This window comes from Acomys russatus, chromosome 6, assembly GCF_903995435.1.
Source record: "Acomys russatus chromosome 6, mAcoRus1.1, whole genome shotgun sequence".
NCBI classification, from domain to species: Eukaryota; Metazoa; Chordata; class Mammalia; order Rodentia; family Muridae; genus Acomys; species Acomys russatus.
The window spans coordinates 38940871-39517586 of record NC_067142.1 but is presented as its reverse complement, the minus strand read 5'-3'; the positions used below and the strand labels follow the sequence as shown (position 1 = coordinate 39517586).

At 36.5% G+C, this 576716-nt stretch overlaps 1 protein-coding gene and 2 pseudogenes across 2 annotated transcripts; 2 read left to right on the top strand and 1 right to left on the bottom strand.

The window, feature by feature from the left end:
- Positions 1 to 182664: 182664 nt before the first annotated feature.
- On the top strand, positions 182665 to 183577 carry LOC127191079 (mitochondrial fission regulator 2-like; annotated as a pseudogene).
- A 21729-nt stretch (positions 183578 to 205306) lies between these two features.
- Positions 205307 to 534202, bottom strand: Kcnt2 (potassium sodium-activated channel subfamily T member 2). Of its 2 annotated transcripts, XM_051147516.1 has the most exons (28): positions 534031 to 534202; positions 433682 to 433761; positions 430676 to 430775; positions 421948 to 421996; positions 419621 to 419680; positions 410317 to 410391; positions 409110 to 409193; positions 403321 to 403415; positions 369609 to 369789; positions 368356 to 368520; positions 366193 to 366329; positions 362417 to 362480; positions 333578 to 333686; positions 305626 to 305734; positions 281084 to 281233; positions 280455 to 280684; positions 276961 to 277174; positions 274049 to 274154; positions 270105 to 270277; positions 262739 to 262810; positions 259766 to 259900; positions 250438 to 250549; positions 242132 to 242233; positions 238533 to 238616; positions 237349 to 237477; positions 227378 to 227678; positions 210883 to 210967; positions 205307 to 205473 (listed from the first exon to the last, which is right to left on the bottom strand). In XM_051147516.1, the coding sequence occupies exons 1-28, from the start codon at positions 534123 to 534125 to the stop codon at positions 205362 to 205364; spliced, it is 3408 nt and encodes a 1135-aa protein (XP_051003473.1). In that variant the 5' UTR covers positions 534126 to 534202; the 3' UTR covers positions 205307 to 205361. The 2 variants fall into 2 exon arrangements, with proteins under 2 accessions (XP_051003473.1, XP_051003474.1); XM_051147517.1 differs by lacking the exon at positions 262739 to 262810.
- Positions 505549 to 506127, top strand: LOC127190481 (60S ribosomal protein L19-like; annotated as a pseudogene).
- Positions 534203 to 576716: the final 42514 nt, after the last annotated feature.

Sequence of the window (576716 nt, the reverse complement as noted above, 5' to 3'; positions counted from 1 at the left end):
GCTGGCATCTAAAATTTATAAAGAACTTGAGAGAGTAGATACCAACAAATCAAATAACCCAATTAAAAATAGAGAATTCTCAACAGAGGAATCTCTAATGGCTGAGAAGCACTTAAATGTTCAGTATCCTTAATCACCAGAGAATGCAAACCAACTCTGAGATTCCATCTTATGCCTATCAGAGTTGATGAGATTAAAAACTTAAGTGATAGAACATGCTGGTGAAGATGCAGTGCAAGGAACATTCCTCCATTGCTGGTGAGAATGCAATCAATTTGGAAGTTTCTCAGAAATTTGGGAATATATTCATCTCAAAAGCCAACTATACCAATCCTAGGCTTATACTCAAAAAAATGTTCCACCATATCACAAAGACACTTGCCCAAAAATGTTCATAGTAGCTTTATTTGTAATAGCCAGAAACTGAATAGAACCTAACTATCCCTTAACTGAAGAATGTATGAAGAATATGTATGAAGAAAAATGAAGAAAACTTACACAATGGACTTATATGCAGCCACTAAAATCAGACATCATGAAATTTGCAGCAAAATGGATGAAACGAAAAGATCATCCTTAGTGTGGTAACCCAGAAAAAGAGAAGAAAAACACAGCATGTACTCACTTCTAATGGATATTAGCCATAAAGTATAGAATAACTATGCTACAATCTACAGATCCAAAGAAGCTAAGTACTAGGAGGGCCCAAGGGCATATGCTTGAATCACACTGAAAAGGGGAAATAGATTAAATGTCATGGGTGGATAGAGGGAGGGAACTGCTTGGGACAGGGGAAAGTATGGGAACAGGAGGGGTGAGGTGGAGGGAATACTGAGGGAGAGAGTACTGGGAGAGACAACTGGATTGGAATGAACAAGAAACCTAGAACAATAGAACATCCCTGGAATCTAGGAGGTTGACCCTAAGAAGCCTAACAGTGGGTAATATGGAGCCTAAAACTGCCTTCTTCTCCAACCAGGCAAGACTTCCAGTAGAGGAACTGTTAAACCAGCCCAGCCACAAAACTTTCGACCCAATTTGTCTTGCTTAGATGATGTTCAGGGGTAAAAGATGGAGCAGATTTTAGGGAGGTGCCCATCAATAACTAGCTCAGATTGAGACCCATGCCTTGAAAGGGAGCCCACACCTGACACTATTAGTGAGATTCTACACAGTTTAATAGTAACAGGGCCCTGATACGTACTTGTTGAGTTTTTTTTTTTCCATTAGATTGCATAAACCAAAGTGAAGATAGTGAAAAAGAAAAATTGCTAGGAAATTAGAAAAACTAATATCCTACCTGTACACATTTGTAATGTTTATTGATCCTTAAAGGAAAAAAAATGAGTAGACAAATATGTAGAATATAAATAAAAGTATCATTGCTCCAATGAAATAAAAATGAACATGTAGTGATATGAATGCATGATAATCTTTTCTTTCACGGTTCACATTTTCTATCAATTTATGTATGCTAGAGTGATTACAGTGTCTCTAGGTATAAAGCATTCTCAAATACTTGGGACACATGTAAACATGAAACCTACATGCTCATACTCATCTGTCTCTCCAGCCCCAAGTTTCTAGTTTATATTTTTACTTTTAATCTGTGTTATTAAAAAAAAAGTATTTTATAGGCAAATGTAAATGATGTAAAATATTTTATAAATGTCTGACTGATATATATTTTGTCTGTGATTATTATTATATATGCAAAATGTTTCATGAGAGAGTTTTATAGTCCATCAAAAGCATAAAAAGTCCTATAGAAAAGAACAAGAATGTATATGCATTACAGAAAATTCTCAGAAACTATATTTTTGAAACATAATATGTGCTTTAGATTAAATACAAACTTATTCAGGGACATATAACAAAGTTTGGGATTATATGTGTATGCAATAGCCCTCAGTTTTACAGAAGACTTTTTAGTGAACAGTGATAAAATGTCATTATCCTGGTGGCCTCTAAGTTAGTCCTTGTAACTTGTCTACTGCAGAATAAATTTCAGATACTGTGAGTGGTGTGTATCCTTTTTAAAGATTCTCAGCTGAAACATGAAATAGTTTGACAAGAATATCTGTCATGTAGAAAGGCAATAAAATCGATCTTTCAGGATTTCAGTAAGTTCTGCTGTGCAAAAGAAAAGTGCAGGTCTCAAATCTTGAAAACTTGAAAGTGTACAGGCTCATATAAAAACTATTACAATTTCACTCAGTCCAACAAGCCCTATTCACCTGTCCCTATCAATATGAACAGTAGGTAAAACTAAACATCTGAAATAATATGTATGTCAGACAAAGTATCTCAATCATTGGCTGCATCCTTTTGAGCCTCACTACTAGCTTTACAAAAGTAATTTTCTGAAAAATTATGGAAACAAATCAGAAAATTATTGGATGTCTTGGAAGGAAGCAGCAGGGGTCTTCACCAAGATACTCCTGATTGTTCCCTATTCTTTAACAGCTGGTCTTTTTCACAAAAGACACTCTTTTTTTTCTATATCAAATGAACACTATATAGGACTCCTTTAGAGTAGCAGGATATATTGTATTTTATTTTTAAGCAGCATTTCTTCCTACTGCTATTCACAAATTTGTGTAAAATAAAATAATATGCTGCTCTTTCTGTTTCAAGGCATAGAGTTATGTTAAAATGGAAATTAAATATGAGTGACTTATATACTTAACATAGTTTGTAGTTAGAAAAATGGAATGAAATAAGCTTATTTGTCACAATATCAGTTTTCAGAAAACTTAAAGTCATTTGTAATTTGAAGGAGTAAAGTAAAATAAATGAAAAGCATATTTCAAAAATATGACTTAGATTGTTAAATACGATAAAATAAATCATAATGTAGTATCTCTTTGTAGGTTTCTCTGTCAATATACACATGCACATCTGTGCACACCTGTTGTGTTGGCAATTTCCTCTGAGATAAAACATTTTGTTGAAGGAATGCTCATTAAGGTTCTAAGTGATTAAAAAGTAGTAAAACTTTACATCCTTCAGGGAAACTCTTTAAGACTAGGTAAGTAAACAACTCAAAATGTTTAGGAAGTCCCAGAAACTGACTATCTGGAATATGTTTCTCCATCCTCAAGCTTATATGACTAATATGAATATTTAGACACACTCAGAAGAGCTAAGCTCCCAGGAAGGGGCTCATACTAACTAAGCTCTAAGAAAGAGACAATGTATGAACTGAGGAGCTGCCTACAAGTTGTACAGAGAGCTCCCGGGTCTAGTTTTGTGAATCATCAACCAGCTGGGTTGAACATTGATGATGAATCTGTCTTTTGGTCATTCATATTCTTCTAAGCACCACCTCACCTATTTTCATGTAAGCAACTCACCAAATTAATTGGTCATCAAGTTGGACTTTGGTAAATCTATGCTTTTGTGTGTCCTTGGTTCTCTGTCAGGAATATTTGATGTTTGTTTATGTCTCTCAGAAATAGTGTCACACAATCCACCTACTAACATACAGGAAGATAGGAATTTATCTTCTCTTGGATAAAACCTTTGTAAAGTTATTAAATCAGGAGTTTTGCATTATTTCATTGGGAATATAAACTGAAAAATAAAGTTATGGTATTTTATCTTCCATATACTATATGCTTAGTTATATCATGGTAACATATGAAAGGTCTTTGTGTTATACTTTTCCTACGAAATGGCATAGTCTCAAAACTGTCTTGTCAGTACATTAAATTTTGCTGCTGGTTATGCTTTTTTTTCTCGCCCATCCTTCTTAGCACAATTATACTCATACACAGCATAGCTCCAGCTTGATTTATCTGGAACTTTCCTGATTGTCCTCCCACAATGACATCCATGAGTGTTGCATTTAACATTAGTTTGTTCATTCTCTTCTCTGTTCTTTCATTTCCTGTTTTTCCTTGGGAGCCGCCATCTAGGAACAGCATTTACTGTGTACTTTTTGAGTGTTGTGAATACCTGTTCTTGTATCATTAAAAATCCAGACATTATGATAAATAATCACTAACCAATTTATAAGAGGAAAGCTATATTTAAATAACTCTTTTTCAGATGACCAAGTCATAACTTCTCAGTCCTGTCATTCCACTCCTCTGCCAGAGAACTATATTACGGAGGAATCATGTGTCAAAAAATTGATCCGTTAAGGGATATCTATGAAGTGAAAAGAGAGAGGAGACAGCTCCAATACATCTCTGTAAGGGTACATGATGAGCATTCATTCTTATATGAAGCCCTACTTCAAAATTTTGATCTCTCCAAATTAGAACAAGTTGATAATCATGCATTCAGTCCATGGGATTCAAGGAATGCACAATATCCAACTCATAAAATGTTCTAATGTTATGGACTGAATGTCACTCTACTTTGAGAATTTGTCATCACAAGTAACCTGGCCTAAAAATATAAATCATGGTCTTAAATAACTACTTCATTGTTCATGCATAATATATCATGTTCTTATTTCTTAATGTATTTATTATCCAATGAGAAAGAAAGATGTCAAAATCTCAGAAGCTTTGTGGAATACACAAACTTGTGGTTTGAATATTATTTTCCTTTAAACTCACATAGAAGTCTATACATAAACTCTTTCATATTAAGAGAGTAGAATTGGAACAAATATTAAAATTTGGAGGTATCTGGATTGTTACTAGGCCATAAGGGTGAAGTTTTCATAGGCTAAGCTCAGCACGTTAAATAAGGAGAGAGAAATGAGAGAAATTTAAGCACAATGTTCATATAAGTCCCTGCCACATGTGATGTGGCCACAAGGGCTCTTGCTTTCAAAATTAGGGTCATATAAACCCCCTTAACACAATAGTTATGCTGTTTCATGCATTTATTAGACTATAAGATAAAGAAAGTGTCAAGAATACAGAAATGAATGAGGAAACATAAGCATACCTTTCCTGGTTAAAAAAAAAAAATAGATGAATTCGGGAAAGAGAAGATGGTGGACTAGAAGGAAACATGAAAGAAAAAAAAAAGAGACTGAGAAAAGGGTACAAATGATAAGGAGAAAGAGCAAATAGGTAAAGAAGATGAAGAAAGAATAATTTACTAAGCAGACTTTGCCCGAACTCTCCATACTATCTAATACGTTATATAACTTGAAATATGTAAACAATTTTAAAAAAGAAAAGAATGCCTTTCTCAAGAATCTTTATAAATGTTACTCATTAACAAAGGGAGAAAAAGCCATTGGGCTATATATATCTGAAAAGTTGAGTAAGTGGAAATTAGCCCAACATGAACTCTGGTGTTCCCTATTTGACCACTTCCCCCTTAGTGGGGAGACCTGGTGGCACTGAGAGGAAGAATAAGCAGGCTACCAGGATGAGACCTGATAGGCTGTAATCACATGATGGGGGAGGAGATCCCCTTCTGTTACAGACTTAGGGGAGGGGAATAGGATGAAAGAGGGAGGGAGGGGCGAAGGGGAGATACAAGTGAGGGGATAGCAATTGAGATGTAATCTGAATAAATAACTTAATAAAAATAAATAAATAAAATAAAGTTAATGTTGTCCCAGAAATACCTAGCTCAGTTATAAGAAGAGATCAGATAGCTTCTGATGGGGTTCGGGGGGGGGGGGTGGGGGGGTGGGGTGGAGCCAAGTCAGACTGAAATAAAATAAAGACAAGTAGATGATCTGGGAAGAGTTTGATAAAAGGAAAAGTATGATCATAATATAGCATATGAACAAAAATTTGTTTTAAATAAATGAAGGAAGGTGTAGTCACACAGTGCTGAATGCAAACGGCCATGGGCATTGGGCTCCGCTGGAAATTTGGAAGGCTGGTGTGAAGTTTACACAGAATTTTACTTCCAAATGTATTGTAGAGTGTTTTGTGTGCTGATGTCTTTCCTTTTTAAGGATTTTTATCAGATAACTGCTTTAGTTGACACATTAATGAAATGTCTGTTCTGCCTGTTCCTGAATAAGGGATTTGCTTCTTGAATAGTATGAGTTTTCTCAAGAGGAATTTCCTTTTGAGGAAAATTTTCATAGTTTTGTCAGAAAATAGCATACTTTGTTGGCCCCTACAGACCTAGAATAGCACTCAAAACCATAAACAGATGATATCCACCTACATTTGCAATATTCTTCTGGCATTTCTGGGGTATTTGCTTTGTTTAAGGTTGCTTTCAACCTGCTGGCTGCTTTCAGCAAACGATCAGCACAATACCAAAATATGCACATACCTTTAATTTTTTATTCAGGACCACGCCAAGAGTAGAAAATTTCAGATTAAAGCTGTGAATTAGCTTAGGTTGTAGACACTTATTATGTGCAAAATGTAAGGCACGGTAATGTCAGCTACAGTGTTCTCTTAACGGCAGGCTAAACACAAATAGGCTGAATACACTGCAGGGGAACAGGCAAAGAAATACTGCTAGATACCTTTGGAGCTCAGCTCTTCACAGTCCTTAGAACCCCATTCCACAGTCTTAATGATCTCAAGGTTTGGCTTCAAGATCTGGCGAAAGTTCAGTCTCTTTAAAGCAAAAATATATTTTCAGAAAAAAAAAAAAACCTGGAAATGAAAGAAGTAACAGTTTTCAGAAGAAATATTCAATTTCTAATGAAACTGAAGAAGAAATCTCAGCCTCATTGAAAAATGAGGGAAGACGTTTCTTGGTCACAACATAAAGTTCAAGTTTTGTATTATTTTGAGAGAAGTATGCTATCTCCTCAATGCATCCCTCTCCATGTTCCAAACACACCAGATAACTCATGTTTCTCCCCCTCTTCAATCAGATGTGGCTATATGATTGATTCTAGAGAGTAGAAAGCAAGTAAAAATATTCTGTGCCACAATCATGGCTTTGTTAAAACTTAATAGGTCTCACTTTTCTCTCACAATGACAAGAAGGAGACAACGGTTACGGGCATGGAATTCAATCAAATGAGTAATGGAATCACACGGAAAAGAACCTAGGCCTCAGACACACTCTTGGGAAAGACCTTCCCACTGTAAAAATGCCACCTGCTTGAAACCTCACACTGGAAATCCATGCAGACCTCTGGATCTCTAAAGTATTGCACATTCCTCCCATTTAGAGTTTCATGCCTTATTCACACATACTGCACATGAACTATGTACATGTTGTTGAGCCAGTCTCCAACGCCCTCTGTAGCACAAAGCAACTGAATCTCTTTAGTAAAATCCTTTCTCTTTCCATGGCACCATGGCAAAGGTTTTCTTCCTATTTCTAGATTCTTATCTGAGAAAAAAAAAATCCCCAGATATCTGTGACATTTTCTGCTCCTTGTTCAGAGTGCTTAGCTTATATCTTACACCAATACTTATATCATCATCACCATTTAAGGCTTGTTGAAATGGCATTACTGATGAGGATAGGGTAGGTTTAGTACTCTAGTTGGAACAACAGAAGCAAAGAGCACAGTGTAGTGTAGTTTATGGATTTCTTATGTAGCATTTAACTATATAATAACTGATATACTTTCAAAACAATATAGGCATAGGAAAATTTAAAATCTCAATGCTTAACCACAGCTGCAACACCAAATAAATTTATACTTAACACTTTGAAGAGAAAAGCATATATACTTTTCCTGAAACGTACTTTGCTCTATATATTGTCATCCTTTAACGTTAATTGTTCAAGTACCAACATGGTGATCTTTTTGTCCTAGACAAACTATATCAGACATATTGACTACTAGGCTCCAATAACGACATAGGAAACATCTTTTGAATAATTAATGTAAATATCATCATGAAGTTCTTTGATCACTTGTATGAATTTTAATATATTTGTATACGGAAGGAGTTTGAGTCACAAGTGTGTGTGCATACTCATATCAGGGTAAAAAATCCTGATGAGTATAGGTGAATATATGAGGTATAGATAGATTTGCTTAGAAGGAAAAGAAACACAATTATTTGTGTTTCATTTTTAATAAGTTAATTATTATTGATTCACATTTTCTTCATTGATAAACTATTCCTTGCCATGCTAATTTTATTTTATTTATATTAATCACATATAAGTATTATAAATACTTATGTAATTGTGTTCTTTGTGATCTTGCACTCCATTAATTTTACAGAGGAGGAAGTAGATGAATATATGCATCATTTTATAAGTATTCAGCCGTTGATTTATTTTCTGATCATCAAAAATCAGAGTCCAGATTATTAAGAAAAGAGTTACTGACACTGCTTTTTACCTATTTTTAAAAATACTTTTCTTTACCCACAGAGTGTAAAAAATACTGTTTGCAAACATGACAAATTGAAGAATCCAAATGAAATCTGGCCCCCAAACAAATGGTTTCACTCTCAACAAATTCAAACCAGCTGTGCTTGTGCTAGATGCTAAGGAAAATATTGTAAGGCAACTGGTTTGTCCAAAATGATTCATTTCAATATAAGCAATTCATAAGACTGCAGGTGGCATTTAATTGACAAAATACGCTTACTGGGGTGACTGAAACAAAATAATAACTTCCACTGTAAATTAGTTTGAAATTGCTCCATTATGCTTTCTTTGAAATTTAAAAGGAAGAGTTTATTTTCACTTAATTGAATGTCTTAAATTTTCTATTTTTATAATGCAATTGCCAAATAGACAGTTCTCAATAAGCCACAGTAATTTAGATAAGAGTTATTTAATGTAAAGTGAGAAACCTACAAACAGGAGTTAGATGGTCAATAAAAATGTCTTTATCAAATATAAGCATATACAGAGAAAGACAAACAGAAAGAGATACAAAGGTGCTAATGATGGCTTAGTGGATAAGGATACTTCTCCCGTCTCTTTCTGAGGCCAGGGGTCAATTCCACAGCATCTCCAAAGTTCTTCACAATGTTCTATGACTCCACTGACAATAGATCTTATGCCTTCTTCTGTCCTTGGAGGCACCAGGCACACACCTTGTGAACAGTTATGGATGCAGGAAAATACATTCATACTTGTAAAATAAAACGTTTTTTAAAAAAAGAAGTAAGAAAGACTGAAACTGAGAGAGGAAAAATAAATAATATTTAAGAATATTGACTGATTTATAAAGGTGTTATCAAGAGTTAAAAATTCACAAGCAAATAATTCAGAAAAATCATTACCTTAAAACAAACAAACAACTCATATCCCTATGTGGGGAAAACATGTATCAAGCAAAAACATATTATAACTAACATAATTTTAATACTGTCAACAATGTATTTTCTAGGTTATCCAATTTCTTACATTGCACAACTCCTAGCATAGTTATTTGTTTTCAAATCCCTTAGCTGTCTAAGACCATAAAGTACACAACAACAAGAGGAATAGAGACTTTGTAGGGGCATTACTCTTAGTTTGTTGACTTTCATGTATTATTCCCAAAAGAAAGCTTGTATTATTTTCCAGTCTTAGGGTATCTGTGACCTCATCAAACCGCCAAGATTTTTGTCACATCATTCAGTGAAAACATAAGGAATCATTGCCAGGTGTCCTGGATGAACCTCTGCCTACCATGATGCATATCTTTTTATGAAGTTCAAGTCTTGAGGTTCTCACAGATTTAATGGCAGATGTTTCCCATTCTAGATCTGTAGTATTTAATAGGAAAACATCATTAGTGAACCAGATAATTTTGTGACCCAAGAAAATTTCATATATGGGTCCCTATGTGTCCATTAGAGTTAATGGTGCCAGAGGTTATGTACAGCCCATCTCACTTCATGAAGTAGGTCTTTGTACTAGGCACTATTCACAAAATTGTCAGAGTCTGTAGAGAAAACTCATATGCACAACTATTTACGCTGGTTGTTGTAGCAGGAACTCAACAAAGGACTACCAAAATGAAGGATCATTTGTAAACAAATCCACCATAGTCGTAGAAAGAGATCAAGGACATAGTGAGTCTTAATTCCAAGTATCTCACTTGTGCTATATTTGAGAGACTTGGCAAAGCACTGACCCTGTATATCTTATTCTTTTTCTACCTAGGGTTATATGATATGTACTGTGCTATTTCAGGTTATTCAATGTAAATTCAGGAACAGAGGACAGTACATAGGCCATTGCACCTCCAATGCATGCGGTATCATTCTGAAGTAAGCAAGAGAGATTAAAATGAGATAAACACAAAGGCCACCTGGGGACAGCTCTTATTTTCCTAAAACCATTTTATGGGCTTGTGGGGACTCAACTAGATGAGACTTTGTGATAGAACATTCATGAGTTGCCTTCACTATGCAAGAACCATGCGTGCATCTAGCCATAAGGCTATATCATGTTCATTCTTCGTATACTAACTGCACTAATCAGTTAGCATCAATCGTTTAATAAGTATGGGATTTTCATATGAATCTAGAAACTTCCAACTCCCAAAGTGTAATGGAAAGGTACTTCTAACCTGTAGAAGTGTTTTTTGACACTTATATAATGCAAAGATACTGAGATCTACAACTCAATGCTAATCTCATTCACAGAAGAGTGAGTTGTAGGACTTGAGATATATCATGTGAGTTAGAAGCAGACTTTAAAGTAGCATCTGTTTCCTGGTAACCCTGTAGTTGGTTTCTATCAAGATGCCTGCAGAGAGAATATGAAATTTCTGGTAGTCAAGGGTTCATTTTTCTTTTTCTTTTTCTTTTTCTTTTTTCAATGATGCTTGGAACTTGAAAATCACTTCCTTCAGATTGTCTCCTCCCAGATCACACCCAGGAATTTTACTTACCAAGTTCTTAAATTTTGTCATGCCATACATGTGGTGTAATAGAGCACCTAGGCCTCGCTGCATGGTTAATTTGAGTAGCTTCTCTAGAAAAGTAACTATTTCATATTAATAAGTTGGTATTCATTCAATGTCATGATTGATACACTTGATGGAAGATAGCTGCATGGTGCATGGAGCCTTGTTAAAGGATGTCATAGGTGTCTCGTGCTGCTTTTCACATGAAGAGAAACAGATTTTTGTCATCTGGGTTTAGAGGAGTGCTGAAAAGACTACTTGCAATACCAGTAGCTGCATCGAATGTCTCCTCATCTTGGAAGCTTTAAATTCAATGTTGGTATCCTGCTATCCTTCCTCTGAGTGCCACCAGGTCTCCCCCTCCAGGGGACATGGTCAAATATGAGGCACCAGAGTACGTGTGAAAGTCATACCCTACTCTCTACTCAACTGGGAAGAATGTTTTGCCCATTGGCTAGATCTGGATAGGGGTTTAGAGTTTACTGCCCGTATTGTCCTTGGCTTGTGCCTTAGTTTGAGCAGGACCCCTGGGCCCAAATCTGCCTATCATAATGTTCTACTTGTAGGGTTCTAGGACCCTCTGGATCCTTCTACTTTGCTATTCTCCCATGCAGGAAGGATAGCAGGTTACCAAGAAGAGACTTGATACCCTATGAGCATATACAGGGGGAGGAAATCCCCCTCAGGAACAGTCATAGGGGAGGGTTATAAGGGGAAAATGGAAGGGAGGGAAGAATGGGAGGATACAAGGAATGGGATAACCATAGAGATGTAACAAGAATAAATTAATAAAAAAGTTTTAAAAATTCAATGTTGGGCCTTGCAGCCTTGCTTATTCCACAAAGGGTGACTATCCTACTACCAACAGTGGGTCTCCAGATACTTGAGATATTCTACCACACTCAGAAGGGATGCGGAATTCAAAAGCCGTATTCAAAGTGAGTATTTCCTTCCTTAACCTCACCAACAAGGGAAATTAATTCTCTGTCTCTATCTTGGACTGCTTCAAATTTTTGGGAGGTGCTAAGGTATTGTAGTAACTCTGTTGACACACAAAAACTCAGCAGTTCCTGTTAAGATTTGAGGTGAAGACACAAGGCACACATAGACAGGGAGAGGGAATGGACTCATGTACACAATGAGTACAGAGGAAACAGTTAATGTAGGAAAGGCTTTAAGAGATGAAAGAGGTTCTTCCAATCATGTTCTAGTGAAGGCTTAAGTTGCAAAATTATACAGTATTATGGGTACCACTTTGAGACATCTGAGTGCTGCTATCTTTATAGTCCACTACTCTTGACATGCTACTGTGATCCTTCCAAATATGTTGTTGCTTTTGACCCATTTATTATGTCATCCTTATCTTAATTATCACAATATTGAATATACTTGAAAAGAGACATCATCGTTTTTTCATTTGCTCTTTGCCTGGCAGGCTCTGTGGTTAAAATAACGTTAGTAGCATAATGTGCTTGATGTGACATACACAAGCTTCTCCCCATATGTATAATCAGACATTACAACCCAAAGCCAAATTTGTGGTAAAAATGCACTAATCTTGAACTGGTCGCTTCTACTTTATATTAAACTTTAGCTTTGAATTTACCAATGGATAAAAAAAAAGAAAAATAAATTATTATAATTGTGGAAGTCATTCAATACCCAAGGAAATTACCCTTTTTGAAAAAGAAAACGTTAAGAAAGTCATTTTTCATTTCCTGAGAGGTGTAATTATTTAACTCATTAGCAGTAGTCAATCTGATTGTTACATTTTTGGTGATTCATACAGAGGAACTAAAATTTGAATATATTTCTAGTACCTGCTTTCATTATGTCAACTCTGTGACTTGAGAAATGACATGAGACAATAAGTTGTTTCCAATGTTAAAAGGATAAGCTTAAAACTCTCATTAAAGAAGCTCAATTCATCACAGCATGATGGAAGTCTTAGCATATTCTGAGTTCTACAAAAAAGCTAATATTAAAGCCATCATTAATCTCTCATCTAAGATGATAAGGCTCTTAAAGTTGTTGAAACATGTTACTGCTTTAAAAAGTATTGCAGATAAAGTGATTGTTTATGTTAAATATACTTTGTCTACCCAAACTTATACTAAAATCTCAAATTTAGGGTGAATGAGGTGGTTGGCATACTGTGCAAAGACTCAAAGTTTGACACTGACCTGTAGAATCACAAGGAAGAAAGTGAGAACAAACTTCTGAAAGTTGTTTTTGATCTTCTCAAGTGTGGCATGGGGTTTATGTGTGAGTTTGCATGTTCTGATTCTTTCTTTCTGTGAGTCTGTGTGTCTGGCTCTTTGTCTCTGTCTCTGTCTCTCTCATACACCCACACACAATACAACTACAATTTTTATACCACTGTATTTTCCTCCACAGTTTTGTAAGTAAAAGTAGAGCATAAATGTATTTTAAACAAAATGCTCATGTTTATGGACAACAAACACAAAGTAGTCAGCAGTAGTTACACTGTCAAGGATTAGTTGTTTGTTGATCTTTACCTTAGGCCTCTTGACGCAAAGGGCAATTCTACCAAGTCACATAACTCCACATAAAATTATATTTATGTTAGAAAGTTTTATCCTATGTAAGCTGCAAAATTTCCAAAATGTGTGCTTTCTGACATTTTCATGTTTCTTGTTAGCATCGTTGCCTTATGATTATGGAAGCGATTAAAGAATTATAACAACATCTGCTTTCATATCAATTTTCTTTCTTCCATACGCTTGAGTGATGGTAACATTGTGAAAATTTTTATCTTGCAAGATCATTTTGAATAATGATTTAAATAAAAATTTTTTCTTGTTGATTGATAAAAATAATGTCAAATTATATATTATCAATGCTGTCTTAGAAACCTCAATTTTCATCAGAAATGAATGCAAATTACTTCATTGAATTTATATATAAAATATTTTTCCTCGAAAAAGTTTACTTAAAGGTATTCTGTTCTCACTGTTTTGATATCTTATGTGCCCTTTCATACTTCAGGATATTAACTGGCTTTACATCACACATTGAATAAAGTGTTTTGGAAGTCATTTTTTAGGGCCTAGTCAGGTAAATAGATGAAAGAAGAAAAGATCATACTGAATGGGGTAATCCAGGCTAATAAAAATTATGTTGCATGCCCCCCCTAATCTGTGGTCCTTAACTCCTAGTCATTTTTTTTCATTTTTTTTATTAATTTATTCTTGTTACATCTCAATGTTTATCCCATCCCTTGTATCCTCCCATTCCTCCCCCCCCCCCCATTTTCCCATTATTCCCCTCCCCTATGACTGTTCCTGGGGGGGATTACGTCCCCCTATATATTCTCATAGGGTATCAAGTCTCTTCTTGGCTACTTGCTGTCCTTCCTCTGAGTGCCACCAGGTCTCCCCCTCCAGGGGACATGGTCAAATGTGAGGCACCAGAGTACGTGAGAAAGTCGTATCACACTCTCCACTCAACTGTGGAGAATATTCTGACCATTGGCTAGATCTGGGAAGGGGTTTAAAGTTTACCTCCTGTATTGTCCTTGGCTGGTGCCTTAGTTTGAGCGGGACCCCTGGGCCCAAATCTGCCTATCATAGGGCTTCCTCAAAACTCCTAGTCATTTTAAAATGTAAACACTCACCTTCAAATGACAGACCACCTCCAGCAAGGCTACACACCACTATTCTTCTCCAAAGTTCTGTCAACTGGAGACCAATGTTAAATCAGGTGTGTTCCAGCCTCTTATCTCAGGAGGCTGAGTCACTGAGACTTAGAAAATCAAATCAGGCTGTGTTCAACAGTAAATAAAAGAGAAAGACAAGCAGACAGACAGGCAGATGGATGGAAGACAGACTCACATACACACACACATAACACAGAGAGGGAGAGAGAGAGAGACAGACAGAGAGAGACAGAGACACAGAGAGAGACAGAGACACAGAGAGAGACAGAGACACAGAGACAGAGAGAGACAGAGACAGAGAGAGACAGAGACAGAGAGAAAGACAGAGACAAAGAGACAGAGACACAGAGAGACAAAGACAGAGAGAGAGACAGAGACAGAGAAACAGAAACAGAGACAGAGAGACAGAAACAGAGAGAGAAAGACAGAGAGAAAGAGAGTGTTTTCAGAGACAAGAGTGGAAAAAGATATAAGCAAAAACGTTAAAAAGATGGGTCATACTGCTGAGTTGACTTTAGATATGATATAAAGAAGAAATAGATGTGGGGAGAAAGAGTCCTTTTTTTTTTTTGCATTACATCCACAAACTCCTGCTATTAATTCCCTGGCTTCTCATTACTGCTAGTCACTCTGCAATGAATATTTCTGTTCTTTCTTTTACTCTAGACTATACTATATACTGTTTTCCCCCAATTAGGATATTTCCTTGGAGACTCCCAAAGGTACACACCTCTGTGAAGTTCATTTTTAACATAACTAACCATATTCTGAGGCTGAGGATGATTCAGGTGATCTGGACCCAGCACTGTTATTTGAACAAACAGGGCAGCTGAAGGTTTTGCTATGGTAGCTCAGACACCATAGGAGTCTGGTGCACAATTCTCTGGAGCAGCACAGGCAGTACTCAAGGTGACCCCTTGTCTAAGATTTCTAGTGATGTGACTTCTGTAGGAGAGTCCTTTGATGAAGCATTTTTTAAATTTTTTTTCTTTTTATTAATTTATTCTTGTTATATCTCAATGTTTATCCCATCCCTTGCATCCTTCCATTCCTCCCCCCCCCATTTTCCCATTATTTCCCTCCCCTATGGCTGTGACTGAGGGGGATTACCTCCCCCTGTATATTCTCATAGGGTATCAAGTCTCTTCTTGGCAACCGGCTGTCCTTCCTCTGAGTGCCACCAGGTCTCCCCCTCCAGGGGGCATGGTCAAATGTGAGGCACCAGAGTACGTGAGAAAGTCATATCACACTCTCCACTCAACTGTGGAGAATATTCTGATCATTGGCTAGATCTGGGAAGGAGTTTAAAGTTTACCTCCTGTATTGTCCTTGGCTGGTGCCTTAGTTTGAGCGGGACCCCTGGGCCCAAATCTGCCTATCAGGGTATTGGATGTTAAGAAGTCAGTTGTGTGACTATGCTGCTGGTCACCAGTAACTTCTAGTATTTTGTCTATATGCCTGTCTGACCTTTGTCTATCTTTCTGCCTGCCAGTCTCTCTCTCTGTCTCTCTCTGTCCCTTTCTCTGTCTCTGTCTCTGTCTCTCTCTATATATATCTATATATATATATGCATGCATATATGTATATATACTTACATTTATTTATGTTATATAATATATAGTCTACACACACACACACACACACACACACACATATATATATATATATATATATATATATATATATATATATATATATATATATATATATGACACTTTTAGCTATATGGTGGATAAGATGGAGAGCCTAGAGTTCAACTTGTGGAAATCAGTTATATTCTCCTGCTATGTGCTTAATGGGGACCAAACTTAGGTTGTCAGCTTTTCAGCAAGTGCCTTGACACTCTGAACCATCCTCCCAACTGAGTATCAATGCTTTCATTTTTAAAATTACATCAGAGATGTCCTAGAGTTATTGCCATTATAAAGCAGAGAAAACAGGATAAGTTACATTTTTTAAAAAAACTTTCCCAAACTATGTATTTAGTGAATGTCAAAGTTTGAATATCAGATAGTCCTGAACTGGTAATGTAAAAAAATCACTTAGCCACAAGGCTAGAATGATTGCTCACAATTGAGCTTATTTCCTATTATACCCCAAGCCACAAAGGAAGATTTTTAGAAACGCAAAGTGAGAAGTGGCAAGGTTTGGGCAATGAGTCGTATCCTCTGTCTGCAGTTGGATAATGCCTGGAGGTAGAGCCACCCTCCACATCTAATAATTTTTGTATGGAATAAAATTTTACAACACATGAAAGCATAAAAGTACTTAAAGTTTCACAAAATAACCCAGCACCTATATGAAACAAGTAAAAGACCTGAAGTGGATTAAAGTATATGAACTAAAATATAGATAGAACAGTACAGCACTAGAGCGAAAAAGATGACAGTAGGCTATGTCTGGTAGCAGTGTTGTTGGGACAAAGTCTGGCTTAAAAAGTCCCTTAGTCTTTGTACGAGTGCCAGTTGGATTCCCACATAAGTAGACTCAAAACTAATAGCGCCACTCTGAAACCACAATGGGATATCAGCAACTAATTGCTCAAAGGCTCTGACTAATAAATACAAACAAAGAGTAACCCTTGAAATAATGAAAAAAAGAAAGGAATATGACAATATGAGGATAAACAGCTAAATGACCTTCATTGTCCCTTGTCTGGACAGTCTCTATATTCTTTCAATAGGTGTTCAGATGATCTCGTGATGTGACCATACATTTCCACTAGTAATGTCACTTTTCTCAGGAAGGCATAAATAATATGAAAGATGTCACCTGCTGCATTCAGTCATAATTCACACATGTTTTCCTATATGTTCCACATGAAAGAGAGGGAGGATTTGCACTCTTATTTCCAGTTTCATCACTGCTTTATATTCACTAGGTTGTGGTCTACCTGGCCCATAATAAAACAAATAATAGAAAGCAGGCCACCATTTCTTTTGTTTTTACTTATTTTCTGATCAATTACAAGGCCTTACTTCCTTCTTTGTTGTAATGTTCTCAAAGGCACTCTCCTAACATTACATCATGTAGCGAATGCTCTCTGTCATTTTTCCAATTTGGAAGCTGCTAACGTGCCCTTCGAGTTTACTCAGAATATTACTTTTTATTTCCTCTCAAGTTTTTGACGGGGTTGAAAGAACAGATAGTTTAGTTTTACAGTTAAGCTTAGTTATTTAGTGGTTAAGATGTTTTTAAGTCTAGATAGATTTTCTAAGTCGATGGAGATGAAAGATGATACATAATGATTTACACTAAGAATTTCAGACTTACAAAAAATTGTTTCTTGGTTCATATTGTATGTAGTTTATTGTATTTATTTGAAATAATATAAATATATATAAATAATAAAAAATTAAAAAGAGCAGTATATAATAATGCATGCTGAAATAATTTATTAAATTTAGTCAATTTGGCTATTTCATATAAATCAGTATTTTAATTAGATATTAGTCACCATAGCAAGAGCTGTAGCTCTGCTAATAAAGAACTTGTCTAACATATATAAATCCCTGAGTTCAATGCCCAGGTAGTATGAAACTGGTGTTGGCTCCTAATGGTATTCCCAGCATTTAAGTGCAGGCACAAGGTCAGGCATTCAAGGTTGAGGTAGCTGGTCACATTCTACCCAGTCAAGAAGCAGAGGAAGCTGAATTCTTTCTTTCTTTCTTTTTCTTCCTTCCTTCCTTCCTTCCTTTCCTTGAATCCAGGACTCAGTCAACGGGAAGGTAAGGCCCACAGTTAAGGGAATCCTGCTTACCTCAATTAAGGTTATCTAGATGATGCCTGAAAGATTAGCTCAATCTATATAATTCCTCAGAAACATGATTATTTGGTTCTAGATATTTCTACCTACCTTCAAGTTGAGAAACAATGTTAAAACATCACAATTGATGTGTTTTTTTTCCAGACATGAATCTATTAGTTATTTTTCCCAGTTTAAACAAATGCCTCACATATGAAACTTAAATGAAGAAAAGATTATTTGAGTTTATAGATTCTGTGAAGCAACCAGTCACATTTCAATTTAAGTCGAAAAACAAAACATAAGCAAAAAGTGGGGCTAGGCTATCAGCCTCAAGGACAAAGGTTCAAAACCTTCCAAGTCCATTTCACATTCAAATGAAGGGAAGTATGACTTTAGTGTTGATAGTTCAGTATAGTTGCCTTTAGGAAAACTTAACTCAAGTGAACATCTAAATGTTAAAGTATCATTAGTTGATATATTTATGATTTTGCTACAAGTTGAGTTCCAGAAATGTGAAATTATTGGAATAAATAGACTTTAGGAATAAATAGAAAGGTATATAATATACCAATTTTGTAAGTTATATATATATATATATTAAATAGTGAAAATATATTGATTAAAATATTTAATAGACATTATTTGTAAATCATAAGCCATTCAAAAATAGAATTTGACTGTACTCTGCTCAATACCACATTGCTACAGTAAAATTGTTCTGTGAACACGTGTTCTACTTGTCACCTATAATCTTTACATTTAGACTTAAATATTATTATACTGGCATTTTTGTTTATACTCTAGATTATATCATTAATAACACTGGGCTAAATCAAATTCACCTTAAATTCACTTTTCTCCACTTTGCTTTAATACACATTTACATAATTTCTAGCAAATAGTAATCACAGTAATTCAACCTTCCAAAACCTCCCCTAACTGTCAATCATGATTGCTGAAATGTAAATTAACCTATCAAGGAACCCAGCAGCATGATGTTTTCTGGGTAACACAGCCAATGTGACTACGGGCAGCAGTCATTTATCAACAAGCAATAACCGTAATGATGGCATCAAAAAGAAAATTACATTAATATAAAAGAAATGCCTCTCACTGCTCCCAGAAACATAATGAGAGTTAATTTACTTCTAGATTGCCAGAAGCTTATTTCTTAACAGCAGAATGTTCATATAGACAAATTTCAGATTCCTTAATTTCAGAATTCAGTACCCAGAAGGCTCTTAATAAATTATAAATGGGTTGAATATAACATAAAATTTCATCTCAACAATCTAAGGCTCTATTCTATCATTCGATGATGATATTTTCATAAAAGTCAATGTTGTTTGCTGTTTATTTGTCTGGATGATTTAGTTGTTTTTTCTTTTTGACCTGTTATTGATTCTTTGTGAGTTCCAAATCATGCACTCCAATCTCAGACATTTCCTGTTCCTTTATATCTGCCTTCTGCCCTGGTAACCTCTCCTGAAAAATTAAATAAATAAATAAATAAATAAATAAATAAATAAATAAATAAATAAATACGAAGGAGAGAAAACATCTCTTCCAGGAAGCTGCAGCTTTGGATCTGCAGGATCAACTCTTCTGTGTTCCATCAGTTCACAGATGAGGTAGATGTTTGGATGGGTGATCTCAAAGCCCTGGATCTGAGCCTGGGTGGTAGCTGATTTGGTCACCCTGCCAGATTGCCTGAGCCTGCATGACCACGGAAAGGTCTCCAGCACTGCCTCAGCTACCTTACCCAGTGATGTAGCCTTCAAGTGGCAGGAGCAGCTCTTTTGCTTTCATTCTCTAAGGCTGGGTCCCCTGCACATATGCCACCAGAGCCAGTCCACTGTGCTGTCCAGCCCAGGTTGGGTCGGCTGGAGGCCTCTCCAGAGTGCTGCAGCTCCCAAGGGATGAGGCCAGCTTTCCCATCCCCACAACTTATGGGCTAGCTCTCATAACTGTCTCAGGAGCCAAGTGGGAGGAAGGCACCTCCCCTGGGCCCATTCCACCTCATGGAAGGCCAGTGCAGTTATCTCCTGTGCTCACGTCGCTGGAGCTGGCTCACTCACTCATGCCTTAGCTACCAGTGCCACCTCCACTATGCTGTTCAGGTGAGGTGCAGGCCTACTCTTCTAGTGCTGAAGCCTGTGGGGGGCAGCACCGGCTCTCCCACTCTCATGACCCTCAGAGCCAGGTCTCCTGGTGACAAAGAGTGAGGAGGCAGGAACGTTAGTTGTTTTTAAGACAGTGTCTCACTGTATATTTCTGGATGGACCTGAACTCACTATGAGGACCTGGCAGACCTCTACATCACAAGCTATGGTGTTTATGCTATTTTTATATTTTATAAAATATAATAAATGCTTTCCATACTTTCAAGGTTCTAAACAAATGAAATACAGAAAGACTGCTCGTTTCCATGATTCAATTTTACAACTTGAGTTTATTAATTTGGCCTGACAGTGCCAGCTTTGAAACTGACAATTTTTTTGTGTGTTTTGAAGAGAATATAAGAACATTTCTATTTTAAATTGCTTTGTCAAGTTTGATTGCTTTGCATGTTTTATACCAGTTGGTAAATTCCATAGCATAAGTTATAAACAATTACATGCCCATTCATTTGTGCTTGTTACATTTTTTGTTCTTTTGTTGTTTTTTGTTCTTATTCACTTTATATGTAAATCCTAGTGCCTCTGCTGCTCTCCCTCGTTCCTCTTCCTCCTCCCTTGCCCCTCAAAAAGAAGAGAGCCCCCTTAGCCCCACCCCAACCAACCTATCCCAGCACTTCCAGTCTCATCAGGACTGTGCACTCCCTCTTTCACAATGTCCTGACAAGGCAGGCACACCAGAGTGAAGCAATCAAAAGGCATTCAAGTGAAACCATGTCAGAGACAACCCTATCCCCTTATTAAAGAACCCATGTGGAGGCTAAGCTGCCTATTGGATATATATGTGTCTAGTCTAAGTCTAGCCTATGTCTCGCCCTTGGTTGGTGCTTCAGTCTCTGCAAGCCTATCTAGTTCTAGGTTAGTTGGGACTGTTGGTCTTATTGTGAGACTCATGTCCCCTCCTGGTTATTCTTTATCCTCACTCTTCTACAAGGCACCACATACTCTGCCCAACGTTTGACTGTGGGTCTCGGTTTCTGCTTGAATCCCTTGGTGGGCAGAGCCTCTCAGAGGACAGCCATCATAATCTCCTGTCTGCAAACATAGTAGAACGTCATCAGTAATGTCAGGAGTTTATTCTCTCCCATGGAGTGGGTCTCATGTTGAGCAAGGCATCAGTTGCATATTTCTTTGATCTCTGTTCTATCTTTTTTTAAAAAAAGATTTATTAATTTATTATTTATACAGTATCCTGCTGGCATATATGAGTGCAGGCCAGAAGAGGGCACCAGATCATATTATAGATGGTTGTGAGCCTCCATGTAGTTGCTGGGTATTGAACTCAGGTCCTTTGGAAGAACAGACAGTCTTCTTAACCTCTGAGCCATCTCTCTAGCCTCCTCTGTTCTATCTTAATCCTTGCAGGGTAAATTCTAGACTGATATTTTTGTAGGTAGATTGCTGTTCCCATATCTCTAACAGGAGCCTTGTCTGGTTAGACAATAGCCTCTCAAGTCTCCATGAACCTCGCCACCAGGCATTTCAACAAGAGTCACCTCCATATCCTCCTAAGAGTCCACTGGCTTCTATTTTCTTCAGGTTAATAGGGCTGTTGAAACTGTTGATCCGATCTTGTTTTAACTTTGGTAAATGAAATCTGTACAGAAAATCATCTACTTCATTTAGGTTTTCTAATTTTGTGGGGTACAGGCTTTTGAAGTAAGACAAAATGATTCTTTGAATTTCTTCAAGGTCTGTTGTTATGTTCCCCTTTTCATTACATTAATTTGAACACTGTCTCTCTGCCTTTCAGTTATTTTGGCTAGAGGTTTGTATATCTTGTTAGTTTCCTCAAAGAACAATCTCTTGGTTTTATTGATTCTTTGTATTATTCTTTTTGTTTCTAGGTTATTGATTTCTGCCCTGAGTTTGATTGTTTCCTGCCATATACTTCTCTTGGGTGTGTTTGCTTCTTTTTGTTCTAGAGGTTTTAGGTGTGCTTTTAAGCTGCTAGTATGAGACTTCTCCAATTTCTTTTTGAAGGCACTACTAACCACTCCCTTCATTGTGTCCCATAAGTTTGGGTATGTTGTGCATTAACTTTCATTAAATTCTAGAAATACTTTAATATCTTTATTTCTTTCTTGACCCAGTGGCCATTGAGTAGAGAGTTGTTCAGTTTCTATGAGTTTGTAGTTTTTCCTCTTGTTTCTGCTCTTGTGGAAATCTAGCTTAAATCCATGGTGGTCTGATAAGATACAAAGGATGAATTTTATTTTTTGTGTCTGTTTAGATTTGCTTTGTCAACAAGTATATGGCCAACTTTGGAGAAGGTTCCATGAGGTGTTAAGAAGAAAATATATTCATTTGTGTTTGGATTAAATGTTCCATAGATATTCATTAGGTCCATTTTGATACATAATGTCTGTTAACTTCATAATTTCTGTTTAGTTTGTCTTGATGATCTGTCCATTGTTGAGAGTTGGGTGTTGAAGTCTCTCATTATTAATGTATGGGGTTCTATCTATGTGTGGTTTAAGTTTTAGTAGTGTTCTTTTACAAATGTGGGTGCTCTTTCTTGGAGGGCATATATCTTTAGAACTGAGAATACATCTTGGTGCATCTATCCCTTGATGAATATGAAGTGCGCTTCCCGTATTTTTTTATTGATATTGGTTGAAAGTTTATTTCATTAGATACTAGAATGGCTACTCCAGCTTGCTTCTTGGATCCATTTTATTGGAAAATCTTTTCATAGCCCTCTACTCTGAGATAATGTCTGCCTTTCTTGCTGCAGCAAGTTTCTTGTATGCAGTAGATTGATGGATCCTGTTTTCCCTATACATTCTGTTAACCTGTGTCTTTGTATTGGGAAACTGAGTCCATTGAGTGATATTAAGAAGGTTGTTACTTCCTGTTTTTAGATGTTGTTTTTTATATAGTGTATATGTATAGTGTGTGTGCTCTTCCCTTCTTTTGACTTTGCTGCTGCAAAGTTATTTATTTCTTGTGTTTCCTGATTGTATATCCTCCCCCCCCCCCACCTTAGGTTGGAGTTTTTGTTCTAGTATCTTCTGTCGGGCTGGATTTGTGGATAGATATTGTTTAAATTTGGTTTTGTATTAGAATATCTTGTTTTTTTCATGTATGGTGATTAAAAGTTTTTCTGGGTATAGTAGTTGGGGCTGACATTTGCGATCTCTTATTGACTAAAATATCCTTGCTTTTACAGTCTCTGTTAAGAAATCAGATATAATTTTGATACATATGCCTTTATATCTGACTTGGCCTTTTTCCTTTGCCACTTTTCTTATTCTTTGTTTGTTTGGTACATTTAGTGTTTTGATTATTATATGGAAGGAAGATTTTCTTTTCTGATCCAGTCTTTTTGGAGTTCTATAAGTTTATAAGGACTTCTTTCTTAAGTTTGAGTAGGTTTTCTTCTGTGATTTTGTTGAAAATATTTTCTGAACTTTTGAGCTTGAACTTTTCTCCTTCTATTTTTATGGTTCTTAGATTTGGTCTCTTTATATTGTACAAGGTTTCTTATATGTTTTCTGTCAGGAACTTTTCAGATTTAATATTTTCTTTGAATGATGTAATTATTTATTCAATCATTTATTCTACAGTTGATATTCTTTTTCCTATCTCTTGGGTTCTGTTGATGACACTTATGTCTATAGCTTTTGTTCTCTTCCCTAGGTTGTTCATCTCCCGGATTGCCTCAGATTGTGTTTTCTTTATTGTTTGTATTTCCAATTTTAGGTCTTGAACAGTTCTATTCATTTTCTTCTCTCATTTGACTTTGTTTTCCTGTATTTATTTAGGGATTTATTAAATTCTTTCACTTGTTTGGTTGTATTTTCCTGTATTTCTTTGAGTGATTTATTTTTCTTTTCAAGGCCTCTATCATTTTGATAACATGAGCCTTAAGATTGTTTTCTTGTGCTTCAGCTGTATTAGGGTGTCCGGAGCTTGCTGAAGTAGGTGCTACGTGGCCCTTTGCTTTGTTGCTTGTGTTCTTATGCTGGCCCGTAGGCATTTGGTTTTCCCTGATGTTAGCAAGCCTGGTGGTGCCTGATAGTAGTTGGCCTCTAGGATTGTAGGTATAGCTGGTGGTCCCAAATGGTAGCAGTCCTCTGAATTTCCTTGGTGATATCAGGTTTCTGGGGATATGGGGAGAACTGGTAGTCTCCATTGGCTGCTGGTCTCTTGGATTGCAGGTACAACAGGAAACCAGAAAATGGTGCAAGCCTGATGCTGTTGGTCTCTGATGGGTTCAGATTTCTTCTGTTCCCTGATTTTGCTGCTGTTCTCTGAGGCATGCTTTTCAGTGATCAGTGCCGGTCCACTGTTACAAAGTGGTTGCTGCTGTTTTCAGGTGGTTGTTGGTCGCCGAGGATGGGGTCTGGTGGTCCCCTGAAGTGGTGTATACCTCTAAGAATGAATCTGGAACACACTTGGGGAAACTGGGTGTATGTGGCCCAGAGCCAAATGGCCTCTGCAGCTGGCTCTAGCAGGCCATGAGCTGGGGGAAGGGCTCTCTTTGCTTGTTATATGTAATTAAATAATGTTTTGTGTAATCTACCCATGTTAGCCTTGAATGTGTAGTCTTCCTGATACAATGTCTATGTTGAATAAATAGGATTACAAATGTATCATAATGCTTAAGAGCATTAACACACTTAGTAAAGCTGGTGTCTGGGGATGATGTGATTTCCAAACTGAGAAAGTTAAAAGACAGAGAAATACATGAAGTCTTAGAACTGGGAATGTGTGGCTGAGACTTTCTACAAAGTGGTGTCCCCATCCAAGGTTGAACAATTATCTGGCTTTCTGAATCAGCACAATAGTATTCTGAGTAGAATAAATACAGCCAGATATTTTGATGCTCTTTGGATGGAGCAGTGAATTCTAATTCCCCCATACATGGAATCTGAACCACTTTTAAATACTTTCCTGACTAATTGAAAAAAATAGAAGGGGTAATGCTGAGGAGCTGGTAAGGCTAGTTAGTCAGTCAGCTGGATGTTTCCACCAAGAGTTTTTGAAACACTGTTCTGGAGGCTTGTGCTACCATATAGAAGGTTGAGTACACTGGCAGTGGCACAAAGAACAAGAAGGTCTAAAACTGCTTAGAGTGTGAGAGTTGGCTTGTCTACTTTCTCTCCAAGAGTCTAGGGATGATGAACTTGAAGCCAGACCAAGAAAATATCAGCAGAGTAATACTCATTAGCACAGGGTCATAGCAGATGAGACACAGAAATGCACTTGTGTACAGTTCACTGATTTTTCTTTTTCACAAAACTGTGAGATATAACACTGTTGGTTGCTTCTACATGAAATTTTAGTGGAGTTTTAAAAGTAGATAATATATAAAATATAAGTGCAGTAAAACTAAGAAATGTTTAACTATTGCTTTACTTCATTAGTAATGCAAGCCATGAATCAAGTATAATAATGTATAATAAATAAGACAACAATTACATGTTAATCATCAGGTGTTATTCTTTGTAATCTCTAAAGAGCTATTTCTATTGATATGGGTATATAATGTCTATGGCAATGCTATAGTTCTATTTTATAGAAGCTTTTTGTGGGAGAAACTTGATTATTTTAATAAATTAAACAATACTAATAAAAATTATAAATCAGAAAAATTTTTGAATTATGAGAAAAAATGTTATTATGTAAGCAAATCTATGCTAGGAAATCATGAGAGATCTCTCACCAAATATTTGGAAGAAGTTGATTTCAAGCTATTCTAACAGAGTCTTCAGTCCTTCAGTTCAGTTAATGTGGCTCCCATGCTGAATAATTCCACCTTAGTATCTCCATATGCAGAGTGAAGAAGAAATTAGCAGATATGAAGGAAGGAGCATTTAAAATCAAAGCAAAAAACATATTATTTAAAACAATCCCATGGTTCTGCTTAAAAGGGATAATGTATTTCTTCTGATGTGATATAACTGGGCTATGCTCCTACAAGGGATTTTACACACAACATCAATACCAGGTAAGTAGCTTTTTTTTTAATTGACTTTATTTTATTATTAGGATCAATAGTACACACACACACACACACACACACACACACACACACATGTATGCACAACCTTAAGATATGAGTATTGGGCATATGAGAAAGGTCAAAACATAATCCTTAGAAGTTGGTTCTTTCACTTTGCTGAGGCTCAATCTCATTCTGCTGTGTTGATTACTCCAGGCTGACTTGATGAGTCTCCTGTCTTCCAGTCCTAGCTCCCAGCAGCAATGGTTAGAAGACAGAAAGATGCCACTGCATCCCCTACTCTCACAAGGACAGGCAGGAAAAAATAAGCTACTTAAGAATATGGCAGAAAAGAAGCTCAGGGGGCTGCAGTTCAGTTGACTGCAGTTCCATTCAGTTTTGTTCAGTTGGTGTATTCAGTGCAGTTCAGTTCGTGGAGTTCAAAGGCAGTTTTTCCGAGAAGCCAGATTGAATCAGTCAGCTTGGAGAGGAGTCTGAACCAAAGTAGCTGAGTTGAACCAGCCAGTCAGAGTTCAGAAAGAGCTAGAAAAGGTGAGGTTATCTGACAGTAATTCTCAGAGACTGAAAACATTCTAGGCCTAGTTTAGCAGGAGGCTAGAAGCTGAAGCTGAGAGTCTGGTTTGCAGGAGATTAGACTGCACGGAGGCTAGAAGAGTCCATGCCTAGGCTTAGTGAAATGTTCCAGGCTCAGCCAAGGGGTGTACTTTCTCAGCTATCATATAGTTCTTCTCTCATCCACTCATCAGAGGAAATTAAAACAACACTTATAAGAAGTAGTTATAATTAAGCAACATATACATGTGTACTCACCTTGGAAAGAAATATCAGTAATTACAAAACTATATAAGTTCTGCCCTTTGACACACAGTCTGGAATAACCCAACATTTGATTGACTTATACCAGAATGGTGGCCATCACATTACTTGAAAGATGTAAAGAATGTTTACATTATGAAGGAAAATAATGATTATTAAACTTTTTATTGATTCTCTGTGAGTTTCACATCATGCATTGCTAGTCTTGCTCATGTCACCATGCCCCCATATCTATGCTTTCTGCTTGCAATCTCTGACCTCAAAATAAAAACACACACACCAGCCCTTTCACACACCCCAGCCATTTGCAGATGATGTAGATTTTGAGATAGGCCAATTCAGAAGCCTGGATCTGGGCCTAAGTGGTAGCTGAGCTGGTCAGCACACTAGGTATTCCTTTATCCCCACCACCAGGGTGTGTGTGTGTGTGTGTGTGTGTGTGTGTGTGTGTGTGTGTGTGTGTGTGTATCTTCACCATCATTGCTTTGACTAGGCCACCAGTTGCCACCCTTGGCAAGAAGCAGGGTCAGCTCTCTTGCTGTCATGCCTCAGGGTCACCTCACCTCCAGTCATGCCTCCAGAGACAGCTCCACTGTGCTGCCCAGTCAAGGAGCAGGGCCCACCTTCCCATATGCTATAGCCTGTGAGGCACTATGCAAGCTCTCCAGCTCTCACACCCTCAGGCTAGCTCACCATTTCGTTTGTCATCAGGCTCAGGCTCCACTGTGCTGCCCAAGCGAGGTACAGGATGTGTTTTCCCAAGTGCTACAGCCAGTGAAAAGGCAAGATTGGCTCTTCCACTCTCATGGCTGCAGGGCCAGCTCTACTAGCTACTGAAGGTTGGAGAGGGAGCATATCCCTCACACCTATGCCATCTCACTCCAGAAAAATGGCAAGACCTGCTCTCCTTCATTCTCACCCTCAGGGACAGCTCACCTGTACCCCATCTACTAACACCAGATCTCCTGTGCCGCCCAGAAAAGAACACGAGGGCTTGCTCTCACAAGAGATGCAGCCAGCAAGTGGCAGGACCAGCTTACCAACTCTCATGATCCCTATGTCAGCTTTCCCAACTGTTGCATGTGGCAAAGAGAAAGGAGATGGAGGACCATCTCTCTTTGTGCTCAGACCACCTCATGCCAGAAGTGAGGCAAGACCAGATCTCCCTAACTCTGTTCTCGGGATCTACCTGCTCTCCCTTGACAAGTACTAAGATTACTGTGCTACCCAGGTGATGTGGAGGTCCCACTCTGGAGCACTGCAGCTGGCAAGGGGCAGGGCCTGCTCTTTGGCTTTCATGACCAGAGGGCTAGATTTCCCAACTACCCTGCAGGTGGTGAGGGGCAAGGGTGGGGGGAAGACATTACCATTAACCAAAGACACTTCAGAGCAGGTGAGTGGCGGAAGCAGTTCTCCCGTACTCATCCATAGGGATGGCTCACCTGCACACCCTCTACTAGGGTCAGCTCTGATGTGGTCTTCAGGCAAGGTACAGAGCCCACTCTCCATACTGATACTGCTGAGGAGGGGCAGAGTTAGCTTTCCTTAGATCATGACCTTGTGGCCTGCTTTTCTGATTGCCAGAGGTGGTGAGGGGCAAGGGAGCAGGGAGCTCACCTCTGAGCACATGTGACCCCATGACATATAAGTGGCTGTGTCAGCTCTCCCACACTTAAGGCATTGGTGCCAACTAAACTCCACCCCTACAACCAGGGCCAGCTCCACTGTAAGGCACAAGACCTCCTTTCTCAAGTGCCACCCCTGGAGAGAGATGGAACCAGCTCTCCAAAGCACTGCATGCAGTGAGGAGTGGGTCCAGTTATGCATAGCCCCTGGACACCCATTTGGTCCCTGGTGGGTGCCCCAACCAGGAATACCTCAATGTTCTCTGGTATTAATATGAGCTATGGACAATGATACTGAACCCTTCTACTACATAGCAACAGACTCATACATGGTTCTAGGTGACAGCTAGTGTTAGGACCTCACCATAACCCCAGGTGGTGAGGTTCAATGCTCACAACAGGTTACTCCTCTCCACTCTTGACTTCCAATTCTATCTCTCTTCATAATAATCACAATGCTCCATTTCTTTTGCTCTCCCATCTCACCGCCACATATATGCACATTGTGGCGGTTCACTCTGCAGGCTGGCAATAAAGCTGGCAGGCCCCTGGATGACATCCAACCTCCATGCTGTGTGGTGTGTCAACAAATGTGTGTCTATGGCCCATCTGTGTTATGCACTGGAAAGAGGACAATGATTACAAAATGTAGTGGTATTTTACAGTTAATGCATAAGTTATAAATCAAAGTTTAAACTGTGAACCGGTGATACAGCTTGGATCAGTAAGGATGCTTGCCACCACAACCCACAAAGTGGAAGTAATGGACTAAATCCTGCAGATTTTCATTTTACCCTCATGTGTGGACCATAACCTGTATATGCATGCATGCCTCTGCATTTGCTCACATGTGTGCACACAATTACACACACCTAAATAATTTAATTTAAAACTATAACATATGGGATGTAAGTATAAAAGTACATGTTATCATATCACTTGTCGATTAACTAAAATTTCTGATTTATAGCAACATACTCATCAGTTTCATGTTTCTGTGTCATAATTTTCAATTATGAAGTTCAGACATTGCATATCCATAAGATGATGAAAATATCTTTTTCTACTTTATTATACTTTAGGGCAGTCTCAGTTATTTAAAACTATTAGAAATGAGTAAGTGTCAAACTAAAATATTGATTCTTGTTAATGTTTGGTCTTCTGCAATGTTGTCTACAATGAGATGATTTCCCTAAGCTGGAGAATATACTATTTCTAAACTGAAGACTGAGCCTTTAGGGCTACCTAAATGCAGCAACACATGAATATTTATGTTCACTATCTGTCAAAATTAGAAAATAAATTGTTATAAATATTATGACATAGAAGAGTCACATGGTGGTATGGTAATGTATAAGCAGATGTCAGCATATAAAATGTTAATTATTGAATTCAATTTGGCCAACACACCCTTTCAGCAAACAGAAGCTAAAAAGCCTGAGACTTGAAACTTCTCTAGTGAAGAATTTCTGAAATCCTAAGTGATGTCAAAAGAAATCACAGACTTTTTTTTTTTTTTTTTTTTTGACAGATTTTTGCAGTCATCTTGAAAAGTATAGCAGTGTGGATTTGCTGACCTTCTAAACAGACTACAAAGAATATTTTAACAGAATTGACCTTCAAGTATTTTAGTTGGGCTTTGGCTGAACTACAGATAGTAGAAAGAAGCTAATAATCATCTTTTGTTGAAAAGAAAATACACATGTATTCTTTTCCTACCTTAGAGATTCTAGACAGTAGGTAATGTCTGGTTTGCAGCTAGTAGTAAATAGCCCCAGCCCTCGTCTGCAGCAATCTGAGACTGAAGCCTTTCTTATGAATTCTTTCATTGCTCTTAAGGGCCAGCTCCACAAAGAGCAGGGGGAGGATAGGAAATGCCATTACCTCCATGTCAAATAGACTTCCCATTTAACATTGAGTGTAATTTTAATAACCATATTCATTTAAGCTTTCTTATAATAATAATAATGAATGATAGTAGCTTAGGTGTTAGTGAAATTCGTTGGCTTAGGAATTACAGAAACAATAACAACCACATAAACTTTATAATATATTGCATTGTAGTAACATGTATTTTCCATTTTTATTCTAAGCCATGATAAAAGGTGCATTTTTTAATACTGTGTGAAATAGATATTTATATGTTTGGTTGCATATGCAAGTGTATGTGTTTATGATAGTTTATGTTTAGTATGTCCGTGTATACATGCATATTTGTCTACCTGTGTGTAAAGTCCCCAGGTCAAAGCGGGGTGTCTTTCCTTTATAGTTACTTTCTTTACTGTTGGGATAAGATATCTCATTAAACCTGAGCTCATCAGTTTAGTAGGCTGCGTGCCAACACACCTCTGTTTCATAGATCTGTAGTAGACTCTTTGGTTTCTTTTATGTGTTTTTTGATTTGATCCCAAGTATGGGATATGCGAGTGTTTTTCCACCACTGAAGACAGTGTTGTGACCTTTGTTGTTGGAAAAGCGACCTTTGGATTGGGAGAATCAACATAATAAAAATGGCCATCTTACCAAAAGCAATCTACAGATTTAATATAATCCCCGTCAAAATACCACCCAATTTTTTACAGACCTTGAAAGATCAATCCTCAACATTATATGACAAAAAAAAAAAAAAAAAAAACAAAACAAAAAAAAAAACCAGAATAGCTAAAACAAAACTGTACAATGAAAAATCTTCCAGAGAAATCTACATCCTGTATCTCAAGCTGTACTATAGAGCAACAGTAATAAAAACAGCATGGTACTGGCCTAGAAATAGCCTGGTTGATAAATGGGTTCGAATCGAAGACCCAGAAACCAATTCACACAACTATGGACACTTGATTTATGACAAGAAAGCCAAATCTATACAATGGAAAATAGATAGCATCTTTGACAAATGGTGCTGGTCTAGCTGAATGTCTACAAGTAGAAAAATGCAAATAGATCTATATTTATTACCCTGCACAATACTTAAGTCCAGGTGGGTTAAAGATCTCAACATAAAGCCAGACACACTAAATCTATTAGAAGAAAAACTGGGGAATAGCCTGGAACTCATTGACAAAGGAGACAACCTCCTAAGCAGAACACCACCAGTTCAGGCTCTAAGGTCAATCATTAATAAATGAGACCTCATGAAACTGAAAAGTTTCTGAAAGGTGAAGGTCACTGTCAATAGAACAAAACTAGAATGTACAGACTGGGAAAAGAGCTTCACAAATCCTACATCTGACTAAGGACTAATACAAAATATATAATGAACTCAAGAAATTAAGCACCACCAAACCAAATAACCCAATTAAACAGATGGGGTACAGCCCTAAAGAGAATTCTCAACAGAGGAATATTGAATGACCAGGAAACAGTTAAAGAAATGCTCAATGTCATTAGTCATCAGGGAAATGCAAATCAAAACAAATCTAAGATTCCATCTTACACCGATCACAATGACTATGCCCAAACCTTAAGTGACAGTACGTGTTGTCAAGGATGTGGAGAAAGGGAAACACTCTTCCATTGCTAGTTGGTGTGCAAACTTGTACAACCACTTTGGAAATTAGTATGGAGCTTTCTGAGAAAATTGGGAATAGTGCTACCTAAAGATCCAACTATACCACTCCTGGGCATATACCAAAATATGTTCTACCATACAACAAGGACATTTGCTCAACTATGTTTATAACAGCCTTATTCCTAATAGAGAGAATCTGGAAAAAACTAGATGTACCTATGGTACATTTCCAAAATGGAATACTCCTCAGCTCTTAGAAACAATGAAATCTTGAATTTTTCAGACAAATGGATGGAACTAGAAACAATCACCCCGAGTGAGGTTACTCAGACACAGAAAGGCATCCATTGTATATACTAACTTATAAATGGATATTAGTCCAACATAGATTTCCTCTGAAAGCCTCCATTCAGTGGAGGATCAGGACAGATACTGGGACTCACAGCTGGTCTTTTGGCTAAGATCTGTGAGTTGTATGGAAGAGATGGAAAACGGAAGGAAGGTGGCATGAGGCTTGTCAGGAACTCTACAAGGAGATATCAAAGCTAGGCTTCAGACCCAGATGGACCTGCACAAACTGATGCACCAAGGACATTGAAAGCAGAGAATTTAGAATCCCTGTCCAGATGTAGCAGATTGACAGCTCATACTCCACATATAGAAGGTGGCAGGGACTGTGTCTTATAGGAACTCTGGTACCTGTGATTTGATTACTGCCCCTTGGTGGAGAGGCCCTGTGGGAACACAGAGAAAGGAGATGCAGGCTATATAGATGAGACCTGACAGGCTGTGGTCAGAAGGTGGGGGAGGAAGACTCCATCTCTCAGAGGTGTTTGGGAGGAGAATAGGTAAAATAAATAAATAAATAAAGGGAGAGTCGAAAGAGGAAGATAAAATTAAGGGATTACAACTGGGATATAATGTAAATAAATTATAATAATTTTTTAAATACCAAAACCAGAAAATAATAAAAGTAAAAATAATATTCTGAAATGTTAAAATAAAATTTTGTAGCTCAACTTCACATGTAATTGTAGTTAAATTGAATAGCTATATTAATTATTTAAGGAGATTGTTATAGAAGACATCAAATGAATTCCAAAAAGAAATATTTTGAAATGGGAGAAATGTGTTCTGTGCCAAATCATTTGTTATTGGCAATAATTTAAAAAAAACACAGGAGTTCTGATTCAGTAATATATGAATATACATGCCATAGTAATTTTATGTTGGCATTAAGTGTTCAAAAAGTCTCACAAAGATCAGTTTGCAGAAGGAACGGCTGCAACATGTCTGCCCCGACTGTACTTCAAAATGGGAGCTAAGAGTCTATATAATAACCTCTTGATTTTGCACTGTCTTAATTCTCCCAAGCCTAATTTCTGTACCATTGTTAGGGAACAATTGAGATTGTTGGGGATCAAAAACCAAGCTAATCCCAAAAGAGCTGATATCTGTTCCCCTGTGGCCTGACTTGCTAATGGTCTGTCCTGTTTAGAGCCCCATAGCCTCTCCTTCATTTGAGGATAAAATGGTGTCCTTTTCTCAGTGACATGGAGTCTCTCTCAAAGAAATTTCACCCCTTGTAGAAGAACTGGAGCAATGTTCAGACCACTGAAGACTACAGGCCTCTGGCACATTGCAGCCTCTCCCCAAACCCTTCTATTTTCAGTGCTACAAGAGAACAGCAATGTCTGGAAAACAGGAGTACTCATACCTGTGAGACCAGAGTGAGGCTTCCCCTTAATTCAGTATCTTGACCTCTAATGTTTGTTCTTTTCTAGGCTCAAGAAGTAATAAGGAAAAACAAGAATGCATGACATTGGTGTTAGGGCATTTAAAGTGACTGAAAAGAGGGGAAATAAAAAAAGAAACAAAATATGGAGCATGGCATCCCAATGGCCTACCCATTAGAAGAGTTATTAGTAACTGATGGGCCCCAGGGTGAAAGGATGCCATTCTTCTTCGGTGGAGATAGCCAGTGATAGCTTTCTCATTGGTGACCCATATCCATACACATGTGGACAGTACAAATTTGACTCATTTAGTGATATATGTCTTAAAGAAGATATGAAGTCGAGAAGCAAGGGGTTTTTGGGTAGAGTTTATGGAAGGATAATAAGGGTGGATATTATCAGAATGCATTGCATTTATGTATGGGATTTTTCAAAAACCAAATTTTAGGAAAAAGGTGAAGATATTCTGAGATTATGAGAGAATTAGAATAGAAGTGTGTGTGTTTGTGTGTGTGCATGTGTGCGTGTGTGTGTGTGAACTTATTGCAAATACCTTGGTGTTTCTAAAGAAAAATATGATTTTCTTTATTGTAGTTGGATAACTGTTGATAAACATAATCACTGAGTGTGTATTGGCTTACACACCTTTAGGGGGTCTTTATCACTTTGTAAGAGTAAGAGTTAATTAAAACATGTTTTTTTTCTAATTTGACAAAAGAGATCCTGCTTTTACAAAGAGAAAAGACCTTCATGTAGGTCACAGCAAACTTTTGAGTTAGCATTACTTGTAGAAACATTAAGATGCTAGGATGTTGGAGAGAAAAGCACTCAGTATTAAGTGTAATGATCTGCACCTGGTTTCAATCATGACTTTCTTCCTAACCATCATCCATTTGAAATACAAATTTCAGTGCAGGCACAGCTTGAATATAATGCTGCTTTGCAAATAGTAGAAAGTCATTAAGAGTACACAAATAGGCCACAATATAATTCTATCAGACTGAACTAGAAAACTTGCTGAAAGGTACGACTGCATGAAAATTTTTGGATTGTTCATGGTTACTTTTCTTAAATAGTTGGAAAGCAAATATAGACAAAGGCATTACATTTCCCATCTGATACTGATTTATGCAGAATTTATAAAAACAAGAATGATTACCATATAATATAGTAGTTACTGCCACTGTCCAAAAACAGTCCTCCCTATACAGCTATGAAAGAGAAATTCTGATACCAAGGGACCAAACTTCATTTACTACTTATCTTTTAATGACTTCCTGCAGGCAAAACCAGTATTGTAAACACTGGTAACATCTGCTTGTTGGTGTAGGTCTTATTTAGACCCCAGTATTAGGTAATTGTTCATTATTTGTTGGCACTACGGTTGAGAAGCAATGAAAATTTGTAATAGCTACCCTGAGATAAATAAAAGAATAAACAAAACTTCATCATTAATACTGATTTATACAGAGCATCAACAAAACAAATGGCAGTGTTTCTAACAATTGATTGCTAGATAGTCACTGTTAAAAATTCTCATTTTCATTAATAAATGCAACCAAAGAAAACATAGATTTTCATTTTAAATCAAGTCTTACAGTTCCGTGTATAAGGTACTTCATACAGTAATTTATGTGACTATATTAGTCATTCTGAGGCAATTTTCATCTTTCTAATATTTACTTGGGAAGTGTCACTACTTTACAGAGCAATAAAAGGTTTTTGGCTGAAAGAAAAAGGCTTAAAGTCTTCCTTGAAGGACTGAAAACTTTGAAAAAGCATTTAAACTCTCTGCATCTGTTTGCTTTCTCTATTGAGATAATTCATTTAACTTTATGAGACCAAGATAAAAATATAACATAAATTGCATTACATAAAGATCATCATCATATTTTATTTCCACCCTAAATTTTTCTAATGCTTGCTTTAATATGTCTAGCTTTAGACATTAATCAATGCTCATCAAATTATCTATAGTACTAAGAGAAAACATTTTGGTGAATTCTATTTCAACATGGGCAACTACATAATAGAAATATTAGGTGCTTTTTACAAATGATTTAAATATAAGCCAAAGTATTTTTTCACTTTCAAACTCTTCCACAAAACCAATAGGGAATATATATATATATGTATATGTATATATACATATCAACTTGTGATTATTTGTCTTTGAGATGAGCTAGCTGATAATTTTTCTGAATTTCTGATATCCCAAATATAGATGACAGTACTGTGAATCAGCTACATATAATTGAGTGTTAGTCAAAGGAATTATAGGGAATCCAAACAACCAAAGCCATTGTCAAAAGTATGGATTATTCTCCATAAACAGACAGTAAGTCCCTTTTGCTGACGACAACACCTAAAGAACTCATTGAATATGGCGAGCTTGAGATGTCCCTACATAACACATTTATCACTAGGTGCTAGCAACTGTGGTAGAGTAAGCCACTGCTACTTTGCATGATAGCAAAGGGGAAACGTAAATACCAACCTAGCTACAAACCCTTTGATCCATGTAGGTGTCACGCCTGTGATATAGTCTAGTGCAAATGTAGCACAGAGCTTGTGGGAGTAACCAAACAATATCTGGTTAACTTAAGGCCCATTCTATGAGAGAGATGGAACCCCTACCTGACAGGGCTTGGCTGACCAAGAACCTGAGACTAGGTATCTAAGGCATCCGGAAAAACTAGTATCCTAAAATTAAGTGAATAATATAATAAAAAAATGGAACAATAAAATGACCTTTAATGACATTCTGCTATACTATTAGATCAGTGTGTTGGTCAGCCATCACCACAGAAGCTTCCTCCTGCAGCAGATGACACCAAATACTAGACTAAGAGCAGATATTATACAGATATGTGAGATCTTGAGACGCTCAGTTCTAAATGGGATTTCTCCATCAAATTACTCCCCTGAGGGCAGAAGTAACCCTGACAAATGGGAGGTAGAAAGAGCTTAAGAACCAGAGGGGATAGAGGACACCAAGAAAACAAGGTCCTCTAAATCAACAGAGCTGATGCAGATGTGAACTCACAGAGACTTACAGCATTCACAAGGACTGCAAGGATTCGCAGAAGCTGGTCTCTCAGAGTTGAGAGGAGAAGCAGAGGAATAGCTCCATCCCTAGCCCAGAGGTAATATCCAATTACTAACCACATACAAAAGGAAACCATTATTTTCTCCAAAGGAATATCACTGGGGGAAAAACTGCTCTTAAGTGCATGCCCAACAGTAAATGGGCAAAATAATGCCAACTCAACAGCACTTGTGGAGGCTCCTTATCTCATAAGGTAGTCAGACACTTTCCTTTTTATTGTATCTTATTTTTATTACATATATGTGTGTGTGTGTGTGTGTGTGTGTGTGTGTGTGTGTATAATTATTCTCTTCTTACCCTACAGGTTTTTTGCATACATATAATGGTTTCAGTTTATTGTTTTTATGGGATTTTTGAGTGTGTGGATCTCTAGTTGTGTTTCGTTTGTTTGTTTGTTTTGCTCCTTTTCTTGGGTGCTTTCCCTTCTTTTTGTTTTGTCATGTGCTTCTTTTTCATATTACATAGTTAATGTATTTCAATAAAAGTATCAAAAAGTAGAATTTTAGCACATTCTAACTAATTCTAACAGGTTTTATCATATTCTTATGTGTTAATCTTTTTGTTTTTTCTTGTTACGTTTTATGCTCATAGTATCCGACTGAAGCTGTTTGTTTTCTAAGAAGAGACAGAACTAAGGTAGATCTGATAGGAGGTGGAAGGAGTTAAAGAAAGAGAAAAGATAATAAAATATGTTAAAAGGAAAAATATTTTTAATAAAAGGGGAAAGTAGTATTATGCTTAAAGGAAGTATTAAGAATGACTATAGAATATTTTAAATGCTTTACATAATTAACACAATCAGATAAACAGTAGGGTTTATCTTTTTTTCTATTTTTCTTCAATGGGAATTTTTTCTACTGATACTTAAAATTTGCTTATGCCAGTCTATTAATAAATTCTTTCATTGTGACCACCAATTACCTGACAAGTAGTGACTTCAGGAAGGAAGGGTTTATTCAGGTTCACAGTGTGAGAGCACAAACCTTCATGCAAGAAAGACTGAGTAAACCAGTAGCTATTGGCTGTTGCAGCAGAAGTATGAGGCTAGTTGCTTGTGTCTTATGAATAAAGAAGGAGAGAATGGAAAAACTCAGGGTTCAGCTGGCATTTTCACTTACATTTTATTCAGTCAGGAATCCCCACTCATGTAATGATGATGCCCAGTGCTAGGCCAGATCTGACTATCTGACTCCCTCATTTAATCCTCTCTGGCAGTTTCCTAACAAGCATGTCCAAAGGTAAGTTAAGTTTTACTAACACTAGTTGTTTCTCATCAAGCAATTTAACAATCAACATCAGCAGTCAGAAGGAGATACTTTTTGAGTTTCAATAGTGGAAGGAATGACATAAATATCTCCTGGCCAGACACACATTCACAGTAACTGTGTGGAGAAATGGAAACACATGGAACTGAAGACACACTTCGTGGCTGTTCTTGACTTCTGCTTATGAACCATGTGCCCTACTGAGACGTCTTGGTAGCTAATATCGTGTACTGTTTTGGGTTTAAAAGAGAAAAACAACTTACTTGGTTCAGGAGATTGGAGGTTAAAAGGTAACATAGGGAAAGCAGGAAAAGTGCAGTGAAAGATCAGATATAATGGATATTGGAATTCTGGAAGAGGCACTTCATATCAAGGTCTTATTGAGTGTTCTTATGATTAATAAGGAAAGACAAATACAAAAATTATCAAGGTCACATTATGCATATGTTTATATTTTCTTAATTTTATCACAACATGCCAATAATAATCCTAATATATTTGTTGTTTATTAATTTATATTTAACTGCCTTTTTGAAGGGCTATATATGCCAATATAAATATATATATTATTGTGTAGGCCAAAAGTATTTATGAAGTAAATATATATACATGAGAGAACAACAGTATAAATCACAAAATTTGCAAATTATGTGTTCATTAAAATTTTAATAATACCTACTTTAATTTATTTGTAATATTAATAGTGGCCCCTCTGTTATCCTGTAAAGGGAGGAGTAACTAATATATCTGTCAGATATATTGGGCCAGAAGGCTACTGAATATGACATTCCAATGTTATAGAGAGTTTTGGGTGACTACTCAGCAAACTTTCTCTGTCACCTTCCATTTGGAAAGCTACTAACCTGCAGTCCTGATATAGTCAGGTAAGCAATTTTATTCCTTATCAAGTCTCTGAAGGATTTGAAGACCAGATAGCTTAATTTTACAATTAAGCTTAGTTGTTTAGGGGTTAAGATGTTTTTAGGTCTAGATAGATGTTTTAAGTTGATAATGATGAGATATGATAGGTATTGGTTTACATTCAGAATTCTAGATGCACCAAGATAGGAAAGATGTTTTCTTCAATGCTGCAAAATACAAATAACCAAATCACTAAGAATGCAACATTTATATAATTTCTGATTATTTCATGGTTCTTCTCACTGTAGTTTATTGTATATATGTGTAATAATATAAATGTATGTGTGAAAAATAAAAACTATATTTAAAAAAGAGGGAATAACTATAAGAATGTGGAGAAGTAAAAAGTTGTACCTTCTGGGGAAAGCAGAGCAAGTAGTGCTTGTATATTGGGTAGTGTCCATGCTGAGAACAGAAAGTAATCTGTAGGTGATTTACAACAATGTTTGGACTCATTTTATTAGGTAAGCTAAGGAGTTAGAAGCAATGGCTCCAGGAAGGTTAAAAGGAGGAAAATTGAAGGCAAAGTAATAGTATATTACAAAGTAAAATTCATGATGTTACACTTTTGTAATCCCAGAATAAGAATCTGATAGAATAGTATTGTGAGTTTGAGGCCCATTTGGCAATATATACAGTCTGTGTCAAAAATAAACACATAGATGACAAAATATAACTGAATAACAGAGCACCCTAAAATAAGAAATGATTTTATGTGACATAAAAATGTGAACCAAAAGTGCAATAATAGAAATTCCTAGGAAGGCATACTGTTCCTTTTCAGGGCCTCATTTTGAGGATCCTGTTATCCTAAATCAAAGCAGCAAGTTCACATCCTCATGTATTTCCTATGATATTTTCTGGTTCTATAATATTATGACATGTTTTAGAACTCATAATCTGCTTTGACAAGTTTTTTTACCTGCAGAAACAGTTATAAAATTAATATTGTAAATAGTAACATACAAATGATCTGACAATCTATACAAACGAAAATATAAAACACTTTCATTTTGCTGATTTAAGTGCATAGTGGCTGTATGAAAGAATCATTAAAATTAAATAAGACTGTCACCCATTACAGATTTTGGTAGAAAAAACCGACATAGGCTTAGGAAGTTATGAATTTCAGTTTGGAAAACTTATGTCAAAGTCATTTTGAATATTCAGAGAAAAGAATTTGGAAACTGTTTTTTTTTTTTTTTTCACTGTCACAAAGGTCCAAGATAGATGAGGGTGAAATTTTTGGTTATTGACTACTAACAATTTACACTTGTAGAAAAATATTTTAAATATCTCACACAATAAAATTTATATTTGCTGTTTTAATTAAGCTAATGTCTAAATAACTAATTTCACAATGGCTTTAAAACATTGTTAAAAGTAGAAGTTTTCATCTTGTAGATTTGTACTTTCTTAATCATGAAAGTGATTTTCATATATGACTCTTAAAATAACAACATACACCAATATTAAATCAGAATTCAAAGTTTGTTTACATACCATTGTCTAAAAGCCATGTTATAGGAACTTTTCAGTGATGATAAAACTATATTATTTGTTTTAATAAAATACTTTGAATGTAAAAATAGCGTATATTGACATATATTGAAGGTTTCACAGTCAAATGGGATTCTTGGGAAAGAACTATTCATACTTCTGGGAACATTTATAGTTTAGCACTGTTTGCTTATGTAGCTCTGATTGCTACAACAATCTGAATGTAGATTTTTAATCTTATACCAAGATGTCTACACCTTAATTAATTATAACCATTTGCCTGCACCTAAGCACAATAGTTAACCAAAAGTAATTGAATCAAAAACTTGACACCTTATTTTGCAAAACAATTTGTTGGGATGGATGTTGATTATGCAGCTTAGTGATAGATCAAAGATGGTGATTCCAGCTGGGTAAATTGGCCCAGGCCCTTAATCTCAGCACTCAAGGAGGATTAGGTAGGCAGATCTCTGTGAGGTTAAGACCAGCCTGACCTACAAAGCAAGTTCAGGACAGCCAATGTGACACAGAAAAACCTTGCCTGGAAAAAACAAAACCAAACAAAAGAAAGCAAAAAAGATGGTGATTCCTGAGTCACTTGCATTCTGTCATTCCAGTGTATGAGGAAGTCTTTCCTCAAGGCAACAAAGTTGAAGGAGATACATAAAAGGTCACAACAATGTCCAAAATTTCAAGGTAATCTCTTCTGCTATTTTTCTTTTTTGGGACTCATTGTTTCAGTAATAGAAATGTGCAGAGTAGCCAACATAATGAGATTCTGGGAACAACATCATTCAGAGGTTTTATTAAGTACCACAGAAGGCAAAGTCCTTCAAATACAGAAGGATGCAACCATAACGGCTATTGGAAGGTCAGCCAGGAAGACATGTAAGGTTACCACATGCATGCCTTACTCAACACTTTACTTCTTAAGTAGATTTAGAATGTAGAGAAATGGGGTTTGAAACTAAACAGCATTCTCAACAGAGGAATATCAAATGGCTGAGAAACACTTAAAGAAATGCTCAACCTCCTTAGTCATCAGGGAAATGCAAATCAAAACAACTCTGAGATTCCATCTTACACCCATCAGAATGGCTAAGATCAAAAATTCAAGCGACACCACATGCTGGCGAGGATGTGGGGAGAGAGGAACACTCCTTCATTGTTGGTGGGAATGCAAACTAGTACAGCCACTTTGGAAATCTATCTGGTGCTATCTCAGAAAAATGGAAATAGGGCTTCCTCAAGACCCAGCTATTCTACTCCTTGGAATATACCCAAAAAATGTTCCAGCACACAAGAAAATTTGCCCAACCATGTTCATAGCAGCCTTATTCATAATAGCCAGAACATGGAAACAGCCTAAGTAGAAGAATGGATGAAGAAACTGTGGTACATATACACTATGGAATACTACTCAGCTATTAAAAACAAGAAATTCCCGAAATTTGTGGATAAATGAATTGAGCTAGAAATGATCATAATGAGTGAGTTAACCAAGAAGCAGAAAGACTCAAATGGTATATACTCACTTATATCTGCATACTAGCCCAAGGGGCATGTCCCATGAAAGCCTTCACTTACCAGGAAACTGGGACAGAGGGGAGGACATCCTATTAGGACTCTAGATGAGAGAAGCATGGAAGAATAGCAAAGTAGAAGGATCCAGAGGGTCCTAGAAATCTCCAAGTAGAACATTATGATAGGCAGATTTGGGCCCAGGGGTCCCGCTCAAACTAAGGCACCAGCCAAGGACAATTCAGGCGGTAAACTTCAAACCCTTACCCAGATCTAGCCAATGGTCAGAACATTCTCCACAGTTAAGTGGAGAGTGGGATATGACTTTCTCACGTACTCTGGTGCCTCACATTTGACCATGACCCCTGGAGGGGGAGACCTGGTAGCACTCAGAGGAAAGACAGCAGGTTACCAAGAAGAGACTTGATACCCTATGAGCATATACAGGGGGAGGTAATTTCCCTCAGGAACAGTCATAGGAGAGGGGAATAAGGGGAAAGTGGGAGGGAAGGAGGAATGGGAGGATACAAGGGATGGGATAACCATTGAGATGTAACAAGAATAAATTAATAAAAATAAAATAAAATAAAAAAGAATGTATAGGGTTAGGCTAAGTTAACATGTTTCCTTCCTCTAGGCTTTCATCATTCAAGCAAAGATTTATGGGTTTTTTCATCATCATTGAGTAACAGCTAAAACAGTCTTACCTTTTCAAATAGAGTTAGTAACTTCCATGAGTAGACATTCAAAACTGCTGAAATAAGACAGGTCTTGGCTAGGAGAGTTGGGGAAAGTAGGGGAGGGGAAGGAAGAAAACCTTTTTTTCCACTCTGGTATGATTTCTTACTGATTGGATATTTATTTTATAAACGTTTATTTAGGTTTTATTTCATGGGTTTTGGTCATTCGCCTACATGAATCTCCGTGAAGCATGTGCATTAGTCTCTATGGAGGCCATAAAAAGGTGTCCGGTCCTGCAGAACCTGGATGAATGATGCTTGTGAGCCAGGATGTGGATGTAGGAAAGTGAGCTTGAGTCGCTGAAACAACAGCCAATATCCTTAACTGCTGAGTCATGTGGCTGCCTCTGAATTATTCCTTAATACAAGGACTATGACAACATTTGTGAAACAAGGAAGTAAAGCCTGTTCATTTTCAAGGCAAATCCTGTTAACCTCATAGGCTCTTAGAAATTCGTCCTTTATCATTTCAGTTGTCCTCCATGGTAGCAGTCAGGCTGTCATGGTTACTGCTTCATTTCTGTAGTGAGGGAAAACAGCGAGTAGAGCAGAAAGATCTCATAAGTGTCCAGGTTCGGGAGGAAAAGCACAAGCAAATTCAAAGAATCACACAAGAAGTGCTAAAAGCTGAAGCGATTGTTAAATAGATTAACATGATTTTAAAGAAAGCTACTGTGTATGTGTTTAAAAGGATTTATCTTGTATAAATATAAACAAAAACAAAAACAGAACAGTTAATCCAAAGGGAAGTCTCAACTGAGAATGTCCTATTATGAAAACACCTGTCAAAAGAAGTATGGCTACAGGCTCAGCATATACAGGCCATGTAGTTATGATCCAAGTAGGGTTGCATCTCATGCAACAATACAGGTCAGTGTCATCCACATGATATTGGGCATTAAAGGTGCAAGGTTGAGGTGGTCAGGGAGCATTGTGTCAAGAGCTACCATTGCTATGCAATAGGTGGCAAGGTCAGCGTCCCTGAAAGGAACCCCTGAGAAGTCACTGCATGTAGCTATGAAGGTGAAGTTTAAGGTGCAATTAAGCCAGGATATCGGAGGTGCCAGGATCATGAGACATACCTCACATATGAATGGTTATGAGTGCTGCAAGATACAGAGCTAGAAGGTCAGAGGGTTTTGGAGCCCAGATTATCCTAAAATATATCATACATGGAGGTAAAAATGTATCTTGAAATGGTCCACATGTGATATTGACAACTTCACTAATTAAGCAAGTAGAATTATAAGTCCTTTATTAGCTGGGAACCAAGAACAGGCTCAGATTTCAAGGTCTCTTGATGCTGAAGTATATCAATACAGTGTCTTTAAGACAAAAATCACAGTGACAACACTGTTTGAGTTGGGTGGGGGAGAAGTTGGAGCATGTTTGTAACATCTGCCTTTTTGTAGAGCAGTATTTTCAGACACATTGCAATACGTGTATTTGTGCTTTCTTTAGGTATTTTGGTTTAAGATTTTAGCTTCAGAAAACATTAATTTATTTTGGAAAATCCATCTGGACCATGGTCAAGGTCATGGACAGTCCCTGAAGACACGGCAGATATAACTTTTGGGGAATGAAAGACTGAAAAATGTCCTGACTGACACAAAAATAGAGTTAGAATAAGAAGATGTTAATTTAGTCATATTTTAGTTTGATATTTCCCAAGATAGAATGTGATCATGTTTTGATCTAACCTTTCTTACTGTTCTTTTATTCTTCTCTTGGGAAATAGGAGTGTTTAATTTGTCTTACAATACACTGAAAGAGTCCAATTTGTGTTTGTTTTACAATTTACAGGGAGCAGATTAAGTTAAGAGATTTCTTTAATCTCAAAAGAGTCTTTGGAGCTTTTAATGATGGTAGAAATATTGAAGTATATGGGCCTTTCAAAAGTGCATTTTATGTTATCAGATGAGTGTGTGAAAGCAAAATGTGGTTTGAATGTGTAGTGTTCTCATTGACTCAAGTACCTGAGGACACGGTCTCAAGCTATTGAGGAAAGTGGTGGCACCCTTAGGATGTGGAGTTGCAGGGGAAGAGGTGGTTTGCTAGGAATGAAGTGAACCTTGCATTTTAATAGCACAGCCCAGTTTTAATGGAATGTTGTAAGGAGTGAGACCTAAAAAGACATTCTTACAGTATGAACCAAGAGTGAACCCGAGTTTGAATTCTTTACTTCTTCTTCTGTGTCTTCTAGCTGATTATACTTTATAATTTATGACCTCTATGTTTGTATGTTGTTTGTGTCTAATCTGGCTCTTTTATTTATTTATTTATTTATTTATTTATTTATTTATTTATTTATTTGCCTATCCATACTTTGGTCTATTCTTTTTAAACAGTGTAGAAAATATTGTATGTAAAATAAATAAAAATAATTTTTACAGAAAAATTTAGCAATTTAAAAGGGCAAAGAGGTTACTTTATGAACCACAATTTAACCATAATAGTCCTCAAAACTACAAATAAAATTATATCTGAATGTTGTTTTCAAAATTTACAGTGCAATTTTGTTTTGTCTAAATTTGTTTTGAATTGTTAGCTGTTTTCAAAAATAGAATTCAACCCACACATATTGTTTTGTGCAAGAAGCATGGAAGTAAAAAAAAGAAGAAGCATGGAAGTGTACATAGTTATTAATTTAGCTTAGGTTAAAAAATCTAGTTTTAGAATAAAAAATAAAGACATTTGAATTTACTTTAATACAGTTAACATTGTCCTACTCCTTCTGTCTCATAAAGTTTACCATGCCATAGGATAAAAACACAGAATATTTTGGTTATATTGGATATACATATTGGGATATGCAATATTGGATAATAAAAGATATTTTACCATAACATAGACCATACACTATTTGAGACATTCCTTTAATGTTATTCAGATATTATCTGAAATTCAAATTAAATAGCTCTTCTTATGCTTACTTTGGCTCTGTCTATATGAACCTGCCCGATATTTTTCAGTGCCTTTTTGTCATACACAATGAAAAATAAAATTAAAATTAAATGTTAAGCACAAAAACAATGCATGACATATCTCTATATGAGCTTTGATTTACTTCCAAGAGTATCATCTCACTGTTGTTCAAATGCCTCCAGAGGGAGCTTGCTCTATATAGAAGGTGTCGATTTTGCATCTACTCAGACTCTACTTACTCCTCAATTTTCACTTCATAGTGTTATTCGCTTACATCGCCCAAATGCTACTGTGATGAACCAGCATAGCAATCTTTCATGCATTTCCTTCCTTTGAGATACTTGTCATCACCTTACACGATATACATTTTGTTTTTTGCTATTCCCTCCCTACTGTCAAATATTACTTAAACACAATGAATTCAGACTTTTTATAGTACAAGATTTCATACATAATGCTTTGAACCAAGGCAACACATAGAAGAGGCTTAATAAAAATTTAGTTATAATTAATTAAATAAGTACTTGCTTATGAACAAAAATGCTTACTAAATAAAATGCTGTTCCCTAGTGTGCTGGCTTCCTGAGTGTTTTAAATGCAACTTGAGTAGATTTTATTAAAATGACTTAGGTAATCATGTCATTCTAACTTATACATAACTTACAATTTCAATAATTGTTTTTGATAGTATATATATAATGTCTTCTCTTCCATTACTTAAAATCAATAACTGAACATGTAATTCAAATTTGTAATGTTATTTAGGTGTTACATTAACTATGCTATAAACCACTTTTAAGCCTAGCCACGTGGAATTATTTTCTTTTTCATATTTATACCCTCTTTGAGAATCTACAGATCTAGATTGAAAAGTTCCTGATTCTTTCATGAAGTTCATTTACAATATTTTAATTTGATCACCCTATAGGAGGAATGCAAGACAAATATAATCTTCATAGTAGTGTCTAGTAATGGTGAGCCAGGAATATACAGATTACTAGTGTCTTTATAGCCCACATATATATTGTAAGATAACACTGGAAATATGGTAACTTTTTTTCCTTTAGGTTTCCACAAGTAGAAAGACACTGTCCCTCTTCAGTCTCCATGGTCCCTGCTACTAGGAATCTCAGCTATATTCCCCCTCTTCCCCTCCTAAAGGCCTTTCATGACTCAGGTCTCCAGTTTGTCACAGGCATGCCCCCACCCACAGTTTCTCTTTTCTCTGCAGCCTTCTTTCTGTTCTCCCATCCCCATTCTCCCCACGTCTGATCCCCACCCTTATTTATCTCTGTTCTCCCTCTTCTACCTTGTTCCCTCTCTTCAACCACTACCTAACTCTGAGTGAGACTTAAGCATCCTTCCTTGGGTCCTCCTTGTTATTTATCTTCTTTGGGTCTTGCACTGTAGTGTGTTTATCCTGTACTATACTGCAAACATTCATTTGTAAGTGAATGTGTATGTTTCTGGGTCTGGGTTACATCACTCTGAATGATCTTTTCTACTTCCATACATTTTCTTGAAATTTTCATGACTTCCTTGTTTTTAGTAGCTGAATAGTATTCAATTGTGTAAATATAACAGTATCTTTATCCATTCTTCAATTGAGGGACATCTAGATGGTTTCTAGATACTGGTTATTACAAATAAAGCTGCTATGAACATAGTTGAACAAATGTCCTTGTTGTAGGATGAAACATCTTTTGGGTGTTTGTCTAGGAATGGTATAGCTGGGTCTTGAGGTAGAGGTATTCCTATTTCCTAAGAAAGTTCCAGAGTGGTTTCCAAAATGGTTGTAGAAGTTTACTCTCCCACCAGCAATGGAAGAGTGTCCTCCTTACTCAACATCCTCACCGGAATGTGCTCTCACTTGAGTTTTGTTCTTAGCCATTCTGACATGTGTATGATAGAATTTCAGATTAATTTTGATTTATATTACCATGATGACTAGGGACGTTGACCATTTCTTCAAGAGTTACTCACCTATTTGCTGTTCTTCTGTTGAGAAATCTCTGTTTAGCTCTGTGGCCCATTTTCAGATTGGGTTATTTTGTTTGTAGTTGTTTAATTTTTTGAGTTCCTTATATATTCTGGATACTATCCCTTCATTGGATGTAACTAGACAAGACTCCTAGTGGAAGGAGGAAAACACCAATCCATCCACAGACACCTTAATTCAAAACTTACTCTTTCTACATGACCTCCAGGAATAAAGATAGAACAGATAGAACAGAGATTGAGGGAAGGTCTAACCAATGCCTGACCCAAACCAAGACCCAACCCCATGAAAGAGAGCCAATGCTTGACACTATTAACGCTGCTCTGCTCTGCTTGCAGAAAGGAAAATATCAGAGTTGTCCTCTGAGAGAATCCACCTAACAGTTGTTTGAAATAGATGCTGACAGTCACAGAGAAACATTAGGCAAAGCACCGGGAGTCTAATGGAAAAGTTGGAGGTGGGGGGGAAAGCACCTATAGGCAATAATAACTCCACACAAAGACCAATGGAGCCAATTAAGCAAGGCCCAGAGGTGCCCCTGTGGAGTCTGAAGCACCAACTATGGATCATGCATAGAGTGGACCTATTTCATCTACATCCTTTGTTGGTTGTAACTAGACAAGACTCCTAGCGGAAGGAGGAAAGCACGGCCAGCTCAGGCTTCATGTGGTTATCACTAGTGACAGGAGAGAGGGCTCTTTCTAACATGGACTCTGTTGTCTGCTTTTATTTTTTATCACTTTCCTCTGAAAGGACTGCCTTGCAAGGCCACAGAGGAAGGGGAAGAATTCAATTCTGATGCAAATTGATGAGCTGGAGTGGGCGGACCGCGGTCTCCCCTTTTCTCAGGAATATGGGGGGAGGGATGGTGAGACTGGGAGGAGATGGGAGAGGGCCTGTTACCTGGATATAAAATAAATAAATAAGTTAGGAAAGGAAAGAAATGTGGCTTCCTACTAAATAAATATCAGTTTAAAATGCGTATCTAAAGTGATATAATATCTAAAGTGTAAAATATATATCATTTGGCTTAGTGAAATACCTCAGCAGATAAAGGGTTCTTTCTGCCAAGCACGAAGACCTTAGTTCTATCTCTGGACCCAACATAGTAAGAAAAGAAAATCAACTCTCACAATTTGCCCTTTACTTCCAATGTGTCTGGTCATAACCTCCAATTCATAAAATATATGTAAAATAAAATCAAATATGTCATTAACTTAATTATAATAAAGATTATGTGTCTCTCTGTGTGCATAAAACATTTATCATTCTCTGTAATAAATTATAGTATGGACCATGTGCTTAGAAAATTTATTTCACTGAACACTATTGTATTTAGTGGCTTAGTATTGCTTATTTTAAGCTGTGGACCATTAATGCAAATAAGCTAACGAATTTTCAAGTATATGTGAAAGAGAAGAGAAGGTAGACAGAAATGTGAAACACGCTTTCAAAATGCCAGCTCTTCTTTGATGCCACTTAGAAAAAAATTTCTAACAGAAAGGACTTGACTATTAAAGGTCTACTAAGTCTTGGTTAAATAAAGTTGCCTGAACCACCTACCCCTAAAAGCCACTTTTTGTTTTGTTTTGTTTTTTGTTTTTTGTTTTTCGAGACAGGGTTTCTCTGTGTAGCCTTGGCTGTCCTGGACTCACTTTGTAGATCAGACTGGCCTCGAACTCACAGTGATCCTCCTGTCTCTGCCTCCCGAGTGCTGGGATTAAAGGCGTGCGCCACCTGTTACAGGGAATGCTACAAAGGGAAGCTGAGGGCCACTGTCTGGAGTCTCATCTACAGGCAGAATGATGTAATTCTCTAACTGCCTCATTATATCTCTGTAAAAACACAATCTAGTGATCTAAGCACTCTACATCTTTGTTCTATTTTTTAAACAATTCCTGTATTTTGAAATCCTAAAACAAATAGAGCTAACATTCACATTACATCAATGTGGTTTGCATTAACACATAATAATGATAAATTTTTGCACTGATCTATTACTTTATGGGTATATACATTTATGTGTGTGTAAAGTGATATATTGTTAAAAATTATATGCACTATTGCATAACTATTGAAAAAATTTCAACAAGGCAAAGCCAACAATTGACTGTAAAACTTTATTCTTACATGGTTTAATTTACTAAAAAAAAACTCTTAAATATTTCATGGATGAAAATTAAATGACCAATAATTGTTATGAATTTCATTCCCTTCAAATGTTTCATAACTATATAAAAAATTGGCAGATATGGTTTTCTGTTTTTATTAAATAATTTTGTTCCTTGGCCATTTTATGCACACACACACACATACATATATATATATATATATTATATTCTGATTGCCCTCAACCTTTTTCTCAGTTATTTCTTCCTATACCCCTTTCTATGAAAGCAGGTGTTTGTACCTATCCTTTGATGCCTGAGGGTCTCACTTGTGGGTAAAGAGTAGAAGACAAAGACTGTTCCTCTCCCCAGAAACCATCAGTAGCCATAGTTCAGACTGGAGGTGTAAAACCAACAAGCCCCTCCATGATTGCTGATTGGCTAATAAGAAGCCCAGTCTTGAGCTGGAAGCTACATCTGCTTTGAAATCAGATTAGCAAATAGCTACTTCATACCCTGATATTAACCTGTCTTAGCCTTTCTACCTACTTCCATCTTTTACACTCTTTCTACACTTTCAGTTACTTTCCATGAACCTTTTGGGTGGTGGGATACTGTCTTGACTAAGGCTGAGCCTTCAATTATGACTTATTTTCAACATCCTGAGTGAGCCATGAGTCTGAATTCTCTTGTGTTCAATACTCAGGTATTTTTATAAACTGGCATAGTTCTAAAATTTTTTCTATATATCTGCTTATTCCATAGACAAATGTTGTTCTCAGCCTTAAACAGATGTGTACTATTAAATTTGAAAGGATTTGGCAGAGAAAAATTATGTTCAGAGTATGCCATAGGAAAAATTGTAATATATTATAAGATGATTTATACAATAATTCCAAAATATTGAATATATTTTGTTAAATTCGATTAAATTATAGTATTCACTCTTACTTTACTTCCTGCTCTACTGAACTGTGTGTCTGTGGAAAAAATTATTCTTCTATACTTTTATCTAATAATCTCAGACTCATCTTTGACATTTTATATAAAATTTCCATGTACAATGTCCCAAAGATTATATAAATCATTTTAGTTTACATATGTAATTGTGAAAACAGAAATTTTCTTGTGAAATATATTAAAAACAAATGTATTAAACTCAATAATGGAAAATAAAATTAAATAAGTTTAAATTTGTATTTAAATTATTGTCATTTTATAAAAAGTTAATGTAGACAAACATAATTTGTGTGGTAATTTTGGTTAGTGTTTTAGATTAATACAAAATTAGTATTTACTAGTGATAATTACTTATGACTTAAGTTTATTTTAAATCTTAATGCTTTCATTTTCATTGAGAACTATCAATGGTTATTAGTTGGTAGCTCCATGTCTTTATTTGGGAATATGAAGAAAAGGAATCCACTGGATAGTTTTGTCCATCAGTGTTATTAAGCAATGATCTAGGCCTTTCTTTATATATCATTTGAGAGAGACTAAAGACATTTAGACAGAATCAAAGATGTAATTTACACTATAAATTCTCCTAGGTTATCCATCCTCTAATGTTTTGCCAATAAGTAATTTCTATGTTGACATTTACTAGCATAAAACAGGTAAATCAGATTCAAGAGAAAGTTGTAACTGAGAACCCACTCTTAATATCCTGATTACAAATGATTGAGAGAAAATGATTTATTTTTCATTAAATTAGAAGCTATCAAGTTATTTTTTCATAGATTACATATAGCCTTTGTTTTGTATAATGCCTTTGTTAATTTTTTCCATGAGTTAAATTCACAGATTTTTGAAAGAAACTTGAAAAGGCGGGACATTGTTGCCTTATTTGTCAGAGTACAAGCACAACCCAGATGTGCAAAGCCTGTTTCCTTTGCTTAGTGTCAGTTTAATGTGTACTAGAATATAAGGAATCCAAAATTCTCTGTACGCTAGAGTAAATATAGTTTACAATTTTTACTTCCACTCTAATGATATCTAATAAAACGTAACTCTTAAGAAGATCACCCTTTGTCAATCATCCTAGTGCCACTAATACTGCTGTAAATGGTTTGTCAGTCATCTCAGCAATTAATTCTAAGCTACATTCTGGTTAAAAAATAAAGCTTCAGTGAACAGTAATTGGTCAAGAAAGTAGTAAAAGTCTTACCTATTTCAATTTGTACTTTGCCTCATTATAGATAAGCATACATAGATAGCATTTGGAAACAAATATAGAAAACTTATCTGGAAGATATGAAACAAATGAATACATCTAAAGCACTTCATTTCACTCTGATACAAACTCAAGATAAATGAATGCATAAACAGTAGCTAAATTGAAGTCACTCTTCTGCACGGAGGAATGAGCTTCAGAGGGGTCAGTTGATTGCAAACTGTGGGAATCTCTTCTTCTGAAGAAAGGCACAAAATATCTTGTAAAGCATAAATTCAAAGAATAAATTAAGATTCAAGAATGTCTACGGATGAATCACCAGCTTTAATTTGAATAAGAAAGAAAAAATGCCACTGGTTTTTGTACAAACATTACAAAATAAAAACTCAGTGTAAGGCTTATCTGAACGTCTGGGAAAAGAAGTGTTTCAGATTCAGGTGTGTTCTCAGTTTGAAAATATTTGCATAAAAATAGTGAAATGTGTTAAGTATGAGACCAAAGACAAAATTTCAAATTTTCTTAGGTTTTAAATCTGTTTTATGTACATATCCTGAAGGGAAATTTGTATATTAAGAGTGTTTACTGTGCATTTTATCTTACCTTTGAAATGAGGTCAACAGTGGGATTTTGCACTTGTGCTGATATTCACAAGGTTTGAAATTTGGTGCTAGTTTACATCACAGATTTTCAGATTATAAGCATCAAACCCATACTGCCCTTAATATCTTCTGATATATTTTAAGCACAGATCTAATCTTTGTGTATTTTAGATACCATAATCTCTGGCACATATATCTGGCACAAATGCAACTTCAGGATACCGGGTATTCGAAATAAAAACCTGAAATCCTAGCAGAGCTCAATAAATAAAAGAAACAAGTATTTAAGTTCTTTATGAGATTAAATCTGTCACAGCTACTAAAAATAACATATCATATCTAAAATCTTAAAATATTTTAAAATTTGAACCTGAGACGTGAGGTACTTTAAATTCAGTCATACTTTATTTTCTATGTAAAACTTTGCTCTCAACTCCTTTTTGAATTGCCAGTTAGGAAAATGTAATAATCATAACACTTGCATGTCATTTTTAAGTTCTCTTAGAGATAAAACAAGATTTTCAGATTTGAATTCAAGATAGGAACATTTTATTTATGATGTAATTTAACTCTCACATTTCTCTGTCTGTGTCAATGCATGCGACTACATTTGCTCTCTTGCCTCTCTGAGGAAGCTGATTTAGATAATATGACCCAGTGAACTATGTGTCATAAGGTTTGAGGTCCTGGATAATACTATTTTGAACTTCACGGTCTTCTGTGCCATAAGAGTCTCCTGGTAAAATGGGTAAATAACAAACCTGCTTACAGAGGATGCCAAAAATAAAGATTTGTATTTCAACAAAGCTTAATCTTCTTAAATATTTTGTAAAAAAATAATGTTTAAGAAACTATACTGAATTATCTAATATTGTAATTGTGCAAACAATAAATACTAAGGTATTTGAATGTGCTAATATATCTCTTTGCAAAGACAAGAAATTAACTCTCTGAAGGATTTTCATAATTATTCAGAATTTATTTATTTTTCATCATATACCATGATTAAATGATTTATTATCTCACAGATGGTGCAAAATACACATTTAAATACTATATTTATTAAATTAGAAAAAGTATAGGGCTACAAAGATGACACAAGGTTAAAAGTATTGTTGCTCTATCTTAAGGTGCTGAGTCCTGACAATCTCGTTTAGCAGATCAGGAATTCTTGAAACTCCAGCTCCAAGTGATCTGATGCCCACTTCTGATGTCTTCAGGCAAATGCATACACACAATTTCATACATGCACAAGGAGGTACAATAATAAAAATAAAAATATTTCTAAAATTGAAATGACCACACAGTTAAAATACACAAATGAGTTTTTATTACATAATCATACCAAAGGAACTTTTGCATTGCCAGAAAAGAGTTGTTTTGCTTTTAAATAATTTAATGAAATGGTCACATATTAAGTAATTTAAACATATCACCCATATTGTAGGTTGTCAATGAGAAATAGAAAACAACTTTTATAAAAACAGTAAACAAGTTCTTTGGAAATGGCTCAGTAGGAAAGGTTACTTCCAGCAGAGCCTAACAAATTGAGTTTGTCTACCTGGACGTCACATGGTAGAAAGATAGAAGTGACTGGTAAAATTGTCATCTGGCCGGTACTTGTCTGCTGTGGAACATATAAACTAAATTAATTAATTACAACAATAGACAGGAATTCTCTTTCATCTTTATGCTACTGAAATTTTCCACTATTACAACAAAAATCCATTGTATAAACAGTTTAAAATATGCAATTTGGATAACAATTTCAAAACTTCATTTGATAATCAAAGATTGTTGACTTCAGGCTTTGGTAAGGCATGTTCAGGTGGAAGAACCTGCTAATGTGTGTTTAAAAGGACTTCCTCAGTGAGCGACTGATTCCCTGTGGGAAAGATCTCTTTTAAAAAAAAAACTTAGGTTGATGTCTTCATTGTCTTCCTGGATATAAATATGATTATTTCTACCAGACTGGTACAAAACACTATATCAATGGGGGACATCGAGGTGGACTTTCTCCTTGGATAAGGAGTCAGTTAAAAGCCAGCTGCATAGCATGTGAATTCAAGGGACTTTGTACCAACCACTTGAAATAAAAAGAATTAATGTATTAGAGGCTAAGTATACAGAGTATGTAATTTTAGCAATTCTTCACTGAAAAAGAAACTAAAAATATTCAAAGAAGTACATTAAAATAGTGGTTGATATTTTATGGGTTAGGTATATTATTCCATCATGGTATACTGTTACTTCAGATTTACAAGTTCTCCTGCTCACATTTCATCCCTTCACCTTCCATTCCAGTTTATGGTTCCTGTTTTTGATCTAGAGTAATTTCCTACCTCACTGAAATGAGTTGAACATGGCATTTATGATATAAATGAATACATAAAAGATTAATATGTAAATTTTGACTATACATGTTCCCTTTACCACCACACTAGGCTTTAACCTTTCAATACTGTTTGTGAACATCAAAACAGCTAATTAGTAAGGTTTACTGAGAACTCACATAGCAAATATTTTCTCTGTTGGAAAATAAATTTTGATGTTAAAATGCCTACTTCAGGCATAAAGTCTTTATTCCAGATGATTCAGTGATAGGCTTTGGGTATACTGAACAATTAGATGTGAGAACAAAGTACACATAGTCTCCTAACTCATCTGTTTCTCATAGAATGAGACTATCAAAAGGATGAGAGAAGAGAAAGGATCTAACCAATATTAAATAAAATACCCATTCCTGTACATTATCATTTTAAAATTTAAAGAAAGCAAAAAGTCTTCAGAGCAGCACATTAAAATACAATGCTACGACTACTAATGTGGTTTACACTACTGATAGTGTACAGATAGGCAGTGTTGGATGGTTTGTGCTGGTCCTCCAGCCAGCAGAAGATGGAAGCTATGCACCTGCCTTTGCTTTCAGATGTTTGTGAGATGATGTTCTACATGGTATTATTATTGGTTTGACTTCTTGAAGAAAATGAGCTTCAGCAACACTTTAACAACAGGAGTGGGGGCTGTCTCTGACTGATGCCTGCCTTTGGAGCCTTTTCACCTCGCTGGGCTGCCATGTCTGGCCTCAGTGGGAGAGGATGCACTTAGCATTGACGCTACTTGATGTGTCAGGGTTAGTCGATACTCATGAGGGAGCCTCCACTTCTCTAAGAAGGAGATGGGGGACAAAGGGGAAAGGTGTGTAAGCGTGGGGTTGAGAGTAAAGGGGAAGGTGTCTGCAATGAGGCTGTTAAGTGATTAAACAAACAAATAAATAAAGATTAATTAGTGAATTAATTAATATACCAGTGTAGATTCTGTCATACTATGGAGTTTGATACGTTCCAAGGTTAATCTTATAAAAAACACAGGGCAGTCTTCACACACTACACGGACCAATCTAAAAAGGAATTCAATGCTGGGCGCCAGTGGCACACACATTTAATCCCAGCACTTGGGAGGCAGAGCCAGGTGGATCACTGTGAGTTCGAGGCCAGCCTGGTCTACAAAGTAAGTCCAGGACAGCCAAGGCTACACAGAGAAACCCTGTGTCAAAACAACAAAACAAAACAAAAAAAAATTCAATAAAGCCTAAAATATAAAAAGAAATATGTTTTTAAAATCAAAATACCTTATTTTGCATTTTTGTATTAAAATATGGTGAAATGAATGTCCTCCCCCATTTATATACCTTCCCTTTGCTCACTATAAAAAGTATGCCCTCTTTTCAAACTGTGCTAGACACAAGACTAGCCAAAAGTGTTTGGCCCCATTACAGTTGGATTTCATCTATGGTGCTGAATGTAAATTCAACCAGAAAGGGATTGGTTACCCCCATGATATTTGTCCTATAATTGCACCAGTGGGCCTGACTTCCCAGGCTAGTGGTCAATATAGCTGCCCAGATTTAGAGCTGAAGATTAATTTTCTCCTCATACTGCCACTGGCAGTATGGATGAAGAGGCTTGATTTGTTCATTTTCTATGATTCAGTTAGTTGATTTCTTCAGCAAATGGGTCTTACAGCACATTTAATGTACAGTAGTAATGTGTCTCTGATTATGTTGATGTGCTGTTTCTTTTTTATTACTTTGTTTTATTTTATTGTAAAAATTATTACAAAATAAGTGGTTATTAATAATGTCGGTATTTCCCATATTTTTCTTTGTGCATTTTACATTTTGTGTGAGTATACATACTTACACATATGTGTGTGCATTTTGATGTTGTCATTGTGTTGTTTCATTTGGTTTTGTTTTGAGATGGAGTACCTCTATGTATCCCAGGATGACCTTGAACTCTCCTTGGATGAGGTAGTCTTCCACATCCAGCCTTCTGGGATTATGAACATGCATGACCACATCTGGATGCTTTAAACTCCTTTAACTGATTGATACATTTCATAAAGAGATTTTTAAGAGAGTGTCTGATTTTATATATGAAGCATAGAGTTAACAAGCTTCCATCTGAATTGGAATGAGAACCACAGCATTCTACATACATTTTAGTACAGGCTTAATTGATGACATACTTATTCATGTTTGATCGTCTCATTCTTTACACTTCACTGCCTTTAAATATGTAGCAAATGACAGTGTAAGCTCACACTAGATTTTGTACATTAAAAAAATATATATATGCAAATATATGGTGTTTGGCAGTTAGCAGCACCTAATAGTATGTTATGGAACTGTATTGAATATGATAGATAAAATGTGTCCTGTATAATCATATAATAAATTATGAAATAACATTTATATGCAACACATAGACAATTGTAATGATCTCATATATAATTTCTACTGTGCATAGATATTCACTTAGGAGAGTTGAAGCCCTTACATCCTCTCCTACATCCTAATTTCATATCTTTTTTCATTAAAATTTAAGGTAATGGGCTCATCTCCTTTATAATAATAGCATCTCATTCAAGAGAACACCAAATATAAAACACAATCAATATTTTTGTGAGATCATTTTTTTTTTTTTTTTGGTTTTTTTGAGACAGGGTTTCTCTGTGTCCCCTTGGCCATCCTGGACTCACTTTGTAGACCAGGCTGGCCTCGAATTTACAGCAATCTGCCTGCCTCTGCCTCCCGAGTGCTGGGATTAAAGGCGTGCGCCACCACGCCCGGCTGAGATCATTATTATTACAATGAAAGCAACAAAGGTGGGAAAGGCTAACTGATACCTAATGGTGAACAAATTCAGGATTAAAATTATTTCAATACGACATGAAGAATGTAAGGTAGCAGGTTAAATATGTATTTATCATTTAGAAGGTCAAGAGTTATTAATAATTTCACTGCTGAAGCACAAGAAGAGAATTATTTTTGGTGAACATAGTTGTTCATACACATTAAATGAAAACAAATATTGCACAGGATCACAGGACAAATAAAAAAAACTATTTTAAGTCTTCAGTTTCTTTATATCTTTTGTTCTTGGAAATTATAAATAGAATAAACTAAATATCCCACATTCTAAATGCTTTACTTAGGATTACCTTAATTAAGAAATCAAATATTTTATCTGTTAGGTAATTTGCATATTTAATAACAGAAATTATTTTGGAAAAATATTTTCAAAATGTCAAGCAAAACGGTTCTCAAAAACAACATGATTTATGGTTTGGAGTATAAAAATATGAAGGTGTGTGAAGTTTCCTGAGTTCTTAAGTGTGTGAGGATTTAGGTGGGCATTTTGAATCTGCTGTAAAAGATTTTATTTCTTGTATTTCCATGTAGTTCTGGGAAAGCCATGTAATTTATTTTAGACATATTTTATCTCTAAAACACCATGGATAATATGTTCCTCTTGCTATATTTATTACATTAATGACCTCTTGTTCAGTGTTGGGTACAAAATAGCAAATGGATGCTATCAATTATTATCATGACTATTACAAAAAAGTAAAAAGGCAGTTTAACAGGAATTCTTTTCTCAAAACCAAGATATGAATTATTAAAGCCAATGTACATTGGGTAAAAGTAATCTTGAATTAATATCAGTCATGGAATTAATTTGGAAAGCCATAAATGTTATTTATATATGTGTCAACCGTGTTGTGAATTTTCATATACAAAGAATGTATGAATTATTTAAGTTTAATAATGTACATAGCATGCAAAGTAATAAAATACCACATTATTAAGATTAACCCCAAAGCTAATGCAAGTTCCAGGTAATTGATTATCTTAAAGGTAATTTTACAATTGGAGTAGAATGATTTTATGCATTAGTTCCTATTTTTTCTTCTGCTTCACTGACATGTCAATGTCTATACAGCCAATACTGTTTGCTATTCTCTAAACAATATAATTTCATCTGCAGTTTGAACTTTTAATTATGTGGTTCTTTGGTCAAGATTTATTGTACTATAGAGGGCAAAGTGCATAAGTGCAGCAATTGTTACCTCCATCTTAGTGCTGAAATGTCTATGGCAGTGATTCTCAATTTGTGGGTCATGACTCCTTGTGGAGTGAATGACCCTTTCACATGGGTTATATATAACATACCCTGCATATCATATATTTACAAAACAATTCATAATAGAAGGAAAATTACAATTATGACAAACAAATGAAAATAATTTCATGTTTGGGGTCACCACAACATGAAGAAGTATACTAAAGGATCTCATCATTAGGAAAGTGGAGAACCACTGGTTTATGCATAATACAAGAAATGACTCTAGACCACATGTATCATATTTGTAGAAAGAATGCCTGCCTCTCAGAAGAATTCTATCTTATCTTGAAAATCTCTCCAGATCCATTCAAACTTTACTGGCCTTAGTGAAACCTTTTGTTTCACCACTTTTGAAGCCAGGTGAAAAACTGAACTCTGCACTTCATCCTTTGGCCTTCAAAGACACCCCATATTTTCCTTGCATATTATTAACATCAATTGACACAGATAAAATGTGGATATAGAAAAGGGAAAATAAAACATCATTTTTTTTTTACACAAACACAAGAATACTTCCTGTCACGACACACACTGTCTATGTCTGGAATGTATTCTATGGTAAACCATGATCTCTACAAAAGAATCAGAGTTCTTATAAAGAAACTGCTAAAATTTTTCCAATATATTAATGAAGATACACATTGTAACAGATTGTGATACAATATTTTATATACTTTAATTTATGTTAAATTATTTTAAATTAAATTACTACAAACTTACTAAACTTCTTGAACTTGAAAGCAGAAAATAAGGTAAAAACAGAAATGTTGATGTTTTCTGGGCTTTGGTTTGTTTGTTTCTTTGTTTAAGAGAAAAATTCAAGCATACATAGAATTTAAATTTCAAGGCACACTGGTATGTCTGAAAACTGTTCCATTTCCATTCCTGTGCACCACAAGTTTCCTATTCAATTTTTAGGTTAGAAATCCAAAGTTAAAAAAAAAGTTGCTAATCCTGAACTCTCTTCTCTCTCTCTCTCTCTCTCTCTCTCTCTCTCTCTCTCTCTCTCTCTCTCTCTCTCTCTCTCTCTCTCTCTCTCTCTCACACACACACACACACACACACACACACACACACACAGACAGACAGACAGACACCACCTGAATTCACTATCAACAGGTCCCAATTTGTTGCCATCAGTTTCAGTTTGTGAAGATATGGGTGAAAGCTTGTTACCTCTGTCCTTAGTGTTTTCTAAAGTGATTTATATCATGTTCACTTCCTGAGTATGATGTTCATGCTTGTCTTGTTCTTTCACTTTTGCTTTTCCCTACAGTTCAGAAGAATGCATTAGAATTTTATTATGGGCTATAGAGGTGGCTTAACAGTTATAAGAATTTGTTACTCAGATATAGTTATAGAACTTGTTACCCAGATGTAGTTCCAAAAACATATTTGTCCACTCACAAACTTTAGAAATTCCAGTTGTAGGGGATTTGATGTCCTTTTCTGCACTCTTAGGGCAACAGGAATCCTCACCATGAACATAAATACATGCAGGCAAAGAGCACATTAAATAAAAATAAATAAATGAATAATCTAAAACAATTTTGTTTTTCATAATTTAAAACCATTTCTCTTTTTATGTATATAATATCTATATAGCAATATAATTGTAACAAATTTAAATACATAGAAACATTATAATTGATAAGTATTATGCAGTTTTACAATATTTTGAACACAGTTTTTAAGGGAGGGTGATAAGCTTGATATTCTATGTATGTCACAATCTGTCCTGATGACCTGATCTTTGTACCTCAGCCTTATGAATGCTTGAATTACAGGTTGTGCCACCATTTCTACCTTTAGAAAATAAAATTTTGTAAAACATATGACTGAGATACTCAGTAAAATTGAGCTTTGTAGAAACTCTGGCTCAGCCAGTAGAATATTTATAGATATCTCATTTATATCCACCATATCTTCCAGTGCTCTCGGCAGCATTCTTTTCTCAGTTAAATAATATAGCAGGCATGTGAAAAGTTTGGGTGTCAAGAACACAATACGTTTGTATCTTTAATGGCATATGATCATTGAAAAATTGTCATTGTAAAACAGAATTATAAATGCATGTCATTATAATTCACCTAGAGAAATAAGTAACTTAATAAGGAAAGTGTATTATATATGTGGATACTCAAATGTGACAGTTTATTTCTGTTCTTATTTCTTTGGTCAAAATTGACAATACGTTGGAAAAAGCAAACATTGAGACTGCCTTCTTGAGCATTTTTACTCAACAGGAATTTCTTTCAGATAAGCAAGATATCTAAAGCTGAAGCCTCTGTGATTATAGTATAAAGAATATTGTTATGAATATGTAAAGTTGGTTGCAAGTTTGAGCTATCATGTTTGATTGCCTATGATGTAGAATAGTGTGAAATACCCAATTGTACATAATACAAAGGATAGAATAACCTCACTTTTCTTTTGAGACAGCTTAACATAGCTGTTACAAACTAACTACTGCTGCAAACATTCTCTTTCAACAGACCAGAGAAGGAATTGGCTTTGAAACTTAACATCTCTAATGTTTGGTTGAACAGTTGAGTGGAGAGTGTGATATGACTTTCTCATGTACTCTGGTGCCTCACATTTGACCATGTCTCCTGGAGGGGGAGACCTGGTGGCACTCAGAGGAAGGACAGCAAGTTGCCAAGAAGAGACTTGATACCCTATGAGAATATACAGGGGGAGGTAATCCCCCTCAGGAACAGTCATAGGGGAGGGGAATAATGGGAAAATGGGGGGGGGGAGGGAGGAATGGGAGGATACAAAGGATGGGATAAACATTGAGATGTAACAAGAATAAAATAATAAAAAAGAATAAAAATAATTCCCCAATCAAAAAAAATCCTATTTTCTGTTCTTTTTCAGGAGTTAAACTGCATAGAAACAAAATGTAATACATCCCCTTATCCAATTCAAATCAAACTGAGAGATAAACAACATCATGAAAGAGAAAAGAAATAAATTATTGATAACATATCAGTATCAACATTAATAAAGCAAGAACACAGAGTTAAGAACAAGACTCACAATAAGCCTATAAATTATCTCAGAGTAAGACAGACATTATCATGGATCACTTGTAGAGGGCAAAAAGGCTTAGCACACACAATTAGGCACTAAGAAACCAGGAAAGTTAAATGCACAGTTTAGCTGCTCTCCTGGAATTTCAGGAATATTGTGGGAGATCAAAGCATACCATTTTGCTTAAAACTTCCATTTCTGTATTTGGGTGACCTAGTTCTGAACTTTGAGTCCAGGAAAATCACAGGAGATACACTTGAAACAGAGAAATAAAATAATCAATCAGCTGAAAAACAGAAAAGTACTGAAAGTAAATATGCTTCCTCAGGCCTTCAAAAAAGTTATTCCTTAGATCTTCTAAAAAGTTAGTCCTTTGTAGTTTAGCACTGGACTTGTACCAATCAGTTCAAAGGCAGACGTATTGCTACAAATATTAACCAATCAGATGCTCACCAGCCTGGAAACCTCCTTGCTTGATTGGTTGCTTGCTACAATCCATAAAAATCCATGCCTCTCTAGGCTCAGGTCTAACATCCCAGAAATGCTGCATTAATGATAGTGTGATCCCTGCTTAAGCTAGCAATAAAGACGCTTGTGTTTTTACATAGGAATTGGATTCTTGGTGGTCTTTGGGGTTTCTTGAATTGGATACAACAGTTGTGGTTTTACGACCAGATAAATTCTTTACTATTTGATGAGAAAGCCTCTGTCCACAACTTCCAGAATTTTTGTTTTTACTTATCCCAGATCGTCTCTTCTTAAAACTTTGAGTATTGCTTTTAGGCGATAAACCGATTTTTGGAGTGATGACACTCATGCTCTTCTAAGTGTAAGTAACTTCTAGGTTATCTTAGAGACAGAACAATCCTTACATCATGGGTGTTATGTTTACCTCAGCCAAGCTCTCTAGATCCTAAATTTTGGGCATTGTCTCTGAGTCAACAGTATCCATTCCTTAAAAGAAACCAATGTACTTTGTAAAGAATCAATATGAAACATATATTAAATTGTTGTACTCTTAGGCCTGAGTTAATTTTAAATGAATATTTTCCCAAAATTGTTCTGTGTTTAAATATGACTTTAGAAAATTGATCTGGGATAGACTTTAGAAATACTGGTCCAGTGCTAATTATACTAACAACAGGCAGAATTTCATTCTTACCTCAATATGACTGTTTTCTCCATGCCTGCTGGAAACCCTGCTGGGGGATTACCACAATTAGTAAATCTGCACAAATATTGTGGAATTCTCATGAAGACAAACAACTTGCTAGGAGTCAGAAATAATGTCAAAACATTTTTATCAGATAACTGGCAGAATCACAGAAGTACAAGCCTAAAAGCAGCTCTGAAAATACTCAATCTCTACTCTTAATTTCACCAAGTAAGTTACTTCTTTTTCTTATTATAAATTGCGTGTGTGTGTGAGAGAGAGAGAGGGGGAGAGGGAGAGGGAGACGGAGACAGAGACAGAGACAGAGACAGAGAGACAGAGACAGAGACAGAGAGACAGAGACAGAGTCAGAGAGAGAGAGAGAGAGAGAGAGAGAGAGAGAGAGAGAGAGAGAGAGAGAAAGAGAGAGATCACAAAGAAAAAGAAGCTCTACCTGAAATAGAGTAAGCACAAAGGGATGAAAGGAAATGGGGAAATAATGTAATTATATTAATCTTAAAAACTAAAAAGAAAAAATAAAACTAAACAAAAAAGCCAATGTTAGAATACTCAACTATGCCAAATGTCCTCAGACTTTGATTTTCTCTGAATCTTAAGAACCACACAACCCTCAATTTTAAAGCTCTCATTTTACCCCAGGAAAAAAAAATCAAAGAATTCTTATATTTGAGACCTACTGTTATTCATTCATCTGCAAAAGACATATTAACTTACCCATATTAATAGCAGTAGCACGAGAAGACAAAGCACATGAGACCTTCTTGGAATTCTGCACACACATTTCTACTCCTTGACATATAAAAGGAAGTAAGATAAGCGTTCTTCTCACTTACGTCCCTTGATGACTGATCGTTTCTTACTATCTCCACTTCTGTTTTCTTAAGACTTCATTTCCATTCATTTGATTTCAAAGAGTTGTAGAAATTGCCAGGTAAAGGTCATATACTTAGCCTAAATACACACGGTGTGAAGCAGAGAGTGTGACTGTATGGGTCTGATGTGGGGCCTGGACTTCTGTATCTTACCTTTTATTCCTGTGGGTGTGGTTCTTAAACAGCACAGAAGGCTCCTCTTGGAATCCAAGTGTGGATGCAGAGGCCCACTCTAGCTACTGAATGACATTTTACTTTGACTTTTTCTTTTCTGTTTTTTCTTCCCACAGTTCATTCTATGTTCTAGACATTTAATCTGTGACAGACCTACTACCATTAAGTATGTTTTATATGTTTTCATACTTACTAGAGGTCAATATAGACGTTATCCTCTATAAATGAATAATATGCAGTAAAGAGAGATCAACAATGTGCACATTTATTGGGAATTGACAGCAAGCATGGTAAATTTAAGTGTATGAGTCTCACTGCTATATCATATTGTAGCCTAGGCCAATCCTGGCAGTTGAGCTATTTCAATGCAAGAAACTTCAAAGTATGAAAAGGAAGCCTGCAAAGAAAGATGCTTTTATGTAGGTAAGAGAAAAATATGTATTCAAATGAAATAGTTTAAAGGAATGTTTTGTTCAACCTCTGACACACCAGCATTTTAATATTAATGAATCAGTTTAATGAAGTGATTTTAGAGTCTTATGAAAGAAAAGTAATTTAGTGTCACAAATATTACAAATGGGTTATTAAAGATTTGAGTTATTCTAATGAGACTGCAAATACTGAAGTTAATATCTTTTTTCAAAAGTGAAGTTACAATTAATTGAAATATTTCCATCCCTAATTCTAACATTTTAACTCATTTTCCATCCTTGGTGATAGTGTATTCTTTTTCTTCTTTAATTAATTCTTTCCCCACCCTGTTTCCAGATACCCAGTAACTTATTTTCTTTAAAAAAAATCTAGAAATGTTACAATTTTTTTGTTAGATTAAATATCAATTTATAGAAATTTTCTTTTACCAAGAAGTAAATATATTAAGATATAAAATGCCCGTTATTTATACTTTCTTGGTTTTCCTAAGGATGATATGGTGCCTAGTTGTTCCCATTTTCCAATGCTGTGACTAAACATTAAGTATACAAGTCAGTAAAACAAACCTTTAATATAATCACACCTGCTGTATTGGTTAGTATTGTTAATGTAATGGGATCTAGAATTTCATAGATGAGAGTTTGGGTAGCTCTTTGCAGGGTTTTCTAGATTAGGTTAATTGAGGTAGGATGGTTCATGGGAATGCTCTAGCTGGTAAAAATGTGAATTTAAGTTGATCATCATCATTTACCCTTTTTGATTCTGCATGTACATGGCCAGTGAGCAGCTGCCTCAAAGCTCATGCAGTTATCACTTTCCTGCCTTGATGGGATGTATCTTTGATCCAACAGCCAGAACAAGTACTCACTCTCTACTTTGTTTCTAGTCAATTGTTTTCTCACAGAAAAAAAAAGTAATGATTCTTTTCTAAAGGTTTGAGAAAATAAGGATCAAAGCTTAGCAATAATAAATAAAGCATAAATACTGAACTTTCAGCATATACCAAAGAGTAGTGTAGCTTTAGCTTTTTCAGAGTTCTCTGCAATGATTTTCTCAGTGTCTGCACCAGTATGTGATCAGATGAACAGTAAGTGAGTATTCCCCTTTCTTTGCATCTTCACCAGCATTATTCATCAGTGGTTTTATTAATTTTTGGCATTTTGACTGGGGTAAAATGAAATCTCAAAATAGTTTAATTTGAATTTCTCTTATTGCTAAGAATGTTGCAGATCTTAAAGGTAATTACTTTTATTTTTATAGATTAAATTATGATCTCATTTTGCCCTTCCCTTTCCTCCCTGAAAACCCTTCCATATAATCTCCTTGCTCCCTTTCATAACCATGACCTTTAAAAAATTTAAATTATATATGCATATATGCATATATATACATTTGTAGATGTGTATTCCTAAGTACATAGGCAAAAAGAATAATTGTGCCATATAATATATAATAAATTATATTCTACTTAATAAATTAAATAATATTTATATCTTTCTTGGTCTGTATAATTGTACATATGTATGTTTTGGGAGATGACCATTTAAAAATATTTCTTAGCTAGTTTTACTTCTGTCTATGCTTGCTTTACTTACATGAAGCAATACCTAGAATAAACAACAACAAAAACAATACGGAGTCAAGAATACAAATGATGCAATTTAAATGGAAGAAATTTATAAAACTACTAAATTTAGATTGCTGCTGCTATGAAACAAATATTTTTATTTATTGTATTTGTCATTAAGCACATCTAAAATAGCATTATTTCTATTTATGAAGCTAAATCATCATTTTCTGTCATTGTTATTAGATATAAGTACCAGAGCAGCTAAGAAAGTATTATTATTTGTTTTACTGTCAGATCTTTCTTCTGGCAACCATCTTCAAATTGTGCTATTAACACACTTGGCAAGGTTCAGATGGAACCAAAATCTATGAGTTGGCATTTATCTTTGCTTTTTATTTTGTTTGTTCAAAAAACATGTATCTTGCTTTAAGTCGCTTGAGAGTTTCTAGAAGTTAGGAAAAGGAAATATGAATACACATATAAAGAGAGTATTTAAATGTTTTAAAACATAATTACAATTTTCTGTAATTTGTTTAGTCACTCCAATTAGTTAAGTTTAACAATGACAATTACAGAAACAATCTCTTAATTTGAACACATAAAAGATTGGCCAGTTAAACTAAATAATTATACAAGAAGATGAGAAATCATCTGTAACTAGGAGCTAAATAAAGGATACATGTAACAATTCCCTGATTACACCTCTGGCATTTCAAAAACGTAAGCCTCAGGAAGCTAAACCCCTGCTTGAAGGTTTATTTTATTTTTTATCATGGCCTTTTTTAAGTATTAGAATTTTTGAAAATTGCTCAAACATTTTATCCTTTTTTTTTCATGAAATGTTGGTGATATTATCAAAATCTACTTCACAGAAGAGTCTTTTATGTGTTCATGAATTGTGAAGCTCATGGGTTTCTGTACAACAACTTGTCTGTTGCTAGCTTCTTTAGTCTGAGGCTCCATCCAGATTTCTACTTCACATACAGTGTAGAACATATTCATGTATCTATCTATCTATCTATCTATCTATCTATCTATCTATATCTATATATATATATATATATATAGATATATAATATATACATTTTACATATGCATATATATGTACAATTTGAATGAAGTTATACCAGTTGAGATGATTATGCTTTCCCTAACAACTATCAAATATTTAAGGAACTCCCATGCCAAGTATGAGGAACCTCCATCTGAGGGCCCGAGTTCCATTGCCAAGGAGAAGAAAAGAATCGACTCCCATAAATATTTGTTGACCTGTTGGGGACGATAGGCCACATGACCAATGTTCAGCCATCTTGTCCAAGTCTGCACCTTTAAGTCTCTGTCTTTCCCAGAGCTTACCTTTCACCAGAAACTAGCTGACCCTGTTGTGAGTCAGCAGCTAAAGACAGACAGGGATGGAGCGACCCTGTTGTGAGTCAATAGTTAGACTAAAGCTAGATGAAGACAAAGCAAGATGCCCTGTGTGGCAGGACATCATGACCCTGCCTGGAATTCCCTATGTTTTGAGAAAAACCCTCAACTACATCCTCTATACCAAAGAAGCTTCTAAAAATGTCATTGCTCAACGTTCTTGCTTGCCTTGGCACACTGGGAAAGCCTAGGGTAATCAAAACTGACAATGGCCCTGGCTACACTGGAAAAAAGTTTCAAGACTTTTGTCATCAATTACAAATTAAACATGTCACAGGAATACCCTATAACCCACAAGTTCAGGGTATTGTGGAAGAGCCGATCAAACACTTAAAAATACTCTCCTAAAATTAAAAGAGGAGGAGTTATATCCCATAAAAGGCTCACCCAGGAACATCCTTCACCATGCATTGTTTGTGCTTAATTTCTTGACTTTGGATGCCCATGGCAAGTCTGCTGCCGATTGCCTTTGGCGTCCTGGAACCAAACTGACTATGCCAAAGTCAGGTGGAAAGATCCCCTTACAAATGGAATGGACCAGACCCAGCCCTTTTCTGGGGAAGAGGTTCTGTATGCATATATGATACCAAGGATGGAGCAACCAGATGGCTGCCTGAGAGGCTGGTCAAACAAATCAATACTGCTCCTCCCAATCATCTTGATGATGTCAACCAACATATAAATGATCAGGAAATCCAGGGTGGGATACCCCCCTGATATCCTTTTTTCTTCTCTTACAGATGAGGCTTCTTTGGATAATATCCTTTGGGATGCTGTTGAGGGGCCAGAAGGTGATCTCCAATCAAGAGGACAACCCTCATCATCCGATCTTCGCCTGTCAATTGATGAAGACTTGGAGCGGGTGGAAACTACCATATCCCACCTTGAAAAATCCTTGTCCTTCCTCGCTGAGGTCGTTCTACAAAATAGGAGAGGCCTTGACTTGCTACATCTTCAGCAAGGAGGACTTTGTGCTGCCCTCAAAGAACAGTGTTGTTTTTATATGGACCACTCTGGGGTAGTCAAAGATAGCATGGTCAAGGTTAGAGAAGGCTTAGAAAAAAGAAAAAGACAACAAGAACAGGAACAGAGTTGGTTCCATAACTGGTCTCCACCTCCCCTTGGCTCACTACCTTGTTGTCCTCCATTCTGGGCCCCCTGGTAGGATTTCTCCTCCTTATCTCTTTTGGCCCCTGGGCTTTTAGACACCTCACTGCCTTTGTAAAACAGTAGTTAGATGCTCCAGATGCTCAAGCAATGCCGATGCATTATCATAAACTTTACTTGGCAGACCAAGGCCATGATGAACCTGAACACTAATGTGCCTCTGTTCTCCCTTCCTCGACACGGTGAGAATCGCATATACTCAGATATTGCCTGCCATAAGGTATGGGCACCTGCAAGGGGTGTGGGACAAGGTACCATAGGGGGAGGACCCAATTGTCCAACTCTGAGTCCCCCTGAGAAGTAAACCTGATTGCATAGAGGTTGATGTAGAAAAATGTCTAGTTCACTGTATGTTGGGGATGCCCACAGACAGTAGATCAGGACCTCCCTCTCCTCCTCAAAAAAAAACATCTTGACAAGCCAATCTGGCCCTAGGAGGGTCAGGTCAATGCTTCTCCCCTCTGGTTAATGCCCGCTCCCTCCGGGGACCAATGCTCACCCATATATATTGGATCCATCTGCCTCTTCTTTTAATTTTAAGAGAGGGAGGAGATGTTGGGGACGATAGGCCATACGACCAATGTTCAGCCATCTTGTCCAAATCTGCACCTTTAAGTCTCTGTCTTTCCCAGAGCTTACCTTTCACCAGAAACTAGCTGACCCTGTTGTGAGTCAGCAGCTAAAGACAGACAGGGATGGAGCGACCCTGTTGTGAGTCAGCAGTTAGACTAAAGCTAGATGAAGACAAAGCAAGATACCCTGCATAGCAGGATGTCATGACCCTGCCTGGAATTCCCTATGTTTTGAGAAAAACCTGCAACTGCGCCGCTATAGCGATATGCTTCCCTGCCTTCAAAATTATAAAAGCTGACCAATAAAGTTGAGAGCTTGATCAATCAGACTTGCTCTCCTTCCTTGTGTCTTGCATTTCTCAACAGGTGACCTCCCTCCCGAGTTTTAGTCGAACCCTGCAGGTCGGGGCATTGACCTACCACCAATTGCACTGTATTGGGACTATCCCCCACCTCCACATAGAAATAAATTAAAATAAAGAAATAAATCTAAATATTAAAACATTTGGAGGTAACCTTCAGACTGGTGTAAAGGCTCTAGGCTGGGAGTAAGTCTGAGAAGACCCTGACTGATGCCACATGGCGTGGGTGGGACAGCGCACTCCTGAGACGACACCTGAGATGACCTCAGACACACCGAGGGCACAGGCACCAATAAGTTGAGCAAGTGAGTGAAGAGAAAGAGAAGCAGAAGGATGTGTGCACAATAAAGAGAGGTAGAACGGAGATTCAAGGGTAGTAAGGAACAGGCTGATGTGTGGGAGCCTGTAGTGCCACCTAAAGGCAGGGTAAGGTCCTGGCTGTCATCTCGGACCATGCCTGGGTCTATAGCACTACAGTGCAAGGGGTCTATTACCACCAAAGGCCAGTCAAACATCCTGGTCTGGGCTGCTGCCTGGGATCATGTTAATGTCTAGGGCAAGACACCTGGACAACCTTCTCCTAGGCTTCTTGGGAGAGCTGGCCCTAAGGCCTCGAAAACAGAAGACCTGACCTCGCCCCTCACCAGCTGCAATATTCAAGAGAGCAGGCCCACACCTAGGCCAGGAGGCACAGTAGAGATGGCCCTACTTGTTGAGGTGGGGGATGCAGGTGAGACTGTCCTGACAGCATAAATGTGGGAGAGCTGGCAGAGGTACTTGTCTGCTGTGTGGTATTGTGAGCTAGGCAGAGATGCCAGCTGGTGCTCCCGACCACCGGTGGCAGGTGAAAGAGTTGGCCGCAGGGTCCTAAGGGCAGGAGAGCTAGTCCTGCCTCCAACTGGCTTACCGGCTGCATTACTCAGGACTGTGAGCACTGCACCTCGCCTGGGCAATACAATAGAGCTGGTCCTACTGGGGTAGGCATGGGTGAGCTGGCCCTAAGAGCAGGAGAGCAGGAGAGTTGGCTCTGGCCCTCCCCAGATGCAAGGTCTCATGAGCGAGCTGGGGGCAGTGCTGGAGAGCCTACCGTGGTGGTGTGGGTACAGGAGAGCTTGCTGGTTGACCAGCTCAGCTACCACTCAGATCCAGGCGTTTAAGTTGGTCTATTCCAACATCTATCCCACCAATGAACTGCTAAAGCATGTGACTGTGTTTGTGCTGCAGAACCAAAGCTGCATGATCTCTATGACACAGGACAACAAGATATCTGAGAGGAGTCCCAGTGAAGACCCAGTATTGATGGAGAAGCAGAAGCCAGAGGCCTTGAACCAGACCAACAATTCAATATAATGAACACTTGCAACCAAAATGGCTGGACAAAAAGGTATGTTGCAGGACACATCGTGACACACTACAACTTCTACAATGAGGTTTTTTTTTTTTTCTTTTGCGCGGATGGTGTCATGGGCAAAGCATGAAGGGATAAGGAGATGAGTGGGCTTGTTTGGGATGCACGGTATGAAATTCACAAAGAATCAATAAAAATTAAATAATAAACAAAAATATCTCACACACTTAAGTGGCATTCATGGAGCCTGCATGGGTTTGAACTAGTTTCTCTGAATATATGTTGAGCTTGCTTTGTTAGAGTTAATTTTATGAAAGTATATTTGTGTCTCATTTTCTCTTTTAATCAGGATATCACATAAATAATTGAGATGCCTTTATATTTGTTTATTAATCAGCTTCATGGCACACTAACTGAGCAGCTATTACTCCATTCTTTTTTTTTTTTTTTTATATAAAGTTTATTTGGGCATACACTCTGAGAAGGATAAGGGTCCACAATGGTGGTGACAGATACCAGTAAACAGCAGGCACTGTGGCTGAGAACAGGATGCTGAGAGGGCCACATCTTAACTGAGAGCATCAAACAGAGAGAGAATTGAAAGTAGCCTGAGGTTTTATATTACTCTGTTCTTAACCCTCTAAGCTAATCAGATTTCCTGCCAGCGGCTGAATATCCTACTCCCTCCACTAAACCCTCTTCATCTGGCTGGCAGGAAGCCCAGCCATATTCTCTCCCTCGCTTGGCAATTGGATGTAAGCTGCTTTGTTGGCATATAAGGGTATAATTGGGGAGCAATGTTTATATAACTTTGAAACAGGAGATTATCAGAATGAGGATTGCAACCAGATACGGGGTGCAGAAACCAGCATTTGAATTAAATAATAACTGTATGACTACATTGTTTAGTTTCTCTTTTAGTGCGACTTTTAACAGTGGGAGTGGGGGTTTATCTGACTCCTTTGTCTGCACTTGAGACCCTGCTACTACTGGGTTGTCTTGCCCAGCCTTGACATGAGGCTTTGTTCCTAGACTTACTGCATCATGGTATGCTTTGTTTAGTTCATATCCCGGGGAGGCCTGCTGATCTTCAGTTAAGGGTACAAAATCAACATCATCTATACAATATTATTGAAAAAAAAATACTTATAACGTGAAGAATCCAACCACATACATCCTAATTAACAACCGTTCTGTAGAACTGTTATCTAGTACTATTCTTAAAATATATTTTAACGGGGCTGGAGAGATGGCTCAGAGGTTAAGAGCACTGACTCCCCCTTCCAGAGGTCATGAGTTCAATTCCCAGCAACCACATGGGGGCTCACAACCATCTATAATGTGATCTGATGCCCTCTTCTGGCCTGCAGGTGAACATGCAGGCAGAGCACTGTATACATACAAATAAATAAATCTTTAAAAAATATATATATATATATTTTTTAACTTGCTAAATGACTAAATAAATATGAATTACCATCATTACATAACCCATAACACTAGAGTCATCTATTTTAAAATGTACAACGTTATTAGACCTGAGGGAGGCCTAATATCTAATATGATATTGAGTGTATTTCATATCGTACATTAGATTCTTTATTAGATTATAGTAGTGGTACAAGATTGAGTCTAAAACAAACACACTAGCCTGCTGCATATGCAGGAATGAGTACTTAAGAGGTACAATGAAATAACTTTGAAAATTCTAAAGGGAATCAAATATGACTTTATTTTAAAAATTAGAAAGGACTACAAGTGATATAAAGAAGAGAAAGAGTCCTTGTGAAGTTTGGTGTAGTGATATTTGTTAAATTTTTTACTTAAATTGAGACAATGCCTTAGATATGAAAATAATGCTCATATTTTATTTTATTTTTTTTTTTTTTTTTTTGTGCTTTGATATAGAATTCAGCAAATCTGCCCTGTATCGTTAATGGGAAAAGCAACTGCTTAAACATTTTTCCACGTTGTTAATGAATGCCATGGTCTACAAAGTCTTTTAATCTGTAAAGTTGTACTTCAATTAATACTTGAGGGAAAGAAGCAAGGAAAGGAAACCTAAATGTTTCTTGCTCTGGGTGTAGACACACCCTGAAATCAATGGATCATCTTAACGGCAGAGCTGAGGAGACTCCTGTGCTATAAGGACACAACATCACAGCTTTCCAGCCAGTGTCATACACACACACACACACACACACACACACACACACACACACAAACACATTGGAATTTGGTTTATACTCCTTTTTAAAGATTCTAATTTAAAGTTATTTGAACAATCAATGAACATATTTATGAGATATCTTCAGTATAAAATTATTCAAAAAATGATACACAAATCTCTGGTGTTTTATGTTTTACAAGAGAGAATGTGAACATCAATTTTATATTACGACGTGAAGTTTCATATAATCAACATAGAATTTAGAGTTTTATTTTTAAAATCACCCAACAGACTTTCATGACACTAGATAACAGATTGATTTTAAATGGAGTGCAGTGCTTAGTCTCAGCAAGCAGACACTACTGTGTATAATTAGTTTTAGTGACTTGGAAAAAATATTATGTGTAATATTGATGACCCTCCAGCTATGAATGTGAGAGGCAATAATTAAATTAAATCACTTTGAAGACACGGGAAGAGTTTGTGCCATTTGGGTAGCTTAAATTGTCCCCTTGACAACTGTTAGAAATGTTTTAGCTCTCAAATTATATTTAAGTCTTGTTTCCTCCCATGGATTTATATACAAAGTCTATTATGTAATAAATAGTGGTGAAATTTAAAGTATAGTATATTTGTAGCATTGCATAAACATTTGTAAAAGGCTATGTTCAAATAATTCTTACTCCGGAATATTTTAGAAATATTGTATTATAAGCAGTGACTTTACCTCTTTGTTCTCTGAGACTGGGATTATTTGAAAAACATGCATTTATTTATTTGTTGACTTATTATATGTAACTTTGTATATTTATATACATATACGTGCAACTGTAGACATAGGCCAGTTCCTCAGAAGAAGTTCTGGTGTTTGGGACAAAGTTATTTTTATTTCACTTTCCTTGATAGCCTCGTGGGCTGTTAGTTACCTCTGAGATTTTTTTTTTTTTTTTTTTTTGACTGATTCTGCCTGCACCTTGCTGGGAACACTGCCAGTGTGTGCTGGAAGTTTGGAACTTTTTCAAACCTACTTTATTTGAGGTCTTTTAATGGTTATACCTCCCTTTGAACCTACCTACACTAGATAGGAGAGAAAAGAGGTTAATAAACAGGAAAAGTAGACATTTTAGACTCCGTTCCTTGGAGAGATTCTACTGGCTTAGTCAGCAGGATTCCAGCAGACCTGTTTAAACAGAAAACAATCAATTCAGCAAAGGTGACAACTGGAGCAGCTGGAACCCGAGTAGCAAATGGAATCTGGAGCAGCAGCCAGAACCTTGAAGCATTCATTCTCTGGGAGCGTCTCAAAGCAGAGCAATGACTAGCCTGACAGTAAGAAGCAATATTAAAATCTAAAAGCCAAACATGTCAAACATCTTGTTTGGGGGCATATATATGTATGTATGTATACACACACACACACACACACACACACACACACACACACACACACGCACACACACACACACGCACACACACATACGTTCTCTCAGAGCCCATACCAGATGTTCATAACTTAGTAAAGACTATGCCCCACAAGAGGCAGTTCCTCTTCTAGTGGACAAACATCATCTGTTTTCTCTCAAGTCTATTTCCAGTGGAAAAACACCAGCACACCTTCACACAAGTCTTCCCACACTTGGGATCAAAACAAAAGCATGTTTACACCCATCCCAGTGTGTTTTCCTTCACTCATTACCACTCAGATAGCACAGGCAGAATCATTTCTTTCAACAGCTAACAGCTTCACGTAACACCACAATTGTACTCTTACTTATAAAAGAATAGATATTTTAAAACTCTGGCTTCCTTAAAATTCAGTAGGTTATGGAGGTTCCTTTTTGATTTATCCTTTTCTACTGACAGCAACCTATTTTAAGGCAGTAATTCTGACCTATTGAGCCTACAATTTGAGTTCTTGCTTTAATTTTTTATTGCAAATTATCAATGATTATAAGAAAGCTCTACTCTATCAAGGATAATGTACATTATTTTGGTGACTTTTTCCCTCAAATATTCTCTTAGTATAATTATCTATTCCTTTCTCTAAAGCATAGTGGCATTCAGTTTTCCAAAGAGCAAACTACTCACTGCCCATGATGGGCTTAGAGGGCAATACAATTGGATGCAACATTTTCAAATAAAGGGGGAAAGACGGGTACTTGGATCACAGAACTAACATAGTAATTTTATGAAATTGACTGGACTTCTGTTTTTAGTCATCTCCATTTTACCCCCAAAGCATACAATTGTCTCACCCTTAATATTTCTTCTATAGGTAGATAGAATTAAGCTTTCTCTGCTCTAATACTTCAGTTTCATCACTTTATCTTTTTACCTCATGATAGAATATTGAAATGACACTCTACTCATGTCTTACCTTATTAGCCTTCCACATCCTGTGGATTTTTTTAACTATATGTTCTGACAGGAGATTACATATCATGATAAATACAATGAGTCTAACTAGAAGCCCTAAAGAAATCTTACTTATGTTCATGTTCTCAATGATTTTACTTAACACATGACAATAATTGAGTCACATGTTAAATTGTAAGTAGAGTCATCAGTTACTTAATAATGAGATATGCAGTTAGGTGATTTCTACATTATGCAAACATCCTAAGTTCACTAACAGAGTCTCGGTGGTACATGTCAGTCACTCAGTGCTGTTTCTTGGTTAAATGCAGAGCTGGTTTCATAAAAGATGTAGAAGTCTATGGCTGGCATATAAACATAATCATCTCAGTTCAAAAGAATAATTATTAAGTTAAAGAACCACAGTCTCATATAATTACAAAATAGAAATATACAAATACCATAGTCATTTATTCTCAAATATCATATACTATACATATCCACATGTGATGTACTTTTAAATTATAGGCAGTGCAGAAAGTTTGTTTGAACTGGCATCACAACCACATGAGTAATCCGCTGTGCCGGTAGCTGTGATGGCTGCTGTATCCTGAGAACAGAAGAACTTTTCAGCTCTATTACAACCTTATGGGACATCAATAAATATGTGGTTTGTTGTTGATGAAGTATAATGGGGGACAACACACTTATGTGGGTTTCAGGAAAATAACCATTCAAAATGTATACCAAGTGGCAATAGGTCCTGAATACCAACCATGAAATATCAACCACCTCAAATTATTTAATCTAAGTTTTGTATATTAGCAATTAAATATAAACTGATGTGATAGCAGGATTTTTTTTGTTTATTTTGCTGCTTTACCTAAACAATTTTCAAAAACCTAATTATTTCTTTCAAAAATTTGAATATCTTGATTTGCTTAACAATTCCCTATTCTTCTTTATAGACTAAAAAATTTCCCCTTGGTATTACACATTAAGGATTTAATTCTTATTTTCTGAGAACTTGAATCCATACTGAACTCTTTCAAAAAGCAATAAAAGTCTTATTCTATAATCTGTAGAGATCACCTAGCTATAAAAGAGCATGTCACCTCTCCTAAGGATGGGCTCTAGAAACTGAGGGACAAAGCTAAATATATAGGTCTAGGGAGGAATCTGAAATAAACTTTCTGGGTGTGGAGGTGAGGCCTGACCCTAACATAACAAAGACCACAGGGTTATTAAAAACATCCACTGCCCACCTTCTGGGTTGGAAGCTGGTATGTATTTCCTCCATTGAGGAGACAACCCTGTGTGATTAACATTTCTGGTTTCTACAATGCTTGCTGTGAACACTCATGCCCTCTACATAAAGGGAGTTGTTTTCCTCTACTGAGAATGTCTTCCATGTTTGGTTACCTTGTCATAGGCCCAACACACAGGAAACAGTTGATAATGGACTAGAACTTCAGAAACTAAGAAGCAAAATCAAACTTTTCACTTTTTAAAATTATTTCTTCAGGTATTTTGTCATGGTGAAGGACAGTTGACTAACACATTCTTATCCTAACCTTACTAGCTCTCTTATAGACTGTATAATGATATATTTCTTATGTACATTCATCTTACATTAGCATAAACAATACTAAAATTAAGTGATTGCCTTAAAACACTGAATTTTTATTCTATGATTTGATAAAATACAAATAATTAGCTTATCTCACAAAAAATTATATGCATATTTGTGTATATTTGTGTTATATTTATGTTATATGCAATGTAATATCAAAATTAAAGAATTTTCTACATCACTGTAGACTAATGTTCCAACACAATATAATATCAATTGTCTTTTCTATTGCCCTGACAAAACACCGTGAGCAAGATAAAAAATTGAGAACTCACTGCTCTGAAGGGTTAGAGTCCATCATCGTCATAGTGGGGAGGATGGCAGCAGGCAGGATGGCAGACATGGCATTGGAGCATAGATGAATCTTACATGCGATTTCATAAGCATAATGAGTCATAAGTAAGAGAGCCAAGAGTGGTGTGGCTCTTGAAAAGTCATCCATCACCAGTGACACACTTCCACCAGCAAGGCTACACATCCCAAGTATTTCCAACTAGGGACCAAACATTTAAGTGCATGAGCCTATTGGAGACATAGTGTTGAAACCATAACATTAATGTTTCTAAATTCCATACTGAGTTATGAAATGAAAGGAAAAAAATGTGTCTTCTTTTCTTAATATTTACCCATTCAATAAAAATAAAGTTGACAGAAGAAAGCCAAGGAGACCTCAGTCCTATACAAAGAACTGTATAGAATTAAGGAATACTAAGAGTTGGAGAAATAGTCTTCTACGGAGAATAGTACACCAATTGGTTATTAAATAACAAGTGGTCAGCAAAAATAGAGTATGTTATATCTAGGGCTGTATATTTAAATACATATTTATATATGTATGTAATAATAATTAATTTAAAAAGAAGGCATAGGTACGGAAGAAAGCCAAGATCAGCATAAAGCATGGCTTGAAGAGAAAAAAAAGATAAAGGAGAAATGATATGATTATACTAGAATCTTTTTTTAAAAGTAAAAACATACTAAAAATCAAAGAATACTTTTGTGATTTACTAGTCCAAAGAAGAGTTTTGAATAGTGATTTGGCTTTGCTGATTCCTACTCACAAATGAGATGCTTTTCTGTGTTTCAATATTCAAAAACAGTTAAATGATCAGAGAAACACAATGCGGCTTCCAGTATTCCTGTGCACACGAGTACATTTCCCGACTCATAGTCCCCTAAAGAACAAAACACTTGACTATATCAGGGTATTTTAACCTGCCAGGCATTAGAATGGAGACAGAGAGACTCATTACTTTTTATTATGGCTTAGGTATCAGCTAAGCATGCTGGTCTAACTTAACTAACTAAACTAACTCTAATCCACGACCTGCCAGGTAGTCCTTTGCCTCTCTCTCATTGAGTCCCAGCACCTGTCCATCTTTCAGTCACAGTGATAAAAATCCCTATGTCTGATTTTCCCCCTGAAAATTTCTCAGTCCAAATATCCTGTCTTTTTCCTTCTAAGGGATTGACCATAAGATCTTTATTAAGTCAATCAAAATGTAAGCAAAGAAGACTGCAATACCTAGGCAGGTAATGATCCATAGGAATAACAATATAAAAATCAGACAGTGTTCAGTGTCTTCCAGTTCAGAATTAACAATTGGGTAATACAAGAACAACCTTTACACAGTGCACCAGAAGATTACCCCAATATTATCCATTAGTTGTCATGTGACAAGTGAAGGATAAATGTGTCTGCGCTGACACCGACGTTCAGTTGTTCCTGACTGGCAGTTGTCAGTGTCATTACCGTGCTGTTTGTAAGAACAAAGACCTCCACTACTGATGTAAAGGTTTCAGCCATTCTTCCTTACAGTCTTGTACAATCATGATGTGCTGTAGTGAAACAAAGCTTAGACTAAACTCTGCTGAGAAAGAACTATCAGATAAGGAGCCAGAAATAAAAGACAACAACAAACCCTTTCATTAAAATGAAATCCCTTTGTTTTACACTTGCAAGCGGCAAAACACTAGTTTCCTCTCTCTAATCAGGAATAGAAGCACCATCCTCATCCCACGTGTTCTCAATTAGCTTTAAAATCACTACTAAGTGTCTCTGGTTTTGTATACCCTATGAGCATATACAGGGGGAGGTAATCCCCCTCAGGAACAGTCATAGGGGAGGGGAATAAGGGGAAAAGGGGAGGGAGGGAAGAATGGGAGGATACAAGGGATGGGATAACCATTGAGATGTAACAAGAATAAATTAATAAAAAATAAAGAATAAATAAATAAAAATAAAATAACACAAAATCACTACTAACCCTAAAACCATCAGACAATGTACAAATTCCATAAAATTTTCCATTTATGAAGGAGAACTACACGCCTGGCTGGCAGTGCTTCATCAAAGGAGAAAACTTAAAAACAAATGTATTTCATCAAGCATGACATTTAATTTCAGACACATTTTGGGCTTGATTTCTGTCTTGATTCAACTTCAAAACTTAATTTGTTTCCTTTCCCTTCAGAGAAGACAATGAAGCCAACTCACCCAGTAGTGCTCCCTAACTGACAGCCTGTAACCCATGAAAATCACACCCACCCCCCTTTCCCCAGCAAGGTCACCAGCTCTTCTCTTGAGAGGCCTTCTTGAAAGGCTACTCACTTTGTATTTTACTTTTTAACTAAAAATGTCTTTATGCTAGTCTGCTATCTCTTTCTATATCTTTTTTTACCAATAAGACCATGAACATAGACAGAAAAAGGTCTAGCATTCCTTACCACCTCCCATGTTAGTATTATCCATAAAGATGTTCTTTCAGAACTTTATCCCAAACAGCAATATTCCATATTCCACAAATCCTTGAATCTTCTCATTAGATTCAAGTGAGTGGCACACTGGAATGACAGGATGCCTAAACTAAGACTGCCACAAAGGAAGATGGTTTGTGATCTCCCTAGAGCCTCGGTGCGATCCATGAAGCTGCAAATATCTTCTGTACTAAGCATTTCAGTGAGCAAGTCAGAGAGGGAGAAAATGAGAGAGAGATGGAGAGTGTCTGTCTGTCTGGTTTATGGAGGGGAGAGTGAATCTTTTAATCCCCAAATCCTCTATTACATATTATATTAGAGAATATGTCCTCTGAATTATTTTATTTCATTTTATTATTTAATTAAATTATTCAGATTAAAATTCAATTGTTATCCCATTACTTGTATCCTCCCGTTCCTTCCTCCTTCACACTTTCACCCTATTCCCCTCCCCTAGGTCTATGACTGACAGGGACCTCCTCCCCCACTATATGGTCATAGGCTATCAAGTCTCATCTTGGTAGCCTGCTTATTCTTTCTTTGAGTGCCATCAGGACTCCCTACTAAGGGGAGGTGGTCAAATATGGAGGACCAGAGTTCATGTCAGAGTCAGTCCCCACTCTCCTCATAACTGTGAAGAGTGTCCTGTTCATTGGGTAGATCAGAGCAGGGGTTCAATGTTTACTACTTGTACTGTCCTTGGTTAGTGCAATAGTTTGTGCAGAGCCACCCTGGGCCCTGATCCACCGGTCACGATGCTCTTCTTGTAGGATCTAGGACCCTCTGGGTCCTTCTATTTCCCCATCTACTATATTTCTTTTACCTAGAGTCCCAGTAGGATGTCCTCACATCTATCTCAATCTCCTGGTGAGTGAAGACTTTTGTGGGACATGCCTTTTGGGCTAGTGCCCAATTATAAGTGAGTATATACCATGTAAGTCTTTCTGCTTCTGGGTTAACTCACTCAGTATGATTATTTCTAGTTCCATTCATTTGTCCACCAATTTCGGGATTTCCTTATTTTTAATAGCTGAGCAGTATTCCATAGTGTAAATGCACCACAGTTTCTTTATCCATTCTTCAACTGTAAAACAACTCACTTTAAAAATGTTTTATTTTATGTTTAATTTATATACATTGGTGTTCTGCCTGCACATATATCTGTCTGAAGGTGTCAGATCCCCTAGAACTGGAATAACAGGCAGTTGTGAGCTGCCATCTGGGTGCTGGAAATTAAACTTGGGTCTTTATGAAGAGCAGCAGGTGTTCTTAACCACTGATAAAACACTCCATCACCCTGAATTGTTCAAAATTTCGAATTTAAAAAAATATTTAAGCTGATAGGTTAAATCATGTTATACATGAATAAACCTACTACCATTTGTTTATTACATGTACATTTTTGGCCCCTAATTCTTCTTTATTGATCTTTAAAATGACAACTCTTATGGTGTGGGAGTGATGAACATATTTCAAAAGAATTTTTAACTGTAGAAAGATTTGGAGTCTAGGTAGGAATTTTAATATTATTATAATTTCTATGCAATATTAGTCTACTTCTGCTTGCCGTGGTTTCATCTTTCCACTGTTAAGCATCATTATATTCTCACTTATCCTGTTTACAGCACTTAAAAAGTACTTGAAAAAAATGTCAGCAGATTTGTAGGGAAAGTGAAGTGATTTCAAAATAGAATAAAATATTTGTGAAGTGCTGTGCTTGCACAGCCTTGATGAATTAGCATTAATTTTCTCCATCCTTAGACTCCTTTTGTTTGGATGAATAGAGCTACCTACAGCAACCTGACTAAGAGTCACAGTCAATAGACTTTAGCATGAGAATGGATAGGTATAAGTAGGGACCATTTATTGGCTTTGCAAGTCCAAAAGCAAAGAATTCAGGCTAAGTAGATGGTTCAGTTGGAAGTGAATCTTGATGCCCAAATCTGTGACTTGAGTTTGGTCCCTGCCCTCACACCACAAGCATACATCATTGTATTTTTTTTTCAAGCAAGGAATTGTATGATAGGCCAATGACTTCACTGCCCAAGCTCCTCTCATTTAAATAACAGCATCCTATAAGCTAGTTACTTTTATACTCCCTCACTTTGATATATATTATACTATCTTTAATGAATCCAAAGCTTTATAATCACAGAGGGAAGAGCCTTTCTGCCTAGGTAAAGTAACCTATAATTAAAGCTAGATGGATTTCATGCTGTTGCAGTTGAAATAAATATCAGTGAACTATAAAAGCACACGTATTTCTTGTAGATCAATTTAGGAGAGAAATGATCACATAAATAATTAGACTAAATTCAACACAGTCTTCAAACAGCATATGTCCTAGTGAATATTTGAAAGGACATAGCTTTGATTCAAAATAAAGTTTCATGGGGTTTCCTTAAGTTAACTGTTTACCAAAAAAAAAAAAATTTAAGAATTGAAAATCAAACAGGGTGGCTCACTACAGAACTACATGGCATACATATGTATTTGCAAGTGATATATGTGGTAAAGAGTTATTGAAAATAGAGAATTGTGAAGCCTTATTTTCCTTTCTAAAAAGAACAAGTCTCTGAAATTCCAAAACCTCTACATTTACGAAATACATTGCAAAAACACACCAATAAAATACCCTGTTATAGGAAAGGCTGTTTGGGTGGAAATAGCTGAACAGAAAATAAGGAACAAGAAAATACAAGAATATGGAGTGGCTAGTTTATGAATTTGTAACCGTGTTTTTTTTTTTTAATAAAGATTTTTGAGTTGCTGATTGAAAAGGTCTGTGCTTATCATTAAATCAAACAAGTAAGTACTTATATTAAAATGAGAGAAAATCGCTTTTTCTTATAGCCTAGCAAATTGCAATCAATATCCTGCTTGCCTAGAAGCTGAGATATTTTTATCAATTTATTTGCAATTACCAAAGAAATATCATGCTGAGGTAATTACATGCTGTTCCTACTTTTTGAAATGTAGCATTTTGTAAAAGCATGCTTGGATATATTTATTTCCCTGCAGATATTCAAAAAGAAGATCTAGAAACCACGGGAGGAAATGCATTAAAATTTACAGTTTTATTTCAAAGTTCTATATGGTTTTGCAGAAAGTCACAAAACACCTGGCCTCATTTATGGGTCTGACGTTCACAAGTTCAGCTGGACCTCTTTATGAAGGCCTATATTCAAAATATTCATCATCTTGCTTATACTCAGCAAGATGTCGTCTGCTGTTGTTTGTTAATTATAAACCTTCTGTCCCATATGTTTTCACAATATATCAGAAGAAAATTTATAGATATCCTTTATGTACATTTATGATATGTCAGGTACTATATGAAGCATTTCACATGACTTACTACGATTGATATACTATTCATGTTTAGTAGTCATGGTAGACATGTCGTTATCATCTCAAGCGTGCAAAAGAGTCACAATATAGACATTTTAAGCTCTTGTTTGTAGAACCCTTTAAAACCATATTCAAGCTTTGAAGACAATGGTCTACTCTGGAGCCCCTGAGCTTCACTGCCAGGCAATATTTCTTCTGATATACAGCGTTCAACCAAGTAAAAAGAATAGTTGCCCAAAGCAATCATGTTTTCCAAAGAGTATTATATTTCTTGTTACACATAAATAAACAGAAGTATGAAAAGGTGTTATACGCAGCTTGGGAAAAAGTAGAACAGATACAATACACACATACCTTTGACAAATTAAACTAATATAGTGCCAAAATCTCACTAATGGTACCTGTAGAAACTGCTGTTCACTGCAGCATAAATGTATCATATTACAGATTACTCTTCCTTAGACACAATGGGTGAAGTGTGGGTTAATGGCTTTATCCACAGCAAAATGTTGTTTGATGTTTATGGAGTTGATTGTTTCCATGTTGTGGTATGTGGTCATTTTAAAGAAAAATATTCTACATTTAATACTGCTGATAAAGTCATCACAGCAGCATTTAGAGCTGCAGTGTTTTGAGATCATTGTAGGTCTAAGTGAGAGAGAGCATCTTTCATTGGAAAGGAGACATTACTATGGTAAAAAGAGGAAAACGGGCATTCTTGACGATTGTTGAATTTTACAGGTTCTCACTTTTTATCATGAATTTTCCCCTGGGGTTTTCCCTTTATTGTTTTTCTAATACTTATTATTAGCAGAGAGATATATGCAATGCAATGTTGATTTTATTTATTTTTATATTTTTACTGATGCTTTGAGAGTGTTTTTACAATATAATTACTCCACCTAACTCCTCCCCTACCTCTTTAATCCTTCCCATTTGGTGTTTTTTTTTTTTTTTTTAATTAACCATTGATTCTACTTGTGCTGCCAATATACTCCTGTGTGTGAGGTCCTGCACTCAGAGATACTTCCTGAGTGAAAGCTAGCATTCTTTCTAAAAGAAGCCACCTACTATCCACAGCTCTTTAGATTACTCTTAACACACAGTGCTATATGAATAAGTGGCTTGATCCTGTACAGGCAATCGTAGCTGCTATGAGTCCATGAGTCTTGTATCTGTACCATGTACAGAACACAGTGTTTGGTTCTTCTCCTCCCCAATCCTTTGGCCAGTTATTTTGTGATTATCCCAGGTCCTTGAGCAGAGGGCGTGGTAGACATGCCTCATGATCGCTAAGCACTACACTAACATTGGTTCTCTACGCTTTGTGCAATATTGAGAAACTTTTCTGAGGTTTGCACCAGTTAGTCAAAGAATAAGGAGAGCTGAATTTTAAATGCAGTTTGATACTCTATCCTTTTACCAAAGTATTAAAATTAGGTCACATCCCCCCAAGGCCTATGATCTCCTCAACTACATAGACATTTATTGTTTTAGAAGAGTGTGTAGAGATTTTTTTAACTAATTTTTTTCATAAAACAAATGGGAATGCAATGGAATGAAAGAAGCCATGAAAATATTCTATATAGAATCCAGAAAGACAAATATGAGTGATACAGTTTGGTTGCTTTCATAATTTTTTTAATACGTAATGCTCACAAGTCATAAAACAAAATTCATATTCACCAATAAATTTATGATTAAGAGTGAAAAACTGACTTTTAATAAAGACACTATATTTTATGTCCAATAGAGAAGTGGCAAGCAATTTCTTGGGCCTCTGCATCTGCTTCTAGCTTGATTCAGTCACTTGGCTTCCCTCTCTGTGATGTGTTCCCAACTTAAACAGAAAGGTTCATTCAGCACATTTTTGGTGCAAGTTAACACCTTGTTAAGATGCAGTAAGTTCACTGGTCTTTTCACTATATATAAGGCTATTATTTTTCAAACAGCAGACATTATCCTGTGTTTCTTAAAATGGCACTAATATAAACCTCTGAGATACCAAAGCAGTCCTTAAAATAAAATCGCCTGTTTTTGTGAGTCCCTGAAGTGATTTCATTGCCTTTTACTAGGAAGCAGCACGGAGTCCTTCCCTACAGACAGCTTCCCTTGTAAATCACACTGGTGAGCAGGGCTTGCAGGAGCATGATGGACTAGAGATCTCCTGCTGTGCACAGTCATCGAGCAGCACTGAAGCTGGTATAGCAGCTGTTTCACCTTCAGATCCTTAACAACTATAATTGGGTGGAAAAAAACATGTGTTTCACTTAATTCAATTTGCTACCTGCTTTCATTTGATGGAAAATTTGTAGTTTAAATCTACATGGATATATTTTCATGTGCCAACAAAATATTATAAAGGGTTGGCATCAGTAAAAGATAGATTTTTTAGAGAATTCAGAGAATTCCATTTGAACTTGGATTAATTCTTTTCAATCAGAAAGTCATAATTGGTTCTCAGAATCTTAAGGTCTAGAACTTTTCTCTCCAGGTTACTGCTATATCTCTTTCTCTTAGCCTTGAATACTAACATTGCAAATTCCCATTTTGTTTATACACACATTATATATACACATTTAATATTTATACATACGTGTTATTTGTTTTTGAGCTACTAAAATTTCAAAACAGGGTGTCACAAATGCTAAGCAAGGACTCAATGATTGAGTTATGTTCCCACCTTGTTATGTACTTTATATTTTTTGAGACAAAATCTCAATAAATTGTCCAGGCTGTCATGAAACTAACTCTTCAGTCTAGGCCTACTTTAAACTTCTAATCCTTTTCCCTTAAAAATAACTAGAATGACAAGCATCAACGAAGAGGCCCAGCAGTTATTTGGGAATCCTTAAGGCCTTTGAGACCAGGGTAGGTCTGCTGATGTATCAAGATGTGTGCATCGAGCAGTTACATGGGTTTCAAGGACCCAAGCATTCAGACATCAAGTGTTGGACTAGCCTGCCTGTACCATTATGGCCACTTTAATAAATTGCTTCCACAATATATTCATCCTACCAATTCTATTCCTCTAGATAACCCCAAAAAAACAAAGTAATTTTTTTAACTAGAATGGATAACTAGTTAGAGGAAAAGTTGAAATCAAGTGAAGAAACAGAGAGGGTCTGGGGAGACAATGAGGGAGGACAATAAATGAGAACAAATATACGGACACAAATAAATGAGGACACCAAGACCAAACCTATCAATTTCTAGGATAACCTGAAATTCAATAAAGGGAAAGATGACAGCCTGCATATTTTATTACAACCAAGACATTAAAAACAGTATACTTTCATTTTTTTAGAGCATGAGAATATCTTTTAAGACTGTGATTTTGCCCTTGGAACCTGGACTTAACATCTGAAATCTAAGGACATCAGTAATTTGGTTTTAGCATTTCACAATGTGCAGCCGGTACGCTACTGCATTTATATGCTTTCATTCTGAAACTATTTATACACAATGGTGTTCAAAAAAGTTCATAAAGTAAGATTTTAAGTATAAATCCAGAGAGTAACTCAGCTTTATTTTGTTTTTCCATGGCACATTAAATTTCAACAGAGAACATTTTTTCTTTCAGAATAAATGCCTCTGGGGTGATGGAGAGATGGCTCAGAGACTAGGAGCTCCATCTGCTCTTAGAAAGGTGCCAGGTTCAAAGCCAAGTAATGACATATTAAGATGGGGTCAGGACAAGACAAAGGAGGGGCTACAATTAGGATGTAAAGTGAATATATTAAAAATCAATAACATTTTTTCCTTTTTAAAAATTTATTCTTGTTACATCTCAATGGTTATCCCATCCCTTCTATCCTCCCATTCTTCCCTCCCTCCCATTTTTCCTTTATTCCCCTCCCCTATGACTGTTCCTGAGAGGGATTACCTCCCACTGTATATGCTCATAGGGTACCAAGTCTCTTCTTGGTAACCTGTTGTCCTTCCTCTGAGTGCCACCAGGTCTCCTCCTCTAGGGGACATGGTCTTATGAGGCACCAGAGTACGTGAGAAAGTCATATCGCACTCTCCACTCAACTGTGGAGAATGTTCTGGCCATTCGCTAGACATGGGTAGGGGTTTAAAGTTTACCGCCTATATCGTCCTTGACTGGTCCCTTAGTTTGAGCGGGACCCCTGGGCCCAAATCTGCCTATCATAATGTTCTACTTGTAGGTTTCTAGGGCCCTCTGGATCCTTCTACTTTGCTATTTTCCCATGCCTCTCTCATCTAGAGTCCAAATAGGATGTCCTCTCCTCTGTCCCAGTTTCCTGGTAAATGAAGGCTTTCGTGGGGCATGCTGTTTGGGCTAGGATGCAGATATAAGTGAGTATATACCATTTGAGTCTTTCTGCTTCTCGGTTAACTCATTATGATCATTTCTAGCTCAATCCATTTATCCACAAATTTCGGGAATTCCTTGTTTTTAATAGCTGAGTAGTATTCCATAGTGTATATGTACCACAGTTTCTTTATCCATTCTTCTACTGATGGACAGTTAGGCTGTTTCCATGTTCTGGCTATTATGAATAAGGCTGCTATGAACATGATTGAGCAAATTTTCTTGTTGTGTGCTGGAGCAATAACATTTTTTAAAAGCCTCTAGACACTTGGCTGATTTTCATTTTAATAAACACTTTGTTATCTAAATTAAAGTTTTTGATGTCTTCATAATAAGTTCAGAATACATGGAAAAACTGTTTTCTATCACTTAATTAAATCATTAAGGTCTTTTTTATGCTAATGAAGTCACATGTTGACAACCTAAATAATTACACATTTTAATCTTTATTTAATCCATGTCACTCTTTACATTTGCAAATAAGACAGGATGGACCTAAAATGCCAACTCAGGTATGTATTGCATATATGTTTTTCCAACACAAAATACATAGGATATCACAACAAGAGACTACACAGAAAAATATTAATCTTTAAAAGACAAATACATACATATCAGAATATGATCATTGTCACATATGTGATCTATGCAATTTTGAAATTAGCCTCCACTTCAGTTCTAATATATAAAAATCCCTCAATATTATTCTACATTCTTTATAAATATTCTCAGTCCTTAGCACTAGAGAGATATTTTTCCTCTTTGTCCCTCCCTCATAATTTACAATGTATATTCTACTTCACAAATGCATAAGTGCTCTTGAACTTATTTCCTCTACAACCGCTCCTAAGACTACCAGAAGTTCGTGTTGAAAGCCAATCACCCTGGTTATTTTCTCTATTAATTCTCAGTATGCAAATTGAATTCAATGTCTTACCAGCTCACTCTAACACTGTGTTGCTAAACTAAAGGGTAAAAGAAAAGTCCTTAAGAGAAAGAACTGAAACAATATAAACACATAATAACCAAAATAATCACTCTCATTGTGAAAAGATGCTGTATAAAATTTCAAGGAGAAAATAAATAACATTTCCTTGAAAATTTTTAACAGTGAGGAATTCTCTGACATATTAAGATATATATATTTTTTTCTTTTTTTTTCTTTTTTTTTTTTTATTAATTTATTCTTGTTACATCTCAATGTTTATTCCATCCCTTGTATCCTCCCATTCCTCCCCCCCCCCCCCCATTTTCCCATTATTCCCCTCCCCTATGACTGTTCCTGAGGGGGATTACGTCCCCCTATATATTCTCATAGGGTATCAAGTCTCTTCTTGGCTACTTGCTGTCCTTCCTCTGAGTGCTACCAGGTCTCCCCCTCCAGGGGACATGGTCAAATGTGAGGCACCAGAACACGTGAGAAAGTCGTATCACACTCTCCACTCAACTGTGGAGAATATTCTGACCATTGGCTAGATCTGGGAAGGGGTTTAAAGTTTACCTCCTGTATTGTCCTTGGCTGGTGCCTTAGTTTGAGTGGGACCCCTGGGCCCAAATCTGCCTATCATATTGTACAACAAGAAAATTTGCTCAACCATGTTCATAGCAGCCTTATTCATAATAGCCAGAACATGGAAACAGCCCAAGTGTCCCTCAGTAGAAGAGTGGATAAAGAAACTGTGGTACATATACACTATGGAAGACTACTCAGCTATTAAAAACAAGGAATTCCCTAAATTTGTGGATAAATGGATTGAGCTAGAAATGATCATAATGAGTGAGTTAACCCAGAAGCAGAAAGAATCAAATGGTATATACTCACTTATATCTGCATACTAGCCCAAGGGGCATGTCCCACAAAAGCCTTCACTTACCAGGAAACTGGGACAGAGGGGAAGGCATCCTATTGGGACTCTAAATGAGAGACGCATGGGAGAACAGCAAAATAAAAAGATCCAGAGGGTCCTAGAAATCTACAAGTAGAACAATAAGATATATTTTTAATGTATAGCTTTAAATTTAGAAAATTTTACTGACATAAATTCATGTTCTTTACAAACTGTGACTAGGTAAGGAGTTATGAAAATTAAGAAAGAATAATGATATGTAGAGGGCACAGACTGACTCTGACATGAACTCTGGTGCCCGATATTTGACCACCTTCCCTTGGTGGGGAGGCCTGATGGCAGTCAAAGAAAGAATAAGCAGGCTACCAAGATGAGACTTCATAGTCTATGACAATATAGGAAGTAGTAGCTACTTGAAGAAGTTGACCTAAAATGTGATTTAGGTCTTAAGAAAGTAAGGAGAAAGTCAGAGAACAAAAAGAATGAGAATAATTTCAAGGAAAATTGGCAGCCTAAATTTAACCAGAAAATATGATATGAACATTTTCATTATATTCCATCCAAAAGTAAAATCAAATGATAACAATCCTGCAACTGAGACTACAGACTATCACTTCCTTTTTTCTTCCATCAGTTACTTGGCATGGCCCCCAGTCCTCTCATCATAAAGATTTCATTTTTTTGTGTAAAAAAACTGAAAAGAATGAATATCACCTGTGGGTGTATATTATGCATCAATTTACTTAATTTTTAATAAAAATCAGTGTCCATATTCATATTCAAATGTTTGAAATAAATAACTTATGGGATTGTTATAAAAAGCTTAGATATACGTTCTTGAGATCAATATGGTATTGTTATTATTAGCGCATGCAATTTCAAGATAGTTCTAAAGTATTGTTTTTGGATCTTTAAAATAAAATGTTTTTTATAAAGCAGGATTTTGGCTAAACATGCATGTACATAAAAGAGTCCATTCTAAGGACATCCCTGATTTAATAAATTAACTTCTTTTCAAACTATGATCTTCCAATTTCTCCTTTGATTATATGTCATGCAAGTATACAACTTTGTTAATACCCAATCAAACAATATAAATCCTATGTGAAAAATAAACATTTTTCTTTTGCACATGTGTGCAGTTGAATTTCCCCATACCAAAAGCAAAACAAGGGCTATTTTCTCTCCTCTTCATTGCAACATTACTCAATTCAGAAATTTGATATAGCTGTGAATTTGGTTTTTCCACTCCGTTACTCAAAATTGTACATCTAAGATTTCACATGATCAATTCAATTTCAGGAATATTGTAAATGTCATTTGTGCAGCAGGCTTTGTCATGGTTACTCTGTTACAATTACTTCTCCTGGAGACAGAATTATTATTATATTCTCTATATATGTAAATTTATTGCTGATGTTCTGCACACACTCAAAAATAAATAACAAGTAAAATGATAAAATGATTCATTATTACTTGCAAATCCCCACCACATTAAAAAATTAAAAATTTCTCCTCAGTCTATGATTCTATGATGTTTACTGTACACACACACACACACACACACACACACACACACACACACAATTGCATTAACTATATAATGAGATCTATATAAAATAATGCCATCTTATATGATTGAATTTTTTCCCCTGATTTAAAGAAAAAGCTTAGCTCTATTTATTTAATGTACTTTTTGTATTTAGGGCATACACTTTTAACTTTATAGCTCCAACTGCACATCTTTTAAAAAAGACTTTCATTTTATTCCTTTTTCATATTGAACCATTATTTTTGTTAAGTAATGAATATTGCTTTTCATGGTAATCCTGTAATTAGTGTAAATAGAGTTATCTTCTCCTGATTAGTCAACATAAAAGAGTAAAGGGGCTTTCACAACTTATTTTGCTCTGAAGTGTTTGACACATTTCTTTTCACTCCTTTTTTATTCTACACATTGCATGATCATTTATATTGCAGTTGTTTTAAACCTTGGTTATTTTGACTCAAATTTTTAATTCAATGGATATTTATAAAATTCTACCACATATAGTCTTTGTTATAAAGGAATAAATTAAAGAAATATAATCAGATGGTCAGACCAAGACATAAAACCAGATACCAGTGTACACATGACTCTGACAATGGAATATTACTCAGCTGTTTAAAAATATCATGAAATTCGCAGGCAAATTAGTGGAACTAGAAAAAAATCATGTTGAGTGAGGTAAGCTGGATCTCAGAGAATAAATATGGGGTGTGTTTGCTCCTATGTAAATATTAGACAATGAATAAATGATAATCAGGCTACGCTCCTTAGACCCAGAGAGTTATAGAGGAAGGGACTAGCACAGAACACATGGATCTCTCAGGGAGGGGGGAACAGAATACATTTTATGGATGAACTGAGCATGGAGGAATAGGAATGTGAGAATCAGGTAGGGAGAGGAAAGGGAAATGGGACTGAGGGAAGGAATATGGGGGAAGTTAGCTAGAATTGACAGGCACCTGAGGCATGATATAGGAACCTAGTGCAATGGAAAGGTCCTAAAATGTATGAAGATGATACTAATGAAGTCTACAAATAGTGAGGAAATAGAGGCTCAATTGCTCATCTCCTATCTGCAAACAAAGCTTCCAGTATTGGGGCTGGGTTACATCCAATTGAGTTGTTGGTCAGAGATATCCCATGGAAATCCCCAAACAACATAATCTGTTGCTAAGACAATAGATTGATTTCCACGACCCGATAGCAAAGCCACATTGCTGAAGACAACATCCACATAGCTCATTGAACATGGAGAGATTAAGCTGGTACCTATATATACAACTTTCTCCTCCATGTTCTGGTGTCTTTGTTACCACGTGGCAGGCTACCAAAAGAGAAACACAAACAGCAAACAAACCACAAAATCTTTGATCTACAATCTGTCCTCCATCCAAAATGTGCTAGGGCAGTGGTGACACATTTCTTGGGGCAGTAATCAATGGATATCTAGTTTGATTTAGTACTTACTTCATGAGATGGAACCCATACTTGATACTGCTTCGTTAACTAAGAGCCAGAGACTAGAAGGTCCAGAGACCTTGGGTAGGACCAAATACTAATTGTCTTTAAAAAATAATGTAACAATAAAATTACTCCTAATGATAAAAAAATAAAGTAAATAACAGTTTACTGTAAAAGCATCTTCCCATCACTTGAGGTAATTCTTGTCTTGGAAACTTACTGCTTTCCTCTGCTAAACAGAAGCTTCTAGTTTCTATACAATCTAATCAAGGCCCAGAATGCTTTTGCCATCTTTGAGACTTACTGATTAATAAACACCATTTATAGCTCTTTCTGAACTCTGGCTGGCTGGTTTGACTCAGTTGTTCTGGTTCAGACTCCTCTCCAAGATGACTGACAGTCTAGCTTCTCCTAGTTTCTCACTGAATATCACTGCTTGGCCTCAAATTAGTTCTAGCAATCTATTCTAATCTTCTGGATCCTTCTTATTCTCCAGACCATTCTCTCTTCACCTATTTCTAGCTTAACTCTGCAGGTAAAAACTGCCTCTTAATTCCATGAACTCATTTCCACTTTACTCCTCTCAATCACTGACTTAAACAAAACACCTGAACAGCACTGACTAGAACTCAGAGATCCACATGCCTCTGTATTCTGAGTTCTGGGGTTAAAGGTGCTTTTCTTTAGCTGAAACTTGCCCTACACCAGGATGGGCTTGAATCCAGAGATCTGCCTGCCTGTCTCCTGGAAGTCGGTTACCAGATACGGGATTATTTCACTGATGTGTTCAAATTCTGAGGAGACTGTTAGATATTGGTAGAATCCTCAAAGACAGAGCTAAATAAAAGGGAGTAATTTACTGTAGTGATGTCCTTGAGACCCACATCTTGTTCCTCTCTCTCTCTCTCTTGTCTGTGTCTCTGCTCTGTCTCTACATTTGCCACCTCTGTACCATGAGGTGAGCTGTTTTGCTCTTATGAATACTATAGATCACATGTCTGTGACTCTCAATGGGTCTAGAAACAACGGGGTTGTTTATAGTGACTGAAGCCACGTAAGCCTTGATAAAGAGTCAAAATAAATTTTCCTTTCCTTTAAGGTTTTATGGTCATAATAACAACCAATGCAAAGTGCACAGTGTGACTGATACAGTTGCTTTTTCTTTAATCATTTTTATTTGAAGGCAATAACTGATACATGTCTCTCTAAGGATATTAAAAACACATACATTTTATTACTACAGTATTTGAGTTTGTGGAGAATTATCTTCAAAGTCATTTTCATTATTCATGGTTGCCTGTATTTTGATTTGAATTTTGGAATAAATTAGTCAGTGAGGGTACACCTCTTTAAAGGAGATTGTGTACTTTCTCTAATCCAAATGAGAAGTTACCTTTCTTGTTGCCTTTCTTTTGTCTTTTTAAAAATCTGTCCCTGAAGGTTGCATATGTAACTCACCTGGACTAACAGGAACTTCACCATGGCTGGTCAGTTCTATTACCCACTTCTTCCTATAGCAGTTTGTGTGTGTGTGTGTGTGTGTGTGTGTGTGTGTGTGTGTGTGTGTGTGTGTGTGTGTGTGTGTGTTTGTGTTTTAATAAATATTGCCTCATTTTCCTTCTAAATGATTTCTATCATTTCCTGACATGTTCTACTCTGTCCACATCACACTCATTCCATACTCAAGTCTGCCTAAATATATGCCAGATCCTGTCAAGTAATGCTCTTGCTTTTAATCTTAGTTAGTCATTGAACTTTCAGGAAACCTCATCTGTTCTCTTTGAGAAGTAAAATTCTTTTGTCTTAATTAGGGTTTCTATTACTTCAATGAAGCACCATGACCAAAAAGCAAGTTGGGGATGATACAGTGAATTTTGTTTAAGTTTAGACATCCCAATTGATCATCAAAGGAAGTCAGGAGAGGAACTCAAGCAGAAAGGGTTCTGGAGGCAGGAACTGTTTCAAAAGGCCTGGAGGGGTGATGCTTATTCATGACTTGCTCACCTGCTTTTTTATAGACTTGAGAACCACCCAGGAATGGCAACACTCACAATGGTATGGGCTCTCCCCCATAAACCCGTAATTTTTTAAAATGCCTTATAGCTCTTATGGAGGCTATTTCTCAATAGAGGCCCCCATCTTTCCAGTATCTCTAGCTTGTGTCAATTGGATTAAAACTAGCCACCACATCTTTCTCTTATATTATATATTTTCATAGGTCATAGATTTATCTTTTATAAAACTAAGTATATTAACATTTGCTAGTTAAACATATTTTGCATTCACATCAAACTGTCATGTGCTCCATCTAATTCACCTGGAATTTTAATCACTACTTCAAAAGTATAACGGATATGGATATTTAATCAGTGATTGGGCAATAGTGTCCTTTCTCTAATGAATAGAATAGAATCAATGATGTTTGGCTTCAAAATTTCAGACCAAGAAGTTTCTGTTTGTGAAAATTCATATAGTCTTGTGTTTCATATTATGCAAAGCAGAACATGCTTATCATAATTTTGAATATCAATATCTTCTTAGCACACAAATTCCATTACTGCATGTCTTGTGAGACTTGAGTGAGAAAATAAATTAATTAAAGTATTGTTATTAATTACTTACAAATAGCAGATAGATTATAAAATTGCAAGTTCAGAAATGGTTTCATCTTAGGTTTCCAACTCCAAACATAAATGCTAATTATAGGAGCTTAAAGTAGAGATGAAAAAGTTGAGGTGATTATTTAGCAGGTCAATTACTTGGTGTCAGTGAGATAGAGGACTAAGGAGTAGGAGGAGAAGATGGAGAATATGATCTTTCTAGGATAAATGACCCTACTAAGATAAATGCTAAGAACCATAGCATAGCCAAAGATAAAAAACAGGGATCTAAAACAGAAAATAAAGAAATATGTATTGTTTTATTTGCAATGTGGTACAAAACATACTTGAAGGAAAACTGTACATGAAACAATAGCAGCTAGCATTGGTTTCATACCCCATACTAAAATGCATTATTCATGAATTAAAAATAAAAGCGGAAATTGATACTCTTTTTGCTCCTGTGGTGCAATAGAGTATGGACTATGTAGAAAAACTCAGTAAAATTAATTTGGTGTTTGTTTCTAATTGTTGGGAATACATAACTGGAGATATAGGAAAGAAACCCTTAGCTACTTTTTTCAAAGATTCTCCAATAACTGAAGACAGTTAGGTCTTCATTTCTTCTTTGGGAAGTTCTTTTTAGTTCTTGAATTTCTTCTGTGCAAGAGTTTCTGCTTTTCTTCCTCAGTGACATGACCTCATACAAGCTAAGTGAATCCACATTTCATATGATTTAAGCTGGAAAATTATTGGTTAACCTTAGATTTATTATTATAACTTTATTCATGTTTATATCTGCCCAGTTTCATTTATATATGATATCTGTGGTCAATCTATAAATTATTTGGAGAATGAAACTATGATTTAATCATACTAATCCTAGTAACTGTTTAATAGTGGAAAATAATGTAGTCCATAATACTTGATTCCTTATCTATAAGAATGGAGATGAGAAAGATTGATAGCTTATAAAATTATAATAGATTTTGTAGAGAGTATATATTAAAACTATCAGAAATTATTTATATGGTTGGTTTTTTCCCTTCTCAGATAAGAAATAGAGTAGTTTAAAAAAGAATTGTATGAAAAAGGCACATTTACTTCACATGGAATTTTCTTTTACACAATCTTTCTGCAGTTGGAAAGAGAAATGTGTTCATATTATCCAAAATGCAGTTTTAATAATTAAACTAATATTTTACCCTGAAGATAATGATCTCTAAAAGTAATGAGATTAAAATTTTCATCCCATATCTAATGGGGTAAGGTAAAATTGGAAACATCTTTTATCACCTGGTTCACAACTTAAACCTGAAGCTTAAAATTGCATTCAAGGCTTCCAATCCAAAATGTCTCGGCAAGATGGTAACATCACTGTTTAAGGAAAGGCTGATAAAATCCCTCAGATGACAGTATACACAATACATTCTTAATCTACTCTGCATCATATAAGGAAGATTACAAAATAAATATTAACTCAAACAGCTATTTTTTGTATCCACTGTGTAAAAAATTTCAAGATGATCATACTTATCAGAAACTAAAGATGAAAATTTATCAGTGAATTTTTAAAGATGAAATATTCACTAACTGAAACATGATGTCTACTTCTAGAATAACCTCTGCAACAATGTGAGGGTCACTAAAAACTAAATGAAAATTTTCCTTTTTGAGTTACTATTTACAGTAGCTCACAAATACATATTTGGAACATTTTTTATTTGTGTTGTGTTGTGTTGTGTTGATGGAATTAGATCCATCAAACTACCCTCAACCTGCAAACTAAATATTAATTTCAAATCTGTTGTGCAAGGTTCAGTGGTTAATTTTTATTATGCTTTCTTGTTACAAAATCAGGAAGTTGTTTTCTTTCTAAAGATGTTTAATTCTCATTCAGACAGGCAAATAGAATAAACACTGGAAGCTGTTGAAAAGAGGGACCAGGACTGGAGCCTACCATAGAGGTCCTCTGATAGAATCCACCCAGCATTGGATCAAAGCAGAAGCTGACTTTCACAACCAAACCTTGGGCAGATGGCAGGGAGTCTTATGGTAGAGTGGGGGTGTAGAAGGACCCAGAGGAGACAGGAGCTCCATAAGACACCAACAGAGCCAACAATTCCTGGGGCTGGCAGAGACAGGCATGTCTGATGCACTAAACAAGGACCATGCATGGAGAGGACCTAGGCCTCTTACTCAGATGTAGCAAATAGGCCACTTAGTCTCACTAGGGGTTCCCTTAGTGAGGGGAGCAGGGGCAGTCTCCACATTGGATGCTATTGCCTGCACTTTGATCACCTCCCCCTGGCGGTATGCCTTACCAGGACATAGAAGAAGAGGATACAGGCAGTCCTGATGAGACTTGGTGGGCTGTGATCAGTACATAGGGGAAAAGGAATCCCACTCTCTGAGGACTAGGGTAGGGGCATAGTGGAAGAGGGAAGGAGAGTGGGACCAGGAAGAAACAAAGGAGGGGGCTACAATTGGGATGTAAAGTGAAGAAATATTGAAAAATAAATTAAAATTTTAAAAAAGAGTGTTTTTTCTTCTATTACGTATGTATTTATTTATTCATTCATTCACTTTACATCCTGTTCTTAGTTCCATCCCTCTTCACCTCCCAGTCCCTCTCTCCCTCCCTCTCCCCCATCGCCCTCTACTATGCTTCAGAAAAGGGAAGTCCCCCTTCCCATCCACCCTCCGCCCCCATCTAGACATATTAGGATTGAACGTGTCCTCTTCTCTGTGACCTGGCAAGGCAGTCCTGCCAGGAGGAAGTAATTGAAAAACTGGCAAGAGAGTCCATGTCAGAGAGAGCCTCCACTCCCATTATAGGAGACCCATATGAAGCCTGAGCTGCCTATCAGCTATTTCTTTGTAGGGAGCCTAGCTCCAGGCCATGCTTGGTCTTTGGTTGGTACTTCAGTCTCAGCAGGCCTCACTGGGACCTGGTTAATTGGCTCTTGGTCTTCTTGTGAAGCTCCTGTCACCTCCAGGAACTTTCTTTCTTCCCCCCACCTTTCCATAAGACTCCCCTACACTTTGACCAAGGTTTGGTTGTGACTCTCAGCATCTGTGTTGAGGCACTGCTGGGTGGAGCCTATCAGAACAGTTCTGCTTGATTCCTGTCTGTAAGCATAGCAGAGTACCCTTAATACTGTCAGGGATTGTTTATCTCCCATGGGATATGTCTTGGGATGGGCCAGGCATTGTTTAGAACCTCCCTCAATGTCTGCTATCTGATCTATATTTATCCCTGCACATCTTGTAGGCATGGTTAATTTTTTGTCAAAGTTTTTGTTGGTGGGTTGGTGTTCCTCTCTCTCTACTAGGAAATGTGTTTATTTAAAGGATGTCCTTTTCAGTCCCAATGGACCCTGTTACTAGAAGTCTCTGCTAGAGTCCCTGTCCTATTCCCCCAGGGATCCTACTCTGACTTAGTTCTCAAGATTGTCACAAAGATGTCCCCAACCACAGGATATCTTTTCTCTATAGCCTTTTGGTCCTCCTACCCCTACTCTGCCGAGGTCTTTTCTCTACTCTCATATATTTCTGTGTTTCCTCTCCTTCTTGTTGCTTATCTTCTTTGGGTCTGTGTATCAAAGTATGTTTATGGCTAAAATCCACTTATAAGTGAGTACATACCATGTGTGTCTTTCTGGGTCTGGTTTACTTTACTCAGGATGATCACTTCTTGTTCCATCCATTTGCCTGCAAATCTCATGCTTTCTTTGTTTTTAATAGCTGAGTAGTATTCCATTGTGTAAATGTACCACAGTTTCTTTATCCATTCTTTGGATGAGAGACATCTATGTTGTTTCCATAACCTGGATATTATGAATAAAGCTAGTAGGAACATAATTGAGCAAATATCCTTGTTGTATTATGGAGCATCTTTAGGGTATATACCCAGGAGTGGTATAGCTGGGTTTTGATGTACAACTATTATCAGTGTTTTTGATTAAAACAATAGATTGGTTTCTAAAGTGGTTATACAAGTTTATACTCGCACCAACAGTGGAGGAGTGTTCCCCTTTCTCCAAATCTTTGTCAGCATGTGCTTTCACTTGAGATTTTGATCTTAGCCATTCTGATAGGTGTTAGATAGAATCTCAGAGTCATTTTGATTTGCATTACCCTTATCGCTAAGGACACTGAGCATGTCTATAAATGCCTCTCAACCATTTGAGATTCCTCTCTTGAGAATTCTCTGTTTAGCTCTGTGCCCCATTTGTAATTGGGTTATTTTTGTTTGTTTTTGTTTTGTTTTGTTTTTAGTCACTTTAAAGTCTGGCAGCAGCCCCCTCTCTTCTCCTCTAAGTCCCATCTCTTATGTCTCCTTCCCTCCTTACACCTTCTACTCTTCTCAGGGAAAGTGAGCCTTCCCCTACCCCCATGGACAGCAACCCACCTTGGCACATCAAGTCACAACAAAGCTAAGCTTATCATGAGGCCAGACAAGACAGCCTAGCTAGCCAGAAGAGATCCAAAGTTAGGCAGTAGAGTAAGAGACAGCCTCTGCTTGAATTATTAGGGGACCCACATGATAAGCAAGCTGCACATCTGCTGCATATTTATAGGGGGCCTAGCTACAGCCAATGCACCCACCAAGAACATGCAGAGCAAAATGTTTGTTGAGATATATGAACCTGTAGAGACCAAACGTTGCTATGCAAAGTCAGTTGTTTACTGTGTTAGATTTTTCATGGCTGCCTCAATCATGTGAGGCAAAGTGTTAAAGGAAGGAAAAATTTATTTTGGCCTAAGTTCAGGTTATGTTGTGTCTGGCCTTTGTTTTCTGAGGGAGCACAGCATGGTCTGAGCCTACGGTGGAGCATGTAGTTCATCTGGTGGTAGATAGGGGACAAAGGAAAGAAAGAAGAGGAAGAAAGCAGAGGCCAGGTATATCCTTCAATGCCATGTCTGTGATGATTTAATTATGACAAATAGACCTCAAAATCTCATAGCTCATTTAGTACAAACTTACATATGAATTAGCATACTAAGCCATTTTCATTCTCATGATCCAGTCACTTCTCAATAGTACCACATTGGCAACCAAACCTTCAATATCTGGATCTTTGGAACAGCAATTATATCCATTCCATGGCTTTTACATTATGCATCAATCTTGGTATTTGTTGTTCTATAAGTTTAGATGAATTTGTAATAAGATACGTGCTAATTACTTTCACTATGCTACTGGTGTCTGTGCTCCACTCACTGTTCTCCTTTCCTTAGTCTGCAGACAACCATTTGTCCTTTCATCCTTTCTGTTGATTTGTTTATCCAAAACATCTGCTAGGTGGCATCCTGCATAATGTATGGTTTCCAACTAGTCTTCTTATTCGACACACAATTCATTTTCTCCATGACTTTAGATAGTTTGGCACTCCATTACTTTTTAAAGCTAAATGAAAACCTGTTGAGATGTATCCATTTGTTTATATGAAGGATATCCTGGCTGCTTTCAGTTACCAGCTATCATGAAAAATGATGGTAAAAATATGTTCATGATGAAATATTAGATTCATTTTGTGTGACAAAAAAAGCATGACTGCTAGATCAAATGATAGGAATATATTCATTGCATATGAATCCTAAATTTGTGGCAGGAGAGATGTGTCTTACAAAGGATTCAGTTCTTGTTCCCAGTATCAACACTGGGAAACAAACACTTTCAAATAAGTCTAATTCCAGAAAATCCAATGAACTCTTCTAGCTTCCAAGGTATGTTTGAGGCACATGACACACATGAACTCATATGGCCCCAGACAAGTATCCACAAATAACAATAAATTACTTAGCTTTCTCCTAAAGTGACTGTCCCACTTTGTCCTCCCAAAAGCAGTAAGTTTCCTTTCTTGTACATTCTCATCAATATTTGCTCTATTCACCACTTATTTGTCACCTCAGACGATCCATATTTACCACAGTTTGTCAAAGTTTTTCAGATAACATCTTATAAATTAGTTCTTCAGAAGACATAAGCAAAAATGTACCCAACAACAGCAGAGCAACAGAACAATTTTCTCAGAACTTGACTGATGAAGCATTGAGTTTATTGTGATTAATTACAGAAACATGAAAGAATCGTTACATATAGGAATCTATGACACAAATTATTTACTTAGGAACTGCTTTTTCTCACTTTAAGCTTAGGCTTCAGATTTATATGTTCTCCTCAAGTTATTCACCATAATCTCCTTGAGTATCATGTCTGGGTCTGGCTAGTGTATCTTTTCTCATGATTATTTTTTATTTTCTTAATTTGTGGTCATCTTTCAGATCAAATATAAACATGAAATGGTTTTATTACTTTACCCTTGCATTTTGTGTTGTTGATGAGAAAAAAATGTATCAAGGCTCTATGGCAAACACTTCTCTCACCTTTGTCTAAGCCTTTCTGTAATAGAGAATAGTACAGATAAATATCAAAGGTGTCCTTCACAACATGGCTTTTGGCTAGAATGATCCATTTCTCACGTACTCTGGTGCCTCACATTTGACCATGTCCCCTGGAGGGGGAGACCTGGTGGCACTCAGAGGAAGAACAGCAAGTAGCCAAGAAGAGACTTGATACCCTATGAGAATATATAGGGGGAGGTAATCCCCCTCAGGAACAGTCATAGGGGAGGGGAATAATGGGAAAATGGGGGGGGGGGGAGGAATGGGAGGATACAAGGGATGGGATAAACATTGAGATGTAACAAGAATAAATTAATAAAAAAAATTAAATTAAAAAAAAAGCAAAAGATATGGTGACATTTCAAAAGTATTTTAATAGAGGGGACACCTCCTTAAGTTCACCCCTTTTCTGTTTTCTTTCCCTTTGCTTTTGTTTGGAGCTTTGAGGTAATTCTTAGCCTCACAGCCATGATGAGATGAAGAGATCCACATAAGAACAGAAACTTAGAATCTTTGGAACAGCCTTCATTTCCTTTAGCAGCAGAAGTAATAATGAGCCACTCTCCCTGAGCAGAATCAACTTGTTCCTTCTTAATCTACTAAATGCTAGGCCTAGTTAACCAACACATTCCGTTCTCTAAACAGTGAACAATTAGTGTTTTCCACCTTTCAGCTTCTTGGGTTTAGCATTGATTGGGGTTTTTGCCTCTCTTACTTTCTAGTAACGATAGCTGAGAACAACTATCATATCTTTATAAATCTAAAATAAAGTATAATCAAAAATTTTAATTTTATTGATAAGTTTTTCAATACTTAAATTGTGTATTATATCTTGACATAAAAAGGCTTTTATAGTTTTAAAAAAATCAAACATAAAGTCTGAATATTATGTATTTCTTTTTTCTCTGCTGATTCTACAACTCAGACCACTTTCTGTTTGGAGGACGTTTTGTTGGTGTTGGTGGTAGTGTTGGTTCTTGTTTCAAAGTGTCTATGAAAAAGGAATGAGGGTGTGATGATTATCCAGGTTGTCAATTAGATCGGATGGAGGGAGGCAATCCAGGATATGCATGCCACCTCCATTCTTCATAAGTGTGTCAACAGCTTCTGCCAGTGACAATGGTGATAGACTCAGCTTCTCCATCCTTTCAATATAGGTAACTCAGATCCATGATTCTACAAAGAACTTTATGGCACTCAGAATTACACTAGGCCTACAGCATTGGTAACCCCCAACTTTAACCTTAGGTAGAGGTTCTTCTTGAACTGAGCATCTGTCAGGTTTGTTGCTTCTCCTACCTGAAGATGGCTGTTGTTGGACACTACATCCTCGTATCATATAAGCCAATAAAATAAATAATACAGTCATTTCATTTTTATGATATTTTCCTTTCTATATTATACTATGTTAACTCTGCTTCTCAGGAGAACTCTCACTCATACTGCAATCAGCATGGTTGTAAGCTCTTAACTTACAAGGAACTTTAAATACAATGACTTCAATAAATAACAGTAAATGTGTCTTTAGCAAAGCTGTTAACAGTTTTGATGTTCCAATATATAAGATGCCTAATCTTAGTAAATAAAAAGAAAACACCTTCAATAAACAAGTTGCGTCATATTGATTTTTTGGTAAATTAAAAGTGCTAAGATATATCCTCAAATTTTCTTACGAACTCTATGTGCCTAATTAGAACAATTAAAAAACAACTATGAAAAAAATATTTCATTTTCTGAAAATCGTGTTGTTAGGAAAAAATTAAACAGGAATGATCTTGCATGAGTCTGTGGTTATGTTTGCACTAGACATTTCCTCCCAGATGTATTATGAACACCAAGCAGTTCCATACCTGTCATGCTAGGGTTACCTTTCACTGTAGTTGAGACATCTGACAAGCAACATCTCCATGCGAGAATACACAAACTCCCCAGACACTCAGGCTTTCAACATTCATAATTCAGCTTGCGCATTGCAAAAGAGTTTCAACAAATCAGAAGAGTCAGGGTCAGGGAGGTTGGTATGGTAGGGTGGGTCTCTCTAAAGAGAATGAACAAAAAAAAGACACAGAAGCACATTAATGAAAATGAAGAAGATTGATGATTGTGTTTTTGCCCATACTTACTTTTGTTTGAACATTTTGTTTTACCCTCAAGTGAATAAGTTTGGGAATCTTATTTCACGGTTGAAGTTGAACTGTAACTCAACACCAATGAATCAGGTTTTCACTTGTGGTTTATTACACAGACGTATTTGGGGAAATGGGTGAAATGGTTTTATTAGATTTATTAGATCTTACAATGTGTGCTTTTTCTTTTAATTCTATTTAAGAAGTGATGAAAGTGTGAAAAATGGTGTCCTGGGACATGGCTCAGTCATAAAAATTCAAATGTGGTTTCTAGCACCTATGTCAGGCATCTTACAATTACCTGTAGCTCCAACTCCAGGAGATCTACTGTCTTTTGTCCCCCACAGTAATCTGCACATGTATGGCAGACATTCCTTAGGTGCACACACACATACACATGCACATAAAAATAAAAATAAAGCCTTAAAAGAAAATAAATTGAACAATATCTGTAAAGCGTTTCTGCCGTCTTTCAGCTACAAAACAATTTCAGTGGCCTGGCTTAGCTCAGTGGAACCTATAGACTAAGATAAACATCTCGGGCTTAGTCTTTTGACAAATTTCACATTTTTAGTCAGTTTCTTATAAAAAAAACTATCTTTCTAAAATTTAACTTGATACAACTGTCACTCTTAGGAGCTTGATGCCTCTGTTGCATCGAAATTTTTGAGTCTGTCCTTCCAATTTTTACAGCATTGCTAAAATAGCTCCCTTTTGGAGAGAATTACCATATTTCTTCCAAACATTAACCTATATGCATCATAAATTGCTTGGACAAGGTGACCCTTGTTCACCTGGCTCCACTCTATGCATTTCTTGAAACCTTGTTGCAAATGTCTTATTACAGGTATTATTTCCTAAATTCTGAGACCTAAACAGGATTAAGGAGTAACATGAAATTTTGTTTTAATAATGAGGAATAAACAATAAACCATATATGTATTTGACTAGTGTCATTCCTTCTTGATAGACCTTATTTCCCATGAATCTACAGTTATTTCTATTTCATTTAACACCATTACCATCCTGCATAGTATATGCACCATAAATATTTATGAGTGTGATAATATTCAGAAATCCAACCTACACCCAAGGCAATGTCAAAGCACAAAAATACTAAAATAACTTGTAGTACCATGTATTCGCACTCAATGCGTCCTCTTACATAATCTGATAATGAACAGTGAGTGCCTTTCACTTCTACCACCACCTAAAATTAGTCTTTTAATAAAATGAGGAAGAGTGGCATTGCAACAAAAATAATGAATTACCTAAACATGGAATACTAAAAGAAATCAATATTTTGTCGTTGCTTACAAGGAATGTATAAGACGTTATTTTAAATGTTATGAATTAAGCTACCAAGTAGATATTTTAATGTTAAAATGCTTTATATTTCTCTTGAAATACGGAATTATTCCCTGGATTTTTGTGGTTTTCATTGTTGTTGTTTTACATATATATTTATATTATTATACATATATACAATAAACTACCTATAGCAAGAAAACCCATGACACAGCCAGGAATTACATAAATGTTATATTCTTAGTGTTTTGGCTATTTTTATTTGACAGCCTTGAAGAAAATATCTTTCCTAACTTGGTGCATCTTGTCATTATCAACTTAAAACTTCTATCTATATGTAAAAACATCTTAATCCCTAAACAACTAAGCTTCATTGAAAACTAATCTACCTGGTCTTCAACCACATCAGCAACCTGAGACAGAATAAACTTGATTACCTGAGTCTACCAGGAGTGCAGGTTAGTAGCTTCCCAAATGAGAAGATGATAGAGACAGTTTACTACCTCAATAGTCACCCAAAACTCTCTATTCTGTTGGAGCATCTTCTTCAGCATTCTGGCCTAATATCTCTGACAGACCTATTTGTGAGGCAGGAACTATTGAGGACTTGCTTAGCCAGTCGTGGCAAGCTTGGAGGCAGGCAGAGTCCACGGCCTGCATTCTTTTTTAATTCTATTTTACAATTAAGAATGAATCTGTCTAATTTTCAATTTTGGTGTGCTTCATGCATTTATACAATATATTGTGATCATATTCCACCTCCTCCATTGACCCCTATTATTCCCATACTACCCTTGAGGACACTTCCTCTTCTTAACTAGGTCGCTTCACACTGTCAATTTTTTCTTTTGGGTTTTCTGCAGGTAATCTCATCTACTGTGTGTTCCGGATTGCAACAGACAGAAGACAATATTTCATAACTTTACCTCTGGCTCTTAATGGTCTTCCTGTGCTCTCTTCCATACTGTTCCCTTGACCTTTCAAGGGTGTTACAGACATAAGTTGTTACAGTCCGTTTTGTGAAAAAGGAGTCCCAACTAAGGAAAAACGTTCAGTGCAACCTTTCAACTCAAGACATAAGCATCATCAGTGACCACCATTAATTGCTAGGAAAAATAATTTTATTGCAACTACAGTTTTTCATGTGGAAAGCAAGCATTCTCAAGTTAAATTTCTGGTTAATTTAAGGCCATGCATGGTTTTAAATTAATAATCATATTTAAAGTATTTATTGAAATTGTCACAATAGGAACAAAATTAGAGGGAGGGTTAGAGAATTAAACTGGGACCAATGAAATTCAAGTTAAGTGCTAGTGAAAGCAATTATTAGCAGATAGATACTTACATACATATGTTCAAAAAAAAACACTTTTTATAGAAAAGTAGGAACATAACCTGCCATGGAGACCCCTGAACATAAAATAACACAAGAGGAAAATCAACAAAACAATTCTGATAACAGTTGAAACTTTTTATGGGGGTTTAATACAAGATGCTTTTGAGGTACATTCCCAAAAAGTAAAATAGCCACAAAGGAGTCTAAAACTAGGATAGTGCAATTCAATCATAGTCCAAAAAGAAAAAGAAACAACACATCCTCCAATTCATATATCACCATTTAATTTGTCAGTCCTCAAATGTCATCTAAAATGCCTCTGCAAGGAAAATGGTACCAGCAACCCTTAAGCCTATACTAATTTATGCAGTGAGGCCAACTTCTACTTGTTAATGTAAGAAGACACATCTAAAAATGACTGTTTATTATCATTATTATTTATTGTTATTACTATTTATTATTATTATTTTTGTACCTATTTATCTACTGAAAATAAAATGATTTCCATTCAATCAAGAGATGATGATCATTGTGCTTCAATATTTATTTCCATCCTTCTAAATACACAAGGAAAGAAGAATATGTTTTTCGCTTTAAAATAAAAAACATGTATACAATTGATAATGAAAAGTAGTTTCTTGTATATTTTTTGACATTAAATCAGCAAGAGATGGTTAAAATTTGCATGTTAGACAATAAGAACAGATGGTTAAAAACAAATGAAATAATATATTGTTTTGTGATAGGACATTTAAATAGCCATACTTCCTTATTCATTGAAAATCATATTCCATATAAATTAGAATATAGTTAGATGATAGAAATGATTATTTACTCCATCTTACTAAACAACATTACTTTAGTACATATATGAAGGTCTAATTAAATATAGATATGCAATAGACAGTCCCATTATCCCCATTGTATTCAATAAAGTTCATTTACAAAGTTCTATTACTTAATGCTAGTTTTCAAAAATCAAACTGCCATTTTTCTCTTTATCTATTGATAATAGTATTACTTAATGTATGCTAGAAATGTTATTTTGTCTTTAAAATGTTCATGAAGATGAGAAGGAAACAAAACTTTGGCAACTAAAACTTTAAAAATTAATATCTCATAGGGTATCAAGTCTTTTCTTGGCAACTGCTGTCCTTCCTCTGAGTGCCACCAGGTCTCCCCCTCCAGGGGACATGGTCAAATGTGAGGCACCAGAGTACGTGAGAAAGTCATATCACACTCTCCACTCAACTGTGGAGAATGTTCTGACCATTGGCTAGATCTGGGTAGAGGTTTAAAGTTTACTGCCTGTATTGTCCTTGGCTGGGTCCTTAGTTTGAACGGGACCCCTGGGTCCAAATCTGCCTATCATAATGTTCACATACAGGGGGAGGAAATCCCCCTCAGGAACAGTCATAGGGGAGGGGAATAATGGGAAAAGGGGGGAGGGAAGAATGGGAGGCTACAAGGGATGGGAAAAACATTGAGATGTAACAAGAATAAATTAAAAATAAATAAAGAAAAGGAAAAAAATTAATATCCCTCTGAATTAATCATATGCTAATATTATACGATGCATGCTTCATGTGTTGATGTTTATTAATATTCAGGAAGCCTAAAGACACATAGTCATGCTTTCTCATATTTAAAACTGGGTGATGTATAACAGGAAAATGCCTCAGGGGCTTGCCATAGATTCACATTTTGCTTTTCACCAAAATGAATGAACATGAGCTTGCCTGAGAATTATAATCAATTAGTCCTAAATTAATTGTAGCAATATTCATTTCAGAGGACATCACAGGAATATATTACAAAATATCATTTTGCAAATAGATTTTGATAGACATTACCCGATGTTTGGCCACTAAACTTTTTCAATAATATTTTGTTGAACATTTAGAGGAGAAAGAAATTGAAAAATCCAACTGTAATGAATATTCAAAATGTGTTTCATGTTTGTCATAACTAATTTCTAAATAATCAGGTAAATATATTTACAATGAAATAGAATTTAAATAAATTATTTTACTGTTTTACAATTTACATACACCCTTCAATTTTTTATTTATTTTCATAAAATGCTCACCCTCATTTCTAAAACTACAGGTAAAATATAGTGCCTGATTTCTCAAGGATATTGCACATTCTTTGCTAAGTGTCTCTTTTGTCTCTGTTGAATCTTAGTGCTGTCACATTATAAAAGATAATTTGAAAAGATTCATAATTTATTTATTAAAATATAATCACAATGTCTGAAGATACCACAGCTATTTATCCAGGACCTGGTAGTAGCTATAAAATAAAGGAATGGTCACAATTATTACATAATTCAATAAGTACTCTTGCAATCTTATAAATCGGTTAGAAGAAAAAGTGGGGAAGAGCCTGGAACATATTGGCACAGGAGACAACTTCCTGAACAGAACACCAATAGCCCAGGCCTTAAGGCCAACAATTAATAAATGGGACCTCATGAGGCTGAGAAGCTTCTGTAGGGCAGGAGACACTGCCAAGAAAACAAAGTGACAGCCTACAGACTGGGAAAAGATCTTCACCAACCCTACATCTGACAAAAGTCTAACACCTAAAATATATAAAGAACTCAAGAAATTAAACACCACCAAACCAAATAACCCAATTAAGAAATGGGCCTCAGAACTAAACAGAGAACTCTCAACGCAGGAATATCAAATGGCAGAGAAAACCTTAAAGAAATGCTCAACATCTTTAGTCATCAGAGAAATGCAAATCAAAATGACTCTGAGATTCCATCTTATACCCATCAGAATGGCTAAGATCAAAACTCAAGTGACACCACATGCTGGCAAGGATGTGGAGAAAGAGGAACGTTCTTTCATTACTGCTGGAAATGCAAACTTGTACAACCACTTTGGAAATCTATCTGGTACTTTCTCAGAAAACATGGAATAGGACTTCCTCAAGACCCAGCTACTCCACTCCTTGGAATATACCCAGAAAATGCTCCACCACACAACAAGGACATATGCTCAAACATGTTCATAGTGGCCCTATTCATAATATCCAGAACCTGGAAACAGCCTAAATGTCCCTCAGTTGAAGAATGGATAAAAAACTGTGGTACATTTACACCATAGGATACTACTCAGCTATTAAAAACAAGGAAATCCCGAAATTTGTGAACAACTGGATAGAACTAGTAATTATCATACTGAGTGAGTTAACACAAAAGCAGAGAGACTCACACAGTATATACTCATTTATATTTGGACACTAGCCCAAAAGGCATGTCCCATGAAAGTCTTCACTTACCAGGAGATTAGAATAGATGTGAGAATATCCTACTGGGACTCTAGGTAAGAGAAGTATAGGGAATGTGGAAATAGAAGGGTCCAGAGGGCTCGGTAAGAGAAATATAGGGAATGGGGAAATAGAAGGGTCCAGAAGGTCCTAGAAACCTACAAGTAGAACATCATGATGGGTGAATATGTGCTTGGGGGGGGTCCACTCAAACTACTGTACTAACCAAGGACAATACAAGCAGGAAACATGGAACCTCTACTTTGATCTAGCCAATGGACAGGACATTCTCCACAGTTATGTGGAAAGTGTGGACTGACTCTGACATGAACTCTGGTGTCCCATACTTAACCACTTCTCCTTGGTGGGAAGGTCTGGAGGCACTCAGAGGAAGAATAAGCAAGCAAGAAAGATGAGACTTGATAGCCTATGACCATATAGTGGGGGAAGAGGTCCCCCTCAGTCATAGACATAGGGGAGGGGAATAAGGTGAGTAGGGAGGGAGGAATGTGAAGAAACAAGTGATGGGATAATATTTTAGATGTAATCTGAATAAACTAATAAAACATATATCAAGACACTGGGAAACAATAAAGAAACAGAGAATTTAAATGAGTAATGATAATAATAAGAAAAGCACAAATATAACTACACTCTGATTAAGATACTGCAAACTATCTCCATATATATCTGATATATTAAACAAAGAAAGATGTAAAACAATTTACTCAAAGCCACTGCAAAACTATTATCTGATATGTTACTATTTACTCATCTTCTATGCTTTATGGAGAGAAAGAAGGACACCAGGGGTGGTGCAGTGCAAAATACTTGCCAGAATATGGGAGATCTGGCTTTAATCCCCAAAATGATGTGACAAATAGACAGAACATTACCTACTAATTAGACTGGGGCCTGGAACAGTGGCTCAGTGGTTAAAAATCACCTGGATGACCTTCTGGAAGATTTGGGTTCAATTCCTAGCAGCCATGTGAAGGAACTTAAAAAGAAAAGAAAGAAATCCAGAGGCTGTCTTTGAGTATCATGAAGAGCTCCATTGATCGATCACAGGGAAATTGATGAACTTATTATATTTAGAGTTCCTTTTACAATTAGCATGCAAAATTGTGGATTTCTTATGGCTTTTTATGTGTGTGGTTTTTTTAATGATTTATTTTGATTTTTTTTTAAATGTATTCAATTTACATCCTGATTACAGCCCCCTTGTTCTTCCTCTCCCTCGCTCAGTCCTTAAAAATGGGGAACACCTCTCCCCTAACATCTGACTTCAGCCTATCAAGTCTCATCTGGATTGTCTGTATATTCTTCCTCTGTGGTCTGAAAAGAGCTCCATGCAAGGGGCAAATGATCAACTTGTAGGGACCAGAGTCTATGTCAAAAATACTCCTTACTCCTCATGTGGGGCCCATCTACTACACCTGAGCAGAGGATCTAAGTCCTCAACATTCTTGGTCCTTGGTTGGTGCACCAGTCTCTGCAGCAAAACCCCACATCTGTCTGGATTTGTTGGCTTTTTTGATCTCCTTGTGGAACTCCTGACTACTCCAGGTCCTACTATTTCCCAACTCTTCCATAAGACTCCCTGCCCTCTACCCTGAAGTTTGACTATGAGTCTCATCATATGCTTTTATACCCTACTGGGTGGTGTCTATCAGAGGACTCCCTTAGTGTTTCTTCTCTTCATCTGCTTCTGGTGTCTATCTTATTCAACTTTATGAGTGAGAATTAAGCAATCATCCTTGGATCCTCCTTCATATCTAGTTTCTTTGTGTCTATGTATTCTAGTGTGGTTATCCTGTGTCATGTGCCTAATATTCACTTACAAGTGAGTATATACCATGCTTGACTTCTGGGTCTGAGTTACCTCACTCAGGATGAACCTTTGTAATTCCATTCATTAGCCTGCAAAATTTCAAGATTTCATTGTTTTGAATAGCTGAGCAGTATTCAATTGGGTAAATGTTCCACAACTTCTTCATCCATTCTTTGGTTGAATGACATCAAGGTTGATTCCAGGTTCTAACTATTACAAATATGGCTGCTATGAATGTAGTTGAACAAATGACATTCTTGTATGGATGGAACATCTTTCAGTTATATGTCTAGCAGTGGTATAGCTGGTTCTTGAGATAGAACTATTCCCAAATTTCTGTGAAGCCACCAGATTGATTTCAAAGTGGTTGTACAAGCTTACACTCCCACCAGCAATGGAAGAGTGTTCCCCTTTCTCCATATCCAGGCCAACATGTGCTATCACTTGAGTTTTTGATCTTAGTCATTTTGACAGTTGTAAAATGGAATCTCAGAGATGTTTAATTTGCATTTCCCTAGTGACTAAGAAGGTTGAGAATTTCTTGACATGTTTCTTGGCCACTGGATATTCCTCTGCTGAGAATTCTTTGTTTATTTCTGTGCCCCATCTTTTAATTATATTATTTGATTTGGTGGTATTTAATTTCTTGAGTTGTTTATGTATTTTGGATATTATCACTTGGTCAGACATATAGTTGGTGAAGATTTTTCCCAGTCAGTAGGCTGTATTTTTGTTCTGTTTATAGTAGCTTTTGTCTTACAGAAGTGTTTCAGTTTTATGAAGTCCCATTTATTACTTGTTGTCCTTAGAGCCTGACCTATTGGTGTTCTGTTCATTAAGTTGTCTCATGTTCAAATATGATCAAGGCTCTTCTCCACTTTTTCTTCTAACAGATTAAGTGTGCCTGGTTTTATGTTTAGATCTTTATTCCACTTGGACTGTAGCTTTGTGCAAGGTGATAAATAAGGGTTTATTTGCATTTTCTACAAGTAGACATCAATTTAGACATGCAGCATTTGTTTAAGATGCTTTTTTCCATTGTATGTATTTAGTGTCTTTGTCAAAATTCAAGTGTCCATAGGTGTGTCGGGTTATTTCTGGGATTTTGATTCAATTCCATTGATCAATCTGTTTGTTTCTATGCCAGGGCCATGCAGTTCTTAATACTGTTGCTATATAGTATACCTTGAGATCAGGGATTGAGATACTTCCAGATGTGCTATAAATTGCAGGAGAGAGAGAGAGAGAGAGAGAGAGAGAGAGAGAGAGAGAGAGAGAGAGCTAGCAAACAAGTGTGTTACTTCTAGAACAATATTAAGGAATACCAATCATTGGAAAACAGATTTATTCTATTCTCTACCTTGCAGACCAAATTGTAGATGGAGCTGTGACCTTTGAAATCTTAAATTACCTCTAAGAACTAAATCTTAACCTCAAAGTTTCTTTATAGGGTCTGTCCAAAAGCACATATCAGTATCTGAGGAAAAGGTCAGCATACTTTGCAGAGTAATATGGGTTTTCATTATTCCCTATAAACTGAAACTTTTTAAATGTCAGCATTTGAGAAATTATGGTTTCCCTTCCTTTACTCTGAAAATATACTGCGAAATATATAATTTGAAACTCACAGGAAATAATTGCCTATTGCTACAGATGTAAAGTAAGTTGTCATATATAATAATTATTAAATTTAAAAACAATTTTATTTAAATTAAAGCCAATAAAAGTATGTTTCTAAACAACTGAAGGATATATACTGTTTGTCATCAGCAATATTTTTATTTTTATTATTTTTTATAGCATTTACATTTATATTATTATAATACATGAATAGAATAAACTGCATACAGCAGGAAGAACTATGAGACAATCAGGAATGATATAAATGTTAAATTCATACTGATTTGGCTATTAGTAGTTGGCAAACTTGAGGTAAACCTCTTTCCTATCTTGTTGGGTCTAAATTTCTGAATGAAAATCATTACCTATAATATTTCATCTCTATAAACTTAAAACATCTATCTTGATCTAAAAGCATCTTAACCCCTAACCAAGTAAGCTTAATTGTAAGACAAAACTATCTGGTCTTCAACCACATCAGAGACTTGAGAAGGAATAAAACTTAAACACCTGAATGGACCAGAAGTGCAAGTTAGCAGCTTCCGAAATGAAAAAAAACTGACAAAGATAGTTTGCTGCCTGAACAATCACCCAGCACTGAAGCATCATCTTCGGCCTTCTAGCCCAATATTATTGAATCTACTCCTTAACTCAAGACCTTAATTATTACCCACAAACAAGGGTTTTTTAATTCTTTGGTATAGAATTTTGTATATTGATGCAATCATGGTCATGTCAAATATTAGTCTAATTTTGTCACAAGAATATATATCCTAGGTCTAACAGATAGATATGATTCTACAGATCTATTAGGTGAAATAGTTAAATAAGGTCTTCAAAAGCCTTAGAGACCTACAGAATAAAAAGAAAATTTTATTATTCTAAAGATTATTTGACAACATAATAAATTAACTCCTGGCAACACTCAGCCTGCCTCAAAGAAGACAATGAGCATCAAAGAACCTCTGTATGGACTTGGCTTCAAATGTGGCAAAGAAGCCACTGGGCAAAATGTTCTCATTTCGGCCACAAACAGAATTCTGCCTAAAAATGGGCAAGCTTAAATGCAGGCCGAGTTGATGGCTGAACTCTGCCAAGACAGGATAAGCAAGGCCTCAATAGTTCCTGCCTCACAAATATGTCTGTAATCAGCAATAGCTTACACATTAATTTTTACTCTCAATTTTCTTAGGGTTATTGAAGCTTCATGAAAACCATTGAAACAAATATACTTTAAATTTTTAAAGTTACTTCTCATTTAGAAAGTAGCTAAATGTTCTTAACATACTACATATAATTATTATTTTGTTTTATGTTCATTCACACAAGTTTTTAAAGATGATTTATTTTAATTAACTATGTATACACTAAAGACAACTAGAAGAAATTTACTCCACAGCTGATACATGAATTTCCCTAGATACCTGATTTTTATTCAGCTGAACCATTTGCTCCATTATAACCTATTTGGTTTCATTTACTTACTAAAACTCAATTTTTGGAAGTTTATGGTTAAATACAAAAATTACACTTGATTACATTTTTAGCACTTCTTCATAGGAAGAGTAAAAGCAAGTGTAATAATTTTAAGATGGCTTTGTTTCTCTAATTTCCTGTATGATTGAGCCTAAAGAATGTGTTGTGTGAAATCAGTTATTGGAGGGACTAAAATAATGGTTTTTTTTTTTCTGAAAATAATGACTTGACTGATAAATTTGTAATTTTCATTTTACTTATGGATTTTCACACTAAAAAAGGTGCAGTGATTCTTTTTTGAGTGTATGTGTGTGTGATGTATCACAAAGATTATTTAATAGTCCTGTTGACTGCTTAAAGACATAAATGACCTGATTCAGTGCTAAGTTTAGTAATAGGGTATAACAATTAGTACTCATTAATTCTTGATATATAGAGTGTGTTTGGAGTACCTGATGCTCAATAATATTGAACAGATATAAATATAATGGTAATAATTTTTGGAACTTTCTACTAGTGTGCTCAGCTGAATTCCTAATGATAACTGTCTTAGAGGACTAGGCACAAAACATCCTCTCACAAACATCTGCTGTCATAAAAGAAAATAATCCTTGAGAGAAGAACAATGCAATGTTAATGTTCTTATTTGCCCTACTGTTCAAGCTGAGAACACATTTCCTTGCACACTAAGAGACATATTCTAAACCAATGCAATATTATTTACACGAAGTTTGTAAAGTTCTAGTCCAGACAGGAAATAAATCGAGGACTGGGAAAAACTGCTACAGTAAAGATATGAGACATTTGCATAAGGATTTTCTTGGGTCTAGAGGTAAGTTTTCAACAGTTTTTGTGAGGCAGAATTCCTTGAGCTCAGTCAGAAAATTGCTATAGGAGTTTGGAAGCTAAATACAGGTATAGGAAATTTCTCACTTAAGAGATACATTGGAATTCTAGTTCACGTAGAGTGGAAAGATTCCTCTGAACAATGAAAGACCAAGCATTAAATATAAATAAGTCTTGTCTTACTGAAAAGGACAAAATTATTTCTGCTAATGTAGAATGGATTTAGTCTTAACAGAATTCTGACAATTCCTCATTAATTTAATAGCCTGTCATAACAAATACTGTATTATTTTTTATTATTTTTTTATTAATTTATTCTTGTTACATCTCAATGTTTATCCCATCCCTTGTATCCTCCCATTCCTCCCCCCCCCCATTTTCCCATTATTCCCCTCCCCTATGACTGTTCCTGAGGGGGATTGCCTCCCCCTGTATATTCTCATAGGGTATCAAATCTCTTCTTGACTACCTGCTGTCCTTCCTCTGAGTGCCACCAGGTCTCCCCCTCCAGGGGACATGGTCAAATGTGAGGTATCAGAGTACGTGAGAAAGTCATATCACACTCTCCACTCAACTGTGGAGAATATTCTGACCATTGGCTAGATCTGGGAAGGGGTTTAAAGTTTACCTCCTGTATTGTCCTTGGCTGGTGCCTTATGGAATACTACTCAGCTATTAAAAACAAGGAATTCCTGAAATTTGTGGATAAATGGATTGAGCTAGAAATGATCATAATGAGTGAGTTAACCCAGAAGCAGAAAGAATCAAATGGTATATACTCACTTGTATCTGCATACTAGCCCAAGGGGCATGTCCCACGAAAGCCTTCACTTACCAGGAAACTGGGACAGAGGGGAGGGCATCCTATTGGGACTCTAAATGAGAGATGCATGGGAGAATAGCAAAATAAAAGGATACAGAGGATCCTAGAAATCTACAAGTAGAACAATATGATAGGCAGATTTGGGCCCAGGGGTCCCGCTCAAACTGTATTATTTTTTAAAGCAGCAATGTAATTCGGACTGAAATATCATCTGTGCTCTCTGGTAGTCAGTAGAAATAGGCAATTCACATACAGAAGCAGAAAAAATATGGCCCCAAATTAAGAAAAATCAAAACAATCAAATGAAATTGACACTAAAATCTAAAAGGCATTGAGATTACGGCAGTCCAACTTTTAAATTGTTTCAAATGGTCAGGAAAACATTAAAGAAAATTATACAAATGATAAAACGTTTGAAAATTCAAATCTTAGAAAAGGAAATGGGAAATTTGAATAAATCTAAGTTCTAGCACTGAAAACTACATGACATGAATAGAAGTGTAGTGACTAAAGCAGAAATATAAGAAAAGTTGCAAAGAGAAAGGACAAGTAGCTTGAAGACAATATTATAACCATAGTTCAATATATGTGGCACAGATTATATTCATAACTTTTACAAAGCCTTTTATTTTTTATTAATTTATTCATATTACATCTCAATTGTTAGCCCATCCCTTGTATCCTCCCATTTCTCCCTCTCTCCTGCTTCCCCCCTACTCCCCTCCTTTATGTCTGTGACTGAGGGGCACCTCCTCCCCCTGTATATGCTCATAGGGTATCAAGTCTCTTTTTGGTGACTTGTTATCCTTCCTCTGAGTGCCACCAGGCCTCCCCATCAAGGGGCCCTGGTCAGAAATGGGGCCCCAGAGTTTGTATGAAAGTCAGACCTCACTCACCAATCAACAGCAGAGAATGTCCTGTCCATTGGTTAGGTCTGAGTAGGGGTTCGAAGTTTACTGCTAATATTTTCCATGGCTGGTACCGTAGTTGGAGCAGGAAAGACCCCAGGACTCAGATCTGCCTGTCATATTGTTCTTCATGTAGGTTTCCAGGACCCTCTGGATCCTTCTATTTCCCCATTCTCACATGTTTCTCTCACCTATAGTCCCAATAGGATGGCCTCCCCTCTGACCCACTTTCCTGGTAAGTAAAGTCTTTCATGGGACATACCCCTTGGGCTAGTGTCTCGATATAAGTAAGTATATACCATTTGTCTCGTTTTGCTTCTGGGTGACCTCACTCATGATAATTTCTAGTTCAATCAATTTGCCCACAAATTTCAGGAATTCCTTGTTTTTAATAGCTGAATAGTATTCCATAGTGTAAATGTACCACAATTTCATTATCCATTCTTTTGCTGAAGGACACTTAGACTGTTTCCATGTTCTGGCTATTATGAATAAGGCAGCTATGAACATGGTTGAGCATATGTCCCTATTGTGTGGTAAAGCATTTTCTGGGTATATTTCAAGGATTGGAATAGCTGGGTCTTGGGGAAGACCTATTCCCACTTTTCTGCACAAATTCTTTTCTATGATTAAAAAAGTTTACAGATTCAATGCAATCCCTATCAAAATGCCTACACAATTGCTTAAAGACTTTAAAAGATCAATTCTTAATTTCATATGGAAAACAAAACATCCAGAATAGCTAAAACAATCCTTTACAATAAAAAATCATCCAAAAGAATCTCCATAACAGATCTCAATCTGTACTATAGAGCAACAGTAATTAAAACAGCATGGTACTGGCAGAGTAATAGGCAGGTGGATCAATGGAATCGAATCAAAGACCCAGAAATGAATGCACACACATACGGGCACTTGATTTTTGACAAAGAAGCCAAATATATTCAATGGAAAAAGGAAAGCATCTTCAACAAATGTTGCTGGTCTAACTGGATGACTACATGTAGAAAAATGCAATTGGCCCCTTTTTGTCACCATGTACAAAATTCAAGTCTAGATGTATTAAAGAACTCAAAATAAAACGAGAGACACTAAACTGGTTAGAAGAAAATGTGGGGAAGAGCCTGGAACACATTGGCACAGGAGAAAACTTCCTGAACAGAACTCCAACAGCCCAAGCCTTAGTGTCAACAATCCATAAATGGGATCTCATGAGGCTGAGAAGCTTCTATAAGGCAGAAGACATTTTCAACAGAACAAAGTGACAGCCCACAGACTGGGAAAAGATCTTCACCAACCCTACATCTGACAAACGTCTAACATCCAATATATATAAAGAACTCAAGAAATTGAACACCACCAAACCCAATATCCAATTAAGAATTGGAGCTCAGAACTAAACAGATAATTCTCAACATGGGAATATCTAATGACAGAGAAAAACTTTAAAAAATGCTCAACATCTTTAGTCATCAGAGAAATGCAAATCAAAACCACACTGAGATTCCATCTTACACCCATCAGAATGGCTAAAAACGAAAACTTAAGTGACTGCACATGCTGGCAAGTGTGTGGAGAAAGGGGAACACTCCTTCATTGCTGGTGGGAATACAAACTGGTACAACCACTTGGGAAATCTATCTGGCACTATCTCAGAAAGCTGGAAATAGGGTTTCCTCAAGACCCATCTGTTCCACTCCTTGGAATATACCTATTTCGATTACCTTCTCATGATTTAGATAACTAAACATATACAATGCCTTATAGTTTTTAAGTCATAGTAGGTTTACCGTCCCCATCTAACGTTCATTTAGACCAACTTGTTACTCAACTTCTAGCTAAGAATAACAATTACATAAAAAGATACCTTTTAAATTTTACTCCCTTTATTCATTCAGTAGAAAACAGTCTATCAATGTTCAATGAATCTCTTTGGATTCCTCCTTGAATGTTGATTCATGCTTTTCTATGCACACAATGTATTTCCCCTGAATTCTATGCAAAATCCTAAGCAGACATATGACTTCATATATTTTATCTGAGCATGGAACTAGAAGGTTATTTATAATCATTAATGATTTGAGTGGTATTTAAAAGTATACAATCTTAAATAATAGTAGATTTATTCTAATTAAAAGAAAAATAATCAAGTGTATAATTATACAATGAGCAGTGCATTAAACACAGAATCTGAAAATTGGCTTAAAAATCTAATTCGTTAATAAATCTATTTCCTCAGATAATTCACTTACTAGAGAGCCTAAGTTTTCTCAGAATATAACATCAGCTAGTAGATAATATATATTGAGATCCACCACAAAGAAACAAATTACTTCAAAACATTCAATATTTATCATCTCACAGTTTCTGTGGAATAAAGACACAGGCCTTGTGGTACTAGTGCAGGGACATGAGTAGAAGAAACTACCTCAAAAACGCTTCCTTCTGTTTTCACAAAGAACATCAATAAAATCTCTCTTAGGCCCAGAGAAAAGAAAGAAATTTATTCTGGGGCATGGACAAAACGTGCAGAACATAGCATGTGTCTAATACTGTGGTAAAACAGATTTACTAGGACGTCACAGCTTCTAAGGAAATAAGTTGCTCAAAATGACAGATAAAGTTCTTTGGCCAGGCACCTAAATACAAAGCTGTCTATAGCATGGACAGCTACAAGAACATGGTGATATCCTAAGATAAAACAGACCTAAATTTAAACAGAAGTCAGAATTGCAGAAAAAAACTTTACCCAACCAAAGTGAAGTGACACTAAAAATAATGATGACTCTTATTAGATATACTAAGGCCTCAAGTGACAGTCATGGATCCTGTGTGGGTACTCTGCATACATGTTATGACTGTTAACTTGGTCCTTCAGGATGATGACTCCTCACATTGGAATTGGGGGTGTGTTTGACTCTTTGGGCAGTTGTAGGGACCCTTTCCTCCTACTGGTTTGCCTCACTCAGCTTTGATGTGAGGGCTTGTGTCTGGCAGAAAGACATCCATGGTATATACTCACTTATCAGTGGATATTAGCCCAACACAGATGTCCTCTGAGAGACTCCAGCCAGTGGGGAATCAAGACAGATGCTGTGACTCACTATAATAAGTCTCAATGTTCAATAAGCAAAGCTTGGAAGCCAAAAGGGGAGAAAAAATGTAATCAATCAGACATCTAATGTTTTGGTCCAAGCCATTCACGAACATCAAGGACTGATCATCCTACATATCTCATGAATTCAAGAGATTTGACAATAAACAGTTGTAAAATGGAGATGTCAGAAAATATCCCTGGACATGATATGTTATGCTACATTCAATGGTACAATATTTCTCTGTGACCTTCCCGTAATAGAATTCACTATTTATTATAGCAGCGGAACTCCTATCTTTAGCATAACCAACCTCTGCTTCCAAACCAACATATACAGCAAGGACTTTGGATCTTTAGCCTGAAGAAATCTTCTGGACATCCTCTTCATACTGATCTATTTTCCTTAAGAGGAGACTCAGATTGGATACAAAGGTTATGTGTGAGAGAATCAAGAGAGAAACCGTTGGTATTTGAGAGCTGTGTTTTGTGAGAATCAGAGTGTCTCTATTGAATTAAGACAACTTTGAGACTGCAATTATAGCCATACAATGTTGAAAATACAGATAGCAGACACTTATTCAGTTGGAACACCTCCTCTGTAATGAGGGTCTGAATCTACACAAGAGCCCAGATTCATTATAATGTGCTTCTTATTTTCCTTTGCTATAATTTCAGGGGAATTCTGGGAAGACACTCCCTACAAAGGAGTCCAACTCTTTCATGAATTGCACAGTAGGAACTATCACCTTACTCCAATGAATATACCATGAATCTCATAGATAGGCACTAAAATAATCCAATGATCTACAGCAGAGAAAGGTGTCGGGTCAGCTAGTACACTCTTCTTTCTAGAGGTTGCTGTATTTTGATTTTTACAAAATAAATTCTGCAGAAGCTTCTTTATATCTCAGAAAACTTTTTCTTGAGAAGTCAGGAACCAGGAAGAAAAGAAACTTTTCCTGATGACAGTTCGAAAACAGAGTCCAAAGAAGGAGACAAGATAAAAAGTAAGTCAATACAGTATTCAATTTAGAAAGCACTAGGACCCTAATTTGTATCCAGACCCTAGAACAGACTTAAAGGGACCTGCAGGATTAACATAATACTTGACAACTCTTTGAACATGTGTGCATAAAGTTAATGAAGAACTGAGTATCTTTGTTTAACTGGAGTAAAATTATTTTAACAGATTTAGCAAGATGAATGCAGTTGATACGAGTTACTAATGGATTTTCTAAAATGCAAATGCAAAATAATGCACAACACGACAGCCAGTTTAATAATGGCATACCAGAAAAGGTGCTAGCAAAAGCCTTGAATATTAAAAGAGAAATTAAAAATAGCATGAGATCACTGCAAATTTTAGACAAAAAAAAAAATATATGATCAACCTGAGGCCAAATTCAAAGCATGCATTAAATCATCAGTACCTAGTTTCCATCTTCCTGCAAGCATGTTACCTCCTGACTGACCAAAAAAAGATGGCTCATATTGTTTGCAGTAGGGCTTCGAGCTAACAATCCCCTCCTTTTGTTTCCTGATGTCAAGAGATTACCTTGTCTGTATCTCTTTGATTGGCAACCCCTAGATCATGTTTTCCCTTCCCACAGTGGCTACAATACCCTGCAAGTCTTGGCATATCATTACGATCATGGCCAGAATATCCTTGTTCTCTACTATAAGTACCATTTTCTTCAGAATTAATGTTCCTGTTATTTTGAGGTCTGGATCTTTTAAATTTACAATTTATTTGTAAATGACCAAATACATCACAATTAAAGCACTGGGTGTTTTGATATCTAAGACCGTTAGCTACAGCTTATCCTATAATATTGGCTTGATACTCCTGAAAGCCAATATTAACTGTCTCTCTTACCCATTCGTCCAATGGGGTTCGTCATGCATTTAATGGTCTAATTGCTCTCTTACATTTACTATTTGAATTTTTATATGCCATGAGCAGTGTCAATGCCTGTCTGGTCCCAGGGTCTGGTGTAGCTCTATCTAGAGCTGAACCCAATCTCTACATATTCTGTGATGGCTTCCCCAGGGCCTTGAAATCCCTTAGTTAATGAGGTGGTTGTTTTAATAGGCTCTTTTTTTATTTAAGTAATTTATTCAGATTACATCTCAGTTGTTACCCCCTCACTCTTCCTGTTCCCCTCTCCCTCCCTCTTTCATCCTATTTCCCTCCTCTAGCTCTGTGACAGAAGAACTATTCCCCACCATATGATCATAGCCTACTGGGTCTCATCCTTATAGCCTGCTTACTCTACACTGCAACATGGCATTGTTCAATTACTACATCTTCACACCCAGCTTGTTCTTTTAGGGCAACATAACATCCTTCACCAAGCAGTTGATCTTTAACAACATTAATTCCCCTTGTTATATTTTGTTGTTCTATTTTTGTTTAACTGGAGTAAAAGTTATTTTTAACAGATTCAGCAAGTTGAAGAGAGTTGATATGAGCTACTAATGGATTTTTAAAATCAAATATAAAATAATCAGCAACACTACAGGGAGTTTTATAATGACATCCCAGAAAAGGTGCTAGCAAAAGCCTTGAATATTAAAAGACAGATTAGAAACACCCTTAGATCACTGTAACTTTTAGACAAAATTATATGGTCAGTAGATGCTGTTTCAATTGGCCTTATGTGTATTTTATTACATACCAAAATTTGGGAGTATTTATAAATGAACCTGCTATAAACTTTACAGCAGAATCCTGTTGTTTCTCATCTAGGAAGAAGACCTTGATGACTGAAATATTAAAAACTGAACTGTGTCACTATTGCAGTTTTACTAGTCTGTTTCTGCAAAAAAAAAAAAAAATAGATCCAATATTTTAACTCAGGCAGATGGTCATTTTTCAGTAAAGCACTACCTCCACATGGTAAGGAATAAAATAAATGAGCTAATATTTCTTTCAAATATATCAGGCTGTTCTCTTCCATTGTGAACTATGAATTCTTAAAGCAGTATCATGTTCCCACCATAATATTAACTCAGGTCAACATTATATACTTCCTTAATATTATTAAAGCTCCCATAATGGGTGAAATTATTAAATTATAATTGCATCTCTATTAAATAATTGTGGAACATGTTACCCAGAAAAATTAATGAATTAACCTAAAGTGTTGCAGCCGTTGTAAAGTACATTTTGGAAGTATATGAAACAAGAATTCTGATGGACAGTATTGGTGACATTCCTAATAATTCAGTAATTATTTTCCATAAACAAAAAATAAGATTTCATTTAACTTATAACAGTATTCCTATAAATTTTTCATGTTTAAAATATCATAAATTTTGTGAAATACTCATGCCCCGTAGATGTATATGTGTGTTCACAACAAGGCATATCCTTATGTAGGAATCTTTTATTTATCAACATTTATGCACAGTGAATTTATTCATTGTACATACAAAATATTACTTCCAAATAGATGTTTAGGAAGCTTTAAATGAAATATAGTTTAAAATGTCAAAGATTATGCCATATTTAATCTCCTGATTTGTCCTAATCTGTTTTAGGTAGTTAGACTAGGTTAGGTATGCTGATTTATCATATTCAAGCAAGAAACTATAGATTATTACTGATGTACTTTAACTCCTCGTGGTATTCACTAAAGGAATTAATATTTCATTAATATGGTAGCTATCTATTCCGGTAGCTATTCCAAAATCAATTATTGTTGTTTAATGCCAAAGAAACACATGTAAAATGAAAACAAAAGGAACTTACGACCTGTGGCCTGAAATCATCAAATAAGTCAAGTCATTGACATCAAGGAAAAGGCAATAATCTCTCTTAGAGCTCTAGAGTAAGTAGGATAATAAATAAGTAAGCCTTGTTTATGCTGCATCTGGACCCCAAGCCAGAATATTCTTTCCTGTAAATTAAATTAATTGCATAATGTAAAAACATAATGTTTACAAATTATCAAATTTGTTTCACCATTTTGGATTTTAAATATAGAACTAGTTATAAATTATAGTATCTTAGTGTCCCTCAGTAGAAGAGTGGATAAAGAAACTGTGGTACATATACACTATGGAATACTACTCAGCTATTAAAAACAAGGAATTCCCGAAATTTGTGGATAAATGGATTGAGCTAGAAATGATCATAATGAGTGAGTTAACCCAGAAGCAGAAAGACTCAAATGGTATATACTCACTTATATCTGCATACTAGCCCAAGGGGCATGTCCCACAAAAGCCTTCACTTACCAGGAAACTGGGACAGAGGGGAAGGCATCCTATTGGGACTGTAAATGAGAGACACATGGGAGAACAGCAAAATAAAAGGATATAGAGGGTCCTAGAAATCTACAAGTAGAACAATATGATAGGCAGATTTGGGCCCAGGGGTCCCACTCAAACTAAGGCACCAGCCAAGGACAATACAGGAGGTAAACTTTAAACCCCTTCCCAGATGTAGCCAATGGTCAGAATATTCTCCACAGTTGAGTGGAGAGTGTGATACGACTTTCTCACGTACTCTGGTGCCTCACAGTTGACCATGTCCCCTGGAGGGGGAGACCTGGTGGCACTCAGAGGAAGGACAGCAAGTAGCCAAGAAGAGACTTGATACCCTATGAGAATATATAGGGGGACGTAATCCCCCTCAGGAACAGTCATAGGGGAGGGGAATAATGGGAAAATGGGGGGGGGGGAGGAATGGGAGGATACAAGGGATGGGATAAACATTGAGATGTAACAAGAATAAATTAATAAAAAAAAAAGAAAGAAAAGTAAATTGGTAATTAAAATGTAAAAAAAAAATTATATAAAGGTAGTAAAGATCAGTAACCATCAACTATGTAACTTACTCTCAAAACTTCCAGAAAAAGTAGACACACATCATGTCCACATACCCACACACATGTTTGCATACACACACTTACATAACCCCCAGCACATGCTTCTATATACACACTCATGTACCCACATCCATGCTAACTCATGCACACATGCTCACATACACACGATCATGCTCATACAAAAAGAAAGAGCAGCACAGCAGTAAAGTAAATGTTGTGTGATGTTAAATTGGGCCAATCTCAGTGATCCACATGGGAATTCTTTGTGTGAATTTTGTTATATTTCAGTTGCTTTTTTTTTTTCAAAATAAATGTTTAAAATCTTAAGAATTATTTGTTCGTGTTTTTAAACTTAATTTTACTTTTAATTGGCACATGAAGACATCATTTCCCTCTTTTTTCCTTCATCTCCTCCCATATTTCCATCTTTTCCTTCCTCCTCTTTTTCATAAATTTCATATATACAATTTAGATACATGTATAAATTTATAAACATTGCCTGCTGAGCCTGCTTAGATTTGCAAGGCTGTATATAGTTTCAAAGATGATCAATTAGTATTGAAGAAATAATAAGAGGAATCATCTCTGGGGAGGACTAATTTTCCCTTTCTAACTTTATTATCCTATAGCTGTTTGTCTACAATTATGACTCAGTGAAATTTTCTTCTGTATGTTTGCATGTCGTTGGTGTTATCCTACTTCAGTGTTTGTTTATCCAGCCATATTTTTGAGATATCATAGGTAAACATTCCCTATCATTTTTAGGAGACAAACTCTTGTAACAGATTTCCTGATACTTTCTCTTACTATCTTTCAGTACCTTCTTAATTGCTGTGCCTGTTATACATACAAACATACATACATACATACATACATACACCACAGTGAGTTATTCTCTGAATTTTAACCAGACAGAATTTTCTCTAATAATCTGTGTCTGTTGCAAAGAGAAGCATCCTTGGTAATGGATGAGGGCTATATTTATCTGCGAATGCTTATGGATTTATGGTATCCTCAAATTATGAATTGTCTAGTTCCAAAAAAAGTGAAATGTCACACCCTGAAAAGAAAAAAATTATTCAAATCAACAATAGAAAGCCCTACAAAAGATAATACATCAAAAGAAGTATTTTTAAAGGTAAACACTTACTACTCAAGAATAGTAGAAATTAATTAATTAGAGAATATAGTGCATATGAAAGAGATATCATTTGAAGTGTTTTATAAGAAGTAAGTTTATTTATTTTTCATTTAATTTCTACTTTTAAACTTTCTGTTGTTATTGGTGGATAATGAGATTGGATGTTGGGTTTCTATTAGACATTATTTCAAGTAAGATTAATTCTACAATGTATCAAAGACTTGGCTGATGAATGAAAAATATCACAATAAAAATCTCTTGCCATAAATTTCAGATATAAAGCCATATAAAATATTGAGTAATATTTTAATTACTTTATTTTATCCACAGGAATAAATTATTTTAAGTTCTTTTGGAAACTTATGCAACACAAGGATATTAATCACATGGTTAATATATACAGCATCAACAGGGAAGACATAGATCTCAGTTTTGTGAAGACTCCAGAGCATGCTCTGAACACTCCTTTCTTTTCAATTTCAACTATGAAATACCATTTTATTTATCATCCATGTAAATTTTGTTTATGTTTTTGGTATAGGCTGTCATGACTCAGCATGGATGATGCTATTTTACAACCTGCATTGCAAAATCTCAAGAAATGATAGTATTTCCTATTTTCTTTCACATGACCACAGTCGTATGATACCAGATTGTCACATACAAAAAATCCTGAAATGCTCTGCAAATTATAAACTTTTAAATGAATAGGCTGTAAAACAAAAAGATGAAAAGACAATCCCAAGCCACAAAGAGAAAGATAAAACTGTACCCTCCTGAGTAGTCAGCCACAGAAGAAAGGGAGGAAGGAACAAGTTTGCTTTAGGGTTTATAAAATATTCTCTTCACTCAGCCAATGAGTTGCCCCTTCTAGAATGAAGAAAAGACTCTGAAAGTTTGTAAAATAGCCATCACATTTTCCCTACTCAGTTTCCAATACTCATAGGGAAATGAGAATCTTTGCTTCTCAAGTATATCAGAGTGAATAAGATAAAGGTCCAACAGCAGAGAAGAGATGAAAGCAATAATGTGTAACTAATAAGCCTCAAGTATTTAGATGACTTTATTATGAAAATGTAAACAGATAGGTGTCAATGAGGGCTTGATGAAGCCAGCAGAACATATAATTTGATTTTATATGTTTTATTTTCCAGCATCTCTTAGGAATTAGTGCACACTACTCTTACATATTTAAATGCCTCTAGCAGCCTTCATTAATGAAGTAGGTAGATTATATTAAATAACATAAAAAAATTTTTAAGCTACTATCTATTCAATCATTGAACAATATTTTCATTTTCTTAGTGAAATGGAATGCTATTAATTCCAGAGCTTTTTATACATTATCTGGATGAGTCAAATTTAAGCTAATAGCTAAACATTATAACAGTTATTTTAACAGATAATTTAATAAATAAAACATAACTTATTAATTTGGAATAAAGTTACTTAGTTACTGAAGGCAAACATGAAGCTACCATAAAGGTGGCAATTATAAGAGGCAGCTACCACATTGCATCTGTGCAAAGGTGAAAACGACTAAAATTTTTATTGATCTTGGGATCTTGGAAAAGATACCCCCAAGAGCTAAATATCAATACTTTGGAGAAGAAGACACTGTAGATGTTGGTATCTCTGTGTTTGGAGAAAGGGCCTATGGTACTGAGAACTGAACCTCTGAGCTGGGGACTCTGGACTTGTCATATGAGACTGGTCCTAAAAAAAAAAAGAAAAGAAAAAAAGAAACGACAAACTGAATTGATATGCAACCTGAGAAGATGCTCTGTTGCTGCCAAGAAATGATTATTACTACAATTCCTCCCACAAAGCCCCAAAGAAGAAGCAATGAGTCTCACCCTCACCTCCCGTGTCTTGCTACAGTAGAATCTCTTACTGGAGGCAAATGAGGAAATTTATGGCAAAACCTGAGTTTTAGTTTGACAGTCATAGATCCAGGGTCACAAAGCCAAACACAAATACCAAGTCAGATCCGAAACACAATAACATGTTGACCATAGATGTCTTTGTTATATGTAGTGTATAAAAGACACTTAGAGCTCTGGCGCGTCTTTGTTAGAAGTGCATGTAGCCCATAAGCAGACATTCCCTGAGCCTTCTCTCACCCAGTCTGTGGTTGGATGGTATGTTCTGAGCCTAATGTTGATTCTTCCAGAAGGGTGAAAAAATTTGTCTGCTTTTTTTTTTTTAATTTATTCTTGTTGCATCTCAATGTTTATTCCATCCCTTGTATCCTCCCATTCCTCCCTCCCCCCCCCACCATTTTCCCATTATTCCCCTCCCCTATGACTGTTCCTGAGGGGGATTACGTCCCCCTATATATTCTCATAGGGTATCAAGTCTCTTCTTGGCTACCTGCTGTCCTTCCTCTGAGTGCCATCAGGTCTCCCCCTCCAGGGGACATGGTCAAATGTGAGGCACCTGAGTACGTGAGAAAGTCATATCACACTCTCCACTCAACTGTGGAGAATATTCTGACCATTGGCTAGATCTGGGTAGGGGTTTAAAGTTTACTACCTGTATTGTCCTTGGCTGGTGCCTTAGTTTGAGCGGGACCCCTGGGCCCAAATCTGCCTATCATATTGTTCTACTTGTAGATTTCTAGGACCCTCTGTATCCTTTTATTTTGCTATTCTCCCATGCGTCTCTCATTTAGAGTCCCAATAGGATGCTTTTTATTTCTTTAAAGAATACGTGCCCTCTCTATATATGTTTTGCATTTTAAGTGTAAATGTTTTAAAAAATTGACTTGTCTTTGTACAACTGACATCAGTTCAAACACCGTTCTCCCCCTCCACCCGCTCTTGCCCCTTTTCACATTCTTGTGTTGGGTCTAATAAATGGTTGCTTTTCAAAAAAAAAAATACACTTGAATATACAACCTAGAAAAATATCATTTGTTTTATGTATATATATATACATATATATTACTGGATTTGATATATAATACAGGAAAGATATATGAAAATGCATGATTCATGTATACATATATATTATTTATTATAAACCCACCATATATGATTTCAAAAGCCAATGTTTTTTAACTTTCTTTCATAGGACCCTTTTTAGAAGAAATATTTCACCATATGGGTTCATTTTAATTTTGTTTTCCCGGCAATACTACATTAACATCAGCAATATTATTTACTATTTGAATAAATAGACGTCTTAAGACAGCTAGAAATACTACTCATTAGAGAAAGGAAACCTTACTGGCCTTAATCAAGGAAAACTACATAAATATTTGGCTCAGAGCTGTAGCTGAGAATCCTGCTTCATTATGAGCATAGAGAATCTGTGGGTTTGCTTTCTGCCAGCATTTTCCCCAGCACAGATTCCTCCTCTTGCTACTTACCTGGGAGCTGTATTCTCATCAGCACAGTTTTCTGAGGTTAGGGTATTACATGAGTCTCCTTTGACATCAGCAACTGGAAATCCATATTCTGTCTGTCCTTAATCACACTAATACTTATTGTTGTTTTATTTATCTTACACAGAATACATTTTATCGACTCAAATAAGCATCTCATCTCTCTTCAAATCATATTTCAATTTGCTGAGATTGAAATAAAGTACAAATATTTATGTGTATATATTAAAGTCATTAGTAGAACTGCAAAGGAAAATGTATACACATTTAAGTCATTTGAACAGCGTTATTCCACAGGAGCTTAACCGTTACAGGCATAAAACAAGCTTAATTCTAATGCAATTTTTCTAAAGGAAAGGAAAATTGAAACATAAGCTTTAAAATAAGTAAAGTGCTGAAAAAATAGTGATATCCTAGGATAAATTTATATTTTTAAGAAGCAAAATACTCTCAGATGTTAATAGGTTAAGCTATTATTGGAAAACTGACCAATACAAAGAACTATTTAAAATTTAATTAAGGGGACATTGAGACAGCTCGATGGAAAACACAATCACTGAAAGCTATGGTGGAATGGTGGAAATAAAGAACTGACTCCAGTCAACACACACATACACCATGGCAATCACCAATATACATATGATGCACACACACACACACACACACACACAGAGAGAGAGAGAGAGAGAGAGAGAGAGAGAGAGAGAGAGAGAGAGAGAGAGAGAGAGAAACACACAAATACAGTAAATAAATATATTTTAATTAAATTCACATATCCAAATTTTGTAGTTACTCCTTTTGGTTTTGTCCTATTTTCTGGTTTTATTGTTTGGTTTCGTTTTTGTTTTTCTTCTTATTGGGAATAGATTCTTTTCTCAGATATTATATCTTAATTACTATTTTCCTCTATCCATCCAATTTCACCCCTCCTTTCCTCCCACCTGGATCCACTACTTTTTTGTCTGTCCTTAAAAATGAACATTCTTCTAAGGGATGATATGAAAATATAAACAATACAAAATATAACAAAAGAATATGGAATAAGATAAAAACAAAAACTATCATACCAAGGTTGTACAAGAAACTAAGATAAACATTCCAAGAGAAGAACCAAGAATTAAAGACCCACTTGTGCAAACACTCAGGGATCCCATAAAGACACTAAACTGAAGGCATAAGTATATATAAAGGTCCTAGTTCAGACTCATGAAGGACCTGTGTATACTGCTTAAGTCTCTGTGAACTCATTTGATCTTTGCTCATGTTGAATTAGAGGGCCTTGTTCTCTTGGTGTTCTCCATCCCCCCTAGATTTTAAATATTTTTCCTCCTCCTCTTCTGTATGGTTCAACAGATGAAGAATACAGTCTAACAAAGAAATACAAAAAGTTCTGTATAACCTACAGTAAAGCATACAGTAAAAAATGAAACAATTTCCAAGCAATGGTCAGTATGACCTGATTATTATTTCTTAAACAACACTTGGGAAAATTTAATCATAAATTTCCCCACGCTAAAGCCATTGAGTTTATGTAATTGTCATAGTGACATAGCTTGAGCTAAATATTCAACACAGAAAATATTTGACTTACTTTCACTCCCAAACCAACAGGTGTGCTATCTAAGCCTAGGATAACTGCCAGGGGGTTCTCTACTGTAAAATATCTGTAAAGCATGATGTTCCAAGCCCACTTTCTATTGCTTTCAAAACAGATTCTTTTCTACAGCTAATAGTATCTAGCCAAGTACTGTTATATCAAGTCCTAACTTTCTTTCATGCAGTTTCTGACTGATCACAGTTAGAACCAAGATTCTGTCATTGTCTCAAGACTGGCCAGATGCTTTCTTTCAACATTCTTTGTGGTAAAAGGTTTTCTAGTGTAAATTTCATTAGGTCTGAGAAATAACAAGAAAGACAGTTTTAAGAGAAAAAGTAGATTTCAAGTAGGTTTTAGGCAAAATTACACCTGGAGCATTCATAATATTTAAGGACAGTGGTGAATAGCCAGAGATCAGCAAAGCCTCAACAGATGTTCTGGATTCTAGAGATCATGCTGGACTGTCAGAGGTCTCTGGAACTTTTTCAAGCAAAGCCTCTATGACTTGTCCTTATGTCTGTAATGGTTACTTGCACAAGTTTGTGCCACCAATGCCGTAGCATATGGCAAGGTAAGATATTATTGTAGATCAAAGGATATGTGGCTGGATTGGTGGTTACATTTTTCTTTTGTTAACATTCAGAATGCCGTCCTATAGCAAAAAAAAAGGCTAGAAAGTAGGGGTGAAGCCTCTATGTAGGCACCAACTTGACTTCTCTATGTTCAGTATGCTTTGTGTTCTCTGCAGCAGTGGGGCCTTGCTATCAGTTCTTGGAAAGCAACCTACACACAATTCTTTGAGAGTACCAATAATATAGAGTGGTTTATGAGTAAATTGATTCCCTGAATGATATTTTTTACCCTAAAGTACCAGACAGCCTGGTTGCCTGGACTTCACCTTGCCAATTTTAAACCCACGGTTTTCTGTTTCTCAGACTTTTAGCCTCCAAAAGCAGAAATATCATAAGCTTTCCTTTACTCGGGACTTGACTCTACCGGGTCCATAACTGTGTTGTCCTGGTTCTCCACTTTGCTAATGGTAAAGCTACAGCATCTCCAAGGTTCCATAACCATGTAAGGCGATTCTTATGATAATCCCCTTTTATATAATAATGTATAACCTATTAGATGCTTCTGTTGAGAACCCTGTAAAACTCTGTTTAGTGCCTACCTATGAGTGTGTAGTACAGAGCCCTCCAAGGTGGTCAGATAGTCATGAAGTTGGCATCTAGATGCAAACAGAGCATCACCAGCATCTTAGCCACAGCTAATTAGATGCACTCACCCCAGAAAACCCTCCACACTGGACAAGGTTCTATATCACTTGCTCACCCTGAAATAGAAGGATGCACACACATGTAGTAGCTGTTTCACCAATAAAGGCGGGTATAAACTGTTTCACAAATTCCTGTCTAACAGTTGCTGATTTATCCTCCGAAAATGTATTCACCCAGAAACCTGCAACCAGATTGGAGTCTTGCATACCCCCTTCCATTCTGGACTCTGCTTCATCCTTTTTGGGCAGGGGTCTGATGGCATCTGGATTGTTAAGTGCAATATACTAGTGTGGATATTTACTGATATTCTTGACTGAAATTTGAAAATGAGAATACTCTTAACAATATTAACTGCTTAAATGTTACAGACCCTAATGGTGAAAATAGCACCCACACAACTCTAAAACAGAGAAGTTGAGCTGCTACCCTCATAGAACCTTCAACCCTTTGGCTAATGTGTTTGGTATCAGTGGGTACCATGTACTCTACCAAAGGTGGGGGAGACACAACACCAACCTAGCTACATACCCTTCAACATAATGGTATCCTACCTACAAGATACACTACTGTGGCTTATGAACCAGGACTAGTTTTTAAATTAAGCCCAGAAGTAAAAGATATGGAAGAAAAGAGGCTAGTCTAAAAAAGTCCTAGAGCTGAAAGAAATGAATACATCCTCACCCCTAACCCAGCAATAATCTCCAATGTAAAACTACTTGCACATACAAAATTCATTTTCTCCAAAGAAGAATTGATCATTTTATCATTACCATTACAAAAAAAATATGCAGAAGATCCAAAAATCCCAAGGAAAACCAATCTCAGTATGAAAATGAAAACTGGGCACAAAATACTACCCCTAACTTTGGTGCTATTACTAGCTGTTACCTGCTTTTGTAAGGGAAGGTCAGTTCTCTCTAAGGGTTTATCCCCTGGGAAATCAGCCATACTCCAGTGGAAGACAACACATACAGTAAGTTTTCTGTAGCAAAAATAGAACATTTTGGGAAAAATGTCAAAAGAACACACTTGTTGAGAAAAGGAAATAAAGTTGGGTGGGTAGGGAAGTGGGGTACATCTAAGAAGAATTTCAAGAAGTGGGTAAGTCTATTCTAAATACGTTGAACAAAACTTTCAGGGAACTAATGAAACAAACAAACCAAAAACAAATGAAAATACCAAGGATCTGTTCTTTGTGTGTTATTATTGCATGGTATAAAGTGAACTACTAAAAGAATATTACTTGGATGGCTTGTGTGTCTTAAACCCATAAATGCTTTATGCTTTGATGCAATTTTTTTAAACGTAAAGTTTGTTTGTTTTTAAGTCACTAGGACAAAGTCATTGAGAAGTTGGCATGGTTGGCCTCCAGCATACCACCAAGATTCTAGTTTTTCTCTCATAAAAGCCCACTTATTCTTCTTATATATGAGATAATAAATGATTCTGAAAAAAAAAACCGTACACTCTCTTCAGAATATGGATCTCTCCTCAGAGGAGACTAACTAGTTCCAACCCATCTTTCTGGGACTAATCAGAGACTAACTGGACTAAGAAACAAATCACCAATTCTATCTCATTCATAACCCAACCCAGGGGGAATAAAAGAAGCTAAAAGTTAGGTTTTGAATGCAAAATTAAGGGTATAAGACTATTAAAAACCTAGGCATATTATAATTAACAATAATCATGATAATAATAATTTAATATTTTTATGTTTTAAGATTGTAGAATAATTACATAATTTTAAACTTCCTTTTCTGCACTCTGGACTCTTCCATATATTCTTGCTTCCTTTCTAATTCATTGTATCTTCTAAATTGTGAGATACATATTTACATATATATGCAAATTTAAGAACAAAGAAATAATGAAGGCTAGAAATATTATGTTTTAAATATCCAGTGATCAAAGAATGAGTCTCCATAATATAAAAGCAACATTTGGGGAAAAATAATACCCCAATAGAAACTTACTTCAGAAGTATTTAAGAATAGAGCTGAACTCTCATTAAATATATTGAAAACAGCTTATTCATAATAAAAATGAAATTGAGACAACAAAAGTTTCACCTATAATATTAAATATTTCCAATACTATTGTTAAATAGGCTCTTGCTCTGTGGGTATAAATTGATTTAATGATTGGAGTACATCCCACTATTTGATGATATACTAGTAAATATGTAACCTTACAGAATTTTTTTATTAATCTACACAAGAATCTTTGTTGTGTCATTTTTTAAATAGCAAAACTAATTATACTCAATGTTGCTCCTAATCCTCATCAAAGAAATACTTTTCACAGCAGAGGTAGAGCACTGCTAGCATAATCAAAGTCATTTGCTCCTGTGTTTGATTTGATGTCTGGCCAGAGAATCCCAAGCTAAATTTCTCTACTTCTGCTCAACAGGGCTTCTGGTCCTGGTTTATTTCTGCTTTGATCTCAATGAAAGTTTCAGGAAATTTGATTTGTTTGATTATTACCTTCAGACATAAAATATATAAGGATACCTTAATATTTAAATGTCTTTATGTTCATAACGTTTAGGCTGCCTCAGCCTTCAATTGCCTTGAATATATATGTAGTATAATAAAGTTTTATATTACAACTCTGTAATCATATTCTTAAGTATTCTGTTAGGCAGCCTGAAAAGTCTAAGGTAGAAAATGCATCATGAACGTGTGTCTGTCAGAAAATCTTTTGGTATATGACTTAAGAAAATCTTCATTGTACTTATACCATTCATATTTACTGGATTACTAGAGCTATGCCTCTTGGGTTCCTGTATCTTTGTTTTTTTTCCAGATTCTAAATAAACCTCTGATCTGAACAGTAGCAATTCTCATAAAGGAAATAGCCATCTAATAAGTCAAAATGTTCTTGTGATGCCTTGAGAACTGACCGTAAGTTAAAAACACAAAAGTTCTGAGTACCTGTAAGTATTTAATGAATGGATTACTTAGCTATGTGTATAATAGCTTTATTTAGTCTTTGAGAATTTTACACATGCAAAGATATTGTACTTTCATCATTTAATTCCTCATTGCCTTGACTCAAACTCTTCCAGAACCCCCTACGAATTTCATAATTTTGCTTTTTTAATATATAAATGAAATTCTATCATTTATAGATACTACATTTCAGCTGCTAGTTCACCCACTAGGTTGTTTCTATCTCCAGTGTATTGTGAGTTGATCAACAATAAACATGGAAGAGTACATATCTCTGTAGTCACTATAGCTACAGTGTAGTAGGATATTGAATCCTTTTGGGAATATGCCCAGAAGTGGTGATATACCAGTTATATTTCTAGATCTTTGAGGAACTTACATACTTATTTCCATAGAGGCTTACACATTTGCACTTCCAGTAACATTGAATGGAAAAGGCATCCTTCGTCCTCAGATATTTAGGAGCATTTCAGGTCATTTTTATTATTTTTCGCTGTGGTAGTTAATTAATAAAAAAGACAGTTCCTAGACTAGGAAGGAGAGGCTTTGATAACTATATACTATCAGTGGCTAGACTGCACAAAGAACTTTTTAAAAATAGCACTAATAAAGTAAAAAACACTACTTAAAATGGCCTATGAAATTGTACAGAAGAAGAAATACAAATGGCTATGCAATCCTTTGCAATTAGGGAAATTCAAATCAAAATCTCTTTGGTATTTCTTACTTCAGTAAGATTTGCTAAAGTGAAAATACCAAAAATAATCTCCAACTTGGACTTAGTTGAGGAAGTACTATAAACCTAAGATCTTAGGTCTCATCACAGAGGAACTAAATCAGAGTTGCTAAGATAGCAGGCTGAAAAATTTTAGAGATGAATTGTTTGTGCAGGAGGCTAAAAAAAATAAATAAATCAATGGACATGACCACTCCTGCATAGTGGATCTGCCCCTGATGCATCCAAAACATCAAGTGTAGTGATTCAAAAGTAAATCAAGATGTGGAAAGGGAGGGACAATATATTCTATTTAAATTTCTTATATTACATCCCATGAATCCATTCAGTCCCTTGTTCCCATGTCCTCCTAGACACTTTCTGCATTTTAAATGCCAGAGCAATGGCACTCTTGCAATTCTGAAGTCAGTTCATAGTTTCTGGGTCTAAATGCATGGCATTTGTAATTTATCTTTGTTAAGATGGTGTAGAGAGAATACTTTCTTACCTTTCTACCTTATGCATAACAAAATATCACACCCCGAAGAGTGAAGAACCATATGGAGTCTATCTGTTTTTCTGCCTTGTCACTGTAGAGAACAACAGGATGGAAGTAGGGGAAAAAGTCAGATAGGATGAACTTCAGAAAACATGTTTTATGTTGTAGAGGAGTTTATTAAATGAGCCTAGGGAAGAAGGAAAAGAGGGAAGGGGTACCTGAGAAAGGGAGACAGAGACAGAAACAGAGACAGAGACAGGAAGAGAGTGTAGAGAGAGAGAAGGGAGGGGAGAGCTAGAAAACATTTGTAAAGGTTGAAATAATGTATTTATTTTCATTTATATTTATTTATCCATTTACATTTATTTATTCATTTATTGATTCATTCATCACTTTACATCCTGGCCGTAGCCGCCATCCTTCTTCACCTCAAAGTCCCACCCTCCCTCCCTCTTTCACTAAGCTATTCCTCAGAGGAGCTGAGGGAAACAGCTCCCCGTCCCATTCACCCCAGGTCATCAAGTCATGTCAGGTCTATCCTCTTCTCAAGCGGCCTAGCAAGGCAGTCCCACAAGGGGAAAGTAATTGAATAGTTGGCAAGAGATTCCTTGCCAGAGAGATCTCTCGCTCCGCTTACTAGGGGACCCACATGATGCAGCCAGAACTGCTCATCCACTGCATTTTGGTATGGGGCCTAGGTCTAGTCCGTTCAAGGTTCTTGGTTAGTGTTTCCGTCCCGGTAGGGCCCTCTAGGCCCTAGTTTATGGTCTATGTTTCTCTTCTTGTGAAGCTCCTGTCACCTCCAGGTCCTTTTCACTTTCTCCACATTTTTCCACAAAGCTCCCTACGCTTCACGCAATGTTTGGCTATGAGACTCAGCATCTGTTTTGAGGTGCTGCTTGGTGGAGCATCTGAGAGGACAACTCTGCTTGACTCATTTCTGCAAGCAAACAGAATATTGTTAATAGTGTCATCGATTGGTTCTCTCCCACGGGCTCTGTCTTGAGTTGGGCCAGCCATTGATTGGACCTTCCTTCACTCTCTGTTATATCTGCTCTATCTATATTCCTACACATCCTGAAGGCAGGGTGAATTTTGAGTGGACTTTTTCGTGGGTGGGCTGGTGTTCCTCTCCCTCTACTAGGAGACATGTCTAGTTAGGTGTCCCCTTCGGTCTTTATTGCCCCTGCTACTAGAAATCTCTTCTAAAGTCCCTCTCATATCTCCTGGGGAGCCTACCATGACTTAGGTCTCCAGCTTGTTACAGAGATATGCCCCCACTCACAGTTTCTCTTTTCTCTACAGTCCTTTTGTCCTCTTGCCCCTTGATCTATTCCATTTATTAAACACTAGTGAGAGAATACAAGGACAAAGAATTAGCCAATAGACTAAAAAAATATTGCGTTATTTGTGATTCAGAGAGACAATAAAATAGAGCACCTATTATTGGTCACTTTGTAGGTGTTCTCTTGGGTATGAATTTAATTCTCACTCCTAAATATGTGCATGAACATTAAAAGAATTTGAGTAGACACAGATCTTCTAGTGCAGCTTTTCTCCCTCATCAAATCCCTTTGTCTCAACCACCAACACCTCAGGTATACTATACCTGGAAATCCATTGACCACGGTCACCTGGGAGCAGAAAGGTTATCTTCACTTTTCTGTCCTCCATTAACAATTCCTTTGTTTCACCCCCAGCCCTACAGAGACCACTTGCATAAGCCACTTCCAGGAAACTCTGCAGTTCTTTATGGTATATGCAGCTTTTCTCTCTCCAGTGGACCCCCTCAGCATTCTCCTACTTTGTAACTAATCACCTTTCCTTCATGCTATCTCTCAAAAACTAGAAACGTAGTTTACCCAGGACCTACAGTGCTTACACTTGGCAGGATCTCAGAAGCATTTCCTACTAGCCAACCCACAGACAACACATTCTCCTAAGATCCAGAGAAGGTAACAGAAACTAAGAAAAGGAAGACGTACACAGCAAAGATAAAAAACAGATATCAATACCTAGGTTTGCATTCACCTGAAACACAGATGTATAGACAGTATCATAGAAACACAACCAATTACAGCCAGGACAATACTTCTATATGAGATGAGTCACCTTATTATAGTATTCCCTGAGAAAAATAATATAGCTGAAGCACAAGACGATGAATTTAAAATAAATATTATTGATATGTCTAAAGACACTATAAAACATAAATGATTCATTAATAAAATCCTTGAAAAAAATCAGTGGAATAAAATGAAGAAAAAAATAGGACATAAAACTAGAAATTAGATCACTAAAGGAAATTAAAATGAAGATAAACTAGGAACAAAAAACTCCAAGAATAAAAAACAAAACAAAAACTTCATTCATAGAATACAAGATAGGGAAAAATTTTAGACATTAAAGATATGATAGAAGAACTGGATACCTCAGTCAAAGAAAATGGTAAAGTTAACTAACATTCAGGCACAAAACATATAGAAAATCTGAAAATAATCTATGAATAATAGAAATGGAGTAAATAAGAACTCCAGGTCAAAATACAGAAAAATATTTCAATAAAATGATAACAGGAAATTTTGCTAACCTAAAGAATGTTACGAGGTACCAGGTACAGAATCCCAAGTATTTTGAAAATAAAAGAAATTCCCTCAAAAAACATAATAATTAAGACACTAAATGTGCAAAACAAAGAATAAAATTAAAACTTTCAAGAGGACAAAAAGACAAGTAACAAATAAAAGCAGACCTATTAGAATAACACTTGCCTTTTCAGTTGAGGGTCAGAATGGATATCTTACAAACTCTAAGTAAGTGTAGATATCAGCTCAGACTACTATACCCAGCAAAACATTAAACTATAATATATGTAAAAAGAAACATATTCTATAATAAAAGCAAATTGAAGCAGCATCTATCTCCAAATACAGCCCTCAAAAGGAGCTTTAAAAAAAATCACAATAAAGAGGTTAACCACACATAGGACAACAGAAGAAATTGATAATATCAGAACAGCAAATAAAAGAGGAGGTTGAAGGAGACCCACACCAACACTACCATCTCCGACCAGCACCACCACTAGCACCACCGTAACAACAGAAACAAACAAACAAACAAACAAACAAACAAAAACGGGAGTCAACAAATACCCTTCGTTGATAACTCTAACATCAGTAGTCAGAATTACACAACAAAAAGACAAAACCTCGTATAAAAACAGTACCTATCCTTTTGCTGTATCCAAGAAACATATCTTAACATAAAAGATAGACCACACCTCAGGGTAAAGATGACAAAGATAATTCGAGCAAGTGGATCTAAGAAGCAAAAGAGTTCAGCAATTTTAATATCTGAAAAATTAGACTTTTCAACCAAAACTACTCAGAAGAGATGGGGAAGGATGCTACATATTCAACAAAAATGGAATCCATTAAGGAGGGTATTTCAATCTTAACCTCTTATACACCAAACACAGGGTACCCAAGTTTGTAAAAAGAAGTGCTACTATAGCTTTAACTTACATAATGATTTCAGTGGGAGACTTCAGTACCCCAACATACAGGACATCCGGACAAACATTAAACAGAGAAATACTGGAGCTAACTGATATCATAAACAAATAGAACAGTTATTACCATCCCTCACCTCAAATTGTACTAAAGTTCTACCATACTAAAAGGGATAAACACTAGCAAAAACAGACAGGTTGATCTATGAAATTAAATCGAAGACTCAGGCATAAATGCACACACTTATGGAAGCCTGACTTTTAAAAAGGCCAGAAACACACACTGAAAAAATAGACAGGATCTTCCACAAATGGTGCTAGTCAAACTGAATGCCTGCATGTGGAATCCAAATTAATCCATAGGTATCACTTTGGAAAAATGTTCAGCTCCAAATATATCAAAGTTCTCAAATTAAAACCAGATACACTAAACCGGATAGAAGAGAAACTGGGGCATAGCTTTGAATGCATTGGAATAGGTGATGACTTTATGAACAGAACACTAATAATGCAGGCACTAAGATTCACAACTAATGAATGGAACTCAAAAGACTGAAAAGCTTAAGGCAGAAGACACTGTCAATTTGACCAAGTGGCAGTCTACAGAATATGAAAATGTTTTTATCCACTATACATCTGATAGATGACTTATATCCACTATAGATAAAGAACTTTAAAAAAACTGTTATCAAGAAACCAAGTAAACCAACTGAAAATGAGTTACAGATATAAACAGAGTGTTTTCAAAAAAGAAAAAAAATGGCTAACAAAGACTAAAATATATGCCCAACATTGATAGTCATCAGTGAAAAGCACTCCAAAATTACATTGAGTTTCTTCTTGTTGTTGTCAGAATAGCCTAGTTCAATAAACAAATGACATCTCATGCTGGTGTAGATTTGGAGTAAGGAGAAGACTCATCCATCCTGGTGGGAATGCATACTTGCACAGCCACTATAGAAATCAGTGTGGTTGATCCTCAGGAAGGTGATAATAGATCTATCTTAAAATCTATCTCTTGGGAATTTATCCAAAACTATACAACCTACTACAGAGATATTTGTTCAACCATATCATTGATGTTCTTCTCATAAACCCTGAAATCAGAAACAGCCTAAACGTCAGTCACTTGATGAATGGGTAAAGAAGAGAATGCTACATTTATGCAATAGAATATTATTCAGATGTTATAAAAGATGAAATCAGGGTACCCAGGTAAATGGATGGTGCTAAAAAAAATTAAACCCCAAACACAAATAGAGTGTGTATTTTCTTATAAGTTGATGTTAACTCCTGTCTTCAATAAGTACACTATATATATATATATATATATATATATATATATATATATATATATATATATATATATATAACCACAGAGATTTGTATAGAGTAATTGACTAGGGTGAGAGGGGATTTCCCTATTCGTGAAAAATAGATAGTTATGAATGGACAAAGATGAGTAGTACTGTTACAGGATGTTCAAACAAGGTGTAAGGAAATGTGTAAGGGAGGTAATACAGGGATGGAAAGCTAAAACTAAGGGTCATATGAGGTTTGTATGAAAACATAACACAATAGGAGATGAGTAAAATACATGCATATAAGAAAAATCTCCATAGAATTACTAAATAACAGGAGAGAAAGCCCCAACTTGACATCTCTTGCACCAAAGGAAGCATCAAATGCCAATAATCAGTTATATCTAACTGTGTTTTTGATAAAAGGGGTCCCAAGGAAAATCCAATATAACCCAGATTATTGCCAAAGCTATTGATTGCTATCAACAAACTTATAATAAGGCACTGTTGCTGAAAACAACACATACATAACTATTGAACATAGTGAAGTTGAGCTCTTGCTTACCTAGACTTTTCACACCTATTAATTAGGATTCATGGTACTGAAATATATTCTTCATGTTACCAGAGAGTAACACAACTTCAAATCTTCCCATCCACAATGATAACCTGCCTGCAAGATGTATTATTGCAATCTTAGGAAAAAACTTGTGGGAATAACCAAGCACTATCTGATTGGATTTAAGGCCCACTCCATGATGTGGAGCCCATCCACACACTACTCAGGTAGAGAAACCCTGAGACTACATAGGACAGGCACATATGGAAAACCAAGTGCTACTGTTCTGCTAAAAGACTAGCAATAGAATGACTCCTAACAGCATTCTGTTATATTCATATGTCAGTGTCTTGATCAGCCACCATCAGAGAAGCTCCCTCCTGCAGTAGCTGGAAACACAGAGACCCACAACTGGTCAATGTGTATAGAGTGAGATACCTTGGAATATTCAGTTAAATGGATGACTTCATCCTTCTCTCCACTCAGTGTTCATGAAACCCTGCAGAATAGGTGACATAAAAGCTCTAAGATCCAAAAGGTGATGGAGGACACCAAGGAAAGACGGTCTTCCAAACACAGCAGGACCAATGCACACATGAACTCACAAAGAATGTGGCAACATGCACAGAAGGACCTACATGGGTCTACGTTATATGGCACCCTAGCTATGAGAGGTGAATTGGACACAGGTCCCTATACCTGACCATAATCTATCTCCAGATAATAACTTCTGTCAAAAAAATAATTTTCTTCAGTGGAATCTCACTGGGTAGAAGCACAAACCACTTTCTTTCTTTTCTTTTTCTTTTTTTTTTTTTTTTTTTGGTTCATTCATTTGTTTTTTGTGTTTGTTTTTCAGGACAGGGTCTCTCTGGGTGGCCTTGGCTCTCCTGGACTCACTTTGTAGACCAGGCTGGCCTCAAACCCACAGCAATCCACCTGCCTCTGCCTCCCGAGTGCTGGGATTACACCCATATGCCACCATGCCCTGATCACAAACCATTTTCAATGTCTGATGCATGCTCAGCATTGGATTGCCAACACAAAATGAGATTCACATAATTTTTAAAGCTTTTTTATACAATAAATATCATTAAATTAGATAGTACAGTCTCAAATTTTGTGTTTTGCAGGGGTTTCTGTGTGCAAACATGCATGTCACTGCATCTATGTGTTGCTTGTGCTTTCTTTTTGGTCGTATTTCTTCCAATTGTTCTTTTGTTTGTTTGTCCTATTTTTGTTTGTTTGTTTGTTTTGATTCTATCATCATTTTTAGATGTCTTTTTTTTCCCTAAATGATAAAGAGAAAGTATGGTATGGATTTGTTTGAGAGGAGATAGAGGAGGATCTGGAAAGAGATAAAGAAAGGAAACCATTATCAGACCATGTTGTTTGAAAGAATATTATTTTCATTACAAAAATATAGGAGAAAGGAGAGATAGAATAGTTCAAGATGTGCATAATTAAGTTCCTGGAACATTGCTTTATGTAAGCATAAGCTATTATTAATAACATTTTTATAATCATTTGCAAAAGTATACAGAAATAAAAGTCATTTAAAATGTACACCAGAGTTTAGAGGAAAAATAATGAGTAGTATTATTTTGACCCACATCACCATATAGGAAAGAAGAGAAGTTAACTAATATATTAAAGTCAATATTACTCACCGAATGGGAAAAGAACTTTGCCAACCCTACACCTGACAAAGGTTTAGTATCCAAAATAAAGAAGTCAAGAAATTAAACACCAACAAACCAAATAATCCCATTAATAATTGGGTAAAAATCTAAACAGAAGGATCTCTAATGGTAGAGAAACATTTAAAGAAATGGTCAATAACATTAGTCATCAGAGAAATGCAGACTCTGAGATTTCCTCTTGCACCTATCATAATGGCTAAGATGCAAAACTCAAGAGACAGTAAATGCTGGAAAGGGTGTGGGGAAAGTGGACACTCCTCCATTACTGGTGAGAGTGCAAACTTGTACAACCACTTTGGAAATCAATCTGGTGCTTTCTCAGAAATTGGGAAGAGCTCTACCACAAGACCCAGCCATAACTCTCCTGAGTATATATCCAAAAGATGGTCCCCCATACAACAAGACATTTATTCAACTATGTTCATAGAAGCTTTATTTGTAATAGTCAGAATCTGTAAACAACCTAGATGTCCCTTAACTAAAGAATGAATAACAAAACTGTGATACATTTACACAATGGAGTACTACTCAGCTATGAAAAATAAGGATATCAGCTGGTCATGGTGTGCATGCCTTTGATCGTAGCACTCAGGAAGGAAGAGTAAGGTGCATCGCTAAGACGCAAGATTATGAATTAAAAACAATTCCAGTTAGTATATAATTTTCCCCCACCCCGGCCTTGGATGCATTAATGTAAATGTAGAAATGTCACAGTTTGTATAAATAAGTGTTTGGGGTGTTGGGCAGAAATTCAGAGAAAGAAAACTGTGGATGGTCTATGATAGAGTAGAACTATGAACTCCTGATTTTCACTTGTCTATGTGAATTATTATGGAAGGACCCAGGGAAGAGCAAATTAGGTTAGAATCAATGGGCTTGAGGCTCATAGGGTCAAAGGCAGATATGGGTCACATGTAACTGAATCCACGTGTTTACATTCCCCTTCTCATTCTCCATGCGGCTTATGCATGGGCAGGAGGACTGAGTGTTGTCCCTGAGAGGACTCTACCACTCCTCAACCTTTCCATCTTCATTTGACATCTCCTCCAATTTAGTCGAACACCCCAGTCCACCAAAGTCGCTGAATTACCTATAGTACTCAGCATGCCGTAGCTAACTCTAATGCACTGAGGGTACCGTCTACTTCTTGTACTATAAGATATTTAGGAGAGAATGAGATTTTATAAAATTTTGGTTAGTTGGTACACAACAATATCTTTGAAAGAGTCAAATAATAAGTGCCTTGGTAGATTAACACAACATTCTTGCCCCCAGAACCAGGGACCACAGTTGTCACTTGGCGGTAGAAACTTCATATGTTTGATGTATCAATACAGTGATATAGTGAGATTATCCAGATGATCTTGGAGAATCAAATAACATTATAAGGGCCATCATGATTTCATAGGAGGAACCAAGAGGCTACATGAAAATACACACTGTTGATGGAACAGTGGGAATAGCAATGCCTAACAAAGACATAATCAGGAGACATGTAGAAATTGGAGAAGCCAGTGCACTCACTTGCTAGAGGCCAAGAAGAAACGTGCCTTTGTTTGTTTGCTGGTTTTAGCCTCAGAGGATTCATGTCAGATTTCTGACTTCCAACACTGAAAGATTAATGGAGAAATGTTTTAACCCAATAAATGCCTGGTAATTTGTTAGAGTATCTCTAGGAAATCTACACTACAGAAATTATACTGACTGTTCCTTGGACTATAAATATATACTCTTTAGTTCTGAGTGAGCACTGAAATGTGCCTAACAGAAGTTACTGCTGGTCCTACTCTGCTTTCTATTGCTGTCATAAAACATGTACCACAAACAATATGGGAAAAAGGAAGGGCTTTATTTGGTTTACAGCTCACAGTCTATCATTGAGGGAAGTGGTGGTAGAGGCTGGAGCAGGCAGAAACTGAGCCAAGGACTGAAGAGAACTATTGCTTACTGGCTTGTTCTCCAAGACTTTCTCAGTCAGTTTTCTAATATAACCCAGGCACATCTGCCTACATGCGGCATTAACCGTAGTGGGCTGGGCCCTCTCACATGAACCATGCTCAAAAAAATCCCCCACAGAATGTATAATTGGCCAGCTAATGGAGACATATCCTCAACTGAGGTTTCCTCTTTCCAGATGACTGCAGCTTGTGTCAAGATGTCAATGCTTTTTACTACCTCACCACTTTGTCTTCAAGACATAGAATTAAATGAGTTTCCTCTGATGGTAGTCAAATATGACTTAGTTACATATTTGTATCATGGTGATTATAGAACTATGACAGAATCTCCAACATCATGGACATCTTGCATTTTGGTTGCAGATAACATTGGATATGCTTCCATTCTTAGGCACATTATAGCAATTTGTATGTGATTTTGTGTCGAGAGTATTTGGCAAATGACAAAAATGAGTAAATACTGGCAACTGTCTAACAACTTTTTGAATTCTGTTGTGAAAGTGACTTATTGTGACACAGTGTATTAGGCACAGAAAAATAGGTAAGCTCTCTGGACATATCATGAATTGTAAGTCAATGAGGATTTTATATTTGATGAAGCTAAGTGTGTCTGCCGTTTGATGGCCCTCATAAGTAATAATGCAAATTGCCTATCAGAGAAAAGTGCTAGAGTTCTTTACCAAGGAAAAGCTAGCCTAATAACCTAAGGTGTCACCATTTCATACAGAAATAAAGTGGATGTGGCAGCAAGAATAATAAAATGATATAAAACACACATTTGAAATCTTATGTTCTATATTAGAAAAATCCTTTCTACCAACTATTCCTTTGTATCTGACCACCAGGCGAAATAGAATCCACATGAATTGTGGACATGATCATCCAAAATGCTGCCTCTAAAAGTTCTTTATATGACTCTCATTATAGCAACCCAAAACATCTCTTTGCTCTCAAATATTCTCACTCTCCTCCCTCAGGCTGATCATCTCTTATAAACAAAACTGATTTATTTTGTGAAATATCTCATATGCATAACATCTTTTCATTGTTTTCTCAAACCTCACATTTCAGAAGCTACTCTGTAAGCTTTTATTTTCTGCAGCAAATGACACATTTTTCATAATTATTCTTACATTAACTAAATATAAATAGTTTCACTTATGTTCCATGGACAGCTTCTGCTCATTTTCAACATCTTCATGAAAACTTTTCAGTTCTTTCATTTATTTCATTGTTTATACTATATTCATAGCCAATCTTCATTTCTTCCAAAATTTCCAACTATTTCTTCATTGAATTAATCATTGGTTAAATTAGGAATATAAGTGCTCTGAAAAGAACAGAGACTGGCCTGGCAATCTTTACTTTTACTTAAGGAAAGACATCAAAGTCTTTTTTTTCCTCCTGAATTCTATATCCCTCTGCATAAAATGTGTATTAACAACTCTATTAGGAGAAAGGAAATAAATAATTGAAATCATCTAATGTTAAAGCTATAAGAATTAGGTTATTGTGTAATTCAAATGCTGGTTTATGTACCCTTCATATCTGGTTGCAATCCTTGTTCTGAGACTCTCATGTCTCAATATGATATGAACTCTGCTCCCCAGTTGTCCTGGGATGCCAATGAAGCAGCTTACAGCCAATGTTAAACAGGGGAAAGAATAGCGCTGGACTTCTTGCTAACCAGGGGAGGAGTCAGAAGAGAAAATAGGTGATTCAGCCATAGGCAGAGGTACAAGAGAGATGAAAAAGATTCATCTGGAACAAAGAAAGAACTAAAAAGCAAATAACATGGGGTTTTGGAAAAGATGGAGTCAGGATAACACAGGGAGTTAAGAACAGACTTAAACTGCTCAAGATTTTGTTGTAAAGCTTTATAAACAAATATTAAAATGTCTCAAATATTTGGGCAATAGATGTGACAGCTGGTTAAGAGAGAAACTAAGAGAAACGAAGTTTTATAAAAATAAACCCAACATACATCTTATGGTGCTTACATAAAAATTCTCCACAACATCAAGGAAAATCATAACTGTTTCTGGAAATGCCGTAACTACCAGTTACAAGAACCAATTCTTAACAGTCTCATTATAATGCTTATGTTTCTCAGAGTCAGATTTAGGAACACATGGAAGCCCTTTGAAGAGGCATTATGGCAGCATAGTGACAAATTTACTCAATTGTTACTTTTCTTATTCATTCACAATGGCCTGGAAGGTTCTAGTATTCATACAATCTAACCTAGGCTTAGAATGACTTCAGCTTCTGAGACTTATTGTTTAATGAGCTCACACTTACTTATTCTTTTTGAGCTCTTAGCTGGCTGGTTGAACTCTGCTGTTCTGGCACAAACTCATCTCCCAACTGACTTATTTAATCTGGCATCTCTCTTGATCCAATACTTTTGCTTGCCTTGGATCTTTCTTCTATGACCATAATATATACCTTTTTTGTTTTTAATGATTTTCCAAAGCTTCTTAATGTTCTTTTCCTGTTTCTTTGTTTTTAATTGTTAATATTGAATGAATGTTCTGATTCCTCTCACTTACCTTCAAAACATGATATTTTGTCTTCCACATAATCCATTCTATTAGGCAAACATTTCACTGAGGATTTAACATAACATATTGAGATTTTATTTCTAGTATCATATCACTTTGATTATCCCTTTGTATTTCTGCATCTTTACTGAGACCTATTTTGTACCCTTATTAATGTTACATTCTTCTTTATTTTTTGTTTTTTAAGACAGAGTTTCTCTGTTTAACCTTAGCTGTCCTGGACTCACTTTTTAGACCAAGCTGGCCTCCAAATCCCGAAGATCCACCTGCCTCCTTCTCCCCAAGTACTGGGATTACAAGAGTGCCTCCTCCCCCTTTATATGCTCATAGGGTATCAAGTCTCTTCTTAGTAGCCTGCTATCCTTCCTCTGAGTGCCACCAGGTTTCCCCAGCCAGGGGATGTGGTCAAATATGAGGCACCAGAGTTCGTGTGAACGTCATACCCCACTCTCCACTCAACTGTAGAGAATGTCCTGTCCATTGGCATTATAGGGGAGGAGGGTAGGGGGAAAATGGGAGGGAGGGAGGAATAGGAGGATACAAGGGATGGGATAATCATTGAGATGTAATATGAATAAATTAATATAAAAGAAAAAAAATAAACAAGAGAGCCTGGCTAATGTTACTTCCTTTCTCTGTTTTTCAGTTCTCTTGGAATGAATTCATTTCTTGATGGAGCTGCCCTGCAGTGTGTGTGTGTGTGTTTGTGTGTGTGTGTGTGTGTGTGTGTGTGTGTGTGTGTGTGTGTGTGTGTGATCGTTACCTTCTTAATTTATCTGTAATTTCATATAAGTCCATTTCATTGAGGATCATTATCATAATGTTAGTAACTTTTGGAGAAAATATGTTTTCTTGGTTTGATCATGTTACCTTTGTTCATACATTGGGAATTACAAGGCTGACTGTTGGTTGAGAAGGTGGGTGGGTGTTGGTGTTGGTATTAAATCACATTGTTATTTAAATAGATTTTGTTGCTCAGATTCTTTTCTCTTCCCAGTAGGATGTGATATCTCTTCTCACTCTAAAGCTCCTTTAGCCTGTCTACTACTTAATATGCTGCATGCCATGTTTCCCCATACCAGGACAGCCTTCTCTGAGTCACCAGCAAGCCAGTCTCAGTCCCCACCACTGCAGAGCTTGGATCCTCAATGTTGTGTTCTTTAGTCTGAATCACCTATTAACTATTTGAAGCTCATTATATTAAATAAAAGAATCATAAGCCTCAAAACTGAATCAAATCTATAATGTTTATGATATTGTTTACTTTGCTAAAATATGACTAATTTTATCAGTAAAACATTTTATATAGTTATCATAATTTAAAGTTTAGAATCAGGAACATTATTCTATAAAAATGGTAAGAAGTAATGATGACACTTTAACCTTTTTATTGATAGTCAAACTAGATTTATGCACTGAAGTTTTGTCAAATATCGACAGTATTTCTATGAGCATTATTTACTAAAATGGGAAAAATTAACTGCAACCACTTTAAGCACAGAAGGTATAAATTGATGTTGAATGATATATAAATTTTGGTTCATCAACAGGATTTCTGAAAATTAAGAAGGCTGTGAGTTCAAAATTAGTATCATTAATTTAAGTAATTTCATAATTTCGGTCACTATTGTTATCATGGCATTTTACAGAACATACATTGATTACCACCCCTGTTGAATGTGGCTATTGGTGCTTTCCCTCTTCTGCACTTCTGAAACACCTGACTATAACATGAGGTACTTGGCTTAAAAATGCATGTTTACTTTAGTTCATTGTGTTGAAGGTTTCAGTTGTGCATCCTTGGTCTCATTGCTTTTAGCATGTAATGAGGCTGTGACTCAGGGCCAGAGCATAGGCAAAGGAAGGTGTTCACTTTATGACTGGGAAAAGAAAAGGAGAAAGGAGGGTTCCAATATCCTCTACAAAGGTAAGATCCAAAACAATCCTCAAATAACCCTACATCTTAACCTATGTTTCACTTCTCACCAGCACTAAGCTGCTAAGGCTTTGAGACCCCCAAGTCCAGTGCCTGCTAAAATTAATGATTCTCCCACACCCATGCAATAGGCATTCTTTCATCCAAAGGAAAACACACCAGTCTAGCCTCAGCCTAAATGGCATGTACAAGGGGTGCTAATTTAAAATTACTTTATATATCCAGTTTTGCTGGGTTCTTCTTTAATTCAAGCATGTAAGTTGTAGGATCCAGTAAACAGAGATATAGAGTTCAGAGTCAGTGGTTAATTATTATTCTATCTTACTTTTAAATTTTTTTACAGTCTTCAAATATGCATTCTATGGTGTTACAGTAAAAAAAAAACTGTGAACATTCTTCTGTCATTTAATGTGTAGATTAAGGTGTAACACTTTGTCTTGTTGTTAAATATGATCCACCTGAATTAGCTAAAGAAGTCGCAAAAAGCAAAATACACCATTGAAAAATTCATAACACTATGAAAAATATGTATATATGTTCAATTTCTGTTTCAAGCCCTCTTATTTAAAGAAGTGATCTATACCAAATATGATTATACATAGCAATTAGATGTAATTTCTAGCAGCACATTTAAATTGTTCATTGGCTTCCAATGCATCTTCATTTATTTCCAATGTAACTTAAACATACACTCAAAGTTATCAAAAAAAAAACAACATTGAAACATAACTAGTGAGGTGAGAATACAGACTTAATTCAATAAAAAGTTAACTACTTGGAAAAGAATGAAATGCTCTTTTTATGATGTGAATATTTAAAACTTTTGAAACTATGTCATGAGGAAATATGAATATGGTCTACTTGTAGCTTTACTTCTTTAAAAACAACACAAAAAATACCAGTATCAGTGATATGAACTTAAACTTAAGCAAAAATATTATAAAGAAAAAGAACGCAAATGTGCTTTAATTTTTAGCAATGATAATGAATGGTGCACAGTCAACACTGAATTATTCTGCTCTCTCTGAATTATACTGCTCTCTGGCTGGGTGTCTTTTCCCAGCACGACTTTTCAGAGATCCCCTAAGGGAGAATGCATGAAGAATAGAGAGAGAAGCAACACTTTGTTATTAGTTGGAATCTTAGTGTCACGAACCCAATCAGAACTCTAGAGAACTCATCGGACCTAAAAGACCACATCATCTATTCTCCCTTCATTCTATTCAGTGCTAAGGACAACAAGAGGAGACATCTTCCTCATGACCTATCTTATGGAATTTACTTTTGGGGACAAAACATATGGATCCGAGGAATCATGCAAAAGTTTTTGAATAATTCAAGATGTACTAGCTGTTGCAGAGACCACTGGAGCTGCAATTAGCTGAGGAAAAGATTAGCTTCAAGTGCTACAGATGTAGAAAAGAATAAAGAGTAATTCACTTTCCTAAGAATTGGGAGTGACATGCAAGCCTGAAGCGCTGAATATACCTGAAGAGTGCACTAAGTGTGGTATAAGGAAGTCATCGATGTGAGCTGTGCGGAAAGGTTTCCAACTTTGGCAATTTCTTTGTCTTCTTACTATAACTTAATTTTATAAAAATTGTTATAAACAGGATAAGGAGAGTGTCCTCATGAATGGAAAAGAGTGACTGGGTTGGTGAAAACTAATGTATGGAAAGGGGAAAAGATCAATGCCCAACTTACATTTCTAACTTAAACTCAACTGAGTTTTTAACAGGAAGCCTGAGTTACCAGCCCTCTCTTCAGTCCTTCATGAAGACTTAACCAAGTTTATTAATTTTTAAACACATAACAGCAGGGTTTGAGAATATATGTTGTATTATTGAAGTTATCTGCTGCTTTTCATCGTGTGAAATTTCACTTTCGTGTTATGCAAGCAGGTAGTTATGATCTGGAAGTCATATCTAATATTATTCTATTGTTCTTTGAAATCAGAGTATTTTATTACATAAAACTTACCCACTAACAACAATGACTGTACTTAAGGATCTTGCACAAACACATATTACATATTTTGTATTTTTCAACAAAAAATTTGAATCTTCTGAGGGAAAATATTACCTGATAACATTTGTCATCATAATTACCTGTCAACTTAACAGAAACCTAGACATACTTAGGAGAAAGAAACCCTAATTGAGGAATTTATCCCATCATATTCACCTTTGTCTATTTCTGTGGAGGGCAGTCTCTTGATTTTCGATTGATATAGGAAGGTACCTATCATTATGGTCAGTATCAGTCCTGGCCAATTGAGCATGGTTGTGTAAGAAACATCTTGAACAGCCAGGGAAGCAAGCAATTGAGCATCCTTGCTCCAGTCTCAGCTCCTACCTCCAGCTTCCTTCCAGTGGCTTTGCTTAGTTTCCTATAGCTCTCTGTGTAGGTCTGAAGCCTCATGAATTTTCCACTGTCCACCTCAACGTGTGTCCTGTTGTCCATGTTCAGATTGTGTTTAGGCCATCACGTTGATGAAGCTTTCTAAGCACAGCTTCTGACATTACCAGGAAACCCACAAATTCCTTAAGCTTCTATGAGAGAGACTGCTTCCACAATTTTACATTTTGCTTCTGGGTCTAATATTTCTGTGTCCCCTTTTTGAAATATTCTCTGAGCCTTAAATGAGAGAGAATTTTTAGATGTATCAGTTGAGACTGCTTCCACAATCTTACATTTTGATTGGTAGTAGCTTTCTGTGATAGTCTCTGTTGCATATAGTATGTTTACCCAAATTAATAAATTGCCATTCACTAAATTTCACCTACTTTTTTTAGATTTTACTACTTTTATCACTAATGTTCCTTTTGTTCTGTAGTCAATAGAGGACATTGAACTTATTCAACATGAAGCCTCACTGAAGGATTGGGAGGAATGCTGTGAAATTCTGACTTCTGGACATAACATGGTTATCACAATCAAGAACTCATAATAACTATAGTTACTTGCACAGTACCTGTACAATGTCAATCCAGGTGAGCGCTAGCTCTTCAGTTGCAGCCCTTCTTATCTTCTGGCTCACTCCTATTATTTTTTTTCTCATACAGTCTGTATGTTCGAAGCTAAGTTATGAAATGTTCTAATGCGAGTGAGAATTGAGGTCTACTTCCAAGAGAACACTTCAAAGAACACATTAATGATAACAAGGACTCAATGTAGAAATCGGTAGCTTTGGGAGGAACTAGTTTGGTAAACTTTGCACATACGCTCTCTGCTTTACGCTTTTTTTTCCCCCAGTGCTTCTCTGCTGTATCAGAACATCTTCCCTGCAGCCTTTGCCACAGTGTCCAGTAATCACTTTCTATACCCCATTCAGCCAACATGTGTATTGGAATATATCTCCTCATCTAAAAATCATATGTATGTTTGTTCATTTATCACACATTGATCATAGAAGCACATCTGTTTCGTCACCAGTGTTATATGTCGTTTGCTCACATAGAGCATGCTCTGAATATTGAGAGCTGTCAGTTTGCATTCGGCACCATTGAGACTTTATTCCATCTTTTTTTCTCAAGATTTTATAAAAAATAGATTATGTTCTCATACAAAAATATCCTGATTATAGTTTCTGCTCCCTCTCCTCCTCTCAGTTTCTCCCTACTTCCCTTCCCCATTCAGATCCACTTTTTTTTTTTGTTTCTCATTAGAAAAGAACAGACTTCTAAGAAATAACAGCCAAACATGACAGAATAATATACTAAAATGAAGAAAAGGAGGTTGATTCGATTCCATCATTTTACTTTTTATGTCCTGATTCTCCGACATTATAAAATTCTCTGTTTACAATTTCTGCCCTTTTCATATTGCCAGTCATAAAGTCAACTATTTTAACAAGACTCCCTGGTTTTGTTTGATTAGAAAATGATGTCTTATCCACAAAATTGGACTAAATTTCTTTAAACCATAAGGGGAAATAAACCTTTCCTCTTCTTCACTGCTTGTGTCACACATATTCTCAAATCAATGAGAATGCTAGCTAACAGGCTAGAATGGAGCTAGGCTGTGAGGCAAGAGGGTGTCCTCTAATGGTTGTGCACACAGGGCAACCATTTTGTGAGTTTTCCTTCTGAGGAACATCAGAAATCAGGGTAGAAATACAACTATAATAGACACTTGAGAAAGGATTCCTTGAATAGAGATCACACGTTCATACACGGCTCAGCATTGTAATTACAGAAGAGGCAGGAAAAGCCATGCAAGTTCAGGTTCCTGGTGAGAAAATATCACTTCTCTTCAGGCAGGCATGAAGTAAAGCTAGAAACAGTAAAACCTACACTAAGTGGTTTTGGGGAAAGCACTTCTGTTTGAAGTCTAAATATTGGTAAACTGGAGGTATTTCCCTGTGGAAACTTCTATTACCTTCTGCACTTTAGAGCCTGGGTTTCTGTTCATTCCCATCATACTTTGCAGATGTGCAGAGGGGGGTTGGATAGAGTATTCATCCCTAGTAACGATTTCCTGAGGGTTTTTTGGTTGTGAACTTAGAACATCAAGGACAGACCCCTAACAATCTTGTTTATAATGAGTCGTTAGCAATTTTGCACTCTGGGAAAAAAAAAAACAAAAACAAAAACAACAACAACTACAAAAAACCTAACCATCACAGAATGCATTACAATGTTGAGAACAGATGATAGTTAAGTATTTTTGGACAGCATTTGAGGAAAAGAAAATTCTGTGATCTGACTCTTATTAACCAAAAAGACTAGAACACAAAAAGTTCAGGAGCATTTGCTGCAAATCTACTGCAAATATGAAATTGTAATGACTTCTGTCTTATTATATTTTTACATCTATCACACAGCTATCATACCAGAGTACAAATGAGTGTTGGCCTTTTTTAAACCCTTAGAATGAAAATATTTTAAAGATTTACTGTTAAAAAACTTTATTTCCTAATATGCTTAAGGCTTACAAATATTTGCAATTTTAATAAGTTCATACATGTAACATGTATTTAGTTTCTTTTCTCAAACATAACTGCTCCAAAAAAGCATTAAATATTTTAAAATGGTAATTAGTGTGGAATGTAGTTCAAGTAACTTATAAAATTTAAAAGACATAAATTGTTTTTCTTTAAGATGCATATTCTATATTGCCCTGAATCTCTGAGCCTCTTCTACTGCCTCTGTAACACTGGGATTACATATTGGTACCACCAACCCCTATAATTTAGGAGGACTTTAAAAAGAAGATATAAATCTCAAAATTAACAACAAAATCTAACTAAAAGGGCAACAACACAGAAAATTTTAAGATGTACTGGTCTTTTCACAAGAAGCTCTTTTGTAGTTCAAGTTAGACCTTTTTGTTTAGAATTGAGAACTACTTTAAGTTTGGCCACTAGATGGTGCTATCACAAAGCAATTTCAGAATAAAGCAAGGTCTCTTCCAACACTTTGAGTTTGTAAGGCTTGTTTGCTTGTTTTTCATATACATTTATACTATTACACATATTTACAATAAACTAACTACAGCAAGAAGAACAACGAAACAATCAGGAATTATATAAATGTTACATTTGTAGTGTTTTTGCTATTTGTATTTTGCAATCTTGAAGGAAACATCTTTTCTGTCTTGGTGGACATAAAATTCTTTATGTAAATCCATATCTATCATATCTCATTTTTATCAATTTAAACGATCTCTCTAGACCTAAAAACATCTTAACCCCTACGCAATTAAGCATATTTGTATAACTAAACTATCTGGTCTTCTACCCCAGCAGAGACTTGAGGAGGAATAAAATTAATTACCTGAGTAGATAGAAAGTGCAGATTAGCAGCTTCCAAAACGGAAAAAAATGACAGATACAGTTGACTGCCTGAACAGTCACCCAAAACTCTCTATAACATTGGAGTTTCATCTTCAGCCTTCTGGCCCAATATATCTGACAGACATATTTGTGAGGCAGAAACTATTGAGAACTTGCTTACCCTGCCTTGGCAGAGTTTGGCCGTCAACTCTGCCTGCATCTAAACTTGCCAATTTTTATGCAGAATTCTGTCTGTGGAAAAAACAAGGACATTTTGCACAGTGGCTTCTTAGCCACATTTGAAGCATCCCCATAAAAGGATTCTTTGAAGTTCAACATCTTCTCTGAGGTAGGCTGGGTGTTGCCAGGAGCTAACCTGTCTTATTATCAAAGAATCTTTTAAATAATAAAACATCTTTAAATGCTATATTCTGTGAGGTTTTATTGTTGTTTTTTGTTTGTTTGTTTGTTTGTTTGTTTTTCAGCAAGTCTTCAGACTTTGAAATTTTAGTTGGTGAGTTCTTTGCTCCAATTTATTTTGTACTTTCAGAGCTACTTTAGCTTACAGAGGAGACTGCTTATTGACTAGCAGTCAAAGACCAATTAATCTGTTAACCTTAAAACTAACTAGTCTTTCAGGAAAAAATATTCTTTAAAAAAATAAAAAATGATGTGATTATTTTGTGCCATTTATTGACATTCATTTATTTTTTGTTATCTAATAGAAGAAAACATTCTGCTCTCATGTAGCCATGTGGTCATTAACGTAGCTGTCAGAGAGCAAGTGTCTGAGAACAGCAGACCCAGTAACAAGCTGCAAAAATGATTTCACTAATTTGGCCACGGCCTTTTCCTTCCTCACCATCTGCTGTTTTCTCGCAAGTTGACTCATTTACAAAGGCAGCAAACAATTAAGATCTCCACCAAGAAAAACAGAAACTGAGAGAATATTTCAAAACTTTTGCTCTCCTGTTTTTGACCATCTTCCCACTGTGCAGTTACTTCGTGTCAGGACAAGGCTATTAACTGTGCAGCAACAGTTTTATGAGGCTCAAAAAATTCAGATTGCAATGCTTCACATGAGTGTACTATAGGATGGCCCTAGACAAATCTGTCATTCAGAGAAAAACTATTTTGTTGGGGGGATTGTTTTAAGCAGAGAATAAATCATACTAAAATCTGTGGCTTTATCTTTTATAAAACCTCCTTTATTTGAGGATCCTTAATGCATCTACCTCCCTCTCAACCCACTGAACCTAAGACCGAAGACTGCCTCTTTGAAGATTTTTTCTCGAGTGTCTTTTTCTAGGAGCCTCTCAAAAACGGAGCAATGAACAGTCGAGCAGTAAGAAGTGATGCAATGCAATCTCTCTTTGCTTTGGGGGATATTTTTATACCGTTCCATGATCAATATGGGATGTTTTTCAACTGGGAAAGACCATGCCCCAGTACTAGTCAGTTCCCTTTCTAGCAGATGATCATCATGCACCCTCATATGAGGCCGTTTCACATCCCACACTTCGGATCAAAACAAAAAGCATGTTTACATCCACTACAAAAGTTTTCGGAAGCGGGATCCAAGATGGCGGCGAGCAGTGTGGACCGCGTTTGGAGGCTCCAGTGAACAATTCAGGGAATTGCACAGATTTCTGAGCCAGGAACACCGAGGTCCGAACATCACGGCAGCAGGAGTGCTCCACGGTTCGGAGGGACCAGGGTGCGGAGGACCTGCGTGCCCCTGCACACGGGAGGAGCGTGGTTTTTCTCTGATCGGAGCGGCAGCGGTAGAGGCGGCAGCACCAGCGGCACCAGCAGCGGCGGCTGAGGTTTGCAGCTCATAGCCTTCCGGTGGAGGCGATTGGTGTGGTGGCTGGTGGGAATTGCTGCGGGAGAGGGGACTCTGGGCAGGATTTGGGTCGCGTGGAGCCTTTGGACCCAGATTGGACTCGGCGGACAGTTCGGCCCCAGAGTCCCGGGTATTGGCCCGGCCCAGCAAACAATTCTGCCTGAGGCACTAACTCAGCGTGGCCATAGCTCCCCTGCTGTGGCGCAGGCTTAGTTGAGCTGCTCCACACTAGGCACCACCTCAGCTCAGCGGCAGCTCCCCTGCGGGGACACAGTCCGGGCGGAGCACTTGTTCCACCACTGGCGCTAACTCAGAGCAGCCACAGTTCTCCTGCTGTGGCGCAGGCTTGGTGACGTGCTCGGTTCCATCCTAGGCACCACCTCAGCTCAGCGGCAGCTCCCCTGCGGTGACACAGTCCGGGCGGAGCACTTGTCCCACCACTGGCGCTAACTCAGAGCAGCCGCAGTTCTCCTGCTGTGGCGCAGGCTTGGTGACGTGCTCGGTTCCATCCTAGGCACCACCTCAGCTCAGCGGCAGCTCCCCTGCGGGGACACAGTGCGGGCGGAGCACTTGTTCCACCACTGGCGCTAACTCAGAGCAGCCGCAGTTCTCCTGCTGTGGCACAGGCTGGACAGAGCTCTCGGTTCCACCAGCTCTAAGACTCTGGTTGGACACAGTGTACAGTTTGAATCCAGAATTCCTGGCTGAGATTGGTGGTCAGTTCGGGCCCTGAGTCAATAACTGACCACAGCACGCACTTTGGGCCAAAAGGCCCTAGTGGAGCTTGGTGCGTAGTCCCAGCCCAAAAATTCTGGCTGGGCCCTGTGTGCATTTTGGGCCCAAAATCCCTAGCTGAGCTTGGCAAACGGTTCTGGCCCTGAGAATCTAGCTGAGTTCTGCCCGTGGTTCGGTCCCAGTGCTCCTGGCTGGACTTGGCAGGGAACACAGAAGGCTGTGGATACCTTGGCCTGACCCAACGCTCATTCAGAGACCCAGAACAATTGCAGGATCCACAGCAGAGAGGGACTGAGGATCACTGGCTGTGAGAGACCAGAACAACAGGGCTAACCTCCTAACATCCACACCAGTGAAGCTTTGAGCTCACAGCCTAGGGAAATCGTAAGAAAACAAGTGAATCTATCGTCAGACACCCTCCATTCAACTCTGGAAGCTACCCAACAAAAACAAAGACGGCAAGATGTCTAAAGGACAACGAAAAAGCATACGCAAAAAACCCCAAAACAACATGGCGTCTCCAGTTTCCAGCTATCCCAAAGAAAACCATCCAGAGAACTCAAATACAACGGAAATACAAGAAAATGACCTCAAATCCTTAGTAATGAGGATGATAATGGAGGAAACAAATAAAATTCGTAATCAAATGCAGGAAGACGCAGACAAACAGGTGAGAGACATAAAAGAAGCACATAGAGTGGAACTGGAAAAATTGCAGGAAAATGCAAACAACCAGATGAAAGAAATAACTAAAACGGTTCAAGCTCTGAAGACCTATAAAGAGGCAATGGAAGAAACTCAGGAATATACAAAAAATCAGATGAAAGAAATCAAAAAATCAGTTCAAGATCTGAAAATGAAAATGGATTCAATGATAAACACACAGACAGAAGAAAAACGAGAACGTGAGACCTCAGAGAAGAAGGCGAGCAACACAGAGGTGAGCTTTTCTAACAGAATCCAAGAGATGGAAGAACGAATCTCAGGGCTAGAAGATACAATCACAGATATTGAATCAACCATTAAAGAAAATGCCAAATCTGGAAAACTCCTGACACAAAACATCCAAGAAATTAAGGACACCATGAAAAGAAGAAATTTGCGGATAATAGGCATTGAAGAAAGAGAAGACATCAGACTCCAGGGCCCAGAAACTATTCTCAACAAAATCATAGAAGAAAATTTCCCCAATCTAAAGAAAGAGATGCCTATAAACATACAAGAGGCCTACAGAACACCAAATAGAATTGACCAGAAAAGAAAAACTGCCCGCCACATAATAATCAAAACACAAAACATGCAGAACAAAGAAAAAATATTAAAAGCTGCAAGGGAAAAGGGCCAAATAACATTTAATGGTAAACCTATCAGAATTACACCTGACTTCTCAGCAGAGACCATAAAAGCCAGAAGGGCCTGGACAGAGATCCTGCAAACCCTAAGAGAACACAGATGCCAGGCCAGACTACTTTACCCAGCAAAATTATCAATAACCATTGATGGAGAAAACAAAATATTCCATGACAAAAACAAATTCAAACAGTACCTATCCACAAACCCAGCTTTACAGAAGGTACTAGAAGGAAAACTCCATCCCAAAGGGTCAAGCTACAACCAAAACTACCCAGGAAATAGATAACTATCCCATGGCAAAAACACAACTACACAAACGCTCGACTGGAAACAACATCAAAATTAAGACTCTTAACAGTCACTGGTCATTAATATCTCTCAACATCAATGGCCTCAATTCTCCAATAAAAAGACACAGACTAACCGAATGGGTACATAAACAAGACCCAACATTCTTCTGCATCCAAGAAACACATCTCACCCATAATGAAAGGCATTACCTCAGGGTAAAAGGTTGGAAAAAAATATTCCAAGCAAATGGTCACAAGAAGCAAGCAGGTGTAGCCATTTTAGTATCGAACAAAATAGACTTTCAACCAAAATTAATCAAAAGGGATGAGGAAGGACACTTCATACTCATCAAAGGTAAAGTCAACCAAGATGACATCACAATTCTGAACATCTATGCTCCCAATACAAGGGCACCCACATATGTAAAAGATCTCCTAAAAAAGCTTAAACCACACATCGATCCCCACACAATAATAGTGGGAGACTTCAACACCCCACTCTCACTGAAGGATAAGTCATTGAAACAGAAACTAAGCCGAGAAATAACATCATTAACCAATGCCATGGGTCAAATGGATCTAACAGATATCTATAGAACCTTTCACCCAAACAAGAAAGAATACACCTTCTTCTCTGCACCCCATGGAACCTTCTCCAAAATTGATCACATCGTAGGTCACAAAGCAAGCCTCAACAGATACAAGAGGATTGAAATAATACCTTGTATCCTATCAGATCACCATGCTCTTAGGCTGCAATTCAACAACAACAGAAATAACAAAAAGCCTACACGTTTGTGGAAACTAAACAACTCTCTGCTAAATGACACCTGGGTCAGGGAAGAAATAAAGAAAGAAATCAAGGAGTTTCTGAAATTCAATGAAAATGAAGAAACAACATACCCAAATTTGTGGGATACATTGAAAGCAGTGCTAAGAGGAAAATTCATAGCACTAAGTGCCTTTAAAAAGAAATTGGAAACATCGCACATAAGCATCTTAACAACACAACTGGAAGCCCTAGAAAAAAAAGAAGCAGAAACACCCAAGAGGAGTAGACGCCTGGAAATTATCAAACTCAGGGCTGAAATTAACAAATTAGAAACTAAGAAAACAGTCCAAAGAATCAACAAAACCAAAAGCTGGTTCTTTGAGAAAATCAACAAGATAGACAGACCATTAGCCAAACTAACTAAAAGGCAGAGAGACAGTATTGAAATGAACAAAATCAGAAATGAAAAGGGAGACATAACAACAGACACTGAAGAAATTCAAAGAATCATAAGATCCTACTTTGAAGGCATATACGCCACAAAATTTGAAAATCTAAGGGAAATGGACGATTTTCTTGATCAAGTTCACTTGCCAAAGTTGAGTGAAGAACAGATAAACAAGTTAAATAGTCCCATTTCCCCTACAGAAATAGAAGCAATCATCGATGGTCTCCCAACCAAAAAAAGCCCAGGGCCAGATGGTTTCAGTGCAGAATTCTACCAGACCTTTAAGGGCGAGCTAATACCGATACTCTTCAAGCTACTCCAAAAGATAGAAATGGATGGAAAATTACCAACTTCATTCTATGAGGCCATAGTCTCATTGATACCTAAACCTCACAAAGACTCAACAAAGAAAGAGAATTTCAGACCAATTTCTCTTATGAACATAGATGCAAAAATACTAAATAAAATACTTGCAAAACGAATACAGGAGCACATCAAAGATATCATTCATCATGACCAAGTAGGCTTCATTCCAGGCATGCAGGGATGGTTTAATATACGGAAATCCATCAATGTAATCCATCATATAAACAAACTGAAAATAAAAAACCACATGATCATCTCCTTGGATGCAGAGAAAGCATTTGATAAAATTCAACACCCATTCATGTTTAAAGTTTTAGAGAGATCGGGGATACAAGGCACTTTCCTCAACATAATAAAGGCTATATACAGCAAGCCAATAGCCAAAATCAAAGTAAATGGTGAGATACTCAAGGAAATTCCTCTCAAATCGGGAACAAGGCAAGGCTGCCCACTCTCTCCATATCTCTTCAATATAGTACTCGAAGTTCTAGCCAGAGCAATAAGACAACAAAAGGAGATCAAGGGTATCCAAATGGGAAAGGAGGAAGTCAAATTATCCCTCTTTGCAGATGATATGATAGTGTACATAAGTGACCCTCAAAACTCCACCAGAGAACTCCTAAAGCTGATAAACACCTTCAGCAAATTGGCTGGATACAAAATTAACTCAAAAAAGTCTGTAGCCTTCCTATACACAAATGACAAGCTTACAGAGGAAGAAATTAGGAAAACCACACCCTTCACATTAGCCACAAGCAATATAAAATATCTAGGAGTTACCCTAACTAAGCAAGTGAAGGACTTGTATGAAAAAAATTCCAAAACTCTGAAGAAAGAGATTGAAGATGACCTGAGAAGATGGCGTGATCTTCCTTGCTCATGGATCGGGAGAATTAACATAGTAAAAATGGCCATCCTACCAAAAGCAATCTACAGATTCAATGCAATCCCTATCAAAATAACTACACAATTTTTTAAAGACATTGAAAGTTCAATTCTGAACTTCATATGGAAAAACAAAAAACCCAGAATAGCTAAAACAATCTTGTACAATAAAAGATGCTCCGGAGGAATCTCCATACCTGATCTCAAACTGTACTATAAAGCAATAGTACTTAAAACAGCATGGTACTGGCACAGCAACAGACTGGTTGATCAGTGGAATCGAATCGAAGACCCAGATATGAATCCACACACATATGGTCACTTGATTTTTGACAAAGAAGCCAAATCCATTCAATGGAAAAAGGATAGCATCTTCAAAAAATGGTGCTGGTCTAACTGGAGGTCTATGTGTAAAAAAATGAAACTGGACCCATATTTGTCACCTTGCACAAAACTCAAATCCAAGTGGATTAAAGACCTCAACATAAAACCAGAGACACTAACTCACTTAGAAGAAAAAGTGGGAAAGAGCCTGGAACATATTGGCACAGGAGACAACTTCCTGAACAGAACACCAACGGCCCAGGCCTTAATGTCAACCATTAATAAATGGGACCTCATGAGGCTGAGAAGCTTCTGTAAGGCAGGAGACACTGTCAAGAGGACAAAGCGACAGCCTACAGACTGGGAAAAAATCTTCACCAACCCTACATCTGACAAAGGTCTAATATCCAAAATATATAAAGAACTCAAGAAATTAAACACCACCAAACCGAATAACCCAATTGAGAAATGGGGCTTGGAACTAAACAGAGAATTCTCAACAGAGGAGTATCAAATGGCTGAGAAACACTTAAAGAAATGCTCAACCTCCTTAGTCATCAGGGAAATGCAAATCAAAACAACTCTGAGATTCCATCTTACACCCATCAGAATGGCTAAGATCAAAAATTCAAGCGACACCACATGCTGGCGAGGATGTGGGGAGAGAGGAACACTCCTTCATTGCTGGTGGGAATGCAAACTAGTACAGCCACTTTGGAAATCTATCTGGTGCTATCTCAGAAAAATGGGAATAGGGCTTCCTCAAGACCCAGCTATTCCACTCCTTGGAATATACCCAGAAGATGCTCCAGCACACAACAAGAAAATTTGCTCAACCATGTTCATAGCAGCCTTATTCATAATAGCCAGAACATGGAAACAGCCTAAGTGTCCCTCAGTAGAAGAGTGGATAAAGAAACTGTGGTACATATACACTATGGAATACTACTCAGCTATTAAAAACAAGGAATTCCCGAAATTTGTGGATAAATGGATTGAGCTAGAAATGATCATAATGAGTGAGTTAACCCAGAAGCAGAAAGAATCAAATGGTATATACTCACTTATATCTGCATACTAGCCAAAGGGGCATGTCCCACGAAAGCCTTCACTTACCAGGAAACTGGGACAGAGGGGAAGGCATCCTATTGGGACTCTAAATGAGAGACGCATGGGAGAACAGCAAAATAAAAGGATCCAGAGGGTCCTAGAAATCTACAAGTAGAACAATATGATAGGCAGATTTGGGCCCAGGGGTCCCGCTCAAACTAAGGCACCAGCCAAGGACAATACAGGAGGTAAACTTTAAACCCCTACCCAGATCTAGCCAATGGTCAGAATATTCTCCACAGTTGAGTGGAGAGTGTGATACGACTTTCTCACATACTCTGGTGCCTCACATTTGACCATGTCCCCTGGAGGGGGAGACCTGGTGGCACTCAGAGGAAGGACAGCAAGTAGCCAAGAAGAGACTTGATACCCTATGAGAATATATAGGGGGACGTAATCCCCCTCAGGAACAGTCATAGGGGAGGGGAATAATGGGAAAATAGGGGGGGGGGGAGGAATGGGAGGATACAAGGGATGGGATAAACATTGAGATGTAACAAGAATAAATTAATAAAAAAAAAAAATTTAATAAAAAAAAACAAAAAAAAAAAAAAAAAAAAAAAAAAAAAAAAAGTTTTCGGCAGCTGATGATTCAACAGTAAGAGGGATGATTCTCTATATACTTTAAATATCATTACAGTAGGAGAAAAAGATATCCAAGGTGGTTAGGCAAAGTAAATTGTGCTCAAATTACTAAACAGTGTCTAAGAAGATGATTTGGTTACTAAATTTCATATATGCAATCATGAGGACCTGAGACATATGACCAGGGAGGTAAATTCTGTCTCAAAGTGAGAGACAATCTCCTGTGGACTGGAGTCTCCTAGACAGTAAGTATGGAAAAGAAAGCAACTGGTGGAGCAGTTTTATTTGTCTCTCTTCTTCCTGTATGTGGATGATATTTGACCAGCTGCATCGAGATCATGTTAAGATGCTTAAACTACCATGATCAGCTGTACTCTCAGTCCATGAGCCAAACATAGAGACTGCTGTAAGCTGGTTTTGTTTAGGTTATTGTTACAACAATAAGACAAGTAATATTCGACACTTTAAAAATGTAAGACCAGGAGTGCATGTCTGAGCTGTAAGTTTGTCACTAGCTTGCGTATCTGTTTCCTTCCATGCCATTTGTCAACATAAGTCACATTATTAAGATTAAAACCAGAGTGCAAAAAATTGAGTTCTTTTGATTCTAAGGAGAGAAACTGTAAATGCACAAGGAAAAAAAATCATATGTCTATAGCGAGGTTAAAAAAAAAAAAAAGAAGTCAAATTCAAGCTCTGAGTTGAACTCTGAAACTTATCAGAAAAGATAGCTTGATCCCGTTTGCACGCCTTACTCCTTATGTGCTTTTATTTTATGGATGAGAAAGCCATTTTGTATTTGAAGAAATATATTGCAAAGCTGTAATATAACTAAAATTATTGTTATTATTATGACATTGACTATGCCGTATATAAAGCAAAGGTTATCTTCTTGAAATCATGTTCTAAGACCTGGTGGCACTCAGAGGAAGGACAGCAGGTTACCAAGAAGAGACTTTATACCCTATGAGCATATACAGGAGGAGGTAATCCCCCTCAGGAACAGTCATAGGGGAGGGGAATAAGGGTAAAATGGGAGGTAGGGAAGAATGGGAGGATACAAGGGATGGGATGACCACTGAGATGTAACAAGAATAAATTAATAAAAAAATTCATTGTTATTATTTTAAATTATTTTTATGTCTGTGCTTGTGACTCAGCCTGTATATGGGTACATTAGTGCAATACCCACAGAGTCCAGAGGATATGGACCTCTGAAACTGTAGTTATATGTGGGTGTAAGCCACGTAACCTGAGGGCTTGGCATAAAGCTCATTTTCTCTGGAAGAGCAGCAAATGCTTTTGAACTCTCAGTAATATCTCCAGCCACATGAAGTTAGTTTCATTTCATATTATTAAATACAATCTCACTCTATAGTCCAATCACACGTAAACTCACGATTTTCCTGTCTCAACCTTCTCTGCATTGGTATTGCAAGCATGCATCGCCATCCGGAGAGTGACTGGCATTTTGCATAAACAGTTTATTCTTTCAAGGAAAATATTTATGCAAACTATATTTTGTGGTGTTTTGATATATGTCAACAATACCATCCTGAGAAACAAAAAAATTGAAATTAATTCCATTTAAATAACTTTATCATGGTATAATTTACAAATAAAAATGTGTATGTTGAATTGGGGGGCCTGATGACTTGCATGTACGTTGTGAAATGATTATCATAATCAAGTTGATAAATGCATCAATTGCCTCACATACAACATATTTGTGTTGAAGAAAATTGAGTCTATACTCTGTATGTGCACATCCCTCTAAATGCTTGCAGCTAGCAGAGAAATGACCTAAGAGGCCAGAAGAAAATTTCATTCAGTACAATTAATAAGTTGTGCTTGTTCCTTTGTGTTGAGTCTGAAACAAGGCAGTTTATTTTAACCATTTTCAAGCACATCATAAATTGTGGAAATTTTTCCTGATGAAATTTATCTCAGTCTCATGTATACCACAAAGCTTAACACATCTTTACACAGAAACACTACAAAGTACATATGGCCTATTCCTTGGGGATGGGTAATGTTGACTTAGAAACCATGATCAAGATAAGCTTCTAGAGAGAATGACTGAAGTAAACATAATAGCTTACGGGAGTCAGAATTGGCCTGGCCCTAAGTTAACATAGGTGTTACATAGTTTGTTGTGAAGTACAAATGGCATCTCTCCTAAAAGAGGGATTTATTTACTGAGAAGCAATGCTCAAGAACTAGGTGGGGAAAGTCTTGGATAAACAAATATAATACTGTGTAGGGTTTGGGTAAGGCTGTTACACAGATAGCAAAAGATTGCCAGGCAACAAACTACATTCTTTCCCAGCACTCTGTGTGCAAAGGAGGAAAACGTCTCCTTCCTCTGAAAAGACAAGCATGCCTGTTTAGATATTCTGATTTGCCTAATGTTTATCTGTTTGCACTTATATGGAGAATGTACCCTCTACATTCACCAATCATTAGGTGCATTACTGTGTCATTGGGTCTCCAGTATTGTTCACATTGCAATGTAACATTCATATCTTTAATGAGCAGCTGTTTTGTTCATATCTTTGGTTGGTTGTTTCAGTTTGACACAAACCAAAGTTATATGGGAAAGGTAATTTCAACTGAGAAAATGCTTTTATTCAATTCACAGGTGTGTCGGACACTTTCTTGGTTAATGTTAGATGCAGGAAAGCCCAGTTTGATGTAGGTGATGCTACTCTTGAGAAGATGTTCCAGGATTACAAAGCAGGATGAGCGGGACCCCTGGGCCCAAATCTGCCTATCATAATGTTCTTCTTTTAGTTTTCTAGGACCCTCTGGATCTTTCTACTTTGCTATTCTCCCATGTTTCTCTCATCTAGAGTCCCAATAGGATGTCCTCCCCTCTGTTCCAGTTTCCTGGTAAGTGAAGGCTTTCATGGGAAATGCCCCTTGGGCTAGTATGCAGATATAAGTGAGTATATACCATTTGATTCTCTGTGATTCTGGGTTAACTCACTCATTATGATCATTTCTAGCTCAATCCATTTGTCCACAAATTTCGGGAATTCCTTATTTTTAATAGCTGAGTAGTATTCCGTAGTGTATATGTACCACAGTTCTTTATCCATTCTTCTACTGAGGGACACTTAGGCTGTTTCCATGTTCTGGCTATTATGAAAACTAAGGCACCAGCCAAGGACAATACAGGCAGTAAACTTTAAACCCCTACCCAGATCTAGCCAATGGACAGAACATTCTCCACAGTTGAGTGGAGAATGAGGTATGACTTTCACACAAACTCTGGTGCCTCACATTTGACCATGTCCCCTGGAGGGGGAGACCTGGTGGCACTCAGAGGAAGGATAGCAGGTTACCAAGAAGATACTTTATACCCTATGAGCATATAAAGGGGGAGGAAATCCCCCTCAGGAACAGTCATAGGGGATGGGAATAAGGGGAAAATGGAAGGGAGGGAAGAAAGACAGGATACAAGGGATGGGATAACCATTGAGATGTAACAAGAATAAATTAATAAAAAATTTTAAAAAATAAAAATAAAAAGGAAAAAAAAAGAAAAAAAGAAAGCAGGATGAGCAAGCTATGGCGAGCAGGCCAATAAGGAGGAACCCTCATGGAACTCTTCATTAGTTATAGCCTCCAGGTTCCTATTATGCTTGAGTTCCTGGCTAGGTTTCCCTCAGTAATAGACTGTGTAAGCCAAATATTCCCTTTCCTCCCCAGGAAGCATTTTGTCAGGGTGTCTTTATCACAGCAATAAAATCCTATAACAAAGAAACTTAAAAATAACATGTAATTTCTGCCCTGCTGAAGTTTCAGGTGGATCACTATTCAAACCCTTGACTTATATGATATCAACCCTATTTTAGATTCAACATATAACTAATTTAATGGGCTAGTTGTCTTTTCTGTTCCTAGTGTATTTCATAGTATTTGGGTAGTTTTTATTAACCTACATCAATTAAATATAATCATGGGCTTCATTATGACATCTAAAATGTAAGTACTGAAGCCTCCCACCACGCTTTCTAATTCTTCTTCTCTTTCTAACCATCCCCATTCTTAGTCCATGTCCTTTGATTCCATTATGTTTGTAAACCACATTCCAATTTATCCATTTTCCCACTGATGGACATCTAAGTTGATTCACCATCCTGGCAACTGTCAATACTACTTCTGACAACACGGAGAGTATCTTTTGGGATAATTTTTTGCTATGGAATTTTTTATGCAGGAAGGAAGGTTATTGGATCATGGGCTGTCTTTTTTTCACAAAATATATTTTTATTATTTCTATATTTGGGGGGGATTATACTGTAATTACATCATTCCTCCCTCCCTATCTCCCCCCCCCAAATTCTTGCATACACCTTTTCTTGCTCTCAAGGATTCACGATCTCTTTTTATTTCAATTATTCTTACATGTGAAATATATATATATATATATATATATATATATATATACCTATATATTCTTAATGCATAAATATACCCTACTCAGTCTGTATAATCTTGATTGTGTGTATTTTTTCAGGGATAGCCATTTGATATTAGATAATCAAGTAGTGTGCACCTCCCTGTGGAAGACTACAAGACTATGTATCCCTCTCTCAGCATTCCTTATTTGACTATAGTTCTTTATGTATGCTTAAGACCTAATGTCTTTTGGCTTCAGAAACACCAGCAGCATATGGAGATCCCTACACCTTAATGCTCATCAACTATCTTTCATCTTTTTGGTAATTGTCATATTAACAGATGTGATGTGATAGTCATATATGTTTTGAATTTGTATGTCTCTCACAGCTTGTGATATCGGATATCTTTTCCTGTAGTTGTTAGTGATTTAACTGTCTGTGAGTGGGTGCCCATGTGTGAAGGCCAGAGGTCAGTCTCACAGGTTGTTGCTGAGGAGCTGTGCACCTTGATTTTTGAGACAGGATCTTACAAAGGGACCTGCAGTTTGCTAATGAGGCTGGTGAGCCCCAGGAAGACCCATCTCTCCCCCTTGCCACGGCTGTAATTGAAAGTCCACGACTTCGTATCCAGTATATTCTGTGGGTTCTGGCAGGCAAGCTAGATCTTTGCGTTTGGGTAGAAAGCATTTAAACCACAAACCCAGGCCCCTAACCCATATTTTTTTGCTATTAATCCTTTAGAAGTAATTCAGTCACCAAATACTTTCCCCTTACTCACCACACTGCCATCCCATAGTTTTGATTTTTCTTGTTATGAGGAAATATTTTACTTTAATGTAATTTACCTTGCTGTCTTGGTTGTTACTGTTCCCTATCTTGGTATCATAATAACGATTTTTATTCAACAACAGTTTAAGTTTAACTTCAAGTTTAAATCCAGTATGTTTGAGATTATTTGGGGAGAGGTGGTACAGGGTAAGGATTCAATAACTTTCTTTATTCTTTTGCACATGTCCAGTTTCTATAGCATGTTATATTAAAAAGAAATGTATTACTTTCTGTGTTCAAGATAAAGTTGTTGAAGATCCCTTGGCCATGGACCCATGTGGTTGCTTCTGGAATGTCCATGTTGTTCCACCTGTCTTGCACTGTTTAATTTTGATTACCACAGCTTTGTGTCTAATTTAGAATCAGAAAGTGTGGTTCTTCCAGATTTGTTCTTCTTTATCAAAACTTTTGTAGTTATTGAGGACATTTGTTGGGAAGAGGTGAATTGTAAGGCAAGATCTTTCCACAACTGTTAATTATCCATTAGAAGTTAGCATGGGCTATGCAGAATCTGAGAAGGACTTTGGATACTGAAGTCCCCTTTGCTGAATGTTGTACACATTTGCATGAATTTATGACTTTCTACTTGATGTTTTGTGACTCTCATTTTATAAATCTTTTAACCTCCTCCTTTGATAAATTTACTAAAATGTATTTGAAATTCTAGAAGAAATAAAATACTTTTCTTATGTTTGTTTCTAGAGATTTCATCATTAAATATAGAAACACAAGTAATACCTTATGTGTATATTTTGTACCCCAAATTCACAGAATTGTTCATAACTTTTTTGTGATGAAATATGTTTTGTATGAGGTCTTGCCATAATACAGAAACAGTTTTACTTTTACATGTCCAATTTGTGTAGCTTTCATTTCTTTCTTTAGCTTAATTGTTTTTAGTAGTGTGTTCAGTACTATGACATAGTGTGGTGAAGATGGGCATTTTTATTTTATTGTTGGTGTCATGGAAGAATCGTTCAGCCTTTTCACAGCTAAATGTGATATTATCTCGGTCTAATGGCATGTGAACCCAAAGAATTGAAATAAATTTTGATATACTTGATCTATTGGCCTGTTCAGCAATTTTCTAGGTGGCTTTCATATAGTTAATGCCATAGAAAGTTTATAGAGTTTTCCCCTGTCCAATAAATACCATTTCAGGGTCAGGCAATTTCTCATGCCTTCCTGACAACTTTCTGCCTACCTCCTCTTCTTTCTTTCCCTAATCCTTCCTCATTCAATTAGAAAGAATTGGTTTAAAGCTATAAAGGTATAAAATATATATCTTTAGATAGCTTAAAACTTTGATAACTTAGGCAACTATCAGCTATGATTGGACTTTCCCTAGTATGTATACACATATATAATTTCCTCTGTAATATGCTTTTATTGGTGATAATAATTTATCTCTAGTCATGTGGTATTATTGAGAGTATCAATATCACCTGCCTGACTGTTTTTTTTAAAAAAAACTGTTAAAATGTGCAGAAACTTGGACACTGAATTTCTATAAACAGCAAGCTTCTTCTCTGCCTAAGAACTGAGAGCCAGAAAAAGATTTTAGAGAATATGCTTTCGCCATGTGGCAACACAGGATTCCTGGTGTTAAGGCACTTAAAATCAAAGGCCTGGACATCTGATTGCAGACTTCCTTGAACACCCACAAGCTTCTCTGGCAGAACAAAGCCTGTATTATTAATGGTAAGCCACTAAGGCTCACCAGGGCACACAGTGGCTTTGGGATTATAGATTTCAAACTGAGGAGAAAAGGAGTAAACTTTAAACTGAAACATTTTCTTCATTCCCATTTCCAAAGTCATCCTTTCAGAGGCCAAAAAGTGTTTTCTGACTGTCTTCATTTCTGTTGCGGCATTAGGGATAATGTATGAAAGAACTTCTAGCTATAAAGAGTTGCAGACACACAGACTTGGAAAGAACTGATCACAGTATTAAGAATAATGTCATGCAAAGTTTCATCTTAAATACCGACTATATGACCTCGCAGCCAGGAGTTACAGAGTGGAATCCATAACAGTAGACTTAAAATTGAAACACACTATACAACTGATATTTGAAAAATGCATTTGAAAATACATAAATGATGGCATATTGTTAGCTATGAAAGTATTTTAAAGACCCTTTTGGGAAAGTCTCATTTTAAATAACCAAATTTACAACTCGAGACACAAAATATTTGCAGCATATAATAGTATATAATATATATATATATATAATTTAGTTATAAATTATATGTTTATGTGTGTATTGTTGATATATAATTATTATATAATGTTTATTGTTATAATATGTCTATATATAATTTAGATAACTCTAAATGAAAAATATTAACTGCAAATTTTTGGTGGTAGAATTTTGATCAATAATGCTCCTCTATTTCGTATTTTTGTTCATTATTTCCAAATCTCAAATTTATATTCATCTAATTCATAATAACAAACCATACTGATATGTATCATATTCAATCATGTCATTCAAGTGTAAATACATCTTGCGATAATCCTGGTATTAAACATTGTTCTTATTCTTTTTTAAAGATTTCTTTTGTTTTTGCTGTTATAAAATGAAATTTTACTATCTGAAAAATTAATATGAAAACTTTTTTTGAAATCACAAACAAATAAAGGAAACACAAATCCCTCTTCTACCATTCTTTCCTAGAATAGGCACGCTCCTGTCAATCAAACCACAATTCTTACTCTTTTTTTTTAATACTTTTATTTTATTACACATGTATAAGATAAGCTACATACAGCAGGGAGAACCATGTGAAAATCATGAGAATAATGAGTTCTATACATGTTACATACACAGAAAATTGGCCATCTGCATTCATCCCATTTGAAGTAAGTGTCTTTCCTGTCTTGTTTTTCTGAATGATATTCAATATTTATCCTATCTCAACTCTAATAGCTTAACTTCTTTACCGTTATCTAAAACAATCTTGTCCCCTAACCAACTAAACTTGGTTGTAAAACTATACTATCTTGTTTTCAATGCCCCTCAGAGACTTGAAAAGGAATAAAACTTGAATCCCTGAGTGAACTATCAGTGGGGGTTAACAGCATCCAAAATGTACAAATTGACTTAAGGCAAGGCCTGACCAGTCACCCAATACACTTTATAACGTTGGAGCCTCATCTTCAGCTTTCTGGCTTAATATTTTTGCCAGACTCATTCACAGGGCAGGAACTTTTGAAAACTTGCTTACCCTGATTTGGCAGAGTGTGGCCCTTGACTCTGCCTGCATCTAATAATGTAAGAGTAATAAAATTCCTGATTATGTCATGGTTCTTCTTGCTATAGGTAGTATAGTGTGCATATGTGTAAAAATAAAAATGTATATGTAAAAAATAAAATATGTTTAATTCATAAAAATAAAACTGGGCATGGACATATGACCCTATAAGTCTTGCATTGGAAGAGGAAACAGTTGGATCCCTGGAGCTCAGTGAACAGACAGCCTTGCTGAAATAGTGAGGTATAGGTTCAGTGATAGATCCTGTGTTAAGGAAATAAGGTAGAGGTGATAGAGAAAAAAGGGTGACATCTTAATCCATCCTCTGTAATGTACACACATGAGTACACACAACTGAAAATACACATTTAATCACATGTGTGCAACACAAACATTACTATATATACATACACAGGAACGTTGCACACCAAGCCACATATACTTTTTTTGATACTGTGGCTGTCACACAGTCAGTATTTCTTTCAGTATTGCTTTCCTAATTTGTTTAAAATACTCATTTTCATGTTGAATAATTCATCCCTAGGTGTTTATTTGTCACTTTCACAAATTGCATAAAACTTTTCATTTCTCTGAGGCATTTAACTGCTCTATTAACCTTGCACATTTATTGAAATCTAAGGATTAAATGATCTGCAGAGTGAGAAATTTAAAAGATTTCTGAATTCATGTCACCTTTATGTCATTTAGCAGTAATGTATCTGATAAAAAATTTTCCTGAGTGGAATCTTTTTATTTGAGTTATTTATCGGTCCAGAACACGGCATTGGCAATTTCCTTGTGAATGATAAAATGCATAGTTCTCTCACTTTGTCATCTTAGCTGTAGCTTTTAAGGATTTAACTTTCCAGCAATTTGTTGTTTTATAAAGAGAGCATTTATCTCTTCTAACATTCTCTGGCTTCAGAGATTCACCACAGCTGGCTATGGCCATGAACCAATAATCTCTAAAGATATTCTTCAGAAGGAAAATATTTTATTTAATTAATTTATTTATTCAGATTGTACCTCAATTGTTTCCCTTAATGTGTATCCTCCTGTTCCTCAATCCCTCCCTCCCACGTTCACCCTATTCCCCTTCCCTAGGTCTGTGACCAAAGAGAGCCTCCTCCCCCACCATATGGTAATATAATATTAAGTCTCATCTTGGTAGCCTACTTATCTTTTCTCTGAGTGCCACCAGGCCTCCCCACCAAGAGGAAGTTGTCAAATAGGAGGCACCAGAGTTCATGTCAGAGTCAGTCTCCACTGTGGAGAATGTCGTGTACATTGGGTAGATCTGAGTAGGGGTTCAATGTTTACTGCATGTATTGTCCTTGGTCGGTGCAGTAGTTTGAGCAGACCTCCCTGCGTCCATATCCACTCATGATGATGTTCTTCTTGTAGATTTCTAGTACCCTCTGGGTCATTCTATTTCCCCATTATCCCATACTTTTCTTACCTATAATCCCAGTAGTATGTCCTCATATCTATGCCAATCTTCTGATAAGTGAAGACTTTCATTGGACATCGCTTTTGAGCTAGTGTCCAATTATAAGTGAGTATATACCATGTAAGTCTTTCTGTGTCTGGGTTAACTCACTCAGTATGATCATTTCTAGTTCCATCCATTTGTCCACAAATTTTGGGATTTCCTTGTTTTTAATAGCTGAGTAGTATCCCATAGTGTAAATGTACAGCAGTTTCTTTATTCATTCTTTGACTGAGGGACAGTTTGGTCATTTCCAGGTTCTGGCTATTAGAAATAAGGCTGCAATGAACATGGTTGAGCATATTGCCTTGTTGTGTGGTAGAGCATCCTCTGGGTATATTCCAAAAAGTATAATAGCTGGGTCTTGAGGTAGCCCCATTCCCAGTTTTCTGAGGAAGTGCCAGATAGATTTCCAAAGTGGTTGTACAAGTTTGCATTCCCACCAATAAAGAAGGAGTGCTCCCCTTTCTCCATACCCTGGCCAGCATGTGCTGTCACTTGAGTTTCTGGTCTTAGCCATTATGATGGGTGTAAGATGGAATCTCAGAGTTGTTTTTATTTGCGTTTTTCTGACAACTAAGGATGTTGAGCATTTCTTTAGTGTTTCTCAGCCATTTGATATTCCTTTGCTGAGAATTCTCTGTTTAATTCTGAACCCCATTTTTCAATTGGGTTATTGGGTTTGGTGGTGTTGAATTTCTTGAGCTCTTTATATATTTTGGATATTAGAACTTTGTAAGATGTAGAGTTGGTAAAGATCTTTTCCCAGTCTGTGTGCTGTCACTTTGTTCTGATGAAAGTGTCTTCTGCCTTGCAGGTGCTTCTAGGCCTCATGATCTCCCATTATTAATTGTTGACCTTAAGGCCTGGACTGTTGGAGTTCTGTTCAGGAAGTTGTCTCCTGTGCCAATGTGTTCCAGGCTTTTCCCCACTTTTTCTTCTAACCGATTTAGTGTCTCTGGTTTTATGTTGAAGTCTTTTATCCACTTGGACTTGAGTTTTGTGTGTGGTGATAAATACGGATCTACTTGCATTTTTCTACATGTAGATATCCAGTTACACCAGCACCATTTGTTGAAGAATCTATTATTTTTCCATTGAATAGATTTGGCTTCTTTGTCAAAAATCAAGTGTCCATATGTGTATGGATTCATTTCTGGGTCTTCAATTCAATCCCATTGACCAACCAGCCTATTGCTGTGCTAGTACCATGTTGTTTTAATTACTCTTGCTCTATATTACAGCTTGAGATCAGGTATGGAGATTCCTCTGGAGAATCTTTTATTTTATAGGATTGTTTTAGTTATTCTGTTTTTGTTTGTTTTTCCATATGAAATTGAGAATTGATCTTTCCATGTCTTTAAAAAATTGTGTAGGTATTTTGATAGAGATTTCATTGAATCTGTAAATTGCTTTTGGTAAGATGGCTACTTTTACTATGTTAATTCTCCCAATCCTGAACAAGGGAGATATCTACATCTTCTGATGTCATTTTCAATCTCCTTCTTCAGAGATTTGAAGTTTTTTTCAAACAAGTCCTTCACTTGTTTGGTTAGAGTTACTCCTAGATATTTTATATTGCTTGTGAAGGGTGTAGTTTCCCTAATTTCTTCCTATGCACAATTGTCCTTTGTATGTAGGAAGACTACTGACTTTTTTGAGTTAATTTTGTATCCAGTCACTTGCTGAAGATGTTTATCAGCTGTTGGTGGCCTTGTATTGGGAGCGTAGATGTTTAGAATTGTGATGTTATCTTGGTTGACTTTACTTTTAATGAGTATGAAGTGACCTTCTTCATCTCTTTTGATTAATTTTGGCTGGAAGTCAAATTTATTAGATATTAAAATGGCTACATCAGTTTGCTTCTTGTGTCCATATCCTTAGAATATCTTTTCCCAGCCTTTTACCCTGAGGTAGTATCTATCCTTATGGCTGATATGTGTTTCTTGAATGCAGAAAAATGTTGGGTCTTGTTTATGGATATTCAGTTAGTCTGTGCCTTTTTCTCAGAGAATTGAGACCACTGATGTTGAAGGAAATTAATGACCAGTGACTGTTAAATCCTTTGATTTTGATGTTGGTGGCAGTAGAGTGTTTTAATGGTTATATTTTTGCAACAGTGTAGTTGCAGCTTGTCACTTTGGGTTGGAGGTTTCCTTCTATTAATTAAGGCTGGATTTTTGGATAGGTATGTTTGAATTTGTTTTTGTCATAGAATATCTTGTTTTGTCCATCAATGTTTATTGATAGTTTCACTGGCTAAAGCAATCTGGCCTGGCATCTCTTGTCTCTTAGGGTTTGCATGACCTATGCCCAGGCCCCAGGAGGAAAATTTTTTAAAATTAAAGAAAAAATGCTAAGTACATGACAGATATATAGATAGGTAGGTAGGTAGATAGACAATAGATAAATAGAAGATAATATAATACTGAGTAGACTCTGAATTTTATTACTTCAAAAACACTTCAGGATCAGGTGCAAAGGCCCAGAAGTTTAAAAAAAATTGCTATATAAGTCTAGAAACCAGAGTTTGATTCCCAGATTCCATGTAAGCAAAACCAATAGCAAAAAAACAAACAAACAAAAAAACCAAAAACAACAAACAAGCAAACAAAAAAAAAAAAAACAGGTGCAGTGACATGCATCTGTAATCCCAGCAGCTCCACAGGAAGATCACAACATTGCAAAGGTGTTTTCAGGACAGATAAATTTAGGAAAAATGTATCTTTAATGCTTAGTAATGAATCAATCATACAATAAAATCATAATCTTCTGATTCTTCATTTCTAAATTAAGATTTTATACTTAAAACTCCAACTCTGTGTTATCTAGTAATTTTTCCCATCTTATATTTCACAACTGTGATGTAGAAATATTTGGAAAACATTACTAGGATTCTCAGAAGTTTTCAGAGTGAAAATAAATAAACCCTTGCTATATAATTGCCTTGTATATACTACTGGTAATGCAGGTGGCAAAGATCATTTGCTGATGTTTGGAGCACAATGAGCTGCATTGATCTATGTGCTCATTAACAATGTGCCAACAGTCCTATTGACAGGACCATGGTCAGAATGGCAATTCTTAAAGCTGGAATAGCAGCTGCCCTCAAGTTCATGTGTTGAACTTTCTAATTCAGCAAATGATGGCAGTGGGGACTTTAGGAGATAATTATCACCCAGTAAGAGGTAAGGTAAGAAAACTCATAGTGCCATTAGTGTTCTTTGAAAAACAGCCCAAGAGCTGTCCATCCCTATCATGTGATAACACAGGCCACAAGCAGCTAGAAATATGAGAATGGGATGGATCTCCCTGAGCCTGAAACACTGAGATGTTTGATCCTATGTCTGTACCAGCCTTCATAACAGCAGTAAAAAGTAAAAGTAGGTGTGGAAGCGTCTCAGTTTCCGCTATTGGATTCTTGCAAGTTGAGAAGACTTACACAGCAGTACCCATGATGTAGCATGTGAGCGCTGGAGCCTTGCTTTCTGAACGTAAGTCCTGGCTCAGCATTTCCTCTTTATGTGACGCTGAGTAACTACCTTCCTCTGTGTAACTCACCTTTATCATCAGTAAAATAGTGATGCTGATAACAAGACCTCATAGTGTACTGACTAAAATTCAAAGGTAAGTATTTTAGTGCACATAATAACTAGCATATGTGAAGGGATTCACTTGCTTTCAAACAAGTAGATAAACATGCAAAAACAAATATGTACTACATTCGAGAGATTGATCAACCAATAAGTTCTATGTTCCTGGGATGACAGTGAGATATGACATGACGGGAGGAGAAAGAAGACATGAGTGGTTTCTGTAAGATAATAAGCACAAGAGAGGCAGCACAAGAATGGGAACTCTAGGCAGTAGCATATGAAGCATGGCGGTCATTGCTTAGGAACACCCTCAGAATGCCACAGACACATCACTGGAGAAAGTAAGAGGCCAAGGACATGTTTTCATAGTCACTTTGTTTTATATTACTGAGGTAAAAACCAATAGTTCAGAATAACTTTAAGGAGTACAAAGTGATGCTTGCATATTCATCTCCATCATGAAATGATTACCAGAACCTTTCCCAACAAAAGATCCATTCTTTTAGCATTTACAGATAAAAAATACACCAATGATTACTAACTACAGTCACCTTATTGCAAAATATTCTCTCCAGGGGTTTCGATCTGATAACCAAAAGTTTGCAAACTATGATCAAAGTCCACATTATCTCCACTGTCTAATACTATTCATCATTTTTTTTTATGTCTACAAGATTGGGGGACTATTTGAGAGTCCACATGTATGTGAGATCTCTTGGTATTTATGTATCTTTCTTATTTTCTCATTATTATAATAGCCTAGAAATTCTCTCATGTTTCACAAATGACACTTTGCTTCCAATCTCTGTTTCTCTATATCTCTCTGTCTCTGTGTTTCTGTGTGTCTATGTCTCTGTCTCTCTTTGTCGCTCTGTGTCTCTCTCTATCTCTCTCTGTCTCTGTCTCTCTCTCTCTCTATCTCTCTGTCTCTGTCTCTCTGTCTCTGTGTATGTGTGTGTGTGTGTCCCTCTCTCCTTTGTTCTCCTTCATATCGACCAAGGAATGCATGCTGATTTATCTGAGCTAAAGCATGTAATCTTGCAACAAGATAATGGTTTTCTTCGTGCAAAAATAGTATCAAGCACTCAACTAGCAGTTTTATTTTTTGTACTTTCAAAGGACTCTTCAAACTTATTTTCCAGTTTTTAAGAAATAATTAATATTGTCACCAGTATGGTGTATTGGGGGTTTCTCCTAATGCTCACCAGCACTGATGACTACTTAACATTTTGATAACAGCAGTTCTAACAACTATGAGATGATGTATTAGCTGCTCATCTACCTGTCTTTGCAAACATTATTATTTGAGCCATATCCTTATTTCAGACGAGACTTCTTTATTTATTTATTGAGATCTTAATTTTCTGATTAACTAATTGTTTTTGCTCTTGTTTTCATTGTAGTTTTGTTGGGTTGTATGAGTTCATTACGTATTCTGAATGATAATCCTATATGAATTATATTTTATAATCTGTAATTATAATGCTTATAGGAGGTTTTTTTTTGTCTTCTTAGTCTGAATTATATTTTCATTAAAATTTAATTACAAATAATATTTTTAATGTATACTTTTTGTTGGATCTCACATATTTCAGGATGTCGTTTTCCATTCTTGTTAATCTCAATATAATTTTTCTTTCTCCTTTAACATACTTTTTTGGTCCACTGATTGTCCAGTATCATATTGTTTAATTTTGCATATTTGGAAGTTTTCCACTTTATCTGTGGTATTGATTGTTAATTTAATAAGTATTGGTGTCAAATACAATATGTGATATGATTTCAATATTAATTTGTTAAAATCTGCTTTGTGTGCATGCTAGTATGACATGTCTTTGAAAATGTTTCTTGTGCCCATGGAAAGAGCCTATATCTTGCTATTGTTGATAATATATTCTGTGTGTGTCTGTAGGTCCAAATGTAATATCCAATGCTTCCTTATGGCTTACTGTCTAGGTGGAATAATCACTTTTGAAAGTTGAATATTTAAGTCTCCTGGTTCTAACCTGCTATTGATCTCTCATCTCAGGTCTGTCTTTATCTGGTTTAGATATTAAATAGTCCTATAATGAGTGGACCCCTGTATAATATTACTACCAACTTTTGTTGAACTGATTCTTCTACCCATTATGTGGTGACCTCCTTTGTGTCTTCTTAAGGATGCACCCTTGTATATTGTATCTAATATACTTCCTGCTCTGTTCTACATCTTAACTTCAAGTTATATATGTCTTTAAAGTAGATGTCTCCTAAAGATGCAGGCAGCAGATACTTGGGCTTTGATTTTTTTTTTAGCTATTTGGCTAAATTACATAATTTCATACTATTAGATTTATAATAATTATAGGTAGGTAAAAATTTAGGTTTTTTTAATTTTTCTTATTACAACTTACAAGTGAACAAAGGAAAGTCAGGTGTAAACCACATGGCACATACATTTGAACAAATTGATTGCAGCCTTCTTGAATATCTAGGACAGTGTTGTCAGTGTTTATGTTTTATCAGAGCTTGAAGATCACAGGACAGGGTTTGGATTTCCTACCAAAGATGAACTTTTCAGTTTACTAAAAGTAAATATTATCAATGACCTAACAGCTAAATACATAACTTCTTATGATTCCTATGATGTCTGATCTAACTTCATTTTTTTCTGCAAAACATTTTGTTTCTCATATACCAGGTTTTCTCCCATGTATTTGCTCAGATTTTCCAATATGGTAGTAGTCCAAAGTGTGATCTATTCAACTTTAGTTTTAAGAAGTTTTCTTTAAACTGTTCCTATTATCTTCAGCAATAAAAATTATGACCTCTGTTATTTAGTTATGCTGCACTCTTTGCCCTAATCCTCAAGGATGGAAAGAGTCTGGAACAAAGTGACAAGAATGTAGAGAGAAAATATAGCACAGATATCACATTCTCACTAGTCATACTCCTGTATACAAAGGAAAACAAAAGTATTCCAATGTGATTCATCAAACTCCAGACACTTGTGAAAGTATAAAACACAGTTCACATACAATCAGTAATTGCCTATTCTTTGCATTTCACAGAACTTGTCTTTCTCATTTGCAGAAATACATCTGCTTAGAAATGAATTGTTTCCTCTAGTAGCCAAGACCAGTAAGGTTTTAAATAACTTTAATCATTGTAATCAAATAATTTGTTCTGCAACAAAGAAATCATTAGTACTTAGGAAAATCAATGAAACTTTCTGCCAAGTGAGCATAACTGCCACTAGTTGTGTACAAGCAGGTGCAGATGTAAATGCTTAGGAACTAACTTGGCATACCAAGGAAGAAAACATGAGTTCTTCAATGCGGAAGACATTCCTGGCAGTGTTGTGCAGTGTTTTCAGTCTTTCTCCAGCTGTGCACAATACAAAAAAAAAAAAACCTGGGAAAAGGAAAATACAGGAAGTGGTTGTAGGAGGACAAGAAGTAGAAACTATACCAAGATGTCACATGTTTACTGTGACGCACTTTTTCTACATCTGCTGCATAATGATAAAGCCTTTTTCACAAGAAATATAACTGAATTACATTACACCAGTCCAATTCCCAGCTTTCTGGACAGAAATACACGTTAACATGACCTTCCTCATATGAAAATTGTGCTTGCTTAACTTTCCTGTTTTCCTGGTGATCTGTAGTCACAAGGAACTTCATGATCCAGAAACGTCTCACCTAGGGGATAGTATTTCATAGTTGCTTTCTCTTTCTTTCCATCCCTTCTTTGACAATGTTCTATGAGTTTTACAGAGGGATTTTAGAAATGCTTTGCTTATGACCAAGCATTCAACAGTCCCTTATTCTTGTTTGTATTGGATGAAAGGTTTATTTGAATAAGGCTAAGAATAAAATTTGTTTAAAGGCATAGTAATAAATATTTATGACTTGGTTGTGGTCAGTGGCCCAGGGGTCACTGAGTTTCCAGGGCCTTGGGCATGAGAGGTACCCTGGGACAGTGAGTGGCTTCAGATCTGCAGTCTGTGACTGAGGGTAGGTAGTGCCCCTTGCTGTGCAGCTCAGAATGCTTCAAGGGACAGATGAGCTTGAGTGTCGCACATTTAATTGTCAGGGCCCCTTTATAAATACCCGGTAGCAATGAACAATGCTTTCTTGAACTTGCTTCACCATTGTCTTTTATTCTGAACATATTAAGAAACATGCTGGCATATTTGGGTGTTCTTGTAGACCAGAATTTGCCGATTTGGCAAAATAAAAACTATAGGTCAGCTTAGAGTATCATTGGTATTATTGAGAGAATGCTTTCTTTGAAACCTTGTTGACCAGTCAAGGAAAATATAGGCAGTAAACTTTGAACGCCTACCCAGACTAGCTGATGGACAGGACATTCTCCACCTTTAAGTGGAGAAGGAGATCTGAGTTTCGCATAAACTCTGGTGCCCCATATTTGACCATATCCCTTGGATGGGGACACCTGGTGGCACTCAGAGGAAGGATAATAGGTCACCAAGAAGAGACTTAATACCCTATGAGCATATACAGGGGGAGGAGGTCCCCCTCAGTCACAGACATAGGGGAGGGGAGTAGGGGGAAAGCGGGAGGGAGGGAGGAATGGGAGGATACAAGGGTTGGGCTAACAACTGAGATGTAATATGAATAAATTAATAATAATTTTTTAAAAAAGAAACCTTGTCAAAGACCTAGTTTTGAGTTTTTTCCGCATTTGAACTCTAAGAAATCTGATGACTATGAACTTATGGTTCCGTCTTTTGCTGGTGTTTTGTGTATGGCAAGTGAGTAAGAAGCCAGTTGTCAGATTTCAAGATAGTATATGGTAAAAGGAAGAGGAAGAGAAAATTTTTTTTTCATCCTTCAAAACTAATTTCAGATTCACCGTCAACTTCTCTATGACAGAACAAACCAGTAAAAAGTGATATCCCAGTAAGTGAAACTGCAAAGAAAAAGATAGCTGCCCTTGAAGATTAGCTAACTTTTCCTCAGTCTCAGATTGCTGTGATGTGTCAATGCAGGGCCTGAGAAAGAGAGAGAGAGACAGACAGACAGACAGACAGACAGAGACAGAGAGAAACGAGAGACAGAGAGACAGAGAGACAGACAGAGACAGAGAGACATACTGAGACAGACACAGAGAGACAGAAAGACAGAGAGAGACAGACAGAGACAGACAGAGAGAGAGAGAGAGAGAGAGAGAGAGAGAGGCTTAATGGACTTGAGTGATGGATGCAACAGGGAAAAAGCCTCCAAGTTCTCTTCACATCCAACATGAATCCACTCATATGTGGGACATAGACAGTCTAGCAACTGAAATGAAGACAACTGGTGAGTGCCATCTTTCGTTTCCTGCTTGTGCCACAGTTCTTGTTGTAGGTAGTTTACTGCATAAATGTGTAACAATATAAACACATATATAAAAAATAAAATTTTTTTTAAAAATTAAAAATTAAGAAAAATGAAAATACAATATATAAAATAAACATTTTTTTTTTAACAAAAACAACAAAAAAGCCAGAGAGTTAGTGATGTTCCAAATGTTGGATGTTCTGAGGAACACTCCTTCTTTGCTGGTGGGAATGCAAATTGGTACAACCACTTTGGAAATCTAAATGGTGCTTTCTCCAAAAAATGGAAATAGGGCTTCCTCAAGACCCAGCTATTCCATTCCTTGGAATATACTCAGAGTATGCTCCACCACACAAGGCCATATGCTCAAAAATGTTCATAGCTGCTTTATTCATAATAGTCAGAATCTGGAAACAGCTTAAATGTTCCTCAGTTGACAAATGAATAAAGAAATTGTGGTACATTTACGCTATGGAATACTACTCAGCTATAAAAAGCAAGGAAATCCAGAAATTTGTGGACAAATGAAGGAAATTAGAAATGATCATACTGAATGAGTTAACCCAGAAACAGAAAGACACAGTATAAACTCACTTATAATTGGACACCAGCCCAAAAGGCATGTCCCATGAATGTCTTCACTTACCAAAGATTTGGGACAGATGTGAGGACATCCTACTGGGACTGAAGGTAATAGAAATATAGAAGATGGGGAACTAGAAGGATCCAGAGAATCTTAGAACCCTACAGGAATAACATTGTAATGGGAGGTCTGCTCAAACTATTGCACTAACCAAGGACAATACAAGTAGTAAATACCGAACCCCTACTTTGATCTAGCCAATGGACAGGACATCCTCCACAGTTATGTGGAGAGCAGGGACTAACTCTGACATGACCTCTGGTACCCCATATTTGATGATCTTCCCTTGGAGGGGAGCCCTGGTGGCACTCAAAGAAACAATAGGCAGACTACCAAGACTTGTTTGCCTGCAACCATAAAGTAGGGAGGAGATCCCCCTCGGACATGGACCTAAGGGAGGGTAATAGGGTGGGTATGGGAGGGTAGGAGGAACGGAAGGACACGAGTGATGGGAGAACAATTGAGTTGTAATCTGAATAAATTAATAAAAAAAGAAAAATACCTGAAGATTAAAAACAAACAAACACATTTTGGCTGTTCCAAAGGACACGAGTAAGGTTCATCTTCATCCTGTTGAAAGGTCTCCTAGTCGTAGACCCCTCAAAAGAAGAAAAGAGAAAGCATGCAATGGGATCCAGTGTCTACAATAACTAATTCACTTTGACAAAAAAAAAAAAAAAAAAAAAAAAACATCTTGGGAGTGTTCACTTTCTAGTCCAGCAACTTAAAGGTTTGGATGTCACATATCTCCAAAAGAAAGTCAGCAATCTAAGAGAAGGCGATGCATAAACATTTGCAGTTATCCAAGATATTGAGCGGAAGCTGCGCCAATTCTCGGAAGGACTGGCCCAGACATGCTTGTGGTGCCTTCCCTGCCTTCCAGAGAACCGCATCTCTCAGGGTGATGCAGCCATGCTCGGGGACCTCTCTGTGTCATCCAGAGGAAGACTTTTAAGAACTGGAAGATATGACATTTAACCAGCTGCTGAAGGGACTTAGGTGGTGTGTAGATCCTCTGCTATATTTGAGTGCTACAGAAAATGAAATAGAGACATCAGGGATGTTCCTGAGGTTATGGCTGGCTTCTTAAGTGCCCTTCAGCCTTGTACGTGGGTTTCATATGGTTTATTTGGCCTCAGCACCTTGGAGATTTTTTCATTGAGTGGGAGATGATCATTTTTTTTTTCATTATGATGGTCATAGTTTTAGTCCTGTAGGATTGAACATTCTAAGTTATTTTGATTGTCAAGTGCTGTAAGTAGAAGTAACTCTTGATGAGGTTTTCCACTCTAACTTTGCACACACTGATACTGACATCCTTTCACTGTAATAGTATAATAAATGGATCTTTTTAACATGGTTGAATTTTATAACAATTCAAGTTATATTCTTCCTATTTTATGAAGTCTGATTTCCTTGTGGGAAGTAGTTATTTAGCTAGAGCTTCTTGGGGGTACAAGTGACAATTTGCAGTAGATATTCTCTCCTCACCTGTATGATGATGTGACCCACACACCTGCATCTTCCTCTTATCTGTATGCTGATGTGACCCACACACATCTGCATTTTCACACATGCTTTACCCTGTGCTACCCCCAGGTACCTGGCAGGTAGAGTCCATGTCAGTGAACTCAGCATCCACCCACTCTGCCAGGTTCTCAGGTTTCAGAAGAGCTTGATATGTCCCTCACTTTTATTGATTTATCAACATTTTATTGAAAAGAACTTAGAAACAAAAGCTATTGTAAAAAAATAAACAAATAAAGCAAATTGACATTGTATCAATTTAACTAAGCAATAAGTTCTTATTACGACCTCCAGAGCTATGTTTTTAAACTAGTTTACAGTCCAAGAATGAAATTGCCTCCTGTGAATTCAGCTTTAAAGCCAACCAGAGAGAAGTCAGTTAACCTAGTGGCAGTCATGTGGCTGTTGGATAAGCGTGCACATCATGCCTAGTAGGGTGATGCTGCAATTCAGAGGTTCACAATTGTCCAAGACAGTACATTTTCATCCTAAGAAATCTACATTGCAAATTCAACCACAAAATATGTACCTGGAAATCATGATGCACAGTGTCTTCACTACGAGGGTCTCAGCATATAGTTCAGAGGGGAAAGCAAATGTAATAAGAAATTGGACTACTGTGGGGCCTAAAAATCTCATGAAAAGATTATCCTACAACCAGCACTAGGACGTGTTTAAAAATAAATTGAGGCCACTAGTAGCAATAATAGCCAGCATTGCAAGGTATTTTAATCATCTTATAAGATAGTAGATATCTGTATGATTTTTGATACAACTTAAGATTATGTTACCTGCCACTGCCTCTTTTTTTTTTTTTTACCAAACCCACCCTTCCCTATTTAAACATTTCTACACTTACTATATCTTCTCTCTATTTTCATATTAGATATTACCATCAGCAGACTTCCTGCTGATAAGTTTGAAGATATATTTTCTCTTTCTTTTTTTTTTTTTTTTTTTTTTTTTTTTTTTCTTCACTTTTCTGAGACGGGGTTTCTCTGTGTAGCCTTGGCTGTCCTGGACTTGCTTTGTAGACCAGGCTGGCCTAGAACTCACAGCGACCAACCTGCCTTTGCTTCCTGAGTGCTAGGACTAAAGAGGGGTACTACTATGCCCGGCTTGAGGATGTATTTTCAAGTAATAATGCTGTTTAGATGAATTGATGATTTTATAATTCCTGGTAATGATTTCATAGAATTCTTGATTTGATTCAAGCAATTTTTCCCTCTTGTAGAATAACAAGCTACAAGGGGAATTTCCGTGAACCTTCATATGTCACTGGCACTTAAATTACGCTAGGAAGAACAGAATTGAGAAAGATTTATGACCAAAAGTAAACATTTGCTCTGTATTAGGAGATGGAATTACAAATGTCAGTGTGCATTACGATAAGTAAAAACTTGATTTAAACTTACAATGAACTCATGGGTAGCTGGGAAATGTTCAGTTAGATACAAGTCTTACTGAATGAATGCATAAACAGTAATCTTGCCGTAACTGTTGCTTTAAACTCACAATGAACTTGTGGAATGGAAAGACAGATAAGAAGCATTTAATTAGTCACTAGTCTTAATGAAAAAAGATGTAATCGATAATCTTGCTTTGTAACAAATTTTGTAATGATTTATTTTATGGCCATGAGGTAATTTTTTTTCTACATAAAGAATTTTACTAAGTTTACAAACATGAAAACACATTTGTCTCGTACAATGACCACATTTATTTTCTTAAGTTTCAAAGGTTCTGATTGATATATTTCTGCAAATCTTTGTTGAATGGAAAAAAAATGAAAAGATAAAAGTAATCAATAAGTCCAGACAAGTTACAGATCAATGGTTTCTGCTGTTTGTACTCTGAAATAATGTTTTCAATTGGGTCTATTCAAAGTTCTATCACTTTTACAACATATGTTTTCTTCATTAGTCAGTGCTTCTGAATACAAAAGAATGTGAAGAAAGTGCACACCAAATTGCACTACTAAAGAATATGGTTAATGAATTAATACCATCTACACAAATCTGTATACTCACTCAGCAATAAAAGAGGAACAATTAATTCTAAAAGAATAACTGAGAGCTCAGAGGTAAGGTGGAGACCTGACTTGAATCTTTTTCCATCCAGAATCTGACTTAGTATATTCTATCAGGAGAATTTCATCCACACATTCATTTTCAGAAAAAGTATGTTTTTATAACATGAAATGAATACTAGGCAAATCTAAACATACACTTTAAAGCTCAGATAACTTTGAGCAGAACTTCAGTAATGTCTGTTTCATGAAGTGAAGTTTCTAGTCAGAAGTAGCCCAGAAATATTTCATTATGGTTTTGATATCTTTCCTTTTTAAACCTCTGTGGTACTGTTGGCAAGATAACACTGCACAAGCAATGCTTCTTTAAAGAAAATTTGTTTTCTCTTTTCCTTACTTTCTATTCTTAGCTTTAATTATTGGTATAATTCTAAAATTAGGTGTGATACATAATAGATACTTAAGATCTACAGAAAATGACCATACATACAACAGTAGCCAAAGTATATAATGCTTTCTTCATTTATTAAAACATATTTATTGAGTTACCCACAAAGCACAAACAAGTGTGCTACATAATTCAGATATGTTAGGAAACAAAACAAACACAAATTCTTGGCTCTTTGGAGTTGTCCCTGGGGGACTGGCTAGGTGCAGATGTAGAGACATTGGAGAAAGAGCTAGGTGGTTCAGAGCAGATGTTATTCTTGAAGATAACCTGGTTTCAGTTACAAGCATTACACAGTGTCTCACAACCATCCACAACCACATTTCTAGGAGATCCAATGTCCTCGTCCCAAGAGCTAATAGAAATCTAAGGCTACTTAAAAGCAGTTCAGTAGAGTTCAGTGGAATACTGTAGAGTGGAGTACAGTACAGGACTGCAGGCAGTTCAGTGCAGGTCAGGTGAATGAATTTGAATTCAGCTGAGTGCAGTTGAGTTCAATTGAGATTGTGCATTCCAATTTGTGGAGTTCAGAGGCAATTTTTTTCTGCGAAGAGCAACTCAGTGAGAAGCCAAGAGGAGGCAGTTTGAAATAGTTAGCTTGGAGAGAAGTTTTGAGCCAGAACAGCTGAGTTGAACCAGCCAGTCAGAAAGAGTAAGCTTATTCAGCAGGAAGCCTCCAAGATGATAATTACATCTGATGAATAAAAGATACTGTTACAGCAAACCATTGTACAAACACATACTTGTAATAGTCATTTTTTAAAAGGTTCATTGTATGAAAGACCTTTATGGCATTAGATAAATGCCACAGAAGATAAGAACATTGGTTGTAATAACATTAGAAGTCTGGTTAATATTTCGGCACTCCCCATTGCTTTGGAGAAATGGAGCCAGAGGAATTAGTTGGCCTTTCTTACTACCAGCCTAGCTAAAAGTTCACCTAGAGGCTCTGCATAAAAAGAACAAGGCAGAAAGTAATACAATTGGACACAACATTAAACCCTGGCCTATTCATGCACCCACAAGTTTGAACACATGCACACACACACACACACACACACACACACACACACACAGACACTATCAAAAAAAGGGAGAAGCTCAATAACTAGTAACATTATATGGCATATTTTTTTTACTGTTTTATAAAATATTTTTGTTTTTATTAGACTAATTTAATATAAATTAATTTTGTTCCTTGACCATTTAAGTACTCTCTTTTATACTCTGGAGGTACCCAAATGTGTATATGGAGTTACACACACATAACTAAAATTTAAAAAATAAATTCTCAAAAATGAGTTGTTAGGACTAAGGATATAAATTAGGGGCAAAACATTCACCTACACCAGTCCTTGATTACAAGAACTGGAGAAATAAAAGTTTTTGAAACAGAAGTCATACATGAAGGTAAGCTCTCAGAGGAAGTGACTGAAAGAAATTACAACTCATAATTTAGTGAAAATGTAAAAGAAGACATAACTACAAATATAGTGACTTAGAGAAAAGTGAAAAATAGCAGAAAACTGGAGAGAAAACTAACACATTTATGTTTAATGTTTTTGTATTAATTTGTTGAGATTGTACAGTGCATTTTTTAATCATATTCATTACACTCTATCAACTAGTCCCAGAACCACTACTTCTGGACCTATGTAAATTTGTACCCTGCTTTTTTTCTAAGGATGAACTGAATTGTATTGAGAATTTTTTTCTTTTAAAACCCAGTTATGATATATGAATACGTTTTTGCATTAATCTCAGATTTGGGAATATGAGGCTACTTCAGATTTTACACAGTTGTTAACTATGAAAATCTTGTGCTCTGTGAGGGGTAGCATTCATGCCAGCTTTAGATAATTAATTCTGGGAACTCTGTGGAGGGTATAAATCCCAAGGCCCAGGGAGGGAGGGGAGTTTCCAGCTTGTTGTTACTGGTTGCAGTTTTTGTGCTTCCAGTGGAAGAAAATGAAGAAGAAGAAGAAGAAAAAGAAGAAGAAGAAGAAGAAGAAGAAGAAGAAGAAGAAGAAGAAGAAGAAGAAGAAGAAGAAGAAGAAGAAGAAGAAGAAGAAGAAGAAAAAGAGGAGGAGGAAGAGGAAAAGGAGGAGGAGGAGAAAAGAAGATGAAGAAGAAGGAGAAGAGAAGAAAGAAGGAGGAGGAGAAGAGGAGGAGGAGGAGAAAAGAAGAAGAAGAAGAAGAAGAAGAAGAAGAAGAAGAAGAAGAAGAAGAAGAAGAAGAAGAAAGAAAAAGACTATAAAAGACTAAAAGACTGGACTTACTCCAGGGAACCAGAATCTAATCAGCAAGAAGTAGTTAAAACAACTCAACACTCCCTATGCACACTACCTCTCTGTCTCTCCTCTCCTACCTGCTGAAGGGGTTGGGATGGAATAAGGGTTGGCAGAGAGGTAGAGGTAGAAGCACCCAATAAAGTAGCTCCACCCAAAAATATATGCCACAAATGATGCCCAGATGTGAGCCTTAGAACAAAATAGACAGAAATGTACAGCAGCAACTGGCTTGCAGATGTAGGCAAGGCAAAATGGACAGCTTGGTTTCTAATGCCATAGAAGAGACAGCAGATACTAGGGAATGAATACTCTGTTTTAGGACGTCAGCAAAAAGTTTATTGTGGCTGATGCTGTAGGCCTTATTCAAATCTACAGAATGAATATCCCAGACTCTTCTCTCCCTAGACCATTACTTCTCCTTAGGCAAGCTATCATAGGTACTTTATAACCTGCTGACCTCTGTGTTATTGGTCAAAGACCAAATTAGATTTGAAGGTTTATTTTTTAGCTATAAAACCCATGCTCATGCTCACATCTACTTTGTAAAAGAGCTTCTATGCAGTCACACCTAGCCTTTTTTATATACGTGGAATTGGAGTGGTTGAAGCACGGAAACGTATTCCCAAACTGTACTGTATTTTAAATATGTTGACAGTATGTCACCTGGCATTAGACTCCCCAACATCTGATCCAAGTTGATGAAGTCAATCCACACCAGCTTTTCATTTCAACTCTTCATGTAGTTTACTTCCCTGTCCAACACCTGCAGGGATGCCCTCATCTATATGCTGCCATATTTTTCTATAGAAATGTCTTTCCTTTTTTTTTTTGTTTTTGTTTCTTTTCAGCTATTGAAAGATGAAGTTGGGGTCAGAGATAGTTTTAAATCCCTCTCTTATGGCTAAAACATTGAATTTAGCCTTGGTTCTAGTGTCAATTTTGTTGATGCAATAAAATATCATAACAAAAACAATTTAAGGGAGAAGGGCTTATTTAATTTGCAATTCTAGGTTACAGTACATTATAGCCAAGAATTCACAATGGGAACACCTCAAATCAGCTAATTCCATCATATCCACAGACAAAGCAGAGAGAAATAAATGGTTGCCTGCCTGCATGTTTTCTCTTCCATTATATTCAGAATCTATTGCCTAGGGAATGTAGCTGCCCACCAAGGACTGAGTCTTCCAAGGTAACTTAAAACATTAAGGCAATCCCCCATTGAAATTCCATTTTGCAGGTCACTCTGGGTTGTGTCAATCTGAAAATCCATGCTAACCATCACACCCCTTTGTGGATTGATTTTCTTCTTCAATAAAACTATATAAAAACTTCAGTAAAACTATATATTATGATTTCATGTATCAAAATAAACTCTATTACAGAAAGAATAATTTCTAAAGTCTGCTGAAATTGACAAGATTATTGACAACTATCCAATTTGAAAGAATATATAATAACATTTTCTCTCACAAATCCAAATACAAGTGATACAGTCAATAAAATCATGTACTTTGTGAAAGCTTCTCAGAGGATTGTTCTTGAAGCATATATAAAGTGTAATTGAATGTTAACTCAGTCAATGTGTATGAAAAGATCTTGATAAGTCTAAATGAAAAATTTGGGTGTGTTACACCTAATTAACTTTGTTTAAAGTCCATAAGTGTCAGCCTTTGAGCATATATCATATGTTTCCTGTCACTTTTCAAGATCTATTTCTGTAACAGATTAAGTATCAACCTTGCTCTTTCTACCTGTTACTATGGAGACAGAAAATGACTTTTCAGAGTCAAATGTAAAGAAAATATAAAATGCTGCTTATATTTCTGATCTATTTATTCACATGTTATTTGAAAAGTCATTATTTAATTGAATCCAAAACCAGTGAGTAAGTAAAATGGCTTTTAATGTATAACCATGATCTGAAGAATTTGGGTGGCATTCAAAATAAAATGAACTTTGGTTCTATATTCAAGGCAAATCATGAGAAAATTATACACAGGTATTAGTCTCAATACACAGAATGTGTAGTTATTTAGAGAGGGACATTGTACATAGAGCTGTGTTAAACAATCATATTTCAGAAATAACAAGAAATGGTTGATATAAACAAGAATAAATGTCAGAGAGATTTGTTTGGCTGACAGGGTACAAGTAATAGAGCCAGACTGGCTTTGTGAGAATAAATATGGGAAAGATATACAGGTTTCTATCTTAAGCAATTCTGTTATACTACAAGTGCTGGAGGGCCAGTAGGTTTTCATATCTGAGAAGAATGTGGTTGTGTGGTAAACAATTAGTAAATTTTTATTTGCCCAGTGTGTTCAATGTACCACCTCTTTGATGATTTACTACAACTATGTTAGAGGTCCTCCATTTCACTTGGAAGTAATAAATTGCTAGAAAGATCCATAGGATGTGTCATTAAATTAAATAGAAACATATGAAGAGGGCGTTTTCATCAAGAATAGAGAAATGAGCCATCAATGAAATATGTAATTAAGTCAAAGAATCTGAAGATGTTAGATATTGCTATAAAGAGACATAAATGCAGATATAATTATGGACAATAAAATAGAGAATAATGGCACACTGATATATTGAGAAATGTGTTTGGGCAGATATGAAACAGGGCATTAAGTAAAAGTATAGTCTGAAATGCTAGAGTAGAGAAAGGGCTTATTTATAAAATTCTCAAGAATGAAGATTATTTTCAAAGGATAAGGCCAAAGTAAAGTAATTAAAAAATGGAGACAATGGAATGTACTCTAATAGACATGGAAATGGAGTATAAAGATTGATTTTAACATTTTTTACTTATATAAGATACAGAAATATCAGTCACAATTAAGGATGAGGTAGAATATATTTGAAAACTGAGAAAGGACCCTGAAGGAATCCTTTATAAAGAAAAGCAAATGAAAGATAAATGGTGAATCATTGCTTCAAAATACACTTGAAATTTCAGATTACCTATATTAAAGTATACTATACAAGCAGACATTCTAGACTGGGTAGTTTCTACTTTAGTGATAAAATAAAGCAAAACAAAAATATCATAGTCACAAATATTAGGGTGCTTACCAGACAAAATTGATTTCCCTTTTATTTTAGGTCTTTGATTTCAGATAGACAGGCTGTGTGCAAGTGTGTTTTTGCTTGACATAATGATGACATTAGAACCAAATATAAAATAGGTTTTTGTCAACACCACCCTTTTCCAAACCTACTTTATTTGTTTTTTTGTTTTTTGTTTTTTTTGTTTTTTTGTTTTTTGTTTTTTGTTTTTTTTGTTTTGTTGTTGTTGTTGTTGTTGTTGTTGTTGTTGTTGTTGTTGTTGTTTTTGTAATGTGTATACCTCTCTTCCAACTCACCTACACTAGATAGGAGAGAAAAGAGGTTAATGGGAACAGGAGAAGTAGACCTTGTTGAGTTCAGTTACTGGTAGTGATTCCCCTGGTATAATCAGAAGGATTTCAGCAGACATCAATTCCACTAAAGTTGCTACTGGAACCTGGAAAAGCAGAAGAAACCCAGAGCCTCAAAGCCTTCGCTGGAGTGATTCTCTGTAGGAGCACCTCGAAGTGGAGCAATGAACAGGCAAACAATACCAAGATACAAAACAATCCTACCTCCTGTTTTGGGTATGTATATATATGCACATACCCTCTCAGAGTCTGTACTAGGATGTGTTTCAGCTGGCAAAAACCAAGGACCCCATTCAGGGGGTGGTTCGACTTCTAAGTGGAGAAACATCACCTGTTCTATCACAGGCCTGTTCCCCATCCCATACTTGGGATCAAAACAAACACAATAAAAGATCCTCTGGAGAAATCTCCATTCCTGATCTCAAGCTGTACTATAGAGCAACAGTAATTAAAACAGCATGGTACTGGCCTAGCAACAGGCTGGCTAACCAATGGAATCGAGTTTGAAGACCCAGAAATAAATCCACACATATTTGGACACTTGATTTTTGATAAAGAAACCAAATCTATTCAATGGAAAAAGAATAGATTCTTCAACAAATGGTGCTGGTCTAACTGAATGTCTACATGTAGAAAAATGCAAGTAGACAATATATATCACCATGCACAAAACTCAAGTACAAGTGGATTAAAGACCTCAACATAAAACCAGAGACACTAAATCTGTTAGAAGAAAAAGTAGGAAAGAGCCTGGAATGCATTGGCACAGGAGACAACTTCCTGAACAGAACACCAACAACCCAGGCTGTTGGTCAACAATTAATAAATGGGACCTCATGTGGCTAAGGAGCTTCTGTAAGGCAGAAAACACTGTCAACACAGCAAAGTGACAGCCTATAGACTGGGAAAAGATCTTCATTAACCCTACATCTGACGAAGGTCTAACATCCAAAATATATAAGGAGCTCAAGAAATTAAACACCACCAAACCAAATAATCAATTAAGAAATGGGGCTCAATATACAGGGAGAGGAAATCCCCCTCAGGAACAGTCATGGAGGAGGGGAATAAGGGGAAAATGGGAGGGAGGGAAGAATGGGAGGATACAAGGGATGGGATAACCACTGAGATGTAACAAGAATAAATTAATAAAAAATTAAAAAAAAAAAAGAAATGGGGCTCAGAATTAAACAGAGAATTCTCAACAGAGAAATATCAAATGGCGGAGAAACACTTAAAGAAATGCTCAGCATTCTTAGTTGTCAGAGAAATTCAAATCAAAATGACTCTGAAATTTCATCTTATACCCATCAGAATGGCTAAGATAAAAAACTTAAGTGACAGTACATGCTGGTGCGGATGTGGAGAAAGGGGAAAACTCCTTCATTGCTGGTGGGAGTGCAAATGTTTACAACCACTTTGGAAATCAATCTGGCACTTTCTCAGAAAACTGGGAATAGGGTTTCCTCAAGACCTAGTTATTCCACTCCTTGGTATATACCCAGAAGACACTCCACCACACAACAAGGTCATATGCACAACCATGTTTATAGCAGCCTTACTCATAATAGCCAGAACCTGGAAACAAACTAAATATCCCTCAGTCGAAGAATAGATAAAGAAACTGTGGTACATTTACACTATGGAATTCTACTCAGTTATTAAAAACAAGGAAATCCTGAAATTTATGGGCAAATGGATGGAATTAGAAATGACCATCCTGTGTAAGTTGACCCAGACCCAGATTGACTCAAAGGGTATATACTCACTTATAATTGGTTACTAGCCCAAAATGCATGTCCCATGAAAGTTTTCATTTACCAGGAGATCAGGATAGATGTGAGAACTTCCTATTTGGACTCCAGGTGAGGGAAATATGGAAGAATAGGGAAATAGAAGGATCCAGAAGGAAGCTCAACCTACTGCACCAACCAAGGACAATACATGCAGTAAACATTGAACCCCTGTTCAGAGCTAGCCAATGTATATGACATTCTCCACAGTTGAGGGAGAGCAGGGACTGACTGTGACATAAACTCTGGTGCCCCTTATTTGACCACTTCCCCTTGGGTGAGAGGCCTGCTGGCACTCAGAAAAAGGATAAGCAAGCTACTGGGATGAGACTTGTTAGACTGTGACCTTATCGTGGGGAAAAAGGTCCCCTTCTGTCACAGACCTAGGGGAAGGGAAATGGGTGAAAGAGGGAGGGAGGGGGAATGGGAAGATAAAAGTCAAGGGATAACAATTGAGATGTAATCTGAATAAATTAATAAAATACATTAAAAAATAAAATTAATCCAGGCTCTCTTTGGAAGAAAAAAAATTAATAGCAAATCTGTAGTGGTTAATTTTAACTTTCCATATCACAATATCTAGGATGGCATGGAAAGAAAAACTTTCAATTAGGAATTACCTAGATCAGGTTGGTCTATAGACTCCATTGGAGGGGTTTGTGCTATTCATAATAATTGATATGGGAAGACCCGCTCAACAGTAGATAGCAACATTTCTAGGCAGGAGATCCTGATGTGTACAAGTGCAGAAGGTGAACAAGCCTAAGACTCCAAGAATTTACTGCTCTCTATTCCTGATTTTGGATGTGACATGAACAACTCCTCCAAGCCCCTATCGCTGTGACTGTCCTTCAGTAGTTGACTGTAACCTGGGACTATGAGCTAAACAAACACTTTTCTCCCTCTAGTTGCTTTTGTCAAAAGTTTATCCTAGCAAACAAGAAAAGAAACAAAACCACAATCTACCTATTTTTTTTTTTTTTTAAATTTTGAACCAGAGTCAAGTAGCCAAGAAAAATTCTAGTGTGGGGTTTATTGATTTCCTTCACATGACATAACAAATTATTAAAAAATCTGAAGCTTAGAAAGCACCAGGAGAAGAGTAAGCTGCCGATCATAATCTTTACTCTGAAAGTTCCCCTATGGTTTCTGGCAGGTTCTGGATGCACTTTACATTCCCCTGCTCTCAGTGGCTTCCCACCAGCACTGACTTTCCTAACAGGTGTGCCTTTTGTCATCTTTGAAGGACAGTCTTTGACATTCAGAGACCACGTTAATCCAGAGTTCTTGAGTTCACACCCAACAGCCTATTTCCAAATAAACCCAGGTTCCGGATTGCATGAGTGCTCTGAAGACTCTGCTCAGTGCAGTGAAACAATCTGGACTCTGTGGGCACCTGCAATTATATGCACATACCCACACAAATAATTAAAACAGAATTTTCATTCTAAAAAGGGAGATTGCTTTATAAAATGAATATTTCTTCATAATTCATCGAATTACTAAACTTTCTAGAAATTAGTGGGTTAAGACAAAAATGACCCAAGGCAGAAGTAGCATGTCTATGTCTTAACTGGGAATGGAGGAGACATGTGAGTGAAACTCTAATGGTGGGACGAAAGTGAGTAACCACGATGCCTGACCGTTATTCTAAAGTAAGAAGATAATTAGAATAATTTCATTTAAAACAGCTTTTTAATAATTAAAGGTATTTCTAACCGTAATTTAGAAAATTTTGATGAAGGGAAGATTGTGTTTGAATAAATTAATATATAGCTCAGATCTAGGTTGACGTGATTTCTCTGGTCCAGAGAGGCAGCAATGAAAACTTATATTTGACAAACTTTGATGGAACATAAATCTGAAGACTCTGAAGGAGTGGTAAAGGAGATCTAAGATGAGTCCCCAGGTTTATGCTTTGGTCAAGTTGGCTATCATTTTCTGGATTCATATGAAAAGAAATTCCTGTGTTAATGTTCTGAAGACATATGCCAATTTTAACAATGTGTAAATATTTAAACAATGCTACTACTTATTAATATGAAAATATTAATATTTTAATCATCTTATTAAAATTAGAGTAATGTTGTACCTATAAAGTTATGTTTATGGACATTACAGAGTCTTCCTCTGAGTATCATTTTGCTGCCAGTGGTGGTAACAGCAGAGATTCATTAGCTGCCCAAAGTGCTGAGAATAAATGACTGCTGGATGCTCAGCCTTCAATGGGATGTCTATATATATCCTTCCAAGGTTTAGGGAACACCCTAGAAGACATAGAGGAAATAATGAAAGAGGCAGAAGAAGGTGCGAAACGTTGTGGGAAGCTATCTTTCAGCATGACACATACAATTCCACTCATGAACATGTGCCAGCTGATTATCAGCACAAGATTGGGCTCATTAATATTGACTCATGGATAAGGAAGGAGTTCAAAAGGCCCCACTCCTCACTGAGAAGAGGTTGACAACTAGTTGTTGCTGAAAGAGAGAGGGATTATAGACATTTTCTTCCACGGTATAGCCATTGATAAGTTATTCATGATCCTATAAGTAATGCCTTATATGCGCTCATACAAGCAATGCTAATTAAGCTCATTGGATCGCCAAAAGGGGAATTAGGGAGCATGAAAGTAAAATGGAGTCTGGTGGGAAAGAGGAAGGAACCATAAGTGAGAAGAGGAGAAAATGTTTAAGAAAAAAACAAATAGTTTCAAAATAAGTTATTTATTTATATGAAAATGTCTTAATGAACCTTACTATTGTGTATAACTAATATATACTAATGAAATACAATCTTTGCAAATAAAGTCAACTTTTGATGTTTAAAAAATTTCTAATTTCATTGCATGGTTACTATGCACAGTGATTCCATGTCTTTCAAAGCCACCTGGAGAGAATTATAGCTCCAAGAATGAGCTCAGCACCTACTCTGTGCAGTAGCGCAGGCTATGACAAGAAAGCAGTTGCTCTGATGGGGTTTGTGAAAAAATGCCTGGGGCACAACTTTATTGTTTTGGCCCAAGAGCACAATTCATAAAATGATAGATCATCAGGAAGTTGCTGCTCTGCTTACTGACAAACTACCTTTCCCCCTGGGAAAATCCCCTACTGTTTAGTCAGGAAGTGAGGGCTAAGGTGCTGCCATTGTGAGATGAATCCATGCAGACAGAGCATCTGGAGATCAGTTCAATATTGTACACCCAAAACAAATTACTAGCCCTTGATCATAATCTGTGTCTTGTTATTTACGCCATGATAGTATTGGATGAATTACAAAGAAACAATTGATTTCAAATGCAGACGAAAATTGCCTTCTCTCAATGATGCAAAAAGATGTTAAATTACTTGGCTAAGTCACATCAAGGTCATATGAACTCAGTAATTGCTTTAGAGGTTATTTTATATAAAGAAGTAAACAAATGAAGTGTTTGAAGGATGTCAGAGGAGTTAACTATTTTAATATTAAAAATTCTCTGAAAGCTCAAATAATTACCTGATGGGGCAGATTTTGTTAGTATCTTTTGATAATGGTTGCATAAGAAGAATTTTATAACTCTTACAAATACTAAATGCTAAACCATTGCTTCTACAGTTGTTAACAAACTTATTACTTGTTGATTATCTATAGTATCTGTTTATTTATCTATCATCTATCAATTTATCTGTCATCTATCTATCTAGTTATTACCTACTACTAGATAATTATTATATATATACATATAATTTTACCAAAATTTAAGAAAAGAAATAGTCTCCATGTCCCATAATAACATTTTAGCTGAAGAAAATGATTTTATTAAATGATTGTGGTTTCTCCCCTAATGAACTGCCATAGAAACTATCTGGTACTATATAGTAAGATACTAATTAATATTATCAGTGATAATATGGAGATAGGGACTTTAATAATTATAAATATCACAACCATATTGGTAAATTTGCATAACTTAACAGGTAAATTGCTAGCTCTCAAAATATGTGCTAAAAGCTTTTTATTCTAAAATAATAAAAAACAAAGAAATCTATGGTTAACTTAGTTTTTTAATTTGTACTAGGAGATGACTGATTATTCTTCTGGGTGCTACTTGGATTGCAACTTGTTGCCTAGTGCAAGGATGAACCTTGATTTGTCTCACAAGACAAATGAGACTTGTTCAGACAAACTTGGATGATGTTGGAAGCTTTAAGATAAAGAACTTTTCTCCTTTAGCTAGAAGCAACAAGGCAATTACATCCACTTTATTATCCTTAGCAACATGTTTTTCTGTCTGAATGTCAGTTATTTCACAGCTTGCTCCTTGCCAGAAACTTAAAAGTCAATTCATTGCAACATTATCATGAGATATATCTTTCCAAAACTGTCATTTATATCATACTCTGCCCAAGAACTTTGAAATTGTAGAGTTTTGTTAAGTAGTTAATTAGAGCATCTTATTAAAACAGTTAATAAATTCTTATTATTCCAATGTTTTGGATATTTATATTACTATAGTGAATAGGAATATATACATATATATATATTCCTTTGTATAGAACTATATATTTCTTTGGAGCATTACTAAATATTGAGTGATTTGTAGAATCCCCTTATAATCCTTAAAATATGTAATTATATTTCTACCCAATTTTTATGTTTTACTAATAAAATATAATTCAATTGAATAAGAATATAGTACAGAGTTCAACTATAGGTCCATTTAATTTACAAAATATTATTTATTTTATCTTGACCTACATACGTAAAGCTGGCCATTCTATTTTTAGCCTCCTCATGGTGATATGAGTAGGAGACCTATCCTATAAAAGAGAGGAAAACAAAGCTGCTACCCTGTGCTCAATAGGGCACAGAATGGATGCCTCATAAATCAGAAAATAATCTAGCAGTCCTTTTCCCAGTTGTTGAATTCTTCCAGTCTGCTTCTTGATTTTCCAGTGGTTGGAGTTTGAAACCACAGTCATTGTACAACGACTAACAGAGAACTAAAAACTTTTTGTGCATTATTTGCCTTTCAGCTTCTGTTGGACAAAGACAAATAAAAAAAATATATAGGAAGGAGGGAACAAATGAAGATGAAAGAAATCGGGTCTCAGATGACAGCTTTTCTACAGATCAAAGGCATACAAAATAAATACAATATGCTTAAATCCTTGTCTTTAGTCCTTGCACTATTTGGTAATTTTCTGTTGTGGCTGACAATGTTCAAGGACTATCTGTTCTGATGTAATATCCAAAGCATCATTAGCAGCAGCGGTAGAGGCTTTAGCAGGAACACCAAACTCCACACACAGCACTACTTCAAAGTAAGTGAATGCCAAGGTTCCATACAATGAACTGCACTCTCTGTTTGGTTCCATTGGTATTTGTAAAGAAGAAATTCCTATGTTAATTTAGTACTAGTCTATGAAGTGATGATGTTGGTTCTGAAATCCTTTGTGGGAAATTCTTGCTTTTCTTGTCATACACATACCTGGAAACAAAACTGTGACTCTGCACCATTCCATGTTCATGTCCAGTTTTACCTGATTTGACTGGTCTCATGTATCACGTGTGGGTTAATTGTCTTTCCCCTTATTCTGCTCTTAGATTTGCGAATACATTTTTTTTTTTCTAGGCTGGCCATTTCTGTTATACTGTAGTTTCCTATTGAGCTCGCAAGACCACCTTCTTATAATTTCTATCCAGGCTGACATTTGATGCAATAGTTAATGGTGATACAAATGCTTCTGTTTATTTTGTTGAACCCATTGAAGTCTAAGTTTTGAACCATTATATGGGTATAGTAAATTTTTCTCCTAGTTTCCTTTCATTGTGATAGTCAAGAAATCTCTAAGCAAGGTCAGGGGGAAAACCTGAGGCGAAGAATTAACTCTTAAGTGAACACCGAAGTAATAGCAGATTGGTTAGCGAAGAGAACATGAAAATTATGAAATACTGTATTAACAGCTTCAGGGTCAAGATAAAGGGTTCTAGGGAAAAGCCTTCAACTGACTCTATGTTTACTTGAAGGTAGCACTGTGGGATCTCATACAAAAGAGCTCTGTTTCAACGTTGCTGTACTTGGTGAGCTCAGTAGAAGTCTGCTCCAAGGATCTAGAAAAAGTTGTCCGTAGGCATGAGTCATCCACAGCACTTCTCCGAAGACTCACCTCTCCAGAGTGAGAGCTTCTTTGAGCCACTGTGTGCTAAGCACACTACAATACAAAAGTCCTTGTCCTAAGTATCAGCCATCTTGAAAAACCTTCCTGAGCAGTCTGAATCTCTAGATGCTACTGCCTCAGGAGATAGTCCTTAGGGCGGACAGAATCTGACTTTCCAGAGACTGTCCATACCCACTAAGTTTGTCAACACCGTGAGTAGGATATATAGGAGACAAAATAAGTTTAGGGAATGCACAGGACCACTGCTCCCATCGTTCTGTTCTCTACATGCCCTTTCTATTCCCATGGCTACATCTGTGTTCTCATTAAACACACCCAAGGGGGGGGGGTCTTCTAGTTACCATAGCAACAGAAATAAGAAAAAAGGTGTCTACTGTTTGCCTGAAAGAAAAGACTAAGAAATGTTTAAAACCGTTTTAATTTCCCTTAGGTAGTGATTTTTGGATTTTAAAAATGAGCATAATGGGACCTGACACACTGTTTTGTAAAATATATTTTTTTCTTTTGGTACTCAAAGTAGTTTTATTTCATCTCCACAACCTCTTTATCCTTTATTTCCTATGGTGCACCTCTTTCTCTCTCCGACTCTTTTCCCTTCTGCTGTCCTGCACAATAATTATCCACAGGCTGTAGTGTTAAGAAGTAATTCAACAGTATTTTCATTCTACTTTTCAATAAATAACTTTCACTTTTATTTGGGTATTGGAATATAAAAGTGGCAAAATACTTTTACAGTTTCAAAACATAACTTGTCAAAACAAAAATCTTCCATAAACAACAAGGAATTTTCATTATCTTCAGGAATAATTTTATTATTATTTATTTTTAAAGCAATTCAATGAAACTGGTAGCAAAATGGTACATAGACAATAATCCAAATCAATTCCTGAAGGGTCGTGAACACATTTACTTCATGTCTGAGCTTCATGTACAAGTGTAATATTTTTAAAAGGCAAGTTTGTTGAATGTCATTAATAAGCATCTTTTCTTCTTCAAATAACTGGAAAGCTTATAAACTATCATTGTTATAGCAAGCAATATGAATTCTGTCAAATATTAAATTTTGACTAATATTCATAATCAAAAATAATTATTTTAAAATTTATGAAACAAAAGTTTTAATTTTGTAGGAAATATAATCATATCCTAGCTTAAAATCCCAGTCTAAGCAACTGTCATAATGCAAAAATACAAACTTCAGAGCTAATTGGGAAATTGAGGACTTTTAAAATCTAACATTTAATCCTAAAAGAACAGCAATGGAATAAAAAATGTCAATTTAAAGAAATCCTACTTGACTACGGATACCCAAATGTGACCAAGTCATTGTATTCAATATTTGTTCTATTTAATACATTAATTAAATTCTGCTTTTAATTTTAACATCACATGGTGTGTTTTTCAAATGTATTTCATGTCTATAACACACACACATTTGCATACAATCATGACTTTAACGGCATGCTCTCAATTTTAAGCAACTTGTAATCATACTTCCCTGAAGACAGGAAAGCATCTCTCTATTTTGGAGGAATTTTTTCATGTTTTTCATATTCCTAATTAGGAGTACTGTAAAGTACAGGTAATAAAAATATGCATTATATGTTTTCAGGTCAAATTTAAAATGGATAGAAAATTTAATTTTACATTTTAGTTTTCTATCTCTCTGTATAATTATTGTAAAGGCATTAGGATTCATTTTTTAAATAATAATTTTTCTTTTTATGATATGTTCATTATGTTAAGAAGGAACAAAAATTCCATTTACTGCGTGACCTATTTTAGCTTGCATTGTCACTCAATGTCAGGTCTGTGAATAAAGAAATAGATAAAAATCATATTTTTAATTTTTCAAATGTATCAATATATCTCCCATGGGAACATTTTTTTACTGTAGGTGATTTGGTCAACTGCATATATCTTTACTCTCTTGTGAGTAATGTATTTATGAAGAGCAAAAATAGGGAATAAAGCCAAGAGTATTAGTGTTCTAACTGTCAGGTTATATTAAATTTTTTGTCAAATTAGGAATAATTCATACTAAATTTAAATCAAGAAATGTCTATGATAGCAATGTTTTTCCATACAGTGTTAAAGTATTGATATATTTTGTTATTTTTACGTTAAATCAGACTTCGAGTACATTTAATATCAAAGATATTTGGAGAATGTTTAAGGTTTTAAAATGTCCCCATGGTCCACAAAACATATAAATATCTTTCTTTCAACTTTAAATCATTTTCTTAGTGAATTTTACTATATAGCTAAATTAAAAATATTAAAACCAACAGTAATAGAAGGTCATCACTGCTCACCTGATATGTACAAGTAAAATTCAATGATCACATTCAGATTAACTGAGAAGATATGTATTGTTTTCTCTATGTTAGTCTCTTTTTAGGAGAACAAAAATATTTTCTCCTAAGTACACTTTTCTTGGCATAAAATGTGCAGTAGATGTAAAGTCCTCCCCCCAAAACTCAGGCGCTTAGTATTTCTCTGTGTTTTAGTTTCTTCTGTAAAACTAAACATGCTATGGATATCTCAAATTCTAAAATCAATGCAATAACATATGGAATATGAATGACTCTAAAGACCTATTCTGAAGCAAACTACGATGCCTAGACAGAAATCAGCTACATAGGTTAGTGGTTAATCTCTAGACAGAGATAAGCATACATTCTTAATGGGCTCAATTTTAGAAATAGCAATTTTAAACAATGTAATGACATATTCAATTATAAAAGAAAATCAATCTTCTGTGTCCCGTCCCTGTGATGTACCGGTGGATTTTTAATTTTTTCATATAGTCTTAGTAATGTTTTAAAATTGGCTGTCTACAGCCAATCATTCTGACTATTCTTAAATAATTAAACACCAGATTTTTAACTTCTGCATCCTATATTCATTTTTAGAATCTCTCACTGATGAAATTTAAATATTAACAAGGGAAATGTCAATAAATACCACAATAAGTTTCAAAATGATCTGTACTACTAAGAGAATAGACTTCATTTTTAAATAGAAGAAAAGTTAGAAATTGAATACATTCTAGTCAGGTTCTCCAGACCATCTGTAATCTTTTAGTGATTTCAAACAAGATCCCTGTGGGGAAAATAAAGTCTCTAATTTCCGTGTCATCAGAGTTGAGTTTCCTCCCGAGAATCTTGAACAGCAGCATTGCAGATGCTATTTTTCCTACTGGGTTCACTGTTCGGAAGGTAGGACAGTGGATCTGGTCTAATCAAGTATCTACCAAAGAAAAAGAAAGCAAAAAAGCTGTATTAGTAAATCAGGGCAACCTGAATTCAAAGCATCACTTGAAATACTCAGTTATTATGTTTTCTATCTGTAAATTATCTAAACTGTTACTATAGAAACAGATGATGGAGAGGCTCCCTGTAGGTGGCCTTTGATGATTTAGATGATAAGTGAATGAAGCATCATCCTTTCCAACTATGATGTTGTCCAATGTTTGTGCCAAGATAGCATTTGGATTACTTGGAAAATTGTTCATCTTGTATAAGACCTGGTATTTAAGAAAGTAATAGAAATAAAAAAGGCCAACTATATATATATATTTTTTTTTTTACTTATTCTTTTTGTTTGTTGGTTTGTTGATGTTGTTTGGTCTCATTACATAGTTGTAACTGGCCTAGTGCTCTCTATGTAGCATAGGCTAACTTCAAAATTGGAGGGGTATTCTTGTCTTTTTTCTGCAACTCATAGGGTTTCATGTAAGAGCCACCATGTGATTCTTCAAAAATCATTCTCGGTAAGTGCTATAAATAAATAAGAAAATGTTCATTTGACAAAAACAAATGTTCCAATAATACTCAGATCTGTTTGAGAGTGGTATTCTTCATTCTGTGAAATCATATGTGGCATTATTATATCCCAGAAATTCATAACACCAAAAATAATCACACAAACAAATAAATAGTCTAAACAATCTCTGTTCTGTAGAAGACTATAAAATTCCTTATCAAGCAAATGTAGAGGAAATGTAATTCTCAAGTGCTGCCAAGCAGAAGAAAACAGGATAATACTTTATTCGGGGATTTTTTTTTTAAACAAGCAGGAGAAAATGGAGTCACAAAGATTATGCCACACTAACTTAAATAGGCAACACCAGGCACCCAGGAAGGAGTTCTTCCTTGGTAGATTTAAAAAGAGTCTTTGGCTAGTCAGCTGGTTAGACCAGGAGGTAGTCGTAGATGAAGTTAGAAAAAAGTAAGCAAAGAGAAAACGAAGACTTTTAAATAATGACTTTCTAGGATAGTCATTTTCCAGGTGAAAATTAAAGCAGAAGTATAAAAAGGAATAAGGAACTAATATAAAAGTGAATACCTAGCAAGAATTGTGCTCTTCTTCTTAAAACCTGGAGGGAAAAATATTCAGATCATACAGGCCTTCATAAGTATGATGGATTAGACAACCAAAAGCACATCAGTACAATTTCTTTAATCAAATCAAAGTTGAAATTAGTGTCCCTGGATCTATTACTGGGATTTCACTATCTATGCACACTACACTGTAATTACTTAAAATTTCAATAGCATTGTAGATCAATGAAGAAAACTAACAGCACCCATTAAGACTTCTAACGACATTTCATCTAGTGATTTATTGTTTTGGAACCAAATTAATGTTGCTTCTTCATTTGGAATGAACTTCTAGAGGTAAATTTTTAGAAAGAAACACAAAAGGTAAAGTATAATTCATTATCCACTAAATTCATTGATGTTTTGACTGACACTGCTTTCTACATTATTATCACTACAAACCAGAGTTTAACAAAACAGACTCCTTTGGCTCTCTGATGTGCTGCTTGTCATGGTATGATAATGCGCCATAGCTTGAGTTCTGCTAAGCCTTCTGCTAATGCCACAACTACAGTTACTGCAATATGAGGACCATCTTTACATGGCACTTAAGCTGATATTTTTTATTAAATGGATATAATAGCAAAATAAAACATTCGTTTTCTAGGACGTTGCTGCACTCTATACTAGAGAGGAAACCTTGTTCAACTTATTTATTAAAAAGTTTATTTTATCCTCAAAGTGCCAAACATAATATCTCCATACACCCAGCAATTTACTGCCAAGTGTATCCTTGTGAGTGAAAACATGCATCTGAAAAATTTCACAGTGCTATGTTGGATTGATGTATTTGTGTACTGCTTTAAGATTGTCTCTGTATTATTCAGATGCTGATTTCTATGGTAGAGATCTGATTACCGGCTGGATTTTGGAGCTGTCATCATTAAGAACCATCTCTTGCCTCGGTATTTTGTAAGCATTGTCTTCTATCACCTTCTGATTAATTAAATAAAAAGCTGACCAGCCAATAGTTGGGCAAGAGAGGAAAATGAGACTTCCAAGCCCAGTGAGAGGGTATCAGGTGGATATCAGAGATGGCAAAGAGTTGCCACCAGGACATGGATAAAGAAGCAAGTCCCAGGACAAAACTATGATGGAAGATAAGGCCACCTAGCAGGAAATAGGCCAGGCCAAATATTATCTGATTAGAATAGTTGAGTATTTGCCCCACTATAGTGTCTAACATTGTAATAAATATAAAGAGCTTTGTGTTATTATTCAGAGAAAGGGAGGACATAGAAAATCCATATGTTATAATACCGTATCCCAAGAGTCAAAAATCAGAAACAAGTGTTCAACAAAAATGATAAAAAAATAAAATGTGTCCTATCCATACTGCATATTTTTGGAAACAAAAAGTCTGTGGTACTGCCACATGAGTAAACCTTTATTGTATTTTATAAATGAAAAAATAAAATAACAAAAGAGTACATACTATGAGGTGCTATTTACTTGAAAGTTTATGAAAAAACAGACAGACTATAAAGATAGAATGCGGACTAATGAGTAAGCAGTAAGACTGGAAGTAGAAGGTAGGGATAGATTGCTTAACCCATCTGATGGTGTAAGACTTCTTTAGGACAAATAAAATGTTCCAAAATTGTATCATAATAATTTCTGCATGGCCACAGGACATATTTTAAGATATTAAATTGTATATTTCAAATGTGTGGATTTTATGCTTTTTTATCTCAATAAAATTATTTAAATGTGTTTTCTATTATAATATAAAGACATGCAGAGTAATTAAATTGATCCCTATAAGAAAACAGAACCCAGAAGCACAAGGAAGAAAAAAGAAACCTTCAAATGGGATGATACCAAGCCAAAAGGTTGTAGACAGTCAAAAGATGTCCAACAAAATAAAAACTGTAAAGAAGGAGATGGCTTTTAAAGTATTCATTCAATAAATGATATAATATCTAGCCTAGGGGAGTTACATCACCCTCCTAACAGCAAACCCCAAAGTATGAATGAAAATAAAATGACCTGAAGCAACAGTTCTCATACAAATTCTCAACAATAATATAAAAATATTCTAACATTAGATGAATACAAATCAAAACCAAAATGATTATTGTCTCATATATATTAGAATAGCTTTTATAAAAAGAGAAATGAGATGTAGAAAAAGGGAAATGTTCATTTACTGTTGGTGTAAATTTTATTTAGTATAGTCATGATTAAAGCATTATAGAAATTGAAGTTTTAATAGAATTAGAAATAAAATCACATATGATCCAATAATATACTACTGGGCATATAAAAAATTAATTAAATAATTCAATCAAAACTTATGGCTATTTAATTTTACTATTATTAAATTGAGCTAACTGACATTTGTAAGACACTTTCTCCAATAGTTTCTGAATGCACACTCTTCTGAACATACAGAAAGTTCTGAATGATATCCTTTATTTTAGACTATAAAAAAGTGTAAAAGTAGTAACAAAAATTAAAATATCATATTTCTCTTATCTAATCATGACTATTTACATTTTCATGTTTGTTGAATGGTTACTAAGACTTTTATATATTACTAAAAGTCATGTGTAACTGAGAATAGTATATAAAATAAATTAGTCATAGAAAGATAAATTATCATGCTTTCTTGAGTATATGTGCAAACAAAAATGTTACTTTTGGAACTATAAAGGGTAGAATATTGGTCATTATTTCACAGCAAAGTGTGGACGACCTAGTACAAGGAAAGATGGCTAATTGGTAGATGGATACACTTGGATAGCAGCAGCTTCTAAGTTGTTAGAACATATTAATATAACAATTATTGTAGACTTCAACATGATAAGATCTACAGTCTGACCGATGGGTTTCTGGGCCTTTCTACTGGGGGTTATGTTGTTGGTCAGTCTAGTCTTGGTGATAGATTCTTAAGATGATATACCAAGAAGACAGTGAGCTGAGCTCTCCTTGCTTTGTACTTCTCAACCTGAAGGCAGCGACCTGGTGTCCCAAACCATGGCCAAGGCATTTGCCCAACACAGTACATGGTAACTGACTGGTAATGGCCGCTGTGAGCTTCTATGCCTACCATGCACTTAAGACTAGGCTCTCTTCAGAATTTCTCTTCTATGTCCATACTATCAATGTAAAAATATCATTTCTAATGTATTGGTATGTTTTCATCAAATTCAGATATGACTTTTATAAAAAGTCATACTTGAACTCTTCATTTTGTCCCCTAAGATCTTTCTCAGAGTCAAGTCTCATTTGAGTTTACAATGTTATGTTGTTCAATTGTGTCCTGACACACTTCTTGTGCTTCCTAAGCAGAACATTATTGTCATCTTTTTTTTTTTTTTGGCCCAGTTCTGGAATGTTCGCAACTATTCAACAAAACAGATAGTGTTTAAATTTCAGAGAGTACTTGATATCTCCCACCCTTCATGTCCACTCCTCCTTGAACTAATGTCTTTCTCCACGAAATTAGTGAAGCATCATTTAACAAACCGAAACATAAATTGATTATATAACAAGAGTCATTACACATTATTTTCAGTTTCATGTGATTAAACTATAGCTTTGTTAATTAGATGCAAGTGCTTTGAAGTAAAGGAAACTGTCATTCTCATTTCTATATTTTCATGGTAGGGTCATTACTATTGTACACGCACAGTCCATCCTTTTAGTGCAGTGGTCCTCAATCTGTGGGTCTTGACTCTTTGGGGCCACGTATCAGCTATCCTGAATATAAGATATTTATATTGCAACTCATAACAGTAGCGAATTTATACTTATGACATAGCATTGAAATAATTTTGTGGATGGGGAAGGGTCATCACAACATGAGGAAGTGTATTTCAGGGTCATAGCATTGGGAAGATTGAGAACCACCATTTCAGTGAATGAGGTTCCTCTCTCAGACCCCTTTTCTACTGCATTCTGTTGTGTTTTATTTTTTGCTTGTGGAAATTTTAAAACCTTTAGAAGTATTTACTGTTGGATATTTCACTTTTGCTTTGAGATGCTCTCCAACTATAATATATAGATTCTCTTATTTTGCAAAGGGTATATTTGCCCAGAGAATAGAAAATGTTTGCTGCTATTCCCTCACTGAGAAACCCGACTTTTCGACAATTTTATACTGTATAGTACTGCACAGATAAAAAGATGGGTCCATATTTTTTTTTTACTAAGGATAGCATTTTCTAAGCATGCTCATCTCAAGAACAAGTAAGAGACTATGATAGCAAATAAAGCACAAGGTAGATTATTAGTTTACATCTCCCTAATGTGCTGCATGAGATCAACTTACACCACATCATTCAGCTCAAGCCTGGTGTCCGGAGACGGGTTAATCAGGATGTAGGAAAGGGTGCTTTGATGATCATTCATTTCATCTAAAAAAACAGAAACGTCTACTTTATTATATGATTCAAATAAAAATCATACCAATTACTGCACTTCAATTCAAATCATGTAACCGTCACCGAGAACTTGCTGTAGGGTTTTGTTTTGTTTTGTTCTTGTTTCCTTGATGTAGTTTTGGTTTTCACATTGCTGTCATTGGAAATGTCTGCAAAGTACCTACTTTTTGCTCCAGTAGATAATAAAAATTGAGGTGTCCAATTCTGTTCAGTGTAACCATAGTTACATCCTCTCCTGAAAGCCATTGCAATTTTTACTAAAGAAATGGATATGAGATATATTTTCAATTAATTTCCCTTTATAGTAATTAAAAATAATTATAAGTACACAACATCCTAGAGGATATTGATATAGGAAATTCCCTGAAAAAAATAAACCAGTCAGATGTATTTAGAAAACATTAGAGGCAGGTGCTAAAAATATGCACAGGTTTAATATGCATGTGTTCACAGCACAATTTATTTCTCTCCTAGGCATGCAAAGAATCCTGTGTAAAATAATTTAACCATACATGTTAAAGAGACTACACTGGAAAATGTTTTTATTCAAAACCAACACAATATAAGTGCAATACTTTAAGCATCAGTTGACGTGTACTCACACAGCAGAGGAGGCTTTTGTATTGGAAGCCTGGTTCTCATTGACCATGCTGTGAAGTGTAGGACACTGTGAGGACACTGAAGTCAACGTCTTCACTGCACCCTGCTATATTCTGAGTTAATTCTTATTAGGTCAAGTTCTTTTAAAAGAGTAAGTCCTCAATCCCTGCACCTTGCATGTTGGCTTCAGATCTGGCCCTGTAATTTTTTTTATTAAATCTACACATCTGATTTGATGTGACATACCCAGGAGCCATCACAAAGCAGCTAACCTAATGATCTCACTGATTAGAACCTCTAACAATACAACTTAATGAATATCTCAGATATCAAATGCAGAATAAGAAACTCACCAACACCAAAAGCACAGGAATCCTTATTTTTAAAATGTAAACATCTTTGTAGCTTTTAATGTTTTACATCATAAGATTATTAAAAGATGAGTGGATAAAGCCATGTGGGTACATGCTTCAATGACTACATTTCCTTCCAAGGATAAAGTTTGTTGATACACTTAAAACCACAAAAACTAGTTGAAAGGAATAGCATCCCTTTAGTCACTGCAGCTGTAAGTAAGCATAACTCTTGAAAAATATTAAATTATTATTTTGAAATAAAGTCTAATGTTATTTCTTACCAAAAGAAGTTCCTCAATACTAAAATACTTCATTAAAGTTCCATTTAGGCCAACATATATGAATGAGCAATTTTCTGCGCTGAAATGCTGTTTTCACAAAATAGTGATATTTGCTACATTCATATCAGCAGAAATATGCCATTCTAATGTCACAATATATTCTGCTTTAGTTCAATTGATATGTAAATATATTTCAAAGTCTATAAGTCAATTTTAGTATTTCACAAGACACACAAATTACAGAATAGTTGACCCTACCAAAAGTTTACCAGTAAGAATATTATAATACCAAATGGATTAAAATGATATTCAAATAAAGTAAAAGGTTTGGTTGGTAATGGATGAAGTAGACACAGAAAAAAATCCATATATATATATTTAGGATCAGGTTTGCCAGGAAAAAACAAAGGATGTCTAAGAATATGTTACACAGACTTAACATGTAAAGAACATGTTGCTTTGCGCAGCATGGCCTTAAGATTGCATGTAAGACTCTAAAGTAAGTACTTGAAAGTCAAATGCAGGTGGGAATCCATCATAATTATTTGCTAAGTCTGGCTGTCATAACTAGGAACTGAATGGTAAATCAACAGGCTGGAGATGAATCCCAACTTGTTTTAAAAATGATATTGTTACAATTCAAACATAAATCGCACTATGCCCACATGATATTATCAAGATCATATAACTCTGTGAAAAGTAAGTTTGATTCATATGTTCTTCTCTGAAAAAAAATATACTTCTGTGAATTATAACAACTTCTTTTCAAAGAAACTCAAATTGAAGTTGTGCTCTGCACCTTTAGTCATAACTCTCTGAAAGGTAACAGGTATATTAGAAAAAGTTCCAATTCATGTGAATACGAGCAACTCTGATTCCTAAATAAGGAACAATGGTATTCCTGATCTCAATATGAAGACGATTTTTAACAGACTACCTCTTGTTCCGTGTCAATACCCAGCCCTCGCTCCAGAATTAAAGGAGCGTTACATTTTGTTTTTGGAAACAAGTGAAGAGCCAGTGGTAATCTCATTTGTTTGTCACAAAGCTGTCTAGATAATTATGAGTTTTCTCAAAGTGAATGCAATTATTTTATCAATATTTTGGTTTGCTCAATTATCTTACTTTAACACATCACACTGTACACATTTATTAGGTGACTGGCTAAAAGAATGATTTTGCACCTCTTGGTAATATACTCTGTGATTTCACAACTTTTAAATCTAGACATAAATGAGGTGACAGTCCAAACTGGCAATTCCAGTTTCTTTCTTCACTCATCCTCACAGACTTGTCCCCACAGAAGATTCTTTTGATTTAGGTTACAAGTAGTTGCTGAGTTCAAAACCATTTTTTCTACTTCAATCCATTAGACCTGGTGGCACTCAGAGGAAGGATAGCAGGCTACCAAGAAGAGACTTGATACCCTATGAGCATATACAGGGGGAGGAGGTCCCTCTCAGTCAGAGTCATAGGGGAGGAGGGTAAGGGGAAAATGGGACGGAGGGAGGAATGGGAGGATACAAGGGATGGGATAACAATTTAGATGTAATATGAATAAATTAAAAAAATATATATTTTAAAAAAACCATTCTTTCAAGTCTGCTTTGCAGTAGATCTCAGTCTGGTGTGCTGTTTGTCTACCACAGTTTGTCTGAACATCAGCAGCTATCGCTTTCTCATTATGATTTTGCATTTGAGAAATGATAAGTGTGTTGTTAATTCTATTGTAAACATACATCAAAGCTGCATTCGCAAATTGTTTTATTAATCACACAATACTGTTTTAATCTTAATTAGACATTTATTGTGCTCACATTTTAGTTATTATCTCAGTTCTATAGGGGAGATACAGTATGTTTGATACATTACTGAAAGCCTGCTTTAATTCTCACTAACCATGGCAAACATGCAATTATATTATTGTGCCAGTAACATAATACGATACTTACTGAAAACGGATTTGCTTTATATTAGAGAATCAAGATTCTATTTCTTAGCATAAAAAATGTATTAAGAATCTTCTTTCAATACAGTGTGTCCAGACAGCTGAACTCTGACTTTAGAAAACTGAAAAAATGCGGTATAGCAATAATTATTGCCATTGAAATTGTTTTCTAGCACAGTGTGAAAGGACCAGCAATTCAAAAAACGGTGCTGACGACACTAGCCACACACTTCCAGAGCAATGAAATTAACTCATGTCTTTTATCCTATACAAAGCTCAATTCAAACTGAACCAAACATTTTACTTTAAAACATGAAAGGTTTAAACTTCTGGAGGAAAACATAGGGGATACACTTCAGAATTGAAGTGTGGAAAAGAGCTTTCTAACAGGGCCTTAATGGGATAGGAAAACAAGGAACAAGACTGCATCAAATATTTGTCAAAGCCAAGGGAACTGTGGGCAGGGCAAACATACAGACCGCAGAATGAGAGAAAATATTTGCCATGTACCTCACACAAGGGGCTATTAGCAAAAATTTACAAAGACTGCAGAAAAAAATTACTCCCTGAAAAATGTCTATTAACAAATACTGGAATTCCTTGTTTTTAATAGCTGAGTAGTATTCCATAGTGTATATGTACCACAGTTTCTTTATCCACTCTTCTACTGAGGGACACTTAGGCTGTTTCCATGTTCTGGCTATTATGAATAAGGCTGCTATGAACATGGTTGAGCAAATTTTCTTGTTGTGTGCTGGAGCATCTTCTGGGTATATTCCAAGGAGTGGAATAGCTGGGTCTAGAGGAAGCCCTATTCCCATTTTTCTGAGATAGCACCAGATAGATTTCCAAAGTGGCTGTACTAGTTTGCATTCCCACCAGCAATGAAGGAGTGTTCCTCTCTCCTCACATCCTCGCCAGCATGTGGTGTCGCTTGAGTTTTTGATCTTAGCCATTCTGATGGGTGTAAGATGGAATCTCAGAGTTGTTTTGATTTGCATTTCCCTGATGACTAAGGAGGTTGAGCATTTCTTTAAGTGTTTCTCAGCCATTTCATACTCAGCTATTAAAAACAAGGAATTCCCGAAATTTGTGGATAAATGGATTGAGCTAGAAATGATCATAATGAGTGAGTTAACCCAGAAGCAGAAAGAATCAAATGGTATACTCACTTATATCTGCATACTAGCCCAAGGGGCATGTCCCACAAAAGCCTTCACTTACCAGGAAACTGGGACAGAGGGGAAGGCATCCTATTGGGACTCTAAATGAGAGACGCATGGGAGAACAGCAAAATAAAAGGATACAGAGGGTCCTAGAAATCTACAAGTAGAACAATATGGCAGGCAGATTTGGGCCCAGGGGTCCCACTCAAACTAAGGCACCAGCCAAGGACAATACAGGAGGTAAACTTTAAACCCCTTCCCAGATCTAGCCAATGGTCAGAATATTCTCCACAGTTGAGTGGAGAGTGTGATACGACTTTCTCACATACTCTGGTGCCTCACATTTGACCATGTCCCCTGGAGGGGGAGACCTGGTGGCACTCAGAGGAAGGACAGCAAGTAGCCAAGAAGAGACTTGATACCCTATGAGAATATATAGGGGGACGTAATCCCCCTCAGGAACAGTCATAGGGGAGGGGAATAATGGGAAAATGGGGGGGGGGGGAGGAATGGGAGGATACAAGGGATGGGATAAACATTGAGATGTAACAAGAATAAATTAATAAAAAAAAAAAATACTGGGTTTTAAAAAGACAATTTTCAGTAAAGAAATGCAAGTGATAATTAAGTGTTTTTAAATACATTTTCTAAAAATTTGAGACTATAATATAATTACACCATTTTCTCTTTTCCTTGCTTCCTCCCAGCTCTCCCACACCACTTTTCTCTGTTTCAAATCTATTAACTCTTTTCCCTTAATTGGTGTACGTGTGTGTGTGTTCTTTTACTTATTTTTTTATTTAATTAATTTATTCAAATTACAACTCAATTGTTATCCCATCACTTGTATCCTCCTGTTCCTCTCTCCCTCCCGCTTTCAATCTATTCCCCTCTCATAGGTCTATGACTGAGGGGGACCTCCTCTCCCACTATATGGTCATAGGCTATAAGGCTCATCTTGGTAGCCTGCTTATTCTTTCTTTGAGTGCCACCAGGCCTCCCCACCAAGAGGAGGTGGTCAAATATGGGGCACGTCAGATGTCAGAGTCAGTCCCCACTCTCCACATAACTATGGAGAATGTCCTGTCCATTGGCTAGATCAGAGTAGTATTTCGATGTTTACTACTTGTACTGTTCTTTTTTAGTGCAATAGTTGGAGCAGACCCCACACACCTCCCTCCCCTGGGCACAGATCCATCTGTCACAATGTTCTTTTTTTTTTTTTTTAATTGTTAACATATACTTTTTTATTATTACACATACATAAAATAAACTACATACAGGAAGAACCATGAAAAATCAGGAATTATATAAATGTTACATTCATAATGTTTTGGCTATTTGTATTTGGCAACTTTGAAGAAAACATCTTTCCTATCTTGGTGAGTCTAACATTTCTAAAGGTAAATCAGTATCTATCATATCTCATCCCTATAAACTTAAAACATTTATCTAGATCTAAGTACATCTTAACCCCTAAACAACTAAGATTAATTGTAAGACTAAACTCTCTGGTCTTCAACCCCATCAGAGACTTGAGAAGGAATAAAACTTAATTAGCTGAGTAAGCAGGAAGTGTAGGTTAGCAGCTTCTAAAGTGAAAAAAAAATATGACAGAGACAGTTTGCTTCCTGAAAAGTCACTCCAAACTCTCTATAACATTGAAGCATCATCTTCAGCCTTCTGGGCAAAATGTCCTCATTTCGGCTACACACAGAATTCTGCCTAAAAATGGGCAAGCTTGGATGTAGGCAGAGTCAATGGCCAAACTCTTACAAGGCAGGGTAAACAAGCCCTCAATAGTTCCTGCCTCACAAATATGTCTGTCAAATATACTGGACCACAATGTTCTTTTTTAAAAATATTTATTAATTTATTCATATTATGTCTCAATTATTAGCCCATCCTTTGCATTTTCCCATTACTCCCTCCCTCCTGCCTTCCCCCTACTCACCTGCTTCCCCCAGAAGCAGAAATAGTCAAATGGTTTATATTCACTTATATCTAGACACTAGCCCAAGGGGCATGTCCCATGAAAGTCTTCACTTACCGGAAAAGTGGGACAGAGGGGAGGACATCCTATTGGGACTATAGATGAGAGAAGCATGGGCGAAAGGGGAAATAGAAGGATCCAGAGGGTCCTAGAAACCTACAAGAAGAACATTATGATGGGCGGATCTGGGCCCAGGGGTTCTGCTCAAACTATGTCACCAGCCAAGGACAATACGGGCAGTAAACTTCGAACCCCTACCCAGATCTAGCCGATGGACAGGACATTCTCCACAGTTGAATGGAGAGTGGGGACTGACTTTCACACAAACTCTGGTGCCCCATATCTGACCATGATGTTCTTCTTATAGGCTTTTAGGACCCTCTGGATCCTTCTATTTCCCCATCTCCTATATTTTTCTTATGTAGAATCCCAGTAGGATGTCCTCACATCTATCCCAATCTCCTGTTAAGTGAAGACTTTCATGGGACATGCCTTTTAGGCTAGTGCCCAATTACAAGTGAGTATATACCATGTAACTCTTTCTGCTTCTGGGTTGAGTCACTCAGTATGATCTTTTCTAGTCCCATCCCTTTGTCCAAAATATCAGGATTTCCTTGTTTTTAGTAGCTGAGTAGTATTCCATAGTATAAATGTACCACAGTTTCTTTAACCATTCTTCTGCTGAGGGACATTTTGGTCATTTCCAGGTTCTGGTTATTCTGATTAAGGCTGCTATGAACATGGTTGAGCATATGTCCTTGTTGTGTGGTGGAGTGTTTTCTGGGTATATTCTAAGCAGTGAAATAGCTGGGTCTTGAGGAAGCCTTATTCCCACTTTTCTGTGAAAGTGCCAGATAGATTTCCAAAGTGGTTGTACAAGTTTGCATTCCTACAAGCAATGAAGGAGTGAGTGTTCCTCTTTCTCCATACCCTCACCAGGATGTGGTGTCACTTGAATTTTTCATCTTAGCCATTCTGATGGATTTAAGATGGAATATCCGAGCCATTTTGATTTACATTTCTCTGATGGCTAAAGATGTTGAGCACTTCTTTTTCTTTTTTTTTTTTTTAATGAAGCAAAGCTTTTTTTTTTTAATTTTTTTATTAATTTATTCTTGTTACATCTCAATGGTTATCCCATCCCTTGTATCCTTCCTTTCTTCCCTCCCTCCCATTTTCCCCTTGTTCCCCTCCCCTATGACTGTTCCTGAGGGGGATTTCCTCCCCCTATATATGCTCATAGGGTATCAAGTCTCTTCTTGGTAACCTGCTATCCTTCTTCTGAGTGCCCCTATGTCTCCCCCTCCAGGGGACATGGTCAAATATGAGGCAATCAGCTATTAAAAACAAGGAATTCCAGAAATTTGTGGACAAATGGATTGAGCTAGAAATGATCATAATGAGTGAGTTAACCCAGAGGCAGAAAGACTCAAATGGTATATACTCACTTATATCTGCATACTAGCCCAAGGGGCATGTCCCATGAAAGCCTTCACTTACCAGGAAACTGGGACAGAGGTGAGGACATCCTATTGGGACTCTAGATGAGAGAAGCATGGGAGAATAGCAAAGTAGAAGGATCCAGAGGGTCCTAGAAACCTACAAGTAGAGCATTTCTTTAAGTGTTTCTCAGCCACTCAATATTCCTCTGTTGAGAATTGTCTGGTTAGTTCTGAGCCCCACTTCTCAATTGGGTTATTTGGTTTGGTGGTGTTTAATTTTTTGAGTTTTTTATATATTTTGGATATTAGACCTTTGTAAGATGTAGTATTGGTGAAGATCTTTTCCCAGTTTGTAGGCTGTTGCTTTGTTCTTTTTAGTGTCTTCTGCCTTACAGAAGCTTCTCAGCTTCCTGAGGTCCCATTTATTAATTGTTGATGTTAAGGCCTGGGCTTTTGGAGTTCTGTTCAGGAAGTTTTCTCCTGTGCCAATCTATTCCAGGATCTTCCCCACTGTTTCTTCTAACCGATTTAGGGTCTCTGGTTTTATGTTGGTGTCTTTAACCCACTTGGACTTGAGTTTTGTGCATGGTGACAAATATGGTTCTAATTGCACTTTTCTACATGTAGACATCAGTTAGAACAGCACCATTTGTTGAAGATGCTATCTTTTTTCCATTGAAAAGGTTTGGCTCTTTGTCAAAAATCAAGTGACCATATGTATGGATTCATTTCTGGGTCTTTGATTTGTATGTTTTCTTAAATACATAATACAGATTGTTCACTCTGTATAATTTTACTTGTATGCATGTAAGTTCACATCTGATCATTTGGTTTTTGGAAACCAAATGGTGTACTTTTTCCTGGGGAAGACTATCTATTCTCTGAATTCCTTAACTGATTGTAGTTCTTTGTATAGGATGGAAGCCCCATGAACTTCCCCTTTCCATGCTAGTGTGTCTACTGATGTCGCTTAAGCAAATATGTTAGTGGAACTTTATACTTGACATTTACTGGACAAACAATTTTACAGCAACTTTCAAGAGTTGTGCTATAATGGATCAGATGCAAAAGAGTGCTGAAAATCACAACTGATAATAAATATTTTTAAAATGTTCAACTTTTCTAGCAATCAAAAAATTGGGAATTAATGGAAGAAGGTAAATTCATAAAACTTAAGTATGTATGAAGAAACCTAATGAAAGAACATTTCATATGCCAATTACAACTTTTAATCTTTTAATTCCACATTAGTGAACAATGCTGCTTCTAGAAGACATGAGTTATTAGACAAAAATCTCAGAGATAGGCATGTGTTCATTCACTGTGTGTTATTTGTCAATTAGTCACCCAAAACAATGCAGACCACTGACATGGTCCTTGTTTTCCCATTATAACTTGATGATAAGTCACTGTTGCTGAAGACACTATACACTTTGGTTACAGAACACAGAGACATCAACCTTGAGTTTACCAGGACAAACTTCCTTCTGGCTCACCTCACAGTGATAGAGGGTGCTATGCAGGCTGTTTGGGGAGAAAATATATCAGTGGACTTACCCAACAATGGACTGGACCCTGAATATTAACAAACTGGCCTAGTAAGCAAAATGTTCTAAATGGTTCAATAATTGCAAGACTGTTTATAAGGGTAATTAATTGCTCTCAAGATTGGATTTGTAGCTTCAACAGGAGCAAATACATGTCCATTCCTATAAACAAGCTCAAAATCATGACTAGGAAAGTGATAAGCCTACTGAGAGGTCTACTGGGAATGAATTAATATGTTTTCTTTCTTTCTAAATGATCACCTTGTCAATCTATGTTCTAAATACTTATGTTTGTATCAAGGTTTTATGCTGCTACCAAAACTTAATCAGAAACTTTTTATCCTAGTGTGTAAAGGTTACTTCAGATTCATTATTCAAAGTGCTAAGAATAGGCAACTGTAACTGTTCAACCATAAATGGGACTCTCATATCAAGCTTACACTCAGCAGTCTCTAAAAACATTTCTGAAGAGGTGGGCAGGAAGAATGTAATTGCTGAAGGCTGGGGAGGAGTGCTATGAAAGCCATGACCCTTGTATACATGAACTCACAATACCTGTGCTTATCTGCATAAGACGTACACAAGATCAAGCCAGGAAAACATTCAAGCATGAAATGGAGAGAACTTCCCCAAACCCTACCCGTAGCTGAGGAGCTAGGCAGCCAATGGTTGTCATGGGAGGGAAGCAATTTCTTTAGGAATGTGGCCACTGGTAGGTTTTCTATTTCCCAATCAATGACCTCACAACTATGCACATACTGGAACCACTAATAATACTTAGTAAGTTAAAGAAAGAAACAAACTACAACAAAAAACAGGTAAGTAAGCTACAAAAGAACATTATACTGAGAGGAAGATATGAGATAAGGATTCTAGGAGGAGTTAATGTGGGAGGAGGTTCTTTGTACTGTTTAAATTTTCCACCCCATTAATTTTTAGCATTATTTTAATGGTCCCATCTTGTGCTTTGGTGTCTTTCTCTTAAGGTGTATCACAAGGTGTCTAATTTATGTTCTCTCAGATTTTTTTTTGATACAGGCACTTAGAACTATGAATGTCCCTCATAAGACTGTATACATTGTTTCTTGGAAGTTTTAAATCTTTGTCTTAATTTATTTGTGACACATTCTTCATAATCTCTGTGAATTCATGTATTCTTTGTAGTCTGTTTTCTACAATAATTTCAAGCTTTAATCTATTGTAGTCAGGTAGGATAAAAGGAGTTACTTCAAATGTCTTATATTTGTTGAGATTTGCTTTGTGTCTCAGTATGAGGCCTACTTAACAGAAACTTCCATAGGTCACTTTGTTGTTTTCAACAGAAACTATTACCATGAGATTGGTGCCAAGGGTGTGAAGGGAGGGTGGATGGATAGGACAAACAAATGGTCTTAGTTTCTCACACTGTATAGTGGATGTAAATGTGTTATTGCTTTGATCCCAAGTGTGGGATGTAAAACAGACTTGTGTGAAGATGTGCAATGTTTTTCCACTGAAAACAGACTCATGAGAGAACATGTTATATTTGTTCAATAAAAGAGGAACTGACTCTCGCAGGGGCATGGGCTTTGCCAACTGATAAACATCCTACTACAGACACTGAGAGGAGATTTATATATGAGGCAAAACAAGAGGATGGACTTTTTGGTCTTGGCATGCTTTCCTATTGTTTGGCTGTTCATCGCTCCCCTTTGAGATGCTCCTAGAGAGACTGTTCCTGCTGCTCTGGGTTCCTGGTTGCTGTTCCAGGTTCCAGCTGCTGAGGTTACAGTCATTTTTGCTGAATTGCCGGTTTGCTGTTTAACAGGTCTGGTGGAATCCTGCCAATTACACCAATGGAATCACTCCAAGGAACTGATTCTAACAGGATCTACTTCTCTTGTTCCCATTAACCTTTTTTTTTTTTTTTTTCTCCTATCTAGGGTAGGTTGGTTGGAAGGGAGGAAGAAGCATTAAAGAACCCTAAATAAAGTTTGAAAAAATTCAAAGCCTACAATACTGCTTTTATATTTCTTCTATGACCTGTGCATGCAGCTTATTGCTGGTGTCTTTTGATATACGTTTCTGCACAAACATATATCCACCTTTTGTATTGAATGGGCATTTGGATCTGTATTTCTCTTACATTTACTTGTATAGTTTATAGTCAGCTAGGAGATACTTGAAGCTCAGCCTTCTTACCACTCAGTATTGATTCATTAGTGTGGTACCTGAAATAATTCCAGTTTATCTGGGAAAAAAAGTAGGGCCTCTGATTTTACCAGTGAGTGCTTTGCACAAGTTAGTAAAGATGGCATATTTTGCAGAATTGATGGCATTTGGCCTCTGACCTGGAAGACAGACAGGTGCTCAGTAGGTAGTTTTATGAACTTTGCGATTTGGGTGTTGAAGACCTAGAGTGGTGGTATCTGACCTGAGGAATAAGTAGGCACTCCCCAGGTAAGTGTTAAGATAGCAATATTTGGGGTGAATGTGATAGTTGAGATATGGTCTCTGATTGGTGGAGCTGATAGGGCCTCTTTAAAGGTGTTAATATTCATGAATCTGAGTGCAAGTTCAGGTGGGTATAATATCTGAACTTGGGGATGAGCAGGCCATCAATGTGCAATCCAATCTAACAAACTTAGGATCCCACCAAGTGGTCATGTGCAGCTGATGCCTATGGAACATGCATATGTCCTACTGAGGTCCTTAGTGGGTTTAGAATACATGAGAAAGGAAGTAAAATAATTGAGAGAATGTGTTTCTGGCTCAGTTTCTCAAGGATTCTACTTGCAGAGGAAACAGACCTTTCAAGAGAGTCTGTAATCTAATATCATAAATGTATTGATGTACATGGGAATCAGAAATATTGTATTCTATTTAAGCCATTTTACTTAGAGCCACTAATAACATATTTGTATTTGCTATACCTAAATACCTGCCTCTTCTGTTTATGCTACTCAAATCTAGTTTACAAATCATTCTATCAATACAAGTCTCTCAGTGGCACCAGTGACAGTACCAGAGTTGCAGCATTACATGTTTTTACACCATGGAAGACATAACAAGTGATGTTGCTTAACAATCTGAGTGGCACACAAACCTGCTTATGTTTGGAGATAACTAGACCTAGGGTCTCTCTACCTGAACCTCTCAAGTGCTTAGATACAAGAGTGTCCAAGTAAACTTATTGGGCTATAGGTGTCCCCCTGTTATTCTTCTGTCTTTCATCCTTCATAACTCATATCCATGACTGCAAATCATCCTGATAGTTCTCTTTAGAGCATTCAGATTTACAAATAATAATACGACGACTCATGGACTTCCAGTCTTGTAAAGGACGTTTGTCAATAGGTCTGCTTGTTCTATTTTTAATACATGGTTTCACACTATTACCATTTTGTGTATAAAAAAGAGAAGCACCTAAGATATTATGCAGATATGTAGTATATATGTAGGTGGGAAATGCTAGAACTAAAGTTATTGCATTCTAAGGGTACAAGGGACCTGATTGAGTGGAAGCATGTAACTGAGAGTATATTATATGGCTCAGTATTATATATCATATCATAGCCTATCAAAGATGTTATTGCTCTCACTTTACACATAAGAAAATTGGAAGTTGGTTTATACATATAAAAATGAAACTAATATATTGGTCAGGTTTTGTGGATGAGGTATGTGGAGTTAATATTAAGTGAACAGGTTTAGAAGACCATATTTTGGATTCTAAATCCTGTTCTCATAACCCGAGATCACAAGTGTTATATATATTAAAAATGTGTCTTTGTGCATATATATGAATAGGAGTGTGCTAGGAAAAGGGAGAGAATAAAAGGATAGAATGTCCTCTGCTGTAACAAGTATCACAAACATAAAATTAAGCAATTTCCATAAAGAGAGAATATGAGTGAGTCCATGTTGCCTGTGAAAGAATTTCTTATAAATTTTTGCTGTGTTCTCCAGCAACACCCACATAGTGAGCTCAGACATTTTTGTATTTCTAACAAGATGAGATATGCCATCCTGCTTATGTGCTAACAGGAACTTATAACCCTCTAGAAACAACTGCAATGCAGATGAGTAATTATTTTCTAGATCTTACATCGAAACACAAAGTACTTTAACAATATGTAAAGGGTTAAAATAAAAAATTAATCTATTAGAAATTGAATAATCTTAAATATCATCCAACTGGCAAGTAGTCATTAGTGAATTTCTGGAAGATCATCCTGAGCTTTTAATTTACTTCTTGATGTAACATAGTAAATGTATTTCTATTAATATTACTGGACACAGATGAAATTATAATTACATATGTCAATTATTTGCAGGAGCCTAAAAGGAGAAAATTGAAATGCAAGTCTTTGAGCAGGACGATCCACTTCTGAGAGCAAAACCATAAAAAATAAACAAGACACTGAAAAGATGCACAGAAACTACTCAGTAAATATATTTTCCTTTTCATGCTCAATAAAACAAAAGCAACTTCTTTTAAATTCTAACCCAGTGATTTAAATGTCTCAATATATGATTTATAATAAAGACAAACTGAAGAAATATATATGTATATGTGGACTCTTGATACCCTATGAGCATATATGGGGGAGGAGGTCCCCCTCAGTCACAGTCATAGGGGAGGGGAGTAAGGGGAAATGGGAGAGAGGAAGGAATGGGAGAATACAAGGGATGGGATAACAATTTAGATGTAATATGAATAAAATAATAAAATACATTTAAAAAACAATAAAAACAACTCATTTGTGATTTGCTAGTTGACTAAGTTTCTTTTTTAATTACATTTTTATTTTCTTGAGAATTTTATATGTGATTGTTGAATTTATATCACTCTTGTCCCTTCCTTCCCACAAAATAACTTCATTATCTCTACAACATGCATAATCGTTTAAAATTATGTTTTATTTCTGCATGTGTATGAACACACATTACGTATACACATATACATAGAGATAAACACAACTTACTGTGTTTATTTTGTTCGACTTATATGTGAATGTATCTAGGGCTGTACTTTGTATGGAACAATCCTAAAGGCAGCCACTGGCCTCATGTAGTTCTTTAGAGAAAGTGAGGGAGAACCTTGAGCTCATTGGCACAGGAGACAACTTCCTGAACATAATACCAATAGTTCAGGCTCTAAGATATATAATTGGTAAATGGGACCTCATGAAACTGAAAAGCTTCTGTAAGGTAAAAGACACTCTCAATAGAACAAAATGAAAGCTTACAGACTGGGAAGAGATCTTCACCAACCCTACATCTGACAGAGGGCTAATATCCAAATATATATATATATATCCAAAATATATAAAGAACTCAAAAATGGAACACCACTAAACCAAATAATCCAATTTAAAAATGGGGTACAGAACTAAACAGAGGATTCTCAACAGAGGAATAGCAAATGCCTGAGGAACACTTAAAGAAATGTTCAACATCCTTAGTCATCAGGGAAATGCAACTCAAAACAACTCTGAGATTCCATCTTACACCAATCAGAATGGCTGATACAAAAAACCCAAGTGACAGCACATGTGGAGAAAGAGGACGAGTCCTCCATTGCTGGTGTGTGTGCAAACTTGTACAACCACTTTGGAAATCAATCTGGCACTTTTTAAGAAATTTGGGGATAGTTCTACCTTAAGACAGACCCAGCCATACCTACCACTCCTGGGCATATACCCGAAAGATGCCCCACCATACAACAAGGACATTTGCTCAGTTATGTTCATAGCAGCCTTATTCATAATAGCCAGAATCTGGAAACAACCTAGATGTCCCTCGAACGAAGAATGAATAAAGAAACTGTGGTATAGCTACACAATATGATACTATTCATCTATCAAAAACAAAGAAATCTTTTCATTTCCAGGCAAATGGATGGAACTAGAAATGATCATCCTACTTTTTGTCCTATCACTCCTATGTATTTCTGCATCCCCTCTACCTTCGTATCAGTAACTCAGACCCAGAAAGGCACTCAAGAAATATCCTCACTTATAAAACACTATTTCTATTTCAAAAATAAAAGCTTTCAAGGCCTCAGACATCAGCAAAGAGCAGCTGAGAAAAGCTGGGCACGGGAGAAGTGATCTTCCCTAGGGAACAACACACAAATTGGTTGTACAGAAACAAATGTTCAGCCCAGAAAACATACATGCAAATGACACAATATTAGCTGAACAGGTTATATTTAGAAACAGATATGTGTATGAATACACATATATGAATGTAATAACAGTGAATGGAAGAGGGGGCAACGAATTTAAAGGAAAGTAGGGAAGGGGTATGTGGAGGCATTTGAAGGGGGAAAGGTGAAAGCAAAATGTTATAATCATATTAGGATCTCAAAATTAAAATAGAAAATAAATAAGACTTTTGAAGTCTTTGGGTAATAACTAAATCCAAGTTCTTCATTAATTGTCATACTCCAATAGCTGTTTAGTTACTTACTTTCAGTACCTCAAATTCATTTCATTTCAGGCTCTATAATTTAGTTAGGTGTGATGTTTGCATCCAGTCTGTATATGTGTGTGAGGAAGAGAGAGGGGGTGGGAGAGAGAGAGGGAGGAGAGAGAGAGAGAGAGAGAGGGGAGGGGGAGAGAGAGAGAGAGAGACAGAGAGAGAGACAGAGAGAGACAGAGACACAGAGACAGAGAGAGAGAGAGAGAGAGAGAGAGAGAGAGAGAGAGAGAGAGAGAAGCAGGCAGATAGACCTATGTAAATCTCAGCAAACTCAGGAGTTTTGTGGCTTAATTTTTATAGCTCCAAAGCAGAAACAAAATCCACTTTGAAGTTTCTGTATAATTTGAAGGGAGATATTGCTCTGACGCATTCAAACATTGCCTAGTGCACTGAATAAAAGCTAAACAATATTTACCAATGTTTGTTATTTGCACTTTCCATAAAAGACAGGATTTCCATCAAAATGCTATGTATATATACTTCCAAACAAAAACCAGTCCTTTCCTACATCAGAGCCAACTATTTCACTAATAACAGCACAAATTGGCTGTCTCGCTTGTATAGGAGTATTAAGGAGCATACCGTAGCCCACTGTAGAAAGGCCCAGGTGTTTCATTCTATTTTTCACAAGTTCAGCAAGCTCCTGTCTTTCTGACCTTCGGTAGAGGTTCAGTCGCTGCTGGGTTATCTTTTCTGCAGTTTTACCAGAGTGCTTTGGGCCTTTTCTGCTCAACCGTCGGGCCCACTGCATGCTCTTCCTCCGTAGCAAGGGGTGGTCAGATTGGTCGCTAGATGTTGAGTTGCGGTGAATGCTGCGGTGGTGCCCGGGCTCTTTGGCATCTTTGGTGTCTTCCCACTCTTCCACACTGATGGATATTTGAGACTTTAGAGGAAACAAATATTGATAATGAGATATTTTAGTAATAGTCATCACCTAGAATTGAAATACTTTGTTTGCATGATCTTGGTGTAATTGTATACCTACATGTGAGAGTTTCCACGGGGGGGGGGGGAGCAAAATCAAGATATTCCATTCTAACCCTCTTTTGTTAATCAACTCACAGAAGTGTTCCTGAAGTTTATATGTAATCTTAGAAAACATATGGATCTTTTCAGTATTACCTTTTGGTGTGACTTTGTTTTTTAACTTGCTGCTAGCACACAGATACTTAAAACCTCAATATTTTTTAACTACATTAAAGTACATTCGATACAATCTACATGTTAAATCTTCTACAAGTGTTTCAGACACAACATAAGTACTAAGAAATCTGTTTAAGAGCAGCTTCAGTTAAATATTTTTTAAATTAATGCTCTTTCTACAGATGACTGTGGAATAACCTTTGTAAAATGTGAATTTCTCTTAATTCGCATAGGTTCTAAGAATAAGCTTAGAGCAGTTTTAACTCATGCATCTACTATTCACAACATAACATACTTTTATGATTACACTTTATTTCATGACATTTACATGAAGTTCACCCTGCCAGGAACACCTTGAGGAGTAATAAAATGAGGGGAAAATTGTCTCCTTTCCATAGAAGAAACTCATCAAATCTGTTTGAGTTATTCTTTTCCTGTGGGCTCTCATTTTTACAACAAAAGTCTTTCTTTGTTTCAGTGTTATAACTCTTCACAGGATACATTCATAAAATCTAACCCTACACAAGGAGACTCTTAATGTATGGAAGCAAACATTTGCTGGTAAATAGCTTCCTCAATGCTGCTGGACTTATGGGCCCAGGAATCTGACATGGAGTTCTGGAGTTCCCCTCCAGAGCTGCAAGTTTGCTTGATCTCCAGATGTCACAGCACACACAGCTGGCTTTCAAAGTAATAGAAACTAAGTTACTAATTTAGGGGTCAGGAAATAGATCCAATACACACCCTAAATGTGAATATAACATATGGGGCTCAGTGAGTGCCTTACCCACAGCTCTAGTCACATGATAGAGAAATTGTCACACACCAAAGTACAGCCAAAGCTGCACCAATTCCTTCATATTTCTCTTATGAAACAGTACTTATTAGGATAACAAAATAATTCATTTAAACTTCATACCTCCCAATGAAAAGTTTACTAAAAATGTAGAAACCAGATTTTATCTCTCAAGACTTAAGCTGGAAGTATTAAAGATTTTAAATCATGGATACCTTTACAAATCTTAGCTTATATTATTCACAGTTAACATTACAACTAAAATGCTCTTCTGTGGAAGTAGTTTACAAACTCTTGGGAATATCTATCATCAATAAGAACTATCTATTATTATTCAGTAATATATGACATATGTCCTTCATGATCAATTGCTTGAATTTCTTCTGTGTAATGATTTCCAGAGAAAACAGACTTGAGCATATGGATGACCACTTACAGTTTAAGCCTTGCAATCATATACTGATCGATATTTAAGGGGCTGGAGTAGGATTTGATGCTACTTCAAGCTGACCTGAAATACTATTTGTGTTTGTGAATGTTGCTCTTTAGTCTCATGTCTCAGGCACTGTAAAACACATGTTTCTAAATTATGGATCAAACAGTATATAAGTATTATCTAAGTAATAGTAAAAAGATCTCATTCAGCATTGTTGTGAAATGACCTATGAAGAGAATATCATGATTTCACATATACAATGAAATAATTGTAGGCCATTTTTCTAGTCTACACAACAAGCAAAAATCTCTTTGTAAATGTCACTTTTGTAAAAGAGGAAGGAATGAGAACAATTTGGACATTTGTTTTAGGAAACCAGGTAATAACTTAGATACTACTTAATACAAGTTTGGATTTTGTAAACCTTTTTTTCTCCTTTGACCATCATGTTTGAAAAGTAAATTTATACTGAGATGAACAATTAGAGTGGTGCTTCAGGAATTTTCTAGCTCTATATGAAAAATTAACATGGATAAGATTTAAATAAAATGATAAAGTTAATATTCCATCACTTCATGCTGTAGACAAACATCTTAACTCCTTTGAAGAGGTAATTTCTCCTTTCTCCTCAAAATCAAATATTCTTCAAATAACATAATCTGCATAAGGATTGTTATCACTATACAATTTATACTTTTAGACCAAGATATTTTTTATCAATATGGGTAACAATATTTGTTTAATTAATTAACTAATTAATTAATTCATTAACTTACATCCTGATTGTAGCCCCCTCCCTCCATCCCTCCCTCTTCCTGCATTCCCCCTCTTCTATTCCTCTGAAAAGGGAGGTCCCCACAAGCCACCTAAGCATACCATATACCATCAGAAATGAGAGCATCTTCTTCCCCTGTGGTCTGGTGAGGCAACACCTCCAGGAAAGTGACCAAAAACTGGAAACAGAGCTTATGTCAGAGACAGCACCTGTTCCCCTTACTAGGGGACCCATATGAAACCTGAGCTGCCCATTTGGCTACATCTGTGTAAATGACTTAGGTCCAGTCCATGCCTGGTCTTTGATTCTTCAGTCTCCTCAAACCCCCTGCCCCTGGTTCCTGGTTATTGGGCTCTGTTCGTTTTCTTGTGGAGTTCCTGTCACCTCCCTTCTAGCTTTCCCCCAACTCTTCCACAAGTCTCCTTGAACACCACACAATGTTTGGCTGCTGTGTAGAGCCTCTTAGGGGACAGCTATGCTAGGTTCCTGTCTGCAAGCATAATAGAGTATCATTAATATCTCCCATAGGGTCAGGTTAGGCCAGTCACTGATTGGACATCTCTCAATCTTGGCTCTTTTTAACCATACACATTTTATAAGCAGGGTAAATTTTGGGTCGAAGTTTTGTGTGTGGTTTGGTATTCACCTCCCTTCACTAGGAGTCCTGTCCTGTTGGAGGGTAGCCTCTTCAGTCTTCATGACCCCTGCTACTTGGATTCTCAGCTAGAGTCATCCCTATATTCTCCCTGAAGACTTGTTATTTTTCATATTGCCTAAACTGTCTGAAGTGTCTATATATTTGATAGGTCACCATTAGTTTAAACTAAATTAGAAATGTGTTCTTCATCAAATTTAGATTGCAAAGCACCTTAACAACTTTCTCAAACCAAATGATTCACTTTCATTTGAACAATCACAATATGTACAGACATACCTTCCTTAGATATAAATTTTCTTATTTGTAAAACTTAACATACTATTGCATTTTGTATACTTTGTACAGGTTTATTAATATCCACCAGGGCAATTATTAGATATACATATCTTTAGATTTTGATTTTCACTTAGACACAAAAACTTTAAAAGTCAGGGAGAGCAGTTGGATTACTCATACCCTATATTTAAATAGTTTAAATGTTTAAAATCATGATCTTACTGCTAGCTCTTTCACCTTGCCATATGGTTCTCATTATACATTTCTAGAAAAACAAGGGTCTACAACCTAATTCAATATGTCCAGCATAAAATTATGAGTAAATAACTCTATATATGGAAAGGAAATATTATGCAGAAGGACAGGAACAGTATCATTAGAACATTTCTAGCACATGGAAAGAAGGAAACAAAATATAAGTGTTTTATTATAATAAAATTTTGTCCTAAAATGATGCTAATATCATTGTAGCATTCTTCCAATCATGACCAAACCAAACACACACACACACACACGAAAACACAAACACACACACTCACACACACACAAACACACACTCACTCACACACACACTCACACACACACACAAACACACACACACATAGATCGGAGTGAAGAGAGTTCAATTCCCTTACCTTTTGCAGTACACCATATGAGGTTGTGGAAAGAAATCTTCTGGTATGTGATGCACACTCACATATATACATGTGCATAGAGGCATATGTACACACACACACACACACACACACACACACACAAACACACATACACACTCACGTTGAGAATCAAAGATATAAAACATACATTTATATGTATTTAGAATAGAGGAAGGATAGCAGGCTACCAAGAAGAGACTTGATACCCTATGAGCATATACAGGGGGAGGAGGTCCCCCTCAGTCACAGACATAGGGGAGGGGAGTAAGGGGAAAATGGGAGGGAGGGAGGAATGGGAGGATACAAGAGATGGGATAACCATTGAGATGTAGTATGAATAAATTAATAAACTATATTTTTAAAAAATTATTTCCAGCAATATAGGGGTAACAGTTTCAGAACCTCAAGAAGCAATGAGTGTTCTCAGTTAGTGTCTACAAAAACATGAAGTTTTTAAAAACAGTTACATAGTTTGGATCATTTCTTATGTTGATTCTCAAAATTAAATGCTGTGCTCAAAACAGATTGTGGGAGAAGGGAATAATTACCTACAACAGTGGAATTGAATTATAAAATAGAGGCACTCTGGTGTCTGAAGCTGGTCAGTCTTTAATTCAGGCTTGACGCATCCTGAAGTTTGAATCTTGGTCAAGGTACCTTGTTTCAAATCTCAGTAATAATATTGCTTTTTTTGTATTCTGGCTTATTCCACTTAGCATAAAATGCCAAGGTTTACTCCTATCGTTTTCTTACTATTAAAAATGGCAAAATTTCAATAATGGGTAAATAAGTGCCATTATGGATAAGAAATGGAGGAGTTGGGTTGGAGAAATGGCCGAGGATTAATTCCCAACATCCACTTGGTGCCTCACAACCATCCACACTTAATTACAGGTCTAAGGAATTGGCACTCTCTTCTGACCTCTATGTACACTAGGCACACATATGCAACATAAAATGTGCAGGCAAAGCTCTTATGTATATAAAATAAATGATTCTGAAAGATGAAAGTAAGAAAGAGGGAAAGAAAGAAAAAAGGAAGGAGAGAGAGAGGGAGAGAGAGAGAGAGGGAACTGAAAAGTGTTTGTCAAAGGCACAAATTTCTCCTTGTCAAATTAGTAAGTTCTGGATGTGTTGTATAAGGCACTGTGAATACAGTTAATATTAATGTATTATGTATTTGAAGTTACCAGAAAGAGATTTAAGAGGAACATCCTTAGTTCACTATTATACATCTCATAAAGTACAGCAGCTCCTGAGGTCCATCTGCCCGGAGTCTACTTCTAGGCCTCCACCCACAGATACCCAGAGAGGAGATCAGAGCTCTCCAGGCACAAGGGAAGATCCACTTAGTCCTTAGCAGTTGAAAATCCAAACTATGACTAGTTTTCAGGATGCTTAAAAACAGTAACATTTTGAAATATCCTCCATTGCAAATGTTAATAATACAAAGTGATAAAAATGAATATAAATTAGAATGTAATTATTAAAATGTTAAGCTTCAGAAGGAGTAATTAGTTGATTAATGCATGTTTTTATTCTTAATGTCTTTTCAGAGCTTCAGCTTGTATCTTAGGTTCCACAATTTAGGACTGAATTTTGAACAGATGCCTGTTAATTACGAGCCACAATCCTGTCAGTACAAATTATGCATTTAAGGAAGTACACAATAGAGGAGTTTGTGACTACTGTGACCTATGGTCATTAGTTTCTCAATGTTTGCTATAGCATTTACGCAACTATGTACTGAAATTCTGAGATAGTGCCTAAGGTGGATTAATAAATGCAGTACAAACACAAATGGTAATATTTTCCAATCTTTCCAGAGAAAATAAAAATACACTAACTTGGGAAGAAAGTATGAATGAACCTTTCAGTATGTTATACTTATTAAGTGCAATTCTGAATTTAGTCTTTCATAGTCAATTTCTTTAATAGGCCTGATTTTGCATATTATATCACTGAGGAATGAGACACACAGAAGATACTTACTTGAGATGCTATTTCTCGAGACTGACATAAAGGAGAGAAAAATAAATACACAAAATGCAGTTTAGACAATGACTGAACTATACATAATGACAACATATGACATATAGCCACATTAAACTTATAACATAATCATGTGTTTATTTTTTGTAAGGCTTTTGATCAAAGTCAGTTTAAGATGTCACTTATAATTTTTTAATGTGTACCAGGATTCCTTATCCTCAGACTGCTTTTTGTTTTATTAAAATTGGATAAATATAATATTAAAAATGATTTTTTTCACTCCATGAAAAAATAGTATTTTAAATAGTTGTTTACATTAAAGAGTTACTATTGGTAATGATACACACAACAGTAGTCTGAAATAATATTCAGGAACGTTATGGTTAAGCATAATCTGTGTAGATTCAAAAGATATGGATTGGTATTTTTTATTAATATATTTTTATTGTTGATAAAGTTGTTACTTTACTAAAGTCACAAATTGCCTTGATTAATACTTGCTTATATATGCACATATGAATAACTTATTCAAGGGAAGCCTCTCTGAAGGTCCTCTGTTCTTGTTCTTGTCTGGTGTTTCCTATTAACTGCTTGGTGCTCTGCATACCAAGCAATTGCAATTCTAATCAGCTCTATGTGGTCAGAGACAGCAGAAGCTTTTACCACCACGGCAGGTGACTGTTAGCTATCTCAGCAAGATCAAAATTAAACTATCAGTTATAAAACTGAATGAAACTTCTACCTCTTGAAACCTGGAACCTTTCTTAGGTTTTAGTCAGAGAAAACTACCATTTAGACCTGGACAACTTACTTGAATTTCCTTGCTTGTTTTCATTTTATTTATTTTATTTTTAAGCCACCTGACATTGGAGAAAGATGATGGTAGGTTTCATTTCATTAGGCCTATTTATTTTTTATTTGTGCATATTAGAGAGAAATATTACTTTTTAAAAAGATTGTTTATTATATATACAGTGTTCTGCCTGGATGTAACACCTGTATGCCAGAAGAGGATACCAAATCTCATTATAGATGGTTATGAACCATCATGTGGTTGCTGGTAATTGAACTCATGACCTTTGGAAGAGCAGCTACTGCTCTTAACCTCTGAGCCATCTCTCAAGCCCAAGTATTGCTTTTTTTATTCACATAAAACTCAATGCCTTAACTGAGTTCCTTCATTATGATGATGTTCCTGAAAACTGTAAAACTATGATTGATTGTTGATACTGTCCACCAGTCATATTCACATAATCTCCTAATGAAAAATAAGAGGAAATATACTCACTTTTAAATTGGGTCCAGGAATAGAAATTTCAGTTTTATAAGATGGACTTGTACTCTTTCACGTATTAGACTTTTCATGTTAGGAAAGAGTATTCACACTCAGCACCAGTAGGTGGTGCATTGCATGTTGCATACACAATAACATTAATTTGGTTCAATAAATTGTCAGGGAAATGTTTAATACTCTCCCTTTATTCTTGTGTCTCATTTTATCTACAGTACTCAAATATAATGAGTAAATAAAATGCACCAAGTGATAAATTAAAAATAGGAAAACAGGAAGCATTATTTTAGATCAGTTTTCTTTTATCATGACAATAACATGCTGTTTTAAAAATATATAAATAAGCTGGGGGCTTGGAAATTAAAAGTATTTCTATGAGGGCTTTACTTGTGATAGGTAGAATTGACTAAAATGTAATTAACTGCTCTTTGACAACAACAGAGACATTCAGTTATAGTTTCTGTATTTCTACATGTCATTCATCACACAGCAAAGACTTTTTCAGTAATACAAAATGATTTACATGAATATGGATGGCATGACCAAAGAAAACAATTGTTACAATTAAATTCATAAAACCTATATAAAGGGAAGATTACGTCAAAAGTCTATAGAAATGCATTTTATAATTACCATGACCAATTAAGAAATATTTGTATTAAACTGAACATTTAGTTCAACTTTTACAAAGTATGTGAAATTGTAAGCCACACGACAATGGGATTTGGGAGTAGGACTTCTTGGTAGCTATTAGGTCATTAAAGGTCTAATGATCCCAGGATGGCTTGATTCTTATGTCCTCATGAGAAAATGCATTGCTCAAATTGCCAACAATCACAAACAGACACTCGCGAGAAAAGAAACCCTCTGCTGTCTACATTCCAGGCTTCCCAGTCCTTACAAATGTCTGAATAAAATTTTTATTAAAACAGATCTCCTCTTACTATTTCTATTATGTATATGAATGTGTGTCTCTGTGTGTGTATATGCAAAGAAATACATGACCCTCCTCTGGAAGAGCAGTATGTACTCTTTTCTACAGAGTAACCTTTAAATCCATTAAAATTTCCATTGGATGCATATTACGCTACTATGAAAACACTATCGAGCTAAGAGAATGTTAAACTACATATGAAAACTGCTTAGTTTTATTTTTTTCTTTACTGTATAATCAAATAATATTAGTATCATATCTAATCTTAAAAACTTCAGCCATATTTGAAAACTACTTCAGGTACTTAACTTTCTTGTGTTCTTCTCCAGTCAACTATTGTTGTTGAACGCTTATTTGAAAGTGTTCTCTCTGAAGTGAATCTAAGTATATGTTCAAGCAAAAACTTAAATTGAGCTGTAGAGATGGCAGTAGAGATGTTCTTCATGTCTCAGGAACAACAATGTAGTCACTCACAACATCTCAGAAAACCTGAGTAACATCTGGATGTTCAGAGTACCCATCTATGTAACTGTATAATTACTACTGACCAGAAAAACAAAACTCTACCCTATTAGCTGTGTGCTGACAATAAAATTGTTCTGCACGGAGCATGAATTTCTTTTATTTGTATCATAAATCTTTTCAATGATTAGAGAGCTAAAATGAATAGTATTGATCTGGGCTCTGTGCTTGGAGGGATTTTGCATAAGTGGAAAAGATACAGCTGGCCAAAATGTTGTTGTGCTTTATCATAACTTTGGATAATTTGAAAAGAAATACTTCAAGGATACGAACTAAACTGTTATATTAAAAACATTGTGTAAATATTAGTAGGATAATATATTTATCTTAGAAATTTATGTCATAAAAATAATCTAATTTAAGGAGTTGGATGCTCCTAAGAGTATAAAAATCACCTGAAACCACAATATGTGATAGTAGTCATCAAAATCCATCTTTCTATATTAACAGGTTCAAGTTTCTGATAAAATTCTCTTTTTTCTTCAAAAATCAGTCATCATTTCTGGACTTTTCTTACAGAGTTACATTAATTTTCTTTTTTTCCCATTAATTAATTAATTAACTTTACATCCCCATTAGAACTTCCCTCCCCCTTTTCCTCATAGTCCCTCTCCCTCTCCTCCCTCCTCCACCTATTCCTCTTCCCTTAATGTAGAGACAGAGAACATGAATTTTAATGCTTAATGACATTTCCTCCTTTACTTCCTCCCAAATGCAAATATGTGAAGCTGGAAATAAATTAGAAACATAGATGATTTTTATCATAGACCCTCAGGGTAATTTATAATTGTTCTGATTTTTTTTTAATGTTCTAGAATTGGCTAATCTTGGATGTAAAAAAAGAGAATGGGACCCAATATCCACAGTGCAGAAAAAGGCCCCATCTAACAATATATTGTAAAATAGTTGAGATTTCAGCTACTGAAATCCATGAAATCTACTGAAATACTATGCACTTATATATAACTCCTTTCACTTTCTATTGCATTTGTGTTACACCCGTTTCCATGTTTATGAGTGACTTTATTCATTAGAGTATATAAAACAGCAAAAAAGGCTTTCATAGTTCCAAACCTCAGATGTAGTCAGCTTCTGAGACTCTGTTCTATATATACCAATGGGAACATCTCCAGTAGAAGAACACAACTTCTGGTAGAGTCTGGCATATGTTCGGATCCACAAGTCATCTTCAGTGATTTTCATCTATAATGCATATGAGTGAATCACACGATCAATATTTTAAAATGAAAAACCCAGTGGTTGTTTTTCTTCTCTTAAAACCCGAGTCAATACGTATTTTAAATTCTCAAAGTAGTATTTCATAAAAGCTTGCTCATGTATAAGGTTTATTTATTTTACTCCATCTCAGCTTATCCTGAGCATTCATCCAAAGCTAAAGTTAAGTATTCCGTCTGGACCAATATGTTAGTATATTGGTCCAATAAAAGTAGGCAGCACAGCACTGGTAGGGACAATGGATGTATCACAAACTGTGAAAACCCTCAAGATGATATAATGACACAATTACTAATGATATTTCCTAAACAGAATTTCCTAAAGAAAATAAAAGTAAGGTGTGGAACCTACTCCAATAATAAAGTCTTATTCCACAGGGTTCCTACATGTACAGAAGGAAATTTGTGGTAGAAGGAGCACAGGGTTTCAGCCTGAAATCAGGACTCTCATCCCTCACTATTGCTTGTACATCCTAACCATTAGCAATCGATTGTATTCTACTCATTACGCCGTGGTATAAAAGAGCAGGATTGAACAGGATACAATGCCAAGGGCCTGCTTTCATTGCCATGTCAAAGGCCTGGAGTGGAGGATTTCTTGATTACAGGAATATGAAGACAGTCTGGATAATGTAACAAGATCCCATCTGAGAAAAACATGGAGTTCAATTCCAGAATTACTCTGCTCATGGACAGTGTAGCATTCAACTCTTGGACCTGGCATTGCCAAAACTAGTCGCTAAAACAATGTCAACAATGAGAATTTTACTTGGTTTTATATAGCAAGGGTTTTTTTAATGATACTAATTTAAATGCTTGGACCCCCCGCCCCAAAAAAGCATATAATAGTTCTAAGGTCAAAGGATTTTTAATGAATTAATTAAAAAAAAACTTTCAGATTAACTCCTTGGATACACATGAGGACACAAAAGTGATTATAGACAAGTCACCAAAAGCACATTGCAGGTGGATCTCCAAACCTTCTGTCAGAACTCTCTTCTCTTCCAGACATGATTAACTTACAGAACAAAGAAACCCCGATCCTGGTATGGTGTCCAGTCCCAACAGAAGTCTGGTGATAGAAATCATATAATCTTTCACAAATGACTGCAATATAAGCAAAATATGTATACATTATGTATGTGAGATACATAGAATACTGAGGAGTCTGAGCACATAAATATTTCTGGAAAATTATTTATATCAGCGAAGTAAGCCTATATAAAATGAGATAAATTATATCCCAATTTTTAGAACAACATGTATAGTTAAGCTGATGAAGAATATATGAGATACTTATTATTTACACATAATTTTTTATTAATTTATTCTTGTTACATCTCAATGGTTATCCCATCCCTTGTATCCTCCCATTCTTCCCTCTCTCCCATTTTTCCTATTCCCCTCCCCTATGACTGTTCCTCAGGGGGATTTCTTCCCCCTGTATATGCTCATAGGGTATCAAGTCTCTTCTTGGTAACCTGTTGTCCTTCCTCTGAGTGCCACCAGGTCTCCCCCTCCAGGGGACATGGTCAAATGTGAGGCACCAAAGTACGTGAAAAAGTCATATCCCACTCTCCACTCAACTGTGGAGAATGTTCTCCCCATTGGCTAGATCTGGGTAGGGGTTTAAAGTTTACCGCTTGTATTGTCCTTGGCTGGTGCCTTAATTTGAGCAGGACCCCTAGGCCCAAATCTGCCTATCATAATGTTCTGGTTGTAGGTTTTTCTAGGACCCTCTGGATCCTTCTACTTTGCTATTCTCCCATGCTTCTCTCATCTAGAGTCCCAATAGGATGTCCTCCCCTCTGTCCCAGTTTCCTGGTAAGTGAAGGCTTTCGTGGGACATGCCCCTTGGGCTAGTATGCAGATATAAGTGAGTATATACCATTTGAGTCTTTCTGTTTCTGGGTTAACTCACTCATAATATGTATGCTGACATTGGCTGATAGGCAAGATGCTAACATTTTATATGGTTTAAAAAAAAAACAAATGTCTCTAAACTGAATAAAATGGTCAAAATAATATTTAAAATAAATGTAAAAGTATTTCAACCAGTCTTTTCCCTAAGATTACTGTGCCCAATAGTAAAATATTCTATTTTTTAGACTTCCTTTACTATTTCTTATTACATATAGTTTCCCCAAATTACTTTATGTTAAAATAAAATCTCCTTAAAATAGGAATTGTTATTATTTTCTCAAAATAACAGTGTGTGTCACTGTATTATAAGAAAATAAACTATAATACTACTAAGATTGTACAGATAGTATCATCAAAAGGCATCTGTAGGAGTGATGGCTTGTCTAATGTGCAAAAGGGCCTGGGGCCAATCCCAGCATAAACAGAAGATAAAATTCTCAACAGTTCAGAAGTAATTATAATCAACCCAAACTCCAGAAGGATAGAAAGTATTTTCTAGAATTCTCATCTATACACGTACCCAGATAGTCAGATGCAGTATATATATTGGATTGAAACACAAAGTATAATGCAAAGTCTGGTATATGCCTAATCTTAAAATACTATATTTATTTACTTATCCACATATTGGTGTGTGTGTGTGGGTGCACATGTGCCACAGAGTACCCATGGACATCGGAGAACAACTTAGGTAAATGGATTTCTTTTTTCTAACCTGTGGGTCTCTGCGATCAAACTCAGGTCTTTAAGCTTAAGCATGGGTGCCTGACTTTTGAATTCTAATTGAGCCTTCTGCAGAAGTTTCATTGAACAACTAAATTCTGTGTCTTCTGATAACATAGAACAAGAATCGAACCAAAGAAGACTTAAAAATGGGTCCCTACTTGAGTAGGATCATCCTATAATGAGAACACAAGATTGTAGCTTCAGAATAGTAGCGGAGCACTTCTTTGGGAACAGTATGAACTCTCAGCTTTGTTGCCTGATTTGATCTGATCTTCAAGCATACAAAAGAAAGAAAGAAAGAAAGAAAGAAAGAAGAAAGAAAGAAGAAAGAAAGAGAAGAAGAAAGAAAGAAAGAAAGAAAGAAAGAAAGAAGAAAGAGAGAAGAAAGGAAAGAAGAGAAAGAAAGAAAAAGGAATAAAAATTAGGTTGCAGTTTTCTCTTCAAGAGATAATTACATGCTTATTTGTGGAGCATGGGTGCAGGCCACGCCACCTGGGTTACATAAATAACTATCTGGGAACATTATCACTAAGCAAGAATACTGCTTCATCGTTTGCCATGTCACCTCTCCAGGTAAACAAGTGGCTCCAGACACCCATAAGGACACACTGGGGTACTTAGTCCAGAGACAAGCAGAAATGTCCAAGGAATTAAGATTAGTTTAGCTGGGAAGGTGGTTGACGGAAGCGCAGCGAATATATGTTCAAAAGCTATGTGGACAATAAAATGTGAAGGTGCTTAATCTGAAACTAATGTTATGAAGCAAAACTCTATGAATATATTTCCCTCTAAATGGAAATGTCTCATAATTGTATGACTAATAAGAGACTCAGAAACATTATTAATATGTAGCTGTAGTCAGAAACAAACAAACAAAAGCATACTATGATTAATTTGTGTAAAATATATGTATTTTTGGATTGCTGCATATTACTATACAGAACAGAAACAGCAATGGTGCCTTGACATTTAGGGACTAGGTAAATTGTCCTGGGTTGGAAAATGTTCCTTGTATTTATAGAGAGTGAACAAAAATTATCAGTTGCTTAAATATCTTCATTTTAGAATCCAGAACATTTTCTATTTTCGTTTAAAATCTGAATAAAAGAAGCACTCTAAGCCAAGCTACCTTTGGATTTTTATCATTTTTCTTTTTTTAAAAAAATCAAAGGGTTCAGAGATATACTTGGAATAATAACAAAGTCCATTAACAACCTGCATAAGAAACTGGTATCCAGGAATACAAGAAATAATTTCCATAAGCAAAATTATCTTTTATTATTGTCATTGTTATTATTCAAGAGAGGGAGAAAGAGAAAGAGACAGGGAGTCAGATAGGCAAAGACAGAGACAGAGCTAGTGAGAGCTCACAGGTGCACAATGCCCTGTGACAAACAGGACACATTTTCGAAGTTAGCTCTGCTCTATCCTCAGTTCTGGGGAGTTAACTCAGGTCTTCAAGCGCGCGTGTGTGTGTGTGTGTGTGTGTGTGTGTGTGTGTGTGTGTGTGTGTGTATGTACATCTACGTAATATATTTTTACTTCTTTAATTTTTTTAAAAATTACTTCTTTCATTATTGAGATAATATAATTGCATCTTTACTCCTTCACTTTCCTTTCCTCAAACCTTCCCAAATACCCCTCCTTGCTCTCTTTGAAGTTTATAGCTATCATACGCATATACGTCTATGGATACAACCATATATTGCTTTATACAACTTGCTCAGTCTACACAAACTATTACTTGTATGTATGTTTTCAGGTCTGAGCATTTGATATCAGATTATACTTAAAAAATATTTTTGAATAAGATGCTTCATGTCAGCACTTATGTGATTAAATACATGGAAAAGTGCTGAACTGTTTCAAATCAACTTTTAAGTTAAAAGTTGAAACCATCACTACTACCACTCATTATTAAAATCTGGCTGAATATAAAATAATGATTTCAAAGGAAGAAAAAGATTGCATACCTGATATAGAAGAGTGTCCAACATACTGATGCTGAACACTCTCCCTGCAGCAAAAGGCAGCCGAAACATGAAGGCCAGGTTAGAACCTCGCTCTCGCTCTTTCTGTTCAGAATCAGAGAGAGAAGCTGTGAGCATATGTATTTTATGCACTGTCGTGTGACAAAATTTTCTCAGCAAATATGAAAAAAGATATTTGTATTCAATTATTAATGATAAATGTGTCCCACTATCATTTAGAGTTGATTTTGTATATGTTCTCGTGAGTGTATGTGCATGTGTGCTCTTAAAAATAAAATGTAAAGTATCTCTTTAATCTTCATTCACAAATTTTCTGACTCTATTGGAACGTGTCATAATCAGAACGTTAGCCTCTTCATATGGAAACATTTGTTCTGGCTACAATAGAGGTCATAACAAGACAAACAAAATAAAAGTAGTTGAATCAAACTTAAGCAATGGCTAAAGTTACACAGTTTGCTTTTTAATATCTTCATACATGAGAGAAACTTTATGCATGTGATAGCCTAGGCTGGGCTGGAATTCTCATCCTGATCCAGATCGATGTGTTGTCCTAGCTGCCAAGGTTATCGCATAGCAGGGCTGAGTTCTCAGGAACTAGTTTCATCATACCACAGAGGCCAAGTTGTCACGAAAGGGATCAGTGCCCTAAGAGCCAAAATCCTTCTACCCTGTGCCAGCTCTGAAGTAAAAGGTGACTTCACCATTCACACCAGCAGTAAGCACCTGAGCCTGGGACTCTTTATCCTCTACAACTGAGAGAAAGAAACACACGTCTATGCTTTCCAGGCTATGGTGCATGGGAGTAGCAGCTCAAATAAAATGAATATGTATATTGCACCCCATCATTTTAGTGTACTTCTCCATTTATCTCACTTTCTCTTGGACACATGCATACTTACAGAGAAGCCCCTTTACATGTCCAAAAGGAAGTATAAATGGATGTATAGTACGGTGCACAGTAATTTCTTTAAACATAATTCTATTGTTTGGATGCAGTGGAACAGACTCAGGAGGCTGAGGCAGAAGAAGCATAGGTTTGAGACCATCCCGTTTTACCGAAGCCCTGGCCTCAAAACAAAACCAACCTCTACTGTCTCCTTATTAGTATACAGAGAAGAAGAGAGAAAATGTTACATGTATTAGCGATTGAAAGAGGCATCATGGACTCTGGTGCCCACTCGTGGGTAGATCACTTCCTCCTACTGAGGCGGCCTTGCCAGGCCACAGAAGAAGAGGAGACAGACAGTGCAGATGAGACTTGAGAGGCTGAGGTCAGATGTTAGGGGAGGAAGGTCCACCTTTCTGAGGACTAGGGGAGGGGAAGCGGGATGAGGAAGGGAGGGTAAGACAGGGAGGTGATGAAGGATGGGGCTACAGGAGGGATGTAAAGTGCACCAATTAAAAACATAAAATAAAAATTTTAAAAAGAGAGATGAAGGTAACTTTTTAGTTACCAGAACCTAACTTCAAAAACACTATTTCTTTACTGCAAACTCTACTGGGACAGATTGAAACAGCTATGTAAATAAGAAGTCTACCTGCTGAAGACACTGAAATAAAACCCCATTTTAATGTAACAAATCATGTGGCCCTCAAAGAGAAAGAGAGCATTACGTCCACCTTTTTCAGGTGGGAGTCTATTCTGAATGGTCATGACTACAAAAAGAAAAATACAAGGATGCCCAGAAATGAACCTACAGCCATGGGATATAAATTGCTACAAACACTACGGGAATCAGTATTGTGGTTTCTCATACGGTGACTACGTAACCCACCTAAGATCCTTATGTTCCAGTCCTCATACACAAATGACTCGAAGTGAACACCCCAGAGAGATATTTGCACCTCTGTGTTTATACTTTTGTTGTTCACAATAAAAACAGAAACATTTTGGGATGTTCACTAAAGGTGTGTGGATAAAGAACATGATTCCAGCCCAGATTCTTCATACGCCCTCACTTATGCATGCGAGGGCCTGGGCTAAGCTGGAATTCTCATGTTGCTCCAGATCGATGTGTTGTCCTAACTGCCAAGGTTATCACATAGCAGGGCTGAATTCGGAGGAACTAATTTCATCAGACCACAGAGGCCGAGTTCTCCCGAAAGGGATCAGTGCCCTAAGAGCCAAAATCCTTCTACCCTGTGCCAGCTCTGAAGTAATACGTGACTTCACCATTCACCTCAGCAGAAAGCACCTGAGCCTGGGACTCCCTTTCCTTTACAACTGAGAGAAACACATGTCAGTAAATAATTGATCTTGGAATTTTAACTTTCATGTTGGATTTCTAATCAAAGTTCCTGTGCTTACTTTTATATATAACTTAAATCCATTCATGAGTTTTAACCTGAATATCACTCTGTGAACCTACCTCATGAACTTTGCCACACAGGATACCCACCTAACTCGTAAATCCTAATCAATGATGTCTAATTTATCAATGAAAGAATGTCATGAATCCATTCCTAACCTGTATACTTATCCAGTTTCCAAATTCTACCACTAGTAGGGTGTTTTTTGGTTTTTTGTTTTTGTTTTTGTTTTGTTTTGTTTTTTTTCTTCAGCTTAATTCTACTGCTTTAACACTCAAAACCTGATATTTTTCTAACCACAAATCTTTGTTATCCAAGACAGGCTCACTGCTAATTAATTTCCTCCTTCCTGGCAATTGAGTTCCTGTTTATAAATTGAGTCCATTGACCTTATAATTAGACTTTTCTATATCTGCCTGGAGAATAGAGAACCAGAAACTCTGTGACTAAGAAAAAAAGTTTCTTATTTAGAGAACAGAAATGCTTTAATCTTTGGAATGTGTTATCAAAGCAAATTAAATCTCCCACCAGCTTAGTGGGTCATGTGGATGCTCCCAGATACATCATGATTTCTTCATACAGGTTAATCCTGCTGCACTATTTTCTCCCAGAAACACATTTTTTTTTCCTAAACCCAAGGAATTTCCTCTAAGTTTATTTTTAAAATATTCAATAGCTAAAAATACCTACTTTCACATGATTGTCCAGTTTGATCACATTATTTAAAACGATCCCCCAAATTTTAAGATTGGTGGAGATTACCATCTATTTAAAAATGACTAGCTGGTAGTGCACCTTGCCATGGCTTGGTGATTGACAGAAACATTTATCAGAGATACATGATGCTTCTGAGTTATTGCCTGACCTGGAAGATTATACTTAATGTCCTTGCTCCTGTTTCCTTAGGGTGAAATGGGATTGTATTGGCATCTATATCTCATTGTGATTGCAATAAATAAAATGGCTATAATAGTATATATAGTAATCACTTAGAAATATTATACTCTATCACCATTAATTCTATTAATATGTTAAATTATTTATCTGCCTGGAGAATTAATACCTTTCATGTTGTAATGTGCCTTCCTATGGTTATATGGTTTTGTTTAGTTTTGGGGTTTTTTTTTTGTTATTGTAACACAACTATTACTTTCCCACAGAGGCCTTTCTGTCACTTTAGAACAGGCCTGTCCCAATTGCTTTTAGAAATGACATTTTAAAAATGACTACTTGAATTTCACAGCTGAAATCTATAATTCCTTACTTCTTTTTTCAAAGTTGTTTATTGATTTTATGCCTCCATTAGACTCTGTGTTTCATGAGAGTATCCACCATGTATTTGCTTCCTGCTACTTACAATCATGTCAGAAACAACATGTGGCCCACAAATGGGCAATAAAACTTATTTGCACACATGAAGTATTTTGCTTTTAGTAACTGCATATATCAAAATTTTACCAAAGATATTAACACTTGTGATGATCATATGTTAGAACTAAGGAGTTTTGGAACATGAGGGATACGGGGTATGTAATACTTCTCTTGTCCAATTGGAGTTACTTAAAGGATGCCAGAAAATGTGATGGAACGTATTGTTTACTTCTATTTTTCAATGTAACCTTTCTTTAGCATTGTTTGCTTTGTAAGACACACTAGTTACTTATTCTATTTATACTATTGCTTCTAGCACAAGCAGACATTGCAATACTCTTAAAAACATAATTATGGTTCATGAGCCACCTTTCCTTGGAGTAGCTCCAGATCTGCGACCTTCAAACCTTCTTTCCTTGGGAGACACTGTTGACTGGTAAAACATAATGAGCACTCCTCATCAAAGAAGCTTTCCTACAGCGAATGGAGGCCATCACCGTAAGCCACAACCAGAGGTCAATGGATAGTGGTGATACCAACCCTTACAGACATATTCACATCAGAGTCCTCACAGCTCTGGCTCTGGGAATATCATGAAAGCACTGGAGGGATGATTGCAAGAGCCAGAATACCAGGAAGTCTGCTGTGAAACTGTCTGTATTGTAAATGTCAGTATAAACAAGACCAGGTCAATGGCAATATCGACAGACATGCTAATGTGGCAGGAGGAAAATTTCATGGGACCTCACCTCCAGGCAAAGAGCTAAAGTTAAGTAACAATTGTTGAAAGGGGAAAAATTACCTCTTCTTTGTCATCCAATACAGAGTGGTTACCCAATACAGCTTGAAACCATATAAACATAAAAAATGAACTTAGCTGGTTGTCTTTATATATTTGCACATACTATGCATACATAATTGTATGTATGTATGTATGTATGTATGTATGTATGTAACAATAATAATAACAATATAAAGGACAGTCAATTTTAGAGTGGGAAATGGCATGGACAAGAACATGAAAGGGGATCCAGAATGAGCCCGAGGGAGAAAAGTAAAGGGGCTAACTAATCTAATTTTATTTTAACTAAAATGTTTAAAAATCAAATTAAAAAAATATAGTCATAGAAATGGGGATACAGCTCAGAAGGAGAGTGCTTGCCTATCCCACACAATGCCTTCATTTCCGTCCCACACTAAACAGGAAGTTTTCCAATCAAGCAAAATTCTGTATCCAGGTGAAACTTCATTGGTAACCTTCTATTTTCTTGACAAGCACTTATCTAAAGTACTTAAACTCACTTAAACTATGTGATACATAAATCATTGCTTAAAGATTTAAGGTGATTTAATGTATTAGCTCATACCTATCTTTCGAGTAGATTTATGATCACATACAAATGCTTTTCTTGGAAGAAGAATTTTAATTCTGGCAGATATTTTGTTTGTTCTGTGGCCATCCAATACCATATGGAATGAGATGACAAATTTTGGGGAGTAATAGAACAGTGTGGGAGGCAAAGCATTTCAGGAACAATTTGGAACAAATTATTGGCTTCTGTTGAAACCTTTCTTAAATTCAATGCTTCTATGTGCCTTCATTTCCCCTCTGTCATGTGACAGCAGAGTCCCTACCTATGCCTAATAGCTTTGCTTAACATTAACCTACACAATGCCTCTTAAAGTATTCCATTCTGCAACTCTAGCGATCTCCCTGATGTTTAACATAGCATTTCATTCTAGATGGCTCTTTCAGTTTCACACATTAGTTTCTTCAAACTATCCTCTCAGCACACACTCTTCTCTGACGTTCAAGATAAATCTTTTGGCTAAACTCTGTCTCCTTACAACTCCTTTTTTTTTTTTTTTAACATTATGCTTCCTTGGTTCAAGAAATAGCTCAGCAAATAAAAGCACTTTCCATACACCTGAGAACCTAAGTTTAATCCTTGAGATACCAACTGTGTAAGAAGAGAACTAACTAAACAAGGTATTCTGTGACTTCCACTCAAAAAAAGTGCCTGTGCATACACATCAATAACAAAAATTTAGATGTATATACACATACGCACATGAACACTTTTTTCATTCACATACTGTCACCTATTAATACATACTACCATATTGATATTCTTTAAAATAATTGAATACATCATTTACTTTACTAAAGTTATTTTTCGCTCAGAATTCTAGCTTCATTATCATAATCATTCTGCCAGGCCTTCATCATCTCTTTTCTGGATAACTGAAACCACTTATAATACTTCTCCTTTACTCCACAGTGCTACCTTTTGATAAGTACAGACTTGTCACATCAATTTTATGAAATCATAAATCCGGTGGAGTCATTTCTCCATGTCCTTAGACATGATATTGCTCCTTGTCTGATACATAGAAAATTCAAAGGCTAGAGAGAAGGCCATCAGTGTCTGCTGCACTAGCACTTTTCAGTGAGAACTTAGGAGTCAAGTAGTTATCTGGTTAACCCCTGACAATCCATCCTTTGTATGGTTTCCAGCACACTATGGATAAGACTCCTCTCTTACAGAACTCGTTGCTTTCCACAGCCTCCCATGAGGTCTCCTTGTTGTCTAAAATATCTCTAATGGTCTCTTACTCTGAAAGGCCTTCACAGGGATGCTACACTGTTAAGTGTGGATAGTTTAGTATTCATCATTTTCTGCCTGTGTATTCAACTCTTTTGAGGGAATAATGTGCAGCAATCTTTTCTGTCCTACTGCTTTGAAACATTTCAGCAGGTAAAGTCCTGAACAATTGATTCAATCCAAATTACACACACACACACACATATATATATAAATTTACCCTAGACAGAGGAGTATAGATTAATTAAGAAACTGTATTTTATTTGTGCTTTTTAACTGTATAGAAAAAGCAATATTAGTTGACAAAAATCCAACATATATATTTTATGTACACCTGTCTTGAGAAACTAATGCCCACATGGCTAGAAGTTACATGTAAAAGGGAATTAATACAACTATAAGATACAGAGAAGTCACATTTTGATTACATAAATTTGTAGAAGCTTACTAGGTTTTCAACATTTAACGAAAAATCAGTTGCCTATTTATTGCAAGAGTGGGGCATTATAGGTCAGGAATTAGTCAAGACTAATAGCATTTGATCTCTTCTGGATTTCTTTTCTTACGTATGATTCGCAGTAGAATGAGACTGACCTGAACAACAAAATTCTAATTTTTCACATCAGAAGGCAAAACAGGAAGTTAGAATAACAATCAGCTCACTTTTGTACATATGACTTGTATAAATAAAAATTATATCAGACAACTTACTTTTAAAAGGAACATGTATTTAAATAGTGCATATCAAACTATGTGGAGAAAGAGCACTTATAATAAAGTACCCATTTCATGGCTTAGGATAAAATTTCTAGAATTGAAAAACACTTATAAGACAACTCTTGTGAGTTTGGACTAAAACAGATCTCTGGAATGCATTGACAATCTATAAAGGACTGCAGATCTGCAGAAAGACATGTGACATAAAGCTGTATTAGTGGAGATGGTGTTATGTGTGAAAGATAGAAAAAAAATGAGTTTACCAATGAAATGATTACTAATGATATTCTCCTGTACACACAGATGGGTACCTGACCCGGTTGTCGTCAGAGAGGCATTGTCCAACAAATGAGAGGAACAGATGCAGAAACGCACAGCCAAACATTAGACAAAACCAGGGGAACACTGAAGAAGAGGGGAAGTAATGATGCTAGGGCCAGAGGGGTTAAGGACATCATGAGAGCATGACCCACAGAATCAACTAAGCATGGATCATAAGGGAAACACAGATACTGAACGACAATCATGTATCGAGAATGGGTCTAGGTTAAGCCCTCGGCACGTAGGTTACGGTTATGTGGAAAATGGATGGAATTAGCAAAGAATCACTCTGAGTTAGCCCAGAACAAGAAAAACAAACATGGCATGTAATCGTTTATAAGTGGACATTAGCTGTAAAGTAAAGGACATTAATCTTATAGTCCACATACTAAGATAGGCTAAGTAACAAAAAGGGCTCATGGTGGGGACACATGGACCTTCATGGGAAGGGGAAATAGAATAGATGTTGTGAGTAGACTAGGGGTAAGTGGGGATAGGATCAGGTGTGTGGGTGTTGGCAGTAGAGAGTAGTGGGGCAGATGACTGGAAATGGGAGGAATTTTGGGAGGCCAAAGTAGAGACTTGGTGCAATGAAACTCACAGGAATCCTGGAGGATGGCCCTAGCTAAGACTTCCAGGATGGGAGATATGGAGCTTGAATGGTTGGTCTGTTCCTACCAGGCAAAGCTTCCAGTGGAGAGACTGGGACACTGACCCAGTCACAAAACCTTTGACCTATAATTTGTCCTGCCTGTAAGATGTACTGGGGTCAAAGCACCACATAATTTGTGGGAGTGGCCAAGGAATGACTGCTCCAACTTGAGACCCATGGCATAACAAGAAGACCATACCTGACAATGCCTGGAGGTCTGGGAACCAGAGTCTGGATTATTCTTTTAAGATACATATTCCAGAATTATTTGAACCCAAACGGAAAAACTTTTGTGATATTGGGCTTACCTTTTCCAGTTTTGAAAGTGCAAGAGAGTAACAGTCCTTGGCTCTGAATTGCATGAATCTCATATTTGCTGGGTGAGTAAGCTCAGTGATAATACTGAGACTGGAAAACAACCTAAATTAAAGAAAAATTGCATCACTCTAATAATCCAATATGGCATGTTTTTATAATAACGTATTTATGAATGAGTGATTCTTAGCCTTAGGCATAAAACTACATCCAATTACGACAGCAGGCACTGCCACATAAAATGATCTGTGAAATACAAGAAAAATGAAACACTGTTTTTCCAAATATTTTAACCAACGTACTAGTAGTATAAGATATAAAATAAATTCAGCAATTTCCTTTTTATTGGACATTTTATCTCCATAATTATGAAACAGCATAGAAGAGAAACTCATAAAGTTGATTTAAGAAGTTATTAAGATTATTTTGTGGGTGATATTAAAATAAAATATAGGAATATTTGGATTGCTAAAAAAATTCACATGATGTTGTTTTTGTCCATCCTATGAGCTCTCCAAAGCTATGGCTGCCTAGCCTAATAATATATTCTTTCAAAAGGACAAATCTTGGCACAATAAGCTTCTGAGGTAAGGAAATACCATAATTAAGATAAATTTCACCAATGAATTGGCACCGAGGTTAAAGCATTAACAAAGATATTTTTAAAATTATCTGGGTTTTCGCACTACTTTCTTTTCATAAGTCTTTTTTAAATATACTTAAAAATTCACAAGTTCGCATACACACACTTGATTTTTTCAGCCTCATGGAGAAGAGAATCAAGATGGTACAATAAATGGCTATATATTTGTTTCTGTTGCTGCTCTAAATGGCTCACCAGACACCACTTGTAGCTTTTCTAACTCTAACATTTTGGTATTCTCTAGCAGTTATTTTGTGGTAATATTCCTTTTCTATCCCAAACAACATCTTTTAGTTAAAGTAAGCTAAGACCAGTGAAAATGCCCACTAATAGTCTGACTTTATCCCTGAACCCAAAGACTGGCAGTGACTGAAAAACATGAGAAGTAAACCATGTAAAACCATGTCAAAGCCAAATCAACTACTGCTGCTCTCTTAGTAACTCTAACGCTGAGGGTACTCCTGCTTCAGCAGCTAATTGCTTGACAGCACTTTACGAAGGCGTGTGCTACTTATTTAAAAAGAGGAGCACTATCCCTGAGCCATAAGGATGAAGTTGGTTTTCAAATTTCCTCATGTCTATTTTCCTGATGCTGGTGGAAGACTTGCTAAAACATCTCCCACCTGCCAGGCAATGGTGGCCAGCTACCCTTTCAGCAGCCTGCAGGGGTCTCTTCCCAGCATGGGCCAACTATTCATGATGACTTCCTCTCTGGTCTCTTCCCAAGGGCTCCTCGGACTATTCTTCTGAACAGTCTCCTTCATAGTTCTAATGTGAAACCTGTACTTCTTCTTCTTTATCTAAGTGGGCTTAAAACTTTGATATTGTTCGTGCTTTATAAATAGAAGAAATATAGGCAGTATTATGCCTTTGTCTTAGTTTTGATGACAGATCTCATTTCTTTGTTCAAGTACACGTGACAAGGGCAAAGTAAATAGTACCAGGAAACAATAACCTACTTGTAATTCCCTTTTATGCAGTTTAACATAAGAACATAGTAATTTTATTTGCTTAGCAAGTCATTGTTTCAGATGTCTTGTAAAGGTGGGCATTCTGAAGACTATGGCTGGTTTATGAAACATTGAGCCAAGTGGCAGATAGTAGATAGCATTTTGAAGGAAAATAAATGTTTTTAATTATTATTATCAATTGTTATTATAATGTATATATGTGTGAGAGAGACAGAGACAAAGAGAGATGGATGAATTATAACTACATGAAGAATATTGATGCTGAACCATATTGCTGCTGTCTTGCAGAAGATTTTTTGGTGTTTTTTTTTTTTTTTTCAGTTTTTTTTTTTCTTTTCTAAGCCTGTCTGCCTAAGATGCAGTTGTTTTCTTGTTTACTTTTCTCCTCAACTAATACATTGTTGAAATCAATTCTATTTAAAAAATATTTCCTCTGGAATATAGCTAAGATGAGAGGTCTTAAATCTTTTCTTGTGAACATCTTCCCTTAAAGCCCCCTTGGCATTTAATTTCCACACTGTTTATTGCCCTACATTCTGGTGGATTTTTTCTTATAAAATAGCAATATCTAGAATGTCTAAACTTTCGTTTCAGAACCTACTACTGCCTAGATTGTTATATGCCATTATACTTAATTTAGTAACAATTTTTTTCTTTTGAGCAGGGTTTCTTTGTGTAGCCCTCACTGTCCTAGACTTGCTTGTAGACTAGGCTGGCTTTGAACTCACAAAGATCCACCTGCCTTTGCCTTCTGAGTGCTGGGATTTTAAAGGCGTGAACAACCACTAACAAATACTTAAGACATATTTTCTGAGGGTTGTTGATGCAGTTGGAATTATGGTTTGGTTGTAGACACAGGGATTCTGTTCTTTAGTTTACAGAAAATTTATATTGTGTGTATCCCAAACAATCTGCCTTCAGCATATTTGTCTTTTCATTCAAATATCACAAAGGTAGTTTATTATATAAAACCCTTCATTGCAAAAGCTCTTTAAAATATTACAAGAGCCTCAAAGATAAAAAACAAAAACTAAAAAAAAAAAAAAAAAGTGAGTTGATTTTTGGACTAGCCAACTATTTAAGCTCATATCATCTTTTGGAATTTGAATCCATCTATTTATTGAATATTATAAATATGTATATAAATATTACTGTAAATGTTTATATAAATATAAATAATATATTTAACATATGGGATGTCACATCCAAGATTATTTATCATGAGACTACAGGAATTTAAATGAATAAATAATGTTATTAAAGTAAATCAGCTAACACAAAGTCTTGAAGCCTATTTAGGCACTAAGTGCTGTACTCTGTGTTTGAACTGCCTTGCTGCTTCCATCTGTACCTCCTTTTTGCAAGGAGGGTAACAAAGGGCAAGTGGCTTCGTTTGCCTCTATCTTTCTGATGTCTGCCAACTTGCGCTAGTCTGTGCCAAACTATTACATAAGCTCAGATCTATAGAACTGGTGTAGTTACTGTCTTTGTGGTTCTAGATGCTCGTGGTGGATTTAGCAAATCTACTATTAGCCAAACACTAAAATCACATCCTCTTGCTTGGTAGTTTGATGCTTGGCTGTTGGGAATTTCCAACTTCTATTACAAATCAAGAGAACTCGCTGAAATATCTCCTAAAACCACAGGTGGGAAACATTCCTTTAGGAATCTCTTGCAATGGCCACTTTACTGAAAAACAAACAAAATGCATACTGGAGTATTTCTATAGGTGTCAGAATCTAACTAATATTCCAGGAACCAGATTCAAAGAACCTATTCCTACCTCCATAATAAATAGTGGGCATGTGGGAAAGAAACCCAGATGACCAAAAGAATAATATATATTAAGAATGTCTAGCAATATGTTGGTGTTTCATATTTTCCAAATCAACTCTGTTTTTTAAATATTAAGTCTACAACCTTCCCCAGAATAAAGAGTGATAGGCTTGTCCTTGGCATTGTTTTTGGAAAAGGGGGCTGACATCTAACATCTAATTTAACAGATTATCGACAAAAGTCTATCATTAGAGATCACTGGTCTTCAGAAAGACAAAGAGATATAAAGGGTGAAGTACTCATGATGTAACTCTCTGAAACTAAGTGGGGAGACAGCATAACTGAAGGATTACGGGCCTAGGCATAGTAGTTAAATCAGTGATAGAGTATGGCTGATGGATTTCTCATATATGAAGAGATATCAAGACACTAGTGTGTGTGTGTGTGTGTGTGTGTGTGATGCAAACACAGTCTTTAAATAATTGCAATGTATTTCATCTTTTGAAGAACTTTTAATTTCCCACAAGTGTGAATTTTAAGTATATGAATATGTCTTCCTTTTCTAACTCATTAGATATACTAGAAATACATACTTATAAGAGGTAAATGCTAAGATAATAACATTATTATTAATGTGTATTATAATTAAAATTACAGGACCTGATTGTATTTGAGTAGCTTCTATGGTTAGAATTTTATTTTTTAACAAAATGTATGTGACTTGCCCCTTTTAAATAAATGAACTTAAAATTATTATTTTAAGCTAATAATGCATTAGCTTAGCCTGCCACCTAGTGAAAATTTAAAAGTAATACTTATAAAATAAAGTATTGTAAGGTCATTCATATCTATAAAAAACCATTTGTATTCAATTATAGCATTTATCTTTGTATTCATTTGCCTAACACATTTAATTATGTTTCTTATAATTACTGATACCATGAACCTGTTTCTCAGCCTTACTATTTGCTACATGCATTGTGAATGCTAAACAGTTTAGAAACAACATTATATAATAAGCCTCTTTTCCCAGATACCAACACTATAAAAAACAATATCGTAATAAGAAAAAGAATATAATTAGTTGTATTTCATCTTCCTGCTTGGTACTTCATTTTAATAAATTTTAACATAAAATTTATATAATATACTTAAATAATTACTGAATTTAAGTAAAAAAAAAAAAAAAAAAAAAAAAAAAAAAAAAAAAAAAAAAAACAGCCACATCCTGTTGCTTGGTACTTTGATGCTTGATTGTGGGGAATTTCTAACTTCTATTGCAAATCAAGTGCACTAGCTGCATTATCTCCTCAAATGACAGGAAAGAAACCCCTCCTTTAGGAATGTCTTACAATGGGAACTTTACTAAAGAAACTGAAGCACAGAAAAACAAAACAACTTGTTAACTGTAGTATTTCTATAGGAATCAGAATCAGACTAATACTCCAGATGTAGATTCAAAAGGCCTGTTCTTACCACTATAGTAAAGAGTGAGCAGTGCAAGATTATGCATGGCTGTAATCCCAGCACTCAGGGAGGTAGAGGTGGATGGATCGTCAGGAGTTCGAGAACAGCCTCATCTATAAAGTAAGCCAAGGCTACAAAGAGATACTATCTCAAAACAACAACAACAACAACAACCCAATAATCATGTAAACAAACAAACAAATTAATAAATAAAGGAGTGAGTATGTAAGAAAGAAACCCACATGATCAAAAATAATAATACAGTATTATTATTAAGAATATCATCTTTCATGTATATGGCCAGGAGTGGAATAGCTTGGTCTAGAGGTAGGTGTTTCAGTTTCCGTAAGACCCCCTGGGCCCTTGTTACTTGACACTGTTCGGTTTCTTGTGGAGCTCCTATCCTGTCCTTTCTGTCCTCCTCCTCACTTTTCCACAAATTCCCCTGCATTCCACCCAATGTTTGTCTGTGAGTCTCAGCATCTATTTGGATCTTCTGCTGGGTGGATCCTCTCAGAGAACAGTTATGCTACGTTTCTGTTTGCAAGCATAGCAGAGTATCATTAATAATGTCAGGGGTTGGGGCTGAGGCTGCCTCTGACATGAACTCTGTTGTCTGCTTTTCAATCACTTCCCTTTGGCAGGACTCCACTGCCAGGCTACAAGGGAAGGGGATACATGCAGTACTGATGTAACTTGAGCTCTCCTGTGTTGGTTGGGGGGGGCATACGGTCCCCTATTCTGAGGAGTAGGTTAGGGGGGATAGGGGAAGGAGGGATGGAGGGTGGTACCTGGAGGAGAGGAGGGTCGGGGGCTACCATCAGGATGTAAAGTGAATAAATAAATTGATTAATTAAAAAAAGATGCCTATGTTTACTCTTACATTATTTTGAGTTATATTTCTTCCCACATTCATATACATGAATTCCTCAAAAAGCCTGATTTCTTGGGACAATTCAAAGAAATGGTTTCTTTTTTCACGTTACCTCTTTATGCTGCTATAATCCTGACAATACAAAAACCTTTATGTTTAATCTGCATACTTCATTTTTTCCTCCGTAAACACTCTCCATGTTCAACTTAACTATGTCTCTACACTTCGGTGATATCTCCTTTCTGTAAAGATAGATCTGTTAATCTCCAAAGCCAGGTACATGGTGGCTTCTGCAGGGCATTGCCACATCATGTCATAATGGTCTTTCTTCCTCTGCTCCACTTCCTTGAGTAGTTCATGCTCTGAGTTTCCCAGGCTCTGTGTGGTAGCACAGGTCCCTCTCAAACTCCCCATTCACCTCTGCACACTTAGTTTCCAATCATCTGTGGCAAATTATGAGTTATTTAAGGAGGAATTCCTGGACCAAGACCAAATCAGCTATCCTTTCTAGTGAGGTCTATTGTCATGAGATTAGTGGAAAGAAAATTTTCAGCATTGGTATTCAGAAATGGTCTCTGGGGAAGAGGAAATCAACTGCTTGATTTCTGAGTAAAGGAAGAGACATATTGTATTTATCCTGGCTGCCCTCTAGGGATTCTGTTATTTCTGGGTAGTGGTTTCCCAGAGAGTTTCATCTATAAGGGATAATAATGGCTTGAAGGCTAACCCAAAGAAGGAAATACACAAAAGAAAAACAGCATCAAGTACCTACTCTCTGTATTATAAGAGAACATACATACTTCATATTATTAAAATATATCTGTATTTGTATGTTTTAAGTAGCTCAACACACAGACCCTGCTAAAAGTATTTGTGGTAAGTTAAACTTTAATGTAGACATAGTCTAGACGGCATATTGAGCAGAATACTAAAACTCTGTGGCTTGGGGCATAGGTAAATACCACTAAACAGAGAATAATGATAAGGAAAAATACAGCAGGCAATAAGGAGAATCTCTTAGAGACAAGGTTGACCAGATGGCCATTTGACTGGGGCCATAGTGTTAAGTTTTGGTAGGATTTTATACCACCAATGAAATACTATATAAAGTATGCTTACTGGTAAAGATAAAGGCAAGAAAATGATGATCTTTCAAGATGTAGATTCTCTCTTTTTCCAATTGTCAGCTTCTACTTATTGGCACTGGGAGACTGACAGTTCAAACACTGGTATTCTGGTACAGACTAATTGGAATTTCATAGAAATGGAAAGCTGGAGTGTTGCAAATCTAGAGCCAAGTGGCATCAGGCTAACTTTAGTCCCCTTAGCCTTTCTTGCTCACCTCTATCTGACCTAATATTTTTAAAACTATGAGGTATAATGGTTTCATAATCTTCTTTTGAAGTCTAATACACCATTAAGTTCCGCCCATCCAAAGGATAAAAATATCAGGAAACATCTGAGACCTACAGGAGAGACATTCTTGCTTTGGTATAAGCCATCTACCAGATATTTCTAATGATAAATTTGAAGAAAGCTTTGATTTTTTTTTTTACTTTTCTTTTTATTTTATAACTATAAAACAACATGAAACTGTTTCCATCCTGGAACACATTATTTGGGACAACCTGACAACCTGATTCTCTGTACCTGGAGCATGGTCAGTCATATTTGTCTCCAGCTTCATCTGAGTTTTACTTCCCTTGATATGAAAACTATGGTTGTTATGGATACAACAGAGAGTCCATATAGGCAAACCCACCATAAGAGAATGAACAAATTAAGACAATGATAATTTACCAAAAAATAGAGCATGCCTATAATCTAAATAAGTTTAGAGCTGGGGAGACAACGTGAGAAGGATTTCCAGTTTGATGCCATCTTGATCTACACAGAGAGGATCTGTCTCCAAAAAAAATCCAAAACAGACACCTAATAAAATAACTGTGTTGTGTTGCAGACATAGGTAAGTATTTGAGCACATGTTCAGTATTTGCAAGGGACAGTTCTCATGGATGGAAAAAAAATCAGAAAGAAAACCAAAATGACTTATTTGGGTTATTCTGGTGTCAGTAACACTTCAGAGATGCGTCATATCTGTGGATTTTGGTTATTAACATTCCTAAGGCATTCTTACAAGCACTATTTTTCAAAATTCTTTTTAAAGGCATTTTCTCTTGCTGATGGTGTTTTAAAGTCCTCTTGGGGAGACCTGGTGGCACTCAGAGGAAAGATAGCAGAATACCAAGAAGAGACTTGATACCCTATGAGCATATACAGGGGGAGGAAATCCCCCTCAGGAACAGTCATAGGGGAGGGGAATACGGGGAAAATGGGAGGGAGGGAAGAATGGGAGGATACAAGGGATGGGATAACCATTGAGATTTAACAAGAATAAATTAATAAAAAAATTTAAAAACAAAGAAAAGCACTGTAACCGTTCTCTCTTGACATTCTATCACAGTCCAGCTCCTGACATTAGAGATCCTGAATTTTCAAGCTCTGTACTACTTATTTAGGAAGCTAGGACACCATCCACAAAGCAGATAAAGGGAAACTGAAAAAGGATACCAGGTGTGCTTGAGGGATGAGCCACCTTCCTCTTACAAACCTTCCTTGAATTTGATTATAAAGGGTTTTGTGGGATCAAAAACTCTCTGACATTTATCACCTGTTATCTGAAAGAGCTCACCTTGGTAAAGGAGGACAGTTAGGACCAAATGACCAGACAACAAGATGGTAAACTAGAAATGTATTCAAAATTAAAATATGTAATATACATAGTAAGTATATATTTATAATCTGAAAGTTGGCTCATATATATAATCTTTGTCCATTGGCTGTGAACCTCATCACTGAATTAATTCTAAAGAAACAAGTTGTTTATAAAGGTGATATTTTCAATGCTGAAAGAACTGAGAATGCTTGAATTACCTTAAAAATTCAGTAGGTCACACATTTCCTTTGAGCTTCTATAACCTCACTCAGAAAAATGGAAATATGCTCTCTCTGACACTGTAACTTTCAAATGAGTCTAGAGAGAAGCATCCCAAGTGACACAGATTTATGATTTATAGGTGCCTCACACTCCACTTCTAACAGGGAAACCTTTTTCTGGAGAGGACTGACTGTCCATACCCAATGATTACCAAAATGAAGGTTTATATTTGAAATAATATGATGAAAGACTTGAAAAGTGAGAGAAGAAAGTTGTCAAGTCATTCATAACCAGATAGACTACTGCCTGACAATATTGCAGTCCTAGACACAAATAAGTCTTTGACCACTGCTAGAAAAGAAACCCAAATGAGAATATAGTCTGGTCTAAAACACAACAGTCACTGTGCACAATATTTTTAAAGACTTAATTATATAAATAGATATATCATTATTTTAAGAAAAGAATGATTAACTTTATTCAGTGCCAGTCACATTATACACTAAAGTATTTGCTTCATGAAGAAACGAATACACGAATTACCTGGGGCCAGATCTCATGCCACATGGCCGCTGTTCAGGTACAGGTAGAATGGGATACATATGGAAAACAAGAGTGTAAATGATCACAGGGCTAGGCTCCATATACGTACCTGAAAAGAGTCTGCACATTCACAATTGTTTTGGCATCTGCCATGTAGTCTTCCTCCGCACTCATGGTGCTCTCTTTGTCCACAACCACCATGTTGGCAGCAAAAGTCACTCCACACCTGAGTAAATCATCTAGGCTTTGATAAAAAAATCACACGGGAGAAAAAAAGAGAAAGGCTTTAAATAAACTACAACACTGCAGTCAGGCACTAAATTAACTTATTGGTAGCCTTATGCACATTGCCCTTATATCGGGATTTATAAACACAGATGAACACTAATGATAACTGTGATGCAACATGATCTGCTGACATGAAGTTCAGAATTCGTCAGGTACCAGTGGTTCCAGAGCACTCATATTTGGAATCTGTGTTTAGTAACACTTACCATATAAGCAGTTAAACAGAAACTATGACAATGATTCATTTTTTTTTTTTACAGCTAATGTGCTACTTCAAGGACAAAACATTTCAATTAATTCAAGCTTCTAAGGCACTTTTTGGTCAGCGTATAAGAGGGATAATGACTATATTAATTTGATAGTACAGCTAGTGTAAAAATATAAAGGTATGTAATATGGATTTTCAAATGTCCACATTTATTTAAGGTCCATATGCTACATATTGTTCCTACATTGCAGAGAGAGTAGGCTATCTGTATCTCTGTACCTATATATTTATCTATGTATCTACCTGTGCATCTATGTATGTTTGTGTGTATGTATGCATGTATGTATGCATATATGTATCTATCTATCATTTATCATCTCTGTGTGTGTGTCTGTGTTAAATCCTACCATAAAGTTAAAACAAGATTTGTGCAAGGGATTAAATGGCCCAAGTTTCTTTGCAGGCATGAAGAGACTAGAAAAACTAGGGTAAAGGTAGTTGTCAGTTATTCTCATCAGTTTTGATTCCTATCCCTTTAAAAATGTATTGGCTGACCCTGAAAATTAAAGAAAAAAAAATTGTTTACCATTAAGACTGAAACAGGGGAGCTACTATTTGCACCGTCTTTGCTTTGTATGGACTAGACAAAAAAAAAGACGAAGGAAGACCAAACTTGAACCAAGGATGCAGTAGTTACATGGGTCAGTGAAAAGAGATAAGAAGAAATTCAATTAATGTCCACTCCTCCTGGTTCATACTGACAAAGTGAAAACAACTGCAGACACTACTGATCTTAACTGAATTTAGTTCCCAGACATTGTATTAAATCACATAGTAGGTTAACATAGCTATGGGGATATAGTGACAGCCTCCTCTAAAGGCTCCAGAAAAAAAAATTTTTTTTCCTGTGATAGAGATTTTATAGCAAAAACTGTGTAAACAGCATTTCATCCCAAATACATTACCAGAAACACAACATCCAATCAATACAATGTTCTTCAACATTAAATCCCTTGCATTCTGATTTCCTTTTCGGTGTAGGTGATTCATTGTCCTTCATCTTTAAGTGGTTAAAATATATTTTAGGAAGCATCAGGGTGGGGCTGGGGATTTAGGTCAGCAGTAGCATGCTCATCAGCATGTGCAACTTTTTTGTTTAAGCCATAGTAACACAGAAAAAAGTTACATGTAAAAAGAAGGTGATATGGTTCCTTGTGGAGAATAAGATGCTGACTAAGTCATCTTGCTTCTAGCCCCCTAGGGATTTAAAGTAATTTCCTTGTATTTCAGCCTTTAAACCCTCTCTCTATAGTAATTCTGTACTATAATTTATAGGCAGAGGGAAACATATACTTGTAAGAAGTAACATTCATTGAATCAAAGCAAAAGTAATTTTGCAAAACTGAAGTTAAGGCTGGACAAACATTTCACTAAAAGAACTTGTTCTGAGTCTCTGGAAGCTATCTGCTATCAGGTGCATCTCTTGATTTGATCCTTAAATTATCTCCTGCTATAGTGAAACATGTAGAATTCTTGTGTTCTTCAGGCTTTTTTCTAATTAACACACTCTAGTACTCTAGCTTTGGTTTTTAAAGGACGGTTGCTTTACATTGTTCAGCCACAAGATGGCAATGGAAGCCAATAAAAACCAATCTGAGTACCATAAACCCTGAAGATGCTCTAACCAGGGATGCTTTTTTTTTTTTTTTTTTAACCTTTCTTTGACTTAGTTTTTCCAAGGACTAAAATGTGAAATTTTCAAGTGTTAGAAAGTATTCTTATTTGAATGGCTTTTATTTTCATGAATATTTCCAATGTTAAGCTAACAAGAATGATACAAGGACAATCTATATAATTTCCTCTCTAACAATACACATGCATATAGATATGGTGACCCACCTTCAATACTTGTTAGTCTATAATCAATCAATCAATCAATCAATAAATACATTTTCATCTCTTCCTTAGAAATTTAAATCTTGAGGTTTCCTTTTTGATCATCACAAATATTTTACAGTATTTCATGCTATTAATCTGGTGATAAATTATTTTTCTAATCATTGATGTCACAAAAGCATTTATGTATATTTGAAATTTTATGTTAATACATTGTATAAATGCATGTATCATATAATCTTTCGATTTTCAAGTAATAAAATTATAAATTCTGAAATGTGCTTGAATAACTTGTGGAGAAACTATTACTATTTACATTTGAAGTTATGGTAATGGTGTCGCTGCATTGCAGTGCAGACATTTTAAGGTACTGTTTGATGTGACTTAAGCACTAATATTACTACAAGAAATGCTGCCTTTGTGAAAGCTATAAGACAGAAAGAGCTTTGAGAATGGTGTGCACCTAACCAATTTGACGTGTTGCAAAGTCTTTTGCAATTTAGCAATGGATTACTGCTAAGCAGTTATTATAGGAGATACACAACACAGGGACGTGTACTCTGCATGCATGGGTCACCATATTTACTATAACAACATGACAAAGTACACTCATCATGCAGGAACAAGACACAGCACTTGACAGACCACAGGACACTACACTAGTCATGTGCCATAGACATTGTCACCTACTTGTCAATAGAGCCCACCATGTAGTAAACCATTGGAAACCAACAGATTGCATCCAGAAAATGCATATCTGGCCTATGTAGCAGATGGGTTACAAAATGAAACACAGTGTCACAACAGGGGCAGCACTTCTAGGGAAGGGAAGCAAGTTCATTTAGTTTAAATTTCCAAAAACAAAGACAAGATACAACCAACATTGCCCTATTGCTTAAGAATATGTTTGCATTTCTTATGAACCTCATAATATACTAAGAACTGTGAATTATAAGTCAGAAACATTATGGTGAAAGTCTGAAAAATAATGAACTATTACTTTTAATTAGGACTTAATGCTCATTGATTAGTTCAACTACCTAATGCAGAAGACAATTTGATCATGAAAAACAAATTGTTTTAATTTTCCCTGATGTCCTCAAGCACTACAAATAACTCTAAAGAGTAATCATTAGGCTTGAGTATCAAGATAGCTTTGTCTCAGGAATGTATATATTCGCATCATGTTCCATATCTCAATATGCCAATTATATAGTCTGTATATATGTGGAAAAATTGTGTTTCACAAAGTTACATTGACACTATTTTACATTTACCTTTATTGACTTATGCAAGGTATATCACTAAACAAATATTTGTGATAACTTAAATCTGTACTTTCTAAGCACAGGAAAGGAAAGAACCATAGTCTTCAAGCTTGCTTAAAAATCGCTTAATAAGTTACATCCCCTTTATAGATTTTAATTCATGCATGCATTCACTCAGCATATGTAGACCCAAATATTAGTCAATGAACTTTAATAGGCACTATTTGATATTTAAAAAAGAGTTGTACCCATAAAATAGAATTGAAGAATTTACAGAGAGGTAATGTTTACTTTTTGTGTTGACAGTTGAGTAGGAATTTGGCAAGTACAGAGAAGAGAGAAATTCCAGGTCAAGGTAATTTGAGCCACTATAATTTCCCAGATTTGATCCCCAGTTGGATCAATACTTTTCCTAACTGTTTTCTCCCTATTTATTTCCTTCCAATATCTTTAAAGTATAAAGAAAAAAGAGTTCAATACAGTAATGTATTTAAAAAACAAAAGCTTCCAAAAGATGTTACTGTTAAAATTTTGACTAAATTTTTCCGGATGTTGAATTTATTTGTAATAGTGAATGGACCAATACTATTACATTGTATCAAGCTGTAACAATGAATGGACCAGTAGGGTTACATTGTATCAATCTACCATGATCCTGTTTTGAAAATCCTGTATCACTTAATTCATAACTCATAATCACTTTTTGTAATCATTTATAGTTCATTTTACATATATCATTGGTATACATTCCTTTAGATGATTTTTTAGGCATCAGTTTTATCAAGATTTCAAGTAACCATAGAATGAATACTGTTGTCCATGTTTAACCATATTTAAAGCTTTAAATCAATATTCTAATATGTGTGTTTGCAAGATTTAGGAAAGAGATTTTAAAGTTCTGTTTATAGACATTTTGTTTCTTCTAAACATTATGAGGACGATGTTTTTATGGCTTTTGATAAGCTTTTTAATTTTAGCAGTGTGAGTAAAGATGCAAGAATCAAAAGTGCTGAAAGATCACTGTGTTTTCAGTCTGAAAAGTCTTTTTTCTTGTATATTTTGGGCTAATTTTAAATTTATAGCCCTGTTACTTCTGAGGTTTTTTTTTGGGGGGGGAGTTTTATTTGTTTGTTTGTTTTCTTTTTCAAGGCATGGTTTCTTTGTGTAGCCTTTGCTGTCTTGGAACTCTCTTGGCAGACAAGGCTGGCCTTGAACTCAAAGAGATCCTCATGCTTCTGTCTCCCAAGTCCTCGGATTAAAGGTGTAAGCCACTAAGATACAATTATTAATTATTAATTTTAGATATGTACATAGGATATAATGATAACTATTTTAATCTGGTTATCCTTTAGGGTTTATATTATTCCAGTTTCTTTACACTATCTTGTTTTTTCACTAGGTCTCCAATCTATGCTTTTCTGAACTCTTGTGCAATTGAATCATTGAATTCAGTAAGAGACTTAAATAATTCTAAGTAATAAAATGTACTCAGGTCATTGAAGCAAATACATCTTTATGCTATAGCCACAGTCATGTGAGAGACAAAATTCAAGATGAGACCATTAGAGACGTTTTCCTATTATGATTGGTAGAGATGACAAACTATAGCTGTTACAAGCGAAGACTTTTTAAAGGAATCTCACGAATTTTAGTTATGACGTATTTACAACATATATTTAAAATGAGCAAGAAATCACCCAAATTCATAGAACTTGCTTTTAAACAGGGTTAGCACCTATTCATCCTTATGAGATTTCAGCTGTCTCAAGGAATAATCAAATCCCTTAAACTTTAAATGCACACTCCTGATAAAATAGAGCAACCAAAGACTCCTCTATGGTTTAAAAGAACTAGAAATACATACATACATACATATATATATACATATATAGCGCTTTACATTCATATATTTTGTAACTATTCACTTATCTGAGGTGACAACAGTAGTCATGACACAAGGCTGATTAATAATTCACTAACATAATTAGCCGGTTTTCTTACTCATTGGGAGACAGTAAACTGGCAAGCATAACTTTACATTAAGAAGCATTATTATAGAGAAAATAAGCAAACACATAGAACAGAGAATAAAATGTGTTTATTTTTTTTCTGGCTGTCAAATAGAGAACCTTAATTATTCTATTAGAAATTATGGTAAAGAATCACGGTAAAAGGATCAAGTGATTCATTTATAAATTTCATAAAAGTTTTATCATATAAAATAAATATAAAAGATTTTTTTAACAAAAGATGTTTTTATAAAAAATGTTTTTGTACAAGCCAAGTGGGTTTTTTAATATATAATGAAATATCAAGTTTTTATCTAAGAGGCAATAATAAATGTGTCAAGGAAATATATGCACATCAGAATATATCCATAGAGCAAAGCCAAACAAAACAGACAAATTAACTAATTATAAATCAAATAAAATGTCAAAACATAAACAACACAAACAATGTTAATAAGTAGAAGAAAACAAGTACATCTGTTCATTGCAGCTTTACCTGGAAAGTCTAATAGAAACAGTGACTGTGAATATAAATTTTCATATCTTCATAAATCTCTCACAAAAATATTTTCCATACATTAAAATACTAAGTAAGTCAACATTGCCAGACAGTGAAAATGTTCATAAGTTTCATGAAGTTGCAAACTTCAAGAGCATCTTTTCTGTACAGTTAAACTAATAAGCACAATATTTGGATTTCAACTTCAAGAAATGAAAGTAATATACCTTTATGAGCAAAGCTTACTTTATCAATATTTTACAGCTACCTTAGAGTAGTCTATTTATTCTTTTAATTTTTTTGGTCAGGGACTGGAGAGATGGCTAAGCCGTTAAGAGCACTAGCTGCTCTGGCTGGGGACCTGGATTATTGTCAGCACTTCCAGCACCCACTGACTGGGCAGCCCACATAAGCGAGAACTCTTCCCAGCAGTCACTATGAACTCCAATTCCAGGGGACCCAACCCTTTCTTCTCTCCTTTGGAGGCACCAGTAAGGCAAGTGTTGTACAGACATGCACACCGGTAAAAACTGCACTCATATACTTTTTTTAAAGCTAGAGTTAAGGCAGGGTGTCTCACACAGTAGGCAAGCACTCTTCTACTGAACTACATCTTCAGATTCTGTTTTGATTTTTTTTTGTTTTTTTATCAACTGAGTTTTTTTTTTTTATTAATTTATTCTTGTTACATCTCAATGTTTATCCCATCCCTTGTATCCTCCCATTCCTCCCCCCCCCCATTTTCCCATTATTCCCCTCCCCTATGACTGTTCCTGAGGGGGATTATGTCCCCCTGTATATTCTCATAGGGTATCAAGTCTCTTCTTGGCTACTTGCTGTCCTTCCTCTGAGTGCCACCCGGTCTCCCCCTCCAGGGGACATGGTCAAATGTGAGGGAGAATAGCAAAATAAAAGGATACAGATGGTCCTAGAAATCTACAAGTAGAACAATATGATAGGCAGATTTGGGCCCAGGGGTCCCGCTCAAACTAAGGCACCAGCCAAGGGCAATACAGGAGGTAAACTTTAAACCCCTTTCCAGATCTAGCCAATGGTCAGAATATTCTCCCCAGTTGAGTGGAGAGTGTGATATGACTTTCTCAACTGAGTTTTTAAACAAGATCTTTACTTAATGGAAATAGTAACAATGTTAATTTTTAATAGGCGAAGAAAATCTAGCATTTCCAGGCTGTCACATATGTCAGATCTTGCACTGCTTTGTTACATATATTATCTAAGTATAAGAATAACTTAAATTTTCTTACCATTTTCAACTTAAATAAAAATGAAATGAGGCCATGAGAATAAATATGGTTCAGGCACCTCTAGAGGTTAAGCTTAGATCTCATCTCAATTCTGTCTGAAACAAAAGTGTATATTTCTATAGGATAAGGGGCTTACTTCATCATATAGCATTTTTAAAAAAGCTTAGATGTTTAGGTACTATTTGCAAAGAGTTCAATGGATTTAATAAATAATAAATGTAAAAACTAATTGCACCAGTGTGGATCTGGCCATTCTTTGTCTAACTTTGGGTAATACATTCCAGTTTGACTTCCAGCTAAATTTCAGCAAGATGACCTTTAAGGTAGAGGCAATAATCAAAATATTTGAAATCATTCTAGCACCACAAACAAAGGAGAAGAGCTTGTAAATCAATCAGAACTGACACCATTCTGATGAACTGTGGAAAATTCAAAGCTGGTTTGATGGGCCATGGGAAGGACATTTTCAGTGTGCCAGACTTTCATTTGATTACCATTGAAATGTGCAAGTCTTTCTATTTAGAAATATTCCGAACATCTAGCTCATTATATTATGTGTTGAAAGTAAAAACTGACTTTAGACGGTAATATTTCATATTTATGATGCTTCCGTTTTTGTTGTACGGAATTAATTTGCCTCTTTAACTGATTTATCTTAATGGCTATTCACTTATTATTAGCTCTATATCTGAATATTTAAACTTGTTCAAATTCTCAAAATTAAGTAATAATTCTAAAAGTATATAGGAATATGATTAGAAATTCTGAGAGCTTGAATCTATTTTAAGGAGAAAAATCATTATACTCTGTAAATTCAGAGCAACAGGTGTTTTGTTGTTTCAAAAGAGGGATTACATAATTTCCCAGGAACATTATTTTTGGAACTCAGTTTTGAATTGCTCATTCTTCATCAAAGGAAATACAGACAAGTAAAAATGTTAGATGTCACTTTTGAGACATACACAAGAAGAATAAGGTTTTTTTTAAATCATGGCCTTGTAATTTAGTAACTAATTTAAACAATCATACTATATAATTAATAATGGAAAGTAATATAACCATATTAACCCTAATAATATTATACTCAACAGAAATCACCAGCCAACAGCCTCATGTGGACATTTATTGCGGAAATCATCAGCAATAGGTAGTGGTGATACATTTCCAATAGGAAATTAAGATAAGCTAGATTGTTATCCTTACAATTCATTGTAAATTGTACATATTGGTCCTTTATCTATAACAAAACCTGTGAGTTAGGTAAGATAACACAGAGGAAAGACAATGAACTACTTGTTGCCTAGCTGCCCTCCATCCTAGAGACGACCATGGTAACTTTACCTGGATGTCATTGCGTATTTAGCTCTGCTTCACACCATTCACAACGAAAGCTTATTCAAATGTTTAAATTAAATGTACGAATTTAGATTGTTAACTTCTTGAGTACACCTCTCTGCAGTCATAATATCTATATAATATAAATATACAAAATGTAAAATTAAATTAAAATGTTGAATATGGTGTCTTGTGGTGATTGTTTGACTCTCAGTACTATTATAAGCCATGAAAAGAACACTTTAACGTATTAAATTAATCTTTATGGTTTCATTAATATAGGATAGTGATGAAAAGTCATGTATACACTTTTAGAGACATAGTGGCCTGTTAGTAATCTAGAGAAGGGGCATTTTCATATGTCTGGTGTAATTAATAACATTCAGCAATTAAGACTATATAAAGCATCACAAGAATACATAAGTCCAATGAACAAACTGATCCTCTATGAATCAAAAATTTAAGTTACTGCTACTCAATATCAAACTGAAGAGGATGGCTTGGTTCATGTTTGATAGGCTAATGAGGTAAATGACAAGACATGACTGAGTTAAGATTACAAGACTAAAGACTGAAAATGAGAAGTATACCTCTGTTTTATAAGCAGAGGTTTAGGTAGAGTTATGAATCAGGACCTCAACTATTGACATAATGTGAGGAAGAGGACAGGTCACTCTGGCCTGAGTACAGCCAGAGGATACTCTAAACACAGTCAAGCTTCTTCCATCTTTATTTCTGTAACTGGAGGCTTTATTGGTGTCAGTTTGATCTCATCATTCACAACGGGGATACTTTATGACACTCTGAAAAATGCCTTTCTTAACCTCTGTTTGCAGTAATGACACACAGGCCAAACTGAGCATTTGGCTTAGTTAATTAGTATCTGTAGTACCAATTTACCTATGCTGCAGTTTTCCCACAGAGGAGATTCAGTGTATTGAAAGGAGCTAGGAGGAGCTTGATAATCCCTCCCTCTATTGTTATGGCAGTCCTACACAATGACTGTCATACTACTGAGGTTTGTTTTCATATGCTTTAGCTTCTTCTAATACTGCCCTCATTACAACCAGTTTATTCACAGTTATAGTAAAGGGCACTGCATCTTTAAGATAAAATGGAACATTTTATTAGGGGGGCTATGTATTCCTCTGCAGCACTTTCAAAATGATTAAGTAGTCATAGTTAGCTAGGCAAGTCAACCTAAAAATTTGCAGACATAGCATGTGATTCAACATAACACTTTTATGCTATATGAACATTGGAATAAGTAAACACACAGTGACATTCCATAGTATAACATAGTAAGGCAGATCAATAAATCTTCTCTTATAATAAATGGCTAAAGAACAAAATTAATGAGTTTTGGCAGGTGTCTTCAAGGCTTGTTAATCAAATTGAAATTTGCAATAGGTATTTCAATGGCTCTTTTCAACTGGTCCTATGAGTAGGTGACCATTTGCATATTAATCTCATGTAAAAGTCTCCAATGACATTTAAGTAGTATTGATTAAACAAGAACACAATCAACAATGTTTTGCATAGTATAACAGACTCTTCTCCCAATAAACTGTGCACCATAGTGTATCTGAGTTAAAGCAGTATCAGTAAATTTCAGTAAACTATTTAATGTACAGTATAATTAAAAGTTCTGTCTATTTGTGTAACTTAAAATATACTTACGGGTTATCCAATAGCAGAACTATGGGATTTAATTCTTTCTTTGGTCTATAATATGCCCTGAGAGGTACAATAAAATTATATAATCCATTTCCAGCTGTTTCAGCTGCAACTATAATTAGTTTGTTTTTGAATCCATAGGCTTTTGCATCCTCATAGTAGTTATGCTGGCAACTCTAGAGAGAAAAATTACACAAAGAAATGACATTTATATGCTTGACTAAAATTTATTGACAAAATTTAGGATATATGGTTATGTAAATTTTATCTAAAGGGTATTCTAACAGATTGGAACATTTCTGTTTGCCCAGTTCTCCAACATGATGTAAGAGAGAAAAGTGTGACGAATACTAAGAAACAGGAGTGGTAAGTGCACAACCTGATAGTGTAAGAGGAATATGTGTGTACTGGTAACACTGCCGGTTAAAAGCTAGTGCTGTATAGCCACTCAGTATCTATTTTGTTATAGCACAGACATGTGATTTCCATTTCCAAAACATACTGGAGTTATTATTAAGGAGTAGGGGCTATTGCTGACATGGACTCTGTTGCCTGCTTTTCAATCACTTCCCCTGACAGGAATGAATGCCTTGCAAGGACATAGGGGAAGAGGACAAACTCAGTCCTGATATGACTTGATGAGCTGGGGTGGGTGGGTGGGGGGTCTCCTTTTCTTTGGAGTAGAGGAAGTGGGAGGGGGAAAGAAAGGTGGGACTGGAAGGAGAGGGGAAACGGTGCTATGACCAGCATGTAAAGTGAACAAATAGGTTTTTTTTTTTTTTTAATCTATTGGATATTCCCCGTTGTAGGTACCTAAAATGATGTATAAAAAAGAAAATAAAACAGAAAAACAAAAGAAAAAGGATAAAACTGAGTTGCTTAAGCATATAGCAGGGTTAAAGTGTAAAAAGCACTACACAAGGAAGAAAGCACAGCACTTGATCAGAACTCATCCTAGAGCTAGCATGAAAACAAGATTATTGCTACTTCTGAGAGGTTAGACTCAGAATATTCATTAACATTACTAAATCAAGACAGTTTTCAAGCTAAATTATCTGCATGCCTAATGGCCACAGTAGTTTTTTCTTCACCATTATATGAGTCTACCCGGACTTCTTTTTATTTAGCTCAGTGGATTTTCGTTAGTTCTCTGTGTGTTGATTACCTATGAAACACCCTATGCCATTATTCCTTAATAAAATTATTTCTTCATTGGTGTAATGAAGCACAGAGTGATAATAAAAATGATAAAATAAAAAAACAATTAGACCTAGAAAGAATACAGATTTTGCTATTACTAGATTCAGAAAATAATGCTCAATATGTTTAAAGAAACAAGAGGGTGCACATAAAGAGTGATCAAAATTCTATTTAATATCCAAGGCAGTTGTTTAAACATACATTCATTCCTATATATACTCTCAGATTGACCAATATAATCCAAGAGTTAGTTCAGGGCTGAAGATACAGGTCAGTGGTATAGCACTTTCTGAGTGTGTCTGAAACACCAAAGCTTAATTTCCAATATTAAAAATAGTAATTAAAATAACGTATATAATGCAGCTAAAGGGATCAATTGCAGAACAGAGATTTAAAATATTACCCCAAATGCAAAAGAGGTTAAAAAAAATCACAATCAGAAAGGAACCTTAATCAAATAAATATCAATTGAGGATTTTCTAGATGTGACCAAGCCACAAAGCCTCAGAAAAGTCAGTGGATTCTAATCCTGAATAAACATAATTGCATAGTCATTTACATTATTATGAAAGCATGGAGCAGCCAGGACTACAGGGCCCTAACCAGCCATACATAAAGAGCTTATACAAATAACAAGAATAATGATGGATATTTATAGTAACCAGAAGGCACTGATGAAAGAAATTATGTGGAATTGGAAACCAAGGACACTGTCTTTGAAGAATGAAGGTAAAAGGAGTCCAAGGGAAAACAATTTCAACCACTGAATCCAATTTACAGAAATTCCAAAAGCTGAAAATGAGTCAGTAGGAAAATGATACAGAAAAGTAGAAAAAAAATATCTAAAAGAGGAGAACAGAAAGGAATGGGTGCAAAAGTATTCATTGGAATCTGGGTGGAGATATTTTAGTTCTGATATTTAGAGTCTACAGCCACATACAGCCTAAAGAAAGAAAGAAGGGCACTAAGAAAGGAGTTGGAGTATGCGGATGGGCTACTGTTTAGAGCAAATAGAAGCTTTATATGTGTGAAATATCACAAGGTAAGATAACTATATGGTTTATGAAGACAAGGAAGAGACACAGGTATTAAGAAACCCCAGGGAGACAATGGGAAAGCAGTGTTGAAGAAACTGTCCAGAACAGTCAGCTGGCATTGGGATAGAACAATACTGCCATCCCAATCCACACACTTCACCAACACAGTGGACCAGTTGATGCCATCTCATAATCCAAAGTAAACGTCCATTTTCAGAATAGACTCTGTCATACCAGCCTAATGTTACTAGAATAACCAATAATCTCTTTTATAGCCATGAATCAATAAAACTGCATAACTTTTCTTTATTAATGCAGCAAAAAGCTGTTACTGAACTGCTTTTAAAAGTCCTCAATTTTCCAACTAATCCATCCCTCTGAGAGCTGAGCCTTACAGTGACAACTGGATCAGTTGCTTAGAGATAATTCAGTTTGATTCTCTTGGTTTCCTGATAACTCCCCTACTACCTCAAAAACTGTATGTTTAAAAAAAAAAAAGGAGTACTTTAGAAATGAGTCCAGGCATCACAGTTCCTAAATTACATCTTATGCTAACAATAACATCTAAAGTACTATAAATGAAAATAAAAGAACATGGCTTAATAAAATGTAGCTGTAGAAGGAATCAATGCAGGAGAATAACACTGAAACTTAACATGTATTAATTAAGCAACAGAGAAAAGCTGACCAGAAATATGGAATGCATCAACACTCAAAGTTTAAAACAAGGTGTCAAAATAAGGCCTTGAAAAATAGAATTTCAGATGCCAATGAAACAACATGGAGTACTTGAAAAAGAGAAAGAAGGACAGTCCAACTTCAGATAGGTAAAGCTGGGAGCTTACTAACATTCTTTCAGTCTTCTTCAAGAGCAACAGCAGACATGATTTGTAACAAAGAAAACCTCAAGAATATCAGCAAAATGAATGGAAACCAGACTCAGGAATCAAGTACCTTAAGTTAAATATACTGACTAACATAACCCTTCTAAGAACACTATGAAACTCATAGCATTAAAATCATGTTCATTTTACAGATAAGCAAATTGAACTCTGAGATTTTCTCAAGTTGCACAGGACATGAGAGGGCGATGCCATTATAGTTTTAACCCCAACAACGAGTAAATGAAGAAATGCCAGGCACACTTGAGTCACGTCAGGGTGTGTTAAGTTCCATTTTAACATGTTTTCTTATTCTTCATATGGATAAAAATCAAAGAAAAGACAAAAAAAAAAAAAAAAAAAAAGGTTCACATTCTCAGACTGGTCTGTTCTGAGCCAATTCCTGAAGGCATTAAGGCAGAAAGAGAGAACTAAACAAAACATGTGGGAAGGAGAAATGAGGCAAGGCACTTAGGTCAGTTTTAGTCCAGTCATAAATGCCCTTATTTCCTTTAGTAGAGATTAATTATTAAAACACAGAGTTAATATGCTACCAAACACAATTGGTAATTAACTAATAACAAAAAAGTGGTTTAAGAGTTTTACGTCTCTGTCTTCCCTTTTAAAAGCATAATGACTGAATCACTAATTAAATAGAAAGATGAATCATTTTTGTGATTTTTAGTGAGGAGGAAAAGCAAAACAGACCACTTTATTTATTCAAGCTTATATGAATTATAGTTAAAGAATATAAAATTATTTAAATATGTGCCATAGCTTTGATATACTTTTATTATTTGAGAAAATAACATCAACAGGAAAACGTTACCTTGTCTAATCTTAAGCAGCAAAAGGGCACTTTTTCTTGTAGTAGGTGACAAAATGTAGGTGAACTTCCTATGTATGGAGAGTAAGGAGGGTAGCCTTTGGCGTACCTGAAAAGCAGTAAGAGATGTTAACCCTGGAGTAGTCCTTAAAATCTGGAACCCTCAGCTATGACCCAGATCTACTGCGTGATTGAATTAGAATTGCTAAATCTATGCTTCCGTCATATTATTAAAATGACAGTTTAGGAAATGTGAGGCAAATTATGATTAAATATGACTCATTATAATATTTTGAGAACTATATTTCTAAGTGGTTGTAGAAATGTTTCCTGTCATGTGAAAATCCTATGAAGTTAGAATCCTCCATCCATGATTTTAGCATCAGTGGAGCACAAGCATTCATGGTCATGTTGAACTGGGTAAGGGGCATTTGTGTTTGATTCAGCTAGAGAAATGAGTAACTGCAGTAAGAGCCATGAATATGTCTTAGTTGTTTCTTTCTAGAAAATGTTTCCCAATCCTCATCCATGAAGACATAAACATGTACCCATAACAAATAGTAATAGTATACTTTATATATATATATACTTTATATATTTATATATTATATTTATAGTATACAAAGTGTATCTAAAAAAGACTGTATAATGTTTGGCTGTATCAATATTCATTAGCCATGCACACAAAACTAAAGGGGAACAAGCAAGTTAATTATCCAGAGGCAGGTTTTTTCCTGCAATTGCTCTTAAATATTATCAAAGACACTTAGAATGTTTACTGACTTTTAAAAACAGACACCTGCACATTTTGGCTACATCAGTTTGGAACATGGAGCTTCTAAAAGGCAGATGCATAAATGTTAATTAGCCAACAAAAAGAAATTACTCAAAGGAAATTTCTTCTAATCCAAAAGGGAAGCTCTTGATTTTCAGTAACTTTTCCTGTGCCACCATGAAGTGAAGACCTTGTTGAAACTGTTCTCTAGGCATTAGGTTGGGAGGTGAAATTGAGCACATTTTATAAATTTACAAGCTGACAGCCATCACCTCTACTTTAACAACACTTTGCTTTTTCTGGTGAAAATTTCCTTCTACCTCCCCATGTTTTAGAAATCTGAAAAAAGAATTTCATTCACACTTGAAAACATCATTTCCTATCAGGATTTTTTCCTGCAGGGAAGGTTGCCCAGTCTGCTGGCGGTGTTCCCATCCTGTATTCTACAAACACATTTGAGGATTTGGACCACAGAACAATTTGAGACAAGATTTTTGTCTACAAGTACATTGACATTTTATGAAACAAAAAAATCATGCAGGGGTTTAAAGGGATTTTTCTGCATTTCAGTGACAGCTCAGTTTCAGTTTAATAAGGCATTGTATGAATTTATATAAATATTACTGAGAGACATGAATAGCGATGACTGTTCTGACACCATTATACCCAGAAACATTTGTAATGTCTAAATGGCATTGGTTGTTCAACACAAAATGTAGTAGGAACACTTTTCTACATCATTTCCATTATATATATATATATATACACAATGAGGTGGCAGTCATACATGAGTCACACAAAAAGAGAAACTGTGGTCAGATTGTTTATTTGTAGACAAGTATTATAAGATCAAACTGGGATGCCAAGGAAATCTTTGAGACAGCAAGGTCAGTATTGTAGGCTACTGTTCTTTCAGCTTTCTTATGGCAACATTATGTGGAGGATGACATATATAAGCATCTATGATAGGCTTAAATGTGATGACTCCTACACTGGTAGGTACTATAAGAGAATAGCAACTTAGTAAAGAAAAATATGTCTTTCATGTGTAAGTTTGAACTATTGCTAGCTTCCAAATACAAAGGGATGCTAAAGCTTGAAATGCAAAAACACTTTGTGGAGAAATCTGAATATATCATTGGATAAAATGTTGAACTTCATGAATGTTAGCCTTGCTTGTCAACCTGACAGGCTTTACAATCACTTACAAAATATATTTCTAGGTGAAGATACTTTCAAATAAGTCTAACTGATATGGAAAGACCCACCATAAATATGGGTAGTATCATCTTAGGGGTTGGGATCCTAGACTTAACAAAAGGAGAAAGTCAGTTGGGTACCAACATTCGACCACATCTCTGCCTTCTGAGTGTACAATGTGACCAGCTACCTTACACCTTCCCTGCCATGATCAAACATACTCTCAAACTGTGACGCAAAATAAATTCTTCTGTCTTTAGGTTGTTTTAGATTTTGTCACAACAATGAGTAAAATGAGTAATGGAAACCCCCCAAAAAATGTTAAAAAATAAATTAAAGGTAGCAGTGTAGTATAATGAAATACAACTTTGAAAATGTATTTAATTTTTTTCTTTACATATAAAATATAAATTAGAAAAAGTGGGAGTGGAAGTATATGCTGAAGGCAGAAAATTGATTTTTTTATAATACCCTGTGTTTTTAAAAGTGCTTAATAAAAGAAGAATGTTTCAGTAGAACTATGGAGTATTATTCTAGGTTATCTAGAAGGAAAAATGTTATCCTTTTCCATAATTGTAAGGTTCTGGAATACTTAAGCTCCATCCCTGAGGGAAAAACTATAAACAAGTATTGTTGTGAGAATGAGTCTTATCAAGTGTGAGCCACCTGATAGGTTATCCAATCCCAAGTGGAAAGTCATAAACACATGCTTATACAAGCAACACCACATAGACACATCAGGATGTCTTATATATACATGTTTACATATGAAAAATAATTATTGACAAAGAGATTATGACTTTGAGAGGGAGTCATACATTCACGGGACTAGTTGGAGTGTGATGGCAATGATGTGAATATAGTTAGTATCCATGTAGGATAGTCTCAAAAACTTAAAATAAAAATGTGGGCAAAAAGCAAATTAGAAAATCAAACCTACTCTAAATTTGAAGACGTTTCTTCATCTGGTGTAGTTTCATCTTCTGATTGGTCACTTAAAAGATCACATGTTTGAATTGATGATGTATCTGCAACCTCTAAAACAGGTGCAATGCTAGGTCTTCTTAATTCTTTCCCTCCCTCTGTAGGAAGAGCCAGGGTAGGGCCACTTGATGCTCTACAGCTTGTGTCTTGCAAGTCTATAGCCACAGTACCTAACACAACAACACAAGAAAATCCATTAGCACATTTTGATTACCTGAGACATAATGATCATTTGATGGTGAAATTTATTGAACTGTAATACATCATTAAGGTGTGTGTGTGTGTGTGTGTGTGTGTGTGTGTGTGTGTGTGTGTGTGTTCATTTCTCTAATATCTCTTGAATTCTCAATGCAATTTTTGGCAAATATTTCACTGGACAAATGTGTATCACAATTTATATATGGGATCAGTCAGGCACAGTGGCAAACACTTTTAATCTCAGCACTCAACAGACAGAGGCCAGTTAATCTATATGATTTCAAGGGCTGCCCAATCTATGCAGTAGGTTTCAAGCTAGTCAAATTACCCAATGAGACCTTGATTAAAAATTATTTATTATAGATGAAGTTTCAAATGATGGAATCTTGGATCCAAGTGTGGTGATGTAAGAAGCAGCCAAGAGCGTAGGAGGTGTGGTATGAGGGAAATTACTTATGTGAGGCTCAGAACTCTGTCATTTCAGTGTATGAGCAAAGACAATAATGGCAGTTAGTAGAGAAGAAATCACAGGGCAAATCTGTCCCATCAGGAAATGAGGGAGGTTTCCTAGAAGGAATGAAAAAATTAGTAGGAGAAGGGGTGTAAATTTTATAAAATGTATTGATGCAACATCAATTTATCTGGCATGCTGTTATCTTAAAGTTGTACACCCCAGTGCACATCTACCACATTTTTTATTCCTATAGATGATGATGCAGTCTCCTTGTGCTTCAGAGCAAAAAGGAAATATGGCATGTCAGAGTCTTTTCAAGTCTCATCAAAAGCAAACTGAGACATGCCCTAGGCACACACTTATCAAACTCTTCCTCTCTTATTTTCATTTAGAAGATAATACAAACATCTCCCCTCATGTAAAATGATTCCAATATTGTATGTTAAATCCTTTCTCACTTTCAAAGAGATATTTAAATAGCCTCCTTTTCAATATATCTGACTGTGCATCACTTCCAAATACCTAGTTGTTTTCCTTCCTAACTCAGGCAACACATTGACAGAACCATGGATGCATGGATGCTCCATTTGGTCTATTTTCAGTTATCCTGCCAATACTGATACATTACAGTAGTTTTGGCCCTGATAACAAGCATGAGAAAATTATAAGACAGCAGAAACACCTGAAAAAGGAGTTACAGCTGCAGAAACAAGACTTTCTTTGCAAAATATTTTTCTCTTACAAATGCATGGTTCTTCCCAAGGTCTTTCCCTCTGCCATAAAGAGGTAACCTATGTTTTAAAACAGGGAAACATTATTTATTTTTGTCACTGAAAAGTTTCTTTATCATCTGTGAAAATCCATTTTTGGATCACAGGTCTTCAGACTATAGGATCTACTGTATTTCATTAGTTCAATTTTTCATCAGCTTTATTCTATTCTGTTTCTCTGGATTAATTTCATAGTATTTGTAATAGTTTTTAAAAGCTTCAATAACAATGTTGAGTAAACTAGATCCCATGACAAACACGAATATCTCATAGTTCTGTTGGATAAAGTTTCAGAATAAAAATCTTCATGTTGTGATTTTGCCTCCTTAGGGTGGAGAGGGATAGATCTGTTCTCATTCTTGGTTTCATGATTGACATCTTCTCCATTATCTTTTTCACATCAATGTCCTGTATGTGTGTCAATGTTGTATTTATTCTTCTTGTCAGCTCACTAGTCACAAATAAATAATCTTACCCCTAGTAACTCCATTTTAACTTGACTTCTTTTAAAAAAATCTATTTCCAAATAAAGTTCTATACTATGACACTGGGCACAGGTAAGGTTTCAGTGAATGAGTTTTGGGTGATAGTCAGACATTTTACACAACACTAGTCTCATTTCAATGGATTTTTCAAAATATAGATCTATAAGCTTCCTATATCTAGATCTCTGACTTCTTTCAAGCTACAAAGGTATGTCTGGTGCCTTATTATAGAGCTTTCTTTTCATTTTTTATTTGTGTATATATGTTTAGATGTTTGACAGGGTGTGTGTGTGTGTGTGTGTGTGTGTGTGTGTGTGTGTGTGTGTGTGTGTATGTGTGTGTGCGCAGGTGCGTGCGCACGCACATGCACACACCCGTGCGGGTATACAATGTATGTGTGTATAATAACAAGTTTACAAATGTATGTGGAGTCCAGACATCAAACTTATTATTCCACAGGAGTCATCTACCTTGCTTTTTGGGCACAGTCTCTCCCTTGCTGAGGGTCAACAACAATGGTGAAATGTTTGGGCAGTGACTCCAGAGTTTGTGTCTGCCTCTTCAGTGTTTTAACATAGATTCTTGATATCAAACTTAAGTCCTTATGTTTGCATGACAAGCGTTTTATCCACTTATCCATCTCACAATCCCCCTCAGTCCTTTACTTCTACTTAGATGCTGTTACAAGTAGTAGCAACGCTGATTGCACATATTTAATCTATGACTGGTGTTATTTTGTGACATTCTGTAATTAATACTGACCACAGCATGGTTTCAACCCACCGAAAGTTGACTTTGATTATATGACTGCAGGCTGGGGCAAAGACAGACATGAAGGGCGTGTGATTTGAAACCACACTGGAATCCAACCATTTTGAGGTATGAAATAATGAAGGTCAATAGCATATGTGCATGGTATGTATAGAAGGGGATAGAAATAGCAGCCTCTGATTAAGAGAGTGGGGAAGGGAGTTAAGGATAATAAGGTTAAATGAAGATCAAGTGAAATAGCCGAAAAGGGAGAAGAGAGTGGGCTTACTGAGCAAGTGAAGACAATATAAAGACAATATAATTACATAAAGGGAATTACATATATTCCTTATCATAAGGAATCATACACATAAGTATCAAGGTAGTTCCGTGGGAATATTTTAATGAATTTCATCTTAACTGGGTGTATATAATTCCACTTTTTGAGTGTCATAAACATCAAAGTCAATTATGAAAGGAAGATGAAGTGAGTGAGTTTTGAAAATAAACACTGGGAAATTTTCCAATTTATCATTGTGCAGATAATTAAACAATAAAAACACACAAAGCAAGGACTAAGAATTAGACACAGGAGTAATTACTGATTACGTTTTGGTGATCTTGCATTTTTCTTCCCTTAAGAATTTAGAAATTTTCTTCTGTATTATCTAGATGATAGTTTGTAATATCCACATGAAAGTTTTGAAATTGATTATGAATTTTTAAGAAAATAGATGTGTATTTATAGTCATAAAATGAACAATAAAGTTAATTGGAGTGAGTTTGTACTGACCCATGCTGGCGATGATGCTGTGGACAGGTAATCTGGAAGGCCCATGATAAAATGACCTTGGCACATTACTTGTTCTCTGCTGGTCTTGGTTCTTAAATGCTGAATTTTCTTCTTTGGTAATATTAATGTAAAAACAAATGTCTGAAGCATTCATAATGTATCGAGGACCTGGATTCAGCAAAATGTTTTTATTATCCTCCCTCCTAACACCAATCAAGCAGACACCAAACCTTAATTTAAAAGAAGAATATAAGAGTTTAAGAATTACATTTTGGAAAAGTCCTTAGCTTTTTGTTCTTTTTAAGTGCTTACATTTGTAAGAAAATTAGTCATGTCTAATCAAACAGAACAAAATAAAAACATCAAATAATAGAATTAGGAAGCAGGAGAGAATTAGATAATGCAATAATCTCATTTTTTAAAAGAAAAAAGTATCAATTTAATTGGTTATCAGAATTATGGCAATGAGAAGTATAAAAAATCATAATACAAAATATGAGTGATTATCAAACAGTAGATATAATGGCTAACGGCTGAAGACATCAAACTCATGCGCACAGATATGGACTGTTTAAATGATCTGATTCACGGGCTGATGCATTAACTCTTCACTGGAAACAGAAACATACTTTTTGTGTGCATGGAAAGAAGCATAGGTAAAACTCTTCCCTTCATATTCAGCAAAAAATGTACTTTCTTCCAAAACGATGTGATAGACTTCATTTCCCGAGCACCTCCCGTACATCTTCTGCCACTGTTCTGGTGACTGCTGCCCTTCTCTGCAACACAAGCACACACACATACACACAGAGGAAAACACGGTGAATGGAGGCAAATGAGAGCAGTGGCCAGACAGGCAGCCCCACAATGCCAAGAAGCAGGAAACATGGCTCAAGGAGGTAGCCTGACATCCTTTGAGCTCAGAGGGATGGTGTTACACAGGGCTTATGACCCTAAATTAAGATGCAACCTTGATGAACACCGGGAGTTACACAAGACCCAATGTCATAAGTGTTTACTCTGGCTGTGCCTCCATGAGCTCAGGCATTTGATTTCCTCTCAGTGGAAATGGTAAACGCATGCCCAATTTATGAAACTTGTTTTATCATTATATCATCAAACCCCTACCCAGATCTATCCAAGGGAGAGACATTCTCCACAGTTAAGTGGAGACTGGGGACTGACTTTCACAGGATCTCTGTTGCCCCATATTTGGCCATGTCCCTTTGTTGGAGAGGCCCAATGGCACTCGGAGGAAGGATAGTGGACTACCAAGAAGAGACTTGATACCCCAGCACCATATTCAGGGGGAAGAGGTCCCCCTAAGTCACAGTCATAGGGAAGGGGGCTTGAGGTGAGAGTGGGAGGGAGGGAGGAATGAGAGGATGCATGGGATGGGATAGAAAATGAGATGTAATATGAATTATTTTATTTTTCAATAAAAATGTGTTAAAAAAAACTTGTTTCATGTCTCTGTCATAACACTCTGTCTTATTACACAGCTTGACACTTGAAGATACCTAATTTTCCTTGTGTTTAAAACTGTGTTTTTCAGAATAAATATTTGAGTTTGCAAAACTACATGTTAATTTTTGTTCATTTAATAACCAGGGTTTCCCTCAAGCTGTGTATGCCTTGAAAGGGATGGATGATTGTGAAGTGCACTTTTATATAAGAATCCAGAGAATAGATTTGATATTTATACCCCTTCAAAATGAATGTGTTGTTTCAATTCATGTAGCATGTTATTTTAGACCTGTTGGGGGTAGTTAGGCCAAGAGAATAAACTCTGGAGTGGATTAGAGCCATTACCAGTTCTGCAGAGGCAGACGGCTCTTTCTAGTAATAAAAATAGAACCTAGAGTCAAAAACAAAAACAACAAACAAAACAAAACAAAACAAAACAAAACAAAAGCTCCAGTCCAGAACCTGGCATGCAAGAACCTAGATCTTCGACTTCCAACCTAGTGTTTTCTTACGTGTAAACCACTCACTCTTTAAGATCTTGTAATAACAATTAAAAGTTGATTAAAATGGTATGCAAAAGAAATGCTAAAGGTATTTGTAAAAAGAAGACATGCACATTAAGAAAACTTGGTTTTCCTAGTTCTTCTGTAATGTTCCGTGTAATTTTATGGCTCTAGAATTTTAATTCATGTGAAAATCATAATAAAATATCCATAGTTCATATCCCCATTTGCTCCAGTACATTTATTTATTATATCAAATTAAATATTACGATGTGCTCTAGCAGCAAAATCAGTACAGACTGAATGGAAAACTGTGTACACTTAATGCTATCTCATTGTAATCTCTGTAGATTCTTAAATGCTGAAAGCAAAAGATAAACTTTACCATGTTACTAATTCAAAAATCCATTTTAAAGTCAGAGTATAACCTAAAGGATTATTAAATAAATGAATTTCTCAATTTTTTCAAGTGTTAATTATCTAAAAATACATATAGGTCCCCAAAGTAGAGGGCCCTTCTTTACCCCATCAAGAGTGTCTTTACTAAGAGTCAAAATATTTTTCTCTGTAAGCTAATTACCAGAACTGACACTCAATTCTGCGAACGTCAGTGAACTATTTGACTTTTTATTTATTTGCGATTATCCACTATGTGAAAAATTGCATCAACTTTATTGTGCTAGATAGAATGATGTAAATTACATAAATTACTGAGATAATATTAATATGAAAATTATACAGCAAATATTGACTGCCATTTTTTTTGTTCTAACAACTTCTTTTCTTCTAAATTTTATAGTCACTTTCAAAGTATCTGCCAATGTACTATAGGAATAGTCAATGGTTAAGAGTACTGACTGCTCTTCCAGAGGTCTGGAGTTCAATTCCCAGCAACCACATGGTGGCTCACAACCATCTATAATGTGATCTGATGGCCTCTTCTGGCTGGCAGGTGTACATGCTGACAGAGCACTCATATACATAAAATAAATAAATCTTAAAAAAAAAAGTCTGTGTTATTCAATGTTAATGTATCTCCTTAGAAACACCCAGAAAGGGGAGCATTTGAGTATTAATTGCTTGGCTATTTCTAAATATCACTGTTTGAATCTCAACTGCGCCACAACAGATCCATGTCTTGGCCTGTGGGACTATTTTGAAGCCTGTAGAAGCTTGAGGTTGTGGAGCCTGACTGGCAAACATGGGTTCCTAATTACTGGACTCTGAAGGCTATTTCTATCTCTAGGTCAAGTCACGAATATAATTTAAAAGCTGAAACAGGAACATAGGGTGGTATTGGAGAGGAGAGCAAAAGTTGATGGGCTCAGCCCAGGCCAAATTCCCAAAATTTTCTAGATCATTTACTTCTCATCTTGCCACTTCATAGCCTCACTTCCCCTCTGAGGAAGCAAAGGTCTCCCTGTGAAAGGGAAACAGAGCAGATTTTGTTGGTCGATAGAGGACAGTGGAGTTAGGAACGGGAGGGATCATGTTGAGGGTGTGGAGAAAATACTGGGAGAAATGACTGGAACTGGGTGGTATTTCAGAGGCAAGGTGCAAACCTTATGCAATGGAACCTCCATCAGATTTATGAGAGTAACTCTAGCAAAATCCCTAGCACTGGGGGACATGGATTCTGATCCAGTAATCTTCTGTAACCAGGGAAGACCTCAAGTGGAAGGTGTAGGACAGCAACCCAGCCATAAAAATTAAAAAATAAAAAATCTTTGTTCTGCCTGCAGAGTGTTCTGGGACAGGAGCCTAGCAAAATCATCATCAAAGAGACCAGAGAGAAAAAAATAAAATTAAAACAAAACAAAACAAACAACAACAACAAAAACAAAAATTAAGTGGCATATATAAAATAGAGAGAGAGAGAGCCAGAGAGAGAGAGAGAGCCAGAGAGAGAGAGAGAGAGAGAGAGAGAGAGAGAGAGAGAGAGAGCCAGAGAGAGAGAGAGAGAGAGAGAGAGAGAGAGAGAGAGAGAGAGAGAGAGAGAGAGAGAGAGAGAGTTCATCTAGCAACTGTTCGGAGCAGCTTCGGAGCCTATAAACAAACTTTAGGTGGGGAGTCCTGTGTTGGAATTGGAGGAACCAGTGGGAGTTACTGACACCAGGAGAAAACACAGAGTCACGAAATCAATTGACCAGGCCTCATGGGGCTCACAGAGATCAGGGAGCCTGTAGAGGCCTGACCTAAGTCATCTATGCATATGTTATGGCAGAGTAGCTTAGTTTTCTTGTGGGAATTTTAACAGTGGAGTGAGGGCTGTCCCTGACATGTTTGCCTACTTGCGAGAAACTTTCCTACTGCTAGCTTGCCTCATCCTGCCTTGATGTGTTGACGTGTACTTGTTGTAGCTTGTTATGCCATGTTTGGTTGATGTCTCCTCTCTGGGAAGCCTTCTCTCTTCTGAGAGGAAGCATGGAAAGAAGGAAAAAGGGGAATGAGGGGAAACTGCAGCCAGGAAGTGCTGTTCCTGACTTTGCCTTCCTCCTGATGGAGACCTCACGTGGCGGTGAGCACAAAAGAAACAGACTTTTTCAGAGACAGCTTCAGTGAGATGCTCATTAATTGGGAGGAGAGGACAAAGGCAATTTAAACCCTTGAGGACAGTGTCAGAGCTATCAGGGTTAGTGCACATCATTGGCCAGAGCTAGAGTGCTGAGGGCAGTGGCTTATAAAGGAAAAAGTAGTTCAACCTGGCTTGCATGCTACTTGACTGCCTCAAGAAGTCAACTACAGGGACACAACACTATATATACTGGGGCATGCATGCCTGGCATAGGAATCAGGAGGTTCTACTCCTACCAGTCTCAGGGTTTTGGACACGCTTTGGCCTAACTCTTATTCTGAGTCACTGCCCCCTCCGTTCCACGGCTCCACATGTCCTGATCCCCCCCCCTTTTTTTTTTATAAAGGGAAGGTATCATCACAGTCATCAACCTCTAGGTTGGAAATAGTTTGGTATTGAAACAGAACCTGGTTATTAGTGACTTTGGCAATATTGTGCACTTGCAGTTTTAGAAATTCCATGAAACAGGAGACCAAGAGGAGGAAGATCAAAGGCTCCTGGCACCCTTTTGGAGGGTCATCCCTAGATCATGTAACTTTATTGCATCTGTAATAAGTTTCTCTATAAAAAAAAAATCAATGGAGGAGAGAGAGGCCTCGGGAGGGCACATGGCCAAGGCACTGGCCACTAGGGCATGGGTGTCCTTTTAGGCAATCTTTTTGTCCCATTAGCGATGGCGTCTCCTTTACCTCCTCAGTCTGTCAGTGAGAGATGGCCCATCTTTTTGCTTCGTTAGATGATGCTGGACATTTAAAGATGGAACCAAAATAAGCCTGGGCAGGTTCTATGGAAAGTCACAAACAAAACCTTTTCCTATAGTAAGGAGAGAATCAGGTCCTTTCCATATTCTGTCTAAGATATCATGCCAATATACCAGGGTGGGAGCAATTATTCCTGGTGTGTTCCAGTAAAGGGAGACAGAGAGATGTTTCAAAATTTTATAAATATTAAATACATTGAGTAGCTAGAGCCATTGCCAATGGTATGTTGGTGGGGTAGACTATTGTTTTTATGGTTTTTAAGTTGGGCTTTTAGAGTTTTATGTGTTCATTCTAGGATTCTTTGGCTCTAGAGATTTGAAGGGATACCTGTGTGATGGGCAATCTCCCATTGTGAGCAGAAGGTCTTGCATTGGGATCTAGTAAAAGCAGGGGCATTACCATTTTTTATCTGTTGAGGAACACCCATGACGACAAAGGTGGAGTGCATATGGTGAATTAATCTTTTTGAGCTCTTCTGTTTGGGCTGTGGCGCTAAGAAGTGTGAGTATATGTCAACAATGACAATGACCTATTTTTGGCAGTTGAATTTGGGAATGTTGGTGACATCAGTTTGTCAGAGGGCATTGGATTTGTGAACTCAGAGATTAATGGCCATAGTTTGTATTGCTGGGGTAGTAAAAAGGTATGCACACAAGGAACATGTTTTTATTATTATCTGAAGCTAGGTAAAAGGGATGTGTGTGTTTTGGTGTGGGGGGGGGAATGTGCATGAAGCACTTTCAGGAATAAGTACGGTAATGGTGCACATGCTACAAAGGATTGGCTCTGATTTAGTATAAAAAAACAAAGTATATTTAACATGCAGACCAGGGCATAGGGGGAGCAGTCCTACTCCAGATGATCCCTGGATAAGATTTCCAGAGTTTAGACATGCCTCAACACAATTCTTGCTCCACGCTGGCTCCCCTGGTCCCACAGTTCCCTGGCCCCACAGGGATATAATATATAAGAGAAGAAGAAGAAGAAGAAGAAGAAGAAGAAGAAGAAGAAGAAGAAGAAGAAGAAGAAGAAGAAGAAGAAGAAGAAGAGGAAGAAGAAGAAGGAAGAAGAAGAGGAAAAAGAAGAAGAGGAAAAAGAAGAAGAAGCAACTTTACAAAAATACTGACAGCAAAGTCTTGCAAAAATAGGGATTATGTGCAAAGAAGGTTTTTAGATTCAATTTTCAGTAATTAACAAAATGGATGGTGTGGTCAAGGACTACTAAGAATAAACATGAGTGGCTAATTTTTGAGGAGAAAAATCAAGAGAAAAGGAGGCTAAATATATGGAAGGATGATTCCAATGTAAGTAGGATGACCCAGGAATGCCGTGAGGAGAGATCAGGGGATGAAGAAAATCTGGATGAGAGATAGTTGTGGCTGTCTAGAAGAAAGCCATGCAAGATAACAACAACAGGTGTTTTCCCCCAAAACATTAGATTAGCAATATGTCTAAATAAGAGCAAAGAAACCAATTTTGTTTGAGTTGAGAGAGAAAGAGGAGAAGTAGGAGACAGCAGGCTGCTCTTGTAGAAACTCGTCATTCAACAGATGTGACATTTACTTGGAATAACTTGGCAGCCACTGCGGATTTTAAATGTGTGCAAAAGTGAGCACTTACATTTTACAAAATTTCTCTTATTATTGTGCTAAGCATACTTTCAAGAAGAGTAAGGAAATAGGAGGCTATTTTCTGTGTCTAGCTATTAATAGCTACCACCAAAGCGTTTCTTGAGCTCATCAGCTGATTTGTCCTTTTCGGCATCAATGTTTCAACTTTTAAACTAAACGTAAGTAATCTTTGCTTTCACTAATGGCCCTTACATGTTTGTGAAGTTTCTTAATGCATGGGAATAACAAGCGGGAATGTAAAAATGTGAATTGCTATTATTTGATCATTATATAAAATATACATAAATAAATTATAATAGCACATCCCATTAGATGAGTACAAACCTACTATGCTGACTTTTAAAGATTTAAAAGTTAAAATTTAAACCTTAAATGATTTTTTGTAATTGTCTTATAAAAAAAGCCTATGAGGTTAAAATTGTGGTCACTATTGCCTTTGGGGTTTCATAGGTTCATGCTTTCTCCTCTCTTCTCTAGCCATGACTATCCTTTAATTTCTTCTGAATAATTTACTCTGTATTATACCTAAGAATTTTTATAGCAACATTCTATTTCTCTTCTAAATTACCTCCTTATTAACCTTCAGTTCAATCATTATTTAGTCATCTTTGTAGTAGTAAAATTACATCATCAGAACACTATGATAGAAATGGTATAACTCAATAACAAAGCCCCACAAAGGAAAGGATAATGTCACTACTATGTTCCCAATATGTGACCTTGATTTAACTCAGAGTAAGTTCTTCTTTTAAAATTTGTATTTTTATTTTGTAAAGAGTGATACATGAGTGAATATCATTCTTCTACATTTGCTGAAGATACTGTCTTTTCTCAAGTCTATTTTTTATCATAATATATGCTAATGTTAGGGTCTTCAACTTTGGTTCTACCAATCTGAATATCTTTCTCCTCCTCCACTTCCTCCTCTTCTTCCTCCTCCTTTTTCTCTTCCTCTTCTTTTTTTCAGTAGCTCCTCTTTCTCTTCTTCTTCCTCTTCCTCCTCCTCCTCTTCTCTTCCTCCTATTCCTCTTCCTCTTTCTTCTCCTCCTCTCCTCTTCTTCTTCTTCTTCTTCTTCTTCTTCTTCTTCTTCTTCTTCTTCCTTTTCCCAGTACCACATTGCTTTTATTACTGCCTCTGTAATGTTCTTGAGGACGGAATGATAGTTTCTCTATCATTATACTTTTTCTCAGTGTTCCCTTTTCTTTCTGGTGTGTTTTATGTTTCCTCTTGAATTTAAAATTTTTCTTTCCTATTATGTGAAAAGTGAAGTGGATAATCGCATGGAATCTATTAATCAATTTGAGGAGAATGGTCATTTTCACAATATCAATTCTAGCAATTCATGAGCATGGCATCTTTCCATTTCCTAGTGTATTTCTACCTTTTTTCTCAGATGCTTAAAGTTTTCAATGTAGAAGTCTTTAATTTCCTTGCTTAGATTTATTCCTAAATATTTTTTTCTTTGAGAATGTTTTGAATAAGACTATGTCCATGATCTATTTCTTCAGACATTTTTTATATTTACAGTAAAAAAGTTGGCATTAAGCAAGAGAGGTGATAACCAATTTATTCAGATACAAGGTAGAGATTAAAAGTTGGTGGATAAGACGCATGGGAGAACAGCAAAATAAAAGGATACAGAGGGTCCTAGAAATCTACAAGTAGAACAATATGATAGGCAGATTTGGGCCCAGGGGTCCCGCTCAAACTAAGGCACCAGCCAAGGACAATACAGGAGGTAAACTTTAAACCCCTTCCCAGATCTAGCCAATGGTCAGAATATTCTCCACAGTTGAGTGGATAGTGTGATACGACTTTCTCACGTACTCTGGTGCCTCACATTTGACCATGTCCCCTGGAGGGGGAGACCTGGTGGCACTCAGAGGAAGGACAGCAAGTAGCCAAGAAGAGACTTGATACCCTATGAGAATATAGGGGGACGTAATCCCCCTCAGGAACAGTCATAGGGGGGGGAATAATGGGAAAATGGCGGGGGGAGGAATGGGGGATACAAGGGATGGGATAAACATTGAGATGTAACAAGAATAAATTAATAAAAAAGAAAAAAGAAAAAAAAAGTTGGTGGATAAGTGACTATCTAACAGCAAATATCTTGCTCCTCTATATCTTGTTGGTAGATAGAAAAGTCAGCAAAGCCAATCCCATGTAGTCTAGATCAACATGGGTCATGCCTAAACAAAGAAAACACCAACAGACATGTAAACATGGAAGGCTGGAAATTAACAGGACCTCAGCCTTAGACAACAAAACTGCAGTCACTAAGGAATGCTGAGAGCAGAAAATAGTCTTAGTCAGGAAAACTACACAAGCTAAAACATTCAAATTGAGTGCCCAATTCTAAGTTCATAAATAAGAAATAATAGATGATATAAAAGTTATGTAAGTACAGAGAATGTTGTGTTTATAAATTTAAGAGTAACACACACACACACACACACACACACACACACACACACACACACACACACCAGATACTGTGAACAGAGTAAAATAACCTAAGTTAGTTTGATTTCTAAAATTTTCTCACCACTAAATTTCCTTATGTGGAATTATCAATAGTTCAATGGAATATCCCATTTCAAATACAACATCTTGAAACCTTTCTATATAGCAACTTTGTCTCTGTATCAAAATTGTTCTGGATTATTAAAGATATTCACATTTTAAAAGGACTAAAATCTCATTCATCTCACAGTTTCTTATTGTTCAGTCCATTTTATCAAATGGTAAAGGTGAAAGTTAATTTTTAACCTATGTGTTTTCTGTGTCTGTATGCTAACTGCTGTGACACTGAAGAAAATTAAGAGCAGCCTGCACGCATGGACCACTGTGTTTAAACTCAGACAATGTAGTTATTAATGGGGAGTCTACCTCTTTTACAATACTACTTTCATTGATTTAAATAAATACCATAGTAATATTTATCTATTTTTCTAGCAAGTGTTGTTCACTTTGTCCCTAAATTAGACAGAGAAACATAAGACACACAGTAATAGGTTCACCAGTCTTCACACAGACTGTCAACTGATTACCTGTTATCCAATTTTTTTTGGTATTATGCAGCCAAATTATTTTCATATCAATAAAATAATGATTTTTAACAAGATATCCTTGATTGATTTTAGTCTATTTTATTAACTAACATGAACTTTACGTGTAACTGAAAATTTTGTCTTAGGAAAGGAAGTCATATATCATATTCAAGTAAATGAAATAATATTTATTTATTGGTGCTCTATTATAAAGAACATGAATATGTTTATTAACACTATATAGACTAAAGATAGATTTTAAAAACTCTTACACAAGTAACCAAATGTTTAAATCTAGTTCAAATCACTTAATTTTAGTTAACTCTGCACTCTTTATATTTAATATCATCTTGGTCCTAGTTTTACTTATTCAAAGAATAATTTTCTTCAAACACACATGAACTGCATTAATTTGCAGGCCTATGAAACTTTTACTCTTTAAAAGATAAAATATGTAAATATTACAGCTTTGACTTTACTACTACCATCTAACTAGTATCTACAGTTTAATCATTATTGACCAAAAAATAATCATGACAAATAGTAATTGATATTATTTCATTCACAATGATAATGTGTGAGCTGAATGGGGAACAAGAGTTTCCTAAACAACAACGATTACAACACAAATGCCCGTTAAATCTTCGGGTTAACTCTCGCGGGTTTTTTTCTAGCATGTTCCTTGGAGATAAACATCCTTCTTAGAGGGAAGCAGGATGAAACATTTCATCTAACAGGACTCTCATTGAGCTAAGGAAGTAAACATCTCAAAGGTTTCTGGAAGTCTCTGAAACTGACAAGAGTCATTGATGCCTCCTCTCCCAAGTAAATATAATTAGTAAGGGCTGCTCAGAGACTCCTAACTGAGCCAAGGCAAGGAGAAAATATATAGGACATCCCAGATCTTGGAAGAAGCTCAGGACAAATATGGTACCAGAAAGGACACACTCTAGCCTCTTGAGCTTTTATCAGTCTGTGCTGTACATTCTGTGTTGCCAGCTGTCACCCCTATGTCAGGGCCTTTGAGTCATTTCTTCTTGCCTAAGTAACTCCTCACATACACACCTGTAACTCAAGCAGTAGCAATTTTTAAACAAGTAATACTTTGGTGGCATTCTTACTTTTGCCTATCTCCAGTTTCCTACCTAAGGAGAGTGGAAAATAGAAATAGAATTACATAATGCTAGTTTGGTGTGTTCTTTGGCTACGTGTATAACGTCCTCTCTAGAATGGGGTGAGGGGAGAATTCTACACAAAAGAAGTAACAAAGCAAGATTAGAACGTTCATTATACTAGGAGGTCTCTATGGACCTCTGCCTTATAGCAGGACTTCAGCTATTTATATTGTCAGACACCGACACAGAAATCTCAGTTCTAATACCAAAATAGTGGCAGAGACAATATAGAAAATAGAGTTTATTTTCTACCACTAGATGGAACTGGAAACTTGTTTGGTATTCACTGTATATGTGATACAATTGCTTGAATTGATGGGAATAGAGAAAGGCTACACAATGTAATTTCCTCACGTGAATAACAGTAAACTTAACAGAAACCATCATTAAAGAGACAGGTCAAACTGCCACCTGGCAGAGTGATCTTTCCAGGCTAGAGAGGAAGAGGATACAGGCAGTCCAGATGAGACTTCATAAGCTAAGGTCAGATGGTAGGGGAGGAGGACTCCCCTTTCTGACAGCAAGGGGAAGGAGAGAAAGGGCATAAAGTAGGGACAGAGGGTAGAATCAGGAGGCAAGCAGGAAGGAGGCAACAATCAGGATGTAAAGTGAGCACATTAGAAGCATAAACAAACAAACAAACAAACAAACAAATAAATAAATAAATAAGAAGTCAAGTTTAGTGAAGAGTTTAAGTCATCAAAAGTTGAATGTGAGCAATGGATAGGCTAGCCCAAACTCACTGATATTAAAGTTGTTTTCTCCTATGGCATTTCAATGTAGGACTTTTGAGACACTCACTTAATTTCCATTGATTATTGAAAAAATTAAAATAATAATAAATCCTCTTATTTGAGTAGACAATTTTATATCATTTTAGAATTGTCAAGTGAAAAATAAATTAGTTGTTCCTAGTGAAACTGGACAATCAGTGTGTGCACTGATTCATTTTATCATAGCTATAATATTTCTAATCTGTACTTCAGAATTAATATAGATTTAGAGTCAAAGTGAACTTCGTCTTCCTGAATCTCAGTGCACAGATGTGTTCTTATAGAATGCCAGCAGTTCAGCTTCTGTTCAAGGGCTTCCTGGACAGTAGTATAGGTGTTCCCCTGCTGTGTCTGGACATTCAAGCTGGCACACTGTAATCAATTCTCTAGGAAAACTGGACCCAACAATAATTAATATTGCATTTAGGGATAAAGAAATCTTGGAAGTTTTTATTGATGCTATTTGAGTCCAATAATATTCTTATTCTTTTTGTTCCTTTAAAAATATTTAGAACTGAGAAAACTTTTGGTGTCGCCTCTTGCTGTCATTGAATTTGTTTTTTATTTTGCAAAAAAAAAAATCTTACCATAAGTTTATTGACAAAAATAAGTCCATCGGGTGAAACTCGCAACACATTCTAAACCTGAACATAAAGGCCTGGTTCAGTGGCAGAGTGCTTGCCTAGGATCCGTGAAGCCCTGGTTTTAATTCTGGGCACCCTCAAAAGCTTAGCAGTGTTGAGAGTCTGTGCTACATCGTGCTGCCCACAAGGCAGGACACTGCCTTTATGAGATATGAATTAAAAGGAATATTTCAGAAGACATCGTTCCAAAACAATTTTATAGTTTTCTGTATCTCTTTCATGCACAAAGTATTTACGTGGAATAAAAGATAAGCAAGTCTGATGTTTAGACTGTAGTTACTTGATACAGCTCAAAGGACACACCTTGAAATTAAAGAAATGTGTTGGCCCTTTGGTAGCCACCAAAGAATTATTAACAGATTCATCCCATTGGTAATTAGATCATTTCAGTGTCTATTCATTTAGTTACCTTTAACTTCCTTACTCTACCAATCATCCTGCTCCCACTCTCTTCTAACTGGTCTTTCATTATTGACACCCCAATGTATACATAAGTCTAGGTTCCTACAAGAGAAAAATTACATGATATTTTCCTAATAACAGGGCACTTGAGAAACAGAACAGTGTGTGTGTGTGTGTGTGTGTGTGTGTGTGTGTGTGTGTGTGTGTGTGTTTAATTCCTTGTTCCGTTCTAATCAACTAATGGAAAATAGACTAAGGTGTCCACCTCACTTTAGCAGTGACTTTCAGGTCAAAGAAGAAAAGTGCCATCCCACCAGGGTCCCTGGGACTGTGTTGGACACTGGAGCTGGCAAGAGTTTGGCTGCCACTTGCCTGGATATAAGGATGGAGCCAGGGATTCTCCAATAGTGTTTTTAATGGAGCCAAATCCATGTGGTTTGTATATTTTTCCTTTAATCATGAATTATTTTTAAATTTTTAATGGTCCCTATAAAACAACAAGTCCAGCCTATTTCCATACATTATCCTCATTCAAATAGAGGTCACTGTCCTAAATGATTATAGTAGCAGGACTACCTCCAATATGCTGTCATTCACCAAATAAATAGCTCTACTTTAAAACTCTGAGCATTGGCTATTGAGGTAATAAATTGATCCATTTCTCTGTGAAGAGCATCTTTAAATGATACTCACATTGAAACAAAAGAGTTCTATTTCTTCTAAAGATTACCAAGACTCCCAAGTATTCCCACTATGAGGACCAAGGCCTAATACAAAATTGCTTTGTAGAAAATATACTTCAAACAGTTCTTTAAACACATTTTAGAGGAGGGGGAATGTCTCAGTGGGGAAAGTGCTTGCTGCAAGTGCATGAGGATGTGGTGGAGATGCACAGGACCCAGGTAATATAGGTAACTAATGATGCTGGAGACTAGCAGATGCCAGGGTTTAGCCAGGTTCAGTGAGAGATATTACTTCAAAGAAAAGTAAGACCATAAACAATGCTCTAGCACACACAAAAAGAACATTTGCTCAACCATGTTCATAGCTGCCTTATTCATAATAGCCAGAAACTGGAAACAGCCTAAGTGTCCCACAGTAGAAGAATGGATAAAGAAACTGTGGTACATTTACACTATGAAATACTACTCAGCTATTAAAAACAATGATTTCCCAAAATTTGTGGACAAATGGATTGAACTAGAAATGATCATAATGACTGTGTTAACCCAGAAACAGAGTCAAATGGTATATACTCACTAATATCTAGACACTAGCCCAAGGGGCATGTCCCATGAAAGTCTTCACTTACCAGGAAAGTGGGACAGAGGAGAAGACATCCTATTGCTACTCTAGGTGAGAGAAGCAAAGGAGAATGGGGAAATAGAAGGATCCACAGGGTCCTAGAATCTTAAAAGTAGAACATTATGATAGGCAGATCTGGGTCCAGGGGTCCTGCTCAAACTATGGCACCAGCCAAGGGCAATACGTGTAGTGAACTTCAAACTGCTACCCAGATCTAGCCAATGGTCAGGACATTCTCCACAGTTGAGTGGAGAGTGGGGACTGACTTTCACATGAACTCTGGTGTCCCATATTTGACCACATCCCCTGGATGGAGAGGCCAGGCAGCATTCATAGGAAGGATAGCAGGCTACTAAGAAGAGACTTGATACCCTATGAGCCGATACAGGGGGAGGAGGTCCCCCTCAGTCACAGTCATAGGGAAGGGGAGTAGGGGGAAAATGGCAGGGAGGGAGAAATGGGAGGATACAAGGGATGGGATAACAATTGAGATGTAATATGAATAAATTAATAAAATTTTTAAAAGGTACTTATATTTGTAGGACATATATAGAAAACTATAAAAATTTGGAAGAGTCCAGAATCATTGCCCACACCCTTGTATGGGATCCTGACTGTATACCCTCAATATTCATCTTCTAGTATGAAGTATAGAGCATAATTTACAAAAATGTTGTTTTGATTTCAGGACCACAGCTCACTGTTTGTTATACATATTTAAGTAAATTATAATGCTTTCCCTTAGTCTTTCATTTGAGGTCATTTAGAGATCTTTCTTTTATGACACAAAAATGATACAAATTCAGAGTAGTCGCATACATGTTTATTGGCATAAATAATGGAGCCTTGAAAAAGAAACAGTATGCAAATATTTTATATGATTAATTAAATTTGTTAATTTTTAATTTTTGCAATTTCAGAAGGAAACATTTATAACCATTTAACAGATGAGTGTATTTAATTTTGGGCTGACAAGTCATTGAGGATTTCCATGTAAATAATTTCAAAATTGAATTAAAAGACACAAAGTATAAAATTAAAAAAATGATGCAGAGGACTAGAGGATGACACCTGACATTTTTTTCTATTCTTAAAGAATAAATATATTTATTTTTTATATTAATAAAAATATTTTTACTATATTCTTCTCCTTCCCCAAGTTCTCCCCACCTCATGATCAAAGTATATTATATGAAAATATTTTTATTTAAATAATTTATTCAGGTTACATTTCCATTTTGTTTTGTTTTGTTTTTACTGACACCTGACATTTATCTCTTGCATTTCCTAACAAAAAAGAAGAGAAATATATGTGGATGATAGATAAATGGATAGATGGATGGATGGGTAGATGATAGATAATTAAGCTACACCTCTCTCTCTCTCTCTCTCTCTCACACACACACACACACACACACACACAACAACAACAACAACAACAACAAACAATGACCTTTTGTTCTTCCTACAGAACTAGGTTATTGCTTTCCTTTCCTAGAAATTTTCATTTTCAGAGCCTCGTGGGGACAAGATTATCCTATTATGTCACTTTCTAAAATCTTCTGGTTGGTACTTTCCTTGAAATCTTGACATCGCCTATTTTTCACCTCTCAGAAACACAAAAAATACTTTCACCTCTTTTACTCCTTTGCTCATAAAAATGTTGCAATTCTTTCTTTGTCATTTTGAGAAGATCTCATAAAGGAGAAAAGCTATATTCATAATGTTCATAAAATGCTTGGAATCAGGGTTGCTTCAAAGGATTACATTTGGCATATCATTTACTTTACTCATTCAATTAATACTTATTGAACATCTGTGTTGTAAAAAAGAACTTTCCAGAATCATAAAATGGATAAGATACAACCTCTACTTTTAATTACTTTATAAACAAGGAGACAGGAACAAAAATGCCTGTGTACAAAGGGTCTAAGGCATACACATTGGACCAATATAACAAAATTCATTGCAAGTTTGTAAAAAGGATAAATATTATTAAATTGGGGAGTTTAGAAACAGCCATACAGAGAAAGGACCTTTGATATAACAAAATCTTCCAGGAAGGCAGAAGCAGTGAATTTAAGGCAAAGGGAACCACGTTTTTAAAAGATACAGAAGGCGGAAACTACAAAGTATATTTAGGCTATGTTATTTGAAGAAAGTGCTATACACAAGAGAACCATGGGAGATAAAGAGGTAAAAATAAACCAGGACTCATGCATAGAAATCCTTAAAGACATAAAATGGAAACGTTTCAATCTCATTTGATGATGAGGCCACAAGCAGAGGACTGCAAGGCCTACAGTCTGTACAGACTTCTCAAAATAAGTTCAATAAAGGGCCTCCAATTACTTTTTGTTGTTGTTGTTGTTGCTGTGACTTGGGAAAAGCTCCCAAGTAACCACATGGACTGGTAGATACTCAAAATAAAATGCTGTTCTGCACAAACTCTCAGTACACATTAGCCCACATAAAAGAAAAGTCACAGTATGCTTAAAGAACACACCATTTCCTTCTGCTTCATTCAGAGATCCACTCTTGAAGCTCTTGTTGCAGTTGTTTCTTCTTGCTTTGTTTTGACAAAGAGCCTTTTGCATCTCAGATTTTATTTGGCATTCCCGATAACGAGTTGCAAATCATCCAGCCTATGCCTTCCAGCATCAGGACTGCAGGTGTGCACCAACACAACTGGGTATTTACTTACATTATGAATGAATGGATAAAGGGCCGCCAGGAGAAAATATTGTGTTTCCTAAGTTTTGTACAAAGAAACACATTTCTGTTGGCGTGTCTGACCTGAGAACACACTAGAAAATAAGAACAGTTTGTGCATGGGATCCAGCAGCAGCCACTCCACCCCTTCCTTCTGACCATGTTGGAAGCCAAACTGTACCCTCTCTTCAATCCACTCGTTCAAGCCCAATTCCTAGTAGCTCAGGACATGGCTGCATTGGGCAAACAAGCCTCTAGGGAGGTGTTTTCATTACACTGGGACAGTTGCAATGAGTCCTGATCCAAGTTGACATGTGTTCTTAAAAGACAATGAAACGTAGGCGCACAAAACCAGCAGAGATGTGGGCTCATCAAGGAGCCACCATCTGAGGAGCTCGCAAAAGGCAATTGAGGAGCCTGAACAGCCATATAGGCCACCGGGCTTCAAGAGCTGTGAGAAAATGAATTTTCTCTGTTTATATTCCCCAGGCTACTGTAGTATTTTTATTAATTTTTCTTACTATTTTTTTTTGGTGGTAGATGATGATCACAATACAAACAACCACAGTAAACGTTCACACACACACACACACACACACACACAGAGAGAGAGAGAGAGAGAGAGAGAGAGAGAGAGAGAGAGAGAGAGAGAGAGAGAGAGAGAGAGAGAGAGAGAGAGAGAGAGAGAAAGTATGTTTGACACTAAAATTATCTATATATTTCTCTCGGTTCTATAAATGAGCTTATGTCTTTAGCCTAAAGGTCACTTAAGGGAAAGTAACAGAGCACCTTGTCAGAGTTGAATATACAGGTGACACCTGTTTAGGTCGTCAACAATTTCTGTGGGGAGTTAAGTATAGAACTGACTCCCGAGAATGGGTGTTAGGCACGGAAATCCTCTTGAACACTAAAAGACGCACGCGGCTGGGGATGTACAGGCGCCAAAACGAAGGAGTGGACTACTAAGCAGCTGGTCATGATCACTGAAAGCGGTTACTTCCTCACCCTGAGGGAGCGAAAGGTCAGCATGCTGGCCATGATGTGAGTAAAAGCAAGAGAAGCTGTAAGACGGAAGCCACAGAAAATCACCCCAAAAGATATGAGTGGGATTAGAGGATGAGATAATCTTTAAAGCTATATGATATTTTTATTTTGAGAAAAGGTCTCATGTTGCCAAGCCTAAAAGTTATTATGTAGCCAATGATGACCTTGAACTTCTGACCCTCCTCCCTGTACCATGCAAGTGTTGGGATTACAGATGTGCACCAATAAGACACCTTTTTGTTTTAAATGTGGAGCTGTACATGGAGTCTGGGGTCTCTGCACACTAAGTAAACACTCTAGCAGCTTCGCTATGTATCTACCAGATAAAGTTCAGCTATTATATGCTGAATTAGGTTAGCTAATACACTGCAACCAAACATGTTCAAAATTTCACTGTGTGTGTGTGTGTGTGTGTGTGTGTGTGTGTGTGAGAGAGAGAGAGAGAGAGAGAGAGAGAGAGAGAGAGAGAGAGAGAGAGAGAGAGAGAGACTGACAGACAGACAGACAGAGACAGAGACACAGAGAGAGATAGAGACACAGAAAGACACAGAGACACAGAAAGACATAGAGACACAGAAAGACATAGAGACACAGAAAGAGACACACACATAGAGACACAGAGAGAGACACAGAGAGAAACACACAGAGAGACACAGACAGAGAAAGAGAGACACAGAGAGAGTCTTTAAAGTTAAGTCACAGTCCCCCACACTGTCACTGGTACTCTATTCTAAACAGTGAACTAGATTTTCCAGATTGCAAAATATAGTCTTCTGCCACAGTTTTGAGTGTGAACCTTCCTATGGAGCTAAAGATAGTCCCTTTGAGCATGCTCTCCCACCCTTTTCTTCCTTTCCTTTCTGGCAGTCAGGAGGTAATTATAATCCCTATTACTTTTAAGAAACTTTCTCTCCCACCCACATGGCAGCTGATTCCCTGGGCTCTTTTCAATAAGCTCAGGAAAAGAGAAAGCAGCTCACTCATTTTTTACATTTCCCTCCTTTTCTTCACTCCCTGGTGGGCTCCCTTGGGCCTTTTCATGGAGTCAAAACACTGGCTTTTCCTTTTTTTCTCGTGGGTGTTTGAACATAGTGAATGTATGGGTACTTGGGTAATATGCACAGGGGATCTCTGATGGCTAATTTCTCACTTGAGGTCATTAACCCTACATACTGAGTAGAGAAAAGCCGCAGCCTCTGCCCAGCATAGCACAAAGTATCTGAGCAGCAGCACATGGCAAGCGTCCTTGGCTTTTGTGTTGCTTTGTTGTTTGCCTCCTCCAAATAAATATTTTCAGAAATATTTCTGAGCTAACTCTTCCATTCGACACAAAATATTACAAGTGTTAAAACCTCTTCCAAATTAACCTGTATAAAAGATTGACTATAAAATCATCAGTCTTTCTGTCTTTCACTACTGTGACATTTTGACGTCTATCAGCCAGTGGTTGTGTGCATGCTTTCTATGTAGAGTTTTCTGCTGCCTATTTATAAGGGGAAAATGCTTACAAAAAGATAAAGAAACTAAGCTGGGTCCACATGAATCCTGTTAAGGCCATGACACATTTTAGATCTTTGTATTAGTGATATTTATAGTAATTGCCTGCTGATGGTACACTTGCCTTATTTCTCCTGTACAATTACAAGGGTTAAATTGGTGGCTAATAAATATCTGGGAGAGCTGTGTCAACAACACAGTTGTTCTGGTCTTCTAACTTTCACCCACTCCTAACAGCACACATTGGTAGAGGATAATATTTACATGATGTTTTTCTAACGTTAGCTTCATAGTTCTATATTTACTATTTGAAATCTTTTAAAATAACACTCTGAGTTTTCTTCACCTTTTAAGTTTTTATTATATCAGTGTAGACACCTATTTGTTTTATTTCACAAGTCAAAATACTTTTTGTTACTTGTTCATTTTTAGATTAACTAGGAAAACTTTTAGTTTGTTTCTTGTCCCATTTTCTTGACCCTCTATGCCACTCAAGTCCTTGGTCTCTGCCATCAAACTTTCTACGTTCGTGTTCTGTTTTTCCTACACCAGCTTTAATTAACAATATCCCATTCCCTTTACATCAGAAGAACATTTAAGAAGCAAGTTATAGTTTTTCCTAGCAAGATGTCATTGCTTCTACATTCTCTTAAAACACTGTGGAAAATTCCATGTAATTTATTCTAACAAACAAATACAGCTGAATATCTTACATATCTGTGTCCAGCTTTTTTATATGTTCATAAAATTATGTGATTATACTGACTCCAATATTTCTCATGAGAAAATTAACATATTAGAAGAAGCCGAGAAAAAGAAAGCTGAAGTATGTAACATATAACAGTGTATTTTTTTAGGATAAAAGATCAGTAAAATAACGTTAGTAGACAATTCAAATATCAGGGCAGATAACCTGGATAATAGTGTTATACCAGTGCTAAGCCATCATTTGAGAAGTACACTATAACTATATATTACTGAAAGCATTAAAAATAGAATGTGGAATTGCTTATGCTATTTTTACAGCTCTTTTTGGCAAATATAAATTGCTTCAAGTAAAAAGACAAGAAAAGCAATTTTAAAAATTTTAATTGAGTAATTAAATTAATTTTAATCTCAGTCTTCCTTGATTTTGGAATTTTGTTTCTCCAGAAAGTTACATTCTTCGCGAAGGATTTCATATTTTATATTTACTTTAAACAAATGTATACCTTTAAACACCAAATAGAGTAATATGTACTATCCTGGTATCAGTGCTGACATTTCTTTTGAACATGTAAACTAATAATGTTCAGTAAGGTATAAGCTATAGGGGGCAATAAGGTGGCTTTGTGTAAATAGATGACTGTTGCCAAGACTGACAACCTGAATTCAATATCCAGAACCCACATGATTGCAAGAGAAAGCTGACTGCCATAAGTATCCTCTGACCTCCACATGCACATTTTAATGCATACACATGCACACACATGCATTCACACACACACACACACACACACACACACACACACACACACACACCTATAATAATTAGAAGCAAAGTGGAATACTAAGTACTGAAGAAACTGAAATGAAATTGGAATCCTCATACATTACTAGTAAACCTCAAAATATCGTAATCTATCTGTAAATATTCTAACAGCATCCAATAAATTATAAACAGAGCAATCCTAGGATCTAGCTATTCTACTCATAGATTTAATAAACCCCAAATGAGCGAAGGCATAAAATATAGTGGTTACACCATCATCTTTCACATTATTGTGTTAAATGGAGAAACAAAACATGGTCTCCCCTGTTCTGGAGCAGCATCAGATTCCAGCACACCATACTATGTATGTCATTGTATAGATGGGCTTTGAAAATGTCCCTCTGTGGGGTGGAAGCCAGGCCAGCAGTAGCACTTTGAAGGGGTTAGAATTAGCAAACCAGTAGAAACAGGAGTAAGCTAGTGCCTGGTGTCAGGGATGAAAGGATGCAAGGAGATTGTTAATGGTTCGGTTCCAGGACAGTTTCTTTAATTAAAAATGCTGTTTACGAGTAATATAACGGTATTGAAATGCTAACTTTTAAATGTATGTCAGTGAACAGCCTGGCCTGTAAATTAAAACTCAGTGGTGATTCCACCCAGGAATCTGTGGTTGAACACAGAATTTTCACAGTACTTAAATAATTTTACAGGTCACATTATTCAATGGAAATTCTTAATTATGTGATAAAATGTTACTTCTAATAAAGAATTCTGTAGGTCTCTGAGATTTTTGAAGATCTTATCTATTTTACCTTATCTATCTATAGAATAAAATTTATCTATTAAACCTAGGATACTTCATATTAGAGTAGATGTAGATACTGGTTGAAGAATAATCTTAAATTTGAACTCTATACCAATGTATCAAGATTAAGATTATGGGTATATTCCAAGAAGTGGAATAGCTGGGACTTGAGGAAGCCCTATTCCCAGTTTTCTGAGACAGCACCAGATAGATTTCCAAAGTGGCTGTACTAGTTTGCATTCCCACCAGCAATGAAGGAGTGTTCCTCTCTCCCCACATCCTCGCCAGCATGTGGTGTCGCTTGAGTTTTTGATCTTAGCCATTCTGATGGGTGTAAGATGGAATCTCAGAGTTGTTTTGATTTGCATTTCCCTGATGACTAAGGAAGTGGGATATACTCACTTATATCTGCATACTAGCCCAAGGGGCATGTCCCATGAAAGCCTTCACTTACCAGAAAACTGGGACAGAGGGGAGGACATCCTATTGGGACTCTAGATGAGAGAAGCATGAGAGAACAGCAAAGTAGAAGGATCCAGAGGGTCCTAGAAACCTACAAGTAGAACATTATGATAGGCAGATTTGGGCCCAGGGGCCCCGCTCAAACTAAGGCACCAGCCAAGGACAATACAGGCAGTAAACTTTAAACCCCTACCCAGATCTAACCAATGGTCAGAACATTCTCCACAGTTGAGTGGAGAGTGGGATATGACTTTCTCACGTACTCTGGTGCCTCACATTTGACCATGTCACCTGGAGGGGAGACCTGGTGGCACTCAGAGGAAGGACAGCATGTTACCGAGAAGAGACTTGATACCCTATGAGCATATATAGGGGAAGGTAATCCCCTTGAGGAACAGTCATAGGGGTGGGGAATAAGGGGAAAATGGGTGGGAGGGAAGAATGGGAGGATAGAAGGGATGGGATAACCATTGAGATGTAACAAGAATAAATTAATAAAAAACAATAAAAAACAAAATTAAGCTTATTTTGTATCAATATATAAAGTTCTATATGAATGAATTAAAAATAACCTAGCGAGAACAATTAAGGCATTAATCACAGGATTAGATTCAATAATCTACGTTTTGTCCTATCATTCCTATATATTTCTATATTCCCTTTTCTTTGTCTTCAACCCCTGTATCTGAACCTAAGAAAGAAAAATAAGAGAAAAGAGAGACATCCCTGAGTTCAATCTTGTTTTCTTTCTGAATAAGACCATTAATAATTTGTGACCAACTCCCAATGAAAACAAACCTCTATTACCCTCAGATACCTACAAAATATGGCATTTAAAGATGTTGTCATTAATTTAAAGATTCTTTGACAAGACAGGTTAACTCCTGGCAATACCCAGCCTACCTCAAAGAAGGTGATGGGCATCAATGAATCTCCTTTTAGAGATGGCTTCAAATGTGGCAAACCAGGCACTGGGCAAAATGTTCTCATTTCTGACACTGACAGAATTCTGCATAAAAATGGGCAAGCTTGGATGGAGGCAAAGCTGATTGCCACACTCTGTCAAGAAAGGTAAGCAAGTGCTCAATAGTTCCTGCCTCACAAATATTCTGTCAGATATACTGGGCAAGAAGGCTGAAGATGATGCTCTAACGTTACAGAGAGTTTTGGGTGAGTGTTCACACATGACTGTCCCTGTCATTTTCTCACTTTGGAAGCTGCTCACCTTCACTTCCAGTCTACTCAGATAATTAATTTTATTCCTTCTCAAGTCTCAAGGTCAGATAGCTTAGTGTTTTGGGGGTTAAGATGTTTTTATGTCTACATAGATGTTTTAAGTTGATAAAGATGTGATAGATATTGACTTATATTCAGAATTTTAGACTCACCAAGATAGAAAAGATGTTCTCTTCAAGGTTGCCAAATACAAATAATAGCCAAATCACTATTAATGTAACATTTATATAATTCCTGAATGTCTCGTGGTTCCTCTTGCTGTAGGTAGTTTATTGTATATATGCGTAATAATATGAACGTATATGTAAAAAAGGAAAAAATAAACAAAAAACGTAATGGGATATATAGAGTTAACTAAGTGCATAGTAAAGTGATGCCTCAAAAAAAAATATAATAAAAGAAAAAAAGAAAGAAAGAAGAAGAAAAAAGCAAGGAACAACAACACATAATAGAAGTTGCACAAGATAAGTACACTTGGTCTGAGTTACAGCTGTTAAATAGTAGGAATGCACTTCATTTTGTATGAACAACGGTAAATCTGTACTAAATTTTTAATTATAGTGGTAAAATTCAATGATAAAGCTAATTTGAAAAAATAATGAATACTCTTAGGAAGTCTCCATTCAAGTAATTGTTGTTTAAATGATTTTTCTGCTCTTTAATTGGATCAAATTACTGAGTGCTTCTTGGAAACAAAATACTTCATGCATGCTCTCTTTACCCCCTTCCAATGCAGAGATTAAACAGAATAGTAATATTTGTATTAAGAATTTGTGAAAATGTCCCCTGTGGGAATCTTTATTATCTTAGCAGAACAGAAACACAATTAGAGAAAAGATAGTGAAGTCTACTTTAAGATACCACTGGGAATTTACCGTTTTTATATTAACGTCTCCTATCTACCACAAATTCTAGAAAAAAAATTTATTCACCCTGAATGTACTTGGTTTAGTATTAGTTCACTTAAATAGCAACTGTTTAACTGGAAAAAACAAAAACAAAACCACCTTAACCAAAAGCAAATAGTAGAATTTAATGGTATAATCTACATTTTGCCTGTAATTCTACCAAGTTAGTAATATGAGGCAATATTCATTGCAGTACAGCATTTGTGTTCTAAAGTTAAAGCAATATGTTCACTCCTAAATTATTCTTTCATCATCCTACTCAAAACAAAATTCATATATCTGAAATGATAACAATATGCAAAGAATACTAAGTTGTGCTAATGATGCTCTCTTCTCCTACCCACTCTGAGAAGCGCACTGTAGGCTTTCCTCCAGTCTATTTAACTGTTAGAAACCGAAAAGGCACAAAGAGAAGGTAAATTGCATACATAAGTTTCAGCATAAGACTTATTTAAGATCTTACTACTGATCAAATACCTGTGGTAAAATTTTATTTGCTGTAAAAATAGTAATCGTGGAGATGATGTTGAAACTTAGAATGTAGATCATAAAAATTATATCATTTTGATGAATAACCGGCAAGATCAAAACTGTCGTGGACCTCTTATGAAGTTCGTATCTTTCAAATATAGATAAAATAAACAAATGCAAAGGTAGGCACATATCTAATGTATATCTTGGTTTACTACAACTTTATATCACACAACTACCAATTAAATTATCTTAAGAAAAAAGAATATACTTACTGCCCTCTAGATGTATGAACTAGTAAGGTAATAAGCGTAGATGTTGCTGGGCATATACAGTTTAAAGCTAACATGGCGTACTTAAACTCTTCTTCACAAACAACATGATCTGTTTGAAATAAAACAGGGAAATTAGGATAATTTACCTTGGAGGGTAATATGGTTAAATATGAAAATTAAAACAATAAATGAAATTGCAAAAGTCTCAGCATAACATAAACACACTTATTTTAGGGTTGTTTTTTACAGGTTCAGTACTATCCACAGAAATATATTTTGTAAGGCAGAGTGCTGGAGAATGAGTTCATGACTTGGCTTGGGGGCCATGAAGGTCAAATTATAATTTTCTCCTAACAAAATGGCGAACTTTAGTGAAATGCCACAACTGTTTGTGCAAGGAGAGCAGCAGCTGGTTTCAGTTGCAGTCTGGAAAATGTATCAGATGGTTTATAAAGTCTCAATTATAATGCTGTCCTTCAATACAACAAATGCAATAGTATTGATTTGCTAAAAACATAACCACACAACATTAGTTGTCAAAAATTTAAAATACATGGTAGGCTATTTGGCTATCACAAATATCACGTTTTATACTATCAGAGACATGGTACCAACCTTCAAAATTAATATTAAGATAGGTTGAAATAAAAAGTGCACTGTAAATACACTAAGGTTCCTAAACTCAAAGTGGATAGGGTCCAGAAAGGAATAGTAACAAGTGGTACCTACAAAACTCAGGGTCATAAAAGAAAAAGAGCGCTAGAGAGGATGATGGAGAAGAGGTGCCAGCCACACCTTCAAGGGACAAAGCTGCTTTGCCAAAGTGCATTGCTACTACAGGGGAATGATGGCATAATATGACAGTGATTTGGTTTTCTACATAGATCGTATTTTTAGAAAAGGAAACAAAGTATTGTTAATCTAAAACAACCAACCCTATGCCAAGTGTGTAACACTGGTGTTAGAAACTGAGAGCCTTGTAAAGTTATATACTCTTCGACAGGAAAATATCAATTTTAGCTAAAGAAAAAAGGAAGATTAAAGTTGTTAGTGAGATTAAAATCTATAAATAGAAAAATAAACATCCTGCAATATAAGCAGAGACAACACTGAGTGACTTAAGAAACGAGAGAGCAACTTCTGCTGCAAATGCTGGTTGTGTGCCTTTCTGTTAATGTGGATGAGCATATAAGGGAAGTTCTCATTTTTTAAAAAAATAATATATATATATTACTTTTATTTCTCTTTGCTACACATCATGTGAGAAATTTATACTAGTTATAACTCATTAATTAGTATTTTAAAGTATGAAGTATCTCCTAATAGTCACTTCTGTATCTCTTTCCTCTTCTTTCAGCCCTTTCCTTCATCCCTTTCTTTCTCTTTGAAACCATCAGTATGCTGAAGTGGTAGTTGAGGAACACTTTAAAAATAAATAGCAATGATATTTAATGCTTTGCAAAAAGAGAGCAGATTCCATCTCCAATTGGAATGTTGAGATCTGTACAGAATTTTTGCAAAAGAACAGTGTATTTAAACCACCCTCTCAATATTTCTCAAAATAATTTTTGAGTGTGCATGTCTAATCTGTGAGCGAAAGGCAACAAAGCTGTTAAAGGCAGAATGCAGTTCTTCAGGCTCACATCTTAGCAATGCATAGGGGACCGTGATTTCAAACACTTGCAACATATGATCTGAGAAAAATATATACACTTCATAACATAAGACAGGACTTTTAAAAACCCGAACTGTAACAGAAAAATTGGAAGCTCAATTACCATATGTACCACCACATGCAGTTATTAGTTTTCGCTAAGAGGCATAACCATATTTCCTCAAATAGAAGAACTTGAAAAATGCAATGCACAGGTGACACTTTAGAAATATCTCATCATGTTTTTCTTTCAGTAGTTAAAAGTGACATATGGTGGCCTTTTTTCCCCGAATAGTTATCAGATAATTGGAGAGAATAGCTGAGAAACAATTGTATGACAAGAGCTATTTTTTTTTTCCAAAAGCTGTACTATCCTGTAAGATACCAACATAGTAGGATCCTCACATTACTCTTCCTCAGACAAAGGTTTTGCCACACCCATCAGCCCTTCAGGCTTAAATAAAGCACATTTGACACCAATACCACCACATAAACCCAAAGCGTCTTCTGTAGCTTCAGTGCCATATGCTGCATTATCCATGGAAAATCTGCATGCAAACTGAGAAGTATTTCATGATCTTTACCAAAGCGTGTGACAGAGATATAACTTCAAGATTGTCAATAACTACTTACTACTAATATCAACAGTGATTTCTGGCATGGTTATTGAGGCAAATGCCCCTCTTCATATTGTATATTTATTATTTATTTTATTTCAGTGGAACAATTCATGCTTCATTATTATGCATAGTTACCTGTAGTTTTTCATTAAAAGAAGGGTTAACAGATACTTAGTATACAAAAAAAAAAAAAAAAAAAATACAAAAGACCAGTGGGATGGCGTACTGAAGAAAGTGCCCATTGTTCAACAAGGGAAGCCTGAAAACTTCAAACTGATCCTTGAAGCCGTGCAAAGGTGGAAGGAGAGAACAGACTTCGTGAAGTTGTCCCTTAACCTTCATGCAGAGGCATATTGCATGAATGTCCTCTAGCAAATGCATCCCAACACAGCAAAATAATGATAGTAACAAGAATGATGCAAAATATAATTAATATCAGGTCCTTGGGTGAGTAAAGAATATATTTATGTGGATTCCCTGTTGGATAAACATTGAAATAAACTTTCATGGGGAAAAGATCACAGGGAAAGGACAATAATAAAGTATGCAATCAGTTAATAATATTGATTAACACGAATAACAAAGTGTTTAAAACTCAACACACAGAGTACTACCTGAAAGTAAAATAGACACTGTCCATAGACCTCTTCTTTAGAGTCTAAATGCATCCTCAATCTCAAGATGCTGAAATATTTACCACTTAGCTGCCGCTTCAATTAACCCAATTAAGATAAGAACCTAACTGAGACATGTATAGAGGAAGTAAAACAGTAGAGTTTTTGCCTAATATGTTCAAAGTCAAGGGACTGACTTTCCACACTCCAAAAATAAAAATAAAAATGAAATTAAAAAAAAAAAGACACTGACAACGCTCTATCAGTCTACTCTCAGACCCTCAGTTTCCCAGTGCTGTATGACAGTGAGATTGATGGTTCTACATGCTAGGTCACCGTCCCTAAACATGTGCCAACTGTTTAGTAGGGGTTTGGTCACTCTCAAACCTCTAAGAGTCAAGTAGCAGAATTCAGTGGTACTTTTCAGGGATTGAGAATGACATCATGTCAAACCTGCTGGCCACTGCAGAATAGAAGTAGGGAACAAGCCAACCTCCAACACCGTTATTTCTGTGTTAGATATGGGGATATTTAAATCAAGTGGAAAATTAAGACATGTAATTCTTTCACGGCACTTCAGCACAGGGACTAGCACCCAATAATTTAATGGCAGTTTATATTTTTCCAGCTTGAAATGAAAACAAAGATCCCTGGCATTGAGGTGCATTACTTTAATATCAGAACTTGAGAAGCAGAGACAGAAGGGCCGCTCCAAGTTCCAGGATACATAGGGCTAAATAATGAGATATTCTCTCAATAAAGACATTTTTTCTTCTATGATATATCCTGAATAAAAATGTCCCTTTCTCTAATCCTCCCAATTCTTCCTCATTTTCCCTCTTATCTGGATCTGCACCATTCCTTTCCCTCCTTAGAAAAAAAAAATATACACCTAAGGGATAATAATAAAGTGTAATAAGATAAAACAGAAACCAACCATTGGGATAGAATGAACAAATCCACAGAAGGAAAGGAGGCCAAAAGAAGGCCAAAGAATCAGAAGCCTACTTGTTTATACACTCTCAGGAATCCCATAAACACACTAAATTATAGGCTATATATAATACATATGCAAAGGCTTTCTAGGTAAAAAGAGAGGGGAAAGATATGTAAAGTAAAAATAAAATACTAAAATATTTTTAAAGAAATAGTTCTGGCATGACATTATGAAACAAGGAACCTCCAAAGATACTTTTGAGTTTGTTTTCTGTTGGCCATTTACGGCTGGGCATGCAACCTGTATTTTAGAGTAGTTTGTTGCCTCCAGGGACTCCCTTGGAGGAATACATTTCATATGCAAGTGTTTACCAATTGGAGATTTATATACTGCTTTATATTAGGGATGGGGCATATGTAGAGTTCTGTGCACGTTGCAACCATCTCTGTGCGTTTATATGTGTATCGACCTTGTTGATTTAGAGGGCTTTGATTACTTGGTGTCCTCCATCCCCCCTGGCTCTCATGCTCTTTTCTCTTCCTTTTCCTCAGACTTCTCTAATCTCCAAGAGAAGAGGATCCCATTTATCGCTGAGTATTCTGAGGTCTCTCACTCTCTGGGTAATGTCTAGTGGTGAGACTCTTATTTGTTCCCGTTTGCTGCATAAAGAAGCTTTTCTGAAGATGGTTGGAGAAAGCACAGAAGTATTAGTATAGCAGAACGTAACTAGGAGTCATTTTATGCTTCTATTAAATATTTCTAACTGTAGCATTTGGTTTGACATTAGGCCCCTGAGCAATCTCTTCTGAGATTCTTGGTTACCCAAGCAGTGTTGGGTCTGGGTTCCATCTCTTAGAGTGAGATTTAAGCTAATTTTGATATTGGTTGGATACACCCACAAACTTTATGCCAGCATTTCACTAGCATATCTTGGAAGCAGGACATCATTGTAAATCAAAGTGTTTGTAGCTTTCTTGATGTTTATGTTTCTGCTTTGGTAGCTTACTTCTTGTACCAAAGGCACTAAGATGTAGGGAACAAAGGTTCCATGTAGAAAAAAGCTCAACTTGACCTTTTTCAGTGAATGGTGTAAGTATAGTCTTCAGCAACGGGGCGTTGCCATCAGTTTGTAGAGGACAGAGTTTGAGAACAGCCTGGGTGGCTTGGAAGTTCCCATGGGACTCCTTTGGCCAACTCAATTGGATATAAGCCAGTCTCAGTACTAAATCTTCATTTGATGACCAGAGATGTTTAGTCGGGGCTCTGTATCCTCCATACCCCCCCCCATTATTTGGCTCTTTCATTTAGATCACCTTCATATATGTATATATTTTAGGATGTTTATACTTTATAAGGTTTACTGAGTATCCTCAAATTGCCATTACTTTGAGCTGCCTCTCATCATCTTCCACCTTGTCCAAAGATTCTCAACCTGATCATTCTGTATTAGAATCAACCAATCCATTCATAACTATGTCCTTTTCTCCCCTTTCCTATGAAGACATATCTGGTCCACTCCTACTTCCTCACCTTAAACCTAAACTCTGTGGTTTTACCAAATTTAGCTTAGTTATTATTGACTTAACACCTAACACCTACTTAAGAAAACAAGAATTACACACTGGGAAAAGATACATACACATCCATATATGCAACAACTGCTGTTGGTGAAATGGCATGGTTGCATGTAGAAAAATGCAACTAGAGCCATACTTATAACCCTGCACAAAAACTCAATTCAAAATGGACCAAAAACTTCAACATAAAACCAGATACACTGAACCTGATAAATGAAAAGTGGGGGATAGCTTTTAACTCAATGACACAGTAGATTTTCTGACTAGATGACCATTCATGCAGTCACTAACATCAACAACTAATAAATAGTACCTTGTGAAACTGGACACCATCATTTGGACAAAATAGCAGCCTACAGAATGCAAAAAGATTTTCAACACCTACATATACAATAGAGGGCTAATATGCAAATATATAATGAATGAAAAAACTAGATATGAAGAAAAATAATTCAAATAAATATGTAGTACAGATCTAAATAGAGATTTATCCAAAGAGGAATTAAAATAGCTAGGAAACACTTGAATAAATGTTAAACACCCTTAGTCATCTGGAAATTGTAAATCAATAGGACTTTGAAATTTCATTTTACAGCAGCCAGAATGGCTAAGATCAGTAAGACAAGTTATGAGTCATGTTGCAGGGATGGGAAGACAAGGGAACACTCATCCATTGCTGATAGGACTGAAAACTTGTATAGCCAATATGGAAATTAGTGAGGGAGTGCCTCAGGAACATGGGGCTTGATCTACCACAATATCCAGCTATACCACTCTTAGAAATATACCGAAAAGACACTTCACACCACCACATAGATACTTTCTCAACTTTGTTCATTTGTGCTAAAGTAATAATAGCCAGATATTGAAACAATCTAGATCCCCCTCATCAGATGAGTGGATAAAGACAACGTGGTACATTCAAAAAATAAATAAATAACTGAAGTCATGGAATCCTCTGGAACTAGGGGGAAAACCCTCAATAGTGACCCAGAAAGAGAAATATAGTATTTATTCATTTATATGTGGAAAAACTTTTAAATGATCTCAAAAATATTTTCTCTTTTAAGAATTTTTCATATTAGGGGAGCTGCAGATATGGCTCAGTGATTAAAAGAACTGATTATGCACATATGTTAGTCTGAGCCCAAGTCCAAGCACAAATATGAAAAAAAAAAAGACAAAGAAAATAAAATTCCAAACACCAAACCAGCCATGTTGTCCATCCTTAATGTGTCTGCGATCCCTGAGTTCAGACACAGATCCTGAAAGCTCAGAAATTAGCCATTCTATCCAAAACGGTGGCCTTCAAGTTCAGCGAGGGGCCCTGTCTCAGATGGAGCAAGACAATTGAGATCCCTAGCTTCCACAACCCTGCACACATGCATCACAAAGAAACTAGATTTTAAATACAGACACACAGACACATAGACACACATACACATACACACACACCTACACATGCACACATGCATGCACACACACATGCAAATGAATGTATGCTAATGAGCATACTAGATAGCAGAATTGCTGTAAATGACTGAAACTTGGATTTACCCTTCTAGGCTAAGGTAGTGGCTTCCTAATGTGTTTTAATATCTTGCAAGTCATCTGTGTTCTGAAACCTGTTAACCAACTGAGATCCTGCTGCCAAATCCTGGTTGTGAGTCACATTGGGCTATCCACAAATTCAAATCTTCCATCAATTGGATTTATTTTTAGAGCTTGGCAGTGATTGTGATAGCTACTTAACATACTGGGCAGAGTAGGATTGCATGTTTCCATTGTCACCAGTCATCTCATTGCTTTAGCGTCTTCATCTGTTGAACGGGTTCTCATAAGTACAAAACAAGTAGTATATATTTCAACATCCTCAGCATATTGGTCAACAACAGTCAGAACTCAGACAAGCTTCCTAACATAATGTACCATGTCTGTGCACTTTCTCTGTCATATAGCAGCCAAAAATGTTCATCTGTAACACCAGAAGAAAAGGCAGGACATATTGGGATGAATACAGGCCCAGGAGTAGCTGGGAAGTTTTATGAAGTGATATTGTTCTGACTATGATGGAAGTGATTAGGAGGAAGGTGAGAAAATAGAAGTGGCAGATAATCTGTTGTTTTCTTGTGTTGTTTTCTTTAGTTTCACCTGAATGCCTGAAATTTGGGCTAGGAATATAGCTCATTTGGTTGGGTGGTTGTCTTAAAAGCACAAAGAACTCCTTCTAATTTCCCAGAACACACGACGAGAAAAAAACAAACAAAAAAAAAAAAGCTGATGTAGTGAGTCACACATTTAAACCTAGCACATGAAAGCAGAAATAAGAGGATCAGGATGATCCTGGCCAGTGAACCTCAGTAGGGGCAAATCTCAGGCCATTCATAGCTACCTGCTCAAAAGCCAAGTTATATGGCTTCCTGTCAAGTGCATTCAAGATCAATTTCTGGCCTCAATACGTAAGTCCAGATACAAATAAAGAGGGCTCTTTAGTGGAGTGAGAAGGGAGTCAATACAGGAAAAGGGTTGTGAGTAAAACAATAATAAATATGTCTGAAAAAAAACAAGAGAGATCATAATAAATATTAACTGTTTATCTATAAAAAGCTCCAATCCATATGTACTTTTTATGTATGAACTTTATTCACCTGGGCTGACCTTTATCCCCCTAAGAGTAAAAGGCTACTTAACAAAAACCCCAATACCAGACATGAGAAGCCCTTTTTTGAATTGCTGGCCAGGGCAAACTAAGGCACAACCCTATTGTTACCTTTGGTTAACATACAGAAGTAGAAAGTAAATGCCTATTGCTGAAGACACCATGTACTTCACAACCAACCCAGAGACCCATGAGCTGGAACTGTCCTCAAAGGCCACTTCCTCAGAATTATCTTTCATGTTAAGAAAATGCATCATGTAAACTCCCAAATGTAGGAGACAATTCAACAGTCCTACCCACCTAAGATGCCTATAAACCACATCATGAATTTCATGACAAGATAACCCTATGGATATATTCATGGTACATATAATTGGTAGTAACCAACAGCTCTCTAATTGGACATACAACCCACAAAACACGAAGGAAAATATGCCAAATACAGAAAAATACCTAAGGATTTTTACCCACAGAAGCATATAGTTTTCACTCCTCACCAAGGAAACTTCTCTTTGCAAGGTCACTACTACAGGAAAATACCACAACCAATCAAAATCAAAGTTGTGACATCAAGTACCAATGGCTACATCTACAAAACAACTTCCACCTCTAAGGCTTAGGGAATGTTCTGGAAGAGGTGGCTGAAAGATTGTAAGGGCTAGAGTTTCAGGATGTTTGCTGTGAGATAATGTCTCCTAACCATGTCAGAAGTTATACCCAGAAAATATCACCAACATGAATACCCAAATGTGTGCTGAACAAGGACAAAACCAATGGACATGGCAAAGAAGATGAGGAAAATCCCATGAGGCCTCAATCCTACAAAAAAGAACTAACTACAGGCAACCAATAAAAGCTGAAATGGGAGAGGTGGTCTTCTCCAGGGAAGAGCGCACAAATTGGTTATCCACTGTCAAGCACTCAACCCTGAAACTATACATATAAGTAACAATAATGGACTGAACAGGTTATGTATAGGAATATATATTATATATTATATAACAATATTTAGGAATATATTATATACATATGTATATGTGTTCCTATACAGCCTATGCATATATATATATATATTCACATATGCATATAACAACAGTTAATGAAAGAAGGGTATCATTAATTTGAAGAAGATTAGGGAGAGCTATATAGAAGAGTTTTAGGAAAGAAAGGAAAGGGAGAAGTGTAATTAAATTATAATCTAAAAATGTGAAACAACATCTTTTAAAAAGTTACAATTCAACATTATTTTTCCTAAAACTTTCTTGTAAAATGTATGGGCCATAGAGTCTTATAATGCATTCATGCATAAACCTTCCCCCCACCCCCGCTCAGTTTCTGTTTTATATACAGTAAGCTCAAATCTACAAAATAGGTAAGAAGGGGAAAATGCTAATGGAAATCAACAGCACCTTGCTGATATCAGCGAAGAACATATTTAATTCTAAGATAAAAAATCAATAATTTTCCCACAGAGATGGAATTCTCTTAAGTAGGACTTTACTCAGGAATCAAATCAAGTATTCGCAGATCTGAACACAGAAAAATGAAAACGTGAGCTTCTGAAAATGATTCCCGCTGAGAGCCTTTTGGAGCTTTAAGGTATCTTGAGCATAATGTTGGAGCTGGATAAGGATCTAATCTGAATACTGTGCAGTCTTCCCACAAGTGTGTTTCAGATGATACCATGCAAGACGTATTACCATTGAAAGGAAAAAATGGACAGGACACCAGGAAGTCAATAACTGAGGCTTACAAAGGGATTTTGACCTCTAAGTGGTAGACTGTGAACACATAGTAAGTACCCAAACACTACAGTGCACTTTCAACCCCACCAGCACAAAGTGACTATTGAGGATGCTACAGAATAGAGCATGTGCATTGCCAAGGAAAACAAGAACTTCCCAATAGCAGAATCATGTTTATTAAAACATAATGTACTATAGTACTTCAGATATTCTGAGTTTGTATTTCACAAGACATGCTGAGAGATAATACCTACAGCGAGTTTCCAGTTTATTCCCTTCTCAGAAACTAGAATGACACCAACATAATCATGTTGGATAAACTTTTGATGTGCTTTCTTTCAGTTAGCAAGTATCTTACTGACAAAGTTCCCATCTATGTTGGTTATATCATTGTTTGGTTTCGGTAGCAATGTAATACTGATTTCATGAGAAGAATGAAATATTCCTTTTGTTTCTATTTTGTGGAATAATTTGATGAGTAGCACCTATACCAGTGAATTAGTAGAAATAATATTGTCGAAAGGGCTACCTTACCATAAGATAACTAGAGATTTAATGCAACGGCATCAACTTTCTAACAAACTTCTTCACAGGAAATGAAAATAAAGTCTTTCATTTGATGTGGAAACATTAAAAACCAAGATAGTTATAATAATCCCGAAAAACGAAAGAACTGCTGGAGATATTCCCATCCTAAATTTCAAGTTGTATTACGGAGCTATAATAATAATAAATTTAAAGAACAGCATGCCATACATGTAAAATCAGACACAGTGGTGAGTGAAATTGAACTGAAGTCCCAGTCATAAGTCCACACAGCTATAGATTTTTGACAAAGAAGCCATACATATATACAAGAGGAAAGACAGCATGTCCAAAAAATGATGGTGGTGAAAATGGATGGCTGCATGTACAAAAATGAAAATAGAATCATAAACAACACCCTGCACACAACCAAATTCCAAATATGCCCAAGATAACAATATAAAACTAGATACTCTGAGTCCCACTGAAGAGAATGAAATATGCCTCAATTCATTGGTACAAGAAAGGACTGTCTGAATAAGACACTGAGAACACAGGTAATCTGCAAGCAATAAATGGGACCTCATGAAGCTAAGAAGCTTCTTTCTATACAGAAATGGACACCATAATTCAAGCAAAGCGGCAGCCTACAGAATGGATAAAACTTTATTAGTTATTAATATGTTAAATCTAGAAAAGATAAATAATGAAAAACACTGAACAACACGAGAATAAATTACCAAATTAAAAACGTGAAGCCGAACTAGAATATCAAAAAAAAATAAATGGCTGAAAACCCACTTAAATATATACTCAACATCTTTAGCCACCCTGACAGTACAAATTAATGCTTCTTGAGATTTCATCTTGCCCATCAGTCGGAGTAGTTAAGGCCAATAAACAAATGAGAGTATATGGTTGTGATATATTGTGAAGTACTTATTCATAGCTGGTGGGAGCGCAAACCATACAGTCGCTGTGCAAGTCTGCATGGAGATTTCTCAAAAACTGAAAAATTGATCTGCTACAAATCCAGCTATAAAGTTGTGAAGTGCCCAAACAAGCTGTTGTTGATGTGTGCCCATCCCAGCTTTGTTTATAAAACACACAAACTGAGAACAATCTCAATCTCTATCAACTGGTGAGCGAATACTCAAATGTGGCATATTCATAAAATCGGATATTGCCGAGCTGCTAAAAAGGAAGTCGTGAAATTTTTAGGTATAAGGGAGAGAGATAAAAACGCACGTTCTGAATGAGGTAAGTTAGGCCATAAGAAACAAATGTTGCATGTTTTCTCTTCTGTGTGGATGTTAGTTTTAAAGTTTAGGATGTAATTTCAATTCAAAGAACTGCAAGGTGTTATGTAGCTAAGAAAGGTGAAGGAGGTAATATTTCAAGGAAAGGTAAATATAATATAGTGTTATAAAGATGCAAAAGAGAAACTAGAATAAGAAGATTAATTGGGGAGGAGGATGGACGACCAAGAAAAAGGAGGAATATGAGGAGGGATATCAACACTAAAGTGCCTTTGAAAAACCATATGGAAACCTCTAGTTCCTACTGCTGCGGCTTCCTAAAACTCATATACTGTAGCTTCCTAAGATATATAGGAATGTAACTTAAATGTGTTCACCATATAGTGGGGAAACAATGTCCAAACTAGACATCTTATGTTATCAAATAAAACTTTCAGCACCAGGAATGGGCTATATCTTTTTGAGTCACTGACTAAAGGTGTCCCATAGACACCTGCAAATAAAAATCATCACTGGCTATTTCCAGTTATGGCCAGGACACTTTAGTAAGGTAGATCATGTCTTTATATGTCTGCACCATTTTATTATCTGTGCTCTTGCATGACTCAAAAATACCATCTTTTCCCATATGGTTGCTAGGTAACAGTTTGTTGGAAAGCAGTAAACAGAAACACTGATCAAATCAATCCAGCTCAGGGTTTTGAATACTGATATCAAACATCTTTCAATTAAGGTATTCTAAACAAAAACATAAATGGAGTCAAGACAAAAACATTATTATCCATTTTATTTTACAGAGAAAAAGCTGATTAGTTACAAACACTAACTGAATGGGCTGCACTGTAAAATTTTTCACATATTTTTGCTCATTAGATTCTGCTTCTAAGTGAGAGTGGACTGAGAGCGATGAAACCTAGAATTTTTTTCTAATGAGAAGAGATATCATCCAGCTATTGTGTGATTTTTTTTTAATCCTATTGCAATGATCAAATAAAATGACTGTATCTTACCATATCATAGTTCAACTACTATGCTACGTTCAATTGCTAGATGGCTAAAGACAATATCAAGTAAACTTTTATGCCATTTAATCTCACAAGACCTAAATGTAAGTATGTGGATTAAATATATGAAAATCTCTTCAGTTTTAGATCCCCAATACTCTTTAAAAACTGCTTTGTAATTCATTAGTAGTAAGTTGAAAATGGATATTTGTATTTTTATAATTGCTTAATTATTTTAATTTGTAATTATGTCTGTGTCATATTAATTAAATATTCAAAGGATTCAAATATGCTGTAATCTACATAAATTTTATACATTATTTATAACATCTAATGTTAATACATTTTTCACACAAATGTAATCTTTTTGGTTTGCAACTAAAAATTTCTCTTACTAATCTGTAATAAAATAAAGTACAGTTGTTGAAGCCTCATATTATAATAATCCCAAAGAACATTTTGCCTTCATGATAAATAGTACACAGGTATATATACATTTGTATGTATATTCATAGCAATTTAAAACCTAAACAAACCCTATGATATAAGTTTTCATGTTAAAAGTATTCACATATGAAATCAAGTATGGAAAAGAGCAGTAGAATTAAATTTATTTGAAACTTACTAAAACATATGCTCCAAACAGCAAAGAATTTTATGCAAATTTAAACTTGTGTAACCAAACACTAAAAGAAATAGCAATGCTTAGCAGTTTTTCACTCAGCTGAAGCATATAAAAGGTTAAATTTCCTGTAGATTATGAATGATGGCACCATCTGCCATGAAATTGGAATGATAGGAAATATGACCATTACATTTCTCAAAAACCTACCATGTAGTAGATAGTGGTGGAGAAACACCATCACATGTGTTTATTTTTAATAACAATTATAAATTGAAGAGATTATTTAAGTGTCAGCTTCAAAGATATTTTGAAGGATCTCATGGAGGCAATTATAACACAAATAAATATGTGGTAAATGTAAATATTTGCAAATACCCAAAGAAGGTATTATGGACATTTGTGCGTGCCACAATAGAACAAAAAACATCATTAAGGAAATAATGCCTAAACCATAGAATTAAGGGCAATTAAGGATAAAGCAGTATGAAGGAGAAGAAAGTCTATAGAAGTAATTTTCTCAGAAGTCAGGTTAGAGAGTTAAGAGACATCTACTTGTTTATGAACAACAATTAGTAGAAAAAATAGGGAATAACAAAGAAAACTCTTCACAATTGCCGGCAAGTTTGGAAGCAATAGGCTCCAGCAAAGAAATGAGCAGAACTCATTTTATTATAATCAAAATATTTTTTAAATGATAAACAATGGAGTAAAATAAAGTAATACTTTGAAGCATAGTTTTAAATCGCCCTTGTATTATTTCCCATGTTGGGAGAAATAAGAAAGTGAGTGAGTGAGTGATCCCAGACAGTATGAATCTCCTCCAGTGTGATTTCTCCCTCCCCCCTCTCCCTCCCTCCCTTCCTCCCTCTTGCTTTCTCTCCCCTCCCTTCCCTTCCCTTCCCCTCCCCTTCTCTCTCTCTCTCTCTCTCTCTCTCTCTCTCTCTCTCTCTCTCTCTCTCTCTCTCTCTCTGTGCTCTCCTTTCCTCTCTTATTCTTTCTTTCTTTTTAGCAGATCTTAAATTAGGAGGTGAGGAGGATCTAATTACATAGACTTTTGCTTGACTGCATGTATGGTTATTTTTAAACATGTGCTATATTTAGAGAAAAATGAATAATCTGGTATGGTGTTGAATGAACAAAGTAACAGATTGTAGAAGTTGAGGTATGTAAATTGAGAAAATATGAGGGAATCAGGGGACATACTATCTGTACTGAAGATGTCTTCATCTTTATGCTTTTAAGATCTTTGAGATGCAAAACTGTGTTCTTTTGTTTTGGAATTTTCAAGCGCTGCCAACATATGCAGTTCAGTACAAAACTGGAGCAAATACCAACTAATGCCATAGTGATTGATCAATGATTCTGATACAAGGCAAATTAGCCTAGATGCTTTCTGAAGAGGCAGTCTGCTGGAGATGCAACTATAATCCTGGCAATACCCAGTTGCCAGAAACAGTCTGAATTCCCGATTCCCAATAGCATATACGTATGATATTTATCATGACAACAAACTGGCTTGGGGGACAGACTTATAAAGCACTTTAGCAGAAGCTTTGATGGTGTTAAGAAATTTCAAGGGGAACATCCTATTGGAACTCTAGATGAGAGAAGCACGGGAGAATAGCAAAGTAGAAGGATCCAGAGGGTCCTAGAAACCTACAAGTAGAACATTAAGATAGGCAGATTTGGGTCCAAGGGTCCTGCTCAAACTAAGGCACGAGCCAAGGACAATACAGGCAGTAAACTTTAAACCCCTTCCCAGATGTAGCCAATGCTCAGAACATTCTCCACAGTTGAGTGGAGAGTGGGGTATGACTTTCTCACGTACTCTGGTGCCTCACATTTGACCATGTCTCCTGGAAGGGGAGACCTGGTGGCACTCAGAGGAAGGATAGCAGGTTACCAAGAAGAGACTTGATACCCTATGAGCATATACAGGCTGAGGAAATCCCCCTCAGGAACAGTCATAGGGGAGGGGAATAAGGGGAAAATAGGAGGATACAAGGGATGGGATAACCATTGAGATGTAACAAGAATAAATTAATAAAAAATTAGAAAAAAAAAGAAATTTCAAATGAAATAGCAAGCTAAAGGGAAGGCTGAAACATAGAGTTCAGATCTCATAAGGTCAGACTGGAACATGAATATAAAGTCCAAATAACGTATTTTCTATCACATATATTTTAACTTTAAATCTCAAGAAATTATTGTCAATTAAGCAGAAAAGTAGGTTTTTCTGAATCAAATATTCTATGAAAATTAAAAAGAATAACACAATCCTGATGGTTTCCAAAATGGAATAGAAAATAGGAAATACAACAAGTATTCTTCTGTACTAGGCTTAAACAAAGATTGCATTAGGAGTTATCTTATCTATGGGAAAATACACTTAGTCTCAGAAGAAATTACCCTTATGAAGGCAGATTTACTGGCTCAGTACTTATTCTTTATTTCACCAAACGGCTTGGAGAGTGAGATGAAAACTTAACACCACTGACACAGCTATATTAAATTATCAACTATGATTTGTTACTTAAAATGTACACATATTATCTATTAGCACTGATATCTGAGCTTAAACAAACATATTCTAATACATTTGTATAAGAATAATATCTCCCTCTAAGTAAAAAAAAAATGTTTTCTGCCTAGTTTTACAAATTCTACGATTTTATTGTGTCACTAACTATCCTTAATTATCTTGAATCATTATAGAAAAATATCAAAATATATGAATGAATTAAAGGGACTCATTATCAACACCCATTGTATAGCAGCTTCTTTATGAAAATGGCATAGATAAATGATTATTAATAAAAGTGTTACTTTATTGCTCATCTATGTAATTCCAGATCTTATTTCTTCTGTAATATTTTGTTTGATGTGAATGGCAAATATTTACAGTTGAATGATATTAAATTCCATATACATATATTTCTTGCACTCATTCTCCCATGATTTTGTATTAGGATTTTTTAATATTCACTTCTACCCAGAACATAATGGATGTACTCATGGCTGAGTTTCATGTGTTGAACACATGATTTCCTCAGGAAACTGTCAAGCCACTGTGTGGCTGATCTCCTCCTGCTCTGGACTGCTGAATGACATTTCTCTTATGGTGTTACTAAGAAAGGGCTCACTCTTCTTGGTAACCTGCTGTCCTTCCTCTGAGTGCCACCAGCCTTATGAGCATATAAAGGGGGAGGCAATCCCCCTCAGGAACAGTCATAGGGGAGGAGAATAAGGGGAAAATGGGAGGGAGGGAAGAATGGGAGGATACAAGGGATGGGATAACCATTGAGATGTAACAAGAATAAATTAATAAAAAATTAAGTAGGAAAATTAAAAAAAAATTAAATAAAAAAAGAAAGGGCTCACTCACTCTACACTTCCACCCTAACACTCTGAACTTGCCTTCAGAAAGACACCATAACATCACTGTATGGTGAACTATCCTTATCCATAAAAAAATGACCAAAATACCTTCAAAGTGGATTACTAATTTCTTCTTCAACTTATTCTTAAATGCCTCCAATCACACTTTCTAAAATTCTTTCTTTGGAGCCACGTTAGCGTTGTCTGATTCCATGTAATTTCACTGTTTTTTCCTCGATGACTCACCCACTGCTCTGTCCATTTGTAACTTTAATGCACATCTGCTTTCATATCTACACTATTTATATGGTTCCTCTATCTGAAACATTGCTTCTTGATTGCATTTTTTTCTTAAAATAAATATACAACTGATTATTTGTTATATATCTTCTCCGGTAAGATATAATCTTCAAAACATCAAGAGGAGTTCAGGTCACACAAGAGTGAGGTGTGTTTAATGTCCATCTTCCTGGTACCCAGCAGCGTTGCACTGGAGCTATGATTCTGTTGATTGTCTTGTTGCCTGTCTTCTCTAGTGCACAATGGTTGTTTGTTTTGTCTTTTCTTCTGCACATGTGTAAAGCGTCCACTCAAATCTTCTACCCAAATCTGTTCCTTTGTTGATATTCTTAATATTGAATTATAAGAATTCTTTTTATATTTTTTCAAAAATTTTATATAATAAAGTTTATAGAATTGATGACCTAGATATATCAAAACAGAATAACTATAGCTTTGGTTTAAATTTTTTTACTCTGAGGTGTTAAAGGCTGGGCAGTGGTGGCACACTCCTTTAACCCCGCACTGGGGAGGCAAAGGCAGGTGGATCCTTGTGAGTTCAAGACCAGCCTGGTCTACAAAGCAAGTCCAGAAGAGTCAAGGCTACACAGAGAAACCCTGTCTCAAAAAACCATCCATTTGCCTGCAAATTTCAAGTTTTCCTGATTTTTAATAGCTGAATAGTATTCCATTGTGTAATGTACCACAGTTTCTTTATCTGTCCTTTTATTGAGGGACATTTGGGTTGTTTCCAGATTCTGGAAATTAAAAATAAAGCTAATAATGACAAGATGTGATGGAGATTGTAATTTACATTCAGAATATTAGGTACAGCAATATAGCAAAGATGTTTTCTTCAAGGTTGTCAAATACAAATAGCCAAAAACTAAGAATGTAACTTTGGAAATGCCTTATTTTGAATATGTCTTGAGAAGAATGATAGGTATAGGTTTTTTTAACTGTAATTTTGAATTTATTTTTCTTTTAAGGAATGTGTGAAATTTTTGTGTTAAAGATGAGGAAAAATAGCTATATCCATTTTCTGAGAATATTTCTAATATATATATATACACACACAATTTATTTATTTTGTGGCAAGTTCATTTCATAAAATGGATAGGATTGGCCTTCAGTTTAGTGCAGGCTGGCCTTGAACTCACAATCATCTTGCCTCTACCCCCTGAGTGCTGGGATAATTGGCAAGTACTGCCTTTCATATATTTTGTAATATACATCTGTGTGTGTATGTGTGTGTGTGTGTGTGCATGCATAGGTGTGAATTTTCACATATGTGTGTATACACCACCCAACCCTTAACATAAAGAGATATACACAGAGATGAACATTACAGCCTTATGATTATAGTGTTATTCTTCATATAAATCAATGGGAAAAATTATCCTACAAATCAATTAAAAATAAAATATAAGAACATAAATGAATATGCCTCTACTATAAGAAAGAAAAACACTTAAAGTCAGATAAAATTCACCTCTTTATCATATTAAGATGGAAATGAAAGCTACCGTCAACTACTGTTGACTGCTCAGTCTTAATAAATTATCTCAGATAATCAATCCTTTATGATAAACTAAGCAACTTGAAGATAGTGAAGTCATATTGTTGTGAATTGTCATGATAGTAGTAGTTCATTACATATTACGGCAAAAGTGATCCCAACAAGTTAGAGTAGCTTCACTCCAGGGTTTCCGTCTGCTACCTGGGCACACCTCCTACCAAATGCCCAGTGCCCACTCTCGTCAAGGCTCTGGTATGAAGCTCTCCCTGCCCCCCTGACTTCCAGGGTTGTTCTTTTCCTTTCCTTCTTCCTTCTTTTCTTTCTTTCTTTCTCTTTTTCTTTTTTTTTTTTTTTGGTTTTTTTTTGGTTTTTGTTTGGTTTTTTAATGAGCCTTTAGGTTTTTCACTTTATGGAGTAAAAACCTAACATTCAAAAAATATGAGAGACGTGTGTTGGTCTTTGGATTGCTTTATCTTATTTATCTATTCTTTTAGGATCCCTCGATAAGTATTTTAACATGAAGCTTATTTGAAGTTATGCATCTGAAAACTACTTAATATATTTTCAGGTGTTATATTACACAGTACTGAATTATATACTATCAACTTTAAATATTCTTACGAGATCTTTCAGTTTTCTTATGTTTTCTGTATTTACATAATCATAAAAAATGCTGGTAGTCAGGCACTGTGCCATCCACGGAGAAGTGAAGCGTGTCAGAGACCGAAACTCTAATGTGGCTATGCCAAAGCACCTATTAATCAACGATGAAATGGATCTGTTAGAAACCTTATCTCTTGTGAGGATATAAAAACTGAGAGTTGCAAAGAAAAAATAGTGCTTCCTCACTCTTTTTAGCTCTCCCAATCGATGAAGAAGTAAATGAAATGGTTTATGATTCTGTTCTCACTCTCTCTCACTTTCTATTATCACAACCTCAATTCAATTTCTCAGCATTGGTCACTTGAACTGCCATAATAGCTTCTTAAATAATCGATCCTAGGAGGTTCGTTTTATCCTCTCCTCTGAGCTCCACATTCCCCAGTTATCCTTTTGTTAAATTATATGTGTTTTCCTCAGAAGTATTGTTAACCTCTCATTGCTTCCAGAAAATTCCAATTCCTTAATAAATGATAATTCATAATGAATAATTTGAAGTGTCTAAACAGCGTGATCAAGAAGAGCAATGATAAGTTAAGCAAACATTTCATAACCTCATCCCCCTGTTTGTTTACCCTCTGGGGTTAAATTTTTAATTTTTTGTTCTCACTTATATGTTTATATTAGCCATAAAGTACACAATAACCACCCTTCCATCAACAGACCCAAAGAAGCTAAGTAGCAAGGAGGGCCCAAGGGACGATGCTTGAATCTCACTCAGAAAAGCAAATAAAATAGACATTGAAGGTGGATAGAGGGAGCAAAATGGGCAGGAGAGGGGATGGGCAGGGGAGAATGAGTGGGGATTAGGAATAGGGAGAGCAGTGGATAGAGAGCCAAGTGAGAGAAGGGAAATCAGAGAGGCAGGGCATCTCTCGGACTTCCTGGAGACCTGACATAGGTGAGCCCTCAGAAAGTCTATAGAGGTCACCCTAGCTGAGATTCCTAGCAATGGAGGATACAGAACCTGAAGTGGCCACCTCCTATAGCCAGCCTGGACTTCCAGTGGAGGGATAAGGACACCCACCCACCCACAAAGCCTTCTACCTAAAATTTGTGCTGCCTATAAGATGTACAGCGACAAAGATGGAACAAAGATGGAGGGAATGGCCAACCAAAAACTGGCTCTACTTGAGATTCATCCCATGGGAGAGAACCAATTGCTAGCACAATTCATGGGATACTGCTGTGCCTGTAGACAGGTGAATAGCACAACTCCTCTGAGAGGCTTCACCAAACAGATGATGGAAACATATGCAAAGACCCACAGCCAAACATTAGACACTGGTCAGGGACTCTTGTGGAAGAGTTGAGGGAACAATTGAGGCAAGAGCGGCCAAGGACTCCATAAGGCACCGTTAAGAACTATCCAGAGAAAGTCAGATCTCCTTCTCCATTTAACGGTGGAGAATGTCCTGTCCATTGGCTAGTCTGGGTAGGGGTTCGAAGTTTATTGCCTATATTTTCCTTGGCTGGTGCCATAGTTTGAGGAGGACCCCAGGGCCCAGACCCACCTGTAGTTTTCCAGGACCCTCTGGATCCTTCTATTTCGTCATTCTCCCAGGCTTCTCACACCTAAAGTCTCAATAGGATGTCCTCCCCTCTGACCCATTTTCCAGGGAGGAGGTCCCCCTCAGTCACAGACGTAGGGGAAGGGAATGGGGGGGGAGCGGGAGGGGGGAGGAATGGGAGGATACAAGGGATGGGCTAACAACTGAGATGTAATTTGAATAAATTAATAATAAAAAAGGGGAAAAAAAAAAAAAAAAACATTAGTGAAAAAAAAAAAAAAAAAAAGAACTATCCAGAAAAATGAATGCATGTAGATGGAAAAAGGTGATATCAAAGACAAAGAATGACGATTATAAGACTAAGTCATAGTTAGAATTTGAGAGTTAGTAGAAAAGGTTTCCTTGCATCTTGCCACTCTATTTTAAGAGTTTAACGCATAGAAAATGAACAAAATTTCTTCTGGACTACAGAGCAAACTACACACAATTTATCACCAGTTCAGACAACAGAAAGATTCACCGAAGCATTTTGAACAAATAAATAAACAAGATACAAAGAAAAATGACTGTTCTTCACAAAGCATGGGTGTAAGAGGACCAAATCACAGGGTGAAGATAGCAAGCAGGTCAGCTCTGACAGAATATGCCTGCCATTTTCCAAAGACCACAGAATAATTTACCCTTCTCAGAATCATGAGATTGAGTGTTTGAAAATTATACAAACATCAAAAATTGTCAGAAAAAAAGCATAAAATGCCATGAGCTGATTAAATTATAAGTGACCTACAATAACACTACCTGATACACCTATCATGCATGACTAACTTATTCAGGTGCTAAAGAAAGTAAAATAAAGGGATGGCTATTTACAGGACCACACATCGCCCTCACAAATGCCCCTGTGTGAAAAGCAAATTTTGTTTTTTAAATTAGCTAGCAAGAATAATATCTAGAAACATATTTTACTTATAATTTATAGCATCATGACATGTTTATTTAAATTAAATGGGTCATGGTTATATAAGATATTAAATTTATAGGAATCTGCAGAACACTGAGGGGTATATGATTTCTCTGTAATATCTATCACATCTAAAGTTAAAAGTATTTCAATTTAAAATATTTAATAAAAAAACTAATAACCAGAAATATTGAATTTTAAGATGTAGATTTAAAGGATGTATTGGGAATAATGAAAAATTTGAATATGAAGCAGATTAGTATTAGTATTATATTGTTCAGTGGTTAAAATTGTTAGTGTAACTCTATAAAACAGAACAGCTTACTACTCTAGGGATTCTGGCTGAAGTACAAATCTGTTTTATGCATGCATGCATGTATTTATGTATGTATGTATGTATTATGTTTATATGTACATGTGTTTCTGTGTTTGTGTATGCGTATATGGACATATATAATATATCTGTACATGAGTGTCTGTACATATGTACATGTGTGTGTATGTATCTTTGCATGTATATATCAAAACATGTGAGTAAGTGTGTCTGTTTGTGGGTATATGTGTAGGTATGTATGTCTGTGTCTACATATTTATGAACAGAAAGATTAAGCAGATGAAACAAAATGTTAATTAATGAGTATAAATTGATTGAATAACAACTTTAATTAGTTTATAACTTTTAAATTGTACTTTGAATCTTGCAAAACATCTGAGATGCTCTACATAGTACTGAACATGCCCTTATGTCGAATAGTTTGTGTTAGATCTAGACACATCAAAAATTTCGAAGTTCTGTGGTTCTATATTTTGAAAGTACATAAATTCAAGGCGTTTTCTTAAGCAGGTTGCAGAAGCAAAGTTTAAGATGATGTCTATGTGGGTGTGATATGGGAAATGAAGAAATCACTCTGCTTGAAAATATCACACTTTACCATTTGGAGAAAGTCAAGACTGCACAACCATATGCTATTTAGAAACAGCTAAGATAATTTCCAATATTTATATTGCTTGGAAATATTCCACACTCTCTTTTTTGGGTAGGCAGAAGTGAGGCACTGAAATATCTAATGATTCACAAAAAGAATCCATCCATATAATGTCTAAGATGAGATAAACTTTTTATACTTTTAATCAAAATATTTCTTGAAGATATAAGATTTGTATGTATTTATTATTTACAACAATTCCTTTGTAGTTGTAGACATTGCTATCTAATAAAAATATTGTCAAGTGTACATTTACTCTTAATTACATCTAACTTCCTATTGTAATTATGCTTTTTAAGTACTGGAGAGCTAACTCCTACAGCTCTAGCAAATGACTCGTACATTGTTATAATTGTGAAGTAGAAAGCATTTCATTCAGTGAACAACTGTTTAAGGGAGTGATTTTCATTCATTAACTACAGTTGGGCTATGTTACATGAAAAATATTTTAACACATAGAAAACAAAATGTATAGATAATTCATAATTTCATTAACTAATTGAGTTTTGCAAGCCTTACTCTGACTTGCACACTTGATTTTTTTTTTTTGTCTGCACTTGTATGTTTAAAAGAAGTAGAAAATTTTCAAAGAAAGGAAATCAAGTGAGAAATAAATGAGAATTAAATGTGTGAAGATCATCTAACATTTTACTTGGAGATTGTAATGGAGGATTAAGTAAAGTTTGCCTGTCAGATCATCCCGATAGAATTACCCTACCATATCCATCCACCTCACAATCAAATGGCAGATAACATCGTTCAACCTACGAGAAAACAAACTTCTTGTAGATGAAGTTGATGAGTGGGAAAATGCACTGTGTCTGTAAAGCTAATTGGGGTTGACTCAATGTTTTCTTCTTCCTAAGACTGAATATGATCATCTCTCTCTTTTCAAGTCCTCTTCTAGTTGTTCAGTGATTCTGAGCGTGTGTGTGTGTGTGTGTGTGTGTGTGTGTGTGTGTGTGTGTGTGTGTGTGTGCACGCATATGTGTACATGCATTTCCATGCTTTTAAATCAGTTTGGAATCCAAAAAGAATAGAAAATTATAAGCTGTATTTCTGTTGAGCTGGGGCAGCACGTCGCTGTATGAACTGAGTTATCACTTTTTTTGCAAATGAGAGGAAGTGATTTATGAAATATTCAGCAATAAAAGGCATGAATTTTCTCTGGGTACTTTTCTATCAAATATTCCCCTTGGAGAGGCTTTACTAGAATTAATGAGCAATATGAGGTATGTGGAGAATATGAGATGTCACACAACCACATTGTCTATCACTCCTAACTATGGAATACTGTAATAATTTGTGTCATAGGCTTCAGTGTCAATTGTTACAACACAAAATTATCATATTACTGAAAATATGTCTCAATGAAAATAGATTTGACATAGCCAAAGCTAAGTCAATAATTTACTTTTAATCTACCAAAGCTGACCAAAGTAACTCAAAATAAATAAAATACTCAAAAATTGTTTGTAAAGGAAAATTAGTGCTTCTCCCTTAGAAAAAGAAACTGCTAAGTTTAACCTGACATTGGAGATGTGAAGACACATACACAGTGGTGTTTATAGTTAGTTGTATGCTGAGAAGGTGGATGGGCAGCACATAAAGGAGAAGCTTCTAAACTTCCAGGGAAACAATGAAAGATGAATGCTTTGGACTATCTAAGTGAGCCATCAAAGCAAAGCAGCAGATGAGAATGCATCCTATCCAAGGATCAGTTGGATATAATTGTCGATACGGTGGAGAATGTCCGAGAAGTGGGTTTTAAATAAGACAATCATCCAATGAACAGAATATTCTTCACAGTTGAGTAGAGAGTGGGGACTGACTTTCACATGAACTCTGGTGCCCCATATTTGACCACATCCCCTGGATGGGGAGGCCTAGTGGCACTCAGAGGAAGGATAGCAGGCTACCACGAAGAGATTTGAAACCCTATGAGCATATACAGGGGGAAGAGGTCCCCCTCAGTCATAGTCATAGCGGAAGGGAATAAGGGGAAATTGGGAGGGAGGGAGGAATGGGAGGATACAAGGGATGGGATAACAATTGAGATATAATATGAATAAATTATTAAAATAAATAATAAGACAATCAATGGTTTTTGAAAAAATCTACATTTTGAAATGTCTGTTAGCAATTTAAATGAATTTCTTCTAGGTGGGTTTTAAATCATAACAGCTTAATTGTGGAGTCGCTATTCTTACTATCATCTTTATTAATTAAGAAATTGAAAGCAGTGTAGAAGAGTGGAAGCTGATGTGGTGTCACTGAAACAGGGAAGACATAGTTCAGCATAGGGCCTTGCATGTTGCCCAAACAACAGTTACACATTTTGTTGCTTTATTTGACAAATAAATCATTAAAAGAACAAACTACTGAAAATGAAGCTTGTTCCTGAATGGGTGAACCCTGGCCTTTTTGGAAACTTGTTTTGATAAAAAAATAATTATTTTACTTGTTAATTATTCTTTTGTTGCTTGATTTTATTGTAATGTATATTCAGAAATATCAAACTATTATTTTACTGAACATCTTATTCTTTACGACTTTTTTTAGGTATATAATTTTTATCTTCATTTTATGTTGATATGAATAAGAACATTATCTTTTATATTGCTTACAATATGCATTTGTAGTGTTTTATTTTCAGATATAGTCAAACTAGAAGGTTTTATTTTGATTATACTTCAACATGTTCAACATGAATGTAATCAGTCATCCAGTTATTGAATGTTTATTGTTATTTGAAATAAGAAACACACATAAATCTCCATGAGAAAGACATAAGTTGCTGGAGTATTTTCATTGTGTAAAATTTTATCCAGTAGTAAGTAGAATTTAAAATGTGTCACTCAATGAACCATTTAGTACTAATGTTTAATTTTTCAATGCATTAAGTATAATCTTTGAAAGATTTTTCACAATTTAGGGTTATTTAAAGATGCCATTGAATATGCTGAAAATAGAAATGTATCGTTTGATTATCTATGAAAGACAAAGTGATTCTTAAGCAATGTATCAATGACAAGTAAGGCAAGAACACAGTGAAAACCTTCAGAGACATGATTTTTAGTAACTATTATCAATCACAATTGCTATTAGATTTCCATAGCTACATACTGGCCTCAACACTGAATAACTTAACCAATGCTTTATTCATCAAAATTGTATTGGCATGACTTGAGTTGGCTTGTGATTAAGAGGGGGATACACGGGAAGGTACCAGAATGGATGTATCTTATTTTTTCTCCTGCTTCCTTTTTTTTTTTTATAAGAGGCTAAACCAGGCATCTTCACTTTCAGCTCTGAGGCTACAACCTACACTCCAGTGGGAACACATGGTGGAGTTTGGCTCCTTGGGGACCATCATTTTAACAAGATCCACTACACAAGCTGACAGCTTTATCCACCGTCTTTTATTATAAAAAGTCTGTTACTTCTCAAAATCTTGCATCTTGCTGAGATGTAAAATGAATTATATTAGTTTGAGAGCTTCATACATCAGCCTTAGTTTCATTATGACACTTTAATGAAACTATGATGCTTTCATCTTTTCTACTATAAAAACACTCCTGTCTGATATGTTGTAATCTCAGCTATAAAAGAACTTAAAGCACTATTATGCATAATTTTAACATGTGTCAAAATAAGAAATATTAAGATGAATAATTGGGAGAGAGTTTTTAAATAATATACTCATTTTGGTAAGTTTATTAAAATAATGTCAAATGAAATATTTGAAACGAAATCAACACAATAGTTTCTATAACGCCTTACTTATAAATAGAATATTTCAACACATGTGACTGATCTGTGAGAAGCATACTATTGATAGCTGGAAAAAAGAAAGAGGAGAGTATGAGTTGTCTCACATTCAAATGATGAGTTCCTTTTCCATACTACGTGCAGCAGTCATCACAAGATTTAGATCCTATGCCTTTAAATTCAATGGATAGCTAAAGCTATCCATTCATTTTAATCCTAGCCACTAACTGTATCCACCCAATGGAAAAGAGATAGCTTTTCAGCAGGAAAGTATCATTCTGAATACTAATTTGCATACCGGAGCTTTTAAAGTCTTAAATAGTGACATTCAAATTTAGTATTTTGCTTTAACACTTTGCCTCCTGCTCATGCCATTAATGATACCCTAATGTGCTCTTACTATTTATAAATAGTAATGAAAAACAAGAATACTTACTTAAAATAGGCTTCAGGAAAACATTTAATAAAGTACTTTGCATATACTTTTCCTTTACACTTGCAAAGGCATCTACAATAGAATGACTCTCAAGTTTCTTTTTCAGTTTTTTGGTTTGGGTTGTGTGTGTGTGTGTGTGTGTGTGTGTGTGTGTGTGTGTGTGTGTGTGTGCGCGCGCGCGCGCGTGTGTGTGTGTGTGTGTGTGAGTATGTGTGTGTGTGTGTGTCTTGGAACTACCACCTCAGACTACTTCAATCAGAACCCTACAATAATTACATTTTTAAGAATCTTCTAAAGAGCAATAACATACACATGGAGTAGTCAGTATTTTAGGTTGTCTATATATTTTTTCTGAGTAAAAGCTGACTACATCTCTTATGGTAAGAACAGAATAATGCAAAACTAACATAATATCAACCAACTTCATTATCTTCTTATTTTTTAAATTTAATTTGTAATGTTTACTGCAGTATAATAAACCAATAAGTTGTTATTTAAAGGTACTGGGACATATTTTGTACCAAATAACTTGTGGCATACTGCTAAAAGTGCTTACACGTTAATAACCTTTTAAGCTGTGATTGTTGAGATAAATTCAAAAACAATATACAGAATGACCTTTATGCTTGTGAGAAAAGTACATGAATCAGATACAAAGTCATTTGTTTCTTTCATACAAGCATTTAGAAAAATACATAATTATCATTTAATTGCTCAATTTCCTGATGGTGCAAAGCATGATCTCCTTCACCTATGTAACCTTTTACGTTAAAAATAGTCTCTCAAAAAACATAAATAAATTATCTTGTTCTTAAATTATTTTAAGGTTAATTAATTAAATTAAGATTAAATTAAATATAAGGTTTAATGCTAATGTAGTACACTGCAATATAATGTAAGTTGTTTTTGCTTAAAGTAATATACGCAAGAGAGAATAGTCTATGTGTAAACTGAAAGACAAATAGATCATCTCAAAATTTAATTACGGCAGCTCTTGAAAATTGAAATAATCTTTACAAATATATATGGTTAATTCAGGTGCTAAAATCAGCAAGTTATATGTCAAAAGTATAGAATCATCTCATTTATTAAACTCTTGCATTTTAGAAATCCTTGTATTTCAAATAGATGATTAAGAGAGAATGCTTTCTGCTCTATAGAACCATCAACAAATGTAAACAATAATTGTAAAAACAGGAATTCAAAGGCTGTCATTGAAGACCAAAGCTTACCTGCAAATTTGATGTGGAATTTATTTTCAGGTTTTAATATTTGAACATACAAAGGACAATTGGGAGCAAAATCTTTCACAGCCCATGCTCTCAAAATTGTTTGGTGATCCTGAAATGATAAGACCCAAAATATGCTGAAATTAATTTAATAATATAAGTAACAAATTGATAACACAGAAATGTATTATATGAGCTCATCTATAGTTAATGTTTGAACATAAAAACTATTGAGATCATATCACTTTTGATTGTCATGTTTTGAGACAATGTCTTCTATATTCCAGATTGTATTGATTTTGGTATGCAGATGGGTATGAAATGGAACTTCTGAAGCTCTTGCTTCTGTCTCTGAACATCTCTATTATAGTCTTTTACCACCATGCTCAGCTGATGTTTGCTTTATAATATGTACTACTTATATAAAGCATCTAATTCAAAATTTAATCAATGATACATACTAAGTTAGAACTAAGAGATTGGCAGAGGAGTAGATAGACAAACCACTTAGAATTAGAACTGTAAAAGAGTGAATACAGTGTTAGGCATAATGACAATCCTCACAAGAAAGAAAAGAAGGATCCATAACATCAATTTATTTGAAACATTAGTGAAAAAATTCAAGTATAGTGACCAGCCATGCATAGAACATAGTAAATTGTTTATGTAATAGTAAAAATTAAAGCATTTGATTCTACGCTTACATCAGTGCGCAAGTGTGCTTCTCTCTCTCTCTCTCTCTTTCTCTCTCTCTCTCTCTCTCTCTCTCTCTCTCTCTCTCTCTCTCTCTCTCTCTCTCTCTCTCTGTGTGTGTGTGTGTGTGTATGTGTGTGTGTGTAGTGATGAAAAAGATGTTGATGGAATAAAGCACATTGGAAAAGTTAAGATGCTAAGAGAATGAAATTGAAAATATATTTTCAGTGTGAAACCTTATATAAGAGCACGTGTATAAATAATTATTAAATGAAATGAACAATATAGGGAATATTATATATATTATAATGTATAATATATATTATAAAATATTATACATCCTTACCAGCTATGCTCTAGAAATTTATGTTGTGTGTTAGCGTCATATTCATGTTCAAGTTAATTTAACTAAAGTTTAACAGTGTATTTCATGAGATACACTGAACACCCATCAATTATTTAGAGACACATATGACTAGTAACTGCCGCAATAGAAAAATGAAATATAGAAAACATCTTATAGTCAACAATATTGCTATATCAAAGAAGAAAATGAAAACAACCTCTCCGACCAATGTGTGACACAAGTAGATGTACTGGGTTGAATACGGAAATACAGAGAGAAGAGCCTGCTGCTAATACTGGTAGCTGCTATATACTTTCATATTTTGTAATTCCCACTCCTGATATCTATGTGTGATAACTGAACTCTTTTAGCTAGGTTATCAGGACACCGGGCCTTGGAAAGTGCTTAGATTCCCTCCCAGAGATGATATTCTTATAAAGAAAAGCAATCTGTACTCTTACAACAGAGAACCTAGAGGGCTCCCAGGCCTTCTTGTTCATTGGCAAGAACAAAATGGCTACGAACCAAGAAACCACTTTTTTAAACAGATACTACATCTGCTTTCATCTTGACCTTGGACTTTTAAAAATCTGTTCCTTATCAAACACACACACACAAACACACACACACACACACACACACACACACTTATTTTTTCTCTGCTGCAGCTGCTTTTACAAGACAGTGAGTTCAACTTACACAAAAGCTGATAAACAATAGATGTCTACAGAGACATCTTCATTTGGACTTACACATGCCACCACGACAATAACAGCACTACTAATACCTATCAAATTTAACATAGTGTGATTTTTAAATCTGAGGTTAGAACATTATAAATTATTGAGGGTATATAACTCATGATGTTTGTTATTTCTGCCATTAGACGCACAAGGCTTTGAAAAAATGAACAAAACTACTACACTATATTTTTAAATTTTATTTTGTTAATGTTGTTTTAAAATAATGGTTTATGAACTTCCGTAGAATGTTTAACCTGATTTTCCCCTCAATATTTAATTGGAATTGAATAAGTTAGACTTGCCATCTATAAAAAACATACATTCTGAACAAATGCAAAGTATTTTGTATATTCTTCAAAGAAACATGTTAATTGTATAAATAATAAAACTTAGATAAAACATAGAAAATAATGGCATTCTGAACAACAGGATAAACAGCCGTTTATACTGCCATCAGCTAAGTAATGAATATACTTTGTGTTTAGTAGAAAAAAGGAAAAGAAGTGCAAAAGGATCTACAAAATTGAAGAGTAAATTCCTCAGGAGTTTGGTTTAAATTTTATAAAATGACCATGAATGGATTTTTAATGAGTGGCAGTAGATAAATTTGGAGAAGATTTAAAACCTGTAAAATATAACCAACATTCCATAGCACCCACTGTCTTGATGTTCTGGCCTGAGAGCTATTCTGGTTGGCTATATCCACATGATAGACTGGCGGAACGCTACAGCAAGCACACCAGAAAGACTTAGGAAGGAGCCTGGACTCACCAGTGATACTACAGTGTACTGAAAGAGAGAGTAAAAGAAAGAAATCATAAAGTTTACATGTAAATTCACATGTATTTGGCTGAGTGATGGGCCATTGAAAGAAAGGCATAAACATAATTTAAGATAATACTCAAGCCATTTCCAGCAGCAAGGGTGAAGAAGTTGCACTTCCAGTTACACTGCATTAATTTTCTATAAAAATAAAAATGTAACCATGCCTGGTGTATAAGAATGCTCATCTTCTGGTTCCATTCTGTCTTCTTCCTTTTCCTCATCTAAGTACCAATCTATGAATATACTTTAAATTTACCTTTAAATTAGAAATGAAAAATCTCTTTAGAAGAATGTAAACAAATCAAAAGTTCCTCTTAAATATATAACGTGCCATGACAAGTGACCAAATTTTGAAGAAGCAAATGAAATAATCTTCTTAACAAATTAGCTCCAGATGATGTCCATGTTTGAATCCTTAGACAAAGGCTAACTGCTACCAATGGAAATATAATCAACTAGGTAGTTGAAGGAGATGTGTGTGGAAAATAAAAGATAAAATTACACAGTTGAGTGGAGAGTGGGATATGACTTTCTCACGTACTCTGGTGCCTCACATTTGACCATGTCCCCTGGAGGGGGAGACCTGGTGGCACTCAGAGGAAGGACAGCAGATTACCAAGAAGAGACTTGATACCCTATGAGCATATACAGGGAGAGGTAATCCCCCTCAGGAACAGTCATAGGGGAGGGGAATAATGGGAAAATGGGAGGGAGGGAAGAATGGGAGGATACAAGGGATGGGATAACCATTGAGATGTGACAAGAATAAATTAATAAAAAAATAAAATAAAATAAAGATAAAATTACAGGGTCAAAACAAAATATTCTAAAGTAAAATTAAAGGAACTAAGTTCCTGGAAAGTATGCAAGGAAGGGACTATAAAGAATATATGAGGAAGAAGTCAGTGAACCTGATTCTAGGTCCTTAAAATTATAAGATGAAGCAAAAGGGAAGAGAATGGAAGGCAGTTCAGACACTGACCAAGCGTGTAGAGTATTATTGCTGTGGATAGACGATATGGACACACAACGGTATATAGAAATAGACCACTGAATTCCAATGAAGAAAAAAAATAGAAGAAGGCAGAGGAGGAATAAAAGGACAATATTTGTGAGCAGCTCCGTGTTAGGGATGATTGTGTGTTTCAAAGCTCAGGAAGTGCGGGACATTCTGATAGCAGAGACTCACCACAGCCAAGCAGCTAGACTATGCGGGAAGTACCCTAGTGTTCAGAAAGAAGCAAAACCCAAATCACTGTGAAGCCGGGATTATATCTAATGAAAAATCCTTTTAAATGGAAAGTGAAAGAAAGGATTTTTAGTAATAATAATAATAACAAGTATAGCAGCCAACATGAAGTTGCAAAAGGAATTATGAGGAAAGTCTTTATACTTTATAGATATAACTCTAGAAGTAAATCAAAGCTTTGATAATCACAGAATGAAGTCAGACATAGCTATTGCCTATGCAATAAGAAAAGGATTTTCCTATAAATTTCTTTTAAATGCATATATCTCCATACAGAAAAGTATATAGGTTGTTTTATGGGGTTTTCATTATTTTTATTACTTATTCATTTACATCACAGTCATAGCCACCTCCCTCCTCTCCTCCTGGTCCGACTCTCCCTCTGCTTTCCTATCTCCACTGCCCTACTCTTCAGAGAAGGGTTCCCTCCCAACCCCAGCATATCAAGTTGCATCAAGACCGACCTGGAGCATCCTTTTCCTCTGTGGCCTAAAGGTAGCCCTGCCAGCAAAAAGTGATCTAAAAGCAGGCAACAGAGTCTGTGTCAGAGTCAGCCCCCACACCGCTTACTAGGAAGCCCATACTGAGAACTGACTGCCCCATTGGTTACATCTGTATAGGGGGCCTATGCCAAGTGCATACATGGCCCTTGACCCTATGCAAATACTATGAAAACATGGAACTGTGATATAAAGGGCATTAGGAAAGGAGTGAGTGAAGCTTTGAATTTTAAACATGTGATACAATATTGGCAAATAATTAATTGTGAAAATGTGAGCATTTAGATTTTAGTCCTCAGAGAAATCACTAAAAATTCTAAAAGACACATCTTAAAGGTAATATCTTAAATCAAACATCTTTAAGAAAATCAAATATATGATGAAAAACTGAAAGGAGGGAAACAAAAATCAGGGGAGGTGTGAGCAGTAGAATTTGTGTTGCCTTCCAGCTAACAATGATAACAAAGAATTTAAAAGGTAATAGATTAGGGGACAAAGAGATGGCTCAGTCTTTAAATATACTTGCTGATCTTCAAGAGGACTGGAATTAAATCACTAACACCCATATGAATCTCACAACTACCAAACATTCCACCAAAGAATATGTTTTGGAGCCCAGCATCCACATGAACATAGTCACACAAAAATACACGGACACACACACGCATGCATGCAAGCACACAAACAACTACAAATAAAAATAAATATTTAAAAGGTTATGGATTAGCCTTTTATGTGATTTTCAGAAGGACAGAAAAGTGATATTTACCTATGAGGTTTTAATAAACAATGTATTGTACATTTTAAAGTTAGATATGGGGTATAAATAACCGGACTGTGGTAAAAAAAAAAAAAAAAAAAAAAAAAAAAAAAAAAAAAAAAAAAAAAAAAAAAAAAACAAGCAATGCCATTTGAAAATTATCTCTGAACATATACCACTCCAAAGAAATACAGATAACAAATAAGTACACAAATAGCTGCTTAAGGATATTATAAACTAAATTTATTAAACTCCAAAACTCTGAAAACACCAGACATCAGTGAAGATGGAATACAACAGGAGGGTCCACCCACTGTTGCTGGGAAATGACTTGAGAAGACCATTTTAAGGAAACTTAGAAAAACTAAATATACTTCGAACCCAGAGTGGGTTCCTTAATATTTAGAAACCTCAAGCAAATTTCCACAGAAAGTCAGTAATAAATGTTTATAGAAACATTTTATAATAAAGAAGGAATCAACTACCTTCCATAGATGAATAGATAAAATAACTTGTGCTACATTTATGAAAGCGATTGTTTAAGAGTGAAAAGAAATGATCAATCAAGCATGAAAACAACATAGTGAATCTCAAATGCTATTGCTGAGAGAAAATAGGGCTCAATCTGTAAAGGCTGTAAACTGCATGATCCCAAGTACATGACAGTCTGAAGAGGAAGAAGAACAGGGAGAATAGGAGCTCAGTGCGGCCTGGAGCGGGCTGGAGATAAAGATGAGGGGAAAGGGAGTGCAGAGGAGAAATTTGCCCTTCCTTTAAACTGCTACTAAATTAACACTGAAGTCCATGGAATTTGACTCCATTACCTTCTGGGTCATCTCAAATTTTGCCTTCAGGGTATTGCACTTGAGATGCATACCACCACCACAGCTGCCTTTCTAAGTGGGCTTGGAGTCAAACACAGGGCCTCAGCACTTGCAGAGAAAGCACTTTATTTACTGAGGGAACTAATTTGCCCAGTAAATCCACATTTGCTTGTTTTAATTTCTTTCTTCATCCCGACGGCACTTTCTCTTCATACGTCTATTTGAAAAAGTATCCATTTCATCTCCCCTATTGTGTCACAGTCTGTATAATCATCATAATTGCCTTACTGAAAATAACTGTACTTTCTTTGTTCTTTTTCCACTTATCATTACTTCAGGGCTGTGCTACCTGGATGTATCCAAGAGTGGAAGTAGATAGGCTTGACAGGGTGATCACAAGTGCCATATCCCTTTCTTGTAACATTTCCTTGTCAGTATTTTGTTTTGATCCCTAGAGACTCCTTTTTTATTTTGGTTTCTATGTCCTGCCCCAGGGTGCACATGTTTTCACTCATATCCTGCCAGCATATTTGCAAATTTATTTAGAAGTTTAATAATTGCAACATCTCTGTCATGGCTATGTGTTTTCTCAAGCATCAATTATTTTCCCCAGTTAATAAACATGGCTTTGGGCTTATGGACCTAGCCCTCCTATCACAGGGTATTGTGAGATAGAGTCCCTAAAAATCTGTAAGCCTTTAACAAATAGTGTGTTTTGATTTGGTGGTTATTATATCATGTAAATATCATTTAAATTTTTGTTGACCTAGTTTTAGAGAACTTGTATTCTGGAATTGGTTTAGCCCCATTTTTCTGAAGTAGTCTCTTCTGAGTCTAATAACTTCTTGTGGCATTAGACAAGATTCTTCCATTTTTACACTTATAATTCTACTTTTTCTAAATGTACACGGCATTTGGTTCTTATTTTGTGCCCATAATATTTTTCCCAATTGTTTTTCTTCACTTAGCTTGATGTATACTCATGATTTATATGTAAATATGTTAATCAGCTAACCAGGTTAAGAACCCCAGTGCAAGGCCTGCTGTGGTGGCCTCTGTAATCCCAGCACTCAGGAGGCAGAGGCTGGAGGTTCACTGTGAGTTCGAGGCCAGCCTGGTGTACAAAGTGAGTCCAGGACAGCCAAGGCCACACAGAGAAACCCTGTCTCAAAAAATAAAATAAAATAAAATAAAAAGAACCCCAGTGCAGATTATGAGGGAAGTCTATCTTTTTGCTCTCAGAACTCAGCTCTACAAATCCCCTCGTTTTCACTTGCTTTCTCTGAGTGAGACTCTTGTCTCCTGTCTTCTCAGTTCAATGAAGCTCTCATGATTTACTTGAATGATCTTTTTCTTATGTAAGAACATATATATGTGTGTGTGTGTACATATATATGCATATATATATATATATACATATATACATCTTAGTAAATTAGAACTTGTTTGGGGGCGGACACTGCTGTTTCTTTTATTCTTATAGATCACATTCTCAATGTGCTCATGTTCAGTTTGAAAATAATTGCTTTGTATGTCTGGTTCAGAATTTTAAACATTTGTGTGGGAATGTTATTCCAGAACTCTCTGCTCCCATATGGCAGAGAGCAGCCGTTTCCTACTTACTTGTAAATATATTTCAAACCTTGGTTAACTATCAAAATTCAAGCTTTTATATTTTTGCTTTTTCACAGGCATTCTTACCTATAAAATTGAAATTTATGGAGTTCCATATGTAGTTCATAGAATAACAATGTCTAACCTTTGACCAAAGATCTCAATATCATGAATTCCACTTGAATATTAGCCCAGAAATGACACAGGAAAAGAATTCTGTTCTTAAAACACTACCTTTTTTCTACTTCAACATTTCCCTTCCCCTCATCCCTGTAAGGTATTATTCATTTTTAATTCTCAATATTTGTCATTTTTAAGGTCATTAATTTTATTTATTATTATTGTTACACTTCAAATAGAATTGCATAAGGTCAGAAACCTACCCTTTTCTTGTTCATGATTTTGTCTTTGTAGTCACTGGTGTAACTCAGTAGACTGTTAATAATTGTATTTTGAAACTACAAATGAATTCTAGTTAAGTTTTCTTTACTCTGGCCTAAATTAGAATAGGAGTACAGTTATAAAATTTAAAGCATTTAAAAAAATAATGATATAATGTGATCACCAAACACACCCACTTTCCTTAATCCCTGATCTGCATTCAAGGAAAACTTAATGGTTGCCCTCTTTATTTTAAAACTCATCTCTTACTTAGATTGTATCTCCACATACCCACTTGATTCTCTGTCTGATTTCTTCCACTTCCCTTCCCCTCCTCCTCCTCCTCTTTCTCCTCCTCCTTCTTCCCCTTCCTGCTCTTCTTTCTTTCATTCATCTTCTTCTTCCTCTTCTTTTCTCCTCCTCCTTATCCTCCTCCTCCTCTTCCACTTTCTTTTTGTTTTGCTCTGGTTTGGTTTAATTTAGCTTTTGCTTTTCTTCTAGTTTTTTTTTGTTTTTTGTTTTTTTGTTTTTTTGTTTTTTTGTTTTTTTGTTTTTCGAGACAGGATTTCTCTGTGAAGCCTTGGCCATCCTGGACTCACTTTGTAGACCAGGCTGGCCTTGAACTCACAGCGATCCGCCTGCCTCTGCCTCTCGAGTGTATATTTGAAAAATTTTAAAAAAGGGACAAAAAGGAAAAAAAGAATAAAATATGAAATACAAGAAAAATACAGAATATTCAGGAGATTATGAAAAGACCAAACCTAAGTATAATAAGAATAGAAAAATGAGAAGATTCCCAGCTACAAGGCCCAGAAAAAAATGTTTTCAAGAAACTTATATAAGAAAATATCCCCTACCTAAAGAAAGACATGTCTATACACATACGAGAAGTTACAAAACACCACACAGATCATACCAGAAAAGAAAATCCTCTCACAGCATAATAATAAATTCAAGAAACTTACAAAACATAGTAAGAATATTAAAAGCTACAATGGAGTAATCTAAGTAACACATAAAGGAAGACTTACTACAATTACACCTGACTTCTCTGCAGACACTATAAATCCAGAGGGCCTGTTAAGATGTTTTAAAGTCTCTAAGAGACCATACAGGCCAGCACAGACTATAAAATCCCAAAAAACTTTCCGTCACTGTGGATGGAGAAAGCAAGATACTCCAAGAAAAACAAATTTAAGCAATATCTATATCTAAACCCATATCTAGCCCTCCAGAAGATATTAGAAGGAAAACTCCAGCCCAAGAGGTTAACTACACCCAAGAAAACACAGGAAATAAATAATTCTACACCACCAAAAATAAACACACACACACACACACACACACACACACACACACACACACATTCAATTTTAAAAAATGAACAATCATTGGAAAAAATGTCAATAAATTCAATTCCTCAATAAAAATACATAAGATATGAGAATGGGCGCAAAAACAGGATCCATCAGTCGGCTGCATACAAGAAACAAAGCTCCGCCACAAAGATAGACATTACCTCAGAGTAAAGGGCTGGGAAAATGTTTTCCAAGAAATGGACCCAAGAAGCAAGCTGGAATAGCTATTCTATTATCTAATAAAACAGACTTTCAACCAAAATTAATCAAAAGATATGGAGGAAGATACTTCATACTCATCTAAGTAAAATCCCACCAAAAGAACACCTCAATTCTAAACGCCTCAAATGCAAGAGTACCCACATACATTTTAAAATTTACTAAAGCTTAATCATACATTTAACTGTGCATATAAATACCGGAAGATGTCAAGACTCCACTCTCACCAACGAACAGGTCATCCAGACAGAAACTGAACAAAGAAATAATGAAACAAACCAACATTATGAATCAAATGGAACTACCAGATATTTACAGAACATTTCACCCAAACACAAAAGAATATACCTCCTCCTTAGCACCTTATGGAACCCTCTCGAAAACTGACCACAAAGCAAACCTCAACAGATACAAGAAAGTTGAAATAACCCTTTGTATCTTATCAGACCACCATGGAATAAAGCTGGACCTCAATAACAACAGAAACAATAGAAAGCTTACAAACTCATGGAAACTGAATAGCTCTATATTCAATGACTACTGGGTCATGGAAAAAAATTATGAAAAAAAAAGGACTTTTTAGAATTCAATGATAATGAAGGCACAATGGACCCAAACCTATGGGACACAATGAAAGCAGTGCTAAAAAGAAAATTCATAGCATTAAGAGCCTTCATAGAGATATTAGAGAGATTTCATACAAGCAACATAAAGTTATGTGGAAATGTGAAGGAGAGAGAATACAGCAATTACATGAACAGAACAAATAAGTAAGGTAAAAAAAAAAAATCTAAAGACTTACACTACATATCCTCACGCTCTTGGATAGTTATATGTCCTAACTCAGATAGAGTAACAATTGGTAATCAGGGCACTAAAGAGTTAATAGGGTTGGCAAAATGAATAACATCTTCCCTAAAATGTTAGAAATAAAAAGGGAGAAAATGCGTAACCCCTACATGAAGGAACATGGATTGAAAAGTGTGTGTGTGCAACAATCTTATTCTAATGAATTGGGCATAGGGGATTTGATGCGTCATTTTTTTTAAAAATAATCCCCAAAGAAGCTTTACAGGATTAAAATTTTCTTTCAATAATGTCACTTGTACTAGTGGGGTGTCATTACCCATCTAAAGTTCAAATTTTTCTATACAAATGGTATATTATTGTTTGGAATAGAAAATGCAATTTTCTGAGAAAGCACCAGATTGATTTCCAAAGTGGCTGTACAAGTTTGCAGTCCCACCAGCCCTGAAGGAGTGTTCCCCTTTCTCCACATCCTCATCAGCACGTGCTGTCCCTTGAGTTTTTTTTATCTTAGCCATTATGATAAGTTTAAGATGGAATGTCGGAGTTGTTTTGATTTGCATGTCCCTGATGACAAAGAATGTTGAACATTTCTTTAAGTGTTTCTCAGCCATTTGATATTCCTCTGTTGAGAATTCAAAGTACCACTCCTGGGCATGTACCTAAAAGTTGCCAAGGCAACAAGGACATTGCTCAACTATGTTCATAGCAGCTTTATTTATAACAGCCAGTATCTGTAAACAACCTAGATGTGTCCCTCAACCAAAGAATGGATAAAGAAACTGTGGTACATTAACACAATGGAATACTACTTAGCTAGTAAAAACAAGGAATTCCTGAAATTTGCAGGCTAGAACTAGAAAAGAACATGGTGAGTGAGGTAACTTGAGACCCAGAAAGACAAGCATGGTATATACTCACTTATAAGTGGACTTTAGTCAAATGATACAGGATAACCACACTACAATACATACCTAAAGAAACTAAATAACAAGGAACACCCTAGGGAGAATGCTTACTTACTATTCAGAATGACAAATAGAATACACCTTGTAAACAGATTAAGAGAAGGAACAGGAAAGAAGCCTACAATAAAGGTCCTCTGAAAGACTCCACCCAGCAGAGGATCCAAGGAGAAGTTGAGATACACAGCCAAACTTCAGGGTGGAACACAAGGAGTCTAATGGAAGAGTTAGGGAACAGAGCTATTTGGAGGGGGAGTCAGGAATTCCACAAAGAAGCCAATGGAGCCAACAAATCTGAGCAGAGGAGAAGGGGTTCTCCAGAGACTAATGCACCAACCAAGAACCATGCATGGTGAGGACAGAGATGTAGTTCAGATGTAGTTGATAGACAGCACAGTCTCCTTGTGGGTCCTGTAATATGGAAAGTAGAGACTACTTCTGACATGGACTCTGGCCTCCACACATTGATCAGTTCCTCCTGTTGTGGTGGACTTACTATGCCAAAGAGAAAGAGAATACAGGCCGTCCAGATGAGGCTTGACTGGCTGAGGTCAGATGTTAGGGGAGGAGGGCTCCTGTTTCTGAGGACTAAGGGAGGGAAGGAGAGGGTATGAGGAAAGGAGCGTGGATTCATGAAGCAACAATGGAGGGGGCTAAGATCGGGATATAAAGTGAGGAATTTAAAAATTAAAAACAAAACAAAACAAAAAAAAAAAGAAATAGAAAACAGTAAACAGTTGTTGGAAGAATGAAAGAGACAATGATAAAGTGAATACTTAGCAATAGGTACTCAAATGAAAACTTCAAGGTGATTGCTTGATAATATAAATAACAAATCAATTAACGATGGACTGGACAGTAAGTGCTAAATGACAGATATATGAATTACAGTCATTTGCCAGTCTTCGTAACACAGAGGTGAAGAAAACATCTGATTATGAAAATCTAAGTAAGTGACTAGGAGCACAAGCGAGTAAAAAAGAGAATATAATAAAGGTGCTCTTTGGGTATCCATCAAGCACTATGTATGTAGCCACAGAAGAATCATTTTGATAAACAAGAAAAATAGTATTTACATACGGACATGAAATAAAATTTGTAAGTGTTCAAAAATAGAAAATGGTAAAATGAGAGTCAAATTGATAGAGTATCAATTTGCTCTTTGTTTAAAAACACATACAATGTATATTATAAATAGCTTAATGGAAGCAAAGTCAAGGGGCTCCTAGGGGACAGACTAAAGAAAGGAAACAATTAACAGAAAGCTCATGCAGGGAACCCTGACTATGCATTAAATTAATTATGTTTTAAATAGTAAAGCCATTTTAATTTACAAATTTCAAATAAGTGCCATGTGAACAACAAGCTCTTATGGGCATAGGGACAGTTCCTTCTACAGGAAGGGGCTTTACTGTTTTGTTGAGCTGTGCACAATGCAGCCCTGCCTCTCTGGGCAGTCTCATTAACTGCAGAGATTGGATCCTTTAATGTCCGAAACAATTACATGAAATGCTACAATGTGACAAATGCCTGGCCATAGGAGAGCTGCTCCATAAATGTCAGATATGCTTTGTTCGTTTTTTAAACACGTTATTTGATTAAATGTGCTTGAAACAATTGTCCTAACATGTACATACCAATAACAAAATGTCAACTCCAATGTCAACCCTGGAAAAGCATGCAAATCATTGCAGAATATTAGTATTACATCTGAAATATTTAACAGGCATAATAATAAAGAAAAGAAAAACATTTTCTTTAAAAAGCCTACAATATATGTTTTTATCTGTATATATGTTTGTATGTGTTGTGTGTCTGTGTGTCTGTGTTTATGTCTGTCTTTGTGACTATGCTGTATGCACAGGTAGAAACTCTAGAGTCTTTCTCTATTGTCATACGCCTTACTACATGAGATAGGGATCCTCATAGACCAGGAAGGTCAAAATGGATGCTGCTCTAGCTGGCAGTGGGATAAGTTGTTCACCTGACTCAGTACTCAATGCACGCTTGTATAGCCATGCTCAGCTCTTAGATGGCATCTAGAGATTTCATTTCAGGCCCCTATACTTTTAGAACCAGCATTCTTACTCAGTGAGCCATCTAACCCACCCAACATCTTTTGTTTATAAATATATTTAATCTGGAATAATTAATGAGAATTTTGGCATAAGTAAATTTATAATTGATGATACTTTTAAAAGTATTTTGTTCATTCAATATTAAAAAGAAATATGTACTGAAGTAACTAAGTTGGTGTTTTTTATTAAATAATATCTTCAAATTTTATAATATATGTGAAATTTTATACAAAAACAACCTATATTCTATTGTTGAAAATTCACTGTTTAGCTCTGCACCCTATTTTAATTGGATGATTTGGTGTGCTGGTGTTTTATTTATTGAGTTCTTTATATGAATTGAATATTAGCCTTCTGTTGGATGTAGGGTGGATGAAGATCTTTTCCCAGCATGTAGGCTTTCGTTTTGTTTTATTGACAGTGTCCTTTGCTTTACAGAAGCTTCTCAGTTTCATGAGGTGCCACGTATTAATTTGTTTTGTTTTTGTTTTTATTTTTTTTCTTAATTTATTCTATTAATTTTTTATCTTAGAGCCTGAGCTGTTAGTGTTCTGCTCAGGAAGTTGTTTGCTGTGCCAATGACTCCAAGATGCTTCCCAAATGTCCCTGCCATGGACTGTTACCTGTATTTTGATCACTTCCCCCTGGCCAGGTGCCTTACCATGCCACAGAGGAAGAGGACTCAGTAGTCCTGATGAGATGTGATAGGCTGGGGTCCGTTGGTATGGGAGAAGGGCTCCCTGTCTCAGAGAGCTAGGGGAGGGGAATGAGGGGAGGGGCTACAGTTGGGATGTAAAGTGAATAAATTTTTAAAACTTAAATTAAAATTAAAAAATAAATGAACCCATTAATCGTTATAAATTTTTGATATTTCAAAGCCCATTATAATTGAATTGCTAATTTGTTATTGTTATTAAGAATGCTCCTCTTTTTTCCAGACAAGAGAACAATTCCCAGGACATCTGTATTTTAACTCATTACGGTACTTACTGCTTTTATTAATATAACAAAAGACTACATCAATTTAAATCTGAAAATTCAGAAATAGGTATTAAAATATATTTTTCGGAAATACTATACTTTGAACAAACTTCAAAAAAAAAAAAACCACAAAGAGCATTGAAATTACTTCAGGGTAACTTAGCAAAACATAAAAAGAAATTTAAATGTTCAACCAATAGAAAATACTTAGCTATACAAATTTTATAACACATTATTTATGTACAACAAGTTATCATGATACAGAGACATACTGGTAAAAACCAAAAAAAAAAATTAAAAAAAAAAAAAACTACGAGATGAGATTACCAGATCAAAAGTACGAAACATATCACCTCCCTGCCTACATCTGCTGTGTACCCCACAGACCTTCCGCCTTCTCACCTCCCTCCCCATCACATTGCTGTATCCCAGTCCCCAATTCACATGGAGAAAATTAATCAGTTAACCACTTATCCAAACAAACTAAAAGACAGTAAGAGAATATCCAGTCCAATAAAATCAGAAACAAAAGGAAGATATACCATACACCAAAGAAATAAAAAAGAAAAAAAAAAAAAAAGATAAGAATATACTTTTAAAATACGTACTCCACCAAACTGGGATACTAAAGCAATTGACAATTTTCTTAATAGGCAGCACCTACCAACATTAAATCAAGAGCACATAAACAACTTAAATAAACCTATAAACCCTAATGAAATAGAAGCAGTCATTACATTTTACCAACCAAAACCAAACCAACAAAAAGGCATAGAACCAGAAGATTGTAATGCACAATTCTACTACACTTTCAAATAAGTTAATGATAATATTCCTCAAATTATTCTACAAATTAAAAAGAAAAAGAACATTGCCTAACTCATTTTATGAGGCCAGTTTCCCTGCTAGCCAAGCCATATAAGTAATCTACAAAGAAAGAGAATGGACACCAATTCTCCTTATGCACACAGATATAAAAATATGCAGTAAAATACGTGCAAACCAAATCCATGAGCACATCAAAAAGAACATCCTTTATGATCAAGTAGGCTTCATCCCAAAGGTACAGGAATAGTTCACTATGTGAAAATCAATAAATATAATTTACCATAAAAACAAACTGAAAAAAATCTAAACTACATAATCATCTCATTGGATGCAGAAATGGCCTTTGACAAACTCCAACACCACTTCATGATAAAAATCATAGAGCGATTAGGGATACAAAGGACACAGTGAAACATAATAAAGGCAATTTTCAGCAAGCCTACAGCCAACATCAAATAAAATAGAGAGAAGCTCAAAGCAGTCCCACTAAAATCAGGAACAAGATAAGGCTGTCCACTCTCTCCATATCTATTCAATATAGCACTAGAAGTTTAGCGACAGAGTCAAGACAACTGAAGGAAATCAACAGGATAAAAATTGGAAAGGAAGAAGTGAAAGGATGATTATTTGCAGATGATATGATAGTATACATAAGTGACCCTAAAATTATTACAAGGAAACTCTTAGAGCTGATAAACACTTTCATCGCAATGTTTGGACACAAGAGTAACTAAAAAAAAATCAGCAAACCTTCTATATACCAATGACGGAGAGACTGAGAAGCAAATCAGAGAAATAACATCTTTCACAATGGCCTTAAATTATATGAAATATCTTGGAGTGTAAACAAGCGAGTGAAAGATCTGTATGACTAAAAACTTTGAGGCTTTGAGGAAAGAAATTGAAGACTATTTCTAAAAATAGAAAGATCTCCCATGCTCATGAATCGATAGCATTAACAGAGTAAAAATTACCATCCTACCAAAAGCAACCTACAGATTCAATACAGTCTCCATCAAAATTTGAAGACAATTTTTTATAGACCTTGAAAAGACAATTCTCAGTTTGATATGAAAACAACAACAACAACAAGAAAAATCCAAAGAAACACAGGGTATCTAAAACAGTACAAAAGAATCAAAGAACTACTGGAGGTATCACATCCCTGAGATATAGTAATAAAACCACATGTAGTGGCATAAAAACAAACATGTTTATCAGTAAAATTGCACTGATGACCCACATATGAACACCTGACTTTTAATAAAGAAACAAGAAACACACACTGGAAAAACAAAAACAAAAACAAAATAATCCTTGTCAAACTGGATGGCTGCATATAGAAGAATGCAAATAGATTCATATTTCTTAACCTGTAGAAAACTCAAGCTAAAGTGGATCAATGACCTCAACATAAAACCAGATATACTGAATGTGATAGAATCGAAAGTGGAGAGTAGCCTTGAACACATTGACACAGAAGACAACTTTCTAAAGGGAACACTTATAGAGCAAGCACTAACACCAACAATTAATAAATAGGACCTCATGAAACTCCAAAGGCTTCTGTAAGGAAAATGACACAGCCAAAAGAACAAAATAGCAGCATACAGAATGGGAAAAGATCTTTACCAACTGCATATCCAATAATAGACTAAGATCCAAAATATATAAAGAGCTCGCAGGACATAGTGGGACACAACTTTAATCCCAACACTCTGAAGGTAGATGATTTTGAGGCCAGCCTGGTCTTCAAAGAACTTCAGGATAGCTATGGCTCTGTTATGAGACAAATCCTGTCTCGAAACTATATGTATATATATATATATATATATATATATATATATATATATATATATATAAAAGCTAACTAGATATCAACATACTAAATTACTAAATTACTAAATAATCCTATTTAAAATTAGGATACAGTTCTAAACAGAATTGTCAATAGAAGAATCTCAAATGACAGATGAACACTTGAAGAAATGTTCTATTTTATACCTGTCAAAATGTCTAATATCAATTAACACAAGGGACAGCTCATGCTGAGCAGGATATGGAATAAGGGGAATATTCATTGGTTGCTGGTGGGAGTACAAACTTGTACATGCCACTATGGAAATCAATATGGTGGTTCCTCAGAAAACTGGCAATCAATCTACCTTAAAATCAATTCTTGGTCATATTACCCAAAGAATACTCCATCACGTCACTAGGACACTTGCTCAGCCATGTTTTTTATGGCTTTATTCATAATGACCCCAAACTGGAAACAATCTAGATGTCCTTCAAGAGAAGAAAGGATAAAGAAAATGGAGTACACTTAGACAATGGTGTATTACTCAACTGTTAAAAAAAAAAAGTGATACCATGAAATTTCAGTCAAATGGATGGAACTGGAAAAAAACATCCTGAGTGAGATAACCTAGGCTCATAAAGACAAATATGATATTTATTCACTATAAGAGAATATTAGCTATTAAGTAATAATAATGAGTCAATAATCCTTAGACCTAGAAATGTTAGGTAAAAATGAAGTCTTGGGCAAATCACAGACATTCCTTGGAGAGGAAAATAGAATAAATTTTGCAGGTGTACTGAGGGCAAATAAGGATGGGAGTAGAAAGGAAGAAGTTGGGGGGGGGCTGACATGGATGGAGAGAGTGTGAGGAGAGAGAGCTGGATTTGGGGACATTTGGGTAGCAGTGCAGAAACTTAGTGTAGTTGAAACTTCCTGGAACCCATAAAGATGATCCTAGTGAGGAGTCCTAGTAATAAGGGATTAGAAGACTCAACTAGCTATTTTTTATAGCCATGAAAAGCTTCTGGTGGTTGGACTGGGCTGCATTTGGTTGAGTTGATGGCCAAGGGAGTCCCATAGAGATCCCTAAGCAGCTCAGGCTGATTCTAGAGTAGGTTACTTTCTGCAAACTGGCATGGGTGAAAGGATTGTAGAGGTTAACATCCATGGGATATTGAATGTGTCAATGTGGAACAGAAAAGAAAGAATTCAGAGTACCACATCCAGACTTTTATGTAGAGTCTAAATTGACTGTCTCCAATCAATTCACTCCCCTTGGTGTTCAAGGAACCCAGCACAAGAGGCAGGAACAGATTGCCAGAGTCAGAGGGCATGGAGGACACCAGGACTCAACTAAGCAGGGCTCACATGGGCTCTCCGTGACTAAAGTAGCAAGCATCAGGCCTACATGGTTTTGCTCCAGGTCCTCTGCATATATGTGGTAGCTCGTAGTTTGGTGGTTTTGTGGGACTCCTACTGTGGTAGTGGGTGGGACTCCAACTCTTTTTCCTGCTCACAGGATTCTTTTTCCCTGCTCACAGGATTCTTTCTCTCCTATTGAGTTCCTGTGACCATCTTTTGCCTTGTCTTACTATACTCCATTTTGTCATGTTTGGTTGTTATTTCTTGGAAGCCTGCTCTTTTCAGATGGGAGAAAAAGAAGAATGGATCTGGAGGAGAGAGGAGGTCTGTGGAGCAAGAAAGAGTGGAGAACTAAAACTGTGGCCAAGATGTATTGTATGAGAGAGTAATCTACAAAAAAGAAAGAAAGAAAGAGAGAGAGAGAAAGAAAGAGAGGGAAAGGGGGAAGGAGGAAAGAGAGGAAAGAAGAAGGAAAGCTGAAACTTCTTAAAAAATTTCCCCAAGTTTTGTCTTCCTTAGAATCCAAAGATTTCACTCATTAAATTCACATTTTTATCCTTGGAATTGAGGTTAAGCCTAAGAAAAGAGAAACATCACTTAATGTTACCTGTTCAATTGCTCTTTCTCTGCTGTAAAAAGTAACTACTGTTAAATTAACTATTGGAAACAAAGTAAAACTTTCTATTGCTCCCTAAAGTCAGTTAAATATGACCTTACATACACATTCTAGTAGTGGTTTTTGTGATTTTTCAACACAAAGTATGCAAAGATATTGCCTAGGAATGAACTTTAACTACATACAATATACAGAGAAAACATTCCTATAATGTCTGATATGTTTCAAATATTTATGGGGAGTAAATTTGACTCCACTTAAAGAGATTTTATCATTCTTAGCCAAGTAGAAAATGTTAAATCAGAGCACATATTGCCTCGAGCCCTCAAAGCTCTCTAAGAAACTTACTGCACACTAGAAGCATAAGGAAAATACAGTAATTCCCAAATTATCAGTTAAAAAATGAGCAAAACTGACGACTGCATATGAAGTGACTGTATCATAGAGAGATTAGAAAAATCATGATGCAGGCATGCTTTGCTCCCCACATGTACTTTCTACTCAGAGAGGGCAATTTACTTAAACAATTGAAATAATTTTTCTACCCCATTCCCCCCTTAGATTTACCATCTAGTCCTGCAAAGAAGTGAATCAGGCATTGTTCTTTTATAAAGCATAAAAAAGATGTGTTTGTTAACTGTTGAAGAATTAATGAACAGTGTTCTCTACTCTCATGAGTACATTTGCCCCAAGTGCAGGACGACGGCTGCAGGCTGGTGGAACTGTTTAAGCACCCTCTCGATTAAACATAATGTAGCATTTGCATCCTTAACTATGGCAGATCTTTCCCAGCAAATAACATCATAACATGAGACAACATTTAAGAACAAGAAATATGGTTGATACAGTAAGATATAACTAGATACATAAGTAGATATAGAGATAGATAATAAACACAACTTTATAGGATTTTATGTTTTTAAAATATGCCCTTCTGGTTTGAAGCATTTGCCACTGCCCCCTGGACAAAATAAATAAATAAATAAATTTAAAAAGAGATGAGTAAAAACATACTGCTGTGTCCCAATAAGTATTCTTGAGAAATAGCCATATATTTCATAACAACATCCAGAAATGTTTTTCTTGTCAAAAAGCATAGACACTTCCATAAGTTTCCAATGGCCCAAATACAACAAGAGACACAAAGCAAAGATATCATTGCCTCTGTGTGTGTGCGTTGTTGTTGTTGTTGTTGTTGTTGTTTTGTTTCTATTAAATCCTGAAGTTTGATTGACCCAAATGAAACTCCCTTCATATTCCTTCCTTCTGAGGCCATAAGATGTGATAGGACCAATAGATATTGGCTTCCTAAGAAGTAACTCACCCCACCAAAGCTACCAAGTACTTAATAAAACCATAGAACACATGCAGTATACTACCTATTTTACCAAGCCTTGTATGGATTCTCTTACAACTTTCAATTGTAGCTGTTAATAAAGAAAAATAATCCATCGAGTTTGAGGATGACAGTTACAATTTAAGATACATGAACAAATAACAGTATGCATGCTGCTCAACTGCAAATCTGTCCATTTTTTCACTTGTTTTTAAAGGATAATATAAAGGTGATATAAAAGGAACTCCTTTATATCCTGCACATTATATGTACATCATAAGATGAATTTTTGCCAAAGCAAAATCACATTACATATCCTATGTAATCAAAAACACTTAAATCTATACGCACATATAGTTGAAATAGACGCCACAACTATAGTGTCTGTAAAATAACATTTACCTTGATGAGTAAATACTAATTATTTTCCCACTGTTTCCTTATTTTTAAATTTGACAGTACTACTTCTTATTACTTGATTTGTTTTTCCTTTTAAAACCTTGTTTACAGGCTTCCAATGACAGAAAGGTAGAGCTCTCTGTTTTCTAACCTGACGCCATGCCCAACTCCCACGCTCCACGTCCTTGGACTAGAATTCAGAGTTAATTGAGATATGATGACTGATGAGCATTCATACTGCTGACAACTCTTGAAAAGGCACGGAGAGCACCACAGTTACATTTCAATCTGCAGTATCTCATTTTCTCTTGAGACTATATTGTACTCTGGGCATTTGTTTTTTCCAATCATGAATGCAAAGTATATATTCTCTATTTAGGCAGTCAAAACAAAGTATTCCAGACATGTGTGGTTTGTAGACAAGAGGATTATTTAATTTTTATTTGACAGTTCAGGAAGCCACTGTCCATCACAAGGCACTAAAGAGATGGACCAAAGGGATGGGTTTCATTGTCAGACACTTGCCTTGGCTGGCTCCAGATAACACTGCCCTGTAGTAGTGGTCTTTAGTCTCAAAATTTCCTCTCCCCATGAAAATGCAAGCACTTTATGAGGGACCATCCTAATGGTTTCATATTAATTTCATTTCTTATTTTAAAGCCCCATGCCTGAATTCAAGTCAACTGTGGCACTGTGGGAGTCAAAGCTTCAACTTGTACATTTGAAGAGGGCACATCTTCTGTGCAGCGTTTGTCAATAGGAAATCGGTTCTCAATATGTTCACCCACGTCAAGGAACAGCAAATTCAGGACTGTCCGTGGGCAGTTCTCCCTGTGCTGGGAGGTACTGCAAATGGACACTGCTGCTTAGCTGTTGCTCAAATCTTGCTTTCATGGTAACAAGGAGAAGGAAAGTCAACGCTCTCCACTGCTGTTGGGTATCAGTGTTCATTTTTGCTTCCAGTGCACATCTTTAATTTCTTCCTAAGAGTTGCAGGCTATTTGAAAATTAATCTGTCCAAATCCCAGTGACTTTCCTTTTATCATATTATTTCCTTTTTGAGAAAAAGATTCCCAGGCATATAGATTTCTAAGTGAAAAAGTTATATTTTTCCAGAAATTTGAAAAGATTGTGCTTTGTATTTCTAGTTCCAGAACTGCTTATGTTTGTGTATGCTGTATATGTTTGTGTGTGTATGTACATTTGTGTATATATATGTGTGTGTGTGTGTAATTAAAAATAAAATTAAACTTTGCTTACTGTCATTTTGTTATATAATACTGGCATGAATAAAAATACATTTCCCCCATCAAAGAAAACAAACCACTCAAATTAAATCCATGAAGATATTTGGATTCTCCATCTTTAGTTTTAAATGTTTTCCCCCTCTTTCTCCTTTAGTTTTTCTAATTGCGTTAATTTTTCTCCCTATGTTACCCACATACCTCCAATGAAACTTTAGTTATTCCAGTATCATTACACTACAATAAGCAAGTCTTACAGATCTGACAATTTCAGCTTCAAAAGTTGATTGGATTAGATTGAAATATTTTTGAACATTGTTGGGATTCAGTGAGAAAGCTGGTTCTTGGTCCCTTCTCATCACTTCTTAACGTGTAGATATGGTTTCAATTACTTAATCCTCAGTTAGTTTTATTATGCACTTTATTTTTCTTCAGCCAGGGTCCTAGAGTTTACCTTCTAGGCCTCTTACTGGATTTTCCTTTTGTTAATTCATATTTGCTTTCAGGAGTCTGTTATATAATTCCTGGGTGAGCTTTTGGCTGTTTTGGTTTGTTTTGTTCTTTAACCCATGATCATTGTTTGATATCCACATCATAATCTCACATTACACTTCCAGGTGTTTACTGAATGCCAACATTTGATGAACAGATACTGTAAAACCGATTTCTTTGTCCACATTTATAGAATGTGTTTTCTACTTCTCCTGACTACTCCTTTCTATATGGGATAAATTTTGTGTTCCTTTGTTATCTTTTCCTTATGATTAGTTTTAATAATTCCCTAAAATGTCCAGTGACCACTGTTGGCTGAATATGTGTAGAAAGGAAAAGCATTGAAGACTGAAAAATGCTAAAAAAAAAAAAAAAAATGCTAAAAGAGAAACAGTGATTGCTGTTTGGGTGCTATAATATAGGGTTTCACTATATGGTAATGACACATTACACCAGGGAAGTCTGACTTTGTATACTCATGTGCATTGGGGGCCATGCACAGAGAATAGCAGACAGCTCCAGAACTCATGGAATATGGGCCACTGTTTAGCATACCCACCATGGGCCTGTCTCAGCGAGGCAGAACCCCAAGACTGATGTGTACTGAAGACTTCAGACTGTTCTGTGGCATAAATCTGCTTGTTACGCTTGTGTTGCTCATAGTTCTTGTAATGTTTGAGTTGTAGGAGTACTAACAGGGGGGCTTCCAACCCCTCATTGGGCCATATTATGACACTCACAATAGCAATGCCAGATCTCTTTCAGGCATTGCTACTGGAACAGGTAAATGATTCAACCACCACCCTTGAAAATAATCTGCTGATGTAGATTGCTAGCAGTGACCACTACCCTTAGAAAAATTTGGAAAAATAGATTGTTTAGCAAGGTTAGGTAAAGATGTTTTTGCCAGTGGCTCAAACATAAAAAATATTAGGAAAAAGATTTTAGGAAAGTTAGGTAAAGATGTTTTTTTGTTGTTGGCTCTGATGTAGAAAATCTTAGGGAATGACTTGAAGTTAAGAAAAAGTACACTCATCCCTCAGTAGAAGAATGGATAAAGAAACTCTGATCCCTTTACACTATGGATACTACTCAGTTATTAAAAAAAAAACAAGGAATTCCTAAAATTTGTGGACAAATGGATTGAACTAGAAATGATCATAATGAGTAAGTTAACCCAGAAGCAGAAAGACTCAAATGGTGTACACTCACTTATATCTGGACACTAGCCCAAGGGGCACATCCCATGAAAGTCTTCACTTATCATGAAAGTGGGATAGAGGGGAGGACATCCTATTGGGACTCTTGGTGAGAGAAGTATGGGAGAATGGGAAAATAGATGGATCCAGAGGGTCCTAGAAACCTACAAGAAGAACATTATGACAGACGATTCAGGCCCAGGACTTCTGCTCAAACTATGGCACCAGCCAAGGACAATACATGCAGTAAACTTCGAACCCTGAACTAAATCTAACCAATGGACAGGATAGTCTCCACAGTTAAGTGGCGAGTGGAGAGTAGGGACTGACTTTCACATGTACTCTGGTGCCCCATATTTGACCACGTCCCATTGATGGGGAGCCCTGCTGGCCATCAGAGGAAGGACAGCAGGCTACCAAGAAGAGTCTTGATACCCTATGAGCATATACAGGGGGAGGAGGTCCCCCTCAGTCACAATCATAGGGGAGGGGAGTAGGGGGTAAGCGGGAGAGAGGGAGGAATGGAAGTATACAAGGGACAGGATAACAATTGAGATGTAATATGAATGAATTAATAAAAAATGATATTATAAAAAGCAAAAAAAAAAGAAATAGTACACTCTTAATAGTAAAAATAGGGACTTTTTTGAGGTAGGTGAGCAAACACGTTATCCCAATTTGCACCAGCTGATTTGAGTCACTGAAGCTGGACTTCAAGGTAACTAATTTTTATAGTTATTTTTGCCATCAGCTTCCTGATATAATTTAATAAAAATATTAATGAGTAGATGAGCAACTTTAGGATTTAAAGTCGAAATGGCTGATTTTAATAGAGAAATTTAGAGTTGTGATTCTTTTAAGATTTTTATAAAATTAGTTTTTAAGATAATTGATTCTTTGTCACTGCAAAGTGCAGCCTGCCAGTAAAGAAAGGCTAGCTGAGAAAATACCTTGTTTGCTTATATTGTTAATATATAACACAGTGCTTAATTACAAACATATATGTGTTCTTGGAAATAACTTGGTTTATATGTTTGGTTTTTTACCGATGATGCATAAAACATGTGATCATGTGAAGTTATTGGGGAACATGTTATCCTTACATATACTCATTGTAATAAAACATTTAAAGAAAATAGAATGTAACCACATTGCGATTTTTGTGCTGCTTGAAAGATCTTGCTGGGCTATATAAGCTGTGGGAGAAATAAGGAAGTTATTGGACCTTGTTCTTCAGTTTGTTCCAGCCACCAAGATGTGTGTGTGTGTGTATACATATGTGTGTAAGGTTGTTGGAATCCACTTGCATCCACCTAATATGTGAATATGTGTGTGTTTGTGAATGTACGTATTTACGTACGTATGTAGTGCATACTTATGAATGTATGTATGTATGTATGTATGTATGTATGAATGTATGTATGTATGTATGTATGTATGTATGTATGTATGTATATATATGAGTAATGTTAAAGCAGCTTCTAGAAGAAAGTTGTTGAAACCTGCCTGCTGGAGTCTGTCTTACTTCATCATCAAGTGTGTGTGTCTGTCTTTTTTCTCCTTTCATTTCTTTTTTATTTGCTTTGCTACTATCAGTAGAACGCCCCCGCTAGGAGTCATCAGTCCTACTCCTCACTTACATGGTAGCTGTAAGCACCCACCAGGAAGCTATCAGTACTGGTCCACTGCCAGCAATTTAATTCTGGCCCCTCTATTTGCCACTATCAGTGCCATTGCCAGTAACAATCAGTTCTGGCTGGAAAGTTGCCCTCAGAGAAATGGTGCAGGGTCACCAGGCACCATTGGATCTATGCCCTGACTCAGTTTCCTCTGTGATGTCAAAGCTGGTCTTCAATACCTTTGAATATATAAATTCATTTCCATATGTACACACACACACACACACACACACACACACATACACACACATACACATATACACACATACCTGCACATACTACATTTTTTTTCTTATGATGGACCACTTTTGGAAGGCACATTTATTTGAAGAAACATGTAAAAGACATTAAACAAATTGTCTCAATCCACTGAGATACATCATGTACCTAGGTCCCCCAGATTTGCTTTCTGAGTTAGAAAGTAGAGAATTCACAGTCCCAATTGCACAAATAATATACCTCGTCTCCTAGGCTTCAGAAAGTAACCAGAGGTACAAGTGTTGGGAGATGCAGAGACTCTCTCTCTGGACATGCCTTAGCTTTGAACAAGTCCTACATGCAGCTCCACTTTCAGCAGCATCTGTACCCTTCCTTCCGGAAGCTTTTGAGGTCACCTTGCCAACAGCAGCCTGTTTGTGATACATTCTGTCTCTAAACCTAAAATTTAACTTCTTTCTGGAGGAGTCAGTTCCCACTCACCTACTTGCTTTCTACCTTCCAAAATTCTACTACTGTTGCCTCATCCACTTAACCTTCAGTCCTTATGGATATTTTTATGAATTTCTTGCCAAGTTACTACAATCAGGAGGAAATACATTGCAGTTATTTCAATTAAGTCTTCCCACATCCATGTGTAAGGTTAACTCACATAGATACTGTGCATTTATTTCCTCGGGAATATACCTCTTTGCTCATCGATTAATGAGGGTAAGAGCTGTCAAATGAAGACACCATGTGACGAGCACAAGACTGACAACTACATGTAAAACAATCTACAAGAAAATGGAGATAGTGTTCGATTGTGTCAACTCAAATTCATTGCTTTATCAGGTCTGACTAGAGGACTTCTATGTCAAAGTGTTTATGAAACTTCAAGTCATAATTACATGAAGTAAAGAAAATCTGGATTATAATAATGTACGTGCGAAAATGAGAGGAGCAAGGACTTTTTAAAATATCTTTTAAGTGTGTGTATGTGTGTGTTTGTGTGTGTGTGTGTGAGAGAGAGAGAGAGAGAGAGAGAGAGAGAGAGAGAGAGACAGAGAGAGAGAGACAGAGAGAGAGAGACAGACAGAGACAGAGACAGAGACAGAGACAGAGAGCACAAACCGCCGGTATGGAAATTCCTCCTGTAGCTGGAATTACACACGGCAGAGAGCCACTTGATAAAGTTTCTGGGAGAAGAACTTGGGTTCTTTTGTAAAAGCAGTACATGCTAGTAACCACTGAATCATCTCTACAGCCCTGACATTTTTAAAATATAGGTTACAAAAGAACTATTTAAGAGCTTTTCTGATCATTCAAATGAATGGTTCCTGCGCTGCTATGATAATGCTTCCTAAACTCCTTCTAAATCTCAGAAGTCTGTTGTTTCACAGAACCAAATGCTAGAATATTACTTCACGGTGGTGGGTATTTGACTCCTACCAGAGCTGCGGAGGGAAATATTACTGTAAAGTGAACATCTTTGAATCTTGTATATGCTTTCATGTTCATTTGAAAATTTTTCTGTGTCCATCTTGTTATATAATACACCATTATTTCGGGTAGAATTCATGATATTAGCTTCATTACAATGTTAAATGTTTGTCAACACCTTAACTTTGGATAAGTTCAAATCTTAAGCCATTAAGAATAAAGTCTTCAACATATGAAATTAATGGAAATGGAATCAATTCATGGAAACCATCTTTTAATGAAAGATAAGAATATTGTTTTTAAATTTACAAAAATATTGGTCAGAAGTTCAAGTAAATTGCAGTTACCATGTCATATAGCTTACCATATTTTTTTTTAAAAATCTAAATTCACACAAAATAAAGTACTCCCGTTTGGTGCATAAAAATGTTCAGAACTCATACTGCAAGTGCTGTTACTGAATTTTCTAGTCATGCGATCATTATAGAACATATTAAATATTTTCATTTGTGGGCTACCCACAGAAACCTTGAAGTGGACATAAAGGCTTAGTAATACAGAAAAAACAAGTATTTAATCAATATAAATACATAATGCACCCTTAAGAAAGAGTGCACTGAAGCTGGCACTTGGGAGGCAAAAGCAGATGTATTTCTGTGAGGTAGAGATCAGCCTTGTCAACATAATGAGTTTGAGGAAAGCCAGAGATACATATTGAGACTATTTCAGAAAGAAAGAAAGAAAGAAAGAAAGAAAGAAAGAAAGAGAAAGAAAGAAAGAAAGATAGATGAAAGAAAAGGACAAAGAGAAAAGAAGAAAGAAGAAAGAAGAAAAGAAGAAAGAAGAAAGAAAGAAAAAAGAAAGAAAGAAAGAAAGAAAGAAAGAAAGAAAGAAAGAAAGAAAGATAGATGAAAGAAAGGACAAAGAGAAATATATTTAAAAGTTTATAAAAGAATTAATGCATTTAAACTATCTCTTAGAAAAGTTAAGTCATAATTTAGCAATTCTTTTTTTTTTTTCAGTTTAATCTTATGTTTATTTCCTTCTCATTACAGTGCCAGAGATTGAACCCATGGCTAGGAAGAGCCCTATTGTTAAAGCAATACATCTTCAGTCCCACTTGCAATGGTTCTATTGGGTAAATACCTTTCAGCATCTCTCACCCAATTAGTGAAGACTAACCCTGCCCTGCTGATCAGGTGACTGAGCAGGTAGCCTTTTCCTCCTTCCATGGTGGTGATAATTTTGCAAATGTTTGGGGAGAGGACTTTCCGGAGCCCCTAGCCAGAAGAGCTTCAGGGAATAGGGTGAATCTGCTCTTGGATCCCTCCATCCACACCACCCCAAACTGTGGAGGTCACTCGCCCAGGCCAAGTGAAAATTTAGCAATTCTTTTAAATTAATTTGATTTAAAGAAGTTTGGACATAAATAAATATATTACAGATATTTGTTAAGTCAAAAATTTCCAAATTGATCCCTAGGGATACTCTTAAACAATAAATATTTCCAGTTCCCAACCTAATTTGAAAAGAATTTTCAAAACAGCTTATTGTTCTTTTTAAATAACCCTCCAGCTGATTCTATTAGAATCTGCTTGAACCACCTGCCTTCATCTGAAGTTAGTGAAATTTAGGCCATGTCAATAATCGCTATCTCTTAGGACTTGTTTAGCTAGAGGAATGGTAGAAAGCAGGTAGAAGATTAGTAAAACAATTGTGTTGACATATCAGACAATATTTTTAATGTTAAGATAATCATAGCTAATAAATAGCTGTTTAACTTTAGTGAAAATTTAAGGTTACAAAATTTCATTATGATAGGTTATTTTTTTTTTTTCAAAGTAGGCAAAAATCTTGTATGGTGGAAACCACAGTATCCTGAGGAGGTTTTAGGGAACTTACAGATGATGTTCTGTCCACTTCGCAGCGGCTACTCAGAATGAAACAGGCCTCTGCATTGTCCATCCTACAAACACAGACAGGAAACAGTAACTATACTGATATGCCCCTGGAGTGACAGTGTTGTCGCCTGGTCCACATCCTACAGGTGTGTCCTTAAAGGACAGTTGCACAGTCACCTGGTCCACATCCTACATGTGTGTCTTTAAACATAAAGAACAGTTGCATATTTTGCCGAACATGACTATTTGTGAGAAAAACAGCTTGCATAGTCTCCGAGCTCCAGAATTTAATGCAGAAAAATAAATGGAATTTGCTTTTGCCCCTTATTTTAATTTATTTATGGATAGCATTAATATAAATATGCTTATATATTTATATATTATAGACTTTTATTAATATACTTTGCACAAATTAGGAACACTGTTGATCATCATTTTATGACTCACTCATTTCAGCTTCAGCGACTCAGTTAGAGAGAGGAAACAGATACACTTAATGTTTTCAATTCAAACTGCACTGTTTGTTGGTGTTTCCAGGAGACTGTTCAACCTTTTGTTCCAAACTCTTTTCTCTCATGTTAATGTTCTTTAATTATGAAAGTTAGTAACTAAAAAGAAATACGTTTTAGGCTTTCATAAGCAGTAATTTTTAAACATAAAAATGTTTATTTTTCAAATGTGGAAAGAATTATCTTTCTGGCATACTCTGATAAAGTTAGATTCTTCAAAAAATTGTTTTCACTGCAAAAGAGAGATTAAAAAGCCCAGGAAAATAATCCAAACAAAACAATTCTGAAGAAAATGTTGAGGAACAGTTGCTAAATAACACGTGCATTGAACAATATTTTCTAAGCATAATATTCAGTAAAGCGGTTAAGTCATGCAACTGACCTGAGGGGTTTGTTTGGAGGGTCCTACTCCTTGTTCCTTGCATGAGACATTTTACACTGAAGAATGTATTAGTTAATGTTAAATCCCACATCTTTTAAATGAAACCAGGATTAGAAATGTACATAAACATGATAGTCCATCACCCTAACGTCTTTCTCAGAACAGCTTTTTGAAGAGTGAGAGCTGGCCAATAGTCTCTGAATCATCTCTTTTCTTTAATTTGCTCATTTTCAATTCCCATAGATGGTTTTCTGTAAGTGTGACCCTTTCTTGTGGAGAATCATTTTGTTGTTAGTCATGATACTTAAATATAAATAGCATCTATCTGAGATAGTTACAGCTAAAAGAAAGCCCAGATTCAATTCCTAGAGGAAAAAAAGTTCCTCCTAGAATAAAAAGCACACATGGACATATCAGCACACCATAGACGAGCTCTGTGAGGAACTTTACTCATATATTTTAAGGAGAATGATTTCTACAGACAGAAGAATATAGAGATTTAGAAGAAAGAAATTTGGAAATTTATTCTCGGGTACCCAAATAATTATATAGACATAAAATAAGAAATAGGTAATCTGCAATTCACATGAAAATTTGGGAACATCTCACTGATTACCAAACTGTCACATAGAGTGTTTAATAGAGATACACTCTAGATAATATATATACTCTAAGATATTTAACTTTCTAAAATTTACCATTCATTTTACTGTGGTAGTTTCTGCTCAGTTTGTCTCATAAATAACAACATTAACTAAAACAAGCCTCCTCTAAATTTATTTTACCCTTAATATATCAAAACTAATGTCAGAATTCATGACTACTAGGTAACTAAGCATCACTTGGGTCATTAGGTGAGGCATGCACAGAAAAGTCTTAGGCTATATACTGTGATGAGGAAACCTTCACATTTACAACAGTACATAAGAGTGTCTAAAAAGTAGCATGAAGTCATGCTTAGAACATTGAAAGTGGCAGAAGTCATCCATCACACCCCACCAGCTAAAGATTTCTTCTGGATTTAAAATTAAGGCAGTTGTTTGGTGTTAGTCCTGATTCCCAGGTGACATCAGTCCTCTCAGCCCAATCTGTTACTCTACTTCTGTGCTGGAAGATCAATTTCCCGCAACAAATGGTTAGACCAAGTCACCTTTTAAGCTCTGCTGAGAGGCATATGGACAATAGAGGGCAACTCTGCAGGGCCCCTCAGCACCCTGTTTCCTCCATCTCTGAGGATTTTTCAGGCTCTGACCCCAGCAAGACAAAAGGTGTGGCTGCCTGATGCTAAAACCTTAAAATTCCAAGCCTGACTCCTTGCTTTGCTATCTCATATAATATTTAGTCCAAAGTTTTTATTTGCAAAATAAAACTAGAATCGTGAAACTTGGAGACATCTCTAACAGGGAGTCTGAACTCCTCTTGGTTATCTCTGACAGCAGTGGTAATTCTATCATGACAACTTCTCATTGCACTGCCCAAAACAAAAGTAAGAAACAGGAGCCTCTGGCTTCAGCATTAACATTCTACAATTAGTAAAACAGATCTAAATTTTATATTTAAATAGCTGTGAAACACAGCTTGAAAAACTAAGAGAGAAAAGTTATCAAAGGACTGGAGACTAAAGATGAGAGATAGTATCCCGGATTTCCTGAGTGAAATAACCCAGACCCAGAAGGACACACTTGGTATTTACTCACTTATAAGTTTATATTAGCCATATGGTACAGAATAACCACACTACAGAAGACCCAAAGAATCAAAGGAAAGCCCAGGGGAAGATGCTTGAGTCTCACTCAGAACAGGAAATACAACAGAATATCCAAAGGAAATAGAGGAAGGGAACTGGGTGGAAGATGGGGTGGGGAAGATAACCAGAGTGGGGAGCACGTGGGCAGACAGAGGAGGAAAGAAAGTAAAGAGAAGAACTAGGTCAAAGGACAGATATCCAGTGGAGGGGCTATCTCTGAGACAGGAGAAGCTCCTGGGAGTTTATGAGGGTGATCCTAGCTGAGACTCTAAGCAAAGAGGGTTAAGGAGCACGAAGTCAGCAGCACTTCCTTTAGCCAGATGGGACTCCCAGCAGAGGGAGGGGGACACTAACCCACACATAAAACCTAAAACCCAAAATGTGTCTTGTCTACAAGAAGGGACAATGGTGGAACAGAGATTGAGAGACAAACCAGTGACGGGCCCAGCTTGAGATCCACTCCAAAGGAGAGGGCTGACCACTGTCACTATTAATGATACTCTACTATGCTTGCAGACAGGAGTCTCGCATAACTGTCTTCGGAGAGGCTTTGTCTGGCAGCTGATGGAGACAGATGCAGAGATCCAAGGCCAAGCAATGGCCAGCACTCAGGGAGTGTTGTGGAAGAGTGGGAGGAAGGATAGAGGGAGCAGGAGGGGTCAAGGACACCACAAGAAGACCTGACATCTAACCTGTGCCCACAGGGGCTCACAGAGACTGAACCATCAACCAAAGAGCTTGCAAAGATCTTACAGAGCCTAACCCCTCTATACATATGTAATAGATGTGTAGTATGGTCCTCATGTGGGTCCCCTAACAATAGGAGTAAAGGCTATCTCTGAATCTGCTACCTATTTCTGGGTCAATTTCCCTAGTTGGGCTGCCTTGTCACTCCCAGGTGGGAGAGGATGTTCTTAGTCCTGCAGTCACTTGATATACCAAGGTAGATAGGTACCAATTGGGGGCCTCCCCTTCTCAGGGTGGAAGGAAAGAGGGAACGGAAGGAGGGGGTTGTGGAGATAGAACTGGGAGGAAAGGATGGAGGGGGTGGGGATGTGTATGTAAAGTGATTGATTAAATAAATAAATAAACAGAAGAGGGAAAAAAGATAGGAGATAGAAAGTGGGGTGAATTCCTACTTTGCTCTCAGGAGATCCTGATCTTTAAGGGCTGAGCCTTGAAGGTAGATCACTCTCTGGGACCACATTGGAATCTGTAGCACCCTCCGAACTTGCACATCCATCTCCGTAGGACACAAAATCACCACATAATAATCCTATGCAAGGTAAAATGGATAATGGCATAGACATGATCACAAAATATTTAAGATCTTTTTCTTTAACTATGATCAACTTGGAATAAACTATTGGTGATAAATAAAATTTAATATTAAACTTTGGAAAATTAAATAAGACTGTATTGTGATAACCATACTGTGAGATACGCAAACACCCGGTCAGCCTGAGCTATTTCTACGGCATCAGTACCACAGGGAGAAAACAATCATGAAGCATGTGCAACACACTCCTTTAGTGTAGTTATCACCTTCAGTTTAATAAGATACACACTGAGCGGGAGACAGAAAGGTTTAGGACTATAAAAGTGATACTTTTATAATAGTCATTTAACTAATATTATATAATGAACTAGTATCTTGGAGGAACTTCTGATTGTATAGTTTGGAGGTTGTAGGTATATTGAATAAAACGATAAATGGCTTAAAAAATGAATTTACACCAAAATATTTCAATGTGTATCATCATTTAGAGACCTGGCAAATGCATTAAAAATGATAAGATGACAAAACTAATGTATAAGAATGTAGCTTTTCTAACCGCCATTGTTAGGTACTGCTGCAGGGCATGGCAGACATTCTCTGCCCTCTACTTAACGGCTGGGCTTCCCCTCTCACAGAGGCTTACTATATAAACCAGACACTCTGGTGCTGTGCCCTCTCTCCTTCCCTTCCCCCCCACATCCAGCACCCACTCTCCCTTCCCCTGCCCCTCCTGTGCTGATCCCAATAAACCTGTAATTGTGTGTTATAGCTTAGTCACCAATTAGTTCATTTCGATTACATAACCAATCAACCATTTCATATTTGGTTGCCCTATATCTACTGCAAAACGGTTAGTATTTCAAATCTTGATATTGTTACTAGAGAGAGCTAATCATAATGGGATCATTTTTCTATTGGCTATTCTTTATATAATATGCAATATTTATAAGAAAATTAAAATATGAGAAAAAGTTGAAGAACATAAGAGGAATAAATAGTGTTAAATCAAAGTACTATTTTCTTATATATCACATATGAATTCAATTGATATTCAGTACTGTCTCAGGTTTTACTCACACAAATTCATTCAGGAAATACAAAACAAACAACTTTCTTATTTGAACCAAACTAATTACATTGAAAAAAATTAGCTAAATCTAAGTTGTCTCAGTATCTTTAAATGTTGAAATATGTAAAGGTTTTATGTTCACAGAAAAAGAAAAAAAGGGACTTTTTAAAATTCATGCTTTTATTTCTTCTCATTGTTTTCTAATTTTGGGCCGTTAAGTAGGAATTAAGAAGTGGTTAGTCACACTTCAGAAAATGAATTCACAAATAGGGAAGTTCAGGAGCTGGGGAGTTTTCTTATTAATTAAGAGTACTAGATTCTCTAGCATGGGACCCGAATGTGTTCCCCAGCACCCACACTGAGCAGCTCACAGCAGCCAACAACTCCACCCTCAGGAATTTGAGATGATATTCTAGCTTCCCTAGGCAAGCATACATTCTGATGCACAGACACATACATATCCCCCAAAGACACACACACACACACACACACACACACACACACATACACACACACACACATACACACACACAAGCATTGGAACCTTACAAAAAGCAGCTTCCGTATTCTAGCATTTCTATCAGAAAATGTATGACTATAATTTCCAAGATGGCTTTTCATTATTTTATTATATTTTATATTAAAACCCACTGCTTCATGAAATTATCAATTAAGCTTTACCAAATAGGGGAAAAAACAATCCTTTAAGTCTAATAGAGTCCTTCTTTTCAGCAATAAGTTACACCTGTCTTTTAGCATAGGTACAGAAAGAAACCTTAAGGCTGTTTATACCTCCAGCATTTTTTTTAATGTGCCTGGTTCTATTTGTAGTCTTCCATTTACACTTTTTAAACTAGGGTATGTAAATAAAGGTTTGCCAGAATGCAGGCTGTTACATCAGCTGATGTGTTATTAAGTATGATCTGTATTGTGCAAAATATAATCCAAATGTACCTGTAGTCTTGGATGCGCGTAAAATTCATTTAAAAAATCCATCAGTAAGTCAATCTTCAATGAGCTGACACACAGGACAACATGCTTCTCAGTCTGTGCTCGATGCCTACTATAGTTTCCACCTGATTTTTGTCTCTCCATCCACAAATAGGCCAATTGTTCAAACTGTAACGAATGTTTCACATGTGAATGAAAACCAGCATGGATGAAAGTGAAAACCCCAGTACAGCGCCCCGACTGTTATCAGGTACATGTCATTTCTTATCCTTAGTTAAGTTTCAGATTATCAATATCCCTTTAAACAAAAGGGCTGACCACATGATTGCCACAGAGGTTGCAGATGAAGCCCAGGGGATTCGGGTCTCCAAGGTAACACATAAGAATTGCTTTACTATTATACCACGCTGGACTACTATGAGGCTAATGCATCTGCTTTGTGCGATGTAGGATGAAATATGTCATTCACTAAATGAAATATAACAGCAGTGCCTGTTTTTCTCCAAATTCTTCTATGCCATCATGCCCATATCTCTCAATGGGAGATATGGTGCCCTATGCGAGTTGTGCAGTAATGACTTCTACAGTGAACTGTGTGGTGGTGTGGAGGAATGTCAGGGAGGTATGCGAAACAGTGTGAATCGATTAAGGCTGTCTAACGAGCATGCAAGTTTCATTTTTATTGATCATGTTGTGCTCTTGATCTCCTCCCTCACGGGAACCCAGGGTCCATTATAAAGGAGAACTGGAGACTGGCCATCATGCATATCTCTGACCTTGGAAAGCTCTCCATTATGATCCAAATTGCTTCATAATCTATACACACAACGTCCACAATTTGCTTCAGTTGATGAACGTCAGAAATTAAGTTTAATCCACTGCAATTTATCCCTTTGTTTTTTCATTTCTTAAATTTAACCCCTTAATATAATATCCCTTAATTTGAACCTATATCATATTATAATATACAATAGTAATATATAATTACCAATATCAGATAATCTATATTTACAAGAAAATATATGGAATAATGAAACCAAACTGTGGGATATCATTTGTGACTAGCAAGAAAAGGGTGCCTAATAAAAATTTATAAGACCTTTCTGTAAGAGTGTAAGCACTGCATTAAACTAATTATAAGATATCTTACAATATTAGTGTTAAATAAACAACCAGGTGGTATTTTTATTAATAGAGAAGGTCAAATTTCAGACTGCTTTGCACATTTCTCCAAAGGTGAGCAAGGTTCTGTTTACCTGTATGGGGAGGACCACAAGGGCCACGCAGATCATGGCAACAACAAAAAGCTTGGAGGACCATGTTTCAGGAGTGACATCTCCGAAGCCCACAGTAGAAAATGTCACAATGCAGAAATACAGGGAGTCAAAGAGATTGAGTTTCTTTCCAATTCGTTCTAGATGCTGAATTCCACAAATGCTAAAAGAGCAGATATAAATTACAGTTAATCACAAACTGGACACATTATTTTTTTATTGTTCTTTGAACACAACAGACATTTTATAATTAGTCCATTTATGTATAATTTCCTCTAAGCAATATAATTTTGAAGGTTTTAAACACATACATTAGATATAGTTTTCTTATGTTTAATAGCCAAAAATGTTAACCACAATAAATTATTTCAAGAGATATTGAATGCATGTTAAGGCAAAACAATTGATAATGAAACCCAGAAATTTCTAAGTCTAACATGTGTAAAGATCATAAAAGTCTTTACTGTTTAAATAAGGGAGAATAAGGGTGTATTAATGTTTGTGTAGGCCTCTATAGGAAATTATGTGCTAACAATAATCAAAACATATAGTTTGAACAATGTTGCTGCTGAAAACCTTGTTGATATTCATTTTCTATTGTAACAATACTGAGCAGGAGTGAACCTTTAAGAAGTATTGAGGAGCCACCATCATTAAATGGATTGTTGTCATTGTTGCAGGAGGATTTTTACTTCTGGGGGTATAGTTTATCCATTGCATGTAATGTTTCTTTGTTCTTTGCAACACTGCATCATACCCCCAGCATTTTATGATGGAGTAAGAAGAACCCAGGCAACTTTAGGCACCTATAGGTTGGACTTCCCAGGCTTTAGAACTGTGATACAACAAACTTCTCTTCTGCTCATTATGAATCACTTAGTCACAAACATTTGGCCATACTATCACAAAGCAAACTAGTACACAAGTGCCTTTCATGCAGCAGCCTACAAACAAACATTTACAGAAAGAATTGATATGTAAAAGGATTCAACATAGAAACTCTTATTGATACAAGATGTCCACAAATGGGAATTACTAAAATAGCATTAGATAGAGTACCATTACTTGATTATAAAATAAAATGTAAAAAAGCTATGATTGATGAATATATTGTGCATGTTGAAGAGTAATAATAAATTTGCAACATAAAAACCAGGATGCAATCATAATGACTTGAACAAGGCTGAGCAATATTAGTATACCAATATTAAAACATGGGGACTTTAGGTGATAAAAAATCATGAGCATGGTTTTCTCATACATGAAATAACCAATCTAGACTCAAATGGTATATACTCACTTATATCTGCATACTAGCCCAAGGGGCATGTCCCACGAAAGCCTTCACTTACCAGGAAACTGGGACAGAGGGGAGGGCATCCTATTGGGTCTCTAAATGAGAGACGCATGGGAGAATAGCAAAATAAAAGGATCCAGAGGGTCCTAGAAATCTACAAGTAGAACAATATGATAGGCAGATTTGGGCCCAGGGGTCCCGCTCAAAGTAAGGCACCAGCCAAGGACAATACAGGAGGTAAACTTTAAGCCCCTTCCCAGATCTAGCCAATGGTCAGAATATTCTCCACAGTTGAGTGGAGAGTGTGATATGACTTTCTCACGTACTCTGGTGCCTCACATTTGACCATGTCCCCTGGAGGGGGAGACCTGGTGGCACTCAGAGGAAGGACAGCAGGTAGCCAAGAAGAGACTTGATACCCTATGAAAATATACAGGGGGAGGTAATCCCCCTCAGGAACAGTCATAGGGGAGGGGGATAATGGGAAAATGGGGGGGGGTCGGGAGAGAGGAATGGGAGGATACACATTGAGATGTAACAAGAATAAATTAATAAAAAAAATTCTGAGAATAAAGACACCAACCTACTTAGTGCTTGACATTCTGTAATGTGATGATAGAGCAAGAAGACACAAATTGGACCAGAATATGTTTGGCATCTTACTATTTGAATATTAGAAACAAAATTTATGCAACTTATAAATTATTCATGCACATGTATTTTTATGGAAATGGACCAACACAAATATCAAAAATAATAACTAGGATTTGGCTTAATAAATGGCTATATATGTTGAATAAACTTTGGGAATTGAAAATGGGTAGACACTGCAAAACTGTGAATATGGAGGAAGATCTATATAGCATTGAGTGTGGTGATAAGGGAAATTCCCTAGGGGTTCAGAAGGACCAGATTGTAGCAGATTGATTAGAGAAAGGATTCAGGAGAATGTTGGTGGAACACTTTGTATCAAAGATGATCCTGATGAGTTGGGTTAAGAAATGAATGTTTTAAAGGAGTGTGTGGGTAGGGGTGGGAGTTATGGGATACTAGGAGGAGATTAGAGAGTGCACTACAGCCAGGATGTAGATAGATAGATAGGTAGGTAGATCGGAAGGAAGGAAGATAGATAGATGATTAGATAGACGATAGATAGATGGATAATCAAAAGAAAAATGAACATTTTTTTTTCAGAAAGCAGAGGAAAAGCCACATGCCTGACTGTATGCTAAAATCAAAGAAGGGAGAAATGGTTTAAAGATAAAATAGTGGAAAAGAAAGCAGCATGACCTGCCTTGGAAGATCCTCAGCCTGGTCAAGTTGTGAAAAATAAATATGTTTCTCATGACAAAACTCCAAGGGTGGGAAAATAGTTTGAGAAAGGAAGCCAGACGCTATTTGTACATCGACACAATAGAAGACAGAGGCTGAAGTCCCTCTAGAGATGTTTGAAACCAGCATGACTGCCCCAAGCCAAAAACAACATGGCCTGGGATTTTAGTTGTTTCAAGTGAGGAACTCAATACATCCAAAGAATTTCTGGGCTTATGTAGATTTACCCCTCTGATTCCTTCAATGGGGCCCAATGCTCTTAAGTCCCTTCATTGGGTCCAAGCACAACACTGCCTAATAATATGTACTTGATAAGACTCCTCTAGAGGGCACAGAAAATAAACCCTGGCAATGATTGCTTTGGGAAAAGCCAGCAGCTGTAAAGAGCACAGTCCTGGAAGAGTTAGTTCATCTAGATGTCTTTTCTGCTCAGAGAGATTAGCCTTACGAATGGGGTTGACACAGATAGGCCCCAGTAGGATAATGTTCGGTAAAGTCTTGAGGGTGAGGCTTCCTCAGACAACTCAGCTGAACAGCTGCAGGCATGCATCACCTGGGAGAACCAGTGCTCCCACACTCTCAGCTGTGAGGGTTCCTTTATGAACTGTGCCCAGAAAAGTCATTCAGGTGAGTCTTCCCCAGACCTTAAGAACAAACCATTGCCTAGTGGCTCTAGAACTTTTGATGTGGAGTTAAAGGAAACTATCCCCAACCCCAAGGATTTCATGTTGTTTCAGTTACCAGGTGTTGAGCTGTTGAGCTTATTTGTTGATATATTAAGTCTTTTAAAACTACTAGTGTAATATAATGCGTTTGATTGTTTTCTTATCTGCTTTTATTTTAGGAAAATATGAATTTTAATATGCCCTTTCAAAAATTCAGGTTGAAAATTAAATGTCTAATGCCCCAGTATTAAGCAGCAAGACCATTAGGGAGCATAGGTCATGAGCACAAACCTTGTGAACAGAAACAATGACTTTATAAATTACTAAAGCAAACTGGCTCATTTTCCTCCTGCCTCATCATGTGAGGACATAGTACTAACAAGCCTTAGAAGCAGAGAGAATGTTCTCACTGTACACGGAACCTATGGCGTCTTGACCTTGAATACTCAAGCACTGAGAACTTAGACATAAAAGCACATCTCTTGGAAATTATCCATTTTCAAGTGTATGCTTCATAGCATCACTAGAGCAGCACAATAAAACATTCTGTTCAGCAGAGACAGGGGAGATGGGATGGAGAGAGAGGGGGGAAAAGCGAGGGAGGGATGAGATGAAGCAAGAAGAGGAAAAACATTCTGTTCAGCAAGCAGAGACAGGGGAGATGGGATGGAGAGAGAGGGGGCAAAAAGCGAGGGAGGGATGAGATGAAGCAAGAAGAGGAATCAAATAGTGATAGAAGTTACAAGTGCAAACTAAAACCAGCAGGATGAAAGAAGTCAAATGAGAAGAGCACACATGACTTTGTTTATGGGCCTTCCCCAGAGTGGAAATGGAAAGCGGATTAGTGGCTGCCTTGTGTGATGACAGAAATGTTCCAAAAGTAGATTGTGATGATTGCTAGAAAACTCAGCAAATATGTTAAAATATGGCTGAATTTACACTTAGGGGGAGTGAATTTGATGATGTGTAAATTATGCTTCGGGAAATATGTTAAAACTCAGTGTATAGTTTTTGGACAGCCACTAGAGCATCTGTGTGTGAGCAGACAGTTCAGCTCTGAGGACCACACGGACAAATTGGTCCAGACAGATTGATTCAGAATTTTGAGTCACAATGTACACGAACCAATAAAACATTTCAGGTCAGTTTATTTACCTTCTTGACCAAATACATTACTGCAATATAATTAATCTCTCAGGTGTGGTCATGCACAACTAACAAGAAGAATTGGATGGTAACAATAGATGTTCCTTATTTACAATGATATATCTTTTAGAATGTGAAGTTTATAAAAAAAACATAAAGTGTTATCTAATACTTATTCATTATATCATTATACATGCACAATTGTGTGCATATACGTGTGTGTGTGTGTGTGTGTGTGTGTGTGTGTGTGTGTGTGTGTGTGACTCATAGAACAGGTTTCAGGAGTCAGCTCTCTCCTTCTACCATGTTAATGACAAGGACCAAACTGATGCTGTCAGGTTTGATAGCAAGCACTTTTACCCACAAAGCCATCTCAATGGCACTAAACACAACATGTACACTTCATACAAAATATAATTTTGAAATTGCAATAATCAAAATATTTTAATGATTCAAGTGTTATTGAGAATCCTGTGTTTTGGTTAATTACATATTAAAACTGAAATCTGATGACAGATAAAATAATCATTTCCCAATGAAAACATTTGTTACCTAGATATAAATTACAAAATATCACCCACTGTACTTTTTAGCCTTCAATTTGTCTGTTTTTAAATGTAGCTCACCAATGACAACCCTTATCATTTTATTCAAAGATAATTTCTACATAATTTTGCTGTGAGTTTTCAAAAGTCTACTGAGCTTCCATTGATTGCAAAGCTTTCTCAGATTTGTAGTATCCTGGGCTTTAACAGACCTTGAGAATTCTTTCCTGGAATCCTGGATCACCAAATAGAGAAACTTGGTCACTCTACTGTACACCATGAGTTAAGCCTCAGAATTGACACCATGAAAGTCAGGCCATCTTGTCGGTGTGTGACTAAAGTTGGAACAGCAATAAACTTAATATCAAGGAACTGTGGCTGTCTACAGTGGACCAACACAGAACTGAGCTTGTCGGCATTCCATCATTTGTTAGAGAGGTAGGGAGCTAAGTGCTCGTACCCATCCTTGCCAAGCTAGTGTCTAAGGATGGAGTCTTGGAAAGACATGGTGCTTAGTTACATATCCACTTTTGAGCAAGGTAGGCTCCTGCAGATTGCTCTAAACCCATAGTCACACAGAAGAACATGGCTCAGCTCAGTGGGCTTTAAAACAAAGCAAAAATATATGAAATATGGAAAAGAGATGTATATAGAATAATAAGGATGTGAGCTGGCTGTGGTAGAAGTAATCAGAATACATAGTATATGAACGAAAATATTGAAAATATCAAATAACAAATTCAAAAAATAGACCCACAGATCACAAAAAACATAGAAACAGCGTAGAAATAGTAGATTATGTTTTTTGCTTTGATTACAGTTTGAGTGTTATAGGTGCAACATACGTCAAACTTATTAGATAGTTGTGTTTGCTATATACATTTTATACATTAATCATGCCTTAATTAAGTGTAAGACAGTTTGCTGCACCAATCTATAAATCGTTCAATTTTTGCAATAGTTTAATTATAATTATTTGAGATATTTAGGAACTATATATAACTATAGGCAAGAAAATAATGTCTTCACTCTCCCCACCAGTGAGCATTTGTAACTTCTTCATTCATTTACTTTAAAATTATTTTCATAATGCTGGGCGTGTGTCTCGGTTATGGTTTTACTGTTGTGAAGAAACACTATGACCATGGTAACTCTTATGAAGGAAAATATTTAATGTGGTCAGGCCTACAGCTTTAGAGGTTTATTCCATTATTGTCATGGCAAGGAGCATACAGGAAGACACTGTACTGTAGAAGGAGCTGAGAGATGTGTGGGCAGAAGGAGACTGTCTCACACTGGGCTTAGGAGCATATATACCTGACTACCCACCTCTACAGTAACACATTTACTCCATTAAGGCCACACCTCCTAATAGTGCCATTCCCTATAGCCAAGTGTTCAAACATATTAGTCTAGGGAGGGCCATACCTATTCAAACCACCATAATAATATGAGAGTACATGCTTGTAATTTCAACAATTGGATGGAGCCAAAAGGCCTAAGTCTTCAAAGTCATCCTCAGCTATAGTGAATTTGAGGCCAGGCAGGACCACCAAAGACTTAAAATGTGGTTAAAACAAATAGAAGTATAGGCACAACTATATATAAGTATATATATATATATATATATATATATATATACTTATATAAATAAATTTACATAAATATATAAAATTATTTAAAAATACTTTTATATGTGTATATATACTTATAGAGTCATACATACATACCGCATGTTAAATGAGATTTTGGGTTTGTAATATGCATTTGAATTAACTTATCTGTATCATATAATAGTTTATATCCAAATCGTATAAATGCATGGTAAAAATGAATAAGTTCAAGTGCATGTTGTATTTAGCACGGCATTGACATAGTTTACATGCCTTTGAATGATTGAGTTAACTACTTACTCAGCAAATGCTTGACCTAAAGTCCAATATATGTTCTGGTGGTGAATACTGCAATGCTGAACAGAGTCACCCAGGCAAGTATGTTACAACATAGTCAGACATAATTCACGCCGTATTTTACAGAAAAATGAATTACTACTGATATTATAAAAGGCGTCCGTTGGTGAACTATAATCTGTAATTCCCTGTTACTTCCTTTTGTTCCCAAATCTTACCAGTTCTGTTCTTAGTGGCAGGTGTGTGTGTGTGTGTGTGTGTGTGTGTGTGTGTGTGTGTGTGTGCATGCACATGTGTGCACGAGCATGCACACATGAATGCATTGTGCATCCTTGGTTTGATGAAAAAAAACAGAGTAAGACTAAAACATTTTGAAGAAAATTGCACACGCTTATCACATGCTAAAGTAAGAGAATGCATACTACATTTTAGAGCACTTCAAAACTCATGCTGCTTAATAATTATATTGAAATTTTACTTGTTCTAATATATTATTTTTAACAAAAGCAAATGTCATCATGAAATTTAGAAAAATGTCAGACACTAAACTAATCAAACTGTTCGACAACTTCCTGTCTCATTTTCTGTTCCCAATTATAAAAAGTCAACATGGGTAACACAGTATGTGCATGCATTGATGCGGAGGGAACGTACAGACATACGGACATTCAGGAGAGTGTTTTGAGAAACAGCAGCAATTTGTTTATTTCTGTGCTAAATTGTCTAACTAGGTATATATTCAGACTATTCATATTTGAAAACGATTTATTCAGCTTTAGAAAAGGCATCCAGAAACTGTGCCTTCAGGTTAGCTAAATAGATCAATTATCGGCGCTGATTATACAGTTCTAAAGGACAACACAATTATAACACTGGAAGCAGCTTTTATTATGGTATACACAAAGTTTAATACTGAACTTATGCAATAGTTTTTCCCCAAAACTCTGAATCTTATGACATGCTTTATAAGGACTTGGACTTTTAGATAATTGAAGTATATTTTAATATAGATAATGATCACTTCATTCACAGATACAGTGCTGCCATTATTCACTGAAAACCTGCCTTTCTTTCATCACATTTGATGAGTTTAGTTATTTTGTATCTTGATGCAAAAGTGGCTTTAGGGAAGAGATGCATAAATTTCCTGATAAAAAAGACAGTGCTAAAATACCACATATTCATAATAAAAATATTCTATTGCCCTTTAATTAAAAGATGGAACTGTTGAATCAGTTAAGTACAGGTTAAAACCTTTCATTTCATCCCTAGTTTAAGGCAGCTGAAGAATTTTACAAAGGAATTTTATTAATAATATCTGAAATTGAATATTTTTAATCATCTTAACATTGCATTGTCTATAATTCAAATTTAATATTGTTTTGACTGAACAGCATTTTCTCTTACAATCTATCTAATTTTAATAAAACCTTTACTGTTCTCTATCATTTGCTTACACACTTTAAACAGTTTAAAATTTAAAATACACAACATAATAATATTAAACTTTTCTTACTGTTTTGGTTATTTGATGTGCATAAAATCATATTTATTTATTTAGTAGATTTAGTAGAATATTAAAAATTAATACATAGTCTTAATAAGAGTACACTATAAAAATTTTACTTAAAATAATGTACATGAAACTAGTGGGTGACATAAAACAAAACTTGTGTTTCATAATGAAAAACAGGTACCAGAATGATCGTACCAAAGACTCTTCCTTTGTATGCGTGATGACCTGAATTCAGAACCCAGAATGCACACAGGAGCCATGCACAGGGACACATGCATCTTACTCCCCTGTTAGCCTATACATTCTGGAAAAGATTAGACACAGACTTTAAAATTTCTAGATCAAGGGCTTGCTAGCTTGGTATATGCATCAGTGAACAAGAGAAGACTGTGTTTTAAACAAGGCGAGAAGCAAGGATGACTAAGGATGTTCTCAGGCCTCACAGAGATGAACATACACATATGCCATAAACACACATAAAAACACTAAAACAATGGTTATCTATATTGCAAAATTGTATCATATTAATTTATAAAAATAAATTTGCTAATGATTAATTTGGTGGTGGTGGTGGTTAAGATGATTATCATGATGATGACAATAAATTAGCAATTGTCAACCACTTTGGGGGGCAAATGACCCTTTCACATGAGTCAGCCAAAACATTTTAAAACACAGATATTTAAATGATGATTCATATCATATCCAAAATAATAGTTATAAAGTAGCAACAAGAACGACTTTATACTTGGGGGTCACCACACCATGAGGAACTCTGTTAAAGGGTCACAGCATTAGTATGTAAATGTTGTTCAAACTTATCTACTGGCTCTGTGTTAACCTGGATAAATAAATTTATTTCAACTTCATGCTCAATTGAAAAATAAATGCGATGATACTAACTTCATTATTAGCTATTATAAGGATTAAGAGAGCAAATGTTCCATGAAACACCTAGTACATAATAATGTTCAAAAAATCCCTGGATAATTTTGTTAATTGTTTCCAATCCCGACATGAAATAGAAGCATAGAAATGAGTATAATATAATTATTACATATACAACAGAATTAACTATAACAGAGTTCATATTTTTATATTTCATTTATTTACAATGTGTGTGTGCATGTATGTCTGTGCATGCGTGCATGTGTGTGTACCAGCATGCATGCATGTATGTGTGTGCGTGTGTGTGTGTGTGTGTGTGTGTGTGTGTGTGTGTGTGTGTGTATACCTGCGGAGTTTAAACTACAACTTACAAAAGTGGATTCTCTCCCCCTACCAAATGAGTACCAAGGAAAGAACTGTTAGCAGACTTGGTAGCAAGCACCCTTAGTAACTGAGGCATTTTACACACACCAGAATCCCATATAAATCATTTTTTCCTATTTGATATAACTACAAAGACCAAAAATAAACAAGTCTTCCACACAGTTTGATTTCTATCTAATAAGAGATAAATTTTCCACAGAAAACAAAGTCTATTTTGTTCTTCCATGTAAGTTGGTCAAAAGGACTATTAAGAATGAGCATCGTCAATGAACTAAAATCAAATTAGTAGACTGATAACTTAAATCCATCCTGAGGAATTGTTTTTTCTTTGTGCTTTTTTTTATATGTGTTCTTTGTGTGTTTATTTCTCTGTCAAAGGAAATAAAAAATTTTAATCCATGTTTTTATATAGTTTGACTAGCCAAAATGAGGATTCACTTCAAGATCTGGAAGTAGAATTCATTTTTTCCCTAAAACTTTCACCTTAAAAAGACAAAACAATGTGTTCCAGGTTGTTCCGCACTTTTTCTTCTAATGGATTTAGTGTCTCTGGTTTTATGTTGAGGTCTTTAATCCACTTGGACTTGAGTTTTGTGCATGGTGATAACCAGAAATTTGAGGACCAATGGATGGAACTAGCAACAATCATACAGAGAGAGTTAACCCAGAAGTAGAATGACTCGCGTGGTATATACTCACTTATACTGGACACTAGCCCAAAAGGAATGTCCCATAAATGTCTTCACTTACCAGTAGATTGGGATAGATGTGAGGATCTCCTACTGGGACTCTAGGTAATAGAAATATAGAAGATGGGGAAATAGAAGGATCCAGAGGGTCCTAGAAAGCTACAAGAAGAACATCATGACAGGTGGATCTGGTCCGAGGGTCATCTGGTCAAACTACTGCACCAACTAAGGACAATACAAGCAGTAAACATTGAACCCCTACTCTGATCTAGCCAATTGACAGGACATTCTCCACAGTTATGAGGCAAGTGTGGACTGACTCTGCCATGAACTCTGATGCTCCCTATTAGACCAATTCCCTGTGGTGGGGAGGCCTGGTAGAACTCAAAGGAAGGATAATCAGGCTACCAAGATGAGATTTGATAGATAGCCTGTGACCAGCTAGTAGGGGAGGAGGTCGGTCTAGGTCATGAACCTAGGCAAAGGGAATAGGGTGAAAGCGGAAGGGAGGGAGGAACAGATGGATACAAATGAGGGGAAAACAATTGAGACGTAATCTGAATAAATGAATTAAATAATAAAAAATTTAAAAAGACAAAACGAAAATCATAAGATGAACAAGAAAATTGAAGAGAAAGCGTTATATATGAGCCTTATAGACTGTAAAGTAGAGATAGCTGGAATTAATGTACATGAAAAAATGTTTTACATATAATTTGTTGTTAGATTCCTTGAAGTTTTATTTACATAAAGAAAACACAAGGGAGGATGGCCGGAGAGATGGCTCAGAGGTTAAGAGCACTGACTGCTCTTCCAAAGGTCATGAGTTCAATTCCCAGCAACCCCATGGTGGCTCACAACCACCTATGATGAGATCTGGTGCGATATTCTGGTCTGCAGGCAGAATGCTGTATACATAATAAATAAATAAATCTTTTTTAAAAACCACAAATATATAATGTTTCAGATTGCAAGACAATACACAATACACTGTTTGCAAAATGGGCAACTCTAAATAAACATAGTTTAGGGATACCATATAACTTTAAAAGTTATTTTATTATAAAATTCACTGATGTAAATTCATAATATTAGTCCATATTTTATAAATAGTGCAAAACAGTGCACATAACATTTTTGCTAATATTGGGAGTTCTGCATTGCAAACAGTAGGTAAACCTGGTGATACCAGCATAGAACATCAGCAATTACCTTATTAATGACATGGTAGGTTGAAATGCAATAAAAATTTAGACATAAATACATAAATAAAATTCGTGGGGTAATAACTGACTGTTGCCTATGCCCCTGAGCTGTGGAAGCAACAACAAGAATGAACGAGGGAGTTTCTAAGTGAGAACAGGGTTGAGCAATTTGCAATGTAGACCCATAATCATTAACTATTGACAAGTGTAATCATAGTTGACCTTTGGAGATTTCACTGTCGTCATTTACAGAAACTGACAATGAATTCCTGGTAAATCAGAAAAGGGGAAAAAATCACAACTATTCAGGCCAGTGACCTGTTTGAAAGATTCATTTGAACTGTTGTTCCACATTTCAACGCAAAAGCCAATCTGGACATAAAAATTCCAAAGATTCAGGGTTCCATATGCACTCAAAAACATTGGAAAATATTTGCATTAAAGACAATTTTAGCAAGAGACTTTTTACATCCGTTCTGGTGGAATTAATTGGGTCTCATTTTTTCTTTTTATACTTAACTAGGTCCAATTAATCCTACCAAACATTAACTCAAATGATTAAGGTTTTGTGAACTAAACTGGACAGTAGGAGGCCACAATTTGTTCTTTGTAAATAGTTTAAAATAACTTACTACAAATATTATTTGTATAACTTATACCTTTGTTCATGCCCTGCACTAAATAGTTTAATCATTTCTTCAACTGAATTTAAGCCAAGGAGATGGCTCAGCAGGCTAAGATGCTTGCCAGCAAACACGTAACCTGAGATCGATCTCTGGACTTCACGGGAAGTCAACCCCATAAGTTTATGACCTGGGTATGTTCCTGCACATCCACAGATACACACACAAAATAAATAGTAAATATAAATCATACAAATAAGAAATAATCATGTAGTAAACCTCTAAGGTGTTGAGTGCAAGATTGCATATCTGTTTTATTGTTCGCAAGGATTTATTGATGCATATTGAAATGTCACATCTTACATAGTGTGTTTTTATCCTTTATATCAGTTTAATTCTACCTAAAAACTCGCAGACTTGATATCCTATGAGCATATAAAGGAGGAGGAAGTCCCCCTCAGTCACAGTCATAGGGAAGGGGAGTAAGGGGAAAATGGGAGGGAGGGAGGAATGGGAGGATACAAGGGATGGGATAACAATTGAGATGTAATATGAATAAATCAATAAAATAAAAATTTTTTAAAAACTCGCAGACTTTGGTCAGTGTTACTATCTCAGTCACATATCCAAAAGCATCCGTAGTTCTCACTGGCCATTCCATAGTGTTTACCAATCTTGGTCCCCTTTTAACAGAGTACAATAGTCTACCATGTGCACTGCACAGTGGATCAGCACAGAAGCTGTGTGGTTCTATTCACATGGAACCTTGATGAATGGGACACATTCTTAGAGGACCATGAACATGTAAAACATGAATCAGTAAATCTAGTACCTATGTAGAAAAGAGAACTCAGAATAGGAACTCATTGAAACACCAAAAATCTCATTATTGTGTAAACTGGAATACTGTTCAAGCTCACTAAAATTCATTTTGGCAGTCCCTTGCTCTTCTTCCCACTTCCCCACTTAGAGAATGAGCTGTTCATTGGCTACATCCAAACAGGAGATATATGTTTTCTGCTTGTAATGTTCTTGGTTGGTCCATCAGTTTGTACAGGCTCCCCTGGGTCCAGATCTGCCTATGATTTGATCACAGCCTCTTGGCAGAGAGGCTTTGTAGGAACAGAGAGGAAGGGAGGGGGTGCAGGCTATTCAGATGAAAACTGATAGGCTGTGGTCAGAAGGAAGGATAGGAGGACCTTACCTGTCACAGATCTAGGAGAGGGGAATAGGGCAGAAGTGGGATGGAGGGTGGAACAGGAAAATAAGAGCATACAATAGTGATGTAATGTGAATGAATTGTAATAAAATTTTAATACAAGAAAATATAAAATAATTTATTTTGGTTTAAAACACCAACAAAAACATATACACAGCTATGTGAACATTTCATTCACATTAACTGTAAAAGAGCTAAGCCTTATTACATACTGAGAGCAGGAAAAAAAACCTTTGACAACAAACAGAATCTAAGACAAAAAGAACATTCATTTCTAAAGTACTATTCAGTACTTGTCCCTCTATTTAATCTTTCATTTGCTTTGTTTAGTTTTTTTTTCCTTTTGCTAGCTTCATTTATTTTTTATTGTTTTTTAAGAGAGGCATTTATTGGGGGTTGTTCATGATTCACATTTTTTATAAACTAGAGTAGAAATACTCTTTTTTCCACTGGCAACAACATTGGTTCCAATATCTTCATTTAGCTTTTTCTAATCTACTTTTTTGTTTCACTCATTTAGTTAAAATGTAATGTAAAAATTGTCTCATGGCACAGGATACATATAACATAACAAAATAATGTGTTTTTTTTTTTAAGTTTTGTTCTTCTTTTAACATTATAAACTTCAATTAAGTGGAGCCAATATAGTCCACTCTTTTCCCTAAAAAATATATTTCTTTAGAAAATTATATTCAATTGCAATTCATCCTCTTCCATAAATATTTAAGCAAAATGATAACACCTATAACACATTCTGTAAAACTTGTGTAGACTCAAATATTTATGGGGCATTATTGTTAATTGAATGCATCTTCTTGTTAGGAAGGATATGAGTCTTCATTGTATAGCATGCCTTCGTGTGTGTTGCTTGGCTGTATGTAGCACTGCTTATGTTATGTGGTTATCCAGAAAAAAAAATTGAGAACCTGTACTTTGTCTTGCTAGGAGATGCTTCTCATTGTGAGTTGTGAAGAAGACAAGTAAAAAAGACAAGACAATGGGCCAGAATAATGACAGTCCAAGATAATGAGAAGACATGACCAAGAGTCAAGCAAATTTACCTCTGAGGTCTCTAACATAAAGGGATTAATTCTTTAGAGAAAAAAATTGATTCTACTTACCACCAGAAAAGCTATTAAATTTAATTTATTTTTAAAAATAAAATATCTTGCAAATCACCATAGGAAAAGGTGGGATAGTAACGGATCAGCCTACGATGAAAAGATTTTTTACTTCCTGTAAAATATTTAGCATTGTTCTCTCCTGGTGTAATATAAGCACTTGCTTAAGTTACAAATTTTTATTGTATAATTTTATTTAGTTATCCTCTGATGTAAACTGTGACATTTTCAGCTCTACCTGTTTCCCTAGGGTAAGGAATAGTAGGGTGAATTTGCAAGAACAATTCCATGTACATAAGCACAGTATAAATATGCAAAGCAGTGCCCGCATGTTATATTATTCTACAGTAGTAAAATTTGACCAACTTGAGTGGGTTAAGCTTCAGTGAAATCGTACAGAAGAAAATGCACTTCCGAGAGAAACCAGGCAAGACAGAGAAACAGCATAAAAGAAGAAGTGAGACACAAACAAACAGCTCCAGTAACAACCTACAAAGCCAGACTACCTTCCAGAGAAAACGGGGCAAGTATGAAGGTAATATTTAGTAACACATTTATAATTAATGATTTTTTTACACATCTCAAGAGGCAAGACAACACAATTCTCTTTGTACTTCTTAGAGGACAGTCTAGCTGTCTGGGATAGGTGGTTAGGAACACACCCACATGGGACACATATCAAGTTCTCATCTGCCTGCTGTCACAAAGGTTATGACAGTATAAACCAAGGGGCCATTAGGAGGTGCCAAAGTTCATGCTTTGAGGAAATAAATCCGTGAAATTTGTAGATTGTTTATGTAATAGCACATGTGGTATCAAAAATGACCCTTATATATCTGAGCTTCTCCCCAAAAGGAAAAAGTGTTTTTTCATACATTCAATTGGGGACAATTGTAAGCATGCATGGAGTCTCTCTCTCTCTCTCTCTCTCCCTCTCTCTCTCTCTCTCTCTCTCTCTCTCTCTCTCTCTCTCTCTCTCTCTGTCTCTCTCCCTCTCTCTGTGCATGTGTGTGTGTGTGTGCATGTGTTTGTGTGTGTGTGTGTGTGTAGTATATGTGTAAATGGTGGACAATTTCGAGAGGAGAAATAATGTTTTACTTAGAGATACTAAAGTTAAGAATCTAAGAACAAATGCTAGTAAAATAATTGAATAAAGTGAGGCTTCAACATGCTTTTGCTAAACATACAAAGAAAGCAAAACTTGGAAGAAGTTCTCTCATAAACCAAGAACTCCCTTTCATAGAAAGAAGGTATCCATGTCCTCTGTCTTTTTGTAGGTGACTAAGAACATACTGAAAGAAATGTTTCTACCAATGGAAATGTAAAAGTGGACTACAAGTGGGTTCAAGCAACTGGCTTGTGGAAATTAGGAGACAGAACTTAATTTATTGAAAAGAGGTTGAAAAGTTCTCTAGCCTCAGGTCACCACCTCCCAACAGCGTAGACAACTGTGCTCCCTGTGTCCTTATAATCCAATAATGGAACAGCAGGAGTACACAAACATCGTTCCCTGCCAAAATCATGCCTTGAAGAATGTTTCTAACTTCCCCTGTGTTAATTGCCAAGGGTTCTTGTTAGGCTGTACAGATGCCTGAATATGGCAATGGTCTGGTGATAGTTCCAGGTCGCATGCTTAAATCCCATGCCTAGATTTAATTTAAAAGGACAGATATACCACAATGCCCATGCTGGTAAACTCAGACAAAACAACTAATGATATCTATTATACTATTTGATAAGATCTGTTGCATATTCCTAGGTGAAACTTATCCATGAAAAACAATACAATTTGTGTGTGTGTGTGTGTGTGCGTGCGTGCATGCATGTAGTTTCTGTTTATGAACTATGTGCTTGCATATGGACTGCATGTGTAGACATGTGAAGTATGTATAGCTATAAACAGAGATTGCATGTGTTCGTGCAGAGTATATTTTAAGTATGCATGGAGTATATGTGTGTGTATATGGAGTATATATGTGAATGGTGGACATGTATATGAAATGTGTGTGAAATGCGTATCTGTGGGCCTTCTGAAGCATGTCATCATCACATGTCCATATTTATGCTCATGACGCTTACACATACATAAATATTTCTTCATTTAAACTTCATTACTGTGACAAGGGGTTCAAGTCTTCCTTTAGTTTCAGAATCTTTCTAAATATAACTGTTTTATGCCAGTAATAGAAGATTAGGGAAACAGTAATGGTTTTGATAAACTATATTTTCCTTTCTTAAGAGTTAACTTTGAAAAACAAATATGAAAAAGTGCAACACTGGCTCTAATGTTTTATTTTTAACCTGTTTTCCTAGTCATTACATAATTTATGTCTTAGGTAATAAAAATATAATATTATGGTAAGTTCCAAACAATTTCTGTTACATGAAAAAAAAATCTAGAGGAAGTTTACATTAAAGCTAAACCTTGGGAACTGTAGCGAGGACTCAGTGATTAAGCGCACTGGCTGCTCTTTTGGAAGACCAAGTTAAATTCCTAACATACACGTGGTAGGTTACAACCATCTGTAATTCATGTTCTGGGAGACTCCAACACTTCCTTCTCACTTCCACAGGTTCTGGATGTACAGATACGCATGCAGGAAGAACATCCATACATATAAAATAAAAAGAAGGATGAATTTTTAAAGCAAAAATTTTACAATTTGTCACTAGAGTACAAGAACTCTATAAACAAAGTCTTCTATCAAATAAAAATGAGGCTCTATGTAAACCATAAAGAACAGAGACAGAATAAATAACTTTAAATACACACATAAGTAATTTTTATTAGCCTGTGTGCTGAGAGCAGAAATGGAGAGCCTGGGGTGAGAGCCTCAAATCCTTCCTGTGCTGCTTGAACTCAGTAATAAAGGGCAGCTGACGCCCAGAGTGCTTACAACTGGCCAAAGCCATGGCTATATTTATACTGAACTATTGGTCTTGGGCTGAAAATCACTTTTAAGACTGTTCAACAAATCACTCAGCTGAAACAACAGCTTTGCCCAGAGCAAATAACGGATTCAGAGAAGCTACTAAATTTAATACTCAAGCATTTTCTAAGTTATGAGCCCTTGACTCTCCAGAATTAATTTTCATTTTCTACATTAATTTATTTTACATACTAAGTTCAGTTCTTAAAAACAAAAAAAGAACATCTAAGCGCATTCCAAATCACTAGAATACATGCCATTATTTGCCATTATATGTTTAAAAAGAAGTTCACATCTGCAATTGTTACAAACAAAATAATACCTCTGCCTCCTTCAGACTTTCCTCCTAGCCCAAATTCATCTCTCTGTGACACCTGCAGAAGCACGATTCTCTACCATGGATCCCCAGTGAGCACTCTAGGCTGGGACTCTAGGGGCCTGGCTGAACCCTCACATGAAATGCTTCCTCTTAAAGAACATGAGGATTAATGCATAAACACACAGCTGGACAACATACAGAGAATGAAAGATTTGGGAGCATTGAATCCTAAACAGGATACTGCCATCAAATGTTTTCCTTCAAGGCCCAGGGATCTATGAAGAAGAACAAGCAGAAAGATTGTAAGAGTCTAGAGTGGTGGATGACTCCAAGGAAACAGTGTCTTCAAGACACAACAGGAATGAGACCCGTAAGAACTTACAGGGGATGTGAAAGCAAGAAAAAAAAAAGTTGGGGCCAGTCAGGGTCCCCACTTTGAGAAGAGGAAGGTGATATACGATCCTTAATGAATAAGTTATTTGCAATTGATACCCTCAGAAAGGGGGAATCAGTTTTCTACAATGAAGTAGTACTGGGTACAGCAGTCACACACAAGGACAAAGCCAATACCCAGAAGTAGTTGTCCAGCAGAAGACTCAATGGTTTTACTATGGGCTTTTGTTTTGTTTTAACATTTATTCTCCAATCATTTTTTGTTTGATGGTCTTAATATTTATTTTATGGGTTTTATTCTGTTTTGTCTTGTTTTGAGGGTGGAGAGAGAAAGAAGAGAGAGAGAGAGAGAGAGAGAGAGAGAGAGAGAGAGAGAGAGAGAGAGAGAGAGAGAGAGAGAGAGAATAAAGTTTGGTGGTTAGGTTAGGGAGGTGAGAAGATTCTGCTTGGAGCTAGGGAAAAGAAAAACATGATCTGAAAATATGTTGTACAAAATTTCTTTAAATAAAAAAGAAAGAAAAAAAGAAAAGGAAAGTAATAGCGCCATCAAAATGGTTTAGTTTCTGAAGACCTGAAGACCCAAGGCTGACAATTCATTATCAATCCCCAGGACACATGTTAGAAGACTAGAACAAAATTCTGCAACTTGTCCTCTGATATCCACATACGTACTGGTTTACACACACACATACACACATACACACACACACACACACACACACACACAGAGAGAGAGAGAGAGAGAGAGAGAGAGAGAGAGAGAGAATCTTGTAGTCATAAGAAGTTGATTTAGCAATGTGTTTTTTTTTATTAATTTATTCTTTTTACATCTCAATGTTTATCCCATCCCATGTATCCTCCCTCCCCCCCCCCATTTTCCCATTATTCCCCTCCCCTATGACTGTTCCTGAGGGGGATTACCTCCCCCTGTATATTCTCATAGGGTATGAAGTCTCTTCTTGGCAGCCTGCTGTCCTTCCTCTGAGTGCCACCAAGTCTCCCCCTCCAGGGGACATGTGAGGCACCAGAGTACGTGAGAAAGTCATATCACACTCTCCACTCAACTGTGGAGAATATTCTGACCATTGGCTAGATCTGGGAAGGGGTTTAAAGTCTACCGCCTGTATTGTCCTTGGCTGGTGCCTTAGTTTGAGCGGGACCCCTGGGCCCAAATCTGCATATCATATTGTTCTACTTGTAGGTTTCTAGGACCCTCTGGATCCTTTCATTTTGCTATTCTCCCATGAGTCTCTCATTTAGGAAACTGGGACAGAGGGGAGGACATCCTATTGGGACTCTAAATGAGAGTGCTTTTTTAATTTAAATTTATTTTTAATTTTATTCACTTTACATCCAGATCATAGCCTTCCTTTTCCCTGCTATGCTTTGTGCTTTGTTAACCATCAAAAAACAAGTAACAGAAAAACACAAACATACTTATGTGCATGAAATATTAAATGGGACCTAGTAAATAGCAGGAAATTTAAGCCACTGTATGTTTCTTATTTTCCATATATTCACATGAACATCTTGCCATATATTAACATATCACAGGCCAAATAGTTTCTCGTCAATATTTTATAGAAATCAAATAAATAGCATGGTCAAAATTCAGTTATGAAAAATAGACAGGACTGTAGAACATAATATCTTTCTGCACATCATAAAGTTTGATAAACAATCATGAAAAAATGACTCTTCTATGCAATCATTCATTTAAGCTGAAGTTTAATCACAATATTGTAACATCAACAATACACTGTCAGAAAAAAATGATTGTTTATTTTCATAAGACTTCCTGCTTAAATAATTTTAAAAACTTCCGCTTACTAAATGTTGAATGGTGATTTAACATCTGTTATGATGAAGCTTAATAAATACCAACTTGGTCTTGAGCCTTAGATTTGTAAGTAAAAATCAAACACGTAACCACCAATAGATATGGCTACCTAGTTAAAGAACTCATTTGCATTGGAGAATGTAATTATTTTCCTGATCAATGCTATTTGTTCAAGGAGCAATTTCAGAGGAACAGCAATACTTGCTAAACTGAAGTCATTTACTGGAAATCATGATTTGTGGCAAGAATGACTTAGTGAACATTGCTCTTGTGTCATTAATTCTGTAAAGTGTGATGAGTCTTTCCTGTACCTTAAATATTTAATCAGAACAGTATTAAGTTACAAGGTATAAATATTTTAATTTTCATTTTAATTTTTCAAATGAGAAGTTACCAAAGCAAAGAGAAAATGTTCTTAAAACTAAATATATATGATCAATATGCTATTTACTATTTCTTAGAAGGAGATATCTATAGGCTCAAATTTCTGTTTTCAGACATCACCCTTATAGCATTATTCCCAGTTCATAGCAACCATCAATGCCATGATGTGACACAACCTTGATAACACTGAAAGATTCAAAGCAACCAGCTGGTGCACATGAGCCAGTCTGCCCAACTTCCGTGTTTACAGAGAGCTGTTTTCAGTTAAATATAGATTTGGTGAAAGGTCTCTTACCCATAAGTTGTAGGGATATAAAGATGTTTTACTTTTTACTAATTGCCCCAATATTGATGCAGTAAGAAAATGAAAACAGTCTCAGAATATGCTGTCACTTAATGACAGAGGAAGCCAGCCATTGCAGAATACTTACATAAGGGTGCTCAGCTCCAAACTCTATCCTGAAACTAGAAAGGACTTTACCATCCAATGACCTGAATGGGTAATATCTATTTAACTTCTCATTAACTAGGATTAATGTTTGAAGAAAGTCCAAGTTCATCATGGATTACAAAATGAGTTTGAGGGATAGAATTTGTTTGGAGGGAAACAGGGTAAAAGAGGGAGGGAGGTGGGAAACAGGAAGATTGAAGTGAGGAGATACCAATCAGGATGTGCTGTAAATAAATTATTTTTTTTAATGTTGTAGAAATGTGTCTTAACTTTACTGTTTTTCTAAGTGAAAAGTGTGGCCACAATGTGTTTTGCTTATGATATGCATAACAAAACAACTTAATAAACATCAGACTTCTTAGAACATATCAGATCCCACCATCTCAAATAAAAACAAATAAAAAGTTTCCAGAAAGTTTCAGTACATGTGTTGAATAGTTTAGGAACAAAGGCTCAAAATTATCTTTTATTATTAATTGTTTGGTTGTAACTTAGATTAAAATTTTAAAAATCACTGGTTTATTTTTTCTCCCTCTTTTTTGTAACTTACAATATTTTATTTTGCACATATTGTGCAAAATCAGAAACATTTCCAGTGTGTCATCATTAAAAACACAAATACGTGATGGAGACAAATATTTGGAGATAACAGCACAGGCTACTGCCATTACTAAAGATACCATGCAGCTTGATAGCATGTTAAACAGGCTTCTATGGGGGAAACATTTAATGGTTTCATCCAACACTGCATTCATCCTCTTATAATATAGATCTACCAGGCAGCAGCAAGTGAACACTCTTACAATAGTAATATGGTACCTATGGGGATGACTATTGGCTTGCTGATTGGATTTGACCTGCAGGGAGAGAGAGAGAGAGACAGAGAGAGAGAGAGAGAGAGAGAGAGAGAGAGAGAGAGAGAGACAGACAGACAGACAGACAGACAGACAGACAGACAGACAGACAGAGACAGAGACAGAGACAGAGACAGAGACAGAAATCCATTCCCATTATTGTAAATCTGGTCAAACATATTCTCTGTGAAATGTCATAGGCCCCGGTGTGAAGCCTATTGTTGCTTTGCTAAGCTGTCATATTGTCAAACTGTTTTCTAAATATTTGTGTTTATATCTATCAATTGTAATGGTCAGAGAAACTTATATTGAAGTGGATAATTCACAGTTTTTTAATGTGTTAGAGTGTTGAGAATAAATGGCTCTTGGTGCTCAGTTGTTGATGAGTGAAATGATTCAATTGCCCCCTATCCAAACTTGGGTATCATTTTGGAAAAGAGGGTGGATATATGGGAAGGAGAGTGGTAAATGATGTCCTCTAAACATGTATGACCTTTGCCCTCATGTGCTCAAAAGTGTCATGTTCATTTGCCTAGGTACTCCACAATATCGTACCTGTCAACATGTCACCACCGCTAGAGAAGTGGGTGTAGCTGAGGAGCCACTGGTCACTGATGGCTATCTTCAGATGGAGAGTCAGTTTTTTCTTTGCTGATAGTTGCCTATGATTCAATGGATTTCCATTTACATATAAGCACTAACAGGATTTAAAAGCTTATTAATTTTTAAGTATAATATGAAGACAGGAAAATAAAAGGGGAACTTGTAGGGTATCCAGAGAGGTGCTTCAAGGAGATAGTTGGGAAAGGATATGATCAAACTATCTTGCAAACATGTATTAAAGTTTCAAAGACTAAATGAAAACTTCTACTTTTAAACAGCAGCCTCATTTATTCAGAGAATGCTTATATAATAGTTTTATCTCCACTTGTTTTTAAAAGCAACCAAAATTCAGAGGATATATCTTTTTAAATTATACCCATAAAACATGTAGTGAGTAGCCAGGACCTCATTAAATCTACTTTATTTCTGAATAAATGCGCCTTTGCACAGCTACACATATTTTCCACTTCTGAGAAGTAAACCTCCAGAAAGAAAGCTTTTCTATGAAACACAACATTTCCCCTAATTTATGCAATAAAAAGCTGCTCTGTATTTGAATGACACATTATGGTTACAAATACTTCAATATAGATTATCTTGGTCTTTGTGGTTACTCAGCATTGTTGACTGTGTTTGAATTTATACTTAAACAGAACATATTTTGAGAAAAGCCTACAAACAACAAACAAAACAATCCTGTGGAGAAAAGTCATACAATTTAGGATATATTTTGCTTGTAGGAAAAAAAATGAACTGAGTGTTCTCAATGGTCAATATAAAAGATAATTATAAAGTAACGGATTGAAAATGGTTTTTTCACCTTCACAGTTGGCACACTAGCAGGAACTAGCTCATATGAAATTCAAATGAGATATTTAGAACATCCTAAAATCAATTTGCTAGCAAATCAAGGACCTAAAAATAAATAGCTAAACTTTGCACATAAAGCCAAAAGTCTATAATAAATGCAATTCAACTGGGTAATGAGAATTACAAAAAAAAAAAAAAAAATTTAGTGACTCCATAAAATTAAATTCTTATGAAATCTAAAGGAGTGCTATATGACATGCACATAGAAAAATACTGGTGAAACTTAATGTAACCCAGATTGTAAAATAATTAAATCAGGTTATGTAATGGATATACATGCGGACAGTACTGTAGTGAATGTCCCCAAGTCCAAAATTCACATATTTTTACATCACACTAGGAGAGATTATGGAGAAGGAAGACTGTGAACTCTCCTGTGAAACACAAAAAGAATTTCTAGTTGGGAAGTTATAAGAATAGTCCTGAAATGTGTTCAAAGGTAAAGATTTTAAGAATCAACTCAGGGGCTGGAGAGGTGGTGCATTAGGTGAAAGTGATTGAAATCCATGCATTAAGACCTGACTGGAGCATGCGCGCGCGCGCACACACACACACACACACACACACACACACACACACACACACAGCGGGGGGGGGGGGCAGAGTGAGAGTGAGAGAGAGAGAAAGAGAGAGAGAGAATGGAATCAACTTCAAAGTGTGTGTGACTGAGTTTATGAAGCTGAATAACAGAAGAATTAAGAAGAAAAGAAAGACAGGATGAACATTTAAGAAGGAATTTTGAAGGAGAAAAAATGGTGATTTGGTTTTGGTTTTGGTTTTTTAAAGATGTATGAATTCATGCAGGATCGAGTTGCTGGATTGTAGGAAAATGCTCTGATGATAATAAAAGCGCTCTATAAAAACTGACATTGAGTACAGTTTAAAATAGACAACCATCTGGGTTGGATAGTATAGAAAGGGCTCTGTTTGCAAAAGTGGGAAATTAAAAAAAAATCATATTCATTTTAGTAATACAGAACTTCATAAAAATCTGCTGCAAATAAACTTTGAGGTATTGGGTTTGTGTGTGTGTGTGTGTGTGTGTGTGTGTGTGTGTGTGTGTGTGTGTGTGTTCACTTAACAGCCAAGTTTGAGGACCTACGGGTAAATGAAAGTCATTCTTTCTTACAAATTGTGTCTTACAAGTAATCCTAGTAGCATCGCCTTGTTGCCTGCTTGTGTTTGGATCACAGGCATGCCTAGGCTCTCACTTCTAAATCCTTTGACATTAACAAGCACTTTTGGGCTAATACATCCAAGACTGCAAATGTAGCCCAACACTTACACTCCTGGTTGTGGTCTCCCGTTTACATACCTCCTGTTGGACGTCTCAAATGCACCTCTAGCCTAAGAGTCTACGCCTCTTTCCCTTTAGGTTCCTGTCCAGGTTCCTGTGCTTGTAAATGTCACTTTTTGTTTTCACTTTCTGAGAATACAAACTTCAAACTCATTTCTCGTCTGTCTCATATCCTACACCTAATTCACCATCCCTGTTTCACATGTGTCTTGAAGATGGATGTCAAATCAAATGACAATCCATCCTTTTGCTACTGTTCCATGTCAAGAATCCACGAACTACTCCTTCCTAAACAACCACAGCAGCCTTCCATCCGCCTCTGTCCTTCCCTCCCTACAACCGATTCCCCATAGAGTACTCAGGCCACTTTTAATATGACCAGTGGGAGCACGTTCTGCTAAAACCTAAGAAAACTTCTGTCCCCGAGTGCTTGCACTGATGGATCTTCATCCTGAACAGGCTTTTTCCCAGAAATATGCTTTGTTCACAGTGTGTTGTTTATTTCCTAATTAAAATCCTACATCTTTGGACAGCCTTTCCCTGAATGCCCCCTACCTAGAAGAGCGACCTGCCTCAAAGCTTATCTTGGCTTTGCATTCATTAACACTTCATTGTTTCTCACTATCATTTTATTTATTTTTGCCATTCTACAGACAGAAAAAACATAAAGTATATTTAAAATGAATGAATGTAAATTGCCTTTAGTCCTGCCTTTTAGTTTGGGTTTTCATGTTCTCCTTCGAACATGTTTTAAGATTTTAATAAATCTTAAATTCTTATAAAATCATTGATCTTATTTTATTCTCACTATCAGATAGTCTCCTTTTTATAGCAAAAAAAAAAAAAAAGCTTAGTGTCTTTAAATTTGTGGGGATCAAAGGGACGTCCCATCTTATTGCAGTGTTTAAACATTTTTATTATTTTTGTATCTTCTTTTACATTATTGGGGTTTTTTTTGCCTTTATTTATTCTCAGAAACTGCCCTTTTCATATATTGTAGATTTTGAACACTCACAAAAAAAGTTTTCTTGGTTTTTTGTTTTTTTGGGTTTTTTTTGGTTTTGTTTTTTTGTTTTTTGTTTTTGGTTAGGTATAGTACTTTCCTGGGTTTCTGTTTCCCATCTTCTACGTTTGATAAGATAACTTAGTTTCAATGTTCAGGAGTCTTAATTCATAGATAACTAATCACACAGGCCATTGCCCTCACCAATCATCTGGATGTAAGGTCTCACAGACTATAAGTAGGTCTCTGTAAGGCTCGCATTATTCATAATGATTTGGTTTCATCCTTCAGTTGGGCTTCCAGCCAGGACAATACTGAAGAAGGCCACTTCAAACTCTCCACATCATGGTAATGTCATCCCCCCAACTACTACCACATTATTTGAAGTCCTAAATTGCTTATGAGATGAATCCCAAGATCAAACTTAGAACTAATGACCCACATTATATGAAAAAAAGTGATAATTAGCCATAATAGTTTCATTTCCCTAGCTTGGTTGCCATCAAATTTTAAAAGTGCACTTTTTACTCAAAGCTTTATATTGCATGTCTAGTTTTTTTAAATGAACTCTGACTCTTTCGTATCCTCTCTATTTCTACATATGACAGATCTAACAATCTAACATTATTGTTTGATGTCATTTAATAGCAGAATTTCACATCCCTTTATATCTTGCAAACTAGGTCTGTAACTAAGCCTCACCTCCAAACCCTTGCCATTTTATTTTAGGTTCTATAAGTATGGGAACATTGTAGAACATTATAGAAACACTAAGTACTGACGATTTAGAAAAAAGAAGGGTGTGTGTGTGTGTGTGTGTGTGTGTGTGTGTAGACATGTCTGAGCATCCTGCTCATTGCCGATTGAGGAGTTATTTTGGCTAGTGCAAGCAGCAGCTACGGGTATCTTCAGACTCACAAGATATTCAAACTCAGTCGTCATATGGATCTTTGGTCTTCTGTAAGTTGGCAAATGTGATGGTTAGGGTAACATTTTTCAGAGTCTAGGACCACTGGAAGAGGACCTCTGAGCATGTCTGTGGTGGAAAGACTCATTCCCTTTTAACAACGTCAACATTATACACTGGACTGTATAAATAGAAGAAGGGAAAAACAGCAGAACTTGTTCAACACTGTCAACTTCTTGACTCTCATACAGTGTAACTGGCTGTCCTACATACATGCTACTGTGTCTTCCTTCCATTGAGAGACTAAAACCTCAATCTCCAAGACGAGCACATCCATTCGTATTTAAGTTGCTTTTATCAGAGTATTTTATCACAGCAACAGAAAAGGGAAATAAGACAGCAGCCATGGTGCTTCCAACTTTCCCATTTAACTTCAATCCCCTTAACCTAGAAGTGACTTCAGCTCACATTTTCAATTTTGTTCTTTGATAATGTCCAATGATTTTGCAGCCAGTTCTTCCCATTGGAGAGAGAAAACTTCATGGTTATCCATGTTTGCCTGGACAGATACTGAGTGCAACAATCTGGCCTCTTAAACTTTTTTAGAACCTTTTATTGAATGCTCTTTTCTTCTCCAATATATTGGGTATTTGACCCACAGTAATATCACAGAAAATCCACCTACAAAGATGGCCCTCAAATGTCAAACTTTACAACCATTTGCACCAAAACATCTACAAGTGTATCTCACACTCCCCTTAATATTTATTCCATTTTAAAAAATATTTTTATTTAATTTTTTTTAATTTATGTGCTTTGGTGTGAGGGTTTCAGATCTTGGAGTTACAGACAGTTGTGAGCTGCCATGTGGGTGCTGGGAATTGAAACCCGGGACCTTTGGGAAGCAGACAGTGCTCTTAACCACTGAGCCAACTCTCCAGCCCTTTATTTCATTTTAAATATAGCTCTTACTCAAAAATGATAGAGTGAACTTCTGTATTTATGATTTGATTGTCATTTACCTTTCTACTCATCCTTATCTGTAATATTGAAGATGGGAATCTATTAAAGCAATCTACTTCCCCATCTCTTTGTGTCGCCATTAATGAGGAGTATATCGGTTTCTAGATAGCATCAATTCAACAATGCACTGCCTGCATGGAACCAAGACCCCCTGTTCCCATGTAGCCATTGGACTCCCAATTCTCCACATGGCAGCTGTGGTGGGGGGTTGGACTGCTGCTGAACCTCTGACATGCACTCAGGTGCCCTTGATTTGGTCACCGCCCCTTAGCAAGATGGCCTAGTGGGCACACAGAGGAAGGGGATACAGGCTATCCTGATGACACTTAATAGGCTGTTGCCAGAGGTCTAAGAGAGGGGAATAGGCAAAACTGAACATTTCTATTAGGAGACACTATAAAAGTGAATATATGTATAAGCATAAGCATCTATGCGTAAGGACACATATCATGATCTAAATAAAAGTTTGCTGAAACCATTTGTAGGGAGAAAATTAAATTATCAACTCATGTCTGACTAAAAATAGAAACTATCTTCAAAACAAACACTCTTTACTTCTAACCTCTGAATTCAGTATCAGTTCAAAATGCATTTATTTCATACTTTCTTCTGACTGCCTAAAAATAAAGCAGGTGAAATTCCACACCTTATATTCATAACAATTTCTACTAAAAACAAGTATTCTTAAACAAAATAATAATAACAATAATAATAATTATTATTATTATAAACACATGATAATTTTTGCAAGAGTGTTCTCTATGATAATTGATACTTTAGTAATTCACCCAAGAATCATCATATTGTGACAGGGTTCTCATTACACAATGCAAATCTTAAACTACAGCAAAGTGTCTAAATATTATTGCATTAGTCACTGGATTGACTAAAGAATAAGCACATTATGAATCAAAGACCGAATAACTCTGAATACTTGGTGTTTTTTGCCATTGTACCAAAAGCCGAGCACACCTTAGAGCTCACAAAGAAAGCTGTTCTTTGTCGTCATTATGGTAATAGAAACAACATGGTGGAAATGCACATGGTCCATGAATAAAGTGAGAATAGTCTGAACAAGAACAGAGAAATATGTGGACTGCAATGCTATTTGTAGCCAGCAGTTGTCATAACTCAGTGCACAGCCTGTCCTCACCCAAGAAAGATTACATTTGCTCTTCTAGCTTACAGGTGCGACAGCAACCAGGTTCCTATTGATCGCACATGGTTCTGCTCACAACAATGACAAACCAGGCTCTCAGTGATGCTAAGGACGAGATTCAGAATTCTGGCCCTAGAACTTGCCATTCAAGGGAATATGTATGATAATATAGGAGTAAACAAAGCCTGATATGATACATCACTTCATTCCCATTTCAATTTGATACTGCATTTGAGGCAAACCTGGCCAAGTATTGTTCTATAAACTTTTATTGCTATCTAAAAACTAAATATATATGGATATCATCAATCCTCATAAAAAAGAAAAGCAGCATTAGAAAACAGTAAAAAAATCTGTGGATACTGAAACATTCATACAGGCATAATACAAACAAACTTTTAGAGAATTTACTGAACTGCAGACACATTTTAAAATGCTGCATTGTTAGGTAAAATAGCTTGTTAAGATAAAATGTGTTTCAATTTTTAAGACAACTCAAAAGAATCTAATGGTTAATATTAAATCTGGTTGATAATCTGCTATGAAACTTGCATCTCTATAAAACATTAGTGTTAACTTTAGCACACATCTATACAAAATAAATTCAGCATTGCACAATTCAAAAAAAAAAAAAAAAAACCTCTCACTTAACAATAACAATAACAATCTGGAGAACCACAAGTGATTTGCTTCCTTATAGGCCTTATACACAATAACAAAAGCACATTCCTTGCCAAGCCCTTCACTCTGTGCTTTTCAAAGCATACTTCCTCTAGATGCTAACTGTGTGTTTAATAGTACAAGCCACTTTAAGCTTTGGAATGACTGATAAAGAAAACATTACTTTCAATAAAAGGATATATCAAGATTGTAAACGTTTTCACCACCTAGTAAATGTCAATTTGTACAACGAGTGATTTCAGGGGGGAAAAAGAGTTGCATGGCAGAAATAAATAAGCTTAAATATCCATGCACTCCCCATGAATCCCATCGCTGTGCACAGTTACTGGAAAACTTAATTAAGCACTGGCATTCTGCAATGAAAGCATCTAGCACTTTGATTCCATGACTGTAATTCAGGCATTAGCATTCAAATCAGCCCACAAATTGCACTTTGGTATTTGTTGAGCGAATGCCAATTAAATGGTTTCAAGTCATCATTTTTCATTTCCTGCAGAGTTTCCGCTAACACCTAATATTCCCATGGAACAGAAGATAATTTGAGATGTTAGGATTTTACATTTTTATTGGGAAACTTGTTTAAATACAAGAAAGCCTGTTTCCATTGCTGACGAAGTCTCTCCCTCTTTTAGACACTAGCTATGCAGTAGAAGGATAGTTAGTTAGTTACACCACACATGACCCCCAAATCTAGAGATAATAATCCCTGCTTTTCAGCTCATCAGAACTCACCGCATTGCTTCACAGTACCTCCCAGTCACAAGCATGCTTTCGCTCTATTTCAAGCTAAGTAAGAAAGTAGGAGTTAAGAGCGCCTCAAGTCTTAGATTAGAAGGAAGGAAAAGGGAATTTCTAGAGAATAACATAAAAGAAAATCAAAACATTCTATGTGAGTATAGGAAGAAAATAGGTTGAAATATAGTCACTAGCCATTTTTCTAGCATTTAATCAGTTTTTTTTTAATTTTTTGAGAGTTTCCTTTGTGTGTGTGTGTGTGTGTGTGTGAGTTTAACAAAAGAGTTGAAAGATTTCATTACACTGTTCTGTTTCCACAAATTCAGAAAACTGGGAAATTCTCAAGACGGAAATTCTGAAATTATGTGGAGACAAAAGTAAGAATCAGATATGACTTATCTGGAACTTCATGTTTATGAGGAGAAAAACACTGAAGAGTTACTTGGAAGCCATATAACTCTTACTGCTTCATTACACCTCTTCCTCAGGAGCGGAGCTCCTGGCCAGGAAGGTTGGCAGCCTAGATTCACTCCCACAAGTTGCATAAGTTACTTCCTCCAGAAGACTTAGCCCAGTCCACAATCAGGGAGCACTTAACATGCTGTAGCACACTTCTTTCAGGAAATGCCTGAATTATGATGTATTTCTTTTTTTTTTTTTTTCATCTAAAATTTCTGATGTAATATGTCTTTATGAATAAAGCATAAAAAAGGAAACAGGTAACTACTATATATAATATTCAGGAAAATTTGGAAACAAGTTTAAAACTTGGCCTGTTAGCTACTATTCTTAGTACTTGTTTGGGAATAATAATTCACTGTCATCACATTTCAAAAGTGATGCATTTTGAATTCCGATTTCAGTTCAAAGCTATGTTTTATAGTTACAACATTTTGTTGTAATATTGTCATATACACTTGTGAACTTTTCTAACATGGAACATTAGGTACCTGAAATCTGCATTGCTACGTACAGAAATTTTAAGTGGGATAAATTTTTCTATATTTTTCTAGCACAACATAATCCTGGGAGTGGATAGCTACTTTTATACACAAATATACTTTAAGAATTGATTATGGCATGAAGGATCGAAAATGAAATATAAGAAGTAAGCCTATCTAATGATGGCAACCAGGCCTCTTGTAACATATGTTTAGACTACGGTACTCAGGCTCTGCCAGTTCACTTCCCAAGTGCTTATTCAACAAGCAAACCAGCAGAGCTCAGGAACTTAAGAACACATCGCTAAAACAAGATCAATATGTGCACGAGAAAAGGCCAAGTGCTATTGAACTAATCGTGTAAACACAATTTAAAGCTAGGACATACTTAGAAATAAATGGATTGTTCTTACGGACGAAAGACAGAAAGAATATTGAATTTTTCACATTGAACTAAAACCAGAAAAATATTCATTTGTGTCGATCTTTGTGTTGCTGCTCGACGGAATAAGAAATGTGTAAATATGCATATGATTAAAAAAAAGTTCGTGGCAAATGACTTGCAAAATAAGCCTATCTCTGTAAAATTAGAAACGGCAAATGCATTATCAACTATAGTACTTATTACTGGTTAGAATTTATTGATAATTGAGCTAAAGTCATGCAGTTGATTCCCGGATGTACCAGTTTACAACTGCTTTGTTACCAAGATGCAGGATGAATCGAAATGGCCAGCTGTCTCCGAAGCCAGCATTACTGATGAAGAGGGGTAGGGAGCCAGAATGTGGACAGATGAGTCCAATTCCAGCACAATGACAGGAAAAACACTTCAGCAAATTTTCTGGGAAGAATGGGTCAGCAACTTAATGCTTATTTCTGTTTGGCACTGAGCATGTGTCCCTCATAGACAGATGCTTAATAATAGAGCTTTGTAATGTTAATAATTGTGATGCCTACATGTGTTTTAGAGCTAGAGAGATGCTTCCTAAAACAGGTAATTTTAGGTTTGTTTCATTAAGAATATAGCAAGTGCATCTTCCTGAATCTTCTAGGTTCAATTATAACAAATGTAGTAAAATTTCTGCTTTAAAGCTGTGTTCTGTAATACAAAATGGAAGAGAAACACACACACACACACACACACACACACACACACACACACACACACAGACACAGACACACACACACACACCTCCAAATGAGTTGGGCTTATGACTGTTTGCTTGAATGTGTTTACATAGACCATGTGTATATAGTGTCCCTGGAGACAAGAAGAAGGTGATGGATTCCAAGGAACTAGAGTCACTGATGGTTTTGAGTTTGCCAGGTTAGTTGAGAGCAGGTAGTGATACAGCAGTTTCCTTAAGCACTGGACTACCCCCCCAATCCAAACTATACATCAGTTATAGATTAATAAATCAGGTAAGAAGAACAATATGTATTCCTGGACTCAGTATTCAAAAGGAATTATAACATGACAAGATAGTCGATAGTAGTAGATATTCTTCTACAGAGCCCAAAGCTGTATGTTTATCTTTATCTTCATAAAGCAGTCACGACTGCAGTACAACTGAGCGTCAATCCCCAGACACAAACATATCTTTAATAAATTCATTTCATATTATGCCTAAAACTATTAATTTTATTATTCAGTAATTGTCTAACATTAGAAAATTAATATTTACACACAAAGGGTTTAATTTTGTAAGTTCCTTTAGGTAAAAATTTCTTTTTGAAATAATACGATTATTTTTCAATTAGGGATGTTTAGTGACATTGCACCAGAAATTACTTAATATACTAGAGTTTTCAGTACTGTTTAATGGAATTATTTTTTAACATTGTATTTATACAGTTAGATAATTATCAGGTAAATCATAAACACTGTTTGTAAAAGGATAAAACATTATGCACAAAAAAAATGTTCCTTTTAAAGTATGCAATAGACATGTTTAAATTCAATTTAGTATTAACCATGTAGAATGTTGATATATATATATATATATATATACCCATGCTTGCAAACGTACATCTATAGTAATGCTTTATCCAGCCGATGTAGCAGTGTATGTACAGATTGATTGTTCCTATATCCAAATTAGCTTTTTCTCATTCTAAGTAACCCAAAAGGCTACAGTTAAGTACAAGCAAAATCTCAAACTTCCGTAAAGCAAACACTATTCCACTCATTTTCTGACTTTTTTTTCTTGCAAAAGATATACATGAAGCCAAACACATAGCATATCATTTCACACTGGAACACTCTGTTAAGTATGACTTCCAAACGAGAAAAGTACCGTAGGCCATAATAAAGCAAAGCGCCTGGCCTCACATTGACCTTCCAGGAAAGGCTGCCACTGCATTCCTCAGGTTCCCCACTAAAACCTTGTTCAGACACAGAGGTCTGTGTGAGGAGTGAAAGGTATTAAATGATCTGAAGAAAACACAGAGTCACTCTGCCTTCATGCCAAAGATTTGAAGGGAAAAAAAAAAGGTTTTTAACAACCACAGCATGCAGGCCAAATCTTGGTGACTTGGCTGTTGACAGCATTTGAGACAATATCAGAGTGACAGTAAATCTCAAAGTCACATGAAACTTTGTCTGTAAAACTAAAGAAATAATTCATTTCATCCTGTAGGTGACTTTTTATGCATTGCAGTGAGCATATAATAGCCAAATATGGATGAAATCAATTTATAATATATTTTCCACAAAAAAAACTGAAAAACAAACTAATAGGAAGGGTGCTATATACGGTCTTACCAAGTGAAGATAAGGCATAGTAATGTAGATATCAAAATCAATACTTGATTAAACATTGCAGACTGTGTACGCTGAATGGCTCTATGAAGATCATTCTAGAATAATAGAGAAGAAGCATATTATAAATTTTGATATACATGAGATTAAATATCAAATATGCACTGTGTATATAATATGTATATTTAAATGAATTTAGTGGTATATTTTCATTTTGCATGGATCTGGACATGTCTTATGATAAAATTCATATTACAAAGATAGAGTATGGCTGTGAGACTAGCCTTTAATGGCTGCTGGGGACTGACTTTCACATGATTTCTGGTCTCCGATATTTGACCATGTCCCCTGGATGGGGAGGCCTGGTAGCACTCAGAGGAAGGATAGCAGGCTACCAAGAAGAGACTTGATACCCTATGAGCATATACAGGGGGAGGAGGTCCCCCTCAGTCACAGTCATAGGGGAGGGGAGTAGGAGAAAAGCAGGAGGGAGGGAGGAATGGGAGGATACAAGGAATGGGATAACAATTTACATGTAATATGAATAAATTAATAAAATATGTTTTTTAAAAAGATAGAGTATGGGGAAACCAATGAAGCACTAAATTTCAGCTGACTTCCATTACAGAAAACAAAATACATCTTTCGGTTATTATTTCCTGATACACCAAGCCCTGAGTAATAGTGCAGGCTGTATGCTCAGTACCCAAGAGCCTAAGAAAGGGAAATTGTGAGTTCAAACCCGGGTAGAGCTTTATAGCAAAAAGCTGTCTAAAAGACAAAGACTAAAAGAAAGAAAAGAAAGAAAAAAAAAAGAAAAAATAGAACCAAACCTCCTCCAGTGGTTTCTCAGAGAAGAAAACAAATGCAGAATTTCAGGGCAGATGTGTATCAATGAAGGGAGCAGTTAAAGGAAACTAGGACTACAGATAAAACTCACTAATGAACAGTGACATGAAGTAGAGCAGCCTCCAATATAGGAAAGAAAACATTCTTCTATTAAAAAAAGACTAGGGTTGATTTTGATAGTGTTAATATTAAAATAAATACAAATTGCAGTGTATATGTTGAACAGACACATGCAGTACTCCCCAGGCAATATAAGTTTTGAAAGGTAACCTAGTAATAGAGATCACATTTTTATTCTATGCTTTCATAAAATAAATAGTTACTAAAAAAAAGTTCCAGATTTAATCACTTAAAAATTGTAAATGATGAACACTAATTGTTATATGCTATGTTTATTGTAAAATTGTATTATTTATATAAAATGGATATTTATCACTATTAAAATAAAGTATGCAATATAAAAATAGTTCAAATGAAGAGGCTAAATAATAGTATTAGAAACATTGAGTAAATGTTGTTAAAGTGAAATATTTAATAACAAAGCAATTTATGGACTACTTATCAATTTCAAATAAAAAATTTGAATTAGGTAATTTCACATATGAATTATATACATGCAATAAATTATTAAAGTATGGAAATAATGAAAACTATTAAATTCATTTGGCATAATTTTAAAAATATTTTTCACAACTTTCTGTGAATCTCACATTTTTAAGAACTGATTTTATCCTTCTTATAATCGGGGAAGCATGAGAAAATGAGTGTCCATAATAAAATGATCTCAGTTCATAACTGCGGTTTTCTGTAGTCCATTAAGACAAGACTGTTACAAAAACAAATAATTATGTTTACTGGCCATAGTTTCATCTCTGGTTCTTTAGAATCTTAAAGCAGAGGGTCTAATGGTCAGAAATGGAATAGAAATCTCAACATCCAGCAAGAGCCCAAGAAGCAAACAAAGTACAGAACTACAGTGGCCTAAGAACCCTAAGCTAATATTGTAAACAGACTATTTTTCTCAAATACTGACTAATACTTCCTCTCTTCAAGAGGTTATCTTATTGCCAACTGCTCATTACATAGCAATTTACAAAGATTTATTTGATTCTGGGTGCAATTTTTTATTAGCAACTTGTTTAGTCAAACTGTTATTCTTCGGTCGAGAAGACAGCAGGAGCCACTCCACAGGCCATGTTCCCGCACCCTTTTCTCTCATTGGCCATGTGATTTCCTCAGAATCCTGGGCTTACTTCACATAAGCATTTAGAAACACTCTGACGTAAATATTCAGATGTTATTCTAATAATTCTATGGCCAGAGCTTTTGACATAATGTCTGCTTAAATGTCATTAAAAAGAAAAACAAGCATTAATACTAACAAGTGTAATTTTCCATGAAATACAATCAATATCATTAAACCTTACACACACCTGATATAAAATCCTACACATCATATGTGTGTGTTTGTGTGATTACACTTCATTTTCAGAGAACATGTGAAACTGAATTATTTTTTAAAGATGAAAACTTTACCAGAGATACCAAATCCAATGTCCATTAGCATGGCCAGTATTCAGTATTGCAGAGAGGCTTGTGTTTCAAGATTTGGTCTCTAGCAGGTACAGTGATTTCAAAAATTGTGGAAACCTTATTGTTATAATTAGATTTCATATCTTATGTCTGCTAAGGGTATATGTTTATGTGTAAGTGTGCATGTGAATGCAATGGCCCCTCTATAAGTGCATGTTAATATCATGGCTCTTGAGTGAAGTGGGGGGAGAGCTTGCAGGAGTCCCATCTCTCCTTCCACCCTGTGGACAGAACTCAAGTTGCCAAGCTCGGTGGTGGGTGTCTTCACCCACTAATCCACCTGACCAGCTCTGTAGTGGAATCCTTAGAATTTGGATCCTTGCTGAAGAAATCAAACACTGGGCACCGTGAGACTTACAGCTCAAACCCTTTTCCAGCTCACTCCCTGTGTACTGACTACAAAACCAAGGTGACCAATCATAGCTTGTCCACCAGTATGGTATAGCTTCTGAAACTCTAAGCCGAATAAACCGTGTCATCAGTTAGTCTGCTTTATAACAGATGTTTGTTCATAGTAACAACAAAAGAAACAAGAAAACAAAATGAGTACTCAGAAATTGGTTTGTTACTGTGATAAAAAAAAAATAGTGTAGATATTATGCCTTTGTACTAGCTTACAAACATAGTGTGGGCATCTTTAAGTTCTGGGCCAGAGTGTTTATAAGATGTAAGCAGAACTCAAAGGGATTTCCAGATGGCAATGCGGAAGAACAGAGGCTGAACTCACAAGACTTCAGAGGGGTACAAGAACTCTATAGAGGAGGCCTGGTGGCACTCAGAGGAAGGATAGCAGACTACCAAGAAGAGACTTGATACCCTATGAGCATATACAGGAGGAGGAGGTCCTCCTCAGTCACAGACATAGGGGAGGGGAGTAGGGAGAAAGTAGGAGGGAGGGAAGAATGTGAGGATACAAGGGATGGGATAACTATTGAAATGTAATATGAATGAAGTGATAAAAAATTAATTAAAAAAGAACTCTATAGAGAAAAGAGCAGGAGGCCATTGGTGAGGCATTCTGAAAGCATATCTAGAAGGATGCTGTCTACCCCTTGATAACTTTAATGAGGCTGAATTTTAAATTAATAGACCAATGTGTTTTAGCATAGGAAAGCGTAAGACAGGATAATATACAGACTGTGACCATGTTTCTATTGACTATTCCTGTACAGGTTTCATTGAGAAAGAGCAACAACTGGAGCAGGACAATGTATTTTTTTTCTAATGTGTCATTTGATTGCGAAATAAATGAACTTAAAAGTTGAAAGCTAGGCTGCTGAAAGGCAGCTGCAATTGCTAAACAGATTAGTGCCATAAAGAGCAACCAAGGGTTCCCCCCCGCCACCCCCCACCCCCCCACCCCACCCCCCACCCCCCCCCCCCCACCCCCCCACCCCACCCCCCACCCCCGGCATCAGCACACAAAGCAGCTGCTTTCCCAGCTTGGAGGAGGCAGAACTTGGCAACTTCATCAAACAGTGCTGGTTTTGCAAGCATGACAGATGCAAGACTTGAGGGTCACATTATCACAAACCCTAGTTTTAAAGAGCCACCAAGGCCAGGAAATGCATGGCAGGAATGGAGTCCTGGCAATGAGGTCATGAGCGGCCACTGCATAAACTTGTAATGGTGAAGTCTATATTGCAAGGGAGAACTGGGATGCTAAGAAATGGCCTGACCCTAGGAGGTCCACCAAAAAAGCCTGGAGGTGTGAAATGACCAGCCTAAGAGAGAGGAGAAAGGTTATACGTGCTACAGATTGTAGCCTTTAATATCCGGACTATTATTTAAACTGAGTTGATTACAACACAAGCCTCAGGTGTTGGACACAAAACTTCAGAATTTCACATTTTCCCGGCTAGGTTAGGTCTTACTTTAGTAAATACTTCTTTGCTATGGCCATAACCCTTTGTATATAGAAATAGTTAGCCTGATACTGTATATTAGAAGTATCTAAATGTTTTTAGGGGCTCATAGCTGAGAAATTGCCTTGGAGTTCAGAAGAGAGTTTGGACTTTGTGCAGTGTTGGAACTGTAACAAATGGCGTCTTTGAAATAGAAACAAATACGCTTTGCCTTAGGAGGCCATGAGCCTATGTGGCCTAAAGACAGAACGCTCTAGTTTGAATATAGAATGTCCCCAAAGGCTCATGTGTTTGAACACTTGGTGCTCAGCAGGTGGCATGTTTAGGAAGGCTATGAAAACTCTAGTACTTGCAGCTCTACTGTGAACCTTGAGATTTTAATGACCCACTTCCTGCCCACTGTCTGCTTCCTGACTCCAAAACAGGATGTGATTGGCACTCCATGTTACTCCTTCAAAGCACTCCCTGTTGTGATGTACTGTGTTCCTTGGAACATTAAACCAAATAAATCTTTCCTTCCTTAAAATTGCTTTTCATCAGATATTCGACACAGCAAAGTGCTTTATTTGAAGCCCACATTAGAATTTGAACAGTGAATGACTAATGGGTGAATGCCTTATGTTTTGCTTGAATGTATTGAAAACTGTGGTGAACACTTTCATGGCATAGGTATAAACGATTCTTTCCAAAATATAGCAGCCTTTCGTGTAGAAAGTGACCACAGCACAGCTGTGGGATTTTGGGCATCTTTCTCCATCTCAACCCTCTTCATAATATCTGCCGTCAGCTCAACACAATTCAAATCTGTAAGAATGATCACCAGTGAGGGACTGATCACTGTAAGAGAGCCTAATAAAGGCTACGCTCTCATGAAACTTGAAATTATTAACAATTAGTAGCAGAAAAAAAGACATCCTTGAGCCATGAAAACTAAGGCTTATGAACTATGAACCATGTGTGCATAAGCAGCCTTAAAAGTGAAAGCTGTTCCTATCCCGAAAGACTGATTAAACACTGACCTGTGTAAACAGCAGTTAAGTCTTCAATTGATGACATAAAAAAGGCCTGAACCAATTTCTTTACCCATAACTGAAGCATTAAATACCTAAGGAATGCATGCATCCTACAGAATTTGATTTTTATTAGGATACAACAGATTCATCGCTGAATTTTGTGTTAAATATATACATATTTCATTATGTATACTGCATAGTACATGAAGTACATAGCAGGAGTTTACCACTAAACATTTAAATAAAACTATTTGAAGCAGTTAATTATGTTAAAAATGAAAACATTTGGTATTTCAATGTCTTTATAACTGAACACATTCTGCATGTTATACAAATTTATAAGGGAAGACAGAATGTCAAAGGACAAGAGTAGAGGCCAAATAATCTATTTCTACAGGAACTTTGAAAATAAGTAAGGCATAGTGGACATTTGAAAAACATTTTTGCTTTGAATTTTACTTTTATTACTTACAATCATATTTTCCAAGGCATGTTTGGCAAGCCAACAGTTTAGAAAAACTGGAACAAATAGATTCCGTAAGGTAGGCCAGAATATCTGAAAAAATACGCAAAAACTAAACTTTTATTTCACAGAAAGAAATTATACAAGTAGATTGAAAAGAAACATTTAACAGATGAACATTTAAAAAAAATAAAGATTTAAAACAGTGTCAAGTACTTTAAAACCAACAGTAATGAATAGTTTTTTACTCATTGCTAAAGTATTTTTTGGGGAAATTATTACAGAGGCATAAAGTAAGAGGCTTCAACAGATGTCACATGTAGCCATGCTGATTTTATTGTTAAATCTTATCATGTGTTTTTAACATTGCCATTTCTCTAGCTGAGGTGGTAGAGGTACAAGGCTGTCTTTTATAACACATCACTGTCTTCCGATTCAACCACTTCAAATGATGTTGAGAAGCTGAAGTTATTTGTAGTGATGTTTAGTAAGATGTCATTTAATCCACTTTCAGCTCTCTCTGTAGATAAGTCACTCAAATGAAAAGGTAAGAAACGAGAAGCAGCTTCAGATAATAATGACTTATTTTGGGGGGATTTTTTTTTCAAAGAAAATCCAAACAGTTCAAATCCAATAATGATTGCCATGTCAAAGTGATAGCAGAACCCAAATTTACAAAATGAGATCCTCAGAGTTACATGTGTGGGGGGCTACAGTGGAGCAGAGTTACTGTAGCATAGGATATGGCAGGGGGAAATTCAGAACTTTGAGGAGGATCTGGCTATTTGGCTCCCATTCATGTATGTACCAGTGAGGACCTAAACTGGGTAAATTCGATACACAAACTAGAAGTGAGTATGCTCTCAGCAGGAAAGCTGTGGTAAATATTTCATGCTATTAGTTTCTATTTGTAAAATTCTACAATAAAGGGAATGTAATTTTGAGGATCTTTACACAATACTGACATTTGTTGAAATGATACCGCTATACAGTATAATTCTATAAAAAGGTTTTATTTTGCTTTTGTACTGAAACTTACTAGATTTCATTTAACTATGCTATTCAGCCCTCATACTGACTTCGTTCTTTTCAAGGAGGCAGATTCTATTCGAAGTCTGAATTCATGCCTCTTAGCTTATGTTACATACAAGTGTCCAGACTTAGAGAATTTATTTAAATCTAATGACAAATACTTTCTTAAGATGCTGAGACTTACTGAGATAATGAAGGGGACTGCATTAATTATTTCCAAGATGAACGGGATTCGTAAAATCTGCTCCCAGATATTTCCCTATAAATAAATGTTGAATAAAAGCAAAAGTCAAAGAAATACCAGGACTCAGACTTTATTTAGTAATACCAACAGTTTTAGTATCATATTATCAGATCTGCATATTAATGTATCAATAAATTGTATATTAATTTAAGCAGAATTATGCTCTTTGGTGTTATAATGTTAGAGCTGTAGTAAATATCCAAAGTAGGTCATGCATAGTGCATATAACATTTGAATATAATAAAATGCTCTAAAAGAAATTACTACCTAATACATAAAGAACACTAATAACAAGGCCTTAGGATAAATTATCACAACTTGTTTCCACTATCATAACTATTCTAGCTCATATTCTAAACCATTGTGCTAGATCATCTGTCTTCTAGGTGCTAAGATATTAAAAATATTCTGTCAATTTACAGCCAATGTAGTACTAGAAGGATCAGGTTGGGGATGAGGGAGATCGTTTCTGTATCGAAATGTTATAAGTAAAATGAAGTCTTTCTAATCAATTCAAATTATGTGAAAAGAATCATTTAGCTTCATGCAGACTCTAGCCTATATTTAGCCCAAGCCTAACATAAGAGGGAAAAATGAGGGAAGCAAAGAAAAAGAGATCAAGGCTAAAGAACAAGCCATGGTTCCTCTAATTATAAGAGAGTACTTTAATAGAATTAGATACAGAAACAAATGAAGGAAAACTGATCTCATTTTTAAGTGGTTTACTCTCAAAAAAGTACCTGAAGTAATGGGGACCGGAATAGTTGGGGATCTCAGGAGCTCAAGATGTTTGTCAGACCCTGAGAAGCTAGCCTGAGGCACTGCATGAGGGACCTTCACCCCAAAGCACCACCAGCAGGGTTATAGCAGCTCTCACAGAAAGAGTACAAGACTTTGCAGTTGTCATGGCACACGATGTCATACCACGCTGCAATGGAGATACTGGCCACACTTCCCTCTTGGCTTGCTTCTGCCCAGGAATCTCTAATCGGTTGTCAAACCAAGAGCAGAATAGGAACTTGGGAAGAGAACCATAATGTGCGTGAGGGGGGGGGCGGTGTGGGGAGGGCCTCCTGACGTGAGGACAACCCACACTGTTCATGTATCACACAGCTATGTATAAATTGCTCATCCCATCCAATTAGCATAGACCAGCAGGAGGATTTATGGACTTGGAGAGGTAGAAGACATAAACATGTTTTTGTTTTGATCCCAAATGTGGGATGTAAAACAGACTTGTGTGAGGGTGTGTAGTGTTTTTCTGGTGGAAACAAACTTGTGAGAGAACAAGTGATGTTTGTTCACTAGAAGAGGGTCTGCCTCTAGTGGGAGAATGATCTTGGCCAACTGATAAAAATCCTAGTCCAGACTCTAAGAAGATATATATGCCGAAATAAGAGGTTTGGCTTTTTTTTGGCTCTTTGGGTTTGGCACTGCTTTTTATTGTTTTGCTATTCATCGTTTCCCTTTGAGATGCTCCTAGAGAGTACTGCTCTAGAGAATGCTTCAAAGCCGGGCTTGGTGATGCACGCCTTTAGTCCCAGCACTTGGGAAGCAGAGGCAGGCGATCACTGAGTTCGAGGCCAGCCTGGTCTACAAAGCAAGGCTAGGACAGCCAGAGTGACACAGAGAAACCCTGTCTCAAAACACAAAAACAAAACAAAACAAAACACCCCAGAATGCTTCGAGGTTCTCTGGGGTCTGGCTTCTGTGGTTTCAGTTACCTTTGCTGAATTGCTGGTTTGCTGATTAACTGACTTGGACTTCTTCAAAACTGATTTTACTGTCAGGTTATTTTTTACTTTACAGGTGAATATTTTTCTTTCAGAACATAAATAATCACTATCAGCTTTCCAGTCCTATGAAACATTGGACAAACATGGTTCATGGTAATGTGTCCTAACATTCATCTTGGTTTAACACATGATTTTTTTTTTTTTTTTTTTTGGTTTTTCAAGACATGGTTTCTCTGTGTAGCCTTGGCTGTCCTGGACTCGCATTGTAGACCAGGCTGGCCTTGAACTCAACAGGGATCCACCTGCCTCTGCCTCCCGAGTGCTGGGATTAAAGGCGTGCGCCACCACCACCCGGCAACACATGATTTTTTTATGTGAATAATTAACAATGTCTTTTAAATGGCATTTGATTTGACTTATTTCATTTATGAATTATCTTTTATTTTAGGCAAAGAGTTCTTTCTAAATTTCTGTGTTCCCACTGTCTGGAGAATTAAATCCAAGTCCATAGTTAGTATTATATATACATTATTATATTATGTGAATATTCAAAATTTCAACTTTAAGTACTGATGTTGCCTATAGTTAAAATGCTCTCTGCCTCTAAAATCACCCACAGATTCATCTATATTAAATGTTACATTTCTTTGGAGCTGCCAGTCTTTTTATACTTCTGTAACTTTTCTCACACTTCTTCCTCTGGATAAAATGCCTGACTCCCACAAGAGAGGTTGTAGCACTGACTGCACATATTTATGTACTTTCTTGGAATAAAGTAAGTATGAAAATGAATAGATGAATCCCCAAATAATTTATATATCCTTTCCTTTCTTTAATGTAATGTTTTATTTTTAACTGTAGTTTGTGCCTTGTTATTAACCTACATTGAACACCTTTGAAAGAAGTTTATAATTAAAAACTCCCCCAATGTAGGTAAATACAAATCCCTAAACATGAAAATGAATTTCAACAGAAACATTCTAGAAGGGAAATTTTAACTTTTTCTGTCTGCGTGTCATTCTGAGCACTTTTATCTAGGGTACCTAGGCTTCAGCTACAACTTATAGCCAACAATAACCTGTGACTTCCAAACATTTTATTTCTATCCCATGTCAATACTCAATCTTGGAAATTTTGACTCAGGTCAAATATTTAATCCACTATTGCATATTGAGGTCTTGAAATCGTGAATGCAATATGTCTGAAAGCCACATTATGTTTTGTTCCTGGTTGAGCTCGTTCCTACAACACAAATCAAGTATCCTTAAGAATCCTAATACGTCATTCTGTCCCATTACCACACGAATGCAGTGTACCAACAAGACATAAACACTTGCAAGTGGAGCATGAGATTTTCTAGTTCACATTTTATTCTTTCTCATCTAGTGTCAAGCCTCCTATTAGCATCTGCCTTTCTATTCTTATCACTGGAATTTACCTATATCTGTGTTGTATTATCAAACATACATTGCCAGTGTACTAATAAATATACCTTTAAATTCTTCAGGTAGTCACACAGTTTAACATGAAAAAGTACTATTACAATGTAATAGTATATTGAGCTCCCTATTTTTATTTTTTACTTAATTTTAATTACATGTGGTTGTCTGCAGCTGAGAATGGGTGCCCAAGAAGAACAGAGGCATTAGATTTCCTTGAGTTGGGGTTACAGAGACTTTGTTGGCCACCTGGCTTGGGTGATGGAAACCAAACTCATGGCATCTAGATGAGCAGCAAGTACTCTTTAAACACTGAGCCAACTTTCTAGTCTTCCTCCTCTATTTTAAAAGCCATGCCATCTCCCAAGTCATTTTGATCCTAACATGTGTCATGTGTGTGTCTCTGCATACATGTCTTCAAGTGGCCTTCTTTCCTGACTTCATTTTACATACTAAATTACTTTCAAGAATTGTATTGTTCTTTTGTTTTATTTTGCTTTCTCTTTCTTACGTCGCCCTGTCATCACAGTCATTCTAGGAAAGAAATGGCCCCCACGTAGGGCTTTGATACAGCTTCCACACTAGAGAGTTTGTGTGTTTGTGTTGTTGTTGTTGTTTTGAGACAGGGTTTCTCTGTGCAACAGCTCTGGCTGTCCTAGACTCACTTTAGAGACCACGTTGGTCTTGAATTCTGAGTGCTGGGATTAAAGGCTTGTGCCACCATGCCCAGCCACACTAGAGATTTTAAATCACACACAGTGAGAATCAACATAAAATTGCTCAAGATACTTTGATCTGTTTCTCACACAGGTGACACAAAGGATGAAGTTCCATTCCTAAATACACATAATATGCCACCCACACCATGGCTGGTGTGTGTGTGTGTGTGGTGTTGCCACAACTGAATGAACTTCCCACTGAGGACTAATTTTCATTGTCAAACTGTTTAGAGGAATAATGTGTTTATGGCTAAAAATAAGCACATGTATTTTAAGTTGTGTTCACTTTGCTTAATACTTAGGTCTCAGGTTATCTTCTGAACTAAGTGATGCATTTGTAAATTATCTTCCCTAAAATAGTTATTATAAATAAATGTGGAAAGGATCCATGAGTTTCACTGGCCATTAGGAATTCCTAGTGGACCTGCACCATAAGAATCTACAGGACAAAATTAAATTACGATAATAAAAAAAGAGCATGCATTGATGGAATGCCACTATGTAGCGAACTATGAACAATATCCAAAGACAAGTGCTTCTCAAAATCATATCAAACACTCATATCACTTAATTTCACTTTCATGATGGAAACACAATGCAATTGTTTCTTCTAAGAGATAATTTTCTACCAGTTCTACTGGTGTAATAATAGGTTATTCTTATTGGCAGAATTCAATAAAATGTAAATAAACCTTAAGCCAACCATTTCAGTTACCATGGGCATGTCAGCCCTTAATCAAACTGTAGCAAAATACACAACAGAAAATGTGCTGGATATTATCACCAAGGAAAGCAGAAGTCAATTCTAAAAAGCACTATAAAAGTTGGAGAACTAAATATAGCAATCTAGTTGTTGTAAAGCCCATTTTGAACATAGAAATTATATATGAATATTTTATTCTTTTGTGTTTCTTTGTTTCTGAAATTGTATATTAATTACATTTCCCTCTTCTCTTTCCTCCCTCCAAACCCTTGCTTATAGTCCTACGCATTCTCCTTTAAATTTATGGCCTGTTTTTTAATCAGTTATCATTGAAAGCATATAAACATTTGTACGTACATACAAATTCCCTAATATAACCTGATGAGTCCATATAATGTTACTTTAGTATGTATGTTTTCAGGGATGATTGCTTTTCTATGAACAATCTGTTAGAGCACTTTTTCTTGGGGAGGATCTCCCCCTCTGTTCCCAGTTTTCCTCAGTTGCTTGTATTTCATTGGGTAGTGTCAACGCTTTGTGAACTGTCCCACATCCAGTTTGGTATCATCTTGTTTAGCTCATGTGTGTGCAGACATGGTGATGAGAGTTTACTGGTACAGTCTCTAATGTTAGTAGAAAATACAATATCACCACAAACTGATGATCCTCTGGCATTTACAATCTCTCCACCCTCTCTTCTGTAATGTTTCTTCATCCTTAGGTGTGTGAGTTAAACATTTTATTCTTAAGGGATTAAAAACAATATTGCCTAACTTACATAATAAAAAAAATCTGACAGTTGGTGTTTTTTAAATAGATTCCAATAGTAATACTTATAGCATTAAATGTATGATTAGCAATATGTAAATTTTAAATGTCAAGGCATGGCAAACAGTCCAAAGCATTTAGACATACCTGTTACCATCTAAAAAACACCTTAGGATTTTTTTCAGATAAATTATTATGGTGATAAATTTCTCAGATTTAATACTTTTTTGGAGTAATTATGGAACAAATAATCAGAGACTTAACCAAAGCTTCTAGACATTATGAATTTTTGTTTGTAGAGATCTCAAAACTATGCTGATATTCATGTTGGTTTCCTTTTGATAGTGAATATGTACATATAAATGGAGTTCCATCTTGAAAGCATTTAATAAAGACTTAGAAGGCATCGATGGTGCCAGATGAATAAGAACTTGAGTGCTGAGCAATTACTGTCTTTTGTCAAGCAGCTATAAACATGAATGAAAGTACTAGCGAGCAGAGAGAATAAGGGAGAATAAGGCTCATCATGCCATGGATTTTAAATTCATTATAAGCTCATTTCCACATGCACTTTCAAATTTTGCTAATTTCATTCTCTGACTCCATAAGACAACAAACTTTTTTAATTAAAAAAAAAACCTAATTTATTCTCATTTTAGAGTGCATTATGTTGGGGGAATTTAAAAGCTCTTTTAATGTCGTATATGTTTTAAAATATTACATATCTGAATACCAATCTGTTCTGCAAACCCATATAAGAAATATATAAGAAACTGGCTATTCACATTAATATTTCAGATGTTTAGGTAGCAAATAATGTTAGGTAATGATACAACCTGTAATGCAAATAACTATCATGATTGCAAGGCTGTTTTTGACTTTAAAGATCCTCGTGTGTAGAAAGGAACACATTTTAGATTCTCATTTATATGCCATGAATTGTTACCAATTATTTAATTAATTCACTCCAAAAAAGGTTATTCAACACCACACTTGCTATGTCGAAGAGTTTATGACTGTGACCAAATTTATGAGAGGAAAAGAAGATAATAGAAATGTCTTCTACTGTCACAAATTATTTTTATCCTTTCTATTTCCTTTGTAACATTTTGGACTTTAACATTTATTTCTCCTCCAGCTAAGCCATTAAACTTTATAGGGGTCAGATAGAAATATTATATATCATCAAGCCGTGTCTGCTGAGCCTTGTAATGTTCTGCTCTCATTTTATCAATGATAGGAAGGAATTAATTATGAATGTCATCAGCATATAATTGCAATGAAAATTATCCTGAATATCTTTGTATATTTTAAATGACTTCTTCAATCAGAGCAAGAAGTCCTTTTAGCAAAACAGAAAAAAAAAATGTTCATATTAACTTTAGTTGAAATTTGGAGAAAATACATTCATGAATTAATATTAATATTTGGCTATGCACATAAGCAAACCCAAGTGAAAGAGACATAACTGATTTCCCAAAAATCCTGCATGTCTAATGAGTTAAATATATTCCTTCTGTGCCTCACATTCAACAAGTACCACACAGCTGAAGATTAAACAACTTTAAAGATATTCCTAGCGTTTTTATTTTTCACCTTAAGTAGTTGAGAATTTAGAATTGTCTGTTCATCAGGACAAACTTATAGTACACATTCCCAACCAGGAGATACAGAGTGTTAAACGTCTCTCCCTCCGCCAATACAGAATATCACTGAGACACGACTTTCTAAGTAACTTAAATATGTATGACTCTTAGCTTTCTTCTCTAGCTTCCAAATAGTATTTATTGCCTCCCTCCTCATCTCCCATGTCCTCATATGAAAACGGGGCTTTGGGAGGCATGAGGGATGGGGCTACAATTGGGATGTAAAGAATTCAGACTTCATAACAAGCAGGTAACTTATGTTGTTAATCCCATTACATGGGAATAGCTCTGAGACTGGCGGAGTCATGAATGTCTATGCATAGACTGTTCTTCTTGTTGGTTACAAAATCCCTGTGACGTCATACGGCACGAATGAAGATTTACAGATTTCTTTCTTCTGCTCATACAAAGAGCAGAGGACTAGCCTTAATTGTTCTGTGCATCACGCACCCCTCATACATTTATAACTTTAGGACTGTATAATGTTTGTGAGAAATTATATGATTTCAGAACAAAAGAACCGGACACTGACTTTGCGTCAGAACTGACAGGATTCATTCCTCTCAGCATGCTGAATGCTGACATCCTGCATCCTTCATGTTCCAGCACCAAGTGCTTCAGCTGCTGTGTCTCAGAACAGGAAAGCTTCGAAGAAAGCTTCCAATCCCAATTGGTCCAGCATTGCAGACTCCCACACAAGACTTCTATTAAGCCTGGAATTGCTCAAAATTTAGAACCTGGACCACAAATGCTATTCCTAGCTTGTTTAACCATTTCCCCCAATTTTATTTGGGCCCCTATAGAGGTATTATTTGTCCAAAATCACCTGGAAGAAACTTTAAGAGAACAACACCTTATTTCCCTTAAAGGGGTTGGGTAGGTTTGGGGTTGTTTTCTTTGGCTATGGATGTTTATTTTCATTGGGAATGGTTATAAATTATATTGGTCTTATTCAGAGAGAAAGCAAGGTTGGACCCAGGGATTTCTCTCCTTTCCTTTATCTTTTTTTTTTTTTTTTTTTTGAGACAGGGTTTCTCTGTGTAGCCTTGGCTATCCTAGACTGGCTTTGTAGACCAGGCTGGCCTTGACCTCACAGCAATCCGTCTGCCTCTGCCTCTCAAGTGCTGGGATTAATGGCATGTGCCACTACGCCCGGCTTTTATCTTTCTTCCTTATGTTTGGAGACAGGGATTGAAAAGAAAGAATGGGGAATATCAAAATATATAGGGATGATAGAACAAATAGTAGATTATTGAAACTACTCCTCAACTTAAGGACTTAATTGTCTTTGATTTATTGATCCTTCTGATTCTATCTCCGAAGCGTGCAATTATAGTGGTGAACCATGCCCTGATTCACTATTGATTTTTCTCCATAATGCTTCCTTTGTCAAGCAATCGCATGGTCTTTAATGTGAGATGTAATTTGGGGTTGTGTTACCTAGAGGTTCTGACCATTTCGCATTCTATGTTACCAAACGAGGAATCCATGTTTCAGCCAAATGTAATCATTTGCCAATCCTTCTCTTCATATGCACATTCTTTTATTTACTCTTTAGCTAATTTATCAATACCAATGTCCCTGTCTTTTCATGTTGCCTTATTAAAGTCACTGATGATATAACTCTGCCAATTTTGAAGACCTTTTATCCTAAGATACAACCTTTCTTTTCCTGAACCCATCATATATATATATATTTTCTACCAAAAACAACTTCTTGTTTTCTTATTTATATGGTAGTTATCTGCATTATTTTCCCAACTATTCCATTTTTCTAGATTGTAAACACTTTGAGAAGAGCCATGAAGTATAGAGTTCATTAAACAGAGCTTCATAAATACTTGATAAACTGTGTTAACCAAACAAAACTTTACCAGTAATTAAAATAATTTATTAAAATAACTCCTAAAAGACCCAGGTTTTTTTTGTAATTTTAACAGATTAAGAAAAGAGATTGAGAAGAAAGAAAAAAATGAGGACCATTCCACCGTCTCAATAGAGACACTCCTATAATGGTAAGCAAACACAAAGGAATAAGTGAAGTACTTCTAAGACATCAAGGAAAGTCCTACCGTATTACTACATTTTTTTATCCCTTTCTAGAGAGGCTCTGAATAATTAAAGTGGTTTAAGAAGAGCCTGCCTTATCGCCACGTATGAACTCTAAAAAGAAGAAAACTTGGTAAATGCTAGCAGTGAGTTCTAGAGTACAAAACTAATTAGACTACCTTACCTTATAACTGAGATAACCAAGGAGTATTGTTTCAAATAGACTGATCAATGCCACTGAGACCTAAAAAACAAATTGTAACCTAATGAGAAGATGCAAGGCAAATAAAATATGCTTTCATGATGTGCTATTAACTATATACAAATATGTGAGATTGTGTACATATATATACATATATATACAATTGTACACATCTGCATATGATATGTATACATATGATATAAGTGGCACTACTACATAAACTTCAATTTGCAGATCAAAGGATATACACAATATTTTACTTCCTTGTATATTACAGCTTAGTTTTCATATTTTCACATATTCTCAATAAATAATTTTGATTCATTGTCCTAAATATAAAGATGTGAGTTAAATACTCATACTGGGTAAAATGGGCAAGATGCACGAAAATTAGGATCAGACACAAATGCTTTGCTCATAGTCTAAATAGGAGTTTCCCTTCAGAACACCAAAACCAAGCTTCTGAGTGCACTGAATCATTTCATTCCACCTCAGGCAATCTGTAATGCCAACATCCTTGAATTTACTAAGACAGGGCTATTTCAGCCATGCAGGGTCCTTCAGGATGACATACCAGTTCTATGACCAATTGGGCTTTTATGGGCAGAAATTCTCATTTTTTGTCATTTGAACAAGCTCCCCTCTATGTGTACTCTGCGGCATATACTATCTTTACTGCTACTGTCAGAAAACACTGGAGCAGAAAACTGAACATAGAAATCCAGGAATTCTTCCTCAGTGGTGTGTCTTTATTATGTAAGTGAACTAATTACAGTGTTTTTCATACATTCCAGGCAAATGCTCTCCTCTGGGTGGCACACACTATCTTCTCATTAGTTTAAAACGGAGACATGAATAAAATATGCAAACACAAACAGGAAAAGATTCAAATATCAATCATATTTATTGTGTAATTAAGGTTTCTTACCATCAGAAAAGGTATTTCGTGGAATTTTGTTTTTTTCCACAAATTCTCTATCATGATCATGCTATTTTCTAATAGCCCCTGGTGTGTAATTTTTTTTAAAAATATGAAAAGCTATTATACATATTACTCAGGATATTATTTAACTTAAATAAAAGCAATTTTAAATTTAAATAAAAGCAACCTTATGTCTTTATAAAGTATTAATTTACTTGTATTAAAGAATGATATAGGAATTACATGAGAGACATAAGACTATAGTTTAACGACCATGTAATTTTGGGAAAGGTATTTGAGAAGGATTTCCTGTATACTAATTGACATTGCAATAGAAGTCAGTGTAAACCAGTGGGTCTCAACCTCCTAATGCTGCAGCCTTTTCATGCAGTTCCTCATATTGTGGTGACTTCCAACCATAAAGTTACTTTAATTGTTACTTCATAACTGTAATTTTGCTAAGGTTATGAATCGTAATGTAGCTATTTTTGGAGATAGAGGCTTGCCAATGGGTTGAAATCCACACATGAAAACCACTAATGTAAAACAAAATTAAACCACTTACGCAAAACGTGAAGTGAGCTTAAAAAATTTTTATGTGTAGGTATAATCACACTGCACTTTCAAAATCAGTCATTGCCACACATTATGTGGAAAGGATCAGCAAGGCATTTTAGGGCAGTCAAACTCCTGATCTAAGTATCACTGTACTAGAAGTTGGACACAGGCAAGAATCCTACAACATCCAAGTCTTTGTGTAAGTGATCCTGTCTTCCAGTTAATTTGCACATCTAAGAACTAACAGAAGGTTAAAAAAAAAAAGTATCTGAGACCCAGAAAAAATAAGGAGAAGTGATAGAGTTTTATACAAACAATGCTAAGCATTAAGTCTAATAGAAACAAGAATGAAGGCTAGGCAGCCTACTCTGCGGAGCCCTGGGTGATAGTTCAGACGTGCATTCCTCTTGTTTATATTTTGACTTTTTTAAGACTCCATTGACATGCTGCGTATCCTTTTCATTTTTTTTTTTCTTTACACTATCATCTGTGTGGTTTCTAAGCTTATACATTCATTTGTTTAGCTTCTACCACATTTCTCTAGATTAAAAGTAGCCACAGTTGTGGTGCTTGACTGCTCTTAAAGGAGGTACATGACTCTTGGTTTCTTGTTGTTGTTGTTGTTTTAATCTTCCGATGTTCTTTAATTCAGATTGCAAGGAAAGTTTCAAAAGGTAAAAGGGGCAAACAAGAAGAAATGTTAGCCTATGGTGTGCATAGATATATGCAATTAAGGCAAACTCAACTTGAACATCAACAGCCCACACCCCAATAGTGTAAAATATGAATGAACCCAAAAATATAGGAATAAAATAAACTTGTACATAACCTGTAAGCCCCATAAAGGTAGACTTCTGTTAACCCAAAATATGTGAGACCTATGGAAAGAAAAATTAAAATTTTAGTTTTTTCGAATGCAAAAAATCCATTTAAAAAGTCGATTATATTTAAAAGTATTAAAATAGCAATTATTACATAAATGACAATTAAATACAGATATCAACATGAGAAACATTAGGTAATATAATGGATTCAGCTCTTTTACTAATATTCATTTCTACTTCCATAAAAACATATGACACCTTAATTTTCATTTTTATTACTGTTAATAGTAAATGCAAAATAAAGCAAGCAATTAGTGAGAATGATACACAGGACTGCAACAATATCTCACGATCTTTGCTTTATTATCCACTAAAATTCATTAAAGGCTCTTCTTCTAATGTAAAGACTGTTATTTTTAAAAGTATTTGTACTTGCATAATACATAATGAACAATATAAATAATCACAATAGTCGGTAACTGAAAGTTTATAGCACATTAACATTTCACATTTGCATTTTGATAAAAGACTTAACCTAAGACACAAAAATCATGGTGACTGAGGTCAATATGTACTATTATGTAAGATGATGTCCTCATGGGAAATAATTGTCTTTAAGAGTCTTCTTTAAATGTTGCTCATTCTGATGTTAATAAATGGTTAAACTTTCCAATGAACACTATGATGGAGTTAACATAGCACTAATTACATATATATGTGTGTGTGTGTATGTGTGTGTGTGTATGTGTGTGTGTGTATGATTGAACTGGAAGTCATTCATAAAAATAAAATCTACTCAGGAAAAGATGAAAATTGTTGCAATATCATTTTCCATGAAGCGAAAGTAGCCCATCAATACAAATAATGCCATCCACTCTTTGTAGTTATGAAAAGTGAGAAGTCTCATAAGGCATTAAGTGTGCTTCCAAATGCTGGGATTTTCTTTTTGTAATATACAGAATAATAAGAGAATCACAAGCTCTTCTTCTTTTTGCTTACTTTAAAAATCTTATTAGACCGCAGAAAGCCACTGTGGTGAACATTACTATATTGTACTATATTATGTCACATCTATCTGGCTAAATAACATCTTCAATTACTCCAGCGCAAGCTTTGGATTTCCTCTAAAAGTCTGGTGCGTGTTTATCACTGCAGATTTCAGTTTAAAATGACCTGCAATCTGCTCTCAGACACTGCCCCTCTGCATGTGCAAGCACTTCACATACTCGTCACTACTTCCAAACCCCACCAAGTACGTGTAGAATCCATCTATTCTAATATTCACCACACTGGCCCCTTTCCTCTAAGCTACAGTGTTTGTTTTTCAATTTGGCCCTTTTGAGATCTTATTAGTTTCTAAAACCTTCCAAAATCAATTCATTTGCCTTCTACGATTTTTAAATTGGAATTGCAGTAATTTCTTTTATTGTAATATATTTTGGATCCGGTTCCTCTACAATTTTTACCTTTTAAAAATAAAGACTAAATCCCCCAATATGGAAGTCTTTGGCATTTTCCGTGTGTGATGCGTGCCATCCTTGCTCAAGCTTCTTGTGGCTGTTCTTCCCTCCTCTAGAACTCTGCAGAATACGTTCACTCAGGGAACTCTCTGAGGATTTCCTGATCGATGCTGTTAATTCATATCTTCAGCTTTGTCTCTTCTCAACTTTCTCCTGCCACTCATCGTGACTGAAACTTATTTATTTAATGGGCATCCCCCTCCCAAGTTACGAAATCTATAGCATCAAATGTTACGTCTGCTTTACTCACTGTTATAAATGCAGTGCTTCACTTAGTGCACACACACACAACAGACTAGTCAGCCAATATGAATGACGGAAGGGCCAGAAAAGAAAATGTATAGCTGGGAGTTTGCCATCCTTCCTAAAACATTTCTTCTGTGTTTTCTTTAACACAAGAAACAAGAAAGAAGTGTGAGAAAGAAAAGGACGATATGGGCTCAGTATTAATCAGTTAATACAAAAGATAGGTGTCGGGGTTGGAGAGACGGCTCAGTGGTGAACAGCACTGGTTGCTCTTCCAGAGGACCTTGATTTGATCTTAGCACTCACATGGCAGCTCACAACTCTCTGTAACTACAGTTAGAGGAGATCTGATAGTCTCTGTCTACTGAAGTAACCAGGCACACATATGCCACACAGACATACATGTTGGAAAAACATCCACATATAAATAAATAACATAAAATTAAGACAGAAAGAGGTGTCACAAAGTTTATAAATAATCAAATAGATATCAATCATTTGATAACAATAAGATAAACTGCTAAAGTGAACACTGAAAAATAATTGATAATTATCATGGATATAAGATATAGTTATATCTATGAAGGATGTTTTAGGCTAAATTTTATCTTGGTAAACCAGGAAAAAAGACTGTGGAATGTTTAAACTAATACTTTTGAATTGAAATAAGATCTGCAACCATGATATCATATAATGCTTATAACATATTTAAAGAATCTATAAATCTCTAATATCCATGTTTAAAGGATATGAAATTAGTGTTTTCTGCCATCTTAAGATAAAAGTCTATAAATATATATAAAATGTGCATTTTTGTAAAAAGCTATTGTCAGAACTATAAAATATAAAAAATGCATTTTACATGTCATATTATAGACCGCTCCTTTCTGTCCCTTCCTCTTGTCCCTATTCCCCCTTCCCTACTCCACAGAAAAAAGGAGCCCATCCAAGCCCAAGTAAGTGCATCAAGTCAATCAGGAGTGAGCTCATCCTCTTTCCCTGTGGATTGGCAAGGCAGGCCCAACAGGGGGAAGTGATCAAAAATTAAGCAACAGAGTCCAGGTCAGAGACAGAACCCACTCTCCTTACTTGGGGACCCACATGAAGATCGAGCTGCCAATTGGCTACATCTGTGTAGGGGGCCTAGGTCCAGTCTATACGTGGTCCATGGTTGGCACTTCCATCTCCACCAGCCCGCTGTGCCCTGGTTAATTGGCCCTACAGGTCTTATTGTGGAGCTCCTGTCCCCTCCCTTCTATCTTTTGCCCTATTCTTGCACAGGTCTTCCTGTGATCTACCCAGTGTTTGGCTGTGAGTCTCAGCATCTGTTTCAAAAAGCTGCTGGGTGGAGCCTCTCAGAGGACAGCTATGCTAGGCTTCTGTCTGCAAGCATAGACGAATGTCTTTGTTACTGTCAGGGGTTGGATCTCTCCTGTGGGGTAGGTCTTAAGTTGGGCCAGGCATTGGTTGGACAGTCCCTCCATCTCTCCTCTATCTTTATGCCTGGACATCTTGTTGGCAGGGTAAGTTTGGGGTCGAAGTGTTTTTGAGTGAGTTGGTGTTCCCTTCCCACCACTAGGAGTCCTTGTCTAGTTACAGGATGACATCGTCAGTCTTCATGACCCCAACAAGAAAGAGTTATTAACCCTACAAATATTTAGATAAACCCTCACACATATCAGAACTGACATCTATACCACAGTGATAGACAAATGACCTCATTGACAATAAAAAGGAAAAGGGAAAAAACAATAATATATGTGTAACATTTACTACAGTATTATTTATAAGAGGAAAGTAACTGAACTCTTTCTGAGAGCCCAACAACCAAGCATCACGATCATCATCAAGATTACAGAGTAATAACCATGACAGCATTCATAAACAATGCGTGCTAATAACATACATTGGCATGTGCCATGTGTGTACACCTAAAGAGAATCTACATGAACTCATCACCAAATGATAGAGAACAATTTTGGTTTTTAGAAATATTAGTGATTGAAATGAAACAATAAAAATAATAAAATGCAAATGCAAATAATTTATGCTTAATCTGATTATGCAAGTAGGTCAAGTTCATGAATTAAGCATTATTAAAATAGAAGAAGAGCCATATCAAACAGTGCATGGATAGAAACAGTCAAATGTAGAAAATTAATGGCATGCAGGTGCAGTGACTTTTCACATTTCCTTTGCTAACAAGAAGGAAAATAGATGCTCAAAGTGCCAGAACAAGCTTAACATCTCAAGTGTTTCATGGAGTGGCATATTCAGAACAAAGTCCAAGAGTTTAAATACACCCATCAGAATAACCAGGTCGACATGTGGAGCATAATCAACAAAAGGCTTAAAGACCCTTCACAGTTCTTAAAATTACTGACCAATACAGGCTTGTGCTATGCAGTACCTAAGCCAGGCTAGTGAATTAAAAACTCTCCCAACACACAACACACAAGAGAAACTAAGCAGTTGCTATAATAGTAGGCTGACATCGCTAGGCCATACATAATTTAGTACTGACCAGAATATACACATAGTATATTGTAGCCTACATGCTGGAAATATTTCTCAGAAACATAACCTTGCAAAGCACTAGAAATAAAACATCCCCAACTCCAAGTCAGACAATCAATAATGAAGCAAGCTGGTGCTGACCCTACTTTTGAAAAATAAACATCCAGAGGCTTTCTGTGTGCTGACTGAATGTGTAGCCTCCATTCATTGTGAGCATTTTTCTCCCTTCCCAAGCCATGCAGAGTGGAATGCAAAAAGCCACCTGGACCCTGTCCTCTCAAAGTCTGACCATATATCTGACTCCCATGTAAGATACTTCAATGAGATTTCAGTAAAGGGGAAGTTTGTTACATTCCAAGACTTTTTAGAGTCTGCGTTCTTTCCTCCTGCTCTCCTCTTTCCAAAACTGTGATGCTAAAGACATCTCAGGGCACAAAAATACACACAACAGGGATTTTCATTTGTATGGGTATTATATATGTGCTATGATGCCATGGGCTGTGTGTGTGTGTGTGTGTGTGTGTCTGTCTGTCTGTTGTATTCTTATATTAGAAAAGGTTTGCAACGTAGTAAGAACATCAGTATTGGATCGTTTCTTAAGGAAAAGATTAAAATTTGAGATTTTGTGTGATATTAGTTAGCAATGTCTGAATCTATACCGTAACTACATGGGGGAAAAGGAGGGGCTGTGTTATGATATTCATTTCTCTAGTTTCTCAAATATTGAAAAGACATTGCCATGATTCTGTTGTTCTTTGAATAATGTATCATTAGGCAGGAATAATCTTTAAAATTTGATCACACTAGATGTTATGTTAGGCACAAATTATAAGTGTATATTCAAAAAATTCAAACCCAAAGAATATTCATGTGTGCCTCACTTTCCTTTTCAGGAGCTCCAACAAAACTAAGCAGAGCAATAGTTTATTTTATCTCACAATTGCAGGATAGATTTTTATCACAGCCCTTAGGGATTTGGACCAGCTATTCACAACCATAGTCAGCGGGAGAGAAGGAATGCATACAGGATCGTGCTAAGCTGGCTTTCCCTATTCTGCACAGTCCAAGAGTAAAATCAAATTAGTATTGTCACGAACAATGAGCAGGTCTTCCCAGCTCAATTAACATAATCAAGACATCAAGACAATTGCTTATAATCTTTTATGGAGATTTTCTTCCTAGTTGATTCTGAATTGTGCTGTAAATTAAAACTAGACATCATAATGTGCTTCCTGACTTATCTCTGCCATTTATTATTATTATTAATAATAATAATAATAATAATAATAATAATAATAATAATTTTAAAAGTCAAAACAAAGGCATGCCTTAGATAAAATTGAAATGTAAGTTTCTACAGCCCTGAGTACACACTGTTCTTCTTCCAATATACCCATAAATGACACAGAGCAGTATCCTGCACTACTGCCTTGAAATTCTTAACTAAACACCACATGTATCAATGATTGCAATGTTTATGATGTCAGACATTCACAGTAAAATTATTTTTCTATCTTTCTGTTTATCCACACTATAATTGTTTCATATTAGTTTGATTCCTGGGAGAGGCTTAAAAATAAAGCAAAACAGCTCAAAATATCTGCATCCTTATCAGGTCAGAAACTATAATTAAATAAATCTCTTTGCTGAATTAGCCTCATTATTTTAAAATAGAGCCTGTACCCATAAAGGCCACTTCTGTTTTTCATTAACCAAGAGGGCACTGACAATGAAACTAAACAAAACAGTGTACTCGAAATGGAGACGTAAGTTAGTTTATTACGTTTTTTAATTATGGTAATCTGGTTTTTCAAATGTATATCCTCTGTAATTATGACTGAATATTCTTAGCAATATTACACAGAAGTTAATTGTAGGAAACTTTGTTCTCTTAATGTTTCCAAATAATATAATTTTACTCTGCTATCATTCACCAGTGACTTTTCTCTTGCAAGCATCCTTCACGGGTCATTTTATTATTTTCAGGTCTCTGTAATCTACATTCTATTCCCAAATTGCCAAATTTGAAAAACAATAGTGGTATTTTATAAAAGAATTTTCATGGGTACACTTTTTAAGGACACAAAGACAGAGCTATGTAATTATTTTAACCTACATCTTTAGATAGTTTTCACTGCAAAACGTAAGTAAAATTGGTAGGAATAATTCCGTTCACAGAGAGCAATTGCCACAGAACCTCTCAAGACCAATGCCAAGTGTGAGAGTTACAAGACAACATGGTCCTTGATCTCAGCAAACTTCTGGAATAGGGAGGAGAAATTTAAGACCAATGCATTAGGATGTCTAAGAGAAATACCTTCAAGCTGTGCAGACAGTAGCCACCTAAGACTCCCAACCTAGTGTAGACCTTGGCTATAGGGCACAATGCCTGGTAAAGATTTCATAGTTAAATATTAGCCAGAGTTGATATGCTGCAGGGCCCAGGAGCACAAAAGTAGTTTAGATGGATTAATTTTGAGTGGCAGATAGGGAAAATACATTTCTAAGAACCCTCAACATAAAGGAGAACACAGAATGTCCCAGTGACTTTAAGGAGGCCACCACACCTAGAGTAGAAAACTACTGAGGTGACATAAGTAAAGTTAGAATATAAAATTATGTCATTTACACATCTGTTAATTCACTCATTTAGAAAATAACTACGGCTCAACATGTCAGCCTCTAGGATTCAGGCAATGACCTCTGTCTATTCTAATACTCATGGAAAACTCCGGCAATAAATCAAGTAAGAAAACTGTGTAAAATATGTAAAAGAGATGAAGGCACTAGTTAAAAATAAGCAAATGTTCCTGGAAGGACCTGAATTAGGCATTACCTCCTGGGATATGAGAATAGACACTTGACCAGAGTCTGGAGGAAAGGGGCAAAGGATGAGCAGCCATAGATGAAACAGGCTACTCCAGCAGTCCTGATGAAGGTATGTGACCTGCATCATGGAGGTACATTAAAAAGCAACTGATATCCAGACAGATATTGAATGTACGAAGAAGAAAATGTTCTCAGGGGTTTACATCTGTTAACAAACAGAACTGAGAGCTAAGAGAGACTCCAAAAGCTTTGGTCTGAGCCTGCACTAGAGAAGGCTGTGGAAGAACAGGATCTTGAGAATGTGGCTCTTCATTGTGGAAGGGAAAACAGTGCAGAAGCTGGTAGGAATAGGGTAAGCCTGGGATGCATTCTGAACCGCCAAGTGGAGACTCTTGAGTACTGAATGCACTTGCAATGTGGAGAAAAGTCAAGCATTATCACCCAGGGTCACTGGGAAATAGGCATAATTATATTGGTCATGAAGGCCCCACAGCAGAAATAGCAAAGATGAGCAAAGCTCTTCTTCTGACTTGAGAACAATATGGTAAAATTAGCTGTGTATTGAAGGAAATAACACAGGCCCTGAAATGAATGTAATGCTAACATGATCTCCCAAACAGCTTTTACACAGGCGGGAGATTCCCGAAGAACACAGAATGTTCCAATGAGCCCCTCTCTTTAGTCTCACTTACAGTAAAGTGACTCAGATAGGTCAAGGATTGACTAAAAGTGAGTCACTGTAATTCAGTTTCATAAAGAATTTTCACACATACTACTATAGAAGCCAACCTTCACTTATTCACTTACTAACCCCCCTCTAATCTCCAAACCTTTAAAATAAATTTACATTCACAGTCATTTTCTAAACAATCTAGATTATCAAACCTGTTTAAATACATATGATAAACTCATTTACTCTCTTACATATGTACTTTTGTTTTATCTTTCATGAGAGAAACTTATAACAAGAAATAGTCATCAAATTTTAGTTTCTCCTTTGAATATCAATGTAAACCTACCAGGAAGACCAGGAGTCTTGGGTGTTAATGAGATTAAAATTATGTATGAATGTCATTACACACCCAGGACTCTTCTCTAGTGTTCTTGCAAAGGATAGAGCCTAAAAAAAACACTGAGATAATGAAAATACAAACTTAGCAGAATAACAAGATCGTAAATAAAAAAAAACTCTAAAATACATCAGTACACTAATATCGCTCAACTAAATTAAATGTGCAATGGCTGAAACCATCTTGAGAGATTCTTGAGTGTTTTTATTGGAAGGTAACAAGTGCTTTGTAACAGAAAGTGTAAAGAAATCTGGCATAGTGAACCATATATAATTCAGTAATAAAAGGTATTCAAGTCTGTAGAGAGATGAGCCCATTTGAAGCAAATATTCATAACATTCTGAGTAACAACAGTATGTTCATGGCACAGTTCAGATTAACTTTAGTTAATAATGTATCCACCAAATTTGGAAGGCATGAATTACCTAAATATCAATTCAGTTTATACAAAGGTCTCACGCCCTTAAAAACTGAGTTCTGTATAACATCCTTCAACTTGTAATAATTTGAAACAATTAAAAGACTGTGGCTATCACACAGAGAAACCTTACCATTCATTTCCCTGTGAAGGTTTCTCAAGCAGCACGCGGATAATATATAACAAGCAGCTTAACAATTTGAGGGAAAAGTTGAACAAGCGGATTCTTAGACCTTTAAACAAACAAACAAAGTGGGTTTTCATTTGTGCATGGTTCAAAGAGGAGAAAGAAAGAATTGTCAAAAAACATAAATTTTCAATTTGGCACTTAGAAGCTATTCAGAAAGCGCATGCCGTAATTGTCTAAACTTGACTGAAGTTCTTGGTAGCTGAATTTTAATTACCCGTCTACTAAAATAAAATGTGAGCATCATAGAAACCATGAGCCACAAATGACAGGAAGCAATCCACACACAGAAAATCTGGGTTTTAAAAGTAAAAAGCCACAAAATGTACAACCAGCCAAGGTTGGTTCAAGTCTGTCTACCTACAGCTTTAAGCATTTTAATCATTGCTTGGAGACTAATGTTAACTAGCTCAAAAATCAAGCTGGCTCCACAATGACAACTCTGTAGCACCTTGCTGATTTGATTATAGAGAAAACAAGTTTATATAATTATGTGTGATACTTTCACTATTACATTTATATTTTGATACATATCATCTCTAATTATAGGTTATGTAATAATTATATCATCATTTACACACAGAAGTCGTAATAGCTTGTGCTGATACATACACATATAGACAAACATTCTCTCTCATAACTGAACTGGGAAAATTGAAGCTCTTAAAAACTAGGCTTACTGCCAATAGAACCACATTTTTTTTTTTTTTTTTTTTTTTTTGGAAAATTAAGAGCATCATGATTATACCATACAAAATGCTTAGGTGACAGGTGGGAGGACCATGATATGTGATGAAGAAGGATAATGAAGGTTAAGTAAACATGCTCAACATTGATTAACAGGCACACTACCATTCCTGTAATTATCAGTGGTATTTGTTTTGTGTATTTTGCATAAAATTGTGAGAAATGCCTTCCAATAACTATTACTGATGGAGTCTAGATTGAAATGCCACCTTTTTTACTTTTTTTTTTTTTGTGGAGTGTATGTGTAACATTCCTCAGCAGTAAAAATTTTAATTGTGCTCTCATTTCTAGGTTTGCCTTTAATAAGCAAACCGTGCTGAGGGTTTCTGTGTGTTACTGTTTGCTCTGGTTTCATCTTTTTGTTATAAGAAAACATTCTGAACCAAAACATCACAAAGTTGTAAGGGCTTATTTCATCACATAGCTTACAGTTTCGTTGAAATGGTTCTGTTATTTATCCAGGCAAGTATTAAATTACTGGCCTAACAATGTGTTTAATGGTATGAAAGAAGCCATCATTCAGATAATAAAACCCTTTCAGGTAATATCTGCTGAGGGGTCTTCTCTGGAAACAAAGTCAGGACAGCATTGTTGTTTTCAGCTTTAGCCCTGAGGCTAGTCTACCACTGAGACTATCACATGAATCACCAGGATGGGGTAACTACTCATGTATTTTCTATAGGCAGAATATGGTTATGCTCTCACTAACTAGAATTATGCCCATGAATGCAACCTAATGGCACATAACTCAATTTAGTGCAATGTAAACATATCCAGGAGTTAAAATCCACAGCCCCAACTCCTGTGCCAGTGTAGTTCACACTTTTATGATTCTTGCATTGATGACAATGATTATGTTACTATAAACAGTCTGGGGAAAACCTGTAGGACTTTTCAAAGTTGCTACTATCACATACCCTTCAGCCTAGGCAGTGTACAATGGGGTTCCCAATCTTATTTCCTCATTGGCTTCAAAGCTTCCCTTTTTTCAATTTTTGATTATAATTTATTCATATTAAATCCCACTTGTTATCCCCTCACTTTGGTCTTCCTATTCCCACCCTCGCTCCCTTTTCTGCCCTATTCCTCTCCTCTAGACCTCTGACAGGCAAGGTCCTTCTACCCCACCATCTGACTACAGCCTATCGGGTCTCATCTGAATAGCCTGCATCCCCTTCCTCTCTGTTCCCACAGGGCCTCTTTGCCAAAGGGGAAGTCAGTGATCAAACTGTCTCTGAAGCTTCCCAACTTCTTAATAAGAATCTGCAGGATGTTAAACTCTGGCATTCACCCTATAATTCCTAGGAACAACATGCATCCTTACACTTCAGGGTTCACATGATGTTTACTGTCATCCTAACTGACTGGGACCCATTGACAAGCAATGACAGTTTTCACAACCTCCACATTTAAAATCATGAGTCAATTAAATTGTGGGCTGTTCTTGTTGTCACTGATATTGATTAGAGGAAATTTTTGAGGCAGGTTTTTGCTCTATAATCCAGGGTAGTTTGGTAGTCACTGTGTAGTCTAAGCTATCCTCAAACTCTCTTTGTAGCAAAGAATGACAATGATGTTTTTAAAAAGCGTCATCTAAGCATGTAATGTATCACCATCATTTTCATCCCAATTGCTCCATCATTCCCCCTTCCCACTCTTGCTTAACTACTTCTGCTTACCAATGGGATCCCCTCCTATTTTCACATCCTGCCTTGTTTTCAAAACCATTGAGACTAACTGGGGTTGTGTAGATGAGGGGTTATTTATTGGAACATGAGTGTTGTCCAGTGCCTACACCAAATAACAAAATGACTCCCCTATGCCCAGCAACTAACGGTTGTCAACAGATGCTCAGGAGCCCCACCCCTGTGCATTATAGAATCCATGACCTTGACTTTTGATCCTTAGTACTGAGATTAACGTTGTGCTCTGCTTAAACTACATTCCTCACAATTTTTTTCAGAAATCCAATAGGGTACACAGGGCTCTACTTACTCGTGTGAGATTGGAAACTTAAACTATTAAAGAGACATTTAAACTACTAGATATAGGATCTTCAGTTTTTGTTTTTTACATTTACTCCCCAGTAAATATTCTCCCAATTTTATTCTGTTAAACAGACAATGATTTTGTGAGACATTACATAGCTGGAATTTTAAGGTAGATTCCCATTCAGAGAACAAAACAATGATGGGACTAACTTACTTGATCGCTGGTTTTTTATGAAAAATAATTTTAATCTCTCTTTAAATGTGTTTTCATTCATGTAGAATTCAACTTGGACCCTGAAAACAGAGATAAAAATGAACATAAGCTCACTGCATCTTTATTTTATAGAAATAAATAGAAACCGACTTTGCAGTCCTCCAGATACATAAAAATAAAACTATATGAGTTAGTATACCATATATTAGGAGTGAATTATATACCATAGAAAGTGAGAACTGAACTGGGCATGGAGTCACATACCTTTTTAATCCTAGCACTCAGGAAGGCAGAGGTAGGCAGATCTTTATGAGTTCTAGGCCAGCCTTGTCTACAAAGCCAAGGCTACATAGAAAAACCTTGTCTTAAAAAACAAAACAAAACAAAAAGAAAATAAGAACTGAATAAAATACAGTAGTGCTGTTTCAGAAAAAGAGGCCCTGCTTCCTCATCTTAAAGACATCGCAAATACAATGTATATTTAACTTCATTATTTAAACCAGGAAGTTAATAATTCACAGAAATTATTTTTAAAAATTTAAAACATTAATGTATATCTAAATAACTCCCCAACACACACACACACACACACACACACACACACACACACACACACACACGTACTAGATGAATGAAACTTCACCTTTGGGCAGCATCATTTTGATCCGGTTATAAGCCAGGAGTTTATCAGTTTTTAACAACCCCTTTACTCTACCTATTAGCTGACACTTTCCTTAGTTGTTTATTTGTTTCATTTCACATTAAATTGGGGAGAGAAATCAGCACAGGGGTTCTAATGAGCTGCAGCGTGTTATAAAGAAGCAAGCCCACTAAGGCACTAAGATGCCAGGCTTAATCGACTCCGAAATAAAGTCAGCCATTCCCACAACAGCTCCTTCCCCCCCTGTGTGTTGCCATTCTCACTACTGTCTCTAGTATTATAGGATGTAACTCAGACATCTTGGATAGTAAAAAAGAAATTCCATCCCACCTGGGGTGACTTGTTAGCTGTTAACAATTGTCTCAGTTTCACGCACACTCATTATATGTTTGGATTCCAAAAACAGTTAAGTCAGAATTTCAACGCTTACACAATCAAATTTTTCTCAAGATTTTTCTAATATCACAGACTTTGGAATATATCATCTGCATGCCCTTAATGTATTTATCAGCTTGTTTTGTTGTTTTGTTTTTTTTGTTTTTTTTTTTTAAGAAAACATATGTGGGTAGGGGTGGGGAGAAGAAGAGAGAAGAAAATAAGTGACATGGGATACTGTTCTTCAATTACACAATCTCTCTATTCTGTATATTTAGGATATATATTTAGGATCATGAATACTTAAGAAACAAATCAAAACTCTTTGCTGAATAAAAGGATTCTACTCATGATAAACCAAACTTTTTGCAACCTAAAAAGTTGACGATCCCTTAATTTTTTTCTCTCCTATCTAAAATTATTTCTATCAACAGTATTAAGGTGTTTTCATTTATCTCTTTATACACCTCATTCATAAAGAGAGACGCAAAGTCAAAAATTCAGCTTATATTTACTAAATATTTATCCAAAAATTCCAGCATCTTTGGAACATCATGATGTCTGCAGGCCCATGGGCATGCTCACTCCACTACAGTATCACATGCTCACAAGGGCCCGATCTGTATCTTCAAGGCCTTCATCAGTTCTGTTTCCCTTGTTGATCAAATGAAAAGTCAGTTCAACTGAAGGGAAGGAATTGTGACACTGATACTGAGCTTAAATAGTTAAAATTTATTATGGATACAAAACAAAATTGGAGAGCACACAAGGCTATTATGCAAGTAATTTAGGAAAGGCCATTCTGATTTGCTTCCTAGAATTATCAAATTTATAAACAAGGCCCATCCATTCTCTGGATAGTAGCTGGAGCCCTGTGAGGAACACTTTTACAATAAAATGAGATGATTCAAGCAAAAATCATTAGGAGTGTGGAAAGCACGGCACCAGAGAAAAATTATAAGGCACACAGAGGTTTAGCAACTGCGAAGAGTCACAGAATGACTGTCCTTGAAGAATAAACTAGCCAACATCTTTTTAAAAGGACAAGTCATTACCAGACACACCATGGAACAGAGAATACTCTCCTGCTCTAAAGAATAAGAGAAGTAGGAATCCAAATTCCTAAATCTGAAATGAGTGTCATTGTGAAATGTAGAGTTCCCTAACATATTTAAACGTGCCAAAGATAAAGTGACAGCTTGCCATCCATCGAGAGTCCTTTCCTGAGAGTACAGACTGTTTTGCATGTTAGTGAGTCGTCCATTACATGACTTCCTAATTTCCATCCAATTATGAAATTACTTGAAACAAAACTTTCAATTAATCCATTGATCTTACTGAGCTACTGCTATGCTGTAAAACATGGCCAATATTGAAACATAAATTTATTCAAATGGGCTTTAAGGTTGATAAGCAATAAAAATAAAAAGAATGTAATGTTTTTTAATTTGTTGTCTTAGATACAGGGTAAAAATAAAACACCTGGAGGGTAAGACAAGTAGTAGATTCTCCTTTGCTATATAGGATGGGTGAGGCTGGTGGGAGAGCGAGATAAGGCGAAGAGGGAAAGAAGAGCAAAAGAGGAGGAAGGAGGAGGAGGAACAAAGTGTTTTGGGGGAAACAAACTGAAATCCACATAAAACAGAATAAAGCTTTCTTTGATTAATCACATGACAACTCCTTCAAGGGCAAAGAGGAGGTTATAAAATTAGGATAACCCTTTGGAATTTCCCCAATCATTTACAGTTATAAAGATTTGGGGTTAAGCGCTGTTTCGAAGTTACTTTTACAATATTTTTCATTACTTCATATAATTATAAAAATCGGGAAAAGTCCTTTTCCAGGTGGAAGGCTGCCTTCTGTCCTCCCTCTGTCTTCTTCTGCCTGCTTGCCTGCCACCCATGCTTTCTCCCTCCCTTCTTCTCCCTTCCTTTTCACTCCCCTCTTCTGTGAGCCTGTCTCTCTTCTGACCTCCCCTCTAACTTACTTATCTGAATTTAATTTCCCTAGAAAATGATGTTTTAAATAATTCACTAGGACAAATCAGCTCATATCATTTTTCAGGATGTCATTTTTATTACAAGATCATATCAAAGATAAAATTTAGACTCGCTTTTTTCCTCATTCATCCTAACACATGACAATGATAACATTTAACAAAAAAAAAATTTTAATTGCTGTCTTTCCTAGGTGGTCTTCTATTGGAATATTTTTCATAAACTCATTTTATTTTTGTTACTGACAATATGTATTGCTCAACTTGAATAATATATTTGTAGTTAGAGAGCAATTGCACTGAACTCTCATATATATTTTATCCTTTTACGTTTTTTTATTTGGGTTTTTGCAAACCCTGCCTTTCATCTGGAAATATTCTCCACACTTTCTATTTCCATCTTGTAATGTTGGAATTATTACCTTCATAATCACTTTTGTGTAAAAATAAGTCAAATCATAATGATATGCTTTTCTTATGAGAATCAGCACCCAGTGCCTTCACAGTCATGCTGCTGTTGATCCTCTAGGACCATCAATCAACCCTCAAATTCTGTTAAAATTTACGTCAGAGATGAATGAGTTTTGATTGTCATGAAATCTACATCTAATCAGAAAAACTCATGGTACATGTTGCCTTTGTTTTGACTTTTTGAGTGAATTATTTTCTTCATCTGTATTCTAACAATCTCTATATGCAATCATCTTGATTATCGGGGAAATTTGGTTTTGCTCCAGTGAGTACTGAAGTGATGGTTTGGGGAACTACTTTTCATACATATTACCATTTGTGATGTGTTATCTCCTTTTAAAAATGTGATATGCTCAACTAGAGATCCTTTTGTGATTTCTATATTCCAAAAGTTTGGAATTGCAGTGGAGCTGCAGGAGCAGAGGAGTTGTAAGTCTTCCCTAATGAAAATGGCCTGGCTTTTACTATAGCACTTCTTTTCCATTGTCCTCACATTCTATTGCTCTGGTACTTGCATTTTGTGTAACACTCACTCCAGAGCTTGTTAAACTGTAAATTCCATGCTTTCATCTTTAAATTCTTATTTAATATATTTAAAGTAGGCCTCATTTTAACAACACAAAAAATTATTTTGATTCAGGATATCAATGTAGGAACATTACTGTTTCAATGTTGATGCTGTGAAATCTATTCAGAATACCTAATTAGACACCTGGCTATGGATCTCAGTCTCAAAGCAGATACTGCCTATGTGTCTACTAGGTGCCATTGGTGCTATGGCTTGACACGCTGCTGCTGATCCTACAATATAGGTTGTGGAGTCCATGAATAGCATCGTTATTACCACACCCCTGGTATATGCCTTGGTAAGTCTCTTAAGACCCTTGGGTTGTAACAACAAGTTCTATAGATGTATTTTAGCCCCAGTATGAACTTATTTAAAATAAAGTTTGTTCACAAAAGTTTATATGTGGATGTCATGATGATGTCCATAGCTCCCAGGGCAGGTCTTAATTCTAAAAGGCTTTCACCCGGCTCATTGACGGCCCTTTTTGTTGTTGAGCCAACATAACTCCATGCTTGGTCTCTATGTGATGAGTAAGAAGAAAATGTGCAATCTCTCCATGTAGCACAATGTTCTCTCTGTGCTCAACACACAAAACACTAAACTCAGTTTATGCTTATGACAATTTCACCTTTCCAAATGGGCTTCATTAATTTATATTTACCTCTATTCTTTCTATATACAGTCTTCTGAAGCAAATTGTGGCCCCCCGGCCCTCCCCCCAAAATAAGCTGATGACACCTCTCCTAGTACTTTCAAAGTGAGATTATTTGGGAATAGAATTTCTGCAGATCTACATAGTTAATTAAGATTAAACAACTGTGGCCTAGAAAGAGGCTTCAACCCAATATGACTGGTATTTTAATAAGAAGAAGTAAACCTAAATGCAGCAAATCATCATTAAAGAAGAGGCTCAGATGAAGGCTGAGGGAGAGAGTCACAATTCAGTTGCATCCCAAACCTTGTATCTGAAACCAGTCTCCACATAGTGCACTGGGGAATGTTGTTGAATGTTTATCACATTTATCCCAGGGGTGTGGCTAAGGTTACTTTCATGCAGCTGAATCACACAAAAGAATCTCAGCACATATTGCTACCAAAGGAAAAGTTCAAACTTTAAATTCATGGGACAGTTTTTACTAAATGTCTAGTGCTTTTTGTATTGTGCGGACATAGATAAATCATCCAGTCAAATCTCTGTGTGGTGGATTCCTTCTTCCATGTGTGTAATATTGTAAGATGCAGTGTTCAAGAAAGAAGAGTCTGTGACCAACAACTCCACTGACTCTTCCATTGCTGCTTAGTAATAACACTTAGAGGTACTTAGATGGCTTGTGTTACTTGCAGGAACTTACATGAGCAGTTTCCATAGCAATACATTACAAATCAATCAGGCAGGATTTCTGTTTGACACATCACCATTTGCAGTGTTCATTTGTTGGGCCTACTTTCAGTACTTCTCCATTTTATTCAAAGTAATTACATTTTAACAACTCCAGCTTTACTTAATCTAACAGGGAAAATAAAGGATGGACATTTTAAGCATAAATACTAATATATGTTTCGTAAATCTTAAATCACAAAGACATTCCACCTCCTCGAGCCCCATGATCAAAAGTATGAGGAGATAAAAAGATAGAAGATCACATAACATCTAACTTAGATTGTAATACACATTTCCCTGGATTATCAATAATCAAATTGATGTTGTCTCTGCTTGGCAGTGTCACATATTCTCAAGATATTGAGCAGCTACAGAGAGGCAAAGGTCTCATACTTGAATATGACATGGATGTGAACAACACACATTCTTCAGTGTACTGTGGTGATCACTTATTTTGGATGGATACCAATAAATTATGTGAGATATTCAATGTTTTATAATAGAAAAGGTTTATGTTATATGATTGGCCAATTTGGCTAAATTCCATGTTCAATGCAGATTTAAGGTAAGCTAGGCTAATTTATTATATATATAAAAGGACTCAAAGGAAAGGATAAGACAATAGTAAAGGGATATGTGTGTAACATAAACTGAAGTCAATAAAATGGGAGATGGTACTCTCAAAATCCCAGATGTAGGCCAAGTACCTCAAAGTAATTGTTAAGATTAAAAACCAAACAAATGAGAAGCACAATGCCTAGAATTTTGAGGATATTCTGAAATGTTATCAGAGGGATGGTCAGTGGAAATCAAGGTGTTGGCTCTGTTTTTTAACAGTTAAACTTTATTATACAACCCAACTATCTTACACAAGAGTGAACCTTACTGTATCTGTTCCACAGGACGGGTCCCTAGGTGTCTCTGGCCTGCGCGCTGGTCCAGCCTGTTCGCTGATCCTTTTCCTGATCCACGTGCGCTTGAGCTTGGTCCAACCCTGCTGCCTTCTCTTATCCTCTCTGCCTCTCTGTCTCTCACGTGCAAGGGCCGGCCTCCTCCGCCCCATTGAGGTTCAATTATAAACACAATAATCCAGGTGGAGTCCCCCAGTCTGCTTCCTGAATTCCAGGCCCAGGATGGCTCCACCAAGTCTATCTCAAGGTTAATCTCAGGGGGTATATCCATGGTGTGTCCAAGGGCAAAGACAGCCAAGACAACTTTCACCTGTGACAAAGCTTACAATCCTTCCCACATCAAGGGTTTCAGCTCTAACAAGTCAAAGCTAAAGCTCACCCTGCACTCATTAGGCAACTACGCTAACTGCTGTTATCAAGGCTCGAACCAACACCTTAATTTATTTGAAGACCAGATAATACTAGACCTATAGGCATTTCAGATACCTACCAAAGCTATGACAACCAGTTTTGAGGTTTCCAGGTCTGGCCCAGCCTTCACAGATACATGAATTCCTATCATATATTACATCAAGTATCTTGAAATAGAGAAGTAGAGACTAGGAAGAAGGCTCAAAGAGTAAAAGTACGTAATACTACTTTCAGACTGGTGTTCAAACGCGCACCATCCGAGTAAACAGCTGGTTTGTGGGTGTTTTCCTGATACTGCCATGCTATGGAAGGCGGAGGCAGGAGGATGGCACAGGGTTGCTGGTCACCAGCCAAGCTCTGTGAGAAGGTTGTCTCCTAGTAAAGACAGATTGATGTAGCAGGGCATCTGAAGTCTTTCTTAAGACTCACTTAGACCTTTTAATTCTTCCTTCCTCCCAGTATGGGAAATTTACAACAAAATTGTGTTGTTCATTTGTTTCTGTGTAATGTTCAGAGGAAAATCCAAATTTGGTGATTTTTAAAAGGCTTAAACAATAAGTTTCCAAACTATAACTGGAGATTCAGAATAAAAGCCCAGGCTCCAGCTGCCCTCCCAGGCTTAGCTCAGCCACCTGCAGCCATTATGCCTGTTAAAGAGATAAGTAATGGTGAAAAGCAGAGAGAAGCTTATTCAATGTGACTATACTGACTAGAGAAATGTGAGGTCCAATGGCCCCACTTCACTCTTGATCTGAAAAAGAGCTTTAGGTTTTATACACAAGATTTGGAACAAGAGCCAAGAACTATGTAGAGCTGAACAGTCATGGTCTGGGTATGGTCCCCTTGAGCACAGCCTTGGTTCAGACCCTGATAGGTAGCCCAAACTTTTCCTTACTGTTTGTGGAATCAAGGTTTTCAGATGAGTTTCCACCCCAAGGTTCAGCTCATCATCATAGACACCTGTCCTTATAAACTACAAAAGGGCTCTCTCTGCTAAGAAAGCTAAGAAAGTTAACATTTAAAGCATGACACAGCATAAACAAGTATTATCAGGCTACACACACACACACACACACACACACACACACACACACACACACAACCCAGTTAAAAAGAAAAGAAAAAATAAGAAGGCAGAGAAGCCAGACATTCATCCAGCCTTACCTGCCTAGTGGGCACAGGTGAAAAATCAATGATTTTTAACAAGAACATCTCCTAAAATGTGCTTCAAAGTGACAGTGGTGATATTTCTGGTTTGTGGCCCTTTAGACTTTTGTTGCTCTAAAATTTTCTTTTTATTGAGAATCCATTTTCTACCTGGTACTTTTCAAGATGGGTTTTTCCTACTTTAAACAGTTTCTAAATAGAATTCTTTTTAGAAAGAAAAAAAAATGACTATGAACTAAAATATTACTTAATTTTAATAAATCATTAAAAAGAGCGAGCACGTGTAGAAATATGAAATGTCACTTCCCAGGAAGAAACTAAATACCTGAAAACTTTAGGGAAAAATGCAAACAAGACTATTTTAATGAAGTGACAAAGTATCTATCCATATGGGCCTAAAGTAAATAGCTGTAAAAACAAAACACAGCTCTCACATCCAAGGGAGGAAAATGGATTATTCCTGGCCAAATGTGAGAGAACTGTGTCCTGTGAACAGAGGCTCCAGGTGCCTGAATGACTTCTTCCATTGTGGAAGCAGTTAAATGAGATAAATTAGATACGTCATCACATCACTACCCATAAATCTCTGCAATCACCAAATACCTTCGTGGAAACTTTAGGTGGGCACTTTCCTGGAAACCAGGGAAACTCTGCTATAACTTTCATATGTTACAGTACAATTGGCATTCTTAGTTTCAGGGTGGGGGGATGTCAGTGATCTCTTTGTTAAACCATTCCAAAGGTTTTACCTGATAGTTGAAAGGATGTTAGGTCAGACAGACACAGAGGTGGACAATGAATGGGTCTGTCGTGGACTACAGAAAGGCCAAGATCATTTTGGCTCTTGGGTCTGAAACCTTTTCAACTCTCCACATTGACAAAGTTCCACTCACTACCTTTGTAAACTCTTTGTATAGGTGTGGTACTTTACATGGGAATTTTATACACATATATATACACACACAGACACACACACGCACACACACACACACACACACACACACACACACACACACACACTCCACACACATTAGAGATAAGAATCAAAGGGGATTTTAGTACTTGTAAGTGAAGAATACATTACTGAAACCATCTCTGCACCCAACCTTGCATCTAGGCATACTCACTACCTAAGTATTTGCATCCAGAGTGCCAGAAGGAGACTTCAGCGTAGTACCATGATCTGGGAACAAAATGGTCTACCAGGCACTAATTGATAGTAAATAACACAAAGAAATAGACTTAAACATCTAGACACAGAAATGGAGAAGTAGTAACAAAAGCATACACTGGAGAGTTAGAGTAGAAGTTAATGCTTATGGCTGTGTGCAGCAGTAAGAATGGCTTACGGTAACATGGCGCTGAAGGGAAGATGCAAACTAACAGTGAACATGATTCGCTTGCTAGTTTAATAAAGTCCGAAAAATAAATCAAATAAAATATTCTAAGAAGCATGCACTTCTGTTAGACTAGTTTTTTTTTTTTTTTTTTTTTTTTTTTTTTTTTTTTTTTTTTTTTTTTTTTACTAAAAGAAAGAAGTAAACAGCACAGTGATGACATCTTGGAAGGAATAGCTCAGGAAACCAGAGTTACGTCTGTGCTATTTAAAAAGAATATGTTCATTGTAGTGCCCACATGTATCTACAAGTAATTAATTATAAAATTATAAAATTAATGAATGAAGTCAATGAGACCATTCAGAGAACAGTGAATATAATGTGCCACCAACTTGAACTTACTATAAGAAAAATTCTGTGCTTTTAGTTATTCTTGAATACTTTCTATTTAGGAAAAACCTGAGTACATACAGAATAATATTGCCATGGAGGATGCCATAGAAACCAGCCATTAGAAATTGCACCAAGTGAACATCAGCTTGGAAGCTAACAAGAACAAGAGCAAAGCTTCAACCAAATCATTGTGGGCAATATTAGCACTGTTATGTGAACCAAGTTTGAGCAGAATAGCCCAGTCATCTAATGTAGTGTCTTAAAAATTTATGCCTTTGTACACAAGGAGTGGGCAGAAGATTCAGTGGAGGCCCTGTGGAGAGTTCTAAAGCAAACAAATGTATATGTTTACTTTGATCTGTCCTCATGATGGGTCACCAATGTGATTGCTATTGGTGTGGGAAAGAAAGACACTGGCCCAAAGAGTGCCCAAGAGACAACAGGGGCATGTGACATTTACTGAGCAGTACAAGAACAGTATAGTGCAGGGCTAGAGCTCTAACTGTGAGCTGTGGATAATCTATGTAATACAATGACATCTGGAGACCACTAGATTATTACAAGTGCTCCTGGGTTCCCCCTGAATGAAGCTGTGGCCACAGCTTCTCTATACAATCATACAGAGTAAAAGATGTTTTATCAACTTCAAGTCCAGTGCTCAGCTGGAAACCCTCACCTCAACTTTACATATGCTGATCCTTGGGACTCACAGAGCTCTGGTCCTCTTGCTGTGGCTGCCTCTCCCTTCTACTCTGGAAGGAACAAGAATGCTTGAATTGTAAGGCAGCTGGGCTCCCTTCTCCCAGTGGTAGTAGAGGACTAAGGGTAAGCTGTCTCAGGTTTTAACAGCTGCAGGACTTCTCTGGGTGACATGGCCTCATAGGAGCTGTGGCCTTTTAAAAACTGGAAGTGAGATAACTGTGGGCTGATGACTCAGATGAGGTCATATACTTGCTCCTTGTAGTCCCTGTGATGAAATGTTTCCACAGTATTTGTTACAGAAAATAAAGGAATTTGTTACCAAATTCTTTCCTAATTTAGTTCTCTAAGTTGACTTTTCTTTCTTCCTTGTGCTCTTCAGTTCTTATATTCAGTTCCTTATATTCTACCCTCTGAAGAAGCCTAGAGATGGATGATTCTGACATCCTCCTTTTCCTGTATAAGGGAACTCCCTTACTTTGTTTACCCTGGGATATCACTGCATTGGCAAGCAGCCCTTCACTTGACCCTGTTTGCACTAAAGTCTAACACTAAAGCTAACTGGAAGTGTCTAGGCGTGTGGTAGGGTTTGTTGATGCTTTGCTTTCATAACTTGTTTTGGTGTGTGTCTTTGTATTTTGTTGTTTGACTTCTGATTGCGGTACAACATTCACTAAAATTTACACTTGTTTTCTTCCAACCATCCACTTTTTGGCAAAAATATATTTATCGGACAATTTTTAAGTGAACGATATATTAGTACTCCAGAGGGCTTCCTAAAAAGAAACATCCATAAAGGCTCAGAAACCAAATCTTTAGCACCCAGAGGAATTTAGTACTAAACCAAAACATAGGGCTTCAACAAGTTTGGATAAGAGGAAAAGACATGAGCCAGATATGTTCTGATTTGCAAAATGCAAGCGACAAGGAGAGAATAGTGGAGCTTGAGTACTGACTCCATGGTCTAAGGGTGCACAGTTCTTGCAGAGAGACAAAATTCAGTTCTCTGTACTGTCAAGCACCTTACAGCTCACTCTGAATGCAGCTCCACAGCACCCGATGCTCCCTGGTGGTCTAATCGTTAGGGTTTAGTACTCTCATATTTTAAAATTGCAAAACATAGTTAAGCAGATTATGTGATTATTACCATACTCCAAAGGGTACTTTCAGAATTTTCCATATAAAATTTATATACAGATGTAATGACGCTCAATAATATCAGACACATATGAATCAGTATGGAAATAAAATGTCCCAAGACTTCTCTTGTGATAAATACCATATAACTGGACATGGAGATATGGTACACTCCCCTCCTTCAGTAGTGGGACAATCTCCAGTTATCAGGTACACAGACTCCTCGGCTGCAAAGAGCTATGCTGACTTGTACACTTTCCCAGGACAACCACCTACACACACTTAGTACGGAATCTGCTTGTAGAGAATTCAACCAGGAAGACTCACAGTTATTATTCAATAGATTGTCTCGGAAGTCAAGGGATACTTAGTTGAGACCAAACCGAACAGAACAGCAAGAAAGGAAGGGAGGAAAATAGAAAAAAATTCAGAGAGAAATGTGTTTTAGCAGATCTATTTTCTTGGGTTATAGCATGACCATGGCAACCATTGCAGCTCTAGCAAAAAAAAAAAAAAAAAAAAAAAAAAAAGCAAACCATAGGTTTTAACTGAACATAAAAATAAAAGAAACCTGTTTTACCAAACAGACCTTCTGCTTCTGTCACACAGCTTAACAGGTGAATAAATTCAATACACACACACACACACACACACACACACACACACACACACACACACTTTGAAACATGCCTTTTTAATCCATTTTTTTAAAAGACAGAACAGGATAGGAAAGGACAGGACAAAACAGGATGACTCCAGAGAGATAAAGGCTATAATAGTGCTATTTTCTCCAGCTCTGGAATGTTATAAGCTGTCCACAGCCATAGCAAGAAAGTAAGCAGAAGTGTAGTGATAGCATACTGGCTTCTTCCATTTGTTAATATTCCTTCTTTTTTATCTATTAATTTATTCAGATTACAATCCAATTGTTATCCCGTCACTGTATCCTTCTGTTCCTCCCTCTCTCCCACTTTCACCCTATTCTCCTCCTCTAGGTCTATGACTAAGGGGGATCTCCTCCCCCACTATATGGTCATAGGCTATCAAGTCTCATCTTGGTAGCCTGCTTATTCTTTCTCTGAGTGCCACCAGGCCTCCCCACCAAGGGGAGGTGGTCAAATATGGAGCTCCAGAGTTCATGTCAGAGTCAGTCCCTTCTCTTCACATAACTGTGGAGAATGTCCTGTCCATCAGCTAGATCAGAGTAGGGGTTTGATGTTTATTACTTGTATTGTCCGTGGTTGGTGCAGTAGTTTGAGCTGACCTCCCTGGGCCCAGATCCACCTGTCATGATGTTCTTCTTGTAGGTTTCTAGGACCATTTAGCTCCTTCTATTACTCCATTCTCCTGTATTTTTCTTATCTAGAGTCCTAATAAGATGTCCATATTCCTTCTAATAATCCTGGATTATAGCCTCATTTTAATTTAATCACCTTAAGGCATTTATCTAAATATAGTCACATTTTGAGGTACTAGAAGTTGGGGCTTCTCCATGTGTATTAAGAAGGGGCAGAACTCAGTCCCAAGCATGTATTAAAAGTGTGTCGTACACAACAAATTCCTCACTTATTAGTCTTTGTTATGGCTTTTCTATCTCTACTAAAGCTGCTGTGATCACAGTTACCATTTAACTAACTGTACTTGCCACAAAGCTGAAGCCAAGCTGCACCCGTTCCCTGCTTGTCTTAGTAACAAGAACACTTGGGCACAGAAGGCCACTTCTTTCTCTTTAAACCACAGCCAAGTTTGTCCTTGTGTAGTTTCTTAAGGTCTCATCAAACAGCAAGCTCCATGGGAAAAGAATACTAAACAGTCTGCCTGTGGTTTAAACCATTCTCCTGACTTTATTTGAAAATGTTCCCATTTTCTTGGCATTTTTCAAACCCTGTGTGTTGCTCTTGAGTATCCTGAACTGATCTTTTCCATTCTAGTACTAAAAATAAATTCCCTTTTATAGTTAAATTCAGAGTGTATTCCCTGGATGCACCCTGGATTGCAAAATTTTTATTTCCATCCTAGTCTCTACTCCCATTTTATGTATTCAACTGCCTACTCCATTTTTCTGCTTGGCTTCTCTCTAGTGGACATTTTCAAGCCAACACATCCAAACATAGCTAGATTCCTGGTTTTCATTTCTGAAAGTTTCTCCTTATGTAAGCTTAAGTCAAATACATCCATATGCTTCAAAAAACCATCCAGGCAAACCTCTTTTTATTTGAGTACATACCATCATTATCCTCTAAGGTTCTTTGAGTAGTAAATATCATTTTGCAGAAAAAGCAGCAAGAAAAAGAGCAAAATCAATACATTTGACAAGGTTCACTAAGAGCAGCAGCAGAGACATAAAGATGTTTAAACTTGCCTTCAAACAAAGATTTATTTTCAACAGAAGACATAGAAAAAGCTAAGCTTTAAGTAGGAAAGTAAAAATATTGAACCCAGCTGAAGCTTCACCCAAGTATCAATCTAAAAAACTCACAGCAAATTACTGAATTCATACCATTGAAATAGCTGTTATGTACATTGTCTTTTGAGGTAAGGCATGACATTAGATTAAATGTGATTTAAAAATACCAGATTGTATTTGCACTGTGAGGGATGTCAATGACATGGGGGAAAAAAAGTGCTATAGAAAAAACACTTTAGGCTGGAGCAATGGCTCAGCCATTAAGAGCACCACCTGCTATTCCAGAGGTCCCGAGTTCAATTCCCAGCAATCACATGGTGTCTCACAATCATCTATAATGCAATCTGATGCCCTCTTCTGGCATGCAGGTGTATAATCAGATAAGACAGTCCTATACATTAAATAAATAAGTCATTGGAAAAAAGAAAAGAAAAGCCAAATACTATACGCCATATTTTCCCATGAGGAAGATACCCTAATCTCTCTCCTAATATCCTGTGATCAATCTCTTCCTTCTCTCAATTGCCTTATGGCATCTAGGATATAATACAAATCCAGAATTGGTTTAAATGACAGCAAAGTTTATCATTGTGTAATTTCTTAAGGTCTCATTAAACAGCAAGGTCAATGAAAAGAATACTAAACAGTCTGCTTGTAAGTGTATGGCTAATGCCTAGAACACAGTGTATGTTCATCATGTAGATGGAATTAAAAGTTACTCTATAGTACTTATACCTAGTGCCCTGTTGGCATCCAAAGTTGACAACTATCAGCATGCAGTGCTGACAGTCTGTAGACACTGCCATCTGGCATCTATGCTGAGAAACAGAAATCCCCAAATAATCTTCCTCAAAAAAAAAAAAAACCACAGTTTTTTTAAAGTTAGGGAATGTATGCTTCTGATTTGATGTGTTATAGATAAACGAATATTCTAGCATACATTTTTATTTTCAACTACAGATTTATTATCCAAATTCCCTACAAAAATTACTCACCTCAACATTGAGAAAAATCTACATCTCTTGAACTAGCAAAGAGTCCATCTAGATTTCTTCAGGTCCTTCTTGTTCCCTTCAGCTCTCATCTGTCTTTGTCACTGGAACTTTCCCCATCAAAAACTTACTTAACTTACTTAGCACAGGTGAAAATTGTCTCATATTCTATATTCTTTCATTTACAAAATATTGGAAATGCCTTTTAATGATATATATCCTTCAAGTGAATCTTAGAAATCTATGCCATGGGTTGTACAACACAGACAAATACACACACAAACACACACACATACACACATATATATATATATGACAGGGATAGAAAGCAAAAAAGGTAGAAAGCAATAAGGAAGCTACAACAATGTTATCAAGAGAAGTAACATAGAGATTTAGCAAACTGTGTTTTTATTACCATTCTACTTTATAGAATATGAATCTATGTAAATAGATGATATATATGAGTATATATTTATATAAGTTCATACATACATATGTATGATTAGAAGTTTAATTATTTGTATATTGAAAGTGTATACTTTCCTTGAACAAAGTAGAGGCAGCCTTACTTATGTGTACAAAAAGAATGAGCAAAAATAGCCTGAAATAGACGGGAAGCTAGCAGATGGAATGCTTCACTAATAACATCCAACTCTGAGCCGCATCAGAAGTTGATCTGAGGCCATGTCTCTTTCTGTGTCCTTCCACAACTGCCAGTATGGTTGGATTTGTACCTAAAATTATGAGGGCAGGAACTGTCATTTTGTTCATTTTGCTTAGTTCTTCAGAACCCAACACTCAGCCAGACCCACTTATTAATAATTCTTCAAACAAGTTGCTTTGCTGTGTGGTGAATGAAATTTGCTATATAGAATTTACTTCAATTACATTCATAAATATATTTGCAATGTTAAAAAATGAAGTTCATAATTTTCAACATCTAATATTTCATAATTTTCATTTATCTCATTTTCAGATTCTGTAATACTGGGGCTTATTTAGAATTTCCAAGCAACGATTTCCTTCAGTATTCTCAACAACTCACCCAATAAATTAAGAATAAATTATTTTGCGTAGGGTAAGTACTATGAGGAAATAGTTTCTTTACTGATACTTTCAGAGTTAAAATATTTCAGATAATTTTTACTCAAATTTTCTTAAAATGTATACTACAGAAATATTTACTCAACAATTAAATAAGTCCATGTATTAAATTTAAAGATAGGTTTAGTAGACCTTTTATAACTTTTTAGGAATCAAATTGATTTCGTACTTTGGACACTTTGTGAATTTTTCATATATAATGAGCTATTTGAAGTGAGAATTTTATTTTAAATAGAAGGGTCATTGGGGTTGCCTATGTGGTATGTGTATAGGACATATACACACAGCCTATGTGGTATGTGTATAGCGCATACACACAGCCTATGTGGTATGTGTACAGCGCATACACACAGCCTATGTGGTATGTGTATAGCGCATACACACGCAGCCTATGTGGTATGTGTACAGCGCATACACACAGCCTATGTGGTATGTGTATAGGACATATACACACAGCCTATGTGGTATGTGTATAGCGCATACACACAGCCTATGTGGTATGTGTATAGCGCATACACACGCAGCCTATGTGGTATGTGTATAGCGCATACACACAGCCTATGTGGTATGTGTATAGCGCATACACACAGCCTATGTGGTATGTGTATAGGACATATACACACAGCCTATGTGGTATGTGTACAGCGCATACACACGCAGCCTATGTGGTATGTGTATAGCACATACACACAGCCTATGTGGTATGTGTATAGCGCATACACACAGCCTATGTGGTATGTGTATAGGACATATACACACAGCCTATGTGGTATGTGTACAGCGCATACACACGCAGCCTATGTGGTATGTGTACAGCGCATACACACAGCCTATGTGGTATGTGTATAGCGCATACACACGCAGCCTATGTGGTATGTGTACAGCGCATACACACACAGCCTATGTGGTATGTGTATAGGACGTATACACACAGCCTATGTGGTATGTGTACAGCGCATACACACAGCCTATGTGGTATGTGTATAGCGCATACACACGCAGCCTATGTGGTATGTGTACAGCGCATACACACGCAGCCTATGTGGTATGTGTATAGGACGTATACACACAGCCTATGTGGTATGTGTATAGCGCATACACACAGCCTATGTGGTATGTGTATAGCGCATACACACAGCCTATGTGGTATGTGTATAGCGCATACACACGCAGCCTATGTGGTATGTGTATAGCGCATACACACAGCCTATGTGGTATGTGTATAGCGCATACACACAGCCTATGTGGTATGTGTATAGGACATATACACACAGCCTATGTGGTATGTGTACAGCGCATACACACGCAGCCTATGTGGTATGTGTATAGCGCATACACACAGCCTATGTGGTATGTGTATAGCGCATACACACAGCCTATGTGGTATGTGTATAGCGCATACACACGCAGCCTATGTGGTATGTGTATAGCGCATACACACAGCCTATGTGGTATGTGTATAGCGCATACACGCAGCCTATGTGGTATGTGTATAGCGCATACACACAGCCTATGTGGTATGTGTATAGCGCATACACGCAGCCTATGTGGTATGTGTATAGCGCATACACACACAGCCTATGTGGTATGTGTATAGCGCATACACACAGCCTATGTGGTATGTGTATAGCACATACACACAGCCTATGTGGTATGTGTATAGCGCATACACACGCAGCCTATGTGGTATGTGTATAGCGCATACACACGCAGCCTATGTGGTATGTGTATAGCGCATACACACAGCCTATGTGGTATGTGTATAGCGCATACACACGCAGCCTATGTGGTATGTGTATAGCGCATACACGCAGCCTATGTGGTATGTGTATAGCGCATACACGCAGCCTATGTGGTATGTGTATAGCGCATACACACGCAGCCTATGTGGTATGTGTATAGCGCATACACACAGCCTATGTGGTATGTGTATAGCGCATACACGCAGCCTATGTGGTACGTGTATAGCGCATACACACAGCCTATGTGGTATGTGTATAGCGCATACACGCAGCCTATGTGGTATGTGTATAGCGCATACACGCAGCCTATGTGGTACGTGTATAGCGCATACACACAGCCTATGTGGTATGTGTATAGCGCATACACGCAGCCTATGTGGTATGTGTATAGGACGCATACACACAGCCTATGTGGTATGTGTACAGCGCATACACACGCAGCCCAAAGGTATACTCATACAATATTGTAAATGGTTCCTAAGCAAAGCGTAGTCTTGATCTCACCTTCGCTCTCTAGTTGTGCGGTTGAGTGAGGACTGGAGGTGGGAGCCGCTAAGGCACGTGGACTAAGACTAAAGGGGGAAGTGAGTTCCAGGGGGGAAATCATGAATACTGGCACATAATAGCCCCCCATAGTCTCAAGCACTACAGAGGCAGAAAGTACCTGGAACCCAGGCATTCAGACTTATTGTGAGCCAAACTGGAGGAGGAAAGAGATGAAGAAGAAGAGAGAAAGTGTTAGAAAGGAAAGAAGGTAGAAGGCAATAAGGAAAGAACAATGATGCTACTAAGACAGATAAAATAGAGATTTAGCAAACAACTGTGTTTTCATTAGCATTCCATTTTATAGCTTGTTCCTAGTTCTAGAAATGTATCAAGTGATACAATCAAAGTACCACTGCATCATCTAATGTCAATACTAAAAATGCTCATGAGAGGCATGGCACCCTGCAGAACAATTCTGTTTATATTAAAGCCATATAGTAAATCACAAAGTTAAGTAAAATGTGTTCTATCATGCCGTAGGTGACTACAATATGAATATATATAATTACATGTGAGCATATTAACTTAGTGTGATACATGCTCATATTTTATATACAGGCATGTGTAAACAACAATGTGTTTGTCAATGACAAAATATAAAGATATCAAATCGCATGCTTATGCATGCAGTCATGTTTGTATATATGAGGATACTCTCAGGATGTTTAAAAGATGTTCTCTTCAAGGCGGCCAAATACAAATATCCAAAACACTATGAATGGAAACTTTATATAAATTCATGATTGTTTCTTGGTCTTCTTGTTCTAGGTAGTTTTTTTTTTTAATATATGTGTAATAATATAAATGTATATGTAAAAATAAAAAAAAACTTACTAAAAAAGAATACATGGAAAAAACTTTAAAAATATGACAAGATTGCATGACAACAAACTTCTAGAATGTAACTGTCCTTAAGCAAAGTGAGACAGTGTCTGGAAAAATCCTCATCATCATGACCTCGGGACCTGCTGTTTGCTTCTGTTTGTTTAATCCGATATGCTCTTTTCTCTTCTTCAGACATTGGCAACACAAATCATAGCCTGCATCTTGCCCTTTTAGTTCATGCTTGGTGTGTACACTCTCCAGCTCATGCCTCAAAGTCGTTGCTGTAGCAGCAAAGGACCATTTGACATAGCGAACTCTCTTCATTATAATAGAAAAGAATGTAACATTTTTGACAGCTGTTGACAGCATGAATGTAAGCAAGACAAAGAAAGAAAGTGATCACAGCACAATAACACTGGGCAGAAGCATCTGATATGTGCGTGAATTATTCACACATGCAGGGCGGCACTAACTTGTAAAGAGAGTGATGTAAAATGAATGATATTAATGAATTTTCTGAAAGTGAGGCCATTATCTTTACAGTCTCAAGCACTTTAAAAGCTGCTTGAACCACTTTCATGGAGCAGAATATTAATAGGAAAGCATTATTCTACTGGCAGATCAGCATGTGCTCCTCGAAAGGAGCCCATATTTCTAGTGTATGAAAGATGTATGCTTAGTTATGTGGAAGCAATAATTTAAATAAAAATTATAAAGTTGTGATTTTGAAAACTATAATTAGTTCAAATAGGTTACTAAAGAACAAACTTGCCAGAGCACATAAAAATATAATTCATACAAGAATATATTAAACAAAACACAGAGGTAAATTTATTTCTCACTGTGACCAGTTCATTTTTTTTATTTTGTTTCGTACAGCAAGTGCCATTGAAAAATTGTAATTTGAAAGTCATGAAGCTAAAGGAATTTACTCTATTCCTGCATCTGCAGTGTCTACTTCATTCAATACGTTCTTCCTAAGTATATAAATTTAAACTATACAGAGGTACAAATTATGTACATGTGTACATTTACATTAAAATAAAAGTAAAATCCCCAAATAACTGATATTGGTAGGAGAAAAATGTTTAATTACCAATTGAATGGATAATTTTCAGAATATATTCACATATTAATCACTCATACTATCTTAGGGAGCTGGTTTAGGGTGCGGTTGTAATTACATGTCTGACACAAGTGAGGTGTGTTTTTTCACACTGTAGAAATTCTCTGACTCAGATGCTTTCCCTCCAAACCAAGAGACAGGTCAGGCCAATTGCCTGGGATCATGTTGCTAAAAAATCCAGAGCCAGGGTCTAAGAAGAGTACAACTTTTAAACAGACAAAAACAAAAAAACAGAACAAAACAAAACAAAAGGCCATCTGGAAAGTTCACATCTCTTTTCTTACACTAACTTACATAAACACTGGATGTGAAGTGTCCGGTCTCTTTATGACAGAATCTTTAGAATGATGTTTTGCTTATAGATAGGTAACAGAAGTGCAGACCTGGACAAGAGCCTTAAATGGAGGTGACAGAGGAAGGATGTATGTGTCTGATTCTGACATCATTCCTCAGGCTTCTGTAGCACATTTCTTCTATCACTCTATGGTACCCCGAATTCCCAACTTTCTTTGCTTCAAATGAGCTTCAAGTACCTACCTAATAAACTTCACAAAAACCTATTGGTTAGTAGTGGTCTGAGAGCCAATACTTGGCTGATCACAGTCTTCATATGTATCTATATACAATGTCTTTCACAATGCTTCTAGATTAAAATTAATTGTGTTTATCCAAGGAAGAAAGAAAGAGAGAAAGAAGGAAGGAAGGAAGGAAGGAAGGAAGGAAGGAAGGAAGGAAGGAAGGAATCCCGTGTCATTTTCAACCTCCTAAATTTCATCTTTCACCAGTGTTGTGCTCATTGTAAACTTACACCTTAGCAGGGGAGCTGTTGAGCGTTGTATAAGACAGCTTTTTCTAGGAAGACTCAGACGATGATCACTCTGAAGGAATAATTTACTCAGTGTTACAGTGCTTGGTAGCCAAGTATTCACACAGATTGAAATACTGTCTTTTGACACTGATATTATTTTTTTTTTTTTACTCCACCTTTCTCTGAACATCAATTTAATGGCAAAACAAATTGTGTGTGATTCCCTTCCTCCTGTCTTTAAGAAGTTTTCAAACAAGTATCAAATAGAAATGGCAGCACGGACTTCTCTTCCCCAATGATATATAAAACAGTTATAGGTACTATTGAGAAAAAAGCCAATAAGAAATGCAATAAATCTTGACTCATTATAGGCCATTACTCAAATGCTCCCTTAGCAAAGTTCATTTAAGAGAGATGTGTTATACCTTGAAATGTTGACCATGAAGCATATAAGCATTAATGGAATACAGATTTGACATGGGAGAGGTTCCTTCTTGCAGCATCATCACTGTTTGTCATTAATAAAAATTTGTTAGCACTTCCCCTGCTCATTAGGTAGAATTATTCCCTTGACAGATGACATCAACGTATCTGTAACAGTCCCATCTGCAATCCTGGCAGCCCAGCCCAAAAAGCTCTGATAAAAGAAGCTGCGGCAGATATTTTGAGAGAATGCTATACAAGCCATTGAAGAGGAGAAACATTCAAGGCTGATGTGCCTATCATTTAGACTTCATTTTTACATTTTTGCTGTTGTTAACTATTTAACATAGATAATGAGGCTGAATGGTATATTGAGCAAATCCTGAACAAAACTTATTTAAATTCCATCCATTTAAATAATAATGTTGCAGAAAGAATACTAAGTTGAGTTAGAGTAACTTAGTTATGATTTAAAATTGGAATACGCTCTGCAGGCAGGAGTATGCTATGGAGTCAATTATTTTCAGTGTCTCAAAAATGTGTTGCAGAGCGCTTTCAAAAATGCATGTCTTGTTAATCACGAAAATAAAGCACACAAAATGAATCTGCACATCACTAAAGTACTCTCTGTCTTGGAAAAATAAACACGAACAGAACAAGTAATTATAGCTTTAGACATGTCAACAAAAACATTTATTCTTTTCATCATTTCAACCCTTGGTATCTATAGCTTAACCTACATTACCTTTTTCTTGAATCAGGTATAGATGGTTGCAGTCCTGGGAAAGGCACAAATGTAGATCCACAAGGAACTAGCTTTGGAGACATAATCTTCTTAGGTATTGCTCTACAGAGAGAAATTTACAGCCACAACCTCCTTTCACCCAGAAAAAAAAAAAAAAACGATCAAAAGAACCAAGGCTTGGGCTTTATCGTTATTTTAAAAAGGATGTTTGTAGGGTGTAAACATTTCAGGATCAGCAGCTGAGTCTAGTTTCTTTAATGCTATCTTTGATTCAGCATTGCTTGACAGATGATTAAGGAAATGTTGATGATGCAGGAAGGCCAGTGTGCTGCTTAACATGATTATTTTACAGAGCACAGTGCATTCATTAATAGCAAATAAATTCTCACGATCTTCTTCTTTGCTTCCTTCTCAAAATCTTTTATTTAGGTTTGCTTGGTCTCAAGACCCTTGGTGGTAAAAATACAGAATATAACATTTGTTTCAGAAAATGTAACTATGATCTTCTCTTCGGTAAGCAAAATCAGATGTTAATTTTAAGGAAGCCTGATACTGCTATACTATATACTGACCGTTAGTTTCACAATTCAGAAAAATAGTCAGTAATTATATCTCAAGTACAATGTATTGAATGGTTGAAGCATTTAATGAACTCAGTAAATAGAAAATTTATCTGAGCATATCAATATGGCAGACTATTAAAATAATATCTTCACATGTTCACATATATATGAACAAATTGCATATAAAAATAATAAGTTAATTTATAAAGTACAGAAAAGCAGTGAGTATAAATCATATAAAATTAAAAACTGAATTTTAGTTAGATATTCAAAATTTATATGAAAGCATTGGTATACAGCTGCATGGAACATTTTTGAAGTTTTGTTTTGAATGAGAATGAAAACAATGTAATTTCTCAGTAGTAAAATTCTAGCTAAATTTTTGGTAGATAACAGTGTGTTGTAGTATTTCAATTACAAATAACATTGGAAATATGAAGTTAGAAACCAATACCAAACAAAAATGGGTCACCACGTGCTGTTCAGCTGTAAATCTGTTCTGGTAAGTCATGAACTCATATGCAGGGAAATGTGTCCTCTTAGAATATAGAAAGTTAAGGTGATCTATTTATTTTAAACTTTATTATAATTGTTTGAGCTGGTCTGTTGCACGTGTATCACAATGCCAACATATTGTTTATGTAATAAAAAAAAAAACACAAAGTAAGACAGGTGGTGGTGAATATAGACTGTTAACTTGAGTTAACTTGAGTAGACAAGCCTCCAGGAAGGAGAAATTATCAAGGCAATATTAGCCTCTGAGCATGCCAATGAGGGATTATCTACATTAGGTTAATGCTTAAAGAAAGACACACCCAAAGTGTTAGCTGGGTCCCAAACTGAGAAACAAGAGAAAGAGAATTTCTTTCAGTGTCTTGGCTGCTGAGGCAATGAGACAGTTACTGTGTGTGCTGCTGCCACCATGACTTCTCTGCCATAGTGGATTGTACCCTCAGCCTGTGAGCAAACAAACCCTCCTGGCCTTAGGTTCCTATTGCCTGTTGGGTATTTTGTTGTAACGACAAGAAAAATAACTGATACAGACAACACATATTTCTACCTGGTACTAGACTTAGTAATGTCAACATCGCAAAGCTTAAACATAAATCTGTGTCTGAAACTGTTCATCCCTTTGAGACACTCTATGAATGCAAGTATCTGTTTAATAAAACATCTCCTCTTGACTTTTCACTGGCGAGAGAGGGTGGACCATATCATCCAATAGTCTCAGGAATCTTTTTCAGCTGAGTCTGTTCAGGAATTATTCACTCTGTTAACAGATATAACACAGAAGCGTTGCCATCTACTACTCTCTAGGGAACTTTTTCTTCTACTCAACTGAGATGGAATCATTTTTTCCTCCCAAGTCCATAAGAAAATAAAGGGGAAAAGATATTCTGGGAGTTCCTGTAAGAAAAAAACAAAAACAAAAACAAACAAACAAACAAACAAACACCTCATGTGCCTCCTCTTGGGATTATAAGGCTTATGGAAGTGAAGTAAGAAGGGACCAAACTGTATAACTACACAGACTAGTGCTTAGTTCAGGGCAGGAGGTGGTATAAAATGTGGAATCCTGACCTCACCAATATATTGACTGCTCTAAAATTCATTACCTCTAAGTAAATTGAGGTGCTGGACATTGTGGTACACACCTGTAATCCCAGCACTCTGGAGGCAGAGGCAGATGGATTGATGTGAGTTCAAGGCCAACCTGGTCTACAAATCGAGTCCACCCCAACCAAGGTTACACAGAGAAACCCTGTAGCATTGTGGTTTCCATATTCTAGTGCTGATAAGAATATATGGGAAAGTCATATAAAAGCTTTTTAGTTCATGCTTTCTTTCCCATGTCTTCGTCACCCTGATAGTCTCACAACCAAGATTCATAGTAAATATCTTTTTTTTTTTCATAGTAAATTTCTTGAAAGGTTTAAAAGAACACCAGAGCACAAGTGACTCTATCTAGTGACAGATGACAGTATTTCAGCAATGAGATATAACGACACTACGACATGCTAGTAAAAGTGAAGGGGAGACTATTAAAATGTTATTTCCCCAGAATTTTGAAATTTAAATGGTCTTATTTATAAAACTTTTTATTCTGATTATGTAAAGCTATCAAGACACTAGAATATGTCTTAGATTCCTTTGGTCAACATCAGAGTAAGAGCAAAGTCTTCACTGTACCTTTCATATTAAAGTAAGATGCCTTGTCAAGTGTTAGGGGGTATTAATTGCATTCTGATTAGAATGTCAGAATATTCTGACATAAGAGTTAAGTCCACTTATTAGTTTGTGCAGCTTAAATGATGTCAGGAAAGCCTCATTCAGACTCAGGACAGTACATAAGCAACAGCAGCAGGCCAAGCCAGGAGAAGAGAACAGAGACTGTTTGTATATAACTTCTTTGGCTATGATTTGAGTTTCCAGAACCAACAGCAGGAAAACCGTTCAGTAGCCAAGTACATGTTTTAGTTTTAAATTACTGGAACTTTTAAACATTTCTGAGCTTCAGCTTAGAATGTGAATCGTATTAACCATAAGAGAAGAAAAACCATTAAGATAAATGGTATGCCCATAGAAGCCACTTGTTTATTTTTGTACTTGAATTTTCAAAGGAAAATTGTATTTCAATGCATTTATTAAATTTGTTAAATTGCATTATATTGTTAAGAAAGGGAGAATCAGTTTGCTTTGGGGTTTAAAGGTATAGAAAGGGTAAATTTTATCACTATATTCCTATAACTCATGAAGAACACTGATGAATCTTTTAAATAAATTTAATGTTCCCTGTGGCTAAAACAAAATTATTTTTCTACTCTGCACATTAACTTTTCATTTTTTAAAATGGTGTTTAAATTATAACATCCTATTCTGTTTTATTCTATAATTTTGATCTATTATACCCCAAAGCCAAAACCATGTCTTTTATGTGAAGCTCTGTCATAAGCCCAGGAATTCAGATCATACTTTAACTGCATAATTTCAGGAAAACTCCCTTTCATGTAAACTTACCACTTCCAGAAGAAAACAAAAACTTAAGCTGAAAATAAATATTCAAAGCAGCATCCACAGCTTTATATGTCACAGTTGAAAGTCATTCTTTTTCTAGCTTACTAAGTAATACAAATACCATTGGGAATGAAAGCGACACCAGGGTTCAGAAAGATGATTCTGAAGCTAAGAGCACTTGCTATTCTTGCAGAGGAACTGGGTTCAGTTGTCAACATCCACATGGTTGCTCACTCCAGTTCCAGAGTATCCAACATCCTTTCTAACTTCCATGGACACCAGGTACACACACACACGCACACACACTCTTTCATAAATAGATGAAACAAAACACTCATACATATAAAATAACCCTTTAAATATAACTATTTTCAAGTTATTAGCTAAGATGTTTACGAACTCTATCACAGCCCAATGCCTGCATTGCTTTGCACTTGCTTATATCGTCTACAACACCAGAGCCTTGGGTAACATCCACAGAATGACTGTACAGGCTGCTTATATGCTGCAAATTCCAAGAAATGTACAACTGTAGATCTTCTCATGACTGCGTATAACAACAAGATTCTCCAGGGAGTTCATTACCTTTATTAGTTTCATGTTTATATGTCTCAAAATGTTGAAAAAAGAGTAAGAGAATTCTCCACAAATAATGCAATAGAAATCTAAACCAATTAAACCCATTGTAACCAACAATGCTCTTGTGGATCAAAATATAGTTAAGAACGTTTACTTTCACCTGTCTGAGTGTATAGTGTTCCACAAAATTTAACTAGTTTCCTCACTCCCCCACATCAAATACCTGGCAATTATTTATATCAAACTACCTGGCAAAAAGTCTGTTTTCTTCCTATCCATTTAGCACTTTTATTAATTCATACTATGTATATTCTTGTGGTTGATAATATACTCAGAAAAATAAAATATTAAACAGCAATAGTTATATAGTGACACATTGTAATGGGTGCTATAAATGGAAATTCTATGAAGCACAAAGAGTGACTCCTAGGAGCTGACAAAGTCCTCTACTGTACTGTCACAAAGCCTGGAACTGTAGACATCTTGTAGTTAGTCAATCCCTCCTCCACCCCCCGCCCCCCAAAAAGAAAAGGAATTCTGGTAACTAAACACTGCCTATCATTTACAGGTAGGAGAAATTCACGCCACCTGTAATAAAAGCCGAGTGTTCTCACTCCATAATAGCAAAAGCAATGACATTCGTGTGTGGTGTAGGGAGAGAAAAGTGATATTAAGGCATACTAATGTGTTAATTTATCAAACCACACACTTGTAGAAGACCAACCGTACAGTGAATGAGTACCCATATTTTAACTCTGAGTGCCTTTGACATATAAGCCATTTTCAATACAGTTATATTTTCAGGAAAATATCACGTGGAGGTAATGTTCCTTGGAGTAAACTGATTTCCTTCTCTACTAGGAAGGCCACTGTCTCTGCCTTAAAAGTGCACAGCAGGCTAACTACATTAAAGTACTGCATCTTTAAATTCTATCCCAGACAATAAATATGTACAAGCCATGGAATTACTATTGACATAATATCTCCTAGACTTAGGGAGCAATTATTTAAGCCATAATAGGAATGCTAATGTCACAAGTATCCAGAGATGAAGAAAATGAAGGAAATAAAAAGACCAAAAAGGATGCTTAAACTAACTTAACATCGGGTAGAATAAATGTAGTAAAAGAGAGCTTTCACTCTAGTGTTTGAAACCATAGAAAGATACAAGCCTGTTTTCTTAGATTTCTGATGACAAAATCCACAAAAACTCATTTCCATAATAAATATATGCAAACTCACTGCAAGAAAAAGCAAAGCACCTTGTAGAGCTGACACAACTCCATTGCTTTATATGCTGAGCCATTTCAACAAGAAGAGGCGAAATCTGAAAATACTATTATCTGCATGAGAGAACAATTCATTATAGATTTCCAAATAGAGACTAGTGATGAGATGGAAAATATGTTATGTCCTTAAAATTCACCCACCCCCTTTTCCTGTACATGATTATATTTCAAAAGGTATAATTTTGAATATAAACTTTGGTTTTAGTATGGCTACTGCATGGGTCACATTTTAGTTTGCTAAAAAGGATGAAAATACTCTGAAATGACACAATTGTGAAATTCTCAGAATACCATACACCCAATCTTCAAAGGAGTCTGAGATAATGCACCTAATGTATGCAACAATAAAGCTGCTGTGATAAACTCACCAAGTAGCATATATCTCAGTTTTCCTTGGACTAAAAGTCATATCTTAAATATCAAATGATAAAACTCTATTGCTTCAGCTATTATTTATTTGTAAAAAATATCTGACCTAGGCCCAGGGCATTTATAGGTGACAATAGAAGCACAAGAAAAATTGTGGAGCCAAGAAGCCTAAATCATTTCATAAAAATTCCAAACAAAAATGGCAATTAAGAGTCATTCTAATGAGTATGATTAAATATATAGTAAAAATTATTTCAATACTGAATCTTTCAAAAGTCACTCCTGAGCTTACTAAAATCATGTTTTTATTAGCTTGAATTGTAACATCTCTTTTAATATTAAAATTATCTTTATTAGTTTTAGTAGCATCAATAGCTTACAATTCAGTAATAATATCCATCAATTTTTATTATAGATCATTATTTTCTGGAAAGTATGATTTTTGACATGAGAATATTATTAATGCCAATAAACATTACAATTAGACTGTACTAAATTATTAAACTCAATTTTAAGGAATCATTTCACTGTTTCACAGTGATAGTGATTAGTCTCAACACTTCTTCACTTCTTAGTATCCAATAAAGAAAGTAAACTGGTCTGGAATTTAGTGGTTGAGATGTAAAACATGCACTAGAACTAAACATGTCCTAATTTTAAAGAAAAGTTGTTTTAACCTCTTCTCATTTCTCCACGTGATGAGGTTTTAGTGTCGTGTTCCGTTTTTCCTCTCCAAGCATGTCTATCTATGCAGTTCATGAAAATAATTTATAAAACATTCTTGAAGAAACATTACTATTTAATATAAAAAGAAAACTAATATGTGTAACTGAAATATTTACAATTCAAGAATTCATCTCTTTGTTATTAAAATTAGTAGTAAATCAATTATAAATTATATAAGAAAGTAAGAATTCTCCTAAAAAGAACAAAGTCTATAGATTTCATTCATTTAATAGATATTTGCATAACTCATATTTGCACTTTACGGATTGCTGGGACACTATTAAGACTATTCAGTCATTATTATTCATACAGAATTTATAATTATTTGTAAATTGAATATTTTAATCAGTTATCATTCTCCTTTAAAGGTTTATAATTTCTATAAATGTCCAAGTATTAGTACTTTAAAATGTTCACATTTTAAAAAATGGACCAACACTTAAATGACATTCATGTTTCTAATCTATTACAGCACTATTTAACATTCCTGGTAGTTCCTTTGCACATTGTAACATTCAGTCTCTCACATGGATTTTAAACTTAAAAACAAGTCATTATCCTGATTCACTGTGGTCAGCTTTAGGGACGGATCACCCTTCATCACTTTCCTGAAGAACAGTGACAATAACGGCTCACTTCAGTCTCGTGCACTGAATCTTGAAAGACAATGCTACATGAACACTCTTCTCACATCTAGAAGTAATCTGTCAGATCTTCTAATTATTAGCCACTAAAAATAATTTAATTAAATGAACTTGACTGATGTACAAAGTACTATTAATTTAGAGAAAATTATATTTTGAGCGGTAAGCCTTTTCCCAGAATCCTCTCAATAGATTAGAGATCAACCCACACGCAGTAAAAGCATTCAAAAATGCATTCCCAGGGGATATTTTATGGCTTGTGCATGGTCCTGGCCATCCTGCTTATTAGTATGTCTCATTGCATCAGAAAACCTAAAATGTAGCCTTCTGTCCTCAACAAGAGGTTAGCTTCATGAGTTATGTCAGAATTTGCTTTTGTGTTAACAAGTCTGCTGAAATCATCTCTGTAAAATAAAACTCTATGTATCCACAAGTGCAGTCTCAAATTTAAACAACTGAAAAATGAATGGAAAGGCATTTCCAATTAATGTCTTAATTGTTGCTCACAAGGTTATTTTTAATTCATTGGTATAGAATTTTGTATGTAGATGCAAAATAAGTTTAATATTACACACATTGGTATAGAATTCAAATTTAAGATTCTCCTTCACACATATCATGCATATTTCTACTCTAATATGCAGTATTGTACCCATAGCACTCGATTATAATACAAGGCTTACTTGCAGTACTCTGAAAGTGCTATTGCAGGCTATTTAGGATAAGTAACTTTATGCGAGTTAATTGTTAGTTGATCAAATCATGGTCATATCAATTACTAGTCTATTTTTATCACAAGAATATACATCCTAGGTGTAACAGATAGATATGATTTTATAGAAAGATGGGGTAAAATAGATAAGGCCTTCAAAAAAACCTCAGAGACATACAGCATATGGCTTTAAAGATATTTTTATTAGGGGCTGGAGAGATGGCTCAATGGTTAAGAGCACTGCCTGCTCTTCCAAAGGGCCCAGGTTCAAATCCCAGCACCCACATAGCAGCTCACAACTGTCTGTAACTCCAAGATCTGACACTCTCACACCAATGCACACAAATTAAAGTTAAATAAAATGTTTTTTTTTTAAAAAACAAAAAAAAAGATATTTTTATTATTTCAAAGACACATTTGCAATGAGACAGGTTAACTCCAGCAACACCCAGCCTAACTCAAAGAAGATGATGAGCATCAAAGAACCTCCTTATGGCTTATGGATTCAAAGGTAACAAACAAGCCACTGGGTGAAATGTCCTCATTTCTACCACAGACAGAATTCTGCCTAAAAATGGGCAAGCTTGTATGCAGGCAGAGTAGACGGCTAAATGATGGGAGGTCCTCAATCGTTCCTGCCTCACAAATATGTCTGTCAGATATATTGAGCCAGAAGGTTGAAAATGATGCTTCAACATTATAGAGTATTCTGGGTGACATCTTCTCATTTCGGAAGCTGCTAATCTTCACTCTCTGTATACTCAGGTAATTAATTATATTCCTTCTTAAATCTCTGATGGGGTTGAAGACTAAATAGTTTAGTTTTACAACTAAGCTTGGTTGTTTAGGAGTTAAGATGTTTTCAGGTCTAGATAGATGTTTTAAGATAATAGATGAGATACGATAGATATTGATTCTCATTCAGAATTTTTGACTCAACAAGTTTCTCCAAGACTACCAATACAAATAGTTAAAACACTATGCATGTAACATTTAAATAATTTTTGATTTTTATAAGGTTCTTCTTGCTATAGGTAGTTTATTGTATATATGTGTAATAATATAAATGGATATGTAAATTATTTAATAAAAATCATATGGTATTTGCATGATGCTTTTATTTGCAAGTCTTTTATAATAAAGATTTAATAATTAAAATACTCAAAAATTTGGAAACTATTAATATTGTGGCTAAAATTTAATGTTACCTTTGAGTAAAAAGATTGCCTGAAGCCCTTTTAAAGGCCAGAAGAGAATGCACTTCTGCATATTTTATAATTCACCTCAGAACATTCTGTCTTCCTCTCACCACAGTCAGAGCCTCCTCATATTAATGAAACATCGTCAGTGGTTTCTCTCCATAGGGGTTCTCAGGAGCAAACTGGCAGACACTGAACTGTTCAAACATAACACCAAGTATGTCTGCAAGTCGGGAGCATACATAGGGGAAATAACCGATATGTCAAACACCAATAATGTCCAATTCAATTCCCCTTGGAGAAATGTTAGATAAAACAAAAACATTCAAATGAAATCAACATAATGCAAAACAAAGATGAGGTCATTAGTTTCTGTGGAAACAGCAGGATTTCGCATTAGTCTGTGAGGAAACACACCCAAAACTTGAGAAACAAAGCCAGGTCCACACTATGGCACTCAGTAGAAGCAGTAGATCTATATGAATGGGGAAAAAGAGTAAGTTGATGTCAGTAAAAAGAGTCAGGCAAACCTAAGCTGAAGCATTTAGTCCAAGTTTTATCAAGTACATAAGCCTTGGAAACGTTAATAACCCTACTTCCCATCTCCCTCAACTATAGTGCAGAGAAGGATGTGGTGAAGTGAGTGAGAGTGGCCCTCATAGGATCGTATATGTGAGTGTTTGGTTCTTAGTTGGTGGGTTGCCAGTTGAGATGTGTTAAGAGGTATGGTTATGTTGAAGGAAGTGTGTCACTAGGGATGGGCTTTGAGCTTTCAAAAGCTCATGCCAGGCACAGACCCCGTCTGTCTCTCTGTCCCTGTATCTTTCTCTTTCTGTCTCTCACCACATCCTCCTGCTGCCTATCTATTGGGATGTACACTTTCAGCTACTGCTCCAAAGCCATGCCTATCTATTAGGATGTAAACTTTCAGCTACTGCTCCAAAGCCATGCCTATCTATTAGGATGTAAACTTTCAGCTACTGCTCCAAAGCCATGCCTATCTATTGGGATGTAAACTTTCAGCTACTGCTCCAAAGCCATGCCTATCTATCTACTGTCACACATCCCACCACGATGGTCATTAAGTGACCTTCTGAACTGCAAGCAAGCACCTGAATAAATGTTCCTTTTATAAGTTGCCTTGGTCATGGTGTTTCTTCACAGCAATAGGCAAATTTCACAGAGCTGGAAACCAGTTAGAGTACAATAAAGGAGAAAATCTCGCTAGAAGCACTTCCTAATTATATCTCTTCTTCCATAAGTAACAAAACACAAGGCTGGGGAAAGGGCTAGAATAAATATATTTGTTTTAAAATGCAATATATACTTAAGTAAAAGAGCAACTGGAAATGGCATGGATTATGTTACAAAACTAAACATGTTGCTGTAGATGAAGCCTCCTCTGGTCAAGAGTCTAAAAATAGTTCCCAGTTACAACCACATGGAAGAGTATTGTCTGTAGAGACCTCTGGTCTCCTGAAGCAAAGATAACAACACCAGACTTCTGCAGAAAGTGATGCTGATCCTTGCTCACACTCACTATTTTTTTCAGAGGTTTTAGTGGATTTTATTTATATGAGGGTTTTTATTATATTTATGTATATCTACCTTGCCTCTGCTACAAAGATCTGAAGAAGTCACTGGCTTTCCTGAAACTTGTACTACAGATGGCTGTGAGTCACCATGTGATGCTGATAAAAAAAAAAGCAGAGGCCTCAGAAAGAACTACAGTACCCTTACCCCGCTGAGCCTGTTATTCATTATCTGATAATACATTCTACATGCTCATCCACCCACTTCCTGTGTGATGAAATGGCATCATGAAATTTAAACTAATGTTTACTAAATGAAAATTGAGTATTTAGAAGAGTATGTAAGGAGAGTTTTGACTATATACCTATAGAGTTGTCAATCATTAATATATGTGTGTGTGTGTATATATAATATATATATCAACAACCCATTCAACTATTAAAAAGATCTGTTTATAATAAGGTGACCAAGCCTTTAAAACACAAGCCTTTCTTCTATTCGTATACCAAGGAGACCTTTGCCCTCTGATAGTCATTTCATTACTATTCTCAGGAGCCTGTATCCATTACCTAACAACACATAAATAGAGAAACTATGGTACGGATACAAAAGGTAATAAAATTCAACCACTTAAAAAGAATGAAATTTTGTCACTTGTCACAACATGGACAGAGATCATTACTGTAAGTAAAATAAGCCAGGCGCAGAAAACCAAGTCATGTCCAAAAATTGATCTTAAGGAAGTTCAGAGTAAAGGGTGAGGGCACGAAGAGCTCTGGGGAGAAATGATGATGAGGACTCGAGGGCACTGTGCCAGACAAAAAGTTCTGCCGTGCTGCTGCACACACAGTCGGATAAGCGTACAAAATACTTATATACTATATATTTCGTCAGCTAGAAGGATTTTTTTAAAAAAGGAAAGGTACCATAAAAAATGATAACTGCTCAGTGATGCCTCTCTTTTCGTTTATCTTCCATTCTTAGATTTGGAGATAGGGGTTGAAAAGGAGAAAAGGGAGATTATAGAAATATATAGGGAACATAGAACAAAAAGTAGATTAGTGAATCTTCTTTTCAACTTAATGCCTTAATTGTTACTCACAAGGTTATTTTTTAATTAACTGGTATAAAATTTTGTATATAGATGCAAAATAAGTTTAATTTAGATACAGTGGTATAGAATTCAGATGTAGCCTGGCGGTGGTGGCACACGCCTTTAATCCCAGCACTTGGGAGGCAGAGGCAGGCGGATCGCTGTGAGTTCGAAGCCAGCCTGGTCTACAAAGTGAATCCAGTACAGTTAAGGCTACACAGAGAAACCCTGTCTCAACAAAACAAAACAAAAAAAGTAAATAAATAAATAAATTCCGTCAACTTTAAAAAAAAAAAAAGAATTCAGATGTAAGATTATTCTTCACACACAAACTATATATATATACTCTTTTATGAGCTATTGTACCCAAATAACTCAATTATAATACAAGGTTTACTTCCAAAGTGCTGTTGAGGATAAGTAAATTATATAAGTTAATTGTTAGTTGATCAAATCATAGTCATATCAATTACTAGTCTATTTTTATCACAAGAATACACATCTTAGGCACAACAGATAGATATGATTCTACAGAAAGACAAGGTAAAATAGATAAGTTCTTCAGAAATGCCAGAAACATACAGAATATGGCACTTAAAATGTTTTTATTATTTTAATGATTCATTGATTATGAGACAGATTAATTCCTGTTGTCTCCTTTTTGAAGGAAAATGCATAGAGAATTAATCTCAGGGAGAGGAGAGGTAAAGGGAGCTAGGAGAAGTGGAGGGAGGGATAGGAAACTGTCATCGGGATGTATGGTATGAAACAAAAAACTATTTTCAATCAAAAAAAAAGGAAAAAATGAAGAGAGGGAAGGAAGGATGGAGGAGGGAGGGAAAAAAGAAAGAAAATGCCCAATGCAAAGTGACTATGTGCTTAGAAGACATGGAACAAATTACTTGTTAAAGGTATATTCCTGTTCCTCTTAATCATGACGAACAACACATCAATTCTCTGGAAGATTTACCTAAAGTGAAGGCTTCTACATGAGAAATTTAGTTCATATTTGAATTTGTATCTTCCAAACAATTATTTTTGATAATGATCCCATCTGTCTTTCTGCAATGTCTTAAGGAGTTAACATTTTAGAATACTGAAAATGTGGGGTCCCATAATCAGAGCAGCAAAGTTTAGTCTCAATGAAATGCCTTTCAATAGTATCATGAGATAGTTTTAATCTGCTATCCTGTCAATTATGTCTGATTGCATACCAATAAATCACATTAAACCCCTTCAAATTCTCAAATACAATTACCAAAGAATAAGAAAATATTGGCAGACAAAGATTCTTGTCATACACTATACTTTTTTTTTAATTTATTCTTGTTACATCTCAATGGTTATCCCATCCCTTGTGTCCTCCCATTCTTCCCTCCCTCCCCTTTTCCCCTTATTCCCCTCCCCTATGACTGTTCCTGAAGGGGATTACCTCCCCCTGTATATGCTCATAGGGTATCAAGTCTCTTCTTGGTAACTTGCTGTCCTTCCTCTGAGTGCCACCAGGTCTCCCCCACCAGGGGACATGGTCAAATGTGAGGCACCAGAGTATGTGAGAAAGTCATATCCCACTCTCCACTCAACTGTGGAGAATGTTCTGACCATTGGCTAGATCTGGGTAGGGGTTTAAAGTTTACCCCCTGTATTGTCCTTGGCTGGTGCCTTAGTTTGAGCAGGACCCCTGGGCCCAAATCTGTCTATCATGATGTTCTACATACTTTTTTTAAAAAAATCACAAAATATAATTCTTATCTTAGACTTTTTACCTTTGAAGAATTATCCCATGTTAGAAAAATGATGTCTATCTTTTTCTATTGATGCTATAAAAATTATAATTTTCTGAGTAATTCTATTGAAAGTAGTTAATCATTTAATATTTTCAATTACATCCATTCCATTAGACCCCTTACTTATCTGCATGACAACGATAAAAATTGCCGGAGACATTAACGACGTGAGGGTACGGAGCCTGGGTTACACGTGTAGTGGGGACATCAATGGAAAGAGTGCAGCCAATGTGGGAAATATTAAGACTATCTCCTAAACAACCAAACAGGCAATGGCTCCATAGTCCAGTGATAGATTCAGGTATTTGGGTGAGAAAAATAAAATGTTACATTCTCACAAGTTCAAGGAAATTAGTTTTATTCAGGTACTTCCAATCCTATAAAGCAGCCAATTGTCCTTACAAAGTAAATAACAAAATAAACAATAAAAAATTAAAAAAATTAAAAATGGAGGAATCTTTGTATACAAGAGAATGTCACTCAGAAATAAAAAGGAACAAATTATTCATATGCACAATAACTTAACTAACTCTCCAATGGAACCATAAATATGTATGAGGTCACTGCATCTCAAATTGATAAGGTGAAACAGTGAGACTAGTCACCAGCACCACACGTGTAACTATATATTAATATATGATTATGATGTGTGTGTGTGTGTGTAGACCACATCTTAGAGCATAGGCAGAAGACCCAGCTAAACTATTCTTGCTCAAAAAAGATAAATAGACTTCCAGTGGAGAGAGGGAGACAACAACCCAACCATAAAACCTTTGACCCAAAATTTGTCTTGCCTGTAAGCAATGTAAGGATAAAGATGGAGCAAAGATTGAGGGAATGAAAAACTAATGACTGGCCTAACTTGAGACTTACTCCATGGGAGAGAGACCCATACCCATAGACACTCTGATATGCTTGCAGACAGGAGCCTAGGATAACTGTCTTCTGAGAGGCTTCATCTAGCAGCTGATGGAAACAGATGCAGAGACCCACAGCCAAATAATAGATGGAACTCCTGGAGTTCTGTTTCAGAGTGGGAGGAAGGATAGAGGGTGCTAGCTGGGCCAAGGACATCACAAGAAGACCTACAAAGTAAACAAACCTGAGCCCATGGGGATGTCACAGACTGAACCACCAAATGAAGAGCTTGCATGGGGCTGACCTAGACCCTCTACACATGTAACAGATATGGAGCATGGTCATCATGTGGGTCCGCTAATAAGGAAATAGGGGCTATCTCTGACTCAGTTCCATCCCTTTGGATCTCTTTCCCCTGGCTGGGCTGCCTTGTCTGGCCTCAGTAGGAGAGGATGCACTTAGTTCTGCTGTGATTTGAAGTACCAGGGTCAGCTGACACCCCTTAGGGGTCCTCCCTGCACTGAAAAGGAGAAGGGTGGTTGATGAGAGGGGCATGAGGGCAGGACTTGGAGGAGATGGTGGAGGGGCTGTGAAGTGATTAAATTTAAAAAAAAAGAAATGATGCTACTGTCATTTTAAAAAGATAGAGTAAGAGGTAGTAATGGATTTTTGTATTATCCAAATGTATACACTGATTTTGAAGATTTTTATGTAATGTGAATGTCTTACCAGTTCTAAAATAAATATGGTTTTAGACAGTTCAGTCCCTAATATCACTCTGTGAAAGTGAATGTTTTAATTGTATATGAGGCTACAGTTAGAATAATGAAAAGGGCAACTCTGGGTATTTTAGATGTAGTATCTTTAGTGCCTTATATGTCTCTTATCTGAAATTGAATTGTTAAATGTCATAAGCATTCAGATGGTCTTTGCTATGATTCCATATTCTCCCTGATCAAGCTTCAAGCCAAAATTATTCTCAGAAATAAAGTTCATAGGAAAAACATGCCTAGAACAGTATACAAGCACACAGGCAGGCCTGATGTGTCCTTCCTCAGGAGAAATTCTCTTTTATAATGCAAATAATGCCCACTCAGGGACTAAGCAGTGTGAGTTTCTCAAACTATAAGCAGCTGAAGAAAGGAAAAATACAATAATAGCTAAACACACACACACACACACACACACACACACACACACACACAAATGAGGTTAGAAATTAAACTAAAGTTTTCCAAATGCTTTTGCAGACAAAATATCAACAGAAAAAGAAAAATCGATTCGTGCAAAATATTCTTTTGAAAATCCATGCCTAGTAGGCTCTTCAAAAGCCAGCTATATTGGATATTTATAGCTATACAAATGCATTTTCCCCATACATGGAAAATGCAACTTGATGTGAATTATGAATTATGCTACATTTCCTCTAGCCTAACTACCAATCACTTAAAATTATTAAGGATTAGATCTTGACCTCTGCAAAAAGCAAGCAGCTCTGACATGGCAGTTCGCAACCATCTGTAATTCTAGTTCCAGGACCCTGACACCCTCTTCTGGCTCTGCAGACATAAGATACAAAAATAGTGTGCTTACATGCACACAGGCAAATACTCATCCACACAAAACATGAGCTCCTTCCTTCACCACTCAGATTGAAATAAGTAAGCGTATTCTTTTGAATGCATGCACCAGCATTATCTTGTCTGTCCACGCACTGGTGGTTTTTTAGTTTGTTCCACTTTGGAGATAACAAGAGTAACACTAATAAAACCATCTACATACAATTTTTAACCTAAGTTTCCATTCCTCTTTAATTTGATAAACTGACAGATTGCTTAAAAAAAAAACAATGATGCCAGTTCACTTTCTCACCTGAACTATGTGCTGGTTCTGTTAATCCCAAAGATATGAGGAGAAAGACCATCAACCCAAATCATTGTGGTCAAATTAGTTGATGCAAACAATGAATTAAAGGAAGCTTTTTCATTAATGTGCACAAGCTGCCTCCCACTAAAGCAGGATTCAGAAGCTCAGCAAGGAATGTGAGGAATTCAAGGGAGGGGGGCTTCCAAAAGGCAGGGACTGTGGTGTGCAAAGTAGGCAGGGCTTCAGGAGCAGGACATAAGTGTAACAAACAAGTCAGTTACAATGACCTCCTGGAACAAGCACATGGTGGCAAGGTAGCAAAGTTGTCATAACAACAGGTAGTTGTAACATATTTTTGAACCAAAAGTAGCATTGCAAAATTATTATAATAACTTTCTGAAGCAAGGACATGATTAGGCTTTCCTGGAACAGGCAGTACAGAACCATTTGTAGTTAAGGTCACAGAGAAAGCACAGGCCAGTGTTTGAGAATGAGCAGAGTTTGTCTTTACTGTAAGCTGCCTTTTAAGCCTAAAATGGAGGAAGTTTTGTTCATCCATTCTATCCTGACATTCTCCCTCATCTTTTCCTGTGACAGGCCACTCTGCAGATTGCCTTTTCACTTTTATGTGTTTTTTATTCACTTTACATCATGGTCATAGCCCCATCACTCTTCTCCACCCAGTCCCGCCCTCCTTCTCTTCCTCCCCTCTCCCCTTGCATATTCCTCAGAAAAGGGAAGCCCCACTTCCCTTTTCATCAAGTTCAAAACCAGAGCAAGCCTGATTGATCCCCTTACTAGAGGACTCTGATTTGGTATTTTTCAATTTGAAATGGCTAGAGTGAAAAATGGTATGTGGTATCTTTCAAAGTAAAAGTGTTCCTTTTGTTTTATTTAATGGGTCTGTTTTTATTTTCCCACTTCTGTTGGGGGTTGCCCTATTTGTATTCATCATAAATGAATTGTCCTTTCTTAGAACATCAATGTACCTAACTACCCTACAACTTTGTCACAACTTTGTGTTTCTTTTCTCCTTTACTGAGGGAACTCTTAATCTGAGTGCCACCTACTGACTCTGTGTGTGTGTGTGTGTGTGTGTGTGTGTGTGTGTGTGTGTGTGTGTGTGTGTGTGCAAGTTGTACCTGTGGGACACAATGCATGCATGTTCATGAAGAACATAAAACAGCGTCTTAAAAGAAAGAAAGAATAAATGAATGAATGAATGAAAACAGCCTCTTGTGTCCTTGCTCAGGAACTATCCACCTTGTTTTTTGAAACAAGGATCTTTCCTGGGACTGATGAATTAATCAAGTATCATTTGCCAGCAAAGCCCAGAGATGTGCCTGGCTCCAGCTCCCCAGTTGTAGGATAACACTTGTATGCGAGTACTGAGGATCAAACTCGGGCCACTGCCCTTATGTGAAAAACACTTTAGCATCTCAGCTGTCTCCTCATCCCAACTGCATACTCTATCAGTAATACTTTTTGTATCTCATGGTCACATGACCTCACAGCTCTGAAGGCTCACTAGCCTACTGTTCCGGAAAGAAGAGGGGTGGGTAAGAGGAAAAAAACCTAGGTATAAGAATGCCAAGTAAAGAAAATCTCACTTGTTACAAAGCTTTGTAGTTGTGGGTGGGGGATGGGAGTGGGGAGGAAGCACTTCCAAACATTCATAAGGCATACTACACCATGAGAAGTATATGGCAAAACTGGGACATCTTTTAACAAAAATATTTGATAATATGTTCAGTAAAATACAATAGCAGGGCTGATGAACTAGAATAATATAAAATATCTTCCATGATGTAATTAGCACCTGAAAGCACATGAGTGTCTATAGTGTTAAACAAGAAAGACCAACAACAAACAGTGTGCACTTGTATAACTGTATCTCCCAGTAAAATCAGCAAACCTGAGCCCAAAGCATGGAAGAATATGAACAAAGACGGTACTCTTAGGTGCAGCATGGGAAAAGGGTAAAAGTCCTTGATGAAGCCGGTGCACTTAAGAAATGAATCCCAGTCATGGGGAGGGGAATAATGGGAAAATGGAGGGGGGGGGGAGGGAAGAGTGGGAGGATACAAGGGATGGGATAAACATTGAGATGTAACAAAAATAAATTAATTAAAAAAAATTTTTTTAAATAAATAAAAATTTTTAAAAAAAGAAAAGAAATGAATCTCAAGCTGGAGGTGGCATAGTAATCCCAGAATTCTGAAAGCTGAAGCAGTAGAGTCCGGAGTTCAAGAGAGGGAGAGAGGGAGAGAGGGGTGGGGGAGGGCATGAGAGAGGAAGGGAGCAAGGAAAGGAGGAAAAAATGAGGAAAGAAGGATAAAAAACAGACTCAGGAAGGGAGATGCTACAGTAAATAGCACTACTGTGACACCAAACAAGTAACTGAAACAATTACATCTTTTTGGAATGTGAAGACCTTTCATCCTTACAAATAGAATGTTTTGAAGAAACCAGACAGGGAAGTGATGAGGCAGTGTAGCTATTTACTCCTTCTTCACTGGACGGACAGCAGATGTCTCAACTTGAATCACAGCCATTTCAAAATGTTACTACATTTTAGCAGACTAGAAAAACATACTAGTTCTGCTTATAAAGAAACATTTACTTTGACTTCAACAACACTTTCTCTTTCAGTTAATTATTTAAATAATTTCTGAATAGATCATAAGACAGGAAAATTAAGTAAACATCTTTTGTTTTTCATTTTAAACATATACTGGGTACATTTTATTATAATTGTTATTCTCTTTTTTTTCCCCAACACGTCCATATCCACCATCCAACAATTCATATTTTTTACGTCCACATGTCTTTGTATGGGAATCATGAGATGTTGAAGATTTTATTTCTGACTGGTTGGTGATTTTTCTTATTTGTTTATATGAGAATTAATTTTTTTCAATGAACACATCAATTTGCATGAAAATCAATATGCTTTTTAAAAATAGGGGATTCCATAATTCCATGAAGTAAAAGATTAGAAGTAAGACTGGGAATAATAAAGGTGAAGACAAAGACTGTGGCAGAGCCCACTCCTCAAGGCTCAGAAATCTATGCAGTAGAGGGAGCAAGAGCCAGAGATGATGAATGTCTCCAAAGGAAAACAGAAAAAGACTCTGGATGTCAGGTTTTAGCCACAAATCAGTTTGGTTCTGACTGAGGGCCCAGGAAACGCATCCAGAGCTTTGGCATTTTCCAGTGACTTGGGTCACAGGATGAGTCAGAAATCTTGAAGAACTCCAGAGACTCACACATTAAACAAACAACACATATGTGAGTTAAGAAAGTGTGGATATGAGATAATATTTTCAAAAATTATAGTAGCTAACAAATAAAAACAAGCAAACTTTTTCATTGCCTTTTCATGGGGGAGTAAACTAAGGTAATCTGACTGCTACAACTTTTTAAAGGATTCTTTTAGATATTAAGTTCTGGTAAAGCAATATTTCTGTTCCTTTATTTCTAATGAAATACATCATTTTGGAAGTGATGTTTCTGTTACTTTTTCTACTCTGACCACAGTTTCTGATTCATGAATTTGGCATGTTCCAAAGTAAATTGTCAAACACGAATCTTTCAAAGCAGAAAACTACCACAAAATTAGTCTACACAAAACGATATTTCCTGTCTCTGTGTAGTTTTTTTTTTGTTTTTGGTTTTTTGTTGTTGTTGTTGTTGTTGTTGTTGTTGTTGTCAAGGAAATATTGCAGGCTGAGGAACGTATGAAAAGAAAACATAGATTTAGTACAGCACAAAAGGCTAAGAAACTCAAGACTGAGATGAGAGGTTTACACCCAGCAATGGCTTTTTGTATTGAGTCATACTGAAACCTGAATTCCTATAAGGAATGAATTAATATAAGACTGTGTGGTTTCACTTTATCTCTCAGAGATTCAAAATGGGACACCTTAAGGCAGTAAAAGTGTCTTTAAGTGTCTTGGGCTGGGAGACAGAAACTGCTAAATCCTGTGCCAGGCAGCTGAGGATACTCTCTTACTGGAAGAGACTTTCAATGATGCTGACAACTTAAGAGACCATCAGTACAGACCAGTGCCCTGAAGACTCCGTGGCAATAGACTAGACCAGAGCTTGGCCCGTACTGTTACTTCAGTAACAATCTTGGTGACCTGAAACACACTAAGGACACATTTTGAGGTCTTTCTCTTACAGCAAGTTGTGGAAGACATAAAGGGTCCCAGCAGCTCCTACAATTATTTTGTTTCAAGGGCATTTTCTTACTTTTCTACCTCAGCAAGCATTGGCCACTTTTTTTGTCATCTCTATTTGGTAAAGTAGAAAATCTAATATTTAAAATGTATTTTTAATTCACTATAAAGTTGACACTTAGTAGGCTTCTCCCCACACAGTGCAATTTGGACTTTGTCTTCCTGCTTGTTCTTGGGTTCTATCTGAATCATTATTGGCAGCTGCCATTTTGTAGCTTGTGTTTATCTTTCATTGCTCTAGTTCTGTGGAACCACTTCAAGCTTTATGCCATAATATGTGTGACAGGCTTTAAACTATTCAGGTGTCTACTGTGTGATAGGGAAGGTTTGAGGGCTCCATGCAAGTCAATAGGTTCCAGAAAACTTATTGAGATAGAGAAGCAAGGGGGTGCTGAAGGGCTCTCTGTTTTAGTCTATATAACCAAGCTTCATGCAGTTCATGTCCCCTAGCAGAATTTAAACTGACTGGTCTTTACAAACTTAGCAAGGTTTCTGAGATAGCATGATGTGAAAGCAATTTGCCCCTGGAGCTTCTAAAATGACTGAGTACGAAAAATTCAGTTTTTTCCAATAATGTCTTACACACTAAGAACTATAATAATTGGTATGCATCATTTTTTTATTTCTATAATATATGTGTGGAGATATATGTATTTGGGGCATAATTTTGGGACCACCTAAATGCCATCTCTGCTGGGTTTTTGGTTTTGGTTTTGGTTTTTTGGGGTTTTTTTGTTTTGTTTTGTTTTTTGGGTTGTTTTGTTTTGTTTTGTTTTGTTTTTGTCTTGTTGTTTTGTCTTGATTTGATTCTTCTTTTGAAAACAAAGCTTAATAAAAAAATATTCAGAGAATTTGGATCTGAGACTAACAAAACGCTAGAGATTTGTTCAGGTGTGCCGAGGTAAGTGATAAACCATTGAAATGTTAATTATCAGCTTCTTTGCTAGTGGATGATTTGAATCTGATGCTTTCAGATGTTAACCCTGCATGTCTAGACTGAAAGAGAAAAATCTTACACAATTTAAAATGATGGCTAAAATTCTCAAACAAGTGAAATAACACCTAACATGTTTTATGATGATAAAAGCATCTTCAATTAGGAGATACTGTTGTCAATTTAAGAGACTATAGAACCGTCTGAGAGATGGTCCTCTGAGAGATTACCTTGATTGTGTTTATTGATGGAACAAAACCAAACCACTGTAGATGGCTCCGTCCCCTACTAGGATCCTGAATTACGTAAATGGAAGAAGGTGAGTGAGTGGCAGCATGCATCCATCACCGTCTATTCCAAATTCTGGAGGTGATCAGCTGCTTTCAATGCCTGCTGCCTTGATTTCTTCACCTTGGAAGACTGCACCTTGAACTGTGAAACTGAATGAACTGTTCCTAACTTTAGCCGTTTTTGTCAGAATATTATTTTTCAGGCAATATTAGATCTAGAATCTCTGTTCATTGGGCTACTGAACACAATGTTTGTGGACAGGATGTTCTTATGTGTAATACACAACGCAACGCTGACAGATGCAACACGACGAAAATGGTATTAAGAATGTTGTTCACATTTTTTTTTTATTTTATCTGTGTTTTTATTGTTGCCAACGGCATATGACAAAGTTTAAGCATCTGTATCTATTGGGGAGCTTGTTTTTTTCTTCTCTGTGTTCTGATAAAAGAAACTCAAATCCATCATCGTAAGGCAACATGTTAGGATTTCCTTCTCCCACCTTCATGGAAATTCCTTCCTTTTTTTTGTCCTTGTTAAAATAGTTACGTTGCCTCGATGTGTTGGAACGTCTGTGTCTGTTGGAATATCTGGCTTTGCATGCCACTACATCATTTATTTAGATTCTAAAATCTGCAGTTGAATTCAAATTTGTGTCTTGTCCTTTGAAAATGAAGCAGTGGGTGGACCTAAGACGTAACTCTCCTGCTCCCTTTCAACCCAGTCTCCTTTAAAGATATGTTCCCTGGTACATAGAAAAGAAATATATAGCGAAGCTCCAGTGTACACAGGTATCAAGTACCGTAGTAAAGAAGCAAAAGATTGCTTACACACTCCAGCTCCTCTAGATGAGTTCTCTACAACTCGTGCACCTACTTTTGATCAACATTCCCTGTGAATAGATGACATCGTTACTATTGTGACCTGTGAAATCGTTAGGAATGGTGATATTCTTGAATGTCTTCAGTCTCCTTTCAGTGTGTCTATGATTTACATAAATTTAATAGAGATCACAAGGTAACTAATTAACCAACTTTGTTAGGCTCCATTCTAGGAAAACAATATAAAAAATATCTCTCAATTGAAACTTTCCACCTGATTGCCATAACAAAAGAACTTGTTTGTTTGTTTGTTTGTTTGTTTGTTTCTATGTTTGCTTGATTTAACTTTTGGTCTTTGTGAAAGTCTTAAAATAGTTGTGAGCTAAAAAGTGAATATAATTTAACCTTACAAATATTCAGACCAATCTTTCCAAAGCTAACTAAGTGCCAAGAGGTTTCGGAGAAAGGGTTCTTATGTGTACTTGCACGAATTAACTAAATGCCCTAACCTACTAGCGTATATTGATTTCAGACTCAGATATATTACCTTCAATACTGAGTTATTAAAACAAAGCCAGAGAACCTGTAACTGGTACGCCTAGAAGAAATCAGAAAATTCTAAAGAGACCTCTGTGTCCTTCACTTTGGCTATTAAACTATACAAACAAGAAACCCTTCAAAACTGGAATTTTCCACAGGAATCTCAGGATGGAAAAAAGGGAAAGAGTGGTACTAGTCAGAGGGCAGCTTACAGCCTTGTAGGACCACTAAAACTTTGGAGCCAGGACAGTGGTGAGCAGGGCCACAGCTTGACTAGCACTTCTCAGTTATGCAAACTCTGGCTCTCCATTTGTATATAGCACTCATGTCAAGACCCCCGAGATACACTCGAAGGGTCACTGGATATCTCTGTCCTCATCACAACATGTTAACATTGAATAAATCTCCCTTTCTGCTTTTTCCCTGTTAGCTGTTCGTCTGATGGGATTACGTAGAAGAACAGCACTGGCTTATTTGTCTTGTTAGCACCCAGTTTCCAGTCCTTAAAAGCTCTCCAGTAGCAGTGCATATCAGAAAGTGAAAAATCAATGGAGTGTGAACAAACAAGAGAAAAAAATGTGAAGCCTCAACGCCTTTTATAACCCACATTCATCCACTCATGAGGGGGGTGCTCGTATGACCTAAGTGTGTCCTACTAAGGCCCATTTCCCAACACTATCTCTACATTAGAGATCCTGACTCTAATTCTAATTTCGAAGAAGCACATTGAATACGTAACAGTCACACACAAGAATGCATGAATAAGTTAAGGTATAAAGCCACATAATATTTTAGTATGCACTGATTCATTGGAAATTAAAGGCATATACAAATACAATACTGCTATGTAATTCACCTCATTGTACCACAAACAACAAATAATGCCCTTGCCGCTCCCCCCGCCCCCCGCCTGTACCTGACTTGTATTAAATTTTCCTAACATTATGGCAATATACTAAGACACTAGAGCAGTGTTTCTGAAATGATATTAGAGTCTTGGTGACATATTTATTGAAACCTGACATCAGCAGGCTCTAGGAACATAGTCCTATTGTAGTCCTACGGAGAGCCACAGTGATTCTACAAAGAGCCATATAGATTCGTTAGCCATAGGCATTTTGAAGTTCCTATGGTCCCTAAGTCTAGATGCCTTAATCAGAAACAGGTAGAAATGAGATGGACCTCCAAAAGGCAACATGGCTTTGACAAATGTTCTAATCGGACTACTCCAAACTTAGAGCAAGCATCCTTCCCATGCAGTCTAACTGATTCAGAAAAAGAACAGGACCCAGCTAGATGAGTAGCCTATGATTCCCCAGGTCATAAGAATGGAAATGCACCAGGTCTCCCAATCCCTGCCCATCTTTTAAAGAAGTACATAAATTTTTCCAAGACCATTTTCTCAACATACAAAATGTAAGTGTGTCCTTTGAAATCACTTAACATCTCTAGTTTCTATATATGTTCAAAACCTTTCTTAGAGGTTCAGAGCTCTAAATATGTTATGCCCAATTATCTGATTCCAAAAATAACAAAGCAAAAGCTAGCAAAAGCTTCATATCATGGTAGGTCTGAGGGCTGTTCTCTTGCTTTTATTGTGAGAGCTCTGAGTTCCTTTGTGGTTCTCGGTTCCCTTTCTTGAAACTGTAACTGTAAATGCTGAACAAAATAGTTGCTTATTTGTATTTCATTTAAGCCCACATAAGAATGATTTTAACTTTGCCCAAATTTTGTTGCATTTCAGCCCATCACTAGAGATCAAAATTAAAAATTAAATAAAATAAAATAAAAGCTACTGTGTATTAGTGAGTGCTCAACAGAAATCAACAGCTTGTCTTACATTCAGCCCCACTCCCATATGCTCATTACCAGCTTTCAGGAAAGAAGATGCACTCATAGCTGAAATGCTCTCAATTACAAATGTATGCACATTCTCAGCAGGAGTGAGAGGAGAACAATTTTTTTTAAATCCTGGCAAAATAATTTGGAAAAAATCAAACATTTAGATTTTCTGCATTCCTCTTCATTGTTTTTGCTTCAAGCCTTGTGTGTAAGAAAATATACGGAATAAAGACAGTTTATATTAAAAACAGTACCTTTTTACTGATCACTGTCAGAAGAATATGTGGAATTTTCCATTACATTTAGGTATTTTCTATTATATCATAATAAATATCGAAGTGAAAGAAATATCTTCACCATGGTAGTCTTTGCCCCACGTATTACCCTTAGCATTAACATATAGGACACCAGTTAGGATTAAGCCTAGACACATTTCTATTTTACCCGTGCATGCAAGCTTAAAAATAAGCACAGATCAGTCAGGGAGGTTCTAAAATAAATCAGCAGACAGACACCAGGAAACTGAACAAGCTCTGTTTCTCACTTCTATTCCCTCTCTGCCTAGTTATCAAGGGAGCCTGCTCTCTCCAGGCAGATGCTCCAGCTTTCTGAACCGAAGTCTGTGAAGGCCTTGGGAGGAGGGAGAGGAGGTGCTATGTTGAGACAGGGAACAAGAAAAGTCATGAAAACACCATGGAAAGTTTCAAAGTGGCATGGGATGATTATTATGTTCCTAAAGATATTTTCCTATAAATAAAAAAATTGTCATGTCGACATACTTAGGACTGATGATGACCTCAAGTGTACACAGAATTTGACACTACTGTGCCCTCTCCTAAGTCCATGCTATATGACTTTGCAGGACTTCTCCAGAGAGGAGGAGGTCAGTGGCTCATCTTGGCCTATACCTCACAAGGAGCAAACACTCACTTCCTAAATGCCTACTGTGCCTACTAAATGCCACTTAATGTGGAGTGACTAATGATCAAATGCACTGAGATGCTTAATTCTGTCATAAATCCATAACTTTTGTGTTTTTGTTTTTATTATATAGTAATATGAGGACACTGCCTGGAGACCTAATTTTATTTTGGTTTGTGAAACAAAACATAAGGATAATATTTGGAACTATACGTGTAAACTAGAATAAAAGGAGTAGTACGTCGGACAATGTAAAGATTTTAAGGATGCTGAAATTGGCAAGAGTTGTAAAAACGAGTGGGTTTCCAATGAGACTTAAGATTACAAAAATTTAATTTGGCTATAGTGCTATATTATTGAAACTCTGGTGGTTGTTAGATTCTGTGTGCCCGGGACTCATAAAGTAGCATGGCACAAAGTTAAAACATGAATACTCTCAGAAGCTCCTTCCTGGTGCTGCTTAGAAAGACACCAAGTCATTTATTAAAGTAGAGTTCCAGCTTTCAGAGGCAGGGGCAGGGACAGGAAGCCCCAGCTCATTAGATGAGGTCCAGAATCAACACAAAACAATGCTTCTTCTGTGTATTTCCTTGGCAGAATTTAACCTTCTTAATGTGCTCTGAATCATGACCAGCAAAGAAGGATGCTACCATGAGTTAAATAAACATAGTGGTCAATTCTCCAAGGAGCTTAGATATTTACAGACAGCTCAATTGTTTTTTTAAAGATTTATTTATTATTATGTATACAATATTCATCAGATCACACTATAGATGGTTGTGAGCCACCATGTGGTTGCTAGGAATTGAATTCAGGACCACTGGAAGCACAGTCAGTGCTCTTAACCACTGAGCCATCTCTCCAGCCCCAGCTCAATTGTTAAACATTCACTTTTCTATGGGTGAGATTTATTTTGAGAGGTTTATAATGTTATAGGGAGCTTCCCACTGTGTAAAAGTAAACAATTTAGTGATGTGTTGGAATACATAAATGGACAAAAAACTTCAAACTCTTAGAAAATCTACAGATTTTTTTATATGCTCTCTCAAGTCTGTACAGATGCCTCTCCAATACCACATGATATATTAAATCTAAATAGCATAAGTAGGAAAAATACAGGGTCAACATTATTGTCATTAGAAATACAGAGATGGAACCCTAATTATAAGATAGCTATCATCAATGACCTGCATAATTGTGTTCACCAGATATTACATTTTAAAAAGAAGAATTGCTGATTATTTAATTCCTAAAATTATGGGTTTTTTTTCCTTTACCTAAGCATCTGCACAATATTTCATAACTGCTACGGCACTCCTATTTAGCAAATACAGAACTGGAATGAAATCTTATTTCTACAAAAGTTCTAATAATATTTAGAATTCATCATAATTGAGAATGACAATTTTTTTTAAAACAGGAAAAATGATCCCATGCCATCTCTTGAAAGACACAACAATCCTTGAAGCACTACAACTTGGTCTTAAGATGAAAATTTTCATTGTCCCTGGGGAGATTCTTTTTGTGCAAAGATCACTGCACAAACAAAAAGAACAGTAGGAGAAAAAGACTTACAATCTGGCCCAACACGCACAGCACATGTATTACTTAAGGTGATTATTCCTTGCTTTCCACATGCCCATTTAATCTCATCCAAATGATGTAGAAAACAAAAGATGGCTTTAAAAAGCAAGTGAAAACAATTTTGATGACCTATATGTGAATGCAATCAGATAATCCACTTGATCGAGAAAGTCAATGATCAATTTTTCAATTATTTAAATTCATTTGATAAATATAAATACTCTTATGGCGTATCTTTCGGTCTCAATAAAGATAAACTTCTTGATCAAAAGAATGTATTTCCAAACTTTTAAGAAGAAACAAAGGGGTCTATTGGCACTGTGTCACTGTGATCACAAAAACATTGCAGAATTGCATCCTGACAAAGTGGATGGTGTCCTACATTTTAAAGACAAACATCATCATCAACAAAAACACATTATATAGAATTTCATATATATTTGTGTGAGGGGTAACTTTCATGTCTAAGTAAAAATGATATGATTTAATGAGACCAAAAATAAAAGTATTGAAGTAACTGTCATCTTAACCAATACTGAGGGAATTGTATGATTTTCATAGATCATAAGAAGATATTCATACTCAAGTGAGAAAAAATTTAAGCAATTAAAAGAAGACAAAATAAAATAATATTATAACCTCTGAAAATCTGGAACACAGAAGTATTGAGTTTTAGTTCATTTTTGCTTGTACTCTATTTCATTTTGCCTGTTGTCTTTTTACTTTCTCTTTTTAGTTTGCGTTATAGAGGGTGGGAAGTGGAGGGTTTTGAGTTTTGTTCTGAACGAAAATAGAAAGGAAAATATTTTCACAATCAATGCCAAAAGACAAGTAATATATAACTACCAGAAACTTTAATGTGTTTGGGAACCTGTGGAATTACTTAGCAAGAACACATCAAAATGAGACAAGATTTAACATACATGTGCATGAGTGCATACACACACACACACACACCTAAATAAGTGGGATGCTTTGAAACTGGTGGCTATAAGAAGACATGGATCATATTTCCCATGTTACTTAAACCATTTTAATGCTTATACAGTAATTTACATACAAATATACATAGGTGATAAATCAATAAGCTATATCTACCATTTGGAGTGTGCAGGTCATTTCCAGTTTTCCAGTATTACCAACAATTTTGGGTCTCAGGCCAAACTCCCTGATTTTCAGTTTCACCTTTAGTATTTGCTCCAAAAGATCAATTTGCTTAGTCAAAGCATATAAAGAAACGAGGACCCTTGAAAAATATTGACAAATCACTTTACAAAGGGCTGTGCAAAACTTGCAATCTGTGAACAGGGTAATGAGCCTCCATTTGTACAACAGACATCTTCATACAATCCGGCAGATTTTTTTTTTCACCGTTGCTTAATTTGTAACTGCTATTTTTTTCTATGAGCAGATCTTAACATTTTACCTCTTCTGAATTCTCCACCTAATTTTTAAACAAAATAATCACTGAAAATATTTTATAGACAATTAAATTACTGTTGTTTAGCATATTATCTGCCTTTTGCGTTATGCCTGAAAGTGACTCTGAACGTGGGATGTATTAAACAATTTTTGTTTCTTTTCTTAAAGAGACTTAGTCTTTCCCCCCGCCCCCACTTGGTTTTAGAAAATATTTTCAGCCACAAATTTAACAATTTATGTTTTTATGTTTTAACTTTTTTGTTATGTTTTTAACTTATGTTTTTAATAATTCAGCTTTTATGATAGTTTTTAAAAGATTTACTTATTTTATTTTGTGTATTTTGCCTGCGTGTGTGCGTCAAGTAGATGCCTGATGCCTGTGGGAGTCAATAGTGAAATTATCACATAGCTCATCTTCCTTAAGATATAGCATAAGAAACATTATTTCGAAGGGGATGATAGCGCTGAGTCTCCTAGTTGAGGCCGTCTAACTCAGCTGATGAGAGAGAGGGATGAAGCACAAAGTAGGATTGTTGTACTAAGGCAACATAGCCTGAAGTGCAGCCGAAAACACAGGAGAGAGAATAAGGACCACAGTGAGCCAAAGAGAAGAAGCCAGAGGGCCGACCTTAAAATCGCTGCTCCTTACCACGCCTGGAGAAGAGTAAAAGCATTTAGTGTTGAAAGAAAAGCTACACATTAAAACAGAGGCTTAATTGTGCGTGCTGGCAGTAAGTGGAAGAAGTTCAGTGGTTCTCCTTTCATTTGGTGTGTGTGTGTTTACATTACACGGGTGTACTCAGTGGAATGCATACAGATCCTTCCGAGAGCGAGGTAGGCTTTTCTCGGGCTTATGCTCTAGCCACGTCTTTCTGAAGAACCCAGGGGCCATCTCTCTGAAATATACATCAAAGAGGATAGTATCCACATCTCTCAGTTTCTGTAAAGAGGCAGTTTTAACTCCAGTGAAAAACTTTCATTTGGAAACCCTGCCCATAATGGTGCTGATAAGCTTGTTTTAAATTTTTGTATTCTCTGAATAAAGCCAGTTAGTTAACATACCAGGTCCCCATAACTACCAGGCAGTTAGAGTTATGTAGTTGAGACAAATAGTGCTTCAGCATGCTCAATTTGAGAAACATTTATTCTTTATCGTGAAAACATTGCCACAATGTGTGTTTGTCTTTTAAAATTACAAGACTCAATTCTAGCTTTGTAATATCTTGCTACACTGCCTGCATTGTGCATCTGACTTAACAACTTTAGAATTTTTTTTGTTTGGTTGGTTATCTTTTTTTTTTTTTTTTTAATTCTATATGTATATCTGTGTTTGTGTCAGAGCCCAGAAGAAGACATCAGATTCCCTGGAACTGGAGTCACTGGCAGTTGTGAACACACACACACACACACACACACACACACACACACACACACACCAGCAATGTTGGGAATACTGTTTATTAAATCATCTATGTAAGTTGCTATTGCAACCTGCAATCACTTCAAGGAATGGACTCTGTCACTTAAAAGACTACTTCTTGGATGACTCTTTTTAATGAATTTGAGGGTATTTAGGAGCAACTAGAAATCACACCTCTGGACATAACTTCAAAGGGGATTTTCAAAAGGGGACAACATACCCACAAAGTGGTCAGCACTCTCCTAGAGCAAGCCCAGACTAGAAAGCTCAGAACATCAGAATTCACATCCTCTCTGGTGTTTTCCCAGTGGGTAGGAGGAAGCATATCTTCACTGCTAACCATCCTCCACTTAGATCAGATGCCAGCTTCCTCAGCTTTTCCAGAATAGACACAACTCTCCAGGGACATCCAGACCTTAGAGGACAGACTGGGAAACTAAAGGAGCCAGTTTTAGGGACAAAACACTTACTTGATTCTGTCTTTTATAGCAAGCAGATGGCCCCTGTTGGACTACCCAGGCCCTTTTGTGTAAGTCAGCATAACAAATGCCTCTTCGTGGTAGACATTTATTCTATTGGTTTCATTCCTCTAAAAAAAAAAAAAAAACAAAAAAACAACAACAACAAAAAAAAAAAAACAGCCTAATACAGCTTTTAAATTGCTTTGAAAGGTCAGTGTGGCCCTAATACTACAGGCCCACAACGTAAGAGTTTTATCCAAGCAAATCAAAAACAGATACCCTTGATGAATATTGATCATCAACAAAATGCTAATGAATCCAACTAAACACATTAAATGAACTAGTAAGTGGTGTTCCCATTAGATATATCCCTGTAAAGCAAGGATTGTTCAATATGTAGCCTTTAATAAATGTGATATTCCACATTGAAAGAATGAAAAGGAAATCCATATGATCAACATAATATGTGTGAGCAGAATCCATCATCCTTTTAAGACAAAACTCTTAAAAAATTGCTTTTATATCAATGAAGCTCAACACAGCCCTACCAAACAAACCCACAGGCAAAAGAGTCTACTCAGTGAGAGAAGCTGAAAGCTTCCCCATTGCATTCCCATTAGAGATGGCTCAGAAGTTAAAGAGCACTGGCTGCTCTTCCAGAGGTCCTGAGTTCAATTCCCAGCAATCATATGGTGGCTCACAACCATCTGTAATGAGATCTGATGCCCTTCTCTGGTGTGTAGGCACACATGCTGGCAGAGCACTGTATACATAATAATAAATAAATCTCTTTTTAAAAGACAATAAAAAAACCATAGCTGTGCACAAATGTGCTTAGAGGGAAAATAGCCATCATTATTTTATAAGAACAAGTTAAAGAGACTGAATTTGACATATACACCGCATCAAGAACAGGAATCCTGAACTTAAGAGTTAGGAGTGTGTGCAAAATACAAACGATTTATTACAATGACTACAGGAGAGAAAGGAGAAAAAAATCTTTCCAAATTGAAATTAACAGATAATTTTCTAGAACTTGAAGGTCTCATGGGTTCATGAACCATTTCCTAAAATTGCTTTCTCATCATTCTCCATAAAGAGAGAACGACACTAGCACTCTAATGTGAAGAAGTAACATTTTCACTCTGCTGACATTTCAAACTGCTGTGACTGAATTGATGTCTCCAGATCAGTTTTGACAGCAATTACATCTAAAGACTAAGCCATAGTAAAAAGGAAGGAGTGCCTCATTCATAATCCCTATCAGCAAGTCCCCCTGTCAAAAAAAATAAATAAATAAAGTAAACATAATTGACTCTTTTCAACATAGACTATCAAGGGCACACTAGGAAGCAGAAAGAAGGCTCCTGGCTCCCTGAAAGGCATGTACTATGGTGACCTATAGGGTGCTACTTGCTGACAAGCATGACCTGGCTCCAACTTTGTGACTGCTGCATATCACAGTGGAAGCAGAGATGCTCTCTTCCGTTCACCTTCTAGTGGTAGTTTTCCGCAAATGAGAGGTTTTCATCTTTTTCTGTTTTACTCCCTGGAAGGAGTAAAGAAAAGACAAGAAAGAGGAAAGATGCCTAATCTTATCCATTCAACAAACTACTGGAAGACCTTCCCCACCTCCACAAAAACAAACAAACAAACAAACAAAACAAACAAAAAAAACTGGCAAATGAGAGGAAACAATAAGTAAAAACCATCTATAAAAGGAAAGAAAGAAATATGTTTTTCCATGTGAGTGGGTGATATGATTGCATAAATGATAATCCATAGAGATTACATTAAGAAATAAAATAATAATAATAATTAATGAAAATAATGAGAGAAATCAGTAGACTAATTGAATGAGTTTTTCTAAAAGGGAATTATTAAACTCTCATATATAATAGATACAAAATTAAATTAATTTAAATAATATATGAAAGAAATGTGCTTAGTAAACTATAAAATGTTAATGAAAGAAACTGAAGAAGGTACAAAGGAATGGAGAGTTATCATCTCATGGTTTGGAAGAAATGTTATTGCTGAAATATTCTGTTTATGCTACAAAAAGTACCCTACACATTCAATACAATAGCTATACAAATTCCAATGATGATTTATATTGAAAGAAAATACAGCTCTAAAATTAGTATAGAGCTACAAAATATTCAAAATATTTGAGGTAGTTTTAAACAAACAAAAAAGACATAGATAAAAGTGTTACACTACCCGTCATCAAAACTACTATAGCAAAATCTTTGAAGAATATATGTGTGCAATGGCTCCATCATTTTCCCTTATTGGCCATAAGATGAAAAAAAGGGGAATAATGGGAAAATTGGAGAGAGGGAAGAATGGGAGGATACAAGGGATGGAATAAACATTAAGATGTAACAAGAATAAATTAATAAAATAAATAAATAAATAAACTGGAAAAAAAACACTCATGTTTTGGGCTACAAAAATCTGTTGTAATAGACTCAACAAGATATGAAAGATGTTTACTTCAAGTTTGCCAAATACAAATAGCCAAATCACTATGAATGTAAATTTATATAATTCCTGATTTTTTCATGGTTCTTCCTGCTGTATGCAGTTTATTTTATTTATGTGTAATAATATAAAAGTATATGTTAAAAAGAAACACAATAAAAATGGAAAAAAGAAAAAGAAAAAAAGGATCACCATGAGCTCTATTAGAGTCAACCACAAAAGTCTCGCCAGGGTTCTAACTCTTGCTGTGTCTCCTCAAATTGCACTGTCTGATGTGGAACTATGGCTGAGCATGGGCTTTCAGTAATTCTGTCAGTACACAAAGGTCATAATCTTAATTACATTGTAAAGTGTTCTTTCTTGAATGGCTTGTTGAAGACAGTCTACTCAGTAAAACTGATTATGCTAGTCTTTGTAAACTAAAAAGAAAGAACTTTAGTTCAGGCAGTGGTGGTGTACACCATTAATACCAGCACTCAAGAGGTAGAGGAAGATGGATCACTTGAGTTTGAGGCCATCCTCATCTACAGAATGTGTTCTAGGATAGCCAGGAGTCCACCAAGAAATACTGTCTTGAAAAAACAAAGCAAAACAAAAGCTAACAAACAAAACAAAACAGCACAACACAAAGAGAATGTTAATACCTTCAAAAAATACTACAAAGTTATATTAGTCAAAATGGTATGATATGGATATTCAAGCACAGACCAATGGACGAGATCCATAGCCTGGAAATAAAGTAGTATGTTAGTATTTCATTGATTATTTTTAGCCAAAGACAATCCCTTCAGTAAATGTTGTTAAAGTAATTCTATATCCATATGCAGAAGAATAAATTAAATCTATGTCTTGCCAATCCATATTGCATACCAAATAAACTGAAGAAACTAAAATTTTAAATAAAATACCTGGAACTATAAAATGACTACAAGAGAGAAGAGACGAAAATTTTCAGACGTGTTATCTTTTTCACATGCCCCAAAGCACATACAACAAACTCAAAACTAGATGAGTGGATTTCATCAAATGAAACATCACCACCCAGATTAGAAAACCATTAACAGAGTAAAAGTAAAAAGTCATTCTATAAATAGAACAAAACATTTGCAAATTACATCTAAAGGGGACTGTGCAAAATGTTTAAGGGACTCATTAGTAAAAAAGACAAACTAGTTTAAACATACAAAAATGGACAAAACAGACTTTTCTCAAGAGAAATTATACAAATGACCTACACTACTTGTCAAGAAAATACACACTAAAGCCACTAGCTAATATCACTGATACTAGCTCAATGGCTACTATCAAAAGGAAAAAAAAATTACAAGAGTTGGTAATTCCGAAACACTGTTTTTAGCAACACAAATTATTACTGCTGCTTTGAAAATCAATATGGAAATTCCTCAAAATATCAAAATCTACACTGGGAAGACAGCCAAAAGAACTGAATTTAGCATGATGAAAGGATATAAACTCCCATGTTCATTACACTTTCAATCTGGGTGATCATCAGTGGGTGGACGGATAAACGCAATGCAGTGGTTATATGTAACTGGAAACCATGTAGACTTGAAGCCAAGGATATCTTGTCATTGTTGACAAAAAATAGATGAATCTAGAAGATATCATTTCAAGCTTAAAATGCCAAGCAAAAAACTAGAGAAATAGATGGCTCATTCAGTAAAGTGACTGCTGTGGCTGCATTAAGGTCCGAGTTTGGATCCCAACAGCCTATGCAAAAGCCAGAAGTGGACACAGAATGAAGGGCCAACCCTGGCCTTGGAAAGGAAGGAAGGAAGAAAAAAGGGTGGAAGGGAGGAAGGGAGAGGAAGAGGGGCAGGGGGGAGGGGGATGGGGGGAGAGGGAGAGGGCCAAAACATACTTCTTCCTTAATTCCCAGAAGTAATTTTTAGCCACATTTACCACAAATTAACTGCTTTCTTTCTGTTACATAATGGACTATTTTCTTTCTTCTTACAGGTTCCAACGTAATTGAAGCAAACATCACATTAGGCAACGCTTGCTAGAAAGATAATTTGCTTGGAATACAGACATCCAATCCATAGCTCTGCGTTAAAAAGACTCACAGTCTGTAGAACAGAATGTTCTGGTGTGACAGCTAGTGAGTTCCATCCAACAAAAGGAATGAGGCCAGAACGAAAGAGATTTCAAGTTACTGCTATTGCAGTATTTCTGAGTCCTTCCCTTCCCTCCATTCGCATCATCTCTGATGCCCCATCTCCCTGACTTTTCTGTAACTTTTGTCTCACAATTCACTTCTTAATTTATTAAAGAAATCTCAGATGTTAGCCCAAGATAGATGTCCTCTGAGAGACTCCACCCAGTGGGGCATGGGGACAGATAATGGGACTCAAAGCCAGACTCTGGGCAGAACTTTGAGAGTTGTAGGGAAGAGATGGAGGCAGTGAGGGAAGGACCTGCAAGGTCCACGAGCTCCACAAGGAGGCCATCAAGTCCGGCAGATTGGGACACAGGGGGTGCTACACAAACTGATGCACCAACCAAGGACAATGCATGCAGAGAACCTAGAATTCCTGTTTCGGTGTAGCCAATGGACTGCTGATTTTCCACCTGTGGGAGGGGAAACAGGGTAGGGGGGACTGCTGATGAACCTGTGATATGCTCTCTGATGCCCATGATCTGATTACTGCCCCTTGCCAACGTGGCTTTGCCGTCACACAGAGAAAGGGGATGCAGGCTATCCTGATGAGACTTCATGGGCTGTGGCCAGACAACAGGTAAGGCGGACCACCCCTGTCAGAGGTCTAGAGGAGGGGAATAGGCCAGAAGAGGGAGGAGATGGAAAATGAAAGATAAGAGCTAGGGGATAACCATCAGGATGTAATATGAATAAATTATAATAAATAAAAAAAATATATTAAAGAAGTCTAGCTTGATTTGATTTTTATAATCAATTGTTTCTAAATTTGAACTTAGTTATTACTTCTGATGACATTAAAGTCTTAAAATAGCAAGCGTATTGTTTTATTAGTCTCTATTTAATAAAATATTTTCAAAAGGCATACTCTCCTAGTGACTGTAATAGTTGTTTGGATACAGTCGCACATTTTAAAATAAACTCATAATTTGAAAACTATTAATTACACTGATAGTTTTATATTCATTTTTATTCAAAATACTTAAACATTCTTAAGGTTGTATTAAATATTAAATCTATCTATTAGGGTCACAAAACTAAAATAAAACTATGATTTAATTTGAATAAGCCTTGCTTTTACATAATCTAATTAAGTTTTACACACTTGTTCATGAACAATTTGTATTGCTACAACTCCTAATAAAGTAATATTAGTTAATTTTATACTATTGGTGGGGATTTACCAACCATGAATCAACTAGGTTCATTAACATAAAGGGTAGCCAGGAAGTTATACTGGGAACTTATGCCGAGAGAAGAAGTGACACACCTGGCACTGTGGCTCTCATTCAAATCATATACACCTCTATTGGTCAGATCACAGGAAATATTCAGAGACCCTGATCTCCTGTGCTTCTAGAAGCATCTATTAAAAACTGAATAGGCTGTCCTGAAATATACAGATACTGATGGTCCTGTAATTTTTAACAGGGGCACCAAGATGACAAAATGAAGAAGGAACAAGATCTTCAGTAAATGGTGCTAATATAGTATACAACTAACTACAAGGTAATAAAGATGGACCTGCTCTTTTCGCAAACAAAAAAATCAATGTAAAATATATACAAGACAAAAAATTGTCATAAAAGTTCAAAAAATAGCACAGAATGATGAGCCAACAATGACCTTGGAAATGATTGTATACTATCACTTGGAAGCTTTGGATACAAATGCATAAGTTAATGGGGTCTTTTCAAATAGAAACCTTCTACACAACAAAGATGAAAACACAGCTTAGTGATGGGGAAAAATACTGTGAAGCATAATTTTGATAAGTGATTATCAAAACTTATAAAGAACTATTATAACTAAGAGAAAGAGAAAACTCTGGATTTAGAAATGGGTAAAAAATCTTGAATATTTTTCTGAATATGGCAGTAATCACTATGCCAGTGAACATTGAAACCATTCTCTGATTATTCCTTTCAAAGAATTGCTGTTATTAAAATAAAATGAGCATATGCTGAGCAAAGTTTATAGAATACAGGACCTTGTTATCCTGCAGAAGAAAGAGTAGATTAGTAAAGACATTTCCAGAAATAGAAAGGAGGAGTTGATTAATAATAGTATTAATAATTGATCATGATGATTATGATAATAATAATAATTATTATTAATGTTAATATTAATAATTATTATTATTATACAAACAAGCAATCCATTTTCTGGTTATATACCCAAGAATCATGAACTTATCATGCTAAAAAATGGATATATTCCGATGTTGATTATAGCACTATGTACAGTAACCAAGAAATAGAAAGGATCTAATAGACCATCAACAGATGAATGGACAAAATGTGGTGTGTGTGTGTGTGTGTGTGTGTGTGTGTGTATGTGCGTGTGTGATGGAGTATTGCACATATCTATTGGATGGAAAATTATCCAGCCTTCAAAAAGGTGATCCTGACCTTTCATAAACTGTTAATGTATAAGGAGGACTCTATGATAAAAGCCATAAAAATACAAGGAAATATCACATGATCTCACTTATATATAGAATATGGCATGCAGGCAGACAGACACAGGCAGAGAATGCAAACACACCAAACAAAGGTGTTAGCAGAAAGAAGGAAATCTAAATAAGGAGATGTAGCTCCAAAGGCGAAGTTCAGCAAATATGCAGAATGAGAACGTTCAGTCGTGCAAAATGCAGCATTAAGTTAGCAAAATTCTATTGGCTATTTTTGGTAAATAGGCAGGTTTTACTGACACCTCAAATACAGAACTTCAAATATGCTCATCTGCTTCTATAGAGAAATCATTGAACAGTCTGTATCTATTCTATAACATTATGTTATATACTTCAAATAAACAAATAATTTAATTTTTAAAATAATATACCCCACACATTCATTGTGAATGAAAATATTTCCAAAGAACAGTGCATAAAAACCTCAAACATCTAAAATGCAAAGAAAAAAAATGATTCTTACTAGTTGGTAGTCTTTTTATTTAATAAAAAAGCACAACAAATAAAATACATAGAAATTTTATTTAAAATATTCATACAATATATTCTGATCACAGTTCCCTTCCCTCCAACTTCTTCCACAACCTTCCCACCATTCTACCCACTCAACTCCATGTCTACCTTTCTTTTTTCTCACTTTCTTTAGAAACAAATAGGAAAACAAACAAGCGAATAGAAGAAAATACAAGAAATAGTCACACAACAGGAAAAAATCAAAAGCCCCCATAGAATTAGAATGCGTAATATGCAAAGACCAGAAAGGGGAGAAAAGCACAAAAAAGCCATATCAAATGAAATCTTTGCAAAAATACTACAGAGTTCATTTTCTGTTGGCCTTCTACTGCTAAGCATGGAGCCTACCCCTACGTGTGAACAATATGTCCAATGAGACTACAGGGAAAATGAAAAAACTTTCTAGGTGAAGAAACATTGGTGAAAATCTTTATTTTTTTTAAAAAGTTATACAAGCTCCATAAAGGATTTTGCTTACATAAAGGAAGTTATAACCAACAAATTTTTCCCCATTGAAATTTTATGAAGCAGGAAATTTAAGACATAGAATTCTGAGAAAAGTAACCCATGCTCAGTATCACTAATGAACAAGCCAATGAAATACAAAACTATGGCAAAGCTATCTCTTCACTTTAATTATGTCTACTTTACCAACAAGATGGCTGGTTCTGAAGCAAACATAGAAAAAAGAAACTTTCATGCTGTGTGTGGGTATGTAAATTAGCACATACCTAGATAAAAACACTTTGTATGTTTCTTAACAATAAGAAGTAAAATTATCATTTAATTCAGCCATCCCACTACCAGATCTATATCCAAATAAATAAGTCACTGTGCTAAAGAGGTATCTACACTTCCACATTACTGCTGTACTGTTCCTAATACTCAAGGTCATAGTTACACCAGAGCTAAACAGAAAATTCACTGTCACTGCCTTTCACTGTTGATCTGATCTTAAATCAGAAGAAACCATCCAAATATGCTTTCTTATACATACACAGCAGAGGGCCTCCTAAAGAGTGCAGTGGACTACACAGAGGAGCAGATTTTCCTGTTACATTAACAGTGACACTAATTCTTCTACATGTGATGCTGGGATTGCCATTGTCATCAACAACCACTGTCTCAAGCCCGTGAAAAACAATGGATCTGGTTATTGCAAGAGTGTGATGGACCTCCATGGACTTCTAAAAACAAGATCCCAGAGGAACGGGATAACCTAGGCTTCAACAAACTGAGAATCTCCCCTCATAGTTTCCATCTCAGACCCCAGGAAGAGGAGAGAGGGCTTGGAGAACTAGCCTTTCTCAAATCAATAAAGTTGTTCACAGCATCCTCCCAAAAGTTACTAATTTGAGGGAAGAAATATTTCAAGGCTTTAGTTGTCTTTATAGCAGACCCTCCCAATATAGCATCACTGGCCTTTGAGTCACACACCAGGAGCAGAAAGATGTGAAGACTAAATTAAATAAACCCACAAACATAGAAATTAATGTCTGAGAAATTTTAGTTAAGTCCCAAGATCCTCAAAAAAGAGTCAGGCTCCTGTCATGGAGTACACAGATTGCCTGCATGTATTACGATCAATCTCCATAAATGGGACAGTTGTGACCAATCACGTCACACTGTCTAGCAAAATAATGTCCATATAGTGAATATACAAGGAATGGCAGAGAGTATCTAAGAATGGAAGGTCCAGTGGTTTGGTAATTGCCCTAGAGATGCAAAAATCCTTTCTCACGTGAAGAGTCCAACTCAGCTGAGAAGAAAGTAAATTTATAAACAAATGGGGTGTTTGCTTAAATTTTTATAAAACAGAAATGCCAATCACTTTATTTTATATGTATTTTTATATTAAATATGTAGTTGCAACTACGTATTTGTGGTCACTCAGAAAGAAGTGATAGGGCTAGTTTTAAGAATGTACTACACAATGAAGAGAAAACCTTGAGAGATCTATTTAAGACAATGTTAAAGCACAAAGGATAATTCATAAAAGATATCTGTGTATTTATTCACTTCATAACTACTGTACTATTGTACTTATTATGTGGTAAGGGTTAGAAGAATAGAGGCTCTGATAGTAAGACGGTACAACCCTAATTTTTAATTTTATTTTATTAATTTATTCATATTACATCTCAATGGTTATCCCGTCCCTTGTATCCTCCCATCCTCCCTTCCTCCCATTTTCCCCCTACTCCTTTCCCCTATGATTGTGACTGAGGGGGACCTCCTCCCGCTGTATATGCTCATAGGGTATCAAGTCTCTTCTTGGTAGCCTGCTATCCTTCCTCTGAGTGCCACCAGGCTGGAGGTTTACTAGGGCATCAGAGGCTGGAGAGATGTCTTGGAACACTTGATGCCCCAGAAGAAGTTCACAGCGCCCATATGGCTGGAGCAACCATGAGTAAACTCACAGTAAATACTCAATTATATAAATAAAATAAATAAAAACCTTTCAAAAAAAGTTAGCTAGTGCTAGGCAGCCTTTGTGTCTAAATACACAAAAAGAAGATAACTAACACATTTGATGACTCAATGTGAAACTCAGTGTGATGGAAGTCTTTTTTCTTTTTGTTTTGTTTTTGCTTAGGCTGTTTTGTTTAGTTTTGAATTAATTTCGGTGCTTAATTTTTGCAATATTCTATATAAAAATAGTAAACTCCAATCATTTTTTTCTACCAGACTGTAGGTTGTCTAGCCACAATGCTGTGCGAACAGTTTTGAATTTAATGAACTCTCATTTGACACCTCTAGGGGCTACTTTCTGAGCTAATGGTGTTCTATTCAGAAAATTGATATTTTTACCTATATCTTGCTTTTGCGACTATAGCATTTTTATAATATTAATTCTACCAGCTCAAAGGCATGGAAGGTTTTTCTATCACAGTGCCTTCCTCAATTTTTTCTATGTCTTAAAGTTGTCATGTAGAGGTCTCTCGCCTTCTTTGTAAAGTTTATGTCTAGATTTTTGTACGTTGTTGTGAAAGGGAAGTTTTATGTATTCTCTGTTCAACTGTTTGAGCTTATCTCTTTTAATGTTTCATTCAGATTTTCATTCTTTTCTTACTGTTGAGTTTAAGTTCTTTATGTATTCTAGGCAAAAAAAAAAAAAGAAGAATTGTCAAAATGTGTTCTGCAAAAACTGTCTTTTCCTCCTCAATTCAGGATATTTTGCAAAGCAAAACCTTTAAGTGTGATGACAAACTTCATTTTTCATCTTTATTCTTTATAGGTAATATGCATTTTCATTAGGTCTGAGTACTAACTGTCCATTCTAAGTTCTGTATTTTCCCTAATTTTATAGGGTTTGGGGTTTGTATCTTACATACAAGTTCATGATCCATTTAGAGTTATTTCATATAAAAGATGAGACTTAACTCTTCGTTTTTCATGGTGAATATCTGATTGTTCCAACACTATTCATTGAGGAGCTTATTCTTTCTCCACTGGAATGCTTTTCATCCTTTCCTAAATACTAACCAGACAAATGAATGTGGGTTAATTTCTGGGGTCTTTATTCATCTTTCCTCCTAGAATATATAGTACTAAAGATTGCTGCTAAACAGTAGGGATTAACCTTGGGACACTGGTTCCTCCCACATTTGGTCCTTTGCAAAGCTATTTCAGCTGTCCCAAAGAGTTTTTCAGTCTACATAAATGTTACTATAAAGCCATCAATGTTGATACATATCTTTGCCAAAATTGCTTTTAGGAATTGTCTTAACTCTAAAGATCAATTTAGGGAGAATTGATTGCTTAATGTATTGTGGGCTGTTGTTCAACAAGATACTGTGTTCAGAACCCTACTGCTTTCAAATTAAATTTTATTGAGAACTGACTGCATGTGGAGCCTAGAGGAAAATGTCTTGTTGATACAGTAATATAGTATTAGGAGATCAAGAACTAGATCTTGACAATTCTATTATTTCTTCCTGTTAATATTTTGACAAGTTTTGTCCTTTGGGTGCAAATTTTGTCATAACATCTACAATCTTATTCTAGTTGTTGGAAAGCATGGGAGTCCCACTAGGGAGGGTAAGGAATGGTATATCTTATCTCTGTCCTCACAATTCCCACTTGTGTTCATGCTATGCCGTGAAATGCCTATCACTGCATGAATGAATCCTTCTTTGGGTAGCAATGCTTGAAGAATTTATCTCAGAGTTTGTAAATCCTGGGGATTCTGACTCTTGAACAAAACATAGGAATGTTCTCTCTTCTCTTCCTCTCAGGGGTGTGTGTGTGTGTGTGTGTGTGTGTGTGTGTGTGTGTGTGTGTGTGTGTGTTGTAATATATAAAATATAAATAATATGTGAGTACAGATAGGGTGTTAGGTCCCCTGCAGCCTGTAACAAGACAGTTGTGTGGTGGTGAGAGCCAAACTCGGGTCCCATCAAAAGCAGCAAGTGCTTTTAACCAAAGAGCTATCTACCTCCCATGAATATTTCTAATAAATAAAGACATTTTTTATATTTTATTGCTCAATAAGAAAAATTAAAATGGCTAAATTGTAGGTAGACTTCTATAACACACAGGAGGAAGACATATAAGAGATTCCATTGATAAAAATTAATACATGAAATTTTCTATTTTACTTTATATTAATTTTGGAACATATCTCCATACTCAGAAATGCATAAATGTACAACCGGCTTCTAAATAATTTATCTTAAAGATGTTTTCTAATGTGATTCTCACAATAATCCTTTGACAGGTTAGCTGTCACCTCAAAGGGACACACCCTGGCTCACTTGGGAATGGCTAGCAAGTAGGATGGACTGCAGCAGAAGATGCAAAGGCTGGAACCCAGAGCTTGTCCTGGAATAAAGTGTCTATGAGACACATCAGTTTACCATAAAGATACACTCTTTTAAAAAAAATCTTTAAGAAGACTCTGAAGATATGTATCCAATTTAATTTTAAAACAAATAATCCAACCTGTAATATATATATATATATATATATATATATATATATATATATATATATATATATATATATATATACCTGGCCAGAGTCTGGTTTTGTACATGGATGCTGGGGAATATAAACTCAGGTCTTCACATTTGAGGCAAGCACTTTCCTCACTGGCCCCTCAGCATTGCTCCTGAGCCACTGGAGACCCACAGACAGCCTGTGAGGAGAATAGCATAATTCTCACCTTGTCCCTTCTCCTTTCTTTTTAAGGCTAAAGTTATAGTCAGAAATGAGATGGATGGGTCTTACACAGAGGATCCACTGCCAACATAACCTGCTCCATGGTTTCCCACCTGGGCTGGCAGGCACCTCAAAGGGAAGTAGGACTGCCTGCTGCTCACTCACATGACTCCTGAGCTACACAAAGTCAACTGTACTCAAGTAGAGATGCCTGAGGTTCCTTGGGGGCTCACAGCTTCACCCCCCAGGACAGAGTTCCGCTAGTGTGTCCTGCCTGGTCAGAAAAGAGACCTGGGGAGTGGCTGGAGATGGTGATTTGGGCGGGCCCCAGAGCCAATGTAATTGCTGGGTACCAGAGCTCAGGCCAGGTCCTGTGACAGAGACATTTATAGACAGCCAGGCTGGGCACCATTTAAGTGGTTTTCTCTCTGATGTGTCCCTTTAATAAGCAAGACAAACCTTCCAATTACAGCAGGTTCTGGGGGAGCTTGACCTCACTGTGAAGTGCTTCAGAGGTCAAAGGGAGGCTATTCTGCTCACTGACCTTGAGGTCTGGACTTTCAACCACATGCTTTTAAAGTGTAGACTCAGCCGTTAGGGTTACCCAGGTCCTTGAAGTCACTCAAACCAAGCAACTGTGTGCAATCACCCTGAGGACACAGTTCAACTCTGCTGGTAGCCTTGGGGTTAAGGGGACTCTACCTGCTAAAGTAGCCACAGGTTGAACAATTCTTAACACTTTCTCTCTTCTTAGGACCTTTGGGGATATATCCCAGATGTAACACACACACACACACACACACACACACACACACACACACATTGAAATGGAAAAATGTGTTATTAACATGTAAAGTCACATATTTTTCTTATGATTTATTTCCCTTTGTTGCTAGATATTGAAATGAGGGCATTGGAACTCTAGACAAGCATTCAACCACCAAGCTGCATCCACAGCCCCACAAAGCATCTCAGAGTAAAAGGCATTCCACTGTTCTTGAGGTTTGGTTGGAGTTTTGTCATATTACTTAAGAGGCCCAGGGGCAAGGGATAGTGTGGGGATTTTTACAGTAAGCCATTACAGACTTTGCAGACTGATATTTTATAAGCTAAAGAGAAGTATCTGAAGACATAATAGGAAGCCACTAAAACATTCCCTAAGCTTGCTGCACACTGTGTGTTGTACGTCCAAGTCAGCTATAAAAAGAAAAACAAAATACTTTTTCGTGAGCACATGATGTTACCATTAAATGTAATTTTCTATATAGTTTCAAGGCTTTTTTTCAAACTTATGTACAAAACACTAGTTCAATAATTTAATTTTAAAAATAGTCTACCCTTAGTTTTTTTTAAAAAATAATATGTTCATTATACTTACCTTTTAATAACTATATAGGAAATCAATAACATCAAAATTTTGAGTAACCCAAAATTTAATGAGGAAAGTAAAACAAAGCATCAGTAAGCACCCTGGATTAAAGAAATACCAGCTTAATTTTAATTGGTTTCTATTAATAGTCCAAAAATATTTTTATGATCAATTTTTATAAAATTAAATTCCTGATAAGTATTTGTCATAATTATTTCAACATCATCTATAAAATCAAAAAAGCCATGATAGCAGTGGCATCTTGGGAAAGTGAATTTCTTATTAATGGGGAAGGAGGAGGCAGATGTGTGGCAGCAGTGAGCCATTGGCAGAGGTGGCTGGTGGAGGTTGACAGGCTGTTTACCAGAAAACCTGAGACCCTGGCAAATTGCTCTACAGTGTTACCACAACATGATAGTTATATCTCCATATATCTCAGGTAACACTTTGAAATTGCCATATTGTCATTATGATACAATAAAGATTTGTTTGTGAGAATAAGTAAACATGTCACATAAAATCACTTTGCCATTTTGTGAAACATAAATCCCACAGTATATTTCACCTAAATTACACACTGTGGTGTCTATCTTTTTTTTTCATATTATTTATGTATTTACTTTAATGTATATGAGTGTTATGTCTTCACGTACACCTGCATGCCAGAAAGGGCAATGAATCCCTTTATACATGGTCATGAGCTACCATGTGGTTTCTGGGAATTGAACTCTGGACCTCTGGAAGAGCTCTTATCTCCTGGGCCATCTCTCCAGCCCCCTGTAGTGGCTATCTTAATAATAATAAAGAACACAGATATTCTCTCTATCACATGTCTGAGGAGAGTCCATTTCTGTGATTGGGATTCATGTCAGGGAACTAGATGTACTTTGTCATATCCGCCAGAAATTGTGGTGCCACTGCTGTTGCTCCTTAGCACTTTTAGGCTCAAAGTATCTCCCTTTTTGTACACAGAGACCACTCCTGCATTTATTATTTATTGGTATAGACGTCACATCTCATGTGTGTCCTGTACAATTATTAACAATTATCAATTGTATAAGATAATAATATGTATTGGTATATTTCCATATATGTTGATCTATCCAATCAGCCTTCTATCTCTCCCTTCTCTTTCCTCATTTCCAGCCCAGTCCATAGTAACTGCAATCTCCCTTCTATTACAGCTCATCTCCCCTCTTCCCCTATATGAAATAAACCATAGTATTTGTCATTTTATGTCTCTCTAAAACTTTGGAGCACTCGAGTACATATATACACGTATGCACATCATACACACACACACAAAATTTACCCATGATTTTCTTTTCATTATTTTATTATGACTGACTGAAACCTTTAAATTCTCTACATATTAAAAGGTAATACTATTTTTATAGTATCATAGTAGCCATAGCCAAATAATCTGGAGATTTGTAGAACCATACCTTTTTATAAAATTATTGTTACAAATAAATATTTTTCTTTGGGCTTATAATACACACAATTTTATAATTTTAATTCAGTAAAGTCTCACTACTATCAATGCTTCTTTTTATTTTATAGATAGTGTTGGGATAATTATGACAAATACTTTTTGATATTTTAATTTTATAAAAAATATATGGGAGAAATATTTTGTTTCCTTGGAAAACATCAGCAGAAAATAAAAATTTTAATTACTCTCTTATCTTCTAGATTTTTCTTCCAGAGTTTCCTACAAGCAACATGATGCCTTGAGCGAACTTCATGTGGTGGTTATTTCTATATTGAATAAGTCTCACAGTGCTCATTTGAGGGAACCTAAATGGGAAGGCATCTTTCTAAATCAATAGTGTTCAAAAACCAGAAGCTGGTTTAAAGGAGAAATTTACTATTGTCCCTCAGGAAGCAGGAAACTAATTGTGTCAATTAATTGATCAAAAACACGATCTTTTGAAAGATCCATGGTCTACATTGTTTTAAAAGTCTAGTGTAGTTGATGGATCTCCAAGAAGGATGCAGAACACTTTTTTAAATCTTCCCTCTTTCTCTAAGATGTCTTGGTACCTAGAACAATACTGTGAACAATTCAGTGGTGCCTGCATCATTTTTCCTTTTAACATCACTAAAAAAAAAAAAAAAAAGGCTTATAGTGCATACTAATTGTTGTTGTAAATGACTTATAAGGAAAATATCCCCAAGACAAAACTAAAGTCTAGATTTTTACGAGAACTATGACACCTTACCTCTAGATAGAAATCATGTTTCAGGTTGTAAAAAGTTGTATAAGGATAAAAGTATGGCTCAGAGCTTAACAGTATACACTGCTCTTGCAGAGGCCCTGAGTTTAGTTCCCTGAACCCATCTAAGCAGTTTAACTGCCTTTGACACCCCAGGATCTGTATCCTCCGCTGACCTCCTGGAGCAATGAAGTAAGACACACAAACCCACATCCAGATGTACACATCCTCTGCTGACAACTCGGAGCACTGAAGTACGATGCACAAACCCACATCCAGTTGTACACATCCACAGATAATTTAAAAAAAATAAATTTTGCAGCAGAAGGAAAGAGTATATCAGTTAAACTGACCCCTCTAGTGAAGAGACTGGTGGTTAAAGATCACCTCACAATTTGGCTACGGCTAGTATGAAGATAGTATAATCATTTAATATGCAGAACCCTTTAAAGATTCCTCACATCAACATGGATAAAGAAAGCTATCATATGTTACAATTGCAGCCATGGAAACTCCCAAGATGAAGTAACTCAAGTCTAGAAAATACAAAAAGAGCAATACAAACGCAGAGAAAACCAATTCACAGCCAGTTCTGTGGGCTTTACTACTACTTTATGAAGTGAAAAATGGAGATCCAGAGAAATTAGGCTTAGTATCCAAGGAGACGAAAGCAGAGATACCTCGGGAATTTGAATGAGTGTCTTTCTATTTGTATCTACTGTACCCTGAAGGGCCTATACCACAAAAGAAAACATTGCAGGCAATACTCATTAAGAGTACCAATTAGCGCACTTTAGAGAAAAATAGATATTTCCCAAGAAATGCTCAAGTAGAACTTTCACATATTAGTTCTAATATGCAACTTGAAAAACATCTTTGCCTTAGTTTGTTAACAATAGTTCCTGTAACAAACACCATGAGCAGAAGGTGTTATATCTTGGCTACATGTTACATTCTATCATCAAGAGGAGACAATTCTGAAATCCAAGTTTAGAACCAAAATCTTTTTGTCCATCACATGAATCTGGCATTTCCCAGAAACCACAGAAGCTGATGGATCAATATCAGTGGTACAGAACAGACCCAAGATTGAAAGGGGCTGGGCTTGCCACACACCTGCATGTACTACTGTCTACATATTGTATGAAACCCCTTTTCCAATAAACTTCAAGAAATAAGGTAGAACTCAGGAGAGTGGTGTGCTCAGGTCTGGATCATCTAACCAAAAAAATCGGATATTGCCATATGATATTTGAGGAGGAAGGAAGTATATATTAATGCAGGAATAACTCCTCTTCAAATGAAACTGCGCAGGAAATGAATCCCATCCATTTACATTGTTGTTGTTTGGTTGGTTGTTTTGCTTCTATCACTAACCTAAGAAAATAAATGTTGTGGTCTAAGATAGGAAAGGGAAGGAGGGATGTATAAAGACACTATCAGTCCTTCTCCTCATCATTCAGAGTAAACCGAACAGGCAACAAATGCCATGCATTCATATAGCCATACTGAGTTTTTGTTTTGTTTTGTTTTTCTTTGCTTTGTTTTTTACTATTACAGATAAAATCGTTCTTTTAGGATACCCTGTCATAAAATACCAAGAGTAAACATAAAAACTATCATTAACTAGAAGTAAATCATGTTGAATTGTCTAGTATTCTCAACAGAAACAAAGGACCACTGCTATGGTTTGACTGCTGTGACAGTTCACATAGACGTAATGTCCAATGCAAAACAAATTTGAGAAGTAGAACCTTTAAGCAGGATATAGATCATGATGACTTTGCCCCCACAAAGAAAATGTAACCGTAGAAGGAATAATCCACCAAACAAGATGCTTGTCCCATTCCCTCCTGCCATAGTCTTCACTCCTTTGCCATGTGCTGTCTTTCCAAGCCAACACATTTTTATTGTTTATAAACTACTCAGTCTGTGGCAGCCTGTTATAGCAGCACAAAGCAGTCAGAGATGCATATCGTCCTACATCTGAGAGAAAGAGTTTTTTTAAATTAAAAATAAAATCATTTTCAGATGTGAAACAAACTAAAATTTGTTGCTCCTAAGCATCTTTGTAAAAAAAAAAAAAAAAAAAAAAGTATTTTAAAGATAGATTCCACCAACAAAAAGGAGAAAATTCAGGTAACAAAGGGCATTCTCACAATGAAATAACAATTTTTTAAAGGCTGAGATCCTCATACAATGAATGGAAACCATAATTATGAATGGATATCCCAGGTAGGAAGATGATATGCTGTGGAGTCTAAAATAAGCTTCAGAGTATTTTAGAGAAGAAACACAGAGCTATAGACAATGGGCTTTTTTTTTATCATGGTATGGTCCACACAGCCTGAATGATTGACCCTCTGAGGCATCTGCCTGCCCAGAGGAAGTCTTTGTAGTTCTGCTAACGTTTGTGGAGGCACTTTCAATGGGTGACTTGAAAACCAGGCAAATAGCAAAATCAAAGAGAATAGATCCTAAGATTAACAATGTAAATAAGAGCCTTCTGCTTCTGCATCCGCAGCCATGATTAGGCCTAAGCTATAGTAGGTGCTTGCCTCTAGTGTCCTCTGCTGCGTGAAATAGAAGGTCTGGTTGGACTCCGATGAGACCAACAAAATTACCAATGCCAACTCCTGTCAGCAAATCAGGAAGCTGATCAAAGATGGGCTGATCATCGGAAGCCTGTGACTGTCCATTCCCAGACTCGATGCCTGAAAAACATTTTGGCCCAATAGAAGGGCAGGCATACGGACACAGGGAAGAAGAGGGCTCCTGCCAACGCCCACATGCCCAAGAAGGTGACCTGGATGAGAAGAATGAGGATCCTGCGCTGGCTCCTGAAGAGATAAGAAGATTGGCCGCCATATGTATCACATCCTGTACCTGAAGGACAAAGTGAATGTGTTCAAACACAAGCGGATTCTCATGGAGCACAGCCAGAAGCTGAAGGCAGACAGGACCCGCGACAAGCTCCTGGCTGACCAGGCTGAGGCTCGCAGGTCTAAGACCAAGGAACCACACAAGCGCCCCGAGGAGCACCTCCAGGCCAAGAAGGAGGAGCTCATCAAGACCCTGTCCAAGGAGGAGGAGATCAAGAAATGAAGATTTCCTCGTGTCTATACGTAGTGGCCTGGCTGTGGCCTCATGTGGATCAGTCATTAAAGTAAAACAAGGCTTTTTTTCTGTTAAGAGATGGAAATAAAAAATTTAAAATCAAAGTGTAGTGCACTATTCATGTTTGAGAATTATTTAAATAGTCTGATGCTATGCACATTAGCTTCTGCTCCACGCAGACTTCCTAACAACGTAGGGAACTGGCAAGCAATAGCTGTATGTCATGTATCTGGACTGAACCTGTTATAAAGCCTTATGTTCTGAAACAGAAAGTCACCAGAACTACCCAAAACAAATTTTAAATTTAAATTTTTCTGTTGACGGTGTCTTCTGCCTTACAGAAGCTTCTCAGCCTCATGAGGTAGATCCCATTTATTAATTGTTGACCTTAAGGCCTGGGCTGTTGTTGTTCTGTTCAGGAAGTTGTCTCCTATGCCAGTGTGTTCCAGGCTCTTCCCCACTTTTTCTTCTAACCAGTTTAGTGTCTCTGGTTTTATGTTGAGGTCTCTGATCCACTTGGAATTGAGTTTTGTGCATGGTAACAAACATGGGTCTAATTGCATTTTTTTACACATAGATATCCAGTTAGACTAGCACCATTTGTTGAAGATGCTATCCTTTTTCCATTGAATAGATTTGGCTTCTTTGTCAAAAGTCAAGTAACCATACGTGAGTGGATTCATTTCTGGGTCTTCAATTCGATTCCACTGATCAACCAGCCTATTGCTGTGCCAATACCAAGCTACCGCCTACAGACTGGGAAAAGATCTTCACCAACCCTATATCTGACAAAGATCTAATATCCAAAATACATAAAGAACTCAAGAAATTAAACTCCACCAAACCAAATAACCCAATTGAGAAATGGGGCTCAGAACTAAGCAGAGAATTCTCAACAGAGGAATGTCAAATGGCTGCGAAACACTTAAAGAAATGCTCAACCTCCTTAGTCATCAGGGAAATGCAAATCAAAACAACTCTGAGATTCCATCTTATACCCATCAGAATGGCTAAGATCAAAAATTCAAGCGACACCACATGCTGACGAGGATGTGGAGAGAAAGGAACACTCCTTCATTGCTGGTGGGAATGCACTCTAGTACAGCCACTTTGGAAATCTATCTGGTGCTTTATCAGAAAAATGGAAGTAGGGCTTCCTCCAGACCCAGCTATTCCACTCCTTGGAATATACCCAGAAGATGCTCCAGCACACAACAGGGACATATGCTCAACCATGTTCATAGCAGCCTTATTCACAATAGTCAGAACATGGAAACAGCCTAAGTGTCCCTCAGTAGAAGAATGGATAAAGAAACTGTGGTACATTTACACTATGGAATACTATTCAGCTATTAAAAACAAGGAATTCCCAAAATTTGTGGACAAATGGATTGAACTAGAAATGATCTTAATGAGTGAGTTCACCCAGAAGCAGAGTCAAATTGTATATACTCATTTACATCTGGACACTAGCCCAAGGGGCATGTCCCATGAAATCTTCACTTACCAGGAAAGTGGGACAGAGGGGAAGACTTCCTATTGGGACCCTAGGTGAGAGAAGCATGGGAGAATGTGGAAATAGAAGGATCCAGAGGGTCCTAGAAACCTACAAGAAGAACATTATGATGGGCAGATCTGGGCCCAGGGGTCCTGCTCAAACTATGTCACGAACCAAGGACAATACGTGCAGTAGACTTCGAACCCCTACCCAGATCTAGCCAATGGACAGGGCATTCTCTACAGTTGAGTGGAGAGTGGCGACTGACTTTCCCACAAACTCTGATGCCTCATATTTGACCATGTCCCCTGGATAGGGAGGCCTGGTGGCCCTCAGATAGCAGGCTACCAAGAAGAGACTTGACACCCTATGAACATATACAGGGGGAGGAGGTTCCCCTCAGTCACAGTTATAGAGGAAGGGAGTAAGGGGAAAATGGGAGGGAGGGAGGAATGGGAGGATACAAGGGATGGGATAACAATTGAGATGTAATATGAATAAATTAGTAAGATATATTAAAATTTTTTTAAATATTCAAATCACACATACTTTTAAAATATCTATCAAGCACATTCTATATGCTTGTATATCACTCTATGTTGAAAGGGAAAGTCTCCATAAATCCTCAACGTTATCCTCTCTTTCTATACCACCTTCTTTCCTCAGTGCAATCCATTAACCAGAAGGAATGAGGCTTCAATTCTTGTCTCTGAGTCTTTCTAGCTGTATGATCATTCATTAGTTACTTAACCTCTCCATGCCACAGTATCTTCATCTGTGAAAAACAAGTAATATCATATTCATCACTTGAATATAGCAAAGAATGCCTACAAATGTAAGAGGTTACCCAAGTATTTTACTGGACAGCTAAGATCCATGAATAAATTTCAATCCATGGCACCTCCAAACCAGCTGCAGAGAAGACAATCCAACTCTTGCCTAAATTTAGGCCCTGTATCCTTTTATCTCTTTATTGTCTTAAAGTTGTGTTGTCTTACACTTTAAAAGCAAGAAGGGGTCAGTGGGTAAATAAGGGAAAAGCACGTCATCTTATTTGACATTTTTGTACTCAGTTTAGACTCCGAAGAAATAAATTGCAACCTCTGGTCATGCATAACTAATAACACGACTAAAAATACAAAGCCTAATATTAGCACCATTAAAATTAAATAGAGTTACCATCCTCCTTCTGTAAACAGGCCAGGGCATTTGTGCAAACAAACCTAGGGTGTTGTAGGCAGTTTTGAGGGTAAGGGATAGTGGTAGAGGGCAAGTCAATGAGTTTCTAGTCAATGACACCCAAGGTCCTAATCTCTTCATTCATGATCACTTAACTCATGATACCTCTCTACAAACACTAAAGACTACGGTTCTCTTGTTGTTAGCATGCAGGCATTCCCACCAGCCTGCCTTTTACAGGCCTAGCGGTCCATGAGGATGCCAGGTGAGTGCCAGATAAAAAGGACCCACCAGCCTCTTAGGCATGCTCGCTATCTATCTATCTATCTATCTATCTATCTATCTATCTATCTATCTATCTATATCTCTCTGAGTTTCTCTCTCTCCCTTCCTTCATCCCCTCCCCATCTCTTTCTCTCTTTCTCTGTCATGAGTGCCCTTGCCTTTTCTCCCCACTTCCCCTTTTCCCACAATAGATTTTCTTTATACCAGATCTGTTGCATGGCATCTTAATCATTATTGTAACACTTGTTACAGCCCCTCTACGCTTCAATAATACATCAAAAGGAAGAGGAGCCATACACAGTTTTCCAGAGCTAGATAACTGGGAAGAGGAAGAGTATAATGAGGTTTGGGAAGACGTTCATATGAAGAATTATAAGAATGAAGGTTTTTCATTTTGTTTGTGCATAAAAATCATCTTCCTAAAACTGCTTCCTCAAAAACTAAATGACATCTGGTCAGTTTTAGGGTGACCACGAAATGACAGACGGGAAGAAGAAAGAGGTCTTGGAGGTATTCGTTGATTTCAGACAAAGATTCCAGACAGTAATACCCAGAGCCAGAAGACATTTCTCAGTTGTCACAATGAGTGCGTCCATTTTAAAAGGAGTCACAAAGGCATCCTTTTCTCATGTGTGCATGGATTTGCATGTGCAGATTCATGAGAGTGTGCATGCATAAGCATGTGTAGATAGATAGTGTGTGTGTGCCTGTGCTTGTGTATGTTCATGTCTCCATGGCCTAGACCTCTCCAAATTGGCTGGGCTGCCAGGACAGGAGGCCCTGGGGGCACACCTATATCCACTTCCCTCCCCAGCACTGGAATAATCAGTGCTTGCCTGACTTAATAATAAAATATAAAAATAAAACATCTTGGTATTGTGGTCTAAATACAAAATGCCCCCTCAGAGGTTCATGTGTTAAAATGCTTGGTCACCAGCTGGTGGTGCTGGAAATTGTGACTCATTTGGGAGGGGGAGCATTGCTAGAAGAAGAAAGTCATTGAGGGCAGCCTCTGAGGTTTGAAAGCCTGGCTCCACTTCTTGTTTCTCCCTCTCACTCTTTCTGACTCCCCACTCCCCAGCTGACTTGTGTGTGGGTGAGATGTGATCAGCCAGCCTCACATTTCTGCTGACATTCCTTCCCCACCATAAGGTCATGAGTGCTCCCTAGAACAAATAAATCTTTTCTTCCCTGAATTTCTTTTTTGTTTTTGTTTTGTTTTGTTTGTTGGTTGGTTGGGTTTGTTGTTGTTGTTGTTGTTGAATCATGGTTTTCTATCATGAGAAAAGAAAATGAACCAGTACACATAGGGCCTGGAGACTGAACTCAGGCTCCTGCTCTAGCAAAGCCAGCAAGTGGCTGCCTGAGCTATTCCCCAGTCCTATATTTAAGCTGTCAGTGGGTTAAATCATAAAGTCCAGTAGCAAATCAATTTTTAGATGAACAGACTATTGATCCAGGCTTGGGATGCCTCACTGCATATTAGCACTATTTTCCCAAAGAGAAAATGCCAGAAGACAATATCAAGAAATTGGTAATAATATTAATTAGGGGCAGGCTGGTTTGAAGCCTCTATTGTATAGCCACACAAAGACCCACAATGGGAAGCAATCTGTACAGTTTACAGCCTTGAATAAAGAGTCAAAACAAATGCTGAGATTTGAGAACCATCGATATGTCACAAAGCTGCTGCAGTTTGACTGAACACACTAAGAAGAGATAATAAGTGAAAGGAGCAAAGGTCTGAGGAAGCATCTGTGCCCAAACATAATTCTTGAAGGAAGTTAAAGGTGATAAGCCTGTGAGGTAGAAATGAAAAGGACTCAAGGTTCATACAAGAACGTCAGTGTGAGACAAAAGAGAAGGACATTGCAAGAAACAGAGAATCATAAAAAATCTGTTGGGTTTAATACATTTATTTTTTTTTTTTAAATCAGATATTTCAAGGGGAGCTTTCATGAGTAGAGGGCTGGGGGTAGGGGATAAGATAAATAAAAGCAGGAAAGAAGAATCTTAGCTAAAAGGAGGTAGAGAAAATGTAAATAAATAAACAAGGAATGGAAAGATGTGTTTGCAAATAAAATAAAGGAATGCAGTGTCTGTAAGGAAGAGCAGGTACTGAAAGGACAGATTAGAGGTACAGGGTGGCTTAATGTAACCTTAACCTTACAAGGAAGTGGCGAGCAGACCTGGATTTGACAGACAACAAGCTCAGTGCACTGTCAAAGCTGGGTTTTAGACAAATTGATCACTAAGGTAAAGAGAAAAAGATGATCACATGATCTGAAATAAGGAAGAGTCAGGGCTGGAAAGATGGCTCAATCAATGGATAAGCATGCTTCCTGCCCTTTCCAGACATGAGTTCAATTCTAAGTGTCCACAGAGCGATGCTCTAGGGCATTCCATGTCTTCTTCTGGCCTCCTCAGGAACCTGTATGCACATACACATAAACACATATGAACATGCACAGACACACAAACAAAAACAAAATAATAGAAAGGAAGAAAAAAAATGAAAGGTTGCTGTGAACATCCCTGTGACTATAGAGGCATCACAGAGACTGACATACGCTCTGATGCATTGACAGTGAAGAGCCAGAAAAGGCTGTGACGCAGAACGCCTTCAAACCACAGAGCTGTGTGGCTGTGTGACTTGTGAAGCAGGATGCATGGCAACTGAGTAAAATTCAGGAAATACCACTGAAAAGACTCTAATGTTACCACTTGATTCCTATTAACATGAGCAGAATAAACTGTCTGGGGAAAAACAGAAGGTGTAGGGACTCTTGTTTATAAGCATGTGGGAATTCTAGAAGGCTCATCAGATAAAAAGGAGTGTTAGCAGAGGGTTCTGCCTGGACCATTAAATCAGCAAAGTATGGGATGAAACAAAGAGTACAGATGAGTGAGCATACTGTCATAAAATTATATCATTAAACACTGGGATGGATAGAAATGTTGTCAAAAGAAAATCCCTATCATATTTTTTTTCTGCTAAAATGTTAATAGTACGTTTGTAGGTTTTACTAGGCCAGGAACCTTGGGATTTGGGATGAAATTAATTGGCTTCAGGATTCCAGATGGAGTTCTGAATAAGTTTGCCAAAGCACAAGCATAATGCATGGTTTACCACCCAGTCTAGTATTCGGGAGACGGAGCCTGGTTCCAAACTGAACATTAGGCTTGCATAATCATCTGTGTGTCTGGGAGCTGGAGGTTGCAAAAATGAGCACTGGGGAGAAAAATTCTTTCCTCTAAGGCTGGACCCTCTGAGGCTAGACAAAGGAAATGCATGGTCTAACTCAGCATCAGAGACTGTCCGCAAGTGTAAAAAGCTGACAACTCAGTATGTGCCAAGTATTTATTGCTTCTAAATATTAGGCTAATATGTAAAAGGAGCTTGGAATCTAGTTGAGGAAAATTAAAGGTATGAAAAATGGCAACTCCAGAGAGTAGTTACTAAAATTAAATGAAACAATAAACGGAGAGATAGACCAGGAAGGCTGTTGAAGGGGGAAAGAGGGGGACCAGGGGAACATGAAAAGGCATGAGAATCAGCAGTAACTTTCTGAGCTGCTGTACAACTCTGGCTAGGGACAGACACTTTACAAGAACACCCGTTCAAAGAGCTGGAGAGAGTTGCCTGGCAGATCAGATCACAGGTAGTGTGTAAATAGACCGTGAAGGTAGAAAAAGAGACTAAGTTCTTGGTGGGTTTGCATATGTGCTTGTTTTACACTTTAAATATTTGGACCAAGCATCATAAGATTTACAATAATACGAGAGCATTCCCTTTACCATTCTGCTGACCTCAGTAACCAAATTGTCCAAATAAATAGAAATGATGGGGCAATACTGTGGATGTGACTGAGCTATGTATAATGGCTAGCAGGGTAATAGCTCATTATAAAGACCACAAAATGGATTTGATGACTTATGAATAATGGAACAATGGAAATGGAATTATTTTAGAATATTTCTTTCTTTCTTTACTAGGAAAAATGGCCATCCATTCACCTTAACATCAGTCAGCTGATGTTTCCATCAGTTGATGTTTCCATCAATAACAAATATGCATAAAGAGAAACCACTTAGTGTAGCTAACAGTTTTAGGAGTTGCAGTATATGATTGGTTGACCTGATCACTCTAGACCTGTGGGAGATAACATCATCGCAGCAGCAGAAGCAAAGCCCAATCATTCCTTCATTGGCAGAAAGAAAAGCAGGCAGAGAGAGGGAGGCCAGGGTCCCATCTCCGTCTCTCCTCTTTAAATTTCCACAATCTCCCTCTATTCAGAAGCTGGTTACCAGCATACAACACAGGGCACTGTCAAGCCAGATTACAGGCTCAAGCCACAGTTGAGATGAATACCAGTTAAAATCTTTGGGTAGAGCCTTAGTACTTCATAAACAGGAAGAAAAGAAGCTTGCTTTACTGGATGTTTACTGGAGTTCTGGTTATATTTGTAGCACTTAAATACTTCAATTTCTAGAGCCCACCAACACAATTTGATATGAGTAAGGATAAAATCAAATTGTCAATGAAATGTGCATAAATGTCAATGCCTTTAAATTTTTACTCATTTAACTGACAGAACAATTACAGCTTTCATTTCTTAATACTTCCTAAATCTAGGATTTTTAGGCTAGTTTTATACATATTGGTGTTTTGTCCCCATTTATGTATTGCTGCATGCATATACCTAGTGCCCTCAGCAGCCATAAAAGGGCCTCCAGTCCCCTGGAACTGGAACCACAGAAGGATGTGAGCTGCCATGGCATCAATTGGGAACTGAACCCAAATCTTTTGCAAGAGCAGCAAGTGTCTTTAGTCACTGAACCATCTCTCTGGTCCCTTTATACAGGACTAAACTGACTCCTAATAACTTCTCATTACAGCCATAAGTTAGTGCAAATTTCAGACCTCATCAAATAACCTACTTTTTGCAAGAGATGTAAATCAACACAGAGAACAATGACTGGTGAAGGTGCACAGAACGAATGACTTCAAAGTTCTCAGTCCCAAGTGTGACATCAAGCTCAAACCCTATTCTCTCAAGGTTCAGGGATTAGCACAAGAGCAATAGGCCTTGGATGATTACAAACAGTTTTCTAGACACAGTAGGTCAGCTGAACTCAAACCACTCAAAGCAAGCTCAAGCCAGAGAAAATCTGGTCATAGAATGGGAAAGATGAGAACAAGGTTCTATCTACCCCTAACTCCTAAGTCATAGTTATTTAAATAAGCAGTTATAAGCCAGTCCTAAACTAGGTATTTTTCTCAATTATATCTTCTCTACAAAAGGAATGATATCACTAACTCCAGTTTGCAGATGAGGGTACTAACAACCCAAGAGATCAAACAACTGGCCTGCGCTGTACAGCTACCATGTGCTGCTGAAGCAGGACCAGGAATCAGTAGTAATAGCCAGTTAAAAGACTCTGCCCTAACAGCTCTACGTTAGTAACATTTCAAAAGTGTGTGACCTTTTCCTTCTAATTATTTAATTACCTACCATAATGCCACAAACCAACAACTATTATCATCTATTAACATTCTGTATTAACATTCAGGTCGCTAAGTGTCATGTTTTGATTTCAGAGTCCTAATTTAGCTGGATGCTTATATGACTTAACCTTGCAGCTTTTAATTATAATAATTTATGGAAATGTATTTGTATAACTATCTGATGTAGAGTTTTCACTTTTTTTAACTTCAGCCTTCTTTAGAATGAAAAGAAAAAAGTGCCATGACTGACCCACAGATATACAATTCCAGCCCTTTAATATGTACTTTTGTAATTTAAAAAGACCATGCCTCTTTTATTTTAAATTTAAGGGACAGGTACAATATGAAAACATAAAATAAAGACCCACTACAAAGCTACGATCTGGAAGTATCCTGCTTGACTGTACTGACTTGCTTCAGTACTCCCAAACACCACACTTACTTCAGAGAAAATGGATTTTGATTCTCAAAAACACACTGGAACTTTCTGGCTCAATGCCTGCCTGGCTCATCCTTTATAAAACAGGGTGGAAAATTACTGTCATCATAATCAGCATAATCAATACTTTGAAAAGCTTGCACATCAGCTGCGAAAGAGTGAGAAGTGCACTCTTCCTTTTATTAACCTTAACTTCCATCTCAACAAAGAGTGACTTCAAGTGCTTTGAATTTCTCACTGTACATGCCACATGCTATTTGAACATAATATCTGAGGTACTTTAATGAAATGTGATAGCTGCTATTATTTGATCAATTGTGCACATGCACATACAGACACAGAAAAAAATATATGAAGCAAAACCCATTGCCCCCAAGGATAGTACACATAAAAAAGTGATTACTTACTTGGGTAATGAAAATCTGAATATCGCTTATTCACCTTATAAGCTTTTCCTAGAGAGCAATGTTCATGTGTGATTTGTTTCCCTCATTTATTCAAATAGCACAAAGCCAACCTTTGCTAGCAAAACAAGAGCGTTGGCTTATTGCAGCATTTTGTTAAGAGTTTTAAGGAAGAGGGTTTTTACTATTACTGCTAACACATGTGCTATGTCAGTTTTCTTGTTTTACTGCTCCATTGATCCTGTTTTGCCAGTGCTACAAATGCATAAATGTATAAAACTGCATGTGGAGACATGGAAGGAGCAATGTGATGTTCTCCAGTCAGTCCTGCTGAAACTTACATATTCAAAGTATCTAGAGGTTGGATAATAATGGAAGTCAGTTAATATAACCAGGATAATAGCACATGAAATACCTAGTCTAAATATAAATTTTAAGCGTATTTCTGGCTAGCCACAAAGAAATCTGCATTAGAAGTCATTGAACACACTCATATTTATATCTAGTAACAATGGTAATTTGACATTTAGGAACTTTTTAGAATCCTCATCAAGACTCCAGAGATGGGTGTTTAAAGACAAGAGTATAAAGTATCAGCATAGGAGGAGATGCCTAGCAATGACAATAAATCCTGACTAAATAAGTATGGAGCAGCATACTCTGAAGTATTCCACTATCAAAAATAATCTTCAAAAATATAAAGAGTTAATCACAGGGCAAAATATTCCAGAACTTGTCTCAAAAAACAAACAAACAAAAATAAATGAGTACTACAGTGTCTGTGGTCTGGAAATACTAAGATCAAGTCAAAACCTTATTAGAATAAAAAATAAATTCAGATGCTTTGTTAGCAAGTGAATGTTTTAGTAAACTTATTCACAATATCTTGCCTGATTCATTTCTGATATAAAAGTATCTTTGAGATACCCAGTAGCCAAAAACAAACCCCATGGAACCAACAGTATCACAGTTATTCTAACAAGTGTCTCTCTTTTGTAAATAAGATAACATGATTAAGTATGTTTATATTAGTGATGTTCATTAGCATATGCTATTAGGCATGCTTTATTTCTGAGTTTATCTTTGTGTTTTGAAGAAACCTAACTGTCCCTCTTATTCACTAGGTTATTATTGAACCCATGTGCTGTCATTAAAAAAAAAAACTTTTTATTTGGAATGGACTTCCAAATCTGTTATTAAGAATCAGCAAATTATATTCCTACAAACCTTCCTAAAGATAGCATCAAAAAGTGAAATTACTGGCTTTCCTCTTGAATTTTTCATTCCAATACCAGAAAGGAAAATGTAATTATTGGTTGTTTTAAAATACCAAGGACTTCTAAATTTGGCAGACATCACTTAAGTAATAAAGTAAGAGGAATAAAATCATATTGACTACAATCTCCCACACTTCCATTTGGACATGGGTCTTCTCCATCTTAAATATACTGATCAAATCTATAAAAAGACAAAGGGAGAAAAACACTATTTAAAAATGCCACATTTCCATATGTGATCAACAATGCCTACTACTCACAGATGATATCCTGATTATCAATATGCAAATCAAACTCTATTTGTCAGATGATTTGTCAAAAGAAAGAGACATGCTATCAGAATCACACGAGTGAGGATAGGTGTCAGATGACCGCCCTTGGACGCCACGTCCTCCTCCAGATGCTGAAGAACATAATAATCCTCAGGTTCTGCCTCTTTTCTGAATAATTTAGGACATCCAAGATCAGGTGAAAAACACCAGCAGAGTGAGTTCAGTGTGTGCTTCATCCCTCAAATCCTAGTGGTTGCTGTACTTTAAATAGTGTGTGTAAATCACTATTGTTTCTTTTTTAAAATATTTTATTAATTTATTCATATTACATCTCAATTGTTATCCCATCCCTTCTATGCTTCCATTCCTCCTTCCCTCCTGCTTTCCTCCTACTCCCCTCCCCTGTCTGTGACTGAGAGGGACCTACTCCCCATGTATATGCTCATAGGGTGTCAAGTCTCTTCTTGGTAGCCTGCTAACCTTTCTCTGAGTGCCACCAGGCCTTCCCATCAAAGGGGTGTGGTCAAAAATGGGGCACCAGAGTTTGTGGGAAAGTCAGACCACACTCTCCACTCAACGGTGGAGAATGTCCTGTCTATCAGCTAGATCTAGGTAGGAGTTCAAAGTCTACTGCATGTATTGTCCTTGGCTGGTACCATAGTTTGAGCAAGACCCCTGGGCCCAGATCTGCCCATCATAATGCTCTTCTTGTAGGATTCGAGGACCCTCTGGATCCTACTATTTCCACATTCTCCCATGCTTCTCTCACCTAAAGTCCCAATAGGATGTCCTCCCATCTGACCCACTTTCCTGGTTAGTGAAGACTTGCATGGGACATGCCCCTGGGTTAGTGTCTTGATATAAGTGAGTATACACCATTTGACTCTTTCTGCTTCTGGGTGAACTCACTCATTAAGATCATTTCTAGTTCAATCCATTTGTCCAAAAATTTTGGGAATTCCTTGTTTTTAACAGCTGAGTAGTATTCCATAGTGTAAATGTAACACAGTTTCTTTATCCATTCTTCTACTGAGGGACACTTAGGCTGTTTCCATGTTCTGACTATTGTGAATAAGGCTGTTATGAACATGGTTGAGCATATGTCCCTGTTGTTTGGTGGATCATTTTCTGGGTATATTCCAAGGAGTGGAATAGTGGGTCTGGAGGAAGCCCTACTTCTATTTTTCTGATAAAGCACCAGATAGATTTCCAAAGTGGCTGTACTCGTTTGCATTCTCACCAGCAATGAAGGGGTGTTCCTCTCTCTCTACATCCTTGCCAGCATGTGGAGTCACTTGGATTTTTTATCTTAGCCATTCTGATGGGTGTAAGATGGAATCTCAGTGTCATTTTAATTTGCATTTCTCTGATAACTAACAATGTTGAGCATTTCTTTAAGTGTTTATCAGCCATTTGATATTCCTCTGTTGAGAAGTAATTAAAACAGCATGGTACTGGCACAGCAATAGGCTGGTGGATCAATGGAATCAAATCGAAGACCCAAAGCTGAATCCACACACATTTGTTCACTTGATTTTTGACAAAGAAGCCAAATCTATTCAGTGGGAAAAGGATAGCATCTTCAACAAATGGTGCTAGTCTAACTGGATGTCTACATGTAGAAAAATGCAATTAGACCCATATTTGTCACCATGCACAAAACTCAAGTCAAAGTGGATTAAAGACCTCAACACAAAACAAGAGACATTAAATCGGTTAGGAAAAAAAGTGGGGAAGAGCCTGGAACACATTGGCACAGGAGACAACTTCCTGAACAGAACACTAACAGCCCAGGCCTTAATGTCAACAATTAACAAATGGGACCTCATGAGGTGGGGACGTTTCTGTAAGGCAGGAGATGCTGTCAAGAGAACAAAGCGACAGCCTACAGACTGGGAAAAGATCTTCACCAAAACTACATCTGAAAAAGGTCTAATATCCGAAATATATAAAGAACTCAAGAAATTAATCACTATTGTTTCTAAATTCAGATTTTTGAGGTCATTTAGCAGCAATGAATGCCTTAGTCAGCTGTAGCTTGCAGCTTCTTTATGTGCTCCAGCCCAACACCAGAAATCCCAAAGCATCCCTAAGTCTTGGTGGTGATGTGATTTGACAAAGAAAATGTCCAGATGTAAATCATGTGGGCACACAGTGGTAATTCTGACTCTCAGAATGTTGAAGCAGTAAGATTTGAGAACACCCTGGGCTACAGATCACAACCTTGTGAAAAACAGACAGGCAAACCAAAAGCTTTGCTTTTCAAGGCTGAATCAAATTATCACATCATGGGGAAAGGTTAGGAGCTCTCATGTCCTTTCCAGAGGGCCACAGTAAAAGAAGGTGCAGTGGTTATTATGCCATCCGCTCTATGAAAGAATATGAGAACATTCTCTCACATTGGACTGTTTTGTTTGTCAGGCAAAAGGTAGCTTACCTAGAGAAGTTGTAATTTCCTAAGAAAGCTGCTCATAAATAAAGGACAACATAATATTCCTAAAGAATTGCAATTTGACTCGAAGCTGGAGTTTGGCTTTTTCAGTAATAGTCATTCTCTGATGAACCTCCTCTCTGCAGAGTATACACACTTTCCCCCCATAAACCAACCCTAAAGTTTGTTTATACTAATCAAAGTCATCAAATTCTTCAGGATTCTAAGTTCACCTCAGTTACAGAGACTGAACAAAGAAGCTCCAAGAATCTGTTGCAACTTAAAACAGATGTGATGGAGATGGATTTACATTCAGAATTTTAGACACACCGAGATAGGAAAGATGTTTTCTTCAAGGCTGTCAAATACAAATACCCAAAACACTAAGAATGTAACATTTATATAATTCCTGATTGTGTCATGGTTCTTCTTGCTATAGGTAGTCTGTTGTATATGTGTGTAATAATATAAATGTATATGTAAAAAAATTAAAAATGTTTAATTAATTAAAAAAGGAATCTGTAGCAAACTCTGTGCTTTTAGGTTTGAGCAGATAGTAAGTATCTGACAGAATTCTAGTCAATAAACATAAAAGTCAGTCTGTTGGGATACGTCGGCTGATCATTACATTGGTGAATGAGTGGACACAAGAGTACTTCCAATTCATGCCTCTAGCCACTGTTATTGTTTGACATATCTGGAACATGAACCAATCAGGGGGAAAGGGGAACAGGAGCCTGGAAATAGGCCAGCCATGGCAAAGGATGGACCCTAAAATCAACCTGAAGCAACCGGATTTGGCCATGAACTTATATTCGACTTATTGCTGGAATAGAAATTGAGGCTGTAGAAACACATGAATGCAAGTACATGAGAAAAGCTCAATCCATGAATGTAATATACATGCTGTCCCATGAAATGGAGTAATCCTTCACTAGGACATGATAAAGTGATTGATCCCTACCAGTGCAATGGCAAAGGCCACATAATGATGGGTTGTCATCTGATTCTAAGACTCAAGGGTAAAGAACCCTAACTGTCACTGGGGCTCTAGCCAGTGTAGGCTATCTCACACCCTGCTGCTAATATAGCCTACACAGCTGGACCTGAGTGCCCATCCACCTGCCTGTTCATCTTTACCTGAACCTGCTCTTCTTTCTCAGGACGTAGTTCTGTCCCTTTGTCTAAACAGCTGACTGCATCTTCCTTCTCTGCCTTGACTGTCCCATGGTCTGATCTTTATAGCAACAGCTTCTTTCCTGCCAATGGCTAACTCATGATCTTCTCAATGCAGGTTGTATTGTATTTCTCTCAGCCTCCTTCTGAAACCTCTTCACCTCAGCTGTAGCATCTTCCACTTGTATTTGTTCTGCAACACTGCATATGCAGGTAGATGGCCATATTGACTGACTGATTGATATTTACTGTGTGGTTGTGGTACAAGAGTTAATATTACTTATTAAATTCAAAATAAAATAATACAGATTTATGCTAATTTGATTATCAAGATAGGAAGGATTATCTTGGGCAATGCTACCACTAAAACCAATCCACCCTGGGAATTTAGTGTTATTCAATAAAATCTGACACTGAAAACTTAGAAAATTGTTCCTCTATTTCTAGCATGGCACATGCATGACCATATTAATTAGCAAGGCTGCCTGAACTGAATTAGCTATAGCTTACAAAATATTTAAATAATTTGATTTCTATGAAAAGCATTTGGACACCATTTAGTTCAATTCTATCTTTACATAGTAAAGCATGTGATTGCTCTAATATCCCAACCACAGTGGGAATAATGCAAAAGAAATTAATGTAAATGGATTTAAATTCAACACATCTATATTGAATTTATATGTTCTCATATATATCATATATATGATGCATGTGTTCTATACTGTGATGTGCATACATCATAGTCTCACTTTCTCTGTGTCAGCTCCAGAATCCGATCAGAATCCACTCTTATACAGTAAAGTATTCAGTAATTGCCTGATTATATTTTCTTCGATGAGAAATGCATAAGAATATCTCATGCTTTTAAAGACATTAAAATTGGGAACATGCATTACATTTTCCTCTTGCTTGTTCAATGAAATAAGGTTTAGTCAATACTGAAAATAAGTGGCTAACCAGACTCTTTCTGGGAGTTCAGATTATACACCAATTAGACTGCAGCATTGCCCTCTGCAGCTTACAATACAAGACTGATAATAAATTTCACTGAATGAACATAACAAACACCAAGACAGGTTGCTCCTCCTTTTGAGTTTCCTCTCATCTCACAACTTGTCCTGTCCACTCTCAAATCTAATTCACATCAGCAAAGTTTCTCATTGGACTGTTTTTCCTTTTCGCCTTTTCATTATGAGTGTTATCCCATTCAGGCCACCAGAGTCACTGAGGGAGCCCACTCATTTTTCTTGAAAACTTTCCTTGCACAAACTTTGGAAATATTCTACTAAAGTTACCGCTTTGGTCATGCAATCCGCTTATTCAGAATCTTCTGCCAATTCATCCGTGGAGAACAAAATTCAAACTCTTTCACTTATAAATTTTCCACCAAGATACAGAAGTCTTTTTCACATACACAGTGGTTTATAGTGTAGCATACTTACAGAGTTTTGTCCTTGAACACACCCTGCAAAGGATCCGCCCATTATATCTTTGAGCTAAATCAATATACAAATTTTAATATGCAAAAATTAATTTCCTTTGGGAATACTCTTTCAAAGAACTTTGTTTTTTCATCACTCCTGTCACGTCATCCTATGTGGTGTATCATAATTTGGGTGGCACATGTTTTGTTCATCTTGGCTTCCTAAGTGTGGGATCATATACCTCAGGTCTATCTCAATAGGTACCATACCTCACGCTATAGTAGAAGTCAGCTCATTTTGAGCACAGTTTCGTGGGTGCAGGGGAACTTCCTTTTTTCTTCTTCTTACATATTCACTACAAAGAAGATACTTTTTAAAAAGCCACAGAAAGACTAGAATGAGCAAGACGCCACAGCACTGTAAGACTAGTTTCAGCCATCCACTTCTCAGGGAGAAATTTGATTGTATACTCCTGGGGGTGACTAGTTTCTGGTTGTCTTCTGTGCTGGAGAAAAGTTGCAAGTGCAAAGAAGCTTCTCTCTGGGAGTGAAAAAGATGGGGATGCTTGAGCTGGAGTGGCACAGCATGTGGCAAAAATAAAAAACAGGAAGCAACGAGATTGGTACTTAAAGCAAGAACTGAAACACATGAGTCATTTTCTCTTTCTAAAACTAAGCACCTCTGTGCACCCCAGGCTTGCCCTGAACTTACGAACTTCCTCTCTCAGTCTCCTGAAAACTGAGATTATAGCTGTGTACCGCCAGGAATATATGGTCTAAGATAATGTGCATTCTCTCCAAGGACTTGAGATGTTTGCATTTTTTTCCCTCTAAGATAATTGCTATTCATGCTACCAAGACAAAACTAAACACACCCTTAAACTATTATAAACATTGTTTCTCAATTAAAAATAAAAGATTTCTTTAAGGCTTAGGACACACACACACAAAATACCTTTCTGTTTAGCCCAAGCAAGTATTACCTCTACTACCTAGCACCATGTGAAACAGCATTGATCATTGACTCTACCTCCACATTCCCTTGTACAAAGGCATGGATGGCCTGCTGCTAAGCTCCCAGGTAAATTTCTGAATTCACTTTAACAGTCATTTCAATTGTCACAGTATGAATTGTGGACTGAAGCACATTCTGCTTTGCTATTTCTGACGGAAAATTCCTTGTGAATATTAAACTGGGTGTTGGAAAGACATTTTCAAGTCAGATGACTTAAACTACAATACCTGGATTTAAAATGAGCATTAAAACTACTTTATTTCTACAGGATGGAAAAAAATAATACCTTGGATTCAAATGACCTTTTATTTCCATTATAATAATATGTCTATGCAGCGCACACAGATATTCACAGATGTGCCTTAGCTTCTTTTATTTGGGTAAAAAAATAACATGCTAATATTATAAAATTGCAACCCCTAATGCTTTCAGGTAAGCCATTTTATTAACTAGTGTGGGATTCAAAAGGGAATGGAGGTATGGCTTTTTCCCTAGAAAGTCATGTGTCTCCCCTATAAACTGCAAGCAGAATTGCAAAACTACACGCCCTGCAGAATACAGTAAATCTCAAAATATGGAGAATTGATTTCAAATATTTCATGAGTAAGTCTACTTCTGCAGCTACTTTGAAGTCAAATCATGAGAGAGAATGACATGAGCAGGAGATGCAAGAAAAGCTCCAGCCATCCTAGAACACAAAGACCCCGAGGCACACATTGGCCTATGAGAAGAGACATGGTTTCTGTGAAGAATGGTGGTCATGATTAAATTTCAAGAAGTATATGGTAAGAAGGTTGATGAGTGAACAGCACTGCATGCTGAAGGAACAGTTTGGTTGTAACATCATAGGCAGCAATGCTATAAACGGCTTTGGAACTTGAGTACTGTATAGTAAAATCGTGTTTGTGAAACACGTACAGGGAATAAGGCTTGGGTTAGGCTGTGAAGCTCTGCATGTGGCGTGCAGAAGGCTAGCTTGGAATGAAGAGAAACTCAGGCAAGCAGAGCAAAATAACATATATAACAAGCACTGCTCAGACATGACCATGCTTAAGTAAGCTAAGAACTAAACAAGCTGTCAAAGTAGCAAATTCTACTCTAAATTTTTGAAATGGAAAGAACTAGAGTGATTATGTCCTTACAGAGTATAAACAGATCAACAGACAATATGTTCTAATTTTATATTGTGAATACCGTAAATAAACAACCAAAAGATGATTACAAGAATTATGCAGTTAATGTAAACACTATACATATACTGCTGTGTATACACACCTACATGTATCAAGATATATGGGGTCATGTAAATAGTTAAATTCAAACTGTGACCACACTTTTTTTAATGCTTGTTTGCCTGCTTGCATTTATTTTATATAATGTGCATGATGTTTTGTGCATGTGAGCACATGTGCCATGGTACATGCATGAAGATCATAGGACAACTTTTGCTCATTTCTCTCCACTATGCTGATTCTGGGGCTCAAACTCTCGTCATCAAGCTTAGTGGAAAGCACCTTTACTTGTGTACCATCTTGCCAGCCCTCGACCAAGTCTTAACACACTATTCAATTATATAAATTTTACATTGGGAATTTGTGAATGAAGAGTATAGTACATGCACGGCTTTAAGTGAACAGTTCTTTCTAGACACACCAGTGATTGGCAGTGAGGATCCTGGAAGCATCTTGTAAATTTTACTGCTCACTTATGAATGGAGAACAAGTAGCAATGTTCCAGAGAATCACTTGTCTTTAAATGAGAACACCAGGGAAAACTGGATTTCTCCTGAAGTAGTTTATTTCTCATCCTGGAAAGCTGATGATGTTGACTAACTTTGCGGCCCATGTCTAGGAACTATTTGAAAACCCATGAGATCCATGCTGTGCACCAGTGCTGCTGCACCCACCCAGTTCTGGTCCATATTCATCATGCTGTGCTACCTATGTATTTAATGCTACAGTGTCTATTTCGAGAAGCCTCTGCCAATCTATGGAACAGGTGAAGCATATTAATAGCTCAGACTCAGCACTAAGCTCCTAATCAAGCAATCACACATGCTCACAATTAAGCCCCAGCACATCTCTGCAAGATATTTTTCATTATCACAAAGATACTGGCTAGAAAAATGAATTGTGCTGGGGTACAAATACTTCAGGGACCAGAACGTGAAGAAGAAACCCTTGAAAGTTCTATGGATAAGAAGAAAACCATCAAAAGTAAGATAGTCGGTGGAGATTAAACAAAGCAGCGAAGAGTAAACCCAGGCCAAGGCTTCAGAGGCAAATCCTTGATGAGTTTCATTACGTTAATTACAGAATCTTAAACAATAAGTTTTATTGCCCTATGGTCAGTATTGCTTTATTCTTTCATCTATTTTTTTTTTCATCCTATCCATTGTGGTGTTATAGACTTTACATTCTCCTTGTGTGGTAAATTACTTTTACCATATTTCAAATAAAGATAAATCAATCAATCTATAAATAAATAAACACAAATTGTTGTTTTACTTGTTATCCTAATTTCAGCATTCGTTCTCCAGACTGTCAAAAATGCAATAATATATATATACATATATATATATATATACACACAGAAGGAGCTATATTATAGTCTCATGTATATATTATCCTAGAAAAACAGGACCAATTTCCAAAAACCCTAACTTTCTTCTAGAGCTGATCATTGTAATATTGGTTATGAGAACACACAGCCTTTGTAATTTCCATGTCTTGAAAATCTTCACATTGGTTTACATTTCGTTCATTCTGTTGTTTGGGGAACAGTAAACCATACATGTGTTATGCTATAAGCATATTTTGTAAGCATAATGATGAGATTCTGATTCTCTCCCTGTATGTTGAAAGAACATATGTATTTCTGTAGCATCTGTGACTTATCAGTGAAATGAAAACTGGAACAGAATTCCTTTCAATTTGTATAAAAATTAGTAATGCATTTAACACAATTAGAACAAAAGATCCTTGAAATAGTTGACATCTTTTAACAAATACTAAATTCAGTATTACCATCCACTCTTTGTACAGCCTGTATTTTCAGAAGAAATGGATGAAAAAAACACATGAATTCATTTGTGGGAAGATAGACAAGGTACAAAATGATAAAAAGAAAAAAGCTCCATCTATAATTTGCCAATGTAATTACCACATAGCATGGCAAAGGCTGAATTTATTAACCTCGCTCTTCAATGGTATCTGTTCAGTTTGCTGATCACCCTCTCTGATTCCTAGGAGAGTGGGTGTGTTATATCCATTTTTTGATGGGCCTGAGACATCAGACTGTCCATTATTAAAGCCCACATCTGACCCCTGTTTTTAATAACTAGTTGTTTACAATATGTGGACAATCTAAGAGTTTTTCCCTAAGGAGTTAAACAAGGTTGAAATGTACTAATCTGCTTTCATCCTTACTTACAGTCATTTACAAGATGGGTTAAGCGTGCCCTTGTAATAACAGTCTGTCATTATGATTGTGTGTAAGGCCCATGCAAAAAAAAAAAAAAAACAAGAACAAGCGGGCCTTTATTTCCCAGCTGCCCTGCTTTTTTCCCCCCTCTTTGGGCTTTGAACACAAAATCCCTTTCTTAAACATACCTACATCCTGGGAAAGTGGAAAGCAAGTCAACTCGGAGTTCACTGAACTCACGCACTAAGAAAACAGATGCTGGTTTTAGGGTGGTGCCATGTTTGCAAAAGTGCTGAGCTTAAAAAGCACAGTTGCGAAGAGAGGTCACGCTGACTCTGGACAGGAAAGGGATCAAGAGTTGATGGTCTGCCACTTGCCAGTGTCCTCGGGGATGAGCTAATCTTGACAGCTGGTTTGTGTTTCTGCTTTCTTCTATTTGTCAAAAAAAGATAAAGATGAATAGATCAATTCAAAGTTCAACTCAAAATTAAGGAAAAACATGAGTTAGGTCTCTCTTGGCTACTGATCATCCTCTGCCCCACCACCCAAAACACTCTCTGTAATTTCTTTTAGAGAACTCGGGCTTTCTGGTTTTTAACCTCTTCACCTCCAACTCTCAAACCACCTCCACTGCCCAGTTGAAAAGACAAATTGAATATAACTAGTATAGTAATTCATTTCCTTTGAATAAATTTTCTTTTTCCATATATGTGAAGGGATTTATTTGTTCCTTCCTTGAAACTTTCTCACATCAAAGAGTCTCTTCAAAAAACAGTTTGTTCAAGCTGTCCCCAGTTATGGGGCAGTCAAAGGCCAATTTCTAATATACTCGGTGGTCTGTTTCTGTCTAACCAGTTGCCAAGAACCCAGCATCACTTTGATGCTCTGTTTTTGTATTTGTCCTCAGCAAAGCCAGGGTCTCTGTCCATCAGACTCAAGCGCATACTATTCACTTTTCTACAGTGGAATCAAATGGCCACTGACTCCTATGTTCCAACACCAAGAAGCTGGAAGAAATGATGATGCTAATTGCCAAGGAACAAGCCTTTAAACTAGTGGGAAAGTGATTCAATATCAGATGTGAGTGCTCGTTAGCTCCCAAAGGACTGCAATCCTTGTTCATTAGTACACAAATGCTTAAGAAAAAACTGTAAAAACCTAATCAAATACTATTAGAAAAGTTAGCAATATCAATGATTCCTTTTTTTAGGCAATAAAAGTTAGTAAGGCAGTTTGGATGATGATGTAAAATTTGTGAGTGTAAAATGTGGTTAAATTCTTGGATCCATTCAAAGTAGACTAAACTATAGTTAATTATTTGTTACTCTATATTAACTTTAAATATTTCATATAGATTAATTTTAAGAGATTATTTAGTATTTATTTTACTGTAGGAATAAAGTACATATATGATTATATACTGATATGTGTTGACATGTATACTTATTTGTGGATAACTTCACAAATGACAACCACTAGTGTTTGTATCAGAGAACATTTTGGACACAGAGAATTCATCTCTATTGTATCCAAACAGAACAATAGACATATGTGAGACTTCAAGTCTGACCTAACTTGATGAAGTTTCTTCAGTGGCCCAGCCCACTATCATCTCCTTTAGCCATTTTCTGAAGGCTCAAACAAAAAGCCTAAGTAAAACAATAGTTCACAATTTCCTGCTCAGACGGGTCTCCCAAATACTGGTTCCTTAGTCAACTGCCCCTGGATTTCTTCAGTCCCTAAAAACTGTTATCTCATTCCAGAGGTGCTCAGATAAAGTGCCCCTTACACATAAATGTTAGATTCCTATGCCACTTATTAAATCATATCTTCAGGCCCTAATCGCAGAGTAAACGTGTTTGAAACCTTCCCCACATACTTTGTTGTCTGCTACACAAAACAACATTGTCCACTCTCCCATTCTCAAAGCACCTAATGGTTTTCCACTACACCTACCATGATGATGTTTAAAACTATTGTGACAATGTTCTGACCCATTAAATCCTGCCATGCTAGGCTACAATGCAACATGAAAGATGAATTTTGTCATATTCCATTTTTTATTCTAAGAGATCTAATATGTTATTTCTTTGATAATATGGTTAATACTAATATCATTCTACCTTCAAAAAAGAAGTTGAGATGGTAACTGTATTTTATTGTTAACCACCGAGGAACCATCCCACTAGCTCACGGTGTTAGTGTTCATTTCTTTACTTAAACTGCAACTTAAGTGATATCTGACAATTAAGAGCCTTATAAACTGAGTACCAGTTTATATCAGTGTAGTGGAGGGCACAGATAGAAGGAAGGGAATAAAGTGGAGGCTAGCCTGGGCTACATTGTGAGTTCTGGAACAACCTGGTCTATAGAGGCCAGAGATCTAGTTTACAGGGGTAAAAAAAATAGGCAAGGAAGGAAAGAAGGAAGAGAGGGAAGGAGAGAGGGAGGAAGAAAAAAGGAAGGGAAAAAAGTTATTTTTATTTTTCTATGTCATAAAAATATCCCATGTTCAGTCAAAAGTTATCAATTTCTAGAAAGAGTCCAATAAACAAGAACGTGGACAGAAGTGGTTGCAAATGGGCGCTATGCATTTACTACTAACATAAGAAAAAGAAAATCATAGTCTAGCAATTAGTACTTTGAGTCTGTACATTATTATTTTACTTCTTGTCTGCTTTCATCCATGGAGAATCAAGCTGTATTTAGCCTTCATTTGTATGGGGTACTTTTCATATTCTCCATCCATCATGGATTTTTTCCATGTATTTATCTGCTCTTGGTGGAGGTGCGAGATGAGAGTGTATATATGCACATGCCCAGAAGTCAGAGGACAACTTGCAAGAACCAATTGTATACTTCCATCATGTTGTTCCTAGGGATTGAACTCAAATCATGAGGCTTAACTTCAACAGCTTCTTCCTACCGACACATGTTGGTGGCCCTCAACGCTGTCCTGCAGAAGCTGAGACGCATTGCTACCAGAAAGGGGAGAAGTATTTTAATAATGCTAGTGCTATAGTGGGGTTGACCAAATGCATTTCCCTGGTCACTCATCCTCCCACCCATCCTCAAGTAACTGCTCAATGGAAGGTGTAATGCCCTCTGAATGTTTCGTAACATGTGTACAGGATGGGATTGCTGTGTTCTAACTGGCCCAGACCAACTAATTAAAAAACTCACATTAAACATCTGTGTAAGTCTGTCATGGAGGGGGTCAGAAAAAAAAAAACGATATCTATACAAAATAATAATGTTTGAATTCTTGCTAACACTTGAAAATCAATAATATCAATGTGATTTTCATACCAATATCTACAGTCAGGTTTTTTGTACCAATATCTACTTCAGCTTAGAATTCTTTTGCCTTATTTATACTTTTTTTTTCATGATGCTAAGAAAATATAGGCTTCCATATTTGACCATGTCCCTTGGATGGGGACACCTGGTGGCACTCAGAGGAAGGATAATAGGTCACCAAGAAGAGACTCGATACCCTATGAGCATATACAGGGGGAAGAGGTCCCCCTCAGTCACAGACATAGGGAAGGGGAATAGGGGGGAAAGCGGGAAGGAGGGAGGAATGGGAGGATACAAGGGATGGGCTAACAACTGAGATGTAATTTGAATAAATTAATAATAAAAAAAGGGAAAAAAGAAAATATAGGCTTTTACAGATTCTATTTTTAATAATAAATGTTAAATTAGTTGTGGTATTACACAGATATAGTTATTTGCACTCTATAATACACTAAAAAGTCATTATATGAACTTAATGGAACTTAGAATATTTTAAAAGTGTATTAAAAGTTTAAAATAAATATAAATAACTACTGTCTAAAATAATGTTATTTGTTATGGGAGATACATTGGCGATGTACACAAATGTTCCAAATGACATTGTAAAAATCCATTCATCGTATCTAATTTTATTATATACAGTAATATGCTTTGTGGTATAGTGCTTTAAAAGCTCCAACTACTCTAGTATCTATTCAATTTCTTCATCTACTTTATAGATATCTCTTAGGCTGTTGGTTGATTGACTTGTACTCTTTGCTGAAACCTTCCTTTGGTTCTAATCATGAGGAATTTGCTTGCATTAGTTTTAATTTCACCTATAAATCAGGAAGGATATATTTAAAATTACTGTGGTTGAAATATCCACCCTAACTTTTAAAAACAAGAATGGCCTTAATTAAATAAGTGGCTACAATTGAGACCTGGCCATTAGCAGTCATCAGAATTGTGATGATTCATCAACATTAAATTCACTGTGTTCTAAACTTTCAAATTGAACAATTCAAAATAAAAGAGTAGATAGGCCAGTATTAACTTGCTGAAGTCATTAAAACTTGAGACTTACTAGTGCTTAAATGCAGGATAATACTTTGACTCTTTAGTGCTTTACAACTACAGAAACATTAAGTAGAACACACAGGCTCTTGGCATTTCCATGAACCTACCTATTACAGAATGGCTTCCATGTGAAGCCAGTCCCTGTGTATGAGTTTACATCATTGAACAAAGGGGAAATCACAAAATATCCTAAATATTACCCTAAAGAGATGCATTGAGGACCTAGGTCCATTTCTAATATTGTAACATCAGCTTTATTTTCAAGCTAATGAAGAATATCCTACCCAGAATGGGTACAGTATTTCCTTGACATTTTAAGATGCAAATTTTTTCTAGAACATAGTCAGAACAGAAACAATCTTGTCAGTATTGCTCTTGAGAAAATGCACCTCTTATTATTCAATGAGTACTTCCATACTAAAAAGTAATGTTCTATTTTCCTCAGTAAATTTTTCTCGAACCTAACTTAATGAGACCTCGACATACAGCAAGCATTCAAATTCCAGGCAGATGGAGAGATAGACCGTAAATACATTTACAGAAACCATCTTAAATAGATTTTTTGTGTTATAATCAGGATTTCAAAGAACTAAATATGTGTTGTATGCACAACAGGCATCCTCCAGGCAAAAAAGTTGTGTTCTCATTCTGCAACTCTCAAATTCATTTCAAAGCCTCACAACGCTAACGCCATCAGCCACTCCCAGCATTGTTGAGGCTAGCTCATATCCTACTCAGAAAAGAATACCGCGTGCAGATGAGAGAGTGTTGATTATATAAGATGACACTGAGAGAATGCATTCACACACTTTAAGTATTCCCTGTGTAATGCTAGTACAGCCATACTATATGTATTACCTGCGTACTGTATGTATGTTGTGCAGGGTACGCTCACGCTTATCTACAAGGAGGCAGCATAATATAAGTTTTTGTGACCAAACTATCCTAAGTTATGTCAAAGAAAAATCTATGATATATAGTCTACACTTTCTCAAGCCAATTTGATAGGTCATGACTGCAGCCCACCATGTGGGGAAGCTGAGTCAGCAGAATTATGAACTTGAGGCCAGCCTAAACTATATAGGGAGTTTCAGACCACAAACTGGAGCTACTTTCTTTCTACCCAAGTAGGTTATCAACATTTCATTTTCTCCTCAAGAACACCTCTTCATGCATCTATCATGTCCTCATTTATTTTCACAAGCATGTCCTACTAAGATTTAACAACATTCTTCAAGTAGGGGAAAGGTAGAAACTGTCTACTACCCTACAATTAGAACAAAAGTATTTCATCAGTCTTCTCTAGGATGTCATTCTAAATAGCGAAGATGGCCATCTTGATTCAGAATTCCCCAGAAGCCAACAAAGAGATTTATTTGCATATTGACACTGATAACAGCAGTCAGTAGGGACATCGCACATGCAGTGTGAAGGCAATATCTACTGTGGACAACTAGAATTTTATTGCACCCAATCAAGCATACATGTTATAAATTATTCTATCCAAGAAGAAGGTACTACCAAGCTTACAAAGCAACTCCTAATTCATTCCTTGTCACTCTAGCCACCTCCTCGCTACCCATGCCTAGAGTTCAGTGTGCTCCTGGGATTACTGGGCAGGGTGAGGAGATATTCACAGAAGGAAGTCTAAACAATATGAACAGAGGCCTCAATGTATCGTTTGGTGGAGACAATCTTCCTTCCTCAAATCCTTGGAAACTGAACCAACACATACAGCATTCAATACATTTCAATAGGTTAAGCTTTCAGTGTGGAACTTGTGCTGTTAGCAAACAGAAATGGCATGGTTTACTTACATGTATGAGTTTAAGATCTAAAACAGGAAAAAAAAAAGGAGAAGAGGAATAAAGAAATACAGCTGTGAATTTTATGTAAAAACCAACGTTTACTAAGAACCCAAACCATGGTAGGAGCCATGTTAGCACTGTAAACTCATCTAAACATCTTCTAACTATAGCTAATGCTGGTTCATTCCAAGCAATGCCTTCTTTTAGATGCATGGCCAATATCCCAAGAATTTGGTCTTTAAATTTCTTTCAATATGCAAAGTTTTGCCTAAGAAGAGACTCTATGAAAACAATATCCTCCAAAAAGCATCCACGCACATGTCATTAAGGTACTAATGTGAGACCAAGAAAGATGCCCATAACTGAAGTCCATGGCAGAATCCCCAGACTATTGGAATATGAGTTAGTACTGAAAAATGAGAAGGTGAGGAAAAAGCAGAGGGCACACTGCCCAGCGGTGATGCAGAAGGGAACTTCAGATTGGACCAATAATGGATCTTTTATCTAATTCAAATAGAACATTAATGCCAAACTGAACTTCAGGGAATCATTTAATCTGCATTGAGAGCTTAGTTATACATACTTAAGAACAAGAAAATGTGGCATGTGATGTATGAAATTACTGTTCTAGAAAGCAATTCAATGAAACATAAAATGTGAAAAAAAAATCTAACCAGAGCAGCATGTAAATAAAACTGCACAAAGCTTTAATCCCATGAAACACATAAGCAGTGTTTTGCTAGCAATAAATATTTCAGCTTTGAAACTTACAATTTTGAGGTATGCATTATTAAGATTTAAAAGATACTAATCGTGCAACAAGAAACGCTGTTCTGTGTATTTTCTATCCCAAGTGTTCTGGCTTCAGTAACTACCTGTTACATATTTAAACCAATTGTCCACCTGAACTCCAAATATTTAAACAGCAGAATATTCCGGGTGGCAAGCAAACATCTAGTCAAGACAACACCGACAAGGAGTAAGAAAGTGGGTGCAGGAGATTTTTTTAAGTTTCTACTGTGATTTTTCAATTGCTTGGATGCATTTATGAGGTGGGCTAACTACACCAGGGAAAATAAGGAGAAACGTTTGACACCGAAACTGCGTGCCATTTGGATGCGTTTGTACCTCTGCTTGCAGCCTCACACACAGCCAGGGATGCACAGATAGACAAAACATATCGAATAAATGTAACAAATGCATCCGAAGAATGACAAAGTGGAAAGAAAAAGAGTTCCTTCTCCACAGCAACTGCTCTACAGAGTCAAAATGGAGAGATGTATAGTCCCTTTTGCTCCCTCAGTGCCATCCCTCTTTCCATCCCCTCCACAGTCCCCCAGTCTTGCCCGCTTCCAGCAGTATTTGTGGCACACTGCACCATGCCACTCACCTGTCATCATTTTGCCAGCCTTGGTCCCCTAGCAGCAAATCCCGGAATCGGTACCTGGGAGGCAGAGGGGGCACTTCGCTCTCCAAATCAACCATTCTTCCTTAAGGAGTGGGTAACATCCAACTAGGGATGGAGGAGGGCAGCGAGGGGTACCTTGCGCTGCGGTGTGGGTTCTATGCTGGGGATGGTGGGAGAAGGGCCGGGAGAGGGGATCCAGAGGGGGAGGGGTCGCTCGGCCGGAAGCTGAGGCTGGAAAGGGGGCTGGCTCCTCTTCCCCGAGGGTGTGATGGGGATGATGCAAACCAAGCCCAGGAGCAAAAGTCTGGCTGCTACTTGAACCAGCGCTGCCAAGGAACCGCCCCCAGGCTCGGCGCCGCCTCTGGTCCCTGGGACCTGGGGGGAGGCGGGAATGCAAAAGTTACTTCACCGACCAAAAAAAGAGAAAAATCGCGCGGTGCCTAGAAAGAGGGCAAGTGGTGGGTGTGAGCGCTGCGTAATGGCTAGGCACTTTCCAGAAAGGCAGGGACAAGAGCCTCCCACTAGGGCATCCCCGACAGCATCTTTCTCTCGGCGAGAGAAAGCTCTGGGCGCAGCCGGGCAAAGGCGGGAGCAAAGGCGGTGGGCTCCCGCTCGCCCAGACCAGGTCTTCCTGGCTGTAGCTGAAGGCCCAACCAATGAGCCTCCCCCTCATTAGCATAACACAGTGACGACAAGAGGGTGCCTTGGGGACAACCAATGGGGGCGATCTCATTTGCTGATTCTGGAGCTCCAGACCCTTCCTGAGAAGAGGTGAGGGGTCTGAGGAATGTTCCCAAGTAGCACCTGCAACCTGACTGTAGTCGCCTTCAGCTTCCGCGGGCGTAGTGGAAACGGCCTGTTCCTAGGCAGGGAATCCCCGCTCTCAACCCAGGGAAAGTCCTCCGCCCCCTTCCCCCGCCCCTTCTTCATTCTAAGAAAAAGGGTTTGCCTGGTCTGAGGAAAATTGCAAGGCACCCTTAGGCAGCAGCTGAAGAGGAGTATTTAAATTAGAGCACCCTGTAAGCAGGGCAGGGCAGGACTCCACTGAACAACTGCTGGTGGTGTGGGCTTCTAGGTGCAGGGTGCTCCTATAGGCGCAGTCGGTACCTGGACCTTGGTCTTCGGCAGCTCGCTAGGCTTTACCCTCATCTGGTTCTACTGGATACATTAGTTTTTCCTTCAAGAGTGGTACAAGCAGAAACAGCAAGAGCCCAACTGCACCTGAGGAAAGGAAAGACACAAGCACTGCTCTGGCTCTTACTTAGGAATCTCAAAATTTGTATGTAGGAACAAGATCCTAATGAAAATGAGGCCACGTTTGGAGCAAAACAACTTAATAAAGTCACCTTACCTGAGATCAAGAAACACAGGAAAGTGAGCCAGGCCTCTGCAATCTTACAATGAGAGAGAAAAGGTAAAAATGAGCAGTAGGTAAAATTTTTGGTTTGGTTTTTGGCTGGTTAGATGATTTGTTTGTTTATCAAGAGAACAGTATTAATTCGTTTTGATTAGTTCTTAGTGGAAACCATTTGGCAGAGAAATCACAAAGAAAGCTAAAATGCGGAAAGAAATCAACAAAGGGGGTGCAATAGCAGGAAAATTTATAATAGCAAACAGTTGAAGAGCGTAGCTGTATGCCTTCCATGTAGTTTCTCCTTCAGGCTCAGTCTTCTAGACCTAACTTATTAGGTCTAGAATGCTCTAGACCTTATTAGGTCTAGCAGAAAGTTTTAACTATTATGCTAGTAGTAGCTTCTTTAGGTTTCCTGACTCTCCCAAGTGAAGTGAACCTGTTGCCTTCTTCTTTTGAATCACTGAGACTTCATTTTGCTAGTGGTGTTTGTCATATTCTTACCTCGTGAGTATCTGTATAGCTTTAATGTATCGTTTGTTTGTTTGTTTGTTTGTTCAGAGCCTTCAGAATAGCTAAATCTTGCCCTAAAAATGTATTCGGAGTAAGTTATATTTTGAGTTAGAGCTGAGCTTCTTAATTTGCACTTTTGTGACAATCTTAGTTGAGACCTGAGCTTTCAGATAATGGTACAGAATGGAATGATCCTGTTAAAAAGAATAGGTGAAAACCTGCTTGGCTCCTAGTGCACACATAGCCAACCATTGAGGACACTCATTGCTATGAAGTTTCCCAGTGTGCTGAATTTTCTGTTCCATAAAAATATGATCAGAGTAAAAAAAAAAAAAAAACTCGCAATTCTCCAACTTTAGAAAAGCACTTTAAAAATAACTTCATAAGAAATACTATCCTGACATTCTTAAAATGCAGCGATGATCATTATCAAAACTCAAATTTATAATTGAGAGACCTTTTTTGCTATTTTTCCCCTTTTGTGTCAAACTTTTTCTTTTGTCTTTAATATTTGGTTCTGGCTCTCCCACCTGCCTTTTACACTTCTATTCCTTTGTTTTTTATCATGTCCAGGCATTCCTGCTGTTACAACCTATTTTCCTGCTCCAGGCTTCACTGTGGTCTCTCTCTTCACTGTGTGCTACCAGTCTCTTATCTCATCTCTTCACTTTCTCTCTGTGGGTGGGAAAGTTTTAATTCTACTATGGCATGAGTTTCAGTTGTAAGAAATAAATTAAAACTTAATGCTATATAATACATTTTTAAACTATGTAATCCAAACTAGTGTTTGTAGGGTTTCTTATACAACTCATAGTGTGCATGAATGGATGAACAGCAATAGAAATAGTTCTCTCTCTCTCTCTTTCTCTCTCTCTCTCTCTCTCTCTCTCTCTCTCTCTCTATCTATCTATCTCTCTCTCTCTCCATACACACACAGACAGACACACACACACACACATACCTCACGAGGGGAGATAGATCACACATACACACAGTAAAAGAAAGAGACTGGGCACACACACACACACACACACACAGTAAAAGAGATTCATCACATACAAACAATAGAGAAGATTGGTCACCCACAACACATAAGCAATAGAAGAGATTGGTCACAAGCATACATCACCAAAAATGTTCTAAACTATTATACTAATAAAATGAATGTTAATAATTTCTTATATTTAGAAATTTTAATTGTATTTTCTAAAAAAACACATTTGAAAACATTTCCAATTTTTATAACTAACAAATGTTATTTTATTTTTTAAATTTTCTGCTTTTCAACATGTTGATTATACAACTGTTTTAACATAAGAAAATATTCATTCCTATAAGTGAAGAATGGTTTTGTTAACAATTTAAAATTGTTCATAATTATCTTGTGTATAATTAACATAATTTCAGTGAAGGACTATGATGGAGAATTTTATCTATTTGTGTGTGTCCATGTGTATTCCTATATTGATAGACAGACAGTGATAGGTGATAAATATTTTATTGGCAAAAGTCCAAAAACTGTTTCTGATTATGGATACATAGTCCTAAGAGGACTACTGAAAAATGAAATTAAAAAAGAAAACAAAAACATTCCTTGTGTTAGCTTGTGTATTTCTATCAAAGTCCAGCTGTTTAGGTGCCAGAATATTGAAGTCCAGCTTCCATATCAACTGGGGAAACTGAGGTAGGGTATAGATCCCATGGCTGCCTGGTGACCCTGGAGATTTTCTCAGAGGGCAACCTTCCAGGCCGGAACTGATTTTTATGAACAATGGCTTCCACTGATGGTGGCAAGCATCTAAAAAAGAAAGGGAAAAAGGACAAAAAAGACACACACATACACACACACACACACACACACACACACACACACACACACACACACTTACACTTTATGATGAAATAAGACAGACTCCACCAGAGAGGTTTCAACAAGCTTCTTCTTAAAAGTTTCTATTACTTTACACATTCATATGCATACATACATACATATATGACATACACACATATACATCTTGGAGGATGGAAGAAACTCCAAAGAGTGGGCTCCAACCCAACAAGCTATTGTACATATGCATGTGTAGTTTGGTGTAAGGAACAAACTTCAAAGAGTAAGTTCCAACAACCATATTATTTCTCCCACAGCTTATATATCCTAGCAATATCTTTCAAGCAGTACAAATATCACAATGTGGTTATATTCTATTTTCTTTAAGTGGGTGATTTACAAGGAGTATACATAAGAAAAACATTTTCCTCAGTACTGTCACATGATCAAATGTTTATGTATTATGTGTGAGAAACAAACATGAAAACCAAGTTATTTCCAAGAACCCATATATATTTGTAACTAAGCAACTTGTTATATATTAACAGAGAATAAGCAAACAAGATAATTTCTCAGCCAGCCTTTCTTTACTGGCAGGTTGCAATTTGCAGTTACAAAGAATCAATTATCTTAAAAAGTAATCTCATAAAGATCTTAAAAGAATCACAACTCTAAACTTCTATATTAAAATAATAAGCAATTTTTACTTAAAATCCTAAAGGTGCCTCATCTACTCAGTGTTTTTTAGTAAATCATATCAGGAAAGCTGAGGGCAGAAAATAAATATAAGAAATTAGTCACCGTGAAGTCCAGCTTCAGTGAGAGATTCATGTCGGTTAGTGCTAATTGCAGTATTGTCTTTGCTCACCAACCTCAAAAAGTCCCTAGATTTATTACTAAGAGCACTTTTTCTTTTCTTCAGTCTGTTCTCTAAGATATTCTGCATCCGAACCAATAGCAAAAACATCTTTACCTAGCTTTGCTAAACAATCTATTCTTCCCTAAGGCTTTCTACTTCAAAGCCACTAGCAAAAACATCTTTACCTAACCTTGTTAAGCAATCTGTTTTTCCACATTCTTTCTAAGGGTCATTGTTAGCAATCCACATCTGCAGGTTCTTTACAAGGGTGGTGGTTGAATCATTAATCTGCTCCAGCAGAAATGCCTGAAAGAGTTCAAGCATTGTTACTGAGTATGCCAATGATATTGCCCAGGGAGGGTCTGGAAGCCCCGTTTATAGTACTCACACAATTCATAAATTAAGAGGATTATGAGGACCTCAAAGGAACAAGCAGAGCTGTGCTCCATCACATCATGAAATCCTCAGAACACACAGTCCTTGGAGTTATGCCTAGCTGAGACATGGCGTTCATGGGTATGCTAACCGGTGAGCAGTATTCCATGAGTTCTAGAGCTGTTTTTGCTGCTCTACCTGCATGGCCCGCAACATACTTCATAGAACCTTAGTATGCAGGCAAAGATGTTATTCATTCAGATAATAGCTTTCCAGTGTATAAAATAGCCATTTGAGTGTGTTGTATTTTAAGCAGTGACTTTGACTTGACTTTATCATAATCCAAAGGGTAAGGGTTTGCAACTGGTGGAGGATTGACTAAGCAGGAGTGGCAGTGGATTGTGAGGGTGTCAATAATGAGTAGCATAGACTGTTGAGCACACAGAGACACCTAATTCTGAGTTCAGAAAAGTAAGAGGAAAGACTCTGATGAAGCAGCTGACACACACATCACACATACATATAGAATCAAATTAAATTAAAAAGAAGGTATGGTTAATACCAACAAATGAAAAAGTATCATATAGTTAGAGTACCAGTGAGTACTTACCTGGAAAGGGAACAGAAACTAGGGCCAGAAAAGAGCAAGAAGTGGCCAGCTATTACACATCTTTTAAGTTTCACATCTGAGGGACCTTATATCCCATGAAAGCAAATGGCAAAGTCATACCTTTAAAAAACCCACCTGGCAGCAGTGAAGCCAGCTAATTTACAGGGGAAACAGGAATACATGGCAGTAGACTGGGAGCTCTGCAGAATTTTGGGTAAAATAGACCAATTATCAGAAACGACAGTGATTATATGCCTCACATAGAATGTAGTTGTGTGGGAAATTGCAGTGACAGAATTTACAAAAATTGAAAAGTTGTGTAATTCAGTGAACATGAAGAATCAATGATACTTTCTTTGCCCTCACAGTTGATTACAGAGGTGGAGGATAATTATAGTTGCATGAAAAACAGAAGTGAAGAAATGATTTCTCTTTAGACCATCTACAACGCATCAAATGAAGAATTCTATATGACTTGAATGTGTCCTAGAGCAAATACTTGGTCAGATTTATAAGACTGAGAAGCATAAGATTTCAAGTAGTTGTTGAAACTGAGGGAAAATCAATTCACTGGGCTCTTACAATGTGAAGAAAAAAAGGACAGCAGAGACAATAATCACAAAGACAACCAAGCAGAAGCGGTACATCAAAAGCTGGAGGAAAAGCAAACTGCCATCCCACTCTTCACAAAGACCCAAGGGACTCCTGTTCTCCACTTACTTTTGTCATATTCTTGGTACTTGTTTTGAACTGAAAAACAATCTATAGTACTAGCACCAAACCTGCCCTTTATATAGCACTATATAGCATGCCCGTTTATAAGAGGAGACTCACTTCGTATGTCAGTAGCCCTGAAAGGAGAAAAATCAAAGACAAAACACCTTCTAAGTATGACAGGTCAGCGAAATGAAGAGAGATCATCTCAAGATTTATTAAGCTACTACAGTAGCTGGTATAATTTATACAACATGTTTTCTACTGATTCCTGACTCTCATTCTCAGGAATTGTTAGTGAGGTGGAACATGAATAGGAACTCCAAATTGAAGCCCATCAGGAGAAATATATACTTGGTATCTGTTTGTTGGTCTTGACACAAGGCACCTAAAACCCTTGCAATCTTTGGAACGATACAAGTCTCTTTCATGTGTATTAAATAAGAGATATCTTAATCTAGATAGCTTCAGAATGTGAATTGGATGGCAGAATTCCTCCAAACTAGAGGTTTTAAGTACCCAGTCTCACTCCACCCTGCAAACTCCAAAGAGAAAAGAGGGTTTCAATTTTAAACAGATCTGCATTTTTCATTGTCATTATCAATTATACCAACAAATTAAAGTCACTGTCAAGTAAATAAGTAAATAAAATGTAAAAAAAAACCAACCACCAACAAGAACAGACTTTGGAGAGCTTTCAGGTTGCTGAGTGCAAGGGTGCTCCTGGGCAGTGGCTTGCCTACATTCCTTTCTCCTATGTGTTTGCTTTTCTATAGTGTTTGAGATGTGCTTTGTAATAAACCACTAAATCCATAGGCAGTGTTGTCCAGAGGTCTGTAATTGTCTAAGAAAGTTAGCCAATTCAGGGTAAGTAGTCCCCCCAATTTACAGCCAGGTGTCCAGGAAAACAGCTAAGATGACCTACCTCTTACAACTAGCATCTACAGTGGAGTGACGCCCTAGAACTTGACACTTGTGATTGTGACACAAGGCTGTCTTCAGGAACAGGATTTAGAAACTGAACAGAGTTTTGGGCATCTGATTGGTATCTACTAATTAGTTGCTAGTAGAGAGAAATATACACACCTTGATCAAAGTGATGGCTAGTTTTAATTGTCACATTGGCAAACTCTAGATTACCTGAAATGAGAGTCTAAAAACTCAACCACAACTAGCTTCTCCTTATAAACTAAATTTGGAGTAAATGAGAATTTATACATCAAAGACATACGACTAAAAGACATTCAGCTGCTTAGCTCATATTCTATATGTTCTTAGTTTTCTTTTAAACATTATTCTCATTCTCAAGCCCATTCCCACCTCGGAAAGATGTAACAAACGTCATTATAGGGAACTGACAAAGAAGCTTTTGTACTTGTACATTCTGTTGAATTAATCCACACATGTACACCTATGACGACACATTTCAAAATGATGTTTTTATGACTATAACAACTTTCCCAGGAAATGTTGTTTTTATTTCCTCTGATGAGGGGATGGCATGAGAGCCATACCTAGGCTTTATGAATACATGGCATGGCCTGAGTCCAGAGTGTTTCTATCTAATTACCCCTAGGCCTAAGTCTGGAAGCTTCTAACCTCCATGCAATCTAATCTTATACAAGCCTGGACCTTGAAGGCTTCTTTCATCTTCCATTTACTAACTTGGGCCTATATGGGAATAGCTCTGAGACTGGCTGAGACATGAATGTCTAGGCACAGACAATGCTTCTTCTTGGCTACAGAACCCCTAAGAACTACTATTAGATTTTATTCTTCATATGGCACGAATGAAGATTTACAGATGCCTTTTTTCCTGCTCATACAAAGAACAGAAAACCAGCCTTAAATCTTCTGAGCATCATGCATACCTCATATACTTATAATTTTAGGATTGTATAATGCTTGTGAGAAATTATACACTTTCAGAACAAAACAACCAGACACTAATATTGGATCAGATTTGACAGGGTGCATTTCTCTCAGCGTGCTGGACACTGGCATCCTGTATCCTTCATGTTCCAACACCAAGTGCTTCAATTGCTGTTCCTCATCAGAACAAGACAGCTCCCAACACACTTTCAAAGAAATCTCCCAATCCTAATTGGTCCAGCATTTCAGACTGTCCCACAAAGGATGCTAATTAATCCTGGAATTTCTTAACATTTAGAAACTAGACCACAGATGCCATTTCCAGCTTGTTTAACCTTTTCTCCAATTTTATTTGGGCACCTACAATGGTATTATTCATCCCAAATCAGCCAGAAGAAACCTTAAAAGAATGATACCCTAGTTCTTTTAAGGGGAGTCAGGTAGGTTTTTGGTTGCTTTCTTGGGATATGGAGAGTTATTATCAATGGAGCTTGGTTACAGGTTATTATTGGCCTTATTTAGAGAGAAAACAAGATTAGACTCAGCTATGTGTCTTTTTTCCTTTCTCTTACATTTTTAGGTTTGGGGAAAGGGGTTGAAAAGAAAGAAGGAGGAATATAGAAATATATTGGGAAGATAGGACAAAAAGTAGATTAGTGAATCTACTTCTCAACGCAATTGTCACTCATAAGGTTATTTTTAATTCACTGGTATAGACTTTTGTATATAGCTGCAAAATAAGTTTAATTCTAGAAACAGTGGTATAGAATTCAAATGTAAGATTATTCTTCACACACACACACACACACACACACACACACACAGTATATATGCTTTGAAAGTGCTATTGCAAACTGTTTAGGATACTTAATACAAGTTAATTGTTAGTTGATAAAATCATGGACATGTCAGTTGTTAGTCTACTATTATTACAAGAATATACATCTTAGGTGCAGCAGGTAGATATGATTCTATAGAAAGATAAAGTAGGATAGTTAGGTAAGGTCTTTAAAAACTCCAGAGACATGCAGAAAGTGACATTTTAAAATGTTTTTATTATTTTAAAGGTTCACTGACAATGAGACAGGTTAACTCCTGGCAACACCCAGCCTACTTCAAAGAGGATGATGAGCATCAAAGAACCTCCTTATAGAGATGGCTTCAAATGTGACAAACAAGACACTGGGCCAAATGTCCTTGTTGCTACCACAGACAGAATTCTGCCTAAAAAAGGGCAAGCTTGGATGCAGGCAGAGTCAATGGCCAAACTCTGCCAAGGCAGGTTAGGTAAGTCCTCAGTAGTTCTGGCCTCACAAACATGTCTGTCAGATATATTGGGCCAGAAGGCTGATGAAGATGCTCCATCATTATAGAGAGTTATGAGTGACTCTTCAGATAGAAAACTCTCCATCTTCTCATTTGGAAAGCTACTAACCTGCACTCCCAACATACTCAGGTAATCAGGTTTATTCCTTCTCAAGTCTCTGATGGAGTTGAAGACCAGGTAGCTTAGTTTTACAATGAAGCTTAGTTGTTTAGGGGTTAATATGCTTTTAGGTCTAGTAGGTGTTTTAACTTGATAATGACAATATGTGATGGAGATTGATTTACATTCAGAAATTTAGGCTCACTAAGATAGGAAAGAGGTTTTACTCAAGGATGTCAGATATGAGTAGCCAAAACATTATGAATGTAACATTTACATAATTCCTGATTGTGTCATGATTCTTCTTGTTATAGATAATCTATTATATATGTGTGTAATAATATAAATGTATATGTGGGGGAAAATAGAATGTTTTTAGCTCTGAGATTTTCCTGAGTAAGCTCACCCTTTCTAGTACTTTCTGAACTCTGGCTGGCTAGTTGAATTCAGTTATTTTTGTTCAAACTCTCTTCAAGCTGACTGTATTCCAGCAAGATCATACTGCAATTCTGGGCATGTCTGCATTTCAGGCAGGCCATATAGACCTAGAGGGCCGGTCTTTAGATGTAATCCCTTGCTGGAGAAGCCATTTTGCTGGATAAAAATTTCTGTACATTCCCAGCATAAAACTTTAAAATTGTATGTATTTATTTTGGGAAATATTTTCTATTGCTTGATTTCTCTCGTTTTGATCACTCAACAGATTTGCTTTCATACTTATGTATTCTGCACATATCAGCTAATGCAGTTTATATCATCATGGGAGTGGAAATGTAAGGAAAACTGTAAAGAAACAAATGCACTCAAGTGGGTACTGATGGATATTTTTCAAATGTGATTTAAATTACCTTTATAATTGTTTAATATAAGGGAAAATGATTGAGTGATATCTTTGTTTTGAGTGATTATGTCATTCTTTCATAATCAAATTACACAGAGGTTACAAGGCAGACTTGCGAAAAACTGTCTAGGGAAAATGAACAATGAAGTGGTTTCAGTTATAAAAGAAGACTAGAGGAAAAGTAGCATTTTTCTCCCCTTCCTGCATTTTCACACACACTCTATACAATGCAGTTTAACCCTTCGTGACTTCTTAGTTTTGTTTCTGTGGCTGTGATAAAATATCTTGACAAAAGCAAGTCAGGAGATAAAGGATAATTTGCAATTCACATCTCCTGGTTCCAGGCGTTCAGTGCAGAGGGATCTCAGTGGCAGGCTCTTGAGGAAACTCATCATGTTGCATTCATTGTCAAGAGGCAGAGAGGAACAAATTAACACATACACAATGGACCTCAGTTTTACATACAACTCACAGAATGGTGCTATAGTAATGATGCCATTGACAGTGGGCAGGTCTTCCCAACTCAGTAAATGAAAGCAACGTAACTGCATAGACATGCCCACAGAGCAACATGACCTGAGTTCTACCCTGGCCATCCCTTGTAAAAAGTCAGGCATGGTGATTTCTTGTAATCCTGGAGTTGGGGAGGCAGGGAGATCTTTTGAACTTGGTGACGAGTCAGTCTAGCTGGTTCCAGGTTCAGTGAGAGACCCTTTCTTTAAAAATAAGGTGGGGAGCTGGAGAACAATTGAGAAAGACACCTGACATCAACATCTGATCTCCACACACATGCTAAGATACAAGCTGTTTACTGCAGCCACACACACATGCACACTGAGAAATGGAATACATCAGGAAGCACTTTGACTGACTCCTGGCTGAGTTAGATCTGTAATGGTTTAAAAGGGTATATGATATGCTAACTACCTATCTAAATTTAAAATGGTCTCCATACAGTATTTTCAACTGTAGTATGACTTGGTCACAGTTTACATAGGTAGCATATGTATTTTCCTTATTTTTTAGATGGTTTAACAGACACAGAAAAGCTAAAATAAACTACTCAGTAACTGTACAATTCTAAATGAATGTCAGAATTTCCAGATTGTTCAGTGGTGCTCCAGACTACAAACTGACAATATTTTTCATTGCAAATAGTATCATATCATAGAAGCGATATTTAAGAATAAGTCAAAGAGCAAAGTTTACATATTGGTGTAAAATTAGAAAAAACACATGTCTTCAGAGGAAAATGTTAAATGAATCAAGACTATTGACATATATTGTTAATTCATATGATCCTGTAGATGTATATGTTTCCTTTGCCCACAAAGACATGTTGTAAAAATTAACTATATTACTTTCGAAACCCAGATTTTGGTGTTTTTCGTTTGTTTGTTTGTTTTTCAGCTAGTTTATCACTAAAGTAAGAAATAAAAGCTCTTATACCCATTGCCACTTTGGTCTATACAGTTTATGTGAATAAGTGTTTTTTAAAAATGGCTGTTTACTGGAAAGAATATATAAACAAAAATGATTTTGTGTATTTTAATGTTACGAAATTGAAAACTGGAGCTAGAGAGATGTTTCAGTGGTTAAGAGAACTTTTTGGGTTTTCAAAGAACTCAAATTTGGTTCCCAGCACCCGTGTGGGACAGCTAACACCCTTCTGTAACTCCAGCTCCAGGGCATCTGATTGCCTCTTCTGGCCATCACTGGTACACATACATACATGCTCAGAAGACACAAACCCATACACACCAAAAAATTCAAAGCAAACATTCTTAAAGAAATGAGAAAAGAAAGAAAATCTACACCAAGCAACTACTCACAACTCAGTCTTCTGGAAAAAAAAAAAAAAACAGTTACAACATAGGATACAAAAATTGGCTGATGTACCGCAGGTCACGTATATTATTAATGACTGGATATGTTGTTAGCTAAGACCATTTTTTTATCAACCTTGTTGAAAACCAGTTTTGTAACAGTCGTAGTGAGTCGGTGTGCATCTCTTCCCAGTGCAAATGGTGTCTGAGTTCGCCCCAGCCGAGTAACACAAAGCTCCTTCCCCCCTTCTACACACACACCCAAAACCTTCCAAAAGCGTTCTCTGCAGTCCCAACAGGGAGGTGTCAAATTCCTGAAGTTACTATAGCCTGGTCTGAAGGACTACCTTGTTGGATTCCTCCTCCACATTCATTTCACCACCCTCCTCTCAGCTTGGCCTTTGTCACCTTCCTGAGAAACAGTAATAGCCTATGTATGACCAAGGGTTTAAATTCTGACTGCACAGAAACTGGCCTCTGAGTAGCTACCTGACCTCACAGAACTTACTGTGCTGTGACATCTCTACCACATATAATACAGTATTTATTGGGGCGGGGGTGAGAGACACATATAATAATAGATCTAAATATCTTAAGCTAGTTCTCTCCATTGGTTAATAGTATGGCCAGTGTTTTCAAAATGTAAGCATATACATTTTAGAAGACTTTCCTTGTTACAAGCTCATTTTGCTATTTAGCACACAGTGGGTTTAATCATGTTTTTTTTTTTAATTTTTCACACAGCTACTTGAACAAATTTGATTACCTTTGAAGATATAAACTATAATATATACTCTGAGAATGCCTAAGAAAGCATAAGTGAACTGGAAAAAGAAAGGAAAATAACTGCTTATTTATACTTCTGAACTAGGATGGAAATAAAAAAATATGGATAATCAAGTAATTATCTTAAATATTCTCCACTTAGAAGCCAGATCAGATAGCCATTCAAAATGAGAACAAATATCCTGAATTGTGCTGACATGTATAACAAGATCTATGTGCATATGACCATACTGAGTTCAGGTACAACAAGCTAAAGAAAACTACAGAGCTATATGTGTAATGTGTGTTTACACTGGTCCCAACAGGCTTGGTGAGTGCCCAAAATAAGGCTGTAGCAAAGGAAAAAGATGTGGAAACACCAGAGCCAAATCAACAACTGAGACAGACGCTCACCACCTCCTACTCAAATGTCAATTCAAAGACATTGAAGTATTCATTAGTAGGAATAAATGTAATCTATAATGTTTTAGAATATTAAGACTAGCCTTTTTGAAAAGCCATTTGGTGGTTTAGGAAACAAATACCAAATGACTCTAACTTGTCCTTTGAACCTTCTGTTTCCTCCTTTTGCCTGTAAGCATACGAGCTCACTGGAGTTAAGTCCTTGGAAAGTCACCAATTTACACAACATGGTACGGAAATCCCCAATGTTATGAGATGTCAATAATCTTACAACTGAAATCAAGTTCTCACACAGGTTTCTAAAATCAAGAACATATGACTTCCTCCAGAGTTGACTAGCAAGTTCTCTAAGGTCATGGGTCTCCCACAGCTTACCAATTGGCTTCAATCAAACCCTCAAAAATATTTCATTCATGTCTTAATTGAAGAAGCAAATGTATGACAGGAAGGTACACTGTCCTTGGATGTTCTTGACTATCAGTAGAATAATATGTGATGTATATGGTATTAAAAATTAAAGTAGCACATCATATGCGGTGGTTTGGATAAGACATGTCCTACCTAGTCTCCAGCATCTGAGCACTTGGTCTCCAGCATCTGAGCACTTGGTCCCCAGTGCACGGGGGGGGGGGGGGGCCAGGGGGGAGGTACTGTTTGGAGAGTTTAAGGTGGTATAGACTGGCTGAGGGGAGTGTGAAATAAACTCTTCCCCAAGTTGAGGCTGCGTATGGTATTTCGTCATTTCATCACAGAGTGACCGGAAAGTAACTAATACATCACATTTATACAAGCAAAGTTCAGACTTAAGCCACAGATATCAGAGTAAATAGTGCAGTCTTTTAGTTTTCCTGTCTGAAGCTAAAAAAGAAAAACCACTGAAATCACCCCATCTTTGTAATTTATTCTTCCCCCAACCCATTCAAAAATGAAATAAAATGGAACTGATGTCAGAGACTTGGCATATATTTTATAGAGAAATGTAAAGCTTTTTCCTAAGATCACATTATACTCATGATATCTCAGTGTGTCTCCACTAATATGGGGTTTAATTTTTGTTTTACATACATTCTATTAACATAAGCAAACATACTATGTTTCTCATTGCTGGAGATTCTACTGCCTGTATCTGTATGATTGCATAGGTACTTGATCTAAATTTGGTTAAAGTGTAAGTACAATATAAATGCAAAATCTTTATGTGTGGGTATCAGAGGAACAAAATTTTCTACCAAGAGAATTATTGTCAATGACTTGGAAATATTTTCTGTTTAAGATTTTGCCTCATCCAACTCCTCCCAGGTCCTATCTATCTCCATCTCTCTCTCTCTCTCTCTCTCTCTCTCTCTCTCTCTCTCTCTCTCTCTCTCTCTCTCTTTCTCTCTCAAAGTAACAGGCAAACAGAAAAGAAAAAATAGTAAAAAGGAAATAACAAAAGGAAAGCAGAAGAAACACATACACACACACACACACACACACACACACACACACACACACACACACACAGCCTATAAAACACAAAATCAGAAGCAATAACATACAAGCAAAAGACCAGTAAGACAAAACATGCCCAAGCAATATAAGACAATAAGTCTTTAAAAAAGTACTGTGGAGTTCATTTTGTGTTGGCCATCTACAGCTGAGCATGGAACTATCATTTCAGTGTGACTAATATGCCCAGTGAAATTCACTGGAGAGAATAGATTTCCTTTGCAAATGGATATCAAGTGGAAATAGTTTCTTGGTTAGAGATTGTAGACATTTTTAGAGTCCCTGGATCTAGCATGATTCAAGCAAGCATCGGGCCAAGGACTCCAAGTCATGGGCATAAATTTGTTCTTTTTTTAATTCAGATGAATTGAACTCAGTTTCTACCACCAGGGTCTCACCAAGAGAGCCAACAAATTTTTTAAAAGGTTATTTTTAGTAGTGTTGTCAAAATTACCAGCCATTTTGGTGCAATCCCATAGTCTTTTCATAAAAAAATCAAATAGTGTAACAACTGTATGATTTTTTTTCTATCTAAATTCTACTTCTGCTTGAATTCTAATTTTCACATCATTGGCATGGACTCACATTCTATGTTTAGGTCCTGACTGTGACTTTCTGCACACCCACTACACCAACAGGAACACTTGATCCCTTGGATGTGTAAAATTTCACAATAGCTGCAGACTTTCAAAAACAAGAACTTAAATTGTGTTCTGCTTACCAATATTTTACCCAAGTTCAAAATATTATTTTGTTCCATTGTTTTACTATGTGGTCCAAACATTTTTCCATTTTGAAATTTCTTCTGTAATGATAGCTGAAACAAAAACAAAGGATAAAAACATGTACACTGTGCAGCTTTAATGAGGCTAGAATGCATCCATGAGAGCTGCAAGTTCCACACGCAATCTTGACAGTCATTAAGGCAAAAATGAGAGAAGGTGTCAGAACAAGTGAGAACTCCCAGGTGAATTTTGAAGAGTGCAGGGGTGTCTAAGAGTAGATGGGATAGCTGGCTAAAGATCAAGGACTCCTTCCCTGGGGGGTGTGAATGGATGCAGGTGTCCTAAAGCAAGCTTGATAGGTGAGAAAAGACAGAACAGTTGCAAAGACTAGCCATCTTTTCAGAAAGCAGTATACAGGAGAGTGTTCACTTTGCGAACATGTTGACAGCTGACAAAAGCCTGATGAAAACAAACTAACATGGGCTCACCTTTCCGTATGCAGCAGCCATAGTCTTGTATTGTGAGACATCTGAAGATGTGTGCTCAGGACATGAATTAAAGACATGTAAGAATAGACTCTTTGCAGATGTGACTAAACAGTGCTGTGAGAATATGGCCTGAGCTTTCATGGCTTCAGCTGGCATCTGTGTTCCATAGCTTTATTTTACTTAAGAAAATGCTTAAGAATTTTTAGTCATTCTTAAGAACCAGAAAGAGCAAAAATGAATAACATCACCATGTGTTTTTAATACATGTAGAGAAAGAGTTATATTAAAAAAGATAAAAAGAACAGTCTCCACACGAGTGGAGAGTGGGATATGACTTTCTCACGTACTCTGGTGCCATACATTTGACCATGTCCCCTGGAGGGGGAGACCTGGTGGCACTCAGAAGAAGGACAGCAGGTAGCCAAGAAGAGACTTGATACCCTATGAGCATATACAGGGGGAGGAAGTCCCCCTCAGGAACAGTCATAGGGGAGGGGAATAATGGGAAAAGGGGAGGGAGGGAAGAATGGGAGGATACAAGGGATGGGATAAATATTGAGATGTAACAAGAATAAATTAATAATAAAAATTTTTTTAAAAAGATAAAAATTATCAGATAATATGGGGACTAGGGACTACTTATGACATGGATTCTGGCCCTCACATGTTGATCACTTCTCCCTTGCAGGGCGGCCTTTCCAGGCCACAGAGGAGGAAGATAGAGGCAGTCAGTCCAATAAGACTTGATAGGCTGAGGTCAGATGTTAGGGAAGGAGGATTCCCCTTTTATGAGGAATAAGGGAGGGAGAGAGGGAACAGGAGGTGACAAAGGAGGGGGCTACAATTAGGATGTAAAGTGAACAAATTAAAAATAAAAATTGAAAAGGATAAAAAGGATATGAGTGATGGTTAATAAATAGAAATATATAATTACTAATCAAATTTTATTCTATCGTTTATTTTATTTACGTTCTGTGTGTGTGTGTGTGTGTGTGTGTGTGTGTGTGTGTGTGTGTGTGTCCACACATGCTGCAAGCTCACAATGCACAGAGAGGCAAGGTGGACGCATTGGATCCTCTAGAACTAAATTTAAAGGCAGCTATGTCTGCCATTTGGATGTTGGAGACTGAACCTGGGTCGCCTAGAAGAGCAGCAAGAGGCTTTAACTGCCGAGACACCTCTCCACCCCCTCCAATCTATTCTTAAGAAGACAGGAAGAGAAAATGATAAGACCATAAATAAATAACAAATATACAAAACTTTAAAAATAATGAGAAATATAAGAGACAACAAGTCCACATCACCAAAAATTCCTGTGTACGTATACTCATACAGGGAGAAGGAAAAGAGAAGAGAGTTGGGTCGGTGCCGGAGGCGAGAAAGAGACAGAGAGGCAGAGGACTATTTCTGTTTTTATTTTTAATATGTTTTTAAATTTTGTATTTCTATCCTTAGGCAAAAGGAAAGACTTAAGAAGAATCAGGTGTAACATTTTAAACATTTTATTGATTCTGTGTGAATTTCACATCATGTATCCCAGTCCCATTCATCTCCCTATCTCCCTGTGCCCTAATATCTACCTTTCACCCTAGCAACCTTCTCACAAAATAACACACACACACACACACACACACACACACACACACACACACACACAATACCAACACTAACACCACCACCATCAACAACAACAACAAAAGCAGAAAAAGCATCTCATTGTGGGAGCTGTACTGTGTCACAGTGTGCCCCACAGTATATCCCTCTCTCTACACATCTTTTACAAAAGTTCATTGCAACGAGTCATTGGTCTCAATCGAGATCTCTGGCTTCTGTCACACTATACCAATATTGGATCCCCACTGGGCCTCCTCCTAATTATCCTGTTGCTACGAAGTGTCATGGAGATCCTTTAGTTTTGGATCAGCAAGTCTGGCCTTTTCACCAGTCCCGACTGTTTGCAGATGATAAAGATTTAGGACTGAACCAACGCAAAGATCTGGATCTGGCCCAAGTGGTAGCTAAGCTAGGCAAGGCACGGGCTCTCCCTTATTCGCAGCACCACTAAGGCAAGCTCTCCAACACTGCTCAGACTAGGCCACCCAGTGGCGCCATTGGAGGAAGCTGAATAAGTTCCCCTGCTCTCTTTCCCTCCAGCCAGCTCACTTGAACCCAAGCCTTCAGAGCCAGCTCCAATTTGCTTCCCAGTTAGGGCAAGAGACTCCCTCCTCCAGGGGCTGCACCTGCTGGGATTGAGCCAGCTCTTCCATGCTCATGCCTCTGGGCTGGCTCACCTGTGCCTTCCTCATCAGGGCCAGCTCCACACTGCTCTCTAGGAGAGGTGGAAGGCCCACTCTCCTGAGTGCTATAGCCAGTGAGGGGCCATGGCCAGCTCTCCTACTCTCCTGATCTTGTTGTTGGGGCCAGCTCACCCTTGCACTCACTATTGCAAGTGTCACGGGGAGGAGGGAAGGACATCACCCCCACACTTATGCCATCTCAGAGCAGACAAGTGGTAGGGCCAGCTCATGTCCTGTACTCATGCCCTTAGGAGTGACTCACCTGTGCCCCTACCACCAGGGTCAGCTGTGTTGTACTGTCAAAAAAGGTGTAGGGGGTGGGGACGGTGGGGAGTGGAGTGGAGGGGTGAGAGACCATCAATTATGTGTCCATGCCAGGGTCTGATCTCCCATACATACCTTCTTGTGGCCAGCTCACTCACACCTTTGCCACACCTGTGCCACCCAGATCCTGCTCTCCCAAATGTTGCCATCTACAAGGCACTGTATCCATTGCGTGGGGGGGACAGCTCTACAGAGGTGCCAGTGAGGGCAAGGCAAGGTTTTCTGCATAGTTTCTGGACATCCATGTGGACCCAGCAGCTACCCTAGCCAGGGAAGTCCCCATGTTCTCTAGTGTTAATATGAGTCATGGACACTAACCCTTGCTGCTGCATAGTCACAGACCTATAAATGGCCCTCAGTGGTAGCTCTGGGTGGGCCCTTACTAAGCTGAGTGGTAGCTGAAAACTATTAGTTTAAGTAGCAAATAAAAAAATAAAAATTTACCCTTCATCTGACAAAGGTCTAATATCCAAAATATATAAAGAACTCAAGAAATTAAAGACCACCAAACCAAATAACCCAATTGAGAAATGGGGCATGGAACTTAACAGAATTCTCAACAGAGGAATATCGAATGGCTGAGAAACACTTAAAGAAATGCTCAACTCCTTAGTCATCAGAGAAATGCAAATCAAAACCACACTGAGATTCTATCTTACACCCATCAGAATGGCTAAGATCAAAAACTCAAGTGACACCACATGCTGGCAAGGATGTGGAGAAAGAGGAGCACTCCTTCATTGCTGGTGGGAATGCAAACTAGTACAGACACTTTGGAAATCTATCTGATGCTATCTCAGAAAACTGGAATAAGGCTTCCTCAAGACCCAGCTATTCAACTCCTCGGAATATACCCAGAAGATGCACCAGCACACAGCAAGGACATATGCCCAACCGTGTTCATAACAGCCTTATTCATAATACCCAGAACATGGAAACAGCCTACGTGTCCTTCAGTAGAAGAATGGATAAAGAAGCTGTGGTACATTTACACTATGGAATACTACTCAGCTATTAAAAGCAAGGAATTCCCAAAATATGTGGACAAATGGATTAAACTAGAAATGATCATAATGAGTGAGTTCACCCAGAAGCAGAAAGACTCATATGGCATATACTCACTTATAGCTAGACACTAGCCCAAGAGGCATGTCCCATGAAAGTCTTCACCTACCAGGAAAGTGGGATAGATGTGAGGATGGACATCCAACTGAGACTCTAGGTAAGAGAAATATAGGAGATGGGGAAATAGAAGGACCCAGCGAGTCCTAGAAACCTACAAGAAGAACATCTTGACGGGTAGATCGGGATCCAGGTGGGCCTGCTCAAACTATTGCACTAACCAAGGACAACACAAGTAGTAAACATTGAACCCCTACTCTCATCTAGCCAATGGACAGTTATGTGGAGAGCAGGAACTGACTCTGACATGAACTCTGGTGCCCCATATTTGACAACCTCCCCTTGGTGGGGAGGCCTGATGACACTCAAAGAAAGAATAAGCAGGCTGCCAGGATGAGACTTGATAGCCTATGACCATATAGTGGGGGAGGAGGTCCCCGTTGGTCTTAGACCTAGCGGAGGGGAATAGGGTGAAAGCAGGAGGGAGGGAGGAACGGGAGGATACAAGTGATGGGATAACAATTGAGTTGTAATCTGAATAAATTAATAACATTAAAATTAACAAAATTTTTTCTGTCATTTTACAGACCTCGTCCCTCCTGCCTTGTTAACTGGTCACATTCCAGATGGTACAGTTCTCCAGGCAAGAACAAAGTGCCATCTCATTCCCAAAATAGCCTATTAAAAAAGAGGTATGGGTGAAAAACAGCATAAATAAATACAAAATGTTGCTATGTGAATACATGTTATAAATATTTAAGTTATTTTTATTTTATATTATAAATGCAAATATAACTTTTAAATCTGAATTTGTATATATGCAAATAGACGGGACACAGAACCTCATTATTTGATTTACTAACTTATCTATTACTACTTATTCTTGCTCGTGGGATGCATGGCTCAGTCAAAAATACACCATGGAGGTAGTTCTGACTTTCTGAAACTGATAAACTCAGATAAATCTCTTACAAAGTCAGGTGGACCTGGAAAGAGTTGGGTGAGGAGGTGAATATGATCAAAGTTTATTGAAAACACAATAGGCTGGCAACATTCCTACATATCATGAATATACGGTTCAACTCACAAAGATGGTCAAACACATAAGCAGTATTGACACAAACAGTGAGTTGGGTGAGCGACATTCCCCTTGCCTTGACCCATCGCTCACCTCAGGGAACAACATGTCCTGTTTCTTCTCTAACATTTTGTTCTGATAACTGACCAAGAGTGAAAACTAATAATATGTTAAATCAAATGGCTTCCATGTTTCTTTTATTTATAACTATCAGGAAGTTTTTTTTTTATCATAAATTGAGTATTTAGTACAGTTTTCACTCTCAGAATTGAAAATGAATGACAACAAAATCACTGAGAGATGAAAAAAAAAGCCTAGAAGCTTATAATCCCACAGACATAAATTTTGAACTTAATCAGACACAGAACTAAGAAAAATAAAATGTGTTAATACATTACCCAGAATGCAACACAGGCAAGATCACATGAAAGGAAAATAGAGAGTATAAGAACAAAGTAGAAGGAAAAGTCTGTTACATAGGTCCTAGCAAAATAAAATGAAATAAAATGAAGCATAATATTTGAAGAGATTATAGCTGAGATGGGATGTAGACAGATGTTCAGATGGAATGTAGACAGATGTTCAGATGGGATGTAGACAGATGTTCAGATGGGATGTAGACAGATGTTCAGATGGGATGTAGACAGATGTTCAGATGGGATGTAGACAGATGTTCAGATGGGATGTAGACAGATGTTCAGATGGGATGTAGACAGATGTTCAGATGGGATGTAGACAGATGTTCAGACCCATACCTACCATGTAATAATATCACTGAAGAACACAACACAGAGGCCGCCAACACAAGCAGAGCCAATTAAAGCTCAATGAACCTCAGTGCTAGAACAGAAAAATATTAAAATAAGAAGCAAAGTCACATACAGTTAAGAACAAAACAGTAAAGTCTGAAAAGCAAGAGGAATAAGGACAACAGGAAATGAGCTGAGCAAGACATTTCATAAAACCCAGCTAATAAAACTCTGTAATAGTAATTAATGTGAAATGACCAGCAAATAAATATGAAACAAATTAATCAGAAAAGTAAAATACGCAACATTAAATGGTAATAAGATTAAATAATGAAGCTGTTATGAACAGAGTCAAATTGGTATATTTGAAATAGTTAAATTCTTAGTAAAGATATGGAAGTTGGTAAAATTACAATTGACTAAAATAACAAAATAGAAAGCCGTAAAAGGAAAAGATATGCATTTAAACGTCAGTTTAAAAAATCACAAACTGGTCACCAGAATTCTGTCCTATGAACTTTTTTTATTATTCCACAACACAGATGTTGATGGTCTGTGTGGACTAAGGTCGGTGTTTAGGCAGAGGCTACCATAAATGACATGATAAATATGGGACCAGGTCCAGAAGAGAGAAAATAAGCCTTCTCTCTAGCTGCTGGCACACTTAAAAATTCATGTATGACTGCATAAATATATGCACACACATGCACACATACACATATTTCACTTGCAGAAAATAAGACTGTATAATGAGCATATTGTGATCCAAGGGCTGCACTCCAAGTACTCAGGAAAAATCTTGAATACCAGAAATGCTGAAATTCTCCTTCCTTCCTCCATAGGCTGGCCCAGTCAAACTTGTACTAGTCTTTGCTGTGTTTACTGAGGGGCAAGAAAATAAATCTTGTTGGGGATTGGTCTGGGGCTATGTATTTCATTGTTAATTACTGGCCCCTCAAGATCTGGTTACACTCCAGACGAGCACATTATCACATACACCAAGTGATGCTGTGTAACTTTGCCTCCAAAATTATCTCCAATTGGCTAAATAAAGTTGACAACAGCCTGAACTGGGCAGACAAGAGAGAGGGAGGTAGGCAGAGCTAAGGTTCATGGGCCTTTAAAGAATTTCAGAAAGACTATGAGGAGAGAGGCACAGGAGAGAAGGAAGAGGAAACAGGGCAACTTGAGTTAAGCGTGAACTAGAAGTACATGGCTGAGAGGAGCTTGCTCTGAGGACCAGTATAATTGAGAGAAGCAGCCCAAATCAGAAACGTGTGCAAATACTTATGGGGATCCAGGCTGGGAAACAGACAAGATAGCTTAGAGCATTAGTATCTGCCCAGCTCCAGTGCATAACACATATCAAAATCTAACAGGTTTTGGTGTCTTTATTATAATAATGAGTCAAGGAGTAACTGCCTCCATAAAAATCATATAAGTCAATAGAAAATATTAATAATTAATTGTACAAAATAATTTTGTTTGTTTCCTTTCTTTCTTTATTTAAAAATTTCTTCATACAATATATTCTAATGACTTTCATTTCTCCTTACTCCTCCTTTCCACCTCCACATCCACTCAACTCTATTCTGTCTCTGTCTCTGTCTCTCTGTCTGTCTCTCTCTGTCTCTCTGTCTCTGTCTCTCTGTACCTGTCTCTCTGTCTGTCTCTCTGTCTATCTCTCTCTGTCTCTCTCTGTCTCTCTCTCTCTCTCTCTCTCTCTCTCTCTCTCTCTCTCTCTCTCTCTCTCTCTCTCTCTCTCTCTCACACACACACACACACACACACACACACAGCAAACCAGAATATTAAAAAAAAAAAAAAGAAAGAAAGACACACCCTCACAACCATATACACATTTGGAAACTGTAATATAAACAAAAGATGAGTAGGACAATGAATGACCAAACAAAGTAATAATGAGACAAAAATCAGACAACGATAACACTAAATTCATTGTGCATTGGCCATCTGTTGCTGGGCATGGGCCTGTCCTCACGAGTAGTTAATATACTAAATGGGACTTCATTAGGAAAAACACCTGTGTGTCAATTGCAGATAGCTTCTTGATTAATGGTAGAGCAGAAAGAAAGGAAACAAAAATAGTGACAATAAAAACCAGTGTCTTTGACTTTCACACAAAATCTGGTGCCCCATATTTGGCCATGTCCCCTTGATGGAGAGGCCTGATTGCACTTGGAGGAAGGATAGCAGACTACCAAGAAGAGACTTGATACCCTAGCATCATATTCAGGGGGTGGAGGTCACCCTCAGTCACAGTCATAGGGAAGGAAAATGGGGTGAAAGCTGGAGGGAAGAATGGGAGGATACATGGGATAGGATAACAAATGAGATGTAATATGAATTATTTCATTTTTCAATAAAAAAAGAAAACAACAACAACAAAACCAGTGTCTTGCAGACACAAGACTCACAAAGCTCTGGCAGCATGCACACGGTCTGCATGGCCTCAAGACAGATGAAGTCCCAATACTGAAAGTAGGATGTAAGCATTAACTGTGCATTTTTGTCCATTTTTACTGGAGGCACTTATTAATTGTAGACAGTTTTATTGGTTTAGGTTGACATGGCTCATGTGGATTTCACCATATGTATCCCAGTGGGGAAGCTTGGATAGTCTCCACAAATAATGGATAGTTTCCACAAATAGATTTGGAATTTTAGTGATTCCAGTTGCTGGAATACAAAGTATGGTTGGGCTGTCTCTTTGGGGTTTCTATATTTGTTTCACAGGTACATTCTCCCTAAGCCTTTGCATAGTCTTCACCTTGTGCATAATTTGTATACAATTAAGATTTTCTAAGAGTGGAGTGGAACACGGAGAAATCAGAAGGCAATATCAGATGAGAGGTAGCACACCCTCACTTTTCATGATTTAGGTTATAATTTTTAGGCTCTTAACATTGCCCCCCCCAAAAAAAAACCCTTGTAAATGTACATTTTAGTCAATATTCTAACAATGTATTCTAAGTCCAGGAAGACCATTTCATGTTTTTACAGGGCATTCAAATCAGGCACCATGTCAGCCCCTCATTATGTTGGAAGGCAGCTTCATTGTGCTGAACTCACCACCTCTTCCAGCAGGCTCTTCAATTGTGAACCATATCTTTGTGTCTAAGGGTAAATTTGTCAGGGCAGCTAAATTCTGCTCTCTCCACTAAACATTTATGACTTTATGTCTGTGGAAATAATCTGAGTCAATAGGGCAATTTCTTAGCTGCTCTTTAGCAAAGAAACACATCAGTGATGCATTCTAGAGGCCAAGAGGGTATTAGTGGTGTTTTGCAAAAGGCTTTAATCAGCTCTAACGATGGATAAAGAGAATTGTGATGTCATGGGGTCTGAAGAAGCCCTGGGCTTCAGGATGGCACTTGTGTTACTTTATATATGGATTGATTTCAAGGCTACTATCTGCAGAGAATATAGCAAAATCCCACTGTAAATGTGCAGTTTGTGATATTCAAAGAAACTCATTAAATGTTGGGCCTCTTATAGGTGGTAAGTGGCTAAAGAACCAATGGGTTATCTTTACCACTTTTTGAGGTATTGACCAAATAGCTTCCCAGATGGGAACTTGGGCAAGAATTCTGAAGATGGTCTCATAAAATCAGCTTTGTTTTGTCAGATAAATTATGACATGCTACATGCCATTTTTTTCAGTAGATGTCATTATAGAAACTTCATAATCACAACAGGATCTGGGAATAGACAAGGAAGAGGGAGACAGAACACTCCAGAGCCTAGAATTTCATAGCCAGGAAAATCACAGTGTAATTTGAATGAGAATGGCCCCTGTAGGCTCTCCAGTTTCAATGTTTGGTCCCCAGTTGGTGAAACTGTTTAGGAATAATTAAGAGGTGAGATCTGCTTAGAGGAATAATGTCACTGGGGGTAAGTATTGTGGTTTGAAAAACCTATACCATTAGATCATAGTGCTCTCACTCTGTCTCTCTCCCTGTCTCTCTCCTTCCTCTCTATTTCTGCCTGTGAATTATATAGAACCTCTTAGCTACTGCCCCAACACCATAGCTGTCTTCCTGCCCACTGGCAGCCTCCCTGTCATGTCAGTTATAGTCATGTCAGATATCACCCTGTGGTATCATAAGCCCTGAAGAAAACATTTTGTTTTATACATTTTCTTGGCCATTATGTCTTAGTACAGCAATAGAAAAGTAAGTAAAAAAAATTATCTTCACACATACTCCCCCTAAGTCTTGTAATTTGAAAGAACCTAGAAGTTGTAACACCTTAGTTTCTTGTTAGTGTACACTGCACTCCCAGATCATGGTTTCTAATTCCACTTTCTAATAAAAGCACTCACAAATGGCCAGGCCATGTGTCACTCTGGTTTTAGATTTTTGAGAAAACTACATCTTGGTTTTATTATGCCTTTCCTTGTTACAGAAAGCAGATCACAAGATATGAAGGAAAATTAAGGGAGAATATAAAGAAGAGGTTATAATACTTATGTCATAGAAACAGACAGGACTATTGGGGTGAAGAGAAGAAGCTTGGATGGTGGCTGGGAGCATCAGGGATGGCACTGGGGATGAAGTCACTTTTGGACTACTGATCCTGAGTTCTCTGTAATAGAAAGTGCTCTTAATTGCTGAACCATCTCTTCAGCCTTTGTTGATAATTTCATATATAATGCATTTTGATCATATTTATCACTTGAACATGGAAGTCACCTATTCAGCAAGACCTGATGGCCAACCCCAGTACTGGGATAACAATGGAACATCATAACACTCAGTTTTTTATGTGGATGCTGGGAATCCAAACCCTGGTCCTCTTGATTACATGGCAAGCACATTTCTGATCATCTCCCCTTCTCCTGAAAATTCCACTTCTTAAAAAAGCAGCCATGCTTCTTAAGTGTCTTATTTTAAGGCTGAATAGAAAATGTCAAAGAGAAACAAAGACAATTATCTTGTAATGTCAGGAAATAGGAAAGTGTTAAAAAATTATAGAACAATGCTAAAAGTACACTGAGTGTCTTGGGGGTTTTATTGTTGTAATGAAATATGACGACAAAAAACCAAGTTGTGGGAGGAAAATATTTATTTGGCTTACCCGTCCTCATTGTAGTCCATCATGTCTGGATAGCTCTCCAGAGCTTCGTAGAATGGAAGACACCCTTTCTTAGCAAGGGGCTTCTCTGTCTCTGCCTGAATTCATCTGAATCCTTTCAGTTGAACCTGCTCCCAGATATTGGACAAAAGTTCTCTTACCCCGTTTCTGGATGCGACAGGTCTGCTAGGTGTAGCCAATAACTTTTTAGCTTCATATAAAGAACTTGACACAGTGGCCATATAAAAGTTCCTAGGAGGAGTGTTCCCCTTTCTCCACATCCTCAGCAGCATTTACTGTCACTTGAGTTTTTTATCTTAACCATTCTTATGGGTATAAGATGGAATCTCAGAGTTGTTTTGATTTGCATTTCCCTGATGACTAAGGATGTTGCTTGGTCAATAGTTATTCCTCTGCTGAGAATTCTCTGTTTAGCTTTGTAACATATTTTTAAATTGGATTGTTTGGTTTATTTGTGTTTAATTTCTTGAGTTTTTTTAAAAAACCTATTTGGATATTAGCCTTTTGTTGTATGTAGGGTTTGTGAAGACCTTTTCCCAGTCTGTAGGCTCTTGCTTTATTCTGTCAAGAGTGTCCTTTGCTTTACAAGAGCTTTTCAGTTTTATGAGGTCCCATTTCTTAATTAAAGCCTGAGCATATATCATTTGAGTCTTTCTGCTTCTGGGTTAACTCACTCATTATGATCATTTCTAGCTCAATCCATTTAGCCACAAATTTCGGGAATTCCTTATTTTTAATAGCTGAATAGTATTCCATAGTGTATATGTACCACAGTTTCTTTATCCACTCTTCTACTGATGGACACTTAGGCTGTTTCCATGTTCTGGCTATTATGAATAAGGCTGCTATGGACATGGTTGAGCAAATTTTCTTGTTGTGTGCTGGAGCATCTTCTGGGTATATTCCATGGAGTGGAATAGCTGGGTCTTGAGGAAGCCCTATTCCCAGTTTTCTGAGATAGCACCAGATAGGATTTCCAAAGTGGCTGTACTAGTTTGCATTCCCACCAGCAATGAAGGAGTGCTCCTCTCTCTCTACATCCTTGCCAGCATGTGGTGTCGCTTGAATTTTTGATCTTAGCCATTCTGATGGGTGTATAGCCCAAGGGACATGTTACACGAAAGCCTTCACTTACCAGGAAACTGGGACAGAGGGGAGGACATCCTATTGGGACTCTTGATGAGAGAAGCATGGGAGAATAGCAAAGTAGAAGGATCCAGAGGGTCTTAGAAACCTACAAGTAGAACAATATGATAGGCAGATTTGGGCCCAGGGGTCCCGCTCAAGCTAAGGCACCAACCAAGGACAATACAGGCTATAAACTTCAAACCCCTACCCAGATCTAGCCAATGGACAGGACATTCTCCACAGGTGAGTGGAGAGTGGGATATGACTTTCTCACATACTCTGGTGCCTCACATTTGACCATGTCCCCTGGATGGGGAGAGCTGGTGGCACTCAGAGGAAGGACAGCAGGTTACCAAGAAGAGACTTGATACCCTATGAGCATATACAGGGGGAGGTAATCCCCCTCAGGAACAGCCATAGGGGAGGGGAATAAGGGAAAAATGGGAGGGAGGGAAAAATGGGAGGATACAAGGGATAGGATAACCACTGAGATGTAACAAGAATAAATTAATAAAAAATTAAAAATTTAAAAAAAGCGCCTGAGCTATAGGCGTTCTTTTCAGGAAGTTGTCTCCTGTGCCAATGAGTTCAAGGCTCTTCCTCACTTTTTTCTAACAGATTTAGTATGTTTGGTTTTATGTTGAAGTCTTTAATACACATGGACGTTAGTTTTGTGCAGGGTGATAAACAAGGTTCTATTGGCATTTTCTACAAGTAGACATCAAGTTGTACAAACTTGTACAACCACTTTCTAAATTAGTCTAGTGCTTTCTCAGAAAATTGAGAATAGTACTACCCAGCTATACCTACCACTCCTGGGCATATACTAAAAAAAATGTTCCACCATACAATAAGGACATTTACTCAACTATGTTTATAGCAGCTTTATTCATAATGGCCAGAATCTGGGAACAATGTAGATGACCCTCAACTGAAGAATAGGTAAAGAAACTGTGGTACATTTAAACAGTAGAATACTTTTCAGCTATCAAAAACATGAAAATCTTGAAATTTACAGGCAAATGGATGGAACCTGAAATAATCATCCTGAGTGACGTAACCTAGACCCAGAAAGACACGCATAGAATACACTTGCTTCTAAGTAGATATTAGCCACATAATATAGGGTAAGGACACTATAATACAACAATCTAAAGGAGCTAAAAAAAACAGGGAGGACCCTAGGGAGGATGCTGAGTTCTCATTCAGAAGGGCAAATAGAATAGATACCCAAAGCTGTTGAAGAGAAGGAAAAGGAGAGCACAGAAACCTACCATACAGGTCCTGTGAAAGACTCCACTCAATAGGAAATCAAAGCAGATGCTGAGATTCACAGCCAAACTTTGGAGTGGAACACTGGGAGTCTTACCGATGAGCTGGGGGGTAGAATGACCTGGAGGGGACAGGAGCTCCACAATGGATGCAACAAATTTGGAGAGGGGGGTTCTGCAGAGACTGATGAGCCAACCAAGGATCCTGCATGGTGAACACCTTGACCTCCTGCTCTGATGCAGTCCATGGGCAGCACAGTCTCCTTGTGGGTCTCATAATATGGGGAGTAGGGTCTGCCTTTGACGTGGACTCTAGTATCCACTGATTGATCACTTCTTCCTGGTGTGGTAGCCTTGCCCGACCAGAGGAAGAGAATGCAGGCAGTCCAGATGAGACTTGATAAGCTGAGGTCGGTGACAGTGGAGAAGGGCTCCCCCTTCTGAGAACGAGAAGAAAATGAGAAGGGGAATGAGAGAGGGAGGGTTGAACCAGAAGGAGACAAGGGATGTAATGTGAATAAATTCAAAAAAACAATTTAAGTATGTATGTAATAAAATAAAATAAAAGTCCCTAGGATGGCTTCCAGTTTCTTATATCTTCTCATAGGCCTGTGCTTGTTAGGATATGAACATCTCTGGTAGCACTTCCAGCCTTTCCTATCATGGGGAATTAATCATCATCCCAGAGGGATTTCCAAATTTATTCTCTTAGAGCCTTACTTAAATCTGGAGAACTTAAAATCTTCCAGAAGGAGAGCCCAGAAGTCTGGACCTGGCTCATAAAAAGGAAGTCCAGAAAGGCTGTCTCCTTGCTCCCTCTGATAGCTACCCTTAGGCAATACACAGAGAGAAAGAGGAAAAACAAAACAAAACAAAAACCCAAGCCTCAGGGTGACCTACTGAAGTAGTAGATACTGGAGGACAGGGAAATGACTCAGGTCAGGAGGAGGGCCTTGGAGATGAGCTGGTGGATGGCTTAGCTGCTTTAGAGTGGGCAAAATTGATCTAATCAAACAGCTGTTGCTCCATGGCACATGGCAATCCTCCACCCTCTTCCTTCCTGCCCCCCCCCCACCCTCCCACAAGTCAGTTTCACATCCCACACTTGGGATCAAAACAAACATATGTTTACATCCAGTACAAACTCCCATGCCTGGGTTGTACTCCAAAACAAGAAAGCACTAGCCCTGCTGGACATGAGGGTGGGCATGGGGGTGGGGGGAACCAAGCTTGCATGGTATTGGGAAAACAATGCTGCTTTTGTGTAAATGAATCAAATGTTGTTATGACTAGTGTTAAAACCCTCAAAAAAAACTTTGTAATAATTTGCTCTGAAGATTTCAACTCACTAAACGATTAAGTTGGCTCAATAACCCCTTGTTTTCCTGGCTCCTACTATTTATTAGTCTCCTAATTATGTTGTGTTTTATTTTCATGCTTTCTCCTTGCCTTATACAGTTTCTCACCCTGGACCCCTCTGATACAGGTTATAAGGCTCTTAAAACCTATGAGGACTTCTGCATTATAAAATAAAATAGGAAGATGTTTATTAAATATCTATTTATCAAATTTCAGAGAATTTGCTATTTAGGGTCACAGTCTACCATGTCTGGACAGCTTTCCCAATCTTGGTGCAGAATGGAGGACTCTCTTTCTCACCAGAGGGCCCTTTTCTCTCTGCTGGAATTTATCTGAAGAGTGTGACCCTCATGCCTGAGGGAGGTCACAGAGCCCATGGCCAAAATGTCGGTACAGTTTCTTTCCTCCCAATAAGAACCTGTATGATAGCTGTCTGAAATTCCTGGAATATAAATAAAGCATTCCCAGATGCAGACAGTAGTGTACACCTACCCTCTCATCCATCTCCCAATATCTTTCCAGAGCCTGTGCCAGCAGCCATTAGAATAGAGGGAAGGAAACTTGACATGTGACTTCACTTTGAAGAACCTGACTGTAAGGTACTAAGGTGTCTCTCCTTTTCCCATTCTGGTAGAATCAAATTTTATTAGTCACCTCTATACCATGAGAGCACCCATGGCCTGTGCAGTGGCAGAGGGCTGTGTCCATAGTCTTCACTGCCATTGGAGACCATGCTGACATCTTGGCACATTGCTCACATAGAGACCATGAGGATGTCCGTGGGCCCCTCTGTCTTGGGAAATCATGTATAAGCATAAGATCTCAGCACTTATTGACTGCAAAGGGCAAATAAGCAATGGCTGGCATGGTATTGATGACTGCAGACTCATAATTGAGAAAGAAGGACATGGAAGGCTTCTTTTTTTTTTTTTTAACACATTTTTATTGAAAGATAAAGTAATTCATATTACATCTCATTTTCTATCCCATTCCATACATGCTCCCATTCCTCCCTCCCTCCCACTTTCACCCCAATCCCCCTTCCCTATGACTGTGATCAAGGGGGACCTCCTCCCCCTGAATATGGTGCTAGGGTATCAAGTCTCTTCTTGGTAGTCCGCTATCTGTTGACTCTGTTTCTTAGCAATTAAACTTTATTATGCAACCCAACTAGCTTATACAAGAAGGAAAAAGGTTAAAGGGACAAAAGAGTGAACCTTCCGGTAGCCGTTCCACGGGACGGATCCTTAGATGTCTCTCTGGCCCACTTGCTGATCCAGCTTGTCCGCTGTTCCCGCACACTCTCCCTCCAGCCAACTTTGTTATTCTCTCTTCCCCAACTCCTTCAGTCACGTGGGAAGGACCAGCTCCTTCTCCCGGTGAGAGTCCTTTAGAAAGACAATAGTCCAGGTGGGGTTCCCAGGTCTGCTTCCTGAATTCCAGACCCAGGATGACTCCACTCAGTCTGTCACAAGGTATTCATGGGGTGCCCCAAGGGTAAAGCCCGCCAAGACTGCTCCCACCTGTGACAAAGCTTACTCCTTCCCACAGCTATCCTTCCTCTGAGTGCCATTGGGCCTCCCCAACAAAGGGACATGGCCAAATATGGGGCACCAGAGATCCTGTGACAGTCAGTCCCCAGTCTCCACTTAACTGTTGATAAGCACGTTCAGCAAACTGGCTGGTTACAAAATTAACTCAAAAAAATCAGTAGCCTTCCTATATACAAATGACAATCATACAGAGGAAGAAATTAGGAAATCTATACCCTTCACCTTAGCCACAAGCAATTTAAAATACCTAGGAGTAACGCTAACCAAGCAAGTGAAAGACTTGTTTGAAAAAAACTTTAAGTCCCTAAAGAAAGAGATTGAAGGTGACTTGAGAAGATGGAGGGATCTCCCTTGTTCGTGGATTGGGAGAATCAACATAGTAAAAATGGCCATTTTCCCAAAAGCAATTTACAGATTCAATGCAATCCCTATCAAAATGCCTACACAATTTTTTAAAGGACATGGAAGGCTTCTATGACAACCCCTTACCCCCACCCCCACTTCCACCAGAATGTATCAGCCTAGACAACAAGCTATAGAAGATAACTCTTAATAATTATGATAAGGACTGGGCAGTGGTGGCTCATACCTTTAATGCCAGCACTTCGAAGGCAGAGGCATGTGGTTCAGAACAGCCATGGCCCAAGGCTACAGAGAGAAACCAGTATCGAAAATAATAAGATAGATTATAGATAGATAGATAGATAGATAGAATCCTGAACTCTAACTCTACACAATTGATGGCTTTCCACCAGAGTGTGAGTGGGGAAGGATTCAATTTTCTTAAGGGGCTGGCCACCAGAAGGTCACCATATTCCAGTAAGTACATGGAAAACACAAATTGGACTTATTTTGGGGGTGGGTGTTTTTTCTTTTTGAGGGGAGGAGAAGGTCCCAGGAATGGGGGGATAGAATCTGGGAGAACTGAAAAATGAGGATACTGGGGGTTCATTATGTGAAACTTACATATGCAATTTGGCAAGATTGTGGCAAAAATATATGCTTTCATATACTCTTAATATTTTGAGAACTAGGACAACATTATTGGGCAACAATTTAAAATCTTTTGTAACTTAAAGTTTACAATTGTGACCTCATCAATTTATTCTTGTTTCTGTATTTGAGCCATGTTGTATACATCCATTTTCATAGTTAAATTTATGCTGAACAGATTTTTGTTTTGTTTTGTTTTTTATCTTTTTTTTTTCTTTTCCTGTTCTGGAACTGAAATGAGCTTTTTATTTATATTCAGCTCAATATGAAACAAAAATCCAGATATTAATTCATTTTATGTTACTAAGGTCAGTATGTAGTTCATTCTTAAAATAACATGAAGACTAGATAGACGGTCTTGTCTGGCTGCATCTAACACTAGGATCCATGTATGTAGCCACATTGTCACTGGAGTACTTATAGCTAGGAGCCATTATTCTATGCTAGTATATATTGCAGCTGACTTTTAGCATTGTTTTTGTCATTCCAAAATTGCTAATCTGATATATAATTGGCACATGAAGGTACACATATTTAATATATGCACTTCATTCTTAGGAACAGAAGAAGCACCCTATCACAAATGCCATTGTAGAAATACCTTGGTATAAAAAAATATATTATCTGGTCTTCCACCCTATCAGAGACTTGAGAAGGAATAAATTTGATTACCTGAGTATACCAGGAGTGTAGGTTCATAGCTTTCCAAATGAGAAGGTGACAGAGACAGTTTGCTAACTGAATAGTCACCCAAAACTCTCTATAACGTTGGAGCATCATCTTCAACCTTCTGGGCCAATATATCTAGTTTTATAATTAAGCTTGGTTGTTTAAGGGTTAAGATCTTTTTAGGTCTAGATAGGTGTTTTAACTTGATACTCATGAGATATGATAGATACTGATTTACATTCAAAATTTTAGATGGACCAAGATAGGAAAGATGTTTTAATCAAAGCTGTCAAATACAATAGCTAAAACATGAAGAATGTAACATTTATGTAATTCCTGATTATGTCATGGTTCTTCTTATTCTATACATCTATACAAGTTTATTGTATAGATGTGTAATAATAAAAGTGTATATGTAAAAAACAAAAATGTTTAATTAAAAAAAGAAAATAACACTAAATGCTAAGCAAGTAATGACAGATGTATTAGAAAACAATCAAACAAACATCTGTAAATTTTTGCTTCATGTGATTTTTGCATGAATATCTTTAGGAGTGTGTGTATGAATTTATTTTTTAACGTAATTGTCTTTGTGTCAATATGGCCACCACTTGGAACAATCATGAGCTATTTATTACTTTAACTAGAATTAAAAATTATAATTGGACCTAAATGTTATATCATGAGATGTCTTGAATACAATATGACTAATCTATTGAAAAGATGAACAAAAAAGAAAAGAAAAGAAATACCTTGATATATGTAATTTTCCTCACTCTTAATGGCTTTCTAAAATCAACTTCTATAGCTATTTTCAGATAGCAAAATAAAGTAACTTTCCTAGCTCTTACTTTGCACAAAATAAAACATTACAATAATTTGGTCCTGATTTGGACCACTGCTGTGACAATGCTAAAGATAAAAAAGGAGAAAAATATAATTTGCCATTTCATTCACTGGTTTGAACATTCCTTGAGACATAAGATTCCAGCACTGTAGCCTTCAAAAAACGTCAGGATTAATCTGTGAACAATTAAAGAACAGTTTTATATACAGTAAACAGCTCTCCATCACTTTGGCATATAAATTAATTTTTAGTAAGTTGTTTTGCACAGAAAAACAAAACTTCCTGTATCACTAATGAAGCTTGCAAAGGACTAAGAATTTTCCTTGTTTTTTACTGTAAACATAATATGAGTTTATCTTCAAATTGTATTGCTAGAAAACAAATATTGCAATATACTATAAAACTGTTTTTGAGAAATACTTTGTGAACAGACTTTTATTCCCTCATGCTTCCTGATAGAAAAAGTTTCTAACAACATACCCAAATTTGTGGGATACATTGAAAGCAGTGCTAAGAGGAAAATTCATAGCACTAAGTGCCTTTAGAAAGAAATTGGAAACATCGCACATAAGCATCTTAACAACACAACTGGAAGCCCTAGGAAAAAAAGAAGCAGAAACACCCAAGAGGAGTAGACGCCTGGAAATAATCAAACTCAGGGCTGAAATTAACAAATTAGAAACTAAGAAAACAGTCCAAAGAATCAACAAAACCAAAAGCTGGTTCTTTGAGAAAATCAACAAGATAGACAGACCATTAGCCAAACTAACTAAAAGGCAGAGAGACAGTATTGAAATTAACAATATCAGAAATGAAAAGGGAGACATAACAACAGACACTGAAGAAATTCAAAGAATCATAAGATCCTACTTTGAAGGCATATACGCCACAAAATTTGAAAATCTAAGGGAAATGGACGATTTTCTTGATCAATTTCACTTGCCAAAGTTGAATGAAGAACAGATAAACAAGCTAAATAGTCCCATTTCCCCTACAGAAATAGAAGTAATCATCGATGGTCTCCCAACCAAAAAAAGCCCAGGGCCAGATGGTTTCAGTGCAGAATTCTACCAGACCTTCAAGGGCGAGCTAATACCGATACTCTTCAAGCTACTCCAAAAGATAGAAATGGATGGAAAATTACCAAATTCATTCTATGAGGCCATAGTCTCATTGATACCTAAACCTCACAAAGACTCAACAAAGAAAGAGAATTTCAGACCAATTTCTCTTATGAACATAGATGCAAAAATACTAAATAAAATCCTTGCAAAACGAATACAGGAACACATCAAAGATATCATTCATCATGACCAAGTAGGCTTCATTCCAGGCATGCAGGGATGGTTTAATATACGGAAATCCATCAATGTAATCCACCATATAAACAAACTGAAAATAAAAAACCACATGATCATCTCCTTGGATGCAGAGAAAGCATTTGATAAAATTCAACACCCATTCATGTTTAAAGTTTTAGAGAGATCGGGGATACAAGGCACTTTCCTCAACATAATAAAGGCTATATACAGCAAGCCAATAGCCAAAATCAAAGTAAATGGTGAGATACTCAAGGAAATTCCTCTAAAATCGGGAACAAGGCAAGGCTGCCCCCTCTCTCCATATCTCTTCAATATAGTACTCGAAGTTCTAGCCAGAGCAATAAGACAACAAAAGGAGATCAAGGGTATCCAAATGGGAAAGGAGGAAGTCAAATTATCCCTATTTGCATATGATATGATAGTGTGCATAAGTGACCTTCAAAATTCCACCAGAGAACTCCTAAAGCTGATAAGCACCTTCAGCAAATTGGCTGGATACAAAATTACATGAAAAAAGTCTGTAGCCTTCCTATACACAAATGACAAGCTTGCAGAGGAAGAAATTAGGAAAACCACACCCTTCACATTAGCCACAAGCAATATAAAATATCTAGGAGTTACCCTAACTAAGCAAGTGAAGGACTTGTATGAAAAAAATTTCAAAACTTTGAAGAAAGAGATTGAAGATGACCTGAGAAGATGGCATAATCTTCCTTGCTCATGGATTGGGAGAATTAACATAGTAAAAATGGCCATCCTACCAAAAGCAATCTACAGATTCAATGCAATCCCTATCAAAATACCTACACAATTTTTTAAAGACATTGAAAGTTCAATTCTGAACTTCATATGGAAAAACAGAAAACCCAGAATAACTAAAACAATCTTGTACAATAAAAGGTGCTCCGGAGGAATCTCCATACCTGATTTCAAACTGTACTATAAAGCAATAGTAATTAAAACAGCCTGGTACTGGCACAGCAACAGGCTGGTTGATCAGTGGAATCGAATCGAAGACCCAGATATGAATCCACACACATATGGTCACTTGATTTTTGACAAAGAAGCCAAATCCATTCAATGGAAAAAGGATAGCATCTTCAACAAATGGTGCTGGTCTAACTGGAGGTCTATGTGTAAAAAAATGAAACTGGACCCATATTTGTCACCTTGCACAAAACTCAAATGCAAGTGGATTAAAGACCTCAACATAAAACCAGAGACACTAAGCCACTTAGAGGAAAAAGTGGGAAAGAGCCTGGAACATATTGGCAGAGGAGACAACTTCCTGAACAGAACAGAACAGAACACCAACGGCCCAGGCCTTAATGTCAACCATTAATAAATGGGACCTCATGAGGTTGAGAAGCTTCTGTAAGGCAGGAGACACTGTCAAGAGAACAAAGCGACAGCCTACAGACTGGGAACCAACCCTATATCTGACAAAGTTCTAATATCCAAAATATATAAAGAACTCAAGAAATTAAACACCACCAAACCGAATAACCCAATTGAGAAATGGGGCTTGGAACTAAACAGAGAATTCTCAACAGAGGAGTATCAAATGGCTGAGAAACACTTAAAGAAATGCTCAACCTCCTTAGTCATCAGGGAAATGCAAATCAAAACAACTCTGAGATTCCATCTTACACCCATCAGAATGGCTAAGATCAAAAATTCAAGCGACACCACATGCTGGCGAGGATGTGGGGAGAGAGGAACACTCCTTCATTGCTGGTGGGAATGCAAACTAGTACAGCCACTTTGGAAATCTATCTGGTGCTATCTCAGAAAACTGGGAATAGGGCTTCCTCAAGACCCAGCTATTCCACTCCATGGAATATACCCAGAAGATGCTCCAGCACACAACAAGAAAATTTGCTCAACCATGTTCATAGCAGCCTTATTCATAATAGCCAGAACATGGAAACAGCCTAAGTGTCCCTCAGTAGAAGAGTGGATAAAGAAACTGTGGTACATATACACTATGGAATACTACTCAGCTATTAAAAACAAGGAATTCCCGAAATTTGTGGATAAATGGATTGAGCTAGAAATGATCATAATGAGTGAGTTAACCCCGAAACAGAAAGAATCAAATGGTATATACTCACTTATATCTGTATACTAGCCCAAGGGGCATGTCCCACGAAAGCCTTCACTTACCAGGAAACTGGGACAGAGGGGAAGGCATCCTATTGGGACTCTAAATGAGAGACGCATGGGAGAATAGCAAAATAAAAGGATACAGAGGGTCTTAGAAATCTACAAGTAGAACAATATGATAGGCAGATTTGGGCCCAGGGGTCCCGCTCAAATAAGGCACCAGCCAAGGACAATACAGGAGGTAAACTTTAAACCCCTTCCCTGATCTAGCCAATGGTCAGAATATTCTCCACAGTTGAGTGGAGAGTGTGATAGACTTTCTCACGTACTATGGTGCCTCACATTTGACCATGTTCCCCCGGAGGGGGAGACCTGGTGGCACTCAGAGGAAGGACAGCAGGTAGCCAAGAAGAGACTTGATATCCTATGAGAATATATAGGGGGAGGTAATCCCCCTCAGGAACAGTCATAGGGGAGGGGAATAATGGGAAAATGGGAGGGAGGGAAGAATGGGAGGATACAAGGGATGGGATAAACATTGAGATGTAACAAGAATAAATAAATAAAAAAAAAAAGAAAAAGTTTCTATTAAATAATCAAATGTTTTTGTTGACCTACTAGTACATAAAATGGGAATATTAAGATTGATAATAGTTTTAATTATAAATAACTAGAATTTTAATATAATTAAAGGTTGGAAAATGGAATTAGCAGTAATCAAATTACTTTTTATATATTAATATAATCTCAAAATCAGGAATACTAAAATCTGATCATGGACCCAGTAAAACTTATATATAGGTTTTATTTCATTTGCTTATTGGTATAACATTGTCTTAGACTAAGGTAATAGGCTTTTTTATTCTGAGGAGAAAATAAAAAATGTATTCATAAAATCAAAATTTTTAGCATAAAATGACAACAAGAAGCCAGTGTAATAAAGAAGATACCTCAACAACAAGATCAGGAGATAACAGGAACAAAGAAAGTCAATATTGTGGCAGACAGGAAGAAGGGGTTTTGAAGTTAAAAAGTAAGTAGTATCAAAGTCATCAGAGATTATGGACAATTTTTATGAAGACAGTTCCCTGGTATCATTTTGAATTTGAATTGCATATGATTGGTGGCATATAAATCAATGTAATTAGCTATATCAGTCGGGTAACGAAGCTTACTTTGAACTAATAAATGACCATTTACAATTCATGTCCGATCACTCACTAGTTTGACATCATAGGAAAGACATTTTCTCTTTCCCAAGAAATGTCTACTTCTATGACCATTGCCTTATGTCATTTATTAGATAGCACCTAAAAAGTAAGTTACAAAATGTAATTATGTTACTAAAACAATCAGTATGAAAACTATTAAATTGTTTTCATAGAAATCTTTCTAAAAGGCTACAATAGACAAACTTTAAGATTTTTCTTTGGCTAGAGACACAATTGGCATATTATACTTTTAGAATAGTATACACTTGGAGCTGAAAGGCAATGTGTTAGCTACTTTTCTCACTGTGTGATCAAATACTCTACAAGGAGGCCTGGTGGCACTCAGAGGAAGGATAGCAGGGTACCAAGAAGAGACTTGATACCCTATGAGCATATACAGGGGGAGGAGGTCCCCCTCATTCACAGTCATAGGAGAAGGGAGTAAGGGGAAAATGGGAGGGAGGGAGGAATGGGAGGATACAAGGGATGGGATAAGAATTTAGATGTAATATGAATAAATTAATAAAATATATTTTTTAAAAAACAATTTAAGGAAGAGAAGATTTATTTTTACGTCTGAGTCTTGGTCAAGGAGGAGGTTGAAGGGACTGGTCTCATTGCATTTGCAGTCAAGAAGTAGATAGCAGACGTAAAATGGGGGGAATCTATAAAACCTCAAAATACCCAGTGACCTATTTCTCCAGCAGCGCCTCAACTGATAAAGGTTGCACATAATCCAATAGTATCAATAACTATGGAGGGAACGGGAAATTGGAATGATAAACTGATCTGTAAAAGTGTGAAAGGTTCAGAAATTCACTGTTATGTACAGTGTACATAATAATACACTGCTGTACACTGGTATAACTGACCAGGAACTTAGGGAAAATACATCAGAAGATGATAGGATAGAGAAGGGAGGAGATCAATCTCTTAAATTTGGAAAAAAGCGATAGAGGATTATTAGCATTTCTCATTGCTGTGATAAAAAAAAAAAAAAACAAAAACAAAAACAAAAAAAAAGAAAACTGTACTTGACTCACAGCTTCTGAGTTTGTGGCCTGCCATGGCTAGCATGGTGTTTGAATAATAGCCTCATAGGCGCATCTAATTAACTGCTTAGTCATCAGGAAGTGGTCGTACCTGGGAAGGATTAGGAAGACCAGCCTTGTTGAAGAATGTTACTAAGGTGCGCTTTAAGGTTTCAAAAGTCCAGGCTAGGTCCAATGGCTCTCTCTCCCTGTTGCCTGCAGATCTGGACACAGAACACTCACCTGTCGATTTCTTCCCAGTCACAGGCCTGCCTATTGTGCCACCATGATCTCAGCCACCCTGGTAATGGACTAAATCTCTGAAACTGTACGCCAGCCCCAGTGAAATGTTTTCTTTTGTAAGAGTTGCCGCGGATCGCGGCTGTAAATTTTGTTTGTTGGGTTTTTTTTTTGTTTTGGTTTTGTTTTTTTCTGATGGAAAAGCATCTTGACAGTCAGAAGCCTAAGAATACCACAAAGTCCACCACACAACATGCCTCACACGTGGGAGTTACTGGGGAGAAGAACAGAATGGCAGCTGCGTTTGAAAGGAAAGAGAGACCGGAATGAGTGGGGGCAGAAAGATGGGCTTTTCTAGGGTCTTGGGTGCATGCACAGTGAGCTAGTGGGAAGTACAGAAGGGCTGGAAGTATTGCTTTGCTATTAAATCTAAAGCATTGTTTGGCAGTTAAACTACGGGAACAGGATGTCCAAGTCTCAGAACTCCAGGGCAGTCAAGGGGCAGGGCAATTTTCAGCTGGCCTGCTGTGCTACATTCCTTCTCTTTTTGTTTATTATCGTTAACCAGTCAGAAGTCTGGAAGAGGGTGATGCTATCATTAGACTAATTTCCTGATTCATGAGGGCACTGAAGTCCTTGGGACAAGTTTGGTCCTCACAGACAGGGTATAATAGGCCTCTGGTTTTGTGAGTGGGGCTTATAATCCTACAATAACTACTGATTAAGGGTGTGGCCAGAAATCTTTTGAATATTTTTTTGAGGAAATGTAGACAAAAAGTCCAGTGGTTCTTTTCACAGATAGAACAGTGACTAAGACAGAAGCTGGTACCAGGGGGCAGCGTACTGCTGTTACAGACAGAAGCTGGTCCCAGGGGCCAGAGTACTGCTGTTACAGACCTGATCGTTCTGTGTGTTGGGACAATGTGGAAGACTTTGGGACTTTGCACTAGAAAAGCAGACGGATCATTTACGTGTGGCTTCATGGGCCATACCAGTAGGAACATGGAAGATACTGGTGTTGAAAGCAGTGTAGATTACGACAGCTCAGTAAATAGGTTTCAGAGGATTAGAATGTTAGTAAGCAGCTAGAGACCATTCTTGTGTGTATGCTTTCTGCACTTGTCCAAAAAAATCTGCCAGAGCGGCTAAATTGACCTTTTGGATTAACGGTATTGGCAGAGATTTTCAGACAGTCAATTAACTAACTCTGTAGTGTGGTTACTAGTGGCCAGGTTTATTTAGATCTATAATGAAACAGAGTCACCTCAGCAAGGAAAATTACGAAATGTACAGTTCGAGGAGAAAGAGCACACCACACGAGGAAGTGTAATAGAGTAAGTCAAGTGCCCAAGAAGACAGAAAGTTTCCAGAAAAGCCAGATACTAAATCAAACAAGAGGAGTAGCTAGACCCCACCCTGTTTAGCTTTCAACTTGTAGGAAGGAATTAAAGTAAAGCTGAAGGAGTGAAGCAAACTGCGCACTACAGGAAGCCGGTACAAACGTAATTGCAGGGGGAGCTAAGTCCTAGCCCCAGACAGCAGCTGAACTTGGCAGCTTTGGCCACGTTGCTCTGGCTTTAGAGCTAAGAATACAAGAAAAGGGTTGTGGGATCTCCCTCTGCAGCTAAGGAAAGCTCCCGAGGCGACGTGTATGCCAGCAGCAACCCAGCACGCAAGCCCAGAGAGGCCATTGTGTGAGACTGTGAAATCAAAACCTGTGTTGGGGACACCAAGATGTTGGAGGTGCCAGAGCTGTGGGGTACCTGCCAAAGCTGCACACCAGATGTAGAAAGAGTCCAAGAGAGAAGTGTGATCCAAACAATAAAGGAGAAGGGAATTGGACATTCAGTATGTGCTTTGACTTCAGAGATGGAGAACGTGGAGCTTTCCCTGAGGGTACTTGGTCTTGCTTTGGTTCGTTATTTCCTCGTTTTACTTAATTTCCTACCTTTTGGAATGGCAATACGTTTCCTGTGCCATTGTGTGTTGAAAATATGTAATCTGCTTTTGGGGGTTTTGTTTTTTATTGGGGGGTTACAGTTAACAGTTTGCCTTGCATTTCAGATGAGACTGTGAACTTTAAACTTTTTAACAGTGTTAAGACTGTGATAGGCTATGGGGACTTTTCAAGTTGGGCTGAATATAT

Coding starts and splice junctions, on each gene's coding strand:
- Kcnt2 (XM_051147516.1), bottom strand. CDS start 534,125: ATGGTTGATTTGGAGAGCGAAGTGCCCCCTCTGCCTCCCAGGTACCGA. Junction 410,392..419,620: donor TTGGTTATCTCAGTTATAAG/GTAAGGTAGTCT, acceptor ATTTATTTATAG/GGAAATATCTGGGAGCAGAT. Junction 362,481..366,192: donor CAGGATCTCCTGAGAGCAAA/GTAGGAATTCAC, acceptor CTGTGTTTGTAG/GATGGACAATGCAGAGGCCT.